This window comes from Drosophila miranda, assembly GCF_003369915.1.
Source record: "Drosophila miranda strain MSH22 chromosome Y unlocalized genomic scaffold, D.miranda_PacBio2.1 Contig_Y2_pilon, whole genome shotgun sequence".
Lineage (NCBI taxonomy): Eukaryota > Metazoa > Arthropoda > Insecta > Diptera > Drosophilidae > Drosophila > Drosophila miranda.
Genome location: NW_022881614.1, coordinates 235715 through 783843, shown reverse-complemented (window position 1 = coordinate 783843; position 548129 = coordinate 235715). Strand labels below are relative to the sequence as shown.

Here is a 548129-nt window from a genome sequence, read left to right as displayed (position 1 = left end):
ATAAAAATGCAACCATACCAGTTTTAGTCAACTGACAAACGGCGAACACAGTACACAGCACACACTCACACACACTCTCAGGAGAGTGGAGTGGCGGGGCCAACTCGTTTGCCCCTTCCGCCCACCATTTGCAACGGCAACAGCAACGGCAACTACTACAACTGCAACTGCAACAACTGCAGCCACAACCACAAACTGCAAGTGAATTTGGTTTTCAAAAAAAAACTATACTCGTACTCGTACTAGTACTCATATCGGAGCTCCAATGTATAGAGTAGTATGTGTGGGGATACCCTTGACAAAAGGTAATTGCAGCAATTGCAGTGCATGATATTGTGTGTGCAGCAGTAAGGATTAGCCAGGACACTCCCCCAAAAGGAAGATGGATAGAACATTCGATTCGGGGGGATATGGGATCCCACAATCAGAGCATTCCATATTCGGGTTGGGTTGCCTTCCTTCATAATAGAGCTCTCTCTCTCTCTCTCTCTTTGCGTCCGTTCACGCACCTGTCCAAGGTAGAGCCAGGCGGTCTGCGATCTGCGATCCACAATCTTCAGCGGGTCTTCAGGACTGCTCCACTCAGCACCACAGCCATGCGATGTCGAATGGGATCTGGGGTCTGGGGACTGGTGACTGGAGACTCTGCAGGTGTTTTGTTTGTTTGCCGGACAGTTGCTTGATTATGCTGCTGATGTTGTTGTTGTTGTGCTTGTTGCTGTGGCATGCATCGAATAGAGGGGGGGAAGGGGGGACTCTTGTGGGTCTGCCTGCATAATAATAATCCTGCAATTAAAATATGATCGCATAATAACTCCACACTCGTGCGTCTGCCTATGTTCAGCTTGTTAAGGGGCTCTGCTCTGCTCTGAGTTTTTGGCTTATTTATAGAGAGAGAGACTAGGTCTGGACACCACTCCTCCCGTTCCCCCGCTCCCCTCTTCACTTTCAGTCTCTCCGCTGTCTCAAGCCTGTTCGCCTGGAGGCACTTTTTCTTCCTCTGGCTCTTCAGGGATGGCTGCTGCTGTTCTACGCGTACGCGAAGGTAAATTGCTGTCGCCAAGAGCCAGACGATAGAGCAGTCTTCTCTGCCCCCACCCTCTTAACGTGTTCCCTGCTCTGGACCTGGCCCGAACCGGAGTCCGGGGGGGGGACTGGGGCCGGCTTGGCTCGTTTCGTTTTGGCAAAACCCAAAACAGAAAAACAGAAGAAAACAAAAAATGAATTATTTTACCAAGGGGAGGAAATCACTGGAGACGGCACTACACTCGCTAGTAGCCACCATCGAGAGCGCCCTTCACAACAATAAGTATGCTTTGGGAGCATTTGTGGACATCTCAGGAGCATTCAACAACGTGGCCACAACCGCAATAACAAGTCGCCTAGAAGCGAATAACATACACCCTGCAATCAACGTCTGGATCAAAAACCTCCTAAGTTAAAGACGGGTGCAATCGGAGTGGGCACTGCTTCCATGGTAAAGGGGGCACACAGAGGCACACCTCAGGGTGGAGTCCTGTCGCCACTACTGTGGAATCTGGTGGTCGACGACCTCATCAAGGGATTTGAAAGGAAGGCCCCAAAGATAACAGCTTATGCAGACGACATAAGCATACTTATTACGGGTGTATGTCCATCGACCCTCAGCTCCTTAATGGAACGTACACTCAGGGAGATACGTGAGTGGGCGGAAGAGGTAGGACTCAGTATCAACGCGGACAAGACGGACCTCATCCTCTTTACCAAGAGGTACAAGGTACCGATATGGACCCCCCGAAGATCAATCAAACTAGGCTAACCCCAAAAACACAAGTCAAATACCTGGGCACAGTACTGGATAGTAAACTGGCATGGAAACCCAATGTATTGGAAAGGGTGAAGAAGGCCACCATTGCGCTTTATGCATCCAAGAAGATGCTCAGCAGCACATGGGGCCTATCTCCGGCTCTGATGCATTGGATTTACATCTCGGTGGTGCGACCAACTCTGCTGTATGGAGTCTTAGTGTGGTGGCAAGCTACTGGAAAGAAAACGTATCATAAGCTTATAGAAAGGACTCAGCGACAGGCTTTGCTCTGTATTACAGGGGCGCTGAGGTCAACCCCAACAAAAGCACTCGAAACCCTACTTGGAATCGAACCCCTAGATCCACGCACGTCTGACTGCAGGAAAGGCAGCACAACGCCTCATCGCTTCAGGAAATATGTCGCCACAAGAATACGGGCATAGTTCAATTGGAAGGGAAATGAACAGATCAACTGATTACATGACCCCCCAAACATGCCTCGACGTAAAAACAACTGCATCTTTGGGACCTGAAGACTGGAAAATCGGAAGAGACCAAACGGAGCACCTCAATATATATGGACGGCTCCAAGATGGACGGAGGAGTAGGAGCGGGCCTATACTGTACAGACCCTGAGATAAGGCTGTCATATAAGCTACCGGACCATTGTAGCATATTCCAGGCAGAGGTTTTTGCCATCAAGAAAGCAGCAGAGGTCGCTCTTCTCACTGAAAGAGCACACGATGCGGTCAACCTATTCGTCGACAGCCAAGCGGCGATAAGATCCATAAAGTCGTCCGCAGTCAGTTCCAGAAATGTCTTGGCGAGCAGGGAGGCACTAGATACCCTAAGCACGACAAAGTCAGTGCGGATCTACTGGATTCCCAGCCACCAGGGCATCGAAGGAAACGAGACGGCGGACGTACTAGCTAAGGAAGGCGTCGGACTGGCGAATACGAGAACCGAGAACGTGCCTGTCTCCCTTAGAACGCTGCAAAGCGATCTAGAAAAGCAGGCCGGATCACAAACCGAAAGCAGGTGGAGGAGTACCACCGCCTGCAGAACCTCGAAAATCATGTGCAAGGACCGCAATGACAAACTCAGCCACTACCTGCTGCACCTACCACGGAAGGACTGCAGATTATTAGTGGGAATATTAACGGGCCACTGCCTGGCTGCGGCGCATGCAACAAAGCTAGGAATCACAAACAGAGACAGTTGTAGGAAATGTGACGAACCTGGGGCAACCGAAACCCTAGAACATCTCATCTGCAACTGTCCTGCTCTCTTAAGGGCAAGGAGGAAGTACTTGGGCGCGCCAGTGCTGGCATCACTGGAAGATGCCTCCAAGAGGACGCCACAGCAACTACTGGTCTATGCGAAAAATACCTCGATCCTCGAGGACTTCAAAACCCCCTAAACACTGCCGCGACGGTTCATACCCCCCCCTATCCGTACAACTAAGGGCCATACTGGCCTATGTGGGGCCCCCTCTGAGGGCCGTCCGGGTCAACCTAACCTAACCTAACCTAAGTTTGACTTTGGATTGGACGTAGCTATATATATAGTGGATCTGCATATCTGCGGCCTAGGGGGCAATGTCTGTGTATCAATTAATGTTCTGCTGTCTCGGGCTATTTATATATTTTGTGGTAAATTTGCTAATAATACTCAAATTTCAGCGAGGCAGCACCCACACCCGCACCCGCACCCTGAAGCCTTGGGTCTGCACCGTCCCCAATGAGCAGTTGGAAATAATAAAAATCATGCCACATGATCCATGATTCATGGCAAAACTCTGCATGATATTCATCTGAATAGTAAATGTGCTCGAATATGAATATTTAGGCCAGGAATCGGCGGAGATTGCTGATCAGCGACGATGATCGGAGTAATCTGCTGCAAATAAGGCCTTGAATGGATGCTGCTAATGCTGATTGGCCGGGCAGTCCACGGGCAATCAGCATACAGATCAATATGTTCACAGATCCATAGATGGAAATCCGCGCATATGAGTTCCAATCGATCGAGTGATAGCTCCTTTTGGTAGTGCCAGCCAATAAAACTGATTTTTGAAAAACGATGTCAAATTTAAGGTCTTAATTTCGAAGCCAATAAAACGGGGTTAACAAGTCTTAGTCAATCGGATGAGATCCATAAATTGTTTTAACTTCATTCTCCCATAGAAAAGCCATTTCTCATGGGAGAAATCCCGTTTAATTAAAGTACGATATATGATGTGTGACTTTTATGGAGTACTTATTCCGGCACATTTGGGGGTTCGGTTCGCCCCATTACCATTGCCCCATTGCGAGAGAAACTCCCTGCTCCAAGAACAGAGTATGTCCCAGAAAGACATTCGGATGCAAAGATGGGAGAATCGGGGACCGGTTGGAGGTCTTCACTGTGGTCCTTGCACTCAGCTCTTTTCTGTTGCTATGGGATGGGCCACATCGATGAGGATGATGATGGTGATGGCTAATAGCTTTGTTAGCTCTTGTCTGTACGTTTGTCTGGATTGTGCCTTTATTATGTCGTTCGATGCATTCATTCATTCCATTCCATTCGCAATCCCATTCCCCTCTGCTCCTGCCATATCAAATTCGTTGACTTTTGTGGCTGTTGTTGGGCTGGCCCATTGTCTTGGGCAATCGTCATCGACTTAAGGCTGGGTATGGGTTTGGGTCTGCGTTTGGGCCCGGTCCTCATCTGGAGCTCAAGCTCGAGCTGGGACTGGGGCTATGGATGAAACTGCAGTTGTAATCGTTTCCCCCAACCTTCAGTGTGGTTTCGGTTTCGAGTCCGTCTGCCTGTCATGTGAATTTGTCCCAAATAGAGTTGAAAACTTGAACGAGTCTTGCCCCGAAGGCCTGCCATTTGACAAATGTGCGTTTTTAGCCATCTCATTGTTGTGGCAAACACAGACTTCGATATGCAAATACATTAAAATTAGTTGCCAGGCAACCAACAACCGACAAACCCCAGCACGATCCGAATCAAAGTCTAAGCTGGAGATGGAGTCGGAGTTGTAGCTGGGAGTCGTGTCTTGTATCCGCGCTCTTATGGCTCTGCTTTGGCGTCATTTGAATGGGGGATTACGCCTGATCTCTCAGCCTTAATGATGTTGTAAGAGGAGCCAGTGCATTCCGCTGTTAATTGAATTAAGTCGGCGACATGGTCCACTCCGAGAGTAATTGGCAGGAGGTAGTCCACAGCAGGGCCACAGCCAACTTGCACTTCTAGCGGAGCTTTTAAAGTGGAACCTGCGATGGAGAGTGTGATAAGCCATCGGCCTGTCCTGGCTCTCCGCTCCCGGGGGCCGGGCCCTTCTCGTCCAGCGACTACCTACCGCGCATTATTGGGGTCCCCGTCTAGACGCCGTCTGCGTGCCATGCGTAACGCAACCCTTTCCGGTGAAGACCCAGACCCAGAGCTACACCAATTTGTTGCCTGCTGCCTGCTCCCCTTCAAGTGCAATGCAACCCCTGAGCCATGGTGGAGTTCGCTTAATTGCTCTGGCCTTGCCGCTGGACGCCATGTCGGAACCATTCGAAATCGCAGTCGGGAGGACAAAGTGTATAATCACTGGCCGTGGAGGCACTCTTAGCACTCTCAGCCGTAAGCTCTCAGCCCTCAGCAGTCGGCCCTCAGCCATTTTAATTGGCACGACATCGTCAAAGTCTGGGGGCATGCAATGCCGCCGCCGGACGCTCAATTATACACATTACCGAACAGAGAACAGAGAACCAAGATCTAAGCTCGACTTCTCATTAAATGGCTCTCGCTAATTCTCACTATTGCCACACTAGGAGTACCTATTTATAGCCGCAACCTTAGGCACAGCTGCCGTCAAAGTGGCGTAGTTTTTTTTTTGCTCTTGACAATTTCCCAATCGACCAAGCGACCAAAACTCGTCACTCGATCGCACATTAACCCCAGCCAGACTCTCGACTGATTTGGCAATTCAGAAACTGCGTACGCCGCAAAGCAAAGCTCGACAGCGATCCACAGCGATCTCCAATCCAATTGAAATCAACTTCAGCTTCAATGTTCTTTAAGAACTGTATTTAAAATGGAATAATGTTTCTTGAACGAGGGGAAATCACTTTGACATTGAAGTTGGATACGAACACGAGCATTACATAATGCCGCAGAACCAGAAGATATCTTCCCGTTGGTTGACTAATGAATGTATGAGTTGTGCATTTTCCAACGTACTACAGCGTCTATTGTATAGGTAGTTGCAACTTCTGTGCTGTTCGAGGATTGTCCTTGTCAACTGCGTGAACCGCTTGACACATTGCAGCTAATCAACGGTCAACGGGAACAAGAACAGCGGCGTATCTCGGTGCTCCGCTCCGATCCGATCCGGTCCAATGGGCACGTATTTGGTGATCGGCGTTGCCGTTGCTGCATTTGTGTGTTTTTGTGTACGACATCTTATCAATTGCAGAAATTAACATATTATTCAGAGCTTTATATAGTCATATATATACATATATATGTACACTCGTACTCTTATCAGTCGCTTATTTGTGTGTGCATGTGTGTCTGTGTGTGTGACCAATGCCTTAGAATAAGAAGGGTATATAGAGTTTAGAGATGATCGATTTCGCTTTCTCTCTACAACTGCCTCAATGGTATACCCAAGTCGATCTTTATTTCCTACATCCTCGGTAGTTGTTCGCTTCACTGACATCAAGTGACTGACGTCAAGCACCCACCTATTTGGGCATATTTGTCTCCCACTCGGCTCGATCGATCGATGCTTTGAGCTATGTGATCGGGGACTGCTGCGTTGGGGATTGGATTGGTGGGATTAAATGATACATGGAGCTCTATGGCCATAGAGAGATTCGCATCCGCGGTGGGTTCGGTTTGGTTCAGCGTTTGACTGGCGCCACTTTGAAGCTGCCAGAAGTCAATAAAGTGCCAACAGAGAAACTGAAAGAAAACCAAAAATCTTTGGCCAATTCGATGGCTGTAACTGGTTGGTTGTTGGTCGGTTGTTCAAGACAAATAATAAACGAGGGGGAACGTTGTGAGTTGCTGCGGACACCGCAACTCTACAGTTATATCCGATACTAAGTCAGTATGGCTCTCCTCCGGCAGACGCTGCTAATATTAAACGACACGACAAAGAGTGCGTGCGAGAGAGACAGAAAATCAGTCTGAGCGTGACGTCGGGCGCTGCGTAGCCAGTGCAAATTGATTTGTTCCTTTTGGCTATAAAAATTATCTGTTCTGGTCCAGATTCAGCAATCTGATAGATATGGTCGTTATCTATGATTCTGCGTTTTTAGTTTTCTCGAATGTGCAATATTGTGGATGCAACAGATTTTCGTCCTTTGTGGGGGCGGAAGGGGGTGGGGCGAAATTTTGAGATACACGTTTTTAGTAAGATCTAACAGGAGTGCGGATACCAAATTTGGTTACTCTAGCCTTAATAGTCTCTGAGAATTGTGGATGCCCCAGATTTTCGTCCTTTGCGGGGGCGGAAGGGGGTGTGGCGAAATTTGGACACGAAACGGTCAAGGTCAGATATCACAGGAGTGTGGATACCAAATTTGGTTGCTCTGGCTCTTATAGGTTCTGAGATCCTTGAACTCATATTTTGCAATTGGCAAAGCCGACCATGAAACCTGTGTGTTAGAGAGAGACAGAGCGAGAATGAATGAAATTGTTTTCTTGATTCTGGCTATAATAATTATACGATCTGGTTCAGATTTTGCACTGTAGAAGATATAGTCATCTTCTACGATTCTGCGTTTTTGGTTTTATCGTATCTTTAAAAATGTGGATGCCACAGATTTTCGTTTTTTGTGCGGGCGGAAGGGGGTGGGGCGAAATTCTGAGATATACGTTTTATAGTGAGATCTAACAGAAGTGCGGATACCAAATTTGGTTACTCTAGCCTTAATAGTCTCTGAGATTTGTGGATGCCCCAGATTTTCGTCCTTTGCGGGGGCGGAAGGGGGTGTGGCGAAATTTGGACACGAAACGGTCAAGGTCAGATATCACAGGAGTGTGGATACCAAATTTGGTTGCTCTGGCTCCTATAGGTTCTGAGATCCTTGAACTCATATTTTGCAATTGGCAAAGCCGACCATGAAACCTGTGTGTTAGAGAGAGACAGAGCGAGAATGAATGAAATTGTTTTCTTGATTCTGGCTATAATAATTATACGATCTGGTTCAGATTTTGCACTGTAGAAGATATAGTCATCTTCTACGATTCTGCGTTTTTGGTTTTATCGTATCTTTAAAAATGTGGATGCCACAGATTTTCGTCCTTTGTGGGGGCGGAAGTGGGCGGGGCGAAGTTTTGAAATATTTTTGTAGCAGTGACATATCACAGAAGTCTGGATACAAAACATCGTTGCTCTAGCTCTTATAGTCTTTGAGCACTAGGCGCTGAAGGGGACGGACAGACGGACAGACAGACATGGCTCAATCGACTCGGCTATTGATGCTGATCAAGAATATATATACTTTATGGGGTCATAAACGATTCCTTCTGGACGTTACACACATCCACTATTACCACAAATCTAATATACCCCAATACTCATTTTTATACCCGATACTCAAAATGAGTATTGGGGTATATTAGATTTGTGGTAAAAGTGGATGTGTGTAACGTCCAGAAGGAATCGTTTCCGACCCCAAAAAGTATATATATTCTTGATCAGCATCAATAGCCGAGTCGATTGAGCCCTGTCTGTCTGTCCGTCCGTCCGTCCGTCCGTCCGTCCGTCCGTCCGTCCGTCCGTCTGTCCGTCCGTCCGTCCGTCCCCTTCAGCGCCTAGTGCTCAAAGACTATAAGAGCTAGAGCAACGATGTTTTGGATCCAGACATCTGTGATATGTCACTGCTACAAAAATATTTCAGAACTTTGCCCCGCCCACTTCCGCCCCCACAAAGGACGAAAATCTGTGGCATCCACATTTTCGACGATACGAGAAAACTAAAAACGCAGAATCGTAGAAGATGACTATATCTTCTACAGTGCAAAATCTGAACCAGATCGTATAATTATTATAGCCAGAATCAAGAAAACAATTTCATTCATTATCGCTCTGTCTCTCTCTAACACACAGGTTTCATGGTCGGCTTTGCCAATCCACACTCCTGTGATATCTGACCTTGACCGTTTCGTGTCCAAATTTCGCCACACCCCTTCCGCCCCCGCAAAGGACGAAAATCTGGGGCATCCACAAATCGCAGAGACTATTAAGGCTAGAGTAACCAAATTTGGTATCCGCACTTCTGTTAGATCTCACTATAAAACGTATATCTCAGAATTTCGCCCCACCCCCTTCCGCCCGCACAAAGAACGAAAGTCTGTTGCATCCACAATATTGCACAATCGAGAAAACTAAAAACGCAGAATCATAGATAATGACTATATCTATTAGATTGCTGAATCTGGATCAGATCGGATCATTTTTGTAGCCAAAAGCAAGAAATCACAGATGTCTGGATCCAAAACATCGTTGCTCTAGCTCTTATAGTCTTTGAGCACTAGGCGCTGAAGGGGACGGACGGACGGACGGACGGACGGACGGACAGACGGACAGACAGACAGGGCTCAATCGACTCGGCTATTGATGCTGATCAAGAATATATATACTTTATGGGGTCGGAAACGATTCCTTCTGTACGTTACATACATCCACTTTTACCACAAATCTAATATACCCCAATACTCATTTTGAGTATCGGGTATAACGAGGGGGAACGTTGTGAGTTGCTGCGGAGACCGCAACTCTACAGTTATACCCGATACTAAGTCAGTATGGCTCTCCTCCGGCAGACGCCGCTAATATTAAACGACACGACAAGGAGTGCGTGCGAGAGAGACAGAAAATCAGTCTGAGCGTGACGTCGGGTGCTGCGTAGCCAGTGCAAATTGGTTTGTTCCTTTTGGCTAAAAAATGATCTGATCTGATCCAGATTCAGCAATCTGATATATATGATCATTATCTATGATTCTGCGTTTTTAGTTTTCTCGTATCCTCAATATTGTGGATGCAACAGATTTTCGTCCTTTGTGGGGGCGGAAGGGGGTGGGGCGAAATTTTGAGATATACGTTTTATAGTGAGATCTAACAGGAGTGCGGATACCAAATTTGGTTACTCTAGCCTTAATAGTCTCTGAGATTTGTGAATATCCCAAGATTTTCATCCTTTGCGGGGGCGGAAGGGGGTGTGGCGAAATTTTGAAACAAACTCGTCTCGGTCCGATATATTAGGAGTGTGGATACCAAATTTGGTTGCTCTAGCTTTTGTAGTCTCTGAGATCTAGGCGCTAATGTTTTACTCTAAGCAAAGCCGCCTATGCTACGTGTGTGTTAGAGAGAGACAGGGCGAGAAAAAATGAAATTGTTTTCTTGATGTTGGCTATAATAATTATACGATCTGAATCAGATTTTGCACTCTAGAAGATATAGTCATCTTCTACGATTCTGCGTTTTTAGTTTTCTCATATCGTCGAAATTGTGGATGCCACAGATTTTCGCTCTTTGTGGGGGCGGAAGTGGGCGGGGCAAAGTTTTGAAATATTCTTGTAGCAGTGACATATCACAGAAGTCTGGATCCAAAACATCGTTGCTCTCGCTCTTATAGTCTTTGAGCACTAGGCGCTGAAGGGGGCGGGAAGACGGACAGACGGACGGACGGACAGACGGACAGACAGACATGGCTCAATCGACTCGGCTATTGATGCTGATCAAGAATATATATACCTTATGGGGTCGGAAACGATTCCTTTTGGACGTTACACACATCCACTTTTACCACAAATCTAATATACCCCAATACTTATTTTGAGTATCGGGTATAACGAGGTGGAACGTTGTGAGTTGCTGCGGACACCGCAACTCTACAGTTATACCCGATACTAAGTCAGTATGGCTCTCCTCCGGCAGACGCCGCTAATATTAAACGACACGACAAGGAGTGCGTGCGAGAGAGACAGAAAATCAGTCTGAGCGTGACGTCGGGTGCTGCGTAGCCACTGAAAATTGATTTCTTGCTTTTGGCTAGATCTGATCCAGATTTAGCAATCTGATAGATATGGTCATTATCTATGATTCTGCGTTTTTATACCCGATACTCAAAATGAGTATTGGGGTATATTAGATTTGTGTTAAAAGTGTATTTGTGTCACGTCCAGAAAGAATCGTTTCCGACCCCATAAAGTATATATATTCTTGATCAGCATCAAAAGCCGAGTCGATTGAGCCCTGTCTGTCTGTCCGTCTGTCCGTCCGTCCGTCCGTCCGTCCGTCCCTCCGTCCGTCCGTCCCCTTCAGCGCCTAGTGCTCAAAGACTATAAGAGCTAGAGCAACGATGTTTTGGATCCAGACTTCTGTGATATGTCACTGCTACAAAAATATTTCAAAACTTCGCCCCGCCCATTTCCGCCCCCACAAAGGACGAAAATCTGTGGCATCCACATTTTCGACGATACGATAAAACCAAAAACGCAGAATCGGTGAGGATGACCATATCTTCTACAGTGCAAAATCTGAACCAGATCGAATAATGATGATAGCCAGAATCAAGAAAACAATTTCATTCTTTCTCGCTCTGTCTCTCTCTAACACACAGGTTTCATGGTCGGTTTTGTCAATTGCAAAATATGAGTTCAAGGATCTCAGAACTTATAAGAGCCAGAGCAACCAAATTTGGTATCCACACTCCTGTGATATCGGACCTTGACCGTTTCGTGTCAAAATTTCGCCACACCCCCTTCCGCCCCCGCAAAGGACGAAAATCTGGGGCATCCACAAATCTCAGAGACTATTAAGGCTAGAGTAACCAAATTTGGTATCCGCACTTCTGTTAGATCTTACAATAAAACGTTTATCTCAGAATTTCGCCCCACCCTGTTCCGCCCCCACAAAGGACGAAAATCTGTTGCATCCACAATATTGCACATTCGAAAAAACTAATAAGGCAGAATCATAGATAATGACCATATCTATCAGATTGCTGAATCTGGATCAGATCAGATCATTTTTATAGCCAATAGGAACAAATCAATTTGCACTGGCTACGCAGCCCCCGACGTCACGCTCAGACTGATTTTCTGTCTCTCTCGCACTCACTCCTTGTCGTGTCGTTTAATATTAGCGGCGTCTGCCGGAGATGAGCCATACTGACTTAGTATCGGGTATAACTGTAGAGTTGCGGTCTCCGCAGCAACTCACAACGTTCCCCCTCGTTAGTTTTCTCGAATGTGCAATATTGTGGATGCAACAGATTTTCGTCTTTTGTGGGGGCGGAAGGGGGTGGGGCGAAATTCTGAGATATACGTTTTATTGTAAGATCTAACAGAAGTGCGGATACCAAATTTGGTTACTCTAGCCTTAATAGTCTCTGAGATTTGTGGATGCCCCAGATTTTCGTCCTTATTGGGGGCGGAAGGGGGTGTGGCGAAGTTTGGACACGAAACGGTCAAGGTCCGATATCACAGGAGTGTGGATACCAAAGTTGGTTGCTCTGGCTCTTATAGGTTCTGAGATCCTTGAACTCATATTTTGCAATTGACAAAACCGACCATGAAACCTGTGTGTTAGAGAGAGACAGAGCGAGAAAGAACGGACGGACGGACGGACGGACGGACAGACAGACAGGGCTCAATCGACTCGGCTATTGATGCTGATCAAGAATATATATACTTTATGGGGTCGGAAACGATTCCTTCTGGACGTTACACACATCCACTTTTACCACAAATCTAATATACCCCAATACTCATTTTGAGTATCGGGTATAACTAGGGGGAACGTTGTGAGTTGCTGCGGACACCGCAACTCTACGGTTATACCCGATACTAAGTCAGTATGGCTCTCCTCCGGCAGACGCCGCTAATATTAAACGACACGACAAAGAGTGCGTTCGAGAGAGACAGAAAATCAGTCTGAGCGTGACGTCGGGCGCTGCGTAGCCACTGCAAATTGATTTGTTCCTATTGGCTATAAAAATGATCTGATCTGATCCAGATTCAGCAATCTGATAGATATGGTCATTATCTATGATTCTGCGTTTTTAGTTTTCTCAAATGTGCAATATTGTGGATGCAACAGATTTTCGTCCTTTGTGTGGGCGGAAGGGGGTGGTGCGAAATTTTGAGATACACGTTTTATAGTAAGATCTAACAGGAGTGCGGATACCAAATTTGGTTACTCTAGCCTTAATAGTCTATGAGATTTTTGAATATCCCCAGATTTTCGTCCTTTGCGGGGGCGGAAGGGGGTGTGGCGAAATTTTGAAACAAACTCGTCTCGGTCCGATATATTAGGAGTGTGTATACCAAATGTGGTTGCTCTAGCTTTTGTAGTCTCTGAGATCTAGGCGCTAATGTTTTACTCTAAGCAAAGCCGCCTATGCTACGTGTGTGTTAGAGAGAGACAGGGCGAGAAAAAATGAAATTGTTTTCTTGATGCTGGCTATAATAATAATACGATCCAATTCAGATTCCGCAGTCTTAAGGATATGGTCATTCTCTACAACTCTACGTTTTTGGTTTTCTCATATCTTTAAAATTGTGAATGCCACAGACTTTCGTCCTTTGTGGGGGCGGAAGTGGGCGGGGCGAAGTTTTGAAATATTTTTGTAGCAGTGACATATTACAGAAGTCTGGATCCAAAACATCGTTGCTCTAGCTCTTATAGTATTTGAGCACTAGGCGCTGAAGGGGACGGACAGACGGACAGACGGACGGACGGACAGACAGACAGGGCTCAATCGACTCGGCTATTGATGCTGATCAAGAATATATATACTTTATGGGGTCGGAAACGATTCCTTCTGGACGTTACACACATCCACTTTTACCACAAATCTAATATACCCCAATACTCATTTTGAGTATCGGGTATAATTATGCGGCTACAGAAACAGCAACAGCAATCGAAATTAATTATAACTCAAACAAGCATTACAATATTCCGTAGCTGGCGCCAGCCAGTCAAAGATCATTAACATTTTTATGATCCCCGACACCCGAACAAAGAGCCACCACACATAAGGCTGATATCTGTTGTTACCTGAACACCCGACAGCCGGCAGCCATAAGATACACAGATACAGATACAGACACGGGCAGAACGCACCCATAAATCGCAAAACTAATAATGTCCAAGTTGTCTTAACACCTCTTGATAGGCGGGGAATGACAGGGGCGGGCCGGAGGCTGCGCTGATGTTTCGCAGAATTCGTATGTCGGTGAAAGAACGAACCCATGGGCTAGCTTCGAGCGATTCGGGCAGAGATATCTATACCTCTATCTCTGTGGACATCATCTCATGTTCTGAGTACAGACTGGTGTCGTAAAACCCAAAACGAAATGATTTATTGACCAAATTTCACTCAAGGGCGGCAAGTGCAAAGTCTCTAGGTCAGATCAGAGCCGCGGCAACAGTTGTGGCACGCACACAGACACAGCACAGCCTGCCACGGATTCTAAATTTAATCGGAACAAACAACAAAGTTGTATTTGTAGGTACAAAGTGGTACTCGTGCAACAAATCACCTGCTCAATATCCAAACAATTATATTTTGACTCGCTTGCTGTTATTTTTAATCTAACCGGCTTGATTGTGATCTTTCATTTCTCATTTCCCCCCCGAAAACAATATATTTCCTCCAGAGCAAGTGCAACCACAACAGCAACAGCAAAAGCAACAAACGGATAGAGCAACAACGGATTAGCAGGAATCGCCGCGGAGAAACAACAACCACACCCCTCAAGGAAGACCATTGGAGAGTGGAAAACTAATAGAGATTTCTGAAGAACTCGACCGAATTGTGAAAATGTGTTGCAAATCAAGCGGCAAGTGGAAACCTTGTGGCCCGTCTGCATCTCCATCTCCCAATAGACAGCAGCAGCAGCTGCCGCCAGAATCAGCATCCAAATTGAGTCGGCAAACACATTGGAGAACATTCCGCGTTCCTATTCTAGTACTGATCCTGCTCTCGATGCTCCTCCAACTGCAGACGGCTGCCGCCGGAGTCGGGGATAGTCTCCATGGTGAGTGCTCTCATGATCGTGGCGATCGATCGATTTAATGTATTGTAAATACTCGTACTCGTTCTTGTAATCGTACGCGAACGCGTTGTGTGTGTGTAAGATATCACTTAAGAATGATTACTTGATGGCCTGATGGGAGCGTGAAGCGATCATTTGATATTTACGCACTATTTTCTTATTTAATGGGAACTGTCTTATCTGTGGGAACTGGATTCAATTTAAGCCCTCTATAAAGCCGCTTCCATATAGGACATTTGGATTTCTCTATTAATGATCCTTGTTGCGATGCACGTGAAGACATGAATCGAGGCCCAAAACTAGTTTTGTCGTTGGCAATCTTCTGGCCATAAGCTCCATTTCAAATCTGATCGTAAAACTCCGAGACTGAAATTGAAGCTGAAACCGAAACCTCATCCACCTCGAGAGAGCTCAGCACATTCTTCCCGAACTTAAAAATATTATTAAAATATTTCCAAGAGTTCCTCCTCAGCAGTCCCTCTCTCCAGACTTAGTTATGTGTTATGGCTATGATTCATGGATTTTAACTGCTTTTAGCTGTTTTTTACGAGCTTATAACAGCTTTGGCTGCCAGCAAGCAGCTGGCACCTGGAACGATTATTTTCGCTGATCGCATCGGCTTAGTTACTCCGATCACTTTCCAGGGAACTTCAAGCAATTGTGTCACTGAGTCATCATTAGCATTGTGACATTGTGATCGACTTTGGAGGGTTGTACCTTCGCTTGGTGCTGCCCTTAATCGGCTGTACTTTGTCTCTGAAAATAGTTGTTGGTCTAACTGATCTCTCTCTCGTTCTCGATCTCCTGTTGTTAGGCGCACGCTCCCCTGAACACGTGCCGCCTCCACTCCCCACGGTCTCTTCCCGTTGTGGCTGGCGCCTAATCTGCGAACTGTGATTAATTAGCGAACGGCGCCACCGACGCCAGCCGCTGAGGGGGAGGTGGAGGGGAGGGTTTTGCGGGAGCAGCTACCGCTCTCCTCTCGGCTTCTAAAATATTTTTGAGTGGACTTTTTTTATGGGGTTTCGAGCGTGTTAAATGAAATAAAAAATCGCATAAATTAGATATATTGCAGTGCCGATAGATCGGGTTACTTGAGCCAAGTTCATTAACTGTTCTGTCCCCCAGCGACGGAACGGAACGATAACGATGAAGAGACGAGAAGAGAAAGGAATATAGAAAGTCCGCGGCGGCAAACGAGAAATTGTTCTGGTTGTTGAGGAGAAATATTCCACTTGATTTGTTTATGAAAGGGTGAGGGTTTAGGGATGATGTGTGCGGTAAGGGATCCAAACAGCAGGACACAATCGTATAGCAGGAAAGAGAAGAAATACATGGCAATCCACAGGTCCATAATCAAAGGTTTTCCTTTCCCTCGACACAGAACCCCAAACAAACAAGGGAACAAATTATATAGATTGTACAATGGCAAGGGGGAAGCGGGGGATCACGCAGTGGATAAGTCCTAAAGCCGCCCACTAAGCGCAGCAGCAGATGAAAAACGAGGGGGAACGTTGTGAGTTGCTGCGGACACCGCAACTCTACTGTTATACCCGATACTAAGTCAGTATGGCTCTCCTCCGGCAGACGCTGCTAATATTAAACGACACGACAAAGAGTGCGTGCGCGAGAGACAGAAAATCAGTCTGAGCGTGACGTCGGGCGCTGCGTAGCCAGTGCAAATTGATTTGTTCCTTTTGGGTATAAAAATGATCCGATCTGATCCAGATTCAGCAGTCTGATAGATATGGTCATTATCTATGATTCTCCGTTTTTAGTTTTCTCGAATCTGCAATATTGTGGATGCAACAGATTTTCGTCCTTTGTGGGGGCGGAAGAGGGTGGGGCGAAATTCTGAGATATACGTTTTATAGTGAGATCTAACAGAAGTGCGGATACCAAATTTGGTTACTCTAGCTTTAATAGTCTCTGAGATTTGTGGATGCCCCAGATTTTCGTCCTTTGCGGGGGCGGAAGGGGGTGTGGCGAAATTTGGACACGAAACGGTCAAGGTCCGATATCACAGGAGTGTGGATACCAAATTTGGTTGGTCTGGCTCTTATAGGTTCTGAGATCCTTGAACTCATATTTTGCAATTGGCAAAGCCGACCATGAAACCTGTGTGTTAGAGAGAGACAGAGCGAGAATGAATGAAATTGTTTTCTTGATTCTGGCTATAATAATTATACGATCTGGTTCAGATTTTGCACTGTAGAAGATATAGTCATCTTCTACGATTCTGCGTTTTTAGTTTTCTCGTATCGTCGAAATTGTGGATGCCACAGATTTTCACCCTTTGTGGGGGCGGAAGTGGGCGGGGCAAAGTTTTGAAATATTCTTGTAGCAGTGACATATCCCAGAAGTCTGGATCCAAAACATCTTTGCTCTAGCTCTTATAGTCTTTGAGCACTAGGCGCTGAAGGGGACGGACAGACGGACAGACTGACGGACGGACAGACGGACAGACGGACGGACGGACAGACGGACAGACAGACATGGCTCAATCGACTCGGCTTTTGATGCTGATAAAGAATATATATACTTTATGGGGTCGGAAACGATTCCTTCTGGACGTTACACACATCCACTTTTACCACAAATCTAACATACCCCAATACTCATTTTGAGTATCGGGCATAAAAAGGTTGCGCTCGCCCTCAAGCCCTCTCCCTCCCTCAGTTGTAGCGCCGGCGTCTTCATTTATCACTGCACACAAAAGAGAGAAAGGGAAGGAGAGTGGCTGCTTGCATTTCTGTGTGTGTGCCTTTATCAGCACATTGCAGGTGGTCTCTCCGCCTCCTCCTTCACCAAAACAAAAAGAACAAGAGTTCGGTCTGGGGCTCGGGTCACCTCGTCTCCCTCTCTCACTCTCTGTGGTTTCCGTTTGCCTCTTTCACTGCTGCTCTGTTGTTGTTCTGGAACATGTATCGACATGCACTGCTTGGTCAAGGTGCATTCATACAAAGGTGAGGCATCAATCCAGAGGACTCTCAGTAGTCGTAAGCAAACAGACAAAGACAATACTAAGAACGATTCGACTTCCCCACCCTGTATAAGTGGACCATTTGACTTGGCGCCGGCGGCAGATCAGCAGGTAGCGGCACAGGCAGAGGAAGCCCCAAAAGGTAAAACAAACAAAGAAGCATGCATTCACTCTCACACAGCTCCGATACTCCGATAAGTGCCCTAATCTCTTTGACCTGCACGCTGATGGTGGATAGGAGAAGGGGTTCATTCTTCATTTTGGGTCACGTGCTCGGATACCATCTCTCCGTCAGTGGGCGATTTCCGGCGATTCTCGTTGCGTGTTTGTGCATGAATGAATAATCTGTGTGTGTTTGCCGAGTATTATTACGTCAAGAGGCAGGAAATGGTGGAGACGGGCGATTTACGATCCCCCGATAAGCCCAACTCTCACTATCTTAATCACTAATAAAAAATGTATTTCCCATTTCAGGCGATCTTCTGTCCTGCTCGGTCGAGGGAGAGGAGGTTCTGACGGGTATCCAGAATTCCAAGTGCTTTAAGTGCATCTGCCAGGTAAGTTTCGGATGTAGTACCAGTTCCAGAGCGTCCCTTCGTATCCCCAGCCCAAATCTGGGCGGCTCCTGGGATCCTTGCCAAGACTTGGACTAGGACTTGTCCTTTGGCCTCGATAAAAAGTCACTTAAAGTGGAATGAAGTGAAATAACATAACATGGCCAGCACGGCCTCAGTCTTGAAATAAATCTCATGTACTGTCCTGTCCTGTTCTGCCCTGTCTGGCTCTCTGCATGAGGTGACGCCAGTGTCCAGCCAGCAGGACATCCACACGCAGACACATTTCATTGAAATAGAATCCTTAGCTGCCTGACAAAATGAAAATTCAGAAAATATTTTAAATGTCTGTGTACATGGGACTGTCCGTTTGTCCACCAGAGGAGAGGAGACAGACACACCATACATATGTATGTGTGTATGCCAGCTGTCTTTTTATGGAGGGGCCGGCTGAAGTTATTTCTCGAAGAAGTTGTAGATCTGGCCGGAACCGGAAAAAGATGTTTGACTCGGTTTGCATTTGTTTGGCTTCACCTTCTTCTTCTCTCTGGCTCACTCTCGCTCTACGGATCTTCCCCTCTCTCTCTATCTCCTTCGCTCTCGCCTTTGAGTTTTTATGATCCAACGGGTTTCGACGCTACATGACAATCGTTAACCACAGCGTAGGACGGGTATGGATGGTATGGGTAGAGCTAGTGGTAGTATGGCTTAGCGATCGTTTGACAAACACTTGGAGCCGGTACCGACGGGCTTCGATCCCGGGTCTCCTCCACTCTTCCAGCCCCGCTTCCGTTCCCGGCTTGAGCTTCGTGTCGTCATTAAGCAAGCGCGTGCTCATTTGGGGGAGCGGGGAGGTAGGCCTTGTCAGGGTTGCCAGATAGCTGTGGGTCTGCCTGCCGCTAATTTAACGCTAAGCGCTGCTAAACGCCGCTGCTCCAATTTGACCGACAGACGCCGTCGCCGCTGCCGCTGCCGTCGAAGCTGGCGCCGATCATTCCGATCGATCCCATCCGATCGGGAGCTGCTCCGCTTCGCTTCGCCCGACGGACCCACCGATCGATTGATCGTCGAAGCTCTTTCGCTCCGGGCTAAGCTTCGTGGTGATTATTATTTCCACTGTCGCTGCCGTCGTCGTCGTCAAGTGGGCGTAAGCGAAATTAAAAAGCAGCAGAAAACACAACACAAACACAATAACTGTTACGACTGGCGTTTATTGTCTAAAATATATTAGTATACAAACCTACATATGTACAGTGCCTTTTTACATTTTGCAAACAATTAATAGACATACTGTATGTATTCTCATTGAATATATACATAGATAATCGAATATGGAAAGCTTTTCCCGTCAAGGACAATCAAAGAAATTGTCTCTCAGACAGGCTCTGACTCCCGCGTCAAGAAATTTTCGGTTTTATTCGTTTATTATGCGGAATCCGCTGAATTGCTTTCCAAATGGTTTATGATTTTAACAGTTTCCTCACCCCACCCACTACCTCCCACTGCCGCCCACTCAGGATGATTTTCTCTCGAGAACTGTTCACGATAGATATTTTCGTGAATGCCGCATGACTCTTGATTAATATTAATGAAGGATTTATGATCAGGAAATGGAAATCATCGGAGGATGATGCTACGGAGAAAGATTGTATTAGTAGATTGTGACTATCAATATATTGCATTCCGCATGAGGCAGCAGGAAGCAGGCAGCAGAGCGGGCATTCTATTCTTGATTTGTGCAAGTATTTCAATTATTTCGTTTTAGTTTAAGCCATGTATATGGAATACAATGTAGAATAGTAGAGCAAGTGAAAACCAGATCTGGCCAAATATTCAGGTCTGCAACTCCTTTCTTGCATATTCCATTTGAATTCTATTCGATTCCGAGTTCAATTCCACATCCAATTCGAGCCATAGCCCCACAAGTGACAATATACACATGACCATAAAACCACAAGACTGTCATTACCATATTCACTCCGTGTCTAAAGAGACTGAGACTCTAACCTGGCCAAGTTTGCCGGCCAAACGTTTGCCGTTTGCGCCAAGAAGGAGATGGAGAGCGAGAGGGGCATCAACAGAAACAGAGACGACGCAGAAGGAGAGGAAGACGAGGACGGTGTTAAAACTGATCATGTTTTGTCCAAGATGTCGCATGAGGAACAAATGCTTTTTCAATTTTCTCTTTTACGCTACCTTCGCCTCCGAAGTGCTACTCGGCTTCGTCAATGCCTCGGTCAGCACGAGCTCGAGCCAACCCAGACATATGCTTGTAGTTGTGTATATGTGTGTATGTCCTAGGTCGGCACGGCCATAAACCGGTTTCGCCCGCAGCATATACGGCTTTTAGCTTCACACACAAGCGCACTGAAAGCATGTCAGTGTCTGCGTGCCGAAACCGTAGGGCAGCGTGGTCGCTGATGTCTTTGGCGCGGCACAGTGGGGACTCAGCCGAAATAGTCAAAAAATTGTATGAGTGCTTTAGATAAATTTAATGTACGCATCTAATAGAGAATTTGTCAATCGAATTTTCAAGATAGTTTTAGTTTAGGAGATATAAGCACTCAAAGTTTAACATTTTTTCAGTGTGCAAATATTTATTGACCAACTAACTAATTTAGCAAGCTGAGACGGCCAAAGGTCACACTGTGCCGCTCCAAAGACATCGGCGATCCGCGACCATCGCTTCGACGGTGAAGGCATTGCCGAACAGACGAAACCGATGGGCAGCGGGGTCGCGGTAGAGACGAAGTACAGGCGAAAAGGGAGTTGAAACCCCGCGCGCTCCCTCGTGCCTTTTGGGTCCTAATGTTAGGACCCGCCATAGAACAGCTTTTTGGTCGCTCGTTAGAGACCGTTTGCAAAAGGGGTTCTGCCACTGTGGCACAGATAGATACACACACACACGATGCCGCTGGGCAACAACCATTCTACTTAGCCATCGCTTGGGTTGCCATCGTGGCGCCTCTCTCGCGGACCGGAGCTGGGCACAAATGTGCTTTAACTTTCATGTTGGCTGAACATTTTTCCATACCGGTTCCAGATTAGAAAGAAAGAATTCCAAAGCATAAACAGCTGGATGGAGATGGTGATAGGAGAGGGGTAATGGCTAATGGGGAATACGAAGGGGAAGAGGGTACTCTGTGGACAATTCCATGTCGTTGCCAGATTTCGAGAACTTTTGAGCTTTGATCCGAGAGACAGAAAGCGATTAAGGTGATATTCAATTCCATTTTATGGCTGCCACAAAACAGAGAGAATGCCATACTAAAGTGGCATTAAAATTCCAACTAGCAACTGCCATTAAATCTAATACGATGATAAACATCTCCCCTCCGCTCAGACACCCATCGAATTTTCATTTTCATAACAATTGCAAATGTTGCTCGTTGTAGTTTCCCCCCCTATCCAAATTGAGATCCAATCTGGTTTCGTTGCACTAAATTATTCACACAGATTCACAAACACAGACACACATTGTTCGGAGCAACTGCATACAAATTAGTGAAATATTTTGCCTGTTTTTGGTCGACATCTATCTAGATTTATAGATACATTTACAATTAGCGGCGGCCCCAGCAGCCGCAGCCGCAGCTTCAGCTCCGACTCGACTCGGGCCCGGACTGGGTCTGGCTTTAACCTGTCACAGTTACAGCCACCAGTCGGAGACACCAGCTGCGCACAAGGGTTAAAGGCAATTGCATAAGCCTGGCAAGTTGCAACAATTTGACTTATGATCGACATCAATTCCAATGGGCCGCGTTGCAGCTGTCAGCATGTCGTTAACGAGCAGCAGCAAAAACTCCAGATACATAGATACACCTATGCACCAATAGATACGAGTGCTCTCGTGGCTATAGGCCATACGATTCGACAAGCCAAATGGTGTGACCAAAGGTGGTGGGCAGGGGATTGGGATTGGGAATCAGCTAACGAGTGGGGCAGCTTTAGGGATAAATTACCGGAGCATAAATCCTCCGAATCCGCGAGAAACACTCTGCATAATCCCAGTAGCACCCCGTTTCCCCAATCCGAGACAAAGTCAAGGCAATCGACACGCCCCTGTCTGGATTTGCTAGCGTAATTTACAGCGGAGGCTGACTGGCTGGCTCTGGCTCCCCGAAGGTCAGAGTGCACAGCTTCATTGAGCAATTGCAAATGGCAGGCAGCTGTTGGGGTATAAATCAGTCCAGAGAGAGGGTTCGAGATGCAAATCATACGCTTAGCGACTCTGAAAGTCATCTCTTACTCGTGGAAATTGCGCACACGTCACATGGGATCGTCCTCCCTAGTTCTAGAGCCACCACATTAATTGCGTGTCTCCACATTTGTCTCCACAGAACGGCTTTGTGAACTGCGCCAAGAGCTGTCCGGCCATCGACGATTGCTACTTGCTGGAGTCCAAGCTGGTAAAGGTAAGTGTAAAGGTAAGTCGCCGCAGAGAGAAGAGGCTACTGAAGGGAGTCTTTGATCGGAGATTCCTTTGCTCAATAGGTTGCATCTTTCGTGGGCTGCCTTATGAGAGTGGCGCCGAGTGGAGCGACCCGGAGGATCCCTGCGAAACGTACAAGTGCATCGCCAGTGTTGTCACCGAGACAATACAGAAGTGTTATTCACAGTGCGACGACAACCAGCTACAGGCACCGCGCCCTGGCGAGTGCTGTCCTTCCTGTCAGGGTAAGTTCTTACCTAACATCACACATGAAATCACTCCGATCCGATTCGAGCCGAGCGATTCCAGTCCCCAGTCTGAGTGTCAGAGCGTCAACATCACTCACTAAAATTAGCTGCAGCTTCAGACTAATGCCTCATAATCGCCAGACAATAGAGAGCCGGAGAGCGACAGATGGTCCACAACAATGTGTCCACAAAGCGATACTCTGCCAGAGGGTTCTACGGGTGGATGCTGAAAGATGATCATCAGAGGGTGAGATAGATAGGAGATCGTTGCCCAATACTTATTGGAGGATCACTTTCAGTTCCTGTCGATATAATGCGCGATCATTCAGCTTCCCCTTTGGAAACACCTCACAGATTGAGTCCAAGCATGCTTGACATTCGATATACAATCAGATTAAAGATCATTGAGACTTCTTTATGACTCTATTATCAAATGATTTATTCATGGGGCATTCCGATATTAGACTCGAACCGTCTTCCGATCTGTTTGGATCCGTTCTGCCCCTCTGTTATTGTTGGCTCTGACCGATCTGCTGGTTTATGGGCTTTAAATTGTCTATTAAGGTGACACTGTCGCCCGGATCGCATTCGATCGCCGATTCGCCTTGTGGAAAATTTCTTGGCTTGCTGCCAAAGATCGGAAAGCGATCTTAATCATATGCGACAAAATAGGCAGATGTCTAATTACTGATGTCTGACGGGATTCGATGTGCTTAACTCTTTGGCAGGTTGCAAGATCAACGGACAGACGGTGGCCGAGGGCCAAGAGGTCGTCGCCTCGATCGACGACCGCTTCTTGGTCTTCCATTGCGGCGACAACCAGTTGACCTGCGCCAAAAAGACCTGCCCCATTCTGCAGTGCCCCAAGACGAAGCAGAAGCAGCACCCGAACGAGTGCTGCCCCCGCTGCACGGAGCAGCGGGTCTTCATACCAGTGACAGGTGAGAAGAGTCCCAGCCCCTCCCAGCCCACCCACCAGCCACCCTAATGCACCCTGTTCCATGTCTCTCCACTCTCTTCGTTCTCCAGGAAAGTGCATCTTTAACAACAAACTCCACTATGACAAAACGCAGTTCATGCCGGACCGATGCACCAACTGCACCTGTCTGAACGGCACATCCATCTGCCAGCGGGCCACGTGCCCCATCCTGCAGTGCGCGCCAGAGTTCCAGGAGGACGACGGCTGCTGTCCACGCTGTGCGGTGGCCGAGTTGCGGAGCGAGTGCAGCCTGGAGGGGATCATCTACAAGAACAACGAGACGTGGAACATGGGCCCCTGCCGGAGCTGTCGCTGCAACGGAGGCACGATCCGCTGCTCGGAGATGCGCTGTCCGGAGGTCAAATGCCGGGCCAACGAGGAGCTAAAGCTGCCGCCGGGCGAGTGCTGCCCCAGGTGCGTGGAGACTGCGGGCACCTGCACCGTGTTCGGGGACCCGCACTTCAAGACCTTCGACGGAAAGTTTTTTAGCTTCCAGGGCAGCTGTAAATACCAGCTGGCTGCTGACTGCCACGGGCACAGCTTCCACATCCGGCTGACGAACGGCGGGCGTGGCACGAAGCGCTCTAGCTGGGCCAAGACAGTGACCGTCAAGCTGCACAACCTGCGCATCAATCTCGGCCAGAAGCTGCGCGTCAAGGTGAACGGGACGCGGGTGATGCTACCCTACGCGGGCCGAGCCGGCGACCAGAACGTGACCATCGGTCGGCTGGCCGAGGACGGGGCTGTCCTGCTGCGCTCAGAGATGGGCCTTGATATAGAGTGGGACGGAAGCGGTTTCCTCCAGGTCTCGGTGCCTGCCCACTTCAAGCACCGGATGTGCGGCCTGTGCGGCAACTTCAATGGCAGCGGGCGCGACGATCTCACAGGACGCGACGGGCGCCCGCACGGCGACGACGAGGTCTGGTACTTTGCCAACTCCTGGAAGGTGGGGGGCCCCAAGTCCTGCTCCCGCCAGCGCGAGAACATCGCCGCCCTGCCCACGTGCAACAAGCGCCGGTCGAGCTTCTACTGCCAGCCGCTGCGCATCTCGGAAGTATTCGGACACTGTGATAGTAGGCTTAATCCCATCAACTATATCGACTCCTGCCGCATGGACGTCTGCGAGTGCCCGTCGGGCAGCTGCCACTGCGACAGTTTCGCGGCCTACGCTCACGAGTGCCGCCGCCTCGGTGTCCAGCTGCCTGATTGGCGGAGCTCCACCAACTGTCCCGCCGGCTGGAGACGGAATGCCACACTCGCGAACTTCCTGGACAACGAGTACTACGGGGATAGCTTGAGGCGCTTTCCCGGTCCAGGCTCTCTCAAGGGGCGGCGCCGAAAGCAACAGCAGCAGCACCTGCAGCATCTGCAGCAGAGGAGCAGGCAGAATCAGAATCAGCAGAAACAACATCAGCTCCAGAAGCAGAATCAGAATCAGCTCCTGGACAATGAGTTCATCAAGAAGCATGTCCCCAGCAGCCTGTTGCAGCAGCGTGCGCCAGATCGTACGCCACCGCCACTCCACTGATTTGTGGACTGAGAAAGAGAAAACCCCCCTCTGCCATAAGTTACTACACGTACACACACACGTACACTCTCTCACACTCGCACGCACATTCTCTCAAAGCGAGTTCAGCTTTTCGTAGCATACTTTTGGCGGAAGCCGAAAAGAGTTTAGAGAGAGAGAGTAGTTGAATCCGCTCCCATGACAGACAGACACGACAGACGCGACAGACAGGCAGCAGTATTACGCTGAAGCATTACGTACAGTACCTTGGAACAGGCAGATAGAGACATATATATATATATATATATAAAGATATAATGCACTATACATCAATGAAACTCATCCTCCAACTGTCGCCATTTCGCATAGATAGACTAAGTTTTATTTATTTTAGCTTTAGTAAAGGAATTTTCTTGATTATATCAAACGGCTCTATACAATACCTACTATATATGGATATATCCTGTATTGGAAGTACTATTATGATGATGATGATGATGTTTGTTGTGTGCGTGTGCCAGATTTTTTGTATTTGTATTCCTGTATGTGTGGATTACGTTACTCTAATTAACAGATGGAACTCTTGCTAAAACTCTTCAAAGGTCCTCTAGTTAGCGTCTAAGGAAACTAAGAGGTAGACCTAAGCCTAGCTAAAGTTTGCTTAAAATTTAAGACCTACGCCTAAGTCCCCCAGACAACAACACCTAGAACATCTACTACTAACACTACTACAATGCTACTATTCGAATGAGAATGGCACAAACAGTATTTTTGCTTAGTTGAAACTTTAAACTTGAACGAAGCCTAGAGCCCAGAGAGATCCGTTCAGACCAAATCCATCTCCAGTCTCTTACTTACTCTCCTACTCTTCAACTAAATACTTAACCATCTCAAAGAAGAACTTTCCAATTTCCAATTACTAATTCCGCATATGACCTTATCTTATAACCTTTTTACCCCACAAAACTGTGTTAATATTTATAAATCCCTACCTAAATATGAACTTACTTCTCCAACTACTCGTATTTAACCGTAAACGTAACCGTTAGAGTAATCCGAAAGGAACTCCGTAGGAACACGAAAGGAGACGCTCTTTGCCATTTTTTTTTAATTATATGGATTAATCAAGTTTAACTTTAATTAGTAATTTACTTAACTATAAAGATGCAAGATACTTCTTGAAATATGCCATAGTATGGCTGGATCTGTAAATTTTCTAGCAGAAATATCCTACAGAGAAGAAAAGAACAAAGGACACCCCAATGCAACAATTGCAAATGGATAAAAGAAATTAAAATATACGAAAAACAAATCTAACGAGACATGTGTTCATATTCGGGGATATAGCAAAGTGCTATGGAATCGGTTTCGCAGGCACGAACTCCCGCCACAGTCGCAGACTCAATCGCACTCTCAGTCTCAAATCCAACTCCATTTCCCGTTCAGACTGAACAAAGAATTGGAGACGCTGCGTCTGGGGAGTCACGGAAGAAAGTTAAGTGAGCCAAGCACTCCCAGCAGTCCAACGCAGTTGCCAAGGGCCAGCACTCCAGCATCCAGCACTCCGACCTCTCACGAGAGGCAGAAACAGAGTCCACTCAATCAGAGCCAGAGTCTGGCTGGCATTACGAGGCACTGGTAATGGCCATAGGCACTGGCAATGCCAATTTATGCATGTTTGCTTAGCAATAATTGTCAGAGTTGTCTAGGGTTGGGTGACCAATTCCAGTCCCAATCCCAATACCCGCCGGAGATGCGATGGCAGAACGGAGTGCACAAGTTTGTCTGTAATTTGAACATGTCACAAGCAGCGGCTTGTTGATTTCTTGGAAAGAGCCACATCGCACACACTCAAAGAGCTCGTAAATTCAACGATCCGATCGAAAGCGATTTAGAAGGAAAACACAATCTGGCCACTGGCCATTTCTCATTGCTCATTGAGGAAAACCACAGGCAGTGGCAGAGCCACGCAACAGGCACGTGTAGGGAATAAGCAACAAGTCGATTCCCATTCCCATTCCAATTGCAACCTGATTGATGCCCGTCGCTGCTCGTTGTTCAGCAGAAACGATCTCGATCTGGTCTTGGGTATGCCTCTGGCTGTGGTTGTGGCTCTGCGACTGCAACTGCGACTAGCCTCTGGTGACATCTGCCTGATGTAATGCCTTTGAATGCTTCCGCGTGTCGATCGCCTGGAGATGCCGGCCGACGCGTGCTCTGTCCTTATCAGGCGCTACCCTGTCCATATCGGTGCAGATGCCATATCCATTCCATTGGGGAGATCTGGGGAGCCAGCGACTGGTGTGGCGCCACGGCGTGAGCCAAATTTGGTGAAGGCCTTTGGTGAAATGTTTGTCGGACAAGTGGCATTTACTGCATTCCCCATGGGGCGGCATTAGACCAGAGATGGGCACATAAGTGACGGGGCACTCAGCCTCCTCTCATCCGCTCATAATTCATAGACATTTCGCCCTTAACCACTTAAAATCCCCAATTTATCAATCCGTGGTCCAGCAACGCTGTAGGACTCTTAAAGATGTCCAGCTGTCCAGATAAGCCTCCACCAAGGACAAGCCGCGAACATCGATGTCCTCCGCCATGCATCATCCGCCAGATGATGAGGATGAGGATAGGATGGAATGTAATGGGAGCGCTCCCAAGTGTGCATAAGCGAGTGGAATCGCATGAATCATCCGGAGTGGGCGTGGGAGCATCCATTGTCATCGTCTTGGCCATTAGCGCATACAGACATACGTCAGCGGCATCCACTTCCACTGGCATTGACACCCACGTAAGCCGGTCGAAGGGCTGCACTTTCCCATTGCCTCAAGGATTTGAAGGAGGTTGGAATGCCGAAAATCCGCGACTCAGAGTTCTGCCCACGCCTGGTTACCAAATGGGGATGTTGACAGAACTGGACAAATGTGGCATTATTTATGCTATTGATCCGCCGGAAACACGAGTGATTGTGAGAAAGAGGGAGACGGAGAGGGAGAGGAGTGCATAGAATCGAAATAAATTGTAGCATACTCTTCGGCGCGGGCCTTAAAGCAGAAGCAACGGGGTGACAATTCCGAGTGACTCTTTCTCCGCCCACCAAGTAACAACTGATGAAGGTGATGCAGAAAGCATACGGAAATTAAATCTATATTTGGACCGTTCGGACAGTCGTTCAATCTATATGAAGATACATACATACATATGTTCCAATCGGTGCTAACAAATACAGTGGACACTCTCACTTCTTATGTTCTTCCTTAACAACAGCGTCCATCAAATTCCTCCCTTAAATTGAAATTTGAATACCATTCTGACATATTCAGCCAGGCTCCGTTTTTCACATTCACAAAAGTTTTTTGAATGTGTTTTTTTTTTTCTTTTCAATACACATAAATTGGGGCTCCCGTTTTCACATTTCGCAAGATTTATTCGTTTTCAAAACGAAAACATTTTCGTTGATGAAATGAAAAGTAAACGCCATTTTATACAACGATACGAACCTTAATTGCAAAAGGAAACAAATATATGACTTATTGATGCATTAACATAAACTTGACACCTATATCAGGGTAATTTAACTTTTGCTTTCTTTATAAATTATTTCATTTTAACCCAACCTCAAATTTCGCTCATAAAAAATTTGCCAGGGCAACAACAATTTTGTTTTGGTGCAAAAAGCAAAAATATGTGAAAACTGGAGAGCCTTAAAACGAAAACAAAACGTTTTAGCTGAAAACGTAATCCGCAAAAATAAATGAAAAACGGAGCCTGCCTGAATTTCTGACATTTTTCTCCAGCTGCGTTTCATTTGCCGACACCGTAGATTAAGGTGTCTTGCCCATAGTTAATTAACTGTGTAAATTGCTTATTACTTGACGACACCTCCCCCATAAAACCCTCCTCCACACAGCTGTCAATCAGTGTCAGTCATTAGATATACAAATATCTGCAGAGATTTGTGTTGCTTACACGAACACGAGACGAGACTGAGATGGCTAAATGAATTATTGAATTAATAAATAGATTCCCTCGTTCCCCATCTCCATCCATCTATGTATGTGATTCTTATGGGTTTTTGACTAATTTAATTGGCAATCAAGTATTCGGCGTTCGCTCTAATGGCGATGACTTGTGTCAACCCAGCCGCAGCCCCACTGAAGCACAATTAATTACCAAGATATTGGCCATTTGAATAGTAACTCTCTCTGTCCGAAGGACTTCCCATAGAACTCTCTCTCTATCGCATACAGAATCACTTGCTTTCGCACCTCGACAGACAGCGAGGCGTCGGCATTCGTTGGTTTTTGTTGGTATGCGAAAACTGGTTGGCATCCAGATCCAACGCATTCAGATGTACATTTGTATGTACATACAATTGGCGAGTCAATATTGGTTATTAATTATATTAAATTAACTTTGCTTGTTCCCCGATTCGATTATTGTACCTGTATTCACATAATTTATTTCATTTTCGCTAAAACGAAGATCCCATCGCAATCAGATGCAATTATGCAATTATGCAAACCCGTCAACTGATGCTGCTGCTTCTACTGCTACCAAATGACGGAAGTTGTTCGTGTGCAATCCGTATGGGGTATTAATTGCTCTTATCTAATCCCAAACACCATTGTAATTCCAATTCAGTGAATGGCGCAGTGATCGGCGATCAATGTTGCGGGTGATCTGTGACTTCGCACGTGGATTGGCGCAAGCCTTCCGCCCATCAATCTTGATCGCTCACTAATAACAGCAATTAGTGCCAAAAGAACCCACAGATATTGAAAAGGGAATACTAATTAGTCAAGCTTTTGGGGGAAGGTCGAAGTGTGGGATACCCTGCGCTCACATGCTACAACCCATCAAAGATCCATCAATTAGCAGCACCATAAGGTGTCTGTCTGACTTTCTTCTCGAATTTCTCCGTCATAAATCCACGAAGAGAAGCTTAAATCACGCGTCACTCTTAAGTGCCGCCTTTTTGGGCATAAGCGTTGTCGCAATTTGCATATTAAAGCCAATAAATTTTGTCTAATAGGTTCTAAGTTTTGCTGGCACTGGACAGATATGTGTGCCAATAAAAATCGGGTAATTAATTGCTCGCCTCCTGAAATGTATAGCCGCCGTTTCCCAAGAAATCCAAGGGACCTAAAAAAAGCTCGTGTATATATGGATCTTTTAACGATCGCATTAACTTCAAACGCGCACATTTTATGGTCTGTTCTGTCAACCGATCGATCCATCGATCGTCGGATCCCAGCTCGTGGCAGCAACGAACTTTGGGGCACTCTCTTCTCCCAACGCAAGCGTCTCGGAGTAATACAGAATATAGTAGAAAAGAGCAGAACAGAACAAAACAAAAGAAACCGGGAAGATTCACTCCTTATCGGGTTTACTCGCTCTCAAATTAATATTTATATTTATTATCATTATTTTTTATAAACTTGTTCTTGGCCGTTTTGTTCTAAACGTGTTAGAAAGGCTTGGCTTCGGCTTGGTCTGGCTATGGCTGTGGCTGTGGCTTGGACTTTGCGAAATGGCATTCGAATCGAGAGAAATATATACAAAAGTTAGTTAGCAGGCGGCACACTCTTTAGCTCTCTAGTACCAGTCCCAGTCCCGGTCTCTGATCTCAGTTCTGTTCAGATCATTCGGACTGAAACATTCAATAAAGACGGCCACGCGCATTCTACCGCGCCTCCCATTGAAAGTGCCGCATTCAAAGATGTAGAAAGAGAGATTCCCATTTAGCAGAATGTCTGATTTTGTACCTTCTTCGTTAGCCTGCCTGACGCTGATGCTGATGCTGCTGCAGATGGTCCTTGCCAAGCGGTACAGCTGGTGTGATCCGACGCTCTGCGAAAAGGGTGTGCGGCATGTGGCCTGCCGGAATACAGGGGTAACTACAACGGAACAACAAAAGATTCAACAGCAACTGATGGACGCTGCCAGCCGGATTCCTTCCAGGTGGACATCAGTCGCCACAAAACGGACTTCCTGCACGCGCACAACAAGAGGAGGAACTTCCTGGCGCTGGGACGAGTGCCCGGCTATTACCCAGCCGCTCGCATGGCCACCATGGTAGGAGCCCCCTTAAATTTGTACTCGTAGCAGAGTCTTAGTAGAATCCCTCGTACTCGTAGGTGTGGGACGATAAGCTGCAGTATCTGTCGCTGCTGAATACAAATACCTGTGTGCTGGATCACGATGACTGCCACAGCACGTACCGCTATGCCAACTCTGGCCAGCACCTATGCGCGGTGTGGCGTAACAGGAATCCCCATGTGAATGTGACCAGCCTAGTGGAGGAGTGCATCGGACTGTGGTTTAACGAGTGGGATCTGATCGACAACAGCTTCATCGACGCCTTCAAGGTAACGCCGATATTGTGAGTATTGAGGGCGACTCCTATCCCTCGTCTAGGAACTACTGAAGCATAACGCGTATCCTACCTTAGCGAGGACTATGGACACTTTGTGGAGATGAGCGTGGACAAGAACATCGCCATCGGCTGCTCCATCATGCGCTTCACGCGGCCCGACTACCCCTCCGTGTACATCTACAATGTGGTCTGCAACTACGCCTCGCTGTACGCTCTGGGGGCAATCGTCTACGAGACGGGCTATCCGGCCTCGCGCTGCACACAGGGAGGAGCCACTTCTATCCGGGTCTCTGCTCCACTCGCGAGGAGTACGATCCTAATTGGTGATCTATGGTGATCTAAAAATCTTCCCTTTAGTTTTACTCAGGTCCAACTGTCAAGTATTCAGAAAAGAAACCCGTAGCTTTACACAAAAACAAACAAATAAATGATCGCATCGACGTGACGTGACGTTTTGTTCGATTCCAGTAACTTTGCATAATTTATTTCAACGAAGTCATCGGCATCCCATCCCATTTCATCCATGGCTGACTTCTGACCGGCTGACTCCGTCGACTCCGACTGTCATTGCATAAGCACAAAATAAACGAGGGGGAACGTTGTGAGTTGCTGCGGAGACCGCAACTCTAGAGTTATACCCGATACTAAGTCAGTATGGCTCTCCTCCGGCAGACGCCGCTAATATTAAACGACACGACAAGGAGTGCGTGCGAGAGAGACAGAAAATCAGTCTGAGCGTGACGTCGGGTGCTGCGTAGCCAGTGCAAATTGATTTGTTCCTTTTGGCTATAAAAATGATCTGATCTGATCCAGATTCAGCAATCTGATATATATGATCATTATCTATGATTCTGCGTTTTTAGTTTTCTCAAATGTGCAATATTGTGGATGCAACAGATTTTCGTCCTTTGTGGGGGCGGAAGGGGGTGGTGCGAAATTTTGAGATATACGTTTTATAGTAAGATCTAACAGGAGTCCGGATACCAAATTTTGTTACTCTAGCCTTAATATTCTCTGAGATTTGTGAATATCCACAGATTTTCATTCTTTGCGGGGGCGGAAGGGGGTGTGGCGAAATTTTGAAACAAACTCGTCTCGGTCCGATATATTAGGAGTGTGGATACCAAATTTGGTTGCTCTAGCTTTTATAGTCTCTGAGATCTAGGCGCTAATGTTTTACTCTAAGCAAAGCCGCCTATGCTATGTGTGTGTTAGAGAGAGACAGGGCGAGAAAAAATGAAATTGTTTTCTTGATTCTGGCTATAATATATATACGATCTGGTTCAGATTTTGCACTCTAGAAGATATAGTCATCTTCTACGATTCTGCGTTTTTAGTTTTCTCGTATCGTCAAAATTGTGGATGCCACAGATTTTCGCCCTTTGTGGGGGCGGAAGTGGGCGGGGCAAAGTTTTGAAATATGCTTGTAGCAGTGACATATCACAGAAGTCTGGATCCAAAACAACGTTGCTGTAGCTCTTATAGTCTTTGAGCACTAGGCGCTGAAGGGGACGGACAGACGGACAGACGGACGGACGGACAGACGGACAGACGGACAGACAGACATGGCTCAATCGACTCGGCTATTGATGCTGATCAAGAATATATATACTTTATGGGGTCGGAAACGATTCCTTTTGGACGTTACACACATCCACTTTTACCACAAATCTAATATACCCCAATACTCATTTTGAGTATCGGGTATAATTATCGTCTAAGACTACGCCGCTGTACGACTCCCGTATACGTTTTAGTCAAACAAAACGCTTCTACAAAGAAAGCGCTCGCCCGGTCGTCTGGTCTCGCTCTCCGTCTCTTTGTCTGTCTCCATTTTGAGACTGGTTTGGCATAAAAAACTTTCGTTTATTATTGTCCAACAGATCATAAAGAGATCTTCGAAGATCCACCTCGAGTATGCAAATCTCGACTTTAAGTTGATTTGTGTGCAGAACTTATTGATTTGTTCTTTGTGATTGAAAACCTGTCCCGACTGGAAGTCGCTAAATACGCGGCACATATGGGCAACAGCAGCCAGAAAGCAACAGCGATATTATAGTTTCATAGCCGAAACTCACCAATTGGGTCAATGTCAGTGGCGAAGCCCCAGAACCTAGAACCACACACAGAGCCCGGAGTCACTGAACTGCTGGAGACGCCCACGCCGAGTTGATTCGCGATGAGTGGAGTCTGAATGAATGAGATTTCCCAGAAATAGATGTTAAATTTCTATTAGATTTGGTTATAATGGGGGGATGACAGATTATTCATCACTTAACACACAATCCAAAGCAGTAGTGAAACCTTTTCAACTCTATTCTTACTCTGAGCAGCTTGAACTTCACCCAACTCTAATTTAATGGGTTTGTGTTAGTTCTAGATTTGTCTGAGGCTAATCTTGCTGTGTAAATCTCTTAAACCTACTATAGAGGACTACTGGATCTATTGGATACGTGTAACTTAAAGGATCCTACCTAAGGAATCGGTCTTGTCTAGACAGTACCCAAATGACAACTAGCAAACTAATTCCAACGCTCTCCACTTTTCGGCAAGCCTGAACTCCACTCAACTTTGGGGCTTAATGAGCGAGTTTTCCTAGAAGTCGTGCGCCTCGTCCGCGACTTTCGGTGTTAACGCTCTGAGCGCTCTTCAGAGGTGAGGACCGAGACAGAGACAAAGACAAAGACAAAGACCGAGACGTCCGCCAGAAAATGGAAATGATTCATAAAACGTTGCTTGACCTGTCTCAAGCACTGCGGACGGCTGACCAGCCCGCGTGCAGCTGCGGTTTTCGGAACCCCAATTCGCACCGCGAAAGGTGCATATTGCGTGCAACAACAACGGAGTAAGTGATCTCCATGATCCCTCTAATTCTGAGTTATCCAGGAATTATCCTCGATAGAAGTTCCATGAGAGCTGCTCGGAGGATGCCACCATGGTGAATCTGAAGCCGCACCGGTCGTTCATCCTGAATGAGCACAACAAGCAGCGCAACTTCATCGCCTCGGGCTCGCTGCCGGGCTACTTTCCGGCTACGCGGATGGCCACCATGGTGTGGGACGAGGAGCTGGAGTATCTGGCGACGCTCAACCTGAAGACCTGCAACATGCAGCACGACGACTGCAACCACTCGTTCCGCTTCCGGAATCTGAGTCAGAATCTGTGCGGCGTGGATCGCTACCGCAGTGCCCCAATGAACGTGACCAATCTGGTGGAGCAGTCGCTGGGTCTGTGGTTCGGCGAGCACTATGTCATCGACAGTAGCTTCATCACCGACTTCCGGATGACCAGCAAACTGTAAGAGCAGTTGCCCCCACATTTCCGGTTTCCGCAGAAACGTAACAGTCCTTGTTTTTTTTTTGGTTGGCAGGGAAAAGTACGGTCACTTTGTGGAAACGGTGGTGGACAGGAACACCCATGTCGGCTGCGCCATGATGAGCTTCACCAACCCGAGTATGCAGCCTTCTGCTCCGTGAAGGAGAAATACAACCCAAACTACAATATATACTAGGACTGAACCAAACTCTTCATCGTTTTCGTTCCCATTGATCCCGAGACAATCATCTGTTTCTAATTAATACGTCAAGTGCTGTTTATTTCGGTCCGGCTGCTAAATTCGGCTGGGTGTTAACTTCCAGTTCCAATCAGACAGACAGGCAGGCGGGCGACCAGATCGTAATTTATAAATCTTAACGGAAAAAGTCCGATGCGGTTCTCGCACAGTGGATCTGTTCGATTGATCCGTGTGCGAGTTTACGAGAAATCTAGGAAATATCTGTAGAACCTTCCGTAGAGATATACGAGTTACACTGTTTGCTCGGACTGTACTTTTGATGCAAACTAAAGTATAACATAAATGTAATAGATTTTCTTGTAAAGAGAGTTTTTTTGCGAAAGAACCCGTTGGACATAACACCTTGGAATGTGACTGTCGGATGTTCATATATCATAGTGTTTAGATCATTTTGCAATCTGTCTGTTCGGAGCAGAACCCAGCCGATTAGCTGCTTGCCAAATAGCACCTAATTCTTGGCCCTCAGCCGCTTATTTTGTTTGTTACTTATGTCTATGTCACTCATTTGTTTGTTAAAGCTCTGCGCTTGCTTGCCCTGCTAAACGCTCTCTGCCAGCTCGCTCTTCGCTATCTCCGCTTTGCGTCTGCCTACCGACGCCGGCCGAGCGAAGCTGCGCTTAGCGATCGGAGCGGCAATGTAAAGGGCAGGCAAGCCACACTTGCAATTTGGATGTCACGCATTAAAGAACATATCGTAATTTTATTTCTGCGCCGAGTTTTATTTAATTCGAAATAATTAGTCGGCCGATTGGGGATAAAAAACATTACCTCCACACTGTCAAATCAGATTTTTTGAACATTTTTGAAGCTTCCGTAAGGATTTAAGTCTGGAGTACATTTACTCCTTTAATCCAATTAAAAAAGAAAGAAAAGAAAGTTACGTCGAAAGCCTAGGCCTCTGTTTGACAGATTTCTGAATTACAGACTTTAATCGATCTCTCTTTCATATCATTCAATCTCCGTTGTAAATAAAATCAACTGAATCCCAATGTACTTTCTGTTATATTTCACGCCTGGTTGCATGTGAGTGACCTAACCGGCATTCATTATAACACTGTGATGAAATGTGTTTGCAATCAGCCGATCTCTAATTAATTTTTGATCACTCAGGATCACATTAAAAAGCTGTTAATTAATCAATGAGAATGCACGCTGAATCAAGTTGGGCTCGAGTTGCCTGGTATTTTTTCAGTCAATTGTTGGCAATTTACGGCCGACAGCCTGTGCCTGTGCCTGTGCCTGAAGCTGGAACTAGGCCTGGATGCAGCAGACTCCTATAACTCAGGCCTCCCTGTGTGGGATTGGCCTGTGGAGTTGACAAGGGATCACAGCAGCTGTCCCTGCTCCTCCGCGCCTCCTTCCGCTGCCCACTCAGAGCATGCCAAATTTCCCCTCTCATGCATCTGGCTTTTGGCATCTGGCTCTCCCTATCCCCATCCGAATCTGAATCAGAATCAGTGTCTGATTTTTATCTTGTTTTATCTGCAGCCATGCATCATAAATGAGTTCGCTGCCTGCCGTTTTTCCTGTCCACACAATTCTCTCGAGTGCACTCCCACGGACACTCACATCTCTGTTGGCTGTAGGTTATGCAAATTCCGATTACGAGGCTTTATCGCCATCAGAATCGGAGATCTGGTGCCCAGCTGCCAAATAAAGATCTCTGTTGGGACAGCTCTAGCGTTAATTGGACACTTGGTATGAGATTAGGAATGGGAATGGCAATGGGAGGCCCTACTACCACTAGATGCCTAGGTCGCTGAACAGCTTCTCGGTGGTAGGGAGCTCAAAGTCTTCGTTGACCCACTCGGAGCGTGGCTGGCTAGAGGTCTTCTGGGTCCCAGTACTTTTCCCAGTCCCAGTTCCATTGCCATACTCCTTGCGGTATCCCACGTCCTCGCGCAGATCCTCCTCGTCGTACTCCTCATCGTCTTCGACGGCTTCCAAGGAGCTGGTCATGTGGGACTTGCGCTTGTGCGGTGCGTGCGCCAGGCACTGGTCCCCCAGCATGCGCTGCATTCTGCCAATCTCATCCGCTTGCTTGGCCGGCTGCTGCTCCTCCTCCATCTCCACCGGCTGCTCTGCGCCGGACGAGTCGACGCCGCTACCGGCTGCCGGCTGCGGAGAAGACGCCAGACGCACAATTCGGTCGAAGAGCGTGGCAATGTGCCGCCTGAAGCGGCCATAGTCGAAGCTGTCCTTGTTGGTGTTGGTGGCATCCAGCAGTCCATGTGTCGAAGTCGATTTGGAGCGGGTCAGTGGCCCAAAGTGATGCAGCATGTCTATGCCGGGCGCCATCGATTCTTCCCAACTCAGTAAAGAAAATAGGTGGCAATCAGGTTCGATTTTTCCCAGCTTTTCACTCAGTGTCCACTCACCAGTTCGGTCCAGTCCTCGACGGGAACACTTAGAACAGAGCCGACAACGTTGACTACGCGCTCCTCCAGGTTCAGGGCCTGAATAATCCATTTGGCCAAAGCCACGGCGCAGTTTAGGTCACAGCGTTGCCTGCAATCGATAATTAAATTAATTCAAAAAGGGTATGACATCAATTGTATACCCTGTACACGTAATAATGTTCTTTCTGTATACCCCTAAGGAGAGGCAAACATTTGCCAAAGAGTTAGAGTACTTTTCTGATTGTTCGGAGCATTTCCCTATCTCTATGTATCTCTATCGAGGGTATCAAACAATCTTTATTTTAATGGAAAGCGCTGGAATAAGTTATAGTGGGAGAATACCCTAATGGCCTGGGTAATTATCGGACACTCCATGTGGCACGCACAGCCCCCATCCACCCACCTGCGCTCGTCCCGCCGTATATCTACGAGCTTGTCGCCCTCGAGTATCAGCTGGTCGTAGTTCGTCTCGATTTGCATGGTGAGGGCCTCCTTGGGCTCCTGCTCCTGCTGCTCCTGCAACTGTCGCTGGAGGGTCTTGAACTGCTGCCAGAGGTCCTCCATTTTCTCCTGGAGGAAGCGAGAGGGAGACGTGATAATGAGAGATGCTTCTCCATGGGGGAATCTCCGCCACTCACCGTCTGCTTTCGAATGTTCTGCTGGGTCTCGTAGTGCACGTCGACGCGATGGAGGATGGGCTGGGCGGGCAGGAAGGGGCGGCCATGAGCCGCTCCACGCACCGATTGAGCACCCCGCGCTTGAGTTTCTTCTTGTCCATCTTAAGGAGGCCAGCGGAGCTGTCCAGCTGCAGCGTCATCTGCACAAGGCGCTCCAGGATCATTGCAAAAGTCTCCACGTAGTCGGACTGGATGCGGATGCGGTTGGAGCTCTTGGCCGCTACCACAGTGATGACCTCGGACTGCTTGTCCAGGCCGGGGCACAGCAGCTGGAGGCCGAGGGCGTGGGCATCGGCCTGTCCCTCGAGGAACTCTCCAAAGAAAGTTCCCAGTTTCGGAGCGACGTGTCTGCTGGTGATACTGTACGTCAGCTTGATGCCCGCCGCCTTCTGGGGCTGACACACGCGATAGAACATGCGCAGCGGCAGGTGGGCGTTCTGCTGTATGACCCGCGGAATGCCCTGGGTAGGATATCTCGAGGGAATTAGGATGCAGATCCTGCACATGACACTCACCCGAGGATTCACAAAGGAGGCCACCAGCTCCATTTTGGTGCTGTGGATGTGTTGCAGTTCGGCAATATAAAAGTCCAGCTTCAGCTCCTGGCTGGTTCCCGCGACCACGTACACAAAGCTCATGGTGTCCTGGCTGCAGCGACACGTCCAGCAACAGGGTGTCCAGATCCTCAGAGACATCCGTCTGGATGCTAAAGCTGAGAAGCACCTGATCCGCTGCCTGCTGATTGAGAGCGTCCATGTCGCGTACATCCACCGCCTCCTTGATCTCGTCCTCCAGCTGCTGCAGCTCCTTATGCGCCTGGGCGAAGCTCAGCGCCTCGATGTTCAGCGGCTGCCACTGAAACGTGAAGGGATCGGCGCCCAGATATCCCACTTCGAGCTGGCCCCTGGCCCCGAGCGTCACTATGCCCCCGGCCAGGCCCTGCATATTGGAGCGCTGTATGGCCACCGGAGCGTTCTACTGGTTTGGCCACTGTGCCGCCCAAATGATGTTAGCCTCTTCGTAGACATGCAGCTTCGAAGAGTCCGAAATGATGGCTGTGATCAGGTGTGCGCCGGGCTCTGCGTCGCCATATAGAATCAATATATAGGAAAGGTAGCTCTCCGTAGGATGTCCAAGGCTTACTCCAATAATAGCCCACTACGAAGCTGTGGAAACACTTGGGGCGTAGTCCAACTTCAGAATAAAGATCAACTTCCCATTGTCATCCAGGGAGATGAAGTTCCGCTCGCCCAGGATCATGATGTAGGAGCAGTTCCTGCAGGATATGGGATACATCGTCGGATTGAATCCATTCCCTCGCTCCAGTACTCACTCCTTTACTTGGACCACCCGCATGTCGACACTGCCCTCGCCCACACCCTGCGTCCAGGTGGGCTGGTAGCTGCTCTTGGTCATCAGCGAGTGGGACAGGTCCTGGTAGCTATAGCACTGCAGGTGCCAGGTGGCACTGAATCGGAAGAAGCTGTCGGTGCGCTCGCAGTAGGACACAGGAGCCCGCAGTGCCCGGTATCCGGGGAAACGACACTCGTAGGAGATGCCGTCCTGCACGTAGAAAGTCAAGGTCCCGTCCAGATGTACCACACAGAAGAATTCGCGGCCCTTCACCTGCCCGAAGTGGCCCTGGCCACCCGTTGGAATTTGTGCTCCGCCTGCAGCTGCAGTCGCACCTGGGCTCCGTGTTCCGCCAGTCCGCCGATGGCTTGGACGTTGTAGATGGCGATGGCGTTGGGCAGGAGCACGCCCAGCTGGTTGGTGTTCATGTTGCGAACGTTCCTGGAGGAGTTGGTGAATGTTAGACCATATTCTTCTAGCAGTCAGAGCCGACTCACCCGCTAAACTTTCCGGCATACAAGCCGAGAATTGGGGCCGGCATCAGAGTCTCCAGCAGGAGATCGGTGGCATCGTAGCCCCGCCTGTGCGGGTAGTAGATGCTCAGCTGCCCCGTCTGGGAGCCCACTATGATGTAGTCCTTCTCCTGTTCCTCCAGGCCAAAGCGGGCGCACAGTAGGCTGGCCACATCGCATTGCTCTCCGGGATCGGCGCACTGGGCAGACCACCAGCTGCAGACATTGAACAGCGACATGGATGTATTGAGTCGACTGAGTCGTCCAACTGAACGAGTCATTGTCATTGTTGTGGCAGGATTGGATGTTGCCATGTTGTTCAAACAGCTGGCTGTCATGGCAGTAGTTCCAGCAGGACACTTCCACCGAAGGTAAATGTACAAAGGAAGGAGCATGAACACCTGTTGTCAGGTGCAAAACTTACACGGACGGTACAGTACACTATTACAAATGGAAGTTCTACGTACGTTTTACAAACTACACAAATCGTGGTTCTAACATCGGATAACATCATTCGCTTCTAGCTCTTGCTTAAGCCGGTTGTGTTTTTTTTCTTGCTCCCGCATTCTCCGCCCTTTGCCCAAATATCATAAAACATTGTTGTGACTTTGTTTTGATATATTATCGCATCTCTTTAATTTGATTCTACTTTGTGTTAACCACCAGTGTTTTGTTTGTAAACAAGTGTTTAATATAAATTCAATATTGCAACGTAACGCATCGGACTCGTGCAGGCAATTTGTTATTGTTTTTTGCCCAGTCTGCTTTTCGTTATCGCTTCTTCGGTGTGCACTGTTCTCGCGCATCAGCGTTTGCATCGCCTACATTCTCTCGTGAGCATAAGCGGGCTGCTCGCATTGTTGCTCTCACTCTCTCTGGATTGCCTATACTCTCCCTCTCTGTGGACTTTTCTTTTGTGTCTCTGCTTTGGTGAGTTTACTGCTCGTTTTCTGCACTTCGTTGGATCATCTGCTTTGAATTATTGCCGCTGCAGCTGATTGTCTGGCTCGCTCTGCTGTCTGCTCTCCTACTTTACCTGCGATCTCACTCCGTTCTTTTATTATTCGTGCACAGTGATTCTACTGCTGTCAATAATGGCAATCATTTGTAGTGCAAAGAAATGTGAATTCGGTGGTGTTATCATTGGTAATTCATTTCTTAGCTGCTGGCTGTGCGACAATTTTGCCCACATAAAATGTGCTGGTGGTGGAAATTTTGGCCGGCTGAATGATCTGATCTCGAAACGCATGGGCCTCTCTTGGTCATGTCTGGCTTGTCGGGAGATTGAGGCCGAAATGCGCCCATTTATGAGACAGACTCGAACTGGGTTTCTGGATGTCCGGAAACAATTTGTGGCTCTCAACGAGAAATTTCTTGCCCTTGAATCACAGTTTCTTGGGCTCAAACTCTTGAGCGAATCGCTTAGACGGAAAATTCCGCATAATGATACCAATCTCTTGAAACCTAATCCGATTGGTACGTCTGCCTCCCACCTTCATCCATCGGAAGCATTTCCGTGTAGTCATGCCACGCCGTTGTCTGTAAATCCGCCAACGGTGGCTCCGGAGTTCTTTACACCGAGCAATGCTTCCTTCGAGCACCCAACTTCCCAACAGCATCAATCCCATCCCTGCAGTTTCTGTGGCCGTCACTTCTGACGGCAATTCCTGCTCAGCCATTGCTGCCAATTCCTCTGCCCTTGGACCGAGATCTCTTTTAGGAGTGGCTCCACCATCTCGATCTCGCTCGGGACTTCAACTTAGAGCAGTGGTCCCTCGGAAAGCAATATTTGTTTCTCGTCTTATTCCTGAGGCTACAACGGAGGATGTTAAACAACATCTTTCCTCTAAACTTAACACTTCGCCTGTTGATATAGTTGTGACTAAATTTACATTTAAAATCGAGGGGGAACGTTGTGAGTTGCTGCGGACACCGCAACTCTACGGTTATACCCGATACTAAGTCAGTATGGCTCTCCTCCGGCAGACGCCGCTAATATTAAACGACACGACAAAGAGTGCGTGCCAGAGAGACAGAAAATCAGTCTGAGCGTGACGTCGGGCGCTGCGTAGCCACTGCAAATTGATTTGTTCCTATTGGCTATAAAAATGATCTGATCTGATCCAGATTCAGCAATCTGATAGATATGTTCATTATCTATGATTCTGCGTTTTTAGTTTTCTCAAATGTGCAATATTGTGGATGCAACAGATTTTCGTCTTTTGTGTGGGCGGAAGGGGGTGTGGCGAAATTTTGAAACAAACTCGTCTCGGTCCGATATATTAGGAGTGTGGATACCAAATTTGGTTGCTCTAGCTTTTGTAGTCTCTGAGATCTAGGCGCTAATGTTTTACTCTAAGCAAAGCCGCCTATGCTACGTGTGTGTTAGAGAGAGACAGGGCGAGAAAAAATGAAATTGTTTTCTTGATGCTGGCTATAATAATAATACGATCCAATTCAGATTCCGCAATCTTAAAGATATGGGCATTCTCTACAATTCTACGTTTTTGGTTTTCTCATATCTTTAAAATTGTGGATGCCACAGATTTTCGTCCTTTGTGGGGGCGGAAGTGGGCGGGGCGAAGTTTTGAAATATTTTTGTAGCAGTGACATATCACAGAAGTCTGGATCCAAAACATCGTTGCTCTAGCTCGGACAGACGGACAGACAGACATGGCTCAATCGACTCGGCTATTGATGCTGATCAAGAATATATATGTAGTAGTTTAAGTTGCTTGATGGCAACGAGTAACATTTATTTGATAAGTATGTTGGACTTAAAATTATAACAGCTCCAAGTTTTACAAGTATGTTTGTGAATAATTATATGCGTGTACGTCTGATGCGTGGCTGAACTGACAACTGACTATCTCTCTCTCTTGCTATCGGCTCTCTCAGAGCCGATTACTGCTCTATCCCGACGACACGACGAAAACACGTCCGCTTCGTGTCTCTCTCTTTCCTGCGTTTCCTACATTCGGCTGTCCTGACGGACCATTCGCCTCGGATGGGTCTAGCCAAGGTTTCATATATTCTGAAACTGTAGAGGTCTTATAGGGACCCTCAGTATCCCCAATCTTCTCGACTTCGTACCTTCCATGATTCTTTACCCTAACCACCTTATACGGCCCTAGATACTTTCCTTTTAGCTTTAATCCAGTACCATACTGAGTACGCTTGATAGCTACTAGCTCATTAACCTCATACTGTCTATCTAGTTTCCTTTTTAAGTCAAAACTCTTCTTGTTTTCTTGCTGTAACCGTGCAATGTTTTCAACTACTTCCTTTCTAATTTTTTCGCGGTCCTTGTTCAACTCTTCGATAAGTGATTCTTCCAATATTTCTTTTATTTTTGGATCCATTCCTATACGCATGTCTAGCCCAGTCAATATCTTGAAAGGTGTTACCTTGGTACTTCGCGGCTCAACACTGTTGATCATTTGCTGTACTTTTCCTAGATGCTTATACCAACTACCGGAATTACCCTGACACAATTTCGACAACATAGGCACCACTATCTTGTGCATCCTTTCGACTTGACCATTCCCACGTGGAACGCCTGTGGCAATCATTAAATGCTGTATTTTCTCTCTCTCACAATATTCACGAAACAAATTGGACATAAACGCTGCACCCCTATCCGTCACTATTCTGTTCGGATTACCAAAACTAGTCCCTTGAATTTCCAAACACTTAACGACCTCTTCAACACCTGTACTACGTGTAGAATATAACCAAACAAACTTAGAAAATCCATCAACGACAACCAGTATATAATTGTACTGTTTTTTAGTCATTTCCATTGGTCCAACGTGATCAATGTGATACGTTTGTAACGGCCTATCACCCTTGTCTATTGGTTGCAAATAACCCTCACGTTTTCCTGTCTTTTCATTGACAATGATACACTCGACACAACTATTTATTACGCGCCATACTTTGTCTTTTAACTTCGGAATATAATACGACTTTTCAATGATATCTTGTGTCTTTTTAACTGAAAAATGTCCTTGCTTATGTGCTATTGATATAATCTCATTTTCCAACTGAGCTGGTACTACGATGAGCTCCTTATCCGGATCCTTAAACAAAATCTGATTCTGAATATAATAATCCTCATATTCCTTGTCCTCCACAATACTTTTAACAGCCTTAACCCAATCGTCGGTTAGCTGAGCTTCTTTCAAACGATGAGCTATACTTTCGGTCACCATAAAACAAGATACACGACTCAACGCGTCAACGTGCCTCATCTTCGTTCCTGAGCGATGTTCTATAACATAATTAAAATCTTGTAGGTACATGGCCCAACGTGCTACTCTCAAAGGAACGTCTTTCTTTTTGATCGTCATTGTAAATGCATTACAATCTGTGACAATTTTGAACTTTATACCCAAAACGTATACACGCCATTTCGCTAAAGCTTCGATAATTGCCAGAACCTCAAGGTCATAAGCAGGATATTTCTCTTCACATGGCTTAGTCCTACGGCTCATATATTGAACTGGATGGAATTGGCTGTCTTCCAAACTCTTTTGCAGTAACACGGCTCCATACCCCCATTTTGATGCATCAGTATGGATTTCTGTCTCCAACTTCGGGTTGTACATTTCTAAAACAGGTCTACTAATCAATGCTACCTTTAGTTGTTCAAACGCAACCTGATGTATCTCCTTAAATTCAAATTTAACATCCTTCCGCAGCAGATCTGTCAATGGTTTTGCAATAACAGCATAACCCTCAATAAACTTTCGGAAATAAGAAGTCAATCCTATGAAACGCTGCACTGTTTTTTTATCAACTGGCACTGGGAACTTTTCGACTGCCCTCGTCTTCTCATCACTTGGTCTTATCGTGTTCTTTTCTATTATATACCCCAGAAAATTAACCTTTTGTCGTAACAGCTGACACTTTCTCCAATTTATACGTAGCCCATTCATTTCCGCTATCTTCAGTACTTTTCTCAACTTTAACAAACCCTCTTCTATATCTTGACTACAAATAATAACGTCATCCATATAGACTGCTGCTTCATTATTCTTTACCAAATCTCTCAACACAGCCATTATAAATCTGGTAAACACCGCTGGAGAATTTGAAATTCCAAATGGTACATATAAAAATTCGAACTGACCATTCTGAGTCACAAAAGACGTATATTTTTGAGACTCGACTTCTACAGGCACATGGAAAAAACCATTCGTTAAATCCAACGTGGTGAAATACTTTGCACCCTGCAGTTTCTCCAACACTGTATCCATATGTGACATTGGAAAGTTATCGCGAACTATTTTCTCATTCAGCTTTCGGTAATCACAGCATAGTCTCTTGCTACCGTTCTTTTTGGGTACCAACACTACTGGTGATGCATACTCCGATGTACTTGGCTTTATAAACTTCTGAGCCAGCCACTCTTCCACTTGCTTGTCCACGATTTCCTGTTCACACAACGGTAATCGTCTTGGATGCTGGAAAACTGGTATCTCATCCACTAATACAATTTTCATTTTTATCGGCGCATCTACATTTCTCTGAGGTTGGTACTTTCCTACCATACCCCTAACCTCTCTAGCATGTGCTTCACTGAGATGACCAACATCAATTGAAAACTCCTTCTCAACTTCGTCAATACTTGACATGCAAATGCCTTTATATTCATTAAACAATTCCACGCATGAGGACGATGCTACCTGATCAAGTTTCTTATCTTTATCCTCGCCACAAACTCTACGAACAAATCTTGTTCCTGTCTTAGAAACTTGCATGTCCACATGATCCAGAATAGTCCTTCCTAAAATGGCTTCAAAACCAATATCCTCGTCTGGAATGACATGAAATTCTACCTCCATTCCAATCTCATCGATTTTCACTGGTATCGAAAAGCTACCAAAAGTTACAACTTGACTATCTCCAATACCTGTTAAACATTTCTCCTGGCCGATCAGTTCAAGATTTCCAAATTTCAAAAATACCCTCCTGCGAATTAAACACAAATCTGCTCCAGTATCAATCAAACCTTGGAATACCAAATTCGCGTACTTAATATCCTTTAATTCCAAACCTGATGGAGTGAAAATACCTGACGGCTTATTGACGACTTTCTTATCTCGAATAATGTTCGTATTCGATCTCTTTTCTTGTCTGGTTTCGACCTTGACATTACAGCTTGCAGCACGGTGTCCTGGTTGGCCACATTTGAAACAACAAAAATCATTTTTGGGACAATCTTTCCTCAAATGCGATTTGTCTCCACACTTAAAACATTTCCTAAAATTCTCTGCCATCGACCCTTTCACCGAACTCTCACTTTTATTACTCAGCGGCCAATTCTTACTCATCGGCTTGGATCCGCCTCTAGCTTTCTGGTAAACATCGATCTGAAATTTAAGCTCCTTTAAGTTTCTAGCTTGGTACAGCATTGCCTTACTTGCCCTAGCGTCTGGTATACCATCCACAAAATATTCGATTAAACTCTCATCATCTAGTTTAATTGGCTTGGCTATCTCCATTAACGCATACAAAAACTCATGCAACGACTCTCCTTTTTTCTGCTGGCGCTTTTGCAACATTCTATGTACTTCTACGGACGACAGTTTAACACTAAACTCATCCAACAGAGCTGCCTTCAACGAATTCCAGTTACGAATATCACGCAAACTACGAACGAAAGATTTTGCTGCACCAACTAACAACTGCTTGGCATAAATGAATAATTGTAATTGACCCCATTGAACAGTAGCTGCGCATTCTTCTAATTCCTCTATCCATTGATTGATATCGGGGTTATTAGAACCAGAAAATTGTGACACACTACCTTCCACGTCTTTTAGCGTAAACCAAGATTTATACTCTGCCTGTCGCGTACCTGGTTGAACTGCTACGGTATCATCCACTGCTGTTACTACGGACTCATTCTCTGACTCTTCTTCATCCTCAACTGGAAAGCCGTGATGTATTAATAGTCTATCTTGCAAATCGCGCTTTCGTCCCGTCGTCTGCAACGCAAGCTCTCTTAACTTCTCTCGCAAATGTGCGACTCTCAGTGTCATTATCTCTTCAACTTGCATCGTGACGATTTAAATACAAAATAATTGATATTAGCTTATATCTAAGAAAATGTAATTAAATCAACTTAAACAACCTTATTACTGCTGGCCTGTTAACAATTTTCCAGTTAACATCGATTTCGAAAACGGCTTTAAAGTCGTCACTGTTAACGATCGCTTCTCTGTTAACGCTCACCTTACTATGGGTTTACCCTTGTTAACTCTCGCTTCTGCGCAGAACTTTCCAGACTCCAAATTTGACGCACACACACCACCACATCCAGATCTCGCTTGCCTGTCGATGTCGCTGTTGCCGTCCTCTCTTTGTTGCCTTGCCTTGCTTTCGCCGTTCGCCGATAACTTGTTGTCGCTTCCCGAATCGTCGCTGCTTCTGCTGTTACAAAATGAACTGCTGCTTGTCTTTTCTTGTAGTTGTAGTCTCCGTCCGACGCAGTGCAACACAACAACAATCAATGTTCTTTGATTCTTGCTGTTTGCTGCCGTCGTTTTGTCGCTTCTGCTTCCTTTGGAACGAACGCGCTCAGATTGTCGTCTCTGTGCCGCTTGTCTCCTTGTAGCTCTAGCCTCTCAGACGCAATGCACAACAACAACAACGAAGGTTTTGATTCTTGCTGTGTTTGCTGCCGTCTGCCGTAGTTTTGTCGCTTCTGCTCTCTTTGGAACGAACGCGCTCAGATTGTCGTCTCTGTGCCGCTTGTCTCCTTGTAGCTCTAGCCTCTCAGACGCAATGCACAACAACAACAACGAAGGTTTTGATTCTTGCTGTGTTTGCTGCCGTCTGCCGTAGTTTTGTCGCTTCTGCTCTCTTTGGAACGAACGCGCTCAGATTGTCGTCTCTGTGCCGCTTGTCTCCTTGTAGCTCTAGCCTCGTGTTCGCCAAAATTTCCAAATACACGCACAAATCTCACTTGCAAATGTTGTTGTCTTGGGCTTATTTTCGGACGAGCCCCCAATTTGTAGTAGTTTAAGTTGCTTGATGGCAACGAGTAACATTTATTTGATAAGTATGTTGGACTTAAAATTATAACAGCTCCAAGTTTTACAAGTATGTTTGTGAATAATTATATGCGTGTACGTCTGATGCGACGACACGACGAAAACACGACCGCTTCGTGTCTCTCTCTTTCCTTCGTTTCCTACATATATACTTTATGGGGTCGGAAACGATTCCTTTTGGACGTTACACACATCCACTTTTACCACAAATCTAATATACCCCAATACTCATTTTGAGTATCGGGTATAATAAGCGCAACATATCATCCTTTAAAATTCTTCTCCCTGATTCTTTACTATGCAGTTCTCTAGAACCGTCAATATGGCCTGAGCATACAATTGTGCATGAGTTCCTTCTCAAAGATTCAAACTCGAATCCAAGAATTACCGAACATGCTCCAAAAAACTGATGTACTATTTTTCCATGCACTATCAGAACGTTCGCAGTTTGCTGGGAAAATTACGTCAAATTCATACTAATAGCGCGTCCTTTGATTTCGATGCCATCGCGTTTACCGAAACCTGGCTTAACTCCTCTGTCAATGATCATGAAATTTTCATTGATAGTTACACTATTTATAGAATGGACCGCCCATCTTTTGCACGTGGGGTTCTGATTGCAGTTAAATCTGTTTTCTCATCTTAGTTATTCCCATTCAATAACATTCATGGAATTGAATTTGTTGCAGTCAAAGTTCGTGTTGGCTCCGCATTTTTCTATTTAACCTGCTCTAACATTCCTCCCAGGTCTGATGCTGAGCTTTACTTACACCACCTCTCAGCAATTAATACTGTTGTTTCTGCATTAGGGTGCAACGATCGAATTATTGTCATGGGGGACTTTAACCTCCCATTTCTTTCTTGGCTGCCTTGTGATGACGCTAACCTGTTGTTTCCCAATTGCCATAATGACTTTATCAATGGGCTAACGGATATTTCCCTTGTCTAAATTAATGCCGTTAAAACATTAGGGACAGACTTCTTGACCTCGTTTTTGTTAACGATGGTTCTCTTGCTACGGTATCTAGAGCAAGCCCAATATTTCTCCCTGAAGATCCTTACCATCAAACTTTGTTGATTTCACTGGAGTGTACACAATCTGGAGGTGCTGACAGTTCCATGGCTCCTTGTCACATAAAGTGTTTTCGCAAAACAAACTTTATCGATTTAGATCTACATCTCTCGCGTGTTGATTGGTCGTTTCTTTATTCATTACCGAACATAGATGCAACTGTTAACTCGTTTTATAGTTCTATTTACTCCGCCCTTAATACGTTTGTTCCAGATATCACTGTACCTGTATCGTCCAAGCCTCCCTGGTTCTCCAAGTATTTGTCATACTTAAAAAATAATAAATCCCGGCTCTATAAAAAGTACCAGAAGTCGGGCTCCACGTTGGCCTTAGCTCTATACTCCTCCGCTCGCTCTCTGTTCCTTGCCGTCAATAGTCAGTGTTATAATCATTACCTTTCACAATGTAGTAGTAACTTTCGTAGTGATCCTAAAAAATTCTATTCGTTCGTTAACTCTAAGCGCAAGTCAAACGTTTTTCCTCCGTCCCTTCATTACCAGAACAAAACAGAAGCTTCTGCTGTTGGTATTGCAAATTTATTCGCTAACTTTTTCCAAACAACGTACTCGTCTCATATTTACAACGCATCCACTCCGTATCCGTACCAGCTACCTCAAGCTAACAGCATTTTTCTGCCCTTTTTCGAGGAAAGCGTTGTTCTGGAAGGTTTGTCATCTATGGACATATCGTTTTCTGCGGGTCCAGATAAGGTACCAAGTTGCATCTTAAAACACTTTGCTCAGTCCCTTTGCAAACCCTTGACCTTTCTCTTCAACCTCTCCTTGGAACAGTCTTGTCTCCCAGTAATTTGGAATGAGTCCTACATCATTCCGCTTCACAAAAAAGGTTCAAGATCAAACATTGAAAACTATCGTGGTATCGCAAAGCTTTCCGCCATCCCGAAGCTTCTTGAGTTCCTGGTCACCCGGCAACTGCAACATCTTTGTTGCAGCTTGATATCTCCGTCGCAACACGGTTTTTTCAGACATCGTTCAACATCGACTAACCTTCTTGAGTTTTCTAACCTAATCCACCGTGGTTTTCAAATTGGTTTGCAGACGGATGTAGTTTGTACGGACTTCAGCAAGGCATTCGATTCTGTGAACCATGCTCTGCTTATTCACAAGCTCTCTTTATTAGGGTTCCCAACGATTCTTCTAGATTGGATTTTGTCCTATCTCTCTAACCGTACTCAACGTGTTTTGGTTTCTAACGTGTTGTCAAATACTGTTAATGTTACTTCAGGTGTGCCACAGGGAAGTCATCTGGGCCCGCTTCTGTTTATTTTATTTGTGAATGACTTTCCTCAACTTATAACATACTCTACTACACTAATGTATGCTGATGATGTCAAAATCTCTCTTTCTTACTCTGATTGGTATTTGCACACACGCCTTCAACTTGATCTAAGTGAACTACTATTGTGGTGTTCAACTAATCTTCTTTTTCTGAACCTTTCCAAATGCAAACTTATGACATTTTACCGTCGCGCTCCTCATTTTGTCCCATATGTTCTAGGAAATCATGTCCTTGAGCGAATTTCGAGTTCAAATGACCTCGGAGTCCTTTTTGATCATAAGATGTGTTTTAACACCCATATAGCTGCAACTGTAAATAAAGCTAAGGGTGTTTTAGCGTTCATCAAGCGTTGGTCCAAGGAGTTTGACGACCCGTACGTTACGAAACAACTGTACATCTCGTTAGTACGTCCTATATTGGAGTATTGTTCTTGTGTGTGGAGCCCGCAGTATAAAGAGCAGCAGGCTGTTATTGAATCCGTGCAAAAGCAATTTTTAATTTTTGCCCTTCGGAACTTGAACTGGGACTCGGGTAGAATCTTGCCACCCTACCGGTCTAGGCTAAATCTTATTGACCTGCCGTCGTTGCACCATCGCAGAATATGCAATGGCGTAATGTTCGTGCACAAGCTCCTTCTTGGGACTGTTGACTCCCAAACTCTCTTGGGGCAGATTGACTTGGCCGTTCCATCTAGACCTACCCGTACTTTTAGGCCTATCCGTCTACCCATATGTAGGTCTAATTATGCTGATCATGAACCTTTTAGGATTTTATGCCATAATTATAACTCCCTCTGTCAAACCCTATCCCCTAAACTGTCTCTTAATCATTTAAATTTAGCTAACTTTTAACTTATCTTTTTCCGCCTTTAGTAACTAAGTACCATTATTAACAGATAATTTGTTAGTTTAATAAATAAATAAATAAATAAATAACGAGGGGGAACGTTGTGAGTTGCTGCGGAGACCGCAACTCTACAGTTATACCCGATACTAAGTCAGTATGGCTTAGTGTTGTGTTGCTCATGAGTGAGTGAACAAAAAAGAGTTGTTCACTTAAGTGAGCAACTGAACATGTTCCTTCCAAGTTGTTCTTTTTTGTTCACTTGTTCTTTGTTGTTCACTTGTTCTTTTTTGTTCACTTGTTCTTTTTTGTTCACTTGTTCTTTGTTGTTCACTTGTTCTTTTTTGTTCACTTGTTCTTTGTTATTCACTTGTTCATTTTTACTCACTTGTTCATTTTTACTCACTTGTTCTCTACTCACTTTTTGCGCAATTTTGCTCCTCAAAGGTCATTTTGCGATCTGGCAGCTTTGCTCATATTTGCGTTTACTTCACACTTTTTATATTACGGGCAAAGCTGTTTACAATTTTGAAAAATTCAATCAGCCAGGCTTCGTTTTTCACTTTCACAAAAGTTTTCCGATTTACTTTTGAAATCACATAAATTGGGGCTCTCTTTTTCCCATTCCGCAAGATTTCTTCGTTTTCAAAACGAAAACATTTTCGTTGACGAAATGAAAAGTAAACGGCTTTTTATACAACAAAACGAACCTTAATTGCAAAAGGAAAAAAATAGATGAAAAGCATAAATCATCTCTTCAAGATGAAATCCTGGTGGGTTTTATGAAAGACAACCCGGACAGAGCTTTGCGGCGCTCTCAATGCTGTTGGGCTGCCAATCAAGGACGCATTGGGTTGGAAAAAGGTATGTGTTGCACAACAAAAGGTAGCACACTACTATATTCAATTCTACAATTTCAGGTTTGGGCAGATTGGAAAACAAACATCCGCAAGAAGATGGCGAAAAACAAATCAGAAACTCGAGCTACAGGTGGAGGGCCCTTCGCTCAGCAATCGCTTGGGGAATTGGAGGAGGAAGTGGCCAAGCTATGTGCCCTCTACGAAATGGTGGAAGGAGTAGGTGGGCCAGCGTATGGACTTCCCCCCCGTACGACCAAGGAGGCCGACACTGGGGTTAAGTGCGTGATGGAAGACCCCATTGAGGAGGAACCCTCAGAGAAGGACGAACCCTCAGAGAAGGAGGAGCCCATGCCGAAGCGCCGTCGAACTAGACCAGCGCAGACCATGGACCTCAACGATCTCTGCGCTGCTCAGCTGGATGAAATGTCGGCAATTTCCAAGAAAATTTCGGAACATTTCGAACGAATGGAATCGTTAGAGAAGGAGAAGCTCGAGGTCCAAAAGGCTCTTGTAGACAAATTTAGCCAAATTTTGGACAAATTTGCGAAATAATTAGTTTCCTATTAGTTTTTTTGTGAAACTTAGCTTTATTAGTTATAAAGAATATCGAATGACATAAAGAAGAAAACATGAAAAATTTTGCATTTTAATAAGGAATGGCCTGAGCTATTTCATCGCGTATAGATGATCCATTATTTTCAGTGTCGTCGAATTCATTTTCAGTGTCTAAAGGGTCGTCAAATCGAACATCCTCCTCGATTAAGACATTACGTCTTCTACAAATATTGTGCAGGGCACAGCATACATTTATAATTTGGCAACAAAATATTGGTGGGTAATTTAAAGTGCGTTGCAAGCAACGGAAACGGCTTTTAAGGACTCCAATGGTGCGTTCTATAATATTTCGTGCTCCAGTATGCTTTATGTTGAATCTGTGCTGATAGGTGGCTATCTCCGCGCTCCTATAAGGAGTCAGAACAAAACTCTCTAGAGCGTAGCCCGAATCAGCCAAAACAAACCCATTAATGGTCGTGGATAAATATTCCCTAGCAGGGGAGTGATTCCAAATGATGGAGTCATGGCAGGAACCAGGGTGCGTGGCATCAATAGCAATTATCTCCATGTTGTAGTTACACACCACCATGGCATTCATGCTATAAAATCATTTCCTATTATAGAACACGGAGTGGTTTTGTACAGGCTTTAGTATTCTGATGTGAGTTCCATCCACACAGGCACCAATTCGAGGCAATTTAAAGTTCCGATAAAAATATTCATATGATTATTGCAATTGATGATTATTCATCTACAACGAAATGAACTCAATACATAACAGCCTGTCCATCAACGGAATAAGTTTGTGAAGAATCTTTCCAAATGTACAGCGTCCAATGTTTATATGGTGGTCTTTGGCAACTGCCCACTGGTAGCAGCCAGTGGCGAGATATCACATTACTGAAGCCAATTGCGTAGAGGGAGATAACTTCCTGGTAACACCTTAATGGGGTTGAACTTTCTCCAAAATCATTTTGAAAGTTTTTTTGTCGATCCGAAATGACTTCACAAATCTGAAAGCTTTACCATTAGCAATTTAATTTTCAATACGCATGCTGTTACTCACAGCTCGTCAGACATGTTAAATACACAAGTGTTGCATCTAAGATGTCTAGATCTTCTTAGATCACGTAATTTCTGCAATCGTTTTGCTTCAAAACAAGCAATTGAAAAAATAAAAGGCATTTTAATCACGCTGTATTTTTACAAAGCAGCCAGGTCAGCTGTTTTTGTTTGCCAGAAACGATGAAAAAAGAAACATATCAATAAAAAAAATATGTGAAAACTGGAGCACCTTAAAACGAAATCGAAACGTTTTGGCTGAAAACGTAATCCGCAAAAGTAAATGAAAAACGGAGCCTGCCTGAATATGTTGCTTTTTCGGAAGTATAGTGAGATTTGGAACCATTTCGAGGAAGTTGGACGCCAGGAAGCCAAGTGCAAGTATTGCAAATCTATTTTGAGTTGCAAATCTCAAAGCAACTTAAGCCGCCATTTAAAGAGCAAGCACCCGGCGTCTATGGAGCCCGTTATCCGGCAAAACACCGATGGCCCGATTTTTGTGCAAAGTGCGCAACCAAAAATAACAAGCTTTGCTGAAAGGCCTGTACCAGCGAGCAAAGCGCAGCAGATTGATCTGCAACTTGTACGGATGATCGCCAAGGGTCATCACGCCTTGCGCTTGGTCGAAGAACCAGAATTTAAAAAATTTATTCACGATGTGTCGCACACCCCAAACTATAAGCTTCCGACGAGGAAAACATTAACCAGCTCCTTGATTCCCAAAATTCGTGACGAGTACACTGGGACGATAATAGAAGAACTACGTGCGGCCACAGCGGTGTGCTTAACTACAGACGGTTGGACATCTATAACCAACGAAAGTTATCTGGCTGTCACAGTACATTTTATCGATGAGGAATCAACGATGCTGACCTATACAATTGCTTGTCAGGCCTTTGAAGCGTCGCACACTGCTGCGAATCTGTGCAGCTTTTTGGAAAAAATTGTGACTGAATGGGATCTCAAAAACAAAGTCGCAGCAATAGCATCCGATAATGCACACAACATTGCTCTTGCTATTAGAACCGGCAATTGGAGTCATATACGGTGTTTTGCTCATACCCTAAATCAAATTGTCCAAAAAGCTCTAGATAAAATGAGCAGTGTGCGCAGAAAAGCTAAAGCTATAAGCGAATATTTTCATCGCAGCTCATCAGGCTTAAAAAAGCTTAAAGATATGCAAGCGCTGCTTAAGTTGGCTGACCTCAAACTAACACAGGATGTGCCAACACGTTGGAACTCAACGTACAAAATGTTTGAACGGCTGTCTATCCTGAAGGAGGCAGTCGTGGCAGCTCTGTCAACAAGGACAGATTTACTTTTGTCACCAGAAGACTGGGATGTCATTGATGGAGTGCTTCCCGTATTAAAGCCATTTTATGAAGTTACAGAAGAGATCTCAGCTGAAAAAACGTAACATTGTCAAAAATAATTGCTTTGACTGGATTACTTCAAAGAAAAATGGCTCAAATATATCCAACAGTTAAAAATAACCTAGTTGCCGAAGTAATCAATGAAATCATAAGCACTGTTCTGGATCCCAGGTTCAAAGGACGCGCATTTAAATCTGCGGAGGCCTTTAAAAAGTCAGTAGCGGATATCAGCAAAAAATTGGCTCAAACGATACGGTCACTCCCTGAACCTCCACAAGAAGCTATAAGCAACAAAAAACAAGAAGAGGACACAATATGGGCTGAATTTGATACCACTTTTCAGCAAGTAAGCCAACCCACCAACAATACGGCAGCATCCATAAGAGAAATGGATAAGTACCTGGCTGAGGAGTACATCAGCCGAAAAGATGATCCATTGGTATGGTGGAATCAGCGGAAAGCGCAATACCCGCTACTTTATAACTATATGCTGAAGCGCCTCTGCTTAGTCGCCACCTCAGTGCCATGCGAGCGCATATTTTCAAGTGCAGGCGAAACCATACGTAAAAGGCGCTCCCTTTTAAAGTCAACAACCGTTGAAAATTTAATTTTTTGCATAACAACATGTAAATCGGAAGTGAGTTCAACCTAATTTGTACTTGATTGCTTGTTTGCTTGATTAACATTATTTTCTCTTATAGCGCTAAAATGAAGAAAACGAAAAGTATAAGAATTCCTATGAAAGGATCTCCTTTTTTTTAAGTTAGTATAAGAATTCCTATGAAAGGATCTCCTTATTTTTATGTTAGTATAAGAATTCCTATGAAAGGATCTCCTTATTTTTAAGTTAGTATAAGAATTCCTATGAAAGGATCTCCTTATTTTTATGTTAGTATAAGAATTCCTATGAAAGGATCTCCTTATTTTTATGTTAGTATAAGAATTCCTATGAAAGGAAATAAAAAGTTTGTTTTTTTGTTATATACATTTTTTTTTTTTTAGTTATAAATGTTTGATTAATATGGAAATGTAACGTATTTTATTTGTGTAAAAGTCTGTGGTGCTTAGTGAATTCTGTGCATGAATAGTGAACAACTGAGCAAGTCAGCAACTGAGAAAGTGAGCAACTGAGCAACTGAGCAAGTGAACAACTGAGAAAGTGAACAAGTGAGTAACTGAGCAATCTAAGAGAGCAAGTGAGCAAGTGAGCAAGTGAGCTATATGAGTGAGTTGACTCACTTACTAAAAAAGAACAAGTGAACATGTTCACCAAAATGAGCAATGTTTACCCAACACTAGTATGGCTCTCCTCCGGCAGACGCCGCTAATATTAAACGACACGACAAAGAGTGCGTGCGAGAGAGACAGAAAATCAGTCTGAGCGTGACGTCGGGCGCTGCGTAGCCAGTGCAAATTGATTTGTTCCTTTTGGCTATAAAAATGATCTGATCAGATCCAGATTCAGCAATCTGATAGATATGGTCATTATCTATGATTCTGCGTTTTTAGTTTTCTCGAATGTGCAATATTGTGAATGCAACAGATTTTCGTCCTTTGTGGGGGCGTAAAAGGGTGGGGCGAAATTCTGAGATATACGTTTTATAATGAGATCTAACAGAAGTGCGGATACCAAATTTGGTTACTCTAGCCTTAATAGTCTCTGAGATTTGTGGATGCCCCAGATTTTCGTCCTTTGCGGGGGCGAAAGGGGGTGTGGCGAAATTTGGACACGAAACGGTCAAGGTCCGATATCACAGGAGTGTGGATACCAAATTTGGTTGCTCTGGCTCTTATAGGTTCTGAGATCCTTGAACTCATATTTTGCAATTGGCAAAACCGACTATGAAACCTGTGTGTTAGAGAGAGACAGAGCGAGAAAGAATGAAATTGTTTTCTTGATTCTGGCTATAATAATTATACGATCTGGTTGAGATTTTACACTCTAGAACATATAGTCATCCTCTACGATTCTGCGTTTTTGGTTTTATCGTATCTTTAAAAATGTGGATGCCACAGACTTTCGTTCTTTGTGGTGGCGGAAGTGGGCGGGGCGAAGTTTTGAAATATTTTTGTAGCAGTGACATATCACAGAAGTCTGGATCCAAAACATCGTTGCTCTAGATCTTATAGTCTTTGAGCACTAGGCGCTGAAGCGGACGGACGGACGGACGGACGGACGGACAGACGGACAGACAGACAGGGCTCAATCGACTCGGCTATTGATGCTGATCAAGAATATATATACTTTATGGGGTCGGAAACGATTCCTTCTGGACGTTACACACATCCACTTTTACCACAAATCTAATATACCCCAATACTCATTTTGAGTATCGGGTATAAAATTAAGCCAATGGCAACACCATACCAATCAAGTGGCGCCACAAAACCGCCTTCAAAGTAAAATTTAAAATGTAAAACCAGCCAGTCGGTGCTACCATTACCCTGTATCTCAAACGCTTCCGAATCGAATATTTCCCTTTATCATTTGAGTACCAGATTTCTATACCCGGTACTCAAATTTTCTTCGAAATGATGACAAGCAACATAGATCATTCCCGATGAATCCCTATATGTATATGCAGATCAAAGTTCGGGATATAATTCGATGATATACGAGAGATATTCCTTATTTAATAAGTGAAGACATAGTCGACAAACACGAATCTAACCTTCATATGTGATATTTTGGGGGTCAGACACAACGCCTTTCACCTTCAGAGGAGGGCAAGACTGGGGTAAGACTGGTAAAGATAGGAGCTCCAACTGAAAACCGTATCAGTCTCAGACTGAGTCTCTTGCACACATGATACGTACATATGTGTGTATGTACGTCCTACGTATACCCGCCAGTCCATTGATAGTGTTCACGTGCTGGCGGAGAACGCGTCGCCGTCAGCCGATGGAGATCGTCGCTGGCGTCCTCTCACTCCGTAACTATGGGACCCGCGGGAGCTTTTCGATGTCTCCTTTGTAGTCTTGGTTGAGCGTCTGTGTAGGTATTTCTGTGTGGGTGGTGCGCTGCACGCAACAGCTGCGTGTTATCGTCCCGTGTCCGTATCTGTGCCGCCGCGCCGGACAAGCTCTACGGAGAGTCGGATATATACTACTCGCACTTTTTATCATTTACAATCGGCGTGATAACGCGCCTTGCTTTCGTGAGAAATGCCGAATTTATAATTTGGGAATGCGATTGGGAGCCAAGGTCATTTGTAGGTCTGGCCGTTTCATGTAGGTCTTGTTGGGTATAAATAGCCGTGGGCTCTTCTTGCTCAATTGCGCAAGTGATAATGACCTTACCCATTGCCCAAGTCCCCCCATGACGTATCTGTATCTACTCGAGCCCACAAGTGCCGGTCTGTTTCCTGTCTACTTTGCGGCAGCCTGTCTGACGTCTCGCCTGTGACGTCGCGCGGTCAATAGCTGGACAAGCGACGCACAAGATGGTTCTGCCGGAGTGATTCATTCATGAATTCAATTTCCATTCCCCACTAGATCTACGACATACGTAGCATCTGTGAAATTATGGTTATCAGCAGGGGCAGGGGTACGGGCATGACACTGTTCAGGAAACTGCCGCAATGGAAACCCACAGAAGAATCACCGGTTCGACCTCCGTTCCACCTATGTTGGAGAGTGCCGCTTTATCAGCACTTGGCCGAACGCTTCTATTTGAATAGAGCGCGAAACAATCAGCAATCAGAAATATCATACGCTCTGCGCTCAGTTACAAAGCGCACACCCAAGACACTCGACGGTGGGCATCGCATCCGAGTAGAGGGGCGGAATCGGCATTTTGCGGCTCGAGAGTATCTTGTATCTGGTATCTGGGTGCGAGATTCACGAACGACTTGCTGGCCAATTAGCTGGCTAGACACTCGAGAGACACAGGGGCGCGGCGTGGCATAGTTACAACAGCTGTTCATTGGCCGAGTACCGAGCACGATTTCCGAGCGGCAAGGCATACATTGTAGCATTGCATATTGCACTGAAAGCTGCCGAGCCAAAAAGCTGCACCTGCACTTGCACAGTGCACTCTGCCAGCGAACGAGACGGACCGGACAGAGCGGACGGAGAGCTACTTAGGAGCGCAGCAGGAAAGGGTTACGCTTCCAGTATCAGCATCAGCATTAGCCGCAGCATCAGCAACAGCATCGGCAACGGAATAGCAATAGCAATAGCCAGAAGTCAATCGGTAAGCAGCTCAATACCCGATTCGCCCTGGCTGAGTGCGGACGAGCGGACCGTCGACGCGAAAAGTGACTCAAACTCTGATGTAATCATTTTCTGTTACGCCCGCTAAATACACATGTATGTTCTAAACAGACTGGGCATTCTCCCCGTCGTGGTCTGTTGTATTCGCTGTGGAATTTATTCAGGTTTTGCGTTTCACTGTCTACTGTCGAAACGCTTTCGGTCTGGAACTTAACGTAAAATCCGCCACCCGATCTGGCCCAATCTGGCCCCCCATCTCAATGGAACAGTATTGATTTGACAATGGAATTCGAGGGTATTCGCAATGGAACTTCCAGAGAGAGAGAGAGAGAGACAAGAGAGTGAAAAGTTTGCTTCAAAGCTCTGGCCAAAGCTGTTGCTTGGTCAGAGTGGGAGTGGGAGAGCGTATCTATGCTTGGAGAGAGCTTTCTTGCTCTCTTTATCTTGGCAGTTGGCCGTTGGCCGTTGGAGTGAGATGCAACTAAAAGCGGGAGAGAGAATAAAATATTGTAGAAATACTCTTTGGAGATACTCAAACAAATACATTTTTAATAATATCGAATGCATCTCCGATCTCTTGGCAGCACAAGCAACAATTAAAAGGAACTTCCTGAGCGATGACTTCGCGGATGTTCAAGTTCGGCGTGACCGCCACCAGTTCAGCCGTGGGATCCGTTCTGGCCGCCTGGACCCTCGACCACTGGAACACCCCCCGTGTGGTGAACAATGCTGCGGTGGCACCGCCGAAGAGAAAGCGCACACTGCCCATGCGATCTGAGCAGATCAAGTCTCTGATGAGCGGCGAGGAGTTCGACGTGCTAATCATTGGCGGCGGAGCCACTGGAGCTGGGTGTGCCCTCGACTCGGTGACACGAGGTGAGTCCAGACGGATGCCCGTATAGAGGCACGTATTAAGCTATTGTAACCCCCCTCTGTGCAGGTATGAAGACGGCTTTGGTGGAGCTGGACGATTTCGCCAGCGGCACCTCATCGCGCTCCACCAAGCTCATCCACGGCGGAGTGCGATACCTGCAGAAGGCTATTTTGGGCGTAAGTTCATCGCTCAACCGGATTATCCGCCCCGTAGTGAGCTAATCGTTGTCCTCCTTCCATTTCGGCTTCCACAGCTAGACCTTGAGCAGTATCGAATGGTGAAGGAGGCGCTGCAGGAGCGCGCCACCATGCTCGAATCGGCGCCCCACTTGACCCATCCGCTGCCCATTATGCTGCCCGTTTATACGTAAATGCACGCGATCCCGCCCAGCATTCCGATCCACTAATTCCAATCCACTGATCTATCACGCAGGTGGTGGCAGGTGCCGTACTTCTGGGTGGGCATCAAGGCCTACGATTTTGTGGCGGGCGACCGCAACGTGAAGAGCTCCTACTATCTGTCCAAGAAGGACGCTCTGGAGCTGTTCCCCATGCTCAAGAAGGACAAGCTGTGCGGCGCTATCGTTTACTACGACGGGCAGCAGGACGACGCCCGCATGTGCCTGGCCGTGGCACTGACGGCAGCCCGCCACGGTGCCACCGTCTGCAATCACGTGGAGGTAAAGGAGTTGCTTAAGAAGGACGACGGCACCGGCAAGCAGGTGCTGTGCGGCGCCAAGCTCAAGGACCACATCGCCGGCAAGGAGTTCACCGTGAAGGCCAAGTGCATCGTGAACGCTACCGGCCCCTTCACGGACTCCATCCGCAAGATGGACAACCCCTCGGTGAAGAGCATCTGCTGCCCCAGCTCCGGCGTGCACATCGTGCTCCCCGGCTACTACAGCCCCGACCAGATGGGCCTGCTCGATCCCTCGACGTCCGACGGACGCGTCATCTTCTTCCTGCCCTGGCAGCGGCAGACGATCGCCGGCACCACCGATCTGCCCTGCGAGATCACCCACAACCCCATACCCACCGAGGACGAGATCCAGTTCATCCTGAAAGAGATCAAAAACTACCTGAACGCGGACGTGGAGGTGCGCCGCGGCGACGTCCTGTCCGCCTGGAGCGGCATCCGACCCCTGGTCTCTGACCCCAACAAGGACGACACTCAGTCCCTCGCCCGTAACCACATCGTCCACATAAGCCCCTCCAATCTTATCACCATTGCCGGCGGCAAGTGGACCACCTATCGCGCCATGGCCGAGCACACCATCGATGCGGCTATCAAGGGTATGTATCCTTGCTGTTACGCCTAAGATTCCCGATCACTGATCGTATCTCCGTCCATCCATTCACAGCCTGCAATATAAAGCCGGAGCGGGCGGAGGCCGTCACCTCCTACCTGAAGATCGAGGGCGGTCAGGGCTGGACACCGACCATGTACATCCGCCTGGTGCAGGACTTCGGGCTGGAGTGCGAGGTGGCACAGCACCTAGCCAAGTCGTACGGCGACCGCGCCTTTGCCGTCTCCAAGATGGCCTCACTGACGGGCAAGCGGGGGCCCATTATCGGCAACCGCATTCACCCCGAGTTCCCCTATATCGACGCCGAGATCCGTTATGGCGTGCGCGAATATGCCTGCACGGCCGTGGATATGATCGCCCGCCGTCTGCGACTGGCCTTCCTCAACGTGCAGGCGGCGCAGGAGGCGCTTCCTGTGATTGTGGACATAATGGGCGAGGAGTTGAAGTGGTCCAAGGAGGAGAAGGAGCGTCAGATCAAGGTTGCCACCGAGTTCTTGGCCAACGAGATGGGCCACTCGGTGAACCGCACCTCCAAGGAGCGCATACCCATCAAGCTTTCCAAGGAGGAGATCCAGACCTACATCAAGCGCTTCCAGCTGATCGACAAGGACAAGAAGGGCTATGTCTCCATCAATGATATCCGCCGCGGCCTCAAGAGCTTCGGCGAAAGCGACGTTTCCGGCGAGCAGCTGCATGAGATCCTCCGCGAGATCGATACCAACATGAACGGCCAGGTTGAGCTCGACGAGTATCTACAGGTGCGTCTCTCACTGTCCCAATTTTTATTGGTGGATGTATCTGTTTCGATAATTTATTGAATTCTTACGTGGAAACTCTATTTGATTGCTGCAGATGATGTCCGCGATCAAGACGGGCGACGTGGCCTACTCCCGGTTTGCCCGTATGGCCGAGCTGGAGGAACAGAAGCACGAGGCTGCCAATCTCAAGCAGAAGGTCAGCGTGGATCGCTCTGGCGGCGGCTTGTAAGCGCGCGACTTAACGACGACAACGACGACAGTCTCCAGTCCTGTCTGTCACCACCTTCTAGGGAAACGTTTTAGGTTTAAGATCGAAGATCGAGCTTCTTTTCATTTTGCTGTTAATAAAACTCTTTCAACTCTTACCCGCCTCGATCTGCTCCTCCATATCCTTGGTTAGTTCACGATGCAGTTTGATGACACTTTGACATCCGGCTTCAGCTTCGTCTTCGATGCAGAGCCCGGCAAGGATCCCCTCGCCTTTGACTTGGGGTTTCCTTCGCATGTCTCTTTTTTGGCACCCTCCTGGGTATTGGGCGTTGCAGCTGCATTCTCCACTGCAGAATTCGTAGCAGGATTCTCCTTCGGCTTGAGCTTGCCTTGGCTCTGGAATAGATAGCTGCGACTGGGCTTCAGCTGGGCTTCAGCCTTGGCTCGCGGAAAAGCTTGCCTTCTTCTTCGCACCCAACTGGGGATTGGGCGTCGAAATAGGATTGCCTTGGCTCTGGGTTTCCCCAGTTTTCTTCTCGCCCATCTGAGAGTTTAGACAATGCTTCGGCTGGCATTGGATTCTGTTGGACGTCTGGCTCTGGCTTCAACAGGGATCCGTTCGGCTTCGGCTTGGGGTTTCCTTCGCTCGCCGGAGGGCTTGCCTTCTCTTTGGTACTAAACTCACGATTGGGCGTTACAATATCTATTTGAGTTGCGGAATTCGAAACGGGAAGGTCCTCTGGGTTGCTTTGGCACTGGGTTGCCACATTATGCTTTTCGCACAACTGGGTATTCATCATTGGCATTGGATTCTGTTGGACGTCTGGCTCTGGCTTCAACAGGGATCCGTTCGGCTACGGCTTGGGGTTTCCTTCGCTCGCCGGAGGGCTTGCCTTCTCTTTGGTACCAAACTTACGATTGGACGTTACAATCTCTATTTGAGTTGCGGAATTCAAAACGGGGAGGTCCTCTGGGTTGCTTTGGCACTGGGTTGCCACATTATTCTTTTCGCACAACTGGGTGTTGGGATTGGCCGTCGGCTTGGCAGGCTTTTTTTCAATGCCCCGTTCCTCGCGGTTACCTTGAGAGAAAGAGAGAGAGACAGAGCTTAGTAAGTCGTTGACCGGTTCGTCAGGTGCTTCGTTTGCGTACTGAAGGAGCTGCGCATGTTGTTCCTTGTCATCCGTGAAGCCCTGTGGTGGCCTGTGGAAACGGTACAAGCTCTTCACTACACAGTTGAACATTTCAGCGCGTTGGTTGGAGCTCAGATCGGCGATCATTTCCAGTTTGGGGTCCCAGAAGAACTGGAGCTTACCCTTGCCCGGAGTCAGCTTCAGGGCATTGGCCAACTTGCTCATCATCTGAAATGAGCGTTCGGGAAAGGGATCAGATCTGTGGGAGTCAGAGGAGAGTAGAATCAATGGCAAACCTCAATAAAGATCTCATGGAGGGGGCTCTGCCAGTAGCGGGGATCCCGCTTAGTGACCTCCCAGAGGAAGACTGTCTTGATGTAGTAGCTCTTCAGATTGCTCAGGTTCTGCTTCGCGTCGCGGAACTTCTTTAGGAGACGCACGGCATTCTTCAGGTTGGCCTTGTCCTTGAGCAGTTCGTGTTCGGCTGCGTAGTAGGATGCCCGGAAGGAGTTGTTGTCGGGCTGAGGAGGCTTCAGGGGCTTGGCAATCGCATACCAGTGCGTAGAGTTGCCAAAGTGCTTCTTCTGATCTCCAGCAAGGACGCTCTGCGCGGCTACCAGCTTGATGCCTGGCACAAAATCCACGGAGTACTTGTAGGGCCCTGTCACGAAGATGGTGTGTGCAGGCCCGCACTTCTTGTACGTCAGCTTGGAGATCGTTTTGTTCACCTCGATCTGGTTGCCAATTTTGTTTAGCGCCTGGATCATCAGGCCCTGCAGCCAGTTCTGCAGCCTGTCCTCCAGGAGCATGTTCTTCCCGTTAACCAACTTTTGGAGCTGCTCGTAGATGGGCCTGTGATGTTCACTATCCCTGATGGCCTCCATTACCTTCGTCATGTCCAGCGTTACGTTCCCTGCGGTGTTCGGGGCAAATCAGTTTATCGTTCGAGGGAGCTTTCTCTCGAGACTCACCTGGCCTACGGGGATCCGGCTTCACAATGATCCTGTTATTCTCTGGGAACTCCAAGTGAATCAGCAAGTCAAACTCGTCCGGCTTGGACACCTTCAGGTTGTCGCCATAGCTTCCTGGGAGGGGGAAAGCGCACCCAGCGATTTAGTAGCTGTGCAAACACCATCATTTGGACGCTATCTAATCAGAAGCTAACAAACTTTTCCTGGAAATTCATGGCGTTTCCTGTTTTATAACAGACCACAAAGAAACCCTCACACTGCCTGGGGAAACTCTTTTCGTACCTGCCCTTGGTTAAACACAAAATAGCCCAATTTATGGGCCGAATTTGACATTTATATCCACCTAATTCTGTTTTTACACGGTAGATTGGTGATTGGTTCCTTATATTAAAATTAGGGAACAAATTTGAAAACGTTGCAGAAAAAAATTTGCGTTTAAAAAATGTCAGCATTGATGTTCACAATATACTAAACATTTCTATTGCAAAATGTTATCCCCTTAAATTTCCAGTAAGACATAATTAGGTGTACTGTTTTAATTGAGTAATTGTATGAATGTGTGAATGAGTGTGAATTCACAGATAAGTTCTTATCAGAGATTCAAAATTTGATTTTAATAGTTCCCAGAGTAGATAGACTCTCGCGGAGAATCGAACACTCGGAAATGCATTTTTTTACACTCAATGCAGACGAGACAGTCGGCCCACATGGAATTGCATCTACAGCAGCATACGTATACAGTATAGAAAAGTGAACTCTAGTAGTTACCTCCCAAGGTGGATCCCTTGAGCAGCTTGCCCAGCTTCTCGTCGCGCTTCCACAGGGAGTAGAGCTGGTTCCTCAGCTCGGTATAGTGCGCTGTAAACGTCTTCCGGTCTTTGTCAAAGTTGATTAGTTCGCCGTTCAAATCATTTAAAGTATCTTCCAGGTTCTTTGCCATGACGAATGCACTTCCTCGTCGCCGAGTTCTCTCCGGGCCCCTTTTTTGTGGGATATATGAACTAAACTAATGTATTTTTTTAATTTTGAGTTTCGAATTTTACTGTTCTGTGCTTTCCTCGTCGGCGGCGTCCGAAAGACTAATTGAAGAGCGAAGCTTTCGGCCTCGAGAACTTCTTTCCTTTTAGTAAAAACTGTTCGTGCTTGTGTTGGAAAGTCTCAAGTTGAGAAAGAAAAGAGAAAGAGAAAAGAGAGTCTCTCCATAAAATCTGTTGTTTGGGGCGCACTAAGAAAATAAACATTGGGCCGCCTATGGTGCCATCAAGCACTCCCGTTGTGAACTTGGTAAACACAAATTAATTTCTGTATGAATACGATGAATCCGGAGCGCTTTTTGGATTGAAAGGGCTGATTCGCTGAAAGCCAGAGAGAAGTAGAACAGAAGGATCCGAGGAAGGGGTTAAAATGCAATTTCAAGAATATTTATTGATCGTTTATGTTTAGATTAAGTGGTATTCATATTGGATTTCATTTAGCGCTTTGCATTTGCGGAACCAAGAGAGAACAATTATAATTCATTGATCCATAAACTGTTATGTGTTCCATGTACTGGTATTTGGTATCTGTATCTGTACTACTAGGGAGTTGCAAAGTATGTTACAATAACAATCAAAAGTACGATCGATAGTTTGTACGTTATGTAGGTAGTAAGGAGATATATATAAATATAGTTTAACAAAGGCGTAGGCCAATAAAGCATGGAGTTCTTTGTAAATCTTAGTTCTCCACTAATGTGTGTTTATTGCAGGAGGAAGGGAAAATGGTCTTGGGCAGGGATCGCTATCGATCCCTATATCGTGTTACTCAGATCTAATTGAAACCACTTGCAGCACTTGCAGCCATATTGGATTCTAGGGGACTCCCAGTTCTGTTTCCATTCTGTTTGTGTTTTGGCAATTGAAAATTCTCCATAGCATTTTGCAGCTGCCTCTGACTCAGAATAAAGCTGCAGCTGTTGATGTTGTTGTTGTCGTTTGTGTGTTAATGTATATGGTAAGAGTACAGTACATATGTTGCACATATATGCTAAGTAAAAAAGAGTAAAAAGACGCACAGAACCTCGCACAGAGTGGCGCCAAAACTTAGTTTTCCTTAGCTTACTGTTAAGTATATGTATATATCTGCACGTTATATGGGGGCTAGCTGTCCCGTATCATATTGGTAACATGCTTGCTTTTAGTAGAAAAAACTGGAAGAGAGAAATTGTGGCGTTACACGATCTGATGCATTCATTATTTGTGCGTGTTTGTTCGTTTATAATTGATTTTCCACCAACAAATAGTGAGCTCAGCAATCGATTGCTTGGCGATTAATGCGATAAACAATAAGCGAACTATAAAAGTGAAACAGTGAAGAATGCATGCGTTTAATGCCCATCATTCAATCTATATTGTATGCAGATGCGAGACATGTTTAACATTGAGAAACGTTTCGTGTTTTGTTATTAAGAGTTTAGGTTTAACTTTGAGACTTTTGCACAGCTTCAATGTATTATACATTCCCATTTATGTTATTAATATTTAGGTGTACGCGGTATTTATTTATTAAATTAAATTAAATTATTAAATTAACAAATTAAATTAACAAATTATCTGTTAATAATGGTACTTAGTTACTAAAGGCAGAAAAAGATAAGTTAAAAGTTAGCTAAATTTAAATGATTATAAATATTGCATGCAATTAGTTTAAGAGACAGTTCAGGGGATAGGGTTAGACAGAGGGAGTTATAATTATGGCATAAAACCCTAAAAGGTTCATGATCAGCATAATTAGACCTACATATGGGTAGACGGATAGGCCTAAAAGTACGGGTAGGTCTGGATGGAACGACCAAGTCAATCTGACCCAAGAGAGTTTGGGAGTCAACAGTCCCAAGAAGGAGCTTGTGCACGAACATTACGCCATTGCATATTCTGCGATGGTGCAACGACGGCAGGTCAATAAGATTTAGCCTAGACCGGTAGGGTGGCAAGATTCTTCCCCATTCTTCTTCGTTTCGTTTGGATTCACTTTCGTTACGTTACGTTTTGTTGTATACAAAGTAGTAGATACATATGTATATATATTCGAATTACAATTATAATTGTTGTACGAGTACGTAATTAGTGTACAATAAATACGGTAAAACAAGTTAACAAGCATTAATTTAATTATTCTTTTCGATTTAGCTTTAGCTTCGAGTCAACGATTAAGGTTTTTAAGGTTTAAATTTAGATGTAGACTTCGATTTAGATTTAAGGATAAGGTTGCTTTTAGCTTAGCCAAAAATTTAATTACAGATCCATATCTACATATGTATATATTTATCTTCATATATTTTCATATAGATATTCTTGTATGTATGCCATAAGTGGTTCAGCTCGTTCCTCAGCTCGGTATAGTGCGCTGTAAACGTCTTCCGGTCTTTGTCAAAGTTGATTAGTTCGCCGTTCAAATCATTTAAAGTATCTTCCAGGTTCTTTGCCATGACGAAAGCACTTCCTCGTCGCCGAGTTCTCTCCGGGCCCCTTTTTTGTGGGATATATGAACTAAACTAATGTATTTTTTTAATTTTGAGTTTCGAATTTTACTGTTCTGTGCTTTCCTCGTCGGCGGCGTCCGAAAGACTAATTGAAGAGCGAAGCTTTCGGCCTCGAGAACTTCTTTCCTTTTAGTAAAAACTGTTCGTGCTTGTGTTGGAAAGTCTCAAGTTTCCTGAAAGAGAAAAGAGAGTCTCTCCATAAAATCTGTTGTTTGGGGCGCACTAAGAAAATAAACATTGGGCCGCCTATGGTGCCATCAAGCACTCCCGTTGTGAACTTGGTAAACACAAATTAATTTCTGTATGAATACGATGAATCCGGAGCGCTTTTTGGATTGAAAGGGCTGATTCGCTGAAAGCCAGAGAGAAGTAGAACAGAAGGATCCGAGGAAGGGGTTAAAATGCAATTTCAAGAATATTTATTGATCGTTTATGTTTAGATTAAGTGGTATTCATATTGGATTTCATTTAGCGCTTTGCATTTGCGGAACCAAGAGAGAACAATTATAATTCATTGATCCATAAACTGTTATGTGTTCCATGTACTGGTATTTGGTATCTGTATCAGTTGCGCTAGGGAGTTGCAAAGTATGTTACAATAACAATCAAAAGTACGATCGATAGTTTGTACGTTATGTAGGTAGTAAGGAGATATATATAAATATAGTTTAACAAAGGCGTAGGCCAATAAAGCATGGAGTTCTTTGTAAATCTTAGTTCTCCACTAATGTGTGTTTATTGCAGGAGGAAGGGAAAATGGTCTTGGGCAGGGATCGCTATCGATCCCTATATCGTGTTACTCAGATCTAATTGAAACCACTTGCAGCACTTGCAGCCATATTGGATTCTAGGGGGACTCCCAGTTCTGTTTCCATTCTGTTTGTGTTTTGGCAATTGAAAATTCTCCATAGCATTTTGCAGCTGCCTCTGACTCAGAATAAAGCTGCAGCTGTTGATGTTGTTGTCGTTTGTGTGCTAATGTATATGGTAAGAGTACAGTACATATGTTGCACATATATGCTAAGTAAAAAAGAGTAAAAAGACGCACAGAACCTCGCACAGAGTGGCGCCAAAACTTAGTTTTCCTTAGCTTACTGTTAAGTATATGTATATATCTGCACGTTATATGGGGGCTAGCTGTCCCGTATCATATTGGTAACATGCTTGCTTTTAGTAGAAAAAACTGGAAGAGAGAAATTGTGGCGTTACACGATCTGATGCATTCATTATTTGTGCGTGTTTGTTCGTTTATAATTGATTTTCCACCAACAAATAGTGAGCTCAGCAATCGATTGCTTGGCGATTAATGCGATAAACAATAAGCGAACTATAAAAGTGAAACAGTGAAGAATGCATGCGTTTAATGCCCATCATTCAATCTATATTGTATGCAGATGCGAGACATGTTTAACATTGAGAAACGTTTCGTGTTTTGTTATTAAGAGTTTAGGTTTAACTTTGAGACTTTTGCACAGCTTCAATGTATTATACATTCCCATTTATGTTATTAATATTTAGGTGTACGCGGTATTCCCCATACAAATCGAGTTTAATCCAAACAAGTGTAAACGACTGAATCCAAAATAAATGCGAGTTTCGTTAACTAATCTTGAGTGTAAAGGGGGTGTCTAGCGACAAACAATCGAAATCGAAAGAAAACTTTATAATCCAGATTAGGTGGTATTATAGGGAGGTGTGGGCAGGGAGAGGGACTGCTGCTACCGTAGAGCGTATAATGAATCAGTCTTTGCGCGTCACAAGTCGACAATCGAACGGGGAAACGATACGATAAATATATCGAAATCAACTCTAAGCGGGTTCGGTTTGGTTGGGGTAGGGGTGGGGCGTGGTTACTCTGCTGAGGATCCTCGGGCATACAAACCGTACAAAAACTAGCTAGATACATTATAGCACACATATTATCAATATTATCTTCGGTTTCGGTCCGTTTCCATTCGTTTCGTTTGGATTCACTTTCGTTACGTTACGTTTTGTTGTATACAAAGTAGTAGATACATATGTATATATATTCGAATTACAATTATAATTGTTGTACGAGTACGTAATTAGTGTACAATAAATACGGTAAAACAAGTTAACAAGCATTAATTTAATTATTCTTTTCGATTTAGCTTTAGCTTCGAGTCAACGATTAAGGTTTTTAAGGTTTAAATTTAGATGTAGACTTCGATTTAGATTTAAGGATAAGGTTGCTTTTAGCTTAGCCAAAAATTTAATTACAGATCCATATCTACATATGTATATATTTATCTTCATATATTTTCATATAGATATTCTTGTATGTATGCCATAAGTGGTTTTTAAATGTTATAGTTTTACTCGTAATTGGTGCGTTGCCCTTCGCTTAGGCTTGGGTTTTCTGTTTAAGGGTTAAGATTTCAAAAAGTACTTGAAGAGAGTAACGAATAAAAATCGAATTTCTTGGGCTGCCCTTAGCTAGATCCAAACCGTATCAGTATATACTATATGATATATCTATGAGTGTTTTATCGAATACAATACATACAATAAAAATTGTAAAAAAAAATGTATAATTAGATTTATAATTTCTTTAGAATTGAATTTCAATATAAATGATCTGAAGAGCACAGCGAAGAACGGCGAGCGGCTTGGCTTGTCTTCTTTCTGTTAATCTGAATACAAAAATACAATATCATAAATATATTCATGTGTATATGTATGTTTATATGTATATGCAATTGGTAATTAACTGTCTCTGTGGCTAGCAACTGCACCACAAAAACTAAACTATCTTGACATTATCCTAAGGGACATCTATTATGGGACTATGATGCATGCGTGTGCCTGGTCGCGGATACGGATGTGGATCCTCTTTACTTGTTGTGCTGCGCAACCATATTGGGCGACTTGTAGAAGTTGTGCACGAATTCCGAGAGGCTGTATACGGCGCCGGGGCCCTTTCCGGCACTCATGCAGATGAAGTCGCCCAGACAGTGCATATTGGCTGTGGAAGAGAGACAGTGGGTGTCATTGGTTGTACACCGATTCTAGTATAGCATCTCACTGTTTGATAGAATGGGTGGATATGAGGGCGGCGGCTTGATCCAGCTGCCATCCGGCCGTCGCATGTGCCGCCGGTCTGAGGAGAACTCAATGAGATATGTGTCTGCGGGTATGACTCTGAAGAATCTGAAAATATGTATGAAATGTGTTAGAAAATCATGGGGCTCCATGGAGGGAGGGACTGCGCTCACCTGTGATGCTCTGGTCGCAGTGCCAGGTCGGAGCGAAATGTCTCCGTCACGTACTTGTGGAAGTATGTGGGGAAGGGCAGCGTGGTGTCCAGGTCGAACACCAGGCAGCGGTTCGGCGAGGGATTGTGCATGAAGAATACATGGTAGTCCTGTGAAGAAAATAATATGAAATAGTTTCTATATGGCTAGATTTAATCGATAAGAACACTCACCCATATCACAACTTGATCGTCGCCACGTCCGGCCTTCTGGCGCCACAGCGGCACCGTTCGCCCCTCGTTGGACACGAACACAGCATAGCATGTGCCCAGCTCCTCGGGCCGCGTCCGCTTCACCTGCTCGCAGAGTTTCCACACGTTCTCCTCGCTGCAAGTAACAAGTCACAATTGGGTTATTCACCAATCGACTACTAACATAATGCACATTCTGAGCCCCAAATCTTTGCACGAAATGCCAACGGTGCCCGCACCAGTGTGGCTTATCAGCAACAGGCCGCCTCTTGGCTTTCGAATTAAAATAATCGATTTTGCTTAGCACGCGGCTGCCTCTGGCCCCAAGTCCCCGTGTGCTCCTTGACTGCCATTTTACTGTTTATGGCTCTTTCAAATAAATTCCAATCAATTTTGCTGCCACACATTGTTGCTCGCATGTTTGTCCTGGCATGGCATGACTGAGGACGAGGATGGGAATGAGAACAGCCCACGCGATCCACAAACAAGTGGGCGGCGTCAAGTGCATGCGAAGGAGGTATTAAACTGGGGCTACAGACCTCCACCAGGACAACCAACGGCAGCACTATTCTAGGGATATTCGAAGCCTAGAATACTCTTGCGAATATGTACACTGTAAGGCGCTATATGATGCCTATATCGTGCAAAGATGAACCAATTTTTCTATCCTATTATCGCATCCAATTACAATATCTTTTCCAGTGGATAGATAGAATGAATAAGTTATGGTAAAAAAAGTTATAGTAGAGTACAGTTTGCAGTGTACAACAGAAACATTCACGAACACACTCAAAGAACTTGGAACAAAAATTCGCCATATCAATAGTTAAAGCCAAAAAAGGGTGTAGGGAGGTGGAAAAGGAACGGATCAGGAGAGGCACAAGGTTGGTAAGTGGAACCCACTCAAGTGGCACGGTCAAAAGTCACGACTGGAAGTGGCTTGTGGCGATATCGTGAGCTGGCGTTATTAATGCCCTTCCAGACACTGATTGGGGGGAGGGAATTCGGAGAACGTGAGTTCCTCCGACGCCAGCCCAGTTCGACAGATAACCGAATGGCACATCCCGTTGCCGATGCTAATGGCTGAGTGCCAAAGCCAGGATGCAGTTACCCAACATTTCGCTCTGCTGCCCCCTCTCCAAACGAACAGACCACACGGTGGGGTGCACATTTCCACAAACAGATGGCGCCTCAGTGTGTATGCATGTGTGAAAGCGAGAGTGTGAGAGAGACAGTGAGAGAGAGTGCGCGTATTCATTCCAAGATTCTCTTCCCCCACTGGAAAGAGGTGATGGAGAGATGGGAATGGCGATGACGTTGACGATGAATCTGAGTGCAAATGTGAGTGCGAGCATTTTGCGAATGTGAATTAATCAATGAGCATGTCCTGAAGGGGATTGCAACAAAGGGGGTCCTTTGAGGATGGGGGGATGATGAGGTCAGAGAACGCTACGACATTTCATCCTTACAAATGTACATACATATGTATGTATGTATATGGTGTCTGTGTGGGTACGTGTATGTCATATGACGTGCGTGTGGTCGGAGACGCACATAAAACTCATATAATTCTTAACACTCCCGCTGCTGCCCGAGGAGTCTATTCCTTGGGGGGGCGCCTGCCTGCCAAGTTTCCATAACTTTGTCCCTACTAACCCTTCCCTTCCCCTCCGCCTCAGCCAACCACAACCATGTCCTCGTCATCGCCATCGTCTGTGCCGCCATTTTTGCAATTAGCATTTTAAATATTGCACCAACACACACAGCTTGAATACATGCATGCTATATGTATGTGTGTGTTCATACATGAGGATATGTTTAATTTTCGCTTTGGTTTTTGTTGCTGTTTTTGCTGGTGCCGCTGGTCGTTTGTTTTATATTCGAAACGCGCCTCTCGCGTGTGGCAATAAAAACGAACCGAAAGGTTCAAACCGCGCCACCCCCACCCCCCTGCCCCACATAGGGGCTCCAACACACACTGTGGCACGCTTTTCTTATTAGGCAGACATGACCGTTTGACCTAATTTCTGGAGCTGCGCAGCGCGGCACGGCACGGCGCCGCATCACGACTTCGACGACGGGAAGAGAAAATCCAAAAACAAAGCAAGGGGAAGGGAAGAGCAGAGATGGATGAAAATGAAGAAGCAGGAGAAAAAATAACGAATTTGAATGAGATGCGAGGCGCATAGACGAGCGAGGAGTCAAGGTATATGAGATAGAAGGAGCGGCAGTGTGAAAGAACAGCCTTTGAAGAAGACCCACAGAATTCGGCTTATAGAGATATACGGAATAAACACACAAAAGCATGGAGAGATAAAGAGGAAGAGAGAGAGAGTGACAGGGGAGAAAGCGGAAAGAACAACAGGCGCCCCCGACCCTTGCAAACCACGGCGAATGTCGTTGCCAAAAGAGATAGCGCACAAAAATAAAATATACATAATTAAAGGAAGCAATTCTCCAAAAGCTAGGACTGGCCAAAATAGATATAATCCTTCACAGAAGAAGAAATCTCAGATAATCATTCAAAATCACCATCATTCTCTCATACATATTCTGTTCATAAAAAAACGCTAACACTGTATTAATATTCTGCCTCGTATTTCGTGGTGCATGATTTTGCCTAATGAAAAAGTTTTGGTATCCCCGAGTCAGCCCAGGCTACCTGCCAGCCTGTACGCATTGTGGGGCAGGACCACGACCAGGGCCAGGAGTATGACTATGACTTTGGCTACTCACCAGTAACAGGAAACATAGGAGCAATCCGCTATTTTGGGGAACAGAAAGTCTGTGGTCATCTTGATGCGCTTCTGTTTCTGCTAGTAGGACTGGAGTTGGAACTAGACTGCCGTTTGTGGGGTAATCCGAGTTCTGGTTTCCGGATCTGGATCGAGACTAATTCTGGATCTGTTGATTCTACTTAATTGTCACTGGGAATTTCGGGCGGCTTTATAGGTCACATCGAGGGATAATCACTGCGTGGACATAGACATGCACCTGGACATGGCCGTTGCGTGTGTATCTGTGTATCTTTAGCTGTATCTATAGCAATATCTATAGCTTCTGCTGGTGGGTGACGAAGCCGTCTGGCATTGAGGAACTGCAGAAGCAGGAGGAGCAGGAAGTGAAGGCTGCTCTTCTCTGCTGTGGTTCTCCTGGGGTCGGCTTCAGCGGCATTCCATGATTGTTCTGATGGTGACTGCTCCGACAGCAATAGCGACGAGGACGAGGGTTTGCACGACGACAATTGGGAAATTGTTGACAGCACGCTGGGGGACTGGGTGGCGGGGGTTGCCGGATTGGATGAGGAGTTGGGTCTAGGGGAAAACTCTGTTTTTATATTTCTGGTTGATTATGTTGCTTTTGCTTTCCTCTGCTTTTCCGCTCTCCTGCTTTTCCAGGATGCTGCCACACGCACACACACACTGAGACACCGACACGGATACACATACACAGCACTCGCTCTCTGTGCACCGTTCTTCACGCTCCACGCTCTCCTGGGCGACCCGAAGGAACCGATTTATCGAAGCGTTTTCTCGTTTCCCGATTCTCTTTCTGTTTTTCACTTTTCTTTGAGGTTTAAATTATGTTGATGCTGCCTCTGTTGCTTCCGCTGCTGCTACTGTCAAGGCCGCTCATCCCTCATCCGACCCCGCTGCTGCTGGAGCCTGGGGCAACAGTAGACTCGGAGACGACACACTTAACCACTCATAGAGTGGAGGATTCGCTGGATGCTGCTCCACCTGCAGAGGTGGCACTGTCACCGGTGTTTACTTTTGGAGCAGGACACTTTGGCTGCTTTAACCCCTCTTTTCACGTTCCAAGACACCCGCTGCCTTTTGCGTTTGAGTCTCGTCTCGATTTTCTTCCGTGTTTTACGCGTGCCTGACGCTAATGTTGTGCTTGGAGCAGGATTCTATTTGTGTTCCTTTTATACTATTTTTCCTGTCACACAGGCCAATTCGGATATTCCGATGAAATATACCGTCTGACCCTAAGAAATATACCAAAACTATGTCACAAAATTCATAATATACCGTAAATATACTGACGAATTATTTGTGTTCCATTATATTATATTCGGTTGAATATTACCATTTAGCTAGGATCCTCAGCTCTGAACTAATAATTTCATTCGATTGATAAATCAACGTTCTTTTTATTGGATTTTATTTGTTATGGGCGGTTTTGGAGAGAGCCGATAGGTATCAGGGCTGGAGAAGAAAGAGACAGCGGCATCTATAGTGGATCCTGGGATGCAGTGGCAGAGTTGCGTGGGAGAAAAGGAAACGGGGCGAGGAAGAAAAAAAGGGAAGTTTACGGTGGAGAATAGTGGAGGCCGCACGTGCCCTGAAAGAAAAATAGGAAACAAAATTGGTGATCGTGGAGACGACGATCCACCCAAGACATCAGCGGCAGGCATCAACATCAGCGGAAGCGACGGACATCGTCAGCAGCAGCCCGGACCTGGCCAGGCCGGAAACCTGGTGCGAGAACCGTCAGCTGAGCAACGGCACCAAGGAACCGTCAGCGGAGCACCGGCACCAAGGAACCGTCAGCGGAGCACCGGCACCAAGGAATCCAGCGGAGCACCGACTGGAGACACGTTTGTGTCCCCCCCCCCCCCCCACGGGAAAAGAATCCGGATTTCAAAGCAGAAATACACACACCCCCCCTAACACACATACATACAAACACCCGTCCGACCCACAGTTAAATAAAATTACTACAGTAAACACGAGAAAAAACAAACCACGATCAAACATAAACATCCGTGAGATTAAGGAAGCAAGTACTTTAAATGGGGCTGCCAACTCGGGCGAGATAGGGTTAATTTTTCTGTTAGTATTTTTTTGTATTAGTATTTGTATTCGTCGGCAGAATCTAGGTTATTAATTAATATTGTTAAAAAAAATAGATAAATAAGAAAATATAACATGAATATTATATGAAAGTGAAACGTAGTCATGAGTGAATAGAAAACGGTAGTTGGGTGGGACGAGAGCGAGAAGAAGAGCGGGACCCTGAATATGAAAAGGGAGCGCGCAAATTCAAAAGGTGGCGCTCATGGAAGGGTGGGACCCTGCTAGGGATAACGAAACCCACTATTCCCGCTGACGAAAGTGCCAAAGAGGACAAGTCTGTCCTATAAATTAGATTCGTTTTTTTGTATGTTTTTTTTTGTTTTTGTTTTGTTCAATCCGTCCCCTGGCTTATCGGGTCGGAAACACCCCTGACTTCCCCGTGAGCTAGCTGGGAACGGTAGGCCAGGGTGGCAAAGAGGCGGATCATAACATATTGTAAAATAAGTTTAAGCAACTTAATTAATTTCTTTGCATGCTAACTACACAGTTTCTACATATTAGCTACATTTGTTTGTGAAAAATTTAGTTTTGTATTTTTGTAATACACCGAAATATACCAAAGAATTGATCAAGCATGCCATTCTATACTACAAAATGGATGAAATATACCAATATATATACTGTAAGCCATACCCCGTTGACAACATATTTTTTTATTTATGAATATCGATATTTCTTTTCGATAGACTGTCCTGAATAAGCCCGCAAAACCGAAAATATAAACAATATTAGGTACACAGCAACATTCTCCCGCGGATATAGATTCCTTTTGTGAAATAATGTCATAATGAGATTTAAAAACATTCCAACATCCTGTTTTTTGCTGACTTTTACAGCACCAGTTCCCTGCCAAATATCGTACATGTATCGATATCAGGGATACAAAATGTATCAAGCATTGCCTGACACTTGTTGAGTACTGCGACACGCACATACCCGCGAGCCTAACGGTTTTTTGTTTATGGGATTTAGCACCTCGTAAATGAATCGCTATCTAATCGGGGCCAGACCCTAAAGACTTCTAAAGGCCAATTGACAGCACGCAATTTAGAGCCAGCCTTTGTCTCTTCGCTTAATACATTGCTGGGCAAATATTGCAGCAGCGAAGGCGAAATATATTCATTATTCGATAGATAAATCACTGTTTGTCACCGCGGGCTCTTGGGAGTGCACTTCCACTCGTCTGATGCCCCACAAAAACAACAACGATGAGCGTATGGCTGATTAAATTCAAAGCTGATAAGCCAATGCCACAAGATACAACAATTCTATACTACTTGTGGCATCATATGGTAACCCAGACATTAAAAAGGGGCTCATTAAGTATTTATTTACGTTTAATTTGCATTTTGCGTGTAAAGGTTATGCCAACCGATCCGATAAGCCGATATTGCGCACTGGCGTAGGGCGAGGCGGGAGCGAGAGGTGTTCTAAACCCCTTTATTCATTAAAGAAGCCAGCCCCAAATCGATCCGCAGCGATCCCCCATTATCAGCAGCGATCAAAACGATCATGACACACAAAAGTCATACAAACAGCAATCTATTGGCCGGCTGGGGCGGGCGGTGACGTTTCCTCTAAGTTTCCTCAACGGGGCATACGCTTTATCGCTTCTGCCCGTCCGGACATGAGAGAGTCTGTTGGGAAGGAGAGAATTTGTTGCGAAGCGTAGCGCTCGCTCGGTAGAAATCCGTGTAGTTGAGCGGAGGAGTCGGGTTTCGAGCCGAGGCGCATCCAACGTGGCAAGCGGCGTTCAGTTGGCTCCAGCGTTTCGCCGTCGACGGGTTGCTCAGCGAGCCCTCGTGGTGGTGGAAAACCGTCCATCTTCAAACAGAGGCTTCCCGAGTGAGTATTGCTCAATTGATTTGTGTGGATGCATAGCCGTTAATTGGCGTCGATTGATCAAAGTAATACACAAACACTTGCGATCCACAAACAAACTTTGAATAACCTCTGGAAAGGTCTACGAATCGCGGATCAACTGTTTCCCGTGGACACTGGCCAGAGTTTGGGCACAATCGCCCTAGTCCCTTATCACCGTATGGCAACGAAAACAATAACTCTATGAAGTAAACAACAATTCACAGAATATCCCGTTCTAACCACAGTCGCACGACCAATTTGTGATGGCCTGATATTCTAAATAATTTAGCCCGATTATCCAAGACCCGTTTTGGAAGATCTTCCCTTTCCATAGCGCAAACATGAACAGAAATTATCCAATCGCGTTGGTAGAGTTCTTCCGTTTCGCGTCTGAATTTTTTGGGGAATCCTATCCATAAAGGTCTTTTGATATCCGAATGATGTACTGCATCTAAATGATGGAGACATCTCAAAGATTGACAGACTAATTGAGAACGGGGCCACAGTGGCAGTTAGATACAGAAAATATTACTTTATTGGGCCGGATATGCTTTCGTTTTTTGAGTTGATAGATTACTTGACTTAAGGCTTCTGAGAAGGGTATGCACTGTAGTACGTACGTACTATACGTATGTACGCTCTCCGTGAGAGTACCGCCAATTGGCTTTACATCATTCAATCCACTCACAGGCCGCAGAAGAGATAACAGGAGGTTTCTGGACAGGCACGTGACTGGGCCATGGGTCTGACAGAGGAGTGGCTACACACTAATGGCCACCTCAAGCCCCAGATCATCTCGGGCATGGACCGGCCGCTGCAGACGAAGCCACTGGGCGAGCAGCCGCGAGCCGTGCGCCGGCAGGCGATTGCCGTGATCCTGGCCAATGTGGGCGTGCTGTCCACTGGCGTGACCCTGGCCATTCCCACGGTCACGCTGGACCAGCTAAAGGACGAGACGGAACCGGTGCACTTGAATGGGACGCAGGCGTCCTGGTTCGCCTCAGTGAACGCCCTGGCCGCACCACTCGGCGGCCTGCTGTCTGGGGTGCTGCTTGACAGGATCGGTCGCAAGCGGACGCTGGTCGTGCTGAACATCCTTAACATCGCTGCCTGGATCCTGCTCGCCACCGCCAGCCAAACAGACTCCCACTCCTTCTTCTGGCAGCTCATCGTCTCCCGCTTCATCTTGGGTAAGCATCCGTGTGATTTCCAGGCATTGGCATGGGCCTGGCCAGCGCCCCACCTGGGGTGTACGCAGCGGAGATCAGCGTGCCTCGGACGCGGGGCAGCCTCATTCTGGGTACATCCATCTCGGTGGCCGGGGGCATAACGATCCTCTACGGCATCGGCTTCTTCATCAGCGACGACTTTCGGTTAATCGCGCTCATCTGCTGCGGCTACCAGCTGGTGGCCCTGCTCTGCGTCCTGCCCCTACCCGAGAGCCACTGCTGGCTGCTGGCCAAGAAGAGGCTGGCCGAGGCCAAGAAGTCCCTCAACTACTTCCGCGGTCTGGAAAAGTCCCGTGAGTAGCATTCTTCAACTGTGTACACCATTCTCTGATCTCTCTCTCTTCGCAGCGCATATCCTCCAGGTGCTGGAGGAGTTCCAGGTGCTACAGAAGTCGCTGCAGCTGTGGGACGCCAAGGAGAAGCCCTCGTTTTTGCGGAGCTTGCGGCTGCCGGAAGTGCACAAGCCGCTACTCATCCTGATGTCCCTGTTCGCCTTCCAGCAGCTGACGGGCATCTTCGTGGTCATCGTCTACGCCGTGCAGATCTCCCTGGAGGTGGGCATCTCCATCGACCCCTTCATGTGCGCTCTGCTCATCGGGCTGGCCCGCCTGGTCACCACCTGCCCCATGGGCTACGTCCTGGAGGCGTGGGGCCGACGACGGGCCGGCATCATCTCCACCCTGGGCATGTGCGCTTGCATGTTCCTGCTGGCCGGCCACAGCTGGAGCGATCTGCTCCGCGACGTCCCCTATCTACCCGTGGTCGCCATCGTGGGCTTCATCATCCTGAGCACCCTCGGTCTCCACACACTCCCCTTCTTCATGATCTCGGAGCTCTTTCCGCAGAAGGTGCGCGGCCCGGCCTCGGGACTCACCGTGGCCGTCGGCATGTTCATCTCCTTCCTGTGCCTCAAGACCTTCCCAGATCTTAAGGAGGCCATCGGCATGAGTAAGTGCTTCGTATTCTTCGGCTTCATGTCCCTTCTGGCCATGATCTTCATCTACTGGGCTCTGCCCGAGACACGGCGGCGCACCCTGCTCGAAATCGAAGAGCAGTACCGTTCCGGGAAGCGTCGAGCCCCCGCCGACGTCGAGATGCAGGGGGTCTTTGTCTGCAAGCCGGAGCAGTGATGCAAGAGCAGGAGAAGGAGATAATCTTAAGTAGATCCGCATGAGTGCTTAGTACTGTGATAAACCAGAAATACACAATCAAACGTTTGCACAAAACTCAATCGAAGTGCCTTTTGCTCATGAGCGACAGAAAATCGATGGAAGTAATCGAAACCATATAAGAATCGTATATTTTCCATTTATTTATGGAAGATATAGAGCGGAACTTTTGACAGATTATCTGATTGTCATATCTAAAGTGTTTGTTGCCAAAGTTTCCCTCCAGATTTCGCTTACTGATAGTAGATATTGTACGTAATCGTAGCAGAATGCCTTGACTTTTCTCTTTTGTTATACCCGATACTCAAAATGAGTATTGGGGTATATTAGATTTGTGGTAAAAGTGGATGTGTGTAACGTCCAGAAGGAATCGTTTCCGACCCCATAAAGTATATATATTCTTGATCAGCATCAATAGCCGAGTCGATTGAGCCATGGCTGTCTGTCCGTCTGTCCGTCCCCTTCAGCGCCTAGTGCTCAAAGACTATAAGAGCTAGAGCAACGTGTGAAGGCATAAGCCTCCACAACACTGACCACGACACCATCCCCTGAAGGGACCGCCCCGACGGCTTGTTATCTAATTTCATTATTAGCCGGCCGACCGCTGAGCGAGCCCAGCAAACTCAAGCGAACCAAGAAGCAGGTGCGTTACAGAGTATAAGAAGAGATACCAGATAAGAAGAGGATCCAGACTACCTCCTCGTCTCCGTCATCCCTGGGTATCGGGGACACGGGTCCGTCCCCCAGGCCGAGTTCCTGGAGCAGTTGGGGCAGCTCATTGCCGGTTACGTGTCTGGGTGGCTCGTGTTTATCCTGAAGGCCGAGGTTCCGGAGCCGTCGGGGCAGCGCATCGCCCAGACTGCCGTCGCGGATCCGTAGCGGAGTGGTGTCGTCCTCTCCTAGGAGCTGTACCTCGTCGTCGCTTGTTGTGTCGTTGTCCGACGCGGGGATGATCTCCCTCTCGGGCCCGGGTGGGGTGATGGGCCGTGGATGGGCGAGCAGCAGTTGCAGGGTCCTGTCGGCGTCCTTCCAGGTGGTCCAAGGTGCCACGTCAACCGCGATGTTGGCTGGAGTGTTCTTCTGGCAGTTGGCCGGCCCATCTTCGTCCTCGCTCACGTCCGAGTATGGGCCCGACGTGGCCCGCTCGGCCTCCAGTTGGCGGTTTAGCTCCCGGACGGAGTGCTTGACCCATGGGCGGCCACCCGCTTTTCTGAAGCGTCGGTCGTGCAAGAACTCTTCATCGGTGCTTGCCTGGCAGGTCGGCTCCCAGTGCTTGTCGGCCTCCATCGTGGGGCTGGTGAACCCTTCGTCGGAGCTGCTGTCGTAGCTCGGCCGTGGGGTCAGCGGTTCTCCCATGCGGTACAGGTAATAGGGCGGTGGTGGTGGGGACCGCAGCCGCAGTTTGGGCGCGACTGGGGAGCTGCTCTGCCCCTCGGAGTTGGGGTCCAGGTTGACGTGTCCTGGCTCGACGCGTCTTCGAGTCGCGCGTGGGGTGACGGCGGTGCCTGTTCCTTGGCCTGGATGCTTGCGGCGGCGTAGGCGTCTTGGTGGCTCCCGCTGGGCCCGGCCTGCTCGGACCTCCTCGTCTGAGTCCGATGGCCGCATCGCCTCCACTGTGATGATCCCAGCCAGGTTGTTTCGTGACGTGTTCGGATGGACGACGTCGTTGAGCCATGCCCAGGTCATGGTTGTCGCCCGGCGGGGCGACGGTGGGCCTTCGGGGCGGGCCCGACGGCGGGATGGCCTAGGTGGCCTGGGTGGTCGTGGTACGGCTCCTGTTGATGGTCCAGGCTGCGTGGTGTTGCCCGGTTCTGCTTGCGGGGTCGGAGAGTGGTGGCTTGCTGGTGGTTGGCTGGTCGTGGACCGTGGTTGCCTTGAGCTGGGCGGCGACGCACACCTAGGATGCCCTTCCGTGCCATCCTCTGCCTCTAGAGGCTGTGCGTCGCTCGTCCTTGGGTTGTCCATGTCGGATCTGGTGGGGGGAAGAAACCTTGTTTGGTTAGAACCTGACCTGTGCCACTGATGTGCCCTGTGCCCTGTGTTTCCCTGATCGGTGCATTTTCTAGTTTCTGGCTATTTCTTACTCTAATCCCCTAAGGGGAGTTAAGCTATCTTACTGCGTGTGTACGCGGTTGCCCCTTGTGGGGCGAGGACATTACGGCAGCGCACTACCATAAGTGGCCCTCATGAACTCGCGGTTTTCCTGGTGCTGGGGTCGTCCTCATCGTTGTCTTCTTCGTTTTCGCTGGTGAGGGTGTGTTCGACGTCGTCGATGGTGAGGTTGTGCTCGTGGTCGTGGTAGGCCTTGATGTCGGCTAGTCCGGCCGTTCGTCGTTGTCTTCGCGGATGCTTCTGGAGTCTTGCTATGGTGGGGGAAATAAATTTTACTACTTTGTAAGGCCCCTCCTATTTGAGAGCCAGTTTGGCAGCGAAGTTGTCCGCCGCTTTGGACAGGTGATGTTGGCGTAGCATCACGAGCGTCCCGATCGTGGGTCTCCATTCGCGTCGACGTAGGTTGTAGTTCCTGCTCTGCGTCTGTGATGCCTGCTGGGTATTTTCCTGTACGATGGCGAAGATTTCCTTGAGTCGCTTGGCCTTGTCGGTTGGGATCTCTGTCACTTCGCCTAGTCCTGGGATCGCCTCTTCGTAAAAGGCTCCAGGCAACCGAGGTTCCCGGCCGAGTACGATGAATGCTGGGCTCCAGTTCCAGGGCGGTAATGGTGGCCAAGATCACGTTCTCGTAGTCATCCGAGTCGGCTGGGCGAAACTAGTTGCGTTCCCGAGCTATCTCGGCGTCGGCTAATGGCTCCAGTTGGTAGTCCGTCGTAGGGGTTTCTGTGATCTCGTCCTGTGGTATCGGGGTTCGTGGCTTGCGTGATGTCTGTCGTGTTGGGTGACTACGTGGTGACTCCCGGTTCGATGAGCTGGGCCCCGCGGGGCCGCAGCTATCTTTGCTGGAGTATCCTGGTGATTCCTGGGTCCTGTTGCTGACTCCCGGTTCGACGAGCTGGCCCTGGATTGATCCAGTGGAGCCGTAGCTGTCTCTGCCAAAGTCCCTTGCTTCCTGCTGTGTCCTGTTAGTGACTCCTGGTTCGACGAGCTGGCCCTGTATTGATCCAGTGGAGCCGTAGCTGTCTCTGCCAAAGTCCCTTGCTTCCTGCTGTGTCCTGTTAGTGACTCCTGGTTCGACGAGCTGGCCCTGGATTGATCCAGTGGAGCCGTAGCTGACTCTGCCAAAGTCCCTTGCTTCCTGCTGTGTCCTGTTGGTGACTCCTGGTTCGACGAGCTGGCCCTGGACTGATCCAGTGGAGCCGTAGCTGTCTCTGCCCAAGTCCTTTGTTTCCTGCTGTCTCCTGTTGGTGACTCCTGGTTCGACGAGCTGGCCCTGGATTGATCCAGTGGAGCCGTAGCTGTCTCTGCCAAAGTCCTTTGTTTCCTGCTGTCTCCTGTTGGTGACTCCTGGTTCGACGAGCTGGCCCTGGATTGATCCAGTGGAGCCGTAGCTGTCTCTGCCAAAGTCTTCGTTTTGTTGCGTTGTCCTGTTGGTGTCGGGGTTCGTGCTGGGGAACTGGCCATGGTTGGTTCCATCGGTGTCGCAGTTCTTTCCGTCGTAGCTTTCTTCGTGTCCTGTTGTGGCGTAGTCCTGGGGTTGTTGCTTGATCTTGTCTGGTAGGGCTTTGTTGTCACTGCGGTTGGATGGTTCGTGGTTGGCTGTGGGGTGTTGGTCTGCGGCTGGTCTCGGATGGCAGTGGAGTCCGCAAACGTGACAGACCGTGGGCGTGGCTGGGCGGTGCATGATGGTATCGTCCCGGCGGGTTTCTGCTGCAACTTCAGCTGTAGATATGCCCGTCCGCAGTGGATCCTTGCGCGGATGCCACAGAGGAAGTCGAGCCCCAAGATGAAGTCGTCTAATACCGTGGGGAGTATAAGAAGAGATACCTGTGTTTCTTGCTGATCCAGGCGCACTGTGACTGCTATCGCTTGGTTGATCTCCTTCCTGGTTCCATCTGTCAGGCGGATCCTGGACCTCACCTCTCGCCTGTTCTCGGTCGTCCCTATCTCCTTCGCCAGCCGCTCACTGATGAAGGATCGTGTGGCTCCAGTGTCGAAGGTGGCCGCAAATGCTCTCCCATTGATGTCCACCAGGGCAGCGATCCTTCCTCCGGTCATGCTTAATGGGTGGGTTTCTCCTGTTCCTGGGTGCGCGCCTCCGTCCATGTCCCAGTTGGGCGGAGACCCGACCCGTTTCCCGACGCTGGTTTCCGGCAGCAGTTGATGGGCCGGACCCCTCGGTGGCCACATTCCCAACAGAACAGCTTCTGTCGGTTTGTGCACGCACCACTGAATTTTACTACTTTGTAAGGCCCCTCATATTTGAGAGCCAGTTTGGCAGCGAAGTTGTCCGCCGCTTTGGACAGGTGATGTTGGCGTAGCATCACGAGCGTCCCGATCGTGGGTCTCCATTCGCGTCGACGTAGGTTGTAGTTCCTGCTCTGCGTCTGTGATGCCTGCTGGGTATTTTCCTGTACGATGGCGAAGATTTCCTTGAGTCGCTTGGCCTTGTCGGTTGGGATCTCTGTCACTTCGCCTAGTCCTGGGATCGCCTCTTCGTAAAAGGCTCCAGGCAACCGAGGTTCCCGGCCGAGTACGATGAATGCTGGGCTCCAGTTCCAGGGCGGTAATGGTGGCCAAGATCACGTTCTCGTAGTCATCCGAGTCGGCTGGGCGAAACGAGTTGCGTTCCCGAGCTATCTCGGCGTCGGCTAATGGCTCCAGTTGGTAGTCCGTCGTAGGGGTTTCTGTGATCTCGTCCTGTGGTATCGGGGTTCGTGGCTTGCGTGATGTCTGTCGTGTTGGGTGACTACGTGGTGACTCCCGGTTCGATGAGCTGGGCCCCGCGGGGCCGCAGCTATCTTTGCTGGAGTATCCTGGTGATTCCTGGGTCCTGTTGCTGACTCCCGGTTCGACGAGCTGGCCCTGGATTGATCCAGTGGAGCCGTAGCTGTCTCTGCCAAAGTCCCTTGCTTCCTGCTGTGTCCTGTTAGTGACTCCTGGTTCGACGAGCTGGCCCTGTATTGATCCAGTGGAGCCGTAGCTGTCTCTGCCAAAGTCCCTTGCTTCCTGCTGTGTCCTGTTAGTGACTCCTGGTTCGACGAGCTGGCCCTGGATTGATCCAGTGGAGCCGTAGCTGACTCTGCCAAAGTCCCTTGCTTCCTGCTGTGTCCTGTTGGTGACTCCTGGTTCGACGAGCTGGCCCTGGACTGATCCAGTGGAGCCGTAGCTGTCTCTGCCCAAGTCCTTTGTTTCCTGCTGTCTCCTGTTGGTGACTCCTGGTTCGACGAGCTGGCCCTGGATTGATCCAGTGGAGCCGTAGCTGTCTCTGCCAAAGTCCTTTGTTTCCTGCTGTCTCCTGTTGGTGACTCCTGGTTCGACGAGCTGGCCCTGGATTGATCCAGTGGAGCCGTAGCTGTCTCTGCCAAAGTCTTCGTTTTGTTGCGTTGTCCTGTTGGTGTCGGGGTTCGTGCTGGGGAACTGGCCATGGTTGGTTCCATCGGTGTCGCAGTTCTTTCCGTCGTAGCTTTCTTCGTGTCCTGTTGTGGCGTAGTCCTGGGGTTGTTGCTTGATCTTGTCTGGTAGGGCTTTGTTGTCACTGCGGTTGGATGGTTCGTGGGTGGCTGTGGGGTGTTGGTCTGCGGCTGGTCTCGGATGGCAGTGGAGTCCGCAAACGTGACAGACCGTGGGCGTGGCTGGGCGGTGCATGATGGTATCGTCCCGGCGGGTTTCTGCTGCAACTTCAGCTGTAGATATGCCCGTCCGCAGTGGATCCTTGCGCGGATGCCACAGAGGAAGTCGAGCCCCAAGATGAAGTCGTCTAATACCGTGGGGAGTATAAGAAGAGATACCTGTGTTTCTTGCTGATCCAGGCGCACTGTGACTGCTATCGCTTGGTTGATCTCCTTCCTGGTTCCATCTGTCAGGCGGATCCTGGACCTCACCTCTCGCCTGTTCTCGGTCGTCCCTATCTCCTTCGCCAGCCGCTCACTGATGAAGGATCGTGTGGCTCCAGTGTCGAGGGTGGCCGCAAATGCTCTCCCATTGATGTCCACCAGGGCAGCGATCCTTCCTCCGGTCATGCTTAATGGGTGGGTTTCTCCTGTTCCTGGGTGCGCGCCTCCGTCCATGTCCCAGTTGGGCGGAGACCCGACCCGTTTCCCGACGCTGGTTTCCGGCAGCAGTTGATGGTCCGGACCCCTCGGTGGCCACATTCCCAACAGAACAGCTTCTGTCGGTTTGTGCACGCACCACTGAAATGGCCGTTTTCCCCACATCGATCGCTTGCTCTTCCTCCTGGCCGATTCCTCGGTTGGCGATCTCGGTTTTCCCGGGCGTCTCGTGTGTGTTGCCCCGTTGGGGGTTGGTTCCATTGCCGGTAAAGGCGGCACGGGGTCGATGGTTCTGCGTGGTCCCGATGCTGCGGAGTGCGTCTCGGTCCCGCGCGTTTTCGTAGGCCGAGACGAGCTGGGTCAATTCTGTGAGTGATCGGAAATCTTGTCTGCGCGTATACATTTGATACTCCGGACGGAGATTTTCGTAGATCCGCTCGAGTTCCTGTTCCCGAGTATACTGGGCTCGTTGCATCATCAGACGCAACTCGATAAGGTAATCCCGGAAGGATTCCTTGGGCTTCTGTTCCCGACTTCGTATGGTGTCTTCCAGCCGCTGGAAGTATCTGGGGGCAGGAAGAATTCTAGGAATTCTTTCCGAAAGTCTGTTCAATTCTGTCCCTGCATCTGAAAAGTTCGGAACCATCCTTCGGCCTTACCTGTAAGGAGACCGGAGATGGCTCGCGGCAACTGCTCTGGGCTCCCGCCGTATGATTCCACTCGCTCCTCGAGCCTTTCGATGAACGCTAGTGGGTCCGCGTGGCCGTCGAAAGTAAATCCCCATTTCCGGAGTTTGTCCGCCAGTAACGAGTACGAGATCTCACCCCCTCCGGGGCGTGAGACCCGATGTCCCTGAGGAAGACGTGGATGTTCTCCTTCCGTGGTTGTCTGGTGGCTGGGCGTGGCCAGGGGTCCAGCGGTAGTGGGTACTGGCGCGTGGTTCTTGCTGAACGGCTCTGGTCTGGTTCCTTGGAGTGGTCCTTGGGCAGCTCGTTGTGGTTGGGCGGCCGGTGTCTCGGTTGCTGACTCGCGGTATCCGTGGGTGGATCCTTGGCTCGTGCTGGGCAGCTCGGGTACAATTAATCGCAGTTTTGGTCCCTCCTTGCTGTCTTCCATCTTCGTCCGGCTCTCTGGCCCGGGTGACGTGGCTGGACTCCGGTGGTCCCTGGGGCTCGGGATGTTCCCAAAGTGCGTAGCCAATTCGTCCAGCCTTGCCTGCACGGCTTCGGTGTGCCCAGGGCATGCGATGAATGCGGTGATCCGGCTCCGTAGGTCCTCTACAGTCCCAGTTTCTCCTAGTCCAAACTCCTTAGCTAGGCTCTGCAGCTCGTCCTTCCTGCGGGACGCTATCCCGCGGATGTTCATCCTGATCCTGGTACACTAATCGGGGCACCGGTACGAGTCCTTATCAGCACGGTACTGAGTCTGGGGCTTCTGTACTAGGATACGCGGCACTGGGTGGAGAGTCCTGTTCGAAGGACACGCGGCACGGTACTGGATCGGTGATCCTATACTAGGATACACGGCACTGGGGTGGAGGATCCTGTTCGAAGGGCACGCGGCACGGTACTAGATCGGTGATCCTGTACTAGGATACAAAATACTGGGTTGGATGATCCTGTCGAAGGATACGTGGCGCGGTACAGGGAAAGGTTCTGTCTGACTGCTCGGTGGTAACTGTGTGACTGCTCGGTAACAACTACCTGACTGCCCGGTAATGACTGTCTGACTGCTCGGTAACAACTGTCCTGACCGGTGTTCCTGCTCCGCCTTATATTGGCCGTGGCCATGGCTTTGTGGCCGAGGGCTCCTCTGCCATGTAGCTGCTCCTCTGCGATCGCCGGCTGTCCCTCGCTGCTCCGTTGTTCTACCGCTGCTTTGCTGCTTCGCTGCTTGGCTGCTCTGTCACTGCTTGGCTGCTCTGTCACTGTCTCGCTGCTCTGTCACTGCCTCGCTGCTCTGTCACTGCTTGGATGTTCTGTCACTGTCTCGCTGCTCTGTCACTGCCTGGCTGCTCTGTCACTGTCTCGCTGCTCTGTCACTGCCTGGCTGCTCTGTCGCTGCGCCTTCTCCGCTCTGCCGCTGCCTCGTTGCTCTGTCGCTGCTGCTTCTCCGCTCTGCCGCTGCCTCGTTGCTCTGTCGCTGCTGCTTTGCTGCTCTGCCGCTGCGCCGCTGCTGCTGCTTTGCTACTCTGTCGCTGGTGCCGCTTTGTCGCCGTCGCGTGCCAAAGTTTTAGGCGCCGTCCGGCACGCGGTGCTGTGTCTTCGGCGTCTCTCCCCGTCTCTTTCTGTCGCGTAGGTGGCTGGCCGCGTGGTTTTTCGCGTCTCGCCCCGTCTCTTTCTGCCTCGTAGGTGGCTGGCTACGTGGTTTTTATACCCGATACTCAAAATGAGTATTGGGGTATATTAGATTTGTGGTAAAAGTGGATGTGTGTAACGTACAGAAGGAATCGTTTCCGACCCCATAAAGTATATACATATGTAGAAAACGAAGGAAAGAGAGAGACACGAAGCGGTCGTGTTTTCGTCGTGTCGTCGGGATAGAGCAGTAATCGGCTCTGAGAGAGAGATAGTCAGTTGTCGGTTCAGCCACGCATCAGACGTACACGCATATAATTAGTCACAAACATACTTGTAAAACTTGGTGTTCGGAGCAGAACCCAGCCGATTAGCTGCTTGCCAAATAGCACCTAATTCTTGGCCCTCAGCCGCTTATTTTGTTTGTTACTTATGTCTATGTCACTCATTTGTTTGTTAAAGCTTTGCGCTTGCTTGCCCTGCTAAACGCTCTCTGCCAGCTCGCTCTTCGCTATCTCCGCTTTGCGTCTGCCTACCGACGTCGGCCGAGCGAAGCTGCGCTTAGCGATCGGAGCGGCAATGTAAAGGGCAGGCAAGCCACACTTGCAATTTGGATGTCACGCATTAAAGAACATATAGTAATTTTATTTCTGCGCCGAGTTTTATTTAATTCGAAATAATTAGTCGGCCGATTGGGGATAAAAAACATTATCTCCACATAAAATTTGGTGACCCCGACGTGATCTCTGAGTTGCAGTGTCAATTAATAATCATTCGCGATCGACAATCGTTAGCCCTAGCAAATTTTCGGCGGTTAAGCACAATTCGGTGCTAAAACACACTTACATACGCCTACATACACGCATTGCTGGCTATTAATTTCTCTGTCGCGACAATTCGGTCAGTGCAGTGCGGTAGGCAGTGCAGCGAACTCACTAATACACACAAGCGGAGTACAAAGCGGAATCGGACAGCTCGCACAGCCGCACAGCTAAAGGCATTAGCTGTAATCCCTTTGCTTTCGGTCCCACGTTTATACGTATACAGGGTGTCTTTTTCGGTCGTGCTGAGTGACTCTTTTAAAACCTCAACATGGCAGCACCTGAGCCTACCAATGTCGCGAACGCAGCAATGCCGAGTGATGTAGATTTCTACAAGCACAAGGCCGAGTCCATCGCGCGCCAACTAAAGGCCATGGATCGCTTTCTCACCAAGGAAGAGCTTGCCGAGTTAGATGAGGCAGAACTTCAAGCTCGCTTAGAGCAAATCGAGCGAATGAATGCGGATTTCGATGCCGCTCAAACGAGCCTTGAAAGGCTGGATTTCCTGCAGTTAGCCCATGATGCCCGACTGGACTTTTCGAATGCTTATGTCAAGGTTAGGTCCAGGCTGTCGCGGGAGTTGATGGCTGCTCGCACGGTAAATGTTGCCAATTCAACGGCTCGGCATACTCTCGAGGGGAATTCGTCGTTGTTCGCCTATAATAGTATAGGCCGTTCTCGAATGCCCGAGTTGCAGCTTCCGCGATTCGGTGGGAACTACATGGATTGGCCAGAATTCCACTCGATGTTCTCGACAATGGTGCACAAAGACCATCGTATACCAATCATCGAAAAATTCCAATATCTTCGTGGATGTCTAGATGGTGCTGCGCTGGATACGATTCGTTCCTTGGAACTTTCTGAGGAGAATTACGACAAGGCGTTGAATTTACTAATGTTGCGATTCGATAATAAACTGTTACATTTTCAGGCACACGTCAAGGCTATTTTCGGGCTACAAGGGGTGGAGAAGGGCTCGGCTATCGGCACTTCAGACCTTGGCGACCCCGCAGGAGATATCCGATGGGGTGCTGATCTTCATCATAGGCACGAAACTGGACCACAAAACAAAGGAGAAATGGGAAGAGAACTTGCCGACGTCAGGATTGCCTCGGTGGTCAAGCATGGCCTCATTTCTGGAAGCGAGATGTCGGATGCTGGAGAATTTGGGATCAGCCATGGCAACAAGTCCTAGTCAACAGGTGGGAGAAGACAAACCTGTCACCCTTATCACCTCCAGTAACGACCATCCTAACCCCATATGTAACCATTGCAATTCCTCCGAGCATTACATATCTAGATGTCAGGCATTCCTGAATCTCTCTGCGTTTGAACGATACAAAGAAGCAAAGAAGAGCCGCTTGTGTTTGAACTGCCTCAACAAAGGCCATGAATTGCAGAGGTGCAGGTCAGGACTTTGCAGGCATTGCCAGGCCAAACATCACACGCTACTCCACATTCCATCGGGAACTGGTGCTTCATCTTCCTCTTCACCGGCCGAGGAATCGATCCTCCCCCTCGATCCAGAAATCTCAGCCTAGCCAGAACGTGTTGCTACCTACTGCCCTCGTCCATGTAACAGATCGTTATGGAGCACTTATCCCATGTCGTGCCATTTTGGATTCTGCATCACAGGCAAACTTTGTAACATCTAGACTTGCTGATCAGTTGCAATTGGATCATCGCTCGTCTTATGTTCACATCTCTGGAATCGGAGATTCCATTCTACCTTCGAGCAAGTCTGTACATATAGTTGTACAATCCCAGGACGCAAGCTATCGAGCTTCCTTCGCTGCAATTGTCACCAACTCAATTACGGAAATGCAGCCTAACTTCGGCGTAGACGCAAAGGATTGGCCAATGCCGAATAATCTAAAACTAGCTGATCCTAATTTCTCCAAGCCCCAACGTATCGATCTGTTGATAGGTTCTGGTTTGTTCTTCGATTTAATGTGCGTCGGACAGATTCGACTATCAGCCCAATTGCCAACATTGCAGGAGACAAAACTTGGTTGGATAGTATCAGGAAGCATTGATAGCTCGGAGAATAAGCGTGCAGCTTTAGCCGCTTTTGAAAATTCCTCGTGCATCTCTATTGACGATTTTCGACCCACAACGCTGGAGTACCAAAACTTAGAGCAGCAATGCAGGAAGCAGCTGCTCGAGTGCCAGGTGCAAGTGGAAAAACTGCGATCGGAGAATCAGGAACTGCAGCGCGAACTTTTCCATATATTAAAAACCTACATATCCACGCTAAATGAAATTCAACTTTCAACAATTTCTACATTGCCAAATTTCCTGCCATTCTATACAATTACAGAGGTTCCCGATGATCAAGACGTAATCACGACAAGCCGCCTTCGTAAAGAAGCGCCGATTGCTGCGTTCGACGATCATCCCAGCGTAGCCGCCAGCTGCGCCCAAGCAAGCATCTTCAAGAGGGCCGTTGTAAAAATAGCGGTTCTGCCCCTTCAGGATGAATGTTCGGAGCAGAACCCAGCCGATTAGCTGCTTGCCAAATAGCACCTAATTCTTGGCCCTCAGCCGCTTATTTTGTTTGTTACTTATGTCTATGTCACTCACTTGTTTGTTAAAGCTTTGCGCTTGCTTGCCCTGCTAAACGCTCTCTGCCAGCTCGCTCTTCGCTATCTCCGCTTTGCGTCTGCCTACCGACGTCGGCCGAGCGAAGCTGCGCTTAGCGATCGGAGCGGCAATGTAAAGGGCAGGCAAGCCACACTTGCAATTTGGATGTCACGCATTAAAGAACATATAGTAATTTTATTTCTGCGCCGAGTTTTATTTAACTCGAAATAATTAGTCGGCCGATTGGGGATAAAAAACATTATCTCCACACTTGGAGCTGTTATAATTTTAAGTCCAACATACTTATCAAATAAATTTTACTCGTTGCCATCAAGCAACTTAAACTACTACATATATATTCTTGATCAGCATCAATAGCCGAGTCGATTGAGCCCTGTCTGTCTGTCCGTCCGTCCGTCCGTCTGTCCGTCTGTCCGTCCCCTTCAGCGCCTAGTGCTCAAAGACTATAAGAGCTAGAGCAACGATGTTTTGGATCCAGACTTCTGTGATATGTCACTGCTACAAAAATATTTCAAAACTTCGCCTCAAAGAATTCATATTGGAAGAGTGGCAAAAGATTCCCTTTGAGTATGACCTACAAAAATTGATAAATTCGATGAAAAAACGGCTCCAGCATGTAGTCAATGCTAAGGGTGGACATACCAAATATTAAAATAAGTTTTGTGTTTTGCCTGGGATCCGCGCGTAACAGCCTTCTGCTGGTGTCACACGGGCCACTTGACGGTGCAGTAACTGCATCGCCTCTTGAAAGATGCAGTCATTGCATGTCAACGTCCACACATATTAAATAATTACGAAGAATTTTGAATTTAAAAAATGAAAATATTTTGTGTAAAGACTTTCTTGACAGTGTCAAAAATGAGTAATCATTGTTTTTGTTATTTTTTAAGTTACCTATTTATAGTTTTGTTATTTTTTTTTCACTAACTACTTTATAATTAATCCCTGAATGGTTATGAATTAAAAAAACTTGATAAATTTGAACCAAAGGCCATTATTTTCTTATCCAAAGTCAAAAAATTTAATTTATTTTCAGTGTGTAAAGAGTTTCTTGACATACTGTACTTGTAAAACTCCGTCCGAAAATAAGCCCAAGACAACAACATTTGCAAGTGAGATCTGAGCGCGTTCGTTCCAAAGAGAGCAGAAGCAACAAAACGACGGCAGACGGCAGCAAACACAGCAAGAATCAAAACCTTCGTTGTTGTTGTTGTGCATTGCGTCTGAGAGGCTAGAGCTACAAGGAGACAAGCGGCACAGAGACGACAATCTGAGCGCGTTCGTTCCAAAGAGAGCAGAAGCGACAAAACGACGGCAGACGGCAGCAAACACAGCAAGAATCAAAACCTTCGTTGTTGTTGTTGTGCATTGCGTCTGAGAGGCTAGAGCTACAAGGAGACAAGCGGCACAGAGACGACAATCTGAGCGCGTTCGTTCCAAAGAGAGCAGAAGCGACAAAACGACGGCAGACGGCAGCAAACACAGCAAGAATCAAAACCTTCGTTGTTGTTGTTGTGCATTGCGTCTGAGAGGCTAGAGCTACAAGGAGACAAGCGGCACAGAGACGACAATCTGAGTGCGTTCGTTCCAAAGGAAGCAGAAGCGACAAAACGACGGCAGCAAACAGCAAGAATCAAAGAACATTGATTGTTGTTGTGTTGCACTGCGTCGGACGGAGACTACAACTACAAGAAGAGACAAGCAGCAAGGAGACGACCATTTTGTAACAGCAGAAGCAGCGACGATTCGGGAAGCGACAACGAGTTAACGGCGAACAGCGAGAGCAAGGCAAGGCAACAAAGAGAGGACGGCAACAGCGACATCGACAGGCAAGCGAGATCTGGATGTGGTGGTGTGTGTGCGTCAAATTTGGAGTCTGGAAAGTTCTGCGCAGAAGCGAGAGTTAGCAAGGGTAAACCCATAAAGGCGTTTTCGGAGTCGATGTTAATAAGGAGTAATAAGGTTGTTTAAGTTGATTTAATTACATTTTCTTAGATTCAAGTTGAAGAGATAATGACACTGAGAGTCGCACATTTGCGAGAGAAGTTAAGAGAGCTTGCGTTGCAGACGACGGGACGAAAGCGCGATTTGCAAGATAGACTATTAATACATCACGGCTTTCCAGTTGAGGATGAAGAAGAGTCAGAGAATGAGTCCGTAGTAACAGCAGTGGATGATACCGTAGCAGTTCAACCAGGTACGCGACAGGCAGAGTATAAATCTTGGTTTACGCTAAAAGACGTGGAAGGTAGTGTGTCACAATTTTCTGGTTCTAATAACCCCGACATCAATCAATAGATAGAGGAATTATTTTTCATTTATGCCAAGCAGTTGTTAATTGGTGCAGCAAAATCTTTCGCTCGTGCTTGCGTGATATTCGTAACTGGAATTCGTTGAAGGCAACTCTGTTGGATGAATTTAGTGTTAAACTGTCGTCCGTAGATGTACATAGAATGTTGCAAAAGCGCCAGCAGAAAAAAGGAGAGTCGTTGCATGAGTTTTGTATGCGTTAATGGAGATAGCCAAGCCAATTAAACTAGATGATGAGAGTTTAATCGAATATTTTGTGGATGGTATACCAGACGCTAGGGCAAGTAAGGCAATGCTGTACCAAGCTAGAAACTTAAAGGAGCTTAAATTTCAGATCGATGTTTACCAGATATTCTGAGATATACGTTTTGTAGTGAGATCTAACAGAAGTGCGGATACCAAATTTGGTTACTCTAGCCTTAATAGTCTCTGAGATTTGTGGATGCCCCAGATTTTCGTCCTTTGCGGGGGCGAAAGGGGGTGTGGCGAAATTTGGACACGAAACGGTCAAGGTCCGATATCACAGGAGTGTGGATACCAAATTTGGTTGCTCTGGCTCTTATAGGTTCTGAGATCCTTGAACTCATATTTTGAAATTGGCAAAACCGACTATGAAACCTGTGTGTTAGAGAGAGACAGAGCGAGAAAGAATGAAATTGTTTTCTTGATTCTGGCTATAATAATTATACGATCTGGTTGAGATTTTACACTCTAGAACATATAGTCATCCTCTACGATTCTGAGTTTTTGGTTTTATCGTATCTTTAAAAATGTAGATGCCACAGATTTTCGTCCTTTGTGGGGGCGGAAGTGGGCGGGGCGAAGTTTTGAAATATTTTTGTAGCAGTGACATATCACAGAAGTCTGGATACAAAACATCGTTGCTCTAGCTCTTGTAGTCTTTGAGCACTAGGCGCTGAAGGGGACGGACGGACGGACGGACGGACGGACAGACAGACAGGGCTCAATCGACTCGGCTATTGATGCTGATCAAGAATATATATACTTTATGGGGTCGGAAACGATTCCTTCTGGACGTTACACACATCCACTTTTACCACAAATCTAATATACCCCAATAATCATTTTGAGTATCGGGTATAAAAAAGAGATCGAATACGAACATTATTCGAGATAAGGAAGTCGTTGATAAGCCGTCAGGTATTTTCACGCCATCAGGTTTGGAATTAAAGGATATTAAGTACGCGAATTTGGTATTCCAAGGTTTGATTGATACTGGAGCAGATTTGTGTTTAATTCGCAGGAGGGTATTTTTGAAATTTGGAAATCTTGAACTGATCGGCCAGGAGAAATGTTTAACAGGTATTGGAGATAGTCAAGTTGTAACTTTTGGTAGCTTTTCGATACCAGTGAAAATCGATGAGATTGAAATGGAGGTAGAATTTCATGTCATTCCAGACGAGGATATTGGTTTTGAAGCCATTTTAGGAAGGACTATTCTGGATCATGTTGACATGCAAGTTTCTAAGACAGGAACAAGATTTGTTCGTAGAGTTTGTGGCGAGGATAAAGATAAGAAACTTGATCAGGTAACATCGTCCTCATGCGTGTAATTGTTTAATGAATATAAAGGCATTTGCATGTCAAGTATTGACGAAGTTGAGAAGGAGTTTTCAATTGATGTTGGTCATCTCAGTGAAGTACATGCTAGAGAGGTTAGGGGTATGGTAGGAAAGTACCAACCTCAGAGAAATGTAGAAGCGCCGATAAAAATGAAAATTGTATTAGTGGATGAGATACCAGTTTTCCAGCATCCGAGACGATTACCGTTGTGTGAACAGGAAATCGTGGACAAGCAAGTGGAAGAGTGGCTGGCTCAGAAGATTATAAAGTCAAGTACATCGGAGTATGCATCACCAGTAGTGTTGGTACCCAAAAAGAACGGTAGCAAGAGACTATGCTGTGATTACCGAAAGCTGAATGAGAAAATAGTTCGCGATAACTTTCCAATGTCACATATGGATACAGTGTTGAAGAAACTGCAGGGTGCAAAGTATTTCACCACGTTGTATTTAACGAATGGTTTTTTCCATGTGCCTGTAGAAGTCGAGTCTCAAAAATATACGTCTTTTGTGACTCAGAATGGTCAGTTCGAATTTTTATATGTACCATTTGGAATTTCAAATTCTCCAGCGGTGTTTACCAGATTTATAATGGCTGTGTTGAGAGATTTGGTAAAGAATAATGAAGCAGCAGTCTATATGGATGACGTTATTATTTGTTGTCAAGATATAGAAGAGGGTTTGTTAAAGTTGAGAAAAGTACTGAAGATAGCGGAAATGAATGGGCTACGTATAAATTGGAGAAAGTGTCAGCTGTTACGACAAAAGGTTAATTTTCTGGGGTATATAATAGAAAAGAATACGATAAGACCAAGTGATGAGAAGACGAGGGCAGTCGAAAAGTTCCCAGTGCCAGTTGATAAAAAATCAGTGCAGCGTTTCATAGGATTGACTTCTTATTTCCGAAAGTTTATTGAGGGTTATGCTGTTATTGCAAAACCATTGACAGATCTGCTGCGGAAGGATGTTAAATTTGAATTTAAAGAGATACATCAGGTTGCGTTTGAACAACTAAAGGTAGCATTGATTAGTAGACCTGTTTTAGAAATGTACAACCCGAAGTTGGAGACAGAAATCCATACTGATGCATCAAAATGGGGGTATGAAGACAGCCAATTCCATCCAGTTCAATATATGAGCCGTAGGACTAAGCCATGTGAAGAGAAATATCCTGCTTATGACCTTGAGGTTCTGGCAATTATCGAAGCTTTAGCGAAATGGCGTGTATACGTTTTGGGTATAAAGTTCAAAATTGTTACAGATTGTAATGCATTTACAATGACGATCAAAAAGAAAGACGTTCCTTTGAGAGTAGCACGTTGGGCCATGTACCTACAAGATTTTAATCATGTTATAGAACATCGCTCAGGAACGAAGATGAGGCACGTTGACGCGTTGAGTCGTGTATCTTGTTTTATGGTGACCGAAAGTATAGCTCATCGTTTGAAAGAAGCTCAGCTAACCGACGATTGGGTTAAGGCTGTTAAAAGTATTGTGGAGGACAAGGAATATGAGGATTATTATATTCAGAATCAGATTTTGTTTAAGGATCCGTGTGGAGATAATGTTTTTTATCCCCAATCGGCCGACTAATTATTTCGAATTAAATAAACCTCGGCGCAGAAATAAAATTACGATATGTTCTTTAATGCGTGACATCCAAATTGCAAGTGTGGCTTGCCTGCCCTTTACATTGCCGCTCCGATCGCTAAGCGTAGCTTCGCTCGGCCGACGTCGGTAGGCAGACGCAAAGCGGAGATAGCGAAGAGCGAGCTGGCAGCGAGCGTTTAGCAGGGCAAGCAAGCGCAAAGCTTTAACAAACAAATGAGTGACATAGACATAAGTAACAAACAAAATAAGCGGCTGAGGGCCAAGAATTAGGTGCTATTTGGCAAGCAGCTAATCGGCTGGGTTCTGCTCCGAACATTCACCCCCCGTTGGAAGGCAAAGGCTTTCAACAGATCCATCCTGAAGGGGCAGAACCGCTATTTTTCCAACGGCCCTCTTGAAGATGCTTGCTTGGGCGCAGCTGGCGGCTACGCTGGGATGATCGTCGAACGCAGCAATCGGCGCTTCTTTACGAAGGCGGCTTGTCGTGATTACGTCTTGATCATCGGGAACCTCTGTAATTGTATAGAATGGCAGGAAATTTGGCAATGTAGAAATTGTTGAAAGTTGAATTTCATTTAGCGTGGATATGTAGGTTTTTAATATATGGAAAAGTTCGCGCTGCAGTTCCTGATTCTCCGATCGCAGTTTTTCCACTTGCACCTGGCACTCGAGCAGCTGCTTCCTGCATTGCTGCTCTAAGTTTTGGTACTCCAGCGTTGTGGGTCGAAAATCGTCAATAGAGATGCACGAGGAATTTTCAAAAGCGGCTAAAGCTGCACGCTTATTCTCCGAGCTATCAATGCTTCCTGATACTATCCAACCAAGTTTTGTCTCCTGCAATGTTGGCAATTGGGCTGATAGTCGAATCTGTCCGACGCACATTAAATCGAAGAACAAACCAGAACCTATCAACAGATCGATACGTTGGGGCTTGGAGAAATTAGGATCAGCTAGTTTTAGATTATTCGGCATTGGCCAATCCTTTGCGTCTACGCCGAAGTTAGGCTGCATTTCCGTAATTGAGTTGGTGACAATTGCAGCGAAGGAAGCTCGATAGTTTGCGTCCTGGGATTGTACAACTATATGTACAGACTTGCTCGAAGGTAGAATGGAATCTCCGATTCCAGAGATGTTAACATAAGACGAGCGATGATCAAACTGCAACTGATCAGCAAGTCTAGATGTTACAAAGTTTGCCTTTGATGCAGAATCCAAAATGGCACGACATGGGATAAGTGCTCCATAACGATCTGTTACATGGACGAGGGCAGTAGGTAGCAACACGTTCTGGCTAGGCTGAGATTTCTGGATCGAGGGGGGAGGGCTAGAACACCCGCTTGCTAGAAGCACAGTCGCGGCCTCTTGCTGGATCGATTCCTCGGCCGGTAAAGAGGAAGATGAAGCACCAGTTCCAGATGGAATGTGGAGTAGCGTGTGATGTTTGGCCTGGCAATGCCTGCAAAGTCCTGACCTGCACCTCTGCAATTCATGGCCATTGTTGAGGCAGTTCAAACACAAGCGGCTCTTCTTTGCTTCTTTGTATCGTTCAAACGCAGAGAGATTCAGGAATGCCTGACATCTAGATATGTAATGCTCGGAGGAATTGCAATGGTTACATATGGGGTTAGGATGGTCGTTACTGGAGGTGATAAGGGTGACAGGTTTGTCTTCTCCCACCTGTTGAATAGGACTTGTTGCCATGGCTGATCCCAAATTCTCCAGCATCCGACATCTCGCTTCCAGAAATGAGGCCATGCTTGACCACCGAGGCAATCCTGACGTCGGCAAGTTCTCTTCCCATTTCTCCTTTGTTTTGTGGTCCAGTTTCGTGCCTATGATGAAGATCAGCAACCCATCGGATATCTCCTGCGGGGTCGCCAAGGTCTCAAGTGCACGCAAGTGCGAATTGATTTTGTCGCTGAGCGCGCGCAAGCCGATAGCCGAGCCCTTCTCCACCCCTTGTAGCCCGAAAATAGCCTTGACGTGTGCCTGAAAATGTAACAGTTTATTATCGAATCGCAACATTAGTAAATTCAACGCCTTGTCGTAATTCTCCTCAGAAAGTTCCAAGGAACGAATCGTATCCAGCGCAGCACCATCTAGACATCCACGAAGATATTGGAATTTTTCGATGATTGGTATACGATGGTCTTTGTGCACCATTGTCGAAAACATCGCGTGGAATTCTGGCCAATCCATGTAGCTCCCACCGAATCGCGGAAGCTGCAACTCGGGCATTCGAGAACGGCCTATACTATTATAGGCGAACAACGACGAATTCCCCTCGAGAGTATGCCGAGCCGTTGAATTGGCAACATTTACCGTGCGAGCAGCCATCAACTCCCGCGACAGCCTGGACCTAACCTTGACATAAACATTCGAAAAGTCCAGCCGGGCATCATGGGCTAACTGCAGGAAATCCAGCCTTTCAAGGCTCGTTTGAGCGGCATCGAAATCCGCATTCATTCGCTCGATCTGCTCTAATCGAGCTTGAAGTTCTGCCTCATCTAACTCGGCAAGCTCTTCCTTGGTGAGAAAGCGATCCATGGCCTTTAGTTGGCGCGCGATGGACTCGGCCTTGTGCTTGTAGAAATCTACATCACTCGGCATTGCTGCGTTCGCGACATTGGTAGGCTCAGGTGCTGCCATGTTGAGGTTTTAAAAGAGTCACTCAGCACGACCGAAAAAGACACCCTGTATACGTATAAACGTGGGAACCGAAAGCAAAGGGATTACAGCTAATGCCTTTAGCTGTGCGGCTGTGCGAGCTGTCCGATTCCGCTTTGTACTCCGCTTGTGTGTATTAGTGAGTTCGCTGCACTGCCTACCGCACTGCACTGACCGCGACAGAGAAATTAATAGCCAGCAATGCGTGTATGTAGGTGTATGTAAGTGTGTTTTAGCACCGAATTGTGCTTAACCGCCGAAAATTTGCTAGGGCTAACGAATGTCGATCGCGAATGATTATTAATTGACACTGCAACTCAGAGATCACGTCGGGGTCACCAAATTTTATGTGGAGATAATGTTTTTTATCCCCAATCGGCCGACTAATTATTTCGAATTAAATAAAACTCGGCGCAGAAATAAAATTACGATATGTTCTTTAATGCGTGACATCCAAATTGCAAGTGTGGCTTTCCCCCCCTTTACATTGCCGCTCCGATCGCTAAGCGCAGCTTCGCTCGGCCGACGTCGGTAGGCAGACGCAAAGCGGAGATAGCGAAGAGCGAGCTGGCAGAGAGCGTTTAGCAGGGCAAGCAAGCGCAAAGCTTTAACAAACAAATGAGTGACATAGACATAAGTAACAAACAAAATAAGCGGCTGAGGGCCAAGAATTAGGTGCTATTTGGCAAGCAGCTAATCGGCTGGGTTCTGCTCCGAACAATCCGGATAGGGAGCTCATCGTAGTACCAGCTCAGTTGGAAAATGAGATTATATCAATAGCACATAAGCAAGGACATTTTTCAGTTAAAAAGACACAAGATATCATTGAAAAGTCGTATTATATTCCGAAGTTAAAAGACAAAGTATGGCGCGTAATAAATAGTTGTGTCGAGTGTATCATTGTCAATGAAAAGACAGGAAAACGTGAGGGTTATTTGCAACCAATAGACAAGGGTGATAGTCCGTTACAAACGTATCACATTGATCACGTTGGACCAATGGAAGTGACTAAAAAACAGTACAATTATATACTGGTTGTCGTTGATGGATTTTCTAAGTTTGTTTGGTTATATTCTACACGTAGTACAGGTGTTGAAGAGGTCGTTAAGTGTTTGGAAATTCAGGGGACTAGTTTTGGTAATTCGAACAGAATAGTGACGGATAGGAGTGCAGCGTTTATGTCCAATTTGTTTCGTGAATATTGTGAGAGAGAGAAAATACAGCATAATACAAGATAGTGGTGCCTATGTTGTCGAAATTGTGTCAGGGTAATTCCGGTAGTTGGTATAAGCATCTAGGAAAAGTACAGCAAATGATCAACAGTGTTGAGCCGCGAAGTACCAAGGTAACACCTTTCAAGATATTGACTGGGCTAGACATGCGTATAGGAATGGATCCAAAAATAAAAGAAATATTGGAAGAATCACTTATCGAAGAGTTGAACAAGGACCGCGAAAAAATTAGAAAGGAAGTAGTTGAAAACATTGCACGGTTACAGCAGGAAAACAAGAAGAGTTTTGACTTAAAAAGGAAACTAGATAGACAGTATGAGGTTAATGAGCTAGTAGCTATCAAGCGTACTCAGTATGGTACTGGATTAAAGCTAAAAGGAAAGTATCTAGGGCCGTATAAGGTGGTTAGGGTAAAGAATCATGGAAGGTACGAAGTCGAGAAGATTGGGGATACTGAGGGTCCCTATAAGACCTCTACAGTTTCAGAATATATGAAACCTTGGCTAGACCCATCCGAGGCGAATGGTCCGTCAGGACAGCCGAATGTAGGAAACGAAGGAAAGAGAGAGACACGAAGCGGTCGTGTTTTCGTCGAGTCGTCGGGATAGAGCAGTAATCGGCTCTGAGAGAGCCGATAGCAAGAGAGAGAGATAGTCAGTTGTCAGTTCAGCCACGCATCAGACGTACACGCATATAATTAGTCACAAACATACTTGTAAAACTTGGAGCTGTTATAATTTTAAGTCCAACATACTTATCAAATAAATTTTACTCGTTGCCATCAAGCAACTTAAACTACTACATATATATTCTTGATCAGCATCAATAGCCGAGTCGATTGAGCCCTGTCTGTCTGTCCGTCCGTCCGTCCGTCTGTCCGTCTGTCCGTCCCCTTCAGCGCCTAGTGCTCAAAGACTATAAGAGCTAGAGCAACGATGTTTTGGATCCAGACTTCTGTGATATGTCACTGCTACAAAAATATTTCAAAACTTCGCCCCGCCCACTTCCGACCCCACAAAGGACTGTGGCATCCACAATTTTAAAGATATGAGAAAACCAAAAACGTAGAATTGTAGAGAATGACCACATCTTTAAGACTGCGGAATCTGAATTGGATCGTATTATTATTATAGCCAGCATCAAGAAAACAATTTCATTTTTTCTCGCCCTGTCTCTCTCTAACACACACGTAGCACACAGGCAGCTTTGCTTAGAGTAAAACATTAGCGCCTAGATCTCAGAGACTACAAAGGCTAGAGCAACCAAATTTGGTATCCACACTCCTAATATATCGGACCGAGACGAGTTTGTTTCAAAATTTCGCCACACCCCCTTCCGCCCCCGCAAAGGACGAAAATCTGGGGATATTCAAAAATCTCAGAGACTATTAAGGCTAGAGTAACCAAATTTGGTATCCGCAATCCTGTTAGATCTAACTATAAAACGTGTATCTCAAAATTTCGCCCCACCCCCTTCCGCCCCCACAAAGGACGAAAATCTGTTGCATCCACAATATTGCACATTCGAGAAAACTAAAAACGCAGAATCATAGATAATGATCATATCTATGAGATTGCTGAATCTGGATCAGATCAGATCATTTTTATAGCCAAAAGGAACAAATCAATTTGCACTGGCTACGCAGCCCCCGACGTCACGCTCAGACTGATTTTCTGTCTCTCTCGCACGCACTCTTTGTCGTGTCGTTTAATATTAGCGGCGTCTGCCGGAGGAGAGCCATACTGACTTAGTATCGGGTATAACCGTAGAGTTGCGGTGTCCGCAGCAACTCACAACTTTCCCCCTCGTTTTTTTCCCCCCGCGTGGTTTTCGCCGGCGCGTCTGGGACACGTGCCGGCGGCTGTTGCTTGGGGGGTATTAGAGAAACCAGCCTCAGCTGTACATAAGTCGAGGGATCAAAGATTGGTGCTGGCTATTCGCCGGGACTCTGATTTTTGGCTGCTAATCACTGATTTTAAGTTTTCCTTCCTTTTCTCCTGCTGCTTTTCCTGATCCGTGGCTCCTAAGCATCGTTTGCTGTTTTGCTTTTGTGGTCTTGCCTTTTAATTGTTGGCTGCTGCTTGGTTCCCTTTTCACTTTTAACTGCTTTTCACTTATTCCCTATGCTCACCGACTCTCCCCTCGTGAGTCCCTGCTCGGGCGCCATCTGTAAGGAAGTTCTCAGGCCGAGGTACAGCTTCTCAGTCTGTCCAGGGCTCGGTCTTTCCACACAGCAACATTTGTTGTGTGAGGCGCGGGTGAACCCGTGCTTGGGGAGCTGCCGAGACGTGTGTTGGGGGTCATGTGTGGCGGGAGACGGGGTTTGGGTCAGGGATCGGAAAGGTGTGGGAGAGGGGAGCCCAGCCTAGCAGATGCCGCATGATCCACGACTCACATCTGCGTCGCCGGGTCCCCCGGGCGAGGGTGTAGGAGAGGGAACCCAGCTTTGCGAATGCCGCGTGAATCCACGACTCACATCCAGCATCTCCGGGTCCCCAGGGGAGAAAGGTATAGGAGAGGGAAAACCCAGCTTGGTGAATGCCGCATGAATCCACGACTCACATCCACTTCGCCGGGCCTCCCGGGAAAAGGGAAGAGAGGGGGAGTGGGGTGAGTGACTCCTACGGGCGAATGTTCTGAGACAGAGATTGGGTTGAGGCTGGTGTCTTTATTGTTTTCGGATCATTTCCCTACTTAAAATCCCGCGCCTGCAGCGGGGAAATAAACGCCAAAAAAAATATCATAAACAACATGTGGGCATAGATATGTAAAGAAACTGCGGGAATGTTCTGCTTATACCTGCCTACTGCACCGATCTATCCCCCCCAGAGCTCACATACGTGAGGTGGCTCACCCTTGTGTCCCTTCTTTGGGTCCTGTTCTCCCACGGCGGGTCCTCGTCACTTCGGTGGCTTCCTTTGCACACCGCGTGGGTGCGGTCACAGCTGGTTTTATTCAACGCGTGCGGGCGAACACGGCTTATTGCGTACACGGCGCGGTCACAGCTAGTTTTTCACATCTATTTTGGCTTCCGCCGCACAACCGGTCTGGCTCAGCCCTCCGAGATCACTCCCGAGCTTGGCTCGCGCTGGACCGTGCCAGGCCTCGGCTTTTCTTTTTCGCAGCTTCTCTGCCGCTTCGCTGCTGCGCCGCCTTCGGCTGCCGGCCTCGGCTGCGTGAGTGTATGGCTGCGTGGGTGTATTGCCTGCTTCGCCGTCGGCTCTTTTCCTCGGCTGCGTGGGCGTAAGACCGATCGGCGGCTTCTCTGCCGCTTCGCTCTCTTTCATGTTGTCTCTTTTCGTCTGCGTATAGCCGTTCTCTTCCTTGCGTTGGCTGCGTGGGGGTAAGAGCGTATCTCTTTCGTGTTGGTTCTCTTCGCCTTCGTATAGCCGTGGTGTGCGTATCTCTTCGCTGCGTGGCCGTAGTGTGCGTCTCTCTTAGTTCTAATAAGTAAAAAAGGCCTACTGTTTTCGGGTTTCTTAGCCTATTTCTTACTTTAATGGGTGAAAATAAGGATTCATTGTTGCTTGTCTTGGTAATACTAATAATAATAGAAGTAATAAAATCGGATAATAGTGATAATGAACTGAGATAATAATGAAATTAGATAATAAGCCGTCGGGGCGGTCCCTTCAGGGGATGGTGTCGTGGTCAGTGTTGTGGAGGCTTATGCCTTCACATCTTTCATCTGTATAAGCAGGCAAGGAGTCGGCCTCGTGTGGACACTCGAAGGAGGAAGGTACCGTAGCAGATGCAATTGCCAGCCATCAAGTTCCGTGCAGATCTGCGTTATGGTAATGTTAATGGTAATGTCCATAATGTGAAAGGAGTGAGGAGTGCAGAGATCGGCGTACTCGGAGCATGTTGCAGCGTTCATAATCCACAAGGCAAAGGCCCCAACCCCTTCATTATGCCGCCAGCAAGAGGCTGACAAAAAAAAAATTGAGAGAAAAATCTGTTCTGCTTTGGTCATTAAATGCAACTCCGCAGACGGGCAGGATGCGTGTGCCCCGAAAATCGTTCGTTGGTTCCGTCTGGGAGCGCGTTAAAAGCGCATTCTGTCCATCCATCCATCCATCGATCCTCCCATCATCTCGAATGTCTGGAGGCGTTGAGGCGCACGTTTATGTAATTATAATAAGTTTTCAATTTTATGGCTTAATAATGTGGTGGGGAAGCAGGCAGTGAAGGCACAGCTTCACCTTCATCTCTGCTGCAGTCCCATCTGCTGCAGTCCCCCCTACTGCTGCTGGATCCACTGCTGCTGCTGCTGCTGGTGCCCCATTATTAGGCGACAAGCGTTTAAGCAATGTCCAGAGTCAGAGCATCCGAAGCAAAAGTAAATTGTTTTGGGGCGATTAAGTCAACAAGACGGCGCTAACATGCACCACGGACCAGATCCAGGGACCACGGACGGAGCAGAAGGTAGGTTGAATGAACTGCTGCTGGGCTGCCGGTCTGAGACAGGGATAATGCCGAAAATTGATGAGCTGCAAATGTGCGAACATTTAAGTTTCCGATGCACCCGCTTCGCTCCCCTACCCTTAGCCACCCAGCAGTCGGGGTGCATTGATTCATATGCATAATCCGACACCTTCCGCGAATTTCGCACTTGGAAGCGCATCAATTACAGAGCATCGCTGGAAAGATAGAAATGTCAACAGCTCGACAAAGACAGAATCGGAGAGGTGTGCTTATATCAGTGTTCTATTCAGCAAAAAGGAGCGGGGGTATCACCCAGCCACCCAAGCGTAAACCGCATAGCCGCATAAGCGATGCGGATCCGGATCCGGATGACGATCATCCCAACCCATTGAGTGGACGCTCTTTGATCTGTCATCATTATCCCCCGAAACACACAGCATGTCGCGCGTGTGTTTTGGGATTCGATTCAGGGGTTCTATTCGGTTCTGTTCTGTTATGTTCTGTTATGGGTTGCTCGCTTGATTATTTTTATATTTATATTTGATTATGTTTATAAGGCAATAAATTAGAAAATCATCACCGAGTCGCAGCCACAGGCACTCGAAAAGGACTATTATAAGCTACGTCTTTGTTGTGTCTGAGGGACAATGTAGCGAGTACATTAAACGGTTAATTTATGGTTACCTCTGTAGTGCTCTCTTTCTCGTAAAAGGTTGGCTCCTCGTGTAGTGCAGTGCCAGTCCCCTCCCCAAATGACATTGTTAAAACGCCCCAAGTGTCTGCAATTTGTGGATGCACTTAATGTAGTTATAATTTTAAAATGCCGCAGTCCCCAGAATCCCGACGGATCCAACGTGGGCTTTAAGGGCTACTAACCCTTCCTCTGATCGGCGCGGTCTGATTGCACACCTTGGGTAAGCTCGATCGGTCCGATCCGATCCTCTCCCTTGCTCGCAAATTGCATTCGGGGATCGCTACAGCTGCACACACGACAGGCAGACATGCATACAGTCATACGTGTGTCCAAAGGTCGAAGACGCGTCGACGCGTCGATCAGGTATCGGGGCAAAAACCAGAAGTGCTTTTTGGCAACATTACAGATTCGGAAGTGCAGAACCTGGGTTTACCTTCGATCCTATAATCGTTACCCTGCAGCACGGGGAGGGCAGCCTTTGCCTCCTCCTTCCTAAAGTGTCTGTGGCAAGGTGTGCAGACTGCCACATTAGGCTGAAGCTGGAGCTGCAAGTGTAAGTGTAAGAGACTGTAAGTGGCATTGGCATTGGGGGGCGTGGGGAAAGGTAGCCAAACTTGACCCCAGAGGCATTGCTTAACTCGATGATCATTCGGCTGAGCAATTGGCCGATGGGTGCTGCATGCAGGAATGCCGTAAGATTTATGAACGGAAGGATAGATGGATGGATGGATGGGGCGGTGGGCGGTGCCACGCAAAGCACTGATACTCCCAAGTACTTGGGCCAGCACTGGACTTTAGTTTTTCAATTAGTTGAGCTACCGTATTTGACTTTTGCTCCTGCCCTGGCAGAGTCCAGAGTCGGATCAGATCCAGCGAAGCGGCTACCGACCACCAAAAAGGGGACAACGAACCGAATGATCATTGAGCCTGGATCTGGATCTGGAGATGCAGATGGAGACCATGGAGACCAGACAGGGGACAGAGGGACTGGGTCTCCGAGAGTGGGGCACAACAACAGTCAAAGAAGCACTGGGGCATCGTAAAAATATTGCATTTAGGCAGAGCGATGGACGGCAAACGCTTTCCGCGTTTTCGTTTTACGATTCCAACGATGCAACAGAACCCAGCCACTTCTCGAAGTGGCAAAGTTTTATGATTATTTTAACACTTTTGCTGGCTTAGACTCGGCCCTTGGGCAATGGGCAATGGGAACTGGCTTCAAGAGGAAGCCCAAGCTGAAGCCAAGGATGGCATAGACAAGCGTATAATTGATTTGAATTCTATGATGTGTGTTGGCCGATTTCCAGAGGCGTTGCGAGCCATTAAAACCATAATTACAAGAAGAGTTCGGCCAGTTCGGGGAGTTCGGGGGCAGTTCTATAAGGATATAAGGCTCTTATGTATCCTTTTGGCATATCCTATCATTAGCCTGTCAGCGGCTTCGAGCTGCGCTTCCATGTGGATGTGGATGTCGATGTCGTCGTGTTTATTGTGTTTGATCACATAATTTCTGTTTTTATGGCACAATAAATGTCCTGTCCTTTCGCTGGGGTCCATCTTCCCCTCATCTTTATTGTGCTTTGTCTCCTGGTTCTGGTTCCTGCTCTTTCCTTTTTCAATTTGGCCATAATTATGTCAGACATTTAATTTATCGCAAGCAAAGGTCCTTCCTGCCTTCTTCGGCGGCGGCTTCTTCTCTGCCATCTTTCTCGTTCGTTCCTCCAGCAGCACACACGCAAACTTTCGGACCAGGACTCACCCTACTCTCTGCCAGGGAGAGAGTCGAGAGTAGAGTCTCGCCATCTCCCTCTGGGTGTCCTGTCGGCCATTTTCCCAGTGTCGTCAGGGTTCAGTGGAGCGGAGGACAGGCCGGGGGGGGCCCAGCAGAGGCCCCTTCTCGTCTCTTAATGTGAGAAAATGCGTTGTCCTGTCAAGTCCTCTCTTGTAACTGCTCATTTTGCTTATCTGCTCGCACAATCCGACCCCGGACTCTGACCAGGCTCTGGTCCTGTGTGCAGTGCAGGTGTGGAATGTCCTAGATGGATCAATAAAAAATAACCCTGTAAACTCTATACAAATTTCGATTTGTGGAAATTGCGTTTTTATTAATTGGCTTTGACATGCCACTCGTCTTGTGTCCTGTACCCTTGTGTGTCGGGTGTCCTCTGTCCTGTGTCTTCTGCCCTAGTTTTTATGGCACTCGAAAATCGCGTGCAGCAGTCCGCCTACAACTGTGGCACGAAAGGGCAATGCGACTCCTAGACTCCTAGACGAGAGAGATATTGCAGAGGATAGTGATAGTCCGCCGAAGGACTTTTATCTAATCGGCGTTGTTCTTGTCGGCGATTGTCTTTGGGCCTTTGGGTACTTGCTGTCTGTCTGTGTGTCTGTCTGTGCGGCGCGTGTCCCTGACGCAAGGTGCATCGTGAGGCGAGAGGCGAGTCTGCGTTGCAACCTGCCTGACTGCATCCATCATCGCGTGGCAGAGTTCCACAGAGCCACAGCAATGCTCCCGCACACAGGAATCCTACTCGGTTCTCCATCCTCTTGTGCCTCTTTTTGCTGAACAATTTTCAGGGATCCGCCGCTTGCATCTGCTGATTGCCAGGACCAAGCGATGGCAACAGCAAAAGCAAGAAAACCCTCAATTAGGCCGCCCCTGCAATTAGAAAAGATACTTTTGATATTCTTGACCCTCTCTGCAAAAACCATCAGCCAACAGCAACACAAACAGAAGCAGCAGCAGCAGCAACAACTAATTTGTGGCAAGTTCGAGCAACTAATTCCCCTTTAGAAGGGCGCCCACGCCAGAGAATTAAACTTTTTGTCCGCTTCCCAGGCGAATTCCAACGGCGGACACCGCTCATTAATGGACCATGAAATCTAGACGCAGACGGGACCAGAGACCCAGGACCCCCGGCAGCCCCCAGCCACGAGCCGAGGCGGCAGCTTCAGCTACTGTCTTGGTTTTTTGGATCCTCCAAAGCCAAGCCTTGCTGCCTCCTAATGATGAGCTGGGGCACGCATCGAGGAATGCGTCGCCTGTGGCGCGGTTCGGAGCTGAGTTTAAATTTGAATTCGAATTTTGATTAGAGAAAAAAGTGATGTGGGTTTCGCTTCCTTGGAGAAGACTCTCTGCTCTCTCTTCTGCCGGAGTGGAGTGGATTTCATTTCATTTACAATATAAGCGAGTGTAAGTTCTCCTGTTTACCCGATAGCGATCGCCTGACGGACGAACGCTCGCACGGACGGATGGACGGACGGACGGAGGGCGCGTGGAAAACCAAGTCAATCGGAAGATATTGGTTGACTAGCTATGTTAATTAGTAAACGAATGACAGTATTAAGTTATGTTTTTCTTTAATGATTATTTATTTATTCTTTGATTTATTTTTGCTGCAACACCGGTCCACACATTCAATTCGAGATCACACAAAAGAAGAGAGAGAGTGGACACTTCAAGTGTGACCAGACTAACTCAACATAATAATACTTAACATATCGATAATATTATTTAATGTTATTATTTGAATGTTGAATAGGCGTATTCCAACAGAAGAAGTTAAGCCGATTGCCTAGCCCCCTTTTTATACCAATTGCGACACCAGCTTTGAAACCCTGAAAAAGCCAAACTTCCCACTTCGGTTGCTCATTTGAGAATGCCCTGCCCTGCCAAGGGTCAAAGGGTAAGTCAGACCAGGTGGGAGGTTTGTACCGCTAGAAGCAGTCATCGAGGGCAGAGAAAGGCACAGAAAGGACATCCTGAAGTAATCGGTTTAGAAAAGTATATGGATATGGGTATGGGTATAGAAGTAACAGTTAATATAAAGAATCATGCAGTGATTTCAAAATGTATTAGAAAATGGATCTTTAGATAGCTAGATATGGCGGTATTTGAATCAACATAGAGAGGGTTATAAATGGTTAGTTGAATACTTTAACACGTATAGGGATTGAGATATATATGTATTCCTAAACAGATAGATAGCTACCAACCCATTGTTCTTGTCTTTTCCGCTTAAAGGGTATCCCACATTCGAGGCCTTCCCACACAGATTTGTGTGTCTGTGTTTGCGCGCCTTAATTAGGGCGTAGGTCGCTTTGGGCTCCGGGTTTGGGTAATTGCTGCCACTTGAAAGGTCTTTTGGTCACATAATCGCCTTATCAGATAGAGCAAGACACACGGAGGCAGTGAGCGGCGAAGAGGGGGAGGAATGATGAACAAGCTAACTGGGAGTTGGGCGTTGCATGATGGGTGGGCCCAGGACCAGCAGCAGCACCAGCACTGGTGCCAGGACCTCGTGCCAGAGAGAGTGTGTTGATGCCACCACGCACGGCTGACTCGCTTGATCTTATTATGCCGCACTTCGTTGCATGGGAAAAGTCGGGCAGCTGCTATCAGTGTCGTGTTGAGGAGGAGGCCTGTCTGTGCCCGGGATGAGCACAGGACGAGGATGAAGACCAGGACAAGCTGCTGGCTGGTTGGCATTGTGCCCCAGCCTTTGTGACAGTTTTATCTCTGCCGAGCAGAAGTTCCAGCCCCCCGCCGCTGTCCTTTCAGACCGCTCCTTGGGCCTCGGCCTAAGAATTTTGCATGTTTTTGCACAGGTTTTTGTGGTTTTTGGTGGCAAGTGGATTTGCATGGCTCTCGTTCAGCCAGGGCCATGGCGCTTAGCCATCACAGGACGCAGGACACTGCTCCAGGACCTGCTGGTGCAGTCACTGATTTTCGAGTCATGCTGCATTCCGCAATGAAGGAATAGCTAATTTCTATCATTTTCTATCCCACCTATGGATCAATATCCCCCCTACTCCATGCCCTGGCCTGCCACTCCCTCCATCCCCTCCATCCCCTCCATCCCCTCCTCCCTCTTCCCGCCCTGCGGCTTGACAATCAACAAGCAATATGACAGTTTTATCTTTCAGCGCCAGTCGCACTGGAAATTCATTTTCGATTCAATTGTGAATGCCACAGCCACAGCCGACAATTGTCGAATTCAATTAACGCTTGCGGCAGGTAGGCAGCACCACTGCCAAGCGTTACTTAACGCCAGGAACCACCCATGCCAGGAGCCACCCGGAACCCACCCCACCCCACAGGTCCAGGGGAAGCGAACGAAGAAGGAAGGTGGAAGGGAAGCCGTAGCTGTGGCCGTAGCTGTGGCTGTTTCGCCAGGGTAACGGCTATGCCCAATGCTGTGTCACAATGGGTTCGGGTTCGGATCCGGGGAGTATGGATGTGGATGGGGATGCGGCTGCAGATGCGACTCTGCTCTCTGCCTCTGCCGATTGGCCGGAACGCGGCTGCAACGGCAACGGCTACGGCTACGCTGCCGCAACGCTCTACGGCATCGAAGACTACCCCCAGGAAGGAACGACCAGCGCTGGCAGGCGTCATGCATGCACTGTGCACAGTGGGGCAAAAGCAGCAGAAAAACAGAAAAATACAGAAAGTACTTAATACGAATGAGTTTTTTGTTTGTTTTTTCAACAATTTCTATCATAATAAACATTAGAAACATTTTTGTATTCAAATATCAAGTTTTTTGAATAGTTTTAGTTATTTTTCAGCTTCTTCAATCACCCAATCCGATGGATGATATATTTCTTGGATTGGCACTCATTTTCCCATTTCCAATCCAAAAAACAAAACAATTCCTCTCTAATTTCCACCAACTTTTGCCACTGCACCAGCGTCAGCACGGCTTCATGCGACCCACTGTGCGCTGTCGAGTGCCCTCTGGGGACGACGACGACTCATCGCAGCGGAAGCCGCTACAGCCACAGTCATGGGCTCGACCAATGGCAGAGCTCACGCCACAGCGGGGCAGACGCATGCGCACCGATGTTGCACGCTCATTGGCCCGCTGATGATATGGTGGCTGGGATTGCGACGGCCGGCGGCTGGCGGTGCCGTGAAAAACCGGTTACACCAGAAAAACGTTCCGTTCGTGAGGGCGAAGGTGACGCGAGGGGGGGCCGTGAATGATTCTTTCGGTGTGTGCGTGGTGGGTTTTCAGTTTCGCTTTGGGCCTTCGTATTGGTATTGTTTTTCTGAGCGCGATAGTGCTGGCCGGAGTTTCAGTAGCCAGCGCTGGCTGATGGATGATCGATGCGTTGGCAGCGCGATTTGCGTGCATTTAGTCGAAATTTTGACGGTCGAGTGACAAGGTGCGCCGCGACGCAGTATTTCAATCCGCTATACGATCCGATACCCGTCGCGAGACCCAACCAACACCTGACCTGACTGTTTTGCCAGGATAAGTGGCAATAAGGAAACAAGTGTATCTGTATCTAAAACACAAGCGAAGAAAGTGAAGTTTTGAAGTGCTAATCGTAAAGGGATTGTACCAGAGCTTACCAAGTGGATATCCAGAGGAACAAGAGCACTCTCTCCAGTGCTCACAAGAAGGTGAGTGCTAGGAAGGCTCCCCCAGATGGTTCTAGTCTATCAAAATATCTTTAGAAGGCTGTTCCCTCCTCCATTGTTAAGACAGTTGACAAAAGATAGTGGCGATGCCTTATTAGAGACTTAATTACGACTTGGCCACATCCATCGCATCGACCTGGCCCATAATGACCACCATAAACGATTCGTAATCAAATCATTAAATCGTGGCGATTAAATCATTAAATCATATTTGAAAGGCTTAATAATGATATTTGCTTATCGTGTTCAACACATCGCTCACAGTTGTGTCCCTCTGCCCTCCGCCGATCGATCGGCTTATTTCTTAATGAACGACAATCTAACGGATCGGAACGGAGAACGGAACGGAACGAAGCCAAGTCTTTATCCATTCAGCCTCTGTCTCCGCTATGAATGAACATTGGAGTAAATTATGCCATTCCACCGGACGGATATTGCTCCGATTTCCACCTTTAACAGAAGCCGATGCCACAGCGAATTTGCATTGCAAAAATCCAATTTCAAGTTGAACTTCCGCCGCACTCGGATAACTACTGATCTACGGATCAGTTCTCTCTCTCTGGGCAAGAGCTCAGTTTTCCCACGGATGCCCAGACGGAGGGGTACCCAGAGCCCGACAATAGCTAAAAATCGTATGCTAATTAATTCTTTGTCATGCCGGTCTTTGGTCTTCAACCAGTGGCCATTATGGCTCATTGATTTTTCGGAGCTTTCTATCGAGCCCCAACGAGCCACTGGACAACTTATTTAAGATCTAGATGGCGGACGCATTGAGCCCCTGCCCTGCTCCATAGCTAATCATATTCAAATTGTGAAGCGTACGTTTTATTATAATTTTTTTATTTTGCTGTTAATGTCGCAGACCGAGCCCCAGCTACCCACAGAATGCTCTCTACATCGATCGAGCAGGTCCCGGGGTCCGGTCCGGGTGATCTGAAACAGAAGCTCGGCCAACCTGTCGGTTCCACTTTCAGTAATCGCACGATTTAAATTATTGTATGTTTAACTAATTTCTATCGGTTTTTATGTCGTCTCTGTTACGCTTGACATGTGCACGCGGACTAATTGAGGCTTACGGGCCGGGCCATTGGTGCTCCACACAGAGTGTACTCCTCCGCCGCTCCGCTAGACGGTTGCTAGTGGTCTGATTTCTCTAGAGAAAACAGATCTCTAACCAGAACCTGAACCCGTTCAAAGTTATCTTTCGATTAACGTTTTTGTGGGGCTTAGACGTGATATTGATTCTACATCAAACCTCAAACATAATCCCAAAGGTTTTCCACTGATATTTAGATAATATTATAATAGGAACTATTTAAATTAACAAAAATCCCAAGTCAATAATATATTTCCACTTTTAGTTTTTTCTTGGATAGACTATTGCAAACTATAGAATTACTACCAAACCAAGAACGGATTATCTATAAGAGAAAAGGTCTTCATATTGAAATGGGCATCCCTGCACTCATATTAACCATAAAAAATTATACATCGTATTGTCTTCTATCTTCTGATGAGCTAGAAATGAAAACATTCAGGGTACATCCTTCAGAGCGCGAACTCCTCCCTTAACCCATTCCCTAGTAGACATATCCCAAAAGAAGAGACCAAATCCCTTGGGTCCTTGTTCTTGGTCCGATCTAGGGGTGGAAACCCTCCTAGAACCGCTTCAACGCTCAAGTGCTCATTGGCCTCGATTAGGTCCCATTTCCAGTTAAATGGCAGGGAGGCACGCCAAATAGAGGTCCGTCCAGAGAAAGGGTAGAGGGGGAGGTGTAATTTAACCCCTTTTCATTGCATCTAAATTGGCTTTGGCCGAAATGTCTATTTCACTTTCTACAATAGAGTTTTTGCCATGCAATGGAATCCTTATCGCGGTTCGGTATAAGCCAAAAGCCAAAAGCCAACTGCGAACTTTATGGCCTTAACGGCCAGCACGAGTTTCCCATTTGACGGTGAGCGGCGGTAAGCCACTGAGAAGTGGGAACAGAATCGCCGACAGCCAAAAAACCCATTGAACAACTTAATTTCAGAGTCAGAGTCGGAAGGGAAGAGGTGAGGAAGGGAGGGAGGGAGTACGATATGTGGTGCGTGTGTACACGCGTTTTCATGCCTCTGACAGGCTGGCGACAGGCCCGAATCCGAATCCTGGCCTTATTCATTCCAGCGACAGGAAGCGGAAACCACCCGCCGTCGCTGAAAGCCCATTTGCATATCTCTCCATTTGGGCCACGTTATTTAACGAAATGAGCAATTGGCCAAAATTCATTTTAATTGTTAACCGCCGGGCATTTGAATATACTCTTGTGTATAGTATGTGGCAGGCAGTCGCGACATGGACATGCAACGGGTAGGAGGAGGTTCCCATTCCCAATCCCAATCCCCGTTCGTGCCCCCCTACCTCTTCCCCCTCCGATAATGGGCCAGCAGTTCACGCTGCGTCGAGAATGTGCCTGATAAGCAGCTAATTTGAGATACTACTCCCCAGTGGGGATGGTGCAACCGATACGAGCCGAACCGAACAGATCCGTGGAGCCACCAGCACCACCATCGACCGGTAAGGTAACTCCCTTGCCGCACACTGGACATGGCCATTGAGCACATAAACCACTGCACATTAAATTCCGAGCCGAGCTGAGCCGAGCCGCGTAGTAGTTTTATAAAATAATTAAGTTTTATGTATTTTCCTTACTAGATTTTCACTGTTCTTCGGTTCGGTTTTGGCCACAACCTGGAGAGCGGAGAGTGAACAGCAGAGAGCAGCGATTTCGTGGAAGCCGTAAAACCTCTTCGGAGAGTGGGCCGCCGTCTGAGGAGACAGCATCAGCATCTGTAGCCCCAGCATCGGGCAGGAATCCTAATAGCTGCGCCAGCGACCACGACGACATCCATCAAAGCGCTTTTATGGCGTTCTTGCTTGAAATTTGATTAAAATTCAGCGATTAACTAAACAACATCCAGCAGCAGCAGCAACAGCAGCAGCAGCAGCAGCAGCAGAGAAACTTAACCAAAATACTTGACGACGGCAGCGACGAATCAATCTTGGATTGAATTGTTGATCACATTTCTGTTTGGGTGACGCCGAAGAGAACGCCGGGAATCGATTTCTTCAGCGTTTCAATCATGCCACATACAGGTGAGTAGAGTAGAGTGGAGTGTTTTTTTTCTATCGAATAACTCGCTAATGAACTCGAAGTTCGAAAGCGCCAGATGAGATCTGTCCAAGAGAGTTCAACGCATACAAAGCGTTCATCCGAAAGAAGTGCCACACCAGAAGATACGGTTATTACGGGAGTGGAGTGCGCCGACAGCAGCCTTTACGATCGTGGGCACGGGTCCCAAGATTAGCCAACAGTCATTAGAGTGGCCGGGAGGGGGGATGGAAGGGGTCGTATCTGTATCTGTGGCTATTGTAAATCTTCGAGGGCTTTCGTGCGGTTTATTGAAGCTTAGGAACATGTACGTAGTACTCGTAAATTCCAAAATGTTTGCTATGCAAATGTTTCATCCAGAGGCTGGGGAATGGGGCATTGCTGGCCCCAAGGGGATCTCCAAGTCGAATGGGAATCTAATGAGAATATCCTTTCTTTTCCTTGCCAGGTCAAGCTGGTGTCAATCAATTGGGCGGCGTCTTTGTCAATGGACGTCCCCTGCCGGACTGCGTCCGCCGCCGGATCGTGGATCTGGCCCTGTGCGGAGTCCGTCCCTGTGATATCTCCCGCCAGCTGCTGGTCTCTCATGGTAAGTGTCCGCTCGACAGCAGAGTCCAGGGAGTCCCGCCCCTACAGCCATCTTTTTCTTGTTCTCTCTTCTTTCCAAAGGTTGCGTCTCCAAAATACTGACACGATTCTACGAGACAGGCTCCATACGACCGGGTTCCATTGGTGGCAGCAAGACCAAGGTAAGTTGTGGGTCGGGGGTCGAGAAAACACCACATGTGGTCTCCAGGTGCAGGTGGGTGCGGGTGTGTGTGTGGGTGGAGGGTGGAGGGTTGGGGCATGAAATCAACAAACGATTATATAAAAATCAAACGCACAGCAGTAAATCCATAAAGTATCACAGAAACATGCACAGAAATGTAGATAAGTTAAGGATTGTAACCCGACAGATACATAGTTTACATGTTTTGGCTACCATGGGGATGGACGCATAGATGGTTGGTGATGATAGTTCTCTCTAGCTCTCTCTCTCTCTGGTGATAGTGAAATCCACTATTGCGATAAGCACGAATCAGGACCCATACGATACCATCCATACTCCTGCGCTCCCACTCCTCCTTCTTCTTTTCCTGCTTACACAAACAGTTGTTCAGGTGCGATATTTGTCGACGGCAGAGAACGCCTAATTAACGGTAGTTGCAACGCCCACAAAGTGCACAATGTATTCAGGAATATTCCCTATAGATATGGGGGATGGGGGTTGAGGGTGGGTGGATCCCCATCCACCCACTTACATGGTGATTCAATAACCGCTTGCACTCGCTCGAACAAAACGCGCATTTAACACCTACGCTGGGTCAATAAAGTCCACTTCCCTCCGCCCCCGTTCACTCCCATCCACCCTTGAACACTTGCAGGGGGAACGGAACGCGGTCTCTATTCCGGACACAGGCCCAACAGCAGGCCCAAAAGCAGGAGCAGGAGCATGTTATATTCGTCAGAAGGTAAGGGCCAGTGCGCGCGTGTAGATGGCCGATAAGATCTTTTCCCGCGCAGCGGCGTACCCTTAAGCGTATTTATGAATTTTTAATGAATTGCCGCGTCCCACGTGAGGAGCGGAGGCGCCACTCACTGCCGGTGGACACATCAGCTCGTGGCAGGCTCCCAGTTCCATCGAATCGTCCTCTCCACAACAAATTAACATATGCCACAGAGAGAGGGGCGAAACACCTTTCAGCGTCTCGTGTGGCACTCTGGAGTCCGATGCAAATCTCTGAACATGACAGCTGAAAAGGGGCGTGGCCCAAAAATCAATGTGCACGTTTTTGCACAATTGTTTGCGCCCCACAGCGAAGGTTTAAACTTAGTTTAGTTTAGTTTAGGGCACAATTGAATTTCACGGCAAATAATTGTTCACGCGTTCCATCCACAGGGAGGGTTACAGCCAGAGGAAGCCAAAGAGAGGCAGGGAAACGAATGGAAATTAATTTATCTGGAATTCTCTTATGTTGATTTTCGACTTATTATTTGTTCTTGGTTGGGAAAATGCAGATGGAAAAATTACAAATCACAAAAACATATGTTAGCTCCTTTAAAACTGAGTGCGCGAATATTTGTCTTTGGCTAACTTTAGACTTGTTTCGTTTAAACATTTTAACAAAATAATGAAATTAAATTACGCCTATAAAAATGAGTCAATATTATAGAAAATTGATTCATTTATTTATCGGTTACAATTATTTATGCTTTGAAAATCACGATGGCAAAGCTCTTAAACAGAAATAAAGTAAAATTGTGCATTTGTGGAACAAAAATATCGTATAAACTCCCAACTCTCTCTCTCTCTCTTTTTAGCAAGTGGCCACGCCCACTGTCGTAAAGAAAATCATCCGGTTGAAGGAGGAGAACAGCGGCATGTTCGCGTGGGAGATCCGGGAGCAGCTGCAGCAGCAGCGCGTCTGCGATCCCAGCTCCGTGCCGTCCATCAGCTCCATCAACCGCATCCTGCGCAACAGCGGCCTCTGGACGGACGAGATGACCTCCAGCCAGCAGAATGCGGCGGCTGCCGCTGCAGCGGCGGCGGCCCATCAGGCGGCAGGCGGAGGCCCAGGCGGACCAGGAGCTGGCTATGCCACGCCCGCGCAATTATACGGGGGACCCAACAACAACAACAACAACAGCCACTCGCACAAGACCCAGACACCGTCGGGAACCAATGCCCCGCCCTCGGCCACGGCCACGCCCAACGGCGGTCGCTACGCGAAGCCCCCAGCGATGATGATGACATCCGCCGGAGGGGAGCTGACGCTCAAGCCCGCTCCCAAGCTGCCACCCAGTCATGGGCATTCCCACGGACATGGACATGGACATGGACACGGACATGGACACGGACATGGACAAAGTATGAGTGCGAGCGTGTCTGGTGGTCTGGATCTCAGCTACTCGGCCCTGCACAAGCACTGGCTGTGGAATCCCTCGCTGCTGTACTACACGCAGGCGCACATTCAGGCCCAGGCGGCCGCCACGGGGGCCCAGTTCCTGCCCTACGGCGGCGGCCACCTGCCCCACGGCATGGCTGCGGCTGCAGCAGCAGCAGCGGCTGTCGGAGGCGAAGCGTCCAATGGCGGGGGATTCACCAAGTCGGAGAGCTCCATCGACCTGTCGACGCCTGGGCCCACCGGCGACGCCCTCAGCGACTGTGATTCGGGCAAGTCCTCGCCGGCCGCCCTCTCTCTGAGCGCGGCCCGGGGACAGCTGCTAGGCCACAGCCACAGCCGAAAAAGGAACCCCTACTCCATTGAGGAGCTGCTGAAGAAGCCGGAGAAGCGGCTGCGCCTCAGCAGCGAGTCACAGGCGAGTCTCCTCGAGGGGAAGCGGCGGAGCGAGCACCTGGAGTGCCTCTCGTCCAGCTCGTGCGAGAGCAGCCAAGACGGCTCCTCCGAGTATGTATTAGTGCAGACGAGTCCTTGCACCCCCATCCCCCTACCCGTGGACACGGAAGTGGTGCCCGTCGACGAGGAAGACGACCAACAGCAGGAGGAGGAGGAGGAGGACTGCAGCGTGGAGGTCGTCAACTAAGTGCAGGAGGAGAAGAAGGAGAAGGAGGAGCATCTCTCAATGTCCCAGTTTTAGCCATGTATATAGATAGTATTAGTAGTACTAGCTTTGCCCAGTATCCCCCCGCCCCCCTCAGTGTCTGTAATTCTATATAAATATCTTATTTAAATATAAACGTATCTGTATCTGTATCCGACTAAATGAAGTGCTTTGCCCCCCTGGTGGTCTCTGGTCGCTCGTCTCTCATCTCTGTCTCGTCTCTGCTGTCTATGTGGCAGTGGTAGGGGCAGAGCAGAGAGCTCCCCCTTAATTAACTTGCGCGCCAATGAAGTGTCAACAAGTTGCAACAAGCTGGAGAGCAACAGAATGGGAACTGCAACTGGTTGGGGTTGGGGTAGATGCCGCGAGATGCGAGATGCGCGGCCGGCGAGTGCAAAATTACAGGATGTCTGACACGACCATAACTATCGATCGCCCGCAGCGGCGGCGGCAGCGGTGGCAGTAGATGGAGACGGAGACGAGCACTCGAAGAGGTGACAATAGAACTGCCACTGGCTGTGGCTCTTCTGCCACTGCCACTGGCTCTTAAAATGGCATTGGAATCGAAGGAGTCAAAGCTGTGTGGCACTGTGAGCGGAATTCATAAGCAGGCCGCCGCCTGGGGAGCAGCCGTCCATCGGACGTTCGATGAGGTGTGAAGTTGGGAAAAACTTTCCCAGCAGCAGCAGCAGAAGCATTGGGTTCGGGATCGGTGGATACTCTGAATATGCCACCAATAAATCAGCTGGTAAAGGCAAGGGAGCTGGCTAAAAATAATTGCCGCAATAATTGCGGCAGCCTTAAGTTGTGCAAAGCGCGCGACAAAAAAAAGATGGAGAACTGTGCCGCGGAGAGCGCGTTAAATATGCGAGTGGCATAGGACCCGACCCGATCGGAGTAGTGGAAAAAATCTGCCATAATTGTATTACGTGCAGGCGGTGCCGCGGTGCCGCTATTCCGCATCCTGGCATCCTCCTGCACCTTCTCCATCCTGCACTCCTCTGCAGTGCCCTTGCTTCCACTTCATAAACAATGCTAAAAGGCGTTGAGGATGCGCGCAAGGAAACTGACGGCCAGGAATGCAGAATCAGCCAAAGAAGCCTCCTGATCATGGCCAGATTGAAATGCCCTGGCATGACTATGACTGACAGCCTGACTGGGAGCAGGGAAGCCGCACAAAAAACGACCAGAGAGCAGAGAGCACAGACAGGGAGGGTCTTGGAGAGGGGAGAGAGGGAAAAGGAAAGAAAACGAGAGAAGGAAGAGACAGGAACAGCAGACAAGATCGATCGCCGGATCGATGATGATCGCTGATCGTCGTGACGATCCCGCTCGGGCGACACTTTTAGGCCAAGGCTCGGACTGAGAGCCCATAGCTCTGGCCGGGATTGGAACCGAAGGTACAACAGAATATTTTTATACGCTCGCGCTCGAAATATCAATGAGGCTGGGCTGGAGAGGAGGATCAGGGCATCAGTGGGTCCTCGGATCTCGGGGCGTTTTTGCTGTGGCCATTTGGCGCGACAAAAAAAGGGCGCGCCGCTCGCGTTTGGATTTCGCGCTCGTTTTGGCCTTTTTTGTTGCCACTTGGCCAACATGGGAGCAGAAGCTGCGATATAGACCGGGAGCTGAAGCTGGATGTGAGTCTGAGGCTGGCCTCGCACGCTGGCCGGGCCGTGGCATGGATTGTTGCAATGTTTCGTCGCGCTGTTTGCGTTTGATTTGTGTTTTCGGTTTTTGCGACTTGCTCTGCTTGCTCTCCGCGATTTCGGCATAAATCAAAATCCTGTTGAGGAATTGGAAATTGCAATCGGAATTGGACACAAGATGTCGACGTCGTCTTTGCTGTCGTCGTCGTCGTCGTCGCCGTAGCCGCAGTCGTTTGCTGTCGTCGTCGTTCGTGGCTTAGAGCCCTTCTCTCCGGTCATTGCGCGACAGATATTATGGCAGAAAATTTATTTTATGGCGGTAATGGTGTTATGTTTTACGCGATTAGCAGATCCAAATGTTTGACATTGCCTCGACATCAGGATGGGAATGCAATCGGATCGAATGGCATCGAATGGGATCGAATGGGATGGGGATTTGGGGGCAGCAGCAGCAGCGAAAAAGATGGCTTGGCTGACAGGAGCATGGGGCACAATTAATGGTCTTCAATTAGGAAGAGAGAAAGGATAGTCCTAGAATGGAACTAGGACTGGGATTAAGCAGATTATATCTGCTTTCGGATAACAATTCCTCAGCGACACCTATTTGTAATAGTTTTTGGGGGCACCCTGACACTAACCTTTCCAGAGTCAAGGCGGGCAGGGGCTTCCGCTTTCTAGGGCAGGGCCTCGGCCTTCTGGCCTTTGGAAGATCTCGCCCGAACCCGAACCCGAACCCTTGCGTTGGTTTTCTCTGCTCTCTCTATCTCTCTGCTAACACTTTTTCTCCTCTCAATTTCGGACATTGTCTGCCCTGCTCCTCGGTTTGTTAGTTTTTAGTGCCGGATTGCTGCTGGCTGCTTGCTCCCTGGTTAAATGAAGCAATTTTTTATGTTTAATTTCCTAAAGGTGCACTTAAATGCACCTCTCGGGTGAGCTCCCCCTCCAGAGGTGACTCTCTCGCAATCGCTGTCTGGGCTAGGGACGGGATGGGACCGAGTTGTCAACGCATTTCGAGATTCGAGATTGATTTCTCTGTTTTGTCTGTGGCTGTAGGCACAATTAAACCGTAAGAAGCGGTAAAGACTTGGACAGGGTTCGGTCAGAGCCAGCAGATATAAAGGAACAAGGGGTTAATTGGCCAAGACAGACACACAGATACAGAGAGACAGACAGAGCGGCCAAGCGGCAACAGAAGCAGTTATGTTCTCATTTAGAACGCTCTCGACAACAGGTTAAGACACCGCCGAATGTGAACTAATACAAAATTTAAATGTTTCTCCTCCATCCTCCACCCGAATGAGAAGAGACCATTAAACTGTGGGCTTTGAGCGCGTTTCGGAATCGGAATTGGTATTGGTATTGGAATCGAAATTGGAAATAGACCGACAACGATGAAGCACGATGATGACTACAGTAGTAGCTGTGTGACATTTACATAATTAACCTTTTGTTGTGGGTATATTGATTGGGTCCCAGGCTCTGGCTCTGGCTCTGGCTTTGGCGCTGTCTTTGGCTCTCCAGGGGCGGAAATGAATCTCGAATCTAGGTGTGAACTTAAAGCGGAGATCTTTTGCAAAACGAGACCCGATCCCATCCGATACTATTCGATCCGATTCGGGGCCAGAGCCAATGACCCTTCGGTGGTCCATCGACTGTGCGGCAATAAAAGTCAGAGTTAACTACTTACAGGAGCCAACACGCCACACGTCTGTCTGTCTCAGCGCCTCCTCCTCCCCCCTCTCCCTCTCTCAACATCACTCTTTTTCGAAGAGTATCTCCTGTTTGGTCACCCGTGGCGCTGCGAGGAGGCCTGTGATGAATGCCCATGCAATCGATACTCTCGGATGCAAATGAGCTGGAGCTGGAGGAGATGAAGCTGAAGCTGGAGCTGAAGTTGAAGGTACTCCTCCACTCGCTGACGCAGTTAATTGGGAGCTTGTGTTATGACATTCTTATCGCCGAATGCGCGGCGACCCCCACCTGTTGGGGCTGATGCTGCTGCTGGTGGCTCATAAAAGTGGTTTAGCAACGGATTGGCAGCTGTAGTGCCGCAGCCGCAGCAGCAGCCGTATCCCAATTTGCTGGCCAGGCGGAACGGGGGTTATTCGGTTGCGAGTCGAGACATTCCATCAAATGTGGATCCGCTGCAAATCAAACGAAATGCGCATACTTCCGCATTCGTGCGATCCCCCTGCTCGGCGCGCATTGGTCACATTAACACGAGTCCCGGCCCGCATTATCCTTGGCCATCATTAGCCGAGCGAGTGCCTGACTCTTGGTTCCTGGTTCCTGGTCTTGTTCGGCAATTACTCCACTCAATTGTCTTTGACAGCAGAACACAGGATCTGCGCAGGATCTGCGCTGTGGCTGTGTAGCACCTTTCCAATTTGTTTTTGTTGCACTCTCTCTCTGTGTCCCTTTGGGTCCTGCTCTTTACGAATGGCTCGCGCCTCCTTCGCGCTGGTAATGGTAATGGAATTATAATTATAGACTCGACGCACAGGGCTAATGTTGTCAGCGCGAGTCCTGAGTAGTGTTGTCCTCAGGTGAGTCCTGGGCTCTGCGGTGTTCTCCCGTGCTCTGATCTGCAGGTTGATTGTCGCCACATTAAATTGTCAAATTGTTTGCGCCTGTTATCGTGATGGGATGGGCACGTGCTCTCTCTGCTCTCCTCTCCTCTTCTCCGCTCTGCTCTGTTCTGCTCATCCATACCCGCCGCTCTCTTTGCCCTTGCATACCGGTGATTCCTGTTGACAAGTGCTGTAACTGTAAATATCCGGGCAACCTGCTGTTCCTACATTACAAAACGATACTCGACGATATATGGGGGCCCACTTACGGATCATATCGTTCTGTATAGGTGGCACCCTTTGATAACCCTAAAGGACTACATTACGAAGCATCCGTCCCGTTCGTCAGTCTCTCTGCCAGTTCTGGTCTGTTATGTTATATTATAGACCAGAACATATGTAGGAATCGGTCAGAGCGGACCGCTTCAAGGATATATTTACGTATTAGAGAAACCTTCTTGGTTCAGTCCGTTTTGGGTGAACGATTGCGAATGTAATTGGGAAGATCGAAAGACCCTAAACAGTGACATGAGGTCGAACAAAATTTGCCTTCAACCAACAGGTAAACTCTGAATGCCTATAAGATGTTGATACCAATAATGAGCCATTTTATGGGAATAATGGCAAGATTATCAAGGGCTGGTCGATCAGCGACTTTGATCAAGGTCTTAACTATATTAGGTAAACGCCAGTGGTGGGGAAAACTATACCGATTTTGCGCTTCATATCGCTTCCTATATCTTTTCTGGAAAATAGGATGCACGATGGAACGAATTCAGTCTGTCCCAGTCACAGTCCCAGTTCAGTGAGATCTCATATAAAATATGAACGAGGGGGAACGTTGTGAGTTGCTGCGGACAGCGCAACTCTACATTTATACCCGATACTTAGTCAGTATGGCTCTCCTCCGGCAGACGCCGCTAATATTAAGCGACACGACAAAGAATGCGTGCGAGAGAGACAGAAAATCAGTCTGAGCGTAACGTCGCGACGTCGCGCGCTGCGTAGCCACTGCAAATTGATTTGTTCCTTTTGGCTACAAAAATGATCCGATCTGATCCAGATTCAGCAACCGGATAGATATGGTCATTCTCTATGATTCTGCGTTTTTAGTTTTCTCGAATCTGCAATATTGTGAATGCAACAGATTTTCGTTCTTTGTAGGAGCGGAAGGGGGGGGGGGGGGGGGGGGCGAAATTCTGAGATATACGTTTTATAGTGAGATCTAACAGAAGTGCGGATACCAAATTTGGTTACTCTAGCCTTAATAGTCTCTGAGATTTGTGGATGCCCCAGATTTTCGTCCGTGCGGAAGGGGGTGTGGCGAAATTTGGACACGAAACGGTCAAGGTCCGATATCACAGGAGTGTGGATACCAAATTTGGTTGCTCTGGCTCTTATAGGTTCTGAGATCCTTGAACACATATTTTGCAATTGGCAAAACCGACCATGAAACCTGTGTGCTAGAGAGATACAGAGCGAGAAAGAATGAAATTGTTTTCTTGATTCTGGCTATAATAATTATACGATCTGGTTGAGATTTTACACTCTAGAAAATATAGTCATCCTCTACGATTCTACGATGTTTGGTTTTATCGTATCTTTAAAAATGTGGATGCCACAGATTTTCGTCTTTTGTGGGGACGGAAGTGGGCGGGGCGAAGTTTTGAAATATTTTTGTAGGAGTGACATATCACAGAAGTCTGGATCCAAAACATCGTTGCTCTAGCTCTTACAGTCTTTGAGCACTAGGCGCTGAAGGGGACGGACAGACGGACGGACGAACGGACGGACGGACGGACGGACGGACGAACGGACGGACGGACGGACGGACAGACGGACAGACAGGGCTCAATCGACTCGGCTATTGATGCTGATCAAGAATATATATTTATATCGGAAACGATTCCTTCTGGACGTTACACACATCCACTTTTACCACAAATCTAATATACCCCAATTCTCATTTTGAGTATCGGGTATAAAAATATACTTGAAATCCTGGATGGGCACGTATTCAAAAATTTAATGAAGGTTTCTCAATATCGATGCTGGTATTGATTATACAATTAATATCGACGCTGTTAGGTTAGGTTAGGTTCAGGCGGTAGCCTGGGGGAGTGATGAAACCCTCCCAAGCTCACTTGGACCTGTAGAAGGTCCGTTGTGGTGCCGCATGGGCGTGTGCCCCTTCCCAGTGCCTAAAAAACCGTGGAGAAACAGGCTGTTGTAAATTAAGGGCAGTCCCATCCGGAGGCTTGGATGAATCTGTACAAGGTCCCCGGTTTGATTTCGGACAGGTCCGAAATGTCTGTGAGGAAAGCGGCCCCGAGAACAGAAGACGACGATTTCCAAGGGCCGGGCAGTGGCAGAAGAAGTGGGGGACCGATTCCTCCTCTTCCTCGTCGCGAAAACTCCTGCAGAAGTCGTTATGAGGGATTGACAGTCTAGAGGCATGAGTGCCAATCTGCCAGTGTCCCGTAATGGCTCGAGTAACTGCAGAGCACTGTGCTCTGCTGAGCCTATACAGCTCGGCTGAGCGCTTCTTCGATCGATATGGCCATATCAATCTTGAGATTTTACAGGAAACGGTTTGCTGCCATCTCCTATTGGCATTTTGCTCGAACAATTCGTGCGTGAGGAGCCTGCACGTAGCCAGAGGCATCGCTACCTGCTCCCTCTCCATAAGGAGAGGAATTGTAGTACCCTGCCTTGCTAGTTCGTCGGCGGCGTCGTTCCCCTCGATGTCCCTGTGGCCTGGGACCCATATAAGGAAAAGGTCTAACTGATCTGCGATCTCGTGCAGAGACCTGCGGCAGTCATTTACAGTCGCTGAGTTCGACGATATTGAGCCTAGAGCCTAGGGTGTCTCGTCATGATTCCCGAGTGCCCAACCGCGGACGCTTTCCACAGTCTGGCTTCTCTCATTCTGAGTGCGGAAAGTGTTGCCACTTTCTTTCCCATGAGATCTATGGGGAGGAGGTCCAGCACAGTATCCAGGGCGTAGTAGTAGTGCGTAGCCCGCCTGTTATGCATAGCTCTGCCATGCGTTGAACTCTGCTGAGTTTATTGAGGCATGTCCTTTTGTCTAAGGCTGGCCACCATACTACCGCTTCATAGAGCATGATCGGTCGTATGATGGTGGTGTAAAGCCACCGAACTATATAGGGGGTCATTCTCCATCTTAGTCCGATGGCTTTCCTGCAAGTATAGAGGGCTACTGTGGCCTTCTTTACTCTATCCTCTATGCTCAATTTCCAATCGAGCTTTCTATTGAGGATTAGACCAAGATACTTGGCGTTGATGCTGAAGATTAGCGCTTCCCCACATAGTCTTGGGGGAATCAGTGCCGGAACTTTGTACTTCCTAGTGAAGAGCACCAGTTCCGTTTTAGACGGGTTGACGCCTAGACCGCATTTGTCTGCCCATTTTGACATCTTCATGAGAGTGCTTGTCAGGCACTCACACAGCGTCTGCGGGAATTTACCCGAGAATGCTATAGCAACATCGTCCGCATACGCCACCACGCGGCAGCCACCCCCCTCTATCTCCCGCAGCAGTTCGTTCACTGCCACGTTCCATAGGAGGGGCGAGAGGACTCCGCCCTGCGGGGAGCCTCTACTGACACATCTGGTGGACGTTTGCGTCCCCAGTGATGCCTCAACCGTCCTGCATTGTAGCATCTGATCGATCAGGCTCACCGTCCGGGAGTCAACCCCCAGGTCCGTCAGTGCACCCGTGATGGCGGTCGGGAGGATGTTATTAAAGGCGCCTTCTATGTCGAGGAAGGCTACCAGGGTGTACTCCTTACAGTTGAGGGACGCTTCTATGATCGATGTGATCGTGTGTAGGGCCGTTTCGGTGGATCATCTTTTCCGATAGGCATGCTGGGAGTCTGAGAATAGACTAGGCGGAATATTTACCGTGAGATGCATCCCCAGCCGTTCCATCGTCTTCAGAAGGAAGGACGATAGACTTATGGGTCTGAAATCTTTGGGGGCAGTGTGCGAGGGCTTGCCTGCCTTGGGGATGAAGACGACTTTGGTGTGAAGCCAGGTTTCCGGGATATATCCATGGGAGAAGATTCCCTCGTATATCCTTTTGAGCCAATTAGTGGCTTTTTGTCCAGCGTGAATCAGTTGGGCAGGGATGATGCCATCTGGTCCCGCGGATTTGTATGGTTTGAAGCTTTTTATTGCCCAGGAAATGTTCTCCTGGCTTAGCAGGTTCATGATAACACTTGAGGCAAGCGCGAGGCTTCCGAGTTATTCTCAATGTCGCTACAGAACTTTCGCCATGAGGCGCGTTTGGCTTTCCTCAGTTCTTTATTGTAAACTGACAGACTGGCCTTGTAATCGGCCCAGTTCTGCTCAGCGTTTTCTGCCTTAGCTTTATTGAAAAGTCTTCGGGAGGCTTTCCGGAGTTCCCTCAGTTTCGGATTCCACCATTCAGGTTTCTTCCGGCCTCTGCTCTTGCTAGAGGGGCAGGATTTATCGAGCGCCTCATTGCAGGCGTCGGTAAATAGTTTAACAAGATGAGTCGTGGCTTCCCTGGAGATCTCCCCCTCAGGTGGAGTCTCAGGCAGAACACGACAGAGGTGGTCTGAGTACCGAGCCCAGTTTGTCCGCCTAAGGTCCCGAAATTGAGCTGGTCTCGGTAGTGAAAAAGAGAATACGGTTTCCACGTACCTGTGGTCCGAGAAGGAGTGCTCTTCCAGGACCCTCCAGGATACGATGTTCCCGTGTAACTCATGAGAGGCAAGTGTGAGGTCCAGGACCTCCTTGCGGTTTTTAATAATGAAGGTGGGATCACTCCCCCTATTTAAAAGGACCATCTGAGTGGTCAGTAAATAGTTGAAAAGGTACTCACCCCTTTCGTTGGTGTCAGTGCTTCCCCACTGGCAGTGGTGTGCATTGGCGTCGCACCCTGCGATTAGGCCGGTGTCCTTGGCCTTGCAGTCTGTGATTAGCGCCCTGAGCGCCTGTGGAGGGGGTCTGGTTGGTCGTGACCCATGTACGTGGAGCAGATTCTCAGTGAGCACCCCTGGCCTTCGAGGCTCACTGCTGTTTGGTCTTCATTGCTGAAATTTGGGAGCAAAAATAAGTTCAAATCTCTTTTTGCAAGGATGCAGGTGCGAGTTTTACCTGCTACGTATAGCTTATAGTCAGGAGTCCTCAGACCAGAGACCCTGTTTCCGAGGATCCAGGGCTCCTGAATGAGGACTATGTCGGCTCCACCCTTGGCTAGGTGGAGCAGGAGAGCAGCGCATGCTGCCTTACAATGGTGGAGGTTTATCTGCAGGAGTATCAGTGACATTCCTGAGGTTCACCTCCACCATTGTCCTGTCGTGGTCGCTCTCCGAAGAGTCCAGCTCCTCCGCGACCCCGATGTGCTTGAGATCCCTAGTGAGATCGCTCACGTCTGACACGTAACCATCTAGGATGTCATCCGACACCACTGATGCCACGTCTGACACCGCAGGCTTGATCTCCATACTAGGGATCTCCGGGGGCTCCAGGTCTGGCTCGACCGTCGGTTGCATGCCTTTGGAGTCGGACTTGTACGGTACTACGACTACCTTCTTGTAGCCGTAGTCCACAGCGCCCTCCGTGTCGTGGAGAAGTCTGACCGACTCCTCGTTCAGGACAAGGATGATTTGGCGCCTCTGCCCGTTGCTCTCCTCTACCTTGGCCACCTTCCAATCGGCTGTGGGAAGGTGGGGGTTGCAGACCTGCAGAATCCGGAGAATCTTATCCGTCTCTGCAGGCTTCGCCGAGACCCACGCTCTGGCCCTCGGCTTGCTGGGGATGTCCTCCCACTTCACGACCTCCAGCTGGGCTCCTGGGTAGACCTCCTTGAGCGACGCTACCGCCTTCGCGTAGAGGGCCGCCGAGCGAGCATCTTGGCAGGCGATGGCTTTCACCCTGCCTTGGTGCCACCCGGCGTCCTCACACTTGGGCGGAGGTCCTCCATTCTCCTCCAACTCCTGGAGGAAACGGTCCAGCACAGTATCCAGGGCGTAGTAGTAGTGCGTAGCCCGCCAGTTATGCATAGCTCTGCCATGCGTTGAACTCTGCTGAGTTTATTGAGGCATGTCCTTTTGTCTAAGGCTGGCCACCATACTACCGCTTCATAGAGCATGATCGGTCGTATGATGGTGGTGTAAAGGCACCGAACTATATAGGGGGTCATTCTCCATCTTAGTCCGATGGCTTTCCTGCAAGTATAGAGGGCTACTGTGGCCTTCTTTACTCTATCCTCTATGCTCAATTTCCAATCGAGCTTTCTATTGAGGATTAGACCAAGATACTTGGCGTTGATGCTGAAGATTAGCGCTTCCCCACATAGTCTTGGGGGAATCAGTGCCGGAACTTTGTACTTCCTAGTGAAGAGCACCAGTTCCGTTTTAGACGGGTTGCCGCCTAGACCGCATTTGTCTGCCCATTTTGACATCTTCATGAGAGTGCTTGTCAGGCACTCACACAGCGTCTGCGGGAATTTACCCGAGAATGCTATAGCAACATCGTCCGCATACGCCACCACGCGGCAGCCACCCCCCTCTATCTCCCGCAGCAGTTCGTTCTCTGCCACGTTCCATAGGAGGGGCGAGAGGACTCCGCCCTGCGGGGTGCCTCTACTGACAAATCTGGTGGACGTTGACGTCCCCAGTGATGCCTCAACCGTCCTGCATTGTAGCATCTGATCGATCAGGCTCACCGTCCGGGAGTCAACCCCCAGGTCCGTCAGTGCACCCGTGATGGCGGTCGGGAGGATGTTATTAAAGGCGCCTTCTATGTCGAGGAAGGCTACCAGGGTGTACTCCTTACAGTTGAGGGACGCTTCTATGATCGATGTGATCGTGTGTAGGGCCGTTTCGGTGGATCATCTTTTCCGATAGGCATGCTGGGAGTCTGAGAATAGACTAGGCGGAATATTTACCGTGAGATGCATCCCCAGCCGTTCCATCGTCTTCAGAAGGAAGGACGATAGACTTATGGGTCTGAAATCTTTGGGGGCAGTGTGCGAGGGCTTGCCTGCCTTGGGGATGAAGACGACTTTGGTGTGAAGCCAGGTTTCCGGGATATATCCATGGGAGAAGATTCCCTCGTATATCCTTTTGAGCCAATTAGTGGCTTTTTGTCCAGCGTGAATCAGTTGGGCAGGGATGATGCCATCTGGTCCCGCGGATTTGTATGGTTTGAAGCTTTTTATTGCCCAGGAAATGTTCTCCTGGCTTAGCAGGTTCATGATAACACTTGAGGCAACGGAGGGAGCCGCGATGTAGTGTGGTCTGTTTTCATCGCAGCCGGGAAAGTGGGTGTTAAGGAGAAGATTTAGCGACTCATTGCTGGACGTTGTCCATGATTGGTCGGCGTTCTTCAGGTAGCCCAGAGTGGGTGTAGTCTTCGAGAGAACTTTGCGCAAGCGCGAGGCTTCCGAGTTATTCTCAATGTCGCTACAGAACTTACGCCATGAGGCGCGTTTGGCTTTCCTCAGTTCTTTATTGTAAACTGACAGACTGGCCTTGTAATCGGCCCAGTTCTGCTCAGCGTTTTCTGCCTTAGCTTTATTGAAAAGTCTTCGGGAGGCTTTCCGGAGTTCCCTCAGTTTCGGATTCCACCATTCAGGTTTCTTCCGGCCTCTGCTCTTGCTAGAGGGGCAGGATTTATCGAGCGCCTCATTGCAGGCGTCGGTAAATAGTTTAACAAGATGAGTCGTGGCTTCCCTGGAGATCTCCTCCTCAGGTGGAGTCTCAGGCAGAACACGACAGAGGTGGTCTGAGTACCGAGCCCAGTTTGTCCGCCTAAGGTTCCGAAATTGAGCTGGTCTCGGTAGTGAAAAAGAGAATACGGTTTCCACGTACCTGTGGTCCGAGAAGGAGTGCTCTTCCAGGACCCTCCAGGATACGATGTTCCCGTGTAACTCATGAGAGGCAAGTGTGAGGTCCAGGACCTCCTTGCGGTTTTTAATAATGAAGGTGGGATCACTCCCCCTATTTAAAAGGACCATCTGAGTGGTCAGTAAATAGTTGAAAAGGTACTCACCCCTTTCGTTGGTGTCAGTGCTTCCCCACTGGCAGTGGTGTGCATTGGCGTCGCACCCTGCGATTAGGCCGGTGTCCTTGGCCTTGCAGTCTGTGATTAGCGCCCTGAGCGCCTGTGGAGGGGGGTCTGGTTGGTCGTGACCCATGTACGTGGAGCAGATTCTCAGTGAGCACCCCTGGCCTTCGAGGCTCACTGCTGTTTGGTCTTCATTGCTGAAATTTGGGAGCAAAAATAAGTTCAAATCTCTTTTTGCAAGGATGCAGGTGCGAGTTTTACCTGCTACGTATAGCTTATAGTCAGGAGTCCTCAGACCAGAGACCCTGTTTCCGAGGATCCAGGGCTCCTGAATGAGGACTATGTCGGCTCCACCCTTGGCTAGGTGGAGCAGGAGAGCAGCGCATGCTGCCTTACAATGGTGGAGGTTTATCTGCAGGAGTATCAGTGACATTCCTGAGGTTCACCTCCACCATTGTCCTGTCGTGGTCGCTCTCCGAAGAGTCCAGCTCCTCCGCGACCCCGATGTGCTTGAGATCCCTAGTGAGATCGCTCACGTCTGACACGTAACCATCTAGGATGTCATCCGACACCACTGATGCCGCGTCTGACACCGCAGGCTTGATCTCCATACTAGGGATCTCCGGGGGCTCCAGGTCTGGCTCGACCGTCGGTTGCATGCCTTTGGAGTCGGACTTGTACGGTACTACGACTACCTTCTTGTAGCCGTAGTCCACAGCGCCCTCCGTGTCGTGGAGAAGTCTGACCGACTCCTCGTTCAGGACAAGGATGATTTGGCGCCTCTGCCCGTTGCTCTCCTCTACCTTGGCCACCTTCCAATCGGCTGTGGGAAGGTGGGGGTTGCAGACCTGCAGAATCCGGAGAATCTTATCCGTCTCTGCAGGCTTCGCCGAGACCCACGCTCTGGCCCTCGGCTTGCTGGGGATGTCCTCCCACTTCACGACCTCCAGCTGGGCTCCTGGGTAGACCTCCTTGAGCGACGCTACCGCCTTCGCGTAGAGGGCCGCCGAGCGAGCATCTTGGCAGGCGATGGCTTTCACCCTGCCTTGGTGCCACCCGGCGTCCTCACACTTGGGCGGAGGTCCTCCATTCTCCTCCAACTCCTGGAGGAAACGGTCTTGGAGCTCGTTTTCCACGAGGTGCCACTTGTCCCTAGGGATCTGCCCGTCTTTAGAGCCCCTGTCTAGGACTCCAATCAGGGTTTTTCCCCTCGCCACCTCGGCAAACGAGCGGTTGCTCAGTGTCTTCGTCCTCTTGGCCTGTTGGACTTGTGTGGCGGTGTCCTCCGCCGAGCGTTGCCGCTTGCTTGGGGCCTTGGCTGTGGCCTTGCCAGCTTTGACTGGCTGGTAGGACTGTCTTGGCCCATCGCCGCGATTCGATTCCCTGGGCAGACGCCAGGAACACCGGGTCGTCGTTGCCCAGGATGAAGGCCGCACGTCTTTTGTCCTGGAACTTGGGCCTATCTTTCGAGGCAGAGGCGCCGCCTGCCGGGGTTGTCAAGGGGTTCCCGGTCCCAAGGGGTCCGCCAGCCGCGATATCGCTCTGCATGGTCGCCCCCCGGTAACCGGGTCGCCCTTGGGGCCCCCCGACGTGGATTGGCCCGATTGGCTTTTCGGTCCTCTCCTCACAGCGCCTGCTGTGCCGACTTAGTCTCCTTCCCCGTCTTTTTGGGCACTGGTTTCCCAGATGCGTTTGTAGAGGGATGGTCTTTTCCATCCGGCACTTTAGGAGGAGTGCCGTGCTCCTTTGCGGTATTTTTTGTTTTTAGATTTAAATTTGGCATATTAATCCCACGAGTAGGCGGGAAGGGGTTAGTCTCCCGGGGCATAGCCCGCGTGCCCCGGGAAGCCTTATTTTAAACTGGAGGTCGGCAGGTATCCAGAGTCCGCATATAAGCGACCGAGCACCCCCTCGGCCATGCATCCCTCGGCATATGACAGTGTCACCTTGGATTTGGGTTATTTCACTGAGAGTTTTCTTCTCTCCGCCCGACTACAATTAGCCAGCATCCTGGCAGAGACATGACCGTACCAGGACCTGTTTCCAGCCGCCCTCACGGGGAGAGTATAGTCGCACTTCCGCCGGTGTGTACAGTTACGGCGGGTGCCGGTTCGCTCGTGCCCACCTGTATCCTATGACGCGGAGCACAGTCGCCTTGGATCCAGGGCAAGCCATGAACCCGAGGCGCCTGTGCCCCGTTCCGAGTTTACAGTTGTGACGAGCCGACCCGACATCCGTTTATCCCCCTGTAGCACCCGACGGCTGACGGGTGTTATTGATTGTAAAATTAATATCGATGCTGTTATTGATTATAAAATTAGTATCGATGCTGTTATTGATTAAAATCATAATGTAATGTAAGGTAAAAGTAATGTAAAATGTAATTGTTGCGAGGCGCCACCTGTGAATCTATAGCGCCATCTATTTATCATTCAGCACTGCGGCACAGCGCTCTCCACATTTCGTCACCAGCAATAGGTTGGTTGAAGAATTAGCTAAATTAGAAAAAACGGGAAATAAATACCCTTTTACCGCTCCAATTCGACGGACTGCCACTTCCTCCAATCCCTCCACTCCACTTGTCCCATCTAGGACGTCACAAATGTCACTTTCATTCATTCACAATTACATAATTCATTTGTTTTGCGGGGCCCATTTTTTGGGCTTATTTCCAGGCAATTTCCTTGCTTATTCGCTCATTGAATTGTAGAGTCAGGCAGGGGGAGGGGTGTTCGGGAAGTAGGACAGACATCTTCTGGCCGTCATATCCTCAACGCAATTACCCGCATGCCAACAGCGCATGCGTGACATTTCCAAGATGACTACCCGCCGGCGCGTTGTCGTTTCCTTTAGTTGCGGTCGGTGATCTGGGATGTAGACTGTGGGGTTTGGGGTCTGTAACAAAATAGTTGCTAAATGATATACAGCCGCTTTCGACCCGAGATGACGGGTCTAGCACTTTTAGTTTCTGTCCTGCCGCCCCAATGGGGTATGGGACTGGCTCTGGCTCTTGGTCAATATCATGGCAAAGAGCCCGAATCGGGATGATATGGGATGGGATGGCTGGCAGTCGGAGAATCAACATTAACCGGTTTCCGGGGCAACTGCCCAGTTTTGATCGCCTTTTGGTCGGAGCGAAGTGGAAGGGGGCAGGGCGGGGAGGCAGGAAGAAGTGCATTTTGGTTTCTTTTTTTTGGCGCTGAAAAGGAAAATCAGACGGCCGCTGCAGAAGAGAAGTGCTGCAGTGTGCTTGGGCCGTGAAGCCGTCACCCAGATTATCAGGAAACTGGAGGAACCAGTTCCGCCAGCGTGATCCGATGTGGCATGCAGCCTAAATATAGAATGAGACCCCAGTCCAGTCCAGAATCCTCAACCCCGATCCCTGAGCTCATGCTGAATCTCAGAGTTGATCCCGATCCCATTTTTTTTTTTTATAGTGTCGAAAAGGGAGGCCTTTTGTCCGCTCCTAGAAGTTTTGGGTGGCTTTTCGGTTTCAGTAGCTGTTTCGGGATGGTGGTGCTGCTGCTGGTGCTACGTCTATTTATCTTATCAGCAAGTGCCGCACACAAGCGCAGATGCAGATATACGTACAGATACAGATACAGCTAATACAGGGAGAGTATCTTGCACACCTTTCGGCTGTCTGCTTACCTGTTGATTTCAGCTGCAGTCATAAAGAGAGACAGAAGAAGAGGGAGAGCGCTCTCTCGAGCGTAAATATGTATGTGTGTGTGTGGGTGTTATTATACCCTGCAGTCAAGGAAGTACATGGGGTAGATTAGATTCTTGTAGATGCTTAGATAAGCCAGAAAAAAGACGTTTCCAACCCCATAAATACCATATACTTGTATATTCCATATTCCTTTGTCCGCCAGTCAGATCTCAGAGGCTATAAGAGCAACCGGTTTTATCTGTATCACTGTATCGGTTGTATCTCAAAATGATGTGTGGGTAGGGAGGGAGAATCCTCATTACGCGAAACAATATTTTATAAATACGAGAAAATCTATTAGATTGCAGAAACGATCGGATCAGAATGAAGAAAACGGCGGAGTGGGGGAGATATAATGGAACTTCGTTGCTGAGAAGATCTAAAGAGAGAGAGGAAGAGAGGACATTAGGTGCAAAAAGCATAAAGCATAAATCATAAGATTACACATATAAATACTGGGTATATTGTAGTCGAGTATCGCGGAACGTATGCTACGACTCTCAGCGCTTCGACTGGTTCTTTGTTGTTGTTTTTTCCCCTAGTATCTTGGTATCTGTGTGTGCATTTGCGAACGTCGCTTGGCAGCTACGACTTTAGCCCGTATCGGCCTCACCTCACATTCGTTCGAACGCAACGATCGCGCGCGGTTGTCTCGCCCAGCGGAACCGTAACAGAAGCAGAAACAAAAACGAAAACGAAAACAGAAACCGAAACCAGAAGCAGAAAGAGAACAAGAAGGAACCCAAGAATCGCAAAGAGCAGAATCGCTGTTTTTCGCAGTCCCGAAACAAAGAAAACACCCAGACCCCAGTTCCAGTTCCAGACCCGAAGTGTAAGTGCAAGTGTGAGTGTAAGTGTGAGTGTGTGCAAATGGCCAAGCTCTTGTTTTGGGCCGAAATCATAAGAGCTCCCAGAGCCGAGCCGATTACCATTCAAAGGGTTCGTGAATTCGATTCGAGTGTGATTCATACCGAAAAATAATACGCACACAAAAACTGACCATTGGCCGGGCATAATCCACCGTTGTATTTGAATTGGAGTTGAGTCAGCATCCAGCAGCAAACACACACAGAGATAGTCGTTCTTTGGCCGAAAAGCAGTGTTAACCGACAGAAATTGTGTAACTGTTGTCATCTTGACGCAATTAAAATTAAAACCAACAAAAGCGAAACCGAATCCGAAAGATCATCAAGATGCGGTCGACAATCGTGTGACAAGAGAGGGCCCTCCCCTCCTCCACTGGCATTCCATTGGCGGGCGATATCAGTGCTGGTTGTTTTTATTTTGGCAACATTTTTGGGTGATTTGATTGAATCGGCCCTAATATCAGTTTTTTTCGGCACCCTCCGAACATGATTTAATTAAAAGCTCAAATTGTTTTTTCCACCAAGAACCACCAACCACACAAAAGAGACAGAAGGGCGATGGGTTTATTACTTGTTTGCTCTTCTTCATAGCTTTTTTATGATACGCGTACTACTACACATGTACTATATAGAAACCATCCAAATATTATATTTATCGTATTTATCCATTAGGCAGCCGCCATGCCATGTTTTTCCACATTATTCGTATTTTTTGTGACTGATCGGATTCGGTAATGGAAAAAATGTGTGCAGCATTTTGGCATTAAATGCTTTATGGTTTAATTTTCTCGTTCAGCAGCAGCATCAGTAGACGATTTTTAAAGGCGACCCCAAGACTGCCCGAAGACTCATGATTGATAAATCGATTATTGGCAAACATTTAATGGATCTCTCAGCGATTGAGTTAGCGATGAGTCATCCTTTGTTATTTTCTGTACTCTTATCATCTCCCGGAGACCATAAATATATCCCGATCTGGGACTCCGTTGTGGGCGGTTGGAAAACAGGATCATGGGAAATAGTTAACTCACATAAACAGAAATCACCTGCACAACTTAGTTGTAAAAAATAGACAGACTTGCCAATAGTGCGTTTCATTATGAAGAGTGCCTCATTTGTTTATCCTTCAGATCTGCAAAAAGTAATTACCTTTAAGGATCCATCGAATCGACAATCTACCCCATACAGCCATGAAACGCACTGTACATATCCGTGTGTGTGTGCTGGGAAATGAAAACAAAATACCAACAATTAGCAAAATAACAAAATACAGTACAAATTCCGAAACCAAGAACCAAATATAAGAACTACAGAAGGCAGACAGACATTGGGAGACGTCTGGGATTTAATTTTTGTATTTTTTTTTAGCTTTGTAGCCGCTGCTCCTCTGCCTCTGCCACTGCTCTTTCCGTATCGGTTGGGAATTGAGAACCAACAATGTCTATATAGTGAGGGGCCTCTATCTGTGGCGGCCCGAAAGCAGAGCCACCGACTGCGGCTTCGACGGCGATGCCAGCGATGTGGTTGAAAAGATTTTCTCATTCGAAAAAATAAAGCGAAATGCACATCAAAATTTTTCGGTTTCGTTTTTGCTTTAGTTGAGAGAAAATCGTCGCTTAGTTAACGTCGACCCAAAAGAACTGTACATTCTACTGGCACCGTCGTACTATCGGAGCACTATCGAGAAGAACAGATCCGAAACACACGAAACATACAGATCCGAGATCCGAGAAATCAAAGTTAAAAAATCCAAATCAATACCGAAACCAAAACCGAACCAATCCTAATCCAAAACCGAATCGGAACAGCTCGGAAGCCAGTCCATTTCCACATCCACATCCGCATCCGTTGTACCAATCGTATCCTCCGATCATCAGCAGCAAAGTGTGTATAATCTGAACCGTACCTATAAAATATATATAAAGTTATACAATAACTGATAGATCAGTTCCCCATTTTATCCCTATATATATAACCCTTACCAGTCCTTTAGTGTGTGAGTGTGTGTGAAGGTTAAGCCAACAAAAATGAAAATCCATTACGACACAAAATAAAGTGCACGATTTGCAATTTAAATCATAGTCTGGATTGCTAAAATAACTAAAGAGATATATCTTTTTTAGATACAGATAGACACAGATACAGATACACAGCTAGACATACGTCGTAGATCTTCGGTTTGTTGAAATTGAATAAAAATTATATATATATTTTTCAAAAACGAGAAGCGAGAAAATTTTTAGAACATTTTCAAGGTGAGTTTATTTATTGCGGCCGCGGAATGGCTGCTGGCTACTGGCGCGGATGGGATTTTCGCTTCCTCTGGCGACCACCAGATACAGATACAGATACTCATACAGTATCTGCGAGACAGAGGTACACAAAATGCGAAAGTGTTTGGCGCCATAATTTCTGAGACATCCCCGAGATATTTCTTATTAATGATAATGCGGGGGTGGTCTAGCTAGGTCGGCCCCCTCCCCACTTCCACCCACCGGTGCCAAGGAAAAGAAAGAAAATAAGAAAAAAGTATCTTTCACTTGGCAATCGTCGTCGTCGTCGCGCAGTCAGGCAATTGCTTGTGCGATTTTCTTGGCTACTCTTTCTAGTTTTTCGTTTTTTTCTTGATCTATTTTCGTTCAGGCTTTCGCTCTCTCTCTTTCGTTCACTCTCTCTTTCTCGCTCTCTAGCTCTCTGATATCACGTATACGCCACTGTGAATGGTCGTTCTCTCATTTTCGATTTTCCATCCAGCAGTGGGGTCTGTGGTGTAATTCTACCAATATTCTTTTTCTCCTTCGATTCTATTGGGTTTAGAGTTCAGTGAACCCCTTGACCATCATCAATCACTCGACGAACGTCAGTCAATGAATCAATCAATCGATCAGCCCCCATGCACCTTTGTAGAGCTCTCCGAATAACAGTTCGTCACTTTTCCAATTATAGTGGGGCTGTAATCATATTTTCAAAATGAATCGATGGGTGGGCCGATAAGCCATCCCCATAAATATTTATAACAGATAACGAAGCAGGAGGCTAGGAAATGAAACGGTAGACGAGCAGATGGAGGGTATGATCGAGATCCATGCACGCGTTGCTGCCGGTCTCATGGTTAGTCGGGTAGAGTGGGGGTGGGGTAGGGAGAGATCGCGTCACGAGCTCGAGCATTAGGAGCAAAGACAATAAAAATAAGTTTCGCGTGCGGTTCAAGGTTCAGACGGAAGAAATTTACAGAGAAATGACAGTGTAGGAAGATGAGTCAGCGGAACTAATTCGAGCGGGAGTTGCTTGCGGTGTCATTGCAACTCGGTATGCCCACCCTTCCTTGATCGCACCGGTCCAAATAGGCTGAGTAATGGGTAACGATCCCTAAAATAAACGCTCTACTTCTGCTAGGTTACGTCATCTCGGCGGCACATGATCCTTAATAATGGCAACAATTAACGGAATTCAGTACAAACAGTTTATTCATTAAACTTTCCTACAAGCTCTCATGGCCGCTAAGAGGGTAGATATATATGTATAAAGGCTACTAAAGTAATAAGGATAATATGTTCAAATAAGCTGCAATTAAGATTAATTATATATATAAAAATATCATGATGAAAGATCTTATTAGACTAGAGTCAACTAATTATAAAGAGTATATTCAGGAATAATGGTAATTACGTTACACAAATAGAAATATATTCGAATGGTTTTCAGTTTAAATGCAAAAACAAGGGACGGATGGGTACATCTTTAAAGTGCACAGCAATTGCTTGTGGGGTAATCCCAATCATATGTTCGGTTGTCGATAGATTCGGAATTGCAGAAAGTTACATTGCTTGCGAAAGAGCAGAACAAAACAAACACGTGAACAATTGGATTGGTCAGCGTTACAGTACGGCTGGGAAGTTTACGGTCGAGGCATGGAATCTTTAATGTTGCTTCGACTTGCGTAAAATTTTGAATTCACATATAGCGGACGTTCACAGGTTATCAAATCCAACGATGAAAGGTGACGGTGGCTGAAAACTTGTAAATATCAGTGTGTCAGAGTAGATACGCGCGTGTATTAGTTTTAGTTCCTTTCCTTCTAGCTGCACATTTCTTTATGGTAAGCCAAACAAACCGAATCACACAATCCTAGGGTCAGTACAATAGTGGGGTTCCAAAGTATTATTCTAATATGAAGAAATGCGTGGGCATAGCCATCATGATCGAGACACCGAATGACTTCATCAGCAACGCAAACAGTATTTCGGCACCGGTAAATGTCTTTTCCTTTAGCGTTACTGTTCGTATGCGGGCGGCGTAAGCGACGTAGCAATGACGAAAGTCACTGAAGAGGGAATAGTCAATTTCACACATATGTACATATGTATGTCACTGCACGCGTAGATAAAAGCCCATCGACCGTTTTTCACTAGTGTAGGCCGAGCAAGGCTTGTATGTGTGTGGACCCACGCCGGTACACGCTGCGGTAAATACAGTGATGCTCACATGTATGCAGACGCCACGCCGAAAGAAGATTTGGGGTCGAAGACGGCTAACACATACTGTAGTCGATCGGGACGCTGGGTATTTATATGTGTGGTAAGGTGACGAGACTGTAGTGGGTATGGCTTACGGCACTACGACCGGCGTTTCGTACGGTATTACGTACGGCCAAACCTATGGTTAGGTTTTTAAGAAAAAAAAACGAACTTTAATTTTCTGTTGGCCGGCAGTTGGGGTACAATTTTCACTCACCCGATGGGTTCGGCCTTCGCTTAATAAACGTAGGAATGGTCGGCTGATCTTTTGACTAGATCTTAGCCACGATGGACACGCGGTAATTACGGTCGAGGTTAGAATTTTTCCTTTCACTGCACTACTTGAGTATTTTCCTCAGACGTCCGTCTGGGATCGCGAGTAAAATTGGAAAGAACATGCCAAAGCCACTCTCCTTCCGCTTGAGCCCTTGGTTCTCTCCTTCACCTTTTCTCACCACACCTTGACAGTAGCCGCTGTTAACTTATGTCATTTTTTTTCTTGCGCGTAACTGCCCAAAAGGTGCAAGGTTCATGTCTAAGGGAAGGGGAAACCCTGGGACGGTTATCCGATATTTTTGGTTGGACAGGCGCCACTACAACACCCCCCTACCAAGATCACACTTGGCAGTGATACAATGAAAAGAGTGATCCACGCCTGAAATCTCATTGTTTTATATCTTTAGCATGGAATTTCCCTAGGATTCGTCCTTGTAGGTCCTCGAGTTCGTAGTAACTATTACCAAGTCTTTTTCTCACCCGGGCATTTACGAAAGTAGGTGCCAGCTTGGCATTAAAGCCTCTGCTAAAGTTACTTTGCTGGAAGTTTCTTTTATACACTTCCTGACCAACGACAAACGAGACGTCTCGACTACGCAAATTATATACTTTTTCGTTGCGACTATGCGGCTGTTGAGCTGAATGCATAGCTTTTTGCCGAATGATATTGAACGAATCGTCTCGCGAAAACTGTACTGTTCGATCCTCCAGCATTTCTAACTGTCTTAATAGCTGATAGCTAGAGCCATTGGTAACCATATGTTGACCAAACGCTATTCTGTATGGGGTCGAATTAATGGCGGTATGTGTGCTCGAACGTAGTGCACAGGCAATATAGCTCAACTTTTCATCCCAATTGGATTGGTCTGGTTTTATATAGGCCTTTATCGCGGCAATGACCGAACGATTCACACGTTCTGACGCATTTGCTTGGGGTGCATGCACGGCTGTAAACATATGTTTGACACCGTAGTTTTGCAGCAAGCTCTGGAATACCTGTGATTTAAACTGAGCTCCATTATCCGATACTACCGTCTCGGGTACGCCGAAGCAGTGAAACAACTCGTCCTCGATAAATCGGAGGATCGAATCCGCTGTAAACTTCTTTACGGGTTTGAGAAATGGGAATTTGGCGAAATGATCCAGGATATAAAGATTCCTATGTTCCCTGACTTACTACGCGGATACGGTCTCAAGAAATCTACATACAGTTTCTGAAAGAATCTGTTAGTTCCCTGAGTTTTTCCCATGGGAGGTCGTAAACAATAACTTGGATGTTTTGAACATTTGCATACCTCGCACTGATTAACATATGCCTTCACATCGGTGACCAAATTCGGCCAATAGTAGTATCGCCGTATTCGCTCCAGCGTTTTGTGGATACCACCGTGTGAGGAGAGACGATGTTCGTGTGCTTGCCTCAGCACAACGGACGTTAGGGCGGATGGTACCCATAACTTCCAGCAGAGGTCATCGGATACTTTTTCTCCTACTGCATGTTCAGCACGGCGATAAATGAAACCATCAATTACTTTGACATCAGGCATTTTCGTCTGGTTGGCGGTTATTTTGGTTTTTAGATCCTCATACTCAACTGAGTGAAACTGTGGTGAACTGAGATCTAGCAGACTGTCCATTTGGAGCTCGGACAGGTCTTCAGTATAGGCTCGGGACAGGGCGTCTGGCACTTTGTTGTTGACTCCTTTTCGGTGATGAATTTGGAAGTCAAAACCTTGTAATTTTAAAGACCATCTGGCGAGTCTAGAGCTCAAATCCGATTGACTCATAAGCCATTTTAACGAAGCATGATCGGTAATAATGACAAATTCATGCCCTTCGATGTAGGCGCGAAACTTTTTAACACACAGTACAGCTGCTAAACACTCTTTTTCTGTAACCGAGTAATTTTATTGGCATTCATGCCCTTCGATGTAGGCGCGAAACTTTTTAACACACAGTACAGCTGCTACACACTCTTTTTCTGTAACCGAGTAATTTTGTTGGCATTGATTTAGCTTTCTAGACATATATGCGATCGGAAACTCGTTACCTTCTACATCTTTTTGCATAAGTACTCCGCCCACGCCAGTATGACTCGCATCGCAGTGGATAGCGAATGGAATCGGAAAATTTGGACTATGCAAAACGGGAGCACTGCAAAGTTTACTTTTCAGGTCTTCAAATGCAAGTTGGGCCTCATTCGTCCATTCAAACTTACGTTTCTGTTTCAACGTGTCCGACACTGGAGCGGCCAGACCGGCATAATTTCGAATGAATTTTTGATACCAGCCAGTTACTCCTAAAAACCTTCGTACCTGTTTGACTGAACGAGGTGTTGGGAATTCCCGAATGGCTGAAACTTTTTCTGGATCGGTTTTAATAGTTCCATCCCCAATGACATGGCCAAGGTATCTTACTTCCTTCAAACAAAATTTACTTTTTTCGACATTAATTGTTAACCCAGCTTGTTTTAACCGAGATGCTAATTCGGATAACACACGGACATGGATTTCGAAAGTAGAAGATACAACGAGCAAATCATCTAGATAGACGAACACTTCATGTCGTAACTGAGAGGGTATAACTTTATCCATTAATTTACACATGGTTTGTGGAGCGTTGGTTAGTCCAAATGGCATCACTGTGTATTGATACAGGGGTCTCCCCGGGACGGTGAACGCGGTCTTTTCGCGAGCGTCTGAAGTCAATGGGATCTGCCAATAGGCATCCTTCAGGTCGATGCTGGAAATATATTCAGCTTTTGGTAGTCGGCTTAATATTCCATTGATCAAAGGCATGGGATATGCGCTCTTTACTGTGACTTCGTTGACCTTACGGCTATCGAGACATATTCTCACCTTTCCAGGTTTTCTAACGAGAACGACTGGTGACGACCATGGACTATCGGACTCCTCAATAACGCCAAGCGCTATCATTATATCTACTTCCTCAAACATGACCTTTTCGACGGCAGGAGATACCGAATTGTGCCGCTGTTTAATTGGCTTTGCATCCCCTATATCGATATCGTGACTTATCCAGCTGGTTCGACCTAGACCTTCTTTGGCGAATGACGGGAACTTTTGGATAGCCTCTGACAACATGGCCTGTTGTGAATCCGTTAGGCTTATATGCATATGGTCATCCTTGGCTAAGGCAGCAACTTCGGGCTTGGCATTCTGGGTTACTACACCTGGAGGTAACAATTTAAATGCAGCCCAAAAGTCCATGCCAAGGTATAATTCTTGAGCGAGTGATGGTACTAAATACAATGTTATGGGATTAGTTTCATTTCGAAACAGCACGGGAGTGGAGATCTTGCCTACAATTTTCTGCGCAGCTCCATCAGCAGTTCGCACAGATGTATTAACGGTTTTGACGGTCGCATGACTAACTTTCAACGCTAACTCCCCTCCTATACAACTGATTGTTGCTCCTGTATCCAAAAGACCAGTGACTGTTCTCCCCAATAGTTGGACCTTTGCATACGGTCTTATGTCCTGCGCATTCCCAACTACGGCGGATAACAAAACTTTTCGTTCTTGCTTTCGTGCTGCATTATACGCACATCTACGCAACTTCATTCGTAGGGAGCGTTGGCTACCATTCTCTATCTCTGTCCTGGTTGAGCAGTCTGGTATTTGTGACATGGCCGGTTGAAGTGGTAGCGAGCTATGCATGCAAGCTAACGTGGCAGACAGGACAAATCTTTTTGGCTCCAGCTTTACGGTTAAAACAGACTCGGTGGAATTGGTGTCCACAGCTGGTGATAATTAACTGAGCTAGGTAGTCAACTTCCTTGGCGCACGTGCTACAAATTATTCCCTGATTCTCTATTTGAGCGCAATTCTCGGGACTACGACTTAGGGGCATGATTATCGTACAAAATCTGTTACCCAACGATCTTTTATAGATAATAACGACACTAAATACGGACTAATTTATATATAAAGGCAAAGGAATAGAAATGACAAAATGTTTTTAAATAAAAGGATCATGATTCTGCTTCGATGCACATAAGAGATAGACTGAATCTCGTTCGCTATCTAATCTCACTGTCTAAGAGACGAATTCGTGTAGAAAACAAAGATACTGAGTCGGACCAGTCTCGAATCAACTTTCATAGAGATCGGTTGTGTCGCGCTTGTGTAAAGTTGTTTTCTTTATTCTGCTTTAGCGGAGCATTCTCTTGTGTGCTAAAAATAGCATACATCGTAAATTCGGGTGCTGCTTTGTGTGGTGTCGGCAATTGGACAAAAACAAAAAACACATTTGTGAACGTTTTTACAACTGTATTCACTGCCCTTCGGGCAAGACATTCCCCTCAGTCCGCGCACAGCCGCACAAGAGGGGCAATAAAAACTTCGCTTATCAGCTACGGTATAATGAATGCGAATAGTTCATCTGACTCTCGGCTTAGGAATAAGCGGACTGATCATGAGAGAATGCTTCTAATATCAGGCAAATTACCTTCTGAGATTCGTTCTGAGTACCGGTCAGAGGCTGAACGCTCTACATGCACAGAAACCACAACAACAGTAACATTCACTAGTGCCACCAACAACACCACCTACACCATGGCAACTGCTACAATAAGCAGTATCTGCGCTGCACTAAGCTTTGATAGCCAAGAAAACTCCATATCCACATGCCCCGACGACACTGAGGCAAAAACACTTCGCACTGCTGCCGAACGACTTCTGGATGCTCAAAAACGGAGAACGGGCAAAAGAAAAAACGATCAGACTTTGTCATCTAAATCTAAACGAGGGAGCGGCGGCCGGGACCTGGGCTTCCCCCCCACTACAAGCCAACAGGCAAACACCAACAACAGATTTTCCATTCTTGACACGAACATCCCAAGTGATAGTAATAATGAGGAAGTTCGGATGAATGTAGATGTAGACGCTGGAAATGACCAACTGGATGAACACCTTTATGAAGCAGTTAATACAGACCAGTGTCTTCAAGGAGAATCAACGAGCTCTGGTAATCAGCTTAAAGGCCCTCCAAAACCACCGCAAATAGTTGTCAATATTAGCAACTTAAATGACTTATTTGATGTCATAAAGGACGTTGCAAATTTGAATAACGTTGTCGTCAAAGCTAACCAGGGGGAAACGGTCAGAATCCTCCCCAAAGACAGTGATACCTATAGAGCAATTGTGGATTGTTTCGATGCCATTGGAATAGAATTCCACACATACCAATTGCAGACTGAAAAGCCTCATAGAATTGTTGTAAGAGACCTACATCATAGCACCCTAAACAATGATATTACCGCCGATTTTAAAATGTTGGGCTTCGAGGTCCTTCACATCCATAATCCAAGCTCAAGGACTAACAAGGACGAAAAACTTAATATTTTTTTCATTAATATTAAGCCTTGTGCAAAAATTAACGAAATTTACCAAGTCAAGACCCTTTGCCGCCAAAAAATAAGGATTGAAAGGATGCGAAAATCCACAGAGATTGCTCAATGTCGTCGATGCCAGGATTTCGGCCACACAGCCAAATACTGCCGCCGACATCACAACTGTGCCAGATGCGGTGAAAATCACCAAACCTCACAATGCACACGCCCCCTAGATGCACAGCCAACCTGCATTCACTGCTCTGGAAGCCATATGGCCAGTTACAAAGGATGCCAATGGTATCAGGAGTTTCTACGCCGATCAATGGGCTCCGCAAAGAAGGCAATTAATACGAACAGGACGGGTCATGTCCCCTTAAATAATCAAGTGGCATATGCTTACTCTACCACACTTCATGGAGACCAGCAACAGTTTCCTACCTTGCAGTCTAGTCACAAAAAGGGGGCTAATAGACCAACAATACAGCAGCACCAGCGAAATATTGTTCAGCACCAACCTTTGGTAGGCACTAGAAGTAATACAGGAGCCTCCTATGCTGCCGTAGCAAATGGTAATTCAAATGCAATACCTGCTACACCTGCTCAGCGTCGTTTTCATAGTCTACAAGCGCATCAGCCACAAGGATTGAATAACCAGCAACAGAATTCATATGAAGTTCATGCACTGCTACAACAACAGCAGACAAAATTTCAACAATGGCAACAACAGCTCCAACAGCAGCAGCAGCAGTTTCTTATGTGGCTACAGCAACAGCAGCAAGAACAGCAGCAGCATAATAGTCAAGCCAATCAACGCCTTGAAAAACTTGAAAAAATGGCTTTTGAATTGGCCAACACGATTAAGCAATGGGCTGGATCTAATCTTCAGCTCCAGAACAACGTTTCAGCATCTCAATGAACCCACTAAAGGTTCTCATCTGGAATGCTAACGGCATTTCAGGGAAAGCAAAAGAAGTTGAGCTCTTCGCGCACAAGAATAGCGTTGACATTCTTCTTTTGACGGAGATCAGAATTAAAAGAGGGGCAGCTGTAAAAATACATGGATATGCCTTCTATCCAGCCTTCAAGCCATCGCGGAATAATAATAGCGTTGGTGGAGTTGCGGTTTTAGTTAAGACTTCGCTTCGTCATTTTCCACAAAGGGTCATTGAGACACGCAGCATGCAAATGTCAGCAGTAAAAGTAGCCACAGGACTGGGCGATGTGGAGTTCAGCGCCATTTACTGCCCTCCCAGAATCAGGATTGAGGAAAGACATTACATCGATGCACTCCGTGCTTGCGGGCAAAGGTATTTGGTTGGTGGTGACTGGAATGCCCGACACTGGCTGTGGGGAGACACTTACAATTCCCCTAGGGGGCGAGAGCTAGCGGAAGCCATCTCTGCTACTGGCGCTAAGATCCTTGCAACTGGATCACCAACCAGGTACCCATATGTACTCAATCACACGCCGTCCTGCATAGACTTCGCAGTACATCATGGTATTCCGGATTCTCGAGCAACAATAAGTCAGAGCTGGGATCTGGACTCCGACCATCTGGCCTTAGTCATCAGCATTAAAACAGATGGCATTATAGAAAATCCAAGCCCTCATCTAGTCACCAAGCACACTGATCTGCTCGCATTTAGGCAACATTTGGAGAGGTCGATTCAACTGAACGTCACGCTATACTCTGAGGAAGATATCGAGATGGCTGTAGATAACATCACAGAGAGTATACACATGGCTGCTGCTGCCTCAACGCCCTCGCATCCTCCGACAAGCGCCGTCTATGGAATAGTTCTTACAAGAGAGGCCAGAGAGCTTTTGTCACAAAAAAGGAGACTTCGCAGACGCGCAATCCGATCTCAAGACCCATGGGACCGAATTCTATGGAACCGGGCTGCCAAGCAACTTCGAAACACCCTGAGAGAACTTCGAAGCAACTTCTTTGAACAAAAGCTTGCTTCCATGGATTACACCGTGGATGCTGGATATTCGCTTTGGAAGACCACTAAGTCTCTTAAGAGACAACCGTTCAGACAGATTCCCATCCGGTGTCCCAACGGTGAACTTGCTAGAAACGAAGAAGAGCAGGCCAATTCGTTTGCACATCATTTAGGGGACAGGTTCACCCATTACCAATTCGCCACGGAGGCGCAGTACAAAGAGACAAAACATAGTCTGCAAACACCTCTACAAATGGCCTTACCCATTAAACCAGCCAGGGCTGAGGAGATTGTTGAAGTCATCAAGTCCCTACAGAGGAAGAAGGCTCCTGGCATTGACAGAGTGTGCAATTCCACACTGAAAGCATTGCCTACTCGGGCGATACTCTACATAGTGCTCATTTTTAACGCCATGTTAAGGATGCAGTTTTTCCCTAAGCAGTGGAAGATAGCAACAATCCTGATGATCCATAAGCCTGGAAAACCGGAGGACGACCCTGAGTCGTATCGGCCAATAAGTCTTTTGTCTTCCTTATCTAAGGTATGGGAGAGGCTTCTTGCCAATCGTCTTAGTAGTATAATCAAGGAATGCCGTATCTTGCCGGATCACCAGTTTGGCTTTCGGGAGGGACACGGCACAGTGGAGCAAGTCCACAGATTGGCAGGACACATCCTACAGGCCTATGATGATCTAGAATACTGCAATGCAGTCTTCATTGATATGCAGCAAGCCTTCGATAGAGTTTGGCATATCGGCCTACTGAGCAAAATTAAAAAACTGTTCCCAGCACCATACTACGGTGTCCTACGATCATACTTGGAAGGACGTCAGTTTATGGCCAGGTTCAGGAACACACATTCAACACCTTGCCAAATGAGAGCTGGAGCTCCACAGGGCAGCGTCCTTGGCCCGCTGCTTTACTCTATCTATACTGCAGATCTACCCTCCCCAAGCGAGCAACATATGGAGGCCCCCCGTAAGGCTCTGCTTGCTACCTACGCGGACGATATAGCACTGCTCTACAGCTCCAAGTGCCGCCTTGAGGCAGCAGATGGTCTCCAAGAGTACCTCTACTCTTTGGCAGCTTGGTGCAAAAGATGGAATTTAAAAGTCAACCCACTGAAGACCACCAATCCATGCTTCACCCTGAAAGCGCTCATAGACCACACCCCACCCATAAAGTTTGAAGGCTTAACTTTGGACCAACCAGAGCAAGCAAAGTATCTCGGTATCACCCTTGATAAGCGTCTTACTTTTGGTCCACACTTGAAAGCTACGGCTCGTAAATGTGGGCAAAGAATGCAGCAATTGCGGTGGCTGATTAACAGAAGAAGCACCATGTCACTGAGAGCCAAAAGAGCAGTTTATGTACACTGTGTAGCCCCGATCTGGCTCTACGGTGTGCAGATTTGGGGTATAGCTGCCAAATCGAACTATAAACGGATACAGGTCTTGCAGAATCGCGCCATGAGGCAAATAACGAACTGCCCTTGGTACGTGCGCGGCTCCACCCTACATCGGGATTTGAATCTGCATACAGTAGAGGAGCAGATTGGAAGGCACACCAGCAGATACAGTGACAGGCTAATTAGACACCATAGTATGCTCGCCAGACGATTACTACCTGCCAGGCCATTGAGGCGGTTGAAGAGATTGGGTTTTGCCAAAACTATTGGCCAACTCTAAGTTTCCCTCCCAATATTATAATATTATATTTTTTGTAAGTCCTCTCGCATTTAGCATTAGGTTTGGCTACCCCAATATTATTTACCAGTGATGTTAAGATACGTTATATGCAATGTACGGATTCAACGCTTAATAACAAAAAAAAAACGAGGGGGAACGTTGTGAGTTGCTGCGGAGACCGCAACTCTAAATTTATACCCGATACTAAGTCAGTACGGCTCTCCTCCGGCAGACGCCGCTAATATTAAACGACACGACAAGGAGTGCGTGCGAGAGAGACAGAAAATCAGTCTGAGCGTGACGTCGGGGGCTGCGTAGCCAGTGCAAATTGATTTGTTCCTTTTGGCTATAAAAATTATCTGATCTGATCCAGATTCAGCAATCTGATAGATATGGTCATTATCTATGATTCTGCGTTTTTAGTTTTCTCGAATGTGCAATATTGTGGATGCAACAGATTTTCGTCCTTTGTGGGGGCGGAAAAGGGTGGGGCGAAATTCTGAGATATACGTTTTATAGTGAGATCTAACAGAAGTGCGGATACCAAATTTGGTTACTCTAGCCTTAATAGTCTCTGAGATTTGTGGATGCCCCAGATTTTCGTCCTTTGTGGGGGCGGAAGGGGGTGTGGCGAAGTTTGGACACGAAACGGTCAAGGTCCGATATCACAGGAGTGTGGATACCAAATTTGGTTGCTCTGGCTCTTATAGGTTCTGAGATCCTTGAACTCATATTTTGCAATTGACAAAACCGACCATGAAACCTGTGTGTTAGAGAGAGACAGAGCGAGAAAGAATGAAATTGTTTTCTTGATTCTGGCTATAATCATTATTCGATCTGGTTCAGATTTTGCACTGTAGAAGATATGGTCATCCTCACCGATTCTGCGTTTTTGGTTTTATCGTATCTTTAAAAATGTGGATGCCACAGATTTTCGTTCTTTGTGGGGGCGGAAGTGGGCGGGGCGAAGTTTTGAAATATTTTTGTAGCAGTGACATATCACAGAAGTCTGGATCCAAAACATCGTTGCTCTAGCTCTTATAGTCTTTGAGCACTAGGCGCTGAAGGGGACGGACGGACGGACGGACGGACAGACGGACAGACGGACAGACAGGCATGGCTCAATCGACTCGGCTATTGATGCTGATCAAGAATATATATACTTTATGGGGTCGGAAACGATTCCTTCTGGAAGTTACACACATCCACTTTTACCACAAATCTAATATACCCCAATACTCATTTTGAGTATCGGGTATAAAAAAAAAAAAAAAAAAAAAAAAACTGAGTCGGACAGGTTCTTTCTACCGCGAGACAGGCGATAGCTTTTTTTTGCCATACATACACCTGATTTCTATCAACGGCTGAATCCTATCACAAAAACTGGACCAAGTAGGTCTTACTTTGCATCAAATGGACCAAGAGCTTATTCTAAAAGCTTCAGGATTTCGACAGTCGACGACGCTCTTTATAGTTGGGAGGATGATAGAAAATAGAAAAAGCTGCAAATAAACTTCCTTGCGTATACTCTCAACTCCGCGAGATAGGTTATAGCTTGTCGCCATAAATTAACCCAATTTCGATCGACGGAGGGAATATCTACTTGCACTCGATCGATATACCGGCAGTGGTTAAGTCAGATGCAGCTTAAGTGTACTGGACCAAGAGCTTAATGGAAAACATCAGGATTTCAACAGGCTCTCTCGCTACTCTATACCTTCACAACCGATATTGAGGAAGTTAGCAAGGTTGTCTGAACCAAGAAGGATAAGGAATTTCCAGTCGGGTGTAGTTGACTGTCTTTCGGACATTTACTGGGGCTGTGACAGCTCGGGCCCCACGTTGGGCGCCAATTGTTATTATTTTTATTTTAATTTTATTATATATATAAATATATATTGCTAATACTGTAACAGATAACAAAGAAGCAGGCTAGGATCTGAAACGGTAGACGAGCAGATGGAGGGTATGATCGAGATCCATGCACGCGTTGCTGCCGGTCTCATGGTTAGTCGGGTAGAGTGGGGGTGGGGTAGGGAGAGATCGCGTCACGAGCTCGAGCATTAGGAGAAAAGACAATAAAAATAAGTTTCGGTGCGGTTCAAGGTTCAGACGGAAGAAATTTACAGAGAAATGACAGTGTAGGAAGATGAGTCAGCGGAACTAATTCGAGCGGGAGTTGCTTGCGGTGTCATTGCAACTCGGTATGCCCACCCTTCCTTGATCGCACCGGTCCAAATAGGCTGAGTAATGGGTAACGATCCCTAAAATAAACGCTCTACTTCTGCTAGGTTACGTCATCTCGGCGGCACATGATCCTTAATAATGGCAACAATTAACGGGAATTCATTACAAACAGTTTATTCATTAAACTTTCCTACAAGCTCTCATGGCCGCTAAGAGGGTAGATATATATGTATAAAGGCTACTAAAGTAATAAGGATAATATGTTCAAATAAGCTGCAATTAAGATTAATTATATATATAAAAATATCATGATGAAAGATCTTATTAGACTAGAGTCAACTAATTATAAAGAGTATATTCAGGAATAATGGTAATTACTTTACACAAATAGAAATATATTCGAATGGTTTTCAGTTTAAATGCAAAAACAAGGGACGGATGGGTGCATCTTTAAAGTGCACAGCAATTGCTTGTGGGGTAATCCCAATCATATGTTCGGTTGTCGATAGATTCGGAATTGCAGAAAGTTACATTGCTTGCGAAAGAGCAGAACAAAACAAACACGTGAACAATTGGATTGGTCAGCGTTACAGTACGGCTGGGAAGGCATGGAATCTTTAATGTTGCTTCGACTTGCGTAAAATTTTGAATTCACATATAGCAGACGTTCACAGGTTATCACTTACATTACGATCAAATCCAACGATGAAAGCGCTTCCATGTGGTCGATGAGGGTGGCTGAAAACTTGTAAATATCAGTGTGTCAGAGTAGATATGCGATACGCGCGTGTATTAGTTTTAGTTCCTTTCCTTCTAGCTGCACATTTCTTTATGATAAGCCAAACAAACCGAATCACACGAATTTAACTTTTAATGTTAATCCTAGGGTCAGTACAATAGAGGGGTTCCAAAGTATTATTCTAATATGAAGAAATGCATGGGCATAGCCATCATGATCGAGACACCGAATGACTTCATCAGCAACGCAACAGTATTTCGGCACCGGTAAATGTCTTCTCCTTTAGCGTTACTAAAGCGTTACTGCACTACTTGAGTATTTTCCTCAGACGTCCGTCTGGGATCGCGAGTAAAATTGGAAAGAACATGCCCAAGCCACTCTCCTTCCGCTTGAGCCCTTGGTTCTCTCATTCCCCTTTTCTCACCACACCTTGACAGTAGCCGCTGTTAACTTATGTCATTTTTTTCTTGCGAGTAACTGCCCAAAAGGTGCAAGGTGCCTGTCTAAGGGAAGGGGAAACCGTGGGACGGTTATCCGATATTTTTGGTTGGACAGGCGCCACTACATATTTGTGAGCTAATGGCTACTGTAGAAGATCTACTCCACTCGTACTCGTAGAATGAATGAATGAATCGCCCTTGTGTTTGCACGCCTTTCATCGCGTTTATCAGTTCGTGTCGCAATTAATTATCAAGTGGATCGCCAAAGAACTTTTCTGCTGCTGTATGCTGCTGCTGTCTGCAGTTGGGGATCGTAAATTAGGGCCGCCCAGGAAATATTGCAAAGCTCATTAGAATGCCACAATCCGACTCTCTAGAGTTCTCATTCACATTCTATTTCCCGGCAAACTAGCAAACTGGCAGGCAGCAGGAAGGGAGGAATGAAATGAAGGCATTCCCCGAGTGCGTGACAATATTTCATGGCTCGACTTCGTGCAATCTCTATATATATAATCAGGGAACTTATTAGGAGGGGGGAGACATGCTCTACATATTTTCAAACAGCTTTTGCGTATATTTTAATTAGTGCCTCCCCTCTCCCTCTCCGACCCTTCCTTCTCGACAGCCACTCCCCATTGCATTTGATAGAAATTCAATTTCTTTGAAAAATTTGGAATTTATTATAAATTGTTTATTATTATTTTTAGTTAATTCATTTACTTTATTATGTATTTTCAAAAAGTCGTCATCATCAGGGCTGCCTGCTATCCATTTCCAAATGGTACCTAATTCATTAATTCCCCTTTTATTCCGTTTTGGAACTAATTCTGAAATCATTAATTTTAATAGACTTAAGTCCATTGATATTTCCCACTCATCGTCTGAATTAATTGATTTGTTGACATATTTGGATTCTTTATCAATTATCTCTCTATAAAAACTCAAATTAGTAATATGGAAAAGTTCAGCGTATGTTTCATAGGTGAAAACGTCTCTGTCGTCTTTGAGCAATAGATAGTCACTATGCGTATAGTCAATTACTTCAGAAGTCGTCAATATAACAAAAGTCAGTATAAGTATATTCGCATACATTTTCTAAAAAAATGGAAAGCATTTCCTTAATATTTAATGTTATCTTTATGTATAATTCTGTTTCTAGATTGAAGTTTATTTCTTTCCCCGAATTTCTTCTCATAAACTACTTCTCCTATTTTATATTCTTTTTCTCTTCTATTTTTGTTATGTAGCTTAAGCATTTTGGTCTGAGCTTCCTTAAGTAATATTGGATTATTTTTCTGCTCTATTTTGTTATACAATATGTCATATGGCATTTGATTGAATGTATCGTCAGGTTATATTTCAGTGCCGCCCTTATTATTATTTCTGAATAATCTGTTAGATTTAGTTCATCCTTGATGCACCGCGCTATTTCTGTTAGTGTGGAATGTACCCTTTCTACCTGACCATTTGAGGTGCTGTGTCTGGGATCAGCATAATAAATAATTAAGTTACTTCTTTGTATGAATGATCTAAATTGTGCTGAAGTAAAGCTTGGTTCGTTGTCAGTCATTAAAGATGTTGCTAACGGAAAGTGTTGCAAAATTTCCATTACCTTATTTTCAATGTTTAATTTACTTTGAATTTCCTTGACCACCAAGTATTTGGAATAAGAATCTATACAAGTTATGAATGTTAGGTTTTGGGCATAGTATATGTCTAAGTGTAATTGATCTCCTTCTTTTGCTGGAATGGGAGCTTCCCCAATTGGAATTTTTACAGGGTGTCTGTGATATTTGTTTTTGTTACAGATCTCACAATTATTTATATATTCTTTTAATTTTTTGTGCAGGTTTGGCCAATAATACAGCTTAGTTATTTGTTTGTAATTTTCGTCTAGTCCTCTATGGGCTCTGCAATGTGTTTCTTCTATAATTATAGCTTTATCTTCTGAATTTACTACATCTTGGAGGAACTTTCTCGTGAAGAGAAATTTATTTATGAAGTTTTCCTTTAGCTTATTTTGGATAAGGTATAAATCTTCTAAAGTGCAGTGTATTCCTGTGGTTAAGTGAGGCTGAATAAATTCTTTTAAAATGATTAGCAGATTGTCTACCGTATCAAATTCAATAATATGTCGGGTATTTTCATAAACTCTTACTAACTCATGAACTGTTAATCTCCCTTGCGCTAATAGTAGCTGATGTTTAAATTGGTTTAGAGGCTTGCTAGTCTCTTGAATGACGTTTTCAAAACCACTCTCTGCTGAATGCTGAGTATTTATGTCTGATTCTGATTCTGTCTGGTCGACATCACTATCTGTCATATGATTTATTTTAATCCGAGATAAAGCGTCCGCTACTACGTTAGTTGAGCCTGGCTTATGAATGATTTTTGGTGTGAAACTTTCTATGAAGTAATACCAACGTTTCATTTCGACATTTGGATTTTTTTGCGACATTGCAAAGGACAAAGGTTGGTGATCTGTATGTATTTCAATTCCACTCACTCCGTATAAATAATTTCGCAAATTTTTTAATGCCCATACAATAGCTAATAATTCCTTTTTATTAGTAGCATATAATTGCTCGGTTTTACTTAAAGTTTTAGAAATAAATGTTATGGGATTCCCATCTTGCGACAAAACTGCACCTATTGCTATGTCCGATGCATCTGTGGTTAATGTGAATTTTTTATTGTAATCTGTACTAATTCAATATGTGCTATTAAACTGTCCTTTAAATTATTAAATGCTCCCATTGCTGGTTCATCCAGCTGTATTAATGTTTTCTTGGATGCCCTTCGTGAAACTTTCCCATTTACTCCACTCAGATATTTTGTTAATGGTTTGGCAATTGTAGCATAATTTCGGACAAATTTTCTGTAATACCCTGTTAGTCCTAAGAAGCTACGTAGCTCTCTGATATTTTTAGGAATTGGAAAGTTTTGTATTGTGGAGATTTTGTCTGGATCTGTTTTAATGATATTTTGGAAAACAATGTATACCAGAAATTTGGTTTCCAATTGAAAGAATTTAGACTTTTCTAGGGAAATTTTCATGTTAGCGTTTTGCAATATCTGTATTATATGAATTAGATCTTTATAATGTTGTTTTATAGTTTTTGAAAATATTATTATGTCGTCCATATAGACCTGACAAGTTTTCCCAGCTTGTTCTCTAAGTATATCGTCCATTGACCTTTGGAAAATTCTGGGAGCGTTCGTCAATCCCATAGGCATTCTTAGAAATTCATATTTGCCGTTATTTATGGAAAAAGATGTTTTTTCAATATCAGATTCCCTCATTAAAATCTGACAGAAACCTGACTCTAAATCAATGGCCGGGAAATACTTTGCCTTACCTAAATTGGCAAGGATTACTGAAGGATCTTGCATAGGGTATCTATCCGGTATGGTGTTTCCATTAAATTTCTTAAAGTCTATTACTAATCTATGTTTAGGAGTTCCGTCCTCATTTACTCCCTTCTTTGGTACTACTATTACTGGTGAATTATATGGGCTTTTACTAGGTCTGATTATACCTTCATCTAACATTTTACTTATTTCGTTATTAACGAAATCGTTAACCGAATAAGCGTATGGATACTGCTTGCCATATACCGGTCTATCATGCTTAGTGTTAATCTCTCCTTTTATATCCGTTCTGAACGGTAACTGTAAATTTATATTGGCATGGTCTTCTTCGATGACAGATACCATTTTCTCTCTGAGATTTTCTAAATTGTCCTCTTTGTAAGTTTTTGTGTTATACAATTTCATTTTTTTCAATTCAAAATTTGCATAATTTTGAATGTCGGATATTTCTACGACGGCGCGTTCAGGATTTTTGCATCCCAAACTTTTAAATTGTTCATTGTCGGATAATTCAACGACGGCGTGTTCAGGATTCTTTAATCCCAAACTATTCGAACTTTTAGTGTCGGATGATTCAACGACGGCGTGCTCAGGATATTTTAATCCCAAACTATTAAAACTTTGGATGTCGGATAATTCAACGACGGCGGGTTCAGGATATTTGAATCCCAAACTATTCAAACTTTTAGTGTCGGATAATTCAACGACGGCGGGTTCAGGATATTTGAATCCCAAACTATTGACGGATAATTCTTCGTCGGCGTGCTCAGGATTTTTTGATCCCAAGCTATATAAACTTTCTTCTACCTTTACTGAATCACTTTTCATTTCTTTTTCTTCTTCAAAATATTTTTTTTTTATATATTCCTTCAATGGAAGGATGGTTTTTCCTTCTATAAAGGTTAATTTGTTTAAAGAAAGGAACTCGTCATATATTAGTTTCTCTTCATTGTCTTTATAACTTAAAGTCCCCTTTCCTGTATCAATAACAGCTCCGATTTTCTTTAATTGGTTAAATCCTATTAGTAAATCTGCCTCCAGTCCATCTATTTCGTAAAACACTTGTTTTGTGTTGAAAATAGTTATATTATGGAAATATTAAATTATTGAAAACCCATTTACTGTAGCAACTTTCTTATAAATTGATAATTCTTTTTTATTTTCGTAAATTCCCTTTTTTATATAACAGGAAGTTGCTCCCGTATCTATCAAAACTTTTAACCTACTTCGGGGGCTGATCTAAAAAATGGTCCTCCTTAATGTTATTTATCCGCATTGCTTTATTAGCCCGTTGTTCCGACGTTTCATTTGGCTTACGTTTCTGCGCTTGATTTGCGGTACTACGTTTGCCCTAAAATGCTGAGCTTGGTTATAATTGTTATTATTTCTACTATAATAACCATTAGTATTCTCCCGATAATATCTATTATTATTATTGTGGAGAAAATGTTTTTTATCCCCAATCGGCCGACTAATTATTTCGAATTAAATAAAACTCGGCGCAGAAATAAAATTACGATATGTTCTTTAATGCGTGACATCCAAATTGCAAGTGTGGCTTGCCTGCCCTTTACATTGCCGCTCCGATCGCTAAGCGCAGCTTCGCTCGGCCGACGTCGGTAGGCAGACGCAAAGCGGAGATAGCGAATAGCTAGCGGGCAGAGAGCGTTTAGCAGGGCAAGCAAGCGCAAAGCTTTAACAAACAAATGAGTGACATAGACATAAGTAACAAACAAAATAAGCGGCTGAGGGCCAAGAATTAGGTGCTATTTGGCAAGCAGCTAATCGGCTGGGTTCTGCTCCGAACATTCACCCCCCGTTGGAAAGGCTTTCAACAGATCCATCCTGAAGGGGCAGAACCGCTATTTTTCCAACGGCCCTCTTGAAGATGCTTGCTTGGGCGCAGCTGGCGGCTACGCTGGGATGATCGTCGAACGCAGCAATCGGCGCTTCTTTACGAAGGCGGCTTGTCGTGATTACGTCTTGATCATCGGGAACCTCTGTAATTGTATAGAATGGCAGGAAATTTGGCAATGTAGAAATTGTTGAAAGTTGAATTTCATTTAGCGTGGATATGTAGGTTTTTAATATATGGAAAAGTTCGCGCTGCAGTTCCTGATTCTCCGATCGCAGTTTTTCCACTTGCACCTGGCACTCGAGCAGCTGCTTCCTGCATTGCTGCTCTAAGTTTTGGTACTCCAGCGTTGTGGGTCGAAAATCGTCAATAGAGATGCACGAGGAATTTTCAAAAGCGGTTAAAGCTGCACGCTTATTCTCCGAGCTATCAATGCTTCCTGATACTATCCAACCAAGTTTTGTCTCCTGCAATGTTGGCAATTGGGCTGATAGTCGAATCTGTCCGACGCACATTAAATCGAAGAACAAACCAGAACCTATCAACAAATCGATACGTTGGGGCTTGGAGAAATTAGGATCAGCTAGTTTTAGATTATTCGGCATTGGCCAATCCTTTGCGTCTACGCCGAAGTTAGGCTGCATTTCCGTAATTGAGTTGGTGACAATTGCAGCGAAGGAAGCTCGATAGCTTGCGTCCTGGGATTGTACAACTATATGTACAGACTTGCTCGAAGGTAGAATGGAATCTCCGATTCCAGAGATGTGAACATAAGACATAAGACTTAACTGCAACTGATCAGCAAGTCTAGATGTTACAAGGTTTGCCTGTGATGCAGAATCCAAAATGGCACGACATGGGATAAGTGCTCCATAACTATCTGTTACATGGACGAGGGCAGTAGGTAGCAACACGTTCTGGCTAGGCTGAGATTTCTGGATCGAGGGGGCAGGGCTAGAACACCCGCTTGCTAGAAGCACAGTCGCGGCCTCTTGCTGGATCGATTCCTCGGCCGGTGAAGAGGAAGATGAAGCACCAGTTCCCGATGGAATGTGGAGTAGCGTGTGATGTTTGGCCTGGCAATGCCTGCAAAGTCCTGACCTGCACCTCTGCAATTCATGGCCTTTGTTGAGGCAGTTCAAACACAAGCGGCTCTTCTTTGCTTCTTTGTATCGTTCAAACGCAGAGAGATTCAGGAATGCCTGACATCTAGATATGTAATGCTCGGAGGAATTGCAGTGGTTACATATGGGGTTAGGATGGTCGTTACTGGAGGTGATAAGGGTGACAGGTTTGTCTTCTCCCACCTGTTGACTAGGACTTGTTGCCATGGCTGATCCCAAATTCTCCAGCATCCGACATCTCGCTTCCAAAAATGAGGCCATGCTTGAACACCGAGGCAATCCTGACGTCGGCAAGTTCTCTTCCCATTTCTCCTTTGTTTTGTGGTCCAGTTTCGTGCCTATGATGAAAATCAGCAACCCATCGGATATCTCCTGCGGGGTCGCCAAGGTCTGAAGTGCACGCAAGTGCGAATTGATTTTGTCGCTGAGCGCGCGCAAGCCGATAGCTGAGCCCTTCTCCACCCCTTGCAGCCCGAAAATAGCCTTGACGTGTGCCTGAAAATGTAACAGTTTATTATCGAATCGCAACATTAGCAAATTCAACGCCTTGTCGTAATTCTCCTCAGAAAGTTCCAAGGAACGAATCGTATCCAGCGCAGCACCATCTAGACATCCACGAAGATTTTGGAATTTTTCGATGATTGGTATACGATGGTCTTTGTGCACCATTGTCGAGAACATCGAGTGGAATTCTGGCCAATCCATGTAGTTCCCCCCGAATCGCGGAAGCTGCAACTCGGGCATTCGAGAACGGCCTATACTATTATAGGCGAACAACGACGAATTCCCCTCGAGAGTATGCCGAGCCGTTGAATTGGCAACATTTACCGTGCGAGCAGCCATCAACTCCCGCGACAGCCTGGACCTAACCTTCACATAAACAGTCGAAAAGTCCAGTCGGGCATCATGGGCTAACTGCAGGAAATCCAGCCTTTCAAGGCTCGTTTGGGCGGCATCGAAATCCGCATTCATTCGCTCGATTTGCTCTAAGCGAGCTTGAAGTTCTGCCTCATCTAACTCGGCAAGCTCTTCCTTTGTGAGAAAGCGATCCATGGCCTTTAGTTGGCGCGCGATGGACTTGGCCTTGTGCTTGTAGAAATCTACATCACTCGGCATTGCTGCGTTCGCGACATTGGTAGGCTCAGGTGCTGCCATGTTGAGGTTTTAAAAGAGTCACTCAGCACGACCGAAAAAGACACCCTGTATACGTATAAACGTGGGAACCGAAAGCAAAGGGATTACAGCTAATGCCTTTAGCTGTGCTGCTGTGCGAGCTGTCCGATTCCGCTTTGTACTCCGCTTGTGTGTATTAGTGAGTTCGCTGCACTGCCTACCGCACTGCACTGACCGAATTGTCGCGACAGAGAAATTAATAGCCAGCAATGCGTGTATGTAAGTGTGTCTTAGCACCGAATTGTGCTTAACCGCCGAAAATTTGCTAGGGCTAACGAATGTCGATCGCGAATGATTATTAATTGACACTGCAACTCAGAGATCACTTCGGGGTCACCAAATTTTATGTGGAGATAATGTTTTTTATCCCCAATCGGCCGACTAATTATTTCGAATTAAATAAAACTCGGCGCAGAAATAAAACTACGATATGTTCTTTAATGCGTGACATCCAAATTGCAAGTGTGGCTTGCCTGCCCTTTACATTGCCGCTCCGATCGCTAAGCGCAGCTTCGCTTGGCCGACGTCGGTAGGCAGACGCAAAGCGGAGATAGCGAAGAGCGAGCTGGCAGAGAGCGTTTAGCAGGGCAAGCAAGCGCAAAGCTTTAACAAACAAATGAGTGACATAGACATAAGTAACAAACAAAATAAGCGGCTGAGGGCCAAGAATTAGGTGCTATTTGGCAAGCAGCTAATCGGCTGGGTTCTGCTCCGAACAATTATTATTATTATTTCCCCTGAATTGATTGCTGTTCTGTCGGTTCTGGATTTGTAATGATTCGTCTACATCCATTGGTTCTGAGCCTGATTTTGTTGTCTATTACCCAAGAAATAGGGTTGTCCCCATGACATGTTATTCCTCTGAAAATCCCTTTTTTGGTCGAATAGTGAACTATTAGTCCTTGGTTGTCGTTGGTTGAATCTTAATGTATTGTAATTATTATTCCCTGAATTTCTGGGGCCACTGAATTGGTAGGCAAATTGGGCCCGAATGTTATTTGATTGCAATTCCTGTACCTTTGCCAAGGCATTCGGTAAATCTGGGGGATTCAATGAAAATAGGATTTCTGCAATGCCGCCGTTTAGGCCAGTGACAAAAATGCGTAAGGCATTGTCTCTAATTTTTTTATTTGATTCTTTTGTGATTTCACTGTCCTTTCCGTGAGTCATTATTGTCTTATTTATTAACAAGGTCATTTTCTTGTTAACCTCGTTATAGAAATCTATTATTGAAAGGTTCCCTTGTCGGAGAACGCTTAACTCCTGTTCTATTATGTAAATTGGTCTCTTGTCACTGTAAACAAAGTCAAGTCGTGAAAGTATGGCATCAAAATTTAAAACTGTCCCGTGGTTTGTCAGTGCGTCAGTTAAGGCAATATAATATTGCTTACTTCCTTTCTTATATAATTTCACTGCAGTTTCTGCAGCTTCCCTCCATCCTACGTATTGATTCAATCCCCCATTGAAAATTGGTAGGGATTCTATTACCTTTAATGTGGTGTCATCTTTTATTGTCTCGTCTATTGTTTCTGCCTGATAATCTAATACCTGATCGGATTTAGTTTCTATTTGTTGTTTTAAATTTACTATTTGCTCCTGTACTTGTGAAATTTGTAGTGCTATCAATTGTTTGACCAGATCTGCAGTGAGATCGGTCCTTGTTTGTGAGTTAATCATTTTTATACCCGATACTCAAAATGAGTATTGGGGTATATTAGATTTGTGGTAAAAGTGGATGTGTGTAACGTCCAGAAGGAATCGTTTCCGACCCCATAAAGTATATATATTCTTGATCAGCATCAATAGCCGAGTCGATTGAGCCATGTCTGTCTGTCCGTCTGTCCGTCAGTCCGTCTTTCCGTCCCCTTCAGCGCCTAGTGCTCAAAGACTATAAAAGCTAGAGCAACGATGTTTTGTATCCAGACTTCTGTGATATGTCACTGCTACAAAAATATTTCAAAACTTCGCCCCGCCCACTTCCGCCCCCACAAAAGACGAAAATCTGTGGCATCCACATTTTTAAAGATACGATAAAACCAAAAACGCAGAATCGGTGAGGATGACCATATCTTCTACAGTGCAAAATCTGAACCAGATCGAATAATGATTATAGCCAGAATCAAGAAAACAATTTCATTCTTTCTCGCTCTGTCTCTCTCTAACACACAGGTTTCATGGTCGGTTTTGTCAATTGCAAAATATGAGTTCAAGGATCTCAGAACCTATAAGAGCCAGAGCAACCAAATTTGGTATCCACACTCCTGTGATATCGGACCTTGACCGTTTCGTGTCCAAAATTCGCCACACCCCCTTCCGCCCCCGCAAAGGACGAAAATCTGGGGCATCCACAAATCTCAGAGACTATTAAGGCTAGAGTAACCAAATTTGATATCCGCACTTCTGTTAGATCTCACTATAAAACGTTTATCTCAGAATTTCGCCCCACCCTTTTCCGCCCCCACAAAGAACGAAAATCTGTTGCATCCACAATATTGCACATTCGAGAAAACTAAAAACGCAGAATCATAGATAATGATCATATATATGAGATTGCTGAATCTGGATCAGATCAGATCATTTTTATAGCCAAAAGGAACAAATCAATTTGCACTGGCTACGCAGTACCCGACGTCACGCTCAGACTGATTTTCTGTCTCTCTCGCACGCACTCCTTGTCGTGTCGTTTAATATTAGCGGCGTCTGCCGGAGGAGAGCCATACTGACTTAGGATCGGGTATAACTGTAGAGTTGCGGTGTCCGCAGCAACTCACAACGTTCCCCCTCGTTGATTTCTAAGATGTACAATCTCAATGGCTCCCGCCACAATCCCAATCTTTGACACTCGCCTAAATGGAAAACCAATGTTTGCCCACACCCGGCTTCTCATAAACAATCTCACACCCGGCTTTCTGCAGATCCTGCACTTTAGGCATTTTACAGTTCTCTCTTTGGATGACGAAATCCAATACTCGGGATGGCGAAATCAATTAAAATGTTTATAGAAGAACTATTCCCGAAAGGGATCGACGATGCAAAGATCAAAAAGTTCAAGTCAGTCTTGATCCAGAAGCGACACCGAAAAGTCGAGCTAAATACTAAGATCGCGCAAACCCTTTGTCCGGAATCCTTTGTGACCCTCAACTTAAATCTACATCTGTAAACTTAGAAGTTAAATAAAAACTTTTTTAAAACGCAATCCGCTACCGCAGTTATTTAATTGGCGCCCAACGTGGGGCGACGTTGTATAAAAAGCACCGAATAATACCAAATTTGGTTGTTCTAGCCTTAATAGTCTCTGAGATTTTTGAATATCCCCAGATTTTCGTCCTTTGCGGGGCGGAAGGGTGTGTGGCGAAATTTTGAAAGAAACTCGTCTCGGTCCGATATATTTGGAGTGTGGATACCAAATTTGGTTGCTCTAGCTTTTGTAGTCTCTGAGATCTAGGCGCTAATGTTTTACTCTAAGCAAAGCTGCCTGTGTGCTACGTGTGTGTTAGAGAGAGACAGGGCGAGAAAAAATGAAATTGTTTTCTTGATGCTGGCTATAATAATAATACGATCCAATTCAGATTCCGCAGTCTTCAAGATATGGTCATTCTCTACAATTCTACGTTTTAGGTTTTCTCATATCTTTAAAATTGTGGATGCCACAGATTTTCGTCCTTTGTGGGGGCGGAAGTGGGCGGGGCGAAGTTTTGAAATATTTTTGTAGCAGTGACATATCACAGAAGTCTGGTTCCAAGACATCGTTGCTCTAGCTCTTATAGTCTTTGAGCACTAGGCGCTGAAGGGGACGGACGGACGGACAGACGGACAGACTGACATGGCTCAATCGACTCGGCTATTGATGCTGATCAAGAATATATATACTTTATGGGGTCGGAAACGATTCCTTCTGGACGTTACACACATCCACTTTTACCACAAATCTAATTATACGATCTGGTTGAGATTTTACACTCTAGAACATATAGTCATCCTCTACGATTCTGCGTTTTTGGCTTTATCGTATCTTTAAAAATGTGGATGCCACAGATTTTCGTCTTTTGTGGGGGCGGAAGTGGGCGGGGCGAAGTTTTGAAATATTTTTGTAGCAGTGACATATCACAGAAGTCTGGATACAAAACATCGTTGCTCTAGCTCTTATAGTCTTTGAGCACTAGGCGCTGAAGGGGACGGAAAGACGGACGGACGGACAGACGGACAGACAGACATGGCTCAATCGACTCGGCTATTGATGCTGATCAAGAATATATATACTTTATGGGGTCGGAAACGATTCCTTCTGGACGTTACACACATCCATTTTAACCACAAATCTAATATACCCCAATACTTATTTTGGGAACCTGGGAAGCGAATCCTGGGTCGGGAAGGGTAATCTCAGTCAGCGGATGACCAGAAAAAAACCAGGGGCCGGGCTCACGCCTCAACGCGGACTCACAGGGCAACTACGAGCGTCGGGCCGGAACGACGGGTGCCGCTCATGCGTGGACTACCGGGCGAGGAGTCGGATGATCCTCGGGTCCGAGCCACTGTGTGAGGGAGACACCTGTCATTGTAGCAGTGACATATTACAGAAGTCTGGATCCAAAACATCGTTGCTCTAGATCTTATAGTCTTTGAGCACTAGGCGCTGAAGGGGACGGACAGACGGACGGACGGACGGACGGACAGACGGACAGACGGACAGACAGACAGGGCTCAATCGACTCGGCTATTGATGCTGATCCAGAATATATATACTTTATGGGGTCGGAAACGATTCCTTCTGGACGTTACACACATCCACTTTTACCACAAATTTAATTATACGATCTGGTTGAGATTTTACACTCTAGAACATATAGTCATCCTCTACGATTCTGCGTTTTTGGCTTTATCGTATCTTTAAAAATGTGGATGCCACAGATTTTCGTCCTTTGTGGGGGCGGAAGTGGGCGGGGCGAAGTTTTGAAATATTTTTGTAGCAGTGACATATCACAGAAGTCTGGATACAAAACATCGTTGCTCTAGCTTTTATAGTCTTTGAGCACTAGGCGCTGAAGGGGACGGACAGACGGACAATACTCATTTTGAGTATCGGGTATAAAAAGCGAAATGGGGAAACAGAGGAGGAATGTGGGAAGAGGAGAGCAGAAGAAGGGGGAAATAGTTTTCAATTAATTTCATTTTGTTCATTAATGTTAAATCAAATGGCAAATCAATTCCACACTGTATCTATATCTGTATCTGTAGCTGTGTCTGTATCTGTAGCTGTACCTGTGGCTGAGGAGTCTGGCCGAAAGAAAAAAGTCTCTCTCTCTCCATAGATATAGTATAAGTTTCACATAAAGGGGAATCTTTTATATATTCTTGGGAATCTTAGAAATCATTTAGTTCTTAGAACAGAGATATTCATCATCTTAAATCTTAGCCTCTCTTCCTGAGCCTCTACACTGTGTGGTGTTCTACGACAAACAAAGTAAAAGATATCCCAGATATCAGAGAGATCTATAGATAAAGTTAGCGAAGATGATGATGCTTTTATCTTTCGCATAGATACATTTAAATATAGTTTTTTTTTTCTCTTTATTCTATATTTCTCTTTATATTTTTGTACTTAAAGCTCCCTCCACAACGATGTACGATTTCCCCTTTGAAAGGGACCAAAAGTTTAAATTAAATTTGCGCACAGAAAATCTCATGCAAAGAGCAGATTGACGTGCCTATTAAATTGTCATTATCTATGCCACATAATGGACTGGGTACCCTCGTCCCCCTCTCCTACTCTCCCACTCAACTCTCTCTCTCTGTTCTATGTACTTTTTGTGCGGCTAATTAAATAAATTCGCTGATAATTACGCTTTATTAGCTCAGAACAACTAATATTGCATTAACTATTCCAGTGACAGATTTTAAATTATATTTTGCGTATTTTTTATATTTCGACTTCCGAGGATTTCCGCAGATCTATGTATATTATACATATATATATATTTGCGTTGGTTTTAATCGAATTGTTCATAGGAAAGCAGAGGAGCGGGGAGCGGGCAGAGTTCTGTGTCTGCTTTGTGCAGAAAGTTTAATTTATGGGATTTGGTTTTTTGATTGTTTTCTATTATATTTAATTATATTTCGACCGCCAGAGCCACGTCACTTCTCCCCATCATCGAAGGGTAAATAATGTGATATCGGTTCGACATTTATCTCTATGCTTTATAGTATTTCAGCTGATTTTTGCGCGGCTTTAAGTCCCGTTTACTTGTCGTAATCGAAACTCGACACAAAAACATTTTCCGAACAAAGAAAAAACCTTGTTAGTGAGCGAGGCAGAGCTTCTGTTTCGGAATCTGCATATGGATATCTGCCGCTTTAAATACATTCTTTTGGTTTTTATATACACAATTTAATAAATATTTACCCTGGCATATGCCATATGCCATACACGGCAGCGACCAGCAACATTTTGCATGACTGTGCACCGCCCGACGGGACTCCATGTTTGCACTACTGCTCAGAGCTCAGGGCTCCCCCCGCCAATAACCCAATAACTACAACAGAACGTGCCACGAGTATAAGTTAAATGAGTTTAAGCAGGGAATAACTATCTGTGTTTAAAAAATCTCGTTCATCGCGAAATATTAATCAGTTTTTGTTGCACGAATAATTATAAATCCTGTAAAGGGAAATCAAATTGCCGCATAAACCCCGCCGACGCAGAAGGAGCGAGAGGGATATATATAGAATTTACATATTTTATAAGCGAAAATTCATATTTATGCAATTACAGGCAAATATTTGAAATTGCCAATTGGGAATAAAAGTTGCCACAAAAAAGAAAAAAATAAAAGCAAGAGAGAAAAGCCTATAAGCGAGTGACTCGGCTCGACAGGGAGATACCCAGTAATCAGCATCTAATCATCATGTTGGATCTCGAACTGTGCCAGAGTGGAGGAGTATCATATCCTGAGGCATATTGTGGGGGTCAAGATCCAATATACCCCTGAAATACTCTATAGGGAAGGGATGGAAGGGTTGTGGAATGGGGGTCATAAATATACCCTCGATGGGGAATTACAATTTTCATCCGGGTTGCATTGAATTGCGGAATTGTTTTTTGCGGAATTCGGTACGCAGTCAAAGGGAGGATTACAGTGTGGTAATGAACTTATCCCCACCTGTCGACCACCGCTCCCCTACCCTCTCTCCACATCTGGATAGACCTGGCAGCGGTTCGTAGGAAGAGCCCACCAATTCTGTATCGGTATCTGCATATGTGTATCCGTGTGTGTGTTTGTTTTCCATTCAAAAAATTGCCACATTCAATGTCACTTGCATTCTTTTGTTACACTCTCTCTCTCCCTCTCTCTGTCTGTCTCTCTCTTGCTGCTTGCTGACAGAGCACTTGAAAAGCAAAGCGCCAAAACAAAGAAAATAATCACAAAAGGAACCTGCAAAAGAAAGCAACAACAACACCAAGAATATGCATGGCAAAGTGTCACTTTTGTCAGCTATTCCATCTCTCTCTCTCTCTCTCTCTCTCTCTTGATGCCCTTGCGCGTGCTTTCGTGCCTAGTGCAAAAATATTAATAATATCAAACAATCAGACAAGAGGAATGTGTGTTTGTTTTTCTATACACGTACAGTCGCGGTCAAAAGACTAGCACCAATGACAGATCTTGTCTTAGTTTTCCATATAATCATTCTCTTGAATTAAAGCCCTCTAAGAATGATAGATTTGTTTGGCTTACTTTAAGAACGTCGCTTTTCTTTTGCAGTGTTCTTATAATTTTTGTACAAACAAGAGGAACACATCTTAGCACCGCTATTATTTTGACTGTAAGTGCAGTTGTGCGGGCCATGCGAGTGACGATGCCAAAACAGAAGTTTTCTTGCTGTTTTTTGGTCGCTTTTCTTTTGCTGCTGCTGCTGCTGTCAGCCATGCTGCATCTCTTTTTTCAAATACTCAAGTGTTTTGATGCACTGACAGCTGCAGACATCTCTACATATACATACATATTGCATGTGTGTGGTGCTGCTGTGTTTGAGTGTGCGTGGGAGCCAGCAAAACTTTTTTTAAGCGCCGTGTATGGCAAAAAGTCGTCGAGCCGTTGAGTTACGCCCATTTAGCACGCGCATTGCATTAGACAGCGACAGCCTGAAGAGCAACAGAGTTTGCGGTGGGGGTGGGGCGGGAGGCATGTCCTGGGAGCCGTAAGCACGAGCGCACACATGACGTCACGTCACGTCACGTTGCATCAGTGCAGGAACCAGTCAAAGCGAGTGCATCGGGGCATCGACACAGAGAACACCCTGTATAGTTGACTTGAAACTACTTGGAAGCCTCGCCTTGTATGAAGTGTCTCCTTGATTATCTAATTATCTACAATCCTATCTTTGGGCCATAAGAGTACGGTTTAAAGCAAAGACTACACAATACCAAGATATGGCATCTGGAACAAATTTCATTTCCATTTTCGGTCGATATTTCGTTGTACTTCAATTCTACTGCCTACTCGGTTTCGTCTTGGGCAGCTGAGTCGGTCCCACAGCCCGAAAACAGTATACACAGCTTAAAGTGAAACTTCCTTTACTGCTCCCCCAACACATGCACGTGTACCCTTTCTCCACTACTCTGCGCCTCTACAGGGTACACAGATATCCCTCGGCCCTCGGCTGAATTTTAACAATCCCCTGCTCACACTCTGGTCTCCCTCGATCCCCACTGACAACTTCAGTTTCACTCAGCAGCAGCCGAAGTTTCGTTTTGGCCAGGCCAACAAAAGCGCGTCAGGCGCACAAAAAACAGTACCAAAGAAGAAGAAACGAGGGGGAACGTTGTGAGTTGCTGCGGACACCGCAACTCTACAGTTATACCCGATACTTAGTCAGTATGCTCTCCTCTTGCAGACGCCGCTAATATTAAACGACACGACAAAGAGTGCGTGCGAGAGAGACAGAAAATCAGTCTGAGCGTGACGTCGGGCGCTGCGTAGCCACTGCAAATTGATTTGTTCCTATTGGCTATAAAAATTATCTGATCTGATCCAGATTCAGCAATCTGATAGATATGGTCATTATCTATGATTCTGCGTTTTTAGTTTTCTCGAATGTGCAATATTGTGGATGCAACAGATTTTCGTCCTTTGTGGGGGCGGAAAAGGGTGGGGCGAAATTCTGAGATATACGTTTTATAGTGAGATCTAACAGAAGTGCGGATATCAAATTTGGTTACTCTAGCCTTAATAGTCTCTGAGATTTGTGGATGCCCCAGATTTTCGTCCTTTGCGGGGGCGGAAGGGGGTGTGGCGAAATTTGGACACGAAACGCCAAGGTCCGATATCACAGGAGTGTGGATACCAAATTTGGTTGCTCTGGCTCTTATAGGTTCTGAGATCCTTGAACTCATATTTTGCAATTGGCAAAACCGACCATGAAACCTGTGTGTTAGAGAGAGACAGAGCGAGAAAGAATGAAATTGTTTTCTTGATTCTGGCTATAATAAATATACGATCTGGTTGAGATCTTCCATTTTAAAACATACCGTCATCCTCTACGATTCTGCGTTTTTGGTTTTATCGTATCTTTAAAAATGTGGATGCCACAGATTTTCGTCCTTTGTGGGGCGGAAGTGGGCGGGGCGAAGTTTTGAAATATTTTTGTAGCAGTGACATATCACAGAAGTCTGGATACAAAACATCGTTGCTCTAGCTCTTATAGTCTTTGAGCACTAGGCGCTGAAGGGGACGGACAGACGGACGGACGGACAGACGGACAGACGGACAGACAGACATGGCTCAATCGACTCGGCTATTGATGCTGATCAAGAATATATATACTTTATGGGGTCGGAAACGATTCCTTCTGGATGTTACACACATCCACTTTTACCACAAATCTAATATACCCCAATACTCATTTTGAGTATCGGATATAAAAATTAGGTTTCGAGTGGTGGTAAGGGGAGAGAGTGAAGAGTGGAGAGGGGCAGAGAAAAGACTGAAAGAGAGAGAGAGTGAAAAAGGGCGCTGAGCAGTTTGAAGTGTACGTGAAATTTGCATAAATGCGAAATCAACGCGTTCGCTACTTGGCGCTCGCCTAACCCACCCCCTCCGCCACCGTACCGTTTTCCCCTGGGGCGGCGGAAAGGAAACTGCAGACCAGAGCAGAGCACTTTGCCACACATATGGTTGTGTGGCTGTTGATAGGGCATTTGCATGGCTTGTTATTCCTCGACTGCTTTTTTCCACTCCTAATTCCAGTCGAATCCAACTTTTGCCTGTTAGTGGGTGAATGTCGCTGTGGCTGTGGCTGTCGCTCTGGAGCAGAGCAGAGGTTTCTCACTTTTGTTTGCCCCAAAGAGCCAAACACATCAACAGCAGCAGCCAGCAACAACAAACAGAATGGAAGGCCATGCCTTCGGGTGTCGAAGCTTTAGATACCCTAAAAGATGCATCGTTGCATGCATCTCATCTAAATCAAAATACCCTCGCTCGAAGGGCATTAACATCTTTGAAGTAGTTTCTCGCTTCTTAGGGTTTTGGGTGCCACTCCACTCGACTCGACTTCGGGGCAGCAGCAGAATGGAAGTATGGAAGGTGGAAGCTGCAAAAGCTGTAGCTGCCTCACTCGAGTGCCTTTTAATGAGCTGTTGGCCATGCAGTTTATTAATGTGCTGAGAGAGCAGGCAGACACATCCACAAAAGCACAACAGCTATAGATACAGCTATAGAAGGAATTTGTTTAGAGATTATGTGGCTCATTAGGGCTGATGTTAGGCTGGCCAATTGATAAACATATTCAGGTGGAAATCGATGTGCAGTCAGGAGTAAACAGCCGAAAAGTAGGAGGAAAGTACAGAGGAGCCATAGTTTGGCCCTTCTAAGCGATATGGCCATTCATTGAATGCTTGCTCGTGCAGCCAGAAGTTCCACTGTAAGTTGGAAAGCTCTTTTCGAACTCCATTAGAGACGCACTTAGATGAAGCAGGGGATACTCGTACTCGTACTCGTTGGATGCGTCCACGTTTGTTGAGCAGCGTGCGAAATGGCCAAATCGAATAAAATTTTCGACCCCAAAACTGCCTTTCCTCCCCACTCCACTTAACTTCCATCCCCACTCTCTTCTAGCTACCGTTCACCATGACATCATCTGTGGCAGCAGTAGTAGCAGTAGTAGGAGCCAGGAATGCCCTTAAAGAAGGTGTATTTATCGAAGAAAATCAAAAGTACTTCCGGGCATACACTCTACGGGGGTGTGGTTGCCGCGTGTCGTCTCGACCATTTCCATAATTTTTGCATTTCCGAATGCAGGAAATCGACTTAAAATTCCGCCACTCTTCCTGCCACAATCTCTCTGTATCTCTCACTCTCTCCCTCTGCCACTCTTTTGGCCACACAATAACTTTTATTCAATTTCTGCGAATTTCAGTGCTTTGCATGCCCTCCATCTATCCATCCATCCATCCACCAAAATGTGTTGGCCATAAATCTTTGGAATTACCGCATGCAAATTGATTTGTTGCTTTCGCTCCTGAATCAAAAATGCAGTCAATGCAGAAAGGATGGGGGCGGACGGAGGGTGTGGCAGAGTGGCATGACAGAGTGGCAGGTTGCACAAGGGGCATAAATAAATTGTAATTTGCCAATCGTGAGTGTGTGTGGGGCTGTAAAAGTTGGTGTTAGCGTTCCAGGAAATGGCCAACGTGTCCTCCTGCCCCACACGCCTCCCCCTCTGACTGGTTATTAGTCATGAAGCTGCCATGGGGATTGAGGGGGAGGGGGGCCAGGCCAGGCCTGGGGAGGTCCCGGTGTCTGGGTGGGAGTTTGAGTTTGGTTCCGGATCCACTGTCAAATAATTTGTGTGCTAATTGTCGGTGGCATATGGAAAGTAGGTCTCCGATAAACAGAGCTGGCCCCCAAATAACCATAGGTATCCAGGGGTTCTGTCAGAAGCCAGAAGCTCCTAGTATTAGGGCAAACACATACATTTATTCTACATTTATTAGGTGGTGCACTCTCGTCTCCTCATGTCAATCTTGTCAATGGGTTTGTCAGCCGCAGAGCATCCTTTGGCCAAGAGCATTTGAGCCAGTAATTAGCCAGGAATGCTAACAGAACAGAACAGCTATAGCTATAGCTCCTGCTACTCCTATTCCTACTCCTGCTCCTGCTCCTGCGGAACGTGTTCATCCTGGCACTTTCGTGTTGTTGCGCTTTTTCTTCTTTCAGTCGTCTGGCACTTTGAAGCCTTTGGCTCTCTCTCTAGCTCTGGCTCTGGCACTGGCTTCTCGCATTTATTTAATATTTTAATTAAATTATTTCTGTGCATGTGCATACTCCACGTTAGGCGGTTGCTTGGGACGGGGGGATTCGCTGGGGCGTCTAATGGGCCAACTTCATGGGGCACAAAGTATTTACATGCAAATGCCGCCAACGTGTTATGGCCTCTGCCTTGGCCTGAGCCGCCTCGAACCTGAGAGCCTGGACTCCTGGAGTTATGGAGTCCTGCAGTCGGAGCCGTAGCTCTGGCTGTGGCTGTTGGCTGTAGCACTGCTCCATGGAGCCATTACCACCCGCAGTTAACGTTAATTAAACTGCTGTGTGTGCTAAAATGTCTCTTTTCCATATGTGGTACGGTACTCCTCTCTCATCCGCATCCGCATCTCGCATGCTCCCATCCTCCTCCTTCTCCTACTCTCTGACTCTCTCTCCTGCCAGCTGCTGTCGATTTAATAGCTTAATGTAGTTACTTCCACTTTGAGTGTCTTCCACATGCTCTTCTCTTCCACAAGTGGAGCAAAAGAGAGCCAGCACAAAGAGCAAAAGAGAGGCACACACATACATGCATACAAACATATGTGCATATGTAAGGTCAGAGGGAGACAGAAAGAGGGAGAGCCAAACGCAGGAACAAATGTGTCTTTGCTAATAAAAAACACAACACTCAGCAAAATTGTTATGCAGCAAACTAAATCAACAGACACCCGTACCCTGTACCATACCCATTCCCAAGCCCAACGAGGTGGAACGTTGTGAGTTGCTGCGGACACCGCAACTCTACAGTAATACCCGATACTAAGTCAGTATGGCTCTCCTCCGGCAGACGCCGCTAATATTAAACGACACGACAAAGAGTGCGTGCGAGAGAGACAGAAAATCAGTCTGAGCGTGACGTCGGGCGCTGCGTAGCCACTGCAAATTGATTTGTTCCTATTGGCTATAAAAATGATCTGATCTGATCCAGATTCAGCAATCTGATAGATATGGTCATTATCTATGATTCTGCGCTTTTAGTTTTCTCGAATCTGCAATATTGTGGATGCAACAGATTTTCGTCCTTTCTGTGGGCGGAAGGGGGTGGGGCGAAATGTTGAGATACACGTTTTATAGTAAGATCTAACAGGAGTGCGGATACCAAATTTGGTTACTCTAGCCTTAATAGGCTCTGAGATTTTTGAATATCCCCAGATTTTCGTCCTTTGCGGGGGCGGAAGGGGGTGTGGCGAAATTTTGAAACAAACTCGTCTCGGTCCGATATATTAGGAGTATGGATACCAAATTTGGTTGCTCTAGCTTTTATAGTCTCTGAGATCTAGGCGCTAATGTGTTACTCTAAGCAAAGCCGGCTATGCTACGTGTGTGTTAGAGAGAGACAGGGCGAGAAAAAATGAAATTGTTTTCTTGACGCTGGCTCTAATAATATAACGATCCGATTCAGATTCTGTAGTCTAAAAGATATAGTCATTCTCTACGATTCTGCGTTTTTGGTTTTCTCGTATCTTTAAAATTGTGGATGCCACAGATTTTCGTCCTTTGTGGGGGCGGAAGTGGGCGGGGCGATGTTTTGAAATATTTCTGTAGCAGTGACATATCACAGAAGTCTGGATCCAAAACATCGTTGCTCTAGCTCTTATAGTCTTTGAGCACTAGGCGCTAATAGGGACGGACAGACGGACAGACGGACAGACGGACGGACGGACGGACGGACGGACGGACGGACAGACGGACGGACAGATGGACAGACAGACATGGCTCAATCGACTCGACTATTGATGCTGATCAAGAATATATATACTTTATGTGTTCGGAAACGATTCCTTCTGGACGTTACACACATCAACTTTTACCACAAATCTAATATACCCCAATACTCATTTTGAGTATCGGGTATAAAAAGCCGATATCTAAAAAAGTTTAACTCGTTTTATGTCGAGTGCCCTCTAGTACAAGACCCTGGGGAGAGGACAGCCGAACCTTTAGAGCAGCAGGACATACAGAAGGAACTAGGGGATTCTTGACTGAATTTAAGATCTAGAAATTGAAGGAAATTCAAACGGAAAGCTATCAGAGAAGACAGAGATTTATTTTAGAATGATTCTCCAAGAGTGGGCCTCTTTGGAATCCATTTACAGGGCATTCCCCAGGTCGACTCTTCCTATGGCGTGGCAGAGCCTTTTGCAGTCAATGTGGGCACACTCTCGAGGGAGCTTTTCTGCATACGAACCTGCCACACAGAACGGGGGCAGGCAGGGAGCAGCTGCAGCTGGCAGCTTTAGCAGGTGGCAGGATTAGCCTGGACATGGCTGAATAATGTCTTTATTAGTGGACCTCCTCTCCACCAAAAACGAGGGGGAACGTTGTGAGTTGCTAAGGACACCGCAACTCTACAGGTATACCCGATACTAAGTCAGTATGGCTCTCCTCCGGCAGACGCCGCTAATATTAAACGACACGACAAAGAGTGCGTGCGAGAGAGACAGAAAATCAGTCTGAGCGTGACGTCGGGCGCTGCGTAGCCACTGCAAATTGATTTGTTTCTGTTGGCTATAAAAATGATCTGATCTGATCCAGATTCAGCAATCAGATAGATATGGTTGTTATCTATGATTTTGTGTTTTTAGTTTTCTCGAATCTGCAATATTGTGCCTGCAACAGATTTTCGTCCTTTGTGTGGGCGGAAGGGGGTGGGGCGAAATTTTGAGAAATACGTTTTATAGTGAGATCTAACAGGAGTGCGGGTACTAAATTTGGTTACTCTAGCGTTAATAGTCTTTGAGATTTGGGAATATCCCCAGATTTTCGTCCTTTGCGGGGGCGGAAGGGGGTGTGGCGAAATTTTGAAACAAACTCGTCTCGGTACGATATCTTAGGAGTGTGAATACCAAATTTGGTTGCTCTAGCTTTTATAGTCTCTGAGATCTAGGCGCTAATGTTTTACTCTAAGCAAAGCCGCTTATGCTACGTGTGTGTTAGAGAGAAACAGGGCGAGAAAAAATGAAATTGTTTTCTTGATGCTGGCTATAATAATAATACGATCCAATTCAGATTCTGCAGTCTAAAAGATATGGTCATTCTCTACGATTCTGCGTTTTTGGTTTTCTCATATCTTTAAAATTGTGGATGCCACAGATTTTCGTCCTTTGTGGGGGCGGAAGTGGGCGGGGCGGAGTTTTGAAATATTTTTGTAGCAGTGACATATCACAGAAGTCTGGATACAAAACATCGTTGCTCTAGCTCTTATAGTCTTTGAGCACTAGGCGCTGAAGGGGACGGACAGACGGACAGTCGGACGGACGGACGGACGGACAGACAGACAGGGCTCAATCGACTCGGCTATTGATGCTGATCAAGAATATATATACTTTATGGGGTCGGAAACGATTCCTTCTGGACGTTACACACATCCACTTTTACCACAAATCTAATATACCCCAATACTCATTTTGAGTATCGGGTATAAAAAGGAGCAGCAATCTCGGTCCATACCTCCATATTAGTATTTTTTCGTGTGTGTGGGTTTCTGATTTCATTAATTAGTCGACGTACGTGACATCCAGTATATTATTATTATTTACGCTTTTTGTTCTCCTCTTCTCTGTCTTACAGTCTGCGCAAATAGAAAATGGCTCAACCACAACTGCTGCAAGTGAAGCTGTCACGTTTCGATGCCCAGCCCTGGGGATTCCGGCTGCAGGGCGGCGTGAACTTTGCCCAGCCCCTCCTCGTGCAGAAGGTAAGCGAATTCCCCCCCAAAAAAAGACTAGAATATACATACATATGTATATATGTAAGATTAATAATAATGTATCGTTTATTAATAGTGTTTTTCGAAAAAGAGTACAAAGTGTATGATTTTAGATGTGCAATTAATTAGTCTGTTCTTCCGACTTTTTGTTCAACTTTCTGCTTCTACTTCCAACAACCGACTCCCGTATCGATAACCCCTTATCGGTTAGGTCTTTTAAACATCGGTTAAGTCTGGTTATATCGGTTAGGTCTTATCGATGGTATCTTAAGTTCAAATGTTAATTTAGATGGGATAGTGCTAACTGCTTGATACACTGTCCTTTACATTCGGCCCTCCTGCTCATCTTCATCTGTCCCAGATGACAATATATCATCGTTCTCTGAGACAAAACGCCATAGCTTCATATTGTCACTGCTCGTTGCTGTGATATTTGGCCCCTCGACTTGAGCAACCTTTCTGACGTCGTAGCGACCGTTCCGCTTTACCTTGGTGACTTCATATGGGCCTAGATACTCGCTGGCCAACTTGCGTCCTGCGACGAACTGCGTCCTCTTGATCGCGACCATGTCTCCTAGTCTGTAGCCGTGCTCAGGTCGTCGTTTTTTATCATAATAGCGCTTGTACACCTCTTGCGCCTTCTGAATGTTTTGTTTCGCTTGGTCACGCAGTTCTTGGCGCTCGTTATTAAACTGCGTAACCAACTCCTCGTTGAGCACCTCCAATAGTCGACTTTCAGCTTGTCTGTGCATCTTTGTCCCAAACATGACCTCGAATGGCGACGACTTCAACGTAGAATGCACATGCGAATTAATCGCCATCTGGACCTGTGGTACATGCTTGTACCACTTCGTTGACTCCTGAGCTGAGAGCTTTGCGATGATACCCAAAATTGAACGGTTCACCCGCTCAATCTGACCGTTGCCTCTCGCCACACCTGTCGTTGTACACACATGTTCGACTTTGCTCTCGTTGAGAAACTCGCTGAATGCGTTGGATGTAAACGCTGCTCCTCTGTCGCTGACTATGCTCTTGGGAAAACCAAACACAAATGACCAATCTCTCAGCCTCTTCACAACTTCTTCGTGACCTGTTGACTTAGTTGGGAACAGCCACACAAACTTGGAGAATGCATCTACCACAGCAAAAATGTACTTGTATTGCTTGGCTGTCGCATCCATTGGTCCCAAATGATCAACGTGCAGCGTGTATAGTGGTGTGTCACCCTTGTCAATGCAATGAAGATAGCCTTCTTGTTTGCCCAACTTTTTGCTGAAAATTATACAACTGATACAATTAGTAATCAACTTATTTACTTTCCGTTCAAGGTGCGGAATCCAGTATTGCTGCTGAACTGAGTGCATTGTCTTCGCTGTGGAGAAATGACCAACTTCATGCGATCCTTGAATGATTTCCCTTTCCATCAGCCTTGGAACCACCAAAACGTCATTGCCATTTACAGATTTGAAGAGAAGGCCTCCTTTAAGCTTGTAGTCTTGATATGGGTGCTGCTTCAGGATCTCAACTGTGGCTTTGATGAAATCGTCATCCTGCTGTGCTTTCTTTATCCGAGCTGTTAGCTCCGTCGTCACGAACATGCATGTCTGCGGAAAACGACTGAGACAGTCCACGTGTCACATTCTGTCCCCTGTGTAATGTGCCAGAAATTCATATTCGTAGAGGTGTGAGATTGTATGTACGGATGTAGGTTGTACATACTTTTTTTGACGGTCAGACACCAATAGTATAGCAGGATTTCGGAACGTGTACCTCTAGCTATGCTCTAACTAGCTCGCCGGAATGTCGTGGGATCTTTCCTACTCTCCTATCTGCTATACGAACACATTCGCAAAGATGTTTTAGGTACACTTGATTTAATGTTCAAAAGGAACTCTACAAAAGAAATCAAAAAGAAAAGAATGTGAATTTTAACTAACTGTTTAACCGACTACCGACAAATAGTCAGGCTATATTCCGTCGCTCTTGGGGAACTCAGATGACTTTGACCCCTTCTCTACCCTCCCTACCTTTGTATGCCGTTTAATCGACAGCATAACCCTAATCGAGCGCATCTCTATTTGATCATCGGACTTCCTCAGGCTCTACTCAGGACAAACACGAAAGGTTTAATGTTCCATTACATTCCATCTACTAATTATTATTTAATAATTCAAAATTTAAGGGTTTGGACTTCATGGTTTTCCAGATAAGTATAAACTTAGCATAAAGTAATTAAATAAAGAAGGAGGAAATAGTTATACCTAGTTATATGTATATATGTATATAGGACTTATGTGTAGAGAATATGGCGTAAAAGAAATTAAATTGGAAAGAAGAGAAAAATATGATAATTATATAACTAGAAGGCAAACGTGAAAGAAAAATTAGTAGCCGATCCGCTTTAAATTATGGCACGGATATGGTTGTTTTATATACCGTAATAGAAGTTTTATAAGACAGATATATATTTCGAAAATACTCGAGAATTCCGTTTAAGGAAGTTTCGTAACTCACTCATACTTTATACGAATTATCCGGCGTGTCCGTTGAGCTCAAGGGGCGACGTAGGAACATATTCTGAGGAAGGGAGAAAAATTATGAATATACGGGTCTTCACCTCTAATTCGGATGAAACACCGATTTTCTTTCCATTTCCATACCCGTACGACGACGATTTGCCACTCAACGGCGGATCTTAAAAAAAATGTGGTTTTCATTTGCGCTAATTTCTAATTATGGGTAATTATATACATTATTGGTTTTTTTTTTTTTTTTTTTTTAAATCTAGACAATACAAAAATAGTTAGTGCGTAGCCTAATCTTTAATAAATGGAAAATCTCATGACGAGACTCAAAACTAATACTTTGGTACATTTTCACACGACAACTATTAAACGGCAGTGTGGATCGCCGCAGAATAATGTTTTATTTTCACAGTTTGAGAACCACTCCACACATTGCGAAGAACTACATGCGAAAGCCTTAGCCGCGCGCTTAATTCATAAGCGAGAAGGGTGACGAGTGCGGCATATTAGTTTCTCCGAATTCGCAAGAAAACTATTCTTCTCGTCTTACTCCAAAATGTACTTCAGCTCAAGTATGCCTCCACATAACTTCGGGTTTCACTCTAGTATATCTTCGGACGGCTCTTTCTGGTTTATTTGGTTGTAGTTATCGTTGGTTTATGTAGATGCTGGTTCCTGGGAAATCCGAGGTCTTTCCCAGACTACTAAGAAATCGATGGACTTTGACGACCTCGTTCTTGGAGGGGGGGTCAATTGGTTTTTCTTTCCCAGTGTCGAACGTAGTAAGATTTCCAGCCCTATGATACGAGACTGTTAAAGCTGTGTCACTATTGTAAGGTCCAAATACCTTTTATTTTTTCTTAATCCAAAAGGAATAATGTAGTCCACCAGAACTTCAATTTACTTGGCACGTGTTTGATTGCACAACGTTTTCAAATTCACTTGGATCTATATATTTGTATAAAAAGACACATCCGAATTCGCACAGCTTCACTATATCAATGATCTAGCCAGAAGTTCTATTACTTGCATTAGCCCTTACGATCGGAACTTTACCTTCCACAACCAACGGGGTAATCGTACGATTTTAGACAAAGCTTACACCTTGCTTACCTAGATAACGGAGTAATCGTACGATGCTAAGCAAAGCTTACACATAGCTTCCACGACTAACGGAGTAATCGTATGATTTCTAGTAAAGCTTTAAAACATAACTCCCACAGATCCACGCTGCTTCTCTAAATTAGACATTAAGCTCTTCAATGAAAGCTTTAACTACTGCTCTCTTGTAATTGATCTCTTATCTTGTTTTTGTAAAGAGCAGAGTTAATGTTAAACGCGAGGGCCGTACTTCCCAAGCTGTTCTTTGTAGTTTTAGAGTCACAACTGGCCACTACACCACAGTTGAGGAAGCGCTAGTTTTAACTGGCGAAGCCTAAACGGAAAAAGGACAGCTGCCTAGTGTTTCACTTGTATGTCTTTGAGGTGAAATATTCCTAAGTTTTTTCCCTGTTCGTTCTTCAGTTGATAATAGGATGAGCCAACTCGTCTAGATACCACGGCTGAAATAAAAACCGGCGCTAACTTTGCATTGAACTTTTTAATAGCATTGCTTTGGCAGAAATTGCGGGCAAGTACTGGCTCTCCAACCTTAAACTCTACTTTCCGACAGCGTAGATTATATCGCCTAGCATTTTGTTCATGTGACTCTTTCACCTTTTTCTTTGCCGATTCGCGAATAATTTGTAGTGCTTCCGGATAACTAATGCGGCTATCCTCCGATAGGAGTCTTAAGCGGCGAAGCAACTCATAGTCTTTGCCATTCAGAATCATATTTTGTCCAAAGGTTAGGAAATAGGCGCGTATACCCGGTGCTTTGGTGAATGTTGGATCTGAGAGCAGCACTGATTTCCGGTAATTTGGTATCCCAAGTGGAATGATCCTGGCTTATGTAAGCTCTTATAGCTGCTAACACCGATCTATTGAGTCTCTCACTGGCATTCGCCTGTGGTGAATATATCGCCGTACGAATATGTTGTATCCCAAAGCGGGTTAGAAAAGCCTGAAAGGCTCCAGAAACGAATTGAGATCCGTTATCTGTTAATATCACCTCAGGGACTCCAAATGTACAGAACAAATAATTTTCGAGGTAATCGCACACCCGATTGGAAGTAAACACCCTAAGGGGGCATAGGAAATGAAATTTTGTGAAGTGATCTACGATAATAAGTAAACCAATATGCCCTTTCTTGGATCGGGGATATGGACCCAGCAAATCCATATAAAGCTTTTGAAACGGACGATGAGACCCCATTGGTTTTCCCATGGGTGGTTTCAACACGGTGTTCGGGTGTTTGGTGTGACGACACAGTTCACAATGAGTTACAAACTCACGTATTTGCTTACACACCTTGGGTGAGTTCCCTAGGAATCCATAATTTCCAAGATAGATTATCTACACCATTATTTCCCTGATCAAGTTCGGTTCTTTTGTAGACAAAATCATTGAGAATCTTCAAGTCTGGTAATTTGCCTTGCTTAGCGCGAATATTATCAATTAAGGTCATATATTCTGGTGATTTAAATTCTGCGGCAGATAGATTAACTATCGGACCCTGCTCTTCCATTTCGGAAACAGTAATTTCCTCTTTACGCGATAGGGCATCCGCTACCACGTTTAGTGAGCCCTTCCGGTGCGTTATCTCAAAAGAGAATCCCTGTAGTTTTATGGCCCATCGAGCTAATCTACCAGACAACTCCTTCTGACGCATAAGCCATTGTAATGAGTCATGATCGGTTATCACCTCGAATGCCTGACCTTCTACATAAGCACGAAACTTTTTAATTCCCTTTATCACCGCTAAACATTCTAATTCCGTGACTGAGTAGTTTTTTCTGAGCTTTAGATAGCTTCTCGGACATGAATGCTACGGGTAATTCTTCTCCTTCTTCGTTTTTCTGAGCTAACACACAACCAATTCCTACAGTACTAGCATCACATAACAGCAAAAAGGGTTTTGAGAAATCAGGAGTAGACAAAATGGGAGCTGACGTCAAGCACTGTTTAAGTTTTTCAAATGCCTGATTGGCCAAAGGGTTCCACGCATACGCTTTCGGTTTCTTTAATAGTTCTGTGAGGGCGCAACTTACCGTTGCATAATTGTCGACGAAACGACGGTACCACCCAGCAAGACCAAGGAATCGTCGCAATTGTTTTACCGTCTTGGGAACGGGGAATTCTTTAATAGCTTCAATTTTACTCGGATCCGTCTTTACCTGTCCGTATCCAATGATGAACCCCAGATACTTAATCTCACGCATGCAAAAGTGCGACTTGGCAATGTTTATCGTAAGATTAGCCTTTCGTAAGTGTACTGCAACTTCTCTCAGTAACATTAAATGGGATTCGAAATCGTCTGATAAAATTAGTAAGTCATCGAGGTAAACAAACACTCTCGTACGCAAGTTAGCAGGTATTACCTTATCCATTAAACGACAGAGGGTTTGTGAGGCATTGGTTAGACCAAAAGGCATAACTTTGTATTGATACAGCGGTCGGTTAGGTATGGTAAACGCGGTGTATTGGCGTGAAGACTCCTCTAGGGAAATTTTCCAATAAGCAGGCTTCATATCGAGTCCCGTTATGTATTTGGCAGGTGGCAATCGACTGAGTATCCCATCTATATGGGGAAGGGGGTATGCATCTTTTCGGGTATATTTGTTGATCTCTCGAGAATCAAGGCATAACCTATTCTTGTTCCCTTTCTTTACGAGGACGCAATTGCTACTCCATGGACTATTTGAAGGTTCTATCACGCCCAGCTTAATCATCTTCTCTACTTCTTCGACCATCACTTTCTCTTTCGCGGGGGAAATGGGCCAATGTCGTTGTTTGACGGGTACTTCGGCATTGATTACCATAGAATGTTGTATTAGGTGTGTACGACCTAGTCCGTCGCATTCATATGACGGGAAGGTTCTTATTACCGCCTCTAATTGGTTCCTTTGTTCTTCATTTAGGGAATGCATTTTAGGCGTTTCCTTCATAATCGTGTCGTCTCTATTCTCCAAACAGCTCACAGTTCCTTCTCGGGTCAATAATTGGGATAGACGACCGAAATCTTTCCAAAAGTCAACTCCTAAATAAACATCTTGCTTTAAATCTGGTATGATAAAGCACTCTACTTCCTTAACTATTTTACGGAATTCAATCGGGACCACCAATTTGGACACTACGGTACAAGCTTCGTTGCTGGCAGTGCGTATGGTTCCCAAACACTTCTGAGACTGTGGGTGATGTGCTAAAAAGGTTGCTGCTCTCCCACCCAAACAACTAATGGTTGCTCCTGAATCCAGCAAAGCCTTATAAGTTTGCCCTTCGATCATTACCTCCGTGTACAATCGGTTATCTGAACTCAGAATAACTGCTGAGACTAAACGTTCTCGAACAGATTGGACCTTTTTCCAGAACGCTCGTCTCCGGACCGTTGATCGTTTGGGCTTAACTAACAATTTAAACCACGTATTCACATTTTCTGAATCTAACTCTTTGCTCTCCATCGTTTGAGTCGCTACATCTATACCTGTATAAATTTGGTGTAGTATCATATCCGGTTTTACGTCAACTACCCCTTCGGAAAGCCCTCTTAAGGTAGTTGGTTTACTGTCGTTTAGTTGCTGTTCTTGGTCGGATGTACTGACTGGGCTCCGGTCGGTACATCCCGTTTCAAGTTTTTCGATGGGTTACATTTGACGCATCGAGGTTTATAAATATCCTTAGCACCACACCCATAGCAGAAAATTCGCCTTTCTCCTAAACAATCTTCAAAACGATGCCCTTCCTGGTCGCAGTTCCAGCATACCAGTATCTTACGATAAATCTGCGAAACGTCTTCTTCCTCCATATCTTCATTGTCCGTAAGTATTTCTGCTACATTCGGTTTGCTGAATTTACCTCGTGGAAAAGGGTTATGGTTGTCTTTACAGAAGTTTTCATGCTTGCGAACTTCTTCTCTCAGGCCAGTTCGATCGCTGATTTTGAGATGCAAGAGTTCATATCTGAGGGCCGTTTTTGCGTTACGTTTTAAAATGTCTACTAACTTATTTTCCCTAACCTCGTGTGAGAGCCTGGACACTAATTCTTCGACGGCCGTCTGGTAATCGTCAAACGATTCACCCTCTCTCTGACGGCGTTTTCTAATCAACTCCCACAAGTCGAAATCATCTTTAGCATTATCGAATCGTTGTCTAAATGAGGCAGAAAAAGTTTGCCAAGAAAACTGTGGGTTCTTTCTATGGAAGTTCCAAAACCAATCGCTGGCTTTAGACGAGAAAAGCAGATGCATATTGTCACAGAGTAATTCGTAATCGTTATTTAAAGTGGAGGATGTAAGTGAACGAACCCTGTACAGGAATTCGTCGACGTGCATAGCGTCTTTGGATCCGTCAAACTTTAGTCGCCAACTGGCTAAGATATTAGCGGCCTTCCCAGGAGCTATTGCCCTGTTAGAGACATTTGGATGTGGTAATCCCCTTTCCCTTTCATTTTCTGAAGACAACGAGTTTCCTGTTATATTAGGCTCGTGATTTTGCCTTGTCGCTTGCACAGGCGTGCTATCTGAAGCTATAGTCATCCTACCTAATTGTCCGCGTAGATTTTCTTCGATCAAATTCTTAACGAATGAACTTAGCTCCACCATCATTTCTTTCTGCTCACCTTTTATCAGGGCTTGTATAACCTCAAGGGTTCTTTCCGACATATCTCCTTCGCCCGACCTATGGCTGATACTGCCCAAAGAATTATCCCGAAATTGTTGAGACTGCAACCTAGTATGCATCCCTCTGCGCGATGTAGTTCCCCGTCCCTGTTTAGGCCTAGCCCCTCTTGACTTTTGAAGTCCTCTCTCTGAAGCGTTTGACTCCGGGTTGGATCCCCCTTCTAACGGCACTATACCCGAACCCATGTCGGGTGGTAATTCGGCTGCTAGAGTATTCTCATCAAACGAAAGTTCCTCCGGATTCAACTCCGCCCTACATACGGGGCAATTTCGGTTATTTTTCACGAATTCTTTCATGCAAGTATCATGATACCTGTGCCCACAAGATGCAGTACATATTAGTTGACTTCTTCTTATGGCTTCTTGACATATACCACAGATCTGGGCGTCCACGTCACCCGACGCCTTGCCCCCTGGGGTACATTGTACTGGTGACATGTTAAGGTAACCCAGTAATACGAGTTCTGATCACTAAATGTGGAAATCCCTAATTATAGGACCAAAGCTTCAATAAATTCTACCAAATTTTCCTAAATACCCAATATTTGTCCTTTTCGAGCTTGACTCCGTCCGATATACGCTTTCTCTTGTCGCCGGAATATAACCTCAATGAAATCTAATTTGGTCTATGGTATGTTTATGTGGTCAGTAACCTTGGCAATGGCTAATTTCCAAATCTATATCTAGAAAATTAGACTTCCGAAAGCCATCGATACTCTTCCCTCATAAACTCTTTTGGGGTTATCCTATTATAATTTGGCCGACCTATCCGCCTTTGTGAATAGCTGTCGTATATTCGCAAATTAATTCTGGTAACAAAAAAAAAACAGTTTCCATCCCTTGCTACCTGGCGGATTCTATTTGGTTAGGTATTCCGAAACTCAGAATCTTAAACCCAAAATTCCATCAATATCCTCCGTTACAGTAGTTGGACGGGAAGTATTAATTTTAATGTGGAATTTAAAATTGCAACGAGCAAAGTTTTTGGGGGTTTTAACCAGTAGTAACTCGTACTCTGGCCCCACGTTGGGCGCCAATCTATGTAATATGCCAGAAATTCATATTCGTAGAGGTGTGAGATTGTATGTACGGATGTAGGTTGTACATACTTTTTTTGACGGTCAGACACCAATAGTATAGCAGGATTTCGGAACGTGTACCTCTAGCTATGCTCTAACTAGCTCGCCGGAATGTCGTGGGATCTTTCCTACTCTCCTATCTGCTATACGAACACATTCGCAAAGATGTTTTAGGTACACTTGATTTAATGTTCAAAAGGAACTCTACAAAAGAAATCAAAAAGAAAAGAATGTGAATTTTAACTAACTGTTTAACCGACTACCGACAAATAGTCAGGCTATATTCCGTCGCTCTTGGGGAACTCAGATGACTTTGACCCCTTCTCTACCCTCCCTACCTTGATGTATGCCGTTTGATCGACAGCATAACCCTAATCGAGCGCATCTCTATTTGATCATCGGACTTCCTCAGGCTCTACTCAGGACAAACACGAAAGGTTTAATGTTCCATTATTATCTACTAATTATTATTTAATAATTCAAAATTTAAGGGTTTGGACTTCATGGTTTTCCAGATAAGTATAAACTTAGCATAAAGTAATTAAATAAAGAAGGAGGAAATAGTTATACCTAGTTATATGTATATATGTATATAGGACTTATGTGTAGAGAATATGGCGTAAAAGAAATTAAATTGGAAAGAAGAGAAAAATATGATAATTATATAACTAGAAGGCAAACGTGAAAGAAAAATTAGTAGCCGATCCGCTATAAATTATGGCACGGATATGGTTGTTTTATATACCGGAATAGAAGTTTTATAAGACAGATATATATTTCGAAAATACTCGAGAATTCCGTTTAAGGAAGTTTCGTAACTCACTCATACTTTATACGAATTATCCGGCGTGTCCGTTGAGCTCAAGGGGCGACGTAGGAACATATTCTGAGGAAGGGAGAAAAATTATGAATATACAGGTCTTCACCTCTAATTCGGATGAAACACCGATTTTCTTTCCATTTCCATACCCGTGTGACGACGATTTGCCACTCAACGGCGGATCTTAAAAAAAATGTGGTTTTCATTTGCGCTAATATCTAATTATGGGTAATTATATACATTATTGGTTTTTTTTTTTTTTCTTTTTAAATCTAGACAATACAAAAATAGTTAGTGCGTAGCCTAATCTTTAATAAATGGAAAATCTCATGACGAGACTCAAAACTAATACTTTGGTACATTTTCACACGACGACTATTAAACGGCAGTGTGGATCGCCGCAGAATAATGTTTTATTTTCACAGTTTGAGAACCACTCCACACATTGCGAAGAACTACATGCGAAAGCCTTAGCCGCGCGCTTAATTCATAAGCGAGAAGGGTGACGAGTGCGGCATATTAGTTTCTCCGAATTCGCAAGAAAACTATTCTTCTCGTCTTACTCCAAAATGTACTTCAGCTCAAGTATGCCTCCACATAACTTCGGGTTTCACTCTAGTATATCTTCGGACGGCTCTTTCTGGTTTATTTGGTTGTAGTTATCGTTGGTTTATGTAGATGCTGGTTCCTGGGAAATCCGAGGTCTTTCCCAGATCTACTAAGAAATCGATGGACTTTGACGACCTCGTTCTTGGAGGGGGGGTCAATTGGTTTTTCTTTCCCAGTGTCGAACGTAGTAAGATTTCCAGCCCTATGATACGAGACTGTTAAAGCTGTGTCACTATTGTAAGGTCCAAATACCTTTTATTTTTTCTTAATCCAAAAGGAATAATGTAGTCCACCGGAACTTCAATTTACTTGGCACGTGTTTGATTGCACAACGTTTTCAAATTCACTTGGATCTATATATTTGTATAAAAAGACACATCCGAATTCGCACAGCTTCACTATAGCAATGATCTAGCCAGAAGTTCTATTACTTGCATTAGCCCTTACGATCGGAACTTTACCTTCCACAACCAACGGGGTAATCGTACGATTTTAGACAAAGCTTACACCTTGCTTCCCTAGATAACGGAGTAATCGTACGATGCTAAGCAAAGCTTACACATAGCTTCCACGACTAACGGAGTAATCGTATGATTTCTAGTAAAGCTTTAAAACATAACTCCCACAGATCCACGCTGCTTCTCTAAATTAGACATTAAGCTCTTCAATGGAAGCTTTAACTACTGCTCTCTTGTAATTGATCTCTTATCTTGTTTTTGTAAAGAGCAGAGTTAATGTTAAACGCGAGGGCCGTACTTCCCAAGCTGTTCTCTGGAGTTTTAGAGTCACAACTGGCCACTACACCTGGGCGGTGTACTGCTTTGAATGTAAAGTCCTCCATATACAGAATCCACTGGGAAACTTCTCTGGGTATATCTACTTTCGTTGTTGTCTGCTTAAACGCCGCACAGTCAGTGGCAAGATCAAATTTGATCCCCAACAGGTAGTGACGAAACTTCTTGAGTGCGAGGTATGCAGCTTTGACCTCCAAATAGTAACTGTGACGTTTGGACTCGGTTTTTGAAGTCTTTTTACTCCAATAGTAAATCGGGTGGAAATTGCCATCAGACTGCTGCAACAGAACTGCTCCGAAACCTTCTTTGGATGCATCCGTGTGGAGTTCCGTTGGCGCTTCTCGTGAGTATAAATGTAATACAGGTGCGATTACATGCAGATTCTTTAAGGTTTGTAGCGACTGTTGCTCTGCTTCGCCAATGTTGAAAACTGCTTGCCCTCCTGAGTAGATTCGTGAGCGGCCGGGCAACTTGTGCATAGCCAGGGATGAACTTTCTGAAAAAGCCTGTGAGTCCCAGAAATGCTTGAACTGCTTTAATGTCTTTGGGCGTAGCAAACCGACTGACAGCTGCTGTCTTCTCTTTGCCGGGCCAGATTCTCCCGTCCTCAATGATATGGCCCAGAAAGCTAATGCGTGGCTGCATGAAGCTACATTTCTTCCACTTGATCTTTAGGCCAAACTGCGCAGCTGTCTCCAGGACCAACTTTGTCTTCCTCATGCATACCTCGGGCGACGCGGCGTAAACAATTATGTCGTCCATATAAAGCTGCATAATGTCAGAGTTGATTAATTCTTGAAAAATATAGCTTACGAACCGAATGAACGCAGCTGGCGAGTTCTTGAATCCGAAAGGCGCTTTATTAAACTCGAATAATCCCTCCTTTGTAACAAAGGCCGTATACGACTTGCTTTGCTCTTCCATAGGCACATGGAAAAATCCGTTTTCAAGGCCCATTATGGTAAACCACTTAGCCGACTGCAGCTTTTCCAAGACTTCCTCCATGATCGGGACTGGGAAGCAGTCCTGCAATACCATGCTGTTTAACTTCCTGTAGTCTACGCAAACTCTAAGTGTACCATCTTTTTTCTTCACGACGACAACTCTGCTCGCTACATTTGAAGACGACTTGCGCACGATTCCTTGCTCGATCCATTCTTCGACTTGCTTCTTTACGGCACTGGCTTCGTCTGTTGATAAACGACTCGGTGAGTGATGAAACGGCTTGATTAATCCGTCGGGAACTATCTTCAGTTGGATTGGAGACTGCTTTGCAACTTCTGTGGGCATTTGGTAACTGTTTCTTATCATCTGTTCAACGTCTTTTCGATATTGCGGCGGAGCTACAAAGGATGACTCTTCAGTTACATTATATATAAGAGCATGCTCATCTGTTGGCACAGGATCTGCGTCATGCTTCAAAAACGTGTATCCTTGCATATCAGCGACGAAACGGAACTTTTTAATGAAATCATGCCCCAAAAGTGCGTCGAAATCAATCTGGCTACTGGGGACTACTAGAAACTTCTGTGTGGTCTGCAACTTATCCACGGTAACTTCTGCATTAAAGTATCCAACAGGCTTTGTTGATATCTGACCCAGACCGCGCAACATAGTTGTGCTCTTCAAAAGTTTAACGTTTTTCATGGTCTTCAACATACTATCTTTGATTATGGTTACATCTGACCCTGTATCCACAAGACAGTCAACAACAATGCCGTTTATTTGAATTTTTTCATGCGACTGCGATCCAAAATGACGCGAACTTTATCAACTTTATCAGCTTCATAAGGACAGTTACGCGAAATGTGACCATTCTGATTACACTTAAAACACTTCGTTTCGGCTTTGCAGTCTTTGCGTTTGTGTTCTCCTGATCCACAGTTATAGCAATATTGTTTTTTACCGCTTTGCCCACTTTGCTGCTTGAAACTCGTTTTATGCTGTTCGTTATTGCCCTTCTTCTCCGATATGTTCAAACGATCATAGATATCGAACTCTTCTTTCAAGGCCCTGAAGGTCTTACAGCGATACATGGCATACTTGTACTCGTTTCTTATGTCCAGACCGTTCACAATATGGCTTATAACAGCCGCGTGTTCAACATGTCCGACTGCTGCTATTTTTCTCATCTGCAGCAAGTACTCGTGCATCGACTCACTACTCTTCCTCTTTCTTTCTTGCAGCAGCTTATGAATGTCTGCACTGTTATAGCTACATGTGAATTCATCCAATTATACGTTCTTGAGTTCCTCATAGGTGCACACGCATTCAGCTTCAAGGAAAAGCTTAGCTGCACCGGTCATTTTTCCTCTGGCCTGCACATACTTTTGCTTTTCAGTAAGCTCATATGCGTCGGCATTTTTTTCGAATATCTCAAACCATTTTTCTATGGGAACCGATTTTCCATCACAATCGCTCACAACTTTTGTAAAATTATCTGGAGCAATCTTCATTTCTCGTTGCTCATCGCAAAGCACTTTCAAACTTAATTTTATCATTTGATCAATCTTGTCATCAGTATTGTTTTCCGCATTTTCAAAATCTTTCATCTCGTTTGCACTCGGGCGCGACGTTCCTGGTAAAGCTTCTTCCTTCTCTCTCTCTTTCCAGTACAACGGCGGCGGTGTTTGCATCATTTTGCGGCTCTTTTCGACTTGTGTCTGTGTACCCGACGAGTGCTTGTCTTTTCTGTTTATAAGTGTGTATCACACACAACGTGTCTGTGCGTGTTTTTTCTGCTTGTGTACGTACTGCGCACGGACAAGGCGACGCTGCGGCGCGACAATGAATTTCACAATTTTCCAACCGAATTAAACGACCGATCTTTTATTAAACTCCGTGTCTACTGTTAGGCTCACAGAATTTGGATTGTTCAACTTAATGTTTATAGCCACCAACAACAACTTTACAACTTTATGTAGCTACAAACAACAAATTTAACAACTTTTCAACAATCCTCTTCTTGCATCAGCTTCTGCTTTCTTCTGTTTTTCTTTTTCACACACTCCGAGCTCTGTATTCGACGCGGACGAGCCCCCAAATGTAAGATTAATAATAATGTATCGTTTATTAATAGTGTTTTTCGAAAAAGAGTACAAAGTGTATGATTTAAGATGTGCAATTAATGAGTCTGTTCTTCCGACTTTTTGTTCAACTTTCTGCTTCTACTTCCAACAACCGACTCCCGTATCGATAACCCCTTATCGGTTAGGTCTTTTAAACATCGGGTAGGTCTGGTTATATCGGTTAGGTCTTATCGATGGTATCTTAAGTTCAAATGTTAATTTAGATGGGATAGTGCTAACTGCTTGATACACTGTCCTTTACATATATGTACATATATGTATTAAATTTCTATGTTAATATTTCAACTCTCTAAATCCAAGTGAAAATATAAAAAATGTAGATCTTTTTCTCTGGGTATAACATACATACAGTCCACTAAATGAATCAATATTATTAATCATCTTTTCAATATTTGTTCATTAGAAACCGGGCTTAAAGTGAATTCAGGCATGAAACTTGGCAACGCACTCGGATGAATCATGGATCGAACCATGAACTATAGAGCTCCCCATCGCCGCCCTGACGGAATCCGCAGTTCCATTTCTGACTCAGACACAATCTGCGACCCCTGCCGATAAGCGTCGCCCCACCGCGTCTTATCAGAAACCAATGCCAGGGGGTGGCAGGGGGGGCATATTCCATATTGTTCCCGTCATAAATAGAATTTCTGCCATCGGAATGTGGTATGCGCAAGAAGAAGAAGTTAGGCTTTGTTATTGTGAGTCGAGGGGGTGGGCATTGCTAAAATTATTGATTCAGAGACATATAGAAATGTAGGTAATTGTCTGCACATTCCCCCTCCCAACAACTGTAGGTTGGGTATGTACTTTGCTGCGTTCCAACTGGAACCTGAAACAGAAATAACACACAAATTTATGTTTTGTGTTCTGTTTTATGTTCTATTTGCTGTTTACTTTGGTATTACAAATGGGTTCCACTGGGCGGCATTTAGGCTAGTAGGCGTAGCACGTGCTAAATGGGCAGTTTTCTATTTTAACAGCTGTTTTCGGTAAGTACTTAAAAAACCAAATATGTATATGAGCACTCGTACTAAAATGGACTTGCGTTTAAATTTATTTGTTGCATGTCATCCATCAATTAAAATCAGACACTCCGCGACGTCTGACGCAACGTCCTGTCCTGTCCCAATTAGTGGCATCCACATCCACAGAATCGGCAGCCGTCCGTCCCTGTCAATTAGCCAACGAGAACGAAGGGCAGGCCGCGAACAATGTTGGCTAAAAAGTGCATCAGTCAAGAGAGAGATTTATGCGAAAATCACAAAGCATAAAAGCAATGCAATTTGAACAATTTGAAATGGAAATATTTATGGATTACACGGCTCCCCGTCGCCGTCCCAGTCCCACCAATCGTTGGGGATTGTTTGGTTTGTCTGCTAATAAATCGCGATGCGCCGGGACGCTCCCTGAACTATCCCCTATCCTTATACGATCTGGTTCAGATTTTGCACTCTAGAAGATCTTCTACGATTCTGCGTTTTTAGTTTTCTCGTATCGTCGAAATTGTGGATGCCACAGATTTTCGCCCTTTGTGGAGGCGGAAGTGGGCGGGGCAAAGTTTTGAAATATTTTTGTAGCACAGACGGACAGACGGACGGACGGACAGACGGACAGACAGACATGGCTCAATCGACTCGGCTATTGATGCTGATCAAGAATATATATACCTTATGGGGTCGGAAACGATTCCTTTTGGACGTTACACACATCCACTTTTACCACAAATCTAATATACCCCAATACTCATTTTGAGTATCGGGTATAACGCGGTGGAACGTTGTGAGTTGCTGCGGACACCGCAACTCTACAGTTATACCCGATACTAAGTCAGTATGGCTCTCCTGCGGCAGACGCCGCTAATATTGAACCACACGACAAAGAGTGCGTGCGAGAGAGACAGAAAATCAGTCTGAGCGTGACGTCGGGCGCTGCGTAGCCACTGAAAATTGATTTCTTGCTTTTGGCTAGATCTGATCCAGATTCAGCAATCTGATAGATATGGTCATTATCTATGATTCTGCGTTTTTAGTTTTCTCGAATGTGCAATATTGTGGATGCAACAGATTTTCGTCTTTTGTGGGGGCGGAAGGGGGTGGGGCGAAATTCTGAGATATACGTTTTATAGTGAGATCTAACAGAAGTGCGGATACCAAATTTGGTTACTCTAGCCTTAATAGTCTCTGAGATTTGTGGATGCCCCAGATTTTCGTCCTTTGTGGGGGCGGAAGGGGGTGTGGCGAAGTTTGGACACGAAACGGTCAAGGTCCGATATCACAGGAGTGTGGATACCAAAGTTGGTTGCTCTGGCTCTTATAGGTTCTGAGATCCTTGAACTCATATTTTGCAATTGACAAAACCGACCATGAAACCTGTGTGTTAGAGAGAGACAGAGCGAGAAAGAACGGACGGACAGACGGACGGAAGGACAGACGGACAGACAGACATGGCTCAATCGACTCGGCTATTGATGCTGATCAATATATATATACTTTATGGGGTCGGAAACGATTCCTTTTGGACGTTACACACATCCACTTTTACCACAAATCTAATATACCCCAATACTCATTTTGAGTATCGGGTATAAAAAGGAATATAGCAACCAGCAGCAGCTGAAGGAGGAGGAAAAGAACAGACGGATAGCGACAGCGACGGCCGCAACGGCTATTAGCCAACTTAAAGTCTAGACGAGCCGAACGGGAACGGGCAGGTTGATCTCCCGGGGAGTGGGAGGGAGAGGGAGGACAGTGGATAACAAGCTACTGACGGCATCCAAGGCAACCGACGACGGCTATAGGATGGCAGATCCAGCCCACACATACCTACTCGTATGTGTTCCCCCCCCCCCCCCCCCCCCCCAATGTCCTGCCTCTTAGTCTACGTTTTGTGTTCATGCAAATCTGTTTTTGGCTGATTTTTGTACCCTTCAACGAGAGGGTAATGAGGATTTATCCAAGATATATGCACCCTGGGATCCGTTGAAATTGAAACATAATGAAATGCCTCACGGCAGAAGAATCGATCCATAAACCATAAAAAAGGATTAAAGTAAAGGGTATCCAAAGATCGGGCTTCTAAGGTGAACTTTCCTGAGATTTTTTTGGTTCAGTTCAGTTCAGTTTCGTTTCGGTTTTGTTTCTGCTCATTTTTCGGGCTTGTTTGTTTGCCTTCTCCCCTTTGCTCCTCCACACCCCTCTGCTGGCCATTAATTATTTGACTCCTGTCTGGGGCTGCCGTTGTGTCTGATGTTTGTCTTTGGCTCCGAACTATGCAGAATTCATAATTCTGCTCGTTGCATACCCTATTCGCGAATGGCCATATCACTGGTGCTCTGTTTTAGAGAATTCTCCTACCAGCGAGGGTGTTTAGGGTTCCTTTCCTGCCTGCACTGCCGAATTATGCTGGCTCTGAATGTCCCTCGCTTTGATTTGCAATCCTTTTGTAATTGAAGACGAGCAGGTCCGACCCCAAAGACACCCTGTTGTTGCGGTTGCCGGGACAGCATTGAATGCCGTTTACCCAGTGCCAATGCCAGTGGCTTTCAATTGTTGAATGTTGAATGTCGATTGTACTTGCACTTTTCTCCAGTCACAGTCGACCGCAGCAGGCGCCCACATGTCAACATAATGGCACACAGGCGGCAGGGGACACCTGTGGCACTTGGCGAGGCAGATGTCGGAAGACATCTCGGGCTGCGGTGGCTCACAATTTACTTGGACATTTTATTAATTGCAACACACAGCAGCAGCAGCAGCAGCAACAGCAACAACACATAGATCCAGATACATGAAAATTGAATTTGTGCATTTGGCAGGAAAATGTACATTGCTGTTGAAATTTGTGTTGCGGTTTTTTCCATCAAGAGCAGGAGATTCCTTCGACCGAAGGAATGAAACCACAGAATTGCACTGCTTGTTGGATTGGGAGTACTTGGAGTGGGAGCCGCACTCAGTTTCCTTGTCTTTCGGTGGAGCACCAGAGCTCTGCCTCAGTAATTATCGTTCAAGCGGTAATTGATTTAATAAACGGGAATGTGTTGTGGCTATGGCTGTGGCTGGGGCTGTGGCTCTCTCGCTGCAGCTTCCTGTAATTCATATCTGTCGCTCCTAAAGTCGTCCACAAAAAGCGTAATTGATAAAAGCCGAGGCACAAACAAACAAACATATGTACACATGTACATATGGGATACGATACGATATACAGGAAACAAGTGCAACAAAAAGGATAACCAGACAGTGATTAAGTGGCCGTCTCTGGCTCTTGGGCTGCATGGAGGATGCGTTGCGTTCCGTCATTCCGTCAGCGCCGTTGCCTTTCCGCATTTGATTGATTATCAATTTTCACCGGTCACATACGCTTTAAGGCTGTCCTGCCTTTGCCCCTGTCCCGGCCCCGTGGATCCAGGACAAACCAATCGAGAACTGGCGACTGGGTTGGGTCTCTTCCTCTCCAGTGACTGGCTGGATCGCATCGAATTGCATAGCATTGCCAATTTAAGAGTGTTGAAATTTATTGAACAATTTTCTGCAACTCCACATAAACGTTGTCTGTGCTTCCACATCCGCTGCCGCACCAGAGACTGCTGGGTGGCGGCGCTTCCGTTTTGTTTCATGCCTCATGCCTCAGAGATGAGCAGGAAGCCTCGTGAGTAGCGGCGCCCCAAAGTTCTGCAGAACACACACCTCCATTGTGGTCATGGAGTCTGGCTCTCACGTTCGCATCGCTGCCCCCTCAAAAGGCAGGTACATTGCTGGCTCCTGCAAGTACGAGTACGAGAGTACGAGTATCTTCAGTCGCTTTAAGACTGAAGTTCACTTGCACTTCATTGCACAAATACTGCTGCTACTGCTGCTGCTGCTGGTACGAGTATCTCTGGTTCTAAAGCCACAAGCTGTAGCCTCGAGCACGTCTTATTTAGATTTATCCTGCCTGCTACGCTTCAGTTGAGTTGTCGAATTCGTGCCTCGTGCCTCATGCCTCTTCCTCTCTGTGTCTGTTGGATATCTCTTTCGGCCTGGCTGGATGGCTGGCTATATCTTTAATATATTATTGAATATTTTGTGGCCTGGACCGGAAATTGTACTAATGTCTAGCCAGTTTGCAGGCTTGCGGCCTTCTTCCAGCATCCTGCTGCAGCCGCATGCAAAAGTCACATAAATTTGTTCTGCTTTTCCTCTGCTTCTGCTGCTCCTAATCCTTGCGCTCAGCATATTTTTCCCAATTGTTTGTTCCCTGTGTATGTGGGTTTGTGTGTGCTATCTGCAGCCGTTTTGTTGTCCTTGCTTTTAAGTTGCATGTCAGCGAGCATAAGTCCTTCAGTGGAAAATGCTCGCTCCGCTGCACACAGAGCCAGAGCCGGAGTCCCTTGTCCCGATAGCAAGGAGTAAGCACCGCTCGACTCGACTCGAGTCCAAGCCAAGGAATTATTGGCCGTGCTCAACGCGCTGCATTATGTGCGCCATAAATATTTATAGCTTCTAAAGTTTCGTTCCACAAAAAAAAAAACGAAATCCGAAACGTAAACGTTTAAAGTGCTCAATGGTTTGGTGAGGGAATGGGGAAAGGGGGCTTGGAAACTCATTCGGGCTGTGATAATAGTCAGCTAATGCATGATACCTACCTCTACCTCTTCCTTCCTGCTCCACGGACATGATTCATTTGCATTTGGCTACCTGGAATTATTTCCATTTTTTATACCCGATACTCAAAATGAGTATTGGGGTATATTAGATTTGTGGTAAAAGTGGATGTGTGTAACGTCCAGAAGGAATCGTTTCCGACCCCATAAATTATATATATTCTTGATCAGCATCAATAGCCGAGTCGATTGAGCCATGTCTGTCTGTCCGTCTGTCCGTCCGTCCGTCTGTCCGTCTGTCCGTCCCTATTAGCGCCTAGTTCTCAAAGACTATAAGAGCTAGAGCAACGATGTTTTGGATCCAGGCTTCTGTGATATGTCACTGCTACAGAAATATTTCAAAACTTCGCCCCGCCCACTTCCGCCCCCACAAAGGACGAAAATCTGTGGCATCCACAATTTTAAAGATTCGAGAAAACCAAAAACGCAGAATCGTAGAGAATGACCATATCTTCTAGAGTGCAAAATCTGAACCAGATCGTATAATTATTATAGCCAGAATCAAGAAAACAATCTCATTTTTTCTCGCCCTGTCTCTCTCTAACACACACGTAGCATAGCCGGCTTTGCTTAGAGTAAAACATTAGCGCCTAGATCTCAGAGACTATAAAAGCTAGAGCAACCAAATTTGGTATCCACACTCCTAATATATCGGACCGAGACGAGTTTGTTTCAAAATTTCGCCACACCCCTTTCCGCCCCCGCAAAGGATGAAAATCTGGGGATATTCACAAATCTCAGAGACTATTAAGGCTAGAGTAACCAAATTTGGTATCCGCACTCCTGTTAGATCTCACTTTAAAATATATATCTCAAAATTTCGCCTCACCCCCTTCCCCCCCACAAAGAACGAAAATCTGTTGCATCCACAATATTGAGTATACGAGAAAACTAAAAACGCAGAATCATAGATAATAATCATATCCATCAGATTGCTGAATCTGGATCAGATCTGATCATTTTTATAGCCAAAAGGAACAAATCAATTTGCACTGGCTACGCAGCCCCCGACGTCACGCTCAGACTGATTTTCTGTCTCTCTCGCACGCACTCTTTGTCGTGTCGTTCAATATTAGCGGCGTCTGCCGGAGGAGAGCCATACTGACTAAGTATCGGGTATAACTGTAGAGTTGCGGTGTCCGCTGCAACTCACAACGTTCCCCCTCGTCATTTTGTCTCTGTTCTGTCTCTGTTTTCCCAATCCTCGCATTGATATCTCTTGCTGGTCCGCCTCTCTGTCTGAGTCACTGCTCGGGTATGTGGCTTTATCTCCTCTCTGTGGCTGTGGCTCTGGCTCTGAGCTGCTTTCCACGCTCGCTGGAGTCTCTGATTTAATTGTTGCTTAGTGGATTTTCGCAGCATCAAAGCTGGATAACGGCAAGCCAAGCGGAAACGAAAATTGCGCGCACACTTATCTGGCATCCTCCTCGGACTCCTTGCTCCCCTACTTCCCTACTCCCCGCCTTCGGCTTCTGTTGGCTGGTTCTCTGGCTATCGCCACTTCCTGTGCGTGCGTGTGCTAAAAGGATATGACCAGAGCAAATTGAGTGCAGCGGCGTAATCGAAATAAATTATGAGCCAAACTTACATTGTGGCTAGTAGCTTGGAGCCCTGGTTGGAGCCCTCGCTCCAGGCTATATCCGGCGAGGGTTTTTAGTGTCTTACTCGGCAGTAGAGCAACTCTGCCCTTTCCCATTTGGCGAGGGCTTAGACTAGAGAGCGAGAGTGAGAGAATTTTGTCTGGCAATTAGCTTCAGGTAATCGGATCAGATTTAAGGCCTCCTCTCGCTGGCGGGATTTGTCGCTAATGGCTGCATCATTGACAGGACATATGCTTGGTGTATTATCCTGGTTATTATTTTATTCCTCGGTTTTTATGGCTCAATCTCCCTCACCGTCCCCCGAGGGCATGCGTATTTGCCATGACGATATGTCATTGATTCCCAGTTAACGCAGACGAGCCAGAGATAGGGCCAGGGCCAGAAGCCGAACGGGAGCCATCCCCATGACAGCCATTACGGGCGACGGCGCTCGAGGTCCTTCCACAGACTACAGCCGCTGCTTCTGCTTGAACTGCTCCAGTTTGGTCCTTCTTCTGCTATGTGTGCCTGTGTGTGTCTTCTAAATGGTCAGCGGCCTGTCGCCATCGATCCAGGGACTCCCAGTGCTCTCTCGAAACTGTTCCAAAATGGGTTCCGGTGTGGGGGCAGGCGACTCGAATGCCGCCTCGAAAGTCTGGCAAGTCTGGGGAAAAAAGTCAATTTTGTTAATCAACACGAACGACTTAATCCAAATTGAATGAACTCGAACCTTGGTGCGCTGCCAAAGCGGATCAGCGACCTACACATCATCACGAGGCGAAAATGCGAGAAATAAAAGCAAGCCGAAATTTACACATTTTTCGCATTTCCGCTCCAGCTCCTGCACGGGCTGCTCCTGATGCTGCTCCTGGTCCTCCACCTGCTCCTCCATCGCCACGTGGTCCATCCTTCTTTTTGGCTGCGAAATATTTGCCAATAAGTGACTACGGCTGCCAGCAGCTATCCGAGCCCAAACCCAAACCCAAAACCAAACCCACTCCCAAACCGAACCAAATCGGCTCAAGGCTCAGAGCTCTCAGGTGAGAGGCCCAGAGGCCGAACAAAATCGAAAATTGAAAAACGCAGCTACCAGAGCCATAATAAAGCCAAAACCCCAACAAAAGCAGTGCTTGAGGTGATAATGTAATAAGCACTTTTTATGACCCAACAGGATTTAGACCTAAAATTCCAGCCAACACTCGTCGACGGGGGCATGGTATTGTTCTGTCTGGAAAGTTCGCTAGTTTCGACGACCAACAGGCACATCCGGAATGCCATGGCCATTGCCTACCCCTGTGCCTGCTCCTGCTACTGTCCTGACCGGGATTTAGATTTCTGCCTGCAGTTGTTTCAGCTCAGCCGAACATATTGTTTCCTTTTTTTGTTAGGGCCTGAGCCAGGGCCAGGACTGGGTACTACGTCTGCTAATTGGTAGCATTCCCTATCGTGCGGGACCGCGTGCGATGCATGTAAAAGGGATCAGTGTCGTGTGTGTGCAGGGAAAAACAAAGAAAATGCCACACTCACCGCCTCTGAGTTAATGGGAAGTTTCAGCATCTCTCCTACCTGAATGGGGAATCAGAAATGCTGTTAAAGTTTCACAAGTTTTAGGTGTAAACCTTACCTTTCAGGAGTAGTCCTCAACAGAGCACATGCATCTATGAATCTCCGTCGCTATCTACAGGTTTTTCTTGGATTTGCACAAAACAAAAAACACTCACTGCTTGACAAAGATTTGCAATTGATATTAAACTCATTAAACTTAACTTTCACACCAATTAAACTTGAAATTCTCCAATAATTAGTAAAAACCGCGAGGAACACAACTTTTTGGCGGCAGCCGATCAACACATATCGACACGGTATCGATACTGGGTATGCGATTGGAGGTGCATTCACAATTTGGGCGGGAATATCAAATCATTCAAATCAATCAAATCAAATATCAAACACCAGCACATGGGTCCACTTGCAGCCTAAACAAAAACGAGGGGGAACGTTGTGAGTTGCTGCGGAGACCGCAACTCTACAGTTATACCCGATACTAAATCAGTATGGCTCTCCTCCGGCAGACGCAGCTAATATTAAACGACACGACAAAGAGTGCGTGCGAGAGAGACAGAAAATCAGTCTAAGCGTGACGTCGGGCGCTGCGTAGCCAGTGCAAATTGATTTGTTCCTTTTGGCTATAAAAATTATCTGATCTGATCCAGATTCAGCAATCTGATAGTTATGGTCATTATCTATGATTCTGCGTTTTTAGTTTTCTCGTATCCTCAATATTGTGGATGCAACAGATTTTGAGATATACGTTTTAAAGTGAGATCTAACAGGAGTGCGGATACCAAATTTGGTTACTCTAGCCATAATAGTCTCTGAGATTTTTGAATATCCTTTGCGGGGGCGGAAGGGGGTGTGGCGAAATTTTGAAACAAACTCGTCTCGGTCCGATATATTAGGAGTGTGGATACCAAATTTGGTTGCTCTAGCTTTTATAGTCTCTGAGATCTAGGCGCTAATGTTTTACTCTAAGCAAAGCCACGTGTGTGTTAGAGAGAGACAGGGCGAGAAAAAATGAAATTGTTTTCTTGATGCTGGCCATAATAATAATACGATCCAATTCAGATTCCGCAGTCTTAAAGATATGGTCATTCTCTACAATTCTACAAATATTTTTGTAGCAGTGACATATCACAGAAGTCTGGATCCAAAACATCGTTGCTCTAGCTCTTATAGTCTTTGAGCACTAGGCGCTGAAGGGGACGGACAGACGGACAGACAGACATGGCTCAATCGACTCGGCTTTTGATGCTGATCAAGAATATATATACTTTATGGGGTCGGAAACGATTCCTTCTGGACGTTACACACATCCACTTTTACCACAAATCTAATATACCCCAATACTCATTTTGAGTATCGGGTATAAAAATGTCGACGATAGAGGAAAATGGGAAATCAGAGAGCAGTCGGTGGCAGTCGGCAGCAGGGAGGCTGAGAACAATGTGAAAGACAGGCGATTGAAATGGAAGGAAAACAGGTAAAAGGTAAGCTGCCACGCCCTGGAGCGTGCTCTCCTTGTTGTTGCCGTTGTGCTACGGTTCTCTCCGATTCTCCAACTATACAGCTCTGCTGTGGACGCGGCCCAGTTGCATTGACAATCGACAAATAAGCAAAGATAATGCACAGCATTAATCTTGCTACCAGCAATTTGTCAGTGTTCCTCCAGGTCTCTGTGCCTGTCTGCCCCATCTCACTCTCTGTCTCCCTGTTCCTCTCATTGCGTTCTCCAGTCCCACATGCCAAATGCAGCTTAAATATTGTGTGGCCCTGGACCGGGTTTCGGTTCGGGTCCGGGCTCAATTGAGTTTGCCCGAGTTTGTCCCTGTTCTGTCCGCTTCTAAACGATGCTTTCATCAATTAATTTACAATTTGCCAGACATCCGTATCCGCATACGGAGTGGAGTCGGAGTAGCAATCGCATTGCAGTGCAGTGCAGTCTCCAGCTACCATCGATGTGCCGTGCCGTGCCGGACTGTTGCGGTCAGCGTGAGGGCTTGGCATACTTTTTTCTATTCCCCTGTTGGCCCAGTAATGGCCATGTCCTTGTTCTGCATCCCTCCGCCCCGCCTGATGAAGAGCAGCCGTAAATTGCATTGGTTTCCAACTTGTTGAAAGGCACAGAGCACAGGGAAAATGCAAAAAGGGAGAAAGGAAGAGAGAGAGAGAGAGAGAGAGAGAGAGAGGTCAAGCGAGGGGCGACTTAAATGCTTTTCAATGTTTTTCTATGTGCTGGCTGTCCCGTTAGGGACTCACTTAAATTTGCTGTGAGTTAGAGCGAGAGGACCGAGTCGGAGAGCGAGACCCAGTGGAGTGCCGTACCCCGTTTAATGCTCACAATTTAGCTTTTTATTAGTTCGGCAAATTTGTTTTCAACCCATTTTGTTCGCTCGTGCGGCCAGAGCATACAAATTTCCAACAGGGGACATGCTTGCTCTCCTGTCACTCCTCTCCCTCGCCCCCTTTCGCTGTGCTTCTTTTACTGTCCCTGCACGTTTGGCCATGGAATTAGAGTGCTTACGGTTTTTCATTTTAATTGTTTTTGTGCGGCGAAGGCGAAGTGTTTGTCCGTCTCTCTGTCTCTCTCACTCTGCTTAAAGAGTATTCAACGGATGGTAAGGCATTGCGAAAGAGAGTCCTAAGGCAGGGTGTCTGTAAAGTAGGACTGCCTTACCTTCTACCTAATTTACCTTGTGCCTCTTGGTCTGTCCTTTTTCCACACCACGCACTCTTTCCTATTGCTTCTTCGCCGTGTCACTGATTTATTTATTTCTATTTGCCGTTATTTTTTCGCTCTTCTTTTTTTGCTTTTATTTTCACGAGCGCGCAATTGCGGTCGTTCTGCTGCCGTCCCTCCCCCCCTCTGCAGCTGCCACAGAATCTCCTGCTCTGCCCCCCCCTCATCTGATGCATTGCTGTCTGCGTGCCATGCTCTAGTTTTCTATTTTTGCCTTCCCCCCAGACGTAACGGCAACCTTAATCACGTAATGATTTTGAGCGAGTGAGTGAGTGAAAGGCGCGGGTGTCCGAATTGTGTGCTTTTCTTCTTCCCCAACCTCTTCTGGCATTCATTCTCCCCCGCCACGCCGCTTCAGCTGTTTGTTCATTCATTTCAGATTTGTTTTTGCTGCTCTCTCCGGCATCCGCCATGCCATTCTGTGTTTCGCAATTGGCACAAATCCCGGCATTCTCTCAACGGCACAGCTAATGGCTGAACGCTGAATGCTCTGTGGCGCTAATTGAAATTAAATTTTTTAAAGTTAAATATTTAATTGAGAGCTGCCAAGACGAGCGAGCAGCGAAAGTAGAGACAGAGGCGCAGAGTGCTTGGAGAGTAGAAAGCGCCGAGTGGGAGAGAGAGGTACTGATGTCTTAAAGCAGTTTGATGAGAGCATTTAATATGAGCGCGAGCTTTAATTGGAAGCACCTTCTCTCCACTCGAGAGCCATCCATAGATTCTTTGAGTGATTTCCTTTTGCATACAAGATCAATCGTCATTTCGGTGATTATTTGACTCTGTTTTCTACTCGTTTAAGGTTTCCCCTCTCCCGTGTCGCCAATCGCTGGTCGAAGCAGGTCCTTGTGGATCATTCGTCATTTCGGTGTCTCTCATGTCCGAGTCCCTGGTGGCGCTCCTCGCTGCGGCTTGTTGCATCCCCATGGATGTGGCTGCCACAGAAGAAAATCAAAGGCAGCCGCTCCTGATGTTGCTGATGCGGCATGCTTAGAATTCTCAACACGAGCGACAGCGAAAGCTTTGCCAAATCCTAATTGCATTTGTCTGATTGGAGTACAGGCAGTGGCCGTGTGGCACTCTGGCAGAGTTGCAGCTGCAGCGGCTTCTCTGGTATCTGCAGTCATTGGAGGCCTATCCACACAGGAGGCTGACTGTAGATTGAGCGTGGATCTGGTGCTGATGTGGAATCTGAATCTGTTGCTGATGATGATGCTGATTCATTAAATTGGTTCCACTCTGCCGCTCTGCCACCCTGCCCCTTCTTGGGGTCTTATGACAGGGAACATGTAAATGCCATTTACTGTTCCCATTTCGATTTCTGTGTCGTGTCTGTTCTGTTCTGTTCTTGCCTCTGCCTCGCCATTGTCTTGTCATCCCCATTGTTAGTGGCTGAAGCGAGGGGCTGGGCCAGGCAGGGCAGTCTTTTGGCTCAATTGAAATTCCATTTAATGTAATTTGAGTGCCATCATTCATGCCTCAGATAACAGTGGCAGACACATCAGAGGGAGACCAGAGACAAGAGACAAGGATATGGAAGAGTGATTTTTGGTTAGTCCGAGATTACGCTTTACACGATTTCAGGGCTGTCAGAATTACGTTTGGCCTCTGATTGATAGATGGATCGTCTTCCACGAACATCTTTCTCTGTTTATCTCCCCGCCCTCTCTCTCTATCACTTTCAATAAACCCATGAGGCACATGTGCAACAAAGTGAAACATCAAACAAAAGCGTTGCACAATCGGAGCCTCAGACACAGGGAGTTTATTTAAAGGTTTGACCCAAAAGAAGATGCAGGCCAGCACGAGACTGGACCCCGATGCTGCAGCAGCATTTCGACACGTTTGTAAACAATGCCCCGAAACGGACAGTGGGAATGGGAAAACGTCGGGGAAAACAGGAAAAACACGCACAGTACTCCTACTCGTACTCGTATGTTGCAATATACAGCAGTGCACAGCAGGCGGTAGTTGGGAAAGTTTCACAATTTCGCTTGCCACACACAGCACACAGATCTTGGGGATTCCCCTGCAACCGATTTTTGGTTTCATTAGAAATTTCCTCGTGGCGTGGAAATATAATTTATGCATGTGCCTGTGGCAGTGGCAGTGGCACTGCCACAATACACAAAGGGTTCCTGGGTTCTGGGTTCAAGGCAACCGCAGGAACAAGGACAACATTGACGCTGACGACACTAATTAAAAATGTTGGCCAACCCTTCGAATGCCTCATGCGGCGACTGACAACAGCAGAAGCAGAAGAGGAGCCGGCACTGCCAGAACCAAACCCAAAGTCCGTGTGGCGGCTGAAATTGAATGCCGGCTAAGCTCCCAGCTCCACAAAATCCGCTAAACTCCCCCAACAACTCGTCACAAAAACAAACACGGTCGGACGCAAGGTATATGAAGTGGAAGGTGTGCCCAAAGCCAGAGAGATATAGAGAGAGAAGGAAACCTCCATTACCCTCTCTTTCATGGAGCCTGCAGCTACCCAAGGCAGGGACACCTTTCGACCTTGCGACCCGCGACTTGTCTGCCACCCATTGATGATGTTGTTAATGGAAAAAATCTCAACACCCTTTTCGCACAAACACACACACACACACAGATACCAAGAAAGAGAGAAAGAGAGAGGGTGGCAGAGAGAGAGAGAGAGAGATAGAGTCAAACAATGGCGCGTAATTTTACAAAATTTACATTCCTTAATTAATCTTGTTTGCGCTGCGGCAGTTGCTGCCAGTTGTCCGCACGCTCCCCTGTGGCATCACCCCCGCAACCCCTTTTCCCTTCAGTGTGTGTGTGTTTTGGGGGTTTTTGGCTGCGCAACTCTTGGGAGGAGCCTCAGGGGGCAACTAACACCAGGATCCCCGCTAATGACATTCAAGGCAGCAGCAAGATGTCAGCCAGATGGAGGGATACTCTGCTTTTCTGTCTTATTAACCCAAATATATATGTACGGGGATATGTGGTGAGGAGAGATAGCCATCCTAAAGAACACTTCTTCCTGGCAATTCATGGGAATCGGATTCAGGTTTAGCTTTCTGGAGCCGGTGGCAGTGGGAGTGGCTGTGGAAGTCTCGCTTTAATCAACAATTTGCGCGTGCACGGAGGAACAGGGACATGCTCTCCAGACCCGGGACATGTGACATTTATTGAAATTCTAGTTTCAGGAGAACAAGGAGCCGAAGGAGATGGTCCTTGCGATGCGTGAAGTGGAGAGGAGCAGCTGAGAGCAACCTGAGAGCAATTTAAACTCAATTTCGAGTCTGAGACTGAGTCTGAGACAGCCGTAAATTGCTCCGGCAAGATGAGCCGAAGAATGAGCTTCACTCCTCGTGTGTGTGTGTGTGTGTGTGTGGTGGTACTTTGTGTATGAATAAATTGGATTCAAGTCTTTCAAAAATTGAATTGGAATTACGCTAAACGTATCCACCATATGCTATGGTTTCCTATGCTGCCATATGCAGCAGCTATAGCCGTTCACATTATAAATAGTTCCCATGGAAAATCCGTCAGATACTTTCACTTGCACCCCACTCCACGCCACTGCGCTGGCAATTGGCAAATCTGTGACGACTGGCCAACCCCAAGCGCCTCAAGGCGAACGAGACTTGGGATGGGGGCGGAGAGGTTGCTGCTGCTGTCCAGGAAGTGCGCGCACTCGAAAGATACAAAGATACATGAGGTACCGTCTTGAGAAAAATGATCAGCAGCCCACGCAGTGGATTAGACAGAAGCCTACTCTAGGCGATGTGGATCCGCCTCCTGGTCCGATGATGCTCCAAATATGGATTCGCCTCTCTCTCTCCCTCTATCTTTCTCTTTCTCTCTGTTTTTCTCTTTGAAAGGCTTTGTGGCTGTACCATTGCACTGCTGCTTCTGTTGCTGTTGCTGGCTCCCATATTTCTCCATCAATAAATAAATATCATTTGTCTGTCTCCCCGACTCTTGACTCTCTTTTGGTCATCTCTGGACCTGAAAACGATTCTGTTGTCGCGGTTGGATCGTCATGGACGATAATGATGGTTTTTTTGTTTGGGGAGGAGCAACCATAGCTGCAGCAGCAGCCGCAGTCAAAGCCAAAGCCAAATCCGAAGCCATTAGCAAGTGATTTGGTGACTTTTCCAATCCAATTGAATGTTGCACAAGCGAAAGAGAGAGAGAGAGAGCGAGCAGAGATTCAAGAGCTTTAATGTGTTTGAAGTTGCTGCCCCCGTAAAACGACAAACCAAACGGATAAAACAGCACTTTAAAACAAAAGTGAGAGAAGCAGGATGCAATTGTTTCTGTGGGGTCAACAGAGTTTTTTTCATTCATTCATTCATTCTCTGGGGAAAGCGCCTCTATGCTGTTCTAGCTGTTGGGAAACTCCTCTAGATCCCTGTCCTCCTCCTCCTCCCTGTCATCCTCCTCCACCTTCTCCTTCTCCTCCTCCCAGTTCCTGTTTCTCTTCCCGTTTCGCGCTGGTCAAGTGTTGTTGTAGGGGGGTGGGACCTGCGCCATTTGTTTGTCTGCCAGAAAGCCTCATCAGCAGCAGCAACAACGGCCTGTGCTGTAGGTTGGAGTCGGGTTTTCTAGTGATTTACGGCGGGGCTTCTAGGTTCCAGACGTATGAGTGATGCTCTCTGTCCATGCATATTCATACACATTGAGATTCATTGTATCTGCGCTGCATTTCCGCAGTATTTTGTATTTTATCTGGCTTTCTGCTTGTTTCGTTCTACTTACGACACTTTTCCGACTTTTCCCGCAGTTTCTGTTTTCACTTTTTTATGGCACTCTACACTCTCCTCTCCAGCGTCTACACTTCGCACTGAGGCGGCACTGAGGCTTTAGGCAGATTTATTTTCAATTAAACAAGCTCATAACTTGGCCAGCAACTTGGCCAGAGCAGAACGAACTCCTTGTGGCTGTCTGTCTTCCTGTCGCCCTGCGTCGAGTGTCCTGTGTCCTCTATCCTCTGCCTTCTTGTTTGGGTTTAATTTACGCCACAAATTCAATTTATTTGCGATACACCTAATCCACAAAAGCAAACTTGATTTATCAACATAAATATTTTGCATAAAGTTGGGAGATGTGTGCCAGGATGCAGCATGCAGCAGAGAATGCATTTCCTTGAGTTTTTGCGTCCCATTGTTGTGTGTGTATTTTCTTCGTCTCTCCCTTTTTCGAATGAAACTCAATTTTAATGCACTTGAATGGATTTGAGCAGAGCTTAGTTGACTTGATTATGAGTCTTTGGCTCTGGCCCTCAGACTGTCAAACTCTAGTTTTGGCTCCGGTTTCGGGGTTTCGGTTTTTGGGTTGATGGTCGAAAATTTAATTTGCTTTATGGATTTCGAAACCATTTTTCCTTTCTCATTTCAAGCTTCTTCAACTTTTGCCTGGCAAATCAAACACTTCAGAGAGAACGAGCGATTCTTCAGAGTTTTGTCAAGCTGCCAGCAGCACCACGAAAGCCACTTGGCCACTGGCACACAACCAGACAGACAGACAACCACATCCAAATATCTGACATACATACATACATTCGCACATACATATATACATGGAAGCAGTATTTGTCATAACGCATATAATTTCAACAGTTTTCCTTCCTCTTCGAGGCAGGGCAAAATGCTAAAAACATGGTACTGATGATGATAATGCAAATGAAATTATTTTTACAACATTTACTCCTTCAACATGGCATCCTCTGACTCTGCCCTCTCCCGCATACGAGTCATTCGTGAAACCAAAAACAAATGCTCTGTCAATTGTCGGCCAGCCGCAAATGCTATAAAGCTGACAAATGTCGAGCAACCTACCAGATACGTTGTACGACAGATACGAGCTCGTGAGGGGTGAGCAGGGGGAAACAAACATGGATCACAGGTCCTCATAAAACTGTCCAAATGTCAATATTCCAGTGACAATCCCCCCAACCGATGCCCCCATCAACACTTTCGATACAAAATGAAAAAGTATTTTGCAGGCCACGTTCGCTTTGCTTTTGATTTGTATTCTGATTTCGAGGGGAGGGGAAGGGAAGCGGGACAGTTGGTTTTTTGGGAAACACCTTGGCCAAGCAATTTCAATTTTCCCAACCGCCAACAGCCCATCCCCACTGCCCTCTGTCTCCCTCGCAGCCAGCAAGAAAATGAACATGTCAACAGCATACGTCGGATATGGACTTGGATCTGGCATTGGAGTGAGTCCGGGATTGGGTTTTGGGTTCGGGTTTGGCTTCTGCTTTTGCTTTGCTTAACCTGTCGGTGGTTCCCATCGTGGATTCGGCTTTGGATTCGCCTTCGATGCGGTTCGAAATTCGTGGGTTTCGGGGGAATCGACATTTTTGGCAACTTTGTACACTTTGGCACTCGCTTTGGTGAGTGCGCCAATGAAATATTTATGCCCACATACACACACGCATACACAACACTGCACATACATACATCTCTGCCAAGTGAGAGTGTGTGTGAGTTTGTATTTGTTTTTGCACGAACGTCGCCCCGTTTTGTGTAAATATAAACCGACCACAGAGTGATCCCAGAGAGAGGGGGAGAAAGAGAGAGAGAGAGCGGGAGAGCGATCCAATGAGTCCCAAGGTACATTCAATAGGGTAAGGCCCCCTGGAACGGGAAAAATAGGTCGCTCTGCCCTGTGCTTTGTGGAATGTACCCTGGACTGGAGTCGAGTCGAGATGGGACCTGGACCTGCACCGACAGACAGACGGTCTGACTGACTGAGCCTGCCAGTTGTCTGATAAACAGACAATTTGCCAAAGTGGATACGTGCATGGCGCGTATAATTTTGGGCACACCTGAGCCCCCTCTGACCAAGGAGTGGAGGAGCAACAGGAGGAGCCGCAGCAGCAGCAACAGCGTTCTGTCGGTGTGTTTAGCTTCATGAGTGGAGTCTACTGTAGTGTTCAGTCTTTGCCAGTGATAACAGATCGGAGTGTTCTAATCGGACGTCGTTGCTTAGCAGATCCACGTTTCGCAATAGGGTATAATCTCCTCCGTTCAGAATCATGTTCTGACCAAAAACAAGGAAATATGGTGAATAACCAGTACTTCGATGCACCGCTGCTCTAAGTGCACCATTGATAGCGTTCAAATTAGCGTCCCAATTGGAATGGTCACTTCCAATATAAGCGCGGATGGCTGCCAGAACCGATCTGTTTAATCGTTCACTAGCATTGGCCTGAGGAGAATGTATAGCCGTACACCGATGTGTAATGCCAAAACTTGTAAGAAAAGCTTCGAAACAACTTGATTTGAACTGCGAACCATTATCCGTTAGAACAACTTCCGGCACTCCAAAGGTGTAGAATATGGAGCTTTCCAGGTATTCACACATTTTTGGCGCCGTGAATTTCTTTAGAGGGCTAAGAAAATGGAATTTCGTGTTATGGTCTACCACTATAAACAACCCAATGTTTCCATTTTTAGTACGGGGGTACGGACCTAGTAGATCCATATACAAGCACTGAAAGGGGCGGTCTGATGTTAATGGTCGGCCCATCGGAGGTTTTAACATTTTGTTCGGACTCTTAGTAGATCGACAAATATGGCATTCTGAGATGTACTCTCGAATTTGGCTTACCATTCGGGGCCAGAAGAAATACCTTTTGAGTTTTTCTACCGTCTTAGCCATACCACAATGTGCAGAGCTTGGCGCATCATGTGCTTGTTGCAATACTTCGGGGATCATCGCGGAGGGTACCCAAAGTTTCCAGGATTCCTCGTGTCCGTCATTGTCTCTATTGAACTCGGTTCTTTTATAGACATACCCATCAATAACTTTTAAATCAAGCAGTTTTGACTGATTCTCTTGTACTCGTTGAATCACGCTAAGATATTCCGGCGACTTAAAATGACTTGACTGTAAATCAATCATGGGACCACTGGCAACGAATTCTTCTATAGCAGGTTGGTTACGTCGAGACAGGGCGTCAGCAACAACGTTTTCTGACCCTCGCCTATGTGTAATAGAAAAATTGAATGATTGTAATTTCATCGACCACCTCGCTAGTCTTCCAGAAAGATCTTTCTGCTTCATCAACCATTTTAAAGACGCATGATCCGTTACTACCACAAAATCTTGACCTTCTATATAGGCACGAAATTTTTTTATACCCTTGATAACGGCTAAGCATTCCAGTTCGCTAACGGTGTAGTTCCTTTGGGCTTTCGATAATTTTTCCGACATATACGCGATTGGGAGTTCCACTCCCTCACGCTCTTGCGCCAGGACACAACCTATCCCGTAGGTACTTGCATCACACAGTAAGATAAATTGGCTTGTGAAGTCTGGGGTAATCAAAATCGGAGCTGATGTTAAACGCGATTTTAGAAGATTGAAAGCTTTTTCGGCATCATCATTCCAAATTATAGACTTTTTGTTCTTTAACAATTCCGTCAGTGGAAAGCTTATGGTGGCATAATTTTCGACAAATCGCCGATACCAACCAGACAATCCTAAGAACCGACGCAACTGTTTTATAGATGTAGGAACAGGAAACTCATTGACGGCCTTTATTTTCCCTGGATCAGTCAGAATTTGTCCTTCTCGAATGATGAATCCCAAATACTTTATTTCGCGCATACAAAACTTGGACTTCTCAATATTAATAGTCAGATTAGCCTTTTTTAGGCAAACCGAAATTTCCTGAAGCGTGACCAAATGTGACTCGAAATCCTCTGACAGCACAAGTAAGTCATCTAAATATACAAAGACGCATTTTCTTAGATGGGCCGGTATAACCTGGTCCATTAGTCGACAGAGGGTTTGCGCAGCATTGCAGAGCCCGAACGGCATTGTTTTATATTGATATAGTGGCCTGTTTGGCACTGTGAAGGCCGTACATTGCCGTGACTTTTCGTCGAGTGGTATCTGCCAAAAGGCGTGCTTCATATCTAGGCCTGTTATGAACCTAGCTGGCGGCAATCGACTCAAAATACCGTCTATATGAGGTAACGGATAAGCATCCTTTATAGTGACCTTATTTACCTCACGCGAATCTAAGCAAAGCCTGTTCTTTTCCCCTTTCCGCACCAACACGCAATTACTGCTCCATGGACTTGAAGACTCTTCAATTACGTCTAGGGCTAACATATGATCGACTTCGGCAAACATTAGTTTCTCTATTGCTGGTGACACTGGCCAATGTCTTTGCTTGATGGGTGTTGCGGATCCGACTTCTATTTTATGCGTTATCAAATTTGTTCTGCCTAAACCTTGCTTGGCAAATGATGGAAAAACTTCTACAACGGCCTTTAGGCGACTTTGTTGTTCATTTGACAAAAGATGCCACTTGGGGAGTTCTTGGTCATGAGTCTCTCCACCCACATCTAGCTCGGAAACCTGCGCGTTGCTGATGCTATCTGTTAATCCAAACTGATGCCAAAAGTCTATCCCGAGATAAATATCTTGTTTGAGACCTGGGATAATAAAAAGATCTAACCATGCTGTTTTCTTTCGATAAGTAATTTGAGTTTGTAATTTGCCCACAACCTTACTTGGCGTTCCATTAGCAGTTCGTATGTTGCCGGAGCACTTTTTGGTTTTTCCTAACGCTAGGAACTCCAGTGCTGCCTTGCCTCCGACACAACTCAGGGTTGCTCCAGAGTCTAGGAGCGCAGTGTAGTTATTCCCTTCAATGCATACTTCTGTGTACAGTCTGTTATCAGTTTTACTAAAAATCGCGGCTACCAGTTTTTTTCTGTCAGAGCGAATCGATTTCCAATACTGTCTTAATCGCTTCGTCGACCTTCTTTGGGTCAGCTGGATTTTGGAATTTATAGTCTCGCCAAACAATTTATCGCGAAGCTTATTGTAATTAGCTATCCTTACATGTAATGGAATAGTAGAGAAATGGGGTTTGGCTTCTTCTAACTTATTTTCTAAACTAGTTTTTGCCTTTGTTTCATTTGACAATTTTACGGGTATACTAGGAGTCTTCACAGTTTCGGGTGCGTCCAGGTTTTGTCGATCGACACACCCGCCGGCCGGTTTCCCGCTGGATTACATCTGGGACATTTCGGCTTGAAAGTTTCCTTAGCGCCACAACCATAACAAAATATAGAGCGCTGCTCTAGACAATCATCAAATCGATGACCAGGTTTTTCACAGTTCCAACAGGTTAGGTTTGATGGCTTCCGTTGAATCGCGAGGACTTCTGGATCTGGCGCATTCGATTCTACCTGAGTTTTTTTCTCGTACGCGTCAGTTAGCTCGTTAATATAGGAACGCAAAGTTCGTGGCTTACAAGCTTTTATGTCATTGTAGAATTGTTCATGTTTTCGCACTTCGACACGTAATTGTGACCTATTTGATATTCTTAAATGAAGTAGCTCATGGTGCAAACTTGGTTTACCATTCCTAATCAGCAACTCGACTAATTGACTTTCGGACATGCCTTGTTGAAGTCTATCTGCTAAATCCTCTATTGCGCACTGATAATCATCAAAAACTTCATTTTCGCCTTGTCTGCGTTTCCTTATCTTTTCCCATATGTCAAGGTCGGTTTCAGCGTCCTCAAATCGTTTGCGAAATTCAAAACAAAAGGTTTCCCAAGAAAAATTGGTATGGTTACGGTGGAATTTCCAAAACCAATCACTGGCCTTATTAGCGAACAAGAGATACAGGTGATCACAAAGTACTTGATAATCATTATTTAAGTTCTGTTCAGTTAAAGAGCGTATTCGATATATAAAATCTTCCATCCTCATACCATTCTTCGATCCGTCAAACTTTAGCCGCCAATTTTGAATTATGTTAGCTGCCTTTGCAGGTGCTAACTGTGCATTTGACCTACTTCTACTACTACTGTGACTTGAGATGTTTCCTGCTAACGAAGCACGTACGCCGGACTGCCTATTCCCAGTCTCCACATTTTCCACTGCTTGTGTGGCGATGTTTAGATTGAGTGTAGCCAGTTGTCTCTGAATTGTCTCTTCGATGTTTTTATTCAAAATATCCACCATGTCATCTATCATATTTTCTTGTTGAACACTTAAGGCATTCTGTATGTACCTTACTATGTCGTCTGGCGATTTTCCCAATAAATTTTCTTCCTGCTCTGACCGACTAGGATCTGTAAGTCGCGATTTTGATCTAGTGGTCACGCCTCCTTTCGAACTGATGGGCCTACCTCTGCCTCGGTTCTTATAAAGGCCTCCCATTCTTCTCAGAGTATGGGCTCCTGAGTCTGTAGCTGAAATATCTTTGATTCCTGTCTCTGCCTCTTCGGCTGCGTCACCAAGTTCCGCTGCTAGGGTATTGTTACCATAACGTAGTTGCGAAATAAGGCAGCATGCCGCACATATCGGACAAGCCGGTGTGGTCGGGATTGCTTCTATTATACAACATTTATGAAATCTATGATTACACGGAGTACTTGCAACTAACTCAGAGACCAAGATTACTTCATTACAAATAAAGCAAAACGGATCGCTTTGTTCGCGAATGCCATCGAGATTTTCATTACTATGAGTAACAGGCATTTTAGCCATTTATTGTTAATTCACTAACACAAAAAACTTTCTCGAAACAAATTGCTTATCCCCTAATGTCCGTCTTTCCTTAGCTCATCAATATCTCAAAATACAAGAAAACAGACAACAAAACGAAAACTCTCCTCCAGCGCATTCCTCTATTTTAACTAAGTAACTATTGTTGTTATTCATCTACAACCATCTCAAATTGCTGGACGATGTCCGAAATTCTCCAGAGCATCGTAAATCCAAAACACTTTGAGATTGTTTCCTGTCAAGATTGTTTATTTTGCTCAGCATAGATCTATCAGGGTCGATCAATCCGGTATCCGAATTGCAATCGCTAAGTCCACCGATCGATTCCAGCCGAATACAAAACAACTTGTTGTGCAGCAAATGTGAAATAAATGGATGGATTTGTAGAGCTTAAATGGGACTTAAAGAAAACTTTTCGGGCCCCACGTTGGGCGCCATGTTTGTGTAGTGTTCAGTCTTTGCCAGTGATAACAGATCGGAGTGTTCTAATCGGACGTCGTTGCTTAGCAGATCCACGTTTCGCAATAGGGTATAATCTCCTCCGTTCAGAATCATGTTCTGACCAAAAACAAGGAAATATGGTGAATAACCAGTACTTCGATGCACCGCTGCTCTAAGTGCACCATTGATAGCGTTCAAATTAGCGTCCCAATTGGAATGGTCACTTCCAATATAAGCGCGGATGGCTGCCAGAACCGATCTGTTACAACTGGCAAGACAAGACGCTAAGAAAAACATAAAGAAATCACATGAGCTTAACGCGAAGAAATATAATCTACGGAGTAGGAACGTACAACTTAAAACGGGTGACGAGGTTTTTGCTCGTAACTTTACCCAGAGCAACGCGAGTAAGAAGTTTAGTTCGAAGTTAGCTCCGGTTTTCATTTCTGCAAAGGTTCTCAAAAAAAAGAAGCCCATATTATTATGAGTTGGTGAACCCAGCAGGGAAAAAGATTGGAGTTTTCCATCTCAAAGATATTCAGGTGAAGAATAAATAACAGCATTTTTTTCAGATAATGTACCTTCGAGCAGGTCTTGTTTCATTATCTGTGGTTGTAGTGTCCAACTATTCGAAAATCAAAAGAAAAAAAAAAAAGAAAGGAAAAGGTCGAACAAGGTACACTTTAGGTACACTTTCTAGAAAGATACTTTTCATACCGCCCTCGCTAGCATAGCTCGAAGAAATTGGTGGAATGCAGGAGATCCAGAAGATCATCCGATTGCACAGTTATGTTAAAGCTTAAAGCTCAGCTTAGGCATGCAATAGGTACAGGCGAATAGACTTTATTCATGTGAAATCATTCCCCTGCATAGTTTCACTTACGGCACACGTATATATAGATTTTCGTGATTTTCGCAATCGCAGAGTGAATGGTGAAGACACGTGGAGTTACATAACTTCCAATTTTTCACTATTATCTAATCATCCGCTGTTTATATGGATTAATAAATCCGAAGAGTGGCGTTAGCTGAACTACCCGAGGGAAAAGTGAAAATAAAGTGAAATTCTTGAAAGAAGCAAAGGTACGTTAGTCCACCGTGGAAAGATAAGGTTCTGACACAGTTTTATTTAGGGATAGGAGTACTGGAAAATCTTAATACAGCCAAGCCGGCCAACCAATCTACGGTAACAACTACTAAAACAACCAAGCTGACCGTTTGGGAGTTAGCGCAGTGCACATCCACGGCGGCAAAGTGAAGGCTGAACCGTTGACGTTGGGCTAGCTCAATATCGGAAATCATTTACGGCTCGTGAAAGACCAACCACCATACACCACTGCTGGACGTCCGAATATCAGTTTGAACCTGCCGATCTCGTAAAAAAAAGCCGGAGGACATAATCGTCACCAACCTACGAAAACTTACAAAGGATTGAGTAATTAGGCTAGCCTAAACCACATTGCCTCAGAACCACTCTTGCTGTCAGCAGATTTGTGTTTATTTTGATTCCCGTGTTTCTCAAATTAAATTTCAAGTGCAAGTTCCCGTTTGCCTTTATCACTATCACATAAAAATCTATACGCTGCTGCTCTAAGAACCAGCTGATTAGATCCACATATTCATATCTCGTTTATCATTGTGTTGATTAATGTAGTAACTAAATAGCTTCCTCCAATGAGTAAATTTGTAACGTAACTGACGATTTTGAAAACTGAGCAATATGAGTTCGGGATAATGTGTTTCTCTTTATATATATACATACATTTATACTGACCAACCTCTAAATTACACAGTGCATACAAATGAATCCGTCAAAGTCATCTTGGGCCCAACGATACACCGATGAGTTTAACCAATTACTGTGAGTACCACTAGTGGCTGAAACCACAATGTCTATACACCAATGCAGGCGTAAGTTTGTTGAAGTAGATATATATATACTGATTTGAAAGAATATTACCCCCTCAAATGCTCAAATAATTAAGTTTTTTTTTGCTGATCCAAGAAGAAGGAAGTCTGTATATTTTTGTTTATTTGTAAATGTAAGGAATCGGATTATATCTGTAATTAATGTAAAAAAAAAGAAAAAAAAAATATATATATATATCAATACAATCTCACATGGTTAGGGACATTTAACATAAAAATAAAAGGAATTTGCAATCATGAATATGTCTGCCTAAACTAAATATTATCTCCGTCCGTCAAGTACTTATGCTTATCTCCCTCAAAATGCACTAGAAGATGTTGGATCTTTGAATTGGGACAACGCCCGAATGTAAACGCGTTTGTCATGGTTGGGTGGGTAAAGACTAGGGACATATATCACCGCTGTTCCCTCCATCAGACAGAAGACGAACTACACTTTTTCTAAGCGTTTTCTAAATGCGTATCGGCGCAGAGTGGAAATAAGTTTTTGTTATTGGTTATTGATATTAACGTCGAGATCCTGCTTATTTTTTTTTGAAGCGCATTATATTGATTTGTGTCAGGAAAACTGTGTAGCTAGGGGAGAAAGAACCCCGACCAATCCGACGAGCTGGACCCGAGCACAGCAAGAATGCGCGCATTCGAACCTAGCTTCCTATTAACATGAGGTCAGAAAAAACCATCTATTGGCCACGGTCGGAGTTAGAGCCTAAATAGGCTCTGGCCCTAACTCACTGGCAAAGACTGAACACTACACTACACAAACACACACACACATACACGTCTGTGTATCTATCTGCTTAGTTGGTTAGTTGGGCTGATGAAGCGACAGGCGCTTGACAGAGGGGCCCAGACTGGAAGTTTAAGCCGCTTTAAAGGCGCCGGGGAAAGGGAAGAAAAATATGGTATTTTCCAACAAAGTTTTCCTTCACTAAATGGAGCTACCTTTTGGGTTTAGTCATTGCCTAAGTGTAAAGAAATTCAATTAGCCTTCATTCCAAGAGATTTTTGTATGCGTCAGTGCCGCCCGCACGGCGGCCCCACGCAGGAGAATCGCGAAACGTAACTTTTACGATTTTAATCGTGTGAAATTTATGGCATTTTTCCCGCACAATTTCCTCACAGACCTACAGAGATAGAAATAAATAAATGATGAAAACAAACCCCTGGAAAAGAGAATCCCAAACGCACACAAAAGCATCGCCTATAAACTAAAATCCGCATCTGAGCGTATTCGGATCGCTGCCTCATAATTTTTGCAGTTGCAGCATAATAAATTCATTCTGGCCGGCCGCTGGCCTTGAGTTATGGCTCAAATTGAAGCTGAAACTAACGGGAGTGGAGAACTAATCGCAGGAGAGAGAAACTGGGCCCGATTTCTGAAATGTGTTTTGCTTTGTTGCAGGTTAACGCTGGCAGCTTGTCCGAACAGGCTGGCCTTCAGCCCGGCGATGCGGTCATCAAGATCAACGACGTTGATGTCTTCAATTTCCGGCACAAGGATGCCCAGGATACGGTGGTGCGCTCCGGCAATAACTTTGTCATCACAGTGCAGCGGTAAGTGGCAGTCTTTAGCATATATATACATATATATATTTGTAGATTCCCCTAAGCGAACGGCTCTCTTGCATACCCTTTAGCGGTGGCTCCACTTGGCGGCCACAGGTGACGCCCACCGGTAACGTGCCGCAGGCAAACTCCCCTATCTGCAGACGGTGACGAAGACCTCTCTAGCTCACAAACAACAGGACAGCCAGCACATTGGTTGCGGCTACAACAACTCGGCCCGTCCATTTGTAAGTTTACTAATTTGCAATCATACAAAGTGTAGCACACATTTTCGGGCAGCCCATCCCACATCCCCCTTCCACAGCACACATCCCACATCCCAGGAGCCCCTCCTGGGAGGAGGAGTGTTGGCCGAGGCGGTGGAACATCATTTATAAAATTCATAAACTTCACAGAGCCCAAAACTTGGGAGTGCTGAAACTTTTATGTGGAACAACCACTGCCGTCAGGCTGCCACACAGCTGATGCTGATGCTGGTGATGTGTCCTGATGATGACCAATGATGTTGATAGTTGGAATCCTTCCAACTACGGTTCCCCCTCCCCCTCCCCCTCACGCTCCGAGGAACGAACTTCCTGACACATTTTCCGTTTATTTTGTTGTCTGTCTGTGGGTTTGGTTTTCCCTATTCATTCGACTAGGGTTCGGTGCCCCTGCTTTTGTATGGAGTTGACAACATATGCATTTATACGATGTCTGTCTCTCTGTTTGTGCGTAGTTTTGAAAAGTGTCAGAATGAGTAATGAATATGAGTGCCAGGATTATTTGCCTGGCAAGAATTAATGTGCAAAAGGTCTCACCACACACACAACAACAGATACCCACCTTCCATCCCCATTCGCACTGTTTGGGGGCATGCCATGCATAGTAATACCAATGCCTATCTCTAACTCTCTTGTGTGTGTGATATGCATACATTTACGTATATTTTATTGTCATGAATTCGTATAATAATAGCCAGCCCTATCTGAGCCCCATACCTCGAATGACAACAGCAAGAGACATGAAATGATTTGGGATCATTTTAGGCGGAATCATTTTAGGGAAAAACAATTTGAGAAGCGCAAGGGAAAAGGCTGAAGGGGCTGGGTTTCGCCTCTCTTATAATTACGAGAATCACAAAGAAGAGAACATCCCGACTCCTGTAGAGTCCTGGAAAAAAGCACAGCTGGAAGAGCAATCAAAGATTATCTGAGACTCTTGCCATTCTCAATCATTTTGCTCCTTTCACACTGTCGGGTCAAGCAGCTTAAATATTTTAAATTATTGCCAGTGGTGCGGCCCAATGGAAATGCATTTTGGTGTTGTCGTTTCCAATGTCCCCACTGCAAAGATCATTTGCCACCGCATATGCGCATGCAGCGGAATTCTTTCGTCTCCTTATGTCGCAATCTCTCGGACTCGGCTTAATTGCGTCCCGAGCAGCTCTAACGCTCTCGGGCTATCATACGCTCTCGCTCGCGTCTAAGCTTGCTGCATAGGGCCCGGCAATTTGGCCCGTCAGCCCTTGCATGGGCAGTCTTGAGCTAATCGTCGCAGCTATTAGACTAACATCCTCGCATCAATCGTTCGCCCCAATCATCCCCATATGTACATACGCGATAAGTTGGTTTACATATGCAAATAAATTGTGAATTATAAACAGCCTCTCGACTTTCATTAACTTCAAATTGCAACAGTTGTTAAAAACGCTTAATAGCTTAACACACACTTTACAGACTTTGAAAAATGCCCCCAAATATACGATATGTCCGCCGTTCGTTATCCTTCTTTCCCCTATCTATGATTTCAGGCCAATGGTGGTGGCGATGGCGACGTGAAGAGCATTGTCAATAAACAATACAACACCCCGGTTGGCATTTACAGCGATGAATCTATTGCGGAAACACTTTCGGCCCAGGCGGAGGTATTGGCTGGCGGTGTGCTCGGGTAAGTTTTCCCTTACCTTTCGTTCCGTTCCGTTCTGTTTCGTACCGACAAGGGTTAATGGCGGGAAAAGGCAACAAACAACTGTCTGGGCCACAGCCGTGATAGTGAAAAATATCAGGAAAAGTTTTACTTAAAATTTTCTTGTTTTTCTGTGCTTTGGTTTGCTTTTTCCCCTCCGTCTTCCTCTTTCTATCTCGCTGTCTCGCTCTCTGCTCGCGAGTTTCTTTCGTGGCGCCAAGAAACAAAAAGAGAGGGAGAGGACGTAGACGGAGACGGAGCTGGAGCCAGGCCAAGTGCCTTTTTTCTTGTGCCAGTTACCGTGGAGGTCTGTGTGGGTTAGAGGGGAGGTGTGCAAAAACGCACGCGTGGGACTCGCACGCGTTTTGCGCTTAATTTCTTTGGGGGATTTCTCACACTGTCCTGGTCCTTTCGACTCGTTTCCACGGGCCAACGCGTCGGATGTGTAACGTGCGTCACTCACGCGGCATACTTTCGGGCTAAGCGCGAGTGCCGAAATTTTTTTTTTTTTTTTTCATGTGGAAAATTTGTATTTTATTGTAAACAAGTTTACTGCTACCTTTCGTGGCAACTTAATCTAGTTTTACATTTAAGGGGAAAAACAATTGATCACAGGAGATACATACTTAAACTTAATGTTACATATATGGAGTAGGTACATACATTATTTAGAATATTTACAAAAAGTTAATGAGATGTTATAGGAGGGATCTAGTAGGGAGATCCAGTGGATGACTCCTTTTGAGTCTTCTTTTCCTTGGCGGGTTAATTAGACGTCTGGCTAGCGCATTAGGGTGACCACCAAGTCGTTGCAAGTACCTTGCTGCATGTAATTGTATAACATCGCCCACTTTGGGAACCTTTAGGTCCCTCTCGATGTCGCTGTTTCGTATGTACCATGGAGCATTGCATATTCGTCGTAGAATTTTTGACTGAGCAACTCTAATTTTATTTAAGTTGGTTTTTGACGCGATGCCGTAAACTTGAAGTGCGTATTTCCATATGGGGCTGAGGATGGACTTGTATATCGTGACTTTGCTGTACAGCGATAGCTTATTTCTTGGTGCAAGTAGCCACGCCATCTTTCCCGCTTTCGCCATCACAGACTGTCGAACCATGGTAGTATGGGTTTTGAAATTTAGTGACCTGTCGAGTACAACACCCAGGTATTTGTACGAGCTCTTGTGCGTAAGTGTGGAGCCCAGCATATTAATGCCTCCGCAAGAAAGTGTTCTCGTAGCAAAAGTAACATTAGCACATTTGCTGCTGTTGATGCCTATGTTCCATTTCTGAGCCCAGACCTCAAAGCTGCTCACATATTGTTGCAGAGCTTCCGTAGCTAGATTTATGCTTGGACTTCTGGTCAGCACTGCAGTGTCATCCGCGTAGGTTGCTATCAACACATCGTCCTCGTCCAACCCAGTTATTACCCTTGAGGAAGGCATATCGGCTGTATATAGGGTATATAACGTTGGTCCAAGAACGCTGCCTTGTGGGACGCCTGCACAGATTGGGCGCTTCGATGATTTTGCTCCATTTACAACAACTCTAAAACTTCTGTCCATTAGAAAGCTACTCACCAGCTGGAATAGCTGCGGCGGCAATATGTTTCTCAGCTTAAAGAGGAGGCCATCATGCCACACCCTGTCAAACGCTTGTTGAATGTCCATAAACACAGCTACCGAATACATTTTTTGCTCCATTGCATCAAGCGCGAAGTTGACCACTCGATGAAGTTGTTCTGGCGTGCCGTGACCTTGTCTAAATCCAAACTGCCACTTTGGAATTCTTTTCTTTACAGGTTCAAGCTGCATGATGCGGTTCAGTATCATTCTTTCCGCCATCTTCCCTAGCGCTGAGAGCAGGCTAATTGGTCTGTAGCCATCGACTTCTGTGTGTTGTTTTTCTGGCTTAGGTACCATGGAGATTAGCGCCATCTTCCAGCAGGTAGGAAAGTGTCCTATCCTAAGAATGCTGTTGAGGAGCAGCACTATAAATAGCAGCGCTTTTTTAGGCAGAAGTTTTAAAGTCCTGTTGTCCAGCAGGTCCTCACCAGGGGATTTTTTGGCCTTCAGCTTCTTAATTTGCTGCACCACCTCTTGAAATGTGACTGGGCTTGCTGGCAAGGACATTTGAAATGGCATTTCCAATGGTAGCTCGACGGCCCTTCGTGTAACAGCAGACGTAAGATTAAATGGCTTAAATCTTTGCTCTAAACCGTCTGCGAAGATATCAGCCTTTTGCTGACTGGAGTAGCACCAACCGCCTGCTGGATTTTTAATTGGCGATTTAGGCATGACTACTCTTTTAACTTAATGTCTAACACAACCTTTTCCATCTCTCTTTCTCGCACCTGCAGCGTCAACTTCAAGAAGAACGAGAAGGAATACCAGGGCGATCGCTCAGAGGTGCTGAAGTTCCTGCGCGAGGAGGAACCCGGCCAGTCCACTCCAGGTAATTGCCCCAACTACGAGCTGGCCCGCCTGCTCCTCATCCTGAACGATGGCGCCAATCCGCTTGTAAGCGACACACTGGGCGACATTCTCTAGCAAGAGAGAAGGGTGGTGGTGGCCATTGGCCGTGGGCCGAGTGCCAGCGATTTTCTAATCGGTTTTCCCTTTTTCCCTGAGTCTTTTTTTAAAACGACCAGCAGAGACCTTGAAACAGCTCTAATGCGTGTGCTTCTCAACGTAACTTAATTTTCTGTTCTTTTGTCGTTCAAACCCTCAGACCGGCACAAGGAAATGGACTTTCGTTTTCTCTATCTGAAGACACACTTCTAGTCCAGTCCACACACAAATAAAAGTTCCCCCCCCCCCCCCCCCCAGTCATTTTCTATAAATATATACATATGTACATATGTATGTATATTCTCCAACAATTTCAAAGTCATCCGATACAGATTCGCTAGGTTTAAAAGTACAATAGTTTGGTCATTGAGGAACACACAAAAAATTATTAATATGTCATCAATATTTTAGGAAAGTCCATTGGATGTGGGAAAAGGTCATTAGGATTAGATTTCAAATTTCCTGTTTGTTTGTGTATGTATTTCGATTTGCGTTGTAAATGGATTGGATCAGGTTTTTGCCTTGAAAGGAACAGCTTTAATCGTGGTTCATTTTAGTGGAATTTAGCTACATAGATCATCTCTTCAATTGAATGAAATACACCGCAGATACCCTGAAACTTGTACATACATACGAACTCTTTCTGTGTATCTCTCTCTCTCTATCTTTCCGTCTAACTCATGTTTTGTGTTTAAACTCTTTTTCATATGTTGTAAATGAATATACACCAACAAAAACATGAACAATCAACAACAATTATACCAACAATTTGCGTTTACAACACTTCTCACAGCTTTTGGCAATTACGAGCATGATGTTCACCAACAACAACAACAACACCATCAAGCACAACCCCAACAACAACAATTCAATCAACAACAGCAATACAATCAACAACAACACCAGCAACAACAGCAATATCATCAACAACAACAACAATATCAGCAACAACAACAAAAAATGCAACAACAGCAATCGAATGCGACTCGCCATGTCAGTGCCCCCGTGAACACACCAAAACCCCCAAGCACCGGCGGACTCCCAACGGGCCAGAACATTTGCACCGAATGTGAGCGCCTCATTACGTAAGTCGTGTTTGCTCCTGCTATCCCCTTTCCTTTCTCGAAATATCATCAGAGCTGGTAAATAACTCTCAACCGTCACTGTACCTAAATCAAATACATTTCTTCTTACAAACATACCTTTGATTCTGTTTTGCGCTTTCGGTTGTGCACGTCTGAACAAGTCTGTCTCACAATAAGAACTTGATGTGAGATTTTGATGTGAGAGAGAGACGACATTCTCTTTGCAGAAGCTTATCTCTCGAGCGCAAGCTTACACGCATGCAAATTAAATAACTGCGGTAGCGGATTGCGTTTTTAAAAAGTTTTTATTTAACTTCTATGTTTACAGATATAGATTAAAGTTGAGGGTCACAAAGGATTCCGGACAAAGGGTTTGCGCGATCTTAGTTTTTAGCTCGACTTTTCGGTGTCGCTTCTGGATCAAGACTGACTTGAACTTTTTGATCTTTGCATCGTAGATCCCTTTCGGGAATAGTTTTTCTATAAACATTTCAATTGATTTCGCCATCCCGAGTATTGGATTTCGTCATCCAAAGAGAGAACTGTAAAATGCCTAAAGTGCAGGATCTGCAGAAAGCCGGGTGTGAGATTGTTTATGAGAAGCCGGGTGTGGGCAAACATTGGTTTTCCATTTAGGCGAGTGTCAAAGATTGGGATTGTGGCGGGAGCCATTGAGATTGTACATCTTAGAAATCAATTAGGCGGAGGCCCAAGATTGAAATTGTTTTCGTTTTGGAAAGCCAAAGATTGTTTACAACTCGTATAAGAGCTCAATAGAATTGGGTACGTTAACTCCCCCCATTCTTAAATGTTTCGTCCCGATACATTTTGAAGTTCTGATAGAGCTCTAATTTCTTCTGACAGTATTTGAATGTTGCTTTCCACTATTTCTTCTGACGGTATTCTTATTGATTTAATAAGTACAAATTTGGTTAATTTATAGCCGAAGTAAAATAACATTATCAATATCAAAATGATTAAAAATAATGTTGTTAATGGTAAGGCCGTATTACCTAATGTTATAAGGGGATTTAAAATATTAACATTATCAAATGAAAATTGCTTATCATTCGATTGTATATAATCAACTAATTCAAAATCGCTATATCTATGATGCAATATATATCTTAGAATTTTACCCTTATCATTTATGTGGGTTATATTATTTATTAAAATTGTGTTGTTGAATATAAGGAGATACGAACCTAACAAAGTAGTATTGTCTACGATATTTTTGCCTGAAACTAATATGGCACCATCCTGAATGATGTCTATTTCTTTGTTTTTTTCCGTTTTTTTAGTGCAGTTGGCTTTAAAGCCATTAAGTAAATTGGTGAAACAGGTCTTCTTTAAATTTATTTGTGCGTAATTGTTAAAAGTTTCACTAAATTCATTAAATAGTATTTCTCCTTACATTCACAAACTTTTTCACTTATAACTAACATTCCATCATTTTGTGAGATGGCTCTTGCATGGTAAAACTTGCTAATATCTTTAATTTGTGGATATTTGATGTAAATGATTATTAAATCAGCATTTCGAATTATTTTAACCGTTGCAATGTCCAGCAGATCAGACAGTTCAACAGGATGTTTTTCATGCTTATAAATGTCCTCTATTTCGTTTTTATTTAAAATTTTTGTATTGAAAATGTTTACTTTTAAGAGGGTTATGGTATCAACTAAATTTAGTAGGTCAAAAGTTATTAATTTTAAACGATTCTTTCTCAGTATCGTTTCTTCATTGAAGATGACATTTTTTAATGAATTTGATAGCAATTCAATTTCTTTGAAAAATTTGGAATTTATTACAAATTGTTTATTATTATTTTCAGTTAATTCATTTACTTTATTTTGTATTTTCAAAAAGTCGTCATGATCAGGGCTGCCTGCTATCCATTTCCAAATGGTACCTAATTCATTAATTCCCCTTTTATTCCGTTTTGGAACTAATTCTGAAATCATTAATTTTAATAGACTTAAGTCCATTGATATTTCCCACTCATCGTCTGAATTAATTGATTTGTTGACATATTTGGATTCTTTATCAATTATCTCTCTATAAAAACTCAAATTAGTAATATGGAAAAGTTCAGCGTATGTTTCATAAGTGAAAACGTCTCTGTCGTCTTTGATCAATAGATAGTCACTATGCGTATAGTCAATTACTTCCGAAGTCGTCAATATAACAAAAGTCAGAATAAGTATATTCGCATACATTTTCTGGAAAAAATATTTAATATTTAATGTTATCTCTATGTATAATTCTGTTTCTATTGTTGATTATGTTAAAGTTATTTTATTTGTAAGACAGCAGAAGATTAGTATACAGAATTATATGTGCTTCCGAGTAACATACGCAAGAGACAGACGCCGAAAGAAGAATATCGATATGAGAACATCGATATGAGAACATCGATATGCAGCAGGGCACATGCGCAGTGTTGTTAGAGATCAATATCTAATTATCGTGGCGGTCACTTTGAACACTCCTCCTCAACACAACGCATGTTTACAAACTTTAAATATTTTTATTTATTTATTAAATTAACAAATTATCTGTTAATAATGGTACTTAGTTACTAAAGGCAGAAAAAGATAAGTTAAAAGTTAGCTAAATTTAAATGATTATAAATATTGCATGCAATTAGTTTAAGAGACAGTTCAGGGGATAGGGTTAGACAGAGGGAGTTATAATTATGGCATAAAACCCTAAAAGGTTCATGATCAGCATAATTAGACCTACATATGGGTAGACGGATAGGCCTAAAAGTACGGGTAGGTCTGGATGGAACGGCCAAGTCAATCTGACCCAAGAGAGTTTGGGAGTCAACAGTCCCAAGAAGGAGCTTGTGCACGAACATTACGCCATTGCATATTCTGCGATGGTGCAACGACGGCAGGTCAATAAGATTTAGCCTAGACCGGTAGGGTGGCAAGATTCTACCCGAGTCCCAGTTAAAGTTCCGAAGGGCAAAAATTAAAAATTGCTTTTGCACGGATTCAATAACAGCCTGCTGCTCTTTATACTGCGGTCTCCACACACAAGAACAATACTCCAATATAGGACGTACTAACGAGATGTACAATTGTTTCGTAACGTACGGGTCGTCAAACTCCTTGGACCAATATATACTTAACTAATATCCAATAACATGTCAAGCACTTATAAACGATCTTTTAAACCAAATGCGAATACAAATTTATGGTGCTTAACCTTGGCTAAGTTCTTTGTGAGGACATCTGCTATCATCTCATCGGTTGGCAGATACGCAATGTTGACTTCACCTCTCTTGAGAACCTCTCGAATATGATGTATCTTGACGTCGATGTGCTTTGTACGTGCATGAAACATGGGGTTTCTAGCAAGCTGCTGTGCTCCAATGTTGTCGCCGTACATCTGAATAGCTGACTCCTTGGACATCAGCTTCAAGTCAATCAGTAGGCTGCGAAAGTATATCGCCTCTTTTGCTGCAGATGATAAGGCTATGTACTCTGCCTCCGTGGAACTGAGGGCAACCGTCGATTGCTTTCTTGACTCCCAAGAAACCGCTCCTCCTGCCAACATGCATACATAGCCAGTGAATGACTTTCGGTTCGTCATATCACTTGCCCAATCTGCATCAACAAAACACTCAAATTGTGTGAATTGTTGTTTCAAAACGTCATATCTCCGCGCGGAGATATCGCTATGCCTTATCAACCTGATAGTTGCGTGGCGTACAACTGGTGCAAATGTTTCCTTGTAGTCGATCCCGTAGCGTTGGCTACAACCTTTCGCCACCAGACGTGATCATCCGATATTTTTAACGTCAACAATTGTTTAATTAAAAGCACTACCCTTGCTGGTCCGCTTGGCCTGTGAATTTTATTTAGCTTTTGCCATGCCTGTGACGACGATACACAATTTTTAATATTGTTTAGTTGGGTCGATTTAACACAAAATAAAATTGACGCCAACGCCTTTTGATCCTTTAGTTCAAAAGCTGCACGTTGCTCATTTGTTGCACTTTCACTAAGCTCAATTTTACCACTGACGATTGGCCACAAATCATTTTGTATGAGAACACTTCTCATCAAAACTTCCCATGTGCTATAATTGTTTTCGTCCAGTTTCTCAATATTGAAATTCATATTTCCACTCATTTTTTATACTTATTGTCCCACAGTGCAAAATTTGTAACTGTCGATCGTCTCATGCACAAAGCAACTACGACGACAAAACTGTTGTCCGTGTCTTTCTTTTGTTTTTTCGTTTTCTTTTAAGTATCCCTCCGAGTTGCTATTTACACACACACACTCGGGATTTTCTAAGGCTTGGTATACACACTTTTGGGTATACACACTCGCGGTTTTGTGCGGCTTGGCATACGCACTTTTTGGTATACACACTTGAGTCTCCGTTCGCTTTTGTGTTTCTTGATCCGTTGGGACTGCTTTATTTTGGACTTTAAACCACGGCAACGGTCCGATTCGCTGCAAAAATCTAATCAAAAAAACACAATGCGAAAATGTACAAATTTTAATTTTATTTCTTTCAATTTTTATTTTATTTTATTCGGTTTGAGATAGGCGTGGCGACGGCCGACGCGGTTAATTTCTCCCCCCGAACTACTCTACTCTTACAAGTAAGTTCCCAGCACTCCCGACGCTCACTGCTCGTTCTGCAACATTGTTGCGTACCCAAAACTCCGGTGTCGCTGGGCAACATCCCCTGTATAACGGCTGATCTTGTTTTTATATATTTTTTCGATCGATTGTGTTAACTCCTCCTTCACTTAAGTGGAAGACGTCCTCGGATTCCTTTAAGCCTTCAATTAGCTCTTGGAGGCCACGTTGGCGTCTGTTTCTCGGAGCCAATCCAGATATTATCGGTCTTCTTACGAGTCCTGATTCCAGTTGGTCGATGTGTCGTAAGTTTCCATACTTAACCTTTATAAGTACGGCAAGCTCAGTACGTCTTCATGGTTTGTTATGTCGAGGAATGTGAATACTGTTGATCCTGGAGACTTCCTCGCGTAGTTCTGTTTATCGATTGTCTCCACTATGTCGTTTATGATGATTATGCCATCATCGATGCGTGTTACAGGTTCGAGATGGCTGGGCCGAGTTGCGCACAAGTTGTGTAGGGAAGTTTTTTACAGAATGTTGTTGTAAGAGTGGTAGCGCGGTTTCCGATAGCTGTAACATGGTTACCACCGTCGGCAATTTTTCGTCTTCGGCGAAGTTAATTGTGATGCCGTTGTGCTCAACAGGGTGATTACAGATTAATCTTACAGAATATTTATTTATTTATTTATTTTTTTTTTTTGCAAACTAGGTAAGGCTTAGGAAAGAATTCATTATTAAATAAAACTTTGATTTTAGATTCCTCTATTAAATCAGTAATAGTTAAATTCGTAGAGTGTTCATTAATTATTCTTCTCAAATCGTGAGAGTCTAATACGGAAGGGTTAACAATTCCTATCTTTGCAAGTGTAACTGATAACATTAATGCTTTTAATTCTGAAATAATTATTCTGGTTCTTGAAAATAATGTCTCATTTGCGATTGTAGGAATTGGTTTCTTAACTCTTCTCTATTATTGTTGTATATTGAATAGTGAAGAGGAATATGAACTCATTATGAACTGATGTCCATCTTAAATTGTCCTTGTGGACCACCCTTCCTTTTATTAGGCCCGTTGTCCCCAAGTCTGCCTCGATTTTATTTTCGGTGTACAAAGGTGTCAGTTTGTTTCCTAATCGTTTGTTTGCTTTTACAAGGACTGTGTCACCTACTTGAAACTGTCTATCATGTCTTACTTCATTCAGTTTTTATACCCGATACTCAAAATGAGTATTGGGGTATATTAGATTTGTGGTAAAAGTGGATGTGTGTAACGTCCAGAAGGAATCGTTTCCGACCCCATAAAGTATATATATTCTTGATCAGCATCAATAGCCGAGTCGATTGAGCCCTGTCTGTCTGTCCGTCTGTCCGTCCGTCCGTCCCCTTCAGCGCCTAGTGCTCAAAGACTATAAGAGCTAGAGCAACGATGTTTTGGATCCAGACTTCTGTGATATGTCACTGCTACAAAAATATTTCAAAACTTCGCCCCGCCCACTTCCGCCCCCACAAAGGACGAAAATCTGTGGCATCCACATTTTTAAAGATACGATAAAACCAAAAACGCAGAATCGTAGAGGATGACTATATGTTCTAGAGTGAAAAATCTCAACCAGATCGTATAATTATTATAGCCAGAATCTAGAAAACAATTTCATTCTTTCTCGCTCTGTCTCTCTCTAACACACAGGTTTCATGGTCGGCTTTGCCAATTGCAAAATATGAGTTCAAGGATCTCAGAACCTATAAGAGCCAGAGCAACCAAATTTGGTATCCACACTCCTGTGATATCGGACCTTGACCGTTTCGTGTCCAAACTTCGCCACACCCCCTTCCGCCCCCACAAAGGACGAAAATCTGGGGCATCCACAAATCTCAGAGACTATTAAGGCTAGAGTAACCAAATTTGGTATCCGCACTTCTGTTAGATCTCACTATAAAACGTTTATCTCAAAATTTCGCCCCACCCCCTTCCGCCCCCACAAAAGACGAAAATCTGTTGCATCCACAATATTGCACATTCGAGAAAACTAAAAACGCAGAATCATAGATAATGACCATATCTATCAGATTGCTGAATCTGGATCAGATCAGATCATTTTTATAGCCAAAAGGAACAAATCAATTTGCACTGGCTACGCAGCCCCCGACGTCACGCTCAGACTGATTTTCTGTCTCTCTCGCACGCACTCCTTGTCGTGTCGTTTAATATTAGCGGCGTCTGCCGGTGGAGAGCCATACTGACTTAGTATCGGGTATAACTGTAGAGTTGCGGTCTCCGCAGCAACTCACAACGTTCCCCCTCGTTTCATTTGGAGTTGTTGTGCTTTATGAACTCTATTCCTGATTTCCACCTCAAGTTCAGGGGAGGACGAGTGAATTACATCGACCGGACGTTTCTTCGTTACGGAGTGAACTGTGTTATTGTATTCAATAGTTGCTTGAAGTATCGTTTCCACAGTATTTGTAAGCTTCCTTTGGGCTGTTAAACATCTCGCAATGTCATTAAGGGTGCTATGGAATCTTTCGACTTGTCCATTGGAAGTACTATAAAGTGGTGGAGCATTTATAATTTGAATGTTATATTGGTTACTTAATAATGATTTTATTGTCTCGGACTTTATGGAAGGTTCGTTATCGCAATAGATCGTCTTGGTGTTCCGGTAAAAATTGATAAGTTGTAAAATTGCTGATTGTATGTCAACTATTGTTCTTGAAGCGATGGTTTGGACAACTGCAAATTTTGAAAGCTTGTCTATGCATGTGAGGAAATATTTTTTTATCGGTTGAATATACGTCGATATGTAGCATTTCGCCCACATACGAGGGTATGGGTGTTTCCCCAAGTATTTGTTTTTGTGGGTGTCGGTTGTACTTGGCCGTTTGACAAATTTTGCAATTTGCAACAACCTCGACTGCTAATTTGGTAATTTTCGGGAAAAAATAGTCTTGTAAAATTTGTTTTAATTAATTTGTGTTCTGTAATAACTATTTCTTTTTGTTCGTTCTTGTCCAAAATGTCATTTACTATATGTTTTGTGTATCGGAATATTGTTGTTGGAAATGTTTCTATTAATTTATGTTGAATGAATGCTAATATGGGTAATTCGCAGTGGATTGCATTTGCGACATCTTTTTTGACAGCGTCACTTATTTTTTTAATTAACGAGTCCCTTTTCACCGAACAAAATGGTTGTGCGATTTGAAGCTACTTCATGTTCCTCTATTATAATTTGGTTTCGAAAACAGTTGATTGGTTTGTCTGTTGATTCTATAGTGTATGTAAGTGATATTTCGCTGTGTATTGTGGCCCTGTCTGACTGTGCATCATCTTCTAAGGTATGGATGTTGTGTCGTGATAGTGCGTCAGCGACGAAGTTTTCTTTTCCTGGCTTGTAGAAGATATTTGCATTGTACTCGTCTATGAGAGCTTTCCAACGTCTTATTTTTGCGTTTGGGTTGCGATCAGAAACTGCAAACGTTAGAGGCTGATGGTCTGTAATAAACTTTAAATTTTTTACTCCGTATAGATAGTTTCTGAGGTTTTTCAAAGCCCAAACTATAGCGAGCAGCTCTCTTTCGTTTGTTGCAAAGTTAAGTTCCCTATCATTTAGTGTCCTTGATATCATGGTAATTGGCTTCCCGTCTTGTGATAAGACGGCTCCCAGACCGAAGGACGAAGCATCTGTTGTTAGGTCAAATGCTTTCTTATAGTCAGGATAGAGTAACATTACGCTTTCGGATGCCAGAATCTCTTTTAGTTTATTGAATGCCGCGCACTGACTTTCGTCTAATTTGACTGGTATTTTCTTTGACTGTGCGGCGCTTACCTTGCCATTTTCGCCCTTAAGGATGTCACTTATGGGTTTAGCTATGGATGCAAAGTCTTTAATAAAACATCTATAGTAACTTGCAAGTCCAAGGAATGATCTGACGTTGAACAAAGTGGTTGGTTGTTCGTAGTTACGAATCGCTTCCACTTTATTGGGGCATGTTTTTATACCATTACTTGAGACGACAAATCCTAAGTATTCGACATTCTCCTTGAAAAAGTGCGATTTTTCGCGCGAAACTCTCATATTGGCATCGTACAGTTTGTCTAAGACCCATGCGATATGCTTGACATGGCTTTCCATGTTTTCGGAAAAAATGATTACATCATCGACATAAACATAGCAAGCTTTCCCAATTTGCTCTCTGAGCACGTCGTCAATGGCCCTCTGAATAATACTAGGTGCATTTTTCAAGCCAAAGGGGAGTCTACAGAACTCATACTTCCCATTTGCTACGGAGAAAGCTGTTTTTTCTCTATCTTTTTCTGCAAGTAAAATCTGATGGAATCCAGATTTAAGATCTAGGGTTGTAAAGTATTTAGCTGTACCCAAGTTGGATAATATAGAAACTATATTGGGAATGGGATATTTGTCATCTGTTGTTTTTATACCCGATACTCAAAATGAGTATTGGGGTATATTAGATTTGTGGTAAAAGTGGATGTGTGTAACGTCCAGAAGGAATCGTTTCCGACCCCATAAAGTATATATATTCTTGATCAGCATCAATAGCCGAGTCGATTGAGCCCTGTCTGTCTGTCCGTCCGTCCGTCCGTCCGTCCGTCAGTCCCCTTCAGCGCCTAGTGCTCAAAGACTATTAGAGCTAGAGCAACGATGTTTTGGATCCAGACTTCTGTGATATGTCACTGCTACAAAAATATTTCAAAACTTCGCCCCGCCTACTTCCGCCCCCACAAAGGACGAAAATCTGTGGCATTCACATTTTGAAATATACGATAAAACCAAAAACGCAGAATCGTAGAGGATGACTATATGTTCTAGAGTGTAAAATCTCAACCAGATCGTATAATTATTATAGCCAGAATCAAGAAAACAATTTCATTCTTTCTCGCTCTGTCTCTCTCTAACACAGGTTTCATGGTCGGCTTTGCCAATTGCAAAATATGAGTTCAAGGATCTCAGAACCTATAAGAGCCAGAGCAACCAAATTTGGTATCCACACTCCTGTGATATCGGACCTTGACCGTTTCGTGTCCAAATTTCGCCACACCCCCTTCCGCCCCCGCAAAGGACGAAAATCTGGGGCATCCACAAATCTCAGAGACTATTAAGGCTAGAGTAACCAAATTTGGTATCCGCACTTCTGTTAGATCTAACTATAAAACGTATATCTCAGAATTTCGCCCCACCCCCTTCCTTCCCCTACGCAGCCCCCGACGTCACGCTCAGACTGATTTTCTGTCTCTCTCGCACGCACTCCTTGTCGTGTCGTTTAATATTAGCGGCGTCTGCCGGAGGAGAGCCAAACGTTTTTTTGTATTTCCCTGTTCATCGGTAGCTTTTTTGTCTACAACCCAAACGGGGTTGTTGTATGGTGACCGAGACGGTCGTATTATACCACCTTTCAACAAGTCTTGAGTTTCTGCATTTACGAATTCTGAAACGCCCATTGGATATGGGTACAATTTTGAATATATGGGATCTTCATTTTCTGTTCGGATAGTGCCAATGATATTTGTATTATATGGGAGTGCTTCATTTGGGTCTGCGAAAACCCCTGTTCGGTTTCCTAACATCAGCTGAAGCTTTTGGGATATAGTCTCAGGGACCTGTATTTCCTCGACATTTGTGAAATTTATGTTTGCACATTTTTAAAATTGGATTGTTTCGGAACCGAAGTTTGTTATTAATTTCTTATTCTTTAAGTCCAGTAGAACGTCACTCTGTTTTAATAGGTCAAGTCCAATTATACCGTCAAATGTCGTGAGGTTTGGTAGTAAAAAAAATGTTGAGTTGGTATTGAAAAGGTGCATTATACATTTTTTGTCTATGCCACTATAGCCATGGATTGACTTCACTCGGAAGGGTTTATTTACTAGGGTAATATGTTTTAGTTCTTTTAATGGTTTTATGTAGTTTTTGGAAGCTCCTGTATCTATGAGTAATTTGATTGTTCTCCCTGCTACTGTCCTTTCTATGAACGGAAGCAAGGAGTTATGTCTAAAAAATTAATCTGGTCATAATCTGAAAGGTCGTTTTCTATGCCATCAACTTCGGCGTTTGCTATAGTTTGGTAATCCTGTTCTTCCTGATCGAGTAGGGTATCTTCTGCTTCTACGTGGTTAATTCTTTGTTGTTTCGGTCCCGTAAAACGTGCGCTACTATTGTTCGGTCGCTTGTTTGTTTGTCCCTGGTTGTTGTAGTCCGATTGGTTGTTTTGTTGCTGACTTTGCCACTGGTTTTGTCTCTGAGGCGCGCTATTTGGTTGATACTGAGTAGTCTGCCTAAGACGTGAGGATGTGTCCACGTCCATTGGTTGGACCTGTTCTGATTTTGGTAAAAATTCTCGTTTCCTATACTGTGGGAGTTTCCCTAGTTGTCTTTGCCTTGTGTCCGTCATTAAATTCTCTCTGCCATGCTGTCTTTGTTCAGTTCTCTGAGCTTTTTCTTCTATGCTACGGGCGTAGTTTGAAGCGAACATATATCGATCATGATAAGCCTCAACTTCTTGAGCCAATGCCAAAGCAGAGGGTAGATCTTTTGGTCTTGCCGAGAATAGAACATCTTCTTGGTTCCTGAGATGAACACTCGTAGAGCGTCCGCTCTGTATTTCTCATGGTTTCGTTAGTCATAATTGTTTTGTTTATAAGGAGGGTCAGTTTCTTTTCTACTTCGTCATAGTACTGTAATAATGTCATATTTCCCTGCCGGAGCGTTGACATCTCTTGTTCAATTAAGTATATTGGTCGTTTGTCTGCGTACGTAAAGTCTAGTCGATCTATAATGGCCTTAAAATTAAGGGGAGTGTCGAAAGAAGAGAGTACCATATCAGCAGAGTTCTTAACTTTGTTTCTCAGTATTACTAAAGCTTGATAATGTTTTGAGCTACCGTCAAATTTCTCATACACTTTGTATGCGGTATGCGCAGCATTCCTCCATGAGACATAGGTTTCATTCTTTCCCTCAAAGTCGGGCAGAGATTTCATAATATCAAGAGTCTCATTACAGACAACGTCTGTTCTTATCTCTGCATCCTTGTACGCCACCACTTGAGGAGCGTTAATTTGTACACTATTTAAGCTCTCCTGAATACCCTGTAGTTTTGAAGTGAAGCTCTGTTCCTGTACGGCTAGTGAGCTTGAAACCGCGGCCTCTATCATGAGTCTGAGCTGCTCGTTTGATATATTCATTTCTAAATTTATGTTCTCTATTACGTCTTCCTGATAATTTGTTCCTTTTCCTATCTGAAATTCTTTTACCAAATCTTGTACTTTCTTATCACTCATAACCTAAACAAAAAATGCACCTGTTTTTATTTATTTCACTATCAATCAACTTGCAAGACTAAATTGTGTTTTATGTGGGGTTTTGAGTTTTTTTTTTTTAATGAACACTCTACTCACATGTTCTTTGTCATAAACTATAAGCTGCTTCTTGATGTCTTCTTGTTGGTAGGTGTATGGTGGTGTATGGTGTACGGTTTATGGTGTATAGTGTACAATTTATGGTGTATGGTAGTATGGTGTCTTCTTTGTCTTACAGATGCTGCTGGATTTATACTATGTTAGTATAGCTGCTTCTTGATGTCTTCTTGTTGGTAGGTGTATGGTGGTGTATGGTGTACGGTTTATGGTGTATGGTGAACAATTTATGGTGTATGGTAGTATGGTGTCTTCCTTATCTTCCAGATGCTGCTGAATTTATACTATGTTAGTATAGCTGCTTCTTGATGTCTTCTTGTTGGTAGGTGGTATGGTGGTGTATGGTGTACGGTTTATGGTGTATGGTGTACAATTATTGGTGTATGGTAGTATGGTGTCTTCTTTGTCTTCCAGATGCTGCTGGATCTGTTCTTATACCCGATACTCAAAATGAGTATTGGGGTATATTAGATTTGTGGTAAAAGTGGATGTGTGTAACGTCCAGAAGGAATCGTTTCCGACCCCATAAAGTATATATATTCTTGATCAGCATCAATAGCCGAGGCGATTGAGCCCTGTCTGTCTGTCCGTCTGTCCGTCCGTCCGTCCGTCTGTCCGTACCCACATACGAGGGTATGGGTGTTTCCCCAAGTATTTGTTTTTTTGGGTGTCGGTTGTACTTGGCCGTTTGACAAATTTTGCAATTTGCAACAACCTCGACTGCTAATTTGGTCATTTTCGGGAAAAAGTAGTCGTGTAAAATTTGTTTTAATTAATTTGTGTTCTGTAATAACTATTTCTTTTTGTTCGTTCTTGTCCAAAATGTCATTTACTATATGTTTTGTGTATCGGAATATTGTTGTTGGAAATGTTTCTATTAATTTATGTTGAATGAATGCTAATATGGGTAATTCGCAGTGGATTGCATTTGCGACATCTTTTTTGACAGCGTCACTTATTTTTTTAATTAACGAGTCCCTTTTCACCGAACAAAATGGTTGTGCGATTTGAAGCTACTTCATGTTCCTCTATTATAATTTGGTTTCGAAAACAGTTGATTGGTTTGTCTGTTGATTCTATAGTGTATGTAAGTGATATTTCGCTGTGTATTGTGGCCCTGTCTGACTGTGCATCATCTTCTAAGGTATGGATGTTGTGTCGTGATAGTGCGTCAGCGACGAAGTTTTCTTTTCCTGGCTTGTAGAAGATATTTGCATTGTACTCGTCTATGAGAGCTTTCCAACGTCTTATTTTTGCGTTTGGGTTGCGATCAGAAACTGCAAACGTTAGAGGCTGATGGTCTGTAATAATATTTAAATTTTTTACTCCGTATAGATAGTTTCTGAGGTTTTTCAAAGCCCAAACTATAGCGAGCAGCTCTCTTTCGTTTGTTGCAAAGTTAAGTTCCCTATCATTTAGTGTCCTTGATATCATGGTAATTGGCTTCCCGTCTTGTGATAAGACGGCTCCCAGACCGAAGGACGAAGCATCTGTTGTTAGGTCAAATGCTTTCTTATAGTCAGGATAGAGTAACATTACGCTTTCGGATGCCAGAATCTCTTTTAGTTTATTGAATGCCGCGCACTGACTTTCGTCTAATTTGACTGGTATTTTCTTTGACTGTGCGGCGCTTACCTTGCCATTTTCGCCCTTAAGGATGTCACTTATGGGTTTAGCTATGGATGCAAAGTCTTTAATAAAACATCTATAGTAACTTGCAAGTCCAAGGAATGATCTGACGTTGAACAAAGTGGTTGGTTGTTCGTAGTTACGAATCGCTTCCACTTTATTGGGGCATGTTTTTATACCATTACTTGAGACGACAAATCCTAAGTATTCGACATTCTCCTTGAAAAAGTGCGATTTTTCGCGCGAAACTCTCATATTGGCATCGTACAGTTTGTCTAAGACCCATGCGATATGCTTGACATGGCTTTCCATGTTTTCGGAAAAAATGATTACATCATCGACATAAACATAGCAAGCTTTCCCAATTTGCTCTCTGAGCACGTCGTCAATGGCCCTCTGAATAATACTAGGTGCATTTTTCAAGCCAAAGGGGAGTCTACAGAACTCATACTTCCCATTTGCTACGGAGAAAGCTGTTTTTTCTCTATCTTTTTCTGCAAGTAAAATCTGATGGAATCCAGATTTAAGATCTAGGGTTGTAAAGTATTTAGCTGTACCCAAGTTGGATAATATAGAAACTATATTGGGAATGGGATATTTGTCATCTGTTGTTTTTATACCCGATACTCAAAATGAGTATTGGGGTATATTAGATTTGTGGTAAAAGTGGATGTGTGTAACGTCCAGAAGGAATCGTTTCCGACCCCATAAAGTATATATATTCTTGATCAGCATCAATAGCCGAGTCGATTGAGCCCTGTCTGTCTGTCCGTCTGTCCGTCCGTCCGTCCGTCCGTCCGTCAGTCCCCTTCAGCGCCTAGTGCTCAAAGACTATTAGAGCTAGAGCAACGATGTTTTGGATCCAGACTTCTGTGATATGTCACTGCTACAAAAATATTTCAAAACTTCGCCCCGCCTACTTCCGCCCCCACAAAGGACGAAAATCTGTGGCATTCACATTTTGAAATATACGATAAAACCAAAAACGCAGAATCGTAGAGGATGACTATATGTTCTAGAGTGTAAAATCTCAACCAGATCGTATAATTATTATAGCCAGAATCAAGAAAACAATTTCATTCTTTCTCGCTCTGTCTCTCTCTAACACAGGTTTCATGGTCGGCTTTGCCAATTGCAAAATATGAGTTCAAGGATCTCAGAACCTATAAGAGCCAGAGCAACCAAATTTGGTATCCACACTCCTGTGATATCGGACCTTGACCGTTTCGTGTCCAAATTTCGCCACACCCCCTTCCGCCCCCGCAAAGGACGGAAATCTGGGGCATCCACAAATCTCAGAGACTATTAAGGCTAGAGTAACCAAATTTGGTATCCGCACTTCTGTTAGATCTCACTATAAAACGTATATCTCAGAATTTCGCCCCACCCTTTTCCGCCCCCACAAAAGACGAAAATCTGTGGCATCCACAATATTGCACATTCAAAAAAACTAAAAACGCAGAATCATAGATAATGACCATATCTATCAGATTGCTGAATCTAGATCAGATTAGATCATTTTTATAGCCAAAAGGAACAAATCAATTTGCACTGGCTACGCAGCCCCCGACGTCACGCTCAGACTGATTTTCTGTCTCTCTCGCACGCACTCCTTGTCGTGTCGTTTAATATTAGCGGCGTCTGCCGGAGGAGAGCCATACTGACTAAGTATCGGGGATAACTGTAGAGTTGCGGTCTCCGCAGCAACTCACAACGTTCCCCCTCGTTAAATTTAGTTTCCTGAAATCTATGACCAAACGTTTTTTTTTATTTCCCTGTTCATCGGTAGCTTTTTTGTCTACAACCCAAACGGGGTTGTTGTATGGTGACCGAGACGGTCGTATTATACCACCTTTCAACAAGTCTTGAGTTTCTGCATTTACGAATTCTGAAACGCCCATTGGATATGGGTACAATTTTGAATATATGGGATCTTCATTTTCTGTTCGGATAGTGCCAATGATATTTGTATTATATGGGAGTGCTTCATTTGGGTCTGCGAAAACCCCTGTTCGGTTTCCTAACATCAGCTGAAACTTTTGGGATATAGTCTCAGGGACCTGTATTTCCTCGACATTTGTGAAATTTATGTTTGCACATTTTTAAAATTGGATTGTTTCGGAACCGAAGTTTGTTATTAATTTCTTATTCTTTAAGTCCAGTAGAACGTCCCTCTGTTTTAATAGGTCAAGTCCAATTATACCGTCAAATGTCGTGAGGTTTGGTAGTAAAAAAAATGTTGAGTTGGTATTGAAAAGGTGCATTATACATTTTTTGTCTCTGCCACTATAGCCATGGATTGACTTCACTCGGAAGGGTTTATTTACTAGGGTAATATGTTTTAGTTCTTTTAATGGTTTTATGTAGTTTTTGGAAGCTCCTGTATCTATGAGTAATTTGATTGTTCTCCCTGCTACTGTCCTTTCTATGAACGGAAGCAAGGAGTTATGTCTAAAAAATTAATCTGGTCATAATCTGAAAGGTCGTTTTCTATGCCATCAACTTCGGCGTTTGCTATAGTTTGGTAATCCTGTTCTTCCTGATCGAGTAGGGTATCTTCTGCTTCTACGTGGTTAATTCTTTGTTGTTTCAGTCCCGTAAAACGTGCGCTACTATTGTTCGGTCGCTTGTTTGTTTGTCCCTGGTTGTTGTAGTCCGATTGGTTGTTTTGTTGCTGACTTTGCCACTGGTTTTGTCTCTGAGGCGCGCTATTTGGTTGATACTGAGTAGTCTGCCTAAAACGTGAGGATGTGTCCACGTCCATTGGTTGGACCTGTTCTGATTTTGGTAAAAATTCTCGTTTCCTATACTGTGGGAGTTTCCCTAGTTGTCTTTGCCTTGTGTCCGTCATTAAATTCTCTCTGCCATGCTGTCTTTGTTCAGTTCTCTGAGCTTTTTCTTCTATGCTACGGGCGTAGTTTGAAGCGAACATATATCGATCATGATAAGCCTCAACTTCTTGAGCCAATGCCAAAGCAGAGGGTAGATCTTTTGGTCTTGCCGAGAATAGAACATCTTCTTGGTTCCTGAGATGAACACTCGTAGAGCGTCCGCTCTGTATTTCTCATGGTTTCGGTAGTCATAATTGTTTTGTTTATAAGGAGGGTCAGTTTCTTTTCTACTTCGTCATAGTACTGTAATAATGTCATATTTCCCTGCCGGAGCGTTGACATCTCTTGTTCAATTAAGTATATTGGTCGTTTGTCTGCGTACGTAAAGTCTAGTCGATCTATAATGGCTTTAAAATTAAGGGGAGTGTCGAAAGAAGAGAGTACCATATCAGCAGAGTTCTTAACTTTGTTTCTCAGTATTACTAAAGCTTGATAATGTTTTGAGCTACCGTCAAATTTCTCATACACTTTGTATGCGGTATGCGCAGCATTCCTCCATGAGACATAGGTTTCATTCTTTCCCTCAAAGTCGGGCAGAGATTTCATAATATCAAGAGTCTCATTACAGACAACGTCTGTTCTTATCTCTGCATCCTTGTACGCCACCACTTGAGGAGCGTTAATTTGTACACTATTTAAGCTCTCCTGAATACCCTGTAGTTTTGAAGTGAAGCTCTGTTCCTGTACGGCTAGTGCGCTTGAAACCGCGGCCTCTATCATGAGTCTGAGCTGCTCGTTTGATATATTCATTTCTAAATTTATGTTCTCTATTACGTCTTCCTGATAATTTGTTCCTTTTCGTTTCTGAAATTCTTTTACCAAATCTTGTACTTTCTTATCACTCATAACCTAAACAAAAAATGCACCTGTTTTTATTTATTTCACTATCAATCAACTTGCAAGACTAAATTGTGTTTTATGTGGGGTTTTGAGTTTTTTTTTTTAATGAACACTCTACTCACATGTTCTTTGTCATTAACTATAAGCTGCTTCTTGATGTCTTCTTGTTGGTAGGTGTATGGTGGTGTATGGTTTACGGTTTATGGTGTATAGTGTACAATTTATGGTGTATGGTAGTATGGTGTCTTCTTTGTCTTCCAGATGCTGCTGGATTTATACTATGTTAGTATAGCTGCTTCTTGATGTCTTCTTGTTCGTAGGTGTATGGTGGTGTATGGTGTACGGTTTATGGTGTATGGTGAACAATTTATGGTGTATGGTAGTATGGTGTCTTCCTTATCTTCCAGATGCTGCTGAATTTATACTATGTTAGTATAGCTGCTTCTTGATGTCTTCTTGTTGGTAGGTGGTATGGTGGTGTATGGTGTACGGTTTATGGTGTATGGTGTACAATTTATGGTGTATGGTAGTATGGTGTCTTCTTTGTCTTCTAGATGCTGCTGGATCTGTTTTTATACCCGATACTCAAAATGAGTATTGGGGTATATTAGATTTGTGGTAAAAGTGGATGTGTGTAACGTCCAGAAGGAATCGTTTCCGACCCCATAAAGTATATATATTCTTGATCAGCATCAATAGCCGAGTCGATTGAGCCCTGTCTGTCTGTCCGTCTGTCCGTCCGTCCGTCCGTCTGTCCGTCCGTCCGTCCGTCCGTCCGTCCGTCCGTCTGTCCGTCCGTCTGTCCGTCCGTCCGTCCGTCCGTCCGTCCGTCCGTCCGTCCGTCCGTCCCCTTCAGCGCCTAGTGCTCAAAGACTATAAGAGCTAGAGCAACGATGTTTTGGATCCAGACATCTGTGATATGTCACTGCTACAAAAATATTTCAAAACTTTGCCCCGCCCACTTCCGCCCCCACAAAGGACGAAAATCTGTGGCATTCACATTTTGAAATATACGATAAAACCAAAAACGCAGAATCGTAGAGGATGACTATATGTTCTAGAGTGTAAAATCTCAACCAGATCGTATAATTATTATAGCCAGAATCAAGAAAACAATTTCATTCTTTCTCGCTCTGTCTCTCTCTAACACACAGGTTTCATGGTCGGCTTTGCCAATTGCAAAATATGAGTTCAAGGATCTCAGAACCTATAAGAGCCAGAGCAACCAAATTTGGTATCCACACTCCTGTGATATCTGACCTTGACCGTTTCGTGTCCAAATTTCGCCACACCCCCTTCCGCCCCCGCAAAGGACGAAAATCTGGGGCATCCACAAATCTCAAAGACTATTGAGGCTAGAGTAGCCAAATTTGGTATCCGCACTTCTGTTAGATCTCACTATAAAACGTATATCTCAGAATTTCGCCCCACCCCCTTCCGCCCCCACAAAGAACGAAAATCTGTTGCATCCACAATATTGCACATTCGGGAAAACTAAAAACGCAGAATCATAGATAATGACTATATCTATCAGATTGCTAAATCTGGATCAGATCGGATCATTTTTGTAGCCAAAAGCAAGAAATCAATTTGCAGTGGCCACGCAGCGCCCGACGTCACGCTCAGACTGATTTTCTGTCTCTCTCGCACGCACTCTTTGTCGTGTGGTTCAATATTAGCGGCGTCTGCCGCAGGAGAGCCATACTGACTTAGTATCGGGTATAACTGTAGAGTTGCGGTGTACGCAGCAACTCACAACGTTCCCCCTCGTTTTTTTTTATGTTCAATTGCGTGTATTGGTTTTTATTTTTGCCGCTGGTTCAGGTTTTGCCGTGGGTTCGAATTAGTTGGGCGCCAATTTTAATTTTATTTCTTTCAATTTTTATTTTATTTTATTCGGTTTGAGATAGGCGTGGCGACGGGCGACGCGGTTAATTTCTCCCCCCGAACTACTCTACTCTTACAAGTAAGTTCCCAGCCCTCCCGACGCTCACTGCTCGTTCTGCAACATTGTTGCGTACCCAAAACTCCGGTGTCGCTGGGCAACATCCCCTGTATAACGGCTGATCTTGTTATACCCGATACTCAAAATGAGTATTGGGGTATATTAGATTTGTGGTAAAAGTGGATGTGTGTAACGTCCAGAAGGAATCGTTTCCGACGCCATAAAGTATATATATTCTTGATCAGCATCAATAGCCGAGTCGATTGAGCCCTGTCTGTCTGTCCGTCTGTCCGTCCGTCCGTCCGTCCGTCCGTCCGTCCGTCCGTCCCCTTCAGCGCCTAGTGCTCAAAGACTATAAGATCTAGAGCAACGATGTTTTGGATCCAGACTTCTGTGATATGTCACTGCTACAAAAATATTTCAAAACTTCGCCCCGCCCACTTCCGCCTCCACAAAGGACGAAAATCTGTGGCATCCACATTTTTAAAGATACGATAAAACCAAAAACGCAGAATCGTAGAGGATGACTATTTGTTCTAGAGTGTTAAATGTCAACTAGATCGTATAATTATTATAGCCAGAATCAAGAAAACAATTTCATTCTTTCTCGCTCTGTCTCTCTCTAACACACAGGTTTCATGGTCGTCTTTGCCAATTGCAAAATATGAGTTCAAGGATCTCAGAACCTATAAGAGCCAGAGCAACCAAATTTGGTATTCGCACTCCTGTGATATCGGACCTTGACCGTTTCGTGTCCAAATTTCGCCACACCCCCTTCCGCCCCCGCAAAGGACGAAAATCTGGGGCATCCACAAATCTCAGAGACTATTAAGGCTAGAGTAACCAAATTTGATATCCGCACTTCTGTTAGATCTCACTATAAAACGTATATCTCAGAATTTCGCCCCACCCTTTTCCGCCCCCACAAAGGACGATAATCTGTTGCATCCACAATATTGCACATTCGAGAAAACTAAAAACGCAGAATCATAGATAATGACCATATCTATCAGATTGCTGAATCTGGATCAGATCAGATCATTTTTATAGCCAAAAGGAACAAATCAATTTGCACTGGCTACGCAGCCCCCGACGTCACGCTCAGACTGATTTTCTGTCTCTCTCGCACGCACTCCTTGTCGTGTCGTTTAATATTAGCGGCGTCTGCCGGAGGAGATCCATCCTGACTTAGTATCGGGTATAACTGTAGAGTTGCGGTCTCCGCAGCAACTCACAACGTTCCCCCTCGTTTTTATATATTTTTTCGATCGATTGTGTTAACTTACACACATACACTAATGAGTCTATGCCATTTTTTTAGCACTGCTTTTCACTAAGCACCAAACAATGTTTATTGTTTCTCACTGTTTCTGTTTTATACTGTTTCTGGGTGAATTGGTGTCTGGGCCCATAACCTGTTAAAGTTATTTTATTTGTAAGACAGCAGAAGATTAGTATACAGAATTATATGTGCTTCCGAGTAACATACGCAAGAGACAGACGCCGAAAGAAGAATATCGATATGAGAACATCGATATGCAGCAGGGCACATGCGCAGTGTTGTTAGAGATCAATATCTAATTATCGTGGCGGTCACTTTGAACAGATTACAATTTTATTCGGTCGATTTGTGATATGTCACTGCTACAAAAATATTTCAAAACTTCGCCCCGCCCACTTCCGCCCCCACAAAAAACGTAAATCTGTGGCATCCACAATTTTAAAGATATGAGAAAACCAAAAACGTAGAAATGTAGAGAATGACCATATCTTTAAGACTGCGGAATCTGAATTGGATCGTTTTATTATTATAGCCAGCATCAAGAAAACAATTTCATTTTTTCTCGCCCTGTCTCTCTCTAACACACACGTAGCATAGGCGGCTTTGCTTAGAGTAAAACATTAGCGCCTAGATCTCAGAGACTATAAAAGCTAGAGCAACCAAATTTGGTATCCACACTCCTAATATATATGACCGAGACGAGTTTGTTTCAAAGTTTCGCCACACCCCCTTCCGCCCCCGCAAAGGACGAAAATCTGGGGATATTCAAAAATCTCAGAGACTATTAAGGCTAGAGTAACCAAATTTGGTATCCGCACTTCTGTTAGATCTCACTATAAAACGTATATCTCAGAATTTCGCCTTAACCCCTTTCGCCCCCACAAAGGACGAAAATCTGTTGCATCCACAATATTGCAGATTCGAGAAAACTAAAAACGCAGAATCATAGATAATGACCATATCTATCAGATTGCTGAATCTGGATCAGATCAGATCATTTTTATAGCCAATAGGAACAAATCAATTTTCAGTGGCTACGCAGCGCCCGACGTCACGCTCAGACTGATTTTCTGTCTCTCTCGCACGCACTCTTTGTCGTGTCGTTTAATATTAGCGGCGTCTGCCGGAGGAGAGCCATACTGACTTAGTATCGGGTATAACCTCGTTTACTTTGAATTTCCTTGACCACCAAGTATTTGGAATAAGAATCTATACAAGTTATGAATGTTAGGTTTTGGGCATAGTATATGTCTAAATGTAATTGATCTCCTTCTTTTGTTGGAATGGGAGCTTTCCCAATTGGAACTTTTACAGGGTGTCTGTGATATTTGTTTTTGTTACAGATCTCACAATTTTTTATATATTCTTTTAATTTTTTGTGCAGGTTTGGCCAATAATACAACTTAGTTATTTGTTTGTAATTTTCGTCTAGTCCTCTATGGGCTCTGCAATGTGTTTCTTCTAGAATTATAGCTTTATCTTCTGAATTTACTACATCTTGGAGGAACTTTCTCGTGAAGAGAAATTTATTTATGAAGTTTTCCTTTAGCTTATTTTGGATAAGGTATAAATCTTCTAAAGTGCAGTGTATTCCTGTGGTTAAGTCAGGCTGAATAAATTCTTTTAAAATGATTAGCAGATTGTCAACCGTATCAAATTCAATAATATTTCGGGTATTTTCATAAACTTTTACTAACTCATGAACTGTGAATCTCCCTTGCGCTAATAGTAGCTGCTGTTTAAATTGGTTTAGAGGCTTGCTAGTCTCTTGAATGACGTTTTCAAAACTACTCTCTGCTGAATGCTGAGTATTTATGTCTGATTCTGATTCTGTCTGGTCGACATCACTATCTGTCATATGATTTATTTTAATCCGAGATAAAGCGTCCGCTACTACGTTAGTTGAGCCTGGCTTATAAATGATTTTTGGTGTGAAACTTTCTATGAAGTAATACCAACGTTTCATTTCAACATTTGGATTTTTTTGCGACATTGCAAAGGACAAAGGTTGGTGATCTGTATGTATTTCAATTCCACTCACTCCGTATAAATAATTTCGCAAATTTTTTAATGCCCATACAATAGCTAATAATTCCTTTTTATTAGTAGCATATAATTGCTCGGTTTTACTTAAAGTTTTAGAAATAAATGTTATGGGATTCCCATCTTGCGAAAAAACTGCACCTATTGCTATGTCCGATGCATCTGTGGTTAATGTGAATTTTTTATTGTAATCTGGTTGTACTAATTCAATATGTGCTATTAAACTGTCCTTTAAATTATTAAATGCTCCAATTGCTGGTTCATCCAGCTGTATTAATGTTTTCTTGGATGCCCTTCGTGAAACTTTCCCATTTACTCCACTCAGATATTTTGTTAATGGTTTGGCAATTGTGGCATAATTTCGGACAAATTTTCTGTAATACCCTGTTAGTCCTAAGAAGCTACGTAGCTCTCTGATATTTTTAGGAATTGGATAGTTTTGTATTGTGGCGATTTTGTCTGGATCTGTTTTAATGATATTTTGGGAAACAATGTATCCCAGAAATTTGGTTTCCAATTGAAAGAATTTAGACTTCTCTAGGGAAATTTTCATATTAGCGTTTTGCAATATCTGTATTATATGAATTAGATCTTTATAATGTTGTTCTATAGTTTTTGAAAATGTTATTATATCGTACATATAGTTGTGACAAGTTTTCCCAACTTGTTCTCTAATTATATCGTCCATTGCCCTTTGGAAAATCCTGGGAGCGTTTGTCAATCCCATAGGCATTCTTAGAAATTCATATTTGCCGTTATTTATGGAAAAATATGTTTTTTCAATATCTGATTCCCTCATTAAAATCTGATAGAAACCTAACTCTAAATCAATGGCCGAGTAATACTTTGCCTTACCTAAATTGGCAAGGATTACTGAAGGATCTTGCATAGGGTATCTATCCGGTATGGTGTTTTCATTAAGTTTCTTAAAGTCTATTACTAATCTATGCTTAGGAGTTCCGTCCTCATTTACTCCCTTCTTTGGTACTACTATTACCGGTGAATTATATGGGCTTTTACTAGGTCTGATTATACCTTCATCTAACATTTTACTTATTTCGTTATTAACGAAATCGTTAACCGAATAAGCGTATGGATACTGTTTGCCATATACCGGTCTATCATGTTCAGTGTTAATCTCTCCTTTTATATCCGTTCTGAACGGTAACTGTAAATCTATATTGGCATGGTCTTCTTCGATGATAGATACCATTTTCTCTCTGAGATTTTCTAAATTGTCCTCTTTTTAGGTTATTGTGTTAAACAATTTCATTTTTTTCAATTCAGAATTTGCATAACTTTGTATGTCGGATATTTCTACGACGGCGCGTTCAGGATTTTTGCATCCCAAACTTTTAAATTGTTCATTGTCGGATAATTCAACGACGGCGTGTTCAGGATTCTTTAATCCCAAACTATTCAAACTTTTAGTGTCGGATAATTCAACGACGGCGGGTTCAGAATATTTGAATCCCAAACTATTGACGGATAATTCTTCGTCGGCGTGCTCAGGATTTTTTGATCCCAAGCTATATAAACTTCCTTCTACCTTTACTGAATCACTTTTCATTTCTTTTTCTTCTTCAAAATATTTTTATACCCGATACTCAAAATGAGTATTGGGGTATATTAGATTTGTGGTAAAAGTGGATGTGTGTAACGTCCAGAAGGAATCGTTTCCGACCCCATAAAGTATATATATTCTTGATCAGCATCAATAGCCGAGTCGATTGAGCCCTGTCCGTCCGTTCGTCCGTCCGTCCGTCCGTCCGTCCCCTTCAGCGCCTAGTGCTCAAAGACTATAAGATCTAGAGCAACGATGTTTTGGATCCAGACTTCTGTGATATGTCACTGCTACAAAAATATTTCAAAACTTCGCCCCGCTCACTTCCGCCCCCACAAAGGCCGAAAATCTGTGGCATCCACATTTTTACAGATACGATAAAACCAAAAACGCAGAATCGGTGAGGATGACCATATCTTTTACAGTGCAAAATCTGAACCAGATCGTATAATGATTATAGCCAGAACCAAGAAAACAATTTCATTCTTTCTCGCTCTGTCTCTCTCTAACACACAGGTTTCATGGTCGATTTTGTCAATTGCAAAATATGAGTTCAAGGATCTCAGAACCTATAAGAGCCATAGCAACCAAATTTGGTATCCACACTCCTGTGATATCGGACCTTGACCGTTTCGTGTCCAAATTTCGCCACACCCCCTTCCGCCCCCACAAAGGACGAAAATCTGGGGAATCCACAAATCTCAGAGACTATTAAGGCTAGAGTAACCAAATTTGGTATCCGCACTTCTGTTAGATCTCACTATAAAACGTATATCTCAGAATTTCGCCCCACCCCTTCCGCCCCCACAAAAGACGAAAATCTGTTGCATCCACAATATTGCACATTCGAGAAAACTAAAAACGCAGAATCATAGATAATGACCATATCTATCAGATTGCTGAATCTGGATCAGATCGGATCATTTTTGTAGCCAAAAGCAAGAAATCAATTTTCAGTGGCTGCGCAGCGCCCGACGTCACGCTCAGACTGATTTTCTGTCTCTCTCGCACGCACTCTTTGTCGTGTCGTTTAATATTAGCGGCGTCTGCCGGAGGAGAGCCATACTGACTTAGTATCGGGTATAACTGTAGAGTTGCGGTGTCCGAAGCAACTCACAACGTTCCACCTCGTTTATTTTCGTAAATTCCCTTTTTTATATAACAGGAAGTTGCTCCCGTATCTATCAAAACTTTTAATTCTCTGTTTATTTTTTTATCTACTCTTTTTAAGTAGGGCAGACCTACTTCGGGGGCTGCTCTAAAAAATGGTCCTCCTCAATGTTATTTATCCGCATTGCTTTATTAGCCCGTTGTTTCGACGTTTCATTTGGTTTACGTTTCTGCGCTTGATTTGCGTTAGATTGATTATTATACCCAAAACTCGAGGATGACTATATGTTCTAGAGTGTAAAATCTGAACCAGATCGTATAATTATTATAGCCAGAATCAAGAAAACAATTTCATTCTTTCTCGCTCTGTCTCTCTCTAACACACAGGTTTCATGGTCGGCTTTGCCAATTGCAAAATATGAGTTCAAGGATCTCAGAACCTATAAGAGCCAGAGCAACCAAATTTGGTATCCACAATCCTGTGATATCGGACCTTGACCGTTTCGTGTCCAAATTTCGCCACACCCCCTTCCGCCCCCGCAAAGGACGAAAATCTGGGGCATCAACAAATCTCAGAGACTATTAAGGCTAGAGTAACCAAATTTGGTATCCGCACTTCTGTTAGATCTCACTATAAAACGTATATCTCAGAATTTCGCCCCACCCTTTTCCGCCCCCACAAAGGACGAAAATCTGTTGCATCCACAATATTGCACATTCGAGAAAACTAAAAACGCAGACTCATAGATAATGACCATGTCTATCAGATTGCTGAATCTGGACCAGATCCGATCATTTTTATAAGCAAAAGAAACAAATCAATTTGCACTGGCTACGCAGCCCCCGACGTCACGCTAAGACTGATTTTCTGTCTCTCTCGCACGCACTCCTTGTCGTGTCGTTTAATATTAGCGGCGTCTGCCGGAGGAGAGCCATACTGACTTAGTATCGGGTATAACTGTAGAGTTGCGGTCTCCGCAGCAACTCACAACGTTCCCCCTCGTTCGGTACTACGTTTGCCCTAAAATGCTGAGCTTGGTTATAATTGTTATTATTTCTCCTATAATAACCATTAGTATTCTCCCGATAATATCTATTATTATTATTATTATTATTTCCCCTGAATTGATTGCTGTTCTGTCGGTTCTGGATTTGTAATGATTCGTCTACATCCATTGGTTCTGGGGCCTGATTTTGTTGTCTATTACCCAAGAAATAGGGTTGTCCCCATGACATGTTATTCCTCTGAAAATCCCTTTTTTGGTCTTAATGTATTGTAATTATTATTCCCTGAATTTCTGGGTCCACTGAATTGGTAGGCAAATTGGGCCCGAATGTTATTTGATTGCAATTCCTGTACCTTTGCCAAGGCATTCGGTAAATCTGGGGGATTCAATGAAAATAGGATTTCTGCAATGCCGCCGTTTAGGCCAGTGACAAAAATGCGTAAGGCATTGTCTCTAATTTTTTTATTTGATTCTTTTGTGATTTCACTGTCCTTTCCGTGAGTCATTATTGTCTTATTTATTAACAAGGTCATTTTCTTGTTAACCTCGTTATAGAAATCTATTATTGAAAGGTTCCCTTGTCGGAGAAGGCTTAACTCCTGTTCTATTATGTAAATTGGTCTCTTGTCACTGTAAACAAAGTCAAGTCGTGAAAGTATGGCATCAAAATTTAAAACTGTCCGTGGTTTGTCAGTGCGTCAGTTAAGGCAATATAATATTGCTTACTTCCTTTCTTATATAATTTCACTGCAGTTTCTGCAGCTTCCCTCCATCCTACGTATTGATTCAATCCACCATTGAAAATTGGTAGGGATTCTATTACCTTTAATGTGGTGTCATCTTTTATTGTCTCGTCTATTGTTTCTGCCTGATAATCTAATACCTGATCGGATTTAGTTTCTATTTGTTGTTTTAAATTTACTATTTGCTCCTGTACTTGTGAAATTTGAAGTGCTATCAATTGTTTGACCAGATCTGCAGTGAGATCGGTCCTTGTTTGTGAGTTAATCATTTTTATACCCGATACTCAAAATGAGTATTGGGGTATATTAGATTTGTGGTAAAAGTGGATGTGTGTAACGTCCAGAAGGAATCGTTTCCGACCCCATAAAGTATATATATTCTTGATCAGCATCAATAGCCGAGTCGATTGAGCCCTGTCTGTCTGTCCGTCTGTCCGTCCGTCCATCCGTCCGTCCGTCCGTCCGTCCGTCCGTCCCCTTCAGCGCCTAGTGCTCAAAGACTATAAGAGCTAGAGCAACGATGTTTTGGCTCCAGACTTCTGTGATATGTCACTGCTACAAAAATATTTCAAAACTTCGCCCCGGCCACTTTCGCCCCCGCAAAGGACGAAAATCTGTGGCATCCACATTTTTAAAGATACGATAAAACCAAAAACGCAGAATCGGTGAGGATGACCATATCTTCTACAGTGCAAAATCTGAACCAGATCGAATAATGATTATAGCCAGAATCAAGAAAACAATTTCATTCTTTCTCGCTCTGTCTCTCTCTAACACACAGGTTTCATGGTCGGGTTTTGTCAATTGCAAAATATGAGTTCAAGGATCTCAGAACCTATAAGAGCCAGAGCAACCAAATTTGGTATCCACACTCCTGTGATATCGGACCTTGACCGTTTCGTGTCCAAATTTCGCCACACCCCCTTCCGCCCCCGCAAAGGACGAAAATCTGGGGCATCCACAAATCTCAGAGACTATTAAGGCTAGAGTAACCAAATTTGGTATCCGCACTTCTGTTAGATCTCACTATAAAACGTTTATCTCAGAATTTCGCCCCCCCCTTTTCCGCCCCCACAAAGGACGAAAATCTGTTGCATCCACAATATTGCACATTCGAGAAAACTAAAAACGCAGAATCATAGATAATGACCATATCTATCAGATTGCTGAATCTGGATCAGATCAGATAATTTTTATAGCCAAAAGGAACAAATCAATTTGCACTGGCTACGCAGCCCCCGACGTCACGCTCAGACTGATTTTCTGTCTCTCTCGCACGCACTCTTTGTCGTGTCGTTCAATATTAGCGGCGTCTGCCGGAGGAGAGCCGTACTGACTTAGTATCGGGTATAAATTTAGAGTTGCGGTCTCCGCAGCAACTCACAACTACAGGATCTGCAGAAAGCCGGGTGTGAGATTGTTTATGAGAAGCCGGGTGTGGGCAAACATTGGTTTTCCATTTAGGCGAGTGTCAAAGATTGGGATTGTGGCGGGAGCCATTGAGATTGTACATCTTAGAAATCAACGAGGGGGAACGTTGTGAGTTGCTGCGGACACCGCAACTCTACAGTTATATCCGATACTAATGCAGTATTGCTCTCCTCCGGCAGACGCCGCTAATATTAAACGACACGACAAGGAGTGCGTGCGAGAGAGACAGAAAATCAGTCTGAGCGTGACGTCGGGTGCTGCGTAGCCAGTGCAAATTGATTTGTTCCTTTTGGCTATAAAAATGATCTGATCTGATCCAGATTCAGCAATCTCATATATATGATCATTATCTATTTATTTATTTATTTATTTATTTATTTATTTATTAAATTAACAAATTATCTGTTAATAATGGTACTTAGTTACTAAAGGCGGAAAAAGATAAGTTAAAAGTTAGCTAAATTTAAATGATTATAAATATTGCATGCAATTAGTTTAAGAGACAGTTCAGGGGATAGGGTTTGACAGAGGGAGTTATAATTATGGCATAAAACCCTAAAAGGTTCATGATCAGCATAATTAGACCTACATATGGGTAGACGGATAGGCCTAAAAGTACGGGTAGGTCTGGATGGAACGGCCAAGTCAACCTGACCCAAGAGAGTTTGGGAGTCAACAGTCCCAAGAAGGAGCTTGTGCACGAACATTACGCCATTGCATATTCTACGATGGTGCGACGACGGCAGGTCAATAAGATTTAGCCTAGACCGGTAGGGTGGCAAGATTCTACCCGAGTCCCAGTTAAAGTTCCGAAGCGCAAAAATGTCATAAGTTTGCATTTAGAAAGGTTCAGAAAAAGAAGATTAGTTGAACACCACAATAGTAGTTCACTTAGATCAAGTTGAAGGCGTGTGTGCAAATACCAACCAGAGTAAGAAAGACAGATTTTGACATCATCAGCATACATGTAGTAGAGTATGTTATAACTTGAGGAAGGTCGTTCACAAATAAAATAAACAGAAGCGGGCCCAGATGACTTCCCTGTGGCACACCTGAAGTAACATTAACAGTATTTGACAACACGTTAGAAAACAAAACACGTTGAGTACGGTTAGAGAGATAGGACAAAATCCAATCTAGAAGATTCGTTGGGAACCCTAATAAAGAGAGCTTTTGAATAAGCAGAGCATGGTTCACAGAATCGAATGCCTTGCTGAAGTCCGTAAAAACTACATCCGTCTGAAAACCAATTTGAAAGCCCCGGTGGATTAGGTTAGAAAACTCAAGAAGGTTAGTCGATGTTGAACGATGTCTGAAAAAACCGTGTTGCGACGGAGATATCAAGCTGCAACAAAGATGTTGCAGTTGCCGGGTGACCAGGAACTCAAGAAGCTTCGGGATGGCGGAAAGCTTTGCGATACCACGATAGTTTTCAATGTTTGATCTTGAACCTTTTTTTGTGAAGCGGAATGATGTAGGACTCATTCCAAATTATTGGGAGACAAGACTGTTCCAAGGAGAGGTTGAAGAGAAAGGTCAAGGGTTTGCAAAGGGACTGGGCACAGTGTTTTAAGATGCAGCTTGGTACCTTATCTGGACCCGCAGAAAACGATATGTTCATAGATGACAAACCTTCCAGAACAACGCTTTCCTCGAAAAAGGGCAGAAAAATGCTGTTAGCTTGAGGTAGCTGGTACGGATACGGAGTGGATGCGTTGTAAATATGAGACGAGTACGCTGTTTGGAAAAAGTTAGCGAATAAATTTTCAATACCAACAGCAGAAGCTTCTGTTTTGTTCTGGTAATGAAGGGACGGAGGAAAAACGTTTGACTTGCGCTTAGAATTAACGAACGAATAGAATTTTTTAGGATCACTACGAAAGTTACTACTACATTGTGAAAGGTAATGATTATAACACTGACTATTGACGGCAAGGAACAGAGAGCGAGCGGAGGAGTATAGAGCTAAGGCCAACGTGGAGCCCGACTTCTGGTACTTTTTATAGAGCCGGGATTTATTATTTTTTAAGTATGACAAATACTTGGAGAACCAGGGAGGCTTGGACGATACAGGTACAGTGATATCTGGAACAAACGTATTAAGGGCGGAGTAAATAGAACTATAAGACGAGTTAACAGTTGCATCTATGTTCGGTAATGAATAAAGAAACGACCAATCAACACGCGAGAGATGTAGATCTAAATCAATAAAGTTTGTTTTGCGAAAACACTTTATGTGACAAGGAGCCATGGAACTGTCTGCACCTCCAGATTGTGTACACTCCAGTGCTATCAACAAAGTTGGATGGTAAGGATCTTCAGGGAGAGATATTGGGCTTGCTCTAGATACAGTCGCAAGAGAACCATCGTTAACAAAAACGAGGTCAAGAAGTCTGTCCCTAATGTTATTAACGGCATTAATTTGGACAAGGAAAATATCCGTTAGCCCATTGATAAAGTCATTATGGCACTTGGGAAACAACAGGTTAGCGTCATTACAAGGCAGCCAAGAAAGAAATGGGAGGTTAAAGTCCCCCATGACAATAATTCGATCATTGCACCCTAATGTAGAAACAACATTATTAATTGCTGAAAGGTGGTGTAAGTTAAGCTCAGCATCAGACCTGGGAGGAATGTAAGAGCAGGTTAAATAGAAAAATGCGGAGCCAACACGAACTTTGACTGCAACAAATTCAATTCCATGAATGTTATTGAATGGGAATAACTCAGATGAGAAAACAGATTTAACTGCAATCAGAACCCCACCTGCAAAAGATGGGCGGTCCATTCTATAAATAGTGTAACTATCAATGAAAATTTCGTGATCATTGACAGAGGAGTTAAGCCAGGTTTCGGTAAACGCGATGGCATCGAAATCAAAGGACGCGCTATTAGTATGAATTTGACGCAATTTTCCCAGCAAACTGCGAACGTTCTGATAGTGCATGGAAAAATAGTACATCAGTTTTTTGGAGCATGTTCGGTAATTCTTGGATTCGAGTTCGAATCTTTCAGAAGGAACTCATGCACAATTGTATGCTCAGGCCATATTGACGGTTCTAGAGAACAGGGTAGTAAAGAATCAGGGAGAAGAATTTTAAAGGATGATATGTTGCGCTTATGTTTAAATGTAAATTTAGTCACAACTATATCAACAGGCGAAGTGTTAAGTTTAGCGGCAAGATGTTCTTTAACATCCTCCGTTGTAGCCTCAGGAATAAGACGAGAAACAAATATTGCTTTCCGAGGGACCACTGCTTTAAGTTAAAGTCCCGAGCGAGATCGAGATGGTGGAGCCACTCCTAAAAGAGATCTCGGTACAAGGGCAGAGTAATTGGCAGCAATGGCTGTAGCAGGAATTGGAGTAGGAATTGGAGCAGGAATTGGAGCAGGAATTGGATTCTGCGTTTTTAGTTTTCTCGTATACTCAATATTGTGGATGCAACAGATTTTCGTCCTTTGTGGGGGCGGAAGGGGGTGGGGCGAAATTTTGAGATATTCGTTTTATAGTGAGATCTAACAGGAGTGCGGATACCAAATTTGGTTACTCTAGCCTTAATAGTCTCTGAGATTTGTGAATACCCCCAGATTTTCATCCTTTGCGGGGGCGGAAGGGGGTGTGGCGAAATTTTGAAACAAACTCGTCTCGGTCCGATATATTAGGAGTGTGGATACCAAATTTGGTTGATCTAGCTTTTGTAGTCTCTGAGATCTAGGCGCTAATGTTTTACTCTAAGCAAAGCCGCCTATGCTACGTGTGTGTTAGAGAGAGACAGGGCGAGAAAAAATGAAATTGTTTTCTTGATGCTGGCTATAATAATGATACGATCCAATTCAGATTCCGCAGTCTTCAAGATATGGTCATTCTCTACAATTCTACGTTTGGCTTTCTCATATCTTTAAAATTGTGGATGCCACAGATTTTCGTCCTTTGTGGGGGCGGAAGTGGGCGGGGCGAAGTTTTGAAATATTTTTGTAGCAGTGACATATCACAGAAGTCTGGATCCAAAACATCGTTGCTCTAGCTCTTATAGTCTTTGAGCACTAGGCGCTGAAGGGGACGGACAGACGGACTGACAGACAGGGCTCAATCGACTCGGCTATTGATGCTGATCAAGAATATATATACTTTATGGGGTCGGAAACGATTCCTTCTGGACGTTACACAGATCCACTTTTACCACAAATCTAATATACCCCAATACTCATTTTGAGTATCGGGTATAAAAACGGAGTGTGTCTCTTTTCGGTTACCTTATTTGTTGAGTGTTATTTTTAGGCTCTCTCTGACTCTCTCTGACTATCTCTGACTATCTCTGACTATCTCTGACTCACATTGATTGATATATACCAACATTTGTGTATGTGAAAACATTGACTAACGGCAGTAGCACTGCCTCCTCCCTCTAGTATGGCGTTGTTAACCTCATTAGTAACTAATTTCATGCAATTGTCTCACTAGCATAGGGCAGAGGTCAGGGGTTGGACCTTCTAGCAGTAAACTATAAGGGGGGGCGGGCGTGGCTCAGGCGGATATATATTAACCAACACACACAACACAGACACACAAACTCCGAAAATTTGCTATATTACTGATTGAATTTTTAACACCGATTCAAACGATGACCATGATGACGATGTAGAACCCCACAGTCCGGCAAACTTCTATTGGACACAGAGCCATGCCATCGGAGGCAATGAGAGACGCACACCGCTGCACCACCAGCATCAGGATGAGCGGATTGGAATCCCTATGCAGTCGAATTCTTTGGCGCCCGCTGCTCCACACAGGCCCAGTCTGCCGGTGGCCAAGCCACAGGCCCAGTCCCAGGAGGGGGCAGGTCAGGAGCAGGAGCAGGAGAAGACTGATCCTCGCATCATTGTGCTGCCGATTTGCCCGGCCCTGCAGGGGCCCGAGTACAAGGCCGACATGGAGGCGGCCGCCGCAGCGTTGGCCAGCGACGAGGGGCGTCCGCGGCCATTGTCCGCCAGCGGACATCCGGCGTGTCAGTTATGCGGCGTGGGCATTGTGTAAGGATTTGTTCGATGTTCAATGATAATTCATGAGTCTGAATCCCGCCTCTGTGTCTGTGTGTCCGCGTCCGTGTCTGCCACCCCCATGTCCCGGTATCCCCGTGTACGAGACTGTGCATTTTAATTTGCTTTTATTTCATGGGACGCCCAACGAAGTCAATTGTTTAAAATTGATGCAGTCCTCCGCATTACAAAATTCCGTCCGCACACCTGAGCCCACAGCCAGACCAGCCCCAGACCCTTCCACCCCGTGCTCCACACGACGCATGGGAATCATCATTTGTATTAATTTGTATGCCAATTTAGTATGCTCCCCCATATATAAGTACCCCCGATACCCAGTCCCTTGCGCATCAGAGCTTAATTCGATAATTCATTATAGCTTTTTACACATTTCCCGCATTACCTCTCGACAGATGCGCCCTGTCTGGCCATTCGGGTATCAGCGTAGAGGCTGTGCAAAAAGAAGAACCATCCAGAAAGAGAGACAGAGTCATTCAGTCAATGATTGATTTGTAATCGATTGAAAGGCTTTTCAAAGAAGATTGCAATCCCTTGAAGGGCATCTCATCTCTCCCGCCCCCACAACCATATAATTTATTTAATAATCATTCTCTTTTTACCGCCTTCCCCTTTAGTGGCGTCTTTGTGCGCATCAAGGACAAGAATCTGCACGTGGAGTGCTTCAAGTGTGCCACCTGTGGCACCTCCCTGAAGAACCAGGGCTACTACAACTTCAACAATAAGCTCTACTGCGACATCCACGCCAAGCAGGCTGCCCAGAACAATCCGTCCGCCGGCTACGTGCCCATCCCCATCAAGCCGTAAGTGATCAAAGGGTATTGCCTCTGTTCGGTTGCAGTTGCAGTCGGTTGTGTCCGATTGCACGGCCAATTGGGCAGTGAGGGTGAAACCCTGGTCTTTCAGGGGCAGAGGCAGCGTCGGGGGGGCACATATGAAAACGAAATATAAATAAATGCGAAAGCGAGTGCGAATCGGTGAATGCCAAAACACGTCTGACAGTCTGGTGACGTAATTCGGCCATGCACATATTTACATACATATGGATGGTGGAGCGCCAATTGGGAATGTCCTGCCCATAGGGTATTTTAATTCTCCTGAGTAATGCCAAGGGAGTGTACGAATATTCAAGGAACCGAAGTGGAAGAACCATTCGTATCCCTACCCCTCCTTTCTCTGGTATGATCCATCTCCTTGGGAATCTCCTATAGAGCATATCCTTTGTCGGCTTTCCTATGACTGGACTGCTCCTCCCGTTGGCTCTTTGTTTTATGTTTTCGGGGGAATGGAGGCGACACTGATTGCTCTGCTGACGTGTCATCGGCTGGGCCACAAATTTTTTAATAAATGAATTGGCAACATGTGTCTGTCTGCCAGTGCCCCATACTCGGCACTTGGACCTCCATCAGTGGCGTATGGATAGTTGGGAGTGCATTCGATATGATCTTTCAAAGGGTGTGCGAAATTTTCAGCCCCTCTGTCCCCTTGGCAATTTGCATTTGACATTTGGAATTTATTGTGGGGTTTTTCCGTGCTATTTGCTAAACTTCGAATTGCATTCAAAGTCAACTTAATTAAAAGGCTTGTACTACTATATGTCGTAGGGGCAGGGCTGCCATTGGGGCCAATTAACTGACGGGGGCGATTAAGGCAGATTTATCGAGTGGAGACACAATCAAACCTTGAATATCTTTTCCATCTCGTTGCAGCAATACCAAGCTGTCGGCCAACACCATCGCGTCGGCCTTGAGCTCGCACGGCTACGGCAGCAACGGCTACTCCAACGTCAACTCGACCCCGGCCCCGTCACCGGTAAGTAACGTTAAAGGTCCCAGGAAGATCTGTTAGTTGTTAACTGTTGACTGTTGCCTGTTAACTGTTCCTTGCCATGGCTAAAACAATTCTGTCAAAAACACACACGCACAGACACACACAGACACTCTCAGACACAGACACGTGTTCGGGGGGGGGCCTCAGATAAGGCAAATGCTTTGGGCCAGGTGAAAACTGAAAGAAAAATGAAAGGAAAGACCCGACAGATGCTCCATCTGCCATCTGATTTTATATCCGTTTTCGAGAGGCTCCTTCTTGGGTAGCTAACGGAAGCTCTGAAGGGTATCCAACGCTTCGACCCCTCTCTTGTTCTCTTCTTCTTTTGTCCTTCAATCAATTTTTCCATATTGCCATGGAAAATGTTTGCATAAACTTGGCAACTTGGAGTATCTCCTCCCAGACATACATATGCTAAAATGTGGAAAATCATTTGAAGAAGAAAAGAGAGATAGTGGGGTGGGCAGGAGGAATAGGGTGGTGGTGGTGTTGTCGTTGGAGGAGAAAAAATGCAATAAAATGAAAAAAAAACGAGGGGGAACGTTGTGAGTTGCTGCGGACACCGCAACTCTACGGTTATACCCGATACTAAGTCAGTATGGCTCTCCTCCGGCAGACGCCGCTAATATTAAAAGACACGACAACGAGTGCGTGCGAGAGAGACAGAAAATCAGTCTGAGCGTGACGTCGGGCGCTGCGTAGCCACTGCAAATTGATTTGTTCCTATTGGCTAAATGATCTGATCTGATCCAGATTCAGGAATCTGATAGATATGGTCATTATCTATGATTCTGCGTTTTTAGTTTTCTCGAATGTGCAATATTGTGGATGCAACAGATTTTCGTCCTTTGTGTGGGCGGAAGGGGGTGAGGCGAAATTTTGAGATACACGTTTTATAGTAAGATCTAACAGGAGTGCGGCTCCTAATTTTGGTTACTCTAGCCTTAATAGTCTCTGAGATTTTTGAATATCCCCAGATTTTCGTCCTTTGCGGGGGCGGAAGGGGGTGTGGCGAAATTTTGAAACAAACTCGTCTCGGTCCGATATATTAGTAGTGTGGATACCAAATTTGGTTGATCTAGCTTTTGTAGTCTCTGAGATCTAGGCGCTAATGTTTTACTCTAAGCAAAGCCGCCTATGCTACGTGTGTGTTAGAGAGAGACAGGGCGAGAAAAAATGAAATTGTTTTCTTGATGCTGGCTATAATAATGATACGATCCAATTCAGATTCCGCAGTCTTAAAGATATGGTCATTCTCTACAATTTTACGGACAGACGGACAGACGGACGGACGGACGGACGGACAGACGGACAGACAGACATGGCTCAATCGACTCAATCGACATGCTGATCAAGAATATATATACTTTATGGGGTCGGAAACGATTCCTTCTGGACGTTATACACCTCCACTTTTACCACAAATCTAATATACCCCAATACTCATTTTAAATATCGGGTATAAAAACTAAGTTTGCCGGCAAAGAAGTTAAAATATTTCGTGCAATTTTATCAAAAAACGAGGGGGAACGTTGTGAGTTGCTGCGGACACCGCAACTCTACAGTTATACCCGATACTTAGTCAGTATGGCTCTCCTCCGGCAGACGCCGCTAATATTGAACCACACGACAAAGAGTGCGTGCGAGAGAGACAGAAAATCAGTCTGAGCGTGACGTCGGGCGCTGCGTAGCCAGTGCAAATTGATTTGTTCCTTTTGGGTATAAAAATGATCCGATCTGATCCAGAATCAACAGTCTGATAGATATGATCATTATCTATGATTCTGCGTTTTTAGTTTTCTCGAATCTGCAATATTGTGGATGCAACAGATTTTCGTCCTTTGTGGGGGCGGAAGGGGGTGGGGCGAAATTCTGAGATATACGTTTTATAGTGAGATCTAACAGAAGTGCGGATACCAAATTTGGTTTTTCTAGCCTTAATAGTCTCTGAGATTTGTGGATGCCCCAGATTTTCGTCCTTTGGGGGGCGGAAGGGGATGTGGCGAAATTTGGACACGAAACGGTCAAGGTCCGATATCACAGGAGTGTGGATACCAAATTTGGTTGCTCTAGCTTTCATAGGTTCTGAGGTCCTTGAACTCATATTTTGCAATTGGCAAAACCGACCATGAAACCTGTGTGTTAGAGAGAGACAGAGCGAGAAAGAATGAAATTGTTTTCTTGGTTCTGGCTATAAGAATTATACGATCTGATTGAGATTTTACGATCTAGAACATATAGTCATCCTCTACGATTCTGCGTTTTTGGTTTTATCGTTTCTTTAAAAATGTGGATGCCACAGATTTTCGTCCTTTGTGGGGGCGGAAGTGGGCGGGGCGAAGTTTTGAAATATTTATAAAGCAGTGACATATCACAGAAGTCTGCATCCAAAACATCGTTGCTCTAGCTCTTATAGTCTTTGAGCACTAGGCGCTGAAGGGGACGGACAGACGGACGGACGGACAGACGGACAGACGGACGGACGGACAGACGTGAGTGTGAGTTGCTGCGGACACCGCAACTCTACAGTTATACCCGATACTAAGTCAGTATGGCTCTCCTCCGGCAGACGCCGCTAATCTTAAACGACACGACAAAGAGTGCGTGCGAGAAAGACAGAAAATCAGTCTGAGCGTGACGTCGGGCGATGCGTAGCCACTTCAAATTGATTTCTTGCTTTTGGCTACAAAAATGTTCCTATCTGATCCAGATTCAGCAATCTGATAGATATGGTCGTTATCTAAGATTCTGCGTTTTTAGTTTTCTCGAATCTGCAATATTGTGGATGAAACAGATTTTCGTTCTTTGTGGTGGCGGAAGGGGGTGGGGCGAAATTCTGAGATATACGTTTTATAGTGAGATCTAACAGAAGTGCGGATACCAAATTTGGTTACTCTAGCCTTAATAGTCTCTGAGATTTGTGGATGCCCCAGATTTTCGTCCTTTGGGGGGCGGAAGGGGATGTGGCGAAATTTGGACACGAAACGGTCAAGGTCCGATATCACAGGAGTGTGGATACCAAATTTGGTTGCTCTAGCTTTCATAGGTTCTGAGGTCCTTGATCTCATATTTTGCAATTGGCAAAACCGACCATGAAACCTGTGTGTTAGAGAGAGACAGAGCAAGAAAGAATGAAATTGTTTTCTTGGTTCTGGCTATAAGAATTATACGATCTGATTGAGATTTTACGATCTAGAACATATAGTTATCTTCTACGATTCTGCGTTTTTGGTTTTATCGTATCTTTAAAAATGTAGATGCCACAGATTTTCGTCCTTTGTGGGGGCGGAAGTGGGCGGGGCGAAGTTTTGAAATATTTTTGTAGCAGTGACATATCACAGAAGTCTGGATCCAAAACATCGTTGCTCTAGCTCTTATAGTCTTTGAGCACTAGGCGCTGAAGGGGACGGACAGACGGACGGACGGACAGACGGACAGACGGACGGACGGACAGACGTGAGTGTGAGTTGCTGCGGACACCGCAACTCTACAGTTATGCCCGATACTAAGTCAGTATGGCTCTCCTCCGGCAGACGCCGCTAATATTAATCGACACGTCAAAGAGTGCGTGCGAGAGAGACAGAAAATCATTCTGAGCGTGACGTCGGGCGCTGCGTAGCCACTGCAAATTGATTTCTTGCTTTTGGCTACAAAAATGATCCTATCTGATCCAGATTCAGCAATCTGATAGATATGGTCATTATCTATGATTCTGCGTTTTTAGTTTTCTCGAATGTGCAATATTGTGGATGCAACAGATTTTCGTCCTTTGTGTGGGCGGAAGGGGGTGGGGCGAAATTTTGAAACAAACTCGTCTCGGTCCGATATATTAGGAGTGTGGATACCAAATTTGGTTGCTCTAGCTTTTGTAGTCTCTGAGATCTAGGCGCTAATGTTTTACTCTAAGCAAAGCCGCCTATGCTACGTGTGTGTTAGAGAGAGACAGGGCGAGAAAAAATTAAATTGTTTTCTTGATGCTGGCTATAATAATAATACGATCCAACTCAATAGGAACAAATCAATTTGCAGTGGCTACGCAGCGCCCGACGTCACGCTCAGACTGATTTTCTGTCTCTCTCGCACGCACTCTATGTCGTGTCGTTTAATATTAGCGGCGTCTGCCGGGGGAGAGCCATACTGACTTAATATCGGGTATAACTGTAGAGTTGCGGTGTCCGCAGCAACTCACAACGTTCCCCCTCGTTTGATTTGATTTCATGTGAAATTCTTTCACTTACTGACTCTTCGCTCTGCCAGCGCATTTCGCGAATATGTGCAATGTGCAATGGTTGCGGATTCGAAAAGCTAAAAGCTGAATGCTAGATATATATGCCAGGCGGTATTATTTTTGATTTTCGGTTTTTTGGCAGAAAAGAGAGTTCTTCTGGCTATAAAAAAAACACCAACCTAGCTGTCACGTCGCCGTGACAAGAGGCACTGCCAGAGATACTGCCAGCTGCAGTTTCGGTTTTGGGACCGATTTCGCAGTTTCTTTGCACCTTCGGCGCGAACAGTTCGTCGACAGTGCGCTTCTAGTCCTCGAACAGGTGTCCCCGCGAACGTCCGTGTCCATGCGTGTCCCCGCGGACACTCGGAAAGCGATAGCATATAGCGATATATCTCCAGCGATCATCGAATATTGAATATTGAATATTATCGAACCGAGAGGGAGTCGAAACTCCCAAGAGTGCAGTAAATTTCCTGTAAATTTACTCAGCAGTTGGTGTTGCATAATCCCAGACCTATTGGAATACCACACGAATATGGGATATATAGGATAAAGAATACAGATATTTCTTGCAGGCTTCTTTTTCGGGTTTACTGCTGATTCCATGGAGTGGGGGGGGGGGGGTTTGTTTTCTTTGCTTAGTTAATTGACCTTGACCTATTAGCTATTTTTAGAACACACACACATAGATACACAGAAAACACACGGCAAGTGTCGACTGTCAGCCGTAGTCCTCGTTGCCCTCCACTCTACTGGCATTCCGTATAAGCATTCCGCATTCCTGCATTCTCATTAACTGCCTTTATTAACCCGAGTTCTGTTTCCGTGTATCCCGCCGAATCCTGAATCCATGCCTGCCTGCTGCCCATTAACATGCCTGTGCTCGCATTAACACATTAGCCCGAACCCGAGCCAGAGCCTGAGCCAGAGGTCGTAAAAGCCGGCGGCGAGCTGCCACTGCCGCCACCGCCGTCTCCAGCTGCTGCAGTACGAGGCAGAGACAGAGACAGAGGAGGAGCCGCAGGAGGCTCTGCCAGCGACAGCAGTCCAGGTCCAGATCCAGGTCCAGCCACAGCCAGAACAGCAACCGCCGCATCAGCAGAAGCAGCAGCAACAGCACACACGCAACCACAGCAGCCTCTCGTCCATCTCGAGTGGCTCCTCGTCCTCCGGCGAAGGCGGGAGCGCCAGTGGGGCGGGCCATAGCCAGCAAAGCTCCTCGACGCTCTCCCTGGACCTGGACCGGGACCGCTACGCCTACGGTTCGCCCATGCACTCGCGCCAGACCTCGGGCTCGTCCACGTCGCTGGACGTGAGTGCGGTGGGTGGCAGTGGTGGTGGTGTTCAGGCCGATAATTACACAATGCCGCTCTCGCCGCCACCCCCACCCCCTCCACAGCCACAGACAGCCCAGACGCCCTTCCGTGTGGAGCGAACGGAGCGAGCAGAGGCGAACAGCAGGGTTGGGGCGCAGAATGAGAACGACATGAACACGCAGAACAAGGGCCATAATGCGTACAACCAATTGCTGAAAGAGTATTCCAATAAGCTGCAGAACTAGCAAAACCACACCAACAACAACAGCAACACCACAGCACACGCCCCAGCACACGGCGACACTTGCTAATCAATTGATATTTAACTCGCATCAGGTCGCAAGCCCCCAAGCAGCGCTCCCAACAGCCGCAGCAGCAGCAGCAACAGTAGTTGACAGCTCAAGCTCAAACCCCACCGTAAAAGCATCAGAAGCAACAGCAGCAGGAATATCCTCCTTCACAGGCAATATGTCCGATCCCGCCAGAAACTAGAAAATAACTAACCGAGCAAGTTCCGTCCAGTGTTGTTTGAAGTGTTGTAATAATTATGCCATGCTCTCTATATTAATCCACGCCCTCTCTCTTCGAAGGTAAACCAGGGCTATGCTCGTCCCTACGGAGCCGCCGCCGGGCCACCGAGTGCCGCACCCAAGTCGCCGGTCGCGTATCCGCCGCAGCAGCAGCAGCAGCAAACACCGCGCCCAGCGGCCGGTGGCAACCCCTATGCCATCCTTCCCCGCACCAATGTGGGCCATCAAGGTAAGGCTGATTCGCCCGATTCGGAGGGTGAATGGGTCTAGTCGATAAGCTTAGGTCCCTAAGTCGCTAAGCCACCACGAATACGATTACGATTACGAATACTATGTTTATATGAGCGTGATATATCCTTCAGTTGCAGTTCCTTTTTTTTTTGTTTGTTAGCTATTTAGTTAGTCAGAGACACGGACTCTCAAGCGGACTCCAGGACAGAGAGACAGACAGAACGAGGGGGAACGTTGTGAGTTGCTGCGGACACCGCAACTCTACGGTTATACCCGATACTAAGTCAGTATGGCTCTCCTCCGGCAGACGCCGCTAATATTAAACGACACGACAAAGAGTGCGTGCGAGAGAGACAGAAAATCAGTCTGAGCGTGACGTCGGGCGCTGCGTAGCCACTGCAAATTGATTTGTTCCTATTGGCTATAAAAATGATCTGATCTGATCCAGATTCAGCAATCTGATAGATATGGTATATAGATGATAGATATATCATCATTCATATCATTATAGATATGAAGACTATAAGAGCTAGAGCAACGATGTTTCTGATCCAGACTTCTGTGATATGTCACTGCTACAAAAATATTTCAAAACTTCGCCCCGCCCACTTCCGCCCCCACAAAGGACGAAAATCTGTGGCAACCACATTTTTAAAGATACGATAAAACCAAAAACGCAGTATCGTAGAGGATGACTATATCTTCTAGAGTGCAAAATCTAAACCAGATCGTATAATTATTATAGCTAGAATCAAAACGAGGGGGAACGTTGTGAGTTGCTGCGTACACCGCAACTCTACAGTTATGCCCGATACTAAGTCAGTATGGCTCTCCTGCGGCAGACGCCGCTAATATTGAACCACACGACAAAGAGTGCGTGCGAGAGAGACAGAAAATCAGTCTGAGCGTGACGTCGGGCGCTGCGTGGCCACTGTAAATTGATTTCTTGCTTTTGGCTACAAAAATGATCCGATCTGATCCAGATTCAGCAATCTGATAGATATAGTCATTATCTATGATTCTGCGTTTTTAGTTTTCTCGAATGTGCAATATTGTGGATGCAACAGATTTTCGTCCTTTGTGGGGGGGGAAGGGGGTGGAGCGAAATTCTGAGATATACGTTTTATAGTGAGATCAAACAGAAGTGCGGATACCAAATTTGGTTACTCTAGCCTTAAGAGACACTGAGATTTGTGGATGCCCCAGATTTTCGTCCTTTGCGGGGACGGAAGGGGGTGTGGCGAAATTTGGACACGAAACGGTCAAGGTCCGATATCACAGGAGTGTGGATACCAAAGTTGGTTGCTCTGGATCTTATAGGTTCTGAGATCCTTGAACTCATATTTTGCAATTGGCAAAGCCGACCATGAAACCTGTGTGTTAGAGAGAGACAGAGCGAGAAAGAATGAAATTGTTTTCTTGATTCTGGCTATAATAATTATACGATCTGGTTGAGACTTTACACTCTAGAACATATAGTCATCCTCTACGATTCAGCGTAGTTTTTGGTTTTATCGTATCTTTAAAAATGTAGATGCCACAGATTTTCGTCCTTTGTGGGGGCGGAAGTGGTCGGGGCAAAGTTTTCAAATATTTTTGTAGCAGTGACATATCACAGATGTCTGGATCCAAAACATTCTGCCTTTAGCTCTTATAGTCTTTGAGCACTAGGCCCTGAAGGGGACGGACGGACGGACAGACGGACAGACAGACAGGGCTCAATCGACTCGGCTATTGATGCTGATCAAGAATATATATACTTTATGGGGTCGGAAACGATTCCTTCTGGACGTTACACACATCCACTTTTACCACAAATCTAATATACCCCAATACTCATTTTGAGTATCGGGTATAAAAACAATTTCATTCTTTCTCGCTATGCCTCTCTCTAACACACAGGTTTCATGGTCGGTTTTGCCAATTGCAAAATATGAGTTCAAGGATCTCAGAACCCATAAGAGCTAGAGCAACCAAATTTGGTATCCACACTCCAGTGATATCGGACCTTGACCATTTTGTGTCAAAATTTCGCCACACCCCCTTCCGCCCCCGCAAAGGACGAAAATCTGGGGCATCCACAAATCTCACAGACTATTAACGCTAGAGTAACCAAATTTAGTATCCGTACTCCTGTTAGATCTCACTATAAAACGTATATCTCAAAATTTCGCCCCACCCCCTTCCGCCCACACAAAGGACGAAAATCTGTTGCATCCACAATATTGCACATTCGAGAAAACTAAAAACGCAGAATCATAGATAATGATCATATTAATCAGATTGCTGAATGTGGATCAGATCAGATCATTTTTATAGCCAATAGGAACAAATCAATTTTCAGTGGCTACGCAGCGCCCGACGTCACGCTCAGACTGATTTTCTGTCTCTCTCGCACGCACTCTTTGTCGTGTCGTTTAATATTAGCGGCGTCTGCCGGAGGAAAGCCATACTGACTAAGTATCGGGTATAAATGTAGAGTTGCGGTGTCCGCAGCAACTCACAACGTTCCCCCTCGTTTGTTATGTACATATCTCTGTTCCCGCTCGTTGGTTGTTTGTTGATTTATCAATTACGGCGCTACGATGTTGGCTGTCATAACGGAAATGAATTAACAACAAATATGGTTGCCGGGCTTACGGAGGAGGATCAGGAGCAACAATACTCTCCTCTTCTCTCCAGGCACTCGCAATTTATTGAGCCAATTTTTCGAGTGCCATTTTCGTTAAGCAATTAAAAATACAATTATCGCTGGACAAAAAAAATTGCTATGCTGTATGCTATGCTATGTTGTCCCTTCAGGGCTTTGATTCTTTGGCTCCATAAATCTTCATTCGGCTGCGGAATCAATCTCCTAATCAAAGCGAAAATCACGCACAACCGCAACAATCATTTGAGGTTTGGTCGGGTTTGTGGCCTTCGTTATTCCATCTGCGAAGAAACTGGCAAAAGCCGGCAGCTAAAAGCAAATCCACTTCCAATTTGCTGCCTCATGCCACACCACACCAGAGTGTGGCATCCGCCCGGTTATGCCACAGGGATGGTTGGTTGGATGGCAGGGGGAAAAAATGTGCGCTGGTAAACAAATGTTTGCGTTACACAAATGCCGACACGCACAGGCAAGCAGGCCCCACACCCCCACACACACACACATGCTCCACACACACTATCTCTTTCTCTCTCTCTGTTCTGGCGGGAAATGTAAACGAAAGCAGATAAATTACCAGCCATTATTATCCAAACAAGCACCCGCTTCCGCATGCTGGAGCGTGCCAGGAGGCCATACATCACATGCCTGGCAATCGTCAAAGTTTGAGGCAGCCGTAAGATTTATCGGTTGCATTTGGCTGCCCTGCGTAGCTCCACGCCCGGTTAGTTTTTGGTTTTCGGGGGAAACTATTGTGCTAGGGCCTAAGCACTGCCCTGCGGGGCGGGTCTCGCTTACCGCTCTGCGAATCATTAACCATAATACCAGGACTAACTTTTGGTTTTTGCTTATTTTAGGTTACGGTTACCAATACCAATCGTATTAGGCCAGGTTAACACCTGCTGCCAAGTCCAAGATCCGATCCGATAGCCGACGCACTCTCCCGACAACCGGTGGAGGAGCGAGGCCGTCGGATAAGAAGTGAGGAGGGAACACAACCAGTAGGCGAGCCGCCCTGCAAGTGGTTAGAGGGCATGGTAGAAAAGATCAGAAAAGAATCCCCGAAATCCCCCGACTATGTGGAGAAGGGGGGAAACTTGTACCGGCACATTCCTCACCGGGCAGGGAGCGAAGAAGTCGCCTCGTGGAAGTTATGTGTGCCGAAATATGCCCGAGAAAGGGTCTTAAAGGAAAGCCACGATAGTCCGGAAGCAGGCCACGCCGGCGGAAGGAGAACCGCGGCACGGGTGGCGGCAAGATATTACTGGCCAGGGATGTACAGGGACGTGAGGGCCTACGTGCGGAAGTGCGAACTATGTCTTCGCTATAAGCCAAGTCAGCTACAAGCGGCAGGAGAAATGTTGACACAGGTGCCGGAAGAACCATGGGCAACGGTATGCGCGGACTTTGTGGGTCCTCTGCCGAGGTCGAAACATGGGAACTCGATGTTGTTGGTGCTGGTGGATCGATTCTCCAAGTGGACCGAGTTGGTGCCGCTGAGGAAGGCCACAGCAGAGGCACTAATAAAGGCCTGTCGGGAGCGCATAATAGCCCGTTTTGGCACGCCCAAAGTCTTCATTACGGACAATGGGGTGCAGTTTGCAAGCAGGGCATTTACAAGATTCCTGGAGCAGCTAGGAGTTCGTCACCAGTTTACGGCGCCATACACGCCGCAAGAGAATCCGACAGAGCGAACGAACAGAACGGTAAAGACCATGATAGCTCAGTTTACCGAGGGTGATCAAAGGTGTTGGGATGAAAAATGGCCGGAGCTGATGCTGGCCATGAATTCGGGAGTGTCGGATACAACGGGATATTCACCGGCGTTCGTGGTGCAAGGAAGGGAACCCCGGCTGCCAAAGGCCCTATATGACGAGGAGACGGTAGGCACGGGACAAGGCACAGAGACGCCGGATGAAAATGCGAAGAAATTAAAGGAGCTGTTTCAGTTGGTTCGACGCAACTTGGAAAGGGCAGCCCAGGATCAGGCCTGGCATTACAACCTGAGAAGAAGACCGTGGAGACCCAAAGTGGGAGAGGTCGTGTGGGCCAAACAGCACCACCTTTCCAATGCAGCGGAGGGATTCGCCGCGAAGCTGGCACCAAGGTACGATGGGCCATACCAGATAGAGGACTTTATATCCCCGGTTATCTGCAACCTAAGAAAGGAGGGCGACAGGAAGAAGAGAACGGCACACATACGATATCTGAAACCCCAACCCGAGGAGCGAGAGACACAGGGGTGAAGGAGAATGGCTGTAATAGGTCGCCCTAAAGGGTCACTCAGGACCAGGAACGGTAGAGTGCCACGCAGGACACTGGGGAAGGGTGCCGCGCAGGACACGCACGAGACTCGTCAGCACGCAGGGTGATGGACTTGTGCACTTAGATTAAAAAAAAAAAAGGCGAACAGGAAGACTGTGTTTGGAGAAATCTGAAAAAAGCGAAAATTAGTAAAAAGAAAGGAAAATAAAACGAGAAGAGGAAAAGCGCAGCAAACCTGAACAGGAAACGCGTCACCCAAAGCTGGGAGGCGAATCCAGGGTCGGGGAGTGTAATCTCAGACAGCGGATGACCAGGGAAAACCCAGGGGCCAGGTTCACGCCTCAACGCGGACTCACGGGGCAACTACGAGCGTCGGGCCGGAACGACGGGTGCCGCTCATGCGTGGACTACCGGGCGAGGAGTCGGATGATCCTCGGGTCCGAGCCACTGTGTGAGGGAGACACCCGTCAAAAGAGTCCGGCCGGTGTCGCAAAGGAGTTGCCCTGGGATGTGAGCCCAAGATTCCAGCCCGGGCGGAGGGTCGGATGACCCATTGTTCACGAGCGGAATCGCGGCAAGCGGCCCGCATTGAGGGCAGAGGGCGAGCTGGAAAGGGAGAAAGGATGGAGTAAAAGTCATCCGGGTCGGGAGAACTCACCCAGGCCAAGGAGGGTCCGAGCAGCACGGGATGAAGAAGACAGGTCGGCGGTAGCATGTAAGAATAAATAGCAATTTTTTTATAACAATTAAAAGTAAATAATTAGCAATCCATCAATCCATTAAATAGCAATTAAAATAAACAAGAATAAAGGGCTGAATAAAAGTTGTGAATAAGCAAAAATAAAATGGGGGAATAAAAAGCAAAATAATCATGAACGGGAAGGGGGTGGGTCCATCAAAGATGGAAAAGTTTTATCCATGAGCCAACAGAGAAACGCGGCGAGAACACAACAGTATCCAAAAAAGAAGGGATAAGGCGAAATCGGCTAGAGAGCGGAGAGCGCGCCGGCACTCGCACAACCAGGGGAAAGATGCCGTTAGAGAGCGCGGCCGGCAGAGAGACGAGGCTGAGGGCCATGAGTACAGACGCAACAACCGTTAGAACCAGGCGGGAGAGACCGAGACACGGAGCACCGGCACCGGTATAGGGAACGATTGGCAATGCAACGCGTGTATATAGGCGGGTGGAAAACGGAACAGCGAACACTTGAAGGTAGTTATCACCAGAAAGAACGCAAGAAAGGCAGCAAAAAAAAAATGGAGATGAAACGCGGGCTCAACTACGAGGATGGCAGGAAAAAGATGGATGATATGAGGGCCTTCCTGGAGGAGCAACAGGCGATCGTGGGAGGAGGGGGCTATCGCGCCGGTACTTCTCGTCAGCGACGGGCGTCTCTGCTCTCGCGTAGCGACGAGGAGGATTGGTGCGATGGCTCCCAGTTCCTTCAACTGCTGGCCTCGCCGTTGGTGTCACCGGCGCCATCGGGGCACGACTCGGTGTCGCCGACGGTGTCATCGGATGAGGAGGAGGAGGAAGACGACGAGGTCATATGCACCGACGGCCCGCGCGCGCCAACCGCTCAGGAGAAGGCCAGATGGAGAAGGCAGCAAAGGGCGGAGCCGGAGACGAGGAAGGGAAGGCCGTTGACCCTGCGCGACAAAATTGAGGCGGTGAGGCGGAGGTTTCAGGAGGCGACGCCGGAGGAGAAGCGCCGGATGCACCAAGTGCTGGAGAGGGCGCGGGCGATCAGGCGGCGGAGGGACGAGCGGATGGAGGCGCGGCGGCGACAGGCGGAAAGAGCCGCCAGTACGGAGGAGCACGGCCAAGAGAGCGACGAGGCGCCGCCACCCCCACCATTCCGGGTGGTGCTGCCGCCGATGCAGCCCCGGACCGACGAGGCGGAGACCGAGGGAACGCCGCCCCAGGCCACGGGCAAGCAGGCTACGAACCCAGTGGCCGAGTGGCAGCGGCGGCTGCAGCAGGCCGCGGAGGAGGAAGGCGAGCTGTGGCAGCCTACGCCACCGGCCGAGGATGACGAGGGCCCCGAGAGGCGGCAGCCGCAGGCCGAGGAGGAGCAGCACCAGCAGCACCAGCAGCAGCAGCACCAGCAGCAGCAGCAGCAGCACCAGCAGCACCAGCAGCAGGGGCAGGAGCAGTGGCAGCAGCAACCACAGTGGAGGGGACCGGAGGCGGCCGTAATGGGTCCGTATGTATCGCAGGAGATGCGGACCGCCGTGCGCCAGGGGATGGTGTGGCACCACCAGACCCTGCACATCACGTGGGCCTCGGGGCCCGCCCCGAGCGAAGCCCAGCCAGAGGCCGGCGCCCGGGTGTGGGAGGAGAGTCCACGCGGCAGCAACAGCAGGGACCCGCGGAGGAGGGACCCCGGACCCGCCCCCACGACCTCAGCGGCAGCAATGGCGACGGCGGAGGCAGCGATGCGGACTGCAGAAGCGGCGAAGGTGACAGCAGAGACGCAGGCCGCGGAAATGGCGACGGCGGCCCAGCCGGCGACGGCGGTCCCGACGGCGACGGCCGAAGCAGCGGCAGCCGCGGCGACGGCGGAGGCGGCGATGCGAACGGCAGTGGTGGCGACGACGGCAGCAGGGACGCATACCGCGGAAACGGCGACGGCGGTCCAGACAGCGACGGCCGAGACAGCGGCAGAGGCGGCGACGGCGGCAGCAGAGACGCAGACCGCGGAAACGGCGACGGCGGCCCAGACGGCGACGGCCGAGGCAGCGGCAGAAGCCGAGACGCGGGCCGCGGAAACGGCGACGGCGGCGACAGCACCGACGGAGGTGGAACTCGAGGCGTGGGAGCGCGGACCGTGGGTGTGGCCCGCACCGGAGAGGTCGACGGCGGCCGAGCGCGCGGCTCTGAAGCGGCAGGCCTCCTGCCCGGAGCCCTGTGCAGGACCGAAGCGACCGGCCCTGCAACGGCAGAGCTCGGCACCAGCAGCCACGGTCCACTGGACGGCGATCCCGCGGGAGGAGTGGCCGGCGGCGGTGGTCCGCGCGCAGACCCAGATTCGCCTCGTGGGTAGGAGGGTGAAGAAGCTGGTGAGCGAGCGGGGTACCCGGTACCGCATTGCGATGTCGGCCACGCGCACGGAGGTGTTCCGCGAGCACAAGTAAGAAAAAAAAAAGAAAAAAAAAGAGAAAATGAATAAAGAGAGAAGAAAAAGAGAAAAGTGGAATACGTACGGGGGAGAGATATCGAGTGGATCGCCTAAACGCCCCTACACCTTATCGATAGGTGGGGATTAGGCCCCAGCCAGAAAATTGCAAGGGCTGGCAGCGCCGCCCGAGCAAAGGCGCCAGAGGGCGCCAGGGCGCCCGTGATCCCAGATGCCGTAAGGAGCGCGCGTAAAATGGGGCCGTTTGAATGAGGAAAGCACACTCCGTCGCAAGGTCGCGGAAAACGGGAGTATTCCGCTGCGGGAAGAAAGAGGGGGGTGTGAGAAACCGTGGTTCCCACAGGCCGAATTCGACCAAAGCATAGCCGGATAAAGGCGGGGGGACGGTCGGATAAAGGCTGATGGCTGGCTGGATAAGGCGAAGGTCAGCCCAGATACCCACGGATAGCCGGATGCGGCGAAGAGGCCAAGGGCCCCGAGAGGAGAAGTGTCCCGCTCTCGGAGCAAGAGAAACGCGAGAGGCAGAGGAGACGGCGGGATCGGGCCGGCAGCGATCCGACGCATGACCAAATAGGGGCATGGGATCACGCCACCGGCCAGGCCCCGTTACGAAGGCCGTGGAAACCAGGAGACGGCGATGGAAAACTACCAACGCCGAGCCGGGGCCCGTCAAGGGGCTATAAAAGGAGGCTGCGGCAACGAAGCGGCGCTCTTTTTCCGTGGAGAAGTGATCGCGCGCGCACGTTGAAACCCCGTCGAAACGTGGGAGGAATACCCGGTACGGTTCGAAGAAGTGCAGTGAAGTGAATAACAACAGGAAGACAGGCCCCGCCTGCCCCCAGAGTGAGTCTAAGTTAAGAGGTGATCCACAGTTGCCGGCGGAAGCTAAGAGGGGAGTGCGAGACGTAGAGTGCGGATTTGCGTGGCGGGCCAAAGCAATAGCGGAGGTCAAACTGCCCCAATCAACAGCCTCAACGCTGCCACACCCGACGAGAGCCCACGCGTGGTGGAGATCCATAGATAAGCTGAATTGTAGCATCTAGCCCTAAGTCCTAATATAAGTACGAATAAAGAGAGATTCGATTAAAGAAAAGGAAGGTCTAATCATTTGTCGTTGGGGGCAACAATAAAAATACGTTGCGACGAATCGGCCGACCGCTGAGCGAGCCCAGCAAACTCAAGCGAACCAAGAAGCAGGTCCGTTACAATAGATAATGACCATATCTATCAGATTGCTGAATCTGGATCAGATCGGATCATTTTTGTAGCCAAAAGGAACAAATCAATTTGCAGTGGCTACGCAGCCCCCGACGTCACGCTCAGACTGATTTTCTGTCTCTCTCGCACGCACTCTTTGTCGTGTCGTTCAATATTAGCGGCGTCTGCCGGAGAGAGCCATACTGACTTAGTATCGGGTATAACTGTAGAGTTGCGGTGTCCGCAGCAACTCACAACGTTCCACCTCGTTTCATTTCGTTTCGTTTCATTCTTTTGTTTATTTATTTGTGTGGTGGTGGCGGTGCTCTCTGCCATTCTACCATTTCTTTGTCCTGAGTCCCACAGTCTGGGGTCCCCGTCGTGGATTCTGCTCCACGTGCTGCTCCACGTCCTGGGCCTGGTTGCGTGTTTCTGCCATTTTCAATTTCCAATACCAAATTATGCATAATAAAATCCAATGACTACCTGTCGACGCCATTTTTCCGTGTGCAGGGGGAAACGATACGAACATAGTTGCAGGCAGTCGTGGGCCCATAAAAAATGGAAGTAAATATGCGTGCCTAGCACATACCCCCCACCATATATTGTGTGTATATGAACAAGTACAGAGGGTAGGGTATAGACAGCGTTTCGACTAGAGGATACCATGGGTACTCGTGGAAATATACTATCTTCTGAAGTTCCCTGGAACTGATCCTTCTTACTGCTTCCTCCACTTTCACGTATTCGTGAGCACCCATCCTTTTTTTTTGTCAATCAAGGGGTACAGGTACAGGACTTCCGCCTCCTCCTTCTGCATGCGTGTGTGTTTAATGTTGCGCCACATGAAAATGGCTCCGAAAAGAAGAAATAAAACGAGGGGGAACGTTGTGAGTTGCTGCGGAGACCGCAACTCTAAATTTATACCCGATACTAAGTCAGTACGGCTCTCCTCCGGCAGACGCCGCTAATATTAAACGACACGACAAAGAGTGCGTGCGAGAGAGACAGAAAATCAGTCTGAGCGTGACGTCGGGGGCTGCGTAGCCAGTGCAAATTGATTTGTTCCTTTTGGCTATAAAAATTATCTGATCTGATCTAGATTCAGCAATCTGATAGATATGGTCATTATCTATGATTCTGCGTTTTTAGTTTTCTCGAATGTGCAATATTGTGGATGCAACAGATTTTCGTCCTTTGTGGGGGCGGAAAAGGGTGGGGCGAAATTCCGAGATATACGTTTTATAGTGAGATCTAACAGAAGTGCGGATACCAAATTTGGTTACTCTAGCCTTAATAGTCTCTGAGATTTGTGGATGCCCCACGGGGGCGGAAGGGGGTGTGGCGAAATTTGGACACGAAACGGTCAAGGTCCGATATCACAGGAGTGTGGATACCAAATTTGGTTGCTCTGGCTCTTATAGGTTCTGAGATCCTTGAACTCATATTTTGCAATTGACAAAACCGACCATGAAACCTGTGTGTTAGAGAGAGACAGAGCGAGAAAGAATGAAATTGTTTTCTTGATTCTGGCTATAATCATTATTCGATCTGGTTCAGATTTTGTACTGTAGAAGATATGGTTATCCTCACCGATTCTGCGTTTTTGGTTTTATCGTATCTTTAAAAATGTGGATGCCACAGATTTTCGTCCTTTGTGGGGGCGGAAGAGGGCGGGGCGAAGTTTTGAAATATTTTTGTAGCAGTGACATATCACAGAAGTCTGGATCCAAAACATCGTTGCTCTAGCTCTTATAGTCTTTGAGCACTAGGCGCTGAAGGGGTCGGACGGACGGACGGACGGACGGACGGATGGACGGACGGACGGACGGACGGACAGACAGACAGGGCTCAATCGACTCGGCTATTGATGCTGATCAAGAATATATATACTTTATGGGGTCGGAAACGATTCCTTATGGACGTTACACACATCCACTTTTACCACAAATCTAATATACCCCAATACTCATTTTGAGTATCGGGTATAAAAAGAGCCGCTACATCTCAGAGAGCTGGCAATCTTCATCAAAACTGCTGACTTAAACTTTTGACCCCTTTTTTCTTCATCATGTTATAATGTAATTTCAGTTTATTTTCTAAAACAGTTAAGTAATTTTCATCTTTTTTTTATATACCGACCTGTCAAACTCGCCAAACTACATCACCAGTATCTGATCAATGTGGCTTCAGTGCTACGATCAAAATTCCGATCATCCTTGAGATGATTTAAAAACAAAAAAAACGAGGGGGAACGTTGTGAGTTGCTGCGGACACCGCAACTCTACAGTTATACCCGATACTAAGTCAGTATGGCTCTCCTGCGGCAGACGCCGCTAATATTGAACCACACGACAAAGAGTGCGTGCGAGAGAGACAGAAAATCAGTCTGAGCGTGACGTCGGGCGCTGCGTAGCCACTGAAAATTGATTTCTTGCTTTTGGCTACAAAAATGATCCGATCTGATCCAGACTCAGCAATCTGATAGATATGGTCATTATCTATGATTCTGCATTTTTAGTTTTCTCCAATCTGCAATATTGTGGATGCAACAGATTTTCGTCCTTTGTGGGGGCGGAAGGGGGTGGGGCGAAATTCTGAGATATACGTTTTATAGTGAGATCTAACAGAAGTGCGGATACCAAATTTGGTTACTCTAGCCTTAATAGTCTCTGAGATTTGTGGATGCCCCAGATTTTCGTCCTTTGCGGGGGCGGAAGGGGGTGTGGCGAAATTTGGACACGAAACGGTCAAGGTCCGATATCACAGGAGTGTGGATACCAAATTTGGTTGCTCTGGCTCTTATAGGTTCTGAGATCCTTGAACTCATATTTTGCAATTGACAAAACCGACCATGAAACCTGTGTGTTAGAGAGAGACAGAGCGAGAAAGAATGAAATTGTTTTCTTGATTCTGGCTATAATAATTATACGATCTGGTTCAGATTTTGTACTGTAGAAGATATGGTTATCCTCACCGATTCTGCGTTTTTGGTTTTATCGTATCTTTAAAAATGTGGATGCCACAGATTTTCGTCCTTTGTGGGGGCGGAAGTGGGCGGGGCGAAGTTTTGAAATATTTTTGTAGCAGTGACATATCACAGAAGTCTGGATCCAAAACATCGTTGCTCTAGCTCTTATAGTCTTTGAGCACTAGGCGCTGAAGGGGTCGGACGGACGGACGGACGGACGGACGGATGGACGGACGGACGGACGGACGGACAGACAGACAGGGCTTAATCGACTCGGCTATTGATGCTGATCAAGAATATATATACTTTATGGGGTCGGAAACGATGCCTTTTGGACGTTACACACATCCACTTTTACCACAAATCTAATATACCCCAATACTCATTTTGAGTATCGGGTATAAAAAGAGCCGCTACATCTCAGAGAGCTGGCAATCTTCATCAAAACTGCTGACTTAAACTTTTGACCCCTTTTTTCTTCATCATTGTAGTGTATTGACACTCAGACTTAAGCACGCGTTGTCTTCAAGATTCTCTTTTATTCTATGTCCCTTGGATGGTGTGACCGTATATAGATATTAATATAATACCTAACACGCCTCTCCTTAGATGTTTAATATACATGTCATTTACAAATCTATTTTCTTATAACAATTTGATTTGTGTACTTAATCTAATTAGCGTATATAAAATTTATGTGATTTCGTATTTTTCTTTCTTCTTAATCTGTTTAGTATTTGTTTCAGTGTTTAATTTGTACATAATTTGATTTCATAATTCCTTTCTTTATATTATTTTATTGTTAAATACGCTTTACTACCTTCCCTGCCTCACGTGGTCTCAACTCTCTCCTGGTGGGTGTTGGTTGAGAAACTATTTGTTCAGTGTTGGTTTTGGAATTGTCATCTACTGAACAATTGCTTTCGACATCAGGTGTTTTCGCATTAGGCGATGTATGATTGTTAGTGCTTTGGTTTCTAATTTGATCCAGGTGACGTTTTATTTCTCTGTTATTGTTCGCCAAAATACAACAATACGAACGCGGGCCCAGTTGTTGTTTTACAGTTGCCTGAGTCCAGCTTTCTTTGTTAGGATTTTTGTAGTCCCTAACCATAACTTTTTGACCCTTTAAAAATTCTGTGCTTCGTCTACCTTTGTGATTTACAACACACTCAGTCTGTTTTTTATTTATTATGCTTTCGACCGTAGGTGGTTTTAACAACGAAAATCTTGTTTTTAGTGTACGACCAAAAAATAATTTAGCAGGAGATTCGCCCGTAGTACAATGAATCGTATTTCGGTAATCGATCAAAAATCTATTTAAAATTGTATTAAAATCTTGTCTTTCATTAGCCTTTATGTTTGCATATAGTGATTTCTTAACAGTCTTTACAAAATTTTCTGCTTGACCATTAGTCGCTGGATGTCCTGGAGCAGTAAAAATGTGATTAACACCATTGTTTTTCATAAACGTTTTAAAATCATCAGAAGTAAACTGTCGTCCATTGTCACTAACTAACACGTCTGGTAAACCATATCGACAAAATACTTCTCTAAGCTTGTTGATAGTAAACAATGAAGTTATTTCCTTCGTTTTGAATACTTCTGCCCATTTTGTATTAGAATCTATAATAACCAATAAATGAAAACCTCTAATTGGTCCTGCAAAGTCTATGTGTACTCGACTCCAAGCCTTTCCTGTGGATTTCCACGGTATTAACAGACTCTTTTCTGGACTTGATTGTAGTTCCTGACAAGGAATACAATCTCGAATTAATTTCTCAATTTCAGAATCCATGCAAGGCCACCACACATAAGAACGTGCTAACATTTTGGTTTTTACTATTCCCAAATGCGATGCATGAAATTCTGCTAAAATAGCTTGTCTCAGTTTGGTTGGAATTACTACTCTGTGTCCCCATAAGATACAATCATATTCCACTGAAAGTTCATTTGTTTTAGAGATGTAGGCAGAAAACTCGCTGCCTTTTAATCTTGTCTTCGAACCAGTGTTAATTGCCTCACAAACTTTTGATAATATTGGGTCACGTCGTGTTTCACGAGCTATTTCTTTGAAGCTAATTTTGAACACCTTTTCGGACTGTATAAAATGTATGTAATTATAGTCTTCGTTTGGTACAGCCGTTTCCCATTGAGGCATTCTTGAGAGTCCATCTGCTATATTTAAGGTCCCCTTTATGTGTTCAACTGTATATTGAAAACCTGACAAAGTCAGTGCCCATCTTTGCATTCGTGCAGAGGCCATCAATGGAAGTCCTTTCAGGTCTCCAAATATGCTTAGTAATGGTTTGTGATCTGTTCGAAGGATGAACTTGTTTCCTAAAAGATACTGTCTTAATTTACTCACACAGAACACTATAGCCAGGGCCTCTTTCTCGATTGTACTGTAATTATGCTCGCTTTTGGATAATGCTCTTGATACAAATGCTATTGGTTTGATATCTTCATTGCATTTATGTGATAAAACACCTGAAACTGCATGACTGCTAGCATCAGTCGTTAATACTAACGGTTGATCTGGGTTGTAGTGAACTAAAACTTGTTCAGAAGTTACTTCTTTCTTTACCTCTTCATATGCACTCTGACATTCGCGTGTCCAATTAAATTTGGTATTTTTCTTTAATAATGCATATAAAGGACTCATTATCTGAGCGAAATTATTGATAAACTTTGAATAATAATTTACCATGCCTATGAAAGCTCTAAGCTGTGATACGTTTTCCGGAGCCGGTGCAAACAATACACTCGCAACTCTATCATTGTTTTTGCTCAGTCCTATCCTGTCAATTGAAAATCCTAGGTAACAAATTTTGGATTTAAAGAACTCACATTTCTTGTCATTTAATTTAAGTCCAACTGATTTCAGTTTTCTAAGTACAGCTTTTAGGTTTGAAATATGTTCTTGAAGATCTCGTCCTGTAACTGTTATGTCATCTTGATAAACCACAACTCCTCGCATACCCTGAAACAACCCTTCCATTGTTTTTTGAAAAATAGCTGCTGCAGTTTTTATACCAAATGGTAAGCGTTTAACTTTCAATAGTCCAATATGTGTGCTCCAAGTACACAAATTTTGAGATTGCTCATCTAAATTTAGCTGATTGTAAGCATTTGACAGGTCAAGTTTTGAATACAGTGTACCCCCTTCAAGCGCTGCAAAAATGTCGTCTATTCGAGGTAGTGGATACTTTACGTCGACTAAAGACCGGTTTAATGTAACCTTATAGTCACCACAAATTCGTATGTCACCGTTTGGTTTTAAAATCGGTACCAAAGGTGTTGCCCATTCAGAACTAACAACTTGCTCTAAAATTCCATCATCTATGAATTTTCGTAACTGCACTTCAATCTTTTCTTTCCATGCTAATGGTACTGACCTAGGCTTGAAAAATATTGGTTTTGCATCTTCTTTTAATAGTAACGATATCGTATTCGTAGTATATGAACCTAAACGAGGCTCAAAAACTTCAGCAAACTCCGATTTAATCTGTTCTGTAATTACAGAATTTGGTTCATTTACGTACACATTGTTCACCTGCATTAACTCAAAATTAAAAGCTCTCAAAAATGTTCTACCTAGCAAAGGTGGACTCACTGCATTGGTTACAACAACAACAATTTGTTTTTTTAGACCTCGATATTCGATCGTTGCATCGTACTCACCAATAACTTTGATTGAATCTCCATTGTAATCTACATATGGAACTAGACATTTTCTAAGTGGTCTGCTGGTATTTAAGCTTTCGTAAAATGTTCTTGGAACCAATGTGCACGGTGCACCAGTGTCGCAAGCAATTTTCGTTATGTTTCCATCAATTTTTACAGGTAAATAATATACTCCACTAGTTGAGGTTGTATCAACGCTATAGATAGAAAAGTTATAATTATCATTATCAAAATTATTATCAGAATAGGTGTCATGTTTTGTTTGAGATACATAATTTACGGATTTTTTTGATTTATTTTTACAAATGCTCGCCAAGTGACCTATTTTTCCACAGCTGTGACATTTGCATGCCTTATACTTGCAATTGTTTGAGTTATGATTTCGCCAGCCACAGTGTGTGCATGGCTGCTGCTTCTTTTCTCTGCCAGCGTCGCAGTCGTTTTCGCCGTCGCCGTCACCGTCGCTTCTGCCGCCTCTGTAACTCACGTTTCGGTTGCCCTTGAAATGACTTCTGCCGTTGCTCTTTGCTTGATCTCTGTTCTCGCCTCTTTGCCTCTGCCATTGACTAGTCCCGTTCTTTTGATGCATGTAGTTGACGTTGTGTTCTGTCTTCCTTGTGCTGATCTTCGTCTCCATGATCATCGCCTTCTTGAGTGCATCAGCCAGAGTTAGATTTTCGTCTTCTTCACATATTCTTTCATATATAGGGTTGGGAAGGCTCATCACAAATTGGTTTAATACAAACGCTTCCAGATTTGAGCCAAATTTGCATTCCAATGCCAATTGTTTAACTCGAGCATACCACTCCGCTACAGTCTCATCTTCACTTTTTGTGGACATGTGAATTTTTTTTCTTTCTCTGAATATGAGTGTAGGTGGTGTGTAGTGTGTTTTTAAAATTTCACATAATTCTTTGTATGCTTTTGATACGGGTGATACCGGATTGCACAAACTATGTAGTACAGTGTAAGCCGCTGTACCGATCGACTTCAACAAAACTGCCTTTTTTGTGTTTTCCTCTTTCACATTCAATTCGCACAAATGTATGTCGAATTTTTCCTTCCAAATGCAGAACGTTTCTTGGTGGGGCGCAAACTCAGCAATTGTTGCCATTTGATAGAATGTTGGTGCTTCATTTTTCGTCATGTTGCTATTCATATATTATATGCACTTTTAACATGTGTATGTATATTAATACGTTTTATTTTATCCTCGTCGCCAATTATGTAGTGTATTGACACTCAGACTTAAGCACGCGTTGTCTTCAAGATTCTCTTTTATTCTATGTCCCTAGGATGGTGTGACCGTATATAGATATTAATATAATACCTAACAATCATGTTATAAAGTAATTTCAGTTTATTTTCTAAAACAGTTAAGTAATTTTCATTTTTTTTTTATATACCGACCTGTCAAACTCGCCAAACTACATCACCAGTATCTGATCAATGTGGCTACAGTGCTACGATCAAAATTCCGATCATCCTTGAGATGATTTAAAAACAAAAAAAACGAGGGGGAACGTTGTGAGTTGCTGCGGACACCGCAACTCTACAGTTATACCCGATACTAAGTCAGTATGGCTCTCCTGCGGCAGACGCCGCTAATATTGAACCACACGACAAAGAGTGCGTGCGAGAGAGACAGAAAATCAGTCTGAGCGTGACGTCGGGCGCTGCGTAGCCACTGAAAATTGATTTCTTGCTTTTGGCTACAAAAATGATCCGATCTGATCCAGACTCAGCAATCTGATAGATATGGTCATTATCTATGATTCTGCATTTTTAGTTTTCTCAAATCTGCAATATTGTGGATGCAACAGATTTTCGTCCTTTGTGGGGGCGGAAGGGGGTGGGGCGAAATTCTGAGATATACGTTTTATAGTGAGATCTAACAGAAGTGCGGATACCAAATTTGGTTACTCTAGCCTTAATAGTCTCTGAGATTTGTGGATGCCCCAGATTTTCGTCCTTTGCGGGGGCGGAAGGGGGTGTGGCGAAATTTGGACACGAAACGGTCAAGGTCCGATATCACAGGAGTGTGGATACCAAATTTGGTTGCTCTGGCTCTTATAGGTTCTGAGATCCTTGAACTCATATTTTGCAATTGACAAAACCGACCATGAAACCTGTGTGTTAGAGAGAGACAGAGCGAGAAAGAATGAAATTGTTTTCTTGATTCTGGCTATAATAATTATACGATCTGGTTCAGATTTTGTACTGTAGAAGATATGGTTATCCTCACCGATTCTGCGTTTTTGGTTTTATCGTATCTTTAAAAATGTGGATGCCACAGATTTTCGTCCTTTGTGGGGGCGGAAGTGGGCGGGGCGAAGTTTTGAAATATTTTTGTAGCAGTGACATATCACAGAAGTCTGGATCCAAAACATCGTTGCTCTAGCTCTTATAGTCTTTGAGCACTAGGCGCTGAAGGGGTCGGACGGACGGACGGACGGACGGACGGATGGACGGACGGACGGACGGACGGACAGACAGACAGGGCTCAATCGACTCGGCTATTGATGCTGATCAAGAATATATATACTTTATGGGGTCGGAAACGATTCCTTCTGGACGTTACACACATCCACTTTTACCACAAATCTAATATACCCCAATACTCATTTTGAGTATCGGGTATAAATAGAGCCGCTACATCTCAGAGAGCTGGCAATCTTCATCAAAACTGCTGACTTAAACTTTTGACCCCTTTTTTCTTCATCATGTTATAAAGTAATTTCAGTTTATTTTCTAAAACAGTTAAGTAATTTTCATCTTTTTTTTATATACCGACCTGTCAAACTCGCCAAACTACATCACCAGTATCTGATCAATGTGGCTACAGTGCTACGATCAAAATTCCGATCATCCTTGAGATGATTTAAAAACAAAAAAAACGAGGGGGAACGTTGTGAGTTGCTGCGGACACCGCAACTCTACAGTTATACCCGATACTAAGTCAGTATGGCTCTCCTGCGACAGACGCCGCTAATATTGAACCACACGACAAAGAGTGCGTGCGAGAGAGACAGAAAATCAGTCTGAGCGTGACGTCGGGCGCTGCGTAGCCACTGAAAATTGATTTCTTGCTTTTGGCTACAAAAATGATCCGATCTGATCCAGACTCAGCAATCTGATAGATATGGTCATTATCTATGATTCTGCATTTTTAGTTTTCTCAAATCTGCAATATTGTGGATGCAACAGATTTTCGTCCTTTGTGGGGGCGGAAGGGGGTGGGGCGAAATTCTGAGATATACGTTTTATAGTGAGATCTAACAGAAGTGCGGATACCAAATTTGGTTACTCTAGCCTTAATAGTCTCTGAGATTTGTGGATGCCCCAGATTTTCGTCCTTTGCGGGTGCGGAAGGGGGTGTGGCGAAATTTGGACACGAAACGGTCAAGGTCCGATATCACAGGAGTGTGGATACCAAATTTGGTTGCTCTGGCTCTTATAGGTTCTGAGATCCTTGAACTCATATTTTGCAATTGACAAAACCGACCATGAAACCTGTGTGTTAGAGAGAGACAGAGCGAGAAAGAATGAAATTGTTTTCTTGATTCTGGCTATAATCATTATTCGATCTGGTTCAGATTTTGTACTGTAGAAGATATGGTTATCCTCACCGATTCTGTGTTTTTGGTTTTATCGTATCTTTAAAAATGTGGATGCCACAGATTTTCGTCCTTTGTGGGGGCGGAAGTGGGCGGGGCGAAGTTTTGAAATATTTTTGTAGCAGTGACATATCACAGAAGTCTGGATCCAAAACATCGTTGCTCTAGCTTTTATAGTCTTTGAGCACTAGGCGCTGAAGGGGTCGGACGGACGGACGGACGGACGGACGGATGGACGGACGGACGGACGGACGGACAGACAGACAGGGCTCAATCGACTCGGCTATTGATGCTGATCAAGAATATATATACTTTATGGGGTCGGAAACGATTCCTTCTGGACGTTACACACATCCACTTTTACCACAAATCTAATATACCCCAATACTCATTTTGAGTATCGGGTATAAAAAGAGCCGCTACATCTCAGAGAGCTGGCAATCTTCATCAAAACTGCTGACTTAAACTTTTGACCCCTTTTTTCTTCATCATGTTATAAAGTAATTTCAGTTTATTTTCTAAAACAGTTAAGTAATTTTCATCTTTTTTTTATATACCGACCTGTCAAACTCGCCAAACTACATCACCAGTATCTGATCAATGTGGCTACAGTGCTACGATCAAAATTCCGATCATCCTTGAGATGATTTAAAAACAAAAAAAACGAGGGGGAACGTTGTGAGTTGCTGCGGACACCGCAACTCTACAGTTATACCCGATACTAAGTCAGTATGGCTCTCCTGCGGCAGACGCCGCTAATATTGAACCACACGACAAAGAGTGCGTGCGAGAGAGACAGAAAATCAGTCTGAGCGTGACGTCGGGCGCTGCGTAGCCACTGAAAATTGATTTCTTGCTTTTGGCTACAAAAATGATCCGATCTGATCCAGACTCAGCAATCTGATAGATATGGTCATTATCTATGATTCTGCATTTTTAGTTTTCTCAAATCTGCAATATTGTGGATGCAACAGATTTTCGTCCTTTGTGGGGGCGGAAGGGGGTGGGGCGAAATTCTGAGATATACGTTTTATAGTGAGATCTAACAGAAGTGCGGATACCAAATTTGGTTACTCTAGCCTTAATAGTCTCTGAGATTTGTGGATGCCCCAGATTTTCGTCCTTTGCGGGGGCGGAAGGGGGTGTGGCGAAATTTGGACACGAAACGGTCAAGGTCTGATATCACAGGAGTGTGGATACCAAATTTGGTTGCTCTGGCTCTTATAGGTTCTGAGATCCTTGAACTCATATTTTGCAATTGACAAAACCGACCATGAAACCTGTGTGTTAGAGAGAGACAGAGCGAGAAAGAATGAAATTGTTTTCTTTATTGTGGCTATAATCATTATACGATCTGGTTCAGATTTTGCACTGTAGAGGATATGGTCATCCCCACCGATTCTGCTTTTTTGGTTTTATCGTATCTTTAAAAATGTGGATGCCACAGATTTTCGTCCTTTGTGGGGGCGGAAGTGGGCGGGGCGAAGTTTTGAAATATTTTTGTAGCAGTGACATATCACAGAAGTCTGGATCCAAAACATCGTTGCTCTAGCTCTTATAGTCTTTGAGCACTAGGCGCTGAAGGGGACGGACGGACGGACGGACGGACGGACGGACGGACGGACAGACAGACAGGGCTCAATCGACTCGGCTATTGATGCTGATCAAGAATATATATACTTTATGGGGTCGGAAACGATCAAGAAAACAATTTCATTCTTTCTCGCTCTGTCTCTCTCTAACACACAGGTTTCATGGTCGTTTTTGTCAATTGCAAAATATGAGTTCAAGGATCTCAGAACCTATAAGAGCCAGAGCAACCAAATTTGGTATCCACACTCCTGTGATATCGGACCTTGACCGTTTCGTGTCCAAATTTCGCCACACCCCCTTCCGCCCCCGCAAAGGACGAAAATCTGGGGCATCCACAAATCTCAGAGACTATTAAGGCTAGAGTAACCAAATTTGGTATCCGCAATTCTGTTAGATCTCACTATAAAACGTATATCTCAGAATTTCGCCCCACCCCCTTCCGCCCACACAAAGGACGAAAATCTGTTGCATCCACAATATTGAGGATACGAGAAAACTAAAAACGCAGAATCATAGATAATGACCATATCTATCAGATTGCTGAATCTGGATCAGATCAGATAATTTGTATAGCCAAAAGGAACAAATCAATTTGCAGTGGCTACGCAGCGCCCGACGTCACGCTCAGACTGATTTTCTGTCTCTCTCGCACGCACTCTTTGTCGTGTCGTTTAATATTAGCGGCGTCTGCCGGAAGAAAGCCATACTGACAAAGTATCGGGTATAAATGTAGAGTTGCGGTGTCCGCAGCAACTCACAACGTTCCCCTCGTTTGTTATGTACATATCTCTGTTCCCGCTCGTTGGTTGTTTGTTGATTTATCAATTACGGCGCTACGATGTTGGCTGTCATAACGGAAATGAATTAACAACAAATATGGCTGCCGGGCTTACGGAGGAGGATCAGGAGCAACAATACTCTCCTCTTCTCTCCAGGCACTCGAAATTTATTGAGCCAATTTTTCGAGTGCCATTTTCGTTAAGCAATTAAAAATACAATTATCGCTGGACAAAAAAAATTGTTATGCTGTATGCTCCCTTCAGGGCTTTGATTCTTTGGCTCCATAAATCTTCATTCGGCTGCGGAATCAATCTCCTAATCAAAGCGAAAATCACGCACAACCGCAACAATCATTTGAGGTTTGGTCGGGGTTGTGGCCTTCGTTATTCCATCTGCGAAGAAACTGGCAAAAGCCGGCAGCTAAAAGCAAATCCACTTCCAATTTGCTGCCTCATGCCACACCACACCAGAGTGTGGCATCCGCCCGGTTATGCCACAGGGATGGTTGGTTGGATGGCAGGGGGAAAAAATGTACGCTGGTAAACAAATGTTTGCGTTACACAAATGCCGACACGCACAGGCAGGCAGGCCCCACAGCCCCACACACACACACACATGCTCCACACACACTATCTCTTTCTCTCTCTCTGTTCTGGCGGGAAATGTAAACGAAAGCAGATAAATTACCAGCCATTATTATCCAAACAAGCACCCGCTTCCGCATGCTGGAGCGTGCCAGGAGGCCATACATCACATGCCTGGTAATCGTCAAAGTTTGAGGCAGCCGTAAGATTTATCGGTTGCATTTGGCTGCCCTGCGTAGCTCCACGCCCGGTTAGTTTTTGGTTTTCGGGGGAAACTATTGTGCTAGGGCCTAAGCACTGCCCTGCGGGGCGGGTCTCGCTTACCGCTCTGCGAATCATTAACCATAATACCAGGACTAACTTTTGGTTTTTGCTTATTTTAGGTTACGGTTACCAATACCAATCGTATTAGGCCAGGTTAACACCTGCTGCCAAGTCCAAGATCCGATCCGATATCCTTCCCCCCCCCCCACCCCACGAGCCACCAGCAAAGGGCATGCAAAGGGCAGGGAAAGGGAAAGTAATCTTCAAATGGACACACTTTGAGCGGTTTCTAACTAAAAAAACTTTTAAAATTTAATTGGAAAATTGATGAATATTACTCAAAATAAATTTGCGACAGTTTAAAAATATCTGTATTATCCCGTACTTCCACAGAACTCGCACTTTCTATAAGAAATCTCTCTATACTTTATACGCTTCAAGCCTTAACCTTCAAGCAAACTGCCTAACGTCTGTTTCTGGCTATCTCTTTCTATATTGTACATATAAACCTAATCGAATGGTGCCCTGGGCTATGCTACAAGTAAGAATTTTCCATCTTTGCACAACTTTGCATGCCTTTGGTCTCGGGGAAAGCCCGAAAAAAGAAGACTAAGAAAGAAAGTCATAATAATAATGAAAATAATAGTATAATAATAAATATAAAGAACAGATGAGAGGAGAAAAGTTTCGCGATTGAATGCCCTGGCGGCCTCTTATTATGGCCAAAACTTTCTGTTTCTGTTGCCAACATTTTTCATATGACAAAATATTTGCGGCAATAATTTTATTTCATTTCGTTTCGTTTCATTCTTTTGTTTATTTATTTGTGTGGTGGTGGCGGTGCTCTCTGCCATTCTACCATTTCTTTGTCCTGAGTCCCACAGTCTGGGGTCCCCGTCGTGGATTCTGCTCTACGTGCTGCTCCACGTCCTGGGCCTGGTTGTGTGTTTCTGCCATTTTCAATTTCTGCCAAATTACAGCCAATACCAAATTATGCATAATAAAATCCAATGACTACCTGTCGACGCCATTTTTCCGTGTGCAGGGGGAAACGATACGAACATAGTTGCAGGCAGACGTGGGCCCATAAAAAATGGAAGTTAATATGCGTGCCTAGCACATACCCCCCACCATATATTGTGTGTATATGAACAAGTACAGAGGGTAGGGTATAGACAGCGTTTCGACTAGAGGATACCATGGGTACTCGTGGAAATATACTATATTCTGAAGTTCCCTGGAATTGATCCTTCTTACTGCTTCCTCCACTTTCACGTATTCGTGAACACCCATCCTTTTTTTTGTCAATCAAGGGGTACAGGTACAGGACTTCCGCCTCCTCCTTCTGCATGCGTGTGTGTTTATTGTTGCGCCACATGAAAATGGCTCCGAAAAGAAGAAATAAAACGAGTTGCGGACACCGCAACTCTACAGTTATACCCGATACTAAGTCAGCATGGCTCTCCTCCGGCAGACGCTGCTAATATTAAACGACACGACAAAGAGTGCGTGCGAGAGAGACAGAAAATCAGTCTGAGCGTGACGTCGGGCGCTGCGTAGCCACTGCAAATTGAATTGTTCGTATTGGCTATAAAAATGATCTGATCTGATCCAGATTCAGCAATCTGATAAATATGGTCGTTATCTATGATTCTGCGTTTTTAGTTTTCTCGAATGTGCAATATTGTGGATGCAACAGATTTTCGTCTTTTGTGGAGGCGGAAGGGGGTGTGGCGAAATTTTGAAACAAACTCGTCTCGGTCCGATATATTAGGAGTGTGGATACCAAATTTGGTTGCTCTAGCTTTTGTAGTCTCTGAGATCTAGCCGCTAATGTTTTACTCTAAGCAAAGCCGCCTATGCTACGTGTGTGTTAGAGAGAGACAGGGCGAGAAAAAATGAAATTGTTTTCTTGATGCTGGCTATAATAATAATACGATCTTATTTAAATTCTGCAGTCTAAAAGATATGGTCATTCTCTACGATTCTGCGATTGGTTTTCTCATATCTTTAAAATTGTGGATGCCACAGATTTTCGTCCTTTGTGGGGGCGGAAGTGGGCGGGGCGAAGTTTTGAAATATTTCTGTAGCAGTGACATAGCACAGAAGTCTGGTTCCAAAACATCGTTGCTCTAGCTCTTATAGTCTTTGAGCACTAGGCGCTGAAGGGGACGGACAGACGGACGGACGGACAGACGGACAGACGGACAGACAGACATGGCTCAATCGACTCGGCTATTGATGCTGATCAAGAATATATATACTTTATGGGGTCGGAAACGATTCCTTCTGGACGTTACACACATCCACTTTTACCACAAATCTAATATACCCCAATACTCATTTGGAGTATCGGGTATAAAAAATGTACGAGTATTCGCCTCGGCAAGGGGCATAAAGTGCTCTTCTTCCACTCAGTCTCGACGATTGTTTTATGGTATTTAATATTTTCCTCCTTTTTTTACGGCATTCGAGTGATACGGGGGGAGTGATACCCGGGCTCCCTCCGCCGTTGTTTGTCTGTCAACAAAATGCACAGAGAGAGGGGACTTGTGGGTGAGGGAGGATGGTCTCGCTGATAGTCAGTGGAACTGCAGACAAGGGTAAAAGTGTCCACTTCGCTTGGACTGTTCCGATTTCTTCGAACTCAAAAGGGGAAAAGTTTCCGATGAAGTCCTTCGATTGAGTTAACGCTACCACATAGCCTTAGAACAGGACAAATAGTCCACACAATACCATATCACACACCACACCACAGCACACCACTCGGCGCGATTGTTGAACCACAAACTAATTCCATTTGAATCTCTGTAGAAAAACCGGGATTACATTGTTGCCAATACCTTTACCGCTGTTTACTGCTGTTTTTTGCTGCCGCTTGCCTCATGGTTTAGCTGTAGTTGTAGCTTTAGGCTTTTCTCTTGGCACCCTAACCTACCCGCCGCTGCATTTCGCTGCCACCGCACAGCTGCTGCAGGGCCGCCGCCGTCGCCGCTTACACAGTGCCAACGTCTAACAAGCGAATGTCTTTTATTTCTTTCTGCTCTTATATTTGCCCAAACCGTACAAACTAACCAAAATCCCCCCAACCCACTTTGCAATACACGAAACACGGAACACTCTCTGCTGTCTGCTTCTGTGTCCGCGTCCGCACTGAAGGAGAAAGCGTGGAGGAGCCGCAAGGCCTGCAGCCGGAGTACGAGGAGGAGGACTGCTTCGAGATGGACATCGAGGTAGCACTGGCCGCAAGCCGACAATCGCAGCGCGGCTCCAGCTTCACCTGGCCCCCGCCTCAGCACGATAGTCATGCAGCGCCCACAGCGGCACCCCTCTTCATAGCCCCCCTGAGACACAGCACGTGGTGGTGGCCAATCCCGTGCAGCAAGTGCCGCCGCTGCCACCCGGAAGTGTTACAGCGCGCATTGATCCGCAGCCAGAGCAAGTGCCACAAGCGGCATCAGTGCCACAGGCCGCTCCCCAGTGGCAGAGCTACTCGGCGCCTCAGCTGACGAATCAGCGGCTAATGGAGCAGGAGTCAAGTTCGGATAGCTACACCTCCACTTCGACGACTACGATGACCACTTCGGAGGAGTACCAGCGCATGTACGCGGCCCAGGTGGCGGCCTACCAGATGCAGGAGCAGTCCGGCTCCGAAATGGACGACTACCAGGTGAAGTACGGCAGAGCGCAGGACGTGCAGGAGTACGCCTCAGGCAGGCGCAGTGCCCAGGAGTGCGTGGACTCGCTGTCCGTGCCCCTGAGTACCTACAAGCTGATCGACATGGTAATGGAGGTGACACCCAGTCCCATTTCCACACCCGCCCCGGCCCCGGCCCCATCCACGCCACAAGCCACGCGACACGTCGTCTTCAACGACGAGCCCGAGTACAAAGAGCTGCCGATGGTGCTGCCCACGGAGCTGGAGACCATACCGGAGGCAGGCAAGGATCGCGAGGGTCTGGTCATCGAGCATCGCTCTCAGATCTTCGTGGGCGAGCGGCTCTTCCAGCCCACGCCCGAGATTAAGTTCGAGATAGCGCCTGTTCGCCATATACCACCCTCCAAGATACCCAATCCCATGCCCAAGGAGTGGATCAACCCCATGATCCGGGTCCTGACCACGGCTCCCGAGGTGCCCTTCCACCTGGTCGAGTGCCCCTTCCCGCGGCCCTGCGGCGACGATTTCGAAGCAGAGGCAGCTGCCGCAGAAGAAGCCGCAGCTGCAGCCGCTCCGCCAGCGCCTCCACCACCGCCTCCTCCTCCCGCTCCTGTTTCCGCTCCTGTGGCGAATCCACCTGCACTCCTGCGCGAATCTCTGCCCCGTGGATCTCGCCTCACCCAGGCCATGGTCACTGCGCCAGAGTTCGAGCTGCGGTTCGCCCCGCCCGCCGACCAGGGCATCCCCCTGCCCGAGGAGACCGAGCCGTACATGCCGCCGCCCATGGACATGAAGCCGTACATGCGCGACGACTACCGTCCCAAGTCCCCGTTCGTCAGCGCCCTCACCACCGCCCCCGATCGCCCCTTCGAGGGCCACTTTGATCGCGACGTGCCCATCCACCTGATTGACCTGCCCACCCGTAAAGAACACCTGAGCATGTGCGACGCTCTGTGCACGGCCCCGGACCGTGGCTACACCCCCCTGAATCCCGAGAATGCCACCCACCGAGTGGACGAGGACCAGAAGCAGCAGGAGCTGAAGAAGCATGAATTTCAGGTGCTCGACCACGAGGAGGAGCTCGGCATCCGGCCGGAACCGCCGCACACTTTGGAATACTTCACCACGGAGTCCGAGAAGCGACGCAAGTCGTCGGCATTCGCGGCCATGCAAGCATTCCAGCCGTCCCGCGAACCGCTATGCTCTACCAATGCCACAGCGCCCAGCACGCCGCGTGCCTCCATATGCTCCGGCTCCCGGGAGACGGAGACGGATCTGGAGTACCAGAAGTATTGCAAGGCGCAGCAGCGCAACCAGAAGCGCCTCGACTTCTATTACAAGAAGGAAGAGGAGCTGCAAAGTCAACAAACTGAGCAGCAGCTCCAACAGATCCAGCAGAATCAACGCGAACTCCAGCAGAATCAAATAAATCATCTGCAGCAACACCAACGACAATCTCAACAACAATACCAACAGGAGCTCCAGCAGAGTCAGATGTCGCAACAGCAGATGCAAAAAACTCAACAATCTAAACAGCAACTCTATCAAAATCAACAACAACAACAGATTAGCCAACAGCAGATTCAACAGAGCCAGAGAACTCAACAACAGGCTCAACAACAGACACTTTGAACTCAACAACAACACCAACAAGCAATGTCCCAGCTCTCCATCAGCAGGAGCAGCAGCAGCAGACCTCCGCACAACAGACACGCACAGAGAACCAGACACGCCAGGGGTACTCCGATTCTCACACGACCTCGCTTTGTTCCGCTTCCGCTTCCTATAGAAACTCCTCTTCCACAGTCCAACAGTCCACAACCAACAACAACAACAGCAACAACAACAACTTCTACAACGGCAAATCCTCCCTCGCTGCACCACTGCCCACCGCTTCCTCCTATGCACATACATCCGCCCTAAGCAAGTACGAGGCCCAAGAGCTGATCGAGGAGACGGCCGAGGAGCTGGAGCACTCGGAGATCCTCTTCCCGCCACCATCCCCGCTTAGCCACCTGAAAGGCAAAGCCGTGCAATCCGGCCTCCACAAGGCGGACACCATACCAAAGTACCAGCGCAACTGGACATCGCTGCCCACCCAGAGTCCCATCCGTACACCGGAGCCACAGGAGCTGCGCGAGAATGTGCCGCTGGCCTTTGTAGATGCCCCTAAGGCGATCCCCAGTGCCCAGTGCCAGATCGATTCCACTGTACATAACCCCATAGCCCAGGTCTCGGGATCCGGACCGGGAACAAGATCAGCGCCAACGGCTGTGGCTCAGACCGCTCCCAGGAGACAGCCAATGCCGCAGCCGTCGGTGCCCATCATAATCGAGGATTGCTCGGGTCCAGTAACGATGGCTTTCCAATCGCTAGATGAGTTCGACCATCCCGACCAGGCGCAGATGCCCACGCGGCCCTTCACGCCCTCGATGATCAACAAGCCGGCGCCCATAATACCCTTCTACCAAACGCCCGAGAAGCTATGCTTCGAAGAGTGCTCGGCTACCCACGCTCGGGCCTACGACCAGAGGGCCCTCTCCCCCTGCTTCGACCGCTCCCGCTCGCCAGCTCCAGGACCGCCGCCAAATCCGCTCTCCGCCATAAGAGCGCCACGTATGAAGGAGCCGGACTCGAATCTACTCTCCGTCGGGAGCACTCCGCCGCGCCTCCAGGCCGGCTCCATTACAACGGGCCAGAGCTACCAGGGCCAGCTGCTGGCCCACTCCGAGCAGAGCTCCCAGTCCGGCAGCCAAAGCTTCTCGCAGCAGCCGGAGACGCTCACAGAACGCCAAATCGGAAATCTGACGGTGCAGCAGCGGGAGCAGTCCTCGCAGTTGCAACAGCATCACCAGGCACAGAGCCAATGCCAGACGAGGACCCAGGTGGGCAACACCCAGATCGAGCGCCGTCGCAAAGTCACGGAAGAGTTTGAGCGCACCCAGAGTGCCAAGACAATCGAAATCCGCACCGGATCGCAGTCCCAATCGGTGTCTCAGGCCCAGTCTCAGTCCCAGTCTGAGTCCACGGACAGTCGCTCCTCCTATGGAAAGACTGAATTTGTGGCCAATCAGGCGCGACGCCTGTCAGGCCTGGAGCAGGAGATCACTAGCCTGACCAGCCAGTCGCAGGCCATCAGTGCCCGAGCCGCCGCCATGGGAGAGAGCAACTTTCCGCAGCTGCGATCGCCCACCTTCGACTCGAAGTTCCCGCTGAAGCCGGCATCGGTGGAGTCCATTGTGCCCGGTTATGGAGCCAATGCGTCATTGGCCAACAAGTTGGCTCCCCCGCCGGGGTTCCTAACGCAGCAGCAAATGCAACAGCAGCAGTCGCAACAGCAGAGGTCCGCATACTCTTCGTCTTCGGTGATACAGCAGCAGCAGCGCACTCAGAGCGCCTTCTCGAGCAGCACGAAAGCCAATTCCTCATCGCTATCATCCGCATCCGCAATAGCATCATCATCTGTATCAGCATCCGCCTCCAGATCAGCGCAATCCGCCAGTCTAACCAAAGCTTCTGCTATTACTACCACGACTAATAACCAGGCCTGCTCGGCCTTCAGGAGCAACGTCCCTGGAAACGGCAATAACAGCAAACCTAATCTGGCCTCTCGGCTATCCATCGCTTCCATCACAGCTCAAGCGCCAGCTCCAGCTCAAGCTCCAGCGGCGCCCAAGTCAATTATCACCGCCGCTGCATCGGCGCCAACTTCAGCGCCAGCTTCCTTTCCGCCAAACTTTAGCGACTTGAACTTGAACTCTAATGTCGATGGTTCTGCAGGTGGTGGCATCAAGAACGGCAAAGGCGGCTTCGGGGCCACATCGGCACCCAAGCGCGGACGCGGAATCCTCAACCAGGCCGCCGCACCGGGAGTCCGCATCCCTCTGTGCAATAGCTGCAACGTGCAGATCAGGTGAAGAGCAGCATCCCAACCTCGTTGTGTTCTCTGTTCTGTTGATGTTCTCCATGTTCTTTAAGAGTGATTCTAACCCGCTGTTGTATCTAAGTATCAGATAGAGCCCTCCGAGGATCAGCTTCCTAGTGAACAGCTGATGTCAGGCGGGTTCTCTGATGCCCTTTGTTTTTGTTTTTATTAACTAAGATTTAAGTGTTTCGCCAACTAATTTGCATGCCTGTGACTTAACGCGCTCGCCCTGTGTTCTGTCTCCGTTCGTTGTAGCCGCCGTCAAGCAAACTAATTTGCATGCAAACCCCCACCATGCCACACTGCCCGGACCCGTCCAGCAGGCAACTAACTTACCGGCCAGCCAAGGCGAGCAGCCGACAGATGTGGATGCGGATGCCACTGCCATGCTGGCCGAGTCCATTGGCAAGATCGACATGGGCGACAAGACCAATGCCTTCATGCAGGAGGCGGGCAAGATCATCTCCAGCATGCTGGAGGCGCGTCTGGCCGGCAGTGGATCCAACGGATCGTGTGCTCCCCTCTCGCACGCCGGTAGCAGCCTGAGCCTGCGCAGCAATAGCAGCTCAAACCTGTCTAAGAGTCCGATGATTGTGCGCAAGCGCCTGGATCTCGACGACTTCAAGAACATCGATCCCACTCAGCCGGTGGCGCTGCAGTCCGTGGTGGCTCTGCATTCGCAGAAGGAGCCGATCGCAGAAATGGGCACGCAGAAGGCCCAGCCACAGGTGCCGCGTGTCGAGCAGCAGCTGCAGATGGAGCTGCCTGCGCAGCATCCCATGAGCCGGATCTTCGATATTTGTGATAATAGCAAGGTGACGCCACAACAGACGCTCGAGCCAGTGGCATTCAGAAACAATTTAAGGCGCACTAGTGCCACCCATGCAGCCGATCGTAGATCATACATCGAGCCAAAGCAGGGCTCCAATACAGTGAATGCCGTCAGTTCAGTCACCATACCCACTGCCACTCCACTGCCAATGTCACTCCGACTGCCACTGCCACAAACAGCAGCATTCAGCAGCATAATCAGGAAAGTGCTGCTCCCAGCTTCAGTGTAAGCGTGAAGGCCTTGGGACCACACAGCGAGGGACAGAACACCATGTCCGAGGAGAACGAGAAAGCCGTAAGTCAGTTGCTCAAGGATGGTAAGCGGCCCATCTGCTGTCAGTGCAATAAGGAGATCACATCGTAAGTATCCCTGTCCCCGCTTGCTCCTTGCTCTAGTTTGTTGGATATCTTTCTGCTGACATTAATTCAAAACTAACACGAGAAACGTCTTTGCAGAGGACCCTTCATTACGGCGCTGGGACGCATCTGGTGCCCAGATCACTTCATTTGTGTGAACGGCAACTGCCGCCGTCCCCTGCAGGACATCGGCTTCGTTGAGGAGAAGGGTGATCTCTACTGCGAGTACTGCTTCGAGAAGTATCTGGCCCCCACCTGCAGCAAGTGTGCGGGCAAGATCAAGGTTAGTCCAAAGGCAAAATCACTTGAAATGATGTCTCCTAAAAAACAATGCTTTCTTACAGGGCGATTGCCTGAACGCCATTGGCAAACACTTTCATCCGGAGTGCTTCACTTGTGGCCAGTGCGGCAAGGTCTTTGGTAATAGGCCCTTCTTCTTGGAGGACGGCAACGCCTATTGCGAGGCCAAGTGCTTCGCTTGCGGCTTCCCCGTCGAAGCCGGCGACAGATGGGTGGAGGCCCTCAACCACAACTACCATAGCCAATGCTTTAACTGCACTGTGAGTACTCTCTGAGGGGGACATTGCTTCGATGAGCCCTTAACTAATTTCTCGTGTATCTCCCACAGTACTGCAAACAGAACCTGGAGGGCCAGAGCTTCTACAACAAGGGCGGACGTCCCTTCTGCAAGAATCACGCGCGCTAAGCCGGCGACCAGCTGATTTTGTTTGACTTCAGGGATCATGCACACTAACCAACCAATCAATCAAATCAACAATTAACGATAATCAAGAGCAATCTTAAAAGGATTGTAGGAGCGCCTCTGCGTAATTATTATTATTTTTATTTGTTTGAATTGTGCCGCACAAATGTTATCCTAATTTTAAAACATCAACGACCCAAACGCGTCATATCAAATGAAATATCAAAGTAAATCAAATCTTCAATCAGAAAATCAAAGCTGAGTGAATGAAAAACTGCAAACGAGAAGAAATCGAACTAGCTAGCAAATTACTATGTACTCACACACAATGACCTATTATTTATTCAAGCATCGTATCATAACCGAACCAATTTTACTTTACCCAAACCTTAAACTAAATATGTATGTACCGTCGCCAGCGTTAATTTACTTAGTTAAAGCGACCAATCGAAATACCTATCTGCCGAACACTGTTGATAAACCCAATAAAACGCTAACAGGTTGCGAAGCGCAGGGGATTTCCAAGATCGAATTCGATTGGCATTAGAGATGCAGACGAGACAGAGTCGGAAGAAGAGTCAGAACAGGTTGACAGCAGGAAGTCGCATGTTTATTATTTAAAAATTTATGTTGTAAATTATCCATAATTTGAGTGTAAATTGTCAAGAACAGCAAATGAATAAATTTCGAAATCTATTTCGCGTTTAATATGAAAATGTTTTCTTTGCCTGGATTTCATTCTCTTTCAGGAGATTCCTTAGAGAAATACTTGCTGCAGACTGATAGTAAGACTCGTCGCGAGTTCAGAAAGGTATATTATACATATATATGTGGGATTTGGTAGGAAGCCACAGAGAGCAACAGAATCTGTAGGGATAACAGAGCAAGTAACAGAGAGAGAGACTAGAAGCGGCCGTCAAACAAAGAGAGGAGAGAACACAGCCTCAACGATCGACGCCATTTAATTCGGTGCCAAAGTCTCACTCAGCCACACGCAAATTACGAGCGCAAATATTTGTATTAATCTAAATATACTTAAAGCACAGCGACCATTGTAATCATAACTAATCTTAAATAATATTCATAAATAAAGACTAATTATAATAAAACTTGACGTCCTGGACTAAAGTATAACTGCGGAACAGTTATAAGTATGTATGTATGTATGTATGTAGCTTCGCGAACATTTGATTTTTTACCACGACTGGTTAAATAAATCATTGCATACTTTACAGGTTGCATAATAAATCATGGTACTATGGGGTTTCAAGAAAGCGGCGTTTAATTTTCTGCTCGCCTGGGAGCGCGGTCTGAAATTTATTCTGTTTCGACCATTTGACGGCATATTACCTTTGGCAATATCTCGGCTGCTAATGTGCAGATCTGAGCGCTGCTTTTATTTTCGTGATCGATATTCGTTCAGGTCGATATTCGAGAGGCAGGTCCTTTGCCGATTTATCGATCCTCTACGTATGGATATTAAGGTCTGTATAAACAAACCCATACGTAGAGCTTACCACACGACTCTGGGACCAATTGGGGCAGCTGTGTGTCCAAAAGCACGCACTTCTACCGCAATTTCATGCCTAACCAATTTTTGTTGTTTTCATTTGAGCCTGGTATTTTATTTTATTTTTTTATACCCGATACTCAAAATGAGTATTGGGGTATATTAGATTTGTGGTAAAAGTGGATGTGTGTAACGTCCAGAAGGAATCGTTTCCGACCACATAAAGTATATATATTCTTGATCAGCATCAATAGCCGAGTCGATTGAGCCATGTCTGTCTGTCCGTCTGTCCGTCTGTCCGTCCGTCCGTCTGTCCGTCCCCTTCAGCGCCTAGTGCTCAAAGACTATAAGAGCTAGAGTAACGATGTTTTGGATCCAGACTTCTGTGATATGTCACTGCTACAAAAATATTTCAAAACTTCGCCCCGCCCACTTCCGCTCCCACAAAGGACGAAAATCTGTTGCATCCACAATATTGCAGATTCGAGAAAACTAAAAACGCAGAATCATAGATAACGACCATATCAGATTGCTGAATATGGACCAGATCAGATAATTTTTATAGCCAAAAGGAACAAATCAATTTGCAGTGGCTACGCAGCGCCCAACGTCACGCTCAGACTGATTTTCTGTCTCTCTCGCACGAACTCTTTGTCGTGTCGTTTAATATTAGCAGCGTCTGCCGGAGGAGAGCCATACTGACTTAGTATCGGGTATAACTGTAGAGTTGCGGTGTCCGCAGCAACTCACAACGTTCCCCTCGTTTTGTTTCGGGAAGAGGTGAGGTGTTAGTGTGGTGGTGCGCTTTTCGTATTTTTGCGTTTGGTGTTAATCGCTGGAACTCCCATCCGTTCCCCTTCATCCACACGCCATGCCCCGCTTTGTGCCGCTTGTGGCGACCTCGCAGGCCTGACGATGCCAACAAAATTTACGCTAGATTAAGCAGGATCGGGCCGTGGGAGTATGTGTGTGTGTTTGGTCAAAGGACGCATGGCTGTGCTGTGGAGTGTGAGAAAGAAAAACAATTTGGGGGTTTTTGTGCCATTTTTCAACGATTTTTTGGGTTCTTTTATTTCATGTTTAATTTACTTCACCCCACCATTACAGAAAGGACTTTAAGTTAGTGTGTGTTGCGTTTGGTGTGTAGTGTATACTGTGTAGCGTGTGAATTGTACTCGTGCAGGATGTGTCGGGATGTGTTTGACAGGGGCCCGGCAGGACACACCCACTAATCGCAGCCCACTAATCGCACAGCAGCTACAAGTTAGTCGTAATTTAACATATCATTATGGGGTAGCTCTACCTACTATTACTTTGAAACGCGAATTGTTCAGAAATCGAAATCAGATCGAATCGAAGTTCAGTATTCAGTTGGATATTCGTGTTTTCCGAAAATGCGCGCCAAATTTTTATTGTCACCGTAGCGTTCCGTTGCGAATTTACACAGATATATGCACTGGCCGCACATATCCAGTAAATACAAACTCATACATGTACACCTATATATATTATCTCTTTATTTAATAGTTTACTTGAGTGGGTGTGATGGGGGGAGGGGCCTACGGCTAACAAATGCTAGAAATGCACTCGAAATTTCGTATTTACAGTTCGTTAGTGGGCTGAGTTCGCCATAGATTGGTACACTTCACAGTGTATGTAGGGGGTACATATCATAATAAATATCAATCGGAGAACTGGGTATATCTGGAATTATCCTCTTATCCCCTGTGAAGCGTACGCTAGCTTCGGTCCTAACCGAAGTCTCTTCTACAGATTTGTATCTTTGAAGTTATTTTTTTTTACATTTGCTTTCGTTTTTCATTTTTGAATACGTATGTTAATACTTTCAATGGGTTTATGTGTATGTATAATTGCATGTATCTAGAATTCGTAATACCTACCCTGCGCATTTCCTTATGGTTACAAAAATAAATTCAACAAATTCAAGTACAACAAACATCTTATCAGCTAAATGCCGCTTACAGAGTACAGTTACAATTACAATTACAGAATACGGATTACAGTTACAGTTACAGATTAGCAAGTACGAATTAAATTATTAATTTAGGAGCAGAGCTTTAGTTCCGTACAAATAAATACCTTTGGGTTAACACGAGTGAACGAACGCGTGAACGAACGAATCAAACAAAACTAACTAATCAACTAATTCCCTCGGGGCACCGAAGACCGATTCGTTCGGTTACAGATGCGCCAATATATCGATCTGATCGAGTGCACTGGCCTGGCCAGGTGATTGGGATTGGGTCTGGGTCTGGCCGTGCGTCGTCTTTCCAGCCGAGTGCCTGTGGGAGTGCAGGTGGGGGCTGCCGCTGTCTGCCTGCGATATGGTCACAATGGTCACCAGATCCTTGCCCTTCGTTGCTGTGGATGTGGATGTCGCCGTTGTGGCTGTGGATGTCGGTGTGCCATCCCGCTCTATGTCCACAATGGCCGACGTGAGTAACGTGTTCGACTGCAAAGTCGTGTAGTTCGTCAGTTGCTCGGCCAGCGACGGCTCCGGCAAATGGAGGTCCTTGTTGGCCAGCAGCCTACCCGACGGCGCCGTCTCAATGTTCCGCTCGCCGCCCACAAAGCTGGCGGGTGTAGCGTTGCGCGACCGGTAGCTAGGCGGAAGACTGTACTCGGATCCGCCCATGCTGCTGCTGATGGTGCCACCAGCGCCTCCTCCACCCATGCCGGAACGTAGTGTGGTCAGGGGGGCCCTAGAAGTAAGTGAATCAAATGCATAAATTATTTACACAGCATGAGCCAGTATGAGCCAAAGTCAATTCGGTATTGTTTTGTAGTATGCTCATATTAAATTAAATATAATATACACATTCACTTAAAGTATTCATTATTTCGAATACCCACTGTACCGACGGTACTTAAAGAATAAACACTGTAACACTTTGTTGCAGTGTTTACGTAACAATAAAGTCCCAGACATTCTGGGTGATCGTGTTACGATTCACTCAAGAATGCCTCGAGCGACCCAAGTGCAGCGTCAGCATGTTCCCATGACTTGACGGCACTAATATACATGCAAATTAAATAACTGCGGTAGCGGATTGTGTTTTTAAAAAGTTTTTATTTTACTTCTAACTTCACTGATATAGATTTAAGTAGAGTCACAAAGGATTCCGGGCAAAGGGTTTGCGCAATCTTAATTTTTAGCTCGACTTTGCGGTGTCGCTTCTGGATCAAGACTGACTTGAACTTTCTGATCTTTGCATCGTTGATCCCTTTCGGGAATAGTTTTTCTATAAACATTTCAATTGATTTCGCCATCCCGAGTATTGGATTTCGTCATCCAAAGAGAGAACTGTAAAATGCCTAAAGTGCAGGATCTGCAGAAAGCCGGTAGTGAGATTGTTTATGAGAAGCCGGGTGTAGGCAAACATTGGTTTTCCATTTAGGCGAGTGTCAAAGATTGGGATTGCGGCGGGAGCCCTTGAGATTGTACATCTTAGAAATCAATTAGGCGGAGGCCCAAGATTGAAATTGTTTTCGTTTTGGAAAGCCAAAGATTGTTTACAACTCGTATAAGAGCTCAATAGAATTGGGTACGTTAATCCCCCCCATTCTTAAATGTTTCGTCCCGATACATTTTGAAGTTCTGATAGAGCTCTAATTTCTTTTGACAGTATTTGAATGTTGCTTTCCACTATTTCTTCTGACGGTATTCTTATTGATTTAATAAGTACAAATTTGGTTAATTTATAGCCGAAGTAAAATAACATTATCAATATCAAAATGATTAAAAATAATGTTGTTAATGGTAAGGCCGTATTACCTAATGTTATAAGGGGATTTAAAATATTAACATTATCAAAAGAAAATTGGTTATCATTCGATTGTATATAATCAACTAATTCAAAATCGCTATATCTATGATGCGATATATATCTTAGAATTTTACCCTTATCATTTATGTGGGTTATATTATTTATTACAATTGTGTTGTTGAATATAAGGAGATACGATCCTAACAAAGTAGTATTGTCTACGATATTTTTGCCTGAAACTAAAATGGCACCATCCTGAATGATGTCTATTTCTTTGTTTTTTTCCCTTTTTTTAGTGCAGTTGGCTTTAAAGCCATTAAGTAAATTGGTGAAACAGGTTTTCTTTAAATTTATTTGTGCGTAATTGTTAAAAGTTTCACTAAATTCATTAAATAGTATTTCTCCTTACATTCACAAACTTTTTCACTTATAACTAACATTCCATCATTTTGTGAGATGGCTCTTGCATGGTAAAACTTGCAAATATCTTTAATTTGAGGATATTTTATATAAATGATTATTAAATCTGCATTTCGAATTATTTTAACCGTTGCAATGTCCAGCAGATCAGACAGTTCAACAGGATGTTTTTCATGCTTATAAATGTCCTCTATTTCGTTTTTATTTAAAAATTTTGTATTGAAAATGTTTACTTTTAAGAGGGTTATGGTATCAACTAAATTTAGTAGGTCAAAAGTTATTAATTTTAAACGATGCTTTCTCAGTATCGTTTCTTCATTGAAGATGACATTTTTTAATGAATTTGATAGCAATTCAATTTCTTTGAAAAATTTGGAATTTATTACAAATTGTTTATTATTATTTTCAGTTAATTCATTTACTTTATTTTGTATTTTCAAAAAGTCGTCATGAAAATATTTAATATTTGATGTTATCTTTATGTATAATTCTGTTTCTATTGTTGATTATATTTTTATTCGGTCGATTTTCCTTAACTACCTGCTTTTTGTATCGGGATTGAAGTTTATTTCTTTCCCCGAATTTCTTTTCATAAACTACTTCTCCTATTTTATAATCTTTTTCTCTTCTATCTTTGTTATGTAGCTTAAGCATTTTGGACTGAGCTTCCTTAAGTAATATTGGATTATGCTTGTGTTCTATTTTGTTATACAATATGTCATATGGCATTTGATTGGTCGTTGAATGTATCGTCAGGTTATATTTCAGTGCTGCCCTTATTATTATTTCTGAATAATCTGTTAGATTTAGTTTATCCTTGATGCACCGCGCTATTTCTGTTAGTGTGGAATGTACCCTTTCTACCTGACCATTTGAGGTGCTGTGTCTGGGATCAGCATAATAAATAGTTAAGTTACTTCTTTGTATGAATGATCTAAATTGTGCTGAAGTAAAGCTTGGTTCGTTGTCAGTCATTAACGGAAAGTGTTGCAAAATTTCCATTACCTTATTTTCAATGTTTAATTTACTTTGAATTTCCTTGACCACCAAGTATTTGGAATAAGAATCTATACAAGTTATGAATGTTAGGTTTTGGGCATAGTATATGTCTAAGTGTAATTGATCTCCTTCTTTTGCTGGAGTGGGAGCTTCCCCAATTGGAATTTTTACAGGGTGTCTGTGATATTTGTTTTTGTTACAGATCTCACAATTTTTTATATATTCTTTTAATTTTTTGTGCAGGTTTGGCCAATAATACAGCTTAGTTATTTGTTTGTAATTTTCGTCTAGTCCTCTATGGGCTCTGCAATGTGTTTCTTCTATAATTATAGCTTTATCTTCTGAATTTACTACATCTTGGAGGAACTTTCTCGTGAAGAGAAATTTATTTATGAAGTTTTCCTTTAGCTTATTTTGGATAAGGTATAAATCTTCTAAAGTGCAGTGTATTCCTGTGGTTAAGTGAGGCTGAATAAATTCTTTTAAAATGATTAGCAGATTGTCAACCGTATCAAATTCAATAATATTTCGGGTATTTTCATAAACTTTTACTAACTCATGAACTGTGAATCTCCCTTGCGCTAATAGTAGCTGCTGTTTAAATTGGTTTAGAGGCTTGCTAGTCTCTTGAATGACGTTTTCAAAACTACTCTCTGCTGAATGCTGAGTATTTATGTCTGATTCTGATTCTGTCTGGTCGACATCACTATCTGTCATATGATTTATTTTAATCCGAGATAAAGCGTCCGCTACTACGTTAGTTGAGCCTGGCTTATAAATGATTTTTGGTGTGAAACTTTCTATGAAGTAATACCAACGTTTCATTTCAACATTTGGATTTTTTTGCGACATTGCAAAGGACAAAGGTTGGTGATCTGTATGTATTTCAATTCCACTCACTCCGTATAAATAATTTCGCAAATTTTTTAATGCCCATACAATAGCTAATAATTCCTTTTTATTAGTAGCATATAATTGCTCGGTTTTACTTAAAGTTTTAGAAATAAATGTTATGGGATTCCCATCTTGCGAAAAAACTGCACCTATTGCTATGTCCGATGCATCTGTGGTTAATGTGAATTTTTTATTGTAATCTGGTTGTACTAATTCAATATGTGCTATTAAACTGTCCTTTAAATTATTAAATGCTCCAATTGCTGGTTCATCCAGCTGTATTAATGTTTTCTTGGATGCCCTTCGTGAAACTTTCCCATTTACTCCACTCAGATATTTTGTTAATGGTTTGGCAATTGTGGCATAATTTCGGACAAATTTTCTGTAATACCCTGTTAGTCCTAAGAAGCTACGTAGCTCTCTGATATTTTTAGGAATTGGATAGTTTTGTATTGTGGAGATTTTGTCTGGATCTGTTTTAATGATATTTTGGGAAACAATGTATCCCAGAAATTTGGTTTCCAATTGAAAGAATTTAGACTTCTCTAGGGAAATTTTCATATTAGCGTTTTGCAATATCTGTATTATATGAATTAGATCTTTATAATGTTGTTCTATAGTTTTTGAAAATATTATTATATCGTACATATAGTTGTGACAAGTTTTCACAACTTGTTCTCTAAGTATATCGTCCATTGCCCTTTGGAAAATCCTGGGAGCGTTTGTCAATCCCATAGGCATTCTTAGAAATTCATATTTGCCGTTATTTATGGAAAAATATGTTTTTTCAATATCTGATTCCCTCATTAAAATCTGATAGAAACCTAACTCTAAATCAATGGCCGAGAAATACTTTGCCTTACCTAAATTGGCAAGGATTACTGAAGGATCTTACATAGGGTATCTATCCGGTATGGTGTTTTCATTAAGTTTCTTAAAGTCTATTACTAATCTATGCTTAGGAGTTCCGTCCTCATTTACTCCCTTCTTTGGTACTACTATTACCGGTGAATTATATGGGCTTTTACTAGGTCTGATTATACCTTCATCTAACATTTTACTTATTTCGTTATTAACGAAATCGTTAACCGAATAAGCGTATGGATACTGCTTGTCATATACCGGTCTATCATGTTCAGTGTTAATCTCTCCTTTTATATCCGTTCTGAACGGTAACTGTAAATTTATATTGGCATGGTCTTCTTCGATGACAGATACCATTTTCTCTCTGAGATTTTCTAAATTGTCCTCTTTGTAAGTTTTTGTGTTATACAATTTCATTTTTTTTCAATTCAAAATTTGCATAATTTTGAATGTCGGATATTTCTACGACGGCGCGTTCAGGATTTTTGCATCCCAAACTTTTAAATTGTTCATTGTCGGATAATTCAACGACGGCGTGTTCAGGATTCTTTAATCCCAAACTATTCGAACTTTTAGTGTCGGATAATTCTACGACGGCGTGCTCAGGATATTTTAATCCCAAACTATTAAAACTTTGGATGTCGGATAATTCAACGACGGCGGGTTCAGGATATTTGAATCCCAAACTATTGACGGATAATTCTTCGTCGGCGTGCTCAGGATTTTTTGATCCCAAGCTATATAAACTTCCTTCTACCTTTACTGAATCACTTTTCATTTCTTTTTCTTCTTCAAAATATTTTTTTATTATATATTCCTTCAACGGAAGGATGGTTTTTCCTTCTATAAAGGTTAATTTGTTTAAAGAAAGGACCTCGTCATATATTAGTTTCTCCTCATTGTCTTTATAACTTAAAGTCCCCTTTCCTGTATCAATAACAGCTCCGATTTTCTTTAATAGGTTAAATCCTATTAGTAAATCTGCCTCCATTCCATCTATTTCATAAAACACTTGTTTTGTGTTGAAAATAGTTATATTATGGAAATATTTAATTATTGAAAACCCATTCACTGTAGCAACTTTCTTATAAATTGATAATTCTTTTTTATTTTCGTAAATTCCCTTTTTTATATAACAGGAAGTTGCTCCCGTATCTATCAAAACTTTTAATTCTCTGTTTATTTTTTTATCTACTCTTTTTAAGTAGGGCAGACCTACTTCGGGGGCTGATCTAAAAAATGGTCCTCCTCAATGTTATTTATCCGCATTGCTTTATTAGCCGGTTGTTCCGACATTTCGTTTGGCTTTCGTTTCTGCGCCTGATTTTCGTTAGACTGATTATTCGGTACTACGTTTGCCCTAAAATGCTGAGCTTGGTTATAATTGTTATTATTTCTCCTATAATAACCGTTAGTATTCTCCCGATAATTTCTATTATTATTATTTCCCCTGAATTGATTGCTGTTCTGTCGGTTCTTGATTTGTATCGATTCGTCTACATCCATTGGTTCTGGGGCCTGATTTTGTTGTCTATTACCCAAGAAATAGGGTTGTCCCCATGACATTTTATTCCTCTGAAGATCCTTTTTTTGGTCGAATGGTGAACTATTAGTCCTTGGTTGTCGTTGGTTGAATCTTAATGTATTGTAGTTATTATTCCCTGAATTTCTGGGGCCACTGAATTGGTAGGCAAATTGGGCCCGAATGTTATTTGATTGCAATTCCTGTACCTTTGCCAAGGCATTCGGTAAATCTGGGGGATTCAATGAAAATAGGATTTCTGCAATGCCGCCGTTTAGGCCAGTGACAAAAATGCGTAAGGCATTGTCTCTAATTTTCTTATTTGATTCTTTCGTGATTTCACTGTCCACAAGGTCATTTTCTTGTTAACCTCGTTATAGAAATCTATTATTGAAAGGTTCCCTTGTCGGAGAACGCTTAACTCCTGTTCTATTATGTAAATTGGTCTCTTGTCACTGTAAAAAAAGTCAAGTCGTGAAAGTATGGCATCAAAATTTAAAACTGTCCCGTGGTTGGTCAGTGCGTCATGTGCTGGTCCTGTTATTTTGTTTCTCAAAATTGTTAAGGCAATATAATATTGCTTACTTCCTTTCTTATATAACTTCACTGCAGTTTCTGCAGCTTCCCTCCATCCTACGTATTGGTTTAATCCACCATTGAAAATTGGTAGGGATTCTATTACCTTTAATGTGGTGTCATCTTTTATTGTCTCGTCTATTGTTTCTGCCTGATAATCTGATACCTGATCGGATTTAGTTTCTATTTGTTGTTTTAAATTTACAATTTGCTCCTGTACTTGTGAAATTTGAAGTGCTATCAATTGTTTGACCAGATCTGCAGTGAGATCGGTCCTTGTTTGTGAGTTAATCATTTTTAGTTTTTCAAAATCTAAAGTTAGTTGATCCACCTTAAATTTTTCTTATATGTTTGTTTTTATAATCTTATATAACCTAATTGAACTTATATATTTATTAATACAACTTTTGCTCACGAACTATCCGGTAGGGGTCGTCCTTCTTAGTTTGGCTGACAGATCTTCGAACGGGTCTTCCTTCTTGATTTGGCTGACAGGTCTTCGAACGGGTTTTCCTTCTTAAATTTCTTTGTTTAACTGGGTCTTCTGGGGGTCTTCCTTCTTTGGTTTAGCTGATAGTTTCACTTTCTTTGTGTTTTGGTTTGGTTGGTTTTGCTTAAAAACTTTGGTTTTTTTTGGTTTTTTTGTATTTTTGAATTGTCTTGATTAGCTTTTGTATTTATTTGTATTTTGTATTGTATTTGTATTTGTATTTGTATTGTATATTGTATTTATTTTTGCACACCCTAAGCTCCGGTTTGTTTCCTTTTTATCTCACTTTTTCTTATCTTATATCTCACAGTCACTCCGCGTTTTTATATCTGAAGGATTTACTCCATTAATTAATTGTCCTTCGGGTTTCGGCACGACGCAACACTTTTATTATTCGGTGCTTTTTATACAACGTCGCCCCACGTTGGGCGCCAATTAAATAACTGCGGTAGCGGATTGTTTTTTTAAAAAGTTTTTATTTTACTTCTAACTTCACTGATATAGATTTAAGTAGAGGGTCACAAAGGATTCCGGGCAAAGGGTTTGCGCGATCTTAATTTTTAGCTCGACTTTGCGGTGTCGCTTCTGGATCAAGACTGACTTGAACTTTCTGATCTTTGCATCGTTGATCCCTTTCGGGAATAGTTTTTCTATAAACATTTCAATTGATTTCGCCATCCCGAGTATTGGATTTCGTCATCCAAAGAGAGAACTGTAAAATGCCTAAAGTGCAGGATCTGCAGAAAGCCGGGAGTGAGATTGTTTATGAGAAGCCGGGTGTGGGCAAACATTGGTTTTCCATTTAGGCGAGTGTCAAAGATTGGGATTGCGGCGGGAGCCCTTGAGATTGTACATCTTAGAAATCAATTAGGCGGAGGCCCAAGATTGAAATTGTTTTCGTTTTGGAAAGCCAAAGATTGTTTACAACTCATATAAGAGCTCAATAGAATTGGGTACGTTAACTTACACACATATATCTTCCCTCGCGCTCTCGCTGCTAACAGCGCTGAGCATATTCACACATATACATACTAACATATAATAGATAAGAACTCATAGTTCTGCCGCTCCGCTGCCGGCGTCACTGGCAGCGCAGCTCCGCGGCTTTTGGCTTATGAAAGCCCAAACACAATTGTTAAATTCAATCAACAAGAACCAACAAATCAGATCGGAGGGATAACTCCCGAAAGATCAAAATAAAGAAATACACATATATTTTTACAAAGAATTATACTTCTTTCCACAAGGCGACCGTGACAGGACCGTTTGTGAAAAATAAATTAGTGAAAAATTATAAATACGCAACCGGAAGGAGCACACGCCAATAACCATTCTTTAACTACAATGGAACAATTAACCAATAAGCAATTAAAATTAAAAGTGAATTAGAAGTGCGATAAAAGAAAACGGAAGAAGATAAAGACCTCAAAAGGCACCGACAACGCTACAAAGAGCGTGTGTCACTAGAAGCACCTGTCCGATGACCAGCACCGGCACCGCCTGAGCTCATAGGCCTAAAAGAAGAAAATAAACTACAAACATAACATACAAATATATAACTTGACCTGTGCGATGACCGGCACCGGCACCGCCTGAGCCCATAGGCCCATCGAAAAGGAACCAATGAAAAATGCTGTTCCTATTGAACAAAGGGACGCACCGACGCTGAAAGAGGCGCTTGAGGTGTGTCCAGCTGATGGACCACGCCCACTCACAATAGCTGAGTACAGGGCAAGACACGAAAAAAGGCCAAGGAAGAAAACAAAGAGGGGCGGCCGGATCAAACGGCTGCTTCAACAACGACATCTGGAGCGGGACATAAAAAAAACATTCACAAATGAAGAGGACCGACAACGCTGCCAAGAGCGCATCAAGGAAATTAATAAACAACTTCGCCAATAAAAGAGCGAAGTAACGCAAATGAGCTGCAGAAATGCCATGCCTCATATTGCCAATAATTATAATTATACCCGATACTCAAAATGAGTATTGGGGTATATTAGATTTGTGGTAAAAGTGGATGTGTGTAACTTCCAGAAGGAATCGTTTCCGACCCCATAAAGTGTATATATTCTTGATCTGCATCAATAGCCGAGTCGATGGAGCCCTGTCTGTCTGTCCGTCCGTCCGTCCGTCCGTCCGTCCGTCCGTCTGTCCGTCCCCTTCAGCGCCTAGTGCTCAAAGACTGTAAGAGCTAGAGCAACGATGTTTTGGATCCAGACTTCTGTGATATGTCACTGCTACAAAAATATTTCAAAACTTCGCCCCGCCCACTTCCGCCCCACAAAGGACGAAAATCTGTGGCATCCACATTTTTAAAGATACGACAAAACCAAAAAACCGCAGAATCGTAGAAGATGACTATATCTTTTAGAGTGCAAAATCTGAACCAGATCGTATAATGATTATAGCCCGAATCAAGAAAGCAATTTCATTCTTTCTCGCTCTGTCTCTCTCTAACACACAGGTTTCATGGTCGGTTTTGCCAATTGCAAAATATGAGTTCAAGGATCTCAGAACCTATAAGAGCCAGAGCAACCAAATTTGGTATCCACACTCCTGTGATATCGGACCTTGACCGTTTCGTGTCCAAATTTCGCCACACCCCCTTCCGCCCCCGCAAAGGACGAAAATCTGGGGGCATCCACAAATCTCAGAGACTATTAAGGCTAGAGTAACCAAATTTGGTATCCGCACTTCTGTTAAATCTCACTATGAAACGTATATCTCAGAATTTCGCCCCACCCCCTTCCGCCCCCACAAAGGACGAAAATCTGTTGCATCCACAATATTGCACATTCGAGAAAACTAAAAACGCAGAATCATAGATAACGACCATATCTATCAGATTGCTGAATCTGGTTTAGATCAGATAATTTTTATAGCCAAAAGGAACAAATCAATTTGCAGTGGCTACGCAGCGCCCGACGTCACGCTCAGACTGATTTTCTGTCTCTCTCGCACGCACTCTTTGTCGTGTCGTTTAATATTAGCGGCGTCTGCCGGAGGAGAGCCATACTGACTTAGTATCGGGTATAATAGCAACTCACAACGTTCCCCCTAGTTTTCTAACTCAAGTTGAAGCACCCTTAAAGTGCAACTTGAAAATACTAACCTCTGTTAGGCTATTACTAAAACCATGTGATCGATGTTGAATAATATAATGAAAAACCTGTAAATCGATCACATGTCCCTTAACATTTATTTTTTTCCTTCCTCCATTTTGGTCAAATATTAAAAAAAAAAAATATATATATAGTTAAATATCCGCAACTCGATTTTAAGTTTCTTAAAAAAGACTTTTATTTTACAACTTAAATATCTTTATGTCACAAGATTTAAATGAATTCCCCGACTTGACTTTGGGTCTGCTGGTCTCAAACGGAACTGATCTCTCTGCTGCTGGCTAGTTTCCATGAGCCCTTCTCTTGGAACTCCCGACTCTGGCTTCGGGCGTTGCTTTCCTCGGCTGCATCTTCGTGTCGGTGGCGTACGTGCCTGGATCGATATTTGGGGATGCGTCGGCTTTGATGAAAGGCATCCACTGCTGGCGATCGGTGTTGCATTACATGACGGAGCTAGGAATGTGATACTCCTTGGTTTTATGTCTAGCTTTGATTGGTCCTCATGAGTGGCGTGATTCTAAAGAATCGATTTCTCGAGAGTGGCGTGATTCTAATGTTGATGAAACAATGTGGTCCATTGTTTATATTATGGGGGGCCCTAGCTTGGAGTATGGGAAGAAACAGTTATTGATTCTTGAGTGGGGTCCTGTTACTTGTGTGGATGGGGTGGATGAATTGTACATAAACATAATGTGTATGGGATGTGGGGAATTATGGATATGTCACTATATATATATAAAAAAAAAATATATATATTCAAAATATTTTAAAGAGTATAGAAAAAAAAGAAAAGGGTATATAGATATGTATATTCAAAAAAAAAAAAAAAAAATGTTTAATAATTTTGTATTATTGAAAAGAATAAACGAATAGCAGATAATTAAAAAAAAAAAAACCCCCCAACATTTTAACATTGTATGTAAAACATAATAAGATAATTAAAAAGAGATATATGAGTAGGGCAAACAATTTAGATAGAGTCTAAAAAAATTGGTCTAAACGACCCCTAGGAGCATAATAGAGCTCGAATACATGTACATGGGTACATTTCAGGTAGAATTCCCGCCTTTAATATACTGTTACAAAGCCAAAATAAAATGTCTTGTAGAACAGCAGCAGCCATTAGGGCTACCCACGATAAAAATGAAAATTTCGAATATAGAGCTAAAGCAATCTTAGCCGTATTCCCCAATCCAATTAGCATATACGAGTTCGAATACTCATATATGAACGAATATAATTTACCTTTTTCACCACTAATTCATTGTGATGCCACACAAAAGGGTATCGTATTATCAACCATACCCGGCATCCTCGTAAACAGCCAAGTAATAGAAAATAAATTTCTAGGATCTGCGCTAAAGTTTGCACTCTAAGAGCAGAATTCGATAAGTCATATAAATGCTTAACGCAGAACAGACCTACTCAAAATAGTAGTACGGTCATTAAACATACAACTAATTTGGTAAACAAATATAATGAGGTCAGAGAAATTTTTCTAGAGAACAAACAAAGACTTACTGATATACATTGGTTTCAAGCTACAGACATTTTCAAACGTCTAAGGGAACGATTAGTATTCGTTAGAGAAAAACTCAATCTAGACATACACATACCAAATCTTCTAAACACAGCTGCGACATATATACCAGCTGTAGAATCGGAATCAAGGCCAATAAGTCCCAGGCCCCCGAATGTAAAAAATATTATCATCATATCGGAAGACGATTCTGGATCAAATAGATCGAACCATCCCGTAAACGACGACAAACCGTCGACTAGTTCAGCAAACAGCGTGGTTGGGCAAGAACCAACCACAATGGCAGACGAAACAATTGCCCTACGGGCATATATCAAAGATATTTCGCACGCCATTCCGGAATTTAATGGACAAAAACTCCATTTACAAAGATTCATTACGGCAGTCAAATTGGTCAATCTAACGAAAGGACCATACGAAAATTTAGCTATAGAAGTAATTAAATCAAACGTAATAGGAACTACATTGTATAAAATACAAGATGAAACCACCATTAACGCAATAATAAAGAAATTGCAAGACACTATTGTCGGTGAGTCATCAGATGTTATAAAGGCTAAAATGGCAAAAGTATGCCAAAAAGTCAAAACAGCCGCCCAATTCACAACAGAGATTGATGATATGAGAAAACTTCTAGAAGCATCATACATTGATGAGGGTCTGCCAGCGGAACACGCTGATAAGTTCAGCTGCAAAGAGGCCATTAGTACAATGGTTAAAAATTGCGAGCACGGCAGACTAAAAACAATACTAGAAGCAGGCACATTCCCAACAATGAATGATGCCCTAACAAAATATATACAGTGTAGTACAGAGATGACTGGTAGTGCAAGTTCAATATTGTACACCAGACAAGGACAAGTCTACCGCGGTAGTAACTTTCGAGGTAACTATCGTGGTAGAGGAAATGGTCGTGGTTACAACCACAACCATATTAAAAGAAAATTCAGATGTCTTTAACGACATTCAAACAAAAAATACAATAGATATTCAAGGAATAGGGGAAGGCATAATAAAATCCCAAGGCCTTGCCCTAATAGAGCTACAGACAGATAAGTACATAATTCCACACTATTTCCATTTAGTTAATCAGCATTTTGCAATTCCGTGTGATGGAATAATAGGCATTGATTTCATAAAAGAATTAAAACCTTCAGATGATTGGTTAATAATACGACCAAATAATATAAAAATTAAAATTTATGTTCCAATAACATACAGTTCTGGTAACAATACAATTCTTCTACCAGCAAGATCACAAGCTGTCAGAAAAATAGAATTAACGTCCGATATAGAAACCATATTAATCCCAAACCAGGAAATTCAACCTGGTATTTATGTAGCAAATACAATAACTTCAAAAAATAATACATTTGTCCGATAGCTGAATACAACCAGTACCAACCAATTAATACATATAAATAACATACAATATGAATCACTTTCGAATTACAAGGCAATTCAAACAACTCAAAAAATCCGAGAAAAAACTGTCATAGCTGAATTAAGCAAACATTTCCCAGTACAATTCAAGAAGCAATTAACTAGACTATGCACCAATTTTAGTGACGTATTCGGGCTTGAAACCGAATCAATCACAACAAATAATTTTTTTAAACAGAAATTGAGATTGAGGGATGATGAACATTTTGGATCAACTAGGTAGAGCAAAGTATTTCTCATGACTTGACTTAATGTCAGGTTTTCATCAAATCGAACTAGAAAAAAATTCGCGAAATATAACGTCTTTTTCAACGAGCAATGGCTCATATCGCTTCACGCGACTACAATTTGGTTTAAAAATAGCCGAATTCATTTCAAAGAATGATGACTATAGCATTCTCTGGACTTGAAGCTTCGCAAGCCTTCCTGTATATGGACGATCTAATAGTCATGGGTTGTTCCGAAAAATATATGCTTAAAAACTTAACAGATATTTTTGAGATATGTAGGAAACACAACCTAAAATTACATCCACAAATATGTTCATTTTTTATGCATGAAGTGACCTTTCTTGGTCATAAATGCACATATAAAGGAATCTTGCCAGATGACAAGAAATATGACGTCATCAAAAACTATCCAGTCCCACATGATGCGGACAGCGCTAGACTATTTATTGCATTTTGCAATTATTATAGACGTTTTATTAAAAACTTCGCCGACTATTCCCGGCACATAACTAGATTATGTAAAAAGAATGTCCCCTTTGAGTGGTCAACTGAATGTCAAAATGCATTCCAATATTTAAAAGATAAACTTATGGAACCCACTCTGTTACAGTACCCAGATTTTCAGATAGATTTTTGCATAATCACCGATGCTAGTAAACAAGCATGTGGAGCGGTTTTAACTCAAAACCATAACGGACTCCAACTCCCATTAGCATATGCATCACGCTCATTCACAAAAGGTGAAAGTAACAAAAGTACTACAGAACAGGAATTAGCGGCAATACATTGGGCAATTACCCATTTTCGACCATATATCTATGGTAAACACTTTACAGTAAAAACGGATCACAGACCACTAACATACCTATTTTCAATGGTCAATCCCAGCTCAAAACTCACACGCATGCGGCTCGAATTAGAAGAATACGACTTTACAGTCGAGTATCTAAAGGGTAAAGACAATCATATAGCAGATGCGTTATCAAGAATAACCATCACAGACCTGAAAAACATACAAACAACGAATAAAGTCCTGAAAGTCACTAGAATTGCCTAGGCAATCTCTAACAAAAGCTTCAAAGCCCAACGTATATGAAGTCATCAACAATGACGAAGTACGTAAAGTAGTGACCTTGCATGTAAATAATAATTTATGTTTTTTCAAACATGGAAAAAAAATCACTGCAAGATATGATGTTAGCGATTTGTATACTAATGGAACCCTTGACTTAGGTCAGTTTTTCCAAAGGCTTGAAACGCAAGCCGGTAAACAAAAAATCAGCCAACTCAAAGTGGCACCGTGGGAAAATATCTTTAAATACATTTCAATAGATAATTTTAAAAATATGGGCAATAAAATATTACGAACAATAAGAGTAGCGCTACTCAACCCGGTGACCCTAATTCAAAAACGAGGGGGAACGTTGTGAGTTGCTGCGGACACCGCAACTCTACAGTTATACCTGATACTTAGTCAGTATGGCTCTCCTCCGGCAGACGCCGCTAATATTAAACGACACGACAAAGAGTGCGTGCGAGAGAGACAGAAAATCAGTCTGAGCGTGACGTCGGGCGCTGCGTAGCCAGTGCAAATTGATTTGTTCCTTTTGGGTTTAAAAATGATCCGATCTGATCCAGATTCAGCAGTCTGATAGATATGGTCATTATCTATGATTCTGCGTTTTTAGTTTTCTCGAATCTGCAATATTGTGGATGCAACAGATTTTCGTTCTTTGTGGGGGCGGAAGGGGGTGGGGCGAAATTCTGAGATATACGTTTTATAGTGAGATCTAACAGAAGTGCGGATACCAAATTTGGTTACTCTAGCCTTTATAGTCTCTGAGATTTGTGGATGCCCCAGATTTTCGTCCTTTGCGGGTGCGGAAGGGGGTGTGGCGAAATTTGGACACGAAACGGTCAAGGTCCGATATCACAGGAGTGTGGATACCAAATTTGGTTGAACTGGCTCTTATAGGTTCTGAGATCCTTGAACTCATATTTTGCAATTGGCAAAACCGAACATGAAACCTGTGTGTTAGAGAGAGACAGAGCGAGAAATAATGAAATTGTTTTCTTGATGCTGGCTATAATAATTATACGATCTGGTTGAGTTCTTACATTCTAAAACATATAGTCATCCTCTACGATTCTGCGTTTTTGGTTTTATCGTATCTTTAAAAATGTGGATGCCACAGATTTTCGTCCTTTGTTGGGGCGGAAGTGGGCGGGGCGAAGTTTTGAAATATTTTTGAAGCAGTGACATATCACAGAAGTCTGGATCCAAAACATCGTTGCTCTTGCTCTTATAGTCTTTGAGCACTAGGCGCTGAAGGGGACGGACAGACGGACGGACGGACAGACGGACAGACGGACGGACGGACAGACGGACAGACGGACAGACAGGCATGGCTCAATCGACTCGGCTATTGATGCTGATCAAGAATATATATACTTTATGGGGTCGGAAACGATTCCTTCTGGACGTTACACACATCCACTTTTACCACAAATCTAATATACCCCAATACTCATTTTGAGTATCGGGTATAAAAATGAAAAAGAAAAAGAAGCAATACTGTCTACATTACATGAAAATCCCATACAAGGAGGACATACAGGCATAACAAAAACCTTGGCCAAGGTCAAAAGACATTATTTTTGGAAAGGTATGACTACATAAATAACCAATTACATACGAAAATGTCCAAAATGCCAAAAAGCTAAAGTAACCAAGCACACAATAACTCCATTGACTATTACAGAAACACCATACATGGCTTTTGATATGGTAATAGTGGATACGATCGGTCCACTTCCTAAATCAAAACAAGGAAATTAATATGCAGTCACCTTAATATGTGACCTGACAAAATACCTTGTTGCCATACCTATTAGAAACAAAAGTGCAAATACAGTAGCTAAAGCTATTTTTGAAAATTTTATTCTAAAGTACGGTCCAATGAAGACGTTCATTACGGACATGGGAACAGAATGTAAAAATTCAATAATTGAAGACTTATGTAAAAATCTAAATATCAAAAACATAACTTCTACTGCACATCATCACCAGACTGTAGGAACCGTGAAGCGAAGCCACAGAACATTTAACGAGTTCATACGCTCATACATCTCAGCTGACAAATCAGATTGGGATATATGGCTGCAATACTTCGTATATTGCTTTAATACAACCCCCTCTATGGCACATGATTATTGTCCATATGAGCTAGTTTTCAGATCGAATCGAAGTTCAGTATTCAGTTGGATATTCGTGTTTTCCGAAAATGCGCGCCAAATTTTTTTTGTCACCGTAGCGTTCCGTTGCGAATTTACACAGATATATGCACTGGCCGCATATATCCAGTAAATACAAACTCATACATGTACACCTATATGTATTATCTCTTTATTTAATAGTTTACTTGAGTGGGTGTGATGGGGGAGGGGCCTACGGCTAACACATGCTAGAAATGCACTCGAAATTTCGTATTTACAGTTCGATAGATACATAGATTGGTACACTTCACAGTGTATGTAGGGGGTACATATCATAAAAAATATCAATCGGAGAACTGGGTATATCTGGAATTATCCTCTTATCCCCTGTTAAGCGTACGCTAGCTTCGGTCCTAACCGAAGTCTCTTCTACAGATTTGTATCTTTGAAGTTATTTTTTTTTACATTTGCTTTCGTTTTTCATTTTTGAATACGTATGTTAATACTTTCAATGGGTTTATGTGTATGTATAATTGCATGTATCTAGAATTCGTAATACCTACCCTGCGCATTTCCTTATGGTTACAAAAATAAATTCAACAAATTCAAGTACAACAAACATCTTATCAGCTAAATGCCGCTTACAGAGTACAGTTACAATTACAATTACAGAATACGGATTACAGTTACAGTTACAGATTAGCAAGTACGAATTAAATTATTCATTTAGGAGCAGAGCTTTAGTTCCGGACAAATAAATACCTTTGGGTTAACACGAGTGAACGAACGCGTGAACGAACGAATCGAACAAAACTAACTAATCAACTAATTCCCTCGGGGCACCGAAGACCGATTCGTTCGGTTACAGATGCGCCAATATATCGATCTGATCGAGTGCACTGGCCTGGCCAGGTGATTGGGATTGGGTCTGGGTCTGGCCGTGCGTCGACTTTCCAGCCGAGTGCCTTTGGGAGTGCAGGTGGGGGCTGCCGCTGTCTGCCTGCGATATGGTCACAATGGTCACCAGATCCTTGCCCTTCGTTGCTGTGGATGTGGATGTCGCCGTTGTGGCTGTGGATGTCGGTGTGCCATCCCGCTCTATGTCCACAATGGCCGACGTGAGTAACGTGTTCGACTGCAAAGTCGTGTAGTTCGTCAGTTGCTCGGCCAGCGACGGCTCCGGCAGATGGAGGTCCTCGTTGGCCAGCAGCCTACCCGACGGCGCCGTCTCAATGTTCCGCTCGCCGCCCACAAAGCTGGCGGGTGTAGCGTTGCGCGACCGGTAGCTAGGCGGAAGACTGTACTCGGATCCGCCCATGCTGCTGCTGATGGTGCCACCAGCGCCTCCTCCACCCATGCCGGAACGTAGTGTGGTCAGGGGGGCCCTGGAAGTAAGTGAATCAAATGCATAAATTATTTACACAGCATGAGCCAGTATGAGCCAAAGTCAATTCGGTATTGTTTTGTAGTATGCTCATATTAAATTAAATATAATATACACATTCACTTAAAGTATTCATTATTTCGAATACCCACTGTACCGACGGTACTTAAAGAATACACACTGTAACACTTTGTTGCAGTGTTTACGTAACAATAAAGTCCCAGACATTCTGGGTGATCGTATTACGATTCACTCAAGAATGCCTCGAGCGACCCAAGTGCAGCGTCAGCATGTTCCCATGACTTGACGGCACTAATATACATGCATACACACATATATCTTCCCTCGCGCTCTCGCTGCCAACAGCGCTGAGCATATTCACACATATACATACTAACATATAATAGATAAGAACTCATAGTTCTGCCGCTCCGCTGCCGGCGTCACTGGCAGCGCAGCTCCGCGGCTTTTGGCTTATGAAAGCCCAAACACAATTGTTAAATTCAATCAACAAGAACCAACAAATCAGATCGGAGGGATAACTCCCGAAAGATCAAAATAAAGAAATACACATATATTTTTACAAAGAATTATACTTCTTTCCACATGGCGACCGTGACAGGACCCTTTGTGAAAAATAAATTAGTGAAAAATTATAAATACGCAACCGGAAGGAGCACACGCCAATAACCATTCTTTAACTACAATGGAACAATTAACCAATAAGCAATTAAAATTAAAAGTGAATTAAAAGTGCGACAAAAGAAAACGGAAGAAGATAAAGACCTCAAAAGGCACCGACAACGCTACAAAGAGCGTGTGTCACTAGAAGCACCTGTGCGATGACCAGCACCGGCACCGCCTGAGCTCATAGGCCTAAAAGAAGAAAATAAACTACAAACATAACATACAAATATATAACTTGACCTGTGCGATGACCGGCACCGGCACCGCCTGAGCCCATAGGCCCATCGAAAAGGAACCAATGAAAAATGCTGTTCCTATTGAACAAAGAGACGCACCGACGCTGAAAGAGGCGCTTGAGGTGTGTCCAGCTGATGGACCACGCCCACTCACAATAGCTGAGTACAGGGCAAGACACGAAAAAAGGCCAAGGAAGAAAACAAAGAGGGGCGGCCGGATCAAACGGCTGCTTCAACAACGACATCTGGAGCGGGACATAAAAAAAACCTTCACAAATGAAGAGGACCGACAACGCTGCCAAGAGCGCATCAAGGAAATTAATAAACAACTTCGCCAATAAAAGAGCGAAGTAACGCAAATGAGCTGCAGAAATGCCATGCCTCATATTGCCAATAGCAATAATTATACCCGATACTCAAAATGAGTATTGGGGTATATTAGATTTGTGGTAAAAGTGGATGTGTGTAACTTCCAGAAGGAATCGTTTCCGACCCCATAAAGTATATATATTCTTGATCAGCATCAATAGCCGAGTCGATTGAGCCCTGTCTGTCTGTCAGTCCGTCCGTCCGTCTGTCCGTCTGTCCGTCCCCTTCAGCGCCTAGTGCTCAAAGACTGTAAGAGCTAGAGCAACGATGTTTTGGATCCAGACTTCTGTGATATGTCACTGCTACAAAAATATTTCAAAACTTCGCCCCGCCCACTTCCGCCCCCACAAAGGACGAAAATCTGTGGCATCCACATTTTTAAAGATACGACAAAACCAAAAAACCGCAGAATCGTAGAAGATGACTATATCTTTTAGAGTGCAAAATCTGAACCAGATCGTATAATGATTATAGCCCGAATCAAGAAAGCAATTTCATTCTTTCTCGCTCTGTCTCTCTCTAACACACAGGTTTCATGGTCGGTTTTGCCAATTGCAAAATATGAGTTCAAGGATCTCAGAACCTATAAGAGCCAGAGCAACCAAATTTGGTATCCACACTCCTGTGATATCGGACCTTGACCGTTTCGTGTCCAAATTTCGCCACACCCCCTTCCGCCCCCGCAAAGGACGAAAATCTGGGGGCATCCACAAATCTCAGAGACTATTAAGGCTAGAGTAACCAAATTTGGTATCCGCACTTCTGTTAAATCTCACTATGAAACTTATATCTCAGAATTTCGCCCCACCCCCTTCCGCCCCCACAAAGGACGAAAATCTGTTGCATCCACAATATTGCACATTCGAGAAAACTAAAAACGCAGAATCATAGATAACGACCATATCTATCAGATATCAAAAGGAACAAATCAATTTGCAGTGGCTACGCAGCGCCCGACGTCACGCTCAGACTGATTTTCTGTCTCTCTCGCACGCACTCTTTGTCGTGTCGTTTAATATTAGCGGCGTCTGCCGGAGGAGAGCCATACTGACTTAGTATCGGGTATAATAGCAACTCACAACGTTCCCCCTAGTTTTCTAACTCAAGTTGAAGCACCCTTAAAGTGCAACTTGAAAATACTAACCTCTGTTAGGCTATTACTAAAACCATGTGATCAATGTTGAATAATATAATGAAAAACCTGTAAATCGATCACATGTCCCTTAACATTTATTTTTTTCCTTCCTCCATTTTGGTCAAATATTAAAAAAAAAAAATATATATATAGTTAAATATCCGCAACTCGATTTTAAGTTTCTTAAAAAAGACTTTTATTTTACAACTTAAATATCTTTATGTCACAAGATTTAAATGAATTTCCCGACTTGACTTTGGGTCTGCTGGTCTCAAACGGAACTGATCTCTCTGCTGCTGGCTAGTTTCCATGAGCCCTTCTCTTGGAACTCCCGACTCTGGCTTCGGGCGTTGCTTTCCTCGGCTGCATCTTCGTGTCGGTGGCGTACGTGCCTGGATCGATATTTGGGGATGCGTCGGCTTTGATGAAAGGCATCCACTGCTGGCGATCGGTGTTGCATTACATGACGGAGCTAGGAATGTGATACTCCTTGGTTTTATGTCTAGCTTTGATTGGTCCTCATGAGTGGCGTGATTCTAAAGAATCGATTTCTCGAGAGTGGCGTGATTCTAATGTTGATGAAACAATGTGGTCCATTGTTTATATTATGGGGGGCCCTAGCTTGGAGTATGGGAAGAAACAGTTATTGATTCTTGAGTGGGGTCCTGTTACTTGTGTGGATGGGGTGGATGAATTGTACATAAACATAATGTGTATGGGATGTGGGGAATTATGGATATGTCACTATATATATATAAAAAAAAAATATATATATTCAAAATATTTTAAAGAGTATAGAAAAAAAAGAAAAGGGTATATAGATATGTATATTCAAAAAAAAAAAAAAAAAAATGTTTAATAATTTTGTATTATTGAAAAGAATAAACGAATAGCAGATAATTAAAAAAAAAAACCCCCCAACATTTTAACATTGTATGTAAAACATAATAAGATAATTAAAAAGAGATATATGAGTAGGGCAAACAATTTAGATAGAGTCTAAAAAAATTGGTCTAAACGACCCCTAGGAGCATAATAGAGCTCGAATACATGTACATGGGTACATTTCAGGTAGAATTCCCGCCTTTAATATACTGTTACAAAGCCAAAATAAAATGTCTTGTAGAACAGCAGCAGCCATTAGGGCTACCCACGATAAAAATGAAAATTTCGAATATAGAGCTAAAGCAATCTTAGCCGTATTCCCCAATCCAATTAGCATATACGAGTTCGAATACTCATATATGAACGAATATAATTTACCTTTTTCACCACTAATTCATTGTGATGCCACACAAAAGGGTATCGTATTATCAACCATACCCGGCATCCTCGTAAACAGCCAAGTAATAGAAAATAAATTTCTAGGATCTGCGCTAAAGTTTGCACTCTAAGAGCAGAATTCGATAAGTCATATAAATGCTTAACGCAGAACAGACCTACTCAAAATAGTAGTACGGTCATTAAACATACAACTAATTTGGTAAACAAATATAATGAGGTCAGAGAAATTTTTCTAGAGAACAAACAAAGACTTACTGATATACATTGGTTTCAAGCTACAGACATTTTCAAACGTCTAAGGGAACGATTAGTATTCGTTAGAGAAAAACTCAATCTAGACATACACATACCAAATCTTCTAAACACAGCTGCGACATATATACCAGCTGTAGAATCGGAATCAAGGCCAATAAGTCCCAGGCCCCCGAATGTAAAAAATATTATCATCATATCGGAAGACGATTCTGGATCAAATAGATCGAACCATCCCGTAAACGACGACAAACCGTCGACTAGTTCAGCAAACAGCGTGGTTGGGCAAGAACCAACCACAATGGCAGACGAAACAATTGCCCTACGGGCATATATCAAAGATATTTCGCACGCCATTCCGGAATTTAATGGACAAAAACTCCATTTACAAAGATTCATTACGGCAGTCAAATTGGTCAATCTAACGAAAGGACCATACGAAAATTTAGCTATAGAAGTAATTAAATCAAACGTAATAGGAACTACATTGTATAAAATACAAGATGAAACCACCATTAACGCAATAATAAAGAAATTGCAAGACACTATTGTCGGTGAGTCATCAGATGTTATAAAGGCTAAAATGGCAAAAGTATGCCAAAAAGGCAAAACAGCCGCCCAATTCACAACAGAGATTGATGATATGAGAAAACTTCTAGAAGCATCATACATTGATGAGGGTCTGCCAGCGGAACACGCTGATAAGTTCAGCTGCAAAGAGGCCATTAGTACAATGGTTAAAAATTGCGAGCACGGCAGACTAAAAACAATACTAGAAGCAGGCACATTCCCAACAATGAATGATGCCCTAACAAAATATATACAGTGTAGTACAGAGATGACTGGTAGTGCAAGTTCAATATTGTACACCAGACAAGGACAAGTCTACCGCGGTAGTAACTTTCGAGGTAACTATCGTGGTAGAGGAAATGGTCGTGGTTACAACCACAACCATATTAAAAGAAAATTCAGATGTCTTTAAAGACATTCAAACAAAAAATACAATAGATATTCAAGGAATAGGGGAAGGCATAATAAAATCCCAAGGCCTTGCCCTAATAGAGCTACAGACAGATAAGTACATAATTCCACACTATTTCCATTTAGTTAATCAGCATTTTGCAATTCCGTGTGATGGAATAATAGGCATTGATTTCATAAAAGAATTAAAACCTTCAGATGATTGGTTAATAATACGACCAAATAATATAAAAATTAAAATTTATGTTCCAATAACATACAGTTCTGGTAACAATACAATTCTTCTACCAGCAAGATCACAAGCTGTCAGAAAAATAGAATTAACGTCCGATATAGAAACCATATTAATCCCAAACCAGGAAATTCAACCTGGTATTTATGTAGCAAATACAATAACTTCAAAAAATAATACATTTGTCCGATAGCTGAATACAACCAGTACCAACCAATTAATACATATAAATAACATACAATATGAATCACTTTCGAATTACAAGGCAATTCAAACAACTCAAAAAATCCGAGAAAAAACTGTCATAGCTGAATTAAGCAAACATTTCCCAGTACAATTCAAGAAGCAATTAACTAAACTATGCACCAATTTTAGTGACGTATTCGGGCTTGAAACCGAATCAATCACAACAAATAATTTTTTTAAACAGAAATTGAGATTGAGGGATGATGAACATTTTGGATCAACTAGGTAGAGCAAAGTATTTCTCATGACTTGACTTAATGTCAGGTTTTCATCAAATCGAACTAGAAGAAAGTTCGCGAAATATAACGTCTTTTTCAACGAGCAATGGCTCATATCGCTTCACGCGACTACAATTTGGTTTAAAAATAGCGCCGAATTCATTTCAAAGAATGATGACTATAGCATTCTCTGGACTTGAAGCTTCGCAAGCCTTCCTGTATATGGACGATCTAATAGTCATGGGTTGTTCCGAAAAATATATGCTTAAAAACTTAACAGATATTTTTGAGATATGTAGGAAACACAACCTAAAATTACATCCACAAATATGTTCATTTTGTATGCATGAAGTGACCTTTCTTGGTCATAAATGCACATATAAAGGAATCTTGCCAGATGACAAGAAATATGACGTCATCAAAAACTATCCAGTCCCACATGATGCGGACAGCGCTAGACGATTTATTGCATTTTGCAATTATTATAGACGTTTTATTAAAAACTTCGCCGACTATTCCGGCACATAACTAGATTATGTAAAAAGAATGTCCCCTTTGAGTGGTCAACTGAATGTCAAAATGCATTCCAATATTTAAAAGATAAACTTATGGAACCCACTCTGTTACAGTACCCAGATTTTCAGATAGATTTTTGCATAATCACCGATGCTAGTAAACAAGCATGTGGAGCGGTTTTAACTCAAAACCATAACGGACTCCAACTCCCATTAGCATATGCATCACGCTCATTCACAAAAGGTGAAAGTAACAAAAGTACTACAGAACAGGAATTAGCGGCAATACATTGGGCAATTACCCATTTTCGACCATATATCTATGGTAAACACTTTACAGTAAAAACGGATCACAGACCACTAACATACCTATTTTCAATGGTCAATCCCAGCTCAAAACTCACACGCATGCGGCTCGAATTAGAAGAATACGACTTTACAGTCGAGTATCTAAAGGGTAAAGACAATCATATAGCAGATGCGTTATCAAGAATAACCATCACAGACCTGAAAAACATACAAACAACGAATAAAGTCCTGAAAGTCACTAGAATTGCCTAGGCAATCTCTAACTAAAGCTTCAAAGCCCAACGTATATGAAGTCATCAACAATGACGAAGTACGTAAAGTAGTGACCTTGCATGTAAATAATAATTTATGTTTTTTCAAACATGGAAAAAAAATCACTGCAAGATATGATGTTAGCGATTTGTATACTAATGGAACCCTTGACTTAGGTCAGTTTTTCCAAAGGCTTGAAACGCAAGCCGGTAAACAAAAAATCAGCCAACTCAAAGTGGCACCGTGGGAAAATATCTTTGAATACATTTCAATAGATAATTTTAAAAATATGGGCAATAAAATATTACGAACAATAAGAGTAGCGCTACTCAACCCGGTGACCCTAATTCAAAAACGAGGGGGAACGTTGTGAGTTGCTGCGGACACCGCAACTCTACAGTTATACCTGATACTTAGTCAGTATGGCTCTCCTCCGGCAGACGCCGCTAATATTAAACGACACGACAAAGAGTACGTGCGAGAGAGACAGAAAATCAGTCTGAGCGTGACGTCGGGCGCTGCGTAGCCAGTGCAAATTGATTTGTTCCTTTTGCCTATAAAAATGATCTGATCTGATCCAGATTCAGCAATCTGATAGACATGGTCATTATCTATGATTCTGCGTTTTTAGTTTTCTCGAATGTGCAATATTGTGGATGCAACAGATTTTCGTCCTTTGTGGGGGCGAAAGGGGGTGGGGCGAAATTCTGAGATATACGTTTTATAGTGAGATCTAACAGAAGTGCGGATACCAAATTTGGTTACTCTAGCCTTAATAGTCTCTGAGATTTGTGGATGCCCCAGATTTTCGTCCTTTGCGGGGGCGGAAGGGGGTGTGGCGAAATTTGGACACGAAACGGTCAAGGTCCGATATCACAGGATTGTCGATACCAAATTTGGTTGCTCTGGCTCTTATAGGTTCTGAGATCCTTGAACTCATATTTTGAAATTGGCAAAGCCGACCATGAAACCTGTGTGTTGAAGAGAGACAGAGCGAGAAAGAATGAAATTGTTTTCTTGATTCTGGCTATAATAATTATACGATCTGGTTCAGATTTTACACTCTAGAACATATAATCATCCCCTACGATTCTGCGTTTTTGGTTTTATCGTATCTTTAAAATTGTGGATGCCACAGATTTTCGTCCTTTGTGGGGGCGGAAGTGGGCGGGGCGAAGTTTTGAAATATTTTTGTAGCAGTGACATATCACAGAAGTCTGGATCCAAAACATCGTTGCTCTAGCTCTTATAGTCTTTGAGCACTAGGCGCTGAAGGGGACGGACGGACGGACGGACGGACGGAGGGACGGACGGACGGACGGACGGACGGACGGAGGGACGGACGGACGGACGGACGGACGGACAGACGGACAGACAGACAGGGCTCAATCGACTCGGCTATTGATGCTGATCAAGAATATATATACTTTATGGGGTCGGAAACGATTCCTTCTGGACGTTACACACATCCACTTTTACCACAAATCTAATATACCCCAATACTCATTTTGAGTATCGGGTATAAAAATGAAAAAGAAAAAGAAGCAATACTGTCTACATTACATGAAAATCCCATACAAGGAGGACATACAGGCATAACAAAAACCTTGGCCAAGGTCAAAAGACATTATTTTTGGAAAGGTATGACTACAGAAATAACCAATTACATACGAAAATGTCCAAAATGCCAAAAAGCTAAAGTAACCAAGCACACAATAACTCCATTGACTATTACAGAAACACCATACATGGCTTTTGATATGGTAATAGTGGATACGATCGGTCCACTTCCTAAATCAAAACAAGGAAATTAATATGCAGTCACCTTAATATGTGACCTGACAAAATACCTTGTTGCCATACCTATTAGAAACAAAAGTGCAAATACAGTAGCTAAAGCTATTTTTGAAAATTTTATTCTAAAGTACGGTCCAATGAAGACGTTCATTACGGACATGGGAACAGAATGTAAAAATTCAATAATTGAAGACTTATGTAAAAATCTAAATATCAAAAACATAACTTCTACTGCACATCATCACCAGACTGTAGGAACCGTGGAGCGAAGCCACAGAACATTTAACGAGTTCATACGCTCATACATCTCAGCTGACAAATCAGATTGGGATATATGGCTGCAATACTTCGTATATTGCTTTAATACAACCCCCTCTATGGCACATGATTATTGTCCATATGAGCTAGTTTTCAGATCGAATCGAAGTTCAGTATTCAGTTGGATATTCGTGTTTTCCGAAAATGCGCGCCAAATTTTTTTTGTCACCGTAGCGTTCCGTTGCGAATTTACACAGATATATGCACTGGCCGCATATATCCAGTAAATACAAACTCATACATGTACACCTATATGTATTATCTCTTAATTTAATAGTTTACTTGAGTGGGTGTGATGGGGGGAGGGGCCTACGGCTAACACATGCTAGAAATGCACTCGAAATTTCGTATTTACAGTTCGATAGATACATAGATTGGTACACTTCACAGTGTATGTAGGGGGTACATATCATAAAAAATATCGATCGGAGAACTGGGTATATCTGGAATTATCCTCTTATCCCCTGTGAAGCGTACGCTAGCTTCGGTCCTAACCGAAGTCTCTTCTACAGATTTGTATCTTTGAAGTTATTTTTTTTTACATTTGCTTTCGTTTTTCATTTTTGAATACGTATGTTAATACTTTCAATGGGTTTATGTGTATGTATAATTGCATGTATCTAGAATTCGTAATACCTACCCTGCGCATTTCCTTATGGTTACAAAAATAAATTCAACAAATTCAAGTACAACAAACATCTTATCAGCTAAATGCCGCTTACAGAGTACAGTTACAATTACAATTACAGAATACGGATTACAGTTACAGTTACAGATTAGCAAGTACGAATTAAATTATTCATTTAGGAGCAGAGCTTTAGTTCCGTACAAATAAATACCTTTGGGTTAACACGAGTGAACGAACGCGTGAACGAACGAATCGAACAAAACTAACTAATCAACTAATTCCCTCGGGGCACCGAAGACCGATTCGTTCGGTTACAGATGCGCCAATATATCGATCTGATCGAGTGCACTGGCCAGGCCAGGTGATTGGGATTGGGTCTGGGTCTGGCCGTGCGTCGACTTTCCAGCCGAGTGCCTTTGGGAGTGCAGGAAATGCCTTGCTGGAAATGCTCTAAATAAATGGCATAACATTTTCCCCATTTCCCATTCAATCGCACATGAGAGCACTTTCCATCCTCCCCAGATAGAAGGTGGCTTGAGAAATCACATAAAAATACGCAAAGACAGACAGACAAACTCACTTGGAATGCTCGGGGCGCTTGTTGTTGGTGGCCCCAGAGAGCAAGGGCAACAACAACAACAGTGTCTTTTTATTGCCATATATTCGAACTTATTGCAGACAATGCTGACATAAAAAAAAGGAAGGCATTTTGTCTGTATTTTATGCTCCCAAATTGTTTCTCAAATGAACAATTTTAAAATTTCCACATTCAATAAATTTACTGCGGGATGTCTACAAATTGCCAGCGGGTGTGGCTGGGGGCTGTTGAAAATGACGAAACTTTTTGTCAATTGACTCGACTTATTATTAGCATTATCACCTATTGGGCTACACACCGGGAACGCGGAGAGGAAGAATCTAGCCAAATATTAGATACACTTGAGGAACTCGAAGCTCTTTAGAGAACTTCATCTTCTTATTAGCTACAAGTTGTACCTCTAAATGTATACCAATCGAACTGTATAGAGAACTGAATTTACTGAAAATCTATTTTTGATCTGCAAATGTCGGTCTCCGATCGAACTCCTCCAAAAATTAGTTAGTCCTCCCAACCAGCTAGTGCATATGCCCCCTGGGGGTACGTAACAGTAAGAAATAATGCAAATGACTCCCGATGGCAGTGAAGCGCAAATGGCGTTGAAATTGAACATCAAGATGACTTCGTCCAACATCAGAGGAGTCTGGGCTGGGATTGGGATTGGTGGCGAGACGAGAGACGCCATGAATACAGATGCAAACACAAACACACATAAAAGAGCGACTATTCAGGTGCGTGGAGGTGCGTCTAAGACATTTCGATTACATTTTGAGTGGTTTCACTTAAGTTTCCTCTGCTTTTTCTTTAAATTGCTGCATCCGCAAACTTTGGTGCCCTCATGAAATATGTAGACCGGAAATGACTGGGATGGGACACGGGCGGTGTACACTACATGGGTAGAGGTGAATGCCGTACCACACAAAAGGTGGCGCAAATTACTGAAATATGCATGCGACTCGCCAGGCCATTATCGGGGGCTTCCTTTTCTCGGAGAAGTACCACATCCCGTTCCAGCTATGGCCATTGGAAATACGTGCCAGGAATGCCCAAAAAGATTGCCTCGACCGGACACAATGTTTGAGTACTGGCCATGGCTTTGTGAATGGCATTTGGTTTCTCTTCTTCTTGTTTGGCTTTTGTGGTTTTGAAACTGCACGCATTTGATTGCGTTATTGAAATTGACTGTGCTGGCTTCATTACTATGTCCTGGGCAGTTGTAACGGTTGCGGTTGGACAATACCGATTCAAAATAGGTTATCGCTATGGTGCTCGGATATCGCATGCAATAACCTTGGGCCAATTATCGCTGCAGGGCATAGTATAGTTGGGGTGGGTGCAAGCAAGCTCGAGGTAGGGAACATCTGAGCTGAGCTGCCGTAAGTGCTGTGCAGCGCATCGCAACGGAGCTTTCGAAGCCGAGCTTTAAGATCGGTAAGCTCTTATTTAAGCAATGCAAAAGCACCAGAACGTTCTCTTTCGAAAATTTGAATCTGTGCAGCCGGTGGCTATCTCCGCGTCGGTAGCAAATATATAACTACATCGACCACGTGTAAGCCCAAAAGAAAAGAAAAGTAACCCAAATAAGTGCCACAAAGACAAACCGAAAAGAAATAAAACGGAACGGGGAAAATCCCACACGGTGGGCGCGCCGCAAAAATCGGGCGAAAATTAATAACCGTGCGCCGAGAAAACTGGCAAGAAACTACCCTGGCGAAAAGTGCATATTTGCCTCGCCGCGCCAGCAAGTGTTGTTCTTGTTGCAAGCCCGTGCGTCCCGCAGCTCTGCCAGGAGAACCCAACGCTCGTGTCTCCGTGGAAAAGTCCGAAAAACTGGTATGTTCAAGTGCCCTGTAGGGAAAAGTTAGATTTTTTTCTTAGCCCTCGTGGTTTTGGTTCTGTTTCGCCCATAGGGCCCTGGCCCCGAGCGGTAGCCACCCGGCTCTCCCAAAGTTCTGCCCCACCCACACCAAACTCCCACACTTGACGGGAGTACTCTTCGGAGTCGACCTTGGTGTGGGGCCGAGATTTTTTTCCCTTTTGGAGTCGTTGAAGCATCCACCTGCCCGGAGACATAGCCTCCACCGGCCATCACCCTTGCGCCATATCTAACGTACGCGCATAGAGGGCATAGAGATCACCCCCCCCCCCCCCCCCCCCCCCCCCCCCCCCCCCCCCCCCCCCCCTATGCGACGCTAACTCGCTGTCTGCGACGGCCCAGAAGACGCCGCCACGGATCCGGATCCAGATTTCGTAGCATAGTGTAGTTTTAATTTAATTTTTTTTGTGTTCCTTCTGAGCACTTATATGACTATGTAACCTTCCTTAACTCTGCGTCACAGTCCTACCTCGATAGGCGGGAATGTGAAAGTTCCCAAAACGGAATTTATTTTTTTTGCGGGTTGGAGACCGAAAAAAACTTAATCATAAGGTAAGAGACTACAAAAAAAAAAAAAAAAAAAAAAAAAAAACCTTTTTCATACCCCCCCTATTTACCAATTCCCCTCCGACCAGGGCACACATTAACATGGTTTCCACAGCTCCACAACGAAAGGCGCCTTTCAGCGAGGGACCACTGTATTAAAGCCGTAAGTGACCCAATTTCAATTTTCTCCTTTGCGCCTGTCTTCGTCAAAATCTAAAACGCATGCGCAGCGGCCAGCCGCTGCTGATAAGAGAGCGCAACGCTTGCGTTCCACACGCTCGAAGCTTTTCGGTCTTTTCGGTGCCAATTCTGCTAAGCTTGCCTTGCTCGCATTCCCTGCATTCTTTTAATGCATGGAAACGTAGCCAAGCCATACACTAACCAACATAGAAAAAACATCTCCTCAACCCGGAAAAAAAAAAATAGTAAATTTATAATGTTTAATTAAATTTCGTTTTGGCTCACCATTGCTGATCGCTGGTATGACCCCCGCTGCTTTTGAAAATTTTTTTGATTTTTATTTTTTTCCTTTATACATACCTAATTTACTTATTTCGAATATCCTATATTATATTCCTATCTTTTCTATTTATACTCCACCGTTTATATATACCTATATCTATAAATTTTTTTTCCTCCTTAGGGATTAAGCCTCCTATTTTTTTTCATTACACAAAAATTTTTTTTGAGTTGCCTGCTGATTGTAGTTCAATACTTGTGTTATTTTTGGAAGTGAAACTTGGTTTGCTAGTTTTTGATTGAAGCAACATGTCTATGATGAAGTACAACGAAATATATTGAATGTTATTAGCAATGAACATGGAGTAGACTTATAGTTTCCAAGGGACAGGGTGACGTAATGGGGTAGGGTAAGAATTTTAGGGATTTCCAGAACCTTCGCACCACTGGAAATCATGGAAGGGTGGGTATAGAATCGTGTGGGTCGACTTCCATCGCAAGACCTCACGCCCGCGAGAGTTTGGAACACGCCGACGAAAGCCCATAGTACTTTTCGGGTACGCCCTATGATTGTGCCATGTAATGTCCGTTATGCTCGGAATAGGCATAGTGTTGTTTTCGGAGCTCGCTCCCGGTAGAGTCACGGGATTCTAAAAAATTTAAAGTTTTTGTAGTAGGAGTCGAGACGCGGTCAAACGAACCCCCCCCAAGTTACCGAATGAGCACGGAACCAAAGAATCCCCCCGGCCATGACCTCGACATCCCCACCAAACCATCCCCTACTCACGGATAGAAATATATCGTGGAAATGTTACACAATAGGCCTCCCGTGGTTTGTTCTTCAAGTTGGTTTTATTCAGGTGTTTCATTTACAATATCGGGGCGGGGTGTTAAACTATGGGAGCTAGAGCTAAAAAACTTGTACCGCTTCAGTAAACTTTTTCCGCTGCCTTTTTTTTCGTTCTTCCTTTTCCTGGCCTATATCTGCAGTTCGCCCTGATTAACCCTTTGCTCGGCGCTGTTAATGTTTGTGCTGTTAACGTCTGTGCTGTTAGGCGCGGTGATATTTAGAGCTGTAGGCGCAGTGATATTTAGAGCTGCCACTGCGGTTTCTGCCGTAACAAATATGTTAACCAAATGCACAAATTTGCACGCAAATTAAATAACTGCGGTAGCGGATTGCGTTTTTAAAAAGTTTTTATTTAACTTCTAAGTTTACAGATATAGATTTAAGTTGAGGGTCACAAAGGATTCCGGACAAAGGGTTTGCGCGATCTTAGTTTTTAGCTCGACTTTTCGGTGTCGCTTCTGGATCAAGACTGACTTGAACTTTTTGATCTTTGCATCGTCGATCCCTTTTTCTTTGGACGCTGACATGCAATGACTGCATCTTTCAAGAGGCGATGCAGTTACTGCACCGCCCGTGGCCCGTGTGACACCAGCAGAATGCTGTTACGCGCGGATCCCAGGCAAAACGCAGCCCTCCTACCGACCAACCGACCGAGGGGCGCTGCCGCATGACGCGCGGTGCAGTTATCTAAAAGGCTCGTTCTTGGTGAAAAGGCTTGATCCACCCCTCCTCCTTGGTTGGTATGCTCCGGTGCTTGATGGCTCGTCGGGGCTGTGGTGGACACGTTAGGTGTGGCCGTTTTTGCCGCCGAGATCACATCTATATATGTATCCCTAACGCGATGAGTTTCCCTTGCACCTCCCTCAGTCTCAGAACACGCACCAAGCATCTTTTCCGGCACATATATTTCTCCTAATCCACACGGGGTCTCACCGCCAGATTCCGACTGCTGACCTTTGACGCCGTCCATTTTACTCCGGTGTCTTTTTTGTACAGTCCTGGTTTGTGGTTATACACGAACCTCGTGTCGCTCGAATGTAAGAGATTAGCCTTTCTGTCCAACTGTATGAGGATATCTCACCTGCAAAGTCGAATCCCTCGTGACGCAGCTGACTGCGTCGCACGCCGATCTTCTTTCTGTCGGTCGTGATTATTCGTCTTGCTCTCCGTTGAGCAGGAAAAGTTTTTTAGAATATTGCCGCGCCGGGCAACGCCTCCAAATCTGGGGCCGTACGTTTGATAAGCTTCCCGCGTTCAATAGGCCTCCCGTGGTCTGTTCTTCAAGTTGGTTTTATTCAGGTGTTTCATTTACAATATCGGGGCGGGGTGTTAAACTATGGGAGCTAGAGCTAAAAAACTTGTACCGCTTCAGTAAACTTTTTCCGCTGCCTTTTTTTTCGTTCTTCCTTTTCCTGGCCTATATCTGCCGTTCGCCCTGATTAACCCTTTGTTCGGCGCTGTTAATGTTTGTGCTGTTAACGTCTGTGCTGTTAGGCGCGGTGATATTTAGAGCTGTTAGGCGCAGTGATATTTAGAGCTGCCACTGCGGTTTCTGCCGTAACAAAAATGTTAACCAAATGCACAAATTTGCACGCAAATTAAATAACTGCGGTAGCGGATTGCATTTTTAAAAAGTTTTTATTTAACTTCTAAGTTTACAGATATAGATTTAAGTTGGGGGTCAGAAAGGATTCCGGACAAAGGGTTTGCGCGATCTTAGTTTTTAGCTCGACTTTTCGGTGTCGCTTCTGGATCAAGACTGACTTGAACTTTTTGATCTTTGCATCGTCGATCCCTTTTTCTTTGGACGTTGACATGCAATGACTGCATCTTTCAAGAGGCGATGCAGTTACTGCACCGTCAAGTGGCCCGTGTGACACCAGCAGAAGGCTGTTACGCGCGGATCCCAGGCAAAACGCAGCCCTCCTCCCGTCCAACCGACCGAGGGGCGCTGCCGCATGACGCGCGGTGCGTAGCCGAACCAAACGCGAACATGCAAGAAAGATAGCTATTAGACTAACATTCGAGGAAAATTAGTACTAAACTTACTAAGAAACTAAGCATGCAATCAAAATACAAATACCACTACAGTTACTAATTAATAGAAAGGTGTGTAAGGATTAATAATTTAATAAGAGGAAGAGAATTAGTGGTGGATATAATATGGTAGAGGGAATTATAATCCGAGCATAAGACCCTAAACGGTTCATGCAAGGAATAATTCGATCTACAAAGTGGAAGGAACAACGGTATAAAATTTCTAGTCAGTCTAATAGGAATCGTGAAGTTTATGCGGCTCAACAGATCAGGGCTGTCTATGTCACCCCTGATCAAGTTGTGCATAAATATCACACCAAGCATTTTTCTATGGTTAACTAAGGATGGGAGGTTTACTAATAGTAGTCTACTAGAGTAAGATGGGAGTCTTACACCCGCATCCCAGTTAAGGCCCCGCAGAGCAAAGAGTAAAAAGTTTTTCTGTACTGATTCTATACGGTCCTGGTGTACTTTGTACTGAGGGCACCATACCCAGGAGCCGTATTCTAAGATCGGACGAACAAGCGAGGTATAGAGAGTCTTTGTTATATAGGGGTCGTCAAATTCCTTTGACCACCTCTTTATAAACCCAAGCACGCCCATGGCCTTATTTACCATGGTAGAAATGTGTTCGGAAAACTTTAACTTGGGGTCTAACATAACACCCAGATCATCCACCAGGGTAATTCTCTCAAGAGAACCACCAAATAGGGTGCAGGGAGCCAACAAAGGGCTAGAACGATGAAATGTCATAACTTTGCATTTCGAGGCATTAAGGTGTAACAAGTTTGCACAACACCATGACTGAAAGTTATTCAGATCGGATTGCAAGCGAGAATGAAATGAAATGTCCTTGTACTGGACACAGAGTTTAACATCATCCGCATACATAAGTACTCGAGAGTATGTTAATACTGAAGGTAAGTCATTAATAAAGAGTGTGAAGAGTAAGGGGCCTAGATGCCTGCCTTGTGGTACTCCCGAAGAAATCTTTACTGGTAAAGAGAGGGAGTTTTTGAAGAGGACTCTTTGAGACCTAGAACAAATATAGCTAGAAATCCATCTCAGGAGGTTGGGCGGAAACCCTAAAAGGTCAAGTTTATGCGCTAAAAGGGAATGGTTTACAGAGTCGAATGCTTTACTATAGTCGGTGTAAATAACATCCGTCTGGAAGTTACATTGAAAGCCTTTAATAATGAAAGAGGTAAACTCTAACAAGTTCGTGGTGGTTGATCGCCGCCTTATAAATCCATGCTGAGTTGGAGATATAAGTCACTTGCAGAGATGTTGCAAGTGCGGAGTTAAAACCTTCTCAAACATTTTAGGAATAGCGGATAACTTTGCTATACCTATATAATTTTTTGCATCAGACTTGCTACCTTTTTTATGGAGAGGAATTATAAACGATTCCTTCCAGATCGGGGGAAGCAAGAAGAATCAATGGACAGGTTGAATAGTTTAAGCAAAGGTCCACACAGAGCCTCGGCGCAGTACCTGAGTACACAACCTGGAACCCCGTCTGGACCCGGTGAAAACACCGGCTTAACTAGTCGAAGATCATGAAGTAGGGAACATTCATTTAACAAGGGACTGAAAATGCCGTTCGACCTCGGTAAACCGTATGGGTACGGATGACCAGAGTAGCTTTCCTCAGAATAGGTGGTTTGGAAGAATTGGGCAAAAAGATCGGCAATTGCCTGATCATTATTTGCCGACGTATTACAAAATGATAGCGAGGATGGGTGTGCGGACGTTCTACGCTTACTGTTTACGAAGCTGTAAAACTGTTTAGGGTCCTGAGAAAAACGTATCCTGCATCGAGATAGGTAGTTCTTATAGCATTGAGCATTAAGAACTGAAAAGTTTGACCGAGCTAATACATAGCGAGAGTGAGAAGTAGGAGAACCCACTTCTTGAAATTTTTTATAAAGTCTTGATATTAAGTTTTTTAGACTGGATAACTCTTTGGTAAACCAAGGGGGTTTTCCAGATCTAGTCGGACAAGGAAGGAACTTTTCACATGGTTGACTTGAGACAGGGATAGGTCAAGCAAGCCGTCAACAAAGTCATGTCGTGACATGGTCACTAGGATATTAGACTCGTTTACCGAAGACCAAACAGTTCCTGGCAAGTTGAAGTCACCAAGAACTATCATACGATCTTTATCAGATAGCGAGGAAGAAACAGCGGTTAAAGCGGACAAGTGCTGCTCATAAATTGAAATTTCCGAAGAAGGTGGCATATACGAGCAAGTAATGAATATAGCGAAAGCGGGAAGAATCAGTTTTACACACAGTTTTTCCAGTTCCTGTTGAACTTGGACTGTGAAGTGTTCCGACGTGAAGTAAGAGTCCACTGCAATTAGAACCCCCCCTGCACGTCGAGACGAACGGTCCTTTCTAAAAGCTGTGTACCGACCTGCCAAAACCTCGGAACTAAGAATGTCCGGCTTTAACCAGGTTTCAGTAAACACAATAACGTGGGAAGCAAATGCAACTCTATCCCGGAAAAGAATGCTGAGCTTACTACGCAAGCTTCTTACATTCTGATAGGTTACTAAAAGAGAAGTTAGTTTTTTGGAAAGGTGGAAGCAAGACGGGAAGTTGAGGAAGAGGAAGTTGAGGTTGAGGGTGGCACACTGGAAAGATTTGGAAGGGATATGGGGGGCCTATTCTTCTTCTTAGCCTTAAACTCCTTCACCACCAAATGATCCGGCCAAAATTTGGCGGAGCAAATGGTGTCAAATTGAGTTGGGGAGATGCTTATCTTAAACGAGGCATAAGAAAAGTTAAATTTCTCCACCTTTAAACCCACGGCTTTTATTTTGCTTTGAATAAAAGCAATTACATCATTAGATGTGAGCTCAGGGGCCAGCCGTGAAACAAAAACTTGTCATTTTGGTGGGACTCCCACCAGTGGTTTAGTCACCACAGGCCTAGTACCTGTGGTGGCAATATCCGGAGGTCCGGAACGTCTATTTACTGGTGGGATCGGGATAGACGGGACAACTAGCGAATTTGCGGACACCACGGACACGGACGCTGCAGACGTACTTGGCTGCACATTCTCCGAGGCGATGAATTCGGCTACCGAATCTGCATCGCCAGCAGCTGTCGTTGCCCTTGGAGTGGCAAACGAGATCAACTGCTGCACACTTGGAGTGGTCGGAGTCAGTTTTTCGGCGGCGCACGGCTGAGTGACGGTTGGCAATTGCAGATCCCGCGGAGTGACCTTTTTGCGCCTCGGAGACTCATTCAGCAGTTTTAAACCGCTAAACTGAGCCTCCATGGCTAGGAGCCGATCGTATTGGTTTTTAAAACCAACGGTCAGCTCCTTAAAGCCACTCCGCGTCTGCCTCATGAAAGATACCATGTCCTTCTCCACCGCACGGCATGCCTCGCAACTGTAATGCAAGCCATTACGGGATCGGGATAGACGGGACAACTAGCGAACTTGCGGACACCACGGACACGGACGCTGCAGACGTACTTGGCTGCACATTCTCCGAGGCGATGAATTCGGCTACCGAATCTGCATCGCCAGCAGCTGTCGTTGCCCTTGGAGTGGCAAACGAGATCAACTGCTGCACACTTGGAGTGGTCGGAGTCAGTTTTTCGGCGGCGCACGGCTGAGTGACGGTTGGCAATTGCAGATCCCGCGGAGTGACCTTTTTGCGCCTCGGAGACTCATTCAGCAGTTTTAAACCGCTAAACTGAGCCTCCATGGCTAGGAGCCGATCGTATTGGTTTTTAAAACCAACAGTCAGCTCCTTAAAGCCACTCCGCGTCTGCCTCATGAAAGATACCATGTCCTTCTCCACCGCACGGCATGCCTCGCAACTGTAATGCAAGCCATTACGTTTGGCTATAGCATCACTCACAAGGCCAGAAAATCCAGCGCATTTTGCGTGCACTACGCTGTCGCAGAGGACATTCGGCTGATCGTGGGTGATCTGCTTCTTGCAGGTTTTTTTTGCACAGACCACAGCGTATTCCATTTTATTATTATTTACAATTACCTGCAAAACAAACTGGTATCAGTCCAATGACTCAATTACAATTTACAATTATTTGCAAAACAAATTGGTATCAGTCCAATGTGCCAGACAACGCTCAAAGCGGAATTGGTAAAAAAAAGAGAGCAGAGTGGAGAGCGGTTATAGCGCGAGCTACTAAACAGAGAGCGCTATTGCTCAGAAAGTTTAAAGAGCGAGAGAGAAAGAACAGTTATTGAAGTTGTGGTGATAGCGAGAGAGCTACCAGACGAGAGCAGACTGCAATGCAATACTCACTCACTGCAACAACACAAACACAAGCCGACGCCGAAAAATAAAAAGTTAAATAATGTTTTAACACAAATCAAAAGGCATGCACTCGCGTAAATGAATAGGTTTCCAGATTGTTGTCTGGTTAGAAAGTATAATTAGAATTTAGTTAGGAAAACACCGGCTGTTTATTCAAAACAAAAGGAAAAAATGCGGAGCGCAAAACAAAAACACGTCTGATCACTACGAAAGATAATCGGAAGTTTTCTCCTGTCTCATAATTCCATTAAGCTGCAGATTTAATTAGCCTTGGTCCGAATGGGCGCGGCCGCAATTACCGACTCACTTAGACAGATCCCAACTCCAACCTGCAGCCTAATCAAAGTGGCCGCCAGGCAGGCAGTTGACTTTCACTTTCATTTCTGTTGTTTTCTTTTCTTTTGGGCCAGGCCAGGACAGGGCGGACGTGGAGGTGGAAGTGGCGGTGGAGCCAACGGAGCATGTCATGATGGCAAATTTGAACCCAGGATAGCTATACGATTTTGTTAGCGGAAATTGTCATGAGCTGTTCACAATTTTGTAGGCCTCGTTGTGACATCTTTGGCAGAGAGACCAGAGACCTCGTCCCATAATAATCATCATCATCTTCGTCATATTCTCTCTCTCTCTCTCTCTCTCTCTCTCTATCGCTTTTACGAGTATGTGGCTCTCCTCCCTCGATATACATAAATGTAGTATGTAGTGCTCGCACGAGCAGCAATGGCAGTACCAGTGGCAGATTTGCTGACTGGTTGGCTTGATTGCCATTAAATTATGTAAAAACTTTCGGGTAGTGGCCGCCGAAAATGGCGCAATATCACGCTCCGAGAGCGCGAAACTACGAGCAACTACGACGCGGCGGCGCACAGTGGCGAATTCCGCCGTTTCAGCTTGCTAAATTAATAACTTCTGAACAAATAGAGATAACTTCATGAAACAAACTGCATTTGAAAGAAAAATCTTTCAAAATTTTATCTGCTTAAGTACATTATGCTACAGTGTCTAAAAGCTTCACAATAATGGGTTAAAGTTGAACTTTGTTGCCGGTGCATATTTTCCAATGTAAAATGCTCAATTTCTATTTTTTATACCCGATACTCAAAATGAGTATTGGGGTATATTAGATTTGTGGTAAAAGTGGATGTGTGTAACGTCCAGAAGGAATCGTTTCCGACCCCATAAAGTATATATATTCTTGATCAGCATCAATAGCCGAGTCGATTGAGCCCTTTCTGTCTGTCCGTCTGTCCGTCTGTCCGTCCGTCCGTCTGTCCGTCCGTCCGTCTGTCCGTCCCCTTCAGCGCCTAGTGCTCAAAGACTATAAGAGCTAGAGCAACGATGTTTTGGATCCAGACTTCTGTGATATGTCACTGCTACAAAAATATTTCAAAACTTCGCCCCGCCCACTTCCGCCCCCACAAAGGACGAAAATCTGTGGCATCCACATTTTTAAAGATACGATAAAACCAAAAACGCAGAATCGTAGAGGATGATTATATGTTCTAGAGTGTAAAATCTGAACCAGATCGTATAATTATTATAGCCAGAATCAAGAAAATAATTTCATTCTTTCTCGCTCTGTCTCTCTTCAACACACAGGTTTCATGGTCGGCTTTGCCAATTGCAAAATATGAGTTCAAGGATCTCAGAACCTATAAGAGCCAGAGCAACCAAATTTGGTATCCACAATCCTGTGATATCGGACCTTGACCGTTTCGTGTCCAAATTTCGCCACACCCCCTTCCGCCCCCGCAAAGGACGAAAATCTGGGGCATCCACAAATCTCAGAGACTATTAAGGCTAGAGTAACCAAATTTGGTATCCGCACTTCTGTTAGATCTCACTATAAAACGTATATCTCAGAATTTCGCCCCACCCCCTTCCGCCCCCACAAAGGACAAAAATCTGTTGCATCCACAATATTGCACATTCGAGAAAACTAAAAACGCAGAATCATAGATAATGACCATATCTATCAGATTGCTGAATCTGGATCAGATCAGATCATTTTTATAGCCAATAGGAACAAATCAATTTGCAGTGGCTACGCAGCGCCCGACGTCACGCTCAGACTGATTTTCTGTCTCTCTAGCGGCGTCTGCCGGAGGAGAGCCATACTGACTTAGTATCGGGTATAAACGTAGAGTTGCAGTGTCCGCAGCAACTCACAACGTTCCCCCTCGTTTTGATTGGTTTTGTTTAAAGATTGTGGTTTTTTTTGGTTTTTTTGTATTTTTGAATTGTCTTGATTAGCTTTTCTTGTATTTATTTTTGCACACCCTAAGCTCCGGTTTGTTTCCTTTTTATCTCACTTTGTCTTATCTTATATCTCACAGTCACTCCGCGTTTTTATATTGAAGGATTTATTCCATTAATTAATTGTCCTTCGGGTTTCGGCACGACGCAACACTTTTATTATTCGGTGCTTTTTATACAACGTCGCCCCACGTTGGGCGCCAATTAAATAACTGCGGTAGCGGATTGCGTTTTTAAAAAGTTTTTATTTAACTTCTAAGTTTACAGATATAGATTTAAGTTGAGGGTCACAAAGGATTCCGGACAAAGGGTTTGCGCGATCTTAGTTTTTAGCTCGACTTTTCGGTGTCGCTTCTGGATCAAGACTGACTTGAACTTTTTGATCTTTGCATCGTCGATCCCTTTCGGGAATAGTTTTTCTATAAACATTTCAATTGATTTCGCCATCCCGAGTATTGGATTTCGTCATCCAAAGAGAGAACTGTAAAATGCCTAAAGTGCAGGATCTGCAGAAAGCCGGGTGTGAGATTGTTTATGAGAAGCCGGGTGTGGGCAAACATTGGTTTTCCATTTAGGCGAGTGTCAAAGATTGGGATTGTGGCGGGAGCCATTGAGATTGTACATCTTAGAAATCAATTAGGCGGAGGCAGACCCAAATCACAGCAGACACTTCAGTCGCTAGGGTACAAAAGTCAACACTCATACGCTCATCTGCACATAATGGCCCCCCTCCCCACCCATCACGGCATCCAACTAAAGCTGGCTTATAGACCTGTACGAACTATATACAGATGTAGCTATAGGTGGGCGTGACTTTGGAATATCTCAAAAATTCCAAAAACTTGCACAAATTGTATGAGACGCAATTTGAAGTATGTAAAAAGTCATTTAATTGTTCCGACAAAGTAGCAACGCAAGGAGCAAGAAATAAAGGAAACAGGAAAATAAGTCATTGGCATGGGAACTGTGGTACGGTACTGTGTGTGGGTCCTCTGTCTATCTATCTATCTATCTATACCATTTTTCTACTGTGCCACAATATTCGTGGCTACCATCAAGTCCCTGCTGTGATGTGCTGTGAATAACAGGCAATTTTCGCTGCACTTTCGGCCCGCCTGCCTCTTTGTTTGTTTAATTGACTTGGCCAACAGCCTAGCTCCAATTTCTGTACTATTCTGCACAGAGCTTCTGGTCCTGATCCCTGGGCCATGTCCTGGCTGGCTGCTTGTTATGCAGAAGAGGACGAGAAGAAGCTCTTCAAATGTGCGCGCGTGTGTGTAAATATTTTGCAAAAATTTACCCGGAAATTCTTTCTGCTGAGCAACATCATTTGAATACGCAACCAGCCGGAGATAGAGAGAGGCTGACAGATACCCAGACGGATGGACGAACACGCACTTGGGAGGCCGCCTAAAAGTATGCTGTGATTTCTTGCCACTCACTGCATAAGTTTTGCGTTTTGACATACTTCCTGTGCCTGCTCCTGCCTCCTCCTCACTTCCACATCCGCTTCCTTCCTGTGGCATTGCGGGAAAACTCCCCAAAAGATGTAGTTGTTGCTTTGTTGACTTTCCATTTGCATTACGTACTCAAGTGCTGCACACACTCCTCTATCCACTATCCACTACACTCTCTCACCGCTCTCTAAATTAGTTTGTCATGAATATGTTTAAATTTGGCAATTGCTTTGCAGACTACTTTCAACGATTATTTGCATAAGAAATTCTAAAAAAATTAAGCTTCGGAATCTGCTCCTTCCGTTTTGTGTCCACAATTTGCAGGCCATAAAAAGTACAATTCTCTCATTAGACGCCGTCATTATGCGTTACAGGAGACAATTATCCACCCCCCAGTCCATGCCAGTCCTTCGTCCTTTCAATTGGCTCCCCCAAATGGCATCTGCTTTCCTGGGAGCGGGGATGGTGGAGGAAGAATGTCTTCTGTTTCGAGTGTTTGTGGATTCTCATCGGTTGGAGGTCTTATTTGTTCAATTAGTTTCCAAATCAATTGCCGAATGTTTGCTTCCATCATCAGACAAGCCGCCGATTCAAGTCAACCGTTTTACGCAGCAGAAAAAAACAAAAACTTTTCATCCTACTACCCCCGCCACCCGCGAGCGCCAGCACTCCCACTCCACTGAAGGAGGAGCCCCTGGAAAAGCGATGTGTCAATGTTGACACCCTCGACACATCACACAGATCCCCTGGCAACCCTGCTCTTCCTCGTTTCTCCTTTCTCTGGCCTGGAAAACATTTTGTGGTTTGGCAGGCGCCAAACTTTGCAAATAACACACGAATGGAAGGAGAAATGGCTGGCAATGGCAATGGTGATGTGGCAGAGGCAGGGGACAGCGAGCAAGGGCATGAAGCGTAACGCGGAAGCGGAAGTACTTACCTCAGCAGGCTGCCCGCATGAGATCGATATGTGGGCGGTGGCGAATTTCCACGCACCACCCCGTTCTGACGATCGCGGTCCAACAGCAAAAGTCTGCGAAAAGCGGAAAAGGGAGAACGGATTGAGAATGGTTCTGCTTAATGCCACGCGACAGGAAAAAGGCAGTACGTCCTGGCATAGGTACTCGCACTCGCAGTCGCAGTTTTTTTGGCCAGTCCACAATTATGCATAATGCAATTAATTGCGCCAGGACATGCGACTGGCAGCCACCGCAGACCAGAGCACATTCGGGCCACAACTGCTGCCTGTCCTCCCTTTTCCCACACTCTCTCGCACGCTACTCACCTCAAACGGTACTCCTGCATGCTGGCCTGGTAGGAGGGGGCGGCGGCCGGTGCTGAAACTCGGGGTAGAGCAAGCCGTGCGGAGCCCCGCCTCCGCGGCTGCACGGTCGTCGTCCGCAGCGGCCCAGATCCACGCTGGTTCCCAGGCCCAGTCCCAGGCAGCTCTGACCGCCGGGCGCCGTCATCCGCCAGGCGGCACCACTCACCGTCACTAGCACAACGCCAACTCCTGCGTCGGAATGGAGGGAGAGAATAGGAAAAAATAGTTAATTTTAGAGTTTGCTCGAGTGCCGCCCCACAAATGGCTAAATGGACGGTTAGCTGGATTCAACCAATGGACTCTACCATCTCCGTTTCTTTGGACGTTGACATGCAATGACTGCATCTTTCAAGAGGCGATGCAGTTACTGCACCGTCAAGTGGCCAGTGTGACACCAGCAGAAGGCTGTTACGCCTCCCGTCCAACCGACCGAGGGGCGCTGCCGCATGACGCGCGGTGCGTAGCCGAACCAAACGCGAACATGCAAGAAAGATAGCTATTAGACTAACATTCGAGGAAAATTAGTACTAAACTTACTAAGAAACTAAGCATGCAATCAAAATACAAATACCACTACAGTTACTAATTAATAGAAAGGTGTGTAAGGATTAATAATTTAATAAGAGGAAGAGAATTAGTGGTGGATATAATATGGTAGAGGGAATTATAATCCGAGCATAAGACCCTAAACGGTTCATGCAAGGAATAATTCGATCTACAAAGTGGAAGGAACAACGGTATAAAATTTCTAGTCAGTCTAATAGGAATCGTGAAGATTATGCGGCTCAACAGATCAGGGCTGTCTATGTCACCCCTGATCAAGTTGTGCATAAATATCACACCAAGCATTTTACTACGGTTAACTAAGGATGGGAGGTTTACTAATAGTAGTCTACTAAAGTAAGATGGGAGTCTTACACCCGCATCCCAGTTAAGGCCCCGCAGAGCAAAGAGTAAAAAGTTTTTCTGTACTGATTCTATACGGTCCTGGTGTACTTTGTACTGAGGGCACCATAAGATCGGACGAACAAGCGAGGTATAGAGAGTCTTTGTTATATAGGGGTCGTCAAATTCCTTTGACCACCTCTTTATAAACCCAAGCACGCCCATGGCCTTATTTACCATGGTAGAAATGTGTTCGGAAAACTTTAACTTGGGGTCTAACATAACACCCAGATCATCCACCAGGGTAATTCTCTCAAGAGAACCACCAAATAGGGTGCAGGGAGCCAACAAAGGGCTAGAACGATGAAATGTCATAACTTTGCATTTCGAGGCATTAAGGTGTAACAAGTTTGCACAACACCATGACTGAAAGTTATTCAGATCGGATTGCAAGCGAGAATGAAATGAAATTTCCTTGTACTGGACACAGAGTTTAACATCATCCGCATACATAAGTACTCGAGAGTATGTTAATACTGAAGGTAAGTCATTAATAAAGAGTGTGAAGAGTAAGGGGCCTAGATGGCTGCCTTGTGGTACTCCCGAAGAAACCTTTACTGGTAAAGAGAGGGAGTTTTTGAAGAGGACTCTTTGAGACCTAGAACAAATATAGCTAGAAATCCATCTCAGGAGGTTGGGCGGAAACCCTAAAAGGTCAAGATTATGCGCTAAAAGGGAATGGTTTACGGAGTCGAATGCTTTACTAAAGTCGGTGTAAATAACATCCGTCTGTAAGTTACATTGAAAGCCTTTAATAATGAAAGAGGTAAACTCTAACAAGTTCGTGGAGGTTGATCGCCGCCTTATAAATCCATGCTGAGTTGGAGATATAAGTGACTTGCAGAGATGTTGCAAGTGCGGAGTTAAAACCTTCTCAAACATTTTAGGAATAGCGGATAACTTTGCTATACCTCTACAATTTTTTGCATCAGACTTGCTACCTTTTTTATGGAGAGGAATTATAAACGATTCCTTCCAGATCGGGGGGAAGCAAGAAGAATCAATGGACAGGGTGAATAGTTTAAGCAAAGGTCCACACAGAGCCTCGGCGCCGTACCTGAGTACACAACCTGGAACCCCGTCTGGACCCGGTGAAAACACCGGCTTAACTAGTCGAAGATCATGAAGTAGGGAACATTCATTTAACAAGGGACTGAAAATGCCGTTCGACCTCGGTAAACCGTATGGGTACGGATGACCAGAGTAGCTTTCCTCAGAATAGGTGGTTTGGAAGAATTGGGCAAAAAGATCGGCAATTGCCTGATCATTATTTTCCGACGTATTACAAAATGATAGCGAGGATGGGTGTGCGGACGTTCTACGCTTACTGTTTACGAAGCTGTAAAACTGTTTAGGGTCCTGAGAAAAACGTATCCTGCATCGAGATAGGTAGTTCTTATAGCATTGAGCATTAAGAACTGAAAAGTTTGACCGAGCTAATACATAGCGAGAGTGAGAAGTAGGAGAACCCACTTCTTGAAATTTTTTATAAAGTCTTGATTTTAAGTTTTTTAGACTGGATAACTCTTTGGTAAACCAAGGGGGTTTCCCGGATATAGTCGGACAAGAAAGCGGGACACAAGAATCGAAAAATGTGCCAAGAGCATTGTATAAAATGTGTGTGCCTTTTATGATATCAGTGCACAAGTACAAAGCGGACCAATCAAAATCCCTAATGAGGTTATTAAGCTTCGCAAACTCGGCTTTACGAAAGCAGCGGACACGTTCGGGCAGCCTACTCGACCGATCCAATACAGTTGGTCCTATATCTAGCGACACCTCGAAAGTAGGGTGGTAGGCGTCTTCAGGTATAGTGAGCGGAAGGGCTCGAGTTAACAACACTATGGTCGGATCCGATACAAAGCACAGATCAAGCAATCGACCCAAGGAATTTTTCACATGGTTGACTTGAGACAGGGATAGGTCAAGCAAGCCGTCAAGGATACTAGACTCGTTTACCGAAGACCAAACAGTTCCTGGCAAGTTGAAGTCACCAAGAACTATCATACTATCTTTATCAGATAGCGAGGAAGAAACAGCGGTTAAAGCGGACAAGTGCTGCTCATAAATTGAAATATCTGAAGAAGGTGGGATATACGAGCAAGTAATGAATATAGCGAAAGCTGGAAGAATCAGTTTTACACACAGGAATTCCAGTTCCTGTTGAACTTGGACTGTGAAGTGTTCCGACGTGAAGTAAGAGTCCACTGCAATTAGAACCCCCCCTGCACGTCGAGACGAACGGTCCTTTCTAAAAGCTGTGTACCGACCTACCAAAACCTCGGAACTAAGAATGTCCGGCTTTAACCAGGTTTCAGTAAACACAATAACGTGGGAAGCAAATGCAACACTATCCCGGAAAAGAATGCTGAGCTTACTACGCAAGCCTCTTACATTCTGATAGGTTACTAAAAGAGAAGTTAGTTTTTTGGAAAGGTGGAAGCAAGACGGGAAGTTGAGGAAGAGGAAGTTGAGGTTGAGGGTGGCACACTGGAAAGATTTGGAAGGGATATGGGGGCCTATTCTTCTTCTTAGCCTTAAACTCTTTCACCACCAAATGCTCCGGACAAAATTTGGCGGAGCAAATGGTGTCAAATTGAGTTGGGGAGATGCTTATCTTAAACGAGGCTATCTCCCTGGCATAAGAGAAGTTAACTTTCTCCACCTTTACACCCACGGCTTTTATTTTGCTTTGAATAAAAGCAATTACATCATTAGATGTGAGCTCAGGGGCCAGCCGTGAAACAAAAACATGTCATTTTGGTGGGACTCCCACCAGTGGTTTAGTCACCACAGGCCTAGTACCTGTGGTGGCAATATCCGGAGGTCCGGAACGTCTATTTACTGGTGGGATCGGGATAGACGGGACAACTAGCGAACTTGCCCTTGCACATTCTCCGAGGCGATGAATTCGGCTACCGAATCTGCATCGCCAGCAGCTGTCGTTGCCCTTGGAGTGGCAAACGAGATCAACTGCTGCACACTTGGAGTGGTCGGAGTCAGTTTTTCGGCGGCGCACGGCTGAGTGACGGTTGGCAATTGCAGATCCCGCGGAGTGACCTTTTTGCGCCTCGGAGACTCATTCAGCAGTTTTAAACCGCTAAACTGAGCCTCCATGGCTAGGAGCCGATCGTATTGGTTTTTAAAACCAACGGTCAGCTCCTTAAAGCCACTCCGCGTCTGCCTCATGAAAGATACCATGTCATACCACAGCGTATTCCATTTTATTATTATTTACAATTACCTGCAAAACAAACTGGTATCAGTCCAATGACTCAATTACAATTTACAATTATTTGCAAAACAAATTGGTATCAGTCCAATGTGCCAGACAACGCTCAAAGCGGAATTGGTAAAAAAAAGAGAGCAGAGTGGAGAGCGGTTATAGCGAGCGAGAGCTACTAAACAGAGAGCGCTATTGCTCAGAAATTTTAAAGAGTGAGAGAGAAAGAACAGTTACTGAAGTTTCGGTGATAGCGAGAGAGTGATAAAACAACAAAAGCTACCAGACGAGAGCGGACTGCAATGCAATACTCACTCACTGCAACAACACAAACACAAGCCGACGCCGAAAAATAAAAAGTTAAATAATGTTTTAACACAAATCAAAAGGCATGCACTCGCGTAAATGAATAGGTTTCCAGATTGTTGTCTGGTTAGAAAGTATAATTAGAATTTAGTTACGAAAACACCGGCTGTTTATTCAAAACAAAAGGAAAAAATGCGGAGCGCAAAACAAAAACACGTCTGATCACTACGAAAGATAATCGGAAGTTTTCTCCTGTCTCATATTTCCATTAAGCTGCAGATTTAATTAGCCTTGGTCCGAATGGGCGCGGCCGCAATTACCGACTCACTTAGACAGATTTGGCGGAGAAACACGTCTGATCACTACGAAAGATAATCGGAAGTTTTCTCCTGTCTCATAATTCCATTAAGCTGCAGATTTAATTAGCCTTGGTCCGAATGGGCGCGGCCGCAATTACCGACTCACTTAGACAGATCCCAACTCCAACCTGCAGCCTAATCAAAGTGGCCGCCAGGCAGGCAGTTGACTTTCACTTTCATTTCTGTTGTTTTCTTTTCTTTTGGGCCAGGCCAGGACAGGGCGGACGTGGAGGTGGAAGTGGCGGTGGAGCCAACGGAGCATGTCATGATGGCAAATTTGAACCCAGGATAGCTATACGATTTTATTAGCGGAAATTGTCATGAGCTGTTCACAATTTTGTAGGCCTCGTTGTGACATCTTTGGCAGAGAGACCAGAGACCTCGTCCCATAATAATCATCATCATCTTCGTCATCTTCTCTCTCTCTCTCTCTCTCTCTCTCTCTCTCTCTATCGCTTTTACGAGTATGTGGCTCTCCTCCCTCGATATACATAAATGTAGTATGTAGTGCTCGCACGAGCAGCAATGGCAGTACCAGTGGCAGATTTGCTGACTGCTTGGCTTGATTGCCATTAAATTATGTAAAAACTTTCGGGTAGTGGCCGCCGAAAATGGCGCAATATCACGCTCCGAGAGCGCGAAACTACGAGCAACTACGACGCGGCGGGGCACAGTGGCGAATTCCGCCGTTTCAGCTTGCTAAATTAATAACTTCTGAACAAATAGAGATAACTTCATGAAACAAACTGCATTTGAAAGAAAAATCTTTCAAAATTTTATCTGCTTAAGTACATTATGCTACAGTGTCTAAAAGCTTCACAATAATGGGTTAAAGTTGAACTTTGTTGCCGGTGCATATTTTCCAATGTAAAATGCTCAATTTCTATTTTTTATACCCGATACTCAAAATGAGTATTGGGGTATATTAGATTTGTGGTAAAAGTGGATGTGTGTAACGTCCAGAAGGAATCGTTTCCGACCCCATAAAGTATATATATTCTTGATCAGCATCAATAGCCGAGTCGATTGAGCCCTGTCTGTCTGTCCGTCTGTCCGTCTGTCCGTCCGTCCGTCTGTCCGTCCCCTTCAGCGCCTAGTGCTCAAAGACTATAAGAGCTAGAGCAACGATGTTTTGGATCCAGACTTCTGTGATATGTCACTGCTACAAAAATATTTCAAAACTTCGCCCCGCCCACTTCTGCCTCCACAAAGGACGAAAATCTGTGGCATCCACATTTTTAAAGATACGATAAAACCAAAAACGCAGAATCGTAGAGGATGACTATATGTTTTAGAATGTAAGATCTCAACCAGATCGTATAATTATTATAGCCAGAATCAAGAAAACAATTTCATTATTTCTCGCTCTGTCTCTCTCTAACACACAGGTTTCATGGTCGGTTTTGCCAATTGCAAAATATGAGTTCAAGGATCTCAGAACCTATAAGAGCCAGAGCAACTAAATTTGGTATCCACACTCCTGTGATATCGGACCTTGACCGTTTCGTGTCCAAATTTCGCCACACCACCTTCCGCCCCCGCAAAGGACGAAAATCTGGGGAATCCACAAATCTCAGAGACTATTAAAGCTAGAGTAACCAAATTTGGTATCCGCACTTCTGTTAGATCTCACTATAAAACGTATATCTCAGAATTTCGCCTCACCCCCTTCTGCCCCCACAAAGGACGAAAGTCTGTTGCATCCACAATATTGCAGATTCGAGAAAACTAAAAACGCAGAATCATAGATAATGACCATATCTATCAGACTGCTGAATCTGGATCAGATCGAATCAGTTTTATACCCAAAAGGAACAAATCAATTTGCACTGGCTACGCAGCGACGTCACGCTCAGACTGATTTTCTGTCTCTCTCGCACGCACTCTTTGTCGTGTCGTTTAATATTAGCGGCGTCTGCCGGAGGAGAGCCATACTGACTAAGTATCGGGTATAACTGTAGAGTTGCGGTGTCCGCAGCAACTCACAACGTTCCCCCTCGTTATTATGTCAAAGGGTGGTACCTACATATGTGTATATATTGAATTCATTTTTAGCGCAGCTCTATAGTCTTATTTTGACTTTTAAAGGATTCAGTTGCGTATAAGCAAACATCAGTGAATATAATTTTTATATAATTTAAGAATTTAATTTTCATTAAAATGGCTATGAAAAATACCAAGTTGTTCGAGATATTTAGAAATTCAAGCACCTCAAACGAATTTGTGGAAACTGTTCTTAATGAATTAAATTTAGTATCGGACAGCCCAGAGCAGCATACAAGTATAAGAAAGAAAATTATGTGTATACATATTCGTATTAAAAAGAAGTGGTTGACCTCACACCGTAAGGTAGAATCGTTTAATAGCAAATACGCAAGCTGGCTAATTGGAAACAGCTTGCTATATGATGGACCCTCCACGTCCACGGGACGAGCAATAGGAAGACCAACAAAAACCCTGGATAAGTGTTCAGATTAACCTAGAAAGCGAAAACTTGTAGATGCCATGTCATATAGATACGGATCATATAGTCATCCTCTACGATTCTGCGTTTTTGGCTTTATCGTATCTTTAAAAATGTGGATGCCACAGATTTTCGTCCTTTGTGGGGGCGGAAGTGGGCGGGGCGAAGTTTTGAAACATTTTTGTAGCAGTGACATATCACAGAAGTCTGGGTCCAAAACATCGTTGCTCTAGCTCTTATAGTCTTTGAGCACTAGGCGCTGAAGGGGACGGACAGACGGACGGACGGACGGACAGACGGACAGACAGACATGGCTCAATCGACTCGGCTATTGATGCTGATCAAGAATATATATACTTTATGGGGTCGGAAACGATTCCTTCTGGACGTTACACACATCCACTTTTACCACAAATCTAATATACCCCAATACTCATTTTGAGTATCGGGTATAAAAAGCAGGTTACAAAACCTGCTAAAAAAGACAGGTAATGGTAGAAATACTAGCCTGCATATTCATTCATAACCAACAACATATATTAGGTAGCACGAAATGGAAAATTATTCTAATATTGAGGGAACCTGAGCATATAGATTCATTAGTACCTACATTTTGAGCAGTTTTTCAACTTTGACTGGACTTTACAAAAATATTTACCCGAGATTTTGATTGTATATGTTCCTTGAACTATTTATTACCTAAGTCTAAAAACCCTTTCTGCGCTTCGTAGCCGTTTGGCTTCTATACCGATTTACCTGTCACAACCTCGCACGAAAAACGGTCAAAGTATGATTTTGTATGGGATTTAAGAGCTGTGATAGCCGTTTTTGAAGGTTTGATTTTTGAAAGCTCTGGAAAATTCTCCATTAAATGCGTATATTCATTGTATCCAAAGCGCTAAAAAAAATCTCCGACTTTTGCCACCTCTTTTCGTCGAAATTATTATTATTATTATTATTCCTTATTATTCCCCTCCTCCCTTCCCAACCCTCCCCTCCCCTTTACGATTATGTAATGTCTACTTACCAATCATTAACAGGGCGGCGGTGAAGTGCGTATTGGGGGGACCAGCCAGACCGGTGGCACCCAGAGCTGCACCGCCCAAAGCGCAGGCGACGCCGCCCAGGGCCACGACGGCGATGAGGGCACGCAGCGGAGGTCCTGCGAACCACTGGCCGCAACATCCCATAAATGTAGTATGTAGTGCTCGCACGAGCAGCAATGGCATTACTAGTGGCAGATTTGCTGACTGGTTGGCTTGATTGCCATTAAATTATGTAAAAACTTTCGGGTAGTGGCCGCCGAAAATGGCGCAATATCACGCTCCGAGAGCGCGAAACTACGAGCAACTACGACGCGGCGGCGCACAGTGGCGAATTCCGCCGTTTCAGCTTGCTAAATTAATAACTTCTGAACAAATAGAGATAACTTCATGAAACAAACTGCATTTGAAAGAAAAATCTTTCAAAATTTTATCTGCTTAAGTACATTATGCTACAGTGTCTAAAAGCTTCACAATAATGGGTTAAAGTTGAACTTTGTTGCCGGTGCATATTTTCCAATGTAAAATGCTCAATTTCCATTTTTTATACCCGATACTCAAAATGAGTATTGGGGTATATTAGATTTGTGGTAAAAGTGGATGTGTGTAACGTCCAGAAGGAATCGTTTCCGACCCCATAAAGTATATATATTCTTGATCAGCATCAATAGCCGAGTCGATTGAGCCCTGTCTGTCTGTCCGTCTGTCCGTCCGTCCGTCTGTCCGTCCCCTTCAGCGCCTAGTGCTCAAAGACTATAAGAGCTAGAGCAACGATGTTTTGGATCCAGACTTCTGTGATATGTCACTGCTACAAAAATATTTCAAAACTTCGCCCCGCCCACTTCCGCCTCCACAAAGGACGAAAATCTGTGGCATCCACATTTTTAAAGATACGATAAAACCAAAAACGCAGAATCGTAGAGGATGACTATATGTTTTAGAATGTAAGATCTCAACCAGATCGTATAATTATTATAGCCAGAATCAAGAAAACAATTTCATTATTTCTCGCTCTGTCTCTCTCTAACACACAGGTTTCATGTTCGGTTTTGCCAATTGCAAAATATGAGTTCAAGGATCTCAGAACCTATAAGAGCCAGAGCAACTAAATTTGGTATCCACACTCCTGTGATATCGGACCTTGACCGTTTCGTGTCCAAATTTCGCCACACCACCTTCCGCCCCCGCAAAGGACGAAAATCTGGGGAATCCACAAATCTCAGAGACTATTAAAGCTAGAGTAACCAAATTTGGTATCCGCACTTCTGTTAGATCTCACTATAAAACGTATATCTCAGAATTTCGCCTCACCCCCTTCTGCCCCCACAAAGGACGAAAGTCTGTTGCATCCACAATATTGCAGATTCGAGAAAACTAAAAACGCAGAATCAAAGATAATGACCATATCTATCAGACTGCTGAATCTGGATCAGATCGGATCAGTTTTATACCCAAAAGGAACAAATCAATTTGCACTGGCTACGCAGCGACGTCACGCTCAGACTGATTTTCTGTCTCTCTCGCACGCACTCTTTGTCGTGTCGTTTAATATTAGCGGCGTCTGCCGGAGGAGAGACATACTGACTAAGTATCGGGTATAACTGTAGAGTTGCGGTGTCCGCAGCAACTCACAACGTTCCCCCTCGTTATTATGTCAAAGGGTGGTACCTACATATGTGTATATATTGAATTCATTTTTAGCGCAGCTCTATAGTCTTATTTTGACTTTTAAAGGATTCAGTTGCGTATAAGCAAACATCAGTGAATATAATTTTTATATAATTTAAGAATTTAATTTTCATTAAAATGGCTATGAAAAATACCAAGTTGTTCGAGATATTTATAAATTCAAGCACCTCAAACGAATTTGTGGAAACTGTTCTTAATGAATTAAATTTAGTATCGGACAGCCCAGAGCAGCATACAAGTATAAGAAAGAAAATTATGTGTATACATATTCGTATTAAAAAGAAGTGGTTGACCTCACACCGTAAGGTAGAATCGTTTAATAGCAAATACGCAAGCTGGCTAATTGGAAACAGCTTGCTATATGATGGACCCTCCACGTCCACGGGACGAGCAATAGGAAGACCAACAAAAACCCTGGATAAGTGTTCAGATTAACCTAGAAAGCGAAAACTTGTAGATGCCATGTCATATAGATACGGATCATATAGTCATCCTCTACGATTCTGCGTTTTTGGCTTTATCGTATCTTTAAAAATGTGGATGCCACAGATTTTCGTCCTTTGTGGGGGCGGAAGTGGGCGGGGCGAAGTTTTGAAACATTTTTGTAGCAGTGACATATCACAGAAGTCTGGATCCAAAACATCGTTGCTCTAGCTCTTATAGTCTTTGAGCACTAGGCGCTGAAGGGGACGGACAGACGGACGGACGGACGGACAGACGGACAGACAGACATGGCTCAATCGACTCGGCTATTGATGCTGATCAAGAATATATATACTTTATGGGGTCGGAAACGATTCCTTCTGGACGTTACACACATCCACTTTTACCACAAATCTAATATACCCCAATACTCATTTTGAGTATCGGGTATAAAAAGCAGGTTACAAAACCTGCTAAAAAAGACAGGTAATGGTAGAAATACTAGCCTGCATATTCATTCATAACCAACAACATATATTAGGTAGCACGAAATGGAAAATTATTCTAATATTGAGTGTACCTGAGCATATAGATTCATTAGTACCTACATTTTGAGCAGTTTTTCAACTTTGACTGGACTTTACAAAAATATTTACCCGAGATTTTGATTGTATATGTTCCTTGAACTATTTATTACCTAAGTCTAAAAACCCTTTCTGCGCTTCGTAGCCGTTTGGCTTCTATACCGATTTACCTGTCACAACCTCGCACGAAAAACGGTCAAAGTATGATTTTGTATGGGATTTAAGAGCTGTGATAGCCGTTTTTGAAGGTTTGATTTTTGAAAGCTCTGGAAAATTCTCCATTAAATGCGTATATTCATTGTATCCAAAGCGCTAAAAAAAATCTCCGACTTTTGCCACCTCTTTTCGTCGGAATTATTATTATTATTATTATTCCTTATTATTCCCCTCCTCCCTTCCCAACCCTCCCCTCCCCTTTACGATTATGTAATGTCTACTTACCAATCATTAACAGGGCGGCGGTGAAGTGCGTATTGGGGGGACCAGCCAGACCGGTGGCACCCAGAGCTGCACCGCCCAAAGCGCAGGCGACGCCGCCCAGGGCCACGACGGCGATGAGGGCACGCAGCGGAGGTCCTGCGAACCACTGGCCGCAACATCCCTTCCCGGAGCGCTCCGAGGTAGATCTGCAAACAGAGAGAATTGTAGAGTTAATGCACAAGATTCGCAGCTGGCAAATGTAAGAATGCTGGACAGGAAAAAGGAAAATGGGAATTTTTATTGCGCAGGTGGGCTATTGATGCTAATCAAGAATATATATACTTTATGGGGTCGGAAACGATTCCTTCTGGACGTTACACACATCCACTTTTACCACAAATCTAATATACCCCAATACTCATTTTGAGTATCGGGTATAATTATTTACGGCTGAGGCTGATTGAACAATTGCTTGAATGAGTGAGTGAATGATTGAGTGCATGAGTGAGTGAAGGCTCAGGCCTTCTAAGCCTTCGATATATGTACGACTGCCCGCCCCTGAGCTACTTGGAACAGACAGATATGTACATACATTGCCACACTTACAGCCACAGCCAGAAGCTACATATACATACATACATACTAGATGTGGATCAGAGAACGGCTTTGGGTGATTGCAAGAACGTGCAATGAAATGCATGAAAGGCCCCCGAATAAACTCTCTTTGCGTCGAGCACAAACGATCGCTGCTGATTTTAAATCGCTGATTTTAAATCGCCGATGGCTTTGGAGCGGCACAGTGGGACCTTTGGCCGTCTCAGCTTGCTAAATTAGTTAGTTAGTCAATAAATATTTGCACACTGAAAAAATGTTAAACTTTGAGTGCTTATATCTCCTAAACTAAAACTATCTTGAAAATTCGATTGGAAAATTCTCTATTAGATGCGTACATTAAATTTATCTAAAGCACTTATACAATTTTTTGACAATTTCGGCTGAGTCCCCACTGTGCCGCGCCAAAGACATCAGCGACCACGCTGCCCTACGGTAGGAATCGTAGATGCTGCGGAGACCGCAACTCTACATTTATACCCGATACTAAGCTAGTATGGCTCTCCTCCGGCAGACGCCGCTAATATTAAACGACACGACAACGAGTGCGTGCGAGAGAGACAGAAAATCAGTCTGAGCGTGACGTCGGGCGCTGCGTAGCCAGTGCAAATTGATTTGTTCCTTTTGGCTATAAAAATTATCTGATCTGGTCCAGATTCAGCAATCTGATAGATATGGTCGTTATCTACGATTCTGCGTTTTTAGTTTTCTCAAATGTGCAATATTGTGGATGCAACAGATTTTCGTCCTTTGTGGGGCGGAAGGGGGTGGGGCGAAATTTGGACACGAAACGGTCAAGGTCCGATATCCCAGGAGTGTGGATACCAAATTTGGTTGCTCTGGCTCTTATAGGTTCTGAGATCCTTGAACTCATATTTTGCAATTGGCAAAACCGACCATGAAACCTGTGTGTTAGAGAGAGACAGAGCGAGAAAGAATGAAATTGTTTTCTTGATTCTGGCTATAATAATTATACGATCTGGTTGAGATTTTACATTCTAAAACATATAGTCATCCTCTACGATTCTGCGTTTTTGGTTTTATCGTATCTTTAAAAATGTGGATGCCACAGATTTTCGTCCTTTGTGGGGGCGGAAGTGGGCGGGGCGAAGTTTTGAAATATTTTTGTAGCAGTGACATATCACAGAAGTCTGGATCCAAAACATCGTTGCTCTAGCTCTTATAGTCTTTGAGCACTAGGCGCTGAAGGGGACGGACAGACGGACGGACGGACGGACAGACGGACAGACGGACAGACAGACATGGCTCAATCGACTCGGCTATTGATGCTGATCAAGAATATATATACTTTATGGGTCGGAAACGATTCCTTCTGGACGTTACACACATCCACTTTTACCACAAATCTAATATACCCCAATACTCATTTTGAGTATCGGGTATAAAAATGGAGTAATTGTTGTTAAACATACAGGTATGTTGGATATACCTGTAGTCAAATTCCAAGCATACAGTTTAGATGCTAGGAACAAAAATAATTATCGATTATGGCATGAGAGGTTGGGGCATATAAGCAATGCAAAATTGCTTGAAATAAAGTATAATAATTTATTTAATGACAGTAATCTTCTTGTTAATTTAAAAATATCAGATGAAGTTTGTGAGTCATGTAAATGGGAAACAGGCTAGGTTGCCATTTAAGCAATCTAAAGATAAAAGTTATATAAAACGACCCTTGTTTGTAATATATTCAGATGTATGTGGCCCCATTAAACCAGTTACACTAGACGATAAAAATTATTTTGTGATCTTCGTAGATCAATTTACACATTATTGTGTAACCTATTTGTTAAAATATAAATAAGATGTATTCAATGTATTTAAAGATTTTGTAGCAAAGAGCAAGGCTCATTTTAATTTCAAGATTGTCAATTTGTACATTGACAACGGTAGAGAATACCTGTCGAATGAAATGCGTGAGTTCTGCGTTAATAAAGGAATAAGTTATCATTTGACAGTGCCACATACACCTCAGTTGAATGGTGATTCGGAGCGAATGATAAGAACCATTACAGAGAAAGCTCGTGCTATGGTAAATGGTGCAAAATTAGACAAAAGTTTTTGGGGTGAAGCTGTGCTAACTGCAACATATCTAATCAACAGAATTCCAAGCAAAGCACTTGGTGATTGTAAAATGTGCTTATATGAGCTGTGGCACAATAGAAAGCCCAATTTAAAGTTTTTAAGAGTGTTCGGTTCAACCGTGTATGTGCACAACAAAATTAAAAAAGGTAAATTTGATGAAAAATCATTCAAAGCTATCTTGATAGGGTATGAACAAAATGGACTCAAATTGTGGGATGTCATTAAAGGAAAAGTTATTGTTGCAAGAGATGTTGTCGTAGACGAGACTAATATGCTTTATTCTAGAGAAGTAAAATTTGAAACAGATTTCACGAAAGAGAGTAAGGAAAGAAGTCAACAAGAATTCCTGAATGAGAGTAAGGAATCTGATCAGCTTAATTTCCCGAATGATAGTACGGAATGTGGAATCCTGAATGAGAGTAAGGAATGTGATCAGTTTTATTTCCCGAATGATAGTACGGAATGTGGAATCCTGAATGAGAGTAAGGAATGTGATCAGTTTAATTTCCCGAATGAAAGTACCGAATGTGAAATCCTGAATGAAAGTAAGGAATGCGAAAAGCTGAATTTTCCGAATGAAAGTAGGAAAAGAAAAACTGAATTCCTGAATGATAGTAAGGAATTATATATCCCGAATGAGAGTAAGGATTGTGAAAAAGCTGATCAGCCAGATAATTGTCGTGAAGAAAATAAGGATACTAATATAATTAGTAGAAAAAGTGAGAGGTTAAAGTCTAAGCCGAAGGTGTCTTATAAAGAACATGATAAAAGCTTTAACAAATTTATATTAAATGCCCATATAATGTTTGATGAAGTTCCAAATTCTTTTGATGAAATAAATTTTAGGCCAAAATATATTTGAGTCAAGCTGCATATGTAAAAAGAATTTTAAATAAATTTAACATGGATAGTTGAAATTTAGTCAGTACTCCATTACTATATAAACTAAATTATGAGTTACTTAACTCAGATGAAGACTGCAATGCTCCATGTCGTAACCTTATTGGCTGTTTAATGTACATAATGCTGTGTACACGACCAGATTTAGCTGCCGCTGTAAATATCTTGAGTAGATATAGTAGCAAGAACAATGTTGAGTTATGGCAATGTTTGAAAAGGGTTATTAGATATTTAAAGGGAACTATTGATATGAAGCTTATATTTAAAAAGAATACATCATTTTAAAATACATTAGTTGGCTATGTAGACTCCGATTGGGGTAGTAATGAGATTGATAGAAAAAGTACAACGGGTTATTTGTTTAAAATGTTCGATTCCAATTTAATTTATTGGAATACAAAAAGACAGAATTCAGTGGCAGCTTCATCAACTGAAGCTGAATATATGGCCCTATTTGAAGCTATTCTCTGTAAGAGAAGCTTTATGGCTAAAGTCTCTTCTAAATAGTATTAATCTTAAACTCGACAGACCCATTAAAATTTATGAAGACAACCAAGGCTGTATTAGCATTGCAAATAATCCCTCATGTCATAAAAGAGCAAAGCATATTGATATAAAATATCATTTTTCAAGAGAACAGATAGAAACTAATGAGATTTCTCTTGAGTATATTAATACAGACAACCAACTTGCTGACATCTTCACGAAGCCACTACCTGCTGGAAGATTTGCGGAAGTGCGGAACAAATTAGGACTACTACAAGAAGAATGATTCCAATTTAAGGAAAACATGAACATGATGCTTTATTAACGAATTTATTACATTAATTCATATTTAATTTATTTTTTTTTTTGATTTGAACCAAAAGAACCAATGAATTGTTAAAGTAATTTAATTTTATGTTAATCTAATTTTAAAGTGATCTGATCGGGTTTTTCTGGGTTTTCCCCGTATCCTTAGAGCAAATGCTAGATCACATAACATGTCCCAGAATGCACACCAACCACATTAGAATAACAATTGAATGTTACCTTTTTGATTTAATGATGAAAACATTTTTTTTTATTTTTATGATTTCGATGATTAATGTTATTTTTGAGGGGGGCGTGTTGGAATACGCCTATTCCCACATTCAAATAATAACATTAAATACTATTAAATAATACTATCGATATATTAAGTATTATTATGTAAAGTTAGTCTGGTCACACTTGAAGTGTCCACTTCCTCTTTCCTTTCTGATCTCAAATCGAATGTACGTGGTACCGGTGTTGCAGTGAAAAAGTAATCAAGAAATACATAAATAATCTTTAAAGAAAAATATACATAACTTGGTACTGTCATTCGCTTACTAATTGTCATAGCTAGTTATCCAATACTCACCAAGAACGGCAAAGTGCACCCCGATGCGGAAGTGCATTTGTCAAACCCGCCGACCCAGCAATACGGGCCTATAAAAAGACGGCGACGAGAACCAAAGAGCAACTTACGCAGAAACCCGGCTCACAGTACGGTCGTGATACCAAGACTTACGCAGAGATCCGGCTAACAGTACGGTCGTGGTACCAAAACTTACGCAGTGACTCGACCCGGAGTACAGACGCGGTACCCGGAACTCACCAGAAGACATCGGCGCACAATTTAAAATAAGTTCATTTAAACCGCCAAGAAATACAATAAAGTGTCGAATTATTAAGGTAAAAACACCCGATTGCGTAAGTTTACCCCAATTAGCCGAGGCACCGACGCCGCCCCGCCCCGAGTCCATACAGTCGTTTCGCACACACGACGAGCGGCGCCCATTCTAGCCCTGATCCACCTCTCTACGACAGGCCGCCCCCCTGACGCCGCCCTTAAGGTTCCATCACATTTCTACAAATTTCTTGTGGATTGACCCCTGGACGGGACTGAGCTTACCTCAGCCTGAAATAGGTACATCACAAGTGGCGCCCGAGCAGGGACCCAAGGGAACGTCAGCGAGGGTTCGTGGAATAAAACCCCACGGCCACTAGAGAAGAACGAAAGAAAACGACTCAAAGAAAACCCCGACCTCGCACAATACCAACGGCAAGAGTTGCGCAACGAGCAGACGAAAGCGCGACACAGCGACTGAGGTACGGGAACGGTGCCGTCACCCCAAGAAGAAATTCGAAGCGTCGGCCGCGAAGCTCGACACAGTGCCCTAGTGAAGGAAAAGCGCAAGCCCAGCGAAACAGCCAACTCGAGTAACAATCGAAGCGATGGAATCCCATACAGAGGAACAGCCCAGTGGGTATAACCCCGGCTGGATACACAAACGCCGCCGAGAGGAGCTGGAGTCCTTCGCGGAGGAATTCGGGTTCAGCCGCGAGGGTAACGTGGAAGATTTGCGGAGAAATTTCGCCGAACTAGTCGCCGGGCCCCTCGAACACGATGCCTGGGTCAGGTTGGCAGAGCTCGAGCGGCAGTACGCCAGATCGCCAGGACGAGCCAGATCGCCCCAGCCCGACATCTCAGCACTAACGGAGAAGCGAAAGACGGACCCCAAACTCAGCCTACAAGTTACAGGAGTCATGGAGGGCAAAGCCAGCACCTCACCGACATCGATAACCGTCGAAGATCTACCAATGCCCCCGCCCCCGGAGCCAAGGCCTTCGCCCATGATGTTGCCGACAGCAGGAGGAAATGGCCCCACAGATGGTCATTTTTACAGGCACGCCGCACAGATGGCGGAACGGGGGAAGTGGGGAATCCAGTTCGACGGGCAGGACGTCCCGCTGTCGTTTGTCGAACTACTGGAAGAGCGTGCCCTCTCGTACGGGGTAGACATGAACTACGTGCCGCGAGCCATGGCAGAGCTCCTCACCGACCGAGCCAACCGTTGGTTCCGCACCAGCCGACTCCAGAGCGCCTCGTGGGCCGATTTTCGCCAGGAATTCCTAGCCTTTTTCCTGCCTCCCCGGTACTTCGAGCAATTGGAAGACCAGATCAGGGAAACAAGCAAACAAGCGGTGGGCGAACCATTCAAGGACTTCGTCATCGAGCTCCGGTTGCTCATGCACCACGCCGGGTACGACGAAGCCAAGGAACTTAGCCGGATCTATGACAACACCCTCCCGGCGTACCAGCTGTACGTACGAAGGCACGAACTGAGAAGTCTGACGCAATTAACAAGGTTGGCCACAGAGTTCGAGAGTATCCAGGAACGAAACGTACCAGCGACCCTCATCCCCCTCGACAACCACCCAGGTACACGCGGCCAACGGCACAACAAAACGAAAGCGGGACGAATCGGGCCCGATTCCGAAAGCCTCACTGGAACACCTCGGAACCCGCAAGGAAGCCGCACCAGGTCGGCGCTCCAGCACAGGAAACGGCACATAGAATGATCACCACCCCCATCGCCAACCCACGCGCAGCCTGTCGACGCTGCGGAGAAGCTGGACATGTTTCTCGCGACTGCATCAACCCATCGATCCTCTTCTGTTGGGAATGCGGCAGGCGCGGAACGCGCACCGTGGGCTGTTGCCGCCGGGACCCGTCGGGAAACGACTCGCGTCCCCAGCTGACACGGGAACAGCCGGGCACGACGCTTCCTCAGACAACCAACTAAGAAACCCGCTACAAGTACACGACGGCCGGATAATGGCGAGAGTGACCATCGGAGGACGGCGCGCGGAAGCCACCGTCGACACTGTGGCGTCCCGAAGCTTCATCAACTCCAACCTCGCCCGCAAACTCGGCCGCGACAACGACCTGCGAGCCGCAGGCGTCCCGATACGCCTAGCAGACGGCTCGGCCCGCGAGATAACTCAGATCTTGCTAGCGCGCGTCAAACTAGACGAACAAGAGATACAGATGCCACTCTTGGTACTACCCAATATGGTAGAGCAGGCCATCATAGGGATGGATTTCCTGTGCGCCATTGAAACCACAATACAATGTGGCGCCACACGCCTCCAGCTCCAAGGCTGCCAACGCCCCATCCCAAACACGCCGATTATCACCGCAAGCCAAGTACACGCCCCCGGACCCACGAACTCGAGACCTCCGCCGCCAATGAATTCCCCGCCGCGACACGAGACAAGAGCACAAGGAACAAGGAACACAGAACCCACGGCCACGACGAAGCACACTAGCCCCAGGCCCACTCCGAGAAAACCAAAACTAAGCAAAGCCACGAAGAGAGCGAGCCGGTCTCGCGAGGGCACCGACGCGGTTCCACCAACGAAGGGAAAAGAACCCAGGACGCCCCTCCAGAAGACAACCCGGCCCCAGCAACGGCAGCCGCCACGCAGCAGCCAGGCGCTGGAGGTACCACCTCCGACCGCCACCCTGGCCCTCGAACGCGTCGACGCGAAAACGACCCCTACGACACCGACCGACCCGCTACTCCCGCGTCCTCTCAGGAAGGAACCGGGAAAGGCGATCACTGCCACGCGAGGCACCCATCGGAACCCCGACGCACCTGGAGCCGACGCACCATCGATCGTCCCCGACATCATGGAACGCCTCCCGGGCAACACCTCGTACGGCGCCGGCATGCGGCCCAGCACCACGCCTGGAGCCATGTCAGTGAACCTCACCGCCCAAACTAGCCGTCGGTCAAACGCTACGATCGCCATCGAGACCCGCACGTTCGTACATCACGCTGAGTACAACGTCGCGCAAGCACCCCCCAGGACACACACGAGCCCCCTACTCATGATCGAGGCGCCCGCCATCGTCGACAGCATAAGCGAACACACTCGCGAAGTCGAACCACCAAGCGCATTCGACACAACAATCCTCCCCGAGAACCCCGACCACACTTGCGACCCTGGAATCGACGACCCACCCGAGGACGATTCGGAACGAATCTCCGACCCATGGCCTCCCGACATCGCGCCGAAAATACGGAAATTCCTAGACGAGGAACTGCCAACACTCGCAGGCATCCGAGGGACGACGGGCCTAACGGAACACACTATCGTCATGAGGGACAACCGACCCATAAAACAACGGTACTACCCGAAAAATCCAGCCATGCGGCGGATCATCGATGAACAGGTCGACCAACTGATAGCTGAGGACCTAATCGAACCATCCCGGAGCCCCCACAGCGCGCCAATCGTCCTGGTCCGCAAAAAGGACGGGAGATGGCGCATGTGTGTATATTATCGACAGCTAAACGAGCGTTCCATCCCGGACGCGTACCCGCTACCCAGGATCAACTACTTACTAGAGCGACTCCGAAATGCCCACTTCATCACGACCCTCGACCTGAAAAACGGATATTGGCAGATACCAATGGCCCGCGACAGCCGGAAAGCCACGGCATTCACGATACCCGGCCGAGGATTATACCAATGGAAAGTAATGCCTTGCGGTTTACACTCCGCGGGAGCCACGTTTCAACGGACCCTCGACGCCGTCATCGGCGCAGACATGGAACCATTCGCGTTCGCATATCTCGACGACATCGTCATCGTCGGGAAAAGCTTCCAGGAACACCTGAACAACGTAAAAGAAGTTTTCGCACGACTGCGAAAGGCAAACCTACGGGTCAACACGGACAAGTGTGCCTTCTTCCAGCGCCGGATAAAATACCTGGGCCACGTGATCAGCGATCCACACGGACCCCGACAAAATCGCAGCCGTAAAGGATCTGAGGCCGCCGACCAACCTGAAGGAGCTACGACAATGCGTAGGCGTGGCCGGGTGATACCGCAGATTTGTCCCAAACTTTGCCACCGTAGTCCAACCAATGTCACTGCTGCTGAAGAAAGGGAAAGCATGGACATGGGGTCAAGAACAACAAGACGCCTTCGACGAGCTGAAAACACTGCTCACCACCGCGCCGGTACTCGCCTGCCCAGACTTTAACGTCAAATTTTCCCTGCAGACGGACGCAAGCAACCTTGGAGTAGGCGCGGTCCTCACCCAAGAGATCGAAGGGAAAGAGCGGGTCATCGCATACGTCAGTCGACGCCTCAACAAGGCAGAAGAAAACTACTCGGCCACCGACGAGGAATGCCTCGCCGAAGGCTACCGATTCGACGTCATCACCGATCATCTCGCACTAAAGTGGCTGAATACCCTCGAGAGCCCTTACGGTAGAGAAGCAAGATGGGCGCTCGAACTACAGCAATACCAATACGACGTGCACTATCGGGCCGGCAACCAGAACGTAGTCGCAGACGCACTGTCAAGACAACCACTGGAGACCCTCTCCCGCATTGAGGAAGACGACACACCATGCACCTGGCTTAAACAAAGGATCCAACAAGTCCCAGACGAACGCCAGAAGTACCCAGACTACACGTACGAAAATGGGCAGCTATACCGCTACCTAGGACACGGAGCCGACGACGACGACCACATACCGTGGAAACTATGCGTGCCCAAAAACGGCCGGACGAGAGTACTCCGCGAATGCCACGACGAACCAACGGCAGGACACCTTGGCGTCCGAAAACCCATCCTGAGGACAACACAACGATACTACTGCCCAGGACTACACAGAGACGTGCGACGGTACGTGCAGGGCTGTGTAAGCTGTCAGAAGTTCAAAGCCACGCAGCGCAAGGCCGTGGGCAGGATGCTCACACGTAAAGCTGAAGAACCCTCGCCACCCTGTGTGCCGACTTCGTCGGACCATTACCACGGTCCAAGCACGGGAACACCATCTTACTGGTATTCTTCGACACTTTCTCCAAGTGGGTCGAACTGGTACCCCTCAAGAAACAGCGAACCTCGAACGAGCCTTCAGAGAACGAATACTGAGCAGCTTCGGCGTGCCAAAACTATTCGTCTGCGACAACGGAACCCAGTTCACCAGCCGATCGTTTAGAACATTCATGCGAAGCGCAGGCGTGGAGCTGCAACACACAGCCCCATATTGCCCCCAGGAAAACCCGACGGAGAGAGCCAATCGGACTGTGAAAACGATGATCGCCCAGTTCGTCGACGACCACCAGAATACATGGGACGAGCTCCTACCCGAGATGACATTGGCGATCAACTCCAGCGTCTCCGAGACGACCGGATTCAGCCCCGCCTTCCTCCTGCAAGGAAGAGAGCCCCGACTTCCCGGGACAGGAAGTACGCCAGAGGCGGCCACCAGCAAAGCGACGAGGCTGAAAGAAGTATTCGCCATCGTCCGGAACAACATCCAGAGAGCCAGTCAAGAACAAGGGAGACATTACAACCTCCGCCGGCGACTATGGCGCCCCGCCGTCGGATCACTGATACTACTACGCCAACACCACCTCTCAAACGCCGCCGAGGGCTTTGCGGCAAAGCTGGCCCGAAGTTCGACGGCCCCTACCGGGTCAAGAGTTTTCCATCACCAAACATCGCCAATTTACAACACTGCGAAAGCCGGAAACACAAAACCGCAAATATCAACGACCTGAGAGAGTTCCACGATCACGAGTCCGAAGAACCCACTGACCTACTCGAGAATGCTGACATCCACGAAGAAAGCAACGAGACCTCAACCCGGCGCCCCAACCACGGCGCCACTGAGTCAGAGAAACCCGGGACACCCGGCCAAAAGACAACACCGGCAAAAAAAAACGAGCCGGATGGCATAATACCGCCGAGAATGCAAGCGCAGCGAACCGCGCGACCACCAATTAATCGAACAGCGCTGACGCCAGCGAGAGAAGTAACGTAACGTTCACGACCGCGCGCCCCACAAATCCGCTGACGAAGCGAAGGGAACGAGGAAACCCCAACGCAGACCACAGAAGAAACCACAAGAGCCCGACCCGCGAGTCCTCGTAACTCTCGCCGGGGAAGAAAGGGGAGGGTGGAACGAACCTAAAAGGTTTCGATACAATCCGTCCACCGCCCGATAATGAGCGCGTCGCAAGCAACCAACAATCAACACGCGCCAACTCTAGAACGCTGACCAAAGACATCAGGTCACACGAGCTTTCCCCCACTCCAAGCCAAGCCATCGGCCGAGTGCGGCCTTCCGGGATCATCGACGGAGGAAAGTCGGCGCCGCCAAAATCTGCGCCGACCCAGCAATACGGGCCTATAAAAAGACGGCGACGAGAACCAAAGAGCAACTTACGCAGAAACCCGGCTCACAGTACGGTCGTGATACCAAGACTTACGCAGAGATCCGGCTCACAGTACGGTCGTGGTACCAAAACTTACGCAGAGACTCGACCCGGAGTACAGACGCGGTACCCGGAACTCACCAGAAGACATCGGCGCACAATTTAAAATAAGTTCATTTAAACCGCCAAGAAATACAATAAAGTGTCGAATTATTAAGGTAAAAACACCCGATTGCGTAAGTTTACCCCAATTAGCCGAGGCACCGACGCCGCCCCGCCCCGAGTCCATACAGTCGTTTCGCACACACGACGAGCGGCGCCCATTCTAGCCCTGATCCACCTCTCTACGACAGGCCGCCCCCCTGACGCCGCCCTTAAGGTTCCATCACATTTCTACAAATTTCTTGTGGATTGACCCCTGGACGGGACTGAGCTTACCTCAGCCTGAAATAGGTACATCACAAACTTGTGCTTTCTTTATAAATAATTTTATTTTAACCCAACCTCAAATTTGGTTCGGACAAAATTGGCCACAGCAATTTGGTGTAAGCAGCTGACGCATTCCGATTTGGTTATCGGAACGTTGGCAAGTAATAAATTTTTGCGTATAACAGCACAAATGTGCATGTAACAGCTCAGACTGTGCTTGTAACATGCGCATAACAGAACATCTGGGTGAGCACAGCTGTTTCCCGCCCAATTTAATTCGGACTTCAAAATGTAGGTGCAGCAAATTAATTTTTTATTTCAAAATTACCGCTTTGTTCTTTATATCCAGGGGAAAGCATAAATCATCTCTTCAAGATGAAATCCTGGTGGGTTTTATGAAAGACAACCCGGACTTGGCAAAAGGATTTGTGAAGGGCGACCGAGTTGTTGTCGATGCCAAGTGGGCAGAGCTTTGCGGCGCTCTCAATGCTGTTGGGCCGCCAATCAAGGACGCATTGGGTTGGAAAAAGGTATGTGTTGCACAACAAAAGGTAGCACACTACTATATTCAATTCTACAATTTCAGGTTTGGGCAGATTGGAAAACAAACATCCGCAAGAAGATGGCGAAAAACAAATCAGAAACTCGAGCTACAGGTGGAGGGCCCTTCGCTCAGCAATCGCTTGGGGAATTGGAGGAGGAATGTGGCCTCTACGAAATGGTGGAAGGAGTAGGTGGGCCAGCGTATGGACTTCCCCCCCCGTACGACCAAGGAGGCCGACACTGGGTTAAGTGCGTGATGGAAGACCCCATTGAGGAGGAACCCTCAGAGAAGGACGAACCCTCAGAGAAGGAGGAGCCCATGCCGAAGCGCCGTCGAACTAGACCAGCGCAGACCATGGACCTCAACAATCTCTGCGCTGCTCAGCTGGATGAAATGTCGGCAATTTCCAAGAAAATTTCGGAACATTTCGAACGAATGGAATCGTTAGAGAAGGAGAAGCTCGAGGTCCAAAAGGCGCTTGTAGACAAATTTAGCCAAATTTTGGACAAATTTGCGAAATAATTAGTTTCCTATTAGTTTTTTTGTGAAACTTAGCTTTATTAGTTATAAAGAATATCGAATGACATAAAGAAGAAAACATGAAACATTTTGCATTTTAATAAGGAATGGCCTGAGCTATTTCATCGCGTATAGATGATCCATTATTTTCAGTGTCGTCGAATTCATTTTCAGTGTCTAGAGGGTCGTCAAATCGAACATCCTCCTCGATTAAGACATTACGTCTTCTACAAATACATACAGCATACATACAAATACACAGCATACATTTATAATTTGGCAACAAAATATTGGTGGGTAATTTAAAGTGCATTGCAAGCAACGGAAACGGCTTTTGAGGACTCCAATGGTGCGTTCTATAATATTTCGTGCTCCAGTATGCTTTATGTTGAATCTTTGCTGATAGGTGGCTACCTCCGCGCTCCTATAAGGAGTCAGAACAAAACTCTCTAGAGCGTAGCCCGAATCAGCCAAAACAAACCCATTAATGGTCGTGGATAAATATTCCCTAGCAGGGGAGTGATTCCAAATGAAGGAGTCATGGCAGGAACCAGGGTGCGTGGCATCAATAGCAATTATCTCCATGTTGTAGTTACACAACACCATGGCATTCATGCTATAAAATCCTTTCCTATTATAGAACACGGAGTGGTTTTCTACAGGCTTTAGTATTCTGATGTGAGTTCCATCCACACAGGCACCAATTCGAGGCAACTTAAAGTTCCGATAGAAATATTCATATGATTGTTGCAATTGATGATTATTCATCTGCAACGAAATGAACTCAACAACGAAATGTGAAGAATCTTTCCAAATGTACTGCGTCCAATGTTTATATGGTGGTCTTTGGCAACTGCCCACTGGTAGCAGCCAGTGGCGAGATATCGCATTACTGAAGCCAATTACGTAGAGGGAGATAACTTCTTGGTAACACCTAAGTGGGGATGAACTTTCTCCAAAATCATTTTGAAAGTTTTTTTGTCGATCCGAAATGACTTCACAAATCTGAAAGCTTTACCATTAGCAATTTAATTTTCAATACGCATGCTGTTACTCACAGTTCGTCAGACATGTTAAATACACAAGTGTTGCATCTAAGATGTCTAGATATTCTTAGATCACGTAATTTCTGCAATCGTTTTGCTTCAAAACAAGCAATTGAAAAAATAAAAGGCATTTTAATCACGCTGTATTTTTACAAAGCAGAACCCAGCCGATTAGCTGCTTGCCAAATAGCACCTAATTCTTGGCCCTCAGCCGCTTATTTTGTTTGTTACTTATGTCTATGTCACTCATTTGTTTGTTAAAGCTTTGCGCTTGCTTGCCCTGCTAAACGCTCTCTGCCAGCTCGCTCTTCGCTATCTCCGCTTTGCGTCTGCCTGCCAACGTCGGCCGAGCGAAGCTGCGCTTAGCGATCGGAGCGGCAATGTAAAGGGCAGGCAAGCCACACTTGCAATTTGGATGTCACGCATTAAAGAACATATCGTAATTTTATTTCTGCGCCGAGTTTTATTTAATTCGAAATAATTAGTCGGCCGATTGGGGATAAAAAACATTATCTCCACATAAAATTTGCCAGGTCAGCTGTTTTTGTTTGCCAGAAACGATGAAAAAAGAAACATATCGATAAAAAAACGAGGGGGAACGTTGTGAGTTGCTGCGTACACCGCAACTATACAGTTATACCCGATACTAAGTCAGTATGGCTCTCCTGCGGCAGACGCCGCTAATATTGAACCACACGACAAAGAGTGCGTGCGAGAGAGACAGAAAATCAGTCTGAGCGTGACGTCGGGCGCTGCGTGGCCACTGCAAATTGATTTCTTGCTACAAAAATGATCCGATATGATCCAGATTCAGCAATCTGATAGATATAGTCATTATCTATGATTCTGCATTTTTAGTTTTCTCGAATGTGCAATATTGTGGATGCAACAGATTTTCGAGCTTTGTGGGGGCGGAAGGGGGTGGGGCGAAATTCTGAGATATACGTTTTATAGTGAGACCTAACAGAAGTGCGGATACCAAATTTGGTTACTCTAGCCTTAATAGTCTCTGAGATTTGTGGATGCCCCAGATTTTCGTCCTTTGCGGGGGCGAAAGGGGGTGTGGCGAAATTTGGACACGAACCGGTCAAGGTCCGATATCACAGGAGTGTGGATACCAAATTTGGTTGCTCTGGCTCTTATAGGTTCTGAGATCCTTGAACTCATATTTTGCAATTGGCAAAACCGACCATGAAACCTGTGTGTTAGAGAGAGACAGAGCGAGAAAGAATGAAATTGTTTTCTTGATTCTGGCTATAATAATTATACGATCTGGTTGAGATTTTACACTCTAGAACATATAGTCATCCTCTACGATTCTGCATTTTTGGTTTTATCGTATCTTTAAAAATGTGGATGCCACAGATTTTCGTCCTTTGTGGGGGCGGAAGTGGGCGGGCAAAGTTTTGAAATACTTTTGTAGCAGTGACATATCACAGATGTCTGGATCCAAAACATCGTTGCTCTAGCTCTTATAGTCTTTGAGCACTAGGCGCTGAAGGGGACGGACGGACGGACGGATGGACGGACGGACGGACGGACGGACGGACGGACGGACAGACGGACGGACGGACGGACGGACGGACGGACGGACAGACGGACAGACGGACAGACAGACAGGGCTCAATCGACTCGGCTATTGATTCTGATCAAGAATATATATACTTTATGGGGTCGGAAACGATTCCTTCTGGACGTTACACACATCCACTTTTACCACAAATCTAATATACCCCAATACTCATTTTGAGTATCGGGTATAAAAAATATGTGAAAACTGGAGCACCTTAAAACGAAAACGAAACGTTTTGGCTGAAAACGTAATCCGCAAAAGTAAATGAAAAACGGAGCCTGCCTGATAGAAACACCCACACAGATGGTGGTGGAGAAAGAGAGAAGGGGAACAAAAGGAGAGCTGCATAATGTGGCAGCAGGGAACAAGTGCCAAACATCGTGACGACAAATACAACGCCAACGAGAAGGAGAACTGGAGTACCGACACTGCGTTCGAGTCTGAGGCATTTCCAATTTCAGATCCGTTTCTAATTTCTGGCTTTCATGTGGCACAGCCACACTCATCCAAAAAGGCAGCCAGAGAGGCTGCCAATGCAGCAATGGAGTCAGAGTCAGTCAGCATCCGGGTTGGCAATTACTTTTACATGTTGCCGCCGCAGTGGCAGTGGCACAGTGGCGGAGGCATCGACAAGAGCAGCCAGACCCGCAGCCAGTATGGCGCGCACTGCACTGCACAGATACGGATACATGACACGTACACATGCAACGCGCTTAAGTGGCTGCGTCATTAGGCTGCAAGAGAGCTGGTTGATGTTTCTGCTTCTGCTGTCGCAATGGCAGCATCTCCCATCCGAAGAGGCGATGGGATTGTGTCCTCTGTATCTGTATCTGTGTATCGTATACGTATCCATAAATTAATCTCTTAAATTGCTCATTAGATCATCATGAGGTTTGCTGCTCATTCATTCATGGCACCCCCGACCCACAACCAAAAAAAAGGAACGAGGGGAAACGTTCTGATTTGAGGCTGCGACCGCAACTCTACATTTATACTCGATACTTAGTCAGTATGGCTCTCCTCCGGCAGACGGCGCTGGCATTGAACGAAAAAGAGTGCGTGCGAGAGAGACAGAAAATCAGTCTGAAATTGTCGTCAGGCGCTCCGTAGCCACTGCAAATTGATTTGTTCTTTTGGTTTTAGTAATGATCCGATCTGATTCAGATGGGTAGACATGGTAGACATTCTCCATGAGAGGGCGTTTTTAATTTTCCAGTATCTTCAAAATTTTTGATGTTTTGAAATACCCTTGTAACAGTGGCATACCACAGAAGTCTGGATACAAAATGTCGTTGTACCCTCGACTCGAGCGCCGGAGCTCTGCTCTGGAGGGTTCTCTCTCTGTTGGGTGTCTCCGTAGCGTCCAGTATGCTCCGTGCAACCGACGAGTACCGCGCACTACATATAATCATGCCACCCAGCAGTAGCTACAAAAGCAACAACTTTGTGTTTCGTTGGCTGCCACATAATGTAGGTCACTTCTGTTGCTGCCCCCCTCACTGCCACTTCCACTCCCCCACCCCTTCTGCTGCTGCTGCTGAAACTGTAATCCAGCGATTTCCCTCGAATTCTATGCGCTTTTAATATCGCGCGGTGGCAACTTCAAGTGATTTTATTTAGCACCCAATATTCCACACCTCCCTCCTTTCCTCTCGCTCCTTGTCTTTGTGATCTAAGGATCCGGGGTGGACCTAGTTATGGGCGACACTGTACGGCGGCGTCGCTTTGGGGGCCTTTAAAGTTATATTTTTATTACGAGCAGAAGAAGCAGAAGCTGTGATGCGGGCACTGGCACTCCGCGTATCTGCTTTCATCACCCAAGAGATGTTATCGCCGAAAAGACTGTCATTAATTAGAATACATTAAGGGCCCGGTTACGGCAGAAAGCGCAGTGGCAGCTCTAAATATCACTGCGCCGAACAGCTCTAAATATCACTGCGCCTAACAGCACAGACGTTAACAGCACAAACATTAACAGCGCCGAGCAAAGGGTTAATCAGGGCGAACGTTAGCTATAGGCCAGGAAGAGGAAGAACGAAAAGAAAGGCAGCGGAAAAAGTTTACTGAAGCTCTAGCTCCCATAGTTTAACAACCCGCCCCGATATTGTAAGTGAACACCTGAATAAAACCAACTTGAAGAACAAACCACGGGAGGCCTATTGAACGCGGGAGGCTTATCAAACGTACGGCCCCAGATTTGGAGGCGTTGCCCGGCGCGGCAATATTCTAAAAAACTTTTCCTGCTCAACGGAGAGCAAGTCGAATAATCACGACCGACAGAAAGAAGATCGGCGTGCGACGCAGTCAGCTGCGTCACGAGGGATTCGACTTTGCAGGTGAGATATCCTCATACAGTTGGACAGAAAGGCCAATCTCTTACATTCGAGCGACACGAGGTTCGTGTATAACCACAAACCAGGACTGTACAAAAAAGACACCGGAGTAAAATGGACGGCGTCAAAGGTCAGAAGTCGGAATCTGGCTCTTCCCTGTGTGGATTAGGAGAAATATATGTGCCGGAAAAGATGCTTGGTGCGTGTTCTGAGACTGAGGGAGGTGCAAGGGAAACTCATCGCGTTAGGGATACATATATAGATGTGATCTCGGTCGCGCCAGCGGGGGCGGAGAGATGCTTTACAGCATCCCAGATAGCCACAAGACAAGTCATCAACAAGGATCTACCATGCTTTTCTGGAAACTCCGAGGAATGGCACATGTTCATAGTAAACTTCGAGCAATCTACAGAACGCTGCGGACTCAGCGATCAAGAGAATCTCATGAGGCTGCAAAAGTGCCTGAAAGGTGCCGCTTTGGAAGCAGTACGAGGAAAATGAATGATGCCCGCAACAGTTCGACTAGCCATCGAGACTTTTCGAATGCTATATGGCCGACCAGAGGCCATATATCACACCCTACAAACGAAGCTAAGAATGGAGCCGTCCGTGAAATCGAGCAGCATCGAAAGCCTAGTGCGCCTGGCGCTGTCGGTGCAAAACTATCGCGCTACTGTTGACGCGATAGGACTGTCCGCCTATCTGAACGACCCAATGTTACTTCGCGACCCTGTGGAGAAACTCCCATTCGACTTGAAACTGGAATGGGCCAGACAAAGCGCTGGACTTCCGAGGGTAAACATCGCTGTTTTCGACGATTGGCTATTCCGAGTCGCATCATGCGCAAGCACCGTGATGCCAGTAGCACCCGAGAAAGAAGTCTGCACGAAGGAGAAGAACCCAAGAGTCCGGTTTATGGTGCACAATGATAGCAGCGCACAACCGCCCTGCCGTAGGTGCAATGGGGCCCACAAATTGGAGGACTGTAAGCAGTTCCTGGAGCCAGAAGGGCCAGGTAGATGGAACTTCGTCAGAGACAATAAGCTATGCTGGAGGTGCCTCGGCAAACACTTTATAAGGCACTGTAAGTCAACAAGAGTATGTTCCGTCGACGGATGCTCGAGAAAGCACCATTTCCTCCTCCACAACAGTAACCAGCAAAGCTCTAGGGTAGAGGCCGAAGGAAAGCCGAAGGAAAGCACTACGGTACTGCACACGATGCAGAACGAAGCTGCGTTGTCCATACATTGTATGGACCGAACGGCCAAATGCAAGTGTTCGCACTGATAGACGAAGGATCCGCCTGTACCCTAATCGAGACGGAGATAACGGAAAAACTAGGTATCGATGGCCCCTCGGACGAGTTATGCCTACGCTGGACTGGAGACATCACGCAGAGAGAATCTCAATCCAAATGGATAAGCCTAGCGATCTCTCCAAGGGACAATGTGGCTCGCAGATTCACGCTTCAAAACGTGAGAACAGTAAAAAACCTGGATCTGCCGAAGCAGACGCTGGACGACTCAATCCTAAGATCCCATTCGCACCTGGAAAAGCTACCGATACTCAGCTACAAGGACGTGAGAGCGTCATTGATCATCGGATTGGACAACGTGAAACTTGGAGTGCCACTGACTGTCAAAGAAGGCGAGAATTCCGAATTTATCGCCGCCAAGTCCAGGTTGGGGTGGTCTGTTTATGGCCGCAGAAAGGGCGACGGGCCAGCGAGTCCGCGGGTAATGCACGTATGCGAATGTAATAAACACCCACAGCTGGCCACTCTTGTAAAAGAGAGTTTCTCATTAGACGCAGTTGGCATAAACATGGCGAAGAGCACACTCAGGTCCAAAGAGGACGAAAGAGCAAAAACAATACTGGAAAATTCCACGAGGCTTAGCAGCGAAATGAAGAGATGGGAGACAGGACTTCTCTGGCGGTACGACAACGTGGAACTTCCTTCTTCCAGAGAGATGGCAATGCGACGACTTCGGTGCCTAGAATCTCGTATGACACGCGATAAGGTGCTACGAGAGTTCGTAAACGAACAGATTAAGAGGTACGAAGACATCGGCTACGTCCGAAAACTCAAAAAAGATGAAATGGTCGAAGGCAAACGCTCCTGGTATCTGCCCGTATTCGTGACTAAGAACCCGAACAAAGGCAAATTAAGACTCGTATGGGATGCAGCAGCCAAAGTGGAAGGCATCGCTCTTAATTCAATGCTACTAAAGGGCCCCGACCAATTGCCATCGCTGGTAGGAGTAATATCGCGCTTTCGAGAGAAGTCTATTGGCATCTGCGGAGATATTAGAGAAATGTTTCACCAGGTTAGGATACTTTCGGAGGATCAAAGCTCACAGCAGTTTCTCTGGAGATATGGTGACACCAGTCAAGAACCGGATAGGTACGTAATGAGCGTAATGACCTTTGGTGCTTCTTGTTCCCCAGCAGCAGCGACCTACGTGAGAGATAGGAACGCAGAAAGGTTCATCAAGGAACAAAGAGAGGAAGTAGAGGCCATACTTCGCAACACCTTTGTAGATGACTGGCTCCAAAGCTGTGACTCAGAAGACGAAATGGTCCGTCTAGCGCTGGCAGTGAGGAACATACACAAAGAAGGAGGCTTCGAGATGAGAGGATGGATATCTAACTCGAGCACCGTGATGAGAGCGCTCTCAGGAGATGGAGATCATCAAGAACGAACCATCGAGATGACGGACTCGACAAGACGAGAACAAGTGCTTGGTATGTGGTGGCATCCAAGGAATGATTACTTCACCTTCGTCAATAAGTTTCGGAATGACATATACGACGAAACGAAAACAAACTGTGACGAAGCGGTCAATTCTACGTACAGTCATGACCATCTTCGATCCCTTAGGACTATTGGGGTTCTATATTATACAGGCAAAGATACTACTGCAGGACGTGTGGAGGTCGGCCGTAGGCTGGGATGAACAGGTCGAAGAAAGCGAACGTCAACGTTGGATGATATGGGCACGGCAACTACAAAACATCGAAAAATTAAGGGTTCCACGATATCTCGGTCTAACGAAAGAAACATCTAATATCCAATTACACATCTTTACAGACGCGAGCATAAACGCCTTTGCAGCCGTCGCCTACATAAGGATCGAACAAAGAGGAGAAGTCAGGTGCACACTACTCGCATCCAAGACAAGAGTGGCACCATTGAAACCAATTTCGATTCCCAGGATGGAGCTTATGGCAGCGATCCTCGGCCTGCGACTAGCGAAACTCATAACACAGGAGCTCTCCGTCGAGGTCAAGCGACGTGTTTTTTGGACCGACTCCAAGAACGTGTTGTATTGGATATGTTCAGACGCCCGAAAGTACCATCAGTTCCTTGCGCTCCGAATTGGAGAGATCTTGGAAACCTCGGACATATCAGAATGGAAATGGGTTCCATCCGCTCTGAACGTAGCAGACGATGGAACGAAGTGGACCAAAGAATCGAGTTTCCAACCGGAAGCGAGATGGTTCTCCGGTCCGCCGCTCCTATTTGACGAGGATGAATACTGGCCAACTACACAGCTCAACTCGAGTAATCTGGAACGGATACACGTACACGAATGGACAGATACGCCGAAACCGCCATCAAAGCTGAGTAGCATAATCCCAAATGTATGTCGCTTTAGCAAATGGGAAAAGTTCACGGGAGCCCTGAGATGCGTGATGAGATTTCTGGACAAAATACGCAAAAGAGATTTCGCATCAGAGGAGGCAAATTTAGCCGCACGCTTTCGCAACATGGAAGATGTCAACATCGTTATATACCGGATGGTCCAAGAAGAGGCTTACTCTAAAGAAATGGCTCTTCTACGACAAGGAAGAATCGTGAGTAAGAAAAGTTCGATCTACAAATTATCGCCGTACCTCGATGAAACAGGCGTACTGAGAATACGCGGCCGCATAGATAAGTCGATCGGCATAACGAGGAACCTGAAACGGCCAGTAATTCTACCCGGAGGACATAACGTCACTAATCTTTTCATTGATTATTTCCATCGGAAGTTTCAGCATCAGCTGACTGAGATCGTCGTCAACGAGATGCGACAATTGTACCACATACCAGGACTGCGAGCAAGAGTTCGCACCCAGGAGCACCCCACATGGGAGGTGCGTGGGAAAGGATGATCAGATCGGTGAAATCCATACTAGCCGAAATATTAGAGGAGACACACGTACAAGAACCAGTGCTGAGAACAGCACTAGCAAGGATAGAAAATATGCTAAATTCCCGACCCCTGACTTACGTGCCGTTGGAGTGTCCGGAAGCCGACGTACTTACACCGAATCACTTTCTGAGAGCAGAGACCAGCTCGATGGCAGCAAAGAGCGACAGCAGCGCAATAGGAGCTATGCTTGGTAAGAGTTTTCGCATTGCAGGGCAGATCGTGGACAGCTTTAGAAAACGATGGCTGAAGGAGTACCTACCGAGCCTGACGCCACGAACCAAATGGCATGGACCCCCAATCAACCCTATCCAACTCGGAGACGTCGTGGTTCTAGCGGACGAAACAAGCCCCAAGGTGCAGTGGAGGAAAGGCGTCATCATGGACCTTCGAGTAGCCAAGGACGGGATCGCCCGAAGCGCGGTGATCCGCACTGCATCTGGACTGCTAACTCGGCCAATAGCTAAACTGGCCAAGTTAGACGTGAGGACAACGAACACACCAATGGATCAAGGCGTAACCAGAAGTTTGGCAAACATCACGACAAGCGACGAAGTTTGCGAAGGGGGGAATGTTACGGCAGAAAGCGCAGTGGCAGCTCTAAATATCACTGCGCCGAACAGCTCTAAATATCACTGCGCCTAACAGCACAGACGTTAACAGCACAAACATTAACAGCGCCGAGCAAAGGGTTAATCAGGGGGAACGGCAGCTGTAGGCCAGGAAGAGGAAGAACGAAAAGAAAGGCAGCGGAAAAAGTTTACTGAAGCGGTACAAGTTTTTTAGCTCTAGCTCCCATAGTTTAACAACCCGCCCCGATATTGTAAATGAAACACCTGAATAAAACCAACTTGAAGAACAAACCACGGGAGGCCTATTGAACGCGGGAGGCTTATCAAACGTACGGCCCCAGATTTGGAGGCGTTGCCCGGCGCGGCAATAGGCCCCCCAAACACAGTCCGCTCTCCCCTTTCCATTTTCCCTTCGATACGTAAAAGTCCGAGTTCTATGAATATATCGCAGTACAATTCTCGTTCAATAATCCCTTGTTATTGCACAGAGCCACGCAAAAACGAATATCTTAGGCATTTGTGAGAGGATCTATGCTCAGTATTGCGTTTAAAGAATGGATTTTGGGTTAGAGGGAGAGGAGAAGAGCTTTCCTTGCTTCGGCTCTCTCTCGCTACTGCTGTTGCTCCCAAGCTTTGCGAAGCCTCTTCTCTCTTTGCACACTCACTCAACAAAACGAGTACAGCAATGGAAAATAACGGAGGCTACCAAACGGAGGCTATGCCAACAGAGGGATCGTGGATCAGGAATCTGTATGTTTATCGCTTATCATCGTGTACACATTATCAATTAATAATTCATAGCTTCAATTAGGCGCCACACAATTAAATCCCTCCCTTATTCATTCAGATATTGGCAATCGGGGAAGGTGCTGCAGCCTGAACCCATTTGAACTCTGTTTGAACGTGAGAGAGAGCGACCGATAGAGAGGGGGGTTGAAGAGTACGCATACGTGTACTCGTATTTGCCTTGACTAAACAAAAGAATTCCGCAATACTGGGCGATTGGCAGAGGGAGAGGTCATTACGCGGCTGTTTAATAAACATTTCTGGATCGCTGACCTCAGAGGTGGTGTTCTCCCTCCTCCCACGACTCCCTCCCTCTGCCACTGCCTCTACTTTGTGGGGGGCTTCTGTTCATATATTTAATTGCTTTTGATGTGCCGTTTGATGTGGAAGTTTTATTTGATTATGACACCTGAATGACCTGCGGCCTGCGTATGCCTTCCGTGATGTGGCAAGGTATGAAAAATCCACACACGGAGCAGCACAAACAGTGAGCGGGGGGACAGAGGAGGAAGTGAGGAGGCATGAGAGAAAACCTCTCTTCTGTTTATTTAAGCCATTTTAATTACTGCTAAATGCTGAATGCTAAATGCTATATGCTAAAATCAATTCAAGCCCCAGTTGGGAGGTAAATCTAAGCGAAACTCCAGATTCCAGAATGGCGAGAAATCAAAGAATGAAAGTCAATAAGCGCCAAAAAGCGTCTCGAGCTATGCAAAAACTTGGTCCCCGCCAAGCGTCGAGCAATTTATATTGGAATGTCTTGTACTCCCAAGGAATTCCATCGACACCCTTCATCCGGCCCCCTGCTCTTCGCAGTCGCGAAGGTCAACCGAAATGGCCAATAAAATGAAATTCCAGCGCCATGGCCACCACCAGAGCCAATGCTAAAGCCAATAAAAATGCAACCCATTTGAAATCAATGACAAATCGAAGAAGCATCCAAGGGGATGAGAAGGCCGGAGTGGCAGGAGGGGCATTAAAGCGGAAAGGAGGAAAGTTTATGCAGTTTAGGGCGGGATTTTCATGGTTTTCTGCCCACTGCAAAAGCTGTGCGTAAGGACACAAGGCACTGAGAAGTTGAGAAATCTGCAGATCCCGTAACTTCGCGATGCTCTTGGATGCTCCCGGAACCACCTCCCCTTCATCCTGGAAGCCACACTTTGAGTGACTTCCAATTGAGTTTTCCCTTTGTTTTTCCGGCCAGAAGCAATTTTGAGGCGGCGGCAGATTTTGGGAGTTTGTTTTTACGACAACTCTCGTCCCGGACGGACGGACGAAAGTTTGAGAGCAAGCGAGGAAGCGAGAAAGCGAGGGGAGAAGGGATCACAGGAGGCGTTCTGCCATGTAAAGCGACCATTTCGTTTGGGTTTTTCTTTTTTTCCATTTTTTTTTGCTTCTTTGGCTGGTCTCCGGAAATTGCTGCCATCGATAGCCCGTGTCCGTGTCCCCCACCGCTATTCTAGGTCCCCCACTTTTCCTGGTTCTGGCAGACGACACTCTTTGCAATTTATTTCCATTTTTTGGCTGCGATTTGCATAAGCGCCAGTCAGCGGCAGGGCCGTACCAGTTCAAAGGACTCTCAGTCTCCGCCGCGGAGGAGAAGCATCCAAAAGGAACAGAGGAACAGATTAAGACAAATACAAATCAGTGCATAAATTTTCTATTAAACAATTTCGGGGGGCCAGACAGACGGAGAGGGAGTGGCGAGTAGGCACTGCCACCCGTGGAACGTACCACCTGCCACCTGCCACCTGGATCCCAGGCCAGTCCGCACGGCTGATGCCGATTCTGTCGAGTCCGCTTGTCGGTCACGTGCCACCCATCTATAGGCACCGACTTTTGCCAGAGTTTTAGCCGAGAGACAGGCACGGACCATAGACACAGGACACGGGGACACGTTCCACTGTCACAGCTCGACTTTTCAATTTTGGCGCAGTTTATATTCAATTTTTGGTCACTTTAATTCGATGGCCAGCCCACCACCCCCCTCAACAGATTGAACACTAGAGTACTCGTCGCACTGTTGCCATAGTTTCTACCTCTCTATAGATCTCTCCTGCTCTCTCTCGTTCTCTATCCATCCATCCATTCCCTTGGCCATATGCAAATAGGTGCGAAAGTCGGGCTAAAATGAAAAGCTACAACAGGCGGCGATTGAAATGAAATACACGGCAGAAATTAAATGAATACGTGGGAAAAATGTTTCTGTTGCTGCTGTCTGCTGCTGGCTTTATATGTCATACATATTCAATAAAAGGCAAAAATTCAAATTTGCAAATTTCCAAAATGGAAAGTGATGGCAGAAACAGAAAAGCAGCATGCGACACAAACGCAAACAATCGAGAAGCGATTTTGAGTCTGTCTCTGTCTCTGACTCTGGATTTTGCTCCCCTGAGGGGCAAAAATAGAAAGAGAGAAAGAGACAGAGAGCGAGAGCATAACTTTTCATTTCAGGAATCATCATCATCAGCATTCATAACCGCACACACACACACACACACACACACAGATGCAGAGACACACGACATGTATCTTGATACTCGTACACATGTTCGACTTAACTCCGAACATAACTTGTGCGTCTCAAGCCGAGCTTCAATGTGAACGCGGTGTCATGTGGGAGCCATTCAGAGCAAGGATGAGTTTCAGTCCAAGGGAGAGCTGTGGATCGATCATGGGAGCTCCAATTATGTGACCCCAGAGTTTTAGCCGAGAGACAGGCACGGACCATAGACACAGGACACGGGGACACGTTCCACTGTCACAGCTCGACTTTTCAATTTTGGCGCAGTTTATATTCAATTTTTGGTCACTTTAATTCGATGGCCCGCCCACCCCCCCCCTCAACAGATTGAACACTAGAGTACTCGTCGCACTGTTGCCATAGTTTCTACCTCTCTATAGATCTCTCCTGCTCTCTCTCGTTCTCTATCCATCCATCCATTCCCTTGGCCATATGCAAATAGGTGCGAAAGTCGGGCTAAAATGAAAAGCTACAACAGGCGGCGATTGAAATGAAATACACGGCAGAAATTAAATGAATACGTGGGAAAAATGTTTCTGTTGCTGCTGTCTGCTGCTGGCTTTATATGTCATACATATTCAATAAAAGGCAAAAATTCAAATTTGCAAATTTCCAAAATGGAAAGTGATGGCAGAAACAGAAAAGCAGCATGCGACACAAACGCAAACAATCGAGAAGCGATTTTGAGTCTGTCTCTGTCTCTGACTCTGGATTTTGCTCCCCTGAGGGGCAAAAATAGAAAGAGAGAAAGAGACAGAGAGCGAGAGCATAACTTTTCATTTCAGGAATCATCATCATCAGCATTCATAACCGCACACACACACACACACACACACACAGATGCAGAGACACACGACATGTATCTTGATACTCGTACACATGTTCGACTTAACTCCGAACATAACTTGTGCGTCTCAAGCCGAGCTTCAATGTGAACGCGGTGTCATGTGGGAGCCATTCAGAGCAAGGATGAGTTTCAGTCCAAGGGAGAGCTGTGGATCGATCATGGGAGCTCCAATTATGTGACCCTCTGGCAGAGGTGTATGCAACACTCGACTGCGTGGCAAATTAAGGCGAATTAAAGGAAATGGGTGCGGAGGCGTTTACAGACCGTTTACAGTTGCCACCAAAGTTAGAAGACACTCGAGAGGTAGTCGGAGCTACGACAAGTGTTTGACTGATGCTCCAATATGGTCTATACGACTCCATCCATACTCGACTTGACTCGAGTCCATGGCCAGACTAATATTTGGCTTGAAAACCTGAGCAAATATCGCATCTGAGAGTCGATCCACAGATCGTCGGGTTGGCTGCTGTGCTCTCCTGGAGAGAACGATCTTTGAGTTCAATACCATAACCCTCCCCTCCCCACCCCTCTATCACCCAGCGCCATCCGTGTATGCACTCCAAAAGGTGCAGTGGCATATGATGGTGGCGGGTGGGGTGCTCATGCACATTCATAACTCGGCACGAAATAAATACAAACGAGGGGGAACGTTGTGAGTTGCTGCGGACACCGCAACTCTACAGTTATACCCGATACTAAGTCAGTATGGCTCTCCTCCGGCAGACGCCGCTAATATTAAGCGACACGACAAAGAGTTCGTGCGAGAGAGACAGAAAATCAGTCTGAGCGTGATAGCGTAATAATACGATCCAATTCAGATTCCGCAGTCTTAGAGATATGGTCATTCTCTACAATTCTACGTTTTTGGTTTTCTCATATCTTTAAAATTGTGGATGCCACAGATTTTCGTCCTTTGTGGGGGCGGAAGTGGGCGGGGCGAAGTTTTAAAATATTTTTGTAGCAGTGACATATCACAGAAGTCTGGATCCAAAACATCGTTGCTCTAGCTCTTATAGTCTTTGAGCACTAGGCGCTAATAGGGACGGACAGACGGACGGACGGACGGACGGACAGACGGACAGACGGACAGACAGACATGGCTCAATCGACTCGGCTATTGATGCTGATCAAGAATATATATACTTTATGGGGTCGGAAACGATTCCTTCTGGACGTTACACACATCCACTTTTACCACAAATCTAATATACCCCAATACTCATTTTGAGTATCGGGTATAAAAATTGTATACCGCATTGGGAGGGAGGGACGGAGAACTGTCGATGATATCAAATATCAAGTGCTGGCCATAAACAACTTGACCTTGGACACGTAGCAGAACCCCCCACACCCCCTGGTGCTGTGGCAGGGAGCTAGCTCCATCGATGGCTGCAACAGACGGAACTGAACCGAGCCGAGCAGACGACGAGTTAAGACGAGTCGAAATGCTCCGATCCAATGCTCATCGATTACCAATTCACGTTCACAGAGAGCGAGGGCTCTGTCTCCGTTTGTCCATGGCTAGAAATCCGCTTTGGTCATGCTCATAAATGTGGCTAATTTGCAGCGCAACTATGCCGCATAATAATCTGTGTGTCGACTGTGTGCCGATTGGCGATGCTTCTAAAACACCTTGCCCCTGGCACGTTGCCGAACTGTTGGCTGATTGAAATGCTGCATCTCTGGCTCTGGCGCTGGGGCTGACTTGGTTTGCTTTCGGTTCGGTTCGCTTTTGCTTTGGCTTTGGTATTGGATTGGATTGGTTTGGTTTCGTTTTGCTAGGATGGGGTGAGAGAGAAGTCAAAATTGTATCAAAAACGTGATTCAGCTAAAGTTTCTTTAACATTTTTTGTGTTGGCTTCCTCCACTCCGAACCGAACAATGCCCGAATGCCGAATTTTGCAATAGTATCTTTAAATATTTTTGGCACGCAATTGGAGCGTCTGCCATTACCCATTACCTGGTACCCCATTCCCCCTTTGGTTCGCTTCCACTCTCTGGACAATTAATTTCAGGAATCGGTAGATCCCATTCAACGGAAATTGGATGCTGCTGCATCCCGAACGATGATGATGCCTCATTAGAGGCGGTCACTCGTTAAAACAAAAATTCCCACAGCTGAAAGGGGGTTTTCCCGTAACAGGTACGATTCAGAGTACAATGACGAGTACGAGTACGAGTATTATATAGATTATTCGCTTCAACCATGTCACACACGAGAGTAGAGGAGGGAGGTCAAAGGCCACATATAATTTTAATAAAATTTCCATAACGATGTATGTGCCACACAAGTGATGGGCCGATGTGGCGATGGGGCTTGGCTTGCAATAAAGCCAATTTACGCTCATCAAAACGAGGGGATCGGGGACCAAATTCATTTGAATGCCGCACCAATGACGGCGACTGACGACTGACGAAGGGGCGTGTGGTAACCCATCGAATCATATCCGAAAAGTGCATAATATGCAGCCTCCCAGAGCATCCTAGGAATCCATAAAGCTCATGGCAGATAATAATCTGTGTGTCGACTGTGTGCCGATTGGCGATGCTTCTAAAACACCTTGCCCCTGGCACGTTGCCGAACTGTTGGCTGATTGAAATGCTGCATCTCTGGCTCTGGCGCTGGGGCTGACTTGGTTTGCTTTCGGTTCGGTTCGCTTTTGCTTTGGCTTTGGTATTGGATTGGATTGGTTTGGTTTCGTTTTGCTAGGATGGGGTGAGAGAGAAGTCAAAATTGTATCAAAAACGTGATTCAGCTAAAGTTTCTTTAACATTTTTTGTGTTGGCTTCCTCCACTCCGAACCGAACAATGCCCGAATGCCGAATTTTGCAATAGTATCTTTAAATATTTTTGGCACGCAATTGGAGCGTCTGCCATTACCCATTACCTGGTACCCCATTCCCCCTTTGGTTCGCTTCCACTCTCTGGACAATTAATTTCAGGAATCGGTAGATCCCATTCAACGGAAATTGGATGCTGCTGCATCCCGAACGATGATGATGCCTCATTAGAGGCGGTCACTCGTTAAAACAAAAATTCCCACAGCTGAAAGGGGGTTTTCCCGTAACAGGTACGATTCAGAGTACAATGACGAGTACGAGTACGAGTATTATATAGATTATTCGCTTCAACCATGTCACACACGAGAGTAGAGGAGGGAGGTCAAAGGCCACATATAATTTTAATAAAATTTCCATAACGATGTATGTGGCACACAAGTGATGGGCCGATGTGGCGATGGGGCTTGGCTTGCAATAAAGCCAATTTACGCTCATCAAAACGAGGGGATCGGGGACCAAATTCATTTGAATGCCGCACCAATGACGGCGACTGACGACTGACGAAGGGGCGTGTGGTAACCCATCGAATCATATCCGAAAAGTGCATAATATGCAGCCTCCCAGAGCATCCTAGGAATCCATAAAGCTCATGGCAGATAATAATCTGTGTGTCGACTGTGTGCCGATTGGCGATGCTTCTAAAACGCCTTTCCCCTGGCACGTTGCCGAACTGTTGGCTGATTGAAATGCTGCATCTCTGGCTCTGGCGCTGGGGCTGACTTGGTTTGCTTTCGGTTCGGTTCGCTTTTGCTTTGGCTTTGGTATTGGATTGGATTGGTTTGGTTTCGTTTTGCTAGGATGGGGTGAGAGAGAAGTCAAAATTGTATCAAAAACGTGATTCAGCTAAAGTTTCTTTAACATTTTTTGTGTTGGCTTCCTCCACTCCGAACCGAACAATGCCCGAATGCCGAATTTTGCAATAGTATCTTTAAATATTTTTGGCACGCAATTGGAGCGTCTGCCATTACCCATTACCTGGTACACCATTCCCCCTTTGGTTCGCTTCCACTCTCTGGACAATTAATTTCAGGAATCGGTAGATCCCATTCAACGGAAATTGGATGCTGCTGCATCCCGAACGATGATGATGCCTCATTAGAGGCGGTCACTCGTTAAAACAAAAATTCCCACAGCTGAAAGGGGGTTTTCCCGTAACAGGTACGATTCAGAGTACAATGACGAGTACGAGTACGAGTATTATATAGATTATTCGCTTCAACCATGTCACACACGAGAGTAGAGGAGGGAGGCCAAAGGCCACATATAATTTTAATAGAATTTCCATAACGATGTATGTGCCACACAAGTGATGGGCCGATGTGGCGATGGGGCTTGGCTTGCAATAAAGCCAATTTACGCTCATCAAAACGAGGGGATCGGGGACCAAATTCATTTGAATGCCGCACCAATGACGGCGACTGACGACTGACGAAGGGGCGTGTGGTAACCCATCGAATCATATCCGAAAAGTGCATAATATGCAGCCTCCCAGAGCATCCTAGGAATCCATAAAGCTCATGGCACGCACAGCAATTACTTTGTCCCCGGTTTGGGGGTCGTTACATCTCTCCATGCCACTGCCCGTGGCACTGCTGCTCTGTTGTTCTTCTGCTGATGTGCAAACTAACTTAATTACGTAGATAAAACACGGGTAGCACAGGACAAGACAGGCCAAGCAACAAATAGATATCATAAAAGGCAGTTTCGACCGTCGAATACCCACTACACAGAATACGGTCAATATGGGTTTCGTCTCGGTTAGAGGTGGGGTACAACCAGCTTTGGGGGGTCCTTTCTGAACAATATCTTCAACAAGTGCACCAATACAGCATGGTCTATACTCATCTTGAGTATCGGGTATAAAAAGCTGGACTTGAATTGAGTGTCGAGCATGGAGCGGAGTAGAGCGAAGAGAAACCCAAGTAAAAAGCCATAAAAATGCGCATAAAGCGCACAAAGCTGATTGAGAGTTATACCCAGAGAGACGCACACATAGATTCAAATATCTCTGATTCATGTGTGAGCGTGTGAGCGTTAAGGGACATCCCGCCGCAGCCAAAGAACATTGAAGGAAATTGACGCGGAAACGATGCGAATAAAATCTACGCGAACTACTGCCAGAGCCACAGCAACAGCCAAGTAGTCCGGCCAACAAGCAGTTTCCAGCTATCACCAAACACACCCATACACACACACACAGCCAGACACACAGACACACTGATAAGAGTCTCTTCCATCGACAGCATCGACAGATGCTTTGCTCTGAGCCTTTATCTACTTCTTTCGTTCTTCTTCTTCTTCATTTAGTTACAACATTTTCATTTCATTTTCCATATCGTTCGCCCTACCAACAAACACACACACGCCCATTTCTCGGAATGACACACAGAAAATTGCCAAGAGAGTTGCTTCCACGCATCCTGAGAGGGGCGTTGGAGGGGTGACAGTGTCTTGCCCTTGTCCTTGCCCCTTATCGTTGCCACTTAATGAACTACGAGGCAATGGCCCTGAGATAAGATGAGGGTGTCGACTGTGTCCCGAGTCCAGTATCCGCTGTCCGCAGTGTCCAGATGTCTGCAGAAGTCCGGCCACATGCCACATGTTGTTTCGTTGGGCAAAAAATTATATGCTGATTGCAGTCGGCAGATAAGCGGAACGGAATTAAAGGAAAACCCAAAGAAATTATGACCATGCGGGCGATTTGGCTGCGTTTCTCTATCTCTTGCGTGCCGTGGTGTGGAGGGGAGCGGTGCGGAGGGGTAGAGGAGTGCAGGCAGATACCCTAGAGATCTCATCGTCCGGCCTCACAGATCAGGGCTCTATTCCAAAGATATTTTCCATATTTTCGAAAAGATTTCCATTCCATATCCGTAGATTCGAGAAGTGAATATCCCAGAGGAAAGTGGCAATGGAAAAGGATCATTTGAGACTTCCATGGAATGGAAAACTGGAAGAAAGTATCCGGGGAACAAGTCATTAAGGTGATTCCGATGGCTCTTCTGATGAGAGACAGGCCAATCGACTGGCGGATACCCTCTAAGAATCCTGCTTTCTCCACCTTCGCTTCCTGCTGCTGCTAGAAAGGGAACCTAAACCCAAACCTAAACCGCAGCTGTGCCAAAGATTTGCAAAAGTTGCATTGTAAAATGCAAAGATGGAGGGACCTCTTGGGGCAGGGGCAGGAGCAAGGCAGAGGCATGACCAGTTTCAAGGGGATTTGGGGATGTAGCATCAGCGGCGTGTCTGCGTGTGAAAAGTGTGCGACGCAAGTGTGCGTTTAATAGCTCTGCGGCTGTCGGCTGTAGGTTGTCGACTGTCGGCTCTTGGCTAGCGGATTCTGTAGAGCCGGGGGGGTGAGCTGCCTCGAAAGGGGTAAGACCCAATCTTGTGGGCTCTTTAACTTGAAAAGTACACAAGACAAGACCCTGGCCGACACACATACACATGGGGCACAGCGGAACAGAGAAGCGGCTGAGGAGATCGAGAGCCGGAGCTGGAGACGGAGAAAGTTTTCTCTACGTCTTGGCCGGGGTCTGGCTTTTACGGCTAAGATGAGAGTTTTAGTTGTTGCTTTTGGATGTAGGTTTTGTTTTTGTTGTTGCTGTGGATGTTTCAGCTTCGGCTTTGGCTTTGGCTTTGTCTCACTTCCACTTGTCTATCGCTGACTGTCTGTCGATTGTTTCTTCTTCTTGGACTTTTTTGCCCATCGCCTCTGTCTGCGTCTTTTGTCTTCAGCTGTTTTGGGGCACGCTCTTTCTTGTGTTATTATAGCAAATTATTTGTTTTGACTTTTAGTTTTTGCCGTCAACTGAAAGTGGGAGTGGGAGTGAGAGGGTAAAAAGAAGGAGGAGGCATTGTTTGTGTGGTTTGTAGCAGTGCCCCAACTGCTGCTGTTGCTGCCGCTTCCCAGCTGCGTCAAATTACCGCCTTTGTCTTTGTCTTTGCCTTGCGTGTGGCTTCCCGCCTTTCTCTCTCTATCTCTGGCTGTCATTTCTCATATCTGAGGAAATCTGCCTTTGGATTCCCCCTTTCGTTCATCTTCAAGCTCCATTCTTCTCCATTAGTTTGTGGCTTACGGAAGGTGCTCTCGCTCTCTAATTAACCCCCCCACCACCCCCCTCCCATCTGCCCTTCAATCCCCCGGCAACATTTATAGTTGTCACTTGCCACAAATTTCCATGGCATGGCAATGACAAAACCCCTTCAGCGGAAAAAGGTAACATCACGCATACGCCGCGTTAATACAACCCCATCCCCTCTCTCTGTGTGTGTGTGTGTACTTATGTAATTATAAGAGTGAGGGGTAAGATAGAGAGAGAGGGGGGTGGTATGGCCTCAGCAGAAGAAAAACCATAAGTTATGCATTTTATTTGCTTAAATCCTTGGCATCGTAAGAAAGGGTACGCTCCCAAGGATACGGATGCACCACACACATACATAAGCACAGATGCAGGTACAGATACACAGATAAATTTGTTAAGTGTTTTAATTAATTTACGAAACGAGCGCATTTGTTGTTTCGACTTTAAAGTTGCGACAAAGCGGCAGAGCAGAATCCTTTACCATAAGTTATGCATTTTATTTGCTTAAATCCTTGGCATCGTAAGAAAGGGTACGCTCCCAAGGATACGGATGCACCACACACATACATAAGCACAGATGCAGGTACAGATACACAGATAAATTTGTTAAGTGTTTTAATTAATTTACGAAACGAGCGCATTTGTTGTTTCGACTTTAAAGTTGCGACAAAGCGGCAGAGCAGAATCCTTTGCCCTTCCCTCACACCCTCCCACCGAAAGCAAAACAACAAATAAATATAACAAGTAAACAGCGTAAATTTTGCCCCTACCCCTGCCCCATGTGGCAAGCAGATTTGCAGACAACGAACAAATAAGCTTTGGCAAAAACTTTGAAGCGTTGCTGAAGGGGGCAGCGGTGGGGCAGGAGAGCAACAAGAGGGGCAACAGAAAGAGCCACGAAACTGCAAAACTCATTGCACTTTAAATTGAAATCAGTGCAAAAGATACAAAAGGTTGCCGCAACGAGTCCATGCCCCGCAGTCCGTGCTTCCAGTCCTTGCCCCAACTCTGTAGCTGCCGCTGGCTGTGTGTGTTGCAAGTTGATTCTTTTTCCGGCTGCCCTTTTTTAGCGTGCGCGCATTTTGCGGTTGACAGTTGACACAGTGCTCTGTGGCAGAGTGGCAGTGGCAGTGGCAGAGTGGTATTGCCAGGAGGAGCTGCCACAGGAAAGGGTGCCGATGCTCCTGCCCCACTCTCTCCACTCTCCATTCCCCTACTATCCAGTGAGGAGTAGCAGCAGTGGCACTTGTCTGGCACTAAATATTTAAGCGCCTAGCATTTGTTGTAAACGTTAATTGAAGTCAAATACAACGTGACTCCCAAAATGCAGAGGCAGCGGGCAGTAGGCATGAGGCAGCTGGTAGGTGGAATGCCAGATGAAGCAGCGTATGCGGGGGCTCCCACTTCCACTCCCACTCTCAATCGCCCCATCATTATCATAGACGGAATCTACTAGACCATCGCTGACCATACTTTCAAGAGATTTACGGAATCCAATAAACCACGCAACAAGCAACGAGAAAACAGACACAACTTTCACCCAAAAAAAAAAAAAGAAACTGGTTCGCCAAATATTACCTCATAGCAGCCGTAGCTGGAAGTCGTGAAAAATTCAAATAAATCGGAGATTCAAAGAGATTAACGGAGACACACAAAAGGTAATTAGAGAGAGAGAGAGAGAGAGAGCGAGAGAGAGAGAGAGAGAGAGAGAGAGAGAGAGAGAAAGGCGCTCTGGGGGTGTGGGATGACGGATTCTGCCTCGTTCTGTCTCTTCTAGAGAGAATGAGATGCGGGTCTGCTCACTGAGTCACTTCTATCGTGGAAACGAATCAATCTGAACCCCTGGAAACCTCTTCCCCAAACCACACTGCACAATGCCAATCCCCAGTTCATTGCACAAAAGGCAAAGCCGCAAACAAAATAAAATTATGGTAAAAAAAGATACAGATAGACCCCGTCTCCATTTGGCATTTGTTTGGGGCCTGGCTTTTGTGCGAAATTCAGAATTTGAATCTGAATCCACAATGAGCAGTTTTGCTGCTGGCTTTGTGTTGTTGCAGCCAGAGGCATTGAACTGTAATGGCCAGAACCGAAAAGCAAGCAGACAAGACGGTAAAAAAAAGGAAGAGGGGCACAGTTTCCCACTGGTCAAGGCCAGACCCCAGCGAAGGCCCTAGCAGAGACGCTCATTTATAGCAGTTAAAAAGTTATTAAAACAATTATAGCCGCAATTGGGTGGGGGGGGGGGGGGGACTTAATGGCAGTGACACAATTACCGTGGCTCGGACCGCCAGACCTCATTCCTCCATTAGATTTTTGTGTCTTTTCGGGGCCACGTTCTGCTTAGTCTTTAGTCCAGTCGATGACTCGATTGAATCGAGTCAATCGAACGGGGCTATCATCCGATTGAATGGATCTCATTTTCGGGGTGACAATTTAATAAGCCAGAAGATTGGCTGCCACAGGTGCTGGCTGCCCTTCCTACGGCCACCCATCCATCCATACCACAGTAGCAGCACCACCAACTCTCTCTCTGTGCGCCTCTGGATTTATCTTTGTGTCCGTGTATCTGTGTCTCCTGTCTGTCGGTCTGTGCACTCTTTCGAGATTCGTTTGGCAACTTGTTTTGCGACTCTAGTCTGTTTATTATACCCGATACTCAAAAAGAGTATTGGGGTATATTAGATTTGTGGTAAAAGTGGATGTGTGTAACGTCCAGAAGGAATCGTTTCCGACCCCATAAAGTATATATATTCTTGATCAGCATCAATAGCCGAGTCGATTGAGCCCTGTCTGTCTGTCCGTCTGTCCGTCCGTCCGTCCGTCCGTCCGTCCCTCCGTCCGTCCGTCCGTCCGTCCGTCCGTCCCTCCGTCCGTCCGTCCGTCCGTCCGTCCGTCCCCTTCAGCGCCTAGTGCTCAAAGACTATAAGAGCTAGAGCAACGATGTTTTGGATCCAGACTTCTGTGATATGTCACTGCTACAAAAATATTTCAAAACTTCGCCCCGCCCACTTCCGCCCCCACAAAGGACGAAAATCTGTGGCATCCACATTTTTAAAGATACAATAAAACCAAAAACGCAGAATCGTAGAGGATGATTATATGTTCTAGAGTGTAAAATCTGAACCAGATCGTATAATTATTATAGCCAGAATCAAGAAAACAATTTCATTCTTTCTCGCTCTGTCTCTCTTCAACACACAGGTTTCATGGTCGGCTTTGCCAATTGCAAAATATGAGTTCAAGGATCTCAGAACCTATAAGAGCCAGAGCAACCAAATTTGGTATCCACAATCCTGTGATATCGGACCTTGACCGTTTCGTGTCCAAATTTCGCCACACCCCCTTCCGCCCCCGCAAAGGACGAAAATCTGGGGCATCCACAAATCTCAGAGACTATTAAGGCTAGAGTAACCAAATTTGGTATCCGCACTTCTGTTAGATCTCACTATAAAACGTATATCTCAGAATTTCGCCCCACCCCCTTCCGCCCCCACAAAGGACGAAAATCTGTTGCATCCACAATATTGCACATTCGAGAAAACTAAAAACGCAGAATCATAGATAATGACCATATCTATTAGATTGCTGAATCTGGATCAGATCAGATCATTTTTATAGGCAAAAGGAACAAATCAATTTGCACTGGCTACGCAGACCCCGACGTCACGCTAAAACTGATTTTCTGTCTCTCTCGCACGCACTCCTTGTCGTGTCGTTTAATATTAGCGGCGTCTGCCGGACGAGAGCCATACTGACTTAGTATCGGGTATAACTGTAGAGTTGCGGTCTCCGCAGCAACTCACAACGTTCCCCCTCGTTTTCTGCTACTTCTGTGGTTGCTGCTGCTGCCTCTTCTGTTGTTGCTGATGCATTTTGCCGGCTCATTTCAACTTGGCCCGAATGCATTCTTCATACAAACATAGATACGACACACAGACATGTGCATAGATGGAGGGGTATGGGGCAACGACAGGCAGTCGCAATTTGTTTGGGGAATGGGGCATGGAACTGGCTTCTGCCTGTCTTCCTTTCCTTGGACTGTGGCAAAATTTTGCTTTATTGGCTTTATTGACTATTGGCAAGTTATTTTTTCAGGTCTCCCCTCCCCCTCCCTCTCTGCCCCTCCAGTGATTGCAGGGTATCCCCCGATTCATTTCCCCCCGATTGCTGCTGGCCGCTGTGTTTATTCTCTTACAAAAATAAAAAAACCCAAGACTTGGGCCCGAATCAGTGAAAGATTCCCCGGGCCAGCAGGACAGAGCAAAGCCGTGAGGCACCTTAAAACTGGAAAGTTGTTTGGTCAGTTTTACTACTTGCAACAGCCGCCACACAGTCACAGTCACAGCATTTAGTGTCGAGTGTCGGAGTGTTGCAGTATCGAGGTGTCGCGGAGACCTGGTTGTTTGGGTTTTCTTTGAGGAAAAACTTATGGAAAAATCACTCAATTTACCAGCAGCAGCAGCAGCAGAATTGCAGCGAAATGTGTGTCACGTGCGGAGATGCGTGCCACAACATCCAAAACTGGATTCTGCACCAAGAACCAAGATCGGAGAGCGTCTCCCTCTCTCTCTCTCTGCCTCCATGCCACTCTTTAGATGAATATCTCCAGCTCTGAGAGAGTCTCTCGCTGTGTTAGAGATTCAGAAACAGGCCTCGAGACCTCGAGGTTCTGTGCCACTCGAGTATTTTCTGGCTCTTTGTGGCTGCTTTTCCATTGGTTTTCGGTTTAAATCTGGTTTTTGTGTCTGTCTCTCTCTTCCTCTCTGATTTGTTGTTTTTTTGTTTTCTGCTTCGGTTTCTGATTGTTATACCCGATACTTAAAATTAGTATTGGGGTATATTAGATTTGTGGTAAAAGTGGATGTGTGTAACGTCCAGAAGGAATCGTTTCCGACCCCATAAAGTATATATATTCTTGATCAGCATCAATAGCCGAGTCGATTGAGCCATGTCTGTCCGTCTGTCCGTCCGTCCGTCTGTCCGTCTGTCCGTCCCCTTCAGCGCCTAGTGCTCAAAGACTATAAGAGCGAGAGTAACGATGTTTTGGATCCAGACTTCACGACGTCACGCTCAGACTGATTTTCTGTCTCTCTCGCACGCACTCCTTGTCGTATCGTTTAATATTAGCGGCGTCTGCCGGAGGAGAGCCATACTGACTTAGTATCGGGTATAACTGTAGAGTTGCGGTCTCCGCAGCAACTCACAACGTTCCCCCTCGTTTGGATTTGCATGAGGCTGCAAGTCGACACTGAAGTTGAATCATCGATATCTTGCAGATCCTTTTTTGCAGTGCAAAATTTCGTATCTTTTGGGGGTTTTTGGACGCTGGTAAACTGGTTTTTGTGCTGCGACTGGACACATTTCAGTGTCAGCCGCGTAATACGTCCGTTCAATCAGTTCAATTAGCTCGCCAGAGCGAAAGAAAGAAAGAAAAGGAGCCATAATTACGTTGCCGGAATCCAAATGTTGTTTCGGCCAAATTGCTTTTGATTTATGCCTCAAGTCGGACATGGGTTGGTGGTTTGGCTCTGGCTCTTAAAGACAAATTTTTGACGAGCTGCAAGCGTTCACCTTAGGAGTTACACTCGCACAAAGATACAGAGATAAACAGATACAGATACAAAGATACAAAGGCAAAAGTGAAAGTAGCCGAAAAAAAGAAGAAGAAAATGAAGAAACTTGCACTCTGTCGATCTCTGTCTCTCTCCCAATCGCTGACGTATCCCTCTCTGTCTCTGTCTCTAAAGTGATTTTATTACCACTTTTGCTGCTTCTTTTGTCTCTGTTTCTGCTGTGCCTTTTGTTTTCGCTTTTGTTTTTGGATACCCTCTTAAAGGAGGGGTATCTCTGCACTGCAGAAAGAAGAGCGCTAGCCAAGGAAGGATCTTCTTTTTGCATACAAATTAAAACATAAACGATCCATCGGATCCATCCAGAAAACAAGCAAAAAATCAATTCAGAAATCCCACCAAACAATCTGCAAGATCTGCAAGAGTATCTTTGCCTTCGCGTTTCTTTCTTTGGTTTTAGCCAAGTTTCAAAAACAAAACAAAATTAAATGCTAAGAAGCACAAAAAAAAACTAAATCATAAGGCTACAAAAAATGAATACAACGATTTATATGTAGTGGCGGGGCAACGTGAGTTTTGGCCTCACGTTTCCTCTTTATTGCCTCTGCGGCGGAGACGGATTCGTTGTTTCTGCTTTTTCATGCCCGCTTTTTTTGCCTGCTTTTCATTTGGAGCTCCGTTTGGGCCGCTTGGGCCGCTTGGTTGTTTTCTCGGTCCACCAGGTCCAGAGACCCTTTTACCCTGGAGCCAACACTCCTGGCCTCCGCTGGAGGGGACTGGAACTGGACTCTGCTCCTCTCTCTCTCTCTCTCTCTGCCTCTATCCCTGCTTTTTTCGGTGGCTGCAACAAGCTGCAAAAACTTTCGCTTTTTTTACACCTTTCTGGGGCCAAAAGAGTGGCGGGTGCGGTGAGGAGGGTAAGGGAGTTGTGTAATGTAAATTTTGGGACGAAGGCTGAGAAGGTGTTAAAATTGCAGATAATGCCTGCGGTTTGTTGTTGTTTTTTTGTTGGATCGGATCTCTCTCTCGAGTCCTCATCCACATCATCTGATTGAAGCGGGTATGGGGGGGAATGGACTGCTGTTTACACTCGAATGGAAAGGAATCTCTATTAAGCGACCCAATTAGTGAGCGGTGCAGTGGAAGCCCAAGCCCCCTCTCACTGGAGGGGAGCAGCCACTCGAATAAGGTATTGCCACATGGTTTTCCCGCTCTTTCATCATATCCTGCTGAACATCTAAGCAGCCAAGCAGCGGATATGTTTCTTAGATCCATGTGGCACGTTTTCTTATGAAGAAAGATTGACCTGAGGGGGAATATCTACCATCAATAAAATTGACAGTAAATGTTTGACAGAATATGAAATGGGGAATCGGAGAAACTCCAAACTATGCTAATCGAGGGCAGAGTACTTGCCCCACACTTCCATACCCCCACCTACCACCCACTCGGAGACAAAGGCAGCTAAAGAGAGAGACAGACGGTGCGGTGTTGTCTCTGACACAGTTTTGCAATTGTTCAATGGGCAAACACAATTAAAATGGTGAGACACGACTTGCTCTTGACGCTGCTGCTGCTGCTGCTGCTGCTATCGTTGTCGTTGTTGCCACAGAAATGTCAAATGTTCATAGCGATTCTCGCCGAGTCGTTGAGTGAGAGCGGGGAGGGGATGTGTAGAGATTTGGCCATATAATGAGATGTTTAGGCGAGCCATTAGACAGATAGCGCGCGCATCCGTCAGACACAGCTACAGCTACAGCTACATCTATAGCAACAGCTACAGTGACATAGGGAGGGGGAAAAGAAAGAAAAAACGAGCTGAAGATACGAACGAGAAGTACACGCGGGGCATCGATTATTCGGTTCGAGTTCGGTTCAGAGGAAAAACTGGTTCTTCTGGCAGTTCCCAGTGTCCACGTCCCCCCCCCCCCCCCCCTCGCACTATGGCGATAACTATTTCAACCGATAAATGCGTGGGAAACCGCAACTAAGGCAATCCGCTAGCTGGTTCGCCTTTTCGTAGGCGCTTACCTATGGATAAAGTATCTGTATCTGAGGCTCCAATGGCCCCACCTAAAAAGAGCCGTCTGCTTCTAGATTTACTTCTAGATCTGCAATTACAGATAAACCAGAACTCATTATAATAAAAATGAGTTATTAAAACCCCAAAAAACGTTTCGCCGAAATCTAGCCCTCCGCCAGAGAGTAATGGGGCTTCAACCACCGACCATCAACCTCCTGGGGTTTCGGGTTGAACTTTAGATTAAAGAATACTCCTCTCGCCTTCCCTTACCTTGTGCTCTTTTCTCTTGTTAATTTCTTGGAAGCTGTCAACGATGAGAACTAACTTTTACACCAAAAACATAGTCTGTCTTCCTGGTCGGAGAAGAGTAGGAGGGGAAGTGGCATGTGGAACACGAGGAGGAGGAGTATGAGGAGCATCAAATCATGCAAGAAATTTGTTACTGACATAAAAATTACCATCATTATAGTGTCTGAGGAATACAATCCCCCATACCCCATAGCGAGACGAATACGAAACACCAAACAGGAAGCCACAACATACATACATACGAGTGTACGGACAGCGGGGCAAAAGGCAATGTGTGGTAATAGAAAATGTCGAAATAGAAGAGAAGGAGCGAAACCCGAGACGGGGACCATGCCACGACAAAGGAGGCATGAATGGAGGAGAAGAAGACGGGGCCAGAGAATAGACAGACAGATGAATGGATGGATGGCTGCTGGGTGATCGATGGTGCCTAAGGTGGAGGTAACACCGGGAAGAGTTGGGAGTTCGAACCTGGGAGCTGGAAGAGATTCACGAAAGAGGGAAAAAAGAGAAGAGACTCACCTGCGCATGATGGGCAGAGGTAGCGTGAAGCGTCCGTCGCTCATGAGGGGTGGACCCGCTGGACCCAGTCCGGGGAGGGCACCGTGGATATCACGGATGTCAGCATTGCAGGTGGCACGGATGGTGGCAGCGGCGGCGGCGGTGGTGGTGCCGGTTGCTGTGCGGGGGCTGCTGCTGCGAGGGGGAGGCACCATTGTGATGGGCACGGGCACGGGCAGGGCGCTGTAGGGCGGTGGGTAGTGCGGGTGTAGGATGTCCGGGAGGAGGGCACGCGCCAGGCCCATGGCCACGGGATGTGGGTGGTGCAGATGCGGGGGCGGGTGCAGCTGCGGAGGGGGTGCTGGCGGCGGTACATGGTGGCGTCTCGGGTGATGCGGGGGAAACTGCTGTTGCTGTTGCTGCTGCTGTCGCCTTTCGCGTCTCTCCCGACGTCGCTGCTCCCGTGTGCGCATCTGCTGCTGCTGTTGCTGCTGGGAAGAGGAGGGGTATGCAGTGAGGTCATCTGTTTGGCATTCGGTGGAGGTGAAGGTGCGTGGCGGGGTGGTGGCAACGGTAGTGGCATTCACATTGATTATATTGACACTGTTATCATTCACGTGATGGTTGCTGCTGATGCTGCTGGCAGCTGCCGCTTGTGGCGTTGCAACCTGCTGCTTATCCACACTGGGACTCGTATTAATATTTAGCAGATTTTGGACACTTGTTGCACTAAACACTTTTGCAGCTGCTGCTGTTGCCGCTGCTGCTGGCACACTATTATTTATCTCCACCACACAAACACCGTTATTGTTGTTGACAATGCTCGACGTGGGCGACGACGACGCGACCGAGACGCCACTGCTGCTAGTACCGTTATTATTACTATTATTATTATTATTATTACTATTATTATTATTATTATTGTTGTTGCTGTTGTTTACTTGAATCGTGAGACTCGGCTGACGCTGGCAGGACTTTGCAGTCGCAGTCGCCGTTGACGCTGCCAGCACAGCAATGTTGCTAACGCCCTGCTCTGCAGGACTTTCACTGTGGTTATTGTTGCTGCTGACTGCATTAAGAAACACACTGCTGCTACTGCCTGCATTCGTATTTGGATTGGCATTCGCTGTTGCTGCTGCAGTTGGCGGCACTGCCACTGCATTGGCTGGCACATTCAAACGCATCTCGATGTTGGCGTTATCAATATCCGACTGGCGTCCCGTTCCCCGCTCAAATCTACTTTCACTCGCGCGAAATTCGGCGTACAGACGCTCGAGTTCTGCCAAACATTTGTTGGGCCGCAGCACGCTGCCGTCGCTGCTGTTTTCATACGAACAGTTGCTTGTGCCGCTGCTACTGCTGCCGGTTGTTGTGAACGCGTTGAAATGTGTCGAGCGAGTGATCGTTGGGCGCTCTTGGCTGTGGCTGTCGCGCTCGCGCTCGTGCTCTCGCTCTCGCTCTCCCTCTCCCTCTCCGGCTGCAATGGCACAGGAAACAGGTTGAGTGACCTGGCGGTCTGCTCTCAAGCTGGTTTCCTCTATTCCCGTTGTTGCTTTTGCCATTTCGTGCTCATCGCCAGCTTTGCCTCTTCTCTGTTCAATGATAATGCAATTGGCTTCGCTGCTGCTACAGTCGCTATCTTTGTTGTTGTTGCTGTTGCTGTTGTCGATGCTGCTGCTGCTTGTCTTTTCTCGGCTTTGTTGTGATCTTGCATTCGTTGCTGGACTTTGTTTTTGTCTCTGCCTCATTTCCGTTGCATTTGTCGTTTCAGTGTCTCGTTTGTTGCTGCTTTGCTTTATGTCTGGCGTGAATGAAGCGCAGTTCTAGAAAGAGAGAAAGAGGGAGAGTCAACGTGAAGTCATTAGAGAGAGGTTATATTGAAACTACGGGAAGGCGAGAGAGCGGTACCCACATTTAACTGCTCAGCTTACGTTACAAACTTTGGTGAGGAGACATCGGGACTGCCGTACCTTTTATTTGATATGCCTTGATTTAAGTTTTAAATTGTAATTAATGCTAATTGCTGAGGGATTAACCCCGCAACCAGGGAGAGTTCTCTCACTTTACCAAAGGCTGGATTGAAACCAGTAAAAAGGTGACTCCCCCTCCTGGTGTGGGGCAGGAGCTGTGGCATGGACTGTGGAAGTCGCATAAATGTGCGCTTAATTGAATTAATTAAGCCAACGCATAAACATAAAACCCGTCACAAGTAATTGTTGTTTCTGTTGCGGGTGCTGTTGGTGATATCCCTGGCTGGGTCTCTGCTGATAAAGCTGTTTCTATGCTCGCTCCCCCCACGCGCCGGATAATCATACAGACGATAGCATCATCCCCTATCCGCGAGACCCTAAATCCGAACCTGACTCCTGGACTCCGACGCTGACGCCCTCACTCATCCACGGTATTGGGATGTGGGTTATGGGCCATGCGGATGGATATGACGAGTATGTATATTGTGGATGTGGGATCTAATTATGTTACGCTGTGTTACTTGAATTAATTTCGTCACAGAAATATAATAGGGTTTACTGTTAGCCCTAGCCCCCTCCCCCACTCTCTCACTCTCCGATTGTTCTAATGGAGAATGGAGTCGCTGCTGCTGCTCAGTGGACTGCATTACAATTGCGATTGTGCGGCGCCTCACACACTGCAATCACAGAAGCAAAAAGAGTGGGGAAGAGAGAGAGCAGACCCGACTGCACAGCCGAAAACCGAAAGTCATCCACACCTAACGGTGCGTGTGAGCTTCGTTGATTCTTCGTCCCGTCATAGCACGAGGATCACTAAATATAGGCACGAATATACAGAAAACACCGTGTAGCCCTATTAAATGAAAGTGTGTGCACGTAACGCACGAATCTGAGTTCTACCGAGCACGTCCCATGCCCATCTTTAGTTCTTTCGCCTAAATCTCTCGTCATGAGTCAGTCGTCAGAGACACATACGCAGAGATAAGGTTGGGGAGAAAAAGTGTGGGGAGCGACCCATATAATATGCGGATGGGGAGCTTTATGGAGTAGAGCTCTGCTTAACCCATTTATTCCTGCCTTTTAAGCTCTGCAATCCGTGGCGAAGAACAGATTGCACAAATCGGATCGGATCGGCTTGGATCGGGAATAATTATTTCGCTTGATTGAATACCTGAATGATGAATGGTCCCCCCTTTGACACTGTTCAAACTTCTATTTTTATTGTTCAGTAATGCATATTATGCGCTTTCAGGAGTGTCCCCGAATCTGTTCCACGGCTCTACTTCCACTGTCTTTGTTCTTTGTTTTTGTAATTTTTGTGCGGTCATTTTCCGTTTCGCTGATGCAACATAAACAAATTATGGATTATACACAGAAAAACAGACCACATGCAAAGGATAGATGTGGGGGCAGTGGTTGCTATTAGATATACTCTATATTACAGTATGAATATAAAAGTGGAAACAAAGGGGAAGTATTACCCCGCCCCGACTCCGTATTCGGTACTGATAGGCAACATATGGTGCTTATCTGCTGGCGGAGGAGGGATGCTAGCGGCACTTAAGTGTCTAAATGAAACAGTAGCCCTTATCGGGTCTTCTGGGTTACGAGGGGGGATGTGGTACATGGAGGGGAAGCTGTCAATGGGCCCGAAAAGGCGACAGTTCGACTTTGCGTTCCCATTCGACTTTGGAGAAGCCAACAAAATGTCTGTTGAACCCTTGACATCAAATTTGATGGCGCCCCATTAAACAGCTAAAAGCGTAAGTACTCTTTATAGATGAGGAGACAATTTTATGGGACCCCGGACTCACCTGCGATATGTAGTCGTCCGTAAAGGAGCGCACTAGACGCTCAGCGGGAACATTTGCCGTTAGTGGAGCTGCTGCTTTTATTGGCGATCGTTGCGATCTATCACATGGTTCGGTCTCCGGCTGGGATCCGTTCCTGGGACGAGTCACGCTCGACATGGCCAGGAGGGAGGTCGAGGTAGAGCCCTTGGCCGAGTAGAGCGACTCGTAGGAGGGCGGCTCCTGGATGGCCGTTGCCGCCGAGGAACACCATTGGGTCAGAGTGTGGGCTGGGCTGCCGTAGTAGGAGGGGTATGAGTATCGGTTCCGTCTTCCCCCTCCACCTCCGCTAACGCCACTCCCCTCTGCGGTGGCCGACTGCCCGGCTTTGGCCAGATCGAAGCCTGCGATGGCCGCATCGAATGCGCTTAAACTAAAATTTGGAAAGGAAGGCACGGGGGGTAGCGGCAGTGCCACTGGCAGTGGTAATAGCAGGGGCACTGACTCCACTGCTGGTGGGTGGCGATGCGCGTAGATGGAATGGACGTGGAAGGAGTGGGCTTGTGGGTGGATAGAAGGCTGGTTCAGCGCTGAAGCCTCGTAGCTGCTGTGCGATTTGTGGAGCTTTCGGTTGAGGCGCTCGTCATCGTCCTCCTCCTCCTCCTCCTCCTCCTCCTCCTCCTCGCCCTCCGAGGAGCTGGGCATGGGCGTGCGCTCGTATGGGGTCCAAAGCATGGAGGATAGGGCCTCCTCCACATCCGGCGGCAACCGTTGGCGGACTGCTCCCGATCCTGCTCCAGCCCCGTGGCTGGGCGTGTTGTGCTCAGACAAGGACATGCTTGCCGCTCCCTCATCGCTCAGCGTCGGCGGGGATCAGAGGAGTACTCGATTCGGAGTCGGACTTGGAGCGAGGCCAGCATTCTGAAAGAAAAAGCAAGAGGAACGAATAAAATAAATCCAAATGTAAATGCCAAATGGAAAATGGAAAACTTTTAACTAAGCAAATGGCTGACAAATTAAACGCTTACAATGTCCCAATTCCTCGGTTGGAAAAGTTTTCAGGCCTCCTCTCCATGCACCCATCCATCCATGGACCCCTCCCATTCCATAAATTGCGATTAAAGCATTTAAAATTGAAGAAAAAGGTTCTCTGTTCTGGATATCCTCTTCGAGGATAGATGTGGTCCCACTAAGTGAATATACCCGCTGGCAGAGGAAACCCCGAGAAAAGCCCAAAACTGAAAAACCCCAAAACGAAATAAGCCAGCAGACATGAAAAACAAGCTTCCGTTTTGTGGAAAATATATGCAGAAAAGTTTGCGATGCAAAGTTTCTCTGGTCAGTTCTTTCCATACATTCGTCGAAGACGGACGTGTCGCGCATTGAAGTTTCTAAATAATCGCAAAGAGCATTCTGTGTGCTTATCTCGCACGAGAATCTATTTTTAGACACTGCGTAGCGGTGTCGGTAACACGAGAACAACAAAGAACAGTAAGCGAAGTAAGCTGTCGTACAGCGGGCAAGCTTTTGCCCTCGCCCTGCGCGCAGCCGCAAACGAAGGGCAACAAAAGCTCAACTTTTCTTAGTAGCAAGAATTCTTGATGCTAGGCAATCACAAATTTGTAACAAGCAAATTTCGTGAAGTGCCAAAAAATGGACGTAGACTCACCTGATCATTCCCAGCTTAGTGATAAGCTTTCAGCGACTGATAAGATGAGGAAAATAGCTGGTGCACCTGCAGAATTCCGTGCCAGCTTGGCTAAAGACCTATATAAGGCAATTGGAACGCCTAACTACAATAGTAGCTTGATCGCAACGACTACAAGCACTATTACCACGAGCACACTATCTTTTTCAACAGGGAAATGTCCAGCGAATTACTCAATGGCAAATACCGTAACTGGCAGCATATGTTCAGTACCGAGCACCTCGAGAGCTGAGGCGTCTACTTCAAGCTTAGCCAAAAAAGTATCCCAAGGAAAAGATTGTAGCTTTCAGATGCCGATGGTCTCTATTAGTAAAAAGCAAAAAAGAGCTGATAAAGTCTCAAAAACAATTAAAAAAACTACACACCCAGCTATTCCAAAAAATCACCCATTCAAGGGCCGCCAAAATTTTACACCTGTTACTACCCCTTCAGTAGCACTTCTAAATAATCGCTATGCAGCGCTATCTGAAGAAGCTGAATCTGTCATGGAACTGGACGAAGAAGAGCAACATGGGCTAGTAGCAAACGAAGCTAGCAATGAGCAGCAGCCAAGCATAGTGCCTAAGCCTCCAGCTATTTGCAAGTGAATAAAATGGACAAACTCGAAGACGCCCTCAATTCTGTAATTCCAGCTGATGAGTATGACATTCGCACATCCAGATTTGGAGTTTCGCGTATATATGCAAAAAATTCCCAAGCTTTTCGAACAGTTATTGAAATGCTGACGAAGCAAAACTGTGAATTCTGGCACCATCAGTTGAGAGAGGATACGCCGTACAGATTGATTATTCGAGATATCCATCCAAATGTACCAAAACACTTAATTGAGCACACTTTCACCGACAAGGGTTTCACAGTCATGAACATCTACTGCCCCAGGAAGCCAAACTGGCGTAATATTGAAATAAATGAAGAGGATGATCATGAAATAAATAACTTAAAAACAAGACAGAGTATGTTCTACGTGAACCTAAAGAAAACACCAAATATTGCAGAGGCACTTAAGATTACTCAAATTGGAAGGCACAGAGTAACAGTAATTAAGGCAAAGCACAGTAAAGAATTGGTGCAGTGCTTTAGATGCCAAGATTTTGGACATACGCGAAACTACTGCCTTAAAAAGCCAGTCTGTGGAAAATGCTCTGGCGACCACTATACTGGATCAAAATCGTGCGAACTAAGTCTTAGTAACAAATCCATTTGTGCAAACTGCGGCGAAGATCACCTATCTAGCTATAAAAGTTGTTCAGTCCGAATTGAACTCAGCAAGAAGCTTAAGCCGACAGCCAGACTACCAGAAGATGGAATGCCTGCCAGTAGCAAAAATAAAAATCACCCAGTCGGATCGCAAGTCATCTCAAATGCCAATGTGAGGAGTGGGTTCTCCTATGCAGACATAACAAGACCGCGTGCAGAGAAAAATATTAACGTGAACACATTACATGACAGCTCCCGGTTGTTTAATGGTGCTGAAGATCAACATTTTAGTAGCAAATTCAAAATATTAGAAAAAGCTATAAACGACCTTAATAGTAGAATGGATCAAATGTTCAAACTAATACAGGATACGATGGAGGCAAACAAAGCCTTCCGCGACCTGGTACAGAAGCTTATTTCAAAATGAACAAGCTTCAATTAAAAATCGGATTATGGAATGCTCGAGGGCTAGTCAAGAACATTGAAGAACTTAGACTTTTCCTTAATGCTAATAAAATCGATGTAATGTTGATAACAGAGACACATATGCGCCCTGGTCGGAGAGCATTCGTACCAGGATACGATCAATATTACGCTGATCATCCCAGCGGAACATCGAAAAGTGGCTCTGCTCTGTTCATACGATCGTCCATTGCCCATACTCAGAACGAACCTATGTCCAGGATAAACATACAAGTTGCCAGCGTGAGTGTGCCGACTAATGTTGGATGCATCAAGATCTCCTCAATATACCTGCCACCCAACCAACCTTGGAGTACAACTGATTTTGAGCAACTTTTTCTTAGCCTGGGGAACAGATTCATCGCAGGCGGTGACTTTAACGCAAAGCACCCATGGTGGGGTAACGTCAGATCATGCTGTCGAGGGAAGCGATTGCAAGAGGCCATCGTCAGTAGCACATGCGAAATCCTTGCCACAGGCGAGGCAACTTTCTTCTCATACAACACTCGCCTTACACCTTCTGCTCTCGACTTTTCATTGTCAACGGGATTGCGCAAAACAAGCTGTCAGTCGAAACTAAATATGAACTCTCCTCGGATCACCTGCCAATTGTAGCATCAGTGCATCATTCTCCTCAAATCAAAACTATGAAGCAACAAATTCTCCCTCGAGGCTCTTGCGTTGAAGTATTTCAAGCCGAACTAGATAGTAGAATCAACCTCAACACGGAAATAAAAAGTCCCGATGATATAGAAGATGCAATCTCGATATTTATGAGAAACGTAATATTGGCTGCATCTTCTGCTGCGCCTGTAAACCAATGTTCACCAAGCCAACGACGACAAGATACTCTTCCCCAAGTGCCGTAGCTCTCCTGCGCCTGAAAAGAAGAGTAAGAAGAGAGTATGCGAGAACGGGTGATACTCGAGTTCATCAAATCTACTTGAGACTATCAAACCGTTTGCAAAAGGTACTTGCAAAAGTCAAGCAGACGAGCATTGATAACATTTTAGAAAAAGCTGGCCCCGATGCATCTTTCAACTATACTCTCTGGAAGCTTACAAGCCGATTTAAAAGAGTAGTCATGCCTAAATCGCCAATTAAAAATCCAGCAGGCGGTTGGTGCTACTCCAGTCAGCAAAAGGCTGATATCTTCGCAGACAGTTTAGAGCAAAGATTTAAGCCATTTAATCTTACGTCTGCTGTTACACGAAGGGCCGTCGAGCTACAATTGGAAATGCCATTTCAAATGTCCTTGCCAGCAAGCCCAGTCACATTTCAAGAGGTGGTGCAGCAAATTAAGAAGCTGAAGGCCAAAAAATCCCCTGGTGAGGACCTGCTGGACAACAGGACTTTAAAACTTCTGCCTAAAAAAGCGCTGCTATTTATAGTGCTGCTCCTCAACAGCATTCTTAGGATAGGACACTTTCCTACCTGCTGGAAGATGGCGCTAATCTCCATGGTACCTAAGCCAGAAAAACAACACACAGAAGTCGATGGCTACAGACCAATTAGCCTGCTCTCAGCGCTAGGGAAGATGGCGGAAAGAATGATACTGAACCGCATCATGCAGCTTGAACCTGTAAAGAAAAGAATTCCAAAGTGGCAGTTTGGATTTAGACAAGGTCACGGCACGCCAGAACAACTTCATCGAGTGGTCAACTTCGCGCTTGATGCAATGGAGCAAAAAATGTATTCGGTAGCTGTGTTTATGGACATTCAACAAGCGTTTGACAGGGTGTGGCATGATGGCCTCCTCTTTAAGCTGAGAAACATATTGCCGCCGCAGCTATTCCAGCTGGTGAGTAGCTTTCTAATGGACAGAAGTTTTAGAGTTGTTGTAAATGGAGCAAAATCATCGAAGCGCCCAATCTGTGCAGGCGTCCCACAAGGCAGCGTTCTTGGACCAACGTTATATACCCTATATACAGCCGATATGCCTTCCTCAAGGGTAATAACTGGGTTGGACGAGGACGATGTGTTGATAGCAACCTACGCGGATGACACTGCAGTGCTGACCAGAAGTCCAAGCATAAATCTAGCTACGGAAGCTCTGCAACAATATGTGAGCAGCTTTGAGGTCTGGGCTCAGAAATGGAACATAGGCATCAACAGCAGCAAATGTGCTAATGTTACTTTTGCTACGAGAACACTTTCTTGCGGAGGCATTAATATGCTGGGCTCCACACTTACGCACAAGAGCTCGTACAAATACCTGGGTGTTGTACTCGACAGGTCACTAAATTTCAAAACCCATACTACCATGGTTCGACAGTCTGTGATGGCGAAAGCGGGAAAGATGGCGTGGCTACTTGCACCAAGAAATAAGCTGTCGCTGTACAGCAAAGTCACGATATACAAGTCCATCCTCAGCCCCATATGGAAATACGCACTTCAAGTTTACGGCCTCGCGGCAAAAACCAACTTAAATAAAATTAGAGTTGCTCAGTCAAAAATTCTACGACGAATATGCAATGCTCCATGGTACATACGAAACAGCGACATCGAGAGGGACCTAAAGGTTCCCAAAGTGGGCGATGTTATACAATTACATGCAGCAAGGTACTTGCAACGACTTGGTGGTCACCCTAATGCGCTAGCCAGACGTCTAATTAACCCGCCAAGGAAAAGAAGACTCAAAAGGAGTCATCCACTGGATCTCCCTACTAGATCCCTCCTATAACATCTCGTTAACTTTTTGTAAATAGTGTAAATAATGTATGTACCTACTCCATTAACATTAAGTTTAAGTATGTATCTCCTGTGATCAATTGTTTTTCCCCTTAAATGTAAAACTAGATTAAGTTGCCACGAAAGGTAGCAGTAAACTTGTTTACAATAAAATACAAATTTTCAACATGAAAAAAAAAAAAAAAAAAAAAAAAGTTTCTCTGGTAGCATCTACCCCCGCCACCCAGCCGCCTTCTTCTTCCTCTCTATGCCCCAAGGAGGCAAGGAAAACTTTGCCGCACACACACCACTCCTGGCGTGGAGTGGAGTGGAGAGTGGAAAGTAGGCTGTGAGCCAAGTTTAAACTGGCATCGAGTGGTGGGAAAATGGCTTAACGGCTGTCGGACTAAGCGGGAGACATTGAAACGGAAATGGCTGGCCATGGACGTCACTCGATGCCAGCCGGAGCGGGAGTGCAGGGGAATGCACTGGCCGGCGACCAGCCCACCACCTACCGAGCGAGCAGCCGCAACAATAAGAGTGTGGGGATTGGGGCAAGTTTAAGCCGCATGAACAGGACTGAGGACTGGGGCTCCGAAGTTTTATGTGTTGCATATCCTGAGGCGCTTGGCTGTTCTAATTTTTTCGCTCGCCCGCTGGCCCTTCCCCGGTGACAACTTCTTTCTCTTCTTGAGCTACTTCCTCTCCATCTTTTTGGGAGCTTTGTGTGGTTGTGGGCTTCCACCATTGAATTGCTTTCTTTCTTTCTTCATTCTTGTTGTCTATTTCATTCTCTTCTGGTCGTACCCAATGCCCGTCCAGAACGTGGGGCATACACTATTCTGGACTCTGCTTGCAGCAGGCAGAAGGAGTTACAGCACTGTGGCTGTACTGGGGAATTTCTTTTTTATGCCTTATTTATCTAGTAATTATCTACCAATCTATTATATTTCGCTGCGACTCATTTTGAGAGGTTTCTTTCTCGACTAAGATTCTCTATCTTTTTCGTGTTTTGTGTTATGCTTAAATAAAGATTTGTGTTAGTGTGCTTCATTCATTCATTGTTGTTGAGGTGCAATTTCCTCGGCTATGTGTGTCCTTGTTTGTGGCAAGTTTATGTGCATTTCTGGCCTTCATTGTTGTCATTCTCTTTGGTCGCCATTTCATTGTTGTGTCGAAGAGGGAGGCAGGAGGCAGCGGAAGCAGAGGAAACACTCATTCACTCACACAATAGCATGCCTCGTCGAGTGGCAAGCGCACAAATTAATACGTATGTGCAACAATTGAGGGAGAGAGAGAGAGTGTGTGCGATTGGCAGAGTGTGTGTAATATGCATGTTACCTACTTTTGTAAGCTTTTAATTAACAACAGGCTTTCCACAGAGAGAAAAGCGAAAGAAATGCCTTGAATCTTAAAAGGCCTTTGTGCGGCAAGCCTTTGTTGGTGTTTGCAATACGTGGCATGCCAGTGTCCCTGCTGGAAGCTCTTTAAAGATTTATTTTCTTGAGAGTTGCACACACATATAGTATAGCTGTGAAGCGAAAATCATTCGGATATGAGATATTTCTACAACTCTTAAAGTTGCTCAAAGAAATATCTCAGCGAAAAACACACCCAGGCACCATTCCCAAAGCCATACAAATATTTATCCAAAGTTCTGGCACTGCGATAAAGAAAACTCTGAAGAAGAGACTCCCAGCCCACCGCCCCTGCGCAAATGTCACGCAAATGAGCAAAATTGTTTGCAGCTCTTTGCAGCAAAGCAAAAGGCTGATATCTTCGCAGACAGTTTAGAGCAAAGATTTAAGCCATTTAATCTTACGTCTGCTGTTACACGAAGGGCCGTCGAGCTACAATTGGAAATGCCATTTCAAATGTCCTTGCCAGCAAGCCCAGTCACATTTCAAGAGGTGGTGCAGCAAATTAAGAAGCTGAAGGCCAAAAAATCCCCTGGTGAGGACCTGCTGGACAACAGGACTTTAAAACTTCTGCCTAAAAAAGCGCTGCTATTTATAGTGCTGCTCCTCAACAGCATTCTTAGGATAGGACACTTTCCTACCTGATGGAAGATGGCGCTAATCTCCATGGTACCTAAGCCAGAAAAACAACACACAGAAGTCGATGGCTACAGACCAATTAGCCTGCTCTCAGCGCTAGGGAAGATGGCGGAAAGAATGATACTGAACCGCATCATGCAGCTTGAACCTGTAAAGAAAAGAATTCCAAAGTGGCAGTTTGGATTTAGACAAGGTCACGGCACGCCAGAACAACTTCATCGAGTGGTCAACTTCGCGCTTGATGCAATGGAGCAAAAAATGTATTCGGTAGCTGTGTTTATGGACATTCAACAAGCGTTTGACAGGGTGTGGCATGATGGCCTCCTCTTTAAGCTGAGAAACATATTGCCGCCGCAGCTATTCCAGCTGGTGAGTAGCTTTCTAATGGACAGAAGTTTTAGAGTTGTTGTAAATGGAGCAAAATCATCGAAGCGCCCAATCTGTGCAGGCGTCCCACAAGGCAGCGTTCTTGGACCAACGTTATATACCCTATATACAGCCGATATGCCTTCCTCAAGGGTAATAACTGGGTTGGACGAGGACGATGTGTTGATAGCAACCTACGCGGATGACACTGCAGTGCTGACCAGAAGTCCAAGCATAAATCTAGCTACGGAAGCTCTGCAACAATATGTGAGCAGCTTTGAGGTCTGGGCTCAGAAATGGAACATAGGCATCAACAGCAGCAAATGTGCTAATGTTACTTTTGCTACGAGAACACTTTCTTGCGGAGGCATTAATATGCTGGGCTCCACACTTACGCACAAGAGCTCGTACAAATACCTGGGTGTTGTACTCGACAGGTCACTAAATTTCAAAACCCATACTACCATGGTTCGACAGTCTGTGATGGCGAAAGCGGGAAAGATGGCGTGGCTACTTGCACCAAGAAATAAGCTGTCGCTGTACAGCAAAGTCACGATATACAAGTCCATCCTCAGCCCCATATGGAAATACGCACTTCAAGTTTACGGCATCGCGGCAAAAACCAACTTAAATAAAATTAGAGTTGCTCAGTCAAAAATTCTACGACGAATATGCAATGCTCCATGGTACATACGAAACAGCGACATCGAGAGGGACCTAAAGGTTCCCAAAGTGGGCGATGTTATACAATTACATGCAGCAAGGTACTTGCAACGACTTGGTGGTCACCCTAATGCGCTAGCCAGACGTCTAATTAACCCGCCAAGGAAAAGAAGACTCAAAAGGAGTCATCCACTGGATCTCCCTACTAGATCCCTCCTATAACATCTCATTAACTTTTTGTAAATAGTGTAAATAATGTATGTACCTACTCCATTAACATTAAGTTTAAGTATGTATCTCCTGTGATCAATTGTTTTTCCCCTTAAATGTAAAACTAGATTAAGTTGCCACGAAAGGTAGCAGTAAACTTGTTTACAATAAAATACAAATTTTCCACATGAAAAAAAAAAAAAAAAAAAAAAAAGTTTCTCTGGTAGCATCTACCCCCCGCCACCCAGCCGCCTTCTTCTTCCTCTCTATGCCCCAAGGAGGCAAGGAAAACTTTGCCGCACACACACCACTCCTGGCGTGGAGTGGAGTGGAGAGTGGAAAGTAGGCTGTGAGCCAAGTTTAAACTGGCATCGAGTGGTGGGAAAATGGCTTAACGGCTGTCGGACTAAGCGGGAGACATTGAAACGGAAATGGCTGGCCATGGACGTCACTCGATGCCAGCCGGAGCGGGAGTGCAGGGGAATGCACTGGCCGGCGACCAGCCCACCACCTACCGAGCGAGCAGCCGCAACAATAAGAGTGTGGGGATTGGGGCAAGTTTAAGCCGCATGAACAGGACTGAGGACTGGGGCTCCGAAGTTTTATGTGTTGCATATCCTGAGGCGCTTGGCTGTTCTAATTTTTTCGCTCGCCCGCTGGCCCTTCCCCGGTGACAACTTCTTTCTCTTCTTGAGCTACTTCCTCTCCATCTTTTTGGGAGCTTTGTGTGGTTGTGGGCTTCCACCATTGAATTGCTTTCTTTCTTTCTTCATTCTTGTTGTCTATTTCATTCTCTTCTGGTCGTACCCAATGCCCGTCCAGAACGTGGGGCATACACTATTCTGGACTCTGCTTGCAGCAGGCAGAAGGAGTTACAGCACTGTGGCTGTACTGGGGAATTTCTTTTTTATGCCTTATTTATCTAGTAATTATCTACCAATCTATAATATTTCGCTGCGACTCATTTTGAGAGGTTTCTTTCTCGACTAAGATTCTCTATCTTTTTCGTGTTTTGTGTTATGCTTAAATAAAGATTTGTGTTAGTGTGCTTCATTCATTCATTGTTGTTGAGGTGCAATTTCCTCGGCTATGTGTGTCCTTGTTTGTGGCAAGTTTATGTGCATTTCTGGCCTTCATTGTTGTCATTCTCTTTGGTCGCCATTTCATTGTTGTGTCGAAGAGGGAGGCAGGAGGCAGCGGAAGCAGAGGAAACACTCATTCACTCACACAATAGCATGCCTCGTCGAGTGGCAAGCGCACAAATTAATACGTATGTGCAACAATTGAGGGAGAGAGAGAGAGTGTGTGCGATTGGCAGAGTGTGTGTAATATGCATGTTACCTACTTTTGTAAGCTTTTAATTAACAACAGGCTTTCCACAGAGAGAAAAGCGAAAGAAATGCCTTGAATCTTAAAAGGCCTTTGTGCGGCAAGCCTTTGTTGGGGTTTGCAATACGTGGCATGCCAGTGTCCCTGCTGGAAGCTCTTTAAAGATTTATTTTCTTGAGAGTTGCACACACATATAGTATAGCTGTGAAGCGAAAATCATTCGGATATGAGATATTTCTACAACTCTTAAAGTTGCTCAAAGAAATATCTCAGCGAAAAACACACCCAGGCACCATTCCCAAAGCCATACAAATATTTATCCAAAGTTCTGGCACTGCGATAAAGAAAACTCTGAAGAAGAGACTCCCAGCCCACCGCCCCTGCGCAAATGTCACGCAAATGAGCAAAATTGTTTGCAGCTCTTTGCAGCAAAGCATTCATTGAAATTATGTACATAAATATTCACAGAGTGAGCCTTCTTTGGCATACTCGTATTTTGTATTCTTCATTTTTATATTTCCTATTTTCTTTTTTTTTTAATTTATATTTTTATTTTTATTTGACTAGACGTGCGTCAGTCAATCAGAGACCAGAATGGCAGCGGAAAACTTTTTTTTGCCAGCCCCCCCGCTTGCGAATTCGCCAGAAAAAAACTTGGATTGGAGGAGAAGTGGAGGAAGTAGAGGCAAACGAGGCATGGCCATCGACAGCAGCAGCAGTGGAGAGGAGGAAAATTGCTGCCAGTATGTTTGTAATGCAAACAAACTTTATCTAATTAAAGGAACACGTGTTACACTTCGGGAGTGGAGACAGAGACTGTTCTACTCTTCCTCTGCTGTCGCCCCCTATCTCGTCTTTCGTCTAGGCAGTGTCTTCGTCATGAGCATCCTCCGAACCATCATCATCATCATCATCGTCTTGGGGATCGACATGGACAGCTTTATCTGGGCGTATGCCTTTACTGGCAGCTGATTTACATTGATGACGACGCACTCGAAACGCTTTTGATGTCTCACTTTGCATTTGCCGATTCGGCATATCTTCGCATGCGACTCTGTCTATGAATGTCTGTGTGTGTGTCTGGTTGTGTCTCTCTCTATGCTTGTGCGTGTACGTTCGCTTCCGCTTCCTGTGTGTGAACCGAGACTCTGCCGAGACCCCCTTAGGCCTTTCATGGGTTTCGTCTCTAGTCCTGGGACTGGGAACGGGGGACACTCTGCCTGTCAAGTGCCTTTTGAGTTGTTTGTCAATATGTAGACCATTATTCAATCAATATATTGACACACATTTCATTTCCTCTTGGCAAACGCGCCACCCGACACCCACCCGAACCACCCCCGTCTCACGACAATAATCCGGCCAAGTGCTAATCGCAAACAAAGTAGTTTTTGCTTGAGTTCCATTTCAATTTCTTCTGACGTTTACTTCGTCCCTTCGTTTTGGCCCATTTTTATGGCTCGTGGCTGTTTGGTTTTTTGCTTCTCCCTCGTCTCCGTCTTCGTCTTCGATTCGATTCGATTGATTCCCTTTACGTACTTTTGACACACTTCCAAGGCTCCGTCAAGGATGCCCCTTGGGACACACATTTCCGCTTAACTATTGTACTGGGAATGAGGGCCCCGAACCCGGCACCCGTCACCACGACTATGCTCCCCTTAAATTCAATTTGGAAGCCAGAGTCCTCTTCTGTTTGCACACGACTCGGGACAGGACGGGGACCGATTCCCAGGCATTTTGCTACCCAGTTTCCCATTTTTTTATTTAATTCTGCGCCTTTTGCTGGGGCACCTAAAAAGTTTCCCTTCTTGCAGCCGAAAAGTAGGCAACGTTGCGACGATCTCTTAAGCCATTCCAAGGATTCCTTTCTTTTCGTTTCGTTTTGGTTGGATTTTGAGTAGAAAGAAAGATGGTGAAACAGAGTAGGGATTACCACTACAACAACAGTAGTTAGGGGATTTGTTATGTCAAGCCAAGAGTAGTGTCGGGAATTGACTCCTGAGGCACAGCCGCCGTCTAATCCTCATTGAATCGCTTGCCCCTTCCCCCAGAAGAAAAATATTGATTCTGCGTTTGATTCTGCGACTGTAACATTCAATTTAACTTTTCAGCAGCCTACTGTGCGGGGCCCTTCTTCAATTAACCAACTTTAAAGCACGTCACAAACTTGGCCAAAGAGAACGCGGCCAGTCGGAAAGAGTTGAGTGGCCCCTGGTACTGGGGTACTACTCACCTTGCCGTAGACGTCCACTGGCAGCAGTCCACTCCTCTCCACTCCACTGCAGTCCAGTGTGGGAGCCTTTAAAGCTGCTGCCTTTGATTGCAGCGATCTCTTAAAAGTTTTGGTACCAAGGATCTGACCAAGTTTTTCCTTCTTCTTAATTATGCTAAAAGCAGCAAAAGCAACCACTCTTCACAGCGGGAGGAATGAATATTTACACCTGCCCCACGGCTAGATGCAAATGTGGCGCCAATGTCAAAGCCACCAAGTAAGGCAAATGCGGCAGGGGGCAGGTACGAGTAGACACGCAATTTGAAACACAACACACGGTCCTGCTCCTGGCCTTCGCAGGAGAGTTTCAGTTTAAATTTGCGGCTGCAATTGCTATTGCTGTTGCGTTTTCACTTTTCACATTCCACAGACACGTGCACTGCTTTTAGGCTTCTCAATTGTCTCTGGCGGAAAAGTCTCGCATCTTTCGAGGTCACATGCTCGACATGTGGCCGGGATTCGCGGGCTTTGGTTCTGTCTACTCCGGCGGACAACACGAACTGATGGCCGCCGGATGGAACAAAGGCTTTTCAATGCGAACTTGACTTTTGTGGAAGAACCGAAACCCAACACGGACGCGCTCTCCGACTGCGAATCTCTCTCTGGTGAGTCTGCGCAGGGGGCATCCTCGATTCTCAGAAGCACGTGCTTCCAGGCATTTCCCTCCTTCCTCGCTCTCTCTCTCTATCTCTCTCTATCGCCCGGTCTCTCGGGCAGGGAGAAATGTTTGTTTACATTTGCCAAAACAACAAGGAGTGGGAAATAGAGCAGGCCCCGGAGCTGGAGCCAGAGCCAGAGGATGGGATGTTGGTCGTTGCCTACTTTTGGGGCAGCAATGAAATATGACTGCTGCAATTGCATTCGTCTCTTGGACAGAAAGCGCCCGAAGGCCCTTCTGTGACTGCTGGAAGTCGAGCAACAAGCTGCTCCATCTGCTCCATCTCTATCTCTTGAATACGAATGCGGAAGGCATCGATTCCCTATGATTATGGCATTAGCTTTGAGTGTTCTTTCGATTCGCACAGATTCCATATGGATAATGCAGTTTAGCAAACTATGGCATTATTTTTAATGGATCTCTCCCTCGCCCGGTGACCGGCTGGCCCTCACGCTTGAGGCTTGAGGATGGAGGCTTGAGGCAGGACTCTGCTGGATCGGAAAACTTTTTTAATTATCATTAATGAACACGAAGTGCACAACGGCAGCGAACAATCATTGGCCAAGTTCTGCACTGCAATTATTGTAATGTTCACTGAGGTTGCAGCAGTGGCAGTAGCATTGGAGGGGCAGCAGGAGTGGCAGCAGCAGGGGCTGGAACAGTCATCGCCAATGATTTATTGTCAGGGACCTACTCTGAAGTTTCCGTTTGGCTTTCGCCAAGACCAAGCCCATTCATTGTATGTACGGAGTATCTGTGGCTGTGTGGCAGCTTGTATGTGTGCGTGTGTTAGAGTGTGTGAAAGTTGCTTGGCTTTGGCAATTAGATAGCAGACAGGAAGGCAGCATGGTGCTTGCGGTATACGATAGTCCATGAAACAGCGTTTATGTTTAATGCGTTATAATGGCCGTTGTAAGTGTACATAACATAAAAGTTTTATGGCTGGGGCGTGAGTAGCCTCTGTGATACCCCCCCCCCCCCCCCCCCCAATAAAAGGCATCGCCAGATGGACGGAGAAGCAGGAGAGCGGAACAACCTTGTAGAGCAAACGAATCCAAGAGTTATGCCGAAAGTTATCAAAAACGAAATTTGGATTTAATTCATCCCTCGACACCCGAAATAAAGCATAATTTATGGATTGGCAGCGAAAATTGAATTAGGATCGAGCATTTATTATATATTTATTGTGTGTTTTTAGTGGGTTTTCCATTTCTATGATAAAAAGAATGTGACATTTTTTAGGGTTCTCCCCAGATAGATATGGTATGGTTCGGGGCCTTTTATTGAATTTACTTTCATATTGCCAGCCATAAATTATGTATATATGTATGTACAACAATTTTTCATAATTTATGCCCGCTTCAAAACAACTCGTTCCCTGTCGCCCATAAAACCCATCGAAGGGAAATAATTTCAATGGAGAAACCTAAACACGCCTGAATACCTCCCCGAGCAAGGACGCATATGCACACGGACACGCAAACTGAGGGGGAGGCGAAGGTGAAGGCGGATACATGTGTTTGGACAGATATCCGTATCTATAACTGCCTCACAGCTGCAGCTCGCTTGCCGCAGAAAGCCCGATAAAGGAATAAACAAGAAGTTCCTGCTACCCGCTTGCAAGCCGAAGGCCGTACGCCGTACGCCCTCCCCGTACAATGGAGTCCATGCCTGCTGCCACTGCTGGGGGTATTACAGAACCATTTCCATTTCGCCTCTACAACCCAGCCGACCCCTGACCCAAACCCCATTTATGACATATGCGCAGGTCGGGAGGAGCACAGTGGGATGGATGCGTGCAGCATGACTATGTGATGACTTCATAGAGGGTATCCTTCACCAAGAGGGTATCTTATGGTCGTATCCCTGTGGTTTTTTTTTTGCCATGGCCATCTGTGGCATTGTGTGGACGCATCTGATGCGTGAGTGCTTTTTTTTCTAGAGTAAAAGGGTGGCGTGGAGGGTGGCAGAGTGCCAACCTGCGCTCGCCCCTTTATATTTTTTATTAGGATTTATTTGATTTACACTTGTTTCGTGCTGAAAGCATTCGCATTGCCCTCCCCCTGCCCGTTTAGCTGGTGGCTACAGGCTGTACGAGTCACAATGGAGAGAGTCGATTTCCCGAATGTAAAACATTGGAATTTACTAAATGATCCACTTTATTCAAGAGTGGGTACGAAATAAACCGAAAGGCGAGAGAGAGTGGAGGATCGTCAATGTACAACAACAGCAAACTTCGTTCTTCTTTCTCTCTCATCAAAACATGGCGTCAAAGTGCTCTTAGGAGGGCTGAGCGTAATATAAGACCCGAGTAGACTGAGTAGAGCTTTTGAGTGTGGCTTTTGCCGAAGCTATAGCTTCGATCAGTTGCAGCTCATTTCAAACCTCGCCGGCGACATGATCGGCTGTGTGTCGGGGATCTTGACGTTTTGCCTGCTGGTAGCACTTATCGGAAGCGGACTGGGAGCAGAGGACTGTTAGCAGAGGTCTCGGAGCATCGCTGATAGGCGGGCACTAATTGCGAAATATTTTACGATTGTTACAGATCCCGACTATTGTAGCACCTTTGAGGAGAGGCCTGGGCGGTGCGTCCACTACCTAGAATGTCCGTCCATCAATGCACTGGTGCAGAAAAACCTATCCGGCCACGAGCTAAGCAAAATGGAGACAGACATGTGGAATCAAGCCAGATGTTCGGACAGGAATACGGTGAGTACGATATCTCGATGGAATAACCAGATGATTTCATGACGTGGCACGTGGTAGACCTTTGTGTGCTGCCAGGACGAAATCAATGCCTCTGGACTGGAGATGCTGAGGAATGAGACGGAGTGCGGCAAGTTCACGTTGTTTAAGGTCACGAATGGGCAACGGGTGAAGATGGGCTCGCGACCCTGGATGGCCCTGCTAAAGTACAATGTCGCTATGATGGCCAGGCATCAGTTTCTTTGCGGGGCCACGCTCATCTCGAAACGTAAGTAGGATCCCCACTAGAACTATCTCTGATCCTTTGATTCTTTAGGCTTCGTACTGACTGCAGCGCATTGATCGATCAACGAACAGCCGTGAGTAGACAGACATTCGACTTTATCAACGCTAACGACGTCTGATCCTGCCACAGAATCGCGCTTCGATTGGGAGAGCACGACATAACCACAGATGAGGACTGCATCATGGTGGGCTCTAAGAAACGGTGCCAGCTGCCCCACCAGGATATAAGCATCGAGAAGATCATCATGCATGAGGGATACCCGAAGAACATCACCCAGAACGACATAGCACTCATAAAGTTGGACCGGGACGTGGTGTACTCAGGTAAGCAAAGGCCATCAGCCGATCAGTTATCAAAGGAAGGAGCTGATAGCCTTTTTTGCAGCTCACATCAATTCCATATGCCTGCCGCTGTATCCGTCACTGCAAAAGAACGTGCTGGGTCAGACGCTGTACCTGGTGACTGGCTGGGGGCGCACTGAAAGCGGCCGCCCCTCCGATGTGCCAATGGAGGCGTTTGTCAAACATATTTCCATGGAGGACTGTATTAAGGCAGGGGATACGCGTTCGCGGAGAATCAGGTCTGTACATCTGCCGGCATACAAGACAGCTGCTCCGGAGACTCTGGCGGACCGCTGCAATACCCGTTCCGCTTCTACGGAAAGCAGCGCTTCGTGCAGGCGGGGATCGTCAGCGTGGGGTCGAGACAATGCGGTATTGAAACTTACCCGTCGGTGGCCACGAACGTAGTGGTGTTCATGCCTTGGATCACGAAGCAGACGGCGGTGGTGTAGCCAAGAGAAAAACCGAGAATAGGATGAATCCAATCGCCTCCACGGGGGTACATCCTTTCGGGCCACTGGCCCGGTCTCAACGCAATTAATTAAGTACGCACAGTGAGGGCACAAAGATTTAATTAAAAATTTTGCCGAAGCTGCAGAAGTGTCCTTAATTTCCACGTCCTCCTCCTCGTCCTCTGCACCCTTTGTCCGGGAGCAGCACTTTGTTTCATTATTTCATTACATGCCCGAGCTGCGATTGTAAGGCTTTTAATTTAAGCCGTTCAAACTGTTCACCGGCAATTGGTAATTGGCAATTGACAACAGCAAATTGGCCATACTGGTACCTACTCGTATTGTGGCAGCACTGGCTGCCCCTCTCTGGGCCTCGTGCTGTACCTTGACACACTGAACTAAGCCCAGAGAGGAAGAGCCGTGTGCCGTGTGTGGTGTGGCGTGTGCCCCAATTTTTATGTGTGTGGGAGATAACCTTTATCCACTTAGGCCCCTTGCTCGTGAATGCAATCCTCTGGCAGCATCGGAGGACGACGAGAAATTCTAAAGAGTGACGGGGTGAGTCAGGGCATTTATTAGTTTAGCAGGAAGTACAGTGGCTCAAAGAGCTTGAACCTCAGTTTTGTGGTCGCTGACAGGAGCCGTCAATGTTATCACTTTAATCCGGTCCTTAGAATAATCCGCAATTCCTGGAAGAACGGATATGAAATCATCATTGAAAACCAGAGTCAACGACCGTATTCAAGGAAGGTGTTAAGACCTTAAAAGAAAAGTCTAGACATTTGCGAGTTGAGTTGTAAATTCAAACTAAATTTTATTCTTAAAATCAGAGCCTTATATGTGATTTGACAATGAGGTAGGAGGTACAATTTGGTAGTCTATAATTATCGTTAGACCTACGCAGAGGATACACTTTACTGAGGGTGTCTTTTTGAGTACATGCTTACATAGTTTTATTTTAGGACCGCATTTGTTTAGTGTTTTCTCCACTTGTGTTTTGTTGTCGTATTAATGGGTTACAGATCTCTGTTTACACCAGTGCAGTCATAACTTGTCTACTTTATGTTATTTCTTTAGAGATCGGTGTCCACAAAGTTAGTTCCATTATCGGAAACAATTTTTGCACATTTTCCTCTTCTTGAAAAAAATCTTCTAAGTGCAGCTAGAAATGCATCTGAAGTAAGATCGCTGACTACTTCAAAATGAATAGCTTTTGTCGCCATGCATACGAATACGGCAATATATCCCTTATAGGATTTCTGCCCCCGGTTTTTAGAGCATCGGATATGGTAAGGCCCGGCGAACTCTACACCTGTATTTTTCTTTGGACGTTGACATGCAATGACTGCATCTTTCAAGAGGCGATGCAGTTACTGCACCGTCAAGTGGCCCGTGTGACACCAGCAGAAGGCTGTTACGCGCGGATCCCAGGCAAAACGCAGCCCTCCTCCCGCCCAACCGACCGAGGGGCGCTGCCGCATGACGCGCGGTGCGTAGCCGAACCAAACGCGAACATGCAAGAAAGATAGCTATTAGACTAACATTCGAGGAAAATTAGTACTAAACTTACTAAGAAACTAAGCATGCAATCAAAATACAAATACCACTACAGTTACTAATTAATAGAAAGGTGTGTAAGGATTAATAATTTAATAAGAGGAAGAGAATTAGTGGTGGATATAATATGGTAGAGGGAATTATAATCCGAGCATAAGACCCTAAACGGTTCATGCAAGGAATAATTCGATCTACAAAGTGGAAGGAACAACGGTATAAAATTTCTAGTCAGTCTAATAGGAATCGTGAAGTGTATGCGGCTCAACAGATCAGGGCTGTCTATGTCACCCCTGATCAAGTTGTGCATAAATATCACACCAAGCATTTTTCTACGGATAACTAAGGATGGGAGGTTTACTAATAGTAGTCTACTAGAGTAAGATGGGAGTCTTACACCCGCATCCCAGTTAAGGCCCCGCAGAGCAAAGAGTAAAAAGTTTTTCTGTACTGATTCTATACGGTCCTGGTGTACTTTGTACTGAGGGCACCATACACAGGAGCCGTAGTCTAAGATCGGACGAACAAGCGAGGTATAGAGAGTCTTTGTTATATAGGGGTCGTCAAATTCCTTTGACCACCTCTTTATAAACCCAAGCACGCCCATGGCCTTATTTACCATGGTAGAAATGTGTTCGGAAAACTTTAACTTGGGGTCTAACATAACACCCAGATCATCCACCAGGGTAATTTTGTAAACGGGTGCGACATTGTAGCTCTGTGTTTCGGCAGATTTCCCATAATTTGTTCTGCAGTATTCTGTCGATACCTAGCACAGCTGACACACTCTTTAAGTTTTTTCTTTAAGCAATTTCTAAGCCCGAATATCCAAAACTTTCGCTGGATATATTTTCGCATCAGATTAATTCCACCGTGCAATGTTTCTTTATGTGCATTCTTGATAATTAAGGTCGTCAAGTGACACTTATCTAAAATCAAGGGATGTTTAACCTCAAATTCCGCGTTGGAGTTTTGCAATCTACCTCCAACTCGTAACAATCCGTCGTTATCTAAGAACGGATTTAAGCTTAATAGTTTATTTTTTTTTCTATTTCCTTTTTATTAATTAGGCTAGCTATTTCGGAACCGAATTGGATAGCTTGTTGTTGTTTTACTATTAATACTTTGGCGCTCTTAATCTCCTTCACTGTCAAAAATGAAGGAAATTCTTTCTTTTTGGTTTTGATTTGAATAAACCTCAATACATATGCAATGACTCTTTCTAGTTTATGCATACACGAATATTTTTGTAATAATTTACAAAAAATGTTATTTTTTGCTATTACCATTGTTGTGCTCACAACAAATTTTTCTTCAATTTCCTCTTTTGGCCAATGTTCCTTAGATTTCGCCAACCATTGAGGCCCTTTCCACCAAATCTTAAAATCTTTTAGCTTATCTGCACTAATGCCCCTTGATGCTACATCTGCTGGATTGTCTTCAGTTCTAACGTGTCCCCATTTAATTTCCTTAATCTTTCTTACTTCGTCAGTTCGACGCCTGATAAACTTGTCTTTATTGTCTCCATTCTTTATCCAGGCTAGAGTAATAGTAGAATCACTCCAGGCATAACACTCTACATTACTTCCAACCGCAACTTTCACCCGTTGAATTAATTTTGCCAGAAGATGTGCTGCACAAAGTTCTAATTATACCCGATACTCAAAATGAGTATTGGGGTATATTAGATTTGTGGTAAAAGTGGATGTGTGTAACGTCCAGAAGGAATCGTTTCCGACCCCATAAAGTATATATATTCTTGATCAGCATCAATAGCCGAGTCGATTGAGCCCTGTCTGTCTGTCCGTCTGTCCGTCCGTCCGTCCGTCCCCTTCAGCGCCTAGTGCTCAAAGACTATAAGAGCTAGAGCAACGATGTTTTGGATCCAGACTTCTGTGATATGTCACTGCTACAAAAATATTTTAAAACTTCGCCCCGCCCACATCCGCCCCCACAAAGGACGAAAGTCTGTGGCATCCACAATTTTAAAGATACGATAAAGCCAAAAACGCAGAATCGTAGAGGATGACTTTATCTTCAAGAGTGCAAAATCTGAACCAGATCGTATAATTATTATAGCCAGCATCAAGAAAACAGTTTCATTTTTTCTCGCCCTGTCTCTCTCTAACACACACGTAGCATAGGCGGCTTTGCTTAGAGTAAAACATTAGCGCCTAGATCTCAGAGACTACAAAAGCTAGAGCAACCAAATTTGGTATCCACACTCCTAATATATCGGACCGAGACGAGTTTGTTTCAAAATTTCGCCACACCCCCTTCCGCCCCCGCAAAGGATGAAAATCTGGGGATATTCACAAATCTCAGAGACTATAAGAGCTAGAGCAACGATGTTTTGGATCCAGACTTCTGTGATATGTCACTGCTACAAAAATATTTTAAAACTTCGCCCCGCCCACTTCCGCCCCCACAAAGGACGAAAATCTGTGGCATCCACATTTTTAAAGATACGATAAAACCAAAAACGCAGAATCGTAGAAGATGACTATATGTTCTAGAGTGCAAAATCTGAACCAGATCGAATAATGATTATAGCCAGAATCAAGAAAACAATTTCATTCTTTCTCGCTCTGTCTCTCTCTAACACACAGGTTTCATGGTCGGTTTTGTCAATTGCAAAATATGAGTTCAAGGATCTCAGAACCTATAAGAGCCAGAGCAACCAAATTTGGTATCCACACTCCTGTGATATCAGACCTTGACCGTTTCATGTCCAAATTTCGCCACACCCCCTTCCGCCCCCGCAAAGGACGAAAATCTGGTGCATCCACAAATCTCCGAGACTATTAAGGCTAGAGTAACCAAATTTGGTATCCGCACTCCTGTTAAATCTCACTATAAAACGTATATCTCAAAATTTCGCCCCACCCCCTTCCGCCCCCACAAAAGACGAAAATCTGTTGCATCCACAATATTGCACATTCGAGAAAACTAAAAACGCAGAATCATAGATAATGACCATATCTATCAGATTGCTGAATCTGGATCAGATCAGATCATTTTTATAGCCAAAAGGAACAAAACAATTTGCACTGGCTACGCAGCCCCCGACGTCACGCTCAGACTGATTTTCTGTCTCTCTCGCACGCACTCCTTGTCGTGTCGTTTAATATTAGCGGCGTCTGCCGGAGGAGAGCCATACTGACTTAGTATCGAGTATAACTGTAGAGTTGCGGTCTCCGCAGCAACTCACAACGTTCCCCCTCGTTTTGGAATAGTTTTCCGATTCTTCTTTGGATTAACTTTGCTTTTGCTGGCATACACTACGGCAGCATAAGCCTTTTCGGATGCATCGGCAAACCCATGAATTTGCATCGTCTTATTGTGCTGAGAATTTAGCCATCTCGGTATCCGAATGCTCTCTAACTGTGTTAAACTATTTTTAAACGAATTCCATTCTCGAGTATCCTGTTCTAATAATTCTTCATCCCAATTTTTGTCTGCTAGCCAAAGTTTTTGAATAAAGAATTTTCCGACAAGTGTCACTGGAGACAACCAGCCTAAGGGGTCATATATCTTGGCTAAGGTAGATAATACTATTCTTTTGTTATTTTTCTTAATTGGTTCATAGTGGAAACTGAACCTAAACTCGTCTTTAACCGGTTCCCATTGTAGTCCTAATGTTTTGACGGATTCATTCTCCTCAATGGTTAATACTTTATTTTCTTGGTCATCTCTAATGCCTTCTATAATTTCTGGGATATTTGTTATCCACTTTCTTAAGTTAAACCCAACCTTATTAAACTCCCGGGTAACTTCCTTTACATGCTTTTTAGCATCCAGTATCGTGTCGGCACCTGTCATCAGGTCGTCCATATAAAAATCATTCTTTATGATTTCCCTAATTGCTTGATTTTTGCAATTATCTGCTATTGCAACAAGCCCCCTGGTTGCTAAGTAGGGTGCTGAAGCTGTACCGTACGTAGCGGTTGTAAGTTTATAATCTTTTAACTTTTCGTTTGGATTATCTCTCCAAATTATATGCAAATATTGTTGATCGTCTTTATCAACATTAATTTGCCGGTACATTTTTTCAATGTCCGCAGATATTACAAATGGCCATTTACGCCATTTCCCCATAATATCGAAGATATCTTTTTGGACCCTTGGTCCAACCCACATGATATCATTTAAACTTTTATTGTTTGTGGTTTTTGCTGAAGCATCGAAAACCACCCTCAGCTTTGTCGTTAGACTGGAATCTCTAATGACTCCTTGATGGGGTAAATAATATTTCCCATCTTCTTTGGACTCTACCATATGTCCTAAGTTCTTATATTCATGCATGAACTTTACATAATTTTCTTTTAATGTTTTATTATTGCTATTTCTTTCTAAACTATAAAATCGCGCTATAGCTTGGTGTTTTGAATCTCCTAGATCCTTTTCTTTTTTAAATGGTATTTTAACCATATACCTACCATTCTCATCTCTTCTTGTTGTTTCCAAGAAATGCTCCTCGCACACATCTTCTTCTACGTCATTCTTTTCACTTTCCAATTCCCAGAACCGCTCTAAGTCCCCAACTTCAATTGTTGTCGCCACAATAAATTTATCACCTTTTGATTTGGTGCAACCGGATATAATCCATCCGAATTCTGTATTTTGTCCAAGTAGTCCGTCTATTTTTACTACTCCGTCTTTTAAAATATGGGTATACAAATCTATCCCAATTATTACATCTACCCTACCCTGTTAAAGTTAGGGTCTGCCAACACATAATCTTGCCACTTAGTTTTATCAATATTAAAAGACTTTAATGGTAAAGATTTCATCAAATTCGGAAGAATAATTGCTTCAATATTTAGAGGACCTTTATTATAATCACGAGTTTTTACCGATAAAGTAACTTTGTACTTTGAAGTGAAAGAGTCTGTAGATGACACTCCACTTACTTCGGTGTTCGCTCTTTTTCGTACAAAGTTTAATATTTGCGCAGCTTCTTCTGAAATTATGGTACATTGCGACCCACAATCAATGAGAGCTCTAAGGTTTTGATAGCCTCCATTCCTTGCCCTTACTTTTATAAGTGCTGTGGCTAAGAACGCTTGTTCTTTTGTCAAGCAAGTGTTAACATTTTCCCTCTTTTCGTAGGGAATATGGAGCATCGTATGATGAGGTTTTTTACAAATCCCACATAAAATTTCAGAAAAGCATTTCTTATACATATCATGCCTACAGCATTTTGTGCAAAGGCGCTGTTTTTTAATAAACTTGCCTCTATCTTGTGATGGACCTATTTCAGGCAGAGGTAAGCTCAGTCCCGTCCAGGGGTCAATCCACAAGAAATTTGTAGAAATGGATGGAACTTCAAAGGAGACGTCGGGGGTGGCCTATCGTAGAGTAGATGGATCGGGGCTTGGGCGGGCGTTGCTAGCGTCGTGTATCGAATGGTGTATGTGGACGTGGAGTGGGGTGGAGTCGGTGCCTCGGCTAATTGAAGTGAACTTACGCAATCGGGTGTTTTTACTTCGATAATTTGACACTTTATTGTACGTATTAGTAGTTTAAATGCACTTATTTTTACTTCGTCGCCGATGTCTTCTCGTGAGTTCCGAGTACCGCGTCTGTACTCCGGGTCGAGTCTCTGCGTAAGTGTTGGCACCCCGACCGTACTGTGAGCCGGGTTTCTGCGTAAGTCTTGGTACCACGACCGTACTGTGAGCCGGGTTTCTGCGTAAGTCCCTCTTTGGTTCTCGTCGCCGTCTTTTTATAGGGGGGTGCACTTTGCCGTTCTTGGTGATCGTTGCAGATTTTGGCGGCGCCGACTTTCCTCCGTCGATGAACCCGGAAGGCCGCACTCGGCCGATGGCTTGGCTTGGAGTGGGGGAAAGCTCGTGTGACCTGATGTCTTTGGTCAGCGTTCTAGAGTTGGCGCGTGTTGATTGTTGGTTGCTTGCGACGCGCTCATTATCGGGCGGTGGACGTATTGTATCGAAACCTTTTAGGTTCGTTACACCCTCCCCTTTCTTCCCCGGCGAGAGTTACGAGGACTCGCGGGTCGGGCTCTTGTGGTTTCTTCTGTGGTCTGCGTTGGGGTTTCCTCGTTCTCTTCGCTTCGTCAGCGGATTTGTGGGGCGCGCGGTCGTGAGCGTTACGTTACTTCTCTCGCTGCCGCCAGCGGTGTTCGATTAATTGGTGGTCGCGCGGTTCGCTGCGCTTGCATTCTCGGCGGTATTATGCCATCGGGCTCGTTTTTATGCCGGGGCTGTCTTTTGGCCGGGTGTCCCGGGTTTTGCTGACTCAGCGGTGCCGTGGTTGGGGCGTCGGGTTGAGGTCTCGTTGCTTTCCTCGTCGATGTCAGCATTCTCGAGTAGGTCAGTGGGTTCTTCGGACTCGTGATCGTGGAACTCCTTCAGGTCGTTGATATTTGCGGTTTTGTGTTTCCGGCTTTCGCAGTGTTGTAACTTGGCGATGTTTGGCGACGGAAAACTCTTGACCCGGTAGGGGCCGTCGAACTTCGGGGCTAGCTTTGCCGCAAAGCCCTCGGCGGCGTTTGAGAGGTGGTGTTGGCGTAGTAGTACCAGTGATCCGACGGCGGGGCGCCATAGTCGCCGGCGGAGGTTGTAATGTCTCCCTTGTTCTTGACTGGCTCTCTGAATGTTGTTCCGGACGATGGCGAATGCTCCTTTCAGCCTCGTCGCTTTGTTGGTGGCCGTCTCTGGCGTACTTCCTGTCCCGGGCGTGACTTCGTCGTAGAGGGCGCCGGGGAGTCGGGGCTCTCTTCCTTGCAGGAGGAAGGCGGGGCTGAATCCGGTCGTCTCGGAGACGCTGGAGTTGATCGCCAATGTCATCTCGGGTAGGAGCTCGTCCCATGTGTTCTGGTGGTCGTCGACGAACTGGGCGATCATCGTTTTCACAGTGCGATTGGCTCTCTCCGTCGGGTTTTCCTGGGGGCAATATGGGGCTGTGTGTTGCAGCTCCACGCCTGCGCTTCGCATGAATGTTCTAAACGATCGTCTGGTTAACTGGGTTCCGTTGTCGCAGACGAATAGTTTCGGTACGCCGAAGCTGCTCAGTATTCGTTCTCTGAAGGCTCGTTCGAGGTTCGCCGTTGTCGCTTTCTTGAGGGGTACCAGTTCGACCCACTTGGAGAAAGAGTCGAAGAATACCAGTAAGATGGTGTTCCCGTGCTTGGACCGTGGTAATAGTCCGACGAAATCGGCACACAGGGTGGCGAAGGGTTCTTCGGCTTTAAGTGTGAGCATCCTACCCACGGCCTTGCGCTGCGTGGCTTTGAACTTCTGACAGCTTACACAGCCCTGCACGTACCGTCGCACGTCTCTGTGTAGTCCTGGACAGTAGTATCGTTGTGTTGTCCTCAGGATTGTTTTTCGGACGCCAAGGTGTCCTGCCGTTGGTTCGTCGTGGCATTCGCGGAGTACTCTCGTCCGGCCGTTTTTGGGCACGCATAGTTTCCACGGTATGTGGTCGTCGTCGTCGGCTCCGTGTCCTAGGTAGCGGTATAGCTGCCCATTTTCGTACGTGTAGTCTGGGTACTTCTGGCGTTCGTCTGGGACTTGTTGGATCCTTTGTTTAAGCCAGGTGCATGGTGTGTCGTCTTCCTCAATGCGGGAGAGGGTCTCCAGTGGTTGTCTTGACAGTGCGTCTGCGACTACGTTCTGGTTGCCGGCCCGATAGTGCACGGCGTATTGGTATTGCTGTAGTTCGAGCGCCCATCTTGCTACTCTCCCGTAAGGGCTCTCGAGGGTATTCAGCCACTTTAGTGCGAGATGATCGGTGATGACGTCGAATCGGTAGCCTTCGAGATAGCATCGCAGTTTTCGGATCGCCCAGATGACGGCGAGGATTCCTTATCGGTGGCCGAGTAGTTTTCTTCTGCCTTGTTGAGGCGTCGACTGACGTATGCGATGACCCGCTCTTTCCCTTCGATCTCTTGGGTGAGGACCCCGCCTACTCCAAGGTTGCTTGCGTCCGTCTGCAGGGAAAATTTGACGTTAAAGTCTGGGCAGGCGAGTACCGGTGCGGTGGTGAGCAGTGTTTTCAGCTCGTCGAAGGCGTCTTGTTGTTCTTGACCCCATGTCCATGCTTTCCCTTTCTTCAGCAGCAGAGACATTGGTTGGACTACGGGGGCAAAGTTTGGGACGAATCTGCGGTACCACCCGGCCATGCCTACGCATTGTCGTAGCTCCTTCAGGTTGGTCGGCGGCCTCAGATCCTTTACGGCTGCGATTTTGTCGGGGTCCGTGTGGATACCTTCTTCGCTGATCACGTGGCCCAGGTATTTTATGTGGCGCTGGAAGAAGGCGCACTTGTCCGTGTTGACCCGCAGGTTTGCCTTCCGCAGTCGTGCGAAAACTTCTTTTACGTTGTTCAGGTGTTCCTGGAAGCTTTTCCCGACGATGACGATGTCGTCGAGATATGCGAACGCGAATGGTTCCATGTCTGCACCGATAACGGCGTCGAGGGTCCGTTGAAACGTGGCTCCCGCGGAGTGTAAACCGAAAGGCATTACTTTCCATTGGTATAATCCTCGGCCGGGTACCGTGAATGCCGTGGCTTCCCGGCTGTCGCGGGCCATTGGTATCTGCCAATATCCGTTTTTCAGGTCGAGGGTCGTGATGAAGTGGGCATTTCGGAGTCGCTCTAGTATGTAGTTGATCCTGGGCAGCGGGTACGCGTCCGGGATGGAGCGCTCGTTTAGCTGTCGATAATCTACACACATGCGCCATCTCCCGTACTTTTTGCGGACCAGGACAATTGGCTCGATTAGGTCGTCGGCTATCAGTTGGTCGACCCGTTCATCGATGATCCGCCGCATGGCTGGATTTTTCGGGTAGTACCGTTGTTTTATGGGTCGGTTGTCCCTCATGACGATGGTGTGTTCCGTCAGATCCGTCGTCCCTCGGAGGCCTGCGAGTGTTGGCAGTTCCTCGTCTAGGAATTTCCGTATTTTCGGTGCGATGTCGGAAGGCCATGGGTCGGAGATTCGTTCCGAATCGTCCTCGGGTGGGTCGTCGATTCCAGGGTCGCAAGTGTGGTCGGGGTTCTCGGGGAGGATTGTTGTGTCGAATGCGCTTGGTGGTTCGACTTCGCGAGTGTGTTCGCTTATGCTGGCGACGATGGCGGGTGCCTCGATCATGAGTAGGGGCTCGTGTGTGTCCTGGGGGGTGCTCGCGCGACGTTGTACTCTGCGTGACGTACGAACGGGCGGGTCTCGGTGGCGATCGGGGGAGGCGTTCCATGATGTCGGGGACGATCGATGGCGCGTCGGCTCCAGGTGCGTCGGGGTTCCGATGGGTGCTTCGTGTGGCAGCGATCGCCTTTCCCGGTTCCTACCTGAGAGGACGCGGGAGTAGCGGGTCGGTCGGTGTCGTAGGGGTCGTTTTCGCGTCGAGGGCGGTGTCGACGCGTTCGTGGGCCGGGGTGGCGGTCAGAGGTGGTACCTCGAGCGCCTGGCTGCTGCGTGGCGGCTGTCGTTGCTGGGGCCGGGTTGTCTTCTGGAGGGGCGTCCTGGGTTCTTTTCCCTTCGTTGGTGGAACCGCGTCGGTGCCCTCGGGAGTCCGGCTCGCTTTCTTCGTGGCTCTGCTTAGTTTTGGTTTTCTCGGAGTGGGCCTGGGGCTAGTGTGCTTCGTCGTGGCCGTGGGTTCTGTGTTCCTTGTTCCTTGTGTTCTTGTCTCGTGTCGTGGCGGGGAATTCATTGGCGGCGAAAGTCTCGAGTTCGTGGGTCCGGGGGCGTGTACTTGGCTGGCGGTGATAATCGGCGTGTTTGGGATGGGGCGTTGGGAGCCTTGGAGCTGGAGGCGTGTGGCGCCACATTGTATTGTGGTTTCAATGGCGCACAGGAAATCCACACCTATGATGGATTGCTCTACCATATTGGGTAGTACCAAGAGTGGCATCTGTATCTCTTGTTCGTCTAGTTTGACGCGCGCTAGCAAGATCTGAGTTATCTCGCGAGCCGAGCCGTCTGCTAGGCGTATCGGGACGCATGCGGCTCGCAGGTCGTTGTCGCAGCCGAGTTTGCGGGCGAGGTCGGCGTTGATGAAGCTTCGGGACGCCCCGGTGTCGACCGTGTCTTCCGCGCGCCGTCCTCCGATGGTCACTCTCGCCATTATCCGGCCGTCGTGTACTTGTAGCGGGTTTCTTGGTTGGTTGTCTGAGGAAGCGTCGTGCCCGGCTGTTCCCGTGTCAGCTGGGGACGCGAGTCGTTTCCCGACGGGTCCCGGCGGCAACAGCCCACGGTGCGCGTTCCGCGCCTGCCGCATTCCCAACAGAAGAGGATCGATGGGTTGATGCAGTCGCGAGAAACACGTCCAGCTTCTCCGCAGCGTCAACAGGCTGCGCGAGTGTTGGCGATGGGGGTGGTGATCATTCTATGTGCCGTTTCCTGTGCTGGAGCGCCGGCCTGGTGCGGCTTCCTTGCGGGTTCCGAAGTGTTCCAGTGAGGTTTTCGGAATTGGGCCCGATTCGTCCCGCTTTCGTTTTGTTGTGCCGTTGGCCGCGTGTACCTGGGTGGTTGTCGAGGGGGATGAGGGTCGCTGGTACGTTTCGTTCCTGGATACTCTCGAACTCTGTAACCAACCTTGTTAATTGCGTCAGACTTCTCAGTTCGTGCCTTCGCGCGTACAGCTGGTACGCCGGGAGGGTGTTGTCATAGATCCGGCTGAGTTCCTTGGCTTCGTCGTACCGGCGTGGTGCATGAGCAACCGGAGATCGATGACGAAGTCCTTGAACGGTTCGCCCACCGCTTGTTTGCGGTCCCTGATCTGGTCTTCCAATTGCTCGAAGTACCGGGGAGGCAGGAAAAAGGCTAGGAATTCCTGGCGGAAATCGGCCCAAGAGGCGCTCTCGAGTCGGCTGGTGCGGAAGCAACGGTTGGCTCGGTCGGTGAGGAGCTCTGCCATAGCTCGCGGCACGTAGTTCATGTCTACCCCGTACGAGAGGGCACGCTCTTCCAGTAGTTCGACGAACGACAGCGGGTCGTCCTGTCCGTCGAACTGGATTCCCCACTTTCGGATCCGTTCCGCCATCTGTGCGGCGTGACTGTAGTAATGACCGTCTGTGGGGCCATTTCCTCCTGCTGTCGGCAAGATCCTTCTCATGGGCGAAGGCCTTGGCTCCGGGGGCGGGGGCTTCGGTAGATCTTCGACGTTTATCGATGTCGGTGAGGTGCTGGCTTTGCCCTCCATGACTCCTGGAACTTGTAGGCTGAGTTTGGGGTCCGTCTTTCGCTTCTCCGTTAGTACTGAGATCTCGGGCTGGGGCGATCTGGCTCGTCCTGGCGATCTGGCGTACTGCCGCTCGAGCTCTGCCAACCTGACCCAGGCATCGTGTTCGATGGGCCCGGCGACTAGTTCGGCGAAATTTCTCCGCAAATCTTCCACGTTACCCTCGCGGCTGAATCCGAATTCCTCCGCGAAGGACTCCAGCTACTCTCGGCGGCGTTCCAGCCGGTAGTCACCCCTGGGTTGGCGACGAATTCTCCAGGGTAATACCCACTGGGCTGTTCCTCTGTATGGGATTCCATCGCTTCGATTGTTACTCGAGTTGGCTGTTTCGCTGGGCTAGCGCTTTTCCTTCACTAGGGCACTGTGTCGAGCTTCGCGGCAGACGCTTCAAATTTCTTCTCGGGGTGACGGCACTGTTCCCGTTTCTCTGTCGCTGTGTCGCGCTTTCGTCTGCTGGTTGCGCAACTCTTGCCGTTGGTATTGTGCGAGGTCGGGGTTTTGTTTGAGTCGTTTTCTTTTGTTCTTCTCTAGTGGCCGTGGGGTTTTATTCCACAAACCCTCGCTGACGTTCCATTGGGTCCCTGCTCGGGCGCCACTTGTGATGGACCTATTTCAGGCTGAGGTAAGCTCAGTCCCGTCCAGGGGTCAATCCACAAGAAATTTGTAGAAATGGATGGAACTTCAAAGGAGACGTCGGGGGTGGCTTATCGTAGAGTAGATGGATCGGGGCTTGGGCGGGCGTTGCTAGCGTTTTGTATCGAATGGTGTTTGTGGACGTGGAGTGGGGTGGAGTCGGTGCCTCGGCTAATTGGAGTGAACTTACGCAATCGGGTGTTTTTACTTCGATAATTTGACACTTTATTGTACGTATTAGTAGTTTAAATGCACTTATTTTTACTTCGTCGCCGATGTCTTCTCGTGAGTTCCGGGTACCGCGTCTGTACTCCGGGTCGAGTCTCTGCGTAAGTTTTGGTACCCCGACCGTACTGTGAGCCGGGTTTCTGCGTAAGTCTTGGTACCACGATCGTACTGTGAGCCGGGTTTCTGCGTAAGTCCCTCTTTGGTTCTCGTCGCCGTCTTTTTATAGGCCCGTATTGCTGGGTCGGCGGGTTTGACAAATGCACTCGGGGTGCACTTTGCCGTTCTTGGTGATCGTTGCAGATTTTGGCGGCGCCGACTTTCCTCCGTCGATGAACCCGGAAGGCCGCACTCGGCCGATGGCTTGGCTTGGAGTGGGAGAAAGCTCGCGTGACCTGATGTCTTTGGTCATCGTTCTGGAGTTGGCGCGTGTTGATCGGTGGTTGCTTGCGGAGGGGGCGCTGGTTGTGGGGTGCGGTGCGATGCGCTCATTATAGGTCGGGGGACGGATTGTATCGAAACCTTTTAGGTTCGTTACAATCTATCGGACTCATTCCCTTAAACTTATAGCAGTGAAGTGTACCGTTGTTCTAAAAATATCATCACATCTGGCAATGCTTGGATCTCTTTTGTCCTTTTTATATGACTTTCATATAATTGTAAGGTATCTTTGTTGAATTTTTTCAACACAATGTGCGCGAAAATCACATCAACTTCTTCTGTTAAGTGTGACTTTAATTTAATTAAATGTATTGACTCGTTTATAGAATCCGAAAACCATTTAATATGTTTCGCTGAATCGTGATCTAGCATTGGTAAGTCTAGTAAACGATTCAGCTGATCCGCAAACATTTTTCGCTTATTTTCATACCGCTTGGTCAGCAATTCCGAGGCGGCATTATAATTCTCCAGTGGCCCAGTTAAAAGGTGAGCTACCATACTCCGTGCCTTACCCTTATCGCGATTTTCAAATAATTGAATTTTAGAGATGTACTCAGACTATCTCTGTTATGAATTAATTCACAAAATATTTGTGAAAAGCCGTCCCACTCTTTTTCTTCGCCCGCGAATGTGGGTACTTCCACTTTCGGAAGATCAGGCAAATCGATATCTTCTTTTTTTACCGTTGCCCTTTTAGTATCCATGCTGTTTTCTTCAGCTATGGTTTGCATCCTAACTTCTAGGTTGCTCAACATGCTTTGAATATCAAAGTCCAACTCGACGATCTGCTCGTTGAAGCTGACGTTTGTTTCATAGCTATGATTAAACTCCTCAATTTTTGAGCTCAGTTTTTTACTGAGGAACTCAATTTTTTCCTTTCTCATTCTACACTCTCCCATTTTAGCCTGATCAAACCTCTGCATGGTTTGCTCTAAATATGTCCTTAGGTTTTCCACTATTCTGTCGATTTCCTCAGATACTTTTTCTATGCTATTGTCAATTTTGGGATCTATGTTTTCCTTCAAAGTTCCAGTCTCCACTGGTTGTAAGTTTGTTTTTTCTACCTTCCCGTTCGTTAACGTTTCATTATTTTTTGACTCTACATACTTTTTATGTATGTCCTCTATATTTTTAATCATTTTTTCGTACTGCTGTCTCTTAAAGTAGTCATGATCGACTACTCCATATGTTAACAGTGCAGAATTATTGCCTGTAACTTTGTTTTTAAGGTCTCCTAACCTTTGGATTACATCGCTGGTCAAATGACCAGCTTCAATCTTTTTAATCTCCCTTGCTATCGCTGCTTGAGCCTCTAATAGCTTAATTATTTGTTCCGACAACATCTTAGTTTAACAATTTTTTTTTTTTACTTTTACTTAATTAGGCTTAAAAACAATTTGAAATATGAGACTTAGCTGATGAATTCTGCTTCTGCTGTTGTTGTTACTGCTGCCTCTGAAGTCGCTGCTGCTGATACCGCTGTTGCTGCTGCTGGTGTTGCCTCTGCTTACGTCGCTGCTGCTGATATCGCTGTCGCTGCTGCTGGTGTTGCCTCTGCTTAAGTCGCTGTCGCTGATCTTCCTGTCGCTGCAGTTATTGTTGCTGGCACAGTGGGCACACACAAACCCATTTATATATTTCTTTTTCACAGTCACAGTTATTTGACACTTTTTTTTTCAATTCTATCCATTAAGCACTTTCGATGTTTCGGATTATTATTTTTTCTCTTTCGATGTTCCGGCCTCGAAAACGCCACCGTCGCGAAAAATTTTTATTTTTCAATTACAATAGATATACATATTTCGTTATCTATTAAAATACAGCCTGTCCAGCTCGTATTTTCCAAATTATTAATTGAAACTTCCGTTTCATTTATTTTTTTTTGTTTTATTCTCCGATCACAATAGATAAACTGGGTATATCTATTAAAAATACAGCCTGTTTAGCTCGTATTTTGCCAAATTATTAATTGAAACTCTCGTTTCATTAATTTATTTTATACTCTGTTCCTTCCAATAGGAGGGAAATCAAAGTTTTTTATTTTGCTACCTTTAGCTGTCAGTGAACTAGACACTTGTTCAGTCTCAAGGAAGCTGGTTTAACTCCGTGCTCTTACCACAGGGGGGAAACAACGGAGAGTCTCGAAGGACCAAAATGTTAAGACCTTAAAAGAAAAGTCTAGACATTTGTGAGTTGAGTTGTAAATTCAAACTAAATTTTATTCTTAAAATCAGAGCCTTATATGTGATTTGACAATGAGGTAGGAGGTACAATTTGGTAGTCTATAGTTATCGTTAGACCTACGCAGAGGATACACTTTACTGAGGGTGTCTTTTTGAGTACATGCTTACATTAGTTTTATTTTAGGACCGCAGTTGTTAAGTGTTTTCTCCACTTGTGTTTTGTTGTCGTATTAATGGGTTACAGATCTCTGTTTACACCAGTGCAGTCATAACTTGTCTACTTTATGTTATTTCTTTAGAGATCGGTGTTGTTACATGAGTTTATGTGTACAATAATCTATTTATATTTTAAACATTCAGCAAGGGGCCGAAAGTGGCATTGTATTGACGATAATATGTTCATGTTTGAACAGAAGGCATACGCATTTAGCTCTGACTGTACCGTGACCGTGGTCGGACAGGATTCGACTTCAGGTCCAACATCGTTTTTGATGCTTTCGCTGCCGGAGAAGCCTTTCGTTTCGGAGAGCAGCGGGCGGACGGACACACTCCCTTGTCGTTAGCGGTTGTTCTGGTTTCCGGCTAACACGCACACACACATATGCACTCTCGCATATGCATATGAAAGTGTTCCCGCCCTCTAGTACCAGGCAACTAGTTCCGCACTGGTGCCGCACTAGCTACCATTCTCACCTCCCTGGTTCCAGATCGATTACCCGCAATGTGTTTCAGCGGAGAATTTAACACATGCATGTCCTAGGGCGGAACCACCCCTGGTTCCCGCTCGACTACCCTTCGATTACCTGTAGCTAGTTGCTCAGGAGGTAGTTCCGAACTAGTTACCAGTAGAAAGCCAGCAACTAGTTCCCCACTCGACTACCCTTCGATTACCTGTAGCTAGCTCTGACCTAGTTACCAGTAACTAGTTCCGAACTGACTATTGGTAGTAGTCAATCTGGCAGTCTGGAATAATACAAAAATAAAAACACAATGTCTTTCATTATAACGAATAATTTTTAATTTTATGATGCTTAGCCTAATCCTGGTTTTTGGCAAGACACTTCTTCTTAAAAACCCTTTTCTTCATCCTTTGCATTGCCTTTCGCACAGTGTTTTCGGGGGGCTCATCGCCAGGCGAAATACATTCTGTAATTAATATTTGTTTTAATTTATATGAAAAATTTTTAAATCTCTAGAAGTGTAAATGGTATTTTACCTAGCAAAGCTGCAAAAAATTCTTTGTGGGTCCTAAGGGCCTTCTTCCCTTGGACCCCATCGACGTTATAGGCTAGAACAATTTCCTCACTCAATAAAGTTTAAGCCGCTCAAAACGCCAGCTGGCTGGAGAATCGATTTCCTTGCTGTTATCTGTTATCTTTCCTGCACAAAGCTAACTTTTCAATTTTAGCGTCCCTTTCACCCTTACGGAGTCTACGCAAATGCCTTTTGCTCATCATTTTATTTGAAATATATAATATATATTTGCACGTACCTGTTTATATTAATTTGATTTATTTATTAATTCTTTTCCACTTTTTTAATAAATGTTTACACAAAAGACTCTTCCAGCGATTAGATGTTGTACAGAAGTGAACAAAATCAACGCATAAAGCAAACGAGGAAAACAAATGCATTTTGTTTGTGTAAATTCTTGTCTCTTTCATTCCACGAGCGCAACTACAGTAAAATATCACGATTAACTTACCATTTCGGTGCTTATTGCATGTCGTGGCTCGGTAAAAACTAGCTGAGTGGGCACTGTAACTCCACGGAATTGCGGTTATTTGCCGCCTTCAAAAACAAACCGAAGGCGGCTTCGTTTTTCGGTTCTTTTTCGACAGGTCCGCGTTCGCTTCCCGCCTAGCTAGTTGCAAAACTAGTACATTGTAGTCGACGAAGACCTGGTCCGCGTTCGCTTCCCGCGTAACTAGTTGCGTAGCTAGTTGCGCGGTAAGCAGCGCAGAACTAGTTCGAGAGGGGTCAATTGACCCCTTTGGTTCTACAGAGCGTGTTCCGTTGAGTATCTGTGTGTGTTCGTGTGTAGAGTTTGGATTGTCTGCTTTGATCCCTTGTTAATAATATAAATGATGATTTATGACCCACCGAGGAACAGAACCACAGCAATTGTCGGGGTCCAGCAGACCAGCAGCTGGGACAGCGGTTACTGGGGGTAAGGGCAAGGGCCAGGGGCCCGGGGCCAGGGGCCAGGAGCCCCAATGAATTATTGATCAACTAAAAGATGGCCAACGCTCAGCATAATTGACAATTACTCTCCCAAAAACATAAAAGAACGCATAGAACTAGCAGGAGAAGTTTTTTTGTTGCCAGAAAAAGAGCTTAGAGCACAACCCCCAAAGAGCACAAGAAAATATTTAAGCCATTTGCCAGCACATTAAAATCGAATTTCGTAACGCAAAACAACAAAATAATAAAAAATGGAGCCATGCACGCAGAGACACACCCCTCCAGAAGCAGAAACAGAAGCAGAAGGAACCCCCGACATAGAAGGCATAAAAGAGCCGCAGGACTCGGTTTTGTGACCCACCAAAGCTACAAAAAAAAACAACGGAAATTTATGCAAACGAATTAAATCGGCAAGCTGGCAGGAAGCCATAGACAGAAACAGAGCCACAACCAAAAGCAGGAGCAGTAGTAGGACTAGGATCTCGAGGATGCTCCACGAGCGGGAGTAGAAGCAGCAGCATGCGCATGCTAAAGGATAATGATACAATATATACCTATATTATTTGTGGAAATTTAAATATTTGTACCTACAAGGCGATGGCCGAAAACCAATCTACTTACTGCCGATTAGCGCTCGGGGACCAACTTTGGCAATTAGCCGAGACCCCTGGAGGAGCTGGGAGGAGCCGAGCCCATATCAAAGATGGGGCCCTAAAAGTGCTACCAGGGAGCATTCATTCCCGTAGTTCGAATCATTTATGGGGAAACATCTATATAGGGCTGTTTGCCTTTTTATGAAATTGAAAATTTCACACAGCGACAATAATTCATGCCGCCTAGAAACGGGAGGGGAGGGGGTAAGGGGAAAGCTGAGGCCATATCATAAGTCTGAGTCGGGGCCAAAAATATAACAACGGGCGACGCATGCCAGGCACATATATCATTCTGCCAGTTGAGCGGGAATCAGAATGGAACTGGGACCCAGAGAGGGATGGCATGGCATGGCATGGCATAGTAGCGTTGAATGCAGGAAAATACAAATAAACAAGCTTAAAAGTGTTGCGGAGGGGATGGGGAAAGAAAATAGCAACAGCACCAGCAGCACAGAGGTATTTTAATTCTTATATACCCCTCGGACACGATATCCGTGTAAATTCCAGGGGGATCATCGACGGAATTTTAGGCCAATGCATTTGATTGTGTTTCTTGCCACAAAATGAAGCCAGTTGCCTCTGTGTGTGTTTGTGTGTGTGTGAGTGTCGCTGTCTTGACTTCCCAGGGAATTGTTGCTGCCCGTGATCCCATTTACATGTGCGCCTCCACCACCGTCTCCATCTCCACCTTGCCCCCCGAACTCCTTGCTGCTGTAGCCTACTCGTCCTAGTCCCTGTTCTGCTTCTTGTGGCGTGCCCCTAACATGGTTATAGCATTAAGCAAAGTTGTAGGCTAGATTTGAATGCCGCACGGCCGTGGCCGCCACTCTCCCCGCCAATTGTGCTCCCCGGCATTGTCTAGGACTTTCGCTTTGTTTAAACATTCAACGTTCATTATTTCTCCTTCGTTAGCTGTCACTTGCCTCTTGCCTCCCTCAGTTCCATTTCCCCACCTTTCACGCATTTCCCCGCTGTTGCATATTTAATAAACTTTTCAGTTAATTTTCATCATTCGCATCTGTCTAGTTCCGTTAGAGCGCAGCACTTCCTTTGCGGCAATAAATAAAAAAACGAGTCGCATCCACAATACAACCCCAACCCCCACCCCAACGCCGATTCCGTCTGCGACTCCGTCGTCAGCTGATGGAGCTATATATAGAAAATAGTGCCAGAGCCAGGCAGCCACCCAAAAGAGGAAGAGCCCAATCGAACGGACAAAGGGCTTCCATTCAGTGTATCGACGTGCGCGATGGAGTGCAGAGCTGTTCCCATTCTTCCGAATTACGCCCAAGCCTGGTTCGTATCGCAGTTTACCCAAGACCCTCTCTCCCTGTCTAGAACTAATTAAACCATCTTCCGCCTCTTCCGACTCAGTAAGGATGTGTATATGTCGCCACTTCCACGCAAGAGATCTTTGTGCCACACGCTGTTCGCTTACAGGACTCTAAACGATCCCGTCATCATTTTGATCACCTTGGCCGTAGTCGTCGGCTCTTTCTGCCTGCTGAGCGGCTTCATTCTGATCTGCGTCGTCTCCAAAGCCTGGCAGGACGAGACCTCCGAGGCAATATTGCTAATGGGTAAGTGCTGCATCCCCTTGCATTCCATTCCATTCCATCCCACCCCATCCCGTCCTAATGTATCCATCGGTTGCTTAGGCATTGGTTTCTTCATCACATCCCTGTCCTGTGTATCGTGGAAGCTGACGAGAGCCCAGCGCCTCACCTAGATTGTGGAGGCCATCATTAATCGTGATACGACGGAGGCGGTTTAATTTTAAGCATTAGATGCCCAATTAGTCGGTTCTAAATTATTTATATTCACTAAGCAAGAGAACTCTGTGTACCCAAGCTTATTTCATATATTTATGCAATTATATACTGCATCTGGGCGCTAATGCTGCTACTGGGCCACAGTCCGGGTGATCCAGGGAATGAATCTGGTGACGTCCGTGTAGATTGATGTCTTACCCTCCCCCGTCTCTCCCAGCTCCTTTTGGCCACAGTTTTCGGGGCCGTAGCTCACGATGCCGATCTGCACAAAGCGCTGTTTGCTCTTCAAGGGGAGAGCAAGGGGCCTCCAGAGTCGCCCTTGCAGCTGTCCTGGAGGGAGGCGCTGACGCAGATCTGGTTCTTGGCGATGGATCTGTTCTGCATAGCGATGCAGCTGGCGAGGGGCAGGCGGGAGACCCCAGCCTCCATGGGAACATCGGAATCATTCCCATGGGCCGTCTGTCTGCCCCAGCCCGTCACTCGCATAACTTTCGTCGCCAGGATACTCTTTTCCAGCTCTACGTAGAGTGGCAGGCATATGGGATTGATGTGATCTGGCCATAGAAAATACCACGTTACGACATGATATAGGATTTCCACGTGGAGGAAGCGCTTACCCTTAAACACCACGTCCCTCACCAGCTTGACGAGGGCTATATCATTCTTTTGGGTGAATCTCGAGTATCCATCGTGCGGGATGATCTTTTCGATGCCAATGTCCTCGTAGGGCGGCTGACAACTTGTCTTCGAGTCCACAATCCTGCAGTCCACCTCAGAGGTAATATTGTGCTCTCCAAGCCTTACTGCCACGCTGCTCAGAGATCAGACTTAAATGATTGGTTGAATGGTTGGACAGAGGCTGAAATCTACTTACGGGAATCCATTGATCATGCAGTGAGCGGCGATTAGGACGAAGCCTGCTTGCGAAAGGAGAGTTAGGACCAGTGAAACGATTCGTTCAGCGATGCAGGAAACCACCACACTGAAATTGGCCCCTTCCCTGGGTGCCGGGTTCTGTAGCATCATACTTGAGCAGAGCCATCCAAGGTCTCGATCCCATCTTAATTTCGCTGCCGCCAAGCACCTTGAGTCTCAAGAACTTGCCGCATGCCTCCTCAGACTGCTGTAGCAGCTCCAGTCCCGTTCCGTTCACGTGCTCTTCGCAGCAGACGAATGCCTACGGATCGTTGAGTGCACATTCCAAAGAGATCATCATGTGACTTACCCTTTTTGGTTGAGCAGCCAGCGTTTTCCTTGATCCTCGTTTCCTCCTCAGTTAGCGGTAATCCTTTCTTAATTTTCGTAAAAAGATCCCTGAGGTAGGCACATTCTCCGAAGTGCTTACACCAGCCAGGCTTGTGCTTAAAGGTTGTGCAAAATGAGGGATCTGCAAGATCGGGGAGTCGGCATGAGTTCCTTTTCACCAGTTGCCCACTTCCAGACCATCGACAGACATTCTCCGCCTGCTCCAAAATGCACCAACGACACCGACACCAGACACAGACATATCCCCAACGATTCTTAGAGAGAATCTCCGTCTCTATTCATCGCACGCTCTTCTGTAAAGAACATCTTTTTTTCTACGAGATCTCACCATATTATAGATCATTGTACAGCCCTTACCCAAGAGCATCCCTCTGTGTATTGTATAGCAGCTATGCAGCTGTGGCGTGGCGGGACAGAGGGCAGCTGCAACTGCATAGGGCTGGGGCTGTCGCTAAATGAAAACCTACCTGAAGAAGGCCTGCGCTAGCCGTTCATTTTCAGTTCGAGTCGCTATCTTGCCGAAAGATGCCGCACTTGCAGCGCCTTTACCCGACCTGGGCCAGGCATTCCATACACATCGCAAGAAGCCTCTGGCGCCGCTGCACCCAACTGTCGAGGAGTCCAAAGTTCCAGCGCTACGTGCGGTAAGCGGAAGTTCATACATTCTCCCCCAAGAGCCATCGCCAACTGATTCGATTGCTTCAGATTTCTACAGTCAAACCTGTGCCCCGTCTAGTCCGTGCTGCAGCTGCATTGCTGGAGTGGAGTTTGGAAGAAGATCAGGGCTCTTTCAGCGGATGACAGCATCGGCAGCAAACTTTCTGCGATTCTTCCACAAAAAATGCGCAGCATTCGCAGTAATTGTGTCTGCTTTGAGAGTCGACGCACGTAGGAGGGGTTGATGGATGCCAAAAATTTAGCACACACTGCGCATTATTTATACACCATTATACCCCAAAGAAATGGCAAACGACCTTCACCCACTCCACAGAAGTAGATCACGGGAGCAATGGGATCAGCTGGAAGATTATAAAGACTCCTCGTACTCCCAATTCGTGAAGCATTTTTAAAAACTGCAATGAGATGGCGAGATGAAGAGGTCTACCTCATATCGATGCCATGTCAATCACTTGATGACGACAGCGCGATCGAACGGGGCAATACCATAGCCCCGACTGGGAATCTACCCATTCTCGAACAGTACAGCCGGTACAGCTTAAAACCCGTAGCCCCAGCAAAATACTCTGAAAATATTCACATCGATCAGATCTCACCAGCATCGCGCCGTCGGCCTGATCTTGCGGGCCCTCGCTGCTGGCAGTCTGCTGATCCTGATGAGTGTCATCCACCAGGACAACGACGACTCCGGCTCCCACTACATCCACCCGCGGCACGCCATGCAATATCCCCGACTAGGCCCGTCGCCGTATGGCCCAGATTACTTAATTTTACTTGTAATAAGCTTAGGTTAAGTGCAATTAAAGCGTAATCTACAGTTCACAGTCCGTTTCCGGATAGCCGCGCTGATCGTGATTGCGCTCACCTACTGCTTCGGATAGTACTGTAGAGATTAACCAGTTGCGGCCTGTGCAACATTACTTATGGCTCACACAGTGAATTTCCCTGATTCACACACCACATATTTATAGACACAAATGTCGTTCAATTAATGTATATAATTTATGGAGGATGCCGCACTTTTCCGTATACCAACTAAGTCCCTCCAGTCTGAATGTGTTTATACCCGATACTCAAAATGAGTATTGGGGTATATTAGATTTGTGGTAAAAGTGGATGTGTGTAACGTCCAGAAGGAATCGTTTCCGACCCCATAAAGTGTATATATTCTTGATCAGCATCAATAGCCGAGTCGAATGCGTGTTAACAATTTATTCCGCAGACCCCATCCACCCATCGTGCCATCACCAGCTCCATTCATCTTTTTTCGCTTTCAGCTTCCTAAATATTTATGAGCCCGCTTCTGGCTCTTCAGCGCGGTAAATATTTAAAGCGAACATTTTAGCCACTGCTTCCCCAAAGTAGCCTTTAAAGCGGCAGACACGACACAAGAGTAGAGTAAATGCACTCCCACACTTCACCCATAGTTCATGGAATATTACTACTGCTCGTAGCACGAGCATATGGCTTCATTATAGTCGGACAAACGTGTAATTTCCTGTGGCATAATTTGCTGAAATAAAATAATTAAATGTGACAAAGTCAGGCAGGGAATCTGAGGTTCGAAAGTGTTGGGGCCAAAACTCTTTAATTGATGGACAGCAAAGATAATACTATTGGGGTTGGTATTGGTGTTTGTGTGGATTTTGCATGGTTTAGTGGGGAATACCCTCCTGAATAAAGGCCGTGACATGACAAAGTCATTGCCGTTGACATAAACAAGGAATCGAAGACCAGGCCCCAGGATCCCCAAACTCTCTGATTCCATTGAACACACTCTTGCTGCTTCTCTAGAGCAAATGTCGAGCGTTTTGTGGGGCCCCGGAAAATCGAAAAACGAAAACAATGTCAAACACATCAAAGTCAAACAGCGATTTTCCAGTGCTACAGTTCTCCAGCGCACCATCCCTCCCACTCTCGCTTCCATACAAGACCCATACCTATTTTCATTCCCCAAATGGCAAATGGCAGGCAAATCAACTGAAAAAATCACAACAAAAAATAACAGAAAATGTATATAAACGAAGCGATTCCACGAGCAGCTGGGAAAATCGGTTGCACAGGGAGTAAAAGTAAAAGAAAAAGGAAAAACAACGGGGGGAAAGTGCAGATTTGGCAAAAATGGAGAACGATGTCAAATGCAAATTGACAGCTTTCAATATCAATTCCAAAACAATCGCGAGGGAAATGAAATGCCAGCGAACGAAGTAACATCAATTTTCCTTGTCAAGTGCAACAGACACACTCTTTTGCTATTTCTCCCTCTCTATCTCTCTTCCTCGCCCTCTCTATCGCTCCGTTTGGGGCACTATATGCCGACTTGCATGTAACACTTCTACTTCATTCGATTGAAGCCATTCAAATGCAATCAAACGGCTTGACAGGTTAAATTAATTAAACCGGATTTATGTGGATACATCAGAAGTTGTCCGGAGAGAGAATTCTCAACTTTCGGCTCTCGACTCCTTTGGCTGCTTTTCCTGGCTTTGCCTGGTCGGTTCTGTTGCTTTTGATGTGGTTTCGGTTTATATTGGTCGCATGCCCAGGATTCAAATGGCCGCCCGGCCAGTCGTCTGAGCAGTAACCAGGCTTGATGTGTGGTTTAGGTGCATTTCGCAAATTAACCTTGCGGTGCCTCAGAGCAGAGAAGGAAAGCAGAAGAGCAGGAGAGCTCTACCCAGCCCTGCCTCGTCTCTGTTTGTCAATGGATTAAGCATTTAATGATCAGATGAGTAATTTGCATAAATTAAGTCTGTCGCCTACTGCAGCAACGATACGAAGGCGGGCCCCCCAGGGAACAGCTAAAACTTATTATCTCAATAACCAGCGACCTGCTCATAGCTCAACTCCAAGTCCAAATCCCATTGCCATTGCAAGGTCCGATAAAATACGCAACTTGCAGCATTTCAACAAGCAAATTATAGAACCAGAATAAGGGAATGGAAGACAATGCGACTTGTGGATACCAACATTCCTGAACTTTTTATGTATTGCAAAACGACTTCCTCATTTGCTCGCAGTACGAGTATAGCATACCCTTTCTGCTCTGGCAGTACCGTGTATTAAAATGGGAAAAGAGCCGAGGAAATATAATGCGAAGGGGCATAAATTCAGGGCATAAATTTCAATGCCCCTTATGCGCATTTTTCTTATCGGGCAGACATTCCATGTAAAAGCCTCACAGACCCCCTCACAGACCCCTAACAGACTCGAATCGAATCGAACGGAATGGAATGGATGGCATCGACATCGACCCGAGGGAGATGCTGCCAAATGGCAACGTTATGAGAATTATGAGGGCAACAAGGAGCCGCAAGGAACGAAAGCGACGTAGTATTGATTTTCTGCCGAGTCCTGCCTGCTCTCGCCAGACTTTGACAGAGAAGAGAAAAAGAGAGAGTCAGCCGAGCAGTGAGCCATAGATTTGTAATTACAGGATTAGTCCGGCTCTGGGTCCGGATCTGAGTCTTGCTCTGGCTCATCTTCGAGTTTCTGCCCTCCCCGCACCCTCAGGGGTCATGTGCAAACATAGAAGACCACGACACTTGACCTCTCGTATGGATCTAACTTGCAATTAGATATGTTTCGACTTTCATCCCCCTGTCCACAATATCAGCGCCTTTGAAGTGGATAATCAATCCAGTCGGGCGCTAACATTATGACGTCCACATTCGTACACAGAGTGCCGTTGGGACCGCCTTTGGCCATCAATTTGTTAACAAATCTCAACAACAAATGATCAAACGCATCGGATCACACGATTTAAATAAAGTGGCCGCTGATCTCCAGTTTTTTATTGTGTGGGGCAGTGGGTGCCAGAGCTCTGCTGCTTTCCATCCGAGTGCCTCTTCAGCGACGCAGCAGCCAGCCGTAACGACGTGGACAGGGAGGGAGGGAGGTATGGAGGTAAGAGTTTCGTGGCTGCGCTGCCTCAGACGACTTCCGTTTGCTGGGAAATTCATGGAAAATAAACTTCGCTGGTTTTCGGGGCAGGGGCAGTGGTTATCCACTGCAGAGTACAGTTTTTTGTGGCATATGCGAGAGGCTGACACACCCTCTCCCATTCTGTGTTCCGTTGAGGCCATACCAGAACAGGGTATGCGCTCTTCGTTGCTTTTATTCAAGATTTGTTCTTTCTTTATAATTGCGCATATGACCCTGTTTAATACAGTTCGCAGAGCAATTTTCCGAGCAGCAGACCTTTGTGAACTTCCGCCGAGGTTGAGGGATTATCTGATTTGAGAGAGACAGCAGGGATGTAGCGGGGGAGCAGCCGATTAACTGGCAATTAACTGGCATTGATGTAGTTCCCAAACTACTATACTTTGTGGCCTTAATCCTTTCACCGACAGGTGCGTTCTCTGGATCCACTTCCTTTTGCAATCGTAACTCTTGGTGATACTGTTTTCGGGATCCGGGATCCGTTTTAATCTGGTAAGTGAATGTGCCAACTTTTTCTCACTTTGTTTGTTTGCTTTGGGCCAGGCACACCCCGGGGATGGGAGGGAGTCAATGGCCCACAAAGAGCTCCATCCAGCAACTACAATGGGTCTCATTTGGGTTGTTTTTTCTGCCTCATAATGTTATATTATTCATTTCAATGCTATTGAATGGCGTGGCATGGGATGAGGCATGTTGTTGGGAGGCGTGTCACAAACATGACAAAACTTTTCCTTTCTCTTCTCAGACTGTCGATAGGGTGTTCATTATGGACAAGTTTGGCTTTCTGCTGCTGGCAACAAAATTGTAGAATGAAGAGAGTTGCCCTGCGCTCTCTTGTTGTTTTTTATACCCGATACTCAAAATGAGTATTGGGGTATATTAGATTTGTGGTAAAAGTGGATGTGTGTAACGTCCAGAAGCAATCGTTTCCGACCCCATAAAGTATATATATTCTTGACCAGCATCAATAGCCGAGTCGATTGAGCCATGTCTGTCTGTCCGTCTGTCCGTCCGTCCGTCTGTCCGTCTGTCCGTCTGTCCGTCCCCTTCAGCGCCTAGTGCTCAAAGACTATAAGAGCTAGAGCAACGATGTTTTGTATCCAGACTTCTGTGATAAGTCACTGCTACAAAAATATTTCAAAACTTCGCCCCGCCCACTTCCGCCCCTACAAAGGACGAAAATCTGTGGCATCCACATTTTTAAAGATACGATAAAGCAGAATCGTAGAGGATGACTATATGTTCTAGAGTGCAAAATCTGAACCAGATCGTATAACTATTATAGCCAGAATCCAGAAAACAATTTCATTCTTTCTCGCTCTGTCTCTCTCGAACACACAGGTTTCATGGTCGGCTTTGCCAATTGCAAAATATGAGTTCAAGGATCTCAGAACCTATAAGAGCCAGAGCAACCAAATTTGGTATCCACACTCCTGTGATATCGGTCCTTGACCGTTTTGTGTCCAAATTCCGCCACCCCCCCTTCCGCCCCCGCAAAGGACGAAAATCTGGGGCATCCACAAATCTCAGAGACTATTAAAGCTAGAGTAACCAAATTTGGTATCCGCACTTCTGTTAGATCTCACTATAAAACGTATATCTCCGAATTTCGCCCCACCCCCTTCCGCCCCCACAAAGGACGAAAATCTGTTGCATCCACAATATTGCAGATTCGAGAAAACTAAAAATCATAGATAATGACCATATCTATCAGACTGCTGAATCTGGATCAGATCGGATCATTTTTATACCCAAAAGGAACAAATCAATTTGCACTGGCTACGCAGCGCCCGACGTCACGCTCAGACTGATTTTCTGTCTCTCTCGCACGCACTCTTTGTCGTGTTGTTTAATATTAGCGGCTTCTGCCGAAGGAGAGCCATACTGACTTAGTATCGGGTATAACCGTAGAGTTGCGGTGTCCGCAGCAACTCACAACGTTCCCCCTCGTTTTTTTTTTTGGTCGCGTGTAGCCTATTAAAATCTTTATCTGTTGTAGAAGGGATCGATTAGATGTTCCTTTTGAATATGACTCGTAAACATCCTTGCTAATATCTTCCCGATGTCACAACCACTGCCACTGCCGATTGGCATGTGGGCAAGTAAATATTTTGTTAAAAACATTGCATAAATCACAGTCAATTTTTCAAGCCACATATGTAGCTGCTCCTGGCCCTGTCGCTGCGATAATTTCATGCACCATCATGATTGTTGGCTGATGGTCTTCCGCCCGAAACAGTCGCCCGTAAACATTGACTGGCTTGTGGTAATGATGCCGATGTGTAAATAAACTGTCAGTTTATATGACTGCTGCCATCACTCATACTCATATTCTTACTCATACGCCCTGTGTGCCGGTAGGGCGACCCGGTCTCTGGCTCTGCGCTGTCTCTGCCGTGTCTCTGGCTCTGGATTTGACTCTAGCTGAGATTGTGCGCTGAGAGAATTAGCACGCTCGTACGCACTTCTTTGGTAGCAACAAACGAAGTTTGCCAAGGGCCCATCCACGTCCCCAGCCTCATCCCCCGGCCCCTAGTATATGCAATCATAATGATAAGTATACAGGAGAAACAGAAATAAGAACAACAGCTCAAACGGTACCACCAACGCCAACGCCAACCCATCCTAATGAAGTCGTAATCGTTGCACATTAGGAGAACCCTCCACGCCATCACCTCTGGCGGTAATTTGTCATCAGTCGAGCGCATATGCAAATACTTACGCGGCCTTTTTCCGTTCGGAAAATGCAGTAACGACTACATAGCACATTAGAGAACTATCTGCTGGTTGAGGGGCGTGTCGCTCTGGCTTTAGAGTGTCTGCAAAAGATTTACGGGTATAGAATAGACGGGCAACACTCCTTTCTGGAGAGTCTTAGACCGTAGTCGTGTCGTATCGGGATAATTGGCCTGGAACGACTTCTGCCTCTGATTTTTTATGCAGATTGAAATGGGCTCGATGCATGCCCCGTTGGAATCGGAGTCGCAGTTGGAGTCCAGAGGCCAGAGTCCGGCGGAGTTTGGCACAAACAAGAGCAGCAGACAATAAATATCTCTGCTGGTAGGAAGCACTTTAAAATTGATTCTGTTGAGCCCTCCTCTAAGCGCTCCCAGATGCATGCTGCTGCTACTATCCTTCTTCACTCTGCGGTATCCTGTCCTGTTCTGTGCCCATTCGCAATGGCCAAACGAGACACGACAAATTGCCGGGAGAATGCCTCGGAAAATTCCTGGGAAGACTTATGCGCATTGGGCACAAGTCAAATTGCATTTAGAGTGACAAATGTGCCTTGCCTGGTGGTCGAAAAGGGACAAAACGGCAGTTGGGGAGCTCGAAACAGGGACAAAAATTGACCAGACACGTGCTAAAAATATTTTCTCTTGCAAACAAAAACCAAATGGCAGTTAACTTCCTTTCTTCATTCATTTCTTCGACTGGCATCAAACTAAAAACCAAGGAAAAACCCAGGAAAAACCCAAGGAAAACGAAAGAAAAAAGCGACGGAAGCGAGAGCATTTTTCATGCTTTGGTCAACTACGACTCAACACACGCTCCCCAAACGGCAGCAGGAGCAGGAGCCAGCAACCAAGAGCCAGGAGCGGGTGCCTCCGAGGGAGGCGTGGTCGCTGGCAGTGCTGACCCGGCATTAAAATTTATCGCTGTCAGCACTTGGGCAAAGGAGGAAGGTCTTCTGGTGGTGCCTCTTCCCTTGGCTGCTGCTGCCTATACCCTTGCAGCGGGGCGGTTACGACTTTTACCAGATGTTTGTCCCACAGAGAAGTAAGAATTTCCGACCCCGAGAGTAAAAGAATGACCCTTTGATCAGCAGATTACCGCCAGTGCGTTCTGTTCTCTGTGATTCTGTAACCGAAATCGTGAGGGTATCTACGGACTCGGCCATCAAGGCTATATCGAGGTATCCCTCTATATTGACGGTTTCTGTTTTCAGGCGGGAAATAAAAAACGAGGCGACCCAGTAGTAGGTGAAGGAAAAACTGTCGCTCTATGTGGTATCCAGATGGGGCGTGGATGTGGATCCCACTCCACCCGGCCACTCCTCCGGCAGTCCCCGTCGCTGCATGTGACATGTGAGTTGGCATTTGGTTGGGCATTGGGCAAAAATATAGCTTACAAACACACACACTGACCTGGCCTAGCCAAGCACCTTGAGGCGGCTTGATTAATGGCATTGTTTGGCTGTCCGTCAGCGAGATCCATTTGGGGCCGTCATTGATATGGCGCCGCAGCTTAAAGCCAACTCTGCCTGCCACTGCTGCGTATAAATATCGGCATTAAGCACCAATTAGCCGACTGCCAAGAAGATGGAACCAACTTGAGAATCAACTCCTGCCTCCCATCTGCGGCTCTATAATTCGACTTATTAACAGTGCGTGCAGCGTGTACTCGAAATTGATATTGTTATTGTCGACAAAGTTGCATGCAACAGCAGAATCGGAGACTGCCCGGGAGGCTAGAGGCTGGGCGGAGGGCGGATAAGGAACCAAAATGATGCTGGAAATTAACTCAGAAATCTGTTGTGAGCTCATTGTCAGCAGCCGAAAAGTTTCCAGCGCCAGAGCCGAAGCCAGGCACAGGGACAGGGACAGAGCAGGGCCGCCTCGAAAAGTTGGCCAGAACGAGCAACTTTCTGAATGCAAAAACTTTTGGCAAGAATTACAATCGTGATAAAAATTATGAAAATATTTGGAGTGCTCAAGTTTTGAGCGACAACTTGGCAGAGTCTGGTCTGTGCTTAGGTCTGGGTACGGGTCTCCGCGTGGGCAAAATGTTTGCGAATCAAATCAAATTAAATTACATAAATGTGCAGAAATGCGAGAATTCAGCAGCAGCATTGCCTCTCCCCTGTCTCCCTCTCTCTGCCATTAAAATAGTATTTCAGGCAGAAACAAGCAACATTTTCCACCTGCCCGTTTGTGAAAATGTTCAATTGAAAAACTTTTGTAATCAAACTATTGGAATTGCAGCACAAACACACACATTCACTCAGTGGACACAACGGATACATTGGATATGGAACTATTTTGCATGGGGAAAAAACTTATAAATCTGGGAAGAAAACTCTTGCTGGATCGAAACGGGGCTTGGTTCTGCGGACGGGGAGATTTGCAATGCAGAGGGAAACAATGCCAAAGTTATTTACTTATTTATGCAGGGTACATATTGAACTCTGGCTCCTTGTTCTCTCAGGACTTGGCTTAGTTTCGATCCTTAACTGAACCGAATTGAAGAGCTCAAGCGCTCAAGGGCCGGGGAACACACTTAGCGGCCAATTAGAAAAGTTCTCGAGAAAATCTCAGCTGCAGTTGCAGTTGAAGCTCTTTCCGGGCACATCAGGCACGCCCTTGGAGGCTCTGGCTCTGGTTCTGGCTCCGACTGACAATATTTAAACGTCTGCAGTAAATATTTGATCCCTAATTGAATCATTCATTCGGCTGGCGCTGCTCATTGCTCGGCACACGCCCACAGCCGCCTCCCTTTGGGCCATTTGCAAAGAGTTGATTTGAATAAATTTGAAATTCTGCCGAGTCGAGTCTGCTGTGCCAGCATTTAGGATGTCTGCCATTGCCATTGCCTGGCAAATTTGTCTGCAACTGAATCTGAATCTGCATCGGAATCTGACTGTTGCCACTGTCCTGGGCGTGGCTGTGGGCATGGGTATGGCATTGACCTCAGAGGAGAGGCAGCTCGCTCCGCGTGACTCCGAGCCGCGTGCCATCCTTTGCGGTGCATTATGCGGCGAGGCGACAGAACGCGAATTGTGCAAATTAGCGGAGCGCATTTGCTCCGCACTCATCAATATTTGCACTTCAATTAGTGACGATATGACAAACAGTGCTTACATATCTGCGCATTTTCCGCTCAGAGGTAGCGCCAACAGTGTAATCCTTGTAATCCGGATCCTTGGCATGCTGTTCGATGATTGCTGCACTGACGCCATCAATGAGCAGGGGCGACCAATTAGTGGAAGGAGCAGTGCATAGAGTGAATAGAACAGAATAGAATAGAGAACACTACATATTGTAGAATATTGAGCCAAAAACTAACTTTGTGGATAGTATAATCAAGCCAAGCCTGTAGCTCCTTATCTTCCAAATAGGTGGACACTATGTCTATGTATATTTCATCTGGGAAATTGCTCTCTTCTGTGCCATATACCCTACTACAGAAGGGTAAGGACAAGTAACAAGTTTTTGGTCATGGTCCTTGGGCTTCGTTGGGCCCAAAGCTCATTACCTTATTGCATTGGTCTGGCCATCTCGGGGTACCGCCGCTTGCTCGGGGCTGCTTGTTTGCGCCGCAAATGAACGGAAATGGTAAAACTTTTAATTGAAACCACAAATTTTGCGTGGTTTCTCTGCCAACGAAATTTGTCGTGCCCCTGCTGTCCCAGTGCCATGCTCTCATGCTACCACTCGCAGTACCATCTAGAGCCAAGTGCAATTAGCGCAATTCTTGAACAGAGCCTGCACTTGTGACCATCCAGCCACCATCCAGTCATCCAGCCAGCCAGCCAGCTCCCAGTTCGGCCAGGTAAGGGTAAGTTGCTGAAAAAGATGACAGATTTCCCTAGAAGGACAGTACGAGAAAGTCAACGGGGACGAGCTCCTGTGACGGAAATGGCGAATGTTTAAAATGGGCGTGCCGTAATTTCCGCCCTACTCTGTTGAACAGGAAATTGTTGAGAGCAAACAACAACTCACCCTCTGATTGGAGGCGGAGGCACTCAACAACAAGAGATCTTGCCAATCTCGACCAGAAAGTAGATAATTTCAAAAATTAAATACGTCTTGAAAGAAACAGAAACAAAACCTACATTAAAGAATCAATTGTCGAAATATTTTGTTGCTTTTCAGCGCATCTCTGGTCCATCACCGCCGAAGAGCTCTCTAATATGGCTGTCTGTCTTTCGGTGTATCTGTGTAAATGTACGGAGCATATGGAGCATCGCGTTTTGGAAAATATTTTGGCCTTGCTAATATTTAAAATTGCTACCCCTCTCCCTCAGTATTCCCCCTCTCTGTCCTCTTTGTGTGTGCTACTTTTGATAATGTTTTTGTTTGGCATAAATATCCAGTATTTTCTCTTTTTATACCCGATACTCAAAATGAGTATTGGGGTATATAAGATTTGTGGTAAAAGTGGATGTGTGTAACGTCCAGAAGGAATCGTTTCCGACCCCATAAAGTATATATATTCTTGATCAGCATCAATAGCCGAGTCGATTGAGCCATGTCTGTCTGTCCGTCTGTCCGTCTGTCCGTCCGTCCGTCTGTCCGTCTGTCCGTCCCCTTCAGCGCCTAGTGCTCAAAGACTATAAGAGCTAGAGCAACGATGTTTTGGATCCCGACTTCTGTGATATGTCACTGCAACAAGAATATTTCAAAACTTCGCCCCGCCCACTTCCGCCCCCACAAAGGACGAAAATCTGTGGCATCCACATTTTTAAAGATACGATAAAGCCAAAAACGCAGAATCGTAGAGGATGACTTTATCTTCAAGAGTGCAAAATCTGAACCAGATCGTATAATTATTATAGCCAGCATCAAGAAAACAGTTTCATTTTTTCTCGCCCTGTCTCTCTCTAACACACACGTAGCATAGGCGGCTTTGCTTAGAGTAAAACATTAGCGCCTAGATCTCAGAGACTACAAAAGCTAGAGCAACCAAATTTGGTATCCACACTCCTTATATATCGGACCGAGACGAGTTTGTTTCAAAATTTCGCCACACCCCCTTCCGCCCCCGCAAAGGACGAAAATCTGGGGCATCCACAAATCTCAGAGACTATTAAGGCTAGAGTAACCAAATTTGGTATCCGCACTCCTGTTAGATCTTACTATAAAACGTGTATCTCAAAATTTCGCCCCACCCCTTTCCGCCCACACAAAGGACGAAAATCTGTTGCATCCACAATATTGCACATTCGAGAAAACTAAAAACGCAGAATCATAGATAATGACCATATCTATTAGATTGCTGAATCTGGATCAGATCAGATCATTTTTATAGCCAATAGGAACAAATCAATTTGCAGTGGCTACGCAGCGCCCGACGTCACGCTCAGACTGATTTTCTGTCTCTCTCGCACGCACTCTTTGTCGTGTCGTTTAATATTAGCGGCGTCTGCCGGAGGAGAGCCATACTGATTTAGTATCGAGTATAACCGTAGAGTTGCGGTGTCCGCAGCAACTCACAACGTTCCCCCTCGTTTCTGCTGTTGCTGTTGTTGCTGTTTCTGTTGCCACTTCCACTTTGGTTACGTTTTTATTATTTCTCCTTTTTTTAGTGAGATAAGTCGAGATCGAGAGAGTAGGAGGGAGAGGGTGGCTCTCAATGGTCCACCCCCAGTAGCAATATTTTTAATTTGCCAAATGGCCCAGTCAGCCAAGTGAAAGCCATGCTCACAGACACAGACACAGTCACACATCTATGTACATATGTGGCCATGTAGAGCAGAAACCACAGCAGGAATTTTAATAATTCTAATACGAGTTTTGTGAGTTATGCGCTGCTTGCGATTCAAGCGGCAGGATTGGTAATCGATACCTGGCCGGAGCCGCCACTCAAATGATTTATGGCAACAATCGTTGGACAGTCGCTTCCGCCGGATGCAGGCTTTGGCTGCCACAACTAGAATAATCATCGGACGCCCCATGACGCTTATCATTCCCGCTCTCATTAGCAGCGGAAACTTCGAGTGGAGTGGAGTGTGTGCGTGGCTTCCCCGCTAATGGTGAAAAAAACCGCAAACTTTTATGGCGAAGCGAAGCCATTTTGTTTCCACTCACACACATACACATGAGTGTGTGGGATGTGGGGGAATGCTTATATGTTAATGCCCATAATTTTCAGAATATTACCAACTCTTCATTTTGGGCTTCGCGACGGCATCCCCTCATCCATCCGCTCGCAGTCGGATGTATTTGGCAATAAATTCGACGAGAAAGCGAAAAATCTGAATGGTAGGACAAACTTTTTGTTGCTTAAGTAAACTTGAAAAGTTTCAAGACACAAAAGTTTGTTGTGAAAGTCACACGAAAGTTGAATGCAATAAATCTGCTCGCTGCACGGTGGTGCCACCGAAAAAAGAGACCCAAGACCCACCCGGAAAGAATCTCTAAAATTCTGCAATGCATTGCCGCTGCTCGCGAGCCAAATCCCGTTAAACCCCGTTAGCACCAAAAAATGGGGAGTTGGGCAGGAAGGAGGGGAAGGAAGGGCGGAAGGCAGCTGGGGAAATGGTAGAAAACTTTCAGCGCATTCTTGGCTGATAAATGGCCAGCGAAATCTTAAAATACAAGCGCAGATTTTGCACTGCATGGCAGAAATATATCAAACGAGGGGGAACGTTGTGCGTTGCTGCGGACGCCGCAACTCTACATTTATACCCGATACTTAGTCAGTATGGCTCTCCTTCGGCAGACGCCGCTAATATTAAACCACACGACAAAGAGTGCGTGCGAGAGAGACAGAAAATCAGTCTGAGCGTGACGTCGGGCGCTGCGTAGCCACTGCAAATTGATTTCTTCCTTTTGGCTATAAAAATTATCTGATCTGATCCAGATTCAGCAATCTGATAGATATGGTTGTTATCTATGATTCTGCGTTTTTATACCCGATACTCAAAATGAGTATTGGGGTATATTAGATTTGTGGTAAAAGTGGATGTGTGTAACGTCCAGAAGGAATCGTTTCCGACCCCATAAAGTATATATATTCTTGATCAGCATCAATAGCCGAGTCGATTGAGCCATGTCTGTCTGTCCGTCTGTCCGTCCGTCCGTCCGTCCGTCCGTCCGTCCGTCCCCTTCAGCGCCTAGTGCTCAAAGACTATAAGAGCTAGAGCAACGATGTTTTGGATCCAGACTTCTGTGATATGTCACTGCTACAAAAATATTTCAAAACTTCGCCCCGCCCACTTCCGCCCCCACAAAGGACGAAAATCTGTGGCATCCACATTTTTAAAGATATGATAAAACCAAAAACGCAGAATCGGTGGGGATGACCATATCTTTTACAGTGCAAAATCTGAACCAGATCGTATAATGATTATAGCCAGAATCAAGAAAACAATTTCATTCTTTCTCGCTCTGTCTCTCTCTAACACACAGGTTTCATGGTCGGTTTTGTCAATTGCAAAATATGAGTTCAAGGATCTCAGAACCTATAAGAGCCAGAGCAACCAAATTTGGTATCCACACTCCTGTGATATCAGACCTTGACCGTTTCTGGATCAGATCGGATCATTTTTGTAGCCAAAAGCAAGAAATCAATTTTTAGTGGCTACGCAGCGCCCGACGTCACGCTCAGACTGATTTTCTGTCTCTCTCGCACGCATTCTTTGTCGTGTGTTTCAATATTAGCGGCGTCTGCCGCAGGAGAGCCATACTGACTTAGTATCGGGTATAACTGTAGAGTTGCGGTGTCCGCAGCAACTCACAACGTTCCACCTCGTTAGTTTTCTCGAATCTGCAATATTGTGGATGCAACAGATTTTCGTTCTTTGTGTGGGCGAAAGGGGGTGGGGCGAAATTTTGAGATACACGTTTTATAGTAAGATCTAACAGGAGTGCGGATACCAAATTTGGTTACTCTAGCCTTAATAGTCTCTGAGATTTTTGAATATCCCCAGATTTTCGTACTTTGCGGGGGCGGAAGGGGGTGTGGCGAAATTTTGAAACAAACTCGTCTCGGTCCGATATATTAGGAGTGTGGATACCAAATTTGGTTGCTCTAGCTTTTGTAGTCTCTGAGATCTAGGCGCTAATGTTTTACTCTAAGCAAAGCCGCCTATGCTACGTGTGTGTTAGAGAGAGACAGGGCGAGAAAAAATGAAATTGTTTTCTTGATGCTGGCTATAATAATAATACGATCCAATTCAGATTCCGCAGTCTTAAAGATATGGTCATTCTCTACAACTCTACGTTTTTGGCTTTCTCATATCTTTAAAATTGTGGATGCCACAGATTTTCGTCCTTTGTGGGGGCGGAAGTGGGCAGGGCGAAGTTTTGAAATATTTTTGTAGCAGTGACATATCACAGAAGTCTGGATCCAAAACATCGTTGCTCTAGCTCTTATAGTCTTTGAGCACTAGGCGCTGAAGGGGACGGACAGAAGGACAGACGGACGGACGGACAGACGGACAGACGGACGGACAGACAGACAGACAGGGCTCAATCGACTCGGCTATTGATGCTGATCAAGAATATATATACTTTATGGGGTCGGAAACGATTCCTTCTGGACGTTACACACATCCACTTTTACCACAAATCTAATATACCCCAATACTTATTTTGAGTATTGGGTATAAAAAGCGCAAACGTCATGACCAGAACTGCAATGCAGAGGCAGAGGCCAGTGGTCGAGCAGAAGAGAGTCCTGCTCATGACAAGACCTCCGAAACGAAACTAAGTGGCCTAATTATACAGCCCAGATCCTTGGAGCTGTGTAAAGTTGTGTGGTCATGGCTGGGTCACGTGCTGCTCAGGTGCGTGAAAATGCAGATTTGCTGCCGCATGGAGTGTGAAAATGGGTCGTTCTGCAACTGTAACTTTAATGCTTATTTAAAGTTCAGTGGCAGCTGCCACACATGCGTGTGTGTGTCCAACAAACTTTCAAAGCTGAAAACTTTTCTGCTCATCTAAAGACACTTTTGCTGCGAGCGCTTGACCAAAGTGTCTCTCTAAGTTGTTATTGTGAGACCCGATCGTGTGTCGGGCTCAACCGAAAACCCGAAACACATAACACAAGCGAAGAGACAAAAAGTGTTGACCGTCGTTTGCGAGCTATGCTGAAAAGCAATCAAAAGTTGGCAACGCTGCCTTTTATTGCCGCCAAGCGGCAGACAATGGAGTCGAGTTGCAAGTTGCACGCCGTTTAAGCAGCTGCAGCAGGCCAATTTAAATTCGTTGTACTCGTTCGTGTTCGAGGCAGGCCCAGTTAGAGGGTTTAGCTGGGTGTGGCAAGCGGCAAGGAGAACATACTCCGGGTGTCCTTGCGCCACATGCAAAATAAGGCAACGGGAAACAGCAACAGAGAATCAGAAAAAACATCGTCCAGAATGAAGAGTGAGGTGAGGCAGTTTCGCGGTCCTCTTAGTCCTTTCAGTCCTTTCAGCTGGCTCTCTTTTTATCATTATGTGGCATTTGCAGCTTAATTGCAATGAAAGCACAGCTTCCTTCAGCAATTTGCAGTGCAGTGCCATGCGGCCCAGACTTAATCACGTGAACGACACGGCGCCACATAAACTTAATCTGTGCGCCAGGTGAGTGATTGCGAAAGGCACCACATGGCCAACAGTTCAGGACGCACACTCAGGGCCTCGAGCCGGAACCCGAGACATAGTCATTCTGTGGCTGTTGCCATGAATGCAATGCATTGCTGAGCAGGCTTTCACATGCATGACGATGATGATGATGATTATTACTATGAAGCATTATTGATGCAGTTCCAGAAAAAACGAGGGGGAACGTTGTGAGTTGCTGCGGACACCGCAACTCTACAGTTATACCCGATACTTAGTCAGTATGGCTCTCCTCCGGCAGACGCAGCTAATATTAAACGACACGACAAAGAGTGCGTGCGAGAAAGACAGAAAATCAGTCTGAGCGTGACGTCGGGCGCTGCGTTGCCAGTGCAAATTGATTTGTTCCTTTTGGGTATAAAAATGATCCGATCTGATCCAGATTCAGCAGTCTGATAGATATGGTCATTATCTATGATTCTGCGTTTTTAGTTTTCTCGAATCTGCAATATTTTGGATGCAACAGATTTTCGTCCTTTGTGGGGGTGGAAGGGGGTGGGGCGAAATTTTGAGATATGCGTTTTATAGTTAAAGGAGTGTGTGTACCAAATTTGGTTACTCTAGCCTTAATAGTCTCTGAGATTTGTGAATATCCCCAGATTTTCGTCCTTTGCGGGGGCGGAAGGGGGTGTGGCGAAATTTTGACACAAAATGGTCAAGGTCCGATATCACAGGAGTGTGGATACCAAATTTGGTTGCTCTGGCTCTTATAGGTTCTGAGATCCTTGAACTCATATTTTGCAATTGGCAAAACCAACCATGAAACCTGTGTGTTAGAGAAAGACAGAGCGAGAAAGAATGAAATTGTTTTCTTGATGCTGGCTATAATAATTATACGATCTGGTTCAGATTTTGCACTCTAGAAGATATAGTCATCCTCTACGATTCTGCGTTTTTAGTTTTCTTGTATCGCGGCAAAGTTTTGAAATATTCTTGTAGCAGTGACATATCACAGAAGTCTGGATCCAAAACATTGTTGCTCTCGCTCTTATAGTCTTTGAACACTAGGCGCTGAAGGGGACGGACAGACGGACGGACGGACAGACGGACAGACAGAAATGGCTCAATCGACTCGGCTATTGATGCTGATCAAGAATATATATACTTTATGGGGTCGGAAACGATTCCTTCTGGACGTTACACACATCCACTTTTACCACAAATCTAATATACCCCAATACTCATTTTTAGTATCGGGTATAAAAAGTTTTTATTAAAAACCCATCAACCTGCATCTTTAAGCAGAGCAGCTCACGTCTACTTTCCTGCGCTCGTTGCAGACGCGTTCTTGAACTAATTAGCCTCGTTTAAGTTAAAGTTTTCGAACGTTAAACACGCTCACAGAGGCAATTAGCCGGGCTGCAACAGGAGGCAGGGACACGGACACAAGCACACAGCGGAAGCGCAGAGGAGGGTTGGAGAGAGAGGCTTACCAATTTTATGGAACTTTTGCCAACACTTACTTGGACTCTCGCAGCTAATTAATTTCGTTACTCAACATTCAACACTCTTCACAGTCACAGTAGCAGTCACTGTAGCAGTCACAGTAGCAGTCACTCAATTACTCCATTTAGGAAGATTTGTGGCACCGAAAAAAACAGCTCCTGCATTGATAATTTAAATGCGCTTCGAAGGCCAGTGTCGGCCGCTCTTAATTGGAAAAGTTTCTCATTTTTAATTAAAACATTTTACTCAATGCAAAATGCAGCCAAATATTCAACAAAAGCAACAACAACAAAAGCAGGCAACAATGGGTAAAGTTCCAACGAGCAGGAGCAGGGCACGGAACGGAACGGAACTGGTAATGTGCTGGACAATTTGAATGAGTTTTTCATTGCTCATACGCCCTGTGTTATGTTAATTATGGAATACAGCTGCAGCACGGACCATCATCGCTCACTGGCAGTCGGATCACAGCACATCACAAATAGACCCAGTAGAATACTCAATTTGTTTTGCCATCGCTTAGCTCATAGCTTTAGCCGACAAGACAAATAGTTCCATGTAATTTGCTTGTATGTCAAACGACTCGCATATGTCAAGTGTCAAATGGTCTCCATTTTGCCCACCCCCATTTTGCTTCTCTTTCACCGCTTTCCAATCGACAGTGTCGACATGTGCGAGGAGCTGGCAAAGTTTTTCTAGCAATAAATTAATATTACAATGACAATTCCACCCGCATTCGCATTCGCAGCAGATCGAACATTTTTCATGCTTCGCTTCCAGTTCCAATTCTAGTTCCGATTCTGTTTTTCTTTTCTGCTTGCCTTTTGATGCTTGCTGCATGTGTTGCCATTTTCCACTTTCACCTCTCTTCCATGTTCGATTTCCTCCTGATCGACACGCGATCACCTTCTCGTGTCCTTCTGGCTAAAAAAAATCTTGGCTTAAAGGTGTAACAAACAGAAAGAAAAAAACATCCACTTTTACCACAAATCTAATATACCCCAATACTCATTTTGAGTATCGTGTATAACAAAAGTCTTGGCGGCTGGTTGGCTCTCCATCCGGCTAGGCGGATGTCTGGCCTTTCTGTCTTTCTGTATTAACACTCAAAGGGGAAGCAGCAGCAGCAGTCCAGACACATCGACCTATGGCCGACTGGGCAAAGAAAATATTGTTCTTTCCAGCCCTACGGTCCTTGCGCCCCTGGCCCTGTCTCTGCCACAGCCCCAGCCCCATGGTCATGGCTAATGCCAAAATGGAAAAGCTTAAAGTCCCGGCCTGAGCTCTGGCGCTGCCTCTGACTCTGTCTCTTACACTGACTTTGGTAATTCTGCCGTATTTTAATCAGTCAAGCCAACATCCGTCAGAAGAAGTAATTAAGTGAGTGCGGGGGCGAGGCCCTGGCTAGTAGTTGCTAATTGAATGAATTTACCTCAACTTGCGCCCCGGCTCTACTTCGTTTTGCGTTTATTTTATTTATTAATTCGGCCATCCCTAAAGCTCCCCCCCTCGCCCACAGCCGGTACTGCCCGAATCGGTTCCAATTTCGACTCAGAAGTCCTTTCGATTGCGGTCCTTGGCTCACTGATAGCCACAGCAAGTTTTGCGTCAGCTTTTATTTACGCAAACTGAAACATATTAAAAATTTACGGCTCGTTTACTGCGATTTGTTCAATTAAGTCGATTCGTTTCCTGCCCCAGTACCAGTTACAGCTCCATCTCCAACTCCTGCCCCTATCCAACCTCAGGGCTATCCTCTGTTCACCATCAAAGTTGGATGGCAATTTGAGTTTGCTCCGTCTGCTTCTCTTAGCTGCCAATTTTAATTTTCGTCAAGTTTATTTGCCGCTCTCCTGTGATTGCTTCAGCCCTTTCAATCCGCTTTCTCCAAGGCTGTCGAGCTCCTCCTCCTCCTGCTCCTTTTTTTAATTTTTTATTGAATTGGCTCTTGTTACTGCTTAGACTTTGGATTGAAATTAAACGAGCGTGGTTTATGGCCGCAGTCGCAGTTTCCGTCGCCGTCTCCGGTAAGGAGTGAAATTTAATCAAGTTTTGCAGCAGTGTGGCAAGCAGTGGGACAGGCAGTGAGGGAAGTGAGGTTGCGAGGGCTGGCAGCAGGCAACAAAGAAAACAAGTCTCAAGTGGATGGCTATTGTTTAATCCAGGCAAAACTTTGCCAACTCAAAACTTAATTAAAAAAGAAAAAAAAAACAACTCAGGCCCATTGATGCAAGCAACCCCGCCCCCGACCCTTCTAGGCACGATCCATAATTACCATTAGTGGAGTACATACATTGTGTAGTCGTGTGTGCCGTGTTGGAGTATTTAGGAAGCCAAAGTGGGAGCTGCCTTTGGCACCTCTTTGATCCCTCGTTGGATATTGGCCCACTGGTCAAAGCTAATGCAAGCCGCGACCGCGAAATTGCGCGTAACTTGGCATAATATTTACCAATATGGTTAATTGCGTATACGCCGTGTGCACACACGCTGGCTGCACGCAGCCAACTGGAGTGCACTCGGAACTCCAGACACTCCAGAGCTGGAAACTCCAACATCCGACCTGTGACTCTGACACCGCACACTGACCGCAAATATGCAAACAGAATACAACAGGCGAAGGACGAGAATGAGGACGAGTATGGCCAGGGGGCAAGGTGGAGGCACATCAACATAATAATTGTAATAATACAAATGCCGACACTTGCGGACAACAACTGCAACAATGCACACTCCGAACAGACGTAGCCGTGTTTTCATCCGTGTCCGTGTCCATGGCAATATGCCAAATTGTGTGCAGCACCACAACGACATCATCTTCATCACCATCATCATTTTCATCATCATGAAGAACCAGCCGCCAACCCAAGAACAAGAGCAAGAACAAGACATCACCGGGTTGATAATGCTGTTGCGTTGCCCCTGAAATGAATTTGCATAAACTTCGGGCCCTGGACTCATGAAGGGGATGAGGAAAGGGAGGATGTACCTATTCGAGTCGCAAATTGAAAGATGCCGTGCTACCAAAACAAAAAACCAGAGCACGGCAGTGCCATCAGGTGAACTCTCCCTTCTCCGGCTGCCGCTCCGACTACAAGGCAAGACTATAAGGGTTAATAAATAGGTTTAGGGGCTGCGAAGACAGGATGACTTTATTTGCAATATGGAAATATTTTTCATTACCGTGTTTCATTACCGTTAGTCAAGATGCCAAACTCTGGCTGTCTGTCTATCCGAAAGATGCTCCTCGTACGAGTTCCGAGTATCTCTGCATCTGCATTGCTGGTGGTATATTCCGGGCTTGTTCGGGCACACTTTATGGCAATATTTTTGATATTCCCTGCTAGTCATGTGACAGACACATACCGAAAAGCCACTTATATGTCAATTTTGCAGGCAGACTAAAGCGATGTGAGGCCAACACGGTTCGGTGCTTTAACGTTTGTTCGGAGCAGAACCCAGCCGATTAGCTGCTTGCCAAATAGCACCTAATTCTTGGCCCTCAGCCGCTTATTTTGTTTGTTACTTATGTCTATGTCACTCATTTGTTTGTTAAAGCTCTGCGCTTGCTTGCCCTGCTAAACGCTCTCTGCCAGCTCGCTCTTCGCTATCTCCGCTTTGCGTCTGCCTACCGACGTCGGCCGAGCGAAGCTGCGCTTAGCGATCGGAGCGGCAATGGAAAGGGCAGGCAAGCCACACTTGCAATTTGGATGTCACGCATTAAAGAACATATCGTAATTTTATTTCTGCGCCGAGTTTTATTTAATTCGAAATAATTAGTCGGCCGATTGGGGATAAAAAACATTAGCTCCACATAAAATTTGGTGACCCCGACTTGGACTCGGCTCTTCTGGTTGTTGTGGGGACGTGGAAACTTGGTGCTGCTCGTGGTTGCTGTTTTTCGAGATGTTGGAGGAACCGGGCAGCGGCGTGGACAATTTCCGTGCTGTCTCCGAATATGACGGTTCTTTGGTGGTGAGCAGGTGACAATACACCTGTATACTTTGGTGACCCCGACGTGATCTCTGAGTTGCAGTGTCAATTAATAATCATTCGCGATCGACATTCATTAGCCCTAGCAAATTTTCGGCGGTTAAGCACAATTCGGTGCTAAAACACACTTACATACACCTACATACACGCATTGCTGGCTATTAATTTCTCTGTCGCGACAATTCGGTCAGTGCAGTGCGGTAGGCAGTGCAGCGAACTCACTAATACACACAAGCGGAGTACAAAGCGGAATCGGACAGCTCGCACAGCCGCACAGCTAAAGGCATTAGCTGTAATCCCTTTGCTTTGGGTTCCCACGTTTATACGTATACAGGGTGTCTTTTTCGGTCGTGCTGAGTGACTCTTTTAAAACCTCAACATGGCAGCACCTGAGCCTACCAATGTCGCGAACGCAGCAATGCCGAGTGATGTAGATTTCTACAAGCACAAGGCCGAGTCCATCGCGCGCCAACTAAAGGCCATGGATCGCTTTCTCACCAAGGAAGAGCGTGCCGAGTTAGATGAGGCAGAACTTCAAGCTCGATTAGAGCAGATCGAGCGAATGAATGCGGATTTCGATGCCGCTCAAACGAGCCTTGAAAGGCTGGATTTCCTGCAGTTAGCCCATGATGCCCGGCTGGACTTTTCGAATGTTTATGTCAAGGTTAGGTCCAGGCTGTCGCGGGAGTTGATGGCTGCTCGCACGGTAAATGTTGCCAATTCAACGGCTCGGCATACTCTCGAGGGGAATTCGTCGTTGTTCGCCTATAATAGTATAGGCCGTTCTCGAATGCCCGAGTTGCAGCTTCCGCGATTCGGTGGGAGCTACATGGATTGGCCAGAATTCCACGCGATGTTTTCGACAATGGTGCACAAAGACCATCGTATACCAATCATCGAAAAATTCCAATATCTTCGTGGATGTCTAGATGGTGCTGCGCTGGATACGATTCGTTCCTTGGAACTTTCTGAGGAGAATTACGACAAGGCGTTGAATTTACTAATGTTGCGATTCGATAATAAACTGTTACGAATTCGTCGTTGTTCGCCTATAATAGTATAGGCCGTTATCGAATGCCCGAGTTGCAGCTTCCGCGATTCGGTGGGAGCTACATGGATTGGCCAGAATTCCACGCGATGTTTTCGACAATGGTGCACAAAGACCATCGTATACCAATCATCGAAAAATTCCAATATCTTCGTGGATGTCTAGATGGTGCTGCGCTGGATACGATTCGTTCCTTGGAACTTTCTGAGGAGAATTACGACAAGGCGTTGAATTTACTAATGTTGCGATTCGATAATAAACTGTTACATTTTCAGGCACACGTCAAGGCTATTTTCGGGCTGCAAGGGGTGGAGAAGGGCTCGGCTATCGGCTTGCGCGCGCTCAGCGATAAAATCAATTCGCACTTGCGTGCACTTCAGACCTTGGCGACCCCGCAGGAGATTTCCGATGGGTTGCTGATCTTCATCATAGGCACGAAATTGGACCACAAGACCAAGGAGAAATGGGAAGAGAACTTGCCGACGTCAGGATTGCCTCGGTGGTCAAGCATGGCCTCATTCTTGGAAGCAAGATGTCGGATGCTGGAAAATTTGGGATCGGCTATGGTAACAATTCCTAGCCAGCAGGTGGGAGAAAGTAAACCTAGCACCCTAATCACCTCCATTAACGATCATAATAGCTCAACATGCAAGTATTGCAAATCCTCCGATCACTACATATCCCGATGCCAGGCATTTATAGATCTCCCTGTTTTTTCTCGATACAAGGAGGTGAAGAAGCGCCATTTATGTCTAAACTGCCTCAACAAAGGCCATTCATTGCAACGCTGCAAGTCAGGGGCATGTAGAAATTGCCAAGCCAAGCATCACACACTGCTCCACATGCAGTCGGTCGCTGACGCTGAGTTGCCGTCGCCGAGCACGGAATCGACCCAGCATGATCCTGCAAGTGCCCTAGTAGCAAGCAAATATATTAGCCCTCCCCCCTCGGGGCAAAAATGTCTGCCTAGCCAAAACGGGCGGGTAGCTACTGCAATCGTATATGTCAGGGGCCGTTTTGGATCGCTTATTCCATGTCGTGCCATTTTAGATTCCACTTCTCAGGTTAACTTTATAACATCGAGACTCGCCAATCAGCTGCAGTTAGATCCTCACCCGTCTCACGTTCAAATCGCCGGTATTGGAGAGTCAATTCTACCATCCAGCAAGGCTGTGGACATCGTCCTGCAATCTCAAGACGAAAGCTATCGCGGTTCGAAAGCTAAGAGTCATCTCTTATGCTCTAAATCCAGAGTCGCGCCCTTGAAAAGTATGACTATCCCCAAGCTTGAGCTGTCCGCTGCCCTCGTATTAGCCGAACTAGTGTCCACCATAGTTAAGGGATTATCAGCTCCATGCCAAATACATTGCTGGTCGGATTCGTCCATAGCCCTTGCCTGGATTCGAGAATCACCATTGAATTTTAATATATTTGTTTCTAATCGAGTTCAGCGGATTCAGGAGCTCACCGCTGGAATGACTTGGCATCACGTGCCCACAAAGTTGAATCCTGCCGACATCATATCACGTGGAGCCACGCCCGCTGAACTAATGGATAGCAGGCTTTGGATCTCTGGACCACCATTCTTGCGTCTTGAGAGCTCAGAGTGGCCTGCAGGCTTGCAATTGCCGACCGATGTACCAGAACGTCGTCATGCAGCATTGGTTGTTTCAAACGAAAGGAATGTACCGTACGATTGCAAATTTCAAAACTCATTCGGATCCATGCAGCGCGTCTTTGCTTACATATATCGATTCTACATTCTCAAGGACAAAGGCATAGCGCGGTCGAAGGGTCAAATTACCGTAATCGACATCAAAAATGGTACGCATTTGCTCATAAGGGCAATACAGCAGCAACAATTTTCGGAAGAGATAAGGGCCCTCGCCTGCAAACAGGCCCTACCCCCAAAAAGCACGATGGCCTCACTGAATCCCTTTCTGGATAGCTTTGGATTGCTGCGTGTTGGAGGCCGCCTCCAAAATGCCGAATTGGACTACGACGGGAAGCACCCGATGCTGCTTCCTAAGGGCCATCCTGTCACTGTCTCTATTATTATCTTCTTTCACGAAAGGTTTCTCCACGCAGGAGCTCAAGGATTGCTCGGACTGCTTCGGCAAAAATTCTGGCCTATTGGTGGACGCAAATATGTTGCGGGAATCATTCGCAAATGTGTTAGATGCTTTCGTTTGAAGCCAGTGCTGAGGGAACATATCATGGGAAACTTGCCTGCTGATCGCGTAAGGACTAATCCAGCATTCCACACAACGGGCGTTGATTTTTGCGGACCCTTTTATCACAAGTCGGAAGTCAGAAGCAGGCCTCCTATCAAATGTTACATCGCTGTCTTCGTATGCTTTAGCACCAAAGCAACTCATTTGGAAGTCGTTCGGGATCTATCTACAGAATCCTTTCTGGCAGCATTAAGGCGTTTTATAAGTCTACGTCCCAAACCTCGAATCATCTGGTCAGACAACGCTACAAATTTTGTAGGAGCAAAAAATGAGCTTTTGGAGCTTTGGCAAATGTTCCTCAGCGATCCTCATACGTCGGCTGTGTCACATCTCTGCGTTTCTAGTGGAATCGACTGGAAATTCATCCCCCCTCGCTCACCTCATTTTGGGGGTTTGTGGGAGGCGGCTGTTAAAGCAGCTAAATACCATGGCATCTGGAGCCATCTTTTGGCAGCACTACTATTGGCACTGTCAGATGTGGATGTGAGTCGAGAGTGTGTGTGTGTGAGTATGGCAGAGAGAGAGAGAGAGAGAGAGAGAGTGAAAGTTGACGCTTGTGGGAATCGATTTGATAAAGTCATCCAGCAGTCATCTGCTGCCATTCATTCCACTTACCACTGTATACGCATTTAAAAGCCAGAGATATATGTACATATGTATATGTATGTGCGGAATTAGCGCTAATCCGGATGTTTACTCGAGCATCGGATTCCAGATTGTGTTTATGGCACAGGCTCAAATTTAATTACCGTCGCCGAGGAGGGGCTTCTCTGGCGACTTAAAATGTTTTCCATGCAAATACGAATGGTGTTGGCTATAAGCACTCCGGTCTGCTCCATTCCATTCCTTATGCCAATTTCCGGGCACGGACAACAATTACGCGCATTATCCTTTAGACTGGATTTGACCGCGGACTCGGACACGGATCCGGACGATAACAAGCATTTGCTTAAACAAGCATAAGCGAGATGCTAAGAGGACAGCAGGGATAAAAAACGGAAAACCCGAAGTAGCAATGCTCTACAGGAATCCAAAATTGATTGGCTGCCCATCCGGTAGCTGGATATCCCATATCAAACATCCAATCCTGCCTGTCCATCCTTTAGACCAAGAATCTGGACTCCTAGAAAGTGTGCAGAAAGTGCTTTGCTCTGCAATTTTAATTTGGATAAGTAGCAGCCAGTGACAGAAAGCGGGCCCAAGGAGGCGAATACCTTGTTACCCATTCTGGCCGTGGATCGACCCAAGGATATCCCAAAGGATGGGTTGCTACCTTGCAACCCTGCAGAGTCTGAAAAAACGCTAATTTAATTTTAACTTTCTGCAGCCTTTTGCCGGACTTCCTCCCCCCTATCCCGGCTCCGGGTGTGTCTCAGGCGCTGTGTTTGATTTCGTTGTCAGCGACTTTGGCACACTTTCGCATCGCATTAGAGAGCTCAGGCGGGAGAAGGAAATATAGCGCTGAGACAGAGCCAGAAATGGAGCCAACGCATAAAAGAAGACCTGAAGCGGAGCGGACAGCGAAAGAGTAAAAGTAAAATATTTGTCATGCCAGGGAAGTTGCAAGTGAGCAGCGCTGATTGCGGCACTAAAATGAAACGAGTTCTTGTGCGGCGATAAGATTTCACCCTGCCTGCCACAATGTAATCGGCCATGAAGTTTTCCATTGCTTTAGACCCAGGTCCAGATCCGCACCCCACTCCCCTCCACTCTCTGGCCTCTCTATCTAATGTTGTTGGCAAACTTTTGTGACTGGCTTTGAAGCAGTTGGCACCTTGGTTCTCTGTTATTTACGCTGCCACGCCTGGGCCCGACAATCAACGGCAATTTGCCTCAGCTCCCCAGGACACGGGACCCCAAAACCCAGCACCCAACGTTGACCGAATCCGCATCCGCATTCGAATTCTTATTCACAAAGCATCCGATAAGCATAACAGTTGTCGTCAGGAGTGGGTTTCGTTGTTTCGTGCCGCTGGCGAAACCCTCTAGTGAGGGTGCGTGGCGAAGGGGTGGAGGAGGAGGAGGGGGGCGGGGATAGCGTCTGGGAACGGGGGTTGATGGAGGAGCGTTACCAACAAATCGTCGCCAGATGCCGGCGACAATAAAACGTTTTACAATGTAACCAAGGCGAGAACAACACGCTGCTATCGCCCAAGAGCAAGGAGCAGGGCCTGTCGCCAGGTCCTGCGGGTGATTCCTTTCTCTCTCTCTCTGCTTGTGCCACCACCCATGTGGCAGTAATGTGCAACAAAGTTGATAATTGTTTATGGCGACGCCTTCGATTCGACTTTTATGTCTGCCAATAAGGGTAAGGGTGATGACCTACAAGTCCATTCCAGCAATCATTCCCACAATGATTGAGTGCCCGTAGAATCCGTATAATCATAGCCCTGTTCATTTAAATTACCCCGGCGATAGCAGTCGCAGCCTCCCAGATAAGCCTCTCTCGAACAAAGACCGAGATCCATTGTAGCACACCCATCGATCAGGGCATTGGCTTGACGATGAAACTTGCCTCTATCTGCCGGGTGCCCATCCACGTCAGGGGTTTTCTATCCTACCATCCTGACTGGCTTCATTATATTGAAACTTTGACATCGTTATTTTGCATAATTTGCGTTTCGCTTGAATGCAGCCACGCCACGCCACCTTGAAGTATTTCTATAACTACCAAGAGGTTGAGGCTGATGTGAGACCAGAGTAGTGCAATAGGATACTGAGGGAGTTGTGCGTGGCGGTTGTCAACGCTACCTGGGCACATGCGAAACGTGAACTTTGTGGCATCAAGTTAATGATTTTCGCTTGTTAGAGCCCCTGCTCTCACGTTCTTATTATTTATTTATTAAATTAACAAATTATCTGTTAATAATGGTACTTAGTTACTAAAGGCGGAAAAAGATAAGTTAAAAGTTAGCTAAATTTAAATGATTATAAATATTGCATGCAATTAGTTTAAGAGACAGTTCAGGGGATAGGGTTAGACAGAGGGAGTTATAATTATGGCATAAAACCCTAAAAGGTTCATGATCAGCATAATTAGACCTACATATGGGTAGACGGATAGGCCTAAAAGTACGGGTAGGTCTGGATGGAACGGCCAAGTCAATCTGACCCAAGAGAGTTTGGGAGTCAACAGTCCCAAGAAGGAGCTTGTGCACGAACATTACGCCATTGCATATTCTGCGATGGTGCAACGACGGCAGGTCAATAAGATTTAGCCTAGACCGGTAGGGTGGCAAGATTCTACCCGAGTCCCAGTTAAAGTTCCGAAGGGCAAAAATTAAAAATTGCTTTTGCACGGATTCAATAACAGCCTGCTGCTCTTTATACTGCGGGCTCCACACACAAGAACAATACTCCAATATAGGACGTACTAACGAGATGTACAATTGTTTCGTAACGTACGGGTCGTCAAACTCCTTGGACCAACGCTTGATGAACGCTAAAACACCCTTAGCTTTATTTACAGTTGCAGCTATATGGGTGTTGAAACACATCTTATGATCAAAAAGGACTCCGAGGTCATTTGAACTCGAAATTCGCTCAAGGACATGATTTCCTAGAACATATGAGACAAAATGAGGAGCGCGACGGTAAAATGTCATAAGTTTGCATTTGGAAAGGTTCAGAAAAAGAAGATTAGTTGAACACCACAATAGTAGTTCACTTAGATCAAGTTGAAGGCGTGTGTGCAAATACCAATCAGAGTAAGAAAGACAGATTTTGACATCATCAGCATACATTAGTGTAGTAGAGTATGTTATAACTTGAGGAAGGTCGTTCACAAATAAAATAAAGCAGAAGCTATATATAGAAAATAGTGCCAGAGCCAGGCAGCCACCCAAAAGAGGAAGAGCCCAATCGAACGGACAAAGGGCTTCCATTCAGTGTATCGACGTACGCGATGGAGTGCAGAGCTGTTCCCATTCTTCCGAATTACGCCCAAGCCTGGTTCGTATCGCAGTTTACCCAAGACCCTCTCTCCCTGTCTAGAACTAATTAAACCATCTTCCGCCTCTTCCGACTCAGTGGGGATGTGTATATGTCGCCACTTCCACGCAAGAGATCTTTGTGCCACACGCTGTTCGCTTACAGGACTCTAAACGATCCCGTCATCATTTTGATCACCTTGGCCGTAGTCGTCGGCTTTTTCTGCCTGCTGAGCGGCTTCATTCTGATCTGCGTCGTCTCCAAAGCCTGGCAGGACGAGACCTCCGAGGCAATATTGCTAATGGGTAAGTGCTGCATCCCCTTGCATTCCATTCCATTCCATCCCACCCCATCCCGTCCTAATGTATCCATCGGTTGCTTAGGCATTGGTTTCTTCATCACATCCCTGTCCTGTGTATCGTGGAAGCTGACGAGAGCCCAGCGCCTCACCTAGATTGTGGAGGCCATCATTAATCGTGATACGACGGAGGCGGTTTAATTTTAAGCATTAGATGCCCAATTAGTCGGTTCTAAATTATTTATATTCACTAAGCAAGAGAACTCTGTGTACCCAAGCTTATTTCATATATTTATGCAATTATATACTGCATCTGGGCGCTAATGCTGCTACTGGGCCACAGTCCGGGTGATCCAGGGAATGAATCTGGTGACGTCCGTGTAGACTGATGTCTGACCCTCCCCCGTCTCTCCCAGCTCCTTGTGGCCACAGTTTTCGGGGCCGTAGCTCACGATGCCGATCTGCACAAAGCGCTGTTTGCTCTTCTTGTACCAGAAGTTGAAGAGCAAGGGGCCTCCAGAGTCGCCCTTGCAGCTGTCCTGGAGGGAGGCGCTGACGCAGATCTGGTTCTTGGCGATGGATCTGTTCTGCATAGCGATGCAGCTGGCGAGGGGCAGGCGGGATACCCCAGCCTCCATGGGAACATCGGAATCATTCCCATGGGCCGTCTGTCTGCCCCAGCCCGTCACTCGCATAACTTTCGTCGCCAGGATACTCTTTTCCAGCTCTACGTAGAGTGGCAGGCATATGGGATTGATGTGATCTGGCCATAGAAAATACCACGTTACGACATGATATAGGATTTCCACGTGGAGGAAGCGCTTACCCTTAAACACCACGTCCCTCACCAGCTTGACGAGGGCTATATCATTCTTTTGGGTGAATCTCGAGTATCCATCGTGCGGGATGATCTTTTCGATGCCAATGTCCTCGTAGGGCGGCTGACAACTTGTCTTCGAGTCCACAATCCTGCAGTCCACCTCAGAGGTAATATTGTGCTCTCCAAGCCTCACTGCCACGCTGCTCAGATATCAGACTTAAATGATTGGTTGAATGGTTGGACAGAGGCTGAAATCTACTTACGGGAATCCATTGATCATGCAGTGAGCGGCGATTAGGACGAAGCCTGCTTGCGAAAGGAGAGTTAGGACCAGTGAAACGATTCGTTCAGCGATGCAGGAAACCACCACACTGAAATTGGCCCCTTCCCTGGGTGCCGGGTTCTGTAGCATCATACTTGAGCAGAGCCATCCAAGGTCTCGATCCCATCTTAATTTCGCTGCCGCCAAGCACCTTGAGTCTCAAGAACTTGCCGCATGCCTCCTCAGACTGCTGTAGCAGCTCCAGTCCCGTTCCGTTCACGTGCTCTTCGCAGCAGACGAATGCCTACGGATCGTTGAGTGCACATTCCAAAGAGATCATCATGTGACTTACCCTTTTTGGTTGAGCAGCCAGCGTTTTCCTTGATCCTCGTTTCCTCCTCAGTTAGCGGTAATCCTTTCTTAATTTTCGTAAAAAGATCCCTGAGGTAGGCACATTCTCCGAAGTGCTTACACCAGCCAGGCTTGTGCTCAAATGTAACGAGTAACGAAGAGAATCTTCGCACGATGAAGCTGGTGGTCGGCTAACTGAGAAGGAGTCCGCGCTCGCTTCCACGGCTGATCTCTGGTCGGAAATGGGGATGGGTTCTTTGGGGTAACCCTCCAGTTAGGTTGCTTCGCTCCTGCTGGTATTATTTTATTAAAATTCGCGTACTCTTTTTGGTAATGGGAGGGGGACAGACAAGGAAAGGATCGTTAGGGGTACGGAAAGTATAGTGGGGCAAAGATAGTGCAGAGAAGGAGTAGGGATCTACCACCGCGGCGGACATCTCTGTTTTGCTGGCACGGAGTCGTGCCACGCCCACCCTACCATGATCCTGAAAGAGCCAATAATAATATCAGGATCCCTGGAGTGTCCGGTATTGGTCATCCTATTTCGCTCAAGAGCGGCATGGTTCCCCCCAGCGGTAACGTCTAGCACATATTCATCTTAGCAATCATTTTATTAGAAACTATATTCAGATACTATATTCATGTTACAAGAAAAAAGAAACACTAACCGAGAACTCCAAGACAAGGCTAAATGGACAAAAGGAGGAACGAAAAGCGTCACAAGAGATATAGCTATTATTACTAGGGAATATTTAGATAAATAAATACGATAAGTGTAAATAGTTATAAGTGCATATACGATATTTTATAGTGCGATATAAACTAATGATTTTTCCTTAGATAGAAAGATAATACTATAGCGCAATATAGGTACACATGTCCCAGCACATCGGCTTCAGGGAGTAGTTGGACATACTATTCGTTCTACCAAGCGTATTGTAAAGGCAGTAGGCCAATCAGCTGTGACTACTTTAAAAGTGTGAGGTCAACGACCGACAAACAGCTCTAGCAAAAAAGAACGAAGCTTTTGCCACGCTCGCGGAATTTTGGGAGGCAATAAAATGTAATGTTGTTGGTATATTATGAAGCTCACTCAGTTTTTGTTTGTGTTCCCGCGGCGAAAGATCTTTCGTAGCTGGGCGTGTGGCTGTGTGTGGGTGCATTAAACTTTTACCTGCAAACCAAAAACAAAATCGTACAGCGCGTGCTGCATGGCATAAGCTCGCGGAGGGGACCCGGCCGAGCGGACGCTTTTAAGCTCAAACTTTTAAGCTTTTATCAAATGCATTTTCAAACTTTCCATGTGTTGGTGGGTTTTTTTTCTGGTTTTTTTTTCTGTTACAATTAACACTAAGTATATCCAACTACACAAAAACAGACATATCAACGGACTGCGAGGTTCAAGGGAATGCGAGTCACGGTGGGATCTTACTGGCCTCAGTGGCTTTCAGTGGGCGGTGTATACATATATATGTGAGCACATCTCTTACAGTTTTCATTCAGCCTACATAATGACACTAACGTGCACATAAGACAAACGCTGGCCTCCACTGCACTTTAAATGAACGTTTGGAACAGTAAGGCCGAATCACGAGAAGAACAAGAGAGGCGAGACCAGGAACATTTAACATGTAACACCACAACAAGAAATTAAGCCAACCTAACTATACACTAACTATGGGGACTAAACTTAATAATTAATAAGTATCTCGGTGAGGTGTGATATATACTTGTATAACTAATACAATATATATAAATATATATATATATATATTATATACATAAATATATAAATTGTACAAATACCATCGGGCATACTTTCAGGCGAAGAACACAAATATGCTTTCCTATCCGCCCGACAAGCGACCACTACAAATCCCCCCGGCCAAGATCACACTTTGGTGTTAATCACATCAAAGGGTGATAGACGCTTGGAGGAAAACCGTTAACCTGTATTAGGATGGTCACTGCTTTATGTCTTTAGCGTGGTATTTTCCGATAAGTCTACCTTGGGGATCTTCCAACTCGGAATAACTGTGACCAAGCCTACGTTTTATTCTAGCTTTTACAAAAGTAGGAGCTAGTTTTGCGCTGAAACCTTTAACGAAATTGCTCTGCTGAAAGTTGCGTCTGTAGACCTCCTGGCCAACTTTGAACGCCACTTCACGACTTCGAAGGTTGTACTGCTGTTCGTTTCGTTGGTGTTGTTTTTGTATTGTTCGTTGGGCTGTTTTTCGAATCACATCAAACGAATCTTCCCGGCCAAAACTCACGGTACGATCTTCTAAAACCTGCAAATTTCGTAAGAGCTGATAGGTGTCTCCATTGGTGATCATGTGCTGTCCAAATGCAACCCGATAGGGGCTGTCGTTTAGGGCTGAATGCAGACTAGATCGTAAGGCACAACTAATAGAACTAAGCTGCTCATCCCAATTAGTTTGATCTGGCTTGATGTAAGCTTTAATGGCGGCAATAACGGATCTGTTAACGCGTTCCGATGCGTTGGCTTGAGGTGCGTACACAGCCGTATAAAAATGCTGCACATTGTACTTTTTCAACAGCGAATTGAAGTGATGGGACTTAAATTGTACTCCATTGTCGGACACAACCACTTCGGGTACCCCGAAGCAATGGAATAGGTCCTCTTCCATGAATCGAATTATCGCCTCCGCTGTAAATTTCTTTACGGGTTTTAAAAACGGATATTTTGAAAGATGGTCCAAAACAACGAAGATACCGATATTTCCGGAAATCCACAAACAACTTCTGAAACACTCGTTGAGTTTCCTTCACTGGAGCTAATAGGGGTCGTAACGAACGATTCGGGTACTTGGTGCACTTGCAGACCGAACAGCTGTTTATGAACGCTCTCACATCGGTTACTAAACTTGGCCAATAATAATAACGTCGAACTCTCTCCAACGTTTTATTAATGCCGCTATGAGCTGCTAGCGACTGTTCGTGACTCTGTTTTAGTACATCGGACACCAGCTCCGTTGGAACCCACAGCTTCCAACACAGGTCGTCAGCGATCTGATCAACAGCCGCGTGTTCTGCTCGCCGATATATGAGGTTATCGATCACCTTAATGTCTGGCATCTGTGTCTGGTTGCCTTTAATTTTTCGAATTAGTTCCAAATATTCTGCCGACTTGCAGCAATCAGACTGCAAGTCTACCAATCCATCGCAGCTGAATGGCGATAGATCTTCGGTGTGCACCCGCGACAGAGCATCTGGGACAACATTTTGGCTACCTTTGCGGTGGAAAATTTTGAAGTTGAACCCCTGCAATTTGAGAGCCCATCTTGGCAATCTAGAACTTAGGTCCGATTGTGACATTAGCCACTTCAATGATGCATGGGCGGTATGGATGGAGAACTCGTGTCCTTCCACATAAGCTCGAAACTTCTTCACACACATTATGGCTGCCAAACACTCTTTCTCCGTGACTGAATAGTTTCGCTGACACTGATTCAGCTTGCGAGACATGAATGCGATTGGGATGTCATTACCAACTCCGGTGTGGCTGGCATCGTAATGAATGGCAAATGGAATGGTAAAGTCGGGGCTATGTAGGACTGGTGCCTCGCACATTTGGTCTTTTAAACTTTCAAACGCCCTTTGCGCTTCGTTGGTCCATACAAACGATCGACGTTGCTTTAGTGTATCTGATATTGGGGCAGCAATTCCGGCATAGTTTTTAATAAATTTATGGTACCATCCAGTGGTTCCCAAAAATCGTCGCACTTGCTTCACCGATCGTGGCACTGGAAACTCCCGAATAGCAGCAACTTTTTCGGGATCCGTTTGTATCATCCCATACCCTATCACGTGGCCCAGGTATTTCACTTCCTTCAGGCAAAATTTGCTCTTCTCTACGTTTATCGTCAGTCCAGATTGAGACAGTCGGTCGGCCAGCGCTTTCAACACGGACAAAGATGGTGGGATAACTTTATCCATCAGTTTGGACATGGTCTGTGGGGCATTGCATAAACCAAACGGCATCACCGTGAATTGATATAGCGGCCTCCCAGGCACAGCAAAAGCCGTCTTCTCCCGAGCCCTTGCAGTAAGCGGAATCTGCCAGTAAGCATCTTTAAGATCGATGCTTGAAATGAACTGCGCTTTTGGAAGTCTACTTAAAATGCCATCAATGAGGGGCATAGGGTAAGCATTTTTGACTGTTACTCCGTTAACTTTCCGGCTATCAAGGCAAAGGCGAACATTACCTGGCTTACGCACAATTACTACCGGGGAAGACCACGGGCTATCTGATTCTTCAATCACCCCAAGGCCTAACATTCGGTCCAACTCTTCGTATATACATTTTTCGACTGCAGGCGACACTGCGTAGTGGCGTTGTTTTATGGGCCGAGTCTCGGAAATTTCTATGTCATGTGTAAGCCAGTTTGTCTTTCCTAATCCTTTTTCGGCAAACGAAGGGAACATCTGTACTATCGCTACTAGTTCCTTCTGCTGTAATTCCGACAAAGGTATTTGCATCGGGTTGTCAAAGTTTATAGCCGCCAAACTGTTGTTATTCGCTTTGCTCATTAAGAAGAACGGCAGTAGATTAAAGCTTCTCCAAAAGTCTATTCCTAGATATAACTCCTGCGATAACGATGGTACAAGATAAAGGCATATTCGTTTGGAATTTCCTCGAAAGCAAATGAGTGTGGAGATCCTACCTAGAATAACTTGCTTTTTCCCATCTGCGGTTCGCACGGCTGACTTCATCGGCTTGACCTCAGGGTTTGTTCGAGATAACTCTTCTGCAAATTTACCCCCAAGGCAGCTGATTGAGGCGCCTGTGTCCATTAATCCACTTATCGTCTTGCCAAACAGAGTGACATTGGCGTAGGGTCGTAGGTCAGTGATATTACTAATAACAGAGGCTAATAATGCTCTGCGCGCATTTTTACTCTGCGTGCGGAACAGCTTCCTACGCTTACGGTCTCGAGTTTTGCTAGGCGCAGGGGTCGTTTCCTGATCGTCGTCCTGTACTGGTATCATAGTGGTCGTTATCATGTCAGGAGGTAGGGGGAGTGAGCTTGACGTAGCCCCGGTTACTCCGTATTCGTTGCCTTCGACACTAACTTGCGTGCACTCGATATCGGTGCACGAGCAAACTCGTTTTTTGACGAGCTACATTTTCGGCACGATGGTTTATATGTGTCCCGCTTACCACATCCATAACAGAGTACTTTACGCTCTGCTTCGCACTCTTGATATCGGTGGCCTTGTTTATTGCAATTCCAGCAAGAAAGCGTCATCGCGTCGATATCAAAAGCGTAAGCTTCTTCCGAATCGCCTTCTGCCAGACCTTCTGTCTGGATGGACATTTCGTTCACCTGATTGCGAGGAACAAATCGTCGAGTAGCCGGGATTGGCTTAGCAGTATTTTCCATGAACCTTTCACGCTTGCGGACCTCTTGTCGCAACTGCACAATGTTCGGTATGGGCACATATAAAATCTCATGTTGTATCTCATTGAGCAGATTTGCTCGCAACACCTCTAACAAGGACTGCTCGGTCATCGGCTGCACGAGCTTGTCTGCAAGCGCCACTATGGCCTCATAAAAACTGTCAAACGGTTCGTTGACTTTCTGCTTCCTCTGGGTGATCGCGGCTCTGATTTCTAAATCTGTTCTGCCGTCCGAAAACTGCGATCTCAGAGCAATACAGAGATCAATCCAGCGCACTCTTGGTACGCTTTTATGATACCTCCAGTACCATTCACCCGCGCTTCCTTCGAACAGGTTGCTCGCGTAGCGAGTTAACAATTCAAAATTGCTATCTAATGTCTGGCTGGTCAGAGCTTCGACGCGATACAAAAAATCATCTATTGACATAGAGGAGCGCCCTGAGAATCTCAACTTCCAGTTCGCGATTATCTGGCTAATCCGATCCGCGCGCAACTGATGTGATTGCTGCGACTCGGGTGGGGCTGACAAGTTAGTCGGACGCTGAGTTTGGCAATGCTGCGTTTTCCCTGGCGGATAACCTAAAGAGTTGCTCAAAGGATTGATTTGACCTAACGGGAGAGGACTGCCTATGGGCTGGGTGTACCCTTTCCGTTGGAACTGGAGCTGCATTCTGGAGCGACAATCTTTGAAACCCCGCTTCAATCGCGTTAGCTAGCATTTGAGTGTGCTGGGCTAGTGCGGCTGTCACTGCGTCCGCAATGGTCTGTGGCAGCTACCATCCGTGGCTGGCAGACCCGTTCGAGCTGCTGAAGCTGACACCACTGCTGCCGCAGAATTTGGCGGTTGGCCTCTAGGACGATCTGGAGCGGCCATTGGACCGGACACACTAGGCCCTTCGGGTTGGCTAACACTTCGGACCCCACTCTGCATATTGGCTGCGGATAATTGGTTTTGCTGTGATTTAAGTGTTTTCGAACGGGATCTGGTCACTGCAACTGCCCCTGGTTGGTTGCCTGGGGCTTGAGCTGCTTCTAGTTCTTCTGCCAAATTAAGGGTCGATTTGCTCAGCGCAGTTCTGCACACTGGACAGACTTTCTTATTTCCTGAACGTGCACTAAAGCAGGTGTGATGGAAATAATGGTTACAGCTGGTAGCTAATAGTTGGCCTGGGTATTCGACTTCTTGCGTGCATACACAGCAAACGGTTTCGCTCTCTTTTGGCTGAATCCTATAATCCGGGCTTCGGTCTACCGGCATTGTAAAGTTATCCTATATATTAACTAGCTTTAAGCACGTTCCTATAAATCTAGTTCAGACAAATATTAACAAAAAAAACAATAATAACGGGGAAAGCAAAAAAAACGATCTTTGATAGAGAGATTTTGGGGGAAACCATGCAACCCTTTCCCTCCGAAAGGTTGCCAATAACTATGCGTGGTAGAGCGAAAAAGGGGGAAATAAAGAAAAGGTATCTTCGGCAATCGTGACCCAAGTAGTAGCTCTAGGCCCCTTCCTGTCTGCGGCGAACGCCTAAACATAGGGACGGACGACGTTCTTGCCCGCGTGCCCATACCAGGACATGGTGGGGAGATTTTTTGTTCGTTTTTAAGCATATTCTTAATGTCAACCCTAGATGGCGCTAGCCCTCACACGACCAGGAACATTTAACATGTAACACCACAACAAGAAATTAAGCCAACCTAACTATACACTAACTATGGGGACTAAACTTAATAATTAATAAGTATCTCGGTGAGGTGTGACATATACTTGTATAACTAATACAATATATATAAATATATTTATATATATATTATATACATAAATATATAAATGTCCGTCCGTCCGTCTGTCCGTCCCCTTCAGCGCTTAGTGCTCAAAGACTATAAGAGCGAGAGCAACGATGTTTTGGATCCAGACTTCTGTGATATGTCACTGCTACAAGAATATTTCAAAACTTTGCCTCACCCCCTTCCGCCCACACAAAGGACGAAAATCTGTTGCATCCACAATATTGCAGATTCGAGAAAACTAAAAACGCAGAATCATAGATAATGACCATATCTATCAGATTGCTGAATCTGGATCATATCAGATCATTTTTATAGGCAAAAGGAACAAATCAATTTGCACTGGCTACGCAGCCCCCGACGTCACGCTAAGACTGATTTTCTGTCTCTCTCGCACGCACTCCTTGTCGTGTCGTTTAATATTAGCGGCGTCTGCCGGAGGAGAGCCATACTGACTTAGTATCGGGTATAACTGTAGAGTTGCGGTGTCCGCAGCAACTCACAACGTTCCCCCTCGTTATTTATTTAGTTTGTGTCTAAGTAGACACACTTGAAATTCTGACCTCATATTATCGTATATTGAATTAATTTAATCTGTACAGCACTTAATTAAGTTAAACAGTTAAACATAATTGTTGATTTTTGAAAAGTAAATCAGAAAAATTTAGTATGCAAAGTATTATTTTATTTAAAATTCGATAGGTTTGACGCCACTTATCGCTGCCTGACAAGCGACTAATAGAAAGCTACCCTGTCTACGTCACACACACCTTTAGACTTCCTGCAGCTGCGCGTTCTGTAGCAGTGAGCCTTTCGACAGGCAGTGATTTGGCGGTTTTCAGTACTAGCCAGTTACGGCCAAATTTGAATTTAAAAATATTATATAAATAACAATTTGTGTACCCTCGCTTTTATGTACACTTGGCAGATTTATTTCTTTTTCTTTACCATTACAATCCTATAACAAAGCCAATTAAAACGTGATCCTTGGCTTAGCTTCAGGGATACATCGCCACCAGCTTTATGTTCGGACAATTGGCGAATGAATAAATTCTTTGGGCTTTGGGACAAATACACATATGTACATATGTATGTACACTTGCAGATGCTATAATCCGATTAAGCACTGCACAGATCATTAAACTGAAATGTTTAAAATGGTTTCTGGAAAAAGAAAAACCATCCTGATCGTTCTGATTCCATGCAGATAAAGAATTGGTATTTGATATGTGGTCTGTTCTTCCCTTTTACATGTGTGGAGATAATGTTTTTTATCCCCAATCGGCCGACTAATTATTTCGAATTAAACAAAACTCGGCGCAGAAATAAAATTACGATATGTTATTTAATGCGTGACATCCAAATTGCAAGTGTGGCTTGCCTGCCCTTTACATTGCCGCTCCGATCGCTAAGCGCAGCTTCGCTCGGCCGACGTCGGTAGGCAGACGCAAAGCGGAGATAGCGAAGAGCGAGCTGGCAGAGAGCGTTTAGCAGGGCAAGCAAGCGCAAAGCTTTAACAAACAAATGAGTGACATAGACATAAGTAACAAACAAAATAAGGCTGAGGGCCAAGAATTAGGTGCTATTTGGCAAGCAGCTAATCGGCTGGGTTCTGCTCCGAACAACATGGTTCAAAAAGTAAAGGGTATGTAAGCCCAGAAGCCGAAAATGAAATAGTCCACCAATGCCAGCAGTTCTATAACCTAATATTCAAAATGCAAATTCAAATTCAAGAAGTGGGCTCTCCTACTTCTCACTCTCGCTATGTATTAGCTCGGTCAAACTTTTCAGTTCTTAATGCTCAATGCTATAAGAACTACCTATCTCGATGCAGGATACCTTTTTCTCAGGACCCTAAACAGTTTTACAGCTTCGTAAACAGTAAGCGTAGAACGTCCGCACACCCATCCTCGCTATCATTTTGTAATACGTCGGCAAATAATGATCAGGCAATTGCCGATCTTTTTGCCCAATTCTTCCAAACCACCTATTCTGAGGAAAGCTACTCTGGTCATCCGTACCCATACGGTTTACCGAGGTCGAACGGCATTTTCAGTCCCTTGTTAAATGAAGGTTCCCTACTTCATGATCTTCGACTAGTTAAGCCGGTGTTTTCACCGGGTCCAGACGGGGTTCCAGGTTGTGTACTCAGGTACTGCGCCGAGGCTCTGTGTGGACCTTTGCTTAAACTATTCAACCTGTCCATTGATTCTTCTTGCTTCCCCCCGATCTGGAAGGAATCGTTTATAATTCCTCTCCATAAAAAAGGTAGCAAGTCTGATGCAAAAAATTATAGAGGTATAGCAAAGTTATCCGCTATTCCTAAAATGTTTGAGAAGGTTTTAACTCCGCACTTGCAACATCTCTGCAAGTCACTTATATCTCCAACTCAGCATGGATTTATAAGGCGGCGATCAACCACCACGAACTTGTTAGAGTTTACTTCTTTCATTATTAAAGGCTTTCAATGTAACTTACAGACGGATGTTATTTACACCGACTTTAGTAAAGCATTCGACTCTGTAACCATTCCCTTTTAGCGCATAAACTTGACCTTTTAGGGTTTCCGCCCAACCTCCTGAGATGGATTTCTAGCTATCTTTGTTCTAGGTCTCAAAGAGTCCTCTTCAAAAACTCCCTCTCTTTACCAGTAAGGGTTTCCTCGGTAGTACCACAAGGCAGCCATCTAGGCCCCTTACTCTTCACACTCTTTATTAATGACTTACCTTCAGTATTAACATACTCTCGAGTACTTATGTATGCGGATGATGTTAAACTCTGTGTCCAGTACAAGGACATTTCATTTCATTCTCGCTTGCAATCCGATCTCAATAACTTTCAGTCATGGTGTTGTGCAAACTTGTTACACCTTAATGCCTCGAAATGCAAAGTTATGACATTTCATCGTTCTAGCCCTTTGTTGGCTCCCTACACCCTATTTGGTGGTTCTCTTGAGAGAATTACCCTGGTGGATGATCTGGGTGTTATGTTAGACCCCAAGTTAAAGTTTTCCGAACACATTTCTACCATGGTAAATAAGGCCATGGGCGTGCTTGGGTTTATAAAGAGGTGGTCAAAGGAATTTGACGACCCCTATATAACAAAGACTCTCTATACCTCGCTTGATCGTCCGATCTTAGAATACGGCTCCTGTGTATGGTGCCCTCAGTACAAAGTACACCAGGACCGTATAGAATCAGTACAGAAAAACTTTTTATACCCGATACTCAAAATGAGGATTGGGGTATATTAGATTTGTGGTAAAAGTGGATGTGTGTAACGTCCAGAAGGAATCGTTTCCGACCCCATAAAGTATATATATTCTTGATCAGCGTCAATAGCCGAGTCGATTGAGCCCTGTCTGTCTGTCCGTCTGTCCGTCCGTCCGTCCCCTTCAGCGCCTAGTGCTCAAAGACTATAAGATCTAGAGCACCGATGTTTTGGATCCAGACTTCTGTGATATGTCACTGCTACAAAAATATTTCTAAACTTCGCCCCGCCCACTTCCGCCCCCACAAAGGACGAAAATCTGTGGCATCCACATTTTTAAAGATACGATAAAACCAAAAACGTAGAATCGTAGAGGATGACTATATGTTCTAAAGTGTAAAATCTCAACCAGATCGTATAATTATTATAGCCAGAATCAAGAAAACAATTTCATTCTTTCTCGCTCTGTCTCCCTCTAACACACAGGTTTCATTGTCGGCTTTGCCAATTGCAAAATATGAGTTCAAGGATCTCAGAACCTATAAGAGCCAGAGCAACCACATTTGGTATCCACACTCCTGTGATATCGGACCTTGACCGTTTCGTGTCCAAATTTCGCCACACCCCCTTCCGCCCCCGCAAAGGACGAAAATCTGGGGCATCCACAAATCTCAGAGACTGTTAAGGCTAGAGTAACCAAATTTGGTATCCGCACTTCTGTTAGATCTCACTATAAAACGCATATCTCAGAATTTCGCCCCACCCCCTTCCGCCCCCACAAAAAACGAAAATCTGTTGCATCCACAATATTGCACATTCGAGAAAACTAAAAACGCAGAATCATAGATAATGACCATATCTATCAGATTGCTGAATCTGGATCAGATCAGATCATTTTTGTAGCCAAAAGCAAGAAATCAATTTTCAGTGGCTACGCAGCGCCCGACGTCACGCTCAGACTGATTTTTTGTCTCTCTCGCACGCACTCTTTGTCGTGTCGTTTAATATTAGCGGCGTCTGCCGGAGGAGAGCCATACTGACTTAGTATCGGGTATAACTGTAGAGTTGCGGTGTCCGCAGCAACTCACAACGTTCCCCCTCGTTTATTTTGTTTTTATTTTGAGAAAAATATGATCTAACGTAACTAAGCAAAATGTGAAACTTATTAACAGAAGAACTAGAATTGCAGAATAAATTATCGAATTTATATAGAACTCACAATCGTTGACCCGTATCTAATTCCTGGATCCGCTTCTATACTTTCAGATAGGGTATACCACTTATTCGTATATGTACAAGTGACAACACATACACAATCCGTGGTATCAGTTCTAAGGAACTAAAAATTAAAAGTAAATAATAATAAATAAATAATACAAATTAATTGAAAATCAAAAAGAGTGATTAGCGGCATAGGTTCCCCTTGGTGTATATAAGTGCCCAACACGACTTAGTAGACATCAGTGTGTCCCAGTTCATTGCCTTGAAATGAAGATTAGCTGCTGTTGCTGTGCTCGCTTGCCTGATCCTTGGTCATTCGGGATCTGGACAATTTCTACAGCCAGACTACGGTGTCGTTCCTAATCATTTTACACCCCCTTGGTGTATATAAGTGCCCAACACGACTTAGTAGACATCAGTGTGTCCCAGTTCATTGCCTTGAAATGAAGATCATATTAGCTGCTGTTGCTGTGCTCGCTTTGTCATTCGGGATCTGGACAATTTCTACAGCCAGACTGCGGTGTTCCGGCTCGACCGTAGCAAATGCAATCACAAATTTCGGCACACAGAGCCAGATCTGTGCAGGACACCGGCAAGGCGACACATGCAACGGGGACTCTGGCGGCCCATTGATAACATTTTTGAATGGAACCCAGAACCGCTACGTTCAGGTCGGAATTGTCAGTTATGGCAGCGCGAATTGCGATGGTCCGGGTATCTACACAGATGTTTTATACCATGCAGATTGGATCCAGACGAGATCAAGATCTGATTCAAAATTAAACAAAACAAAAAAACTATATATGTTACATATGTAATAGACTTTTCAGTTTTAAAAACCTAATCACAGCTATAGGCATCGATTTTTTTTAAACTGAGATTCCAATGGTTTGTGGCATAAATTTTAACAATGGCGTGGGGCAGTAGGGATCAAAGGAAATGGATTTCGTGGAACTTTTTTAAGGCCTTGATCCGTAACGTAATAGGAGCTTTATGAGAACCATAATCATTAAAATTGCACTTGGCTGAAATTTCTCTTTTTTTGGGAAAAGAACACAATCTGCCCCTGCTTGATCTTTTTGGTTACCAAATTCTGGTTAATTGGACACTAAAATTTGAATTATTGGATTTATTTAATTGGAATAAAATAGCAACTTCTCTATTATTATCTTTAGCTTTTATTGTCGAGAGAATTTGGTGCTCATTTTGTAAGATCAAAATCTGACCTTATGCTCAAGAAAAGACATAACATTTTTCGTAGGAAACCAGAGTTTTCTGGGAATTCAGTAATAACTAGGTGTCTGTCCTGATTAGTATTAATATGAGCGCCCCTCCTGGCTAGACATCAGTGTTCCCCGATTCGCTCAGTCGCAATGAAGAACCTAGTAGCGATTATATCAATATTCGCTTGCTTGATCGTTTGCCAGTCGGGATCTGCACAATTTCTGGAGCAGAACTGCGGTGTTCGCGCAGGATCGGAAAGTTTGCTGAAGCCGAAAATAATTGACGGCTCTAATGCGGAAAAAACTTCGAGTCCCTGGATGACATATTTGCATACGTCTCCGGACTTTGTGTGTTCCGGGACGCTCATTCACAATCGTTCGTATTTGGAAGCTTGGCACTTTTTGCGCTAGAATAACACTTGGGTTCCTTTACAGAGTTCGTGCTGACTGCTGCGCATTGCATTCGTGATAGAGAATCGCTGTAAGTAGCCATAGCTAGATATAGGAGTACATATAGGATTTCGTTTAAACAGAAAAGTTCGCCTGGGAGACTACAACAGAAGGACAAGTACTGACTGCTCGGAAGCAGAAGCGGGCTGCCTTCCTCCCTCTGAAGAGTATGACGTTGATATGGCCATCAAAAATCGTTTTTACAACAGAAATGTGCATCCGAACGATATAGGACTGCTGCGACTGGCGCGAAAGGTCCAGTTCAAAAGTAAACAAGCACCTCCACAAGCAAAGATCCAGAATTGACGCTGCGATCTTTTTTGCAGTGCACATTCGACCAATCTGTCTGATCATGGATCCGAGGGTGACCCCTACGGTGGAGACACTTTCCTGGTTCACTGCCACTGGCTGGGGCAAAACCAGAGTGGTAGCACCAGCGCCGTTCTTCAGACAATCACCTTGGACCGGTACCGTCGGAACGTGTGCAATGACCAATTCAGAGTATCGCTGGCAACGAATCAGTTCTGTGCCGGACACCGCACTGGCAACCTCTGCAACGGTGACTCCGGCGGGCCCTTGGGTAGAGTGGTAAAGTATCAGGGCCTGGAGCGCTACGTCCAGTTCGGGATTGCCAGCTACACCACCCGGAACGGTGTCGGCCCTTCTGTCTACACGGGTGTGGTCAGTCATGCAGAGTGGATCGCGCGCGTCATAAAGCTGTTCAACAATCCTGCTCTCACCAATAATCTACTATCTAGCCAGAAATTGGAAGAAGGTCAAAAAACTAATCCACTATCCAGAAAGAATTTGGAAGGAGAACGTCCAACCAGTGAGGATCTAGATGCCCAGAAATCGGAAGGAGAAGTTCGCAATAGTACCGATATAGTGGCCCAGAATTCACTTTATTCATTTTTCTGAAAAAGTCCATTTGTACTGCGTTTTAAAACGAGATATAATAAATGTGTCTAGCTTAAAATCTAACTTTTTATGCCCGCTACTCAAAATGAATATAGGGTATATTACATTTTTGGTGAAAGTGGATGTGTGTAACTTCCAGAAGAAAGCGTTTTCGACCCATATATTCTTGATTAGCATCAATAGCTGAGTCGAGAGAGCCATGTCTGTCTGTCCGTCTTTTCGTCCGTCCCTCTGTCCGTCCCTATGAGAGCCCAACAAAGGACAAAAATCTGTGGTATCCACAATTTTGAAGATACGAGAAAATTAAGAACTCACAATCATAGAGAATGACCATATCTGCCAGATTGCCGAATCTGGATCAGATCGAATCATTTTTATAACCAAAAGGTACAAATCAATTTGCACTTTGCAACGTTCCCCCTCGTTCTAGCCCTCTCTTGCTCAGTACGCTCTCGTCGCAGCAGAGGGGTGACTATACCCGCGAAACAGGGTCAAACACAGGGTAGAACGTCATGGCAACGAGCGCCAGGACACACGACAGATGTGTCGGCGGAGGTTGGTTGGCTGGGTTTGGGATTTGTTTACTTCATCTCCACAGCAGGCTAGAAGCCCGGGCAGGAAAGGTCAGAATTTGAATAAGAAAATTACTGAAATGAGTTCGCGGAGTGTAATGATCACGGATCTGGACCAGACCGACCAGGAGGACTGGACCAGCCAAAGAGGAATCGGAAACCGTTGCAGACGCTGTCCGGAAACTTCAGTCACCGCTCGAGGAGCGTGGAGGTGGAGCAACGCCAGCAGACGACACCCGCCGGGAGAAAGGATCGGAGCGATCGCATGCTCAACGGACTGGTAAGCAGCACCCCAAACCAAACCAAACCCAACCCAGCCACGCGCTCATCCCCATATCCCACACAGTTGCAGGCCAAGGACCAGCAGCTGGAGCAGCTGGTGCAGCGCCTTTCCACCCTGCATAAGTACAACGAACAGTTCGCCAACGAGAACGAGCGGCTGCGCACCGACAGCTCCCAGCTGGAGAGCCGTCTGGCGGTGGCAGAGCAGCAGGTGACCAATTGCGACCGCTGCCAGCAGCTCAACCAGAAGCTGGGCGTCGTTCTTGGGCAGAACAGAACGCTGGCGAACGACGTGGACATGTAAAAGACTCTCGTCTTCCCTTTAAATGTGCAGATCGAGAACTACCAGGATCAGCGGAGGAACGGGGAGAAAGAATCGACGAGCTCGGCAGCGGCAGCCTGCTCCTCAGGCTCCACCGGCTGTCAGGCCCTGCCCACGCACACATTGGGCCCGCTACTGCAGGCCTACGACGAATCCATCCGCGACAAGGACGCTCTCCTGTTGCAGTACAACACAGAGTTCGAGCACTTCCCATATCCATAGGACACTCACCTGATCACTGACCACTGCTCTCTGCTGATGTCCCCTACAGTTGCAGTCCCAGGAGCAACTGCGCCGCGACCTGGGGGGATGGCGGGAAGAGCGTGTCTGCCTCCAGGCGCAGCTGGGCGTTTGCCGCTCAAAGGCCGAGGCGCAAACACACAAGACCGACCTGGCCAAGGAGAAGCTGGTGGAGGTGATGCACTGCTACGAGCAGCGGATGCAGACGCTCCTTCTGGACATGGACCATCTGCAGGCGGCCTACGCCCGCACCAAATCGGAGCTTGCAGCCTTAGGAGCACCGCTGTCCCCAATGCCTTAAGCGCACCCAATGCAGCAGCAGGTCCAGTCGAGGTGGAGGCAATGCATCAGTGTAAGACTCTGCTGGAGGAACTGAAGCAGGACCACGTCAGAGAGCGTTCCTCTCTGCAGGATCAGCTGAAGGCGAGCTCCATGCGGGCCGCCGCCCTCGCCCGCAGCACGGAGAAGGCCAAACACTCTCGGGACCGACTGAAAGCCCGTCTTCGCATGGCCCAGCAGTGGGACCAGAAGCTGGAGGCGGGCCAGACGGAGATGAGGGAAACCTACGACGCAGTGCGACGCCTTGAGGTGCTCGTCAAGCACAAGGAGTCACAAATGCGCGGCCTGCACGCCCGCAACGTAGAGGAGCTGGACAAGCTGCGTCACAGGCTCGTGCAGAAGGACGAGACTATCCGCACCCTCCTGCGTGGCAAGCTGGAGCGACGCCCTGCCGTAGACTAGACCTAGACTAGACGCATTGACATGGCTAACAATTAAAAATATATAAGTCAATACAAAATACATTAATAACTTAGCGTAAAAAGCTTTCGAAGCACAGCAATGCTCGACTTGCGTAGAGCATCAGCCGGACTCTACAGGCTCAGCCTCATTGGGAGCCTCTGCTCCTGAGCCGTCACCACCACCTCCGCCAGCGCACACCACGCAGGCCTTGGGCACCGTCTGCTCTATGTACATGGTGATTCGTTCGAGCACCTCCGGGACGACGCTTCGGAGCAGCTGCTCGTAGCGGGTGGAGCCCAGCTGCGACTGGAGCGCCTGCAGCTGCCACTTGAGGTACTCGGTGAGGGGTATCTTGTAGACGGGGTCCTTGAGCACCAGCTGCCGGTGGCGGTCATCGTGGTACGTCTTGGCGGGGTAGCCCTTCGAATGGAAGTCTTCCGTACATAGCTGCTGCTGCAACTCGTCCAGTTCGTGCTCGTCGTGGATGACCAGGGAGTCGTAGTAGCGAGGCGTGGTCCTGGCGGCGCCATCCTCCGCCACCGCGAATTGCTTATCCATGACCTCGCCGAGCGTCTCGTCCACCAGCTGGAGGATGTGTGGCAGGCGGGCTAGCAGCAGGTCGTTGTTTCCGAAAATCGAGGCGAAGGCCAGGCAGAAGAGCTTTCTCTTCTCAGCGTGAGTGTCCGGCACCATGGGAAACATCTCGATCCACACGTCCAGGATGCGGGCCAGAGCGTCCGTGTGGGGCAGTTGCTGCACCACCGACATGAATACGGCTTGGTCGATGAGCAGCGTCCTAGCCACAATGGTTAGGTACCAGCCCATGGTCATGGGGTACTCCTGCTTGAGGCACACCTGCTGGAAGACGAAGGGCAGGGCGGGGCGCACCAATCGCAATCCCATCGACGCGTCCGTCTTGAGGCAGGTCTCGAAGATCCGCAGCATGGCGATGATGCCCTCAACGCGGATGTCCTCGAAGGAACGTCTACAATAGTCCACGAACGCCTCGCCGTACCTACTCAGGTAGGCCTGGGCGTCCAGCAGGATGTACGCGTGGATGAGCTGGAGCACAGTCCGAAGGTTCTCTGACGACTTCTCGATGATGGGCAGTAGGTGGTCGCACAGTGCCAGCAGTTCGGGGGTCAGGACAGTCGAATTTCCAATCACAGCCAGCCACAGCATGATTCCATCCTCGATGAGGTAGACGTGAGAGTATTGCTGCATGATGGAATGAATCACATTAGTCTGACGTAAAGAATTGCAGTAAAGAGGTATATTATAAGCAGAGGTACATATATTATTAACAAACTCTCAAGCACTCATGTATGCTGATGATGCTCTGTGTCGAGCATACAGCAATTCATTTCACTTTCTCTTGCAATCTCAATAATTTTCAGTCATAGTGTGTGCAAATTTGTTACCCCCTTTTTTGTTTCCTTACGTCTTTTGAGGGGTTCTCTTAAGCGAATTACCCTGGTTGATGATCTTGGTGTTCCTGAACACATTTATACCATGTTAGATAAGGCCATTATCGTGCTGGGGTTTATATCTTGCTGGTTCGTCGTAGTTTAGAACAAAGTACACTAATAATTCCCTCTACCACTACTATATACTAATTCCCTTCCCAAAGAGTTACTCACCTGGAGGTCAGTGCTCAGCCTGATGACGCAGTAGAGGAAGGGTTTCATGGGCTCGGGCACATCTCGGATGGTGCGAACCAGCTGCTCCAAGGTGCCGATGATGGCGCAGCGCAATATGTCGTACTTCTCGCTCTCACGCCACAGCAGGGGAAGGTAGGCGATGAATTGCAGGGCCTGCGGTTCGATGTACTCGCTCATCTTTTCCACCAGCAGTGTCATGGTGCCCAGGACAACGATCTTGGTGTCGCACTCGCCGGCCTCGTGCAGCAGCAAGAAAAGAGCCTCGAACAACGGCGAGAAGTACGGGTGGAAGGCCTCCGGCATGAACTCAAAATCGTCTAACAGAAGTTTCATGGTCCGGGCGGCGGCCAGTCGTGTGGGCATGTCCTCCTGGGGACGCAGCAGGTGAAGGCACGCCTCGTAGGCTAGCGGACGCAGCTCCCGCGGTAGCTGTGCGCCCACCCAGTGTCCCACCATCCAGATGATGCGGCGTCTGAGAATTCGAAAGTTGGGGGCTTCGATGCGCAGCTCCGCCAGCAGCTGGGAGGTCAACCAGGAGCCAAAGTCCAGCTGGTTAAAGAAATGAAACGCCGCCTGACCCACCGCATTGTAGATGGCGTCCTTTAGTAGGATGGCTTTGAGGTCGGAATCCGGCGAGAGCTGCAGCTGCTGTGCCCGGCGGACGAACTTCAGGACCTCGCCTATCATTACCGTCGAGTGCTGGGTGAAACATGTGAAATAGAGCGTTTCCACGCTAGGTCGTAGGGCGTATTTCCAGGCGTCGCCGCCGCCGTCGTCTTGGTCGTAATCCTCGAGGTCCTGCTGCCACTCCTCCAGCTCCTGCTGGGTGAGCAGGAAGTAGTGGGTCACGATCTTCTCGCAGATGTACGTCACCCGCTCCACGGTGAAGAACTTGGCGTTGCTCTGGGCAGCCGTGGCGAGCAGTTCGTCCTCCAGGCTAGACCCAGCTCCGGTTCCTGTCGCCAGCTCCGTGGCCGCGGGGGCACAGATGCTGTCGTTGCCGCTCAACATGATGCCCTTAAGCATGTTCAGAGCCTGAATGGCAAAGTTGGTAAAGTTGATGCGGTCGCCGGCGTCAAAGATGAGGGCGGTGCCCTCGTGGAACACATAGTGGAAACTAAACTCCAGGGCCACAGACACAAATCGGGCAAAGGATATGGAGTGCCGCTCCACCAGTTCGTTCAGCGCCTTCATCATCTTCAGGATAAAGCGCTCCAGCTCGCTTATCAGTTGCGAGGCTCTGGCCGGGCCTGGTCCCATGCGCAGCTCGTAGCGCAGCTCCAGGCACTGGCGCAGGCGCTGAAACAGCTGCTCAACGAAATTCATGTGGTCAGTGGACTTGTACGGCTTGGAGCATCCGTAGACAATCAATTTCCTGAGGGATCGCATCACAATATAGGCCCGCTGCAGTGCGCTGAGGGCCTGAGCCTCCTCGCCGCTCTTTACCTGCTGCAGGAAGCGGCCGGTCAGAGTGGCCCAGATGTCCCACGCCAAGTAGCTAAAGATCTGGCTGCCCAGCTCCTCGAAGGCCCGCTGCTCGGCCATGAGGCGTCGCGAGGCCAGGGCTTTAATGACGTAGTGTAGGACTAAGAGAATTCTCTGTTGCAGTGCAGCGTCCGTCTCGCTGCTGCACGCCTGCAGCTGCTTCATCAGCGTGGGCAGCAGATCGGGCCAGAAGCGTGGGTAGTCGGTGCGAGCAAGGCGCCCAAACAGCACGGCCACCTGCAGTGCCACCTGGGGCACTTCTTCCGCGTCGTAGTGCTGCAGCAGGACGTCTCGTATCTGCTGCTTCTGCTCGGCCGGCAGCTCCTGCCGCGAATTAGGCCTCCAGTAGCGCTCGATGCCGTTCTTAAGGTAAACGGCTGCCATCCAGCGGACTTTCAGCGCCACCTCCGCGTCAACCGCGCTGCCCTGCGCGCTTCCGGGCAGCTTCACGCTCAGCCTGGCTATCGTGGGAAAGAACCCCGGCTGCTGCTCCCATTCGCTAAGTTGGGCTTCGGCCTTTTGCACAATCTCGTGGCTGGGGTTTGTGGCCGCCTGCAGGGTCTGGGCTACCAGCTGCTCGACCGCAGTAGTCGTCGTTGCTGTTCCCGTTGCCATTGCCATCTTCTTCCGCCCCACTTCCAACGTTTATAAGATGAAATGCAATGCAAAATTATTGACAAAATTATACGGCGCGTGCTGCTTCTTGTTGAATATTGATATCGATAGCGTCACTAGCATTAGGGATGATAGATAGATCGATAACAAATAATCAGGTAAAGGTTTAAAAAATTCGACAAAACATATATGTAAATATTTCTATATTTCGCTCGTCTCGGTAAAATAGCATTGGTTAGTATTAATCGGCGTTCCAATTTTCGAATCTTAGTACTAACAGCACCAAAAACACAAACGGGATGATTTCTTATCGTTTTTCCATACCGAATTCATCCCTGATTGGGCTGTTCTGTGTCGTCACCATTAATTCAACCAAACAAGTAACGGGAAAATGAAACGTGCTGTGAATATCTGTTTTGTTCTCTCTGTAATTTTACTGAAATGTACACGTTCCACTTTCCAGAGTACGCCTACAAGGAGACGAGTAAGAATGTGCGTCCACGAGGCTATTAATTTTTCTCCGGGCTGAATCGTTCACGTCTTTGACAAACAGGAAATAACCTACCACGAACAGGAGGTGGCCTGCGAGCAGCACACCCAGTGTGTCAATCTCAACGTGGGCGTGACCAAGATCAACTGCATAAGGCACTGCATATCTCCATCCTGCTACCAGGATATCTATGCCTTCAACGCGGTGAGTAAAATCAGTGAGAGGTCTCGCCTTCGAAACTCCCATTCCCATTGTTCTTCTTCTTTAGCTGGAAGATGGTGAAATCGATGTGAGACTGAACTCCTTCAAGGGGTGTGTCATCCAGAGGATGTAGCTCCTGCACCATCTATATCTCACGGATTACCTGCAGGAGATGCAATGGAAGATCACCGAATATCTTCGCCAGTGGATCCCCCTCGCCTAACCCTCTAGCCTTTTCCTTAAGTATTCAGATGGGAACTGAGTCTTACGACATTTACGATAATTTATGCATTAGTTAGAATACTTTCTCCATTCGATTGGACTGCCACATAAATACTATAACTGAATTAATAAACTGTCATGTCAGTATGAAGTTCTCCTGGCCGCTTGCAGCAGTCGGCCTCATCGTGGACATTGTCACAGGTGGTACCATCGCTGATTAGAGCCTTGTCGCTGCCCTCGGCCGACTGTCAGCTGAAGTGATCCGCCCTGCAGTCCTTTCGTCACAGCGCCAGAAGGCGGATATACAGTCGTTGTTTATGTCACTACTCCCGCTACTTAAAATTATCTGGCCGGATACACGCCGTAGTTCTCCTTGTCCTGGGGGCACGAGCAAACGTCGTGAGTACTGTGTGTCACACCCCGCTGGCTATGCAGTTGTGGAAACAATTTGTGCGACTTTCGCATCCAGTGTTCACACGGCCCGGATGTCGGTAAACTGCGACAGACGATGCAGCTCCACGGAACGACGCTCTCCGTTGATCCTCTCCAGTCCGGTCTTGTCGCCCAGCCAGTGCACAAATCCTCCTAGGCGGCAATGTTGTTCACCTGCGGGATATGCATGGAAGCAAGGGGTTTTTTTTTAGAGAGGGAACAGGAGATTACACGTGTCCAGAGGTGTCCAATATGGTTGCTTACTTGTTCTTTCCATTGATGTTTACAACTTCTTCGGACTGTTGATCCAGGTCCAGCGCCGTGACTTCTTCCAGCTCCATACGCTCATTGCCATCGACTCGCGCCCGAATGATGGCCTGATGGCTGCCAACATCTGTCGAGATGAGCAGACGCCTCGCTTTCATGGCATGCACGGCAATGTTGCGAGGCTTCTGCGAGTTCGCCCAGGGAGCTTAAAGAGGAAACGTGTTAGAACACAGCTAAATAGGAGAGAGAGCTTCACCTGGGCACGGATATTCTTGCTGGACACCGGCAGCGGCACAATCGGGCAGTCTGTCCTAGCTGGGGGAGAGGCAGGGCACGTCGTTGTCGACATCTGCGTGATTGGCCGGAGCAGCGCCGGCTCCACCGAACGTTGTTGTTGCCGTTAGCCAGTGTGATTCCCAGTTTTCAGGCCAGTTTCAGCGATGGTCTGCTCTGTGGTCGGATTAATGGTTCGAAATTCTTTGCCCGATTTGCTCTTGTGCCACTTACTTGTTGATGAACACTTCATTTAGAGCACCACCTGGTTTGCGGGAGAGTAGTGGGCCACAGCTGCTGCAAAGGGCGCCGCCGGTCTTTAAAACAGCCGTAAACGGGAAAATCTCCCCCACAAAAATACAATTTTTTTTTATACCCGATACTCAAAATGAGTATTGTCGGGTATAACTGTAGAGTTGCGGTGTCCGCAGCAACTCACAACGTTCCCCCTCGTTGTAATTATATTTAAGACATAGTTCGCAGGCCTTTTTAAGGCCTACGAGTACGGCACCTACTGAGGATAATCTGTTTTCTATTTTGTACTTGTGGATATTTCCACTAGTCCATTCTACTATTCCTATGCCACATGTACTTTCTGTAACTGAGGCATCTGTTGATAGAATGTTCCAGTCGTCCTTTCTGTACTTGTTCAGAATCTCATAAAATATAGTTTTTATTTCTTCATTCGAGTATTCTTCTTTACCCTTAGTTAAAAATTTATCTAATACATGGATTTTGTTACATGTGTTAACACTATCCCAGTCTTGAGTGTTTACAAAGATGGAATTAAATTCTCTTAAAGTACGTGTGTAACTCGTATCCGCTTTTGAGCGTATTAGCTCGTCAAACATTGTTGGATTGAACCTTTTAATTTTAAGCAGTTCTTTGGCTGTAAGCCATTTCGCCCTGAAAACAGGTGGCATTACACCAGCGAGGACAAAAATTTCGTGTTTGCTTGTGTCAGGTGGCACCCCAACACACCTTCTGAGTGATTTAGCTTGCGCTATTTATACCCGATACTCAAAATGAGTATTGGGGTATATTAGATTTGTGGTAAAAGTGGATGTGTGTAACGTCCAGAAGGAATCGTTTCCGACCCCATAAAGTATATATATTCTTGATCAGCATCAATAGCCGAGTCGATTGAGCCCTGTCTGTCTGTCCGTCTGTCCGTCCGTCCGTCCGTCCGTCCGTCCGTCCGTCCGTCTGTCCGTCCGTCCGTCCGTCCGTCCGTCCGTCCGTCCGTCCATCCGTCCCCTTCAGCGCCTAGTGCTCAAAGACTATAAGAGCTAGAGCAACGATGTTTTGGATCCAGACTTCTGTGATATGTCACTGCTACAAAAATATTTCAAAACTTCGCCCCGCCCACTTCCGCCCCCACAAAGAACGAAAATCTGTGGCATCCACATTTTTAAAGATACGATAAAACCAAAAACGCAGAATCGTAGAGGATGACTGTATGTTTTACAATGTAAGATCTCAACCAGATCGTTTAATTATTATAGCCAGAATCAAGAAAACAATTTCATTATTTCTCGCTCTGTCTCTCTCTAACACACAGGTTTCATGTTCGGTTTTGCCAATTGCAAAATATGAGTTCAAGGATCACAGAACCTATAAGAGCCAGAGCAACCAAAAACTAAAAACGCAGAATCATAGATAACGACCATATCTATCAGATTGCTGAATCTGGACCAGATCAGATAATTTTTATAGCCAAAAGGAACAAATCAATTTGCACTGGCTACGCAGCGCCCGACGTCACGCTCCGTCTGTCCGTCCCCTTCAGCGCCTAGTGCTCAAAGACTATAAGAGCTAGAGCAACGATGTTTTGGATCCAGACTTCTGTGATATGTCACTGCTACAAAAATATTTCAAAACTTCGCCCCGCCCACTTTCGCCCCCACAAAGGACGAAAATCTGTGGCATCCACAATTTTAAAGATATGAGAAAACCAAAAACTCAGAATCGTAGAAGATGACTATATCTTCTAGAGTGCAAAATCTGAACCAGATCGTAAAATTATTATAGCCAGAATCAAGAAAACAATTTCATTCTTTCTCGCTCTGTCTCTCTCTAACACACAGGTTTCATGGTCGGTTTTGCCAATTGCAAAATATGAGTTCAAGGATCTCAGAACCTATAAGAGCCAGAGCAACCAAATTTGGTATCCACACTCCTGTGATATCGGACCTTGACCGTTTCGTGTCCAAATTTCGCCACACCCCCTTCCGCCCACGCAAAGGACGAAAATCTGGGGCATCCACAAATCTCAGAGACTATTAAGGCTAGAGTAACCAAATTTGGTATCCGCACTTCTGTTAGATCTCACTATAAAACGTTTATATCAGAATTTCGCCCCACCCCCTTCCGCCCCCACAAAAGACGAAATCTGTTGCATCCACAATATTGCACATTCGAGAAAACTAAAAACGCAGAATCATAGATAATGACCATATCTATCAGATTGCTGAATCTGGATCAGATCGGATCATTTTTGTAGCCAAAAGGAACAAATCAATTTGCAGTGGCTACGCAGCCCCCGACGTCACGCTCAGACTGATTTTCTGTCTCTTTCGCACGCACTCCTTGTCGTGTCGTTCAATATTAGCGGCGTCTGCCGGAGACAGCCATACTGACTTAGTATCGGGTATAACTGTAGAGTTGCGGTGTCCGCAGCAACTCACAACGTTCCACCTCGTTTGATTAATAATTGATGTAAATTGTTATAATATTTAAAGATTTTGAATTTCCTTCTGAGCCCGGCAAATCTTTGACAATCGAAGATCAGGTGTTCGGCATATTCAGTTACATTGCACGTTTCGCAGATATTTGAGTCAATTGCTTTGATTCTGTGTAGGAAGACTTTATCGTATGTGTGTCCCGTCATAAGTCTGTTAATGGTCTTGATGCTTTTAGCATTCCATTTACCCAGGGTTTACTGGGTATGTCTGGAAATATGTCTATGAGGCTGGATCCCTTCGTCCTACACTTCGTCCTGTAGTCCTCATTCCATTTGTATACTAAAAAGTTCCTAATTTCCCTTTGAGCCTCCTTGTAGCTGTATTTTATATTTATTGTAAACCCCCCGAAAGAGGGGGCCTCGTGCGAGGAAGACAACCCGGCATCGGATGCGGCGTCCATGATGTCGGACGATATCTTGGACGACTACGCGTTCGACGAGAGCGACCTAGCCAGAGGTCTCAGCCACATCGTTGTCGGGGAGGAGCCGGAGTCCCCTGACAGCGATCTAGAAGCAACAATGGTGGAGGCGAGCCTTAGGAACGTCGTTGACGCTCCTGCAGATAAACCTCCACCATTGTAAGGCAGCATGCGCTGCTCTACTGCTCCACCTGGCCAAGGGTGGAGCCGACATAGTCCTCATTCAGGAGCCCTGGATCCTCGGAAACAGGGTCTCCGGTCTGAGGACTTCTGACTACAAGCTATATGTAGCTGAAACCGCAGGTAAAATTCGTACCTGCATTCTTGCAAAAAGAGAGTTGCACTTATTTTTGCTCCCAAATTTCAGCAATGAAGACCACACCGCAGTGAGCCTCGAAGGCCAGGAGCGCTCACTGAGGATCTGCTCCGCATACATGGGGCAGGAACAACCAGCCCCCCCCCAGACACGCGCCTCTCCGGGCTCTAATCGCAGACTGCTCGGCCAAGGACATCGGCCTAATTGTGGGGTGCTATGCCAATGCACATCACTGTCAGTGGGGAAGCACTGACACAAACGAAAGGGGTTACTTACTGACCACTCAGATGGTCTTACTAAACCGGGGTAGTGATCCCACCTTTATCATTAAAAACCGCAAGGAGGTCCTGGACCTCACGCTTGCCTCTCATGAGATACAGCGTAACATTGTATCCTGGAGGGTCCTGGAAGAGCACTCCTTCTCGGACCACAGGTACGTGGAAACTGTCTTCTCCTTCTCAGTACCGAAGCCAGTCCGATTCCGGAACAACAGGCGGACTCGGTACTCTGATTACCTCTGTCGTGTTCTCCCTGAGCCCCCATCTGAGGAGGAGTTCTCCACGGAGGCCACGACTCGTCTTCTTAAGATCTTTACCGACGCCTGCAATAAGGCGCTCGACAAAGCATGCCCCTCTGGCAAGAACAGAGGCCGGAAGAAACCTGAATGGTGGAATCCGAAACTGGGTGAACTCCGGAAAGCCTCCCGGAGACTCTTCAATAAAGCTAAGGCTGAAAACGTTGAGCAAAACTGGGCCGAATACAAGGCCAGTCTGTCAACCTACAACAAAGAACTTAGAAAAGCCAAACGCGCCTCCTGGCGTAAGTTCTGCGGCGAAATCGAGAGTAACTCAGAAGCCTCACGCTTGCGCAGAGTTCTCTCGAAGACAACACCCACCCTGGGCTACTTGAAGAACACCGACCAGTCGTGGACTACGTCCAGCGAGGAGTCGGTAAATCTTCTCCTAAATACCCACTTCCCTGGCTGCGATGAAAACAGACCCAACTACCTCGCGCCTCCTTCTGTCGCCTCAAATGCCATCTTGAGACTGCTAAGCCAGGAGAACATTTCCTGGGCGATCAGAAGCTTTAAACCCTACAAGTCCGCGGGGCCAGACGGCATTTTCCCTGCCCAACTGATTCACGCGGGACATAAAGCCATTAACTGGCTCAAAATAATTTACGAGGGAATCTTCTCCCACGGGTGCATTCCTGACACCTGGCTTCAGACCAAAGTCGTATTCATACCCAAGGCAGGCAAGCCCTCGCACACTGCCCCAAAAGATTTCAGACCCATAAGTCTATCGTCTTTTCTTCTAAAGGCGATGGAGCGGCTCCTGGGGCTGCATCTAACGGCGTGCATTCCGTCCAGTCTGATCTCAGACTCCCAGCATGCCTATCGGAAGGGAAGATCCACCGAAACGGCCCTACACTCGATCACATCGATCATCGAAGCATCCCTTAATTTTAAGGAGTGCACCCTAGTAGCCTTCCTCGACATAGAAGGCGCCTTTAACAACATCCTTCCGACCGCCATCACGGGCGCACTGACGGATCTGGGCGTTGACTCCAGGACGGTGAGCCTGATCGATCAGATGCTACAATGCAGGACGGTTGAGGCATCACTGGGGACGTCAACGTGTACCAGATTTGTCAGCAGAGGCACACCGCAGGGCGGAGTCCTCTCGCCCCTCCTATGGAACGTGGCAGAGAACACACTGCTGCGGGAGATAGAGGGGGGTGGCTGCCGTGTGGTGGCGTACGCGGACGATGTTGCCATAGCATTCTCCGGAAAATTTCCGCAGACATTGTGTGAGTGCATGACAAGTACTCTCACGAAAATGTCGAAATGGGCAGACAAATGCGGGTTAGGCGTAAACCCGTCTAAAACGGAACTGGTGCTTTTCACTAGGAAGTACAAAGTTCCGGTACTGATTCCCCCAAGACTATGTGGGGAAACGCTAGTCTTCAGCAACAACGCCAACTATCTTGGCCTAATCCTCGATAGAAAGCTCGATTGGAAATTGAGCATAGAGGATAGAGTAAAGAAGGCCACAGTGGCCCTCTATACTTGCAGGAAAGCCATCGGACTAAAATGGGGAATGACCCCCTATATAGTTCGGTGGCTCTACACCGCCATCATACGACCAATCATGCTCTATGGAGTGGTGGTATGGTGGCCAGCCTTGGACAGAAGGACATTCCTCAATAAACTCAGCAGAGTTCAGCGCATGGCAGAGCTATGCATAACTGGCGGGCTACGCACTACTCCAGGGGAAGCCCTGGATACTGTGCTGGACCTCCTCCCTGTGGATCTCATGGGAAAGAAGGTGGCAACACTTTCCGCACTCAGAATGAGAGAAGCCAGACTGTGGAAAGCGTCCGCGGTTGGGCACTCGGGAATCCTGATGAGACTCCCGCAATTACCAGAGAGGACAGATTACTGTATCCCCAGTGACCACCTCTCGACGCCCTTCCAGGTATCAATCCCATCTAGGGAGGACTGGGAGATGGGCGAACCAGGACCTGCAAATGCGGTCCACTTCTACACTGATGGCTCAAAGCTAGACGGCCGCGTGGGAGGCGGAGTCTACTGCAGCGAGCTGAACATCAGTCATTGCTTCAGGCTCCCGGATCACTGTAGTGTGTTCCAAGCGGAGGTTGAAGCCATCAAGGAGGCCATTTCGATCGTCTCCAAATTACTTCTAGATACGCACTTAGTGTGCGTCTTTTCGGACAGCCAAGCAGCTATCAAAGCTCTAGGCTCAATATCGTCGAACTCAGCGACTGTAAATGACTGCCGCAGGTCTCTGCACGAGATCGCAGAGCAGTTAGATCTCTTCCTTATATGGGTCCCCGGACACAGGGACATCGAGGGGAATGACGCCGCCGACGAGCTAGCCAGGCAGGGTACTACGATTCCTCTCCTACCGGAGAGGGAGCAAGTAGCGATGCCCTTGGCTACGTGCAGGCTCCTAACGCACGAATTGTTCGAGCAAAATGCCAATAGGAGATGGCAGCAAACCGTTTCCTGTAAAGTCTCAAGATTGATATGGCCATATCGTATATGGCTGTATAAACTCAGCAGAGCACAGTGCTCTGCAACTCTTCCAAGGAAAAGAAAGGATTTTCATTGTTCTTGGTTGAGTACATTTCTTCGTCTACAACCTTTGCTTCTGAGGTTATTTGTTCGTTAAGGAATTCCAGGTATGGCCCAGCTTTGTCAGGGTCGTCCCACAAAGGACGAAAATCTGTTGCATCCACAATATTGCACATTCGAGAAAACTAAAGACGCAGAATCATAGATAATGACCATATCTATCAGATTGCTGAATCTGGATCAGATCAGATCATTTTTATAGGCAAAAGGAACAAATCAATTTGCACTGGCTACGCAGCCCCCGACGTCACGCCAAGACTGATTTTCTGTCTCTCTCGCACGCACTCCTTGTCGTGTCGTTTAATATTAGCGGCGTCTGCCGGAGGAGAGCCATACTGACTTAGTATCGGGTATAACTGTAGAGTTGCGGTCTCCGCAGCAACTCACAACGTTCCCCCTCGTTTTGGTATGCATAAGATCTGTAGGGTATAATCTTGTTTTCTTGTATATGCTTTTCCAGCCTGGCTTTCACCATGCCATTTACTGTCTTGGCTAGAACCGAAATGAGGGATATGGGTCGAAAATGTTTTAAGTCAGTCAGATCCATGTTTTTTTTTCGGTATTGGTACAATTCTGATAGATCTCCATTCGACTGGAAAATCGCACATAGCCACTCGACGGTTGTAAAAATGTACAAGTTCTGTCTTTATACTAGTGTTAAGAGCACTCAGCATCTCGTATGTGATGTGATCTATTCCTCCTGCCGTTTTTCTGTTTCTGACTAACACAGCCTCTAACTCTTCCAAGGAAAAGAAAGGATTTTCATTGTTCTTGGTTGAGTACATTTCTTCGTCTACAACCTTTGCTTCTGAGGTTATTTGTTCGTTAAGGAATTCCAGGTATGGCCCAGCTTTGTCAGGGTCGAAAATTTCTGGGGTGTCCTTTTGACAGTTTTTTAGATTTCTGAGGAATCTCCAGGCTTCTCTTGAGTTCGATTTTACATTTAACTCTGTTAACTTCCTGGCATAGCTAGTTCTTTCGGCAATTTTAACAGATTTTTTTCCATTTAACCTTGAGGTTAACAGCAGAACAATAATTTTGAAAGGAGGGTTCTGAAGCTGCCTTCTTCTGCGACTCTGCAAGCTCCCTGAATAATTTGGCTAAATTCTCGTCCCACCATAATTTTGGACATTTGTTTTTGATTTCATAAGTAGCTGCTTTTATTTCCTGTTGGATGTTCTTCGCTAAATTATCCATATCTTTGTCGGCCTCAAACTGGCTTTGCTTTTTCAGTAGCCTGTTTTTGGCAAGGAAAGTTTTGAGTTTGTGTTGATATCCTGCTGTTTCAAAGGTTATTGGGTGATGGTGGCTGCCTCCTAGGTAAAACTTTTCGCATTTCCAATTCTCTATATGAATACCCTTTGTTAAAGTTAAATCGAGTACAGACCCTGATGTTGAGTCGATGTGTCTTCTGAATGTGAGACTGTGGTCATTTGCTAGACTATAGCCAGCATTTGACATAGCTTGCATGAGAAAAGTTCCCTTTCCACTGTTGGTTCTGTCTTCAGGAAAGGTATGTCTTGCGTTAAAATCTCCTGCAATTATGACTTTTCCGAATGTATCTAAATATTCAAGGAGATTGTTAATCGCTTGCTTGAAGGATGCAAGAGACAACAAAGGTTCAAAATATACTGAGGTGATAAAAAATTTATCTTTGTTGTGGATGGTTCTTGCTATAATTATATCTTGCTCTGTCTCATATATCAGTCTTTTAACTCTTAAGTCTTTTTTGTAGGCAATCGCCACTCCTCCATAACCGTCCTCTCTATGTTTTTCTAACATATTGAAGTTGGCTAGTTTCCTAAAACGGAGATCGTGAGAGAAAACTTCAGCCAGAATGGCAAAGTCGAAGTTTTCATTGTTTAAGTAAAATAATAGGTCGTTTTTATTGGCTTTAATAGATTGAATGTTATGTTGTAAAAATTTCATATTTATTTAGATGTTTTAAAAAGGTTCGTTTTCTCTGTTTGTTCATTTTTCTGTCTGCATTATGTTCCATATTGTAATCATTTGTACTGGTCACTTTTTTTGATGGATGTGACACATCATTTGAGTCGACTAAACGAGACAACATGTCAGCCATCTGTTGAATGGTAAATTTGTTTTCTTTTAGTTCTTTGTTTTCAAAAAATGGTACGTGATTACTAGAATCGCTGGTATATGATTCTAAGCATAGCTCGCAAATAACTGTTGACACTTTCGGCGTGTCTGATAAAAACCTCTCATTGACGGACACATTGAGAAAATGGACTGAAAAGACCCGATCAAATCTGTTTTTGCTCAACTCGCTCTTCGCTCAAGCAAAGACCGATTTTTTCACTTCTCTTTTGCTCCTGTTTTTCACTGAGCATCTTGTCGCGAGTGAACGAACAAAGTGTCTTTTGCGTATGTATGCGTGCTTGTACGTGTGATGCTTATGGCAACTATCAATTTTTGTGAATTCTATACGGTTTGACTATTGGAGCTTAAAATGAATCGTGAAAAGCAAAACGAAAATGTTCGTTTGCCAATTTTGCAAATAAATATACATATTACAATACAATAGCCCAAAAGATGCGGAAAACATGAATAAATAAACATATACACGAAAAAAAAACTAAAAACACTTTACTCAGACACTTTTTTGGTTCTGCTCATCTAAAGACACTTTTGCTGTGAGCGCTTGAGCAAAGTGTCTTTCTAAGTTGTTATTGTGAGACACGATCGTGTGTCGGGCTCACCCGAAAACCCGAAACGCATAACACAAGCGAAGAGACAAAAAGTGTTCTGCTCAGTGAGAGACCGTGTCTTCGTGGTCTTTTTCGAGACAGCAAAGGGAAAAAGTGTTGACCGTCGTTTGCGAGCTATGATTCTAAGTGATAGTGGGGTTTTTGTGCAGGAACCAAAGGTCTCTGCACTAACCTGCTCGCATAACTGTGTTTTTTTAAAACTTCATTTGCTTTAACGTTTTTGTTTTGAACATTTTCCTCATTTATGTCTAGTTTTGGATAGTTTTTTTCATAATTATCTAACAGCGAAAAGTTTTGATGGATTGAGTAAGTGCTAAGCACTTCCTTACGCGCGATTTTTTTGATTGTCATTATTTTGTTAATGTCCATCTCCTTTTCCCATACTGGGCACATCAGTCTGTCCCTAGCTGAGTGATTTTTCCCATTGCAAAGGATACACTTGAGACCAGTGCACGACCCATTGCACTCCTCGACTCCGCATTTATAGCACCTCCTAGCTGATTTGCATCTGGTCGAAGTGTGACCAAGTCTGCCACAATTATAACATTGCCTTACTCTGGGAACATATATGCTTACTTTCATCCCACATATCCCAAAAAGAGATACCTTTTCTGGGATGTCTGAACCCTCAAAACCAATTTTGACTGTTTCTAATGGTATGAGCTTGAATGTTTCGTTGTTGTCATCGGTTGTAATTTTCTGCCTTCTTGCTAATCTTTCAATTGACTTAATTTTTATGTTAGAAGTAATATTATCCATAATTTCATTCTCAGAAAAACCGAGGGGCACCCCTTTAATTACTCCATAGGATTCCACATAGTCTTTTGGTATAAATACCACTTAATTCATTTTTTTTAACTCCTCATTTAAAACTAAATCATTTGCTTCGCAAAAAACCTTAAAATAAATCTTGTATAGTGTAGGCGCAAGAGCTACGATTTCTTTAATTCCTTTGATTTTAAGGTGTCTTATTTTTTCAAAAAAGAATAAGCCATTTTTGGTGTTTTTGTTTTCGAAGATGGTACTGTTCTTAGTCGATACTAGTACAGCCGCATCACCGATGTGACACTCACTATACAGCACTGTTTCTCTTTCGATACCTACATTTGATGGGTTTATAATCGGATTAGTATTTTTATTCAGTGTTTTAGTCATTTCAGTATTTCTAGTAAAACCATTTATGGCATTTGTGTGAGAATTGTGAACGGTCACACCGTCAGAAGCCTCCACCATTTTGTTACTGTCAGCGTCTATCAGCATTTTGTTATTTATGTCTGTATTGGTGTTGTCGCTTTTTTGTTCCTTGCGCATCTTTTTTGCTGGGTACTTTTCGTTAGTCAAGCTGTCGAATATGTCCTCTTTCACACTTGAACACAAAGCACTGAAGTTTTTTGCTATTGTTTTTTGGGTTTGAATTTTGCTGCTTTTTGCCACCTGATCAGGGGGTTTCAATTTGGCAGACACCGAGTGACCGGCGTCCGCCATACTTGCTGGTTTAACCAGATTGCCAAAGACTTACAGTATGTCAAGAAACTCTTTACACACTGAAAATAAATTAAATTTTTTGACTTTGGATAAGAAAATAATGGCCTTTGGTTCAAATTTATCAAATTTTTTTAATTCATAACCATTCAGGGATTAATTATAAAGTAGTTAGTGAAAAAAAAATAACAAAACTATAAATAGGTAACTTACAAAACAACAAAAACAATGATTACTCATTTTTGACACTGTCAAGAAACTCTTTACACATTTCGTTTTCGAGCTCTGTTTTGATCTCGTTCTTAGAAAAAACGGGACTTTACCGTAATCTATGCTTTTGGCGTTGCTCAGTGATGCTCTATTTTTGCATTGACTTTGATTTGGTTGCGAAATTTTGACCGGTGCACATCTACAGACTAACTTTCTGAAATTTTTAAAATGCCTGGCAAAAGACTAAGCTTTGACGTTGTCCAGTTGATTTACTATAATCACCAGTTGGGCAAATCTGTTGCAGACATGGTAGACATGTTTTCAGTATCAAGGAAAACAATTTACAATGTCCTAAGTCGCGCGAAGAACGAAGGGAGACTGGAAACCAAATCTGGAGGTGGCCGTAAAAGGAAGATAGACAAACGGGCAGACCGCATAATCATGAGGAAAATTAATCAGAATCCGCAAATATCGGTCAGGACTCTGGCCAAGGAACTTGACGAAGAACTTGACTTGGTTGTTTCACACGAAACAGTACGCCAGGATATTCTACGCCATAAATACTCTTCCAGAGTGGCACGAAAAAAACCGCTGCTTTCGTCGGTCAATGTGGAAAAGCGCTTCACTTTCGCTGTTAACATGATCAGTAAGCCGGCAGAGTATTGGGATGACGTCATATTTTGCGACGAAACAAAAATGATGCTATATTACAATGATGGTCCACCCAGAGTATGGCGCAAGCCTTTAACAGCTTTAGATAACCGAAACATCATTCCGATTGTAAAGTTTGGAAAACTTTCGGTTATGATTTGGGGGTGCATCTCTAGCCGAGGAGTGGGAAATATTGAATTTATTGAGAACACAATGGATGCCAAACAGTACCTCCAAATTTTAAAAACAAATTTAAAAAGCAGTGCGGAGAAATTTGGCCTCATTACGGACAATAGGGCCAAATTTAAGTTTTATCAAGACAATGATCCCAAACATAAAGAGTCCAATGTGAGAGCTTGGCTGTTTTACAACTGTGGAAAAGTTATTGATACACCACCCCAGAGTCCCGATCTTAACCCCATTGAAAATTTGTGGGCCTATTTGAAGAAGAAAGTGGGAAAAAGACAGCCCAAAAACCGCAATCAGCTCAAAGAATTCATATTGGAAGAGTGGCAAAAGATTCCCTTTGAGTATGACCTACAAAAATTGATAATAAATGCTAAGGGTGGGTGTACCTCTCCTTTGGGAAATGAAAAGAGGAAAAATTTATATATGGATGAAGATTTGTATGAAATAAACAATGATCCAATTTTTACAATCACTTTTAATTAAGCCTTTGTTGCTTGGAAAAAGTCACTTTTCAGACTGTTAAGAAAAAACACGACCGGTCTCGCTCGCTGATGAAAAGGAAGCCACAAAAATATTTTTTTTTTTTTTATACCCGATACTCAAAATGAGTATTGGGGTATATTAGATTTGTGGTAAAAGTGGATGTGTGTAACGTCCAGAAGGAATCGTTTCCGACCCCATAAAGTATACATATATATTTTTGATCAGCATCAATAGCCGAGTCGATTAAGCCCTGTCTGTCTGTCCGTCTGTCCGTCCGTCCGTCCGTCCGTCCGTCCGTCCGTCCGTCCCCTTCAGCGCCTAGTGCTCAAAGACTATAAGATCTAGAGCAACGATGTTTTGGATCCAGACTTCTGTGATATGTCACTGCTACAAAAATATTTCAAAACTTCGCCCCGCCCACTTCCGCCCCCACAAAGGACAAAAATCTGTGGCATCCACATTTTTAAAGATACGATAAAACCAAAAACGCAGAATCGTAGAGGATGACTATATGTTCTAGAGTGTAAAATCTGAACCAGATCGTATAATTATTATAGCCAGAATCAAGAAAACAATTTCATTCTTTCTCGCTCTGTCTCTCTCTAACACACAGGTTTCATGGTCGGCTTTGCCAATTGCAAAATATGAGGATCTCAGAACCTATAAGAGCCAGAGCAACCAAATTTGGTATCCACACTCCTGTGATATTGGACCTTGACCGTTTCGTGTCCAAATTTCGCCACACCCCCTTCCGCCCCCGCAAAGGACGAAAATCTGGGGCATCCACAAATCTCAGAGACTATTAAGGCTAGAGTAACCAAATTTGGTATCCGCACTTCTGTTAGATCTCACTTTTAAACGTATATCTCAGAATTTCGCCCCACCCTTTTCCGCCCCCACAAAGGACGAAAATCTGTTGCATCCACAATATTGCACATTCGAGAAAACTAAAAACGCAGAATCATAGATAATGACCATATCTATCAGATTGCTGGATCAGATCAGATCATTTTTATAGGCAAAAGGAACAAATCAATTTGCACTGGCTACGCAGCCCCCGACGTCACGCTAAGACTGATTTTCTGTCTCTCTCGCACGCACTCCTTGTCGTGTCGTTTAATATTAGCGGCGTCTGCCGGAGGAGAGCCATACTGACTTAGTATCGGGTATAACTGTAGAGTTGCGGTCTCCGCAGCAACTCACAACGTTCCCCCTCGTTGTAATTATATTTAAGATATATTAAGACATAGTTCGCAGGCCTTTTTAAGGCCTACGAGTTCGGCACCTACTGAGGATAATTTTTTTTCTATTTTGTACTTGTGGATATTTCCACTAGGCCATTCTACTATTCCTATGCCACATGTACTTTCTGTAACTGAGGCATCTGTTGATAGCATGTTCCAGTCATCCTTTCTGTACTTGTTCAGAATCTCATAAAATATAGTTTTTATACCCGATACTCAAAATGAGTATTGGGGTATATTAGATTTGTGGTGAAAATGGATGTGTGTAACGTCCAGAAGGAATCGTTTCCGACCCCATAAAGCATCTTGATCAGCATCAATAGCCGAGTCGATTGATCCCTGTCTGTCTGTCCGTCTCAAAGACTATAAGAGCTAGAGCAACGATGTTTTGGATCCAGACTCCTGTGATATGTCACTGCTACAAAAATATTTCAAAACTTCGCCCCGCCCACTTCCGCCCCCACAAAGGACGAAAATCTGTGGCATCCACAATTTTAAAGATATAAGAAAACCAAAAACGCAGAATCGTAGAGAATGACCATATCTTTTAGACTGCAGAATCTGAATTGGATCGTATTATTATTATAGCCAGCATCAAGAAAACAATTTCATTTTTCCTCGCCCTGTCTCTCTTTAACACACACGTAGCATAGGCGGCTTTGCTTAGAGTAAAACATTAGCGCCTAGATCTCAGAGACTATAAAAGCTAGAGCAACCAAATTTGGTATCCACACTCCTAATATATCGGACCGAGACGAGTTTGTTTCAAAATTTTGCCACAACCCCTTCCGCCCCCGCAAAGGACGAAAATCTGGGGATATTCACAAATCTCAGAGACTATTAACGCTAGAGTAACCAAATTTGGTATCCGCACTCCTGTTAGATCTCACTATAAAACGTATATCTCAAAATTTCGCCCCACCCTTTTCCGCCCACACAAAGGACGAAAATATGTTGCATCCACAATATTGCAGATTCGAGAAAACTAAAAACGCAGAATCATAGATAACGACCATATAATTTTTATAGCCAAAAGGAACAAATCAATTTGCACTGGCTACGCAGCGCCCGACGTCACGCTCAGACTGATTTTCTGTCTCTCTCGCACGCACTCTTTGTCGTGTCGTTTAATATTAGCTGCGTCTGCCGGGGGAGAGCCATACTGACTAAGTATCGGGTATAAATGTAGAGTTGCGGTGTACGCAGCAACTCACAACGTTCCCCCTCGTTATTTCTTCATTCGAGTATTCTTCTTTAGCCTTAGTTAAAAATTTATCTAATACATGGTGTTCGGAGCAGAACCCAGCCGATTAGCTGCTTGCCAAATAGCACCTAATTCTTGGCCCTCAGCCGCTTATTTTGTTTGTTACTTATGTCTATGTCACTCATTTGCTTTTTAAAGCTCTGCGCTTGCTTGCCCTGCTAAACGCTCTCTGCCAGCTCGCTCTTCGCTATCTCCGCTTTGCGTCTGCCTACCGACGTCGGCCGAGCGAAGCTGCGCTTAGCGATCGGAGCGGCAATGTAAAGGGCAGGCAAGCCACACTTGCAATTTGGATGTCACGCATTAAAGAACATATCGTAATTTTATTTCTGCGCCGAGTTTTATTTAATTCGAAATAATTAGTCGGCCGATTGGGGATAAAAAACATTATCTCCACACATGGATTTTGTTACATGTGTTAACACTATCACAGTCTTGAGTGTTTACAAAGATGGAATTAAATTCTCTTAAAGTACGTGTGTAACTCGTATCCGCTTTTGAGCGTATTAGCTCGTCAAACATTGTTGGATTGAACCTTTTAATTTTAAGCAGTTCTTTGGCTGTAAGCCATTTCGCCCTGAAAACAGGTGGCATTACACCAGCAAGGACAAAAATTTCGTGTTGGAAGCTGGAGGAGTCTGTTGCCTTTTTTTGTTTGTTCTTTAACCATTTTTACATGACTGACATTGTACGGTGAGGCTTGTAGCTGCTGTGAGGAGGCCTAGGGTTTTTGGGGGTCCGCCGAAAATTAGGCACCATCTGACGAGAGGCAAGAGAAATTCTCTTTAACAGTCGGCAAAGAGGGCCTGGGATCAGAGAGTAGGTCAGAGCCAGGTCAGACTTCCTCGTCGAAAGGAGAGCGGGTTCGAAGTCGAAGTTCGACGAGAAGAGAGGCTAAAAATATATGTCATTGGACGCCATTGTAGCATTCCAAGCCTGGTCGACAGCATTGGATGGTGTTCATTTTCTAAAGTGGCAGCGGGGTTTTTAAATATTCAAAAAAAACGAGGGGGAACGTTGTGAGTTGCTGCGGACACCGCAACTCTACGGTTATACCCGATACTAAGTCAGTATGGCTCTCCTCCGGCAGACGCCGCTAATATTAAACGACACGACAAAGAGTGCGTTCGAGAGAGACAGAAAATCAGTCTGAGCGTGACGTCGGGCGCTGCGTAGCCACTGCAAATTGATTTGTTCCTATTGGCTATAAAAATGATCTGATCTGATCCAGATTCAGCAATCTGATAGATATGGTCATTATCTATGATTCTGCCTTTTTAGTTTTCTCGAATGTGCAATATTGTAGATGCAACAGATTTTCGTCCTTTGTGTGGGCGGAAGGGGGTGGGGCGAAATTTTGAGATACACGTTTTATAGTAAGATCTAACAGGAGTGCGGATACCAAATTTGGTTACTCTAGCCTTAATAGTCTCTGAGATTTTTGAATATCCCCAGATTTTCGTCCTTTGCGGGGGCGGAAGGGGGTGTGGCGAAATTTTGAAACAAACTCGTCTCGGTCCGATATATTAGGAGTGTTAGAGAGAGACAGGGCGAGAAAAAATGAAATTGTTTTCTTGATGCTGGCTATAATAATAAAACGATCCAATTCAGATTCCGCAGTCTTAAAGATATGGTCATTCTCTACAATTCTACGTTTTTAGTTTTCTCGTATCGTCGAAATTGTGGATGCCACAGATTTTCGTCCTTTGTGGGGGCGGAAGTGGGCGGGGCAAAGTTTTGAAATATTCTTGTAGCAGTGACATATCACAGAAGTCTGTATCCAAAACATCGTTGCTCTCGCTCTTATAGTCTTTGAGCACTAGGCGCTGAAGGGGACGTACAGACGGACAGACGGACGGACGGACAGACGGACAGACGGACAGACAGACATGGCTCAATCGACTCGGCTATTGATGCTGATCAAGAATATATATAGTTAAATATCCGCAACTCGAAATTTAGTTTTTAAAAAAGATTTTATTTTTAGTACTTAATTTCTTTATGTCACAAGATTGGTTGAATTCCCCGCCTTAACTTTCCGTCTGCTTGTCTCAAACGGAACTGATCTCTCTGCTGCTGTCTAGTTTCCATGAGCCCTTCTCTTGGAACTCCCGACTCTGGCTTCGGGCGTTGCTTTCCTCGGCTGCATCTTCGTGTCGGTGGCGTACGTGCCTGGATCGATATTTGGGGATGCGTCGGCTTTGATGAAAGGCATCCACTGCTGGCGATCGGTGTTGCATTACATGACGGAGCTAGGAATGTGATACTCCTTGGTTTTATGTCTAGCTTTGATTGGTCCTCATGAGTGGCGTGATTCTAAAGAATCGATTTCTCGAGAGTGGCGTGATTCTAATGTTGATGAAACAATGTGGTCCATTGTTTATATTATGGGGGGCCCTAGCTTGGAGTATGGGAAGAAACAGTTATTGATTCTTGAGTGGGGTCCTGTTACTTGTGTGGATGGGGTGGATGAATTGTACATAAACATAATTTGTATGGGATGTGGGGAATTATGGATATGTCACTCCCCCAACGTTTGTTATTAGCCTGTCCCTAGGCGATTACCCTCGGGTATAGTGACGGGGTGTCAAGTGCGGTAGCTGAGGTTGGTTCCTCTTCTGCTTCTATTATAGGGTTAATACATTTAACCGTGACTCTTTTAGAAGTTTTCTTAAATTTAACAGCTACATAACTTAGTAGTACTAATATAATTATGACAAATTAAATTAGTAGACTTATTTGTAATAGGTTACTATATTTGGTGTATTGCATAATTATTTCCTTAGTTTGGACATACGACAGTGGTTTTATTTTAGTTATGTTGTTGTTGACATAAACATTCTGGGCAAAATCTAGCATTGTGTTTGATATTGTAAATTCATTTAATTGCATTGAACAGTTGTAGATTTTTATAATGGTATTTCCTTCCGCTATGATTTCTTGGTTTACACAATTCTGGTTTAGCGTTGTTTTTGGAAGATTCCATGTGATTAGTATATTGGGTTCAATAAAGTTTATTTCAAAGTTTTGAAAAGTTTTGGAATATGGACATTTAGTGGGAATTTGCATTAAAATTCCTTTTATACAATTGTCATTGGTTTTCAATCTAGTTTCTTTAACAAATACTTCTTCATTTTTTATGTAGTACTTGTCGTATGTCATATCTGTTAACATGTTATTTAATTCGTCTGGATACGGAACGATTTTATATATTGGTACTTTTGTAATGTCTTTGGGAATGTTGGAAATTATTAGAATTTCGTTGGTATCGGATTTTAGCCATGTGGAGGTTTTTATATTTAGTATTTTCTCAGAATTTATTTGTTCCAGGTAGTCTTGTTTTAATAATTTTGGATTAAATATACCGAGCCTAGTTAATTGCATACCTAGTTCTATATCTTCGATATATTCTGTGAAATGTTGTAGATTGAATATCAAAATTTCTATTTGTTGATTCCTGTCTTTTTCTTCATTTAGTTTGTTTATAACGTTTATTCCGCTATTAACTGCATCTATTACCAAATTTAGTTCGTTCATTTGAATGCTATGGCTGGCTAAATTTTCTATTTTTTGTTCCAAATCGACTTTATCTTCCTGATCTAGTGTTCCAAAGAGATATTTGTAGGCTGTTCCTACTATATTGATTAGGCCTCTTTTATTTCTTTTGGTTATTTTTAGCCCGTTCATTTCTCTTTGCAATTTGTCTACTAGATATTTTATTTGGATTATGTCCTGGAATTTAGTGGCTTGCATTAATAAATTTTGGTATAGTTCTTCGGTTTTAGTTACATTAACAGTTAGATAATGGTATTCGTAATTGATAGGTATGTTTAATCGATCCAGTTTTGAATATCATATATCCGTTTTGGGATTTTATAGGATTTATTTCTATGTTTTGGCCCTGTGCCATTACGATGGTAATTATGAGGAAGATGAGGATTTTAATTGTGTTGAAGTTCGCCGATTCCATTAACTTCCTCGGTTTCTCTGGAATTATTATATTTGCTTCTATTAGATTTCTTCTTTTTCTTGAATTTTGATTTATAATGAGTTATTTTCCTACCCCTATTCTTTTCTTCATAATGTTTTTCGTCTACCTGTCTAATTTCGCCCGTCATTTTGAAAGGATTTGTTACCTTAGACTTAACTAGAGGTGATAGTTTATAGCGGGTATCTACTTCATACTCTATGCGGTTTTTATTTAATTGAGTGATTTTATTCACTTTATTTAGTTGGGTGTCATAATCAGGTGAGCCTGCATAAATGAATATATCAGCTGGTGTACTATTTGTGGTATTATGTTTGGTTTTATGATTATAAGTGTAAAGAATTAATTCAAACTTCGTGAATCTATCTTCTGGGTTATCCTCGCTAGATATTTTTAATAATTTTTCATTTACTGTTTTATGAAATCTTTTTACGTCAGATATTCCATTTTTGCTGGAAGTGATATCTATTTTGACGTTTTCCGCATTCAGCCATGCTTGCAATGCTGTGCACATAAAAGCTGAATCTTTATCGGCTTTGATTTCAATTGGTTTGCCCATCTCGTTAAAAACTTTCATGATGGCTCTTTTTGCTTCTAACCAGTCACGACTTTTTATACCCGATACTCAAAATGAGTATTGGGGTATATTAGATTTGTGGTAAAAGTGGATGTGTGTAACGTCCAGAAGGAATCGTTTCCGACCCCATAAAGTATATATATTCTTGATCAGTATCAATAGCCGAGTCGATTGAGCCCTGTCTGTCTGTCCGTCTGTCCGTCCGTCCGTCCGTCCGTCCGTCCGTCCCCTTCAGCGCCTAGTGCTCAAAGACTATAAGAGCTAGAGCAACGATGTTTTGGATCCAGACTTCTGTGATATGTCACTGCTACAAAAATATTTTTAAACTTCGCCCCGCCCACTTCCGCCCCCACAAAGGACGAAAATCTGTGGCATCCACATTTTTAAAGATACGATAAAACCAAAAACGCAGAATCGGTGAGGATGGCCATATCTTCTACAGTGCAAAATCTGAACCAGGTCGTATAATGATTATAGCCAGAATCAAGAAAACAATTTCATTCTTTCTCGCTCTTTCTCTCTCTAACACACAGGTTTCAGGTCGGTTTTGTCAATTGCAAAATATGAGTTCAAGGATCTCAGAACCTATAAGAGCCAGAGCAACCAAATTTGGTATCCACACTCCTGTGATATCGGACCTTGACCGTTTCGTGTCCAAATTTCGCCACATCCCCTTCCGCCCCCGCAAAGGACGAAAATCTGGGGCATCCACAAATCTCAGAGACTATTAAGGCTAGAGTAACCAAATTTGGTATCCGCACTTCTGTTAGATCTCACTATAAAACGTATATCTCAGAATTTCGCCCCACCCCCTTCCGCCCCCACAAAAGACGAAAATCTGTTGCATCCACAATATTGCACATTCGAGAAAACTAAAAACGCAGAATCATAGATAATGACCATATCTATCAGATTGCTGAATCTGGATCAGATCGGATCATTTTTGTAGCCAAAAGCAAGAAATCAATTGTCAGTGGCTACGCAGCGCCCGACATCACGCTCAGACTGATTTTCTGTCTCTCTCGCACGCACTCTTTGTCGTGTGGTTCAATATTAGCGGCGTCTGCCGCAGGGGAGCCATACTGACTTAGTATCGGGTATAACTGTAGAGTTGCGGTGTCCGCAGCAACTCACAACGTTCCACCTCGTTACTTCTACAAGAGTGGCAAACTTCGAGTATACGTCAATACATGATAGGAACTGTTGGTTACCAACCATATAGAAATCTATGACCTATTTCTCTCTGATGTTCAGTATTTCCGGTGTAGTTTCGAATGCCAACTTCGTATTTCTATGCTCTGTTTTGGCAATATTACAAGTAGGACATTCGTTTATGATGTTTTGGATTAGTTTTTGATAATCCGGGTAATAGTATTTTCCCCTAAACCAATTGACGGTTTTCTCTATCCCTGGATGGAGTAAGCCTTTATGATTCTTTAATATGGTTTCTTTAAATTCAGCGTAATTCTGAATATCTAGGAGTTTCGTGCTTGATTTAATAGCTTTGGTTATATTGTTAGAATTAATGATTTCTAAATAGGCTTTTTGGAATGGAGGAAAATCTATTTCGTTATGGAAATATAATGCGCTCTTTTTGGTGCGTAGATATTCCTTTATTATATCCTTCGCTAAGGTGTTAGTCATTTCCTTATACGTGATCTTGATGATTAGCTTGTAAAAATAACGAATTGTTTCTACCTTATCTTCATTGCCTTTTATTAGCTCAAATTGCCGATTGTAATAGTTAATTGGTCTTTCCGTGATAGCAATGTGATTTAGATTGTCTTCCTGTGCGCTATGTACAGTTGCACCAACGCTATTGGAAGCTTCTCCAAGGAGATTTTCATTAATCTTTACCCTTGATAAGGCATCAGTTACATGATTTTCTTTGCCTGGTAGATATTTCATTTTAAAATCAAACTCATTCAGTTTTATTTTCCACCTTTGTAATTTCATATTTGGCTCCTTTAGGTTGTTCAACCAAATCAAGGGTTTATGATCGCTTTGTATCTCGAATGTTCTACCGAACAGGTATGAACGGAAATACTTGGTTGCCCATACAATCGCTAATAATTCCTTTTCGATGGCTGAATAGTTTATTTCATGTTCATTTAGGGTTCTGCTAGCGTAGCAGATCGGTTTGTGTTCTTGTGACAAAACCGCTCCCAATGCTATGTTACTAGCGTCCGTTGTTACCGTGAACATTTTGTCAAAGTCTGGGAACGCAAGGATAGGGTGAGGTGATGAGTACTTTTAGTCTCTCAAATGCCTCGACGTACTTTTCTTCCTTGGGGTCTATGACAGCTCCTTTCTTTAGTTTGAGTGTCATGGGTTTTGCAATGTTTGCAAAATTAGGAATGAATTTCCTGTAGAACCCGCACAGACCTAAGAATGACTTTATTTGTTTAGTCGTTTCTGGTATTGGAAATTTGACAATGGCAGAGATTTTGCCTGGATTTGGTACTATTCCTTCAGTAGTGACTACATGACCTAGGAATTCAGTTTCCTTTTTCATGAATTCACATTTATCCATTTGTAGCTTCAAGTTGGCGTCTCTCAACTTTTCAAATACTCTCCTTAGTGACAACAAGTGTTCTTCCAATGAAGTGGAAAATATAATGATGTCATCTAAGTATACAAAGCAATCTTTGAAGATTAACTCTTCTAGCAGATTGTTCATACATCTTTGGAAGGTAGCTGGGGCAGTGGTTAGCCCAAAGGGCATACGAGTGAACTCGTAATGTCCATGCTTAGTGGAGAACGCAGTTTTGGGGATTGAGCTAGGTTCCATGGGTATTTGATGGAAACCTTTTGCTAAATCGATTGTCGTAAAATACTGACATTTACCTAGTTTGTCTAGGATTTCATCCATTCGTGGAGTTGGTAATTTGTCCTTAACTGTTATTTCATTTAGACTTCTATAGTCTACTACCATTCGATATTTTTGCTTTCCTGAAGCATCTATCTTCTTCGGAATCATAGATATGGGCGAGCAGTAAGGAGAATTCGACTTTCGAATGATCATATCTTTGATTTGCTGGTTTACCTCCTGATCATGTATCTGGGCATATTTGTATGGTCGTCTGTAGACCGGGTCTTCATGTTGAGTTTTGATCTCGTGCTTGATTGTACTTGTGAAAGTCAAATTGTCACCTTCTCTGTACTGCACATCCTTAAACTCATATAAGACCTTCTTTAACTCTTCCCTCTCTTCGTCGTTTAAGTGTTCCAATCTTAATTGATTACATTCCCTTAATTCACTGTCTAGAGCGGAAGCGAAGTATTGATCTCCCTCTGGAGATGGGTCAAGGCACTTAGGTGCGATCTTCTCTTCTTTTGTAGAGGGATCAGTGCACTTCTGTGCGGTCTTGCCGGCTTCAATAGCTTCTCCACTCTGAATGATTGGGTACGACATAGCTCCTAGTATTACAGTGTCATTTCTGTAATCGATGACGGCTTTACTTGCCATCAAGTATTCTCTTCCTAATAAAATATCATAATTTTCGGAAAAGTTATGTATGTAGAACTTTTGTTCGGACGGACATGTTTTGTTCGCATTCCTCATTATACTCTTAGTTAAACGGACAGGTCCATTGATGGTATGGACCGTAAGGTTATCGTCTTTTACCTCGGAATCTGTATAATTTTCTTTCATGATGTTGATCGATGATCCCGAGTCAGCGATACACCTTAATATTCTTTTATTAATGGTAATGTTTATATAGGGTCCTCCTCGGTTTCTTCCGAGGCGGCTTGATGAAAATTTACGTCTATCTTCGTTTGGCCACTCTGACTCTCCCTCCCTCTTTTAGTAGGTTGGTTGGGTCCACTCCCACTAGCTTGGTTTTGAGATATTTGCTGATTGAATGGATTCTGAGCCCTACCTTGATTCAAGGAATTTTTGAACTCATTGTATAATCCAGGATTTTGGGAATTTTGATTTTGATTTGTTCGATTAGTCTGACCTGTTCCAGATGAACTCTGAGTTTGATTGTGATAGTTAGTAGTATTATAATTTGGATAATAGTTTCCAACATTCTTTCGATTTGATTGAGACGATTTCGATTGATCTTTATTTGTACCTGAATTTGTTGTACTAGCTTCGTACAATCCTTCTTCTTGTGCTGCCTTCTTAAGATTAGACAATGTGGTAATATCTTTTCTTGCTAAGGTCATGAACATTCTGTCAGGTAGTTTTCGAGTAATGACATCTTTAATTGTGTTGTTCAAAGCGTTTTTATAAATGACATTATTTTCTGGTATGTTTTCTAAGTTTAGCTTATTGTTTATTAATAATGCTTTTATCTCTAATTCTTCTATAAACTTACGAAAACTGCCGTTGAATCTGGTGGTGTATAGTTGTCGTAAGAGTTCTTCATATGGTGTGTGATTTTTGAACTCGCTGATCAGCGCCGTCTTCAGTTCGAGCCACGTGTTGGGTTGTATTATTTGCGATATGCGTTGTGCCTCTCCTGACAGTTGGATCTCGGTCGCTCCAAATAGGATCCTTTGTTGGCGAAGATCTTCAGTTGGATATAATCCGCATACATATTCGATTCGTTTGATAAATGAGCTTAGCTGTCCAGATGAACCGTCATAGGCAGGTATTTGTCTGATCGACAGCAGTGCCTGGTTCAAGTGGATTTCGCTCAATGATAGTGGTGGTAACGCCATGTTGTTGGTGTTGATTGGGTTTTGTTTTGTTTTCAGTAGTTTTTAACTTTATTTTGGTTCACTTGTAAGTTTTTTGATTTTGTATTTAGTGTTTCACTGTTCTTGGTGGATCACTATCTCCGCTTACTTCAGTTCACTTAATTTTATTTTTGCAAATCGTATGTGCTCGTAACACATAGGTTCTTTGGCGAAGAACTTCAAGAAGAATTTCAACTCGAAATTTAGTTTTTAAAAAAGATTTTATTTTTAGTACTTAATTTCTTTATGTCACAAGATTGGTTGAATTCCCCGACTTAACTTTACGTCTGCTTGTCTCAAACGGAACTGATCTCTCTGCTGCTGTCTAGTTTCCATGAGCCCTTCTCTTGGAACTCCCGACTCTGGCTTCGGGCGTTGCTTTCCTCGGCTGCATCTTTGTGTCGGTGGCGTACGTGCCTGGATCGATATTTGGGGATGCGTCGGCTTTGATGAAAGGCATCCACTGCTGGCGATCGGTGTTGCATTACATGACGGAGCTAGGAATGTGATACTCCTTGGTTTTATGTCTAGCTTTGATTGGTCCTCATGAGTGGCGTGATTCTAAAGAATCGATTTCTCGAGAGTGGCGTGATTCTAATGTTGATGAAACAATGTGGTCCATTGTTTATATTATGGGGGGCCCTAGCTTGGAGTATGGGAAGAAACAGTTATTGATTCTTGAGTGGGGTCCTGTTACTTGTGTGGATGGGGTGGATGAATTGTACATAAACATAATTTGTATGGGATGTGGGGAATTATGGATATGTCACTATATACTTTATGGGGTCGGAAACGATTCCTTTTGGACGTTACACACATCCACTTTTACCACAAATCTAATATACCCCAATACTCATTTTGAGTATCGGGTATAAAAAGAGCAATAATCTACTATCTAGCCAGAAATTGGAAGAAGGTCAAAAAACTAATCCACTATCCAGAAAGAATTTGGAAGGAGAACGTCCAACCAGTGAGGATCTAGATGCCCAGAAATCGGAAGGAGAAGTTCGCAATAGTACCGATATAGTGGCCCAGAATTCACTTTATTCATTTTTCTGAAAAAGTCCATTTGTACTGCGTTTTAAAACGAGATATAATAAATGTGTCTAGCTTAAAATCTAACTTTTTATGCCCGCTACTCAAAATGAATATAGGGTATATTACATTTTTGGTGAAAGTGGATGTGTGTAACTTCCAGAAGAAAGCGTTTTCGACCCATATATTCTTGATTAGCATCAATAGCTGAGTCGAGAGAGCCATGTCTGTCTGTCCGTCTTTTCGTCCGTCCCTCTGTCCGTCCCTATGAGAGCCCAACAAAGGACAAAAATCTGTGGCATCCACAATTTTGAAGATACGAGAAAATTAAGAACTCACAATCATAGAGAATGACCATATCTGCCAGATTGCCGAATCTGGATCAGATCGAATCATTTTTATAGCCAAAAGGTACAAATCAATTTGCACTTTGCAACGTTCCCCCTCGTTCTAGCCCTCTCTTGCTCAGTACGCTCTCGTCGCAGCAGAGGGGTGACTATACCCGCGAAACAGGGTCAAACACAGGGTAGAACGTCATGGCAACGAGCGCCAGGACACACGACAGATGTGTCGGCGGAGGTTGGTTGGCTGGGTTTGGGATTTGTTTACTTCATCTCCACAGCAGGCTAGAAGCCCGGGCAGCTGGTGCAGCGCCTTTCCACCCTGCATAAGTACAACGAACAGTTCGCCAACGAGAACGAGCGGCTGCGCACCGACAGCTCCCAGCTGGAGAGCCGTCTGGCGGTGGCAGAGCAGCAGGTGACCAATTGCGACCGCTGCCAGCAGCTCAACCAGAAGCTGGGCGTCGTTCTTGGGCAGAACAGAACGCTGGCGAACGACGTGGACATGTAAAAGACTCTCGTCTTCCGTTTAAATGTGCAGATCGAGAACTACCAGGATCAGCGGAGGAACGGGGAGAAAGAATCGACGAGCTCGGCAGCGGCAGCCTGCTCCTCAGGCTCCACCGGCTGTCAGCCCCTGCCCACGCACACATTGGGCCCGCTACTGCAGGCCTACGACGAATCCATCCGCGACAAGGACGCTCTCCTGTTGCAGTACAACACAGAGTTCGAACACTTCCCATATCCATAGGACACTCACCTGATCACTGACCACTGCTCTCTGCTGATGTCCCCTACAGTTGCAGTCCCAGGAGCAACTGCGCCGCGACCTGGGGGGATGGCGGGAAGAGCGTGTCTGCCTCCAGGCGCAGCTGGGCGTTTGCCGCTCAAAGGCCGAGGCGCAAACACGCAAGACCGACCTGGCCAAGGAGAAGCTGGTGGAGGTGATGCACTGCTACGAGCAGCGGATGCAGACGCTCCTTCTGGACATGGACCATCTGCAGGCGGCCTACGCCCGCACCAAATCGGAGCTTGCAGCCCTTAGGAGCACCGCTGTCCCCAATGCCACAAGCGCACCCAATGCAGCAGCAGGTCCAGTCGAGGTGGAGGCAATGCATCAGTGTAAGACTCTGCTGGAGGAACTGAAGCAGGACCACGTCAGAGAGCGTTCCTCTCTGCAGGATCAGCTGAAGGCGAGCTCCATGCGGGCCGCCGCCCTCGCCCGCAGCACGGAGAAGGCCAAACACTCTCGGGACCGACTGAAAGCCCGTCTTCGCATGGCCCAGCAGTAGGCCCAGAAGCTGGAGGCGGGCCAGACGGAGATGAGGGAAACCTACGACGCAGTGCGACGCCTTGAGGTGCTCGTCAAGCACAAGGAGTCACAAATGCGCGGCCTGCACGCCCGCAACGTAGAGGAGCTGGACAAGCTGCGTCACAGGCTCGTGCAGAGGGACGAGACTATCCGCACCCTCCTGCGTGGCAAGCTGGAGCGACGCCCTGCCGTAGACTAGACCTGGACTAGACGCATTGACATGGCTAACAATTAAAAATATATAAGTCAATACAAAATACATTAATAACTTAGCGTAAAAAGCTTTCGAAGCACAGCAATGCTCGAGTTGCGTAGAGCATCAGCCGGACTCTACCGGCTCAGCCTCATTGGGAGCCTCTGCTCCTGAGCCGTCACCACCTCCTCCGCCAGCGCACACCACGCAGGCCTTGGGCACCGTCTGCTCTATGTACATGGTGATTCGTTCGAGCACCTCCGGGACGACGCTTCGGAGCAGCTGCTCGTAGCGGGTGGAGCCCAGCTGCGACTGGAGCGCCTGCAGCTGCCACTTGAGGTATTCGGTGAGGGGTATCTTGTAGACGGGGTCCTTGAGAACCAGCTGCCGGTGGTGGTCGTCGTGGTACGTCTTGGCGGGGTAGCCCTTCGAATGGAAGTCTTCCGTACATAGCTGCTGCTGCAACTCGTCCAGTTCGTGCTCGTCGTGGATGACCAGGGAGTCGAAGTAGCGAGGCGGGGACCTGGCGGCGCCATCCTCCGCCACCGCGAATTGCTTATCCATGACCTCGCCGAGCGTCTCGTCCACCAGCTGGAGGATGTGTGGCAGGCGGGCTAGCAGCAGGTCGTTGTTTCCGAAAATCGAGGCGAAGGCCAGGCAGAAGAGCTTTCTCTTCTCGGCGTGAGTGTCCGGCACCATGGGAAACATCTCGATCCACACGTCCAGGATGCGGGCCAGAGCGTCCGTGTGGGGCAGTTGCTGCACCACCGACATGAATACGGCTTGGTCGATGAGCAGCGTCCTAGCCACAATGGTTAGGTACCAGCCCATGGTCATGGGGTACTCCTGCTTGAGGCACACCTGCTGGAAGACGAAGGGCAGGGCGGGGCGCACCAATCGCAATCCCATCGACGCGTCCGTCTTGAGGCAGGTCTCGAAGATCCGCAGCATGGCGATGATGCCCTCAACGCGGATGTCCTCGAAGGAACGTCTACAATAGTCCACGAACGCCTCGCCGTACCTACTCAGGTAGGCCTGGGCGTCCAGCAGGATGTACGCGTGGATGAGCTGGAGCACAGTCCAAAGGTTCTCCGACGACATCTCGATGATGGGCAGTAGGTGGTCGCACAGTGCCAGCAGTTCGGGGGTCAGGACAGTCGAATTTCCAATCACAGCCAGCCACAGCATGATTCCATCCTCGATGAGGTAGACGTGAGAGTGTTGCTGCATGATGGAATGAATCACATTAGTCTGACGTAAAGAATTACAGTAAAGAGGTACATATATTATTAACAAACTCTCAAGCACTCATGTATGCTGATGATGCTCTGTGTCGAGCATACAGCAATTCATTTCACTTTCTCTTGCAATCTTAATAATTTTCAGTCATAGTGTGTGCAAATTTGTTACCCCCTTTTTTGTTTCCTTACGTCTTTTGAGGGTTCTCTTAAGCGAATTACCCTGGTTGATGATCTTGGTGTTCCTGAACACATTTATACCATGTTAGATAAGGCCATTATCGTACTGGGGTTTATATCTTGCTGGTTCGTCGTAGTTTAGAACAAAGTACACTAATAATTCCCTCTACCACTACTATATACTAATTCCCTTCCCAAAGAGTTACTCACCTGGAGGTCAGTGCTCAGCCTGATGACGCAGTAGAGGAAGGGTTTCATGGGCTCGGGCACATCTCGGATGGTGCGAACCAGCTGCTCCAAGGTGCCGATGATGGCGCAGCGCAATATGTCGTACTTCTCGCTCTCACGCCACAGCAGGGGAAGGTAGGCGATGAATTGCAGGGCCTGCGGTTCGATGTACTCGCTCATCTTTTCCACCAGCAGTGTCATGGTGCCCAGGACAACGATCTTGGTGTCGCACTCGCCGGCCTCGTGCAGCAGCAAGAAAAGAGCCTCGAACAACGGCGAGAAGTACGGGTGGAAGGCCTCCGGCATGAACTCAAAATCGTCTAACAGCAGGTTCAGGGTCCGGGCGGCGGCCAGTCGTGTGGGCATGTCCTCCTGGGGACGCAGCAGGTGAAGGCACGCCTCGTAGGCTAGCGGACGCAGCTCCCGCGGTAGCTGTGCGCCCACCCAGTGTCCCACCATCCAGATGATGCGGCGTCTGAGAATTCGAAAGTTGGGGGCTTCGATGCGCAGCTCCGCCAGCAGCTGGGAGGTCAACCAGGAGCCAAAGTCCAGCTGGTTAAAGAAATGAAACGCCGCCTGACCCACCGCATTGTAGATGGCGTCCTTTAGTAGGATGGCTTTGAGGTCGGAATCCGGCGAGAGCTGCAGCTGCTGTGCCCGGCGGACGAACTTCACGACCTCGCCTATCATTACCGTCGAGTGCTGGGTGAAACAGGTGAAATAGAGCGTTTCCACGCTAGGTCGTAGGGCGTATTTCCAGGCGTCGCCGCCGCCGTCGTCTTGGTCGTAATCCTCGAGGTCCTGCTGCCACTCCTCCAGCTCCTGCTGGGTGAGCAGGAAGTAGTGGGTCACGATCTTCTCGCAGATGTACGTCACCCGCTCCACGGTGAAGAACTTGGCGTTGCTCTGGGCAGCCGTGGCGAGCAGTTCGTCCTCCAGGCTAGACCCAGCTCCGGTTCCTGTCGCCAGCTCCGTGGCCGCGGGGGCACAGATGCTGTCGTTGCCGCTCAACATGATGCCCTTAAGCATGTTCAGAGCCTGAATGGCAAAGTTGGTAAAGTTGATGCGGTCGCCGGCGTCAAAGATGAGGGCGGTGCCCTCGTGGAACACAGTGGAAACTAAACTCCAGGGCCACAGACACAAATCGGGCAAAGGATATGGAGTGCCGCTCCACCAGTTCGTTCAGCGCCTTCATCATCTTCAGGATGAAGCGCTCCAGCTCGCTTATCAGTTGCGAGGCTCTGGCCGGGCCTGGTCCCATGCGCAGCTCGTAGCGCAGCTCCAGGCACTGGCGCAGGCGCTGAAACAGCTGCTCCACGAAATTCATGTGGTCAGTGGACTTGTACGGCTTGGAGCATCCGTAGACAATCAATTTCCTGAGGGATCGCATCACAATATAGGCCCGCTGCAGTGCGCTGAGGGCCTGAGCCTCCTCGCCGCTCTTTACCTGCTGCAGGAAGCGGCCGGTCAGAGTGGCCCAGATGTCCCACGCCAAGTAGCTAAAGATCTGGCTGCCCAGCTCCTCGAAGGCCCGCTGCTCGGCCATGAGGCGTCGCGAGGCCAGGGCTTTAATGACGTAGTGTAGGACTAAGAGAATTCTCTGTTGCAGTGCAGCGTCCGTCTCGCTGCTGCACGCCTGCAGCTGCTTCATCAGCGTGGGCAGCAGATCGGGCCAGAAGCGTGGGTAGTCGGTGCGAGCAAGGCGCCCAAACAGCACGGCCACCTGCAGTGCCACCTGGGGCACTTCTTCCGCGTCGTAGTGCTGCAGCAGGACGTCTCGTATCTGCTGCTTCTGCTCGGCCGGCAGCTCCTGCCGCGAATTAGGCCTCCAGTAGCGCTCGATGCCGTTCTTAAGGTAAACGGCTGCCATCCAGCGGACTTTCAGCGCCACCTCCGCGTCAACCGCGCTGCCCTGCGCGCTTCCGGGCAGCTTCACGCTCAGCCTGGCTATCGTGGGAAAGAACCCCGGCTGCTGCTCCCATTCGCTAAGTTGGGCTTCGGCCTTTTGCACAATCTCGTGGCTGGGGTTTGTGGCCGCCTGCAGGGTCTGGGCTACCAGCTGCTCGACCGCAGTAGTCGTCGTTGCTGTTCCCGTTGCCATTGCCATCTTCTTCCGCCCCACTTCCAACGTTTATAGGATGAAATGCAATGCAAAATTATTGACAAAATTATACGGCGCGTGCTGCTTCTTGTTGAATATTGATATCGATAGCGTCACTAGCATTAGGGATGATAGATAGATCGATAACAAATAATCAGGTAAAGGTTTAAAAAATTCGACAAAACATATATGTAAATATTTCTATATTTCGCTCGTTTCGGTAAAATAGCATTGGTTAGTATTAATCGGCGTTCCAATTTTCGAATCTTAGTACTAACAGCACCAAAAACACAAACGGGATGATTTCTTATCGTTTTTCCATACCGAATTCATCCCTGATTGGGCTGTTCTGTGTCGTCACCATTAATTCAACCAAACAAGTAACGGGAAAATGAAACGTGCTGTGAATATCTGTTTTGTTCTCTCTGTAATTTTACTGAAATGTACACAGGGTTACAAGGAGATGTCCGGATTGAGTGGCAAGATGTTCCCGAAGACTGCCACGTTCCACTTTCCAGATTACGCCTACAAGGAGACGAGTAAGAATGTGCGTCCACGAGGCTATTGATTTTTTCTCCGGGCTGAATCGTTCACGTCTTTGACAAACAGGAAATAACCTACGACGAACAGGAGGTGGCCTGCGAGCAGCACACCCAGTGTGTCAATCTCAACGTGGGCGTGACCAAGATCAACTGCATTAGGCACTGCATATCTCCATCCTGCTACCAGGATATCTATGCCTTCAACGCGGTGAGTAAAATCAGTGAGAGGTCTCGCCTTCGAAACTCCCATTCCCATTGTTCTTCTTCTTTAGCTGGAAGATGGTGAAATCGATGTGAGACTGAACTCCTTCAAGGGGTGTGTCATCCAGAGGATGTAGCAAAAGTCCCCGCTCCTGCACCATCTATATCTCACGGATTACCTGCAGGAGATGCAATGGAAGATCACCGAATATCTTCGCCAGTGGATCCCCCTCGCCTAACCCTCTAGCCTTTTCCTTAAGTATTCAGATGGGAACTGAGTCTTACGACATTTACGATAATTTATGCATTAGTTAGAATACTTTCTACATTCGATTGGACTGCCACATAAATACTATAACTGAATTAATAAACTGTCATGTCAGTATGAAGTTCTCCTGGCCGCTTGCAGCAGTGGGCCTCATCGTGGACATTGTCACAGGTGGTACCATCGCTGATTAGAGCCTTGTCGCTGCCCTCGGACGACTGTCAGCTGAAGTGATCCGACCTGCAGTCCTTTCGTCACAGCGCCAGAAGGCGGATATACAGTCGTTGTTTATGTCACTACTCCCGCTACTTAAAATTATCTGCCCAGCCAGTGCACAAATCCTCCTAGGCGGCAATGTTGTTCACCTGCGGGATATGCATGGAAGCAAGGGGTTTTGTTTTAGAGAGGGAACAGGAGATTACACGTGTCCAGAGGTGTCCAATATGGTTGCTTACTTGTTCTTTCCATTGATGTTTACAACTTCTTCGGACTGTTGATCCAGGTCAAGCGCCGTGACTTCTTCCAGCTCTATACGCTCATTGCCATCGACTCGCGCCCGAATGATGGCCTGATGGCTGCCAACATCTGTCGAGATGAGCAGACGCCTCGCTTTCATGGCATGCACGGCAATGTTGCGAGGCTTCTGCGAGTTCGCCCAGGGAGCTTAAAGAGGAAACGTGTTAGAACACAGCTAAATAGGAGAGAGAGCTTTACCTGGGCACGGATATTCTTGCTGGACACCGGCAGCGGCACAATCGGGCAGTCTGTCCTAGCTGGGGGAGATGCAGGGCACGTCGTTGTCGACATCTGCGTGATTGGCCGGAGCAGCGCCGGCTCCACCGAACGTTGGTGTTGCCGTTAGCCAGTGTGATTCCCAGTTTTCAGGCCAGTTTCAGCGATGGACTGCGCTGTGGTCGGATTAATGGTTCGAAATTCTTTGCCCGATTTGCTCTTGTGCCACTTACTTGTTGATGAACACTTCATTTAGAGCACCTCCGGGGTGGTTTGCGGGAGAGTAGTGGGCCACAGCTGCTGCAAAGGGCGCCGCCGGTCTTTAAAACAGCCGTAAACGGGAAAATCTCCCCCACAAAAATACAATTTTTTTTTTATACCCGATACTCAAAATGAGTATTGTCGGGTATAACTGTAGAGTTGCGGTGTCCGCAGCAACTCACAACGGTCCCCCTCGTTGTAATTATATTTAAGACATAGTTCGCAGGCCTTTTTAAGGCCTACGAGTACGGCACCTACTGAGGATAATCTGTTTTCTATTTTGTACTTGTGGATATTTCCACTAGTCCATTCTACTATTCCTATGCCACATGTACTTTCTGTAACTGAGGCATCTGTTGATAGAATGTTCCAGTCGTCCTTTCTGTACTTGTTCAGAATCTCATAAAATATAGTTTTTATTTCTTCATTCGAGTATTCTTCTTTACCCTTAGTTAAAAATTTATCTAATACATGGATTTTGTTACATGTGTTAACACTATCACAGTCTTGAGTGTTTACAAAGATGGAATTAAATTCTCTTAAAGTACGTGTGTAACTCGTATCCGCTTTTGAGCGTATTAGCTCGTCAAACATTGTTGGATTGAACCTTTTAATTTTAAGCAGTTCTTTGGCTGTAAGCCATTTCGCCCTGAAAACAGGTGGCATTACACCAGCGAGGACAAAAATTTCGTGTTTGCTTGTGTCAGGTGGCACCCCAACACACCTTCTGAGTGATTTAGCTTGCGCTATTTATACCCGATACTCAAAATGAGTATTGGGGTATATTAGATTTGTGGTAAAAGTGGATGTGTGTAACGTCCAGAAGGAATCGTTTCCGACCCCATAAAGTATATATATTCTTGATCAGCATCAATAGCCGAGTCGATTGAGCCCTGTCTGTCTGTCCGTCTGTCCGTCCGTCCGTCCGTCCGCCCGTCCGTCCGTCTGTCCGTCCGTCCGTCCGTCCGTCCGTCCGTCCGTCCGTCCATCCGTCCCCTTCAGCGCCTAGTGCTCAAAGACTATAAGAGCTAGAGCAACGATGTTTTGGATCCAGACTTCTGTGATATGTCACTGCTACAAAAATATTTCAAAACTTCGCCCCGCCCACTTCCGCCCCCACAAAGAACGAAAATCTGTGGCATCTACATTTTTAAAGATAGTATAAAACTAAAAACTCAGAATCGTAGAAGATGACTATATATTCTAGAGTGCAAAATCTGAACCAGATCGTATTATTATTATAGCCAGAATCAAGAAAACAATTTCATTCTTTCTCGCTCTGTCTCTCTCTAACACACAGGTTTCATGGTCGGTTTTGCCAATTGCAAAATATGAGTTCAAGGATCTCAGAACCTATAAGAGCCAGAGCAACCAAATTTGGTATCCACACTCCTGTGATATCGGACCTTGACCGTTTCGTGTCCAAATTTCGCCCCACCCCCTTCCGCCCACGCAAAGGACGAAAATCTGGGGCATCCACAAATCTCAGAGACTATTAGGGCTAGTGTAACCAAATTTGGTATCCGCACTTCTGTTCAATCTCACTATAAAACGTATATCTCAGAACTTCGCCCCACCCCCTTCCGCCCCCACAAAAGACGAAAATCGGTTGCATCCACAATATTGCACATTCGAGAAAACTAAAAACGCAGAATCATAGATAATGACCATATCTATCAGAGTGCTGAATCTAGATCAGATCAGATCATTTTTATAGCCAATAGGAACAAATCAATTTGCAGTGGCTACGCAGCGCCCGACGTCACGCTCAGACTGATTTTCTGTCTCTCTCGCACGCACTCTTTGTCGTGTCGTTCAATATTAGCGGCGTCTGCCGGAGAGAGCCATACTGACTTAGTATCGGGTATAACTGTAGAGTTGCGGTGTCCGCAGCAACTCACAACGTTCCACCTCGTTTTATATCTTTACTTGCTCCAGATCCCATGTCTGAAAAACTTGTGATAGCATATTCTTGTTTTGTTCTAATAAAAGCTTTGAAGATGTTGGTACTTGTTTTAGGTTTTAGACCTGATTTGATAGTAGTCGCAAGCTGAAGGAGTCTGTTGCCTTTTTTTGTTTGTTCTTTAACCATTTTTACATGACTGACATTTGACGACATGTTTGCGCTAATCAGTCTGCCTAAGAAACAGATATCTTTTCGATTTGGTATAGGCACATTTCCAACAGAAATATTTACCGCTCTGACCTGTCTTTTTCCTACATTCATTGCTGCAGATTTGCTTGGATTGAAGCTAAAGCCGAGATCACCACATAGAAGGTTAAAGTCATTTAGTTTTTTATTAAGGTTTTCAACCACTACAGTAAACTCTCTGTTGTGACAGATTATAACGAAGTCATCTGCAAATTGCATCATATGAGTAATTCTATCACAGATCTGATGTAGTCTTTTTGTGTATACATTAAAAAGGAGGGGCGACAGACAAGAGCCCTGTGGGATTCCTCCCTGAACTACCTAAACAGCTTCCCCTATTTTCAGTAGTCTCATAGACATAAAACTGATGATCCAGTCAATGTATGTTTTAGGAAAACACTAATTTTCCATTAGTCTTTTTAAGAATTTCAGGTTGACACAATTGTAGGCATTGTTGAGGTCAACAACCACAAGAGTAACGCGTTCCTTGTTCTTTTTCTTTGCCGCTACCACATTGATGACATCATTAATGCACATCACTGCAGACTTGTTTTTATACCCGATACTCAAAATGAGTATTGGGGTATATTAGATTTGTGGTAAAAGTGGATGTGTGTAACGTCCAGAAGGAATCGTTTCCGACCCCATAAAGTATATATATTTTTGATCAGCATCAATAGCCGAGTCGATTGAGCCCTGTCTGTCTGTCTGTCTGTCCGTCTGTCCGTCTGTCCGTCTGTCCGTCCGTCCGTCTGTCCGTCCCCTTCAGCGCCTAGTGCTCAAAGACTATAAGAGCTAGAGCAACGATGTTTTGGATCCAGACTTCTGTGATATGTCACTGCTACAAAAATATTTCAAAACTTCGCCCCGCCCACATCCGCCCCCACAAAGGACGAAAGTCTGTGGCATCCACAATTTTAAAGATATGAGAAAACCAAAAACGTAGAATTGTAGAGAATGACCATATCTTTAAGACTGCGGATGAATTGGATCGTATTATTATTATAGCCAGCATCAAGAAAACAATTTCATTTTTTCTCGCCCTGTCTCTCTCTAACACACACGTAGCATAGCCGGCTTTGCTTAGAGTAAAACATTAGCGCCTAGATCTCAGAGACTATAAAAGCTAGAGCAACCAAATTTGGTATCCACACTCCTAATATATCGGACCGAGACGAGTTTGTTTCAAAATTTCGCCACACCCCCTTCCGCCCCCGCAAAGGATGAAAATCTGGGGATATTCACAAATCTCAGAGACTATTAAGGCTAGAGTAACCAAATTTGGTATCCGCACTCCTGTTAGATCTCACTTTAAAACGTATATCTCAAAAGGACGAAAATCTGTTGCATCCACAATATTGAGGATACGAGAAAACTAAAAACGCAGAATCATAGATAATGATCATATCTATCAGATTGCTGAATCTGAATCAGATCAGATCATTTTTATAGCCAAAAGGAACAAATCAATTTGCACTGGCTACGCAGCGCCCGACGTCACGCTCAGACTGATTTTCTGTCTCTCTCGCACGCACTCTTTGTCGTGTCGTTCAATATTAGCGGAGTCTGCCGGAGGAGAGCCATACTGACTAAGTATCGGGTATAACTGTAGAGTTGCGGTGTCCGCAGCAACTCACAACGTTCCCCCTCGTTTGAATAATAGTTGATGTAAATTGTTATAATATTTAAAGATTTTGAATTTCCTTCTGAGGCAAATCTTTGGCAATCGAAGATCAGGTGTTCGGCATATTCAGTTGCATTGCACGTTTCGCAGATATTTGAGTCAATTGCTTTGATTCTGTGCAGGAAGACTTTGTCGTATGTGTGTCCCGTCATAAGTCTGTTAATGGTCTTGATGCTTTTAGCATTCCATTTAAGAGAAAAATGCCAGGGTTTACTGGGTATGTCTGGAAATATGTCTATGAGGCTGGATCCCTTCGTCCTGTAGTCCACATTCCATTTGTGTACTAGGTTAGGTTAGGTTGAGGCGGCTGCCGGGCTCGCTCGGAACCCGTCACACTTAGGCCGGTTTCGGCCCGTTGTGATACCGCATAGGATCATTTCCTTCCTGCGTTGTGAGACTTCCTGTCAGCAATTATCCCATCCAGATGCTCTCACAAAGTTCGCTATCCTCCTGGGACATAGTTTGGACATCTCTGAGATGTCGTGTAGAAAAGCTGAGTCCAGGTGCTGTAGCCTTCTTCTGCTGAGAGCTGGGCAGGAGCAGAACAGATGTTCCACTGTCTCCTCCTCTTCCTCGTCTCTACAGCTGCGACAAAAATCGTTATGTGGGGCCCCCAGCCTGTTAGCGTGGGTGCCTATTAGCCAGTGTCCCGTGAGGGAACGTGTGACTACGCTGCACCTTTTCCTGCTTAACTTGAGGAGCTCGGAGGTGCGCTTCATGTCCATGGTCGGCCATGTTTGCCGAGTTGTGCGACATCGTGGCACTGTTTGCCACATATCGTTGTTTAGTCGCTTGTATTGCTCCCTTATAATGAGCTTACAGGTGGCCATTGGCATACAGATATCCTCCTTGTCTTGGAGAAGGGGGATTGTAGTGCCAGATCTGGACAGCTCGACCGGTATACAGTTGCCCTCGATGTCCCGGTGGCCCGGGACCCAAATCAGGCTAATAGAAAATTGCTGAGCCATCTCGTGCAGAGATTTGCGGCAGTCTGCCACGGTGGCCGAGTTCGAGGAAATCGCGCTTAGCGATTTGATCGAGCCATTCGTCTCTGTGAGGGATGATTGTGTCGAAGGGAGTGTCTGTGTACTCTCTTGGAACTTGGTAGTCTGTTTTTGAGGGGACGGTACTGCTATTATTTAATATGGCTGAGTGACCTATGCACTGTGTCACCCATTGATCTGAGTCTCTTAGACGTATTGCTGCTGCTTCTGCCCGTTCCTTTCCTGCGAGGTCAAGGCTCTGTAGGCATAGGATGGCATTTAGCCCATCATTTGGGGTGGTGCGAAGAGCTCCGCTGATGCATAGGGCGGCAGTCCGCTGGACTTTGCCCAGTTGCTTGGTGATCGCCCTTTTTGATAGGGCCGGCCACCACACCGTAACTCCGTAGAGTAGTATTGGTCTAACTATAGCTTGATATATCCATTGGACTATGCTTGGGATCATACCCCATCTTAGCCCAATAGCTTTTTTGCATGTGTAGAGTGCAGTCATTGCCTTCTTCACTCTGTCTTTGACATTCAGGTTCCAGCTAAGCTTCTTGTCAATTACCAACCCTAAGTAACTGGCACTGTCGCTAAAGGAGAGCCTGCATCCTTGTAGTATTGGAGGGTTGAGGGGCGGGACCTTGTATTTATTTGTGAATAGTACGAGTTCCGTTTTTGAGGGATTTACTCCCAGACCGCGCGATTCTGTCCAATCCGACAGTTGCGCTAGCTTTGTGGACATTAAGTCGCACAGTGTTTGGGGGTGTTTCCCCGAGAAGATAATCGCAACGTCGTCCGCATAGGCCACGACATTGCAGCCCCCCCCTTCTAGGTCACATAGAATCTTGTTGACTGCTATGTTCCACAGAAGAGGAGACAGGACACCACCTTGCGGGGTGACTCTGTTGACATACCTTGACTGTGCGGACGATCCCATCGATGATGTCACCGTCCTGCATGTGAGCAATTGATCAATGAGCATCACCAAGTGACGGTCCTCCCCCAGGTCAGTCAGGGCTTCTGTAATGGCGCCCGGTACAACGTTGTTGAAAGCTCCCTCAATATCGAGAAAGGCTATGAGTGAGTACTCTTTGTGATGCAGAGATTTCTCTACCGCTGAGATCACTTCATGAAGAGCCGTTTCCGTGGATTTTCCTTTCCGGTAGGCATGCTGTGCGCCTGACAGCAACTGAGGGTGAATAGTTGTCCTCAGTTGCAGCCCGACGAGTCTCTCAAAGGTTTTGAGGAGGAAGGACGATAGGCTGATTGGTCTAAAGTCTTTTGCAGCTGAGTGCGAGGCTTTTTGTGTACTAAAAAGTTCCTAATTTCTCTTTGAGCCGCCTTGTAGCTGTATTTTATATTTATTGTAAACCCCTCACTTGTAGCAGCCTTTGCTGCTATGTCAGTCTTTTCGTTGATGGCCACACCCTTGTGACCAGGGACCCATAGAATGTCAAGTTTCTGAATGTCTGATTGGTTAATTATGTTGTGAATATCATTCACTAGGTACGAGTCTGTATTCTTATTTTTAATTAAATTAATAGCTCCTAATCCATCACTTAAAATCACAGCCTTTTTATACCCGATACTCAAAATGAGTATTGGGGTATATTAGATTTGTGGTGAAAATGGATGTGTGTAACGTCCAGAAGGAATCGTTTCCGACCCCATAAAGTATATATATTCTTGATCAGCATCAATAGCCGAGTCGATTGATCCCTGTCTGTCTGTCCGTCTGTCCGTCCGTCCGTCTGTCCGTCTGTCCGTCCCTATTAGCGCCTAGTGCTCAAAGACTATAAGAGCTAGAGCAACGATGTTTTGGATCCAGACTCCTGTGATATGTCACTGCTACAAAAATATTTCAAAACTTCGCCCCGCCCACTTCCGCCCCCACAAAGGACGAAAATCTGTGGCATCCACAATTTTAAAGATATGAGAAAACCAAAAACGCAGAATCGTAGAGAATGACCATATCTTTTAGACTGCAGAATCCAAATTGGATCGTATTATTATTATAGCCAGCATCAAGAAAACAATTTCATTTTTCCTCGCCCTGTCTCTCTTTAACACACACGTAGCATAGGCGGCTTTGCTTAGAGTAAAACATTAGCGCCTAGATCTCAGAGACTATAAAAGCTAGAGCAACCAAATTTGGTATCCACACTCCTAATATATCGGACCGAGACGAGTTTGTTTCAAAATTTCGCCACAACCCCTTCCGCCCCCGCAAAGGACGAAAATCTGGGGATATTCACAAATCTCAGAGACTATTAAGGCTAGAGTAACCAAATTTGGTATCCGCACTCCTGTTGGATCTCACTATAAACGTATATCTCAAAATTTCGCCCCACCCCCTTCCGCCCACACAAAGGACGAAAATATGTTGCATCCACAATATTGCAGATTCGAGAAAACTAAAAACGCAGAATCATAGATAACGACCATATCTATCAGATTGCTGAATGTGTATCAGATCAGATAATTTTTATAGCCAAAAGGAACAAATCAATTTGCACTGGCTACGCAGCGCCCGATGTCACGCTCAGACTGATTTTCTGTCTCTCTCGCACGCACTCTTTGTCGTGTCGTTTAATATTAGCTGCTACTGCCGGAGGAGAGCCATACTGACTAAGTATCGGGTATAAATGTAGAGTTGCGGTGTACGCAGCAACTCACAACGTTCCCCCTTAGAGAGAGACAGGGCGAGAAAAAATGAAATTGTTTTCTTGATTCTGGCTATAATAATTATACGATCTGGTTGAGATTTCACACTCTAGAACATATAGTCATCTTCTACGATTCTGCGTTTTTGGTTTTATCGTATCTTTAAAAATGTGGATGCCACAGATTTTCGTCCTTTGTGGGGGCGGAAGTGGGCGGGGCAAAGTTTTGAAATATTCTTGTAGCAGTGACATATCACAGAAGTCTGGATCCAAAACATCGTTGCTCTCGCTCTTATAGTCTTTGAGCACTAGGCGCTGAAGGGGACGGACAGACGGACGGACTGACAGACGGACGGACGGACAGACGGACAGACAGACATGGCATTGCACGTTTCGCAGATATTTGAGTCAATTGCTTTGATTCTGTGCAGGAAGACTTTGTCGTATGTGTGTCCCGTCATAAGTCTGTTAATGGTCTTGATGCTTTTAGCATTCCATTTAAGAGAAAAATGCCAGGGTTTACTGGGTATGTCTGGAAATATGTCTATGAGGCTGGATCCCTTCGTCCTACACTTCGTCCTGTAGTCCTCATTCCATTTGTGTACTAAAAAGTTCCTAATTTCCCTTTGAGCCTCCTTGTAGCTGTATTTTATATTTATTGTAAACCCCTCACTTGTAGCAGCCTTTGCTGCTATGTCACTCTTTTCGTTGATGGCCACACCCTTGTGACCAGGGACCCATAGAATGTCAAGTTTCTGAATGTCTGATTGGTTAATTATGTTGTGAATATCATTCACTAGGAACGAGTCTGTATTCTTATTATACCCGATACTCAAAATGAGTATTGGGGTATATTAGATTTGTGGTAAAAGTGGATGTGTGTAACGTCCAGAAGGAATCGTTTCCGACCCCATAAAGTATATATATTCTTGATCAGCATCAATAGCCGAGTCGATTGAGCCCTGTCTGTCTGTCCGTCTGTCCGTCCGTCCGTCCGTCCGTCCGTCCCTCCGTCCGTCCGTCCGTCCGTCCCCTTCAGCGCCTAGTGCTCAAAGACTATAAGAGCTAGAGCAACGATGTTTTGGATCCAGACATCTGTGATATGTCACTGCTACAAAAATATTTCAAAACTTTGCCCCGCCCACTTCCGCCCCCACAAAGGACGAAAATCTGTGGCATCCACATTTTTAAAGATACGATAAAACCAAAAACGCAGAATCGTAGAAGATGACTATATGTTCTAGAGTGTGAAATCTCAACCAGATCGTATAATTATTATAGCCAGAATCAAGAAAACAATTTCATTCTTTCTCGCTCTGTCTCTCTCTAACACACAGGTTTCATGGTCGGCTTTGCCAATTGCAAAATATGAGTTCAAGGATCTCAGAACCTATAAGAGCCAGAGCAACCAAATTTGGTATCCACACTCCTGTGATATCGGACCTTGACCGTTTCGTGTCCAAATTTCGCCACACCCCCTTCCGCCTCCGCAAATTTAGTGTTTCACTGTTCTTGGTGGATCACTATCTCCGCTTACTTCAGTTCACTTAATTTTATTTTTGCAAATCGTATGTGCTCGTAACACATAGGTTCTTTGGCGGATTTCACAATTTTATTAACGATTCCGGGATTACGTGATCACAGTAATTAGAAATTACACAAGCTGACCATTACCGAAATATAGGAGTTAATTTTAAACGAAATCCTACCGACTGCGCCAGTTTAATATCCGCAACTCGAAATTTAGTTTTTAAAAAAGATTTTATTTTTAGTACTTAATTTCTTTATGTCACAAGATTGGTTGAATTCCCCGACTTAACTTTACGTCTGCTTGTCTCAAACGGAACTGATCTCTCTGCTGCTGTCTAGTTTCCATGAGCCCTTCTCTTGGAACTCCCGACTCTGGCTTCGGGCGTTGCTTTCCTCGGCTGCATCTTCGTGTCGGTGGCGTACGTGCCTGGATCGATATTTGGGGATGCGCCGGCTTTGATGAAAGGCATCCACTGCTGGCGATCGGTGTTGCATTACATGACGGAGCTAGGAATGTGATACTCCTTGGTTTTATGTCTAGCTTTGATTGGTCCTCATGAGTGGCGTGATTCTAAAGAATCGATTTCTCGAGAGTGGCGTGATTCTAATGTTGTTGAAACAATGTGGTCCATTGTTTATATTATGGGGGGCCCTAGCTTGGAGTATGGGAAGAAACAGGTATTGATTCTTGAGTGGGGTCCTGTTACTTGTGTGGATGGGGTGGATGAATTGTACATAAACATAATGTGTATGGGATGTGGGGAATTATGGATATGTCACTATATACTTTATGGGGTCGGAAACGATTCCTTTTGGACGTTACACACATCCACTTTTACCACAAATCTAATATACCCCAATACTCATTTTGAGTATCGGGTATAAAAAGAGAGAGAAACCTTTTAAATTAAATAACGACAAGGAAATATATCTCAGGCAGTGAGGCGTTGTACAGTGATACCCTTGCAATACACCCTTTCGACGGGGCACCCGTTTGGGTAAGTTCAAAAGAAAAACAGCCGAGGAAGTGTATAAAGGTGTTCTGTGTGTGCAAATTTCGCTAGGTTGGAAATTGGAGGAGGCTCGTCTTCCACGACAACCAGCTGCAGGTCATAGAAATTCGCCGGAGCTTTGGGACGTCGCCTTGGAGCAATTCGGTGAGCCAGAGAGGAGAGGCCAGCTAGGGCCCGGCAGACGGCAGCCGCGTCGGTTTGTTTCATCGCTCCGCGTATGCGTCCATACCCCGCGCGTAGGGGGAGGCAGAGAGGAAAAAGTGTTCGGCAGTAAGTGGCTGATCGAAGTTGAAATTGTCACAGAGATCTAGCCTGGTCCAAAAGAAACAAAAACGAGGGGGAACGTTTTGAGTTGCTGCGGACACCGCAACTCTACGGTTATACCCGATACTAAGTCAGTATGGCTCTCCTCCGGCAGACGCCGCTAATATTGAACGACACGACAAAGAGACAGAAGAGAGAGACAGAAAATAAGTCTGAGCGTGACGTCGGGCGCTGCGTAGCCACTGCAAATTGATTTGTTCCTATTGGCTATAAAAATTATCTGATCTGATCCAGATTCAGCAATCTAATAGATATGGTCATTATCTATGATTCTGCGTTTTTAGTTTTCTCGAATGTGCAATATTGTGGATGCAACAGATTTTCGTCCTTTGTGTGGGCGGAAAGGGGTGGGGCGAAATTCTGAGATACACGTTTTATAGTAAGATCTAACAGGAGTGCGGATACCAAATTTGGTTACTCTAGCATTAATAGTCTCTGAGATTTTTGAATATCCCCAGATTTTCGTCCTTTGCGGGGGCGGAAGGGGGTGTGGCGAAATTTTGAAACAAACTCGTCTCGGTCCGATATATTAGGAGTGTGGATACCAAATTTGGTTGCTCTAGCTTTTGTAGTCTCTGAGATCTAGGCGCTAATGTTTTACTCTAAGCAAAGCCGCCTATGCTACGTGTGTGTTAGAGAGAGACAGGGCGAGAAAAAATGAAATTGTTTTCTTGATGCTGGCTATAATAATAATACGATCCAATTCAGATTCCGCAGTCTTAAAGATATGGTCATTCTCTACAATTCTACGTTTTTGTTTTTCTCATATCTTTAAAATTGTGGATGCCACAGATTTTCGTCCTTTGTGGGGGCGGAAGTGGGCGGGGCGAAGTTTTGAAATATTTTTGTAGCAGTGACATATCACAGAAGTCTGGATCCAAAACATTGTTGCTCTAGCTCTTATAGTCTTTGAGCACTAGGCGCTGAAGGGGACGGACAGACGGACGGACTGACAGACGGACAGACGGACAGACAGACAGACAGGGCCCAATCGACTCGGCTATTGATGCTGATCAAGAATATATATTCTTTATGGGGTCGGAAACGATTCCTTCTGGACGTTACACACATCCACTTTTACCACAAATCTAATATACCCCAATACTCATTTTGAGTATCGGGTATAAAAAGGAAGTAAAGTAATTGAAAGGTTTCTTTACTTGATATGTCATTGTTAGGTCATCCCACAGTTTGAATATCACTACTTTTGACAGGGTCAGGGTTCTTAACCTAATGATCACCTTGTTGGGGTGATTGCTGAACACGATATTCTTTACAAGAGTGCTTTTTAAAAGATATGCTTTACCAGTGCACTGGTAGGGCCAATTGATGCCGTGCACGTACAAGTGGTTGTTCCGATTGCCGACACGGTTGAAATATTTTCCGCAGATGTATTAGCCGTAGGGCCTGTGGCCCATGTGAAAGATAACACGTCAGTCTCACCTGAGTGAGTCTCCGTCCCGTCGAGATGCATCCACTCTGCTCCACGCTCTGCCTGAGGTTCTGGTTCGTGGTGATTGACTCGACCAATTCCTGTTCGGAGACCTTATCGGCGAATGAGCCCCAGTCTACGAAAGCCACCTTCTTCGTTTTCATTGTAAAATTCAATCAAATAATTCTTTATTTTTATTTTTTTGTTTGTTTGCATTCGAGGCAGTACATTTTGACAATGGGTAGCTCTGTCAGTTAGGGATACTGAAATATTTTCAGTCGCATCACTGACAATGCATTATATAGATGTGGCAGTTCATACAAACGAACTTTCTGGATTTGATCCCCAGGGTCTTCGGCTCTGGAGTTCGGCTAGTTAGTATGATTATATGATTTTGCGATTGGTTCTGTTTTCTCTTTTCTTTGGACGTTGACATGCAATGACTGCATCTTTCAAGAGGCGATGCAGTTACTGCACCGTCAAGTGGCCCGTGTGACACCAGCAGAAGGCTGTTACGCGCGGATCCCAGGCAAAACGCAGCCCTCCTCCCGCCCAACCGACCGAGGGGCGCTGCCGCATGACGCGCGGTGCGTAGCCAAACCAAACGCGAACATGCAAGAAAGATAGCTATTAGACTATCATTCGAGGAAAATTAGTACTAAACTTACTAAGAAACTAAGCATGCAATCAAAATACAAATACCACTACAGTTACTAATTAATAGAAAGATGTGTAAGGATTAATAATTTAATAAGAGGAAGAGAATTAGTGGTGGATATAATATGGTAGAGGGAAATATAATCCGAGCATAAGACCCTAAACGGTTCATGCAAGGAATAATTCGATCTACAAAGTGGAAGGAACAACGGTATAAAATTTCTAGTCAGTCTAATAGCATAAATATCACACCAAGCATTTTTCTACGGTTAACTAAGGATGGGAGGTTTACTAATAGTAGTCTACTAGAGTAAGATGGGAGTCTTACACCTGCATCCCAGTTAAGGCCCCGCAGAGCAAAGAGTAAAAAATTTTTCTGTACTGATTCTATACGGTCCTGGTGTACTTTGTACTGAGGGCACCATACACAGGAGCCGTATCCTAAGATCGGACGAACAAGCGAGGTATAGAGAGTCTTTGTTATATAGGGGTCGTCAAATTCCTTTGACCACCTCTTTATAAACCCAAGCACGCCCATGGCCTTATTTACCATGGTAGAAATGTGTTCGGAAAACTTTAACTTGGGGTCTAACATAACACCCAGATCATCCACCAGGGTAATTCTCTCAAGAGAACCACCAAATAGGGTGTAGGGAGCCAACAAAGGGCTAGAACGATGAAATGTCATAACTTTGCATTTCGAGGCATTAAGGTGTAACAAGTGTGCACAACACCATGACTGAAAGTTATTGAGATCGGATTGCAAGCGAGAATGAAATGAAATGTCCTTGTACTGGACACAGAGTTTAACATCATCCGCATACATAAGTACTCGAGAGTATGTTAATACTAAAGGTAAGTCATTAATAAAGAGTGTGAAGAGTAAGGGGCCTAGATGGCTGCCTTGTGGTACTCCCGAAGAAACCTTTACTGGTAAAGAGAGGGAGTTTTTGAAGAGGACTCTTTGAGACCTAGAACAAAGATAGCTAGAAATCCATCTCAGGAGGTTGGGCGGAAACCCTAAAAGGTCAAGTTTATGCGCTAAAAGGGAATGGTTTACAGAGTCGAATGCTTTACTAAAGTCGGTGTAAATAACATCCGTCTGTAAGTTACATTGAAAGCCTTTAATAATGAAAGAGGTAAACTCTAACAAGTTCGTGGTGGTTGATCGCCGCCTTATAAATCCATGCTGAGTTGGAGATATACGTCACTTGCAGAGATGTTGCAAGTGCGGAGTTAAAACCTTCTCAACCATTTTAGGAATAGCGGATAACTTTGCTATACTTCTATAATTTTTTGCATCAGACTTACTACCTTTTTTATGGAGAGGAATTATAAACGATTCCTTCCAGATCGGGGGGAAGCAAGAAGAATCAATGGACAGGTTGAATAGTTTAAGCAAAGGTCCACACAGAGCCTCGGCGCAGTACCTGAGTACACAACCTGGAACCCCGTCTGGACCAGGTGAAAACACCGGCTTAACTAGTCGAAGATCATGAAGTAGGGAACATTCATTTAACAAGGGACTGAAAATGCCGTTCGACCTCGGTAAACCGTATGGGTACGGATGACCAGAGTAGCTTTCCTCAGAATAGGTGGTTTGGAAGAATTGGGCAAAAAGATCGGCAATTGCCTGATCATTATTTGCCGACGTATTACAAAATGATAGCGAGGATGGGTGTGCGGACGTTCTACGCTTACTGTTTACGAAGCTGTAAAACTGTTTAGGGTCCTGAGAAAAACGTATCCTGCATGGAGATAGGTAGTTCTTATAGCATTGAGCATTAAGAACTGAAAAGTTTGACCGAGCTAATACATAGCGAGAGTGAGAAGTAGGAGAACCCACTTCTTGAATTTGAATTTGCATTTTGAATATTAGGTTATAGAACTGCTGGCATTGGTGGACTATTTCATTTTCGGCTTCTGGGCTTACATACCCTTTACTTTTTGAACCATGTAAAAGGGAAGAACAGACCACATATCAAATACCAATTCTTTATCTGCATGGAATCAGAACGATCAGGATGGTTTTTCTTTTTCCAGAAACCATTTTAAACATTTCAGTTTAATGATCTGTGCAGTGCTTAATCGGATTATAGCATCTGCAAGTGTACATACATATGTACATATGTGTATTTGTCCCAAAGCCCAAAGAATTTATTCATTCGCCAATTGTCCGAACATGAAGCTGGTGGCGATGCATCCCTGAAGCTAAGCCAAGGATCACGTTTTAATTGGCTTTGTTATAGGATGGTAATGGTAAAGAAAAAGAAATAAATCTGCCAAGTGTACATAAAAGCGAGGGTACACAAATTGTTATTTATATAATATTTTTAAATTCAAATTTGGCCGTAACTGGCTAGTACTGGAAACCGCCAAATCACTGCCTGTCGAAAGGCTCACTGCTACAGAACGCGCAGCTGCAGGAAGTCTAAAGGTGTGTGTGACGTAGACAGGGTAGCTTTCTATTAGTCGCTTGTCAGGCAGCGATAGGTGGCGTCAAACCTATCGAATTTTAAATAAAATAATACTTTGCATACTAAATTTTTCTGATTTATTTTTCAAAAATCAACAATTATGTTTAACTGTTTAACTTTATTAAGTGCTGTACAGATTAAATTAATTCAATATACGATAAAATGAGGTCAGATTTTCAAGTGTGTCTACTTAGACACAAACTAAATAAATAACGAGGGGGAACGTTGTGAGTTGCTGCGGACACCGCAACTCTACAGTTATACCCGATACTAAGTCAGTATGGCTCTCCTCCGGCAGACGCCGCTAATATTAAACGACACGACAAAGAGTGCGTGCGAGAGAGACAGAAAATCAGTCTGAGCGTGACGTCGTTCAAATTGATTTGTTCCTTTTCGCTATAAAAATGATCTGATCTGATCCAGATTCAGCAATCTGATAGATATGGTCATTATCTATGATTCTGCGTTTTTAGTTTTCTCGAATCTGCAATATTGTGGATGCAAAAGATTTTCGTCCATTGTGGGGGCGGAAGGGGGTGGGGCGAAATTTTGAGATATACGTTTTATAGTGACATCTTAAAGGTGTGTTAGAGAGAGACAGAGCGAGAAAGAATGAAATTGTTTTCTTGATTCGTATAATATTTATACGATCTGGTTCAGATTTTGCACTCTAGAAGATATAGTCATCTTCTACGATTCTGCGTTTTTAGGTTTCTCGTATCGTCGAAATTGTGGCTGCCACAGATTTTCGTCCTTTGTGTGGGCGGAAAGGGGTGGGGCGAAATTTTGAGATACACGTTTTATAGTAAGATCTAACAGGAGTGCGGATACCAAATTTGGTTACTCTAGCATTAATAGTCTCTGAGATTTTTGAATATCCCCAGATTTTCGTCCTTTGCGGGGGCGGAAGGGGTTGTGGCGAAATTTTGAAACAAACTCGTCTCGGTCCGATATATTAGGAGTGTGGATACCAAATTTGGTTGCTCTAGCTTTTGTAGTCTCTGAGATCTAGGCGCTAATGTTTTACTCTAAGCAAAGCCGCCTATGCTACGTGTGTGTTAGAGAGAGACAGGGCGAGAAAAAATGAAATTGTTTTCTTGATGCTGGCTATAATAATAATACGATCCAATTCAGATTCCGCAGTCTTAAAGATATGGTCATTCTCTACAATTCTACGTTTTTGTTTTTCTCATATCTTTAAAATTGTGGATGCCACAGATTTTCGTCCTTTGTGGGGGCGGAAGTGGGCGGGGCGAAGTTTTGAAATATTTTTGTAGCAGTGACATATCACAGAAGTCTGGATCCAAAACATTGTTGCTCTAGCTCTTATAGTCTTTGAGCACTAGGCGCTGAAGGGGACGGACAGACGGACGGACTGACAGACGGACAGACGGACAGACAGACAGACAGGGCCCAATCGACTCGGCTATTGATGCTGATCAAGAATATATATTCTTTATGGGGTCGGAAACGATTCCTTCTGGACGTTACACACATCCACTTTTACCACAAATCTAATATACCCCAATACTCATTTTGAGTATCGGGTATAAAAAGGAAGTAAAGTAATTGAAAGGTTTCTTTACTTGATATGTCATTGTTAGGTCATCCCACAGTTTGAATATCACTACTTTTGACAGGGTCAGGGTTCTTAACCTAATGATCACCTTGTTGGGGTGATTGCTGAACACGATATTCTTTACAAGAGTGCTTTTTAAAATATATGCTTTACCAGTGCACTGGTAGGGCCAATTGATGCCGTGCACGTACAAGTGGTTGTTCCGATTGCCGACACGGTTGAAATATTTTCCGCAGATGTATTAGCCGTAGGGCTTGTGGCCCATGTGAAAGATAACACGTCAGTCTCACCTGAGTGAGTCTCCGTCCCGTCGAGATGCATCCACTCTGCTCCACGCTCTGCCTGAGGTTCTGGTTCGTGGTGATTGACTCGACCAATTCCTGTTCGGAGACCTTATCGGCGAATGAGCCCCAGTCTACGAAAGCCACCTTCTTCGTTTTCATTGTAAAATTCAATCAAATAATTCTTTATTTTTATTTTTTTGTTTGTTTGCATTCGAGGCAGTACATTTTGACAATGGGGTAGCTCTGTCAGTTAGGGATACTGAAATATTTTCAGTCGCATCACTGACAATCACAGTTCATACAAACGAACTTTCTGGATTTGATCCCCAGGGTCTTCGGCTCTGGAGGTCGGCTAGTTAGTATGATTATATGATTTTGCGATTGGTTCTGTTTTCTCTTTTCTTTGGACGTTGACATGCAATGACTGCATCTTTCAAGAGGCGATGCAGTTACTGCACCGTCAAGTGGCCCGTGTGACACCAGCAGAAGGCTGTTACGCGCGGATCCCAGGCAAAACGCAGCACTCCTCCCGCCCAACCGACCGAGGGGCGCTGCCGCATGACGCGCGGTGCGTAGCCGAACCAAACGCGAACATGCAAGAAAGATAGCTATTAGACTATCATTCGAGGAAAATTAGTACTAAACTTACTAAGAAACTAAGCATGCAATCAAAATACAAATACCACTACAGTTACTAATTAATAGAAAGATGTGTAAGGATTAATAATTTAATAAGAGGAAGAGAATTAGTGGTGGATATAATATGGTAGAGGGAAATATAATCCGAGCATAAGACCCTAAACGGTTCATGCAAGGAATAATTCGATCTACAAAGTGGAAGGAACAACGGTATAAAATTTCTAGTCAGTCTAATAGCATAAATATCACACCAAGCATTTTTCTACGGTTAACTAAGGATGGGAGGTTTACTAATAGTAGTCTACTAGAGTAAGATGGGAGTCTTACACCTGCATCCCAGTTAAGGCCCCGCAGAGCAAAGAGTAAAAAATTTTTCTGTACTGATTCTATACGGTCCTGGTGTACTTTGTACTGAGGGCACCATACACAGGAGCCGTATTCTAAGATCGGACGAACAAGCGAGGTATAGAGAGTCTTTGTTATATAGGGGTCGTCAAATTCCTTTGACCACCTCTTTATAAACCCAAGCACGCCCATGGCCTTATTTACCATGGTAGAAATGTGTTCGGAAAACTTTAACTTGGGGTCTAACATAACACCCAGATCATCCACCAGGGTAATTCTCTCAAGAGAACCACCAAATAGGGTGTAGGGAGCCAACAAAGGGCTAGAACGATGAAATGTCATAACTTTGCATTTCGAGGCATTAAGGTGTAACAAGTGTGCACAACACCATGACTGAAAGTTATTGAGATCGGATTGCAAGCGAGAATGAAATGAAATGTCCTTGTACTGGACACAGAGTTTAACATCATCCGCATACATAAGTACTCGAGAGTATGTTAATACTAAAGGTAAGTCATTAATAAAGAGT

The 548129-nt window shown here is 45.4% G+C and overlaps 20 protein-coding genes, 4 long non-coding RNA genes and 9 pseudogenes across 26 annotated transcripts; 19 read left to right on the top strand and 14 right to left on the bottom strand.

The window, feature by feature from the left end:
• Positions 1-14449: 14449 nt before the first annotated feature.
• LOC117193460 lies at positions 14450-23889 on the top strand. Of its 2 annotated transcripts, none has more exons than XM_033398218.1 (5): positions 14450-14827; positions 18303-18385; positions 22723-22809; positions 22877-23059; positions 23791-23889. In XM_033398218.1, exons 1-5 carry the CDS (start codon positions 14611-14613, stop codon positions 23887-23889), a joined length of 669 nt encoding a protein of 222 aa, XP_033254109.1. In that variant the 5' UTR covers positions 14450-14610. The 2 variants fall into 2 exon arrangements, with proteins under 2 accessions (XP_033254109.1, XP_033254110.1); XM_033398219.1 differs by having other exon boundaries at positions 14451-14827; positions 22723-22797.
• Positions 23885-26732, top strand: LOC117193459 (kielin/chordin-like protein). Its single transcript, XM_033398217.1, has 2 exons — positions 23885-24003; positions 24092-26732. Exon 2 carries the CDS (start codon positions 24139-24141, stop codon positions 25567-25569), a length of 1431 nt encoding a protein of 476 aa, XP_033254108.1. The 5' UTR covers positions 23885-24003; positions 24092-24138; the 3' UTR covers positions 25570-26732.
• Positions 26733-31179: 4447 nt separating this feature from the next.
• On the top strand, positions 31180-32398 carry LOC117185709 (annotated as a pseudogene).
• A 1916-nt stretch (positions 32399-34314) lies between these two features.
• LOC117193709 (antigen 5 like allergen Cul n 1-like) lies at positions 34315-35791 on the top strand. The gene is made up of 3 exons (XM_033398435.1): positions 34315-34772; positions 34830-35224; positions 35298-35791. The coding sequence occupies exons 2-3, from the start codon at positions 34863-34865 to the stop codon at positions 35401-35403; spliced, it is 468 nt and encodes a 155-aa protein (XP_033254326.1). The 5' UTR covers positions 34315-34772; positions 34830-34862; the 3' UTR covers positions 35404-35791.
• A 604-nt stretch (positions 35792-36395) lies between these two features.
• On the bottom strand, positions 36396-40701 carry LOC117194137 (annotated as a pseudogene).
• An 11756-nt stretch (positions 40702-52457) lies between these two features.
• On the top strand, positions 52458-53216 carry LOC117193532. Its single transcript, XM_033398279.1, has 2 exons — positions 52458-52583; positions 52640-53216. The coding sequence occupies exon 2, from the start codon at positions 52676-52678 to the stop codon at positions 53129-53131; it is 456 nt and encodes a 151-aa protein (XP_033254170.1). The 5' UTR covers positions 52458-52583; positions 52640-52675; the 3' UTR covers positions 53132-53216.
• Positions 53217-59541: 6325 nt separating this feature from the next.
• On the top strand, positions 59542-63085 carry LOC117185710 (glycerol-3-phosphate dehydrogenase, mitochondrial-like). Its single transcript, XM_033398067.1, has 7 exons — positions 59542-59764; positions 60369-60660; positions 60725-60834; positions 60912-61024; positions 61091-61950; positions 62019-62722; positions 62817-63085. The coding sequence occupies exons 2-7, from the start codon at positions 60402-60404 to the stop codon at positions 62949-62951; spliced, it is 2181 nt and encodes a 726-aa protein (XP_033253958.1). The 5' UTR covers positions 59542-59764; positions 60369-60401; the 3' UTR covers positions 62952-63085.
• Positions 63086-63149: 64 nt separating this feature from the next.
• On the bottom strand, positions 63150-66887 carry LOC108158884. The gene is made up of 5 exons (XM_033398068.1): positions 65805-66887; positions 65037-65150; positions 64362-64978; positions 64085-64293; positions 63150-64013 (listed from the first exon to the last, which is right to left on the bottom strand). The coding sequence occupies exons 1-5, from the start codon at positions 65974-65976 to the stop codon at positions 64010-64012; spliced, it is 1116 nt and encodes a 371-aa protein (XP_033253959.1). The 5' UTR covers positions 65977-66887; the 3' UTR covers positions 63150-64009.
• Positions 66888-68092: 1205 nt separating this feature from the next.
• LOC117193267 lies at positions 68093-69114 on the bottom strand. The gene is made up of 2 exons (XR_004474557.1): positions 68606-69114; positions 68093-68542 (listed from the first exon to the last, which is right to left on the bottom strand). It is a non-coding gene; the product is annotated as an uncharacterized LOC117193267 (long non-coding RNA).
• A 1467-nt stretch (positions 69115-70581) lies between these two features.
• Positions 70582-75969, bottom strand: LOC108158887 (protein N-terminal glutamine amidohydrolase). Of its 2 annotated transcripts, none has more exons than XM_017291661.2 (5): positions 74759-75969; positions 72005-72158; positions 71793-71941; positions 71603-71727; positions 70582-71542 (listed from the first exon to the last, which is right to left on the bottom strand). In XM_017291661.2, the coding sequence occupies exons 1-5, from the start codon at positions 74815-74817 to the stop codon at positions 71412-71414; spliced, it is 618 nt and encodes a 205-aa protein (XP_017147150.1). In that variant the 5' UTR covers positions 74818-75969; the 3' UTR covers positions 70582-71411. The 2 variants fall into 2 exon arrangements, with proteins under 2 accessions (XP_017147150.1, XP_033253904.1); XM_033398013.1 differs by having other exon boundaries at positions 75794-75965.
• Positions 75970-78630: 2661 nt separating this feature from the next.
• LOC117193782 lies at positions 78631-81197 on the top strand (annotated as a pseudogene).
• A 393-nt stretch (positions 81198-81590) lies between these two features.
• Positions 81591-105366, bottom strand: LOC117193322 (proteoglycan 4-like). Its single transcript, XM_033398052.1, has 2 exons — positions 105289-105366; positions 81591-83117 (listed from the first exon to the last, which is right to left on the bottom strand). The coding sequence occupies exon 2, from the start codon at positions 83108-83110 to the stop codon at positions 81794-81796; it is 1317 nt and encodes a 438-aa protein (XP_033253943.1). The 5' UTR covers positions 83111-83117; positions 105289-105366; the 3' UTR covers positions 81591-81793.
• An 11827-nt stretch (positions 105367-117193) lies between these two features.
• On the top strand, positions 117194-120890 carry LOC117192855 (paired box pox-neuro protein-like). Its single transcript, XM_033397609.1, has 4 exons — positions 117194-117308; positions 117584-117724; positions 117805-117884; positions 119497-120890. Exons 1-4 carry the CDS (start codon positions 117194-117196, stop codon positions 120718-120720), a joined length of 1560 nt encoding a protein of 519 aa, XP_033253500.1. The 3' UTR covers positions 120721-120890.
• A 16465-nt stretch (positions 120891-137355) lies between these two features.
• LOC117185944 lies at positions 137356-300181 on the top strand (annotated as a pseudogene).
• LOC117192241 lies at positions 142131-142508 on the bottom strand. The gene is made up of 2 exons (XR_004474258.1): positions 142330-142508; positions 142131-142251 (listed from the first exon to the last, which is right to left on the bottom strand). It is a non-coding gene; the product is annotated as an uncharacterized LOC117192241 (long non-coding RNA).
• A 2643-nt stretch (positions 300182-302824) lies between the features above and the next one.
• LOC117192306 lies at positions 302825-320941 on the bottom strand. Its single transcript, XM_033396959.1, has 2 exons — positions 320853-320941; positions 302825-303706 (listed from the first exon to the last, which is right to left on the bottom strand). Exon 2 carries the CDS (start codon positions 303676-303678, stop codon positions 303184-303186), a length of 495 nt encoding a protein of 164 aa, XP_033252850.1. The 5' UTR covers positions 303679-303706; positions 320853-320941; the 3' UTR covers positions 302825-303183.
• Positions 320594-417616, bottom strand: LOC117192304 (annotated as a pseudogene).
• LOC117192305 lies at positions 370296-371315 on the top strand. Its single transcript, XM_033396958.1, has 3 exons — positions 370296-370464; positions 370523-370703; positions 370760-371315. Coding segments are annotated over exons 1-3 (663 nt in total). The 5' UTR covers positions 370296-370462; the 3' UTR covers positions 371240-371315.
• Positions 371984-372455, bottom strand: LOC117192307. Its single transcript, XR_004474282.1, has 2 exons — positions 372295-372455; positions 371984-372241 (listed from the first exon to the last, which is right to left on the bottom strand). It is a non-coding gene; the product is annotated as an uncharacterized LOC117192307 (long non-coding RNA).
• Positions 417617-420188: 2572 nt separating the features above from the next.
• LOC117192854 (serine protease grass-like) lies at positions 420189-420854 on the top strand. Its single transcript, XM_033397608.1, has 4 exons — positions 420189-420267; positions 420337-420500; positions 420558-420765; positions 420814-420854. The coding sequence occupies exons 1-4, from the start codon at positions 420189-420191 to the stop codon at positions 420837-420839; spliced, it is 477 nt and encodes a 158-aa protein (XP_033253499.1). The 3' UTR covers positions 420840-420854.
• A 110-nt stretch (positions 420855-420964) lies between these two features.
• Positions 420965-421576, top strand: LOC117192852 (serine protease grass-like). Its single transcript, XM_033397605.1, has 3 exons — positions 420965-421106; positions 421168-421297; positions 421393-421576. Exons 1-3 carry the CDS (start codon positions 420965-420967, stop codon positions 421574-421576), a joined length of 456 nt encoding a protein of 151 aa, XP_033253496.1.
• A 20332-nt stretch (positions 421577-441908) lies between these two features.
• LOC117192851 lies at positions 441909-442468 on the top strand. Its single transcript, XM_033397604.1, has 3 exons — positions 441909-441955; positions 442034-442239; positions 442318-442468. The coding sequence occupies exons 1-3, from the start codon at positions 441909-441911 to the stop codon at positions 442386-442388; spliced, it is 324 nt and encodes a 107-aa protein (XP_033253495.1). The 3' UTR covers positions 442389-442468.
• Positions 442469-442561: 93 nt separating this feature from the next.
• On the bottom strand, positions 442562-443454 carry LOC117192850 (annotated as a pseudogene).
• A 698-nt stretch (positions 443455-444152) lies between these two features.
• LOC117192849 lies at positions 444153-445418 on the top strand. The gene is made up of 2 exons (XM_033397603.1): positions 444153-444341; positions 444927-445418. The coding sequence occupies exons 1-2, from the start codon at positions 444153-444155 to the stop codon at positions 445167-445169; spliced, it is 432 nt and encodes a 143-aa protein (XP_033253494.1). The 3' UTR covers positions 445170-445418.
• An 18887-nt stretch (positions 445419-464305) lies between these two features.
• LOC117193788 lies at positions 464306-465458 on the bottom strand. Its single transcript, XR_004474694.1, has 3 exons — positions 465285-465458; positions 465078-465221; positions 464306-465010 (listed from the first exon to the last, which is right to left on the bottom strand). It is a non-coding gene; the product is annotated as an uncharacterized LOC117193788 (long non-coding RNA).
• Positions 465459-473189: 7731 nt separating this feature from the next.
• On the top strand, positions 473190-473815 carry LOC108160475. The gene is made up of 3 exons (XM_017294495.2): positions 473190-473314; positions 473393-473598; positions 473677-473815. The coding sequence occupies exons 1-3, from the start codon at positions 473268-473270 to the stop codon at positions 473745-473747; spliced, it is 324 nt and encodes a 107-aa protein (XP_017149984.2). The 5' UTR covers positions 473190-473267; the 3' UTR covers positions 473748-473815.
• An 89-nt stretch (positions 473816-473904) lies between these two features.
• Positions 473905-474973, bottom strand: LOC117193364 (serine protease grass-like). The gene is made up of 3 exons (XM_033398081.1): positions 474675-474973; positions 474418-474611; positions 473905-474354 (listed from the first exon to the last, which is right to left on the bottom strand). Exons 1-3 carry the CDS (start codon positions 474824-474826, stop codon positions 473921-473923), a joined length of 780 nt encoding a protein of 259 aa, XP_033253972.1. The 5' UTR covers positions 474827-474973; the 3' UTR covers positions 473905-473920.
• Positions 474974-489607: 14634 nt separating this feature from the next.
• LOC117192527 lies at positions 489608-491453 on the top strand (annotated as a pseudogene).
• LOC117192525 (importin-11-like) lies at positions 491446-495288 on the bottom strand. The gene is made up of 2 exons (XM_033397222.1): positions 493060-495288; positions 491446-492637 (listed from the first exon to the last, which is right to left on the bottom strand). Exons 1-2 carry the CDS (start codon positions 495184-495186, stop codon positions 491540-491542), a joined length of 3225 nt encoding a protein of 1074 aa, XP_033253113.1. The 5' UTR covers positions 495187-495288; the 3' UTR covers positions 491446-491539.
• A 218-nt stretch (positions 495289-495506) lies between these two features.
• LOC117192529 lies at positions 495507-496218 on the top strand. Its single transcript, XM_033397224.1, has 3 exons — positions 495507-495672; positions 495734-495874; positions 495939-496218. Exons 1-3 carry the CDS (start codon positions 495622-495624, stop codon positions 496002-496004), a joined length of 258 nt encoding a protein of 85 aa, XP_033253115.1. The 5' UTR covers positions 495507-495621; the 3' UTR covers positions 496005-496218.
• Positions 496219-522777: 26559 nt separating this feature from the next.
• LOC117192848 lies at positions 522778-524100 on the top strand (annotated as a pseudogene).
• Positions 524101-524119: 19 nt separating this feature from the next.
• Positions 524120-527905, bottom strand: LOC117192526 (annotated as a pseudogene).
• A 235-nt stretch (positions 527906-528140) lies between these two features.
• On the top strand, positions 528141-528940 carry LOC117192528. The gene is made up of 3 exons (XM_033397223.1): positions 528141-528381; positions 528444-528584; positions 528649-528940. The coding sequence occupies exons 1-3, from the start codon at positions 528226-528228 to the stop codon at positions 528712-528714; spliced, it is 363 nt and encodes a 120-aa protein (XP_033253114.1). The 5' UTR covers positions 528141-528225; the 3' UTR covers positions 528715-528940.
• The last annotated feature ends 19189 nt before the right edge of the window (positions 528941-548129 follow it).

Excerpts from the sequence above, each read along its gene's own strand:
- LOC117193460 (XM_033398218.1), top strand. The coding sequence starts at position 14,611 with ATGTGTTGCAAATCAAGCGGCAAGTGGAAACCTTGTGGCCCGTCTGCA. Across the intron at positions 14,828-18,302 it reads AGTCGGGGATAGTCTCCATG|GCGATCTTCTGTCCTGCTCG; the intron begins GTGAGTGCTCTC and ends TTCCCATTTCAG. Across the intron at positions 23,060-23,790 it reads GTGCTGTCCTTCCTGTCAGG|GTTGCAAGATCAACGGACAG; the intron begins GTAAGTTCTTAC and ends ACTCTTTGGCAG.
- LOC117193459 (XM_033398217.1), top strand. The coding sequence starts at position 24,139 with ATGCCGGACCGATGCACCAACTGCACCTGTCTGAACGGCACATCCATC.
- LOC117193709 (XM_033398435.1), top strand. The coding sequence starts at position 34,863 with ATGGTGAATCTGAAGCCGCACCGGTCGTTCATCCTGAATGAGCACAAC. Across the intron at positions 35,225-35,297 it reads TTCCGGATGACCAGCAAACT|GGAAAAGTACGGTCACTTTG; the intron begins GTAAGAGCAGTT and ends TTTGGTTGGCAG.
- LOC117193532 (XM_033398279.1), top strand. The coding sequence starts at position 52,676 with ATGGCGAAAAACAAATCAGAAACTCGAGCTACAGGTGGAGGGCCCTTC.
- LOC117185710 (XM_033398067.1), top strand. The coding sequence starts at position 60,402 with ATGACTTCGCGGATGTTCAAGTTCGGCGTGACCGCCACCAGTTCAGCC. Across the intron at positions 60,835-60,911 it reads TGCAGAAGGCTATTTTGGGC|CTAGACCTTGAGCAGTATCG; the intron begins GTAAGTTCATCG and ends CGGCTTCCACAG. Across the intron at positions 61,025-61,090 it reads ATTATGCTGCCCGTTTATAC|GTGGTGGCAGGTGCCGTACT; the intron begins GTAAATGCACGC and ends TCTATCACGCAG.
- LOC108158884 (XM_033398068.1), bottom strand. The coding sequence starts at position 65,976 with ATGGCAAAGAACCTGGAAGATACTTTAAATGATTTGAACGGCGAACTA. Across the intron at positions 65,151-65,804 it reads CAAGGGATCCACCTTGGGAG|GAAGCTATGGCGACAACCTG; the intron begins GTAACTACTAGA and ends TCCCCCTCCCAG. Across the intron at positions 64,294-64,361 it reads TCCATGAGATCTTTATTGAG|ATGATGAGCAAGTTGGCCAA; the intron begins GTTTGCCATTGA and ends CGCTCATTTCAG.
- LOC108158887 (XM_017291661.2), bottom strand. The coding sequence starts at position 74,817 with ATGACCACAGACTTTCTGTTCCCCAAAATAGCGGATTGCTCCTATGTT. Across the intron at positions 71,942-72,004 it reads ACGATCAAGTTGTGATATGG|GACTACCATGTATTCTTCAT; the intron begins GTGAGTGTTCTT and ends TTTTCTTCACAG. Across the intron at positions 71,543-71,602 it reads TCCACCCATTCTATCAAACA|CCAATATGCACTGTCTGGGC; the intron begins GTGAGATGCTAT and ends TCTCTTCCACAG.
- LOC117193322 (XM_033398052.1), bottom strand. The coding sequence starts at position 83,110 with ATGGACAACCCAAGGACGAGCGACGCACAGCCTCTAGAGGCAGAGGAT.
- LOC117192855 (XM_033397609.1), top strand. The coding sequence starts at position 117,194 with ATGAGATCTGTCCAAGAGAGTTCAACGCATACAAAGCGTTCATCCGAA. Across the intron at positions 117,309-117,583 it reads CGACAGCAGCCTTTACGATC|GTCAAGCTGGTGTCAATCAA; the intron begins GTGGGCACGGGT and ends TTTCCTTGCCAG. Across the intron at positions 117,725-117,804 it reads CCAGCTGCTGGTCTCTCATG|GTTGCGTCTCCAAAATACTG; the intron begins GTAAGTGTCCGC and ends TTCTTTCCAAAG.
- LOC117192306 (XM_033396959.1), bottom strand. The coding sequence starts at position 303,678 with ATGGGTGGAGGAGGCGCTGGTGGCACCATCAGCAGCAGCATGGGCGGA.
- LOC117192305 (XM_033396958.1), top strand. Across the intron at positions 370,704-370,759 it reads ACGCATTGGGTTGGAAAAAG|GTTTGGGCAGATTGGAAAAC; the intron begins GTATGTGTTGCA and ends CTACAATTTCAG.
- LOC117192854 (XM_033397608.1), top strand. The coding sequence starts at position 420,189 with ATGATCGGCTGTGTGTCGGGGATCTTGACGTTTTGCCTGCTGGTAGCA. Across the intron at positions 420,268-420,336 it reads CGGACTGGGAGCAGAGGACT|ATCCCGACTATTGTAGCACC; the intron begins GTTAGCAGAGGT and ends CGATTGTTACAG. Across the intron at positions 420,501-420,557 it reads GATGTTCGGACAGGAATACG|ACCTTTGTGTGCTGCCAGGA; the intron begins GTGAGTACGATA and ends GGCACGTGGTAG.
- LOC117192852 (XM_033397605.1), top strand. The coding sequence starts at position 420,965 with ATGGTGGGCTCTAAGAAACGGTGCCAGCTGCCCCACCAGGATATAAGC. Across the intron at positions 421,107-421,167 it reads CCGGGACGTGGTGTACTCAG|CTCACATCAATTCCATATGC; the intron begins GTAAGCAAAGGC and ends CCTTTTTTGCAG. Across the intron at positions 421,298-421,392 it reads TCCGATGTGCCAATGGAGGC|CTGCTCCGGAGACTCTGGCG; the intron begins GTTTGTCAAACA and ends CATACAAGACAG.
- LOC117192851 (XM_033397604.1), top strand. The coding sequence starts at position 441,909 with ATGGAGTGCAGAGCTGTTCCCATTCTTCCGAATTACGCCCAAGCCTG. Across the intron at positions 441,956-442,033 it reads CCGAATTACGCCCAAGCCTG|TAAGGATGTGTATATGTCGC; the intron begins GTTCGTATCGCA and ends CTTCCGACTCAG. Across the intron at positions 442,240-442,317 it reads CGAGGCAATATTGCTAATGG|GCATTGGTTTCTTCATCACA; the intron begins GTAAGTGCTGCA and ends TCGGTTGCTTAG.
- LOC117192849 (XM_033397603.1), top strand. The coding sequence starts at position 444,153 with ATGAAAACCTACCTGAAGAAGGCCTGCGCTAGCCGTTCATTTTCAGTT. Across the intron at positions 444,342-444,926 it reads AAGTTCCAGCGCTACGTGCG|CCCCAGCAAAATACTCTGAA; the intron begins GTAAGCGGAAGT and ends TAAAACCCGTAG.
- LOC108160475 (XM_017294495.2), top strand. The coding sequence starts at position 473,268 with ATGGAGTGCAGAGCTGTTCCCATTCTTCCGAATTACGCCCAAGCCTG. Across the intron at positions 473,315-473,392 it reads CCGAATTACGCCCAAGCCTG|TGGGGATGTGTATATGTCGC; the intron begins GTTCGTATCGCA and ends CTTCCGACTCAG. Across the intron at positions 473,599-473,676 it reads CGAGGCAATATTGCTAATGG|GCATTGGTTTCTTCATCACA; the intron begins GTAAGTGCTGCA and ends TCGGTTGCTTAG.
- LOC117193364 (XM_033398081.1), bottom strand. The coding sequence starts at position 474,826 with ATGATGCTACAGAACCCGGCACCCAGGGAAGGGGCCAATTTCAGTGTG. Across the intron at positions 474,612-474,674 it reads TGCATGATCAATGGATTCCC|CGTGGCAGTGAGGCTTGGAG; the intron begins GTAAGTAGATTT and ends ATATCTGAGCAG. Across the intron at positions 474,355-474,417 it reads GAGGGACGTGGTGTTTAAGG|ATCACATCAATCCCATATGC; the intron begins GTAAGCGCTTCC and ends TTCTATGGCCAG.
- LOC117192525 (XM_033397222.1), bottom strand. The coding sequence starts at position 495,186 with ATGGCAATGGCAACGGGAACAGCAACGACGACTACTGCGGTCGAGCAG. Across the intron at positions 492,638-493,059 it reads GGCTGAGCACTGACCTCCAG|CAATACTCTCACGTCTACCT; the intron begins GTGAGTAACTCT and ends TCCATCATGCAG.
- LOC117192529 (XM_033397224.1), top strand. The coding sequence starts at position 495,622 with ATGTACACGTTCCACTTTCCAGAGTACGCCTACAAGGAGACGAGTAAG. Across the intron at positions 495,673-495,733 it reads ACAAGGAGACGAGTAAGAAT|GAAATAACCTACCACGAACA; the intron begins GTGCGTCCACGA and ends TTTGACAAACAG. Across the intron at positions 495,875-495,938 it reads ATATCTATGCCTTCAACGCG|CTGGAAGATGGTGAAATCGA; the intron begins GTGAGTAAAATC and ends CTTCTTCTTTAG.
- LOC117192528 (XM_033397223.1), top strand. The coding sequence starts at position 528,226 with ATGAAACGTGCTGTGAATATCTGTTTTGTTCTCTCTGTAATTTTACTG. Across the intron at positions 528,382-528,443 it reads ACAAGGAGACGAGTAAGAAT|GAAATAACCTACGACGAACA; the intron begins GTGCGTCCACGA and ends TTTGACAAACAG. Across the intron at positions 528,585-528,648 it reads ATATCTATGCCTTCAACGCG|CTGGAAGATGGTGAAATCGA; the intron begins GTGAGTAAAATC and ends CTTCTTCTTTAG.